This window comes from Tursiops truncatus, chromosome 7, assembly GCF_011762595.2.
Source record: "Tursiops truncatus isolate mTurTru1 chromosome 7, mTurTru1.mat.Y, whole genome shotgun sequence".
In the NCBI taxonomy this organism is placed as follows: Eukaryota; Metazoa; Chordata; class Mammalia; order Artiodactyla; family Delphinidae; genus Tursiops; species Tursiops truncatus.
The window spans coordinates 47,759,450-48,336,165 of record NC_047040.1 but is presented as its reverse complement, the minus strand read 5'-3'; the positions used below and the strand labels follow the sequence as shown (position 1 = coordinate 48,336,165).

General features: G+C 34.7%; 1 protein-coding gene and 1 long non-coding RNA gene across 2 annotated transcripts; both read right to left on the bottom strand.

Moving 5' to 3' along the window:
* Window positions 1-221,468: 221,468 nt before the first annotated feature.
* LOC109549359 (uncharacterized) lies at window positions 221,469-540,978 on the bottom strand. The gene is made up of 8 exons (XR_002175643.3): window positions 540,900-540,978; window positions 539,143-539,230; window positions 455,209-455,272; window positions 316,785-316,853; window positions 268,988-269,179; window positions 260,265-260,461; window positions 253,604-253,709; window positions 221,469-221,882 (listed from the first exon to the last, which is right to left on the bottom strand). It is a non-coding gene; the product is annotated as an uncharacterized lncRNA (long non-coding RNA).
* On the bottom strand, window positions 398,179-398,564 carry LOC101329485 (cysteine-rich protein 1). The gene has a single exon (XM_004327725.4). The coding sequence runs from the start codon at window positions 398,547-398,549 to the stop codon at window positions 398,316-398,318; it is 234 nt and encodes a 77-aa protein (XP_004327773.2). The 5' UTR covers window positions 398,550-398,564; the 3' UTR covers window positions 398,179-398,315.
* Window positions 540,979-576,716: the final 35,738 nt, after the last annotated feature.

The following is a 576,716-nucleotide window of genomic DNA, read 5'->3' as shown; positions in this document are numbered from 1 at the left end:
GGGGTTAAAGGAGCGGCTGATTAGGGGGCTCTGACTCACTCAGGCCAGGTGGAAGGAGGGGTACGGAATGTGGGGTGAGCCTGCGCAGGCAGAGGTCTTCTGCCAGCATTCAGTAGGTGTTCTGTAGGGGTTGTTCCACATGTAGATGCATTTCTGATACATTTGTGGGGAGGAAGGTGATCTCCACATTGTCTTACTCTTCTGCCCATTCTTCATTATTATCATTATTTTTATGTATCCTTGGCTTAATTTGTCTATGATGAAAACATTTCATACCACCAATTTTCTTTGTTTTTCAGTGTAGAAGTGATTTTATTTTATTCTTTTTATTATTATATTATTAGTGATAATTTCTTGAGTAAAAAGGAAAAATGTTCCCTTGTAAATAATTTATAATCATAAAAGCTGGGTTTGAAAATGGGATTGGTACAGATATTTTATCAATCTCCTATCCTCACTTCTAATGTTCAGAAATGAAATGGAAACACAGGGGACAAAGGACAAAGCCATTTTATTAATTTCTGGGAAATATTCTAATAGATTTTGATGGAATTCATAGCTCAGTTCAAAATGCATAACCAGGACCTCCAGTGTCTTTAACTTGAAATTAAGAATGCCAACTCTGTAGAACAGGCTGACCTCAAGTAACCAGTAAGTCCCACTCAGAGATGCTAGAAGAGAGTAATAGACTGAACCTTCTTCAGAGTGGCAAATCTTGGTAGCATCTATTGCAGATGGTAGAACAACCAAGCATATTACATATACATAGGAAGTAGCATGAAAGACTAAAGGGTGGATTCTACCTTTAAGACATATATAAACCACCCACTTATTAAAATGGCTGCCAATGAAATACCTTAGCTCCAAAAAGGCTGTCTCTTCAGTAATTTTAAATGTATAATCTATACAATACCTTACATTGCATATTCATGCTAATGTAGTTAATTATCAACTGCCTATTATTGCCTACCTCTACACAAATCACAGCTGTATTCTACATGACTCTTTTGAATCCTAGATCTTATCCTGATTAATAACTCAAACTTCACCAATGTCTTTCTAAAAAAACTTTCCCTTCATGTGCACATCTATCATCAACAGCAAATCAACAATTCATTAAACGCCTGTGAGACCCAAGCACTGTTCTAAGTACTTAAAATTATCCTTTAAAAAAAGAGCAATAAGAACTAAAAACAAGTAAGCATCAAATATTTTTGCCTTCATGTAGTTTATGTTCTTGTAAAGGGAGATAGAGAAAATGGTCATTTGAGCTGAGAATTGAAGGAAGCAATAGAGGTAGCCATTGGTGTAGCTGGTGAAGGGCATCCCAGGTAATTGTTCAAAGATTAGACACAACCACAGTAGTAGGGCCAACTAGCATGGCTGGAACAGAGTGAAAGAGATGGAGAATAGTTGTGGATTAGGTTAGCGAGATGAGCAACTTCTAATCAATTACCATACCCTGTTGATTCACCTTTCTAAATATTTATTATACATATTCTCTCTCTCACATCTCTATTAACACTATTCTACATAAATCCCCATCATCTTTTGGTTGAATTATTACAACTGTATACTTATGTTACTCAATATTTAATGTAATGGTATCTTCCATGGGAAACCTGCTAGAGCTCTTTAAATGTGGACATTTGAGTAAAACATTCTAATTTCCATAATTCTAATCTTAGTCCCCTAATTTGATCTGTCAAATGTAGGTAGAAAATTCCTGCAAACAAGCCAATCTGACTTATAGTAATGTCACTCCTGAGAAAGGTCTTCAAAGTTATATAAAATGGGCTTGCCCTCCCTCTTGCAGCCCTGTTCTGTTGTTCAAGCTGTTCCTCCTTTTTCTCACCACCTTCTGCCACTCTTGTCTTTCCGTGTTGTACATGCCCTCATCTCTTTCCTATCCTCAAGCATTCGTTTACATCATTCCCTCTGTTGAATGTCTTCTTTGTGCTGCATTCTATTCATCTTTTGGGGCACTGCTTAGAAGGTCACTTACTGAAGATAGTTCCTTTGATTCCTTCTTTTATTTTGGCAATCTAAATTAGGTATACCCTTGTTATTTCTTCTCAGAACACATGTTGTCCTTCTCCATATTCCATTACCAGAATTTGTAATTTTACATTTATTTTTATATCTGCAGTAACTCTACTTTAAATATGTGCATCTTGAGGACACATCTATTTTGCTTACCCTTTGCATTCCAGAGCCTAACATGGTACTCATCATGGAGTAAGTGCTCAATGAAAATTTGTTCAAATAATATCAATATATTGCTGATAACATTTATTTCCTGATTACCTAAATATGGAGTAAGCAATGAGTCCGATATATATACAGATATATATACAGATAAAAAATTTATGAATCATATATCATAGTGCTCTTTGTAAATTGTAAAATTCAGATTAAGACCTTTAATATCACCCCAAAAATCACAAAGTTATAAAGTTTAGGTACAGGTGGAAACCAAGAATGCCAAATTCTGTGCCTTTTCCTCACATTTCTCTGTCATCCTCTAAAACCAGAATTCTTTTATTTTGAAGGAAATGTATGGGGTTGTATTAATGCCAAAATTAGTAGAAAATGAAGCAATCATTTTAGGAGTAGTATTTGACACTATTGTTGGTGCTTGATTTCATGCTGAAATATTAGCTTAGCTCTGTTCAAGATTTAAAATGTATGAGTTCTCTGGGTATCTGCCAAGAGATGCACCTTACGGAAACCACTAAGAAGCTCTTGTAAATAATCAAGTTACATTAAGCTTCATTGGTTTCCTTAGTAACATACCTATTGCTGACACTGACAACCTAGAGACAAGCTGCTTCTCCTAAAAATGATAAGATATTTCATGGCTTTCAAAACCTTGCTGGCTCCCTTGATGGCAAAACTTTCCAAGACTTACTGAATACCGACAGTTAATACTATTACACCTTCCTAAAATGTACACCACCTTATTCATCTTGTTCCCTCTAAGAGATCACTGTGCTTCTCTTTATAAATGAATGTACTTCCATATATTAAAATTGGAAGGTTTTTTTTTAACATGATTATTTTTAAGAATTCTATTTATATTTTCTAAAAGCTAATAATGGAGAGTTTGTTCTTTATAGATTGATGTTTTTATCATTGACATTATGTTATTTTTTCTATTGAAAAAAGACATTCAAAACTCCTATCTTGGGCTTCCCTGGTGGTGCAGTGGTTAAGAATCTGCCTGCCGATGTAGGGGATACAGGTTTGAGCCCTGGTCCGGGAAGATCCCACATGCTGCGGAGCGGCTGGGCCCGTGAGCCATGGCCGCTGAGCCTGCGCGTCCGGAGCCTGTGCTCCACAACGGAAGAGGCCACAACAGTGAGAGGCCCGCATACCGCAAAAAAAAAAAACAAAAAAAAACCCTCCTATCTTACAGCCTTCGTTAGATTTGCAGCGGTATCTTTACCTCACTTTTTTTGCTCTTTATTTCATTAAGCTGTTGGATCATTTTAACCTTTATTTCATCAGTTTTAACTATAAAGTTATTGGCATTTTAAATGAAATAGTTTGTTATTATTACTTTTATGTTGATTCTACTTAAATCCCACAGTTTAGAGTGTTTTAATATATACAAAGTCCCACAAGTCATATATATTTCTGTAAAGGTACTTTAGGCATCTTGATTAAATTGAGAGCATTCCAAAGCCTTTGTTCTCATAATGTGTCTCAGAGGATGCTCTTTGATGAACTTCTTTGGGGAAAGGAGTGTTCTGAAAAGTTGCCTGAGAGCATGATGATTGAGGGGTTATAAAATGTGATGAAATTCCATACCATATGCTTCTTGTAGTTTGAAATGATTTTTAAGTCTTCAGATTTGAAAGAATATTGACTTAGCTTTCAACATTCTTTAGGTACTCAAACCCACCTTATTCATGTGTAGATGCCTTGCCCTCCTGTCAGAGTACCTAAACTGGATTCCTCCATGTATTTTTAGCACCTACTTAAGTCAGAATAAGACAAAGAATGGCTAGGAATCAAAAAATAATGTTCTATTGTAAATTACTTAGAGGGGATGTAGGTTTTCATCTGTGACAATCACAGTCATCTCTACTTATCCTGGTTTGTGCCTTAGGCTGACTACAAGGAAAGGAGTGAGATGTGAAACTTGTCAGAAAACCAAATTTTGTTGATAAGACCTTCTTACCTGGTTCCCCATCTTGGGCATTATAAACTTTAATGCAATAGTTAGGCAGAATCCAACTAGTCCAAATAGCTATTTGTAACAAGGCCAAGAATTTAAAGCCAAATTAAGCAATTCTCAAGAGACGCTTAATTACTCACAGGTGATGTTGCCAGGCAACCACTTCACCTTCTGATTCCGCTGCTTCATGTAAGTGTGGTACTCTGTTCTATTGTTACTGAATGTTAAAGGAGATGGAGAAGTTCAGTATAAAGAATTTATTTTAAACCAGGTGAAAATAGAAAGTTAGGGAAAGAGATTTTAAAATTCAGTTCTGAATTAAAAGATCTGCAAGCACAGTTTTAAACTTTTTTTCCTGGTATGATAAATTATTTTTAATGAATAGAAATTTAAGATGGAGTTTCAATAAGAACAGAAAAATTATTTGAAGAAAAAGTGTTATATTTGAAATCATAAATGTTTTAGAGCTGATGTGCTGGGCGACTGGATCAATGAGATGTGCCATTGGACAGACCCAGGAGTTCCCACAGTTGCAGGTCCCTGCTATTTCCATAGAATTGCCAAGGACAACAACTCCTGAAGATATTACTTAAAACTTTCTAAAACTGAATTATTGTTCCCACATTGCCTTTAATTTGCAAATGTCAGTTCTCGGCTTTCGATTTAGAACCTTGAAGTTTTCCTGATAAGAATTTGCTGTTTCTTGTTGAACTATTAATGATTTACCCATGGCCATGGCTCTGATGTTGTTTTATAGGCTACATAAAGTTGCAATACCATTTCTAAGCTGTTTGAGCATGTCATTTCACAAACCAGCTTTCCATTTTCCCAGGTCTTCAAGCGAGTTACAATTCACATGGATACTGTTTTTTGAAGTGGCCTGGATGGCACGGGCTTCCCCATATATTTGATATCAAGGGATAGCTCCATCCTCATGTGCCACTAGTTGATAACTGCACTCGAATCCATTCCTATATTCCTTCCCATAGGACAGCTAGATCAGTGAATATTAAGGTGAGCATATTATACATATGATTCAACTATGTTTTGTGTCAGTAAAATTCATAAATTATCAATATTAATACAATTATTCACTTATTCAGTGACTCAACAAATACTAATTGTCTACTGAGTGCCAAACACCATTACATGAAGTTTCTTAACAGATGAGTACTCATTTGCCTTTAAGCAGTATGCCTTGGAGGGGAATGTTCCTACCCATTTCTTGTTGATCTTCAGATTCTTTGCTCCTTAGCCAAGATATAATATTATTTTTCTGTGCTAATCAAAGCAAAATGGTAAACTAATGTATAGAAGACTCTCTCTAAACTTCTAATTAATGGACTTGCCAGATTATCCAATGTCCCGTTTTTATTGTAAAATGGCCTGTGCCATGTCCATTGTACACTAAAGATGTATGGCTAGTAGTTTACTAGATGCACACCTACACACATATACACCTACCAATTGAGATGAATATTTATCAAAAATTACAACCTATTTTATTAACAACCTGCTTATATGTATTGCATTTGGTATTAAAATTATATAATAAGATAAAATATACTTAAAAATAAGAATATAAAGGCAAAAAACTGGTTATCTTTTCCTATGGAAAAATTTTATGATCTATAAAGTCATGATTTAACAAAAGTCCAAGGAAGAACTGTTTAACACCCATAAAAGACAAACAAATCATAACCATCTAAAAAGACCCTCTACTAGGATTGTTTCTCAAATATCTCTGCATCCAAAATCTACATTTAGAAAATAGGAACTGCTAGCTAAGACAATAAACTCTGTGAGATCTATGGTTTTGCTGAGAGTCTCACATTAATGTACTGCATGGTGTACTATTCATTCATAAATTCTTCTATTAGAATTTGAAGTTTAATATCAAGCAGGAAACACTCATTTCTAAACAATTTTCAATTAATCTGGACTATAAAAATAACCATCCTGAAAGGATAAAATTGGTAGAAGGGTACAGTTGATAGAAAATTTTGTTTAAGACGATTCTAAGTAGGCTGTTTAATCTGGTTAAAAAAAGAAAACAAATAGTGGTCAAATAAATTTGATGGCCTTACATGGGGGCATTCTTCTCTTAGCTATGCACCATGCATATTACTTGTTATGAAGAATTCTAAAATTAAGAAATCTCTTTAATTTGTTCATAACTTAGCTTTCCCCATCACCTTTGACTATTGTTCTTAGCTTTACATAGAAACTAATGATATCCCAAGAACTAGTGACTGTGAAACACAGTTTTAGAAATGCTGAGCTACAAAATGCCTTTCGTATGCATCTATGGATTTTAGCAGTTTATGTGAAATTCATCCACATCATTGTGGATTACACACATACCAGGTGTAAATGAAAATCTGTTACTGAAGTAATGATTTGAAAGTGGCCATATACTATTAAGAACACTCTCTACAAAATGAAAATCTCAAAACATCCAAGATTTCTCTAAGTTCTTACACTGGGCAGATACAGCATGGAGGACATATTTTCTTAAAGCCTGATTTTAAATATTGGTCTTATTCTATTCCTGTGTTTTTCATTTAAAGATTACTGTAAAAGTAGTGGTAAGAATAGAGAAAATACATACACTTTGTATTAGTATTACAGGATCTGAATCTAGGAAATTTTTACTGTAAACCAGTGTGAAAATGAGTTTTTTCCAATAACCCAAAATGCTTTAGATAGGATTTAGGATTTTAGAAATAAAGGTAGATGGGGCTTTCCCATGTAAAGCAGTAAGAGAATTATGTAGAGCAGTGTGTTCAGACAGGGATCAATCATGTTCATCAATCTCTTCACCCTTCTCTACATGCAAATATAATTAATAAATGTAATGTGCATCAGAATAAAAGCATGCCTTTCACACTATAAATATTACATTATCGTTATTCAACAAAGAGAACATAAATATGCCTATTCTTATGTCAAGCAGATCCAGGTTGATGTAAAGTGTTGCCAGAATATGCATACACTTGAACATAACTATATCTGCTGCCACATAATTCATATTCTTAATGCAGAACTTGGCACAGGTGGATTTTTTGTTGGGGGGGTGTCATATCTTACATTCTAGGCAATAGCTTTTTGATGAATAGTATAAAATGAACTACCTTTTGCACTCTGGTGCATCATAAAAGCCCAGGAACAGATAGGCAATATCATCTGCATATACCATGATGTAGATTTTTAAAAATTTTTTGGCAGTAAGCCCAAATAATAGAATCAGTCAGATTAATACACAGATTTCAGATTAAAGCTAATTTTATGTATCCAAGTATACATATATATGTATGAGTATGTGCATATACACATGCACAGAGATGCACACATATTCACATTATTGATACTTTGCCTCACATTTAAGATTATAGTTTGGGTAGAAATGTTACAAATGCTATTCTTAGTGGTCTTATCATATGCTGTCAGCACTGCTAATGTAATTAAAGTTGACACAAGAAAAGCAATCTATATTGTAAAATCATGTATGTATAAGAAGCTAGGAAAGGTCAAAGAACCTCAGAATTTCAGAAACAGAAGAGGGGACCTGAGTGTAAGGCATTTTAGAGATCTCAGCCAAATAAGTCTATGGATTTAAGCTTCAGTTTTTCATCACTGATATGAATGATTTACTCTATAGGTGCCCATTTCCTTTGACCTTTCCTAACAGATGATTTATTCTCTACTACTTCTTTATCTTTTCATTCCTCATAGGATTATTTTACTCTTAGTTTCTACTTTTTCATAACTTCAGATTAAAATCATTACACCATGGTATCTTCTAGCTCATGTATGTTTTCAGTTTCAACTCCTGCTAAAGGTTGATTGAGTTTATATTTCTCATTTCATCTCCCTGAGAATGCAAAACTATGATATTCTACCTATATTTTCACAGGGTACAATTCACAATGACCAAACACCCAAACGTAGCTTGGGTTACCTGCTTTTCAGGTGTCCAATCGTCTTTAATGGTAGGATGGGGATCATGTGGCTTGTACAGATGACACCATATGAAGATCAGCAGGTGGAGTGGGACCACAGAGGGCTCTTCATGGGGTGTCAGGATCCATGACTGGCACATGAATGAAAGTCTAATTATGTTCTGCTATAATCATATTTTGAAGTTAATGCTTCAGTTTATCTATATTTACTAACTGAAATGTGATGAGTTGCTATGCAAATACACATTGAATGCTCCTCTGGTGAAATATACTTGCACAGAAAAAAGAATTAAAAGTCTCTGTGCATATTTTATTATGAGAAATTCTTTTGTTATTGCATTCTATAACATTTAAAATTCTTTATATTTAATACTACTAGATGCAATAGAATGTTTATGTAGTGTGTATGTGTAGGTTAAAGAGTTATAAAACAAATAATACCTGTGTATCTTTTCTTTTTTTTTAAATTTTATTTATTTATTTATTTATTTTTGGTTGTGTTGGGTCTTCGTTTCTGTGCATGGGCTTTCTCTAGTTGTGGCGAGCAGGGGCCACTCTTCATCGCGGTGCGCGGGTCTCTCACTGTCGTGGTCTCTCTTGTTGCAGAGCACAAGCTCCAGACGCGCAGGCTCAGTAGTTGTGGCACACGGGCCTAGTTGCTCCGCAGCATGTGGGATCTTCCCAGACCAGGGCTCGAACCCGTGTCCCCTGCATTGGCAGGCAGATTCTCAACCACTGCGCCACCAGGGAAGCCCCCTGTGTATCTTTGAGGTGTTTTTTTTAAAATATCCCCTTTAAATCTGTCAGCTCTTCTGAGCTCTTATTTGATCTCATTTCCCTCTCTTACCTAAGAGGTGAGCAATATCTTGAGTCCTTAATATTTAATATTTTCTCTTATTTTGTCACAGTTCTATCATACACTTTATATATAGACATAATATGACTGTATATAATATATATAATATATGTCTGTATGTATAATATACATATAATATATAATATACATATAATATATATTATAGATTTTTGTTCTTTGTAAAAATTTTTACAACCATACTACATGTGTATTTTTATACCTTGCTTTTTGCATTTAACATTATGTGTCTGAGATGTATTTATATTATTGCAAGTTGTAGTTTACACATTTCCACTGCTGATATTCCATGGGATGAATAAACTGAGAAATTGATTCATCTATTCTGATATTAATGGACATTTGAATAGGTTTCAGTATTTTGCTATCACGAAGAATTCTGCTATAAATTGTCTTTATATCTTTTCCTGGATATGTGCAAGTTTTTCTCTAGGGTGCAAACCCAGGAGTGGATTGCTAAGTTTTAAGTATACACATTGTAAAACTTACTATATAAAGTGAATTTCTTTCTCAAAATGGTTGTACTAATTTACATTCATGCAAGCAGTGTATAAGGCTTCCAGTTTTCTACACAATTGTCAATACTTGATGTTATCAATTAAAAAATTTTTTTGTGTATTTAGTAACTTTGAATGGGTAAAAATAGTATCTCATTTATTTTGTTTGTTTTCATTGTTATTTTTGCATTTATTTGATTACCACTGTGCCTAATAAATTTTAGTTTTTATTTGCCATTAGGGTTTCTCCCTTTTATTAAGTACTTTCTCAGGTCTTTTGCTTATTTTTTCTTCTGAATTCGTCTTTGTTCATATTTGTTTAAAAAAGATTTAATATATACGTACACCAATCCATTTTAAGTTATATATATTTATACATGTTGCCAATAACTCCTTCCCATCTGTGGTTTGTCTTTTCAATATTTTACACAGAACTTTGATGAACATTACCCAGCCAAATTTACTTCTAGCATCCTAAATCATATTTTTTATGAACTTTATATAACTGAAATCAAAGAGTATGAATGGTTTGTGTCTGTTTTGCTAATTGTATTGATAGTGTTGTAAGTAGTAGTAGTTCACTAATTGTCATGGCTCTCTAATATTATATTGCATGAATATACGATCAATTATCCATCCATTCTAATGTTGAAAGATAGTTTTAAATTTGGGGCTATTCAAAATAATGTATCCATGAACATCCATGCACATGTATTTGGGGAAGTTTGTATGTATGTGAGTGTGTGCATTTTTTTGTTAAGTATCTACCTAGGATTATTAATGCTGGGCCACAAGGTATGCATATGCTCAGCTTTATTAGATATTCCTAAACAACTTGCCAAAACAGTTGTATTAGTTAACACTACCACCAAGAGTGGGAGTTGTTCTAATCCTTGTCAACTCACTAATCTTTCTTTTGCTTTGTGATTTTAATCTGTATTGCCCTGATGCTTGATAACAATATTTCACATTTGGATATCTTTTTTATTTTTTTAACTGGAGCCTGCTGAAGTCCTTTTCCATTTTTCTATTGGGTTGTCTGTTTCTTATTGACTTGCCAAAGTTCTGTTTGAAGCTCTCACTCATCTCACTAATGCTATGTTCATTTTGTTTTTAATCTTTATTCTATGTGTTTTATATTGGATAGTACTTAATTTACCTTTCCAAATTCACTAATCTTTTTTTGTAATAACAAATATGGTATCAAGCCCATACAGTGAATTTTTCACTTCATATAGTACAATCTTCATCTCTAGATATTTGATTTAGATCTTTTCCATATTATCCACGTCTCCACTTAATTTTTGAACATATGGAGTAGAGTTATAATCACTTTCAATATCTTTCTCTGTAAATTTTAATATCTGTGTCAGTTTGCAGTTGGTTTAAGATTGACTGATATTTATACTCATTATAGGTAATATTCTCCTGCTTCTTAGCTTGCCTGGTAATTTTTTTATTATATGCCAGACATTGTGAATTTTACCTTGTTTGGCTCTGGACATTTTTTATTCATGTAAGTATTCTCATCTCTTGTGGTTCTTGTCCACAGTTAAGTTACTTGGAAACAGTTTAATAATGTCAAGTAGTGCTTTTTTTATAAAAAGTGGGACCTAAGTGTGCTCAGTCTAAGGCTAATATTTCTCAACTGCTTATATAAGAGCCCTCTCTATACTCTACCCAATGCTCCAGGAATTCTAAAGTTCTCCATTCTGGTTTGTGGGGACAGGAACTCTCTCTGGCCCTGGGTGAGCACTGGGTACTATTACACTGAATTCTTTTATGTGGACCTTTCCCAGTTTCTGGTAGTTTCCTCTCATGTTTGTGCTTACAAGTACTCGACTGAAAACTCAATATGTCTCCTCCAAATGGCAAGCGTTGCTCTGGTGCAGCTCTCTCTACTCTGATTCTCTGTCCTATGAACTTTACCCATCTTGGTTCATCTATTTCATCACCTCAGTCCAGGAGTTCACTGGGTTCCATCTGAGTTACCCTCTCTTCTGCTTCCTTAGAAGTGGCCTCAAATCTGTAGGCTAAAGCAATTGTAGCACTCACATGGCATTTTTTCTTTGTTTCTGGTCTCAGAATTACTCTCCTTAGTTGCTTGTTACAGGTTGAATTTTGTACTACAAAAAGATGTTTAAGTCCTAACCCTCAGTACATGAGAATGTGATCTTATTTGGCAATAGGTAAGTGATCAAGTTAAAATGAGGTCTTTAGGGTGCGCCTTAATTTGATATGAATGGTGTTCATATAAAAAGGGGATTTTGGACATAGACAGACATGTACAGAGGGAAGACATGAAGACAGAGGAATAATGCCCTCTATAAATCAAGGAACACTTGAGGCTACAAAAAGCTAGGAAACAAGCCTGGAATAGTTCTTTCCCTCACAGCCCTCCAAAGGAAAACAACCCTATTGACACCTTGATTTTGAATTTCTGGTCTCCAGAACTTTGAGGCAGCAAAATTCTGTTGCTGAAGCCATCCAGTTTGATGGTTTGTTACAGAAGCCCCAGAAACCGAATACATTGCCATGTATTGCCTTATGCCCAATGTCTTTAAAATCATCACACACACACACACACACACACACACACACACACACACACACACACACACACTTTTTGCTTTTTTTCAAGCAGGATCATAAATCTGGTCCTTGTTAATACATACTGACCAGAAGCGGAGTACTCTATCTACAAAATTTTAATTGTGTTCTCTAACTCTTTATCAATTGTTTTAAACATATTTATCATAATTACTTTAAGGTTTATGTTGGAAAACTCCAATTCCTGAGTCTGTTATTGGCTCTTCATTTTAGGCTTTTTTGGGTTTTCTGCACACCTTTTGCTTTTCACTGTTAAATTTTTTATTTTGTTATTTTTTAATTTGCAATCCATTTACCTACTAAAATTACCTATCTTCTATTCACTCTCTATGCCCTTATTTTACTTTTAAATCCATATATATATGGATTTATATATATATAAAAGCTTTTAATTTGAAAAGACTTTAGATTTACAGAAAAGTTACAAGGATAATATAGTTTCTATATACGCTTCTAGTTTCTCCTATGGTTAGCATTCTATACAGCCATGGTTTGTTTGTCAAAACTAATATATTAACATTGGTATATTACTATCAACTAAAAACTCCAGATTTTGTTTAGAGAACAAGTTTTTTAAACATCTTTATTGGAGTATAATTTCTTTACAATGTTGTGTTAGTTTCTGCTGTATAACAAAGTGAATCAGCTATATGTATACATATATCCCCATATATCCTCCCTCATCTATCTCCCTCCCACCATCCCTACACCACCTCTCTAGGTGGTAACAAAGCACTGAACTGATCTCCCTGTGCGATGCAGCTGCTTCCCACTAGCTATCTATTTCACATTTGGTAGTGTATATATGTCAATGCTACTCTTTCATTTCATCCCAGCTTACACTTCCCCCCCTCTCCGTGTCATCAAGTCCATACTCTATGTCTGCGTCTTGAACCCTGTCCTGCCTCTAGGTTCATCAGAAACTGGTTTTTTTTTTTTTTTTGGTTTCTATATACATGTGTTAGCATACGGTATTTGTTTTTTTCTCTCTGATTTATTTCACTCTGTATGACAGACTCTAGGTCCAACCACATCACTTAAAATAACTCTGTTTCATTTATTTTCATGGCTGAATAATATTCCATTGTATAAATGTGCCATATCTTTATCCATTCATCTGTTGATGGACACTTAGGTTGCTTCCATGTCCTGGCAATTGTAAATAGTGCTGCAATGAACATTGTGGTACATGACTCTTTTTGAATTTTGCTTTTCTCAGGGTATATGCCCCATACTGGGATTTCTGGGTCATATGGCAGTTCTATTTTTAGTTTTTTAAGGAATCTCCACACTGTCCTCTATAATGGCTGTATCAATTTACATTCCTAACAACAGTGCAGGAGGGTTCCATTTTGTCCACAACCTCTCCAGCATTTATTGTTTGTAGATTTTGATGACAGCCTATCTGACTGGTGTGAGGTGATGCCTCACTATAATTTTGATTTGCATTTCTCTAATGATTAGTGATGTTGAGCAACCTTTCATGTGTTTGTTGGCAATCTATATATCTACTTTGGAGAAATGTCTATTTAGATCTTCTGCCCATTTTTGGGTTGGGTTGTTTGTTTTATTGATATTGAGCTGCATGAGCTGCTTATATATTTTGGAGATTAATCATTCATCAGTTGCTCCATTTGCAAATATTTTCTCCCATTCTGAGGGCTGTCTTTTCATCTTCTTTATGCTTTCATTTGCTGTGCAAAAGTTTCATTAAGTCCCATTTGTTTCTTTTTGTTTTTATTTCCATTTCTCTAGGGGGTGGGTCAAAAAGGATCTTTCTGTGATTTATGTCATAGAGTGTTCTGCCTATGTTTTCCTCTAAGAGTTTTATAGTGTCTGGATTTACATTTAGGTCATTAATCCATCATGAGTTTATTTTTGAGTATGGTGTTAGGAAGTGTTCTAATTTCATTCTTTTAGATGTAGCTGTCCTGTCTTCCTGGCATCATTTATTGAAGAGGCTGTCTTTCCTCCATTGTATATTTTTGTCTCCTTTATCAATGATAAGGTGACCATATGTGCATGGGTTTATCTCTGGGCTTTCTATCCTGTTCCATTGATCTATATCTCTCTTTTTATGCCAGTACCATACTGTCTTGATTACTGTAGCTTTGTAGTTTAGTCTGAAGTCAGGGAGTCTGATTCCTCCAGTTCCATATTTCTTTCTCAGGATTGCTTTGCCTATTCAGGGTCTTTTTTGTTTCCATACAAATTTTGAAATTTTTTGTTCTAGTTCTGTGAAAAATGCCATTGGTAGTTTGAAAGGAATTATACTGAATCTGTAGATTGCTTTGGGTAGTATAGTCATTTTCACAAAGCTGACTCTTCCAATCCAAGAACATGGTATATCTCTCCACCTGTTTGTATCATCTTTAATTACTTTCTTCAGTGTCTATAATTTTCTGCATATACGTTTTTTGTCTCCTTAGGTAAGTTTATTCCTAGGTATTTTATTCTTTTTGTTGCAATGGTAAATGGGAGTGTTTCCTTAATTTCTCTTTCATATTTTTCATCATCAATGTATAGGAATGCAAGAGATTTCTGTGCATTAATTTTGTATCCTGCTAACTTACCAAATTCATTGATTAGTACTGGTAGTTTTCTAGTAGCATCTTTAGCATTCTCTACATATAGTATCTTGACATCTGCAAAGAGTGACAGCTTTAATTCTTCTTTTCTGATTTGGATTCCTTTTATTTCTATTTCCTCTCTGATTGCTGTGTCTAAAACTTCCTAAACTATGTTGAATAATAGTGGTGAGAGTGGACATCCTTGTATTGTTCCTGATTTTAGAGGAAATGGTTTCAATTTTTCACCATTGAGAATGATGTTGGCTGTGGGTTTGTCATATATGACCTTTATTATGTTGAGGTAAATTCTCTCTATGCCTACTTTCTGAAGAGTTTTTATCATAAATGGGTGTTGAATTTTGTCAAAAGCTTTCTCTGCATCTATTGAGATTATCATATGGTTTTTACCTTTCAGGTTGTTAATATGGTGTATCACATTGATTGATTTGCATATATTGAAGAATCTTTGCATTCCTGGGATAAACTCCACTTGATCATGATGTATGATCTTTTTAATGTGCTGTTTGATTCTGTTTGCTAGTATTTTGTTGAGGATTTTTGTATCTATATTCATCAGTGATATTGGCCTGTAATTTTCTTTTTTTGTAGTATCTTTGTCTCATTTTGGTATCAGGGTGATGGTGGCCTCATAGAATGAGTTTGGGAGTGTTCCTTCATCTGTAATTTTTTGGAAGAGTTTGAGAAGGATGGGGGTTAGCTCTTCTCTAAATGTTTGATAGAATTCGCCTGTGAAGCCATCTGGTCCTGGACTTTTGTTTGTTAGAAGATTTTTAATCACAGTTTCAATATCAGTGCTTATGGCTGGTCTCTTTATATTTTCTATTTCTTCCTGGTTCAGTCTCAGAAGGCTGTGCTTTTCTAAGAATTTGTGTGTTTCTTCCAGGTTGTCCATTTTATTGGCATATGGTTGCTTGTAGTAATCCCTCATGACTCTGTATTTCTGCAGTGTCTGTTGTTGCTTCTCCTTTTTCATTTCCAATTCTGTTGATGTGAGTCTTCTCCATTTTTTTCTTGATGAGTCTGGCTTGGCTAGTGATTTATCAATCTTGTTTATCTTCTCAAAGAACTTGCTTTTAGTTTTATTGATGTTTGCTATTGTTTACTTCATTTCTTTTTCATTTACTTCTGATCTTATCTTCATGATTTCTTTCCTTCTGCTAACTTTCAGGGGTTTTTTCCTAATTGCTTGAGGTGTAAGGTTACCTTATTTGAGATTTTTCTTGTTTCTTGAGATAGGATTGTATTGCTATAAACTTCCCTCTTTGAACTGCTTTTGCTGCATCACATAGACTTTGTGTCATGGTGTTTTCATTGTCATTTGTTTCTAGGTATTTTTTGATTTCCTCTTTGATTTCTTCAGTGATGTCTTGGTTATTTAGTAGTGTACTGTTTAGCCTCCATGTGTTTGTATTTTTTACAATTTTTTTCCTGTTGTTGATGTCTAGTCTCATAGCATTGTGGTCAGAAAAGAACTTGATATGATTACAATTTTCTTAAATTTACCAATGTTTGATATGTGACTCAAGATAGCTATCCTGGAGAATGTTCCATGAGCACTTGAGAAGAAAGTACATTCTGTTGTTTTGGGATGGAATGTCCTATAAATATCAATTAAGTCCATCTTGTTTAATGTGTCATTTAAAGCTTGTGTTTCCTTATTTCACTTATTGTGTTGTTCATCATTTTTTGTTTGCTTTTAGTTCTTCTAGATTCTTGTTAAATGTTTCTTGTATTTTCTCCATTCTATTTTCAAGATTTTTGATCATCTTTACTATCATTACTCTGAATTATTTTTCTGGTAGACTGCCTATTTTCTCTTCATTTGTTTGGTGTGGTGGGTTTTTACCTTGCTCCTTCATCTGCTGCATATTTCTCTGTCTTCTCATGTTGCTTAACTTACTGTGTTTGGGGTGTCCTTTTCGCAGGCTGCAGGTTTGTAATTCCTGTTGTTTATTGGTGTCTGCCCCAGTGGGTAAGGTTGGTTCAGTGGCTTGTGTAGGCTTCCTGGTGAAGGGGACTGGGGCCTGTGTTCTGGTGGGTGGGGCTGGACCTTGTCTTTCTTCTGGGCAGGGCTGCATCAGATGGTGTTTCTTGGGGTGCCTGTGAACTTAGTATGATTGAAGGCAGCCTCCCTGCTAATGGATGGTGTTGTGTTCCTGTCTTGCTAGTTGTTTGGCATGGTGCTTCCAGCACTGGAGCTTGCTGGCATTGAGTGGAGCTGGGTCTTAGTGTTGAGATGGAGATCTCTGGGAGAGATCACCGATTGATATTACGTGGGGCAGGGAAGTCTCTGGTGGTCCAATATCCTGAACTTGGCTCTCTCACCTCAGAGACTCAGGCCTGACACCAGGCCGGAGCACCAAGACCCTGTCAGCCACATCCTCAGAAGAAAAGGGAGAAAAAAGAAAAAATAATAAATAAATAAATAATTTTTAAAAATATTAAAATAAAAGATTATTTAAAAAAGAGCAACCAAAACAATAAATAAATCCACTAATGGCATTAAGTGCTAAAAACTATACTATGATAAACATAAAAATCAGAAACAAGTCAGTCACATACAGCAAACCCCAAGTCTACAGTGCTCCCAAAGTTCACTGCCTCAATTTTGGGTTGATTCGTTGTCTATTCAGGTATTCCACAGATGCAGGGTACCTCAAGTTGATTGTGGTGGTTTAATTCACTGCTCCTGAGTCTGCATGGAGAAAGTTTCCTTTCTCTTCTTTGTTTGCACAGCTCCTGGGCTTTGGCTTTGGTTTTAGCCCCACTTCTGCATGTAGGTTTCTCTCAGGCTTCTGTTCCCTCCCAGACAGGACAGGTTTAAGGTGTGGCTGATTAGGGGGCTCTGGCTCACTCATGCTAGGGGGGAGGGATGAGTATGGTAGCTATAATTGGAATGCGGGGCAAGCCTGTGATGGCAGAGCCCGGTGTGACATTGCAACTGCCTGAGATGCACCATGTGTTCTCCCAAGGAAGTTGTCCCTGGATCACAGGACCCTGGCAGTGGTGGGCTGCACAGGGCTCCTGGGAAGGGGGGGCAGGAAGTGACCTGTGCTTGCACACAGGATTCTTGGTGGCCGCAGCAGCAGCATTAGAGTTTCATGCCCGTCCCTGGGGTCCAAGCTGATAGCTGTGGCTTGTGCCTGTCTCTGGAGCTCCTTTAGGCAATGCTCTGCCTTTTGTGGGAAGACAGGGAAGGAATCCCCTCTCCTCGCACACAAGGAAACAATGATTTCTTGCCTCTTAGGCAGGTCCAGACTTTTTCTTGGACTCCCTCCTTGCTAGCTGTGGCACACTAGCCCCCTTCAGGCTCTCTTCACCCAGCCAATCCCAGTCCTCTTCCTGGGATCTGAATTCCAAAGCCCGAGCCTCAGCTCCCAGCCATCTCCCAGACTGGTGGGTGAGCAGACAAGCCTCTCGGGCTGGTGAGTGCTGGTCGACACCCAACCTCTGTGCAGGAGTCTCTCCGCGTTGCTCTCTGCACACCTGTTGCTGCACTCTCCTCCATGGCTCCGAATTTTCCCCTCCACACACCCACAATCTACACCCATGAAGGGGCTTCCTAATGTGTGGAAACTTTTCCTCCTTCACGGCTCCCTCCCAGAGATGCAGGTCTTGTTCCTATTTTTTGTCTCTGTTTTCTTTTGGCCTACCCAGGTATGTGGGATTTTCTTGCCTTTTGGGAAGTCTGAAGTCTTCTGCCAGCATTCAGTAGGTGTTCTGTAGGGGTTGTTCCACATGTAGATGTATTTTTGATGTATTTGTGGGGAGGAATGTGATCTCTACATCTTACTCCCCCGCTGTCTTGAAAGTCCACCTTTTTTTCCCACTAATGTCCTTTTTTGTTCCAGGATCTGATCCAGGCTTCTGTTTTATATTTAACATATATAAATTTTAATAGCTATTTTAAAGTCCATCTCTGCTTATTCCTGTATCTGTGACATTCCTCAATCAATTTCTGTTGACTCATTTTTCTTATTATTAGCCACAAGATCCTACTTTTCCATAAATCTAATACATTTTAAAATCATACCATTATATTGTTGATGCCACATTGTAGACTGTTTCTTTCTTTAAAGATTGTTTTTTATTTTCCTCTATAAGTCATCAGCTTACTTGCCACCCAATATTGATCTGTTCCATGCTTGGCTTTAGGCTTCTTTATTGTGGGCCTAGGGTAGCCTTTACTTTAGAGATGTTCCTTATTTTTAAAGCATGGCATTTCTGGTCTCTCACATGAAGTCATATTTTTGACATCTTTCCATCCTGGCCATTTGTGACTCCAAATTCTCCTACTCTTGTACAACCAACAGCATTTCTGTTTAACATCAAGCAACTCTCTTCTTCACGGCCTTGAAAATTCTCCCCTGCACATGCACAGTTTAGTATTTGGTCACAGGTCCTACCTGACTTCTTTAATATTTCCCAGGTTTCTTCTCTACCTGTCATCTGCTTTCTGTTAACCTGTTTGAATTGAATTCATTTCAACAGCTCTTATCTATTTTCCCTCAACCAGCTACAAACATACATAGGCATGTGTGTGTGTGTGTGTGTGTGTGTGTATATACATATATATATATACACATATATATATACACAATTATATATATTTGAATACATTATTACTATTATCTTGAACAGATTGTTATCTGTTAAATTTGTTGAGAATAAGAAAAATAAGTTTTTCTTTTACTTTCACTTATTCCTTCTCAGATGTTCTTCCTTTCTTTATGTAAGTCTGAGTTTCTGAACTATATCATTCGTCTTCTCTCTAAAGAACTTATTTTAACATTTCTTGCAAGGCAGATCTCCTGGTAAAAAATTTCTTCAGTTTCTGTTTGCTGAGAAAGTCTTCATTTTTCCTTCACTTTTGAAAGATAAGTTCATAGGGATTCAGAATTCTAGGTTGGTCTTTTTCTTTTTGTATTTCTCTCCATATTTAAAAAAATGCCTTAGAGTCCATGTATTCAGATACAGCACTACTGGGGATTAGGGCTTCAGTTATGAATTTTGTGTGGACACAGTCCGTAACACAAGGTATCCATGAACCTAATGAGACACGATAATGCTGAAGACTTAAAAGTGTAACAGCCTCCTCAGCTTCCAGACACTTTAGTCCCTTTTCCTCTCAAAAAATTAGTAAGCTGTGTTCCTCTCTCTCTACAACTTACCAAGAAATAGCTAGTTTCATAAAAAAGTCTTCTGGCATATTGTAACTTAAAGTCACTTAGATAAATCCTGGGAATTTCAAATAAAGTATTGTCCTGGAGGAGGAAAGAATTTTGGTAAGATTTGTCTTTAAGCCACACCAAGTAAGGAGCTGCTTATTTCTCCTCTCTGTGGGCCTTGAAAGAGATGCGTACAATTTACTCAGATTGTTATTTTTGTCTTGCTTTGGTTATTATACAACACAACACCTAAGTCCTACAGAAAAATATGTAAAACACTAATATTATAATAATGCAATCACAAAAGAGAAAAAAATGGACCAGAATCAAGTTGAAAAGGCTATAGCCATAATGAAATTTTAAATATATTCTTTGAGACCAATTTCCTTTTGTTTTTATTTGTACATATTTTAAATATGTAGAATTAGTTATACACTCAACATCAAATTTTATAGATGTTGTTTCACACAACTTCACTATGATATAGTTACTGATGGAAGAGTAAAGAGTATTAACTCTAGAAGGGTAACAAAAGGAGGGCATTCACAAGGTACAAATTATTTCCAAGACTGTGTAAACTAATCATGATTTTTCACGAGCTATTTTTCATTTTTCTGTGCAATGCTGATAAAATATCTTATATTTCTGTAAATAAATGTGTTGTTTTTCTCTAGGTTTATACTAATGCATGCTAGTGACAGATTATGAACGCCACCCTTCCCTGGCTGAATTTCACTACATTTGCATTTTGATTTACAGAGGCCCACATAAGTTCAGCATTGGGTAGACAATTCAAACTTACTTAAACATAATATTGCATTAATATATTTTTTATTATCAAAATTGAAAAAATTTTAATTATTTATAGGCAGGCAAAGTGAAGAGTAATCATATAATGCATATGACTCATATCTACTATACACATTTGTTATCCTTAATACCCAGTAGTTTCAGGTGATAACTGGAAAGTGAAATTTTTTTTGGCCTTTCTATATTGAGTTAATGGGTCAAATAGACACGGTTCTCTGGATCTCAAATAGATTGAACAAATTATAATATCTCAGTATTCATTATTTAGCAAAGTCTTTAGATATTCCAATGCACCTAAATGTGGCAATCATTTTGGCTCAATTTTTCCTATTCAAATAATTTGTAGCATTTTGAGGAAAATTAGTCCTAGTAACTGACCATAATAAATTTAGCTTTTAAAAGATTAAAATTTAATGGTTAAAATCTTGATGTAAAAAGATTGTTTTTCTTTTCATTTTAAAAAAAATTTTGTTTATAGCAAAGAAAAGCTAATATATTATTGTGCCATATTATCAAAGAACAACTCGACCATCTGGTTTTCTAGCAGATGGTAAATATTTAATAAGGGAATGCCCCATACAGTCTCCAGTTATTAAATATAAGTGATTACATTTGTTCAATATCCTTCCTGCTTATTCTCAGTGTTCATGTCTCGGCAGTATGCTGTGACACAGACAAAAACTTTTAATTCTGTTATTTACACGTAAAAATCAGGAAGATGTATTCCAGAGTAAGATAATTTTATTAGCTAAACAAAATGTTAAATGTACAGTGACTTGACTTGGGAATTAGATTATTTTTTTTAATGCCAAAAACTTGTTTGAATATGATCCATTAGTTAAAATGAACATGGCTAAATTCCAAATTATTTTTTCTTCTGTACTGTCAGTCAGCTAATCTGGAACATGCTGACAATGGAGTGACCCATTTTAAGAATGCTCTAGCCTTCTGAACAATAATAAATTATGGTAAGACTTTTCTTAGGGAAAAAAATGTATGTTAGCATTTAAATCTCCAGTGTAATTAAAACACCATGGATTATCTTACTTTTAAGTTTCATTCTAATAATAAATTGATCAATACTGATGAAAAAAGACGTGATCACACTCCCAACTGTGCTGCAGCACTAGAAATAAGATTTTCTCAACCTCAAATGTCCATAGATTTCTATCTACTCTCGAAAGATTTAGACATTACATATGCAATTTGGATGTTTTTTATAGTGCATTCAACGTTATTAAAATATTCTTAACTACCAGGAGCACTGTAGATGATAATCAATGGCAAAGAAAAAAGGTGATAGGGTGACAAGTATATTCAGCAAGGTTATTTCTAATATATTCAGCAAAGTATTATAGGAAACATGAAAAGATCAAGTTAGGACTTGGCCCTACTAATGACTGGCCTGGGCTTCTTACTGTATCACTGCATGTTTCCTCAGATGAAAAATGATGGAGAAGATTAAGATGACATTTTATGGCTTGTTTCATTTATTCAACAAGTTTTTTCATTTATTTATATTTTCATAGAAATATATTTGACTATATGTAACTTACATATGTAAGTTATGTAAATGTCAGGTTTAAAATATGTTGATCTGATACAGTTATATATTTTGATATGATTGTTGCTGTAGTGATAGTCAGCATCCATATCACCTCACAAAATTATCATATCTTTTTTCAACAAGTATTTTTTAATTGCATGTGTCAATTCAGAACTTGTATATTTCTAGCAAAAATTTTTCTAGAAAAATGCTATAAAAATGTTCCATCATGGCTAAAAAAGTAGGGTATATTTTTACTTGAGAATGAATAATATGCTTTATGCTATTGTACCTTATATACATTTTACCTCAGAAAATGTGTATTTTTATATTTTAGTGCTTCTAATTCAGTGTTACATTTCACGGAAACTATGGATCTTTTCAGAACATTTGCAGATTCTAATGTTCTCGAATAGGACCTAAGTAGAACTGTGTCTCATCTCATCTTGTCCATCTCATCTTGTAACCTGGTATTTCTGGAAATGTATTCACCATAATAATTTTATTCCTAAATCTAATAAATAGTACTCAAAAAACATATTCACTGAAGGTGTTTACACATATACTTCGGTTTATTGTGCTTCGCTTTATTGCACTTTAGAGATATTGTGTTTTTCACAAATTGAAAGTTTGTAGCAACCCTGTGTCCAGCGAGTCTATTAGCACTATTTATCCAATGGCGTTTACTCCTCTAGTTTCTCTGTGTCATCTTTTGGTAATTCTCTCAATATCTCAAATGTTTTCATTACTATTATATTTGCTATTATGATGGGTAATGTTTAATGTTACTACTACCACTCCTTAAAGGCTCAGAAAACAATTAGCATTTTTTAGCAATAAAGAATTTTTTAAATTTAACATCTTTACTGGAGTATAATTGCTTTACAATGTTGTGTTACTTTTTGCTGTATAACAAAGTGAATCAGCTATATGTATACATATATCCCCATCTCCCCTCCCTCCCACCGTCCCTATCCCACCCATTTAGGTGGACACGAAGCACTGAGCTGATCTCCCTGTGCTATGCAGCTGCTTCCCACTAGCTATCTATTTTAATTTTGGTAGTGTATATATGTCCATGCCACTCTCTCACTTCGTCTCAACTTAACCTTCCCCCTTGCCATGTCCTCAGGTCCATTTTCTATGTCTGTGTCTTTATTCCTGTCCCACCCCTAGGTTCAGAACCATTTTTCTTTTTTTTAGATTCCACATATATGTGTTAGCATATGGTATCTGTTTTTCTCTTTCTGACTTACTTCACTCTGTATGACAGACTCTAGGTCCATCCACCTCACTACAAATAACTCAATTTGGTTTTTTTTATGGCTGAGTAATATTCCATTGCATATATGTTCCACATCATCTATATCCATTCATCTGTTGACAGATACTTAGGTTGCTTCCATGTCCTGGCAATTGTAAATACTGCTGCAGTGAACACTGTGGTACATGACTCTTCCTGAACTATAGTTTTCTCAGGGTATATACCGAGTAGTGGGATTTCTGGGTTATATGGTAGTTCTATTTTTAGTCTTTTAATGAACCTCCATACTGTTCTCCATAGTGGTTGTTTCAATTTACATTCCTACCAACAGTGCAAGAGGGTTTCTTTTTCTCCACACCCTTTCCAGCATTTATTGTTTGTAGACTTTTTGATGATGGCCATTCTGACTGCTGTGAGGTGATACTTTATTGTAATTTTAATTTGCATTTCTCTAATGATTAGTGATATTGAGCATCCTTTCATGTGTTTATTGGCTATCTCTATGTCTTCTTTGGAGAAATGTCTATTTAGATCTTCTGCACATTTTGGGGTTGGTTTGTTTGTTTTATTGAAATTGAGCTGCATGAGCTGCTTGTATATTTTGGAGATTAATCCTTCATCAGTTGCTTCATTTGCAAATGTTTTCTCCCATTCTGAGGGTTGTCTTTTCTTCTTGTTTATGGTTTCGTTTGCTGTGCAAAAGTTTCATTAGGTCCCATTTGTTTCTTTTTGTTTTTATTTCCATTTCTCTAGGAGGTGGGTCAGAAAGGATCTTGCTGTGATTTATGCCAAAGAGTGTTCTTCCAATGTTCTCCTCTAAGAGTTTTATAGTATCTGGCCTTACATTTCGGTCTTTAATCCATTTTTAGTTTATTTTTGTGTATGGTGTTACAAAGTGTTCGAATTTCATTCTTTTCCATGTAGCTGTCCAGTTTTCCCAGCACCACTTATTGAAGAGGCTGTCTTTTCTCCATTGTACATTCTTGCCTCCTTTATCAAAGATAAGGTGACCATATGTGCATGGGTTTATCTCTAAGCTTTTTATCCTCTTCTATTGGTCTATATTCTGTTTTTGTGTCAGTACCATATTATCCTGATTATGTAGCTTTGTAGTAGAGTCTGAAGTCTGGGAGCCTCATTTCTCCAGCTCAGTTTTTCTTCCTCAAGATTGCTTTGACTATTCGGGGTCTTTTGTGTTTCCATACAAATTTGAAATTTTTTGTTCTAGTTCTGTGAAAAATGTCATTGGTAGTTTGATAGGGATTGCATTGAATCTGTAGTTTGCTTTGGGTAGTACAGTAATTTTCACAATGTTGATTCCTCCAACCCAAAAACATGGTATATCTCCCCATCTGTTTGTATCATCTTTAATTTCTTTCATCAATGTCTTATAGTTTTCTGCATACATGTTTTTTTTCTCCTTAGGTAGGTTTATTCCTAGGTATTTTATTCTTTTTGTTGCAATGGTAAATGGGAGTGTTTCCTTAATTTGTCTTTCAGATTTTTCATCATTAGTGTATAGGAATGCAAGATTTCTGTGCATTAATTTTGTATCCTGCTACTTTACCAAATCCACTGATTAGCTCTAGTAGCTTTCTGGTAGAAACTTTAGGATTCTCTATTTATTGTATCAAGTCATCTGCAAACAGTGAGAGTTTTACTTCTTCTTTTCTGATTTGGATTCTTTTTATTTCCTTTTCTACTCTGATTGCTGTGGCTAAAACTTCCAAACAGATATTTATCTTGAATAATAGTGGTGATAGTGGGCAACCTTGTCTTGTTCCTGATCTTACTGGAAATGGTTTCAATTCTTCACCATTGAGAATGATGTTGGCTGTGGGTTTGTCATATATGGCCTTATTATGTTGAGGTAGGTTCCCTCTATGCCTATTTTCTGGAGACTTTTTATCATAAATGTGTGTTGAATTTTGTCGAAAGCTTTTTCTGCATCTATTGAAGTGATCATATGGTTTTCTCCTTCAATTTGTTAATATGGTGTATCACATTGATTGATTTGTGTGTATTGAAGAATCCTTGCATTCCTGGGATAAATCCAACTTGATCATGGTGTATGATCCTTTTAATGTGCCGCTGGATTCTGTTTGTTTGTATTTTGTTGAGGATTTTTGCATCTATGTTCATCAGTTATATTGGCCTGTAGTTTTCTCTGTTTGTGACATCTATGTCTGGTTTTGGTATCAGGTTGGTGGTGGCCTCGTAGAATGACTTTGGGATTATTCCTGCCTCTGCTATATTATAGAAGACTCTGTGAAGGATAGGTGTTAGCTCTTCTCTAAATGTTTGAAAGAATTTGCTTGTGAAGCCATCTTGTCTTGGGCTTTTGTTTGTTGGAAGATTTTTAATCACAGTTTAAATTTCAGTGCTTGTGTTTGGTCTGTTTATATTGTCTATTTCTACCTGGTTCAGTCTAAGAGGGTTGTGCTTTTCTAAGAATTTGTCTATTTCTTCCAGGTATGCATTTTATTGGCATATAGTTACTTGTAATCTCTCATGATCCTTTGTATTTCTACATTGTCAGTTGTTACTTCTTTTTCATTTCTAATTCTGTTGATTTGAATCTTCTATTTTTTTTCTTGATAAGTTTGGCTAATGGTTTTTTAATTTTGTTTTTCTTCTCAAAGAACGAGCTTTTAGTTTTATTGATCTTTGCTATTGTTTCCTTCATTTCTTTTACATTTATTTCCAATCTGATCTTTATGGTTTCTTTCTATCTGCTAACTTTGGGTTTTTGTTCTTCTTTCTCTAATTGCTTTAGGTGTAAGCTTATATTGTTTATTTGAGATTTTTCTTGCTCTTTAGGTAGCATTGTATTGTTATAAATTTCCCTCTTAGAACTGCTTTTGCTGCATCCCATAGGTTTTGGGTCATCATGTTTTCATTGTCATTTGTTTCTAGGTATTTTTTCACTTCCTCTTTGCTTTCTTCAGTGATCTCTTGATTATTTAGTAGTGTATTGTTTAGCCTCCATGTGTTTGTACTTTTTACAGTTTTTTTCCTGTAATTGATACCTACTCTTATAGCGTTTTGGGCGGAAAAGATACTTGATATGATTTCAATTTTCTTAAATTTACCAAGGCTTTATTTGTGACCCAAGATATGATCTATCCTGAAGCATGTTCCATGAGCACTTGAAGGGAAAGTGTATTCTCTTGTTTTTGGATGGAATGTCCTATAAATATCAGTTAAGTCCATCTTGTTTAATGTGTCATTTAAAGCTTGTGTTCCCTTATTTATTTTCATTTGGGATGATCTGTCCATTGGTGAAAGTGGGTGATAAAGTCCCCCACTATTATTGTGTTACTGTCAATTTCCCCTTTTATGGCTGTTAGCATTTACCTCATGTATTGAGGTGCTCATATGTTAGGTGCATAAATATTTACAATTGTTGTATCTTCTTCTTGGATTGATCCCTTGATCATTATGTAGTGTCCTTCTTTGTCTCTTGTAATAGTCTTTGTTTTAAAGTCTATTTTGTCTGATAGGAGAATTGCTACTCCAGCTTTCTTTTGATTTCCATTTACATGGAATATCTTTCTCCATCTGCTCACTCTCAGTCTGTATGTGTCCCTAGGTCTGAAGTGGTTCTCTTGTAGACAGCATATGTACGGGTCTTGTTTTTGTGTCCATTCAGCCAGTCTATGTCTTTTGCTTGGAGCATTTAGTCCATTTACATTTAAGGTATTTATCAATATGTATGTTCCTATTACCTCTTTCTTAATTGTTTTGTATTTTTTTTTGTAGCTCTTTTCCTTCTCTCTTTTCCTTTCCTTCCTTCCTTTAGCATTTGTTGTAACGCTGGTTTGGTGGTGCTGAATTCTCTTAGCTTTTGTTTGTCTGTAAAGTTTTTAATATCTCTGTCGAATCTTAATCAGATCCTTGCTGGGTAGAGTAATCTTGGTTGTAGGTTTTTCCCTTTCATTACTTTAAATATGTCCTGCCACTCCCTTCTGGCTTGCACAGTTTCTGCTAAAAGGTTAGCTGTTAACCTTATGGGGATTCCCTTGTGTGTTATTTGTTGTTTCTCCCTTACTGCTTTTAATATGTTTTCTTGGTATTTAATTTTTGATAGTTTGATTAATATGTGTCTTGGCGTGTTTCTCCTTGTAATTATCCTATATGGGAATATCTGAGCTTCCTGGAATTGATTATTTCCTTTCCCATGTTATGGAAATTTTCAATTATAATCTCTTCAAATATTTTCCCCAACCGTTTCCTTTTCTCTTCTTCTGGGACCCCTATAATTCGAATATTGGTGTGTTTAATTTTATACAGAGATCTCTGAGACTGTCCTCAATTCTTTTCATTCACTTTTCTTTATTCTGCTCTGTGGTAGTTATTTCCACTATTTTATCTTCCAGGTCACTTATCTGTTCTTCTGCCTCAGTTATTCTGCTATTGATTCCTTCTAGAGAATTGTTAATTTCGTTTATTGTGTTGTTCATCATTGTTTGTTTGCTTTTAGTTTTTCTAGGTTCTTTTTAAATGTTTCTTGTATTTTCTCCATTCTATTTTCAAGATTTTGGATCACCTTTACTATCATTACTCTGAATTGTTTTTTAGGTAGGCTGCCTATTTCCTCTTCATTTGTTTGGTGTGGTGGGTTTTTACCTTACTCCTTCATCTGCTACATATTTCTCTGTCTTCCCATTTTGCTTACCTTATTGTGTTTGGGGTCTCCTTTTCACAGGTTGCATGTTCGTAATTCCTGTAGTTTTTGGTGTCTGCCCCCAGTGGGTAATGTTGGTTCAGTGGCTTGTGTAGACTTCCTGGTGGAGGGGGCTGGTGCCTGTGTTCTTGTTGATGGGGCTGGAATTTGTCTTTCTGGTGGGCAGGGCTGCATCCAGTGGTGTGTTTTGGGGGGGTCTGTGAGCTTAATATGATTTTTGGTAGTCTCTCTGCTAATAGGTGGCATTGTGTTCCTGTCTTGCTAGTTGTTTGGCATGGTGCATCTAGCACTGGAGCTTGCTGGCCATTGGGTGGAGATGGGTCTTAGTGTTGAGACGGAGATCTCTGGGAGAGCTTTCACGGATTGATATCACATGGGGCCTGGAGGTCTCTGGTGGCCCAATGTTCCGAACTTGGCTTTCCCACCTCAGAGGCTCAGGCCTGACACCAGACCGGAGCACCAAGACCCTGTCAGCCACACAGCTCAGAAGAAAAGGGAGGAAAAAAAGGAAAGGAAAAATAATAATAAAAAATCAAAATAAAAAAATAAAATTATTAAAATAAAAAATAAAGAAAATTATTAAAATAAAAAAGTAATAATAATAAAAAAGAAGGCAACCTAATTAATAAAGAAATCCACTGATGATAACAAGCCCTAAAACCTATGCTAAGATAAACAGAAAAATCAGAAACAAGTCAATCGCAGACAGCAAACCCCAAGTCCAGAGTTGCTCCCTAAGTCCACTGTCTCAATTTTGGGATGATTCATTGTCTATTCAGGTATCCCACAGATGCAGGGTACCTCAAGTTGACTGTAGGGATTTAATCCACTACTCTTGAGGCTGTAGGGAGAGATTTCCCTTTCTCTTCTTTGTTCACACAGCTCCTGGCTTCAGCTTTGGTTTTGGCCCCACCTCTGAGTGTAGGTCACCCTCAGGCATCTGTTCCCCAGCAGCTAATTAGGGGGCTCTTGCTCACTCATGCCAGGCAGAGGGAAGGGTATGGTAGTTATAATTGGAATGCGGGGCCGAGCCCGGTGTGACATTGCAACAGCCTGAGGCACGCCGTGTGTTCTCCTGGGGAAGTTGTCCTTGGATCACAGGACCCTGGCTGTGATGGGCTGTACAGTCTCCCAGGGGGGCAGGGGAGTGTGAATAGTGATCTGTGTTTGCACACAGGATTCTTGGTGGCCGCAGCAGCAGCATTAGAGTTTCATGCTTGTCTCTGGAGTTCGAGTGATAGCCATGGCTTGTGCCCATCTCTGGAGCTTGTTAGGCAGTGCTCTGCCTTTTGTGGGAAGACGGGGAAGGAATCCCCTCTCCTCACACATCCAGAAAAAATGTTCTCTTGCCTCTTAGGCAGGTCCAGACTTTTTCCTGGACTCCCTCCTTGCTAGCTGTGGCACACTAGCCCCCTTCAGGCTCTCTTCACCCAGCCAACCCCAGTCCTCTCTCTGGGATCTGACCTCTGAAGCCCAAGCCTCAGCTCCCAGCCCCCTCCCAGCCTGGCAGGTAAGCAGATAAGCCTCTCAGACTGGTGAGTGCTGGTTGGCACCAATCCTCTGTGTGAGAATCTCTCCACTTTGCCCTCTGCACCCCTGTTGCTGTGCTCTCCTCCGTGGCTCCAAAACATCCTCCCTGCCCACCCCCTGTCTCCACCAGTGAAGGGGCTTCCTAGTGTGTGGAAACTTTTCCTCTTTCACAGCTCGCTCCCAGAGGTACAGCTCCAGTCCCTATTCTTTTTTCTCTGTTTTTTCTTTTTTCTTTTGGCCTAGCCAGGTACGTGGGGATTTTCATGCCTTTTGGGAAGTCTGAGGTTTCTGCCAGTGTTCAGTAGGTGTTCTGTAGGAGCTGTTCCACATGTAGATGTATTTTTGATGTATTTGTGGGGATGAAGGTCATCTCCATGTCTTACCCCTTCGCCATCTTGAAGGTCCCCCCAATAAAGAGTTTTTTATTTAAGGTATGTACATTGTTTTTTAGACATATGTTATTGCATAATTAATAGACTACAGTGTAGAATAAACATAACTTTCATATGCACTGGAAAACCAAAATATTTGTGTAACTTGCTTTATTGTGATATTTTCTTTGTTGTGGTGACTAAAACTGAACCCACAATATCTCTGAGGTATGCCTGTACTTTTCATATAATTACAGCTTATTCTAAGTAATTACATTTAATAATACAGAAATAACATTTTATGACTTTCATCAGTAGTTCAGAAATGCCATTTCAAATGAATGAAGCTCTGCTTTGAAAATGTTATACTCATTTTATACTCTGATAATGATGAGTTATTTGACATATCACAGACTGATCAACTAAATCAACTTTTTTAGGCCTTAGAAATTGACACTTACTATTCAGTCTTATCGTGTTTCATAAGTTTTATTTACTATGAATAGAAAAGGAAGTTCAGAGTCAAAGCTCTTCTGAAATGGTAGAAATTCTATAAGAATTACCCTCAGAGAAGACCATTCTGAGAGATTTTTAAATAAGTTTTGCTTATCTGTCCATTAAGAAAGAAATCTCCAATGTTCCAACATTGTTCACATATCACAAAAGTTAAATCACAATTTTCTTCCTTTACATTCCCCTTTTATTTTTTTGTGGTATGTAAATATGACTCCATAGTAATGTGTGAAAAATAAGTAAAATATAACCTGCAGATTATTTGCTTTGAACAATTCAGAGACTTTGGCATCAACTCTCAAATCCTAGATCCTCATTAATCAGTAAATTGAACTATCTCATTTTGTTTAATTTTATTTTAAAAATAACAAATTGAATTGGCAATTTTCAAGATTTACAATATAATCTGAAAGAGATACCTTGCAAATAAAAGTATATAAAACTGGCCTAACAATTATGATCATCCCAGTGTCACTGGAATTGAATATGACTTGGGGATTACTCACAGCAAAAACAAAAGGAACATTACTAGTGGCTGGTATTTAAATTTTTTTCCCAGGAAGATCCTTGTTCTTTGTTTTTTGTGAATGGAAACAAGCAAACAATACTCAATGTGTCCTACGATTGGTCAATTACTTATGTAACATCCATAGTTAGCTTTCCATATCCATTTTCATTTACCCTGAGGGACCCTATGTTTGTTTCTCTCTCTGGCTTTTATATATTTAAATTAGATAAAAACAATCTTATGGCTATTCATTTTAAAATATTACTTTATCCAAATGACATTTGTAAAAGAAAAAGTATTTAAGTTTAAAATATGTCCAAATATCAAATATCTTGAATTTATGCCAAAGTTGGTGACCTCTGAGAGTGTTTATTTGGACCTAATAGATTTAACCTCTCCAAAATGATAACATAACAGTTTGGTATTTTATATGCTCAAAGTCAAGGCATAGTTGTTATTTTACTAAGATGTATAAATAAAAATGAACAATACAACTTTCCAGAATATCATGTAAATTAGCAGTAAGTTGCAGCTATTGAAACTCTTTCTTGAGGCAGAGTGGGCCTCATTTCTGTTCATTCAAAGGTGTAAATTAGCTATTTGTAGAAAAACCCAATCATAAAATACATAGAAACAAATAAACAAAAACAACAAATAAACCAACAAAGGAAAAAACTGGGATAAGAGGACTTTTTTTAAAATTAGAAACTGTGTAAACTTCAAAAACTAAAAAGTTTTATGTAAAATAAAACTTCAAAACTAAACAAATATGTATAGTTTTTTATGGTAATCATAGTTTCATAAAGTAGTTTTAAAATAAAGATGAAATTGAAAAAAATTAAATAACACCTCATATTTCCAAAAACAAACAAGAAATTAACAAAATACTTGGAGTAATAAGGCAATCTATTGTATGCATGAAACAACAGAGGGGGATGTTCCTTTAAAAGAATCAATTTTAAATAGAACTCTAATAAATTAGATATGAAACCCCCCAAAGAACATTGATTAGTTTTAATCAGTAGAAGTAATACGAACCAAGAAAAAAAGAGAAAAAGTGTAAGAAAATTACATAATCAATCCTGGAGATACTGGAAAAGAAAACTAAAAAAAGAACAAAATAAGGAAAATATTAAAGAAATAATAAAATGAAACTTCCTAGAACTGAGAGAGATTACAAATTGAAGGTGTCCACCAAGTTATCAGAATTATAACTGGACAAAACCTCTCACCACGATACAACATTACAAAATTTTAAATCATAAGCAGAAAAAGTCCAATGCCTTTTGTTTGTGGGTGATGGGTGGGGTCCTCTCATATAAGAGGAACAAATACCAGAGTAGCATCAGATTTCTCAAAATCAATTATGGATGCTAGACGACAATGTTTTATAAAATTTCTGAGGACAAATTAGTTCTATAAGAGAATTCAATACTCAATCACATTATGAATTATTTTTGAGAATAGAATAAAAATATTTTCAGACATAAAAGAGTGATAGCTTCCTATGTCTTCTTTGGGGAATCCACACAAATATACCCTTGCAATAAGAACATCAATACCTCCATAACCACCACCAACAACAACAAGCAAAGGGCAAGGAAAAGCAACAGGTGGTCAGGAAATTGTGAAGCCATCCTAATTTAAAATTGGATGTCATCTGTGTAGAATTCCCAATAAGCTACTAGACTTAGGGGAGATGGAACAGAAATGTTTAAGAAAAAAAATAGTTAAAAATCAGAGAGACACTTCTGGAAAAAAGTAAAGCTATGTGGTTACCAATGTATGCAAGTAAGAAAAGTTAATAATGAGAGATCTGCTGTACAATATCATGCCCATAGATAACAATACTGTATTGCACACTTAAAAATATAGTAATAGGGTAGATCTTATGTTAAGTTTTCTTACCACAACAAAATAAAATCTAAAAAAAGAAAAACTAAAAATGGCTGGGAAACAATAACGATATGGAAATTTTATCTTGGACAATGTTTGGTATGACGTTAACTAATAAATTCAAAGTGGTGTAAGTTCTGATTATTAATTAAAATTTTGTTATAAAACTATTAATTCAGGATATTGTGATAGATTTTCCTTCTTGTCCTTGGCTTGGTAACTGAGACTAAAACTAAGAACAGAGTGGTTTCAAACAACAAATATTTTACATCTAGTCACCAGGATTCAGTAGGAATAAATCAATCCAAACCAGTTTTAATATCAAGAAACATCCACACAGCTGTTCATCTTTGAAAACAGAAGGCTCAAAGAAACATGGATCTTTATAGTCTGGAATTACACAACAAGAAAGAAGCACAGGACTTCCCTTGTGGCGCAGTGCTTGAGAGTCCGCCTGCCGATGCAGGGGATGTGGGTTTGTGCCCCAGTCTAGGAAGATCCCACATGCCGTAGAGCGGCTGGGCCTGTGAGCCATGGTCACTGAGCCTGAGCGTCCGGAGGCTGTGCTCCGCAACAGTAGAGGCCACAACAGTGAGAGGCCTGCGTACTGCAAAAAAAAAAAAAAAAGAAAAGAAAAGAAAAAAAGAAAGAAGCACAGCTGCTTTTTTTCTAGGGCGTGGCTGCTTCTTCTCAAAGCCAAGAAACATGGTGGTGGTGGTGGTGGTGTAAGGATTCTTAAATTGTAATTGTCACAAGAGAAAATGAATAAATAATATCTAAAATGGGAAAATATTGTTAACCATAAAATTTAATAATGGTGGGGTAACTAATCGTAGAAAGAACCTGAAAAGATATAAGTTGTTGCCTGATGTTGGGGGTAAGAGGACTAAAGGTTAGGACTGGTAGGAGGCAGCATGTTTGCACTCTTGTTTTTTATTTATGTCATTCAATATTATTTACCTATATGTATGTATTACTATGATAAAATATACATGTGTGTGTATGAGTATGTTTAAAGGGGATGTATTGTTATCTATGGAGAATCTTCAAGAACAAAAAAACGGCTACTGATTAATGAAGCAGGGTCTTACAGGAAAGCTCATCCTTGAGAACAATTTTCTGAACTATGGTGACATAGATGAGCTTTACAAAGTACAACTTCTGTTCCCAAGCTCTGTAATTACAGAAGTAGACTTTCTTAATGTATCCATAATTGATCTGACTGTAGAGGAATGTTTCTGGCTACTAAGTTCATAAAACACTGTAATCACTGCAATATATAAAGCTGAATGTCACATTTTAGTATTGGAAATTTAAGAATATAATCATTCACTGTATTTGTACAAGTAAAAACACACATCCACATTTAATATTTAGTTTTGAAATAATTTTATATCTACAAAGTTTAAAGATGCAGCAACAGTCATACTTGAGGAAGAGACCATAGAGAATATTCTGTAGAAATAAGAGACTTAAACATTCAATTGTCAATGTTAGTAAACTAAGAAAGAAAAAGATGAACATAACATTCCTAAATTTTTGTCTTATCTTCCATCAATACAATAACACATGGATGAATCTTTTCCACTATACTACAATTCAGTTTCTGATTGGTACTTTGTCATTTTTTCATTCTAAACAATGCCAATTTAAATTATATGATAGTGGCAATCTAAGTACCTGATGTGTCTAAATGATGAAACACCAATCCTTGCCAAAAATGATGAAGCAGCACACACTCAGTATCAGTTGTGAAAGTTACGGGCAGTTCCTAGGTTACAAACAGTCTTTTCTTAGCTGAAAAATAGCACCAATTGAATACAAGATCATTTATAGACTTGGAACTCTTCATAATAACTTTAAAAATTATTTTGTACAGCCTGAAAATATAAAAGATGTAATTCTCATTATTTTCATTTTAAAAGAGTAGTGTTTTTCTTTTATTTTAAGACTTTTATATTATTGCATAATGTCATTCATGAATACTTAAAATCACTAAAAGAACAGACAATAGTACCATCTTCAAAAATACTATAAATTATATTCATGGAAAAGCAAACAGGTGTTTTACCACTCAATATTTGATAGATATCGAACAGCAAGCCATCACCTGACAAAGTACATATATATCATATATATATCAAAACAGAGTACTTTGGTTTAATGTGTAGCACTGATAGATGCTAGATTCATATGCTTTGTGACTGCAATGAACAGGATTTGGTTTCAATTGTTACACCTTGAAGTCATACTTTTAGTTTAATTTCAATAATTCAAGCTAATATGGAATTATTAAAGTTGTCTATTTCATTATGGCATAATTAGATATTAATATTTTGAAAATGAACAAAGAGAAATGGGTTACTATGTACACCAAGTGATATTGGGTTAATTAATGTGGCCTAAAAGTATAACAAAAGTATTATTTATGTAAATGTATGTGGATCCATTCTTTTGGATATTTATTTAATTTTTCATTTATATAGGCTACTTTCTATATTTATAAACCTTTTAAATCTTTATCTTAAAGAGTGGCAAAAAACTGTAATTTATCAACTATTTATATTACACAAACGTCAGTGAAAATGTAATAAAAATTGTTTTAATGTAGATAGCATTAACATATGGGGAAAATCAATGCTGCATTTTCTGCCCATATTTAATGTAAAGAAACAAAATTATGTAAAGTTACTAAAGTACTTGCCAATTTCACATATATCTGAGCCTCCAACATTATAGTGTCAGATTTATCTGGTTTTAAAAACTGAAGCTCTTTGTGCCCATGTTTCTAGATATAAAAATGATACATTTGTTATTTGAAAAGCAATATATGAAAAAATATATAACTGGGGAGCTTCCAGTTTTGGGTAAGATGAAGTAAGTGCACCTCTTTCTCTTCCACAGAACACAACTATGAAACTTTGACAGAATGCATGGCACAGCTATTTGAGGACTATGAAATGTACATCAACAGGCAGACTGAAATAGAACACATAAATCAAAGTAGCTACAAACTAGAGATGAGTTTTCCATTTTGTTTTATCTTTTAGTATCTCCTGGTCTGAACTTAATTCATTTGGGAATCTCAGACTGGGCACTGTGGGGCAAAAACAACAACAACAACAAACAAAAGAGCTTCGGGAAATGCTTTTTAATTCTAGTTTAAAAAGTGGGAAAGTGAATTATTAAAGTTCATAGAGAGAGAGAAAGAGAAAATGGTATTTTTTCTTTCTTTTATCTTTTCTTTCAAAATATAGGGTCTAGGTAATCTGCCAAGGTGATGGTAATGGTGGCAACGACTGGCAGCCTGCAGAAGCTAAAAATCTAAGGAATGATAACCTTTATCCCTATTCTCTCTGGAGGTATAGATTCAGATAGTGGGACCAAAGTCTGTCTATTCTATTTATATATTCTCTTACTTCTTGGCCCCAGACATGGCTCAAGAGCAGAAGTACTTGCTGTCTGCCTTAAAAAAAAAATGGAACCAAAGGCATAAAGGGAATAAGAAAATGCTGAAGAGATTTTAGGAAAGGGAGCTTGGGAAATCAACCCCACAAATTCCTTTAGGACCTACTGGACCCACCTCTGGTATATGTATGTAAGGATCGAATACTAATTAGCATGTAAAAGGCTTTAAGAACTGAGATAAGAGACCTCTGTCCAAGACCTTCACTAAATCTCTGTGGCACACAAGGCACAGAATTATACAGCACTTCAAAAGGTTTGAAAAATGAACTGACATTGGAACCACAACTCAGAGAATGAATGTTAGACCTTGCAACATGAACATAATCAGGGGATTTTCACACTAAAACATAAACGTTGGCATTCTCTATTGGATTTAAACAAGACCCAATGTCTCAGTATGTAAAATTCAAAATGTGCAAGATTACCCAAATTTACTCAAAATGATTCCAAAACTGCTCAGTAATCAAATTACTCAAAATTCATCAAAAATTACTCAGTGTACAATGAGCTATGTAAAATCAACTTGCTTAAAAAAAAATTCAAAATATGACAGAAGCAGCTGTTATAAAACATCCAAACACTTTTGAAACAAATGTTAAAATATAAAGTACAGAAAGCATATACAATATAAAGAAAAACGAAATGATAACATTAGAACTGAAAAACCCACGGAACAAACTCAGTACCAGAGTAGACATGAAAGAGGAAAGAGGAAGGAGTCAGTGAACTTAAAGATAGATCAATAGTATTTATTCAACCTGAACATCTGAGAGAGAGACAACATTAAAAATAAAATAATGAATAAAGTTTCAAATATCTGTGGGACAAAAACAAAAGGTCAAAACAACTTTGGAGTTCTATAAGGAGAGAAAAAAATGATGTGATGCTGAAAAATTATTTTAAGAAATAATGGATTAATGCAAATGGCAAAATTTTATTCTTTTTTATGGCCGAGGAGTACCCCATTGTGTGTGTATGTATGTGTGTATATATATATACCATAGTTTCTTTATCCATTCACCTGTTGATGGATGCTTAAGTTGCTTCCATATCTTGGCAGCTGTAAATAATGCTGCTATGAACAGTGGGGTGCATGTATCTTTCAAATTAGTGTTTTTGTTTTTTGGACATATACCCAGTAGTGGAATTGCTGCGTCATATGCAACTCAGCCATAAAAAAGAATGAAAATTTGTCATTTACAGCAACATGGATATACTTGGAGGGCATTATGCTAAATGAAATAAGTCAGATAGAGAAAGACAAACACTGTATATCACTTAAATGTGGAGCCTAAAAAAATACAACAAACTAGTGAATATAACAAAATAAGAAGAAGACATACAGAACTAGTGGTTCCCAGCAGGGAGAGGGAAAGGACAAGGGGCACTATAGGGGGAGGGTATTAAGAGGTACAAGTTATTAGGTATAAAATAAGCACAAGGATATACTGCACAACATGGGGAATACAGACAATGTTTTACAATAACTATAAATGGAATACATAACGTTTAAAAAATGTGAATCACTATATTGTACACCTGTAACATATAATATTGCATAGCAACTATACTCAATTAAAAAAATAATAATTTAAGAAAAACAAAATAGATTGAAAGTCCCACATTTGATGAAAGACATACACCTACAGATTCATGAAGTTGAATGAATCCCAAACAGAATAAGCACAAAGAAATCTGTGTCCAGATATATGATAAACTGCTGAAAACTAAAAACAAATAAAAATCTTGAAAGAAGCCAGAGAAAAATACTTCACTACCTATAGGGGAACACTGATTTGAATGACTGCAGAACTCTTACCACAAACCATGGGGGCCAGAAGAAAGGGACATGACATTTTTTGAGTGGTAAAAGAAAGGAGGTGTCAAGCCAGAATTCTGTACTGAGTAAAAATATCCTTCAGGATGATGGTGAAATAAAGATATTCTCAGATGAAGGAAAAATAAACTAATGTGTAGCCTGCAAAAGGCTCTAAAATAATTGTTAAAATTAATTCTTCAAACAGAAGAGAAATGATACTGAAAGGAAACTTGGAAAATCAAGAATAAAGTATCCATACAATAAAATACTAGTCATCAAGCCATGCCAACAGTTTGGATACCTGATGATACAGGCAACGACTTGAATGAATCTCAATGTATTCTGCTGAATGAAAGAAGCTTTTTCAGAAGGTTACTTACTATGTGATTCCATATCAATAACATTCTTTAAAAAAACTATAGTAAAGAGAAAAGATTAGTGGTTGCCAGAAGTCACAGGATGGTGTGATTATAAAGAGATAGTATGAGGAAGTTTTTTTAGGTGATGGAAATATTCTCTATTAGTATTAATGTTGCTGATTACATGAAATTATATATGTGTTAAAATTTATGGAATTATATAACAAAAGACAAAATAAGCCCATTTGACTGGATCATAATTTTAAAAATTAATCAAAACAAAAAACTTCTTAAAAGTATATTTGGGATATGGGCAAATTTTGATTTTTTGTTATTGTTTGTTTACTTTTAGTTATCAAATATGCATAAGTATTTTCAATCAGCTATGTATTCTTGATGTAATTTTGAAATAAAAAGCAATCATATCAAAGGTTCTATTTTGTTAAAAAATGATATTTTTATTTTCTTTTCACTACCAAAATAATTAAATATAGAATTTCAATTCTTTTCATCATTAATCACTTGCATTTTTTCCCTCTCCCATTATCCCAAGAATAACTAGGTGTATGAATAAAATAAAAATGCCATTTCTAATATCTCTTATTCTACACTCTATGCCCATCGACCAACTTTGCTTATTTGCATGTACAAAATATTTCAATTTGATCTAGTTTGTCTCTAAACAAATGGATCATATTAATGTATAATCTGATGTTATTACAGGAAACTTGAATTTTAATGAACCCTGTTTGATTTGGATGAGTCAAGACAGGCACAATACAATTGAGTTAATTAGCAAGAATTTTGTAATCAATGTTGATTATAAAATGGGATGATGGTATATGCATGATTTGGAGGCATTCCCTGCCTTGAACATTAATGCAATTGGATAAAAATTGGCATTTTAAAGGTAGCACATTGCTCTGAAATGAAAAGGTAACATATTTTTGATTCATGTAAATATTAATCTATATGCCTTTTATTACACATGAGTGGAAATCCATTTAAAGAGATCTAAGAGCAATAAATTGTTCTAATTTCATAGAACATAACCATTAAATCTGCTATTGCTAAACATATAATGAGTAAATCTAGGATATGGCACATAATTATCATGATTAGGATTTTGTCCTATACATCACTGATGAGTGTATATCTTTGCTTTGGAGTTTTTTTTTTTGTTTTTAAATTCTGTCACTGCTAACATTTTTCTTATGAAGACATCAGTGCTCTTAACTACCTTAGGTTTACAGATAAAATATGTACATATGTTTTCTATCTATTAGTTCTTTATACAATCAACTGTTTTAAATATATTTACTTTTACTTTACAGGTTGTGTGTGGGATAAATGTATTTTGCCTACTCTTAATGTTCTTTTGAATTATAATTTAGTATAATCCATGTTATTTAACATTCTTTTAACAATAATTTTGGAACATTATATGATTTCATATGGCATCAAGTTGAATAACGTATGTGAATTTTTTTATAATAAAGCCTTCAAAGGAATAAAATCATTGCGTTTCAAATTAAAATTCATGCTAGATAAAATAGAAACAATTTATATTAATTCATATAAAAAGATTTAATAAAATATGTCAGGATTATGCTACTGAGAGAATGTTTTAAAAATTAAATATGTAAAACAAAAAAACACATGTCAGAATAATAAACTATTTTGAGGGGATAATGAATTTCTATTACATAAATTTTGTATCTTCCAAACATCAAACCTTTTTTGAGAGATTGTTCTTGACCTGATTCAGTTTTTATATGTAATTTAGAGTTCATCAACCAAAGTAACTGAAAACCATTTAACATCTTCTTTCTACTTATTATTTAAAATCATATTTGCTTTTCCAAATTTTATAAAGTGTCATGAATACAATTTTGAATATTGTTATTTGGATTCTCCACATTAACTTCCAGAGATTTACCAGTATTATCTTTGCCATATAAAACTGAAATGTTATTATATTATATAAATGTTATATAACATGGAAATGTTATTATATTCCACATTACATTTAAATAATTATTTTTGTAAAAAAATTTAATCAAGTGAGTGATCTAAATGTATCTTTAGTATACTTGTTTTTCTTTAAGCCAGAGCTATTCTCAGAAAATTCTGCCCATATTTTCAAATTTTTGTGTGAATTTTTCTGTAAAACTACAATTTTTTTAAAGACACAGAGTTTATAATAGGGTATTTGCTCAGCATTGTGAAAGGCAACAGGTTATTTTAGGGAAGAGGCAAACATGGTTTCTGATGTAGAGTAGAACATAATCTCTAAGTAATGTGCAGCATGATAAATATTACAAAAAGTCAAGCACAATGCTATTATGAAAATACACAACAAGGAAATTTGATGTAAGTATTCACTGAAGACCTCCCTGAAGAATATCTTTTATCTTATAGAGAGCATATAGCTAGGTCTTATGTTCTCATTCTGACAGTAAATCTGACAGTCTCTGTCTTTTAACTGATTTGGAACACTCATATTTAAGGTGATTGCTGATATGGCTGGATTAACATATGTCATTATTTTATCTCTTTTCAATTTATTTGTTCTTTCCTTCTTTTACTCTTTTTTTCTACCTTCCTTGGATATAACAGACCATGTTTTATGATTGTGTCTTATCTACACAATTATTCATACTTTTTTAAAAATTTAGTGGTTTTTCTAGTTTTATTATAATGTATACTTAAATAATCTGAGTTTACCTTCAAAGAATATTATACCATTTCATGTATAGTGTAAAGATCTTATAAGAGTAATTCCCAATTCCTCCCTCCCATACCTTGTAATATACTTCACTTTTACATATACTATAAAGACACAATAATTGTTAACATGTTTGCTTTAAGCATTCAATTATCTTTTAGAGAAACTGAGCACCATGAAAATGATTTCACCTTCATTTATCCCATCACAAATGCTCTTCAGCTTTTGGTTTTGATCTATGTTTCTTTGGCCTATATATTTCTTTTACCTGAAGAACTTCCTTTAACATTTATTATAGAGTACGTCTGCTGACAATTAACACCCTCAGTTATTCACCTGAGTACATTTTTATTTCTATTTAATTTTTAAAGGATATTTTTCTAGAATATTCCTTAAAATTCTGATTGACTTCTTTCTTTTTCAGCATTTTAACAATTTTACTCCATTTTTCTCTTGTTTACATGGTTTCTGAAGATAATATATATATTTTTCAGATTCTCTTTCTTTATAGGTTATTACAAAATTTTGAGTATAGTTCCCCGAGCTATACAGTAGGTCTTTGTTGGTCATCTATTTTATATATAGTAGTGTGTACATGTTAATCCAAACCTCCTTAGAATCTTTCTCTGGTTACCTTCAATGTTTTCTCTGCATATCTGGTTTTTGGCAATTTGAATATAACAAATACGTTTTTTTCCCTTGATATTTTTCCTGCTTCTTATTCTCCAAGCTTTGTTGACATATGGTTTCATATCTGTCATTAATTTTGGAAATTTTTTTGCCATTTTCTCTAAATATTTCTTGTTCCTCATTCTCTCTTTTTTCTACCTCTGTGGTACTGATTATATATGTATGTCACACAATTTGATATTCTCCTGTATCTTTTGTATGCTATGTTCTATTTTTCTTTTTGACTTTTTTTCTTTGCATTTGGGTTTGGGTAGTATTCATTAACCTACCTTCAAATTTATTGATTTGTTTTTTCGACTCTATCAAGTCTACTGACCAACCTGTTGAATGCTTCTTCATTTTTTTCACTGTGATTTGATTTCCAGCACTTCTGTTTTCTTATGTTTTATCATTTTCATTTCTCTGCTGAATGTATCTGATTGTTTAACTTTTGTATTAGAGTCTTTAAAATATTTACCAGAGTTATTTAAAATTCTCTATCTGATTGTTCCAATATCTTCATCATATCTGATTCTAGCCATGATGTTTATTTTGTCCCGTCAGACAGTGTATATTCTTACCTTTTCATGTACCTCATAAATTTTTGAGTCATGCCAGACATATTGTAAAAGACAGGTGACAAAGAGGTGTTTAAGTTTATGCTTGAAAATGAGCTTACTTTTTCTTCTGCTAGTTCTTCAGTGTGGGGTTTTACAATCATCTGGTCAGGAATTGGGCTTGTATGACATTTTGTGTTTGTTTGCTTTGTAATGGATACTCTCAGTGTACTAGAGGACTCAAATTCTTCTAGTGATTCTTTGTGTTTAGAATGTCGGCTAATTTGTAATTTCTACTCCATGCTTGGTTTAGTTATCTTCACTCTTGATTAGATTTTCCCTTTATTTTGGTCCCCAGAGAGAGAATCTGTCTCTTGCAGCTCTCCCAGTTGTGTTCCACTCAATGCTTTTACCCGTACCCTAATCCTAACCCGTACACTAACACTAACCCATACCCTAACACATACCCTAACCCGTAGCCATACCCTAAATGGTACCCTAACCCAACCTGTACCCTAACCCTAACAATAACCCTAACCTGTACCCTAAACAGTAACCTAATCCTAACCCATACCCTAACACTAACCTGTACCCTAACACGTACCCTAACCCTAAGCCATTACCATACCCTAAGAGACGGTGTGTGTGTGTGTGTGTGTGTGTGTGTGTGTGTGTGTTTGCGTTGTTTACCTGTTCCCCTCCCTCAGCTCAGCTGTACTGGTTTCCTACCTTTTCTATAAAGCTACATTTTTTTTTTTTGCCCTTTCCTCTGTAGATAAGACTTTTATACATTAATGGAGACAGATGAGATGGATCTAGGTGGTTTTGGCAGTGGCTGCTGCTCCCCTCCACACAATGGAAGCTATTTCTTGATTCGTCCTGACAGTGAATGACTGGTAAAATATCTGTGAGAAAAGCCCAAGAGTTATTGCAAACTCCCTGCAAACTCCCTATGTCTGCAGTCCCCAGCAATCTTCATACTTTCACTCTAGCTTATATGTAAGCTTTGGAAATTTGGTAAAAATATCTGGATCTTCCTACTGGCTTCTATGGTATAAATGGCATCTATTTCAGGTAAGCATATGGCTGTGTAGTGTTTCTACTTGCAAGCATCTGTCTTTCTCCAGATTTTGAATTAGCTGATGGAATCATGATGTCACTTCACTGAGGGTTCAAGAAACGTCATTAACTGTCAGTTTGCCCAACTTGTTTCTGTTTGTGAGAGTGAGAACATTGTTCTTTCTGGTTCTCTACATCTCTAAACTGAAACAAAATATATATATTGTGAGCCTTCTATTTCCTAGTGTAATCACATAAATTGGGTATTAAACTTTTTTTTTAAGTTTTTGAAGTGATAAAAAAGGTCATAACAATTGTTCAATAACCTATATAAATTACACTGGAAGTAGGGTTGTCCCTTTTCTAATCTACATATACCACTAGTGAGCCTAGTTCCCAATTTATTGCCCTCAGCAGCTCCTGTGCACAACCAATTGCAATTCTCCACTTATCAGAAAAAAAATAAATTATGTTTTAGTAATTATAATGAATAATGTAATATTTTGGCTAAATGCATTTACTCTTGTTTCACATATTCTTAGAAAAATGTGTTGTATACAGGGAAATTATACCTACTGTAGGTTAAATTATATTGATGTATCCTGAAATCTTTTAATCAATTTATATTTCATTTTGAAAAAGTCAACAAATTGACCATAGTTTACTGCTAAATTGTTTTTATTGAAATTCATGTAATTTACTATTGTAGCAAATATCAGATTGACATTGTTAGAAGTATAATGAAGAGAAGGAAATTTATTTAAAGCTCTTATTAGATTGAATATGATACCATATAAGAATATGGTATAGATAGGCTCATACACCAGAGGCGAGAGAGTAGAAGCAAGAAGAACTACAATCCTGCAACCTGTGGAACAAAAGCGACATTCACAGAAAGATGAAAAGGCAGAGGGCTATGTACCAGATGAAGGAACAAGATAAAACCCCAGAACAACAACTAAATGAAATGGAGATAGGCAATCTTCCAGAAAGAGAATTCAGAATCATAGTGAAGATGATCCAGGACCTTGGAAGAAGAATGGAGGCAAAAATCCAGAAGATGCAAGAATTGATTAACAAAGATCTAGAAGAATTAAAGAACAAACAAACAGAGATGAACAATGCAATAACTGAAACGAAAATTACACTAGAAGGAATCAAGAGCAGAATAACTGAGGCAGAAGAACAGATAAGTGACCTGGAAGACAGAATGGTGGAATTCACTGCTGCAGAACAGAATAAAGAAAAAAGAATGAAAAGAAATGAAGACAGCTTAAGAGACCTCTGGGAAAACATTAAACACAACAACATTCGTGTTACAGGGGCCCCAGAAGGAGAAGAGAGAGAGAAAGGACCAGAGAAAATATTTGAAGAGATTATAGTCAAAAACTTCCCTAACATGGGAAAGAAAAGAGTCACCCAAGTCCAGGAAGCACAGAGAGTCCTATACAGGATAAACCCAAGGAGAAACATGCTGAGACACATAGTAAACAAATTGGCAAAAATTAAAGACAAAGAAAAATTATTGAAAGCAGCAAGGGAAAAAAGACAACATACAAGGGAACTCCCAAAATGTTAACAGCTTATTTCTCAGCAGAAACTCTACAGGCCAGAAGAGAGTGGCATGATATACTTAAAGTGATGAAAGGGAAGAAACTACAACCAAGATTACTCTACCCAGCAAGGATCTCATTCAGATTCCATGGAGAAATCAAAAGCTTTACAAAAAATCAACAGCTAAGGGAATTCAGCAGCACCAAACCAGCTCTACAACAAATGCTAAAGAACTTCTCTAACTGGGAAACACAAGAGAAGAAAAAGACCTACAAAAACAAACCCAAAACAATTAAGAAAATGGTAATAGGAACATACATATCAATGATTACCTTAAACGTGAATGGATTAAATGTTCCAACCAAAAGACACAGGCTTGCTGAATGGATACAAAAACAAGACCCATATATACGTTGTCTACAAGAGACCCACTTCAGACATAGGCACACATACAGAGTGAAAGTGGGGGATGGAAAAAGATATTCCATGCAAATGGAAATCAAAAGAAAGCTGGAGTAGCAATACTCATATCAGATATAATAGACTTTAAAATAAAGAATGTTACAAGAGACAAGGAAGGACACTACATAATGCTCAAGGGATCAATCCAAGAAGAAGATATAGCAATTATAAATGTATATGTACCCAACATAGGAGCACCTCAATACATAAGGCAACTGCTAACAGCTCTAAAAGAGGAAATTGACAGTAACACAATAATAGTGGGGGACTTTAACACCTCACTTATACCAATGCACAGATCATTCAAACGGAAAATTAATAAGGAAACACAAGCTTTAAATGATACAATAGACCAGAGAGATTTAATTGATATTTATAGGACATTCCATCCAAAAACAGCAGTTTCTTTCTTCTCAAGTGTGCAGAGAACATTCTCCAGGATAGAGCATATCTTGGGTCACAAATCAAGCCTTAGTAAATTTAAGAAAACTGAAATCATATCAAACATATTTTCTGACCACAATGCTATGAGATTAGAAATCAATTACAGGGAAAAAAACATAAAAAAACCAAACACATGGAGGCTAAACAATACACTACTAAATAACCAAGAGATCACTGAAGAAATCAAAGAGGAAATCAAAAAATACCTAGAGACAAATGACAAAGAAAACACGATGATCCAAAACCTATGGGATGCAGCAAAAGCAGTTCTAAGATGGAAGTTTATAGCTATACAAGCTTACCTCAAGAAACAAGAAAAATCTCAAATAAACAATCTAAGGCTACACCTAAAGGAACTAGAGAAAGAAGAGCAAACAAAACCCAAAGTTAGCAGAAGGAAGGAAATCATCAAGATCAGATCAGAAATAAATGAAATAAAAACAAAGAAAACAATAGCAAAGATCAATAAGACTAAAAGCTGGTTCTTTGAGAAGATAAACAAAATTGATAAACCATTAGCCAGACTCATCAAGAAAAAGAGGGGGAGGACTCAAATCAATCAAATTAGAAAAGAGGAGAAGTTACAACAGACACCGCAGAAATAAAAATCATCCTAAGAGACTACTACAAGCAACTCTATGCCAATAAAATGCACAACCTGGAAGAAATGGACAAGTACTTAGAAAGGTATAACCGTTCAAGACTGAACCAGGAAGAAATAGAAAATATGAACAGACCAATCACCAAGTAATGAAATTGAAACTGATTAAAAATCTTCCAACCTGCCGATGCAGGGGACATGGGTTTGTGTCCCAGTCCGGGAAGATCCCACATGCCACAGAGCGGCTGGGCCCGTGAGCCATGGCCGCTGAGACTGCATGTCCGGTGCCTGTGCTCCACAACGGGAGAGGCCACAACAGTGAGAGGTCCGCATACCGCAAAAAAAAAAAAAAAAAAAAATCTTCCAACAAACAAAAGTCCACGACCAGATGGCTTCACAGGCGAATTCTATCAAACATTTAGAGAAGAGGTAACACCAATCCTTCTCAAGCTCTTCCAGAAAATTGCAGAGGAAGGAAAACTACCAAACTCATTCTATGAGTCCACCATCACCCTGATACCAAAACCAGACAGAGATATTACAAAAAAAGAAAATTAAAGACCAATATCACTGATGAATATAGATGCAAAATTCCTCAACAAAATACTAGCAAACAGAATCCAACAACACATTAAAAGGATCATACACCATGATCAATTGGGATTTATCCGAGGTTTGCAAGGATTCTTCAATATACGCTAATCAATCAATGTGATACACCATATTAACAAATTGAAGAATAAAAACCATATGATCATCTCAATAGATGCAGAACAAGCTTTTGACAAAATTCAACACCCATTTATGATAAAAACTCTCCAGAAAGTGGGCAAAGAGGGAACCTACCTCAACGTAATAAAGGTCATATATGACAAACCCACAGCAAACATCATTCTCAATGGTGAAAAACTGAAAGCATTTCCTCTAAGATCAGGAGCAAGACAAGGATGTCCACTCTCACCACTATTATTCAACATACTTTTGGAAGTCCTAACCATGGCAATCAGAGAAGAAAAAGAAATAAAAGATATCCAAATCGGAAAAGAAGTAAAACTGTCACTGTTTGCAGATGACATAATACTATACACAAAGAATCCTAAAGATGCCACCAGAAAACTACTAGAGCTAATCAGTGAGTTTCATAAAGTTGCAGGATACAAAATTAATGCACAGAAATCTCTTGCATTCCTATACACTAATGATGAAAAATCTGAAAGAGAAATTAAGGAAACACTCCCATTTACCACTGCAACAAAAAGAATAAAATACCTTGGAATAAACCTACCTAGGGTGAAAAAAGTCCTGTATGCAGAAAACTATAAAATAATGATGAAAGAAATTAAAGGTGATATCAACAGATGGAGAGATATACCATGTTCTTGGTTTGGAAGAATCAATATTGTGAAAATGACTATACTACCCAAAGCAATCTACAGATACAATGCAATCCCTATCAAATTATCAATGGCATTTTTTACTGAACTAGAATGAAATATCTTAAAATTTCTATGGAGACACAAAAGACCCTGAATAGCCAAAGCAGTCTTGAGGGTAAAAAATGGAGCTGAAGGAATCAGACTCCCTGACTTCAGACTATACTACAATGCTACAGTAATCAAGACAATATGGTACTGGCATAAAAACAGAAATATAGATCAATGGAACAGGATAGAAATCCCAGAGATAAACCCAAGCACCTATGGTCAACTAATCTTTGACGAAGGAGGCAAGGACATACAATGGAGAAAAGAGAGTCTCTTCAATAAGTGGTGCTGGGAAAACTGGACAGCTACATGTAAAAGAATGAAATTAGAACACTCACTAATACCATACACAAAAATAAACTCAAAATGGATTAGAGACCTAAATGTAAGACCAGGCACTATAAAACTCTTAGAGGAAAACATAGGAAGAACACTCTTTGACATAAATCACAGCAAGATATTTTTTGATCCATCTCCTAGAGTAATGGAAATAAAAACAAAAATAAATAAATGGGACTTAATGAAACTTCAAAGCTTTTGCACAGCAAAGGAAATCATAAACAAGATGAAAAGACAACCCTCAGAATGGGAGAAAATATTTGCAAACAAATCAACGGAGAAAGGATTAATCTCCATAATATATAAACAGCTCATGCAGCTCAATATTAAAAAGCAAACAACCCAATCCAAAAATGGGCAGAAGACCTAAATAGACATTTCTCCAAAGAAGACATACAGATGGCCAAGAAGCACATGAAAAGCTGCTCAACATCACTAATTAATAGAGAAATGCAAATCAAAACTACAATGAGGTATCACCTCATACCAGTTAGAATGGGCATCAGAAAATCTATAAAAAAGAAATTCTGGAGAGGGTGTGGAGAAAAGGGAGCCATCTTGCATTGTTGTTGGGAATGTAAATTGATACAGCCACTACGGAGAACAGTATGGAGATTCCTTAAAAAACTAAAAATAGAATTACCATATGACCCAGCAATCCCACTACTGGGCATATACCCAGAGAAAACCATAATTCAAAAAGACACATGCACCCCAATGTTCATTGCAGCACTATTTACAATAGCCAGGTCATGGAAGCAACCTAAGTGCCCATCGACAGTTGAATGGATAAAGAAGATGTGGTACATATATATGATGGAATATTACTCAGCCATAAAAAGGAATGAAATTGGGTCATTTGTTAGAGATGTGGATGGATCTAGAGACTGTCATACAGAGTGAAGTAAGTCAGAAAGAGAAAAAAAATATCGTATTTTAATGCATATATGTGGAACCTAGAAAAGGGTACAGATGAACCAGTTTGCAGAGCAGAAATTGAGACACAGAAGTAGAGAAAAAACATATTTACACTAAGGGGGGAAAGAGACGAGTCTGGGGGTGGTGGTGTGATGAATTGGTAGTTTGGGATTGACATGTGTACACTGATGTGTATAAAATGGATGACTAATAAGAACCTGCTACACAAAAAAATAAATAAAATTAAAGAAAATATAGTTTAAAGTTTTTTAATTTTACTTAATACATTTCTAAATTTAAAATAAATCACTAGGGATCAAAAATCAGTTTCAAAATTTTAAATATTCCTAAAGAGTTAAATGTATATATAAAATCTTTACAGAGGTTTGTTTTATACTGAGATATTTATGTATTTATAATTGTTGTTCTTAATTTAACATTGAGATGCAAAGGAATTTAGTATCAATGCAGTGATGAGAAATGTATTTAATTAAATGTTTAATGATTATTACTAGTGAAACTAATGGTCATTGTACTAGTGTTCCTTCCTTGAGATAACACCCTTAAAAGTAAAGATGTGACAGAATAGCATAACGGTTAACAGTGTAGATTCTAAAGCCCTCAGTGACTGAGTTTAAAAATTTTTTCTAACACTCAGTAGCTGCCCAAACTTTGGCAACTTTCTTAAATACCCTGTGTCTCAGTTTATTTATCTGACAAATGAGGATAATGATAGTATCTACTTCATTGATTTGTGGGAAGGATTAAATGATTTAATTGATATCAAGCACTTAGACATCTTCAATAGACAACTATTGTATGATTTTATTAGTTTCATTTTCTTAACTCCTTAGTATATTTGATGGTTTATGTAAAACTTTTCAGCATCAAGAACAATGACTAGAAAACATTGTGTTCAGAATTAAGGTCAGAATTAAGTAGTAGCAATTGGATTCAATCCAATCCAGGTTCTTAAGAATCCAAAGATAGTCTTTCAACATATGAAGTGGCAATGGGTGAAATGATTGGTGATGAATATCACTATCTTTTTCCTTTTCTCCCTTAAGTAACTGCCACTGGGGTTCTATCAGTCTGGACATCCTCCTGCAGGAGGTTTGACTGTTCTTCTATATGCCTTTACCCTATTACTTTCTAAGATTCAATGACTATCATCTTCCTCTTTTCCCCTCTACAATATAAATTAAGTGGGCTTTTAGTTTGTAAAAAAATTACTTCTGTGCCATACCTATACTTCTTTATGAATAACCTAAGTGTGCATCCTCAATAAAAATATGCAAGTAGTTATTTTGGCCCTTTTACTCTAAGCAATCTTTTAACATACATTTGTTCTTTTAACAAAAATTCACTGGGCAATCACAATGCATCAGGAACGGAAGTACAGATAATTGATTATGGGGAGAAACTATTTGATGAAAGAGAAAAGGAATGGTGCAAGAAGATATGGATTTTAATTTTGTAGACTTGAATGAGTGGAGACTTTATTTTAAAATAGAGAAAAGTACATAAAAATGTCAACATCACACACAAGAACAAAGAATAATGGTAAATATATAATCCATTTTTTCTTTAGTGCTTTTAAATATAACAAATTAACAACACATTTGACGATTCCTAGACCCAAGGAGTTGTTATATATTTCAATATTATTTTCAAATTTAAAATTTTTATATGTCAGTAAAGGTTGTTTTACTTTTACATTTTTACTTTTACATTTTTACTTTTACATATCAATTATCTTGATTGATATCCAGTGTTTGCAGATCTGTGAGCTTTGATATCTAAACTGACTTCTAAATCTTCTATCCTAGTTCCTTGATGTCTTACACTTAGCATTCATCTCTACTTTATCCCACTTGGGGCTAATCTCTGTATTATGGATTTTATTTATTTGTTTATTTATTCATTAATTCATCTCAGCTATGGATTTAAATTTCAAAGATAATTTAACTTATTTATTTATTAGTTCAATATTTATTAGTTCAGGGACTTCCCTGACAGTCCAGTGGTTAAGACTTTGCCTTCCAATGCAGGGGACACAGGTTCAATCCCTGGTCAGGGAACTAAGATACTGCATGCTGTGCAGTGAGGCCAAAAAACAAAAAATTTTTTAGTTCAATATACTTGGATTGATTTGCATGTGGAAGGAGAGATTCTATCTGTAATTCCACCTTACTGTTTGGCATTGGGCATAATTTCCAAATATTTATTGTGGCACTGTCAGGAATATTGAATACAAAATGCATTTTTTTAGCACAAGAGGTGAAAATGGTACCTATGAAAATGTAAATTGTCTATGTATACTTTCTTTTCCAAAAAAATCAATTTCATGTGTCTGAAAAAGCAATACTGTATTAACAGAAAAATCTCTATTAAGGGAAGTCAAGGTGTTCTTAGGAAAAAGTGTTGACTCACACTCTGGAAATGAAATAAATAACAGTTTTCTTATATGTGTACATATTAATACATCAAAATAGGACTTTACCGGGATTCCCTGGTGGCTCAGTGGTTGAGAGTCCGCCTGCTGAGGCAGAGGACACGGGTTCATGCCCCGGTTTGGGAGGATCCCACGTGCCACGGAGCGGCTGGGCCCGTGAGCCATGGCCACTGAACCTGTGCGTCCGGAGCCTGTGCTCCGCAACGGGAGAGGCCGCAACAGTGAGAGGCCCGCGTACTACAAAAAAAAAAAAAAAAAATAGGACTTTACCTTACTTTATAATTTACACGTGGCAGAAAATATTAACCTCTTAATATGGCACATTCAAAACTAAAAAAGCATGAGGGCCTCAACAAATATGCCTAGTGTTAGATTTAATGATAAAATTTTTAGTATTTTTTAGAAAATACATTAAAAGCAAATTGTAAAGCATTGACAATATTATATTCACGTATTTTAGAAATTGCTGACTATATAAGAAAATAATGCTAATTTTGTAATTCCACAAATATTCTCTGCATTATATTATATATCATAATGTAGAAAGATGACTGCTTCTATTTTGCACTTGGAATAAGAGAAGTTGATTTCTGGGCTTCCTTATATTTTAGTTGAGCAATATATATACATATTAAGTTGTTATATTGTACATGCATAATTTAATTATAAAATTGAAGTATGCATTCACCATGCATAACCATCTGTTAATAAGTAAAAGAAGGTGAAAGTGTATTATCTATTGTGCTTGACACTGAGTAATCTTTTATCTTCACAATATTAACACATTTTTATTTGAAATACATGAAAATATTTTTATCTTGTATTTTCCCTGGTACTAAAAAGTTTTCATAGATGTAATTTTCTTATGTAAGTTTTTTTCATATTCCATTTTCTTTCTTTAATTAAAATTCACAGAAATGAAATTTCTGACTTATAAATTTATCTTTATTTTTTGTGGAGGAAAGGATTAAATGACCAGGATGCTCTCCTGAAAATCTTTTAGCAAGTTATGCTTTTACCAGCAGTATAAAGAAGACAAATTTTGTTGTAGCTCAGTAATTGTAATTTTATTTCATATTTCTTTGATTATCAGGAAGTTTGAACAACCTCTTTCTCCTTCCTTACTTCCTTTTTTAAAAGCACTGTGCTTCTAATTCATGTGACTATATAGGAAAGTTATTTACTCTTGACTACTATATATTTTTTAAATACAAGTGTTACCTGTGAGCTTGGTAAATTATCTGTGTAATAAATTGTATAATTATAAAATATAAATATCAATAAAATGTACTGAATAAATATCAAATTCTCGTAGTTTGAAACGGTTCTCATGTGTCAAGCAGGAGTTTATTTTAGTAGATATTAGCCACAAATCCTATCCTATAGCATTGGGAAGATACCAAAATACTATGCAATTTGTATAAATATAAATATACACACAGTTGAAACAAAAGCTAATTTTATAACTAGTTACTCTTTATTGTTACTTTTAATTATTATTTCTATATCATTAGTGTGTTCATTTTTATTTCTGTATTTTCAAATAAAAATTGTATATATTTAAGGGACAACATAATGACTTGATAACATATACTTTTGAAATTAATATTATTATCATTTACTCACATTGTTACCATATTTTGTGTGCGATAAGTGCATCTGAAATCTACTCTCTTGGCATATGTCTAGTGTTCAATACAGTATTATTATCATTAGTTTGTTCTATTGTCTCATACTATCAATAATATTTTAAGATAATATTGAAACAACTCTAATTTTGATAAAAAAAAGAAAAAGGCAAAACTAAAACAAAAACATGGGTCTGTACAGCAGTACAAATTGTATTATTTCACTGTTTTATAAATTCTATGGCAATCTACTTCCTAAGAATTGCTACTAGGTGTGTACTAATTATTAGCATAAAAAATGACTATAATTTTTCAAGTTGTAATTAGTTATGGTGACTGATTCAGATCAAGCACTGGGCCGTCAGCTGTCTTAGATTATGAATGCAAGACATTACTTGCTCTCTTCCAGTCAAAGCAATTTTTAAGTTATGCTGTTTGAGAGCAGCTGTACCCTTTGAGATGTGATTTATTTAGATTCCCTCAATATTACTGCAGAAGCATGGGGAGATAAATGATTTGATGAGGTTATGTATTTACTGTCAAATGCCATTATGTTTTGAATGTGCAGTAGCAGTGATAGTAAGTTTGTATTTTAAAGTCAAAAGATTAAGTCAAATGAAGAAAAGCACATGAAGTTTGAATGTACAAAGTCGTATCTTCTATAGTTGGCATGCACTTTTTGAAGGAGCTTTAGAAATCATTAAATATTCACTTTGCCATTTCTGCTTATTAACTGTGAAGAGTAGATACACTATTTAAAGTATAAGCAGAAAAAACACAATTGTTACAAGTCTGAATTGCCAAATCTTTATCCACTGAAAATAAATATAATTGTACTGTATTCATTGCCTTAATTTAACTTAACTTATGCATACATATTTCTCAAAAATAATAAATAAAAAGGAATTTGATTTGAAATGAACTATGTATTCAGACAACTTGATTTTAAAATACTCTCCTGAAGTTGTGTGATGTAGGATGAATAAATCAAATGCTTACTTACAGTGTTTCTCCAATATCCACCTTTAAGGTCATTGAAAACAAATATTACAAGAAAATTTATACATAATCTACTGACTGGAAAGAAAGTATTTCAGTTATTTTCAAAATGTTTCATCACTGTAACCCTTTTATATCAAAATAAATTTTACATATATGTACACACACACATACACACACACACACACACACACACACACACACACACACACACACAAAGATAGATACAAGTAGAACTTATCTAGCTTAAAAGAGTTTCTGATGTCCCATTCTGCTTTCCTTCACCTGGCCTCTACCACCTATGAGGTCCTTCTGAGTTATTGCCTAATTCTCTATTGACCATGTGTTTTAAACCATTGATCTAGCCTAGTCTATATATAACAGAAATAGAAGCTAATTTCAGAGACTAAAAAGTCACATGGGACATGAAGCAGCCAGGGCTTGGACCCAAGCCTTCTGACTCCTGTGTCCAAGGCTAATGACATTCTACCAGGATCCTTCATGCAGGGGAAAAAAATGTTCCAATGATCATATGTCTCAAATCTTTTATTAAGGCATGCAATCTGAGGATTCAGCTATGGCTATAACTGTACAATAAAGCAGATCTCAATACAACATTTACAAAGGTATATTTGCCCTATAGCTCTTAAGTTTATGCACAAATGCTTTCCCCAGTACAGTTTAGAATTTTTTTTTCTTTTTCCAATAAAATAGTCATCTGTCAGTTTCAAATGATCTGGAGAAATAAACAAATGATAGTCGCTGAAGGGCAGAAGAAGCAGAAAGGAAGAGAAATTCAAAGGAAAGCTTGGCCTGAGTTTAGAGTCTGGTAAACGAACAAAAACTACCACACAACTGAAATATAAAAATCTACAGTAAACTTCTAGAAACATTAATTATAGACTCTTCTAAGTTCAAAATGCTGGGCCAATAAATGTGAATGAAGCATAGTCCTCAACGTATAGTTCCTGGAGGAGAAAACATACGTAATATTTACAATACAGTAAGTTAAGAACACATAAATTGATAAGAGATACAGAAAATGATAATTAATTCAGTCTGAGGTTAGAAAGTTGGGATATTTAAACTAGACCTTGAAGAAGGAATAAACATTCAATAAATAGAATCAGGATGAAAGGGCAGAAATGGTTCAGGCAAAATGCCATGTTTTCATAATTAATAATATATCTTTTTAGAAGTAATAATCATAATGATAACTAACATTTGAACCCATATATAACTCAAATTTATAATCATTTTAAAAGGGTGTTAAAATGTTATATATTGACTAACTAATAAAAATTTTATTAACTTATTTAATTTTTCAACAACCTGTGAGTTTGATGTTATTATTATACCATGTTATAGGTTAGGAAACTAACCCAAAAGTAGTGATTTTCTTAGGATCCACATAGCTAAGCAAATGGTAGACTTGTAGTCACATCTTGTCAAACTTACTTGAGAGCTAACTTTTTTTTTTTTTTTTTTTTGCGGTACACAGGCCTCTCACTGTTGTGGTCTCTCCCGTTGCGGAGCACAACGTCTGGACGCGCAGGCTCAGCGGCCATGGCTCACGGGCCCAGCCGCTCCGCAGCATGTGGGATCTTCCCAGACCGGGGCACGAACCCATGTCCCCTGCATCAGCAGGCAAACTCTCAACCACTGTGCCACCAGGGAAGCCCAAGAGCTAACATTTTTAAGAGCATATTACTCTGCTTCCTATAGGGCAATACATAAAACTATGACTGTTATTGAATGTACATCATCTATGCTTCTCTTCATTAAACAAGTAAAATTTAAAACACAAAATGAGGGTTCTTGAGCCATCATCAACATGCAGCGATTTACAATTAGAAGCTCAAGAATTTCAAATAAATCTTATAAAAGGATAAAGTAAAATATATTAAAATTAAATTTTCAGTTGTTATCAGCTTAAAATAGACATAAATATAAGATGTATTATGAAAGCTTCATGGTAATCATAAAGCAGAAACTTACAATAGATACACAAATGATAGAGAAAAAGAATCTAAGTATACCACCATGAAAATCATCAATCCATAAAATAAAACACCAAGAGAGGAGGAAAGGAACAAAGGAACTACAAAACAATCAAAAAACAATGAAATGACAATACTATGTTCTTACTTATTAATAGTTATTCTAAAAGTAAATGGCTTAAATTCCCCAATTAAAAGACATAGAGTGGCTGAATGGATAATAAAAAAAGACCCAACTGTATGCTGTTTACAAGAGATTCATTTAATCTTTAAGTACATTCATAGGCTGAAAGTGAAATGCAAATAGAAACCAAAAGAAAGCAGAGATAGTTCTACTTATATCAGACAAAATAATCTTTAAGTTAAAAGTCATGAAAAGGGACAAAAAATTTCATTAAATAATAATAAGGGATCAATTCATCAAGAAGATGTAACAATTGTAAATATATACGAATCCATTATTGGAGTTTCTAAATATATTAAATAATGATTAACCAATCTGAAGACAGGCAGAAATAGATAGCAATGCAATAATAGTAGGGGACTTCAATACCCCATTTTCAACAATGAATAGATCATTTAGACACAAAATCAATAAGGAAATAATGGATTTGAACTATACTTTACACCAAATTGATCTAACAGACATTCACAGAAACTTCCACCCAACAACAGCAGAATACATATTTTTTACAAGCATTCACAGAGGGCTGGAAAATTCACAAATACGTGAAAATTAAACAGCACACTCCTGCACAACCAGTGGGTCGAGAAAGATATCAAAAGAGAAATGAAAACTATCTTGAAACAAACAAAAATGAAAATACAACATACCAAAACTTATGGGATAAAGCAAAAGGAGTTGTAAGACAGAAGATTATAGCAATAAACACATTAAGAAAAAAAACAAAGCTCTCAAGTAAACAACTTAACCTTATAGCTCAAGGAACTAGAAGATAACATCATTCTTAACAGTGAAAAGCTGAAATTTTTTCCTCTAAGATCAAGGATAAGACAAGAGTCTCAAAGAGATATCTGCACTCTCATATTCATTGCAGCATTATTCCCAATAGATAAGATATGGAAACAACCTAAATATCCTTTGAGGGATGAAAGGATAAAGAAAATGCTTTATAACAATATATTTATATTATTCAGCCATTAAAAAAAGAAGGAAAGTATGCAATTTGTGACAACATGGACAAAACTGAGGACATTACACTAAGTGGAATAAATCAGACAGAGAAAGATGAAAGACAAATACTGTATCATATCACTTATCTGTGGAATCTTTAAAAAAAAAAAGCCAACTTCATGTAAAGGGAGAATAGAATGGTGGTTACCAAAGGCTGAGGGTGGCGGGGGAGAGGAAATGGAGAGATGTAGGTCAGAATGCAAACTTTCAGTTATAAGATGAATAAATTCTGAAGACCTAACGTGCAGCATGATGACTATAGTTAATAATATGGTATTGTATACTTGAAGTTGCTGAGAGTAAATCTTAAGGGTTCTCACCACACAAAAAAATAAAAACACAAAGAGTTAACTACGTGAGGTGATGGATGTGTTAATTATCCTGATCTTGGTAATCATTCCACAATGCATGTGTTTCTCAATCATCACATTGTATACTTTAAATTACATGATTATATTTGTCAATTATTCCTCAATAAAGTTGGGGAAAAAAATAAATTGCCCTCAATTTTAAAACTCAGTGTTTTGCATTCCCACTCACATAAAAAGTACCTCTTTAGTCAGATAAAATTAGTAAATGTATTTAAAGTTTTCAAGGAAGCTAGTAGAAAATGCAGCCATGTAATAACATACACAATTTAACATAACACAATTTAACATGTGTAATAATATACACAATAGTACACAATTTTGTGGAGGCACATAGCTTAGGGAAAAGATTCCTCCCTATTGAAAGACCTTACAAATATATATATAAAGAAAGTAAATGTGAACATTAGCAGTAACAACACATAGAAAGTAACTCAGTGTCTTTAGTGACAGGTGGTCAAATTTCTCCCATCTGTACATGAGATATTAACACTATGCAAGAATATTAATTATATACTATTCAATTTCAGAATGCTAGTAAGTGATAGCTTACATTGGTAATTCTAGTTTTTTTATGATGGCTCTAATTTCTAGAAGAGAAAAATATCATAAAATAAAGTTGGAGAAATGATTTTTCTTACAATTTGTCCACTTAACTATGGAAAGAGCAAAGAGAAGATTCTTAGGTTAATACAAAAATCATTAAAGAGTCTTTGTTGGATATATGCATAGAAGATATTTTCTCTGAAACTGTATCCAGCATCTTACCTCCCTTCATGGCACATTTTAACAGAAGTTCTTAATTTCAGTTAAATCCAGGTTTATTATATGCTTCTTTTGGATTTGTGCTGTTTGTATCCTTTTTAAAAAATCTTTGCCCATCAAAATTATTGGGGCATTTCCCTAACCTTTATTCTAGGCACTGTATGGCTTTGTATTCATATTTATATTTATGACCTATTTGGAATAAATTTTTGTATAATAAGTTTAAAAGGAAAATAATTATACTTTTTCCAAAAAGGTTATCCAACCAATGCAGTATGTTTTTTAAAAAGAAATTCTTTTTTCACATAATACTGAAGTGAGATTTTTGTGATAAATCAGGAGACTGAATATGTGTGGTCTGTTACTGGACAATCTGTTTTGTTCCTTAAATCTATGTAAGGAAAATACCCTTGTGATAATCACACCCTCTTAAAATTTACATAAATTTAAAATAAATTTTGATTGTTCCTAATTTGTTCTCCTCCAAAATTTGAAATTTTCTGTGTTGAAGTGTTATATAACTTTTGAAAATCTACTTCTAAGTATTGGGTGTTTTATTTTTATGTTCTTATAAGCTAAGTAAAAATTTAGTATATTTATAGGTGTTACATATGAGAACAATTAAATTTATTTAATAATGACATTGGATCCAACAAATTTGTTGAATTAACTGAATTATAATTGTTTATTTTTTTATTTTAGGCTTTTAACATATACAATCTTGTCATCTGCAAACAATGACAGTTTTATTTCTTGCTTATGCTGATTTTTCCCACTGCTTTATTGTACTAGAGAGAATTATAGTAAAATGTTTAAAGTAATTGGAGATACTGAAATTCTTGTTCAGAGAATGATTTTTCATCATTTCACAATTAATTGTGATGCTTTTTTTTTTTTTTTACATATCCCTATCAGAGCAAGAAGTCTTAATTCTTCTATTACTAGTTTGCTAAGTGTATTGTTTTGTTTCATTTTATATGTGTTGGTTTTATCAAATACTATTTATGTGTTAAATGCAACAATCAGATACATTTTTTAAAGACATATTCTTTTAAAATGTAGATTTAGATTGATTAGTTTTTGAATTCTTAAACAAATTTTGCACTATTGGAATAAATCTCACTTAGTAATTATGTAGGATACTTATAATGTTCTATTCACTTTCCTTGTATTTTGTCTGGGATATCTTTTTGTCTTTGTGCGAGGGACTGGACTGAAATTTTCCTTTCTTTAATTGTTCTTGTCAGGTTTGTTATCAAGTTTATTCTAGCCATAATGATAAATTTGTAAGTGTTCCCTTCTTTTTCTATTGTCTGATAATTTATGTAAGCTTTGTAATTGATGTTCAAAAAACTAATCAATGAGGACTTCTGGGACCAGAGTTTATTCTATGTGTAGGTTTAAACACAGGTTCCATTTTTTAAACAGATAGAGCATTACTCATTACTAGCACTTTCAGTGTCTCATGGGATCATACTCTAGTTTGTTGTTTACTGTACATCCCCTTTTCTTTCTCTCTCTTTATTTCTGTCTGGGTATTTACTTCCAGTTCAGTAAGAATTAATCAACATGCATATTTTACAGTTCTAGAGTTTCTATTTGATTCTACTTTATAGTTCTCTTATGAAATGCTCCTCTTTTTTATTTCTTTTATTGAATATATATACCCCAGTAACTTTGAAGTATTTTTAAGTCACTTCCAGCAACTGGAGAATTGTTGATTTGTTCCCATTTTCCCTTGCTTTCAGATTGTGTATCATTATTGATTGGTGGACATTATGTTCAAAAATATGGTGGCTCTGATTGTGGTTATAATTCTCCTAAAGAATTTAATTTCCTTCTGCAGTTAAAGAGCAGTTAAAGAGCAGAGATTGATCTCTCACTCTAATCAGAGATTGGGCATGTCCCAGGGTTTTTCCAGGCCTTGTGAAACCTATACTTTATCTGGTTTGCAATGTTTCTAGACCTCTGGGCACATCTTAGGAAACAGCTGCTTACCAGAGTGGAAAAACAACTGAGGAAGCCCAGTGTACCTGTTTGGTTCCCTTCTCTCTGTCATCTTAGATTCATAAAGTCATAAAGTCTGGCTGCCTTTTTTGCTCCCTGATGGCTTTAAACAGCCTGTTTGTTTGTGTGTTTGTTTTTAAAAGTCTAGCTTTTATAGACTTTCCTGGTAAAACTTGTCTTTATTAGTGACAGGTGGTATATTTTTTACTTTATGGATTCTAAATATGTAAGACAAAGGTTTATGAAAGTTTTCATAGATTTCTCAAACTGAAAACTCATATTTCACTTGCAAATTATGATAAAAATGGGAAAACCAATTAAAAGTTAAAAACAGAAACCTTAACTTCGGAAACAGAAGGACTTACTAGTTAAAGCACTGTGTTTGAAGTCAGAGGACAGAGATCATGGGCTTTGTGTAATTCGGGAGAAGTTACCAAACCTTACTAACCCTTAATTTTCCTCATCTATCAAATACAAATAAAAATGGTAGCTACTTCAGATAATTAAATATAATACATTTTATAAATCACTTAACATAAATTATTTAGCATAGTTTTGGCAGCTATTACTCATTGGATAAATCATAACTATTAAAATCATAAATATTTATTTAATGAACAAAAACGTTTAAAAGTGAAATCAACTAGGAAATATACATTATTATTAAAAATATACTCATGGTTCAATTTGATTAATCATATTCAAACTACATGGATCTTTTAATATAGCAATATGAATCATATTTTTAAGAAATTATATCTCTATGTCATATCCGCATCTAAATCAAAATTTCTAACTTCTCTCTGCCAGGTCTAAAAGATAAAAATTGTATGCATTTTTTACAATTTATAGATAAGGTTAGTTTCCAAAAATATATATATAAATCTAATTTTCTTATCAAATATATTGCACCTATTTTTATGTTATTTACATATGTTTGTGAATATGTGTTTTCAGAAATGAGATTAAATTTTATTTTTAAGTTATTTTATTTTATTTTATTTTATTTATTTTTTTTTTTGCGGTACGTGGGCCTCTCACTGTTGTGGCCTCTCACTGTTGCGGAGCACAGGCTCCAGAAGCGCAGGCTCAGCGGCCATGGCTCACGGGCCCAGCCGCTCCGCGGCATGTGGGATCTTCCCGGACCAGGGCACGAACCTGTGTCCCCTGCATCGGCAGGCAGACTCTCAACCACTGCGCCACCAGGGAAGCCCTAAGTTATTTTATTTTTAAATGATCTACTTGCTAATTAAATTTTAAGCCACTCATACAATTTTATGATTATGAGGTCATTTGTCAGCATTTCTGCCAGAAGGCTTTTGGAAATCAATTATGTGAAGCAAATAATTTAGATAAAAAACAATATGAAATATTTTATGATAAGATAATGCTATACACATATTAAGTCTCAAAGTAGAGAGCATAGTGTAAATTAATTACAATGAGTCATGTATAGCATTATTGCCATATACCATCTTTGCATTACTGGAATAAGACCATTATACGGTAATCATATTACTTTAAAAAAACATGTTTTCTTTCTAATTAACTTTGAGAGACAATATGGAGATATTTGGAGAAACTAACACAAAATCCTCCTGATCCTGAATAACTGATAGAGTTTTCTGAGTGTTTTCTATGTCCTGGGTATTGTTTTTAGGGCTCTATGTGGATTTATTAATTTACTCCTTCCAACAGTTAAGTGATGCAATTATTACATCTATTTAACAGGAGTTTCAACATAGGTACAAAGAGTGTAAGTAGCCTAGCCAAGGCCCGTGGGCTGCAAGTTGATTTCTGAATCATATTTTTAAGAAATTATATCTCTATGTCATATCCCTATCTAAATCAAAATTTCTAACTTCTCTCTGCCAGGTCTAAAAGATAAAAATTGTATGCATTTTTTACAATTTATAGATAAGGTTAGTTCCCAAAAAATTATATATAAATCTAATTTTCTTATCAAATATATTGTTTTCTGATTCAAAAAGTCAGAATTTAAACCTAGTTCTGTCATGAAATAGTCATTTAACCATTCTTTAATATTGCCTTTATCAAGGACACAAAAGAGATACATGAGAGTGGAATAAGGTGTGATCAAGAAGGTATCAACAGTGACAAAGGGAATAAGAAGGAGGGAATCACCAATGCTAAAGTCATAAATTAAATCACAAATTATGCTTAACTGAGAGCAAGCATGGAACTCCAGAGTGAGAATGTTGCATCACTTATGAACAAATTCTTTACTTGTACTTTTGAATTGAAGTGTTTGTTGTCATTATAACAGGTTTTGTTATAGCAGTATTAGATATGATGTATGTGAGAAGTTGTTACATGTACTAATTCAACATTATATCTATCAACCACTAACCGAATGGTGGATTCTTATTAATATCTGACCACCTTGTTTACTCCAGATACAAGTAACAAACAAATGTCTGTTATCCAGATAATTACACTTTTTACTTTTACTGAAGATCTTACTCTAAATGGAAATGTGTAAACAAAATTTTGTCTACAATTGTATAACACTATAATAGAAGGAATCAAATAAATATATAAGTAATTATCCTCAATAGTTGATTTCTAGATTTGAATCATGGCATACAATTTCTTTATTAATATTTTATTGATAAAAATATAGTATTAAAAGTACCTATTTATCTGTCATAATTTTAAGTATATGAAAATATTTCAAAAAATATTAACACATTGACTCCACTGGAATAAAAATAATAAGTCACAGCAATTAAGTATAGATAGTCTGGTATCAAAAGGTTTTTAGTGATAGAAATCCTGTTAATTTAATTCACCACAACCACAAAAAATACTGTATATCCTCAAAAAATGACCCCAAAATACCATTCCACATCAATTCTTTATTTTTTTTCAGAAGTGTATGTGTATTTCTCAGGGTTTAAGATCTATTTTAACAAATAATTCCCAAATATCAGTTGCTTAAGATAAAAAGGATTATTCCTTCTTTTATATGCTCAATAGGGTTGGAAATGCAATAGGACAAAATCAGATCCATAAAGTCATTTGAGAATCAGTCTTCTTCTATTCAGAGGGTTCTCCTCAGCCCTCAACTAGATCTTCTGCATCTAGATGACATTCAGGGAAAGAGAGAGAAAATGGCACAGCTGGTTTTAACCACTTTGGCTCAAGGCTATATATTCAATTGTGCTTATGTGACAGGTAGTTACATAGCCTTATCTAATGCAAAGGGCCTGGGAAATATAGTCTAGCAGTTCACCAAGGCAAAAGGAGTGTGGATATTGAAAAACAGTTTAGGCAGTTTCTGTCACACAGGAATTACAGGACTATTATTCAATATAGTTAGAAGTATGTGTATTACTAGCATATATCTCATACTAGAGACGTTCCCAGTAAAACAAAACAAAACAAAAAGGTTATTATCACAGTTGCTCTTCAACTTTTTTCAAAATTGATAGAAAAATTTTAAGCGAGAGGAAAAAATATTAATAAATATATTTATAAAATTGTTACCATTTATTCATGATATGATTATTTGGAAATCTCCAGAAAAACACAAAGAAACTAATAAAAGTAATTTTAAAACAGTAAATTGATCAATTAGAAATACATGTTGAAATAGCAATAGTTCTCCTGTAAACTGGGTCCCTCAAAAATCCAACTCAAAAGAGATATAAAATAGAAAATTCACTCTTTCAATTTAATGAAAAAATATTAAATAAGTGGAAAATGTGTCATTTCTGAATTATCTCCACAAAAATCAATAGTCAATCTGAGAAAGAAATAGAAAATTTTACTTGAACCAAACTCAGGATTATAACCTGGAGACAGTCTCTCAGAGAGTTCTGAGAGCTGTTCTGAAGAGGTAAGCAGGGAGGTCAGTATATATGTGATTTTGGCCTAGGGGATACATACAATCAAGCACACATCTCAGTAGAAGGTTGCTGATGGCCACAAGGAACAGATATCTTAGTTAATAGTTTTAGTGATTTTCTAAGTATAGGAAGATGCAAGAATCCATGTTCATAAAAAATTTCTCCTGAAAATATCAAACTATCCAAGGACCAGTTCTGTCAGTTTTTCCAGAGCATAGAGTGCCTCATCCTGATCTCTACTCTTAATTCCTTTCAGTGGTTTCGTAGGTCAGTGACTGCAGTGGCTAATAATCTGATTTTTGTAGAACTGAATGCTGGGCAACATTCTTTATTTTACAATCCCTTCTCTTTTAGTCTTGATTTGGACTAAGATTTGGGAGGCACTGTGTGACCAATGTGTCCCATGGTGCTAGGAATGTTCATTCCCAAGTCAGGTGAAGATTTCACTGATTGGCTACTCAGTGTGTTGTTACTAGACTAGGCCCAGTTAACAGTAACCAAAAACTTCTTGAATGCCTGCATACTAGTCTGTTATGATCCAGGAAATTGTTCTCTCTTGTTCCTTCTTCCCATATCTAGAGTTACACTATTATAATCATTGATCTTATAGAACTATATATTTGTCATTTCAAGCTACCTAGTCATCAATAATTTTATTGAGGCTCAGTTACATATTTGGTAATGCAAGAAACAATATTCTTGTAAAACAGGCAGAATTCAATATATAATATAGTAATATAGCTAATAACATTAATACGATCATAAGTAAGTATTTAAGCTAAGAACTTCCATTAGGCACTGCCCAGTATCTCCCCAGGTTGTCTGACTAGTCTGTTTTGCACCAATCGCTATCTTTAAGGGAAACTATATATTGGCATTGTACATAAAGTTCACCAAAGATATCTGCAGGTGCAAGGTGAGTGGTGGGTCACTGTGACCCTTACGGGATTGAGAAGGAAATGTTGTTTTCTAAAGAGTTAACATGGCTGGCACCAGAAGGAAAAAAATTGATCTTTATGGTTGAGCAGATATTTCTGCCTTTGGGGAGGTCTGGTTAACACATAATGCACATGCAGAAGGACAACTGGAGGGGAAGGAGGAGGCCAAAGGGCAGAGGAAAAGTTTCATGTTTTCTTGTCTTGCTTAAAACATGAATTTTTATTTCATCAATTGGCAATGTCAATAATTCTCTGTAAGTTTATATATATATAAAACAAAAACAATGAAAAAAATTACGTGGAGTGGTGGGAATTTAACAATATAAGTACAAAAATAATCTGGAATAATTAAGTAAGTGTGAGATAGAATAGTCATTATGAAACATTTATCTTGCAAATATAAAACTAGTGGAAGAAAATATAATTATAAGAAAAGATTTATGTAAATTTATGGAATAGAATTTCTCAAAATGTTAAAAGACTATAAACAGAAGGAAGGATAGTTTTCACTGTTTTTTTGCTATTTTGCTGTTATATATCAAATATACACACATATAATATTTCCATTTAAAAAGAAACCAGAATAACAAAACATTTGGAATTTTATTTATAATATATTTGTATCTGTAAATATATTTATACATATGTTTTACAAATCAATAAGAAAATATGAAGACAATGAAAATTAGATAACAGATAACTATGACTTTACCTGTTCATACATTTGTCACAGTAGGAAATAATTTTCATTTTTGAGGTATCATAATGTCATCTATTTCTATTGACCATTAAAGTTCTTGTATTCTCTATTCATAGAACAGTGATAGATTTCAATATCTGAGAATGGCATTTTAGTAGAAAGTATCAAATCATATTGATTCTATAATTCTAACTTACAGTTTTAGAGATTTCATACATAAGAATTTTTGCTATTCAATATTTCTAAAAGTATTCAAAAGACACCCTCTACATGCCAAGTAATTTTTCAAAATCTTCAATGTTGGCCACAATTCCAGCAGAGTTATTTTGAGTTGCTCAAGCTCAGCATTTTCATACTCTCTCTCTCTCTTTTAGACAACACACATAATTTGGGTTTTAAATACCACAGGGAAAAAAATTATGAAGACTAGAACAAACTAATATATACAGAAATGCATTGTTAATTTTATCTACAAACAGGCCACTCCATCTGTTCAAACATAATGTTCCAAACTTAGGAATATGTTCCAAACCAAAGAGCATGATATTTGACAGATGGAGAGGTCTGTAAGCCTGTCTGGAGCACGGAATACTATAGAGTTTGTAGCAGGGTCCAATTTTCCATGCTAAATGAAATCTAATCAAAATTTCTTCCCAATAAACATCAGAATCAGCACCAATGTTACCAATTGCTATGCATCATAGACCAACTCATTTTATCTATTTTCTTTCTCATACGTAAGAAACCCATACCTACTTTCTGAGACAATTTTCTACTTTCATGGTTGTTCTCCTACATAAATAAGTACAAATGCCAAACATATTTCATGTAAAATAGAAGTCATTAATGAGTCAAACACAGGATGACCTACTCTTTAGCATAAAAATATCGTGTGAGTGCTATTTTTAGAAAAATTAATCATTTAAGGATCATGTTATAATATATAAAATTTGGAAAAAGCTTTGATAGGAGTTTGATAAATCTCTTCAATTTATTGAAATAAACAACAGAAAAAGAAGTATAGGATATTTGTGTTTCCCTAAAACATGTAGCCAGTGAGAGACTGTATAAGATTTATTTGCTCTTGTCCAGTGTTCCATTATAAAATCCAGCATTCCAACTTGGGAGATTGCCTCATCATCATTAAAATTTCAGTACAATTAAACTTTAAGACAAAAATTTTACTGAATATGTCTGTGTCATATAGGTTGCTCAGAACTGAGAACACCGCTTCTACTTATATAAATTAATCACAGGCTTATCGAATAGAGCATGAGGGCATTGTAGGGGAGGAAAATTTTTCTCTTTTCTTCCCTTCTAGGTTCTTTGGATGATTTAATAAACTCATGAGACAAATTAACAGGAGAAAAATAAATTTAATTTTGCATGCATGGGAGCTCATAAAAATATGAGACTCAAAGAAGTGACCAAAGCAGGCAGCTTTTATACTTTTAAACAAAGAAACAATTATATGCAAAGAATTGACAAAGGGTTTGGGGCTTGAGGTAGCAAATTAATGAAGAAATAACAAAGTTTGTTTATACCTTATTACCTGAATTCACTATCTCTGGTAATAAGGATGCTTTCTACCCACCAGTTTCAAGGAGGGTGCCCTTCACATGGGGAATATATTTCCTGCTTTCAGGGGGACAAGGGAGGGTTGGAATGTCCTTCTTGCACCAGCTGTTTCTGAAGTAACTTTAATTCAAAATAATCAGTATGTCAAAATGGCATATTTTAGGGTGGCATATTTCGTTCTGCCTCAGCATCCAGTGATAAATGTGTAGATAAAATATATTGACATTGTTACGGAATTGAACTTGAGTCCACTTGCCTGCCATGCAGCAGAGCCAATCTACTAACACAGGTTGTGGTGAAAGAACGTACAGCGTTTATTGCGGGGTACCAAATAAGGAAAATGGGCAGCTCATGCTCAAAAGACCCAAACTCCCCAGTGGCTTTCAGGGAAGGGTTTTTAAAGGCAACATTTGGGGTGAGGGTTGCAGCTTGTAGACTTTCTTCTGGTTAATTGGTGGTGAGGTAGCAGGGTTGATGTTTCAGGAGTCTTAATCATCAACCTGGTTCCAACCAGTCTGGGGTCTACTTGCTTGTGGTCAACATGTTGCCACAATCCTCCACTTGGTCAGGGGTCTTAGTTTCTGCATAACAACTCAAAAATATTCATCAGATTGTTATGTATATCCCTTGAGGAGGAACTAGGATTCTGTTTTATCCCTGAGCTCTTGTTCATGCTATCTTGCTTGGTTCTGCATTCCATCACTTCTCTAATTAGTAACTGCTTGAGTCTGCTCTTTGGAACTCAGGGAATACCTACGAGACTAAAGCATTTTTCCTACAAACAAAAAATGAGGAGCACAGAGAAGGCCTCACGGGGTCCTGCTCAGTCTCAATATATGTTGATGAGTGTCACATGACATCTGAGTACTTGAAACTGAAACACAGTTCAATATCTAATTTTAACATTTCAATATTCAGAGCCACTTATGACTTTGCATCTCAGGAAGCTTGGCATCATTTAAACCCTACTTCTAGCTGTGTTCAGCTCCAAACTTGAGTAGTTGTGACCATGCCCTATCACCTGTTGTGGTTCTTGGGGCAGGCAAAAACATTTTATAACAATGGGAAGCCCTAAAGGATGCTAACTTTTATCTTCTTCAGAAGTATTATAATTACATATGAACTTGAAGGGGAGCAGAATTTGCCATCCCAAAATATTCCACATTGGTGTAAGGATTATCTTGAGCTATTTATTTTTAAGAAATTGGAGAAAGAGGAAAAACTCTGAAAATCAGTAGAAGTTACCCTGTGGTAAGAAAACTTTATATTGAAAGGGAAATCTCCATTTTTAAGGGTATTTCCCTCTCTGTACCAGGAAAAAGAGGTTGATACATTTCTAGAAATTTATCAATGGAGATGGCTTGGACTTAAATCTGCATAACAACCATACACTTGTTTACTGTGCTTTGCCTGACAACCTTCCATAACTGTCTCGCCAACCCCCAACATCTTTTGTCTTTAGCTGGAGACAGTATTTAGGGTGGTGCTAGGCCATTTCCATTTCCGGGAGCTACTCAGTTTTCCTGGATATTTTCCATATATACAAGAGGTATATATGTTATTAAACTTCTGTTTGTTTTTCTCCTGTTAATTTACCTTTTATTATGGGAGCAGGATGTATCATCCAAGAACCTAGAAGGGTAGAAGGAAAATTATTTTTCCTCCCCTATAAAATGCCTTTCTGAAGATATTTCCTTTTCTTACACCTCAAAGAAATTGAATATTCAAGCAACTTGACCATAAATCTAAAGACTGAAGTACTTATGCTTCATTTATTGGGTATAAAAACCTTCATAATATTATGCAAAATTCAGGTAAAATCAATATTTCATAGCCATGCTTGAGCTATCCCAATCTACTTTTTCTCTAGTCATGAAATAAATTATTCTAGATTTTTAAATCAGATGTTCCACCATTGAGTGGTTATATTATTATTTTGATAGTCATTTATTTGTCCACATCATTCCCACATAAAATGCTCTGAATATTCTCTCAAATTTACAGGATACTATTAAATGCTATTCTGTGTTGACATGAACTACTTAATGACATAATCTCAAATTTTGGTTCTGAGGTTAATTCCCAATTATATGAAGTTTTACTGAACCTGTAACTGTCTACACCAATAAAAATTAATTGAGAGGGTGTTTGCAATGCCCAAGTAGATCTTCAGATACTTCTTTGGATTTAAGTGTGAATTCATCTTCTCTTTTTAGATCCCACATATTAGTATGTCCCCACATCCTTTATTCCCATTCCCTTTGAATTTTCTTATAATTTCTAACCTAGCATATCTTGTAACACTGGTAACTGTTGTCACCAGGTTATGTATGTGTATGTTGAACTTCAACTTTTTCCACAAGTTTGAGAAAATAAATCAGATTCAGAAAGAGAAGATAAACTTTCCTGGCTGTGGGAAAAAAGTCATATTTCCATCCACCACTGGACTGCTCCCATGTGGATCGCTTTTCATAATTCCATACTCATAAATACTGGTTCCTATTCAACAACACTGACAACTCTACTAGGCATCTCAATCTTAAGGTTAGGTTTAGGTAGTGCAATATATTATCTACTGGAGAAATATGAAGGAAGCAGTAATTTCAAGAACAATGAAATAGAGTGGCTATTGCTAGATCAACAGATGCTAAAACAAAAAAAAAAAGTAAAGGCTGAGATCAATTAACAGACAATTGAAAGCTAAGTGTGAAAGCCAGAGGTATCATTAGTAGCAAGAGAGGCTCTTATCTCCTGATTTGGGAGGCCCTGAGAAGACTAAATTTAGAAATCTCAGCTAAATAATAGCAATAATTACAACCACCATGCCAGATGTTTTAGTATTGCTACAATAGGTCCTTTCAGCATGAAAGAGAGAGAAATATATTCTTATAAAAATAGGCATCTACTACAGGTATGGGGTTTCTTTTCCTGTCTGCAAGGCAGCATGAGCACCACTAAATGGCTTATGAAATGTCATGGGATCCCAACATAACATTAAGTGACATTATGGGATCCCTTTTAGAGAAGAGGAAGTACAAGTTTTTTTCATGACCATTAGATTCACTGATTGTATCACATGCTCCACTAACTAGGAGCTGCTAGCAAGATAGAACAATCTGCTGAAGATACAGCTTGAGCACCAGCTTAGAGAAGGTCTTTTAAAAGGATAGCAAGGATAATCCACTATACACTTATCATACATAAAGGGTATAGTTTGTATCAAAGATTTTTACATAGAACTACATCCCATAAATCTTGGAAGCAAAGTTTGGGACTAGGAATGACTACACTTACCATCACTCCCAATGACCTTCTTGGAGGATTTGTGCTATCCAACTCTGGGTTCTGTATTAGACATAAAAGGCAGAACACCTCTTCCTGGGACACAGTAAGTACCTATTGAACTACAAACTATGTCTGCTGCTAGGTCACTTTGGGCTCCTTGTATCTGTGGACCAGAAGATTAAAAAAACACACACACACTATTTTGGTAGGAGTAATTGAGCCTATCAGAAGGAGCAAGGAGTGCTTTCACAGTGGAGACAAAGAGAAATATGTTTTGAACCCAGGTGATCTGCTTCGTTGTCTCTTGATACTTACTCCCTTGAGCAATTGTGACTATAAATGAACAGACACAGCACCCCTGACCTGAGAACATGTTGACTAGGGACTCATATCTCTCTGGGATGAGGGTCTAGATAAGGCCAGTAGGGGTGGTAGCTGAGAGTAAAGGGAATGTAGAAACAGTAGAAGAAAAAGATGATGAGTATCAGTTACACCCCCAAGATGAATTGCAATGGTGGGAGCTACAGTTCTTCCCAATAATCTTCCTCTTCTATGGTTCCCCTAGAAAAAGAGGTCCACCAGAATCCTGGAAGAATGCCAAAAGGACTGTCTACAAATGTATATAAATAAGTTGAAGAGACCTCCCAGCTCCATGTAATATCAAATGGTGAAAATCTCCCAGAGATCTCCATCTCATCGCCAAGACCCAGCTCCACTCAATGAACAGCAAGATACAGTGCTGGACACCCTATGCCAAACAACTAGCAAGCCAGGAACACAACCCCATCCATTAGCAGAGAGGCTGCCTAAAATCATAAGGTCACAGACACTCCAAAACACACCACCAGACGTGGACCTGCCCACCAGAAAGACAACATCGAGCCTCATCCACCAGAGCACAGGCACTAGTCCCCTCAACCAGGAAGCCTACACAACCCCTGAACCAACCTTAGGCATGGGGGCAGACACCAAAAACAATGGGAACTACGAACCTGCAGGCTGTGAAAAGGACACCACAAACACAGTAAGTTAAGCAAAATGAGAAGACAAAGAAACACATAGCAGATGAAGGAGCAAGGTAAAAACCCACCAGAGCTAACAAATGAAGAGGAAATAAGCAGTCTACCAGAAAAATAATTTAGAATAATGATAAAAAAGATGATCCAAAATCTTGGAAATAGAATGGAGAAAATACAACAAACATTTCACAAGGACCTAGAAGAACTAAAGAGCAAACAAACAATCATGAACAACACAATAAATGAAATTAAAAATTCTCTAGAAGGAATCAATAGCAGAATAATTGAGGCAGAAGAACGGATAAATAACCTGGAAGATAAAATAGTGGAAATAACTACTGCAGAGCAGAATAAAGAAAAAGAATAAAAAGAATTGAAGACAGTCTCAGAGACCTCTGGTACAATATTTAATGCACCAACATTCGAATTATATGGGTTCCAGAAGAAAAAGAGAAAAAGAAAGGGACTGAGAAAATATTTGAAGAGATTATAGTTGAAAACTTCCCTAATATGGGTAAGGAAATAGTTAATCAAGTCCAGGAAGCACAGAGAGTCCCATACAGGATAAATCCAAGGAGAAACACACCAAGACTCATATTAGTCAAACTATCAAAAATTAAATACAAAGAAAAAATATTAAAAGCAGTAAGGGAAAAACAACAAAAAACATACAAGGGAATCCCCATAAGGTTAACAGCTGATCTTTCAGCAGAAACTCTGCAAGCCAGAAGGGAGTGGCAGGACATATTTAAAGTGATGAAAGGGAAAAAACCTACAACCAAGATTACTCTATCCAGCAATGATCTCATTCAGATTTGATAGAGAAATTAAAACCTTTAAAGACAAGCAAAAGCTAAGAGAATTCAGCACCACGAAACCAGTCTTACAACAAATGTTAAAGGAACTTCTCTAAGCAGGAAACACAAGAGAAGGAAAAGACCTACAATAACAAACACAAAACAATTAAGAAAATGGTAGTAGGAACATACCTATCAATAATTACCTTAAATGTAAATGGGTTAAATGCTCCAACCAAAAGGCATAGAGTAGCTGAATGGATAGAAAAACAAGACCCATATATATGCTGTCTACAAGAGACCCACTTCAGACCTAGGAACACATACTGACTGAAAGTAAGGGGATGGAAAAAGATATTCCATGCAAATGGAAATCAAAAGAAAGCTGGAGTAGCAATTCTCATATCAAACAAAATAGACTTTAAAACAAAGACCATAACAAGAGACAAAGACACTACATAATCATCAAGGGATCAATCCAAGAAGAGGATATAACAATTGTAAATGTTTACGCACCCAACATCAGAGCACCTCAATACATAAGGCAAAAACTAACAGACATAAAATGGGAAATCAACAGTAACACAATCATAGTAGGGGACTTTAACACCCCACTTTCACCAATGGACAGATCATCCAAAATGAAAATTAATAAGGAAACACAAGCTTTAAATGATATATTATGGGAACTTCCGGGAAGATGGCAGAAGAGTAAGACGCGGAGATCACCTTCCTCTCCACAGATACACCAGAAATACATCTACGCGTGGAGCAACTCCTACAAAACACCTACTGAACGCTGGCAGAAGACCTCAGACCTCCCAAAAGGCAAGGAACCCCCCACGTACCTGGTTAGGGCAAAAGAAAAAACTAAACAGAGACAAAAGGATAGGGACGGGTCCTGCACCAGCGGGAGAGAGCTGTGAAGGAGGAAAAGTGTCCACACACTAGGAAGCCCCTTCGCGGGTGGAGACTTCGGGAGGCGGAGTGGGGGAGCTTGGGAGCCGCGGAGGAGAGCACAGCAACAGGGGTGCGGAGGGCAAAGCGGACAGATTCCAGCGCAGAGGATCGGGCCGACCGGCACTCACCAGCCGAGAGGCTTGTCTGCTCGCCCGACGGGGCGGCCGGGACTGGGAGCTGAGGCTCCGGCTTTTGTCGGAGCGCCGGGAGAGGACTGAGGTTGGCGGCGTGAACACAGCCTGCAGGGCGTTGGTGCGCCGCGGCTGGCCGGGAGAGAGTCCGGGGAGGGGTCTGGACCTGCCGAAGAGGCAAGAGACTTTTACGTCCCTCTTTGTTTCCTGGTGCACGAGGAGAGGGGATTAAGAACGCTGCTTGAGAGAGCTCCAGGGACGGGCGCGAGCCGCGGCTAAGAGTGCGGAGCCCAGAGACGGACATGGGACGCTAAGGCCGCTGCTGCCGCCGCCAGGAGGCCTGTGTGCGAACACAGGTCACTAGCCACACGCCCTTCCGGGGAGCCGGTGCAGCCCGCCACTGCCAGGGTCCCGGGATCCAGGGACGGATCCCCGAGAGAGCGCACTGCGCGCCTCAGGCTGCAGCATCACGCCGGCCTCTGCCGCGGCAGGCCCGACCCGCACTCCGTGACCCTCCCTACCCCCCGGCCTGGGTGAGCCAGAGCCTCCGAAGCAGCGGCTCCTTTAACCTCGTCCTGTCTGAGCAAATAACAGACGCCCTCCGGCGACCTACACGCACAGGCGGGGCCAAATCCAAAGCTGAGCCCCTGGGAACTGTCAGAACAAAGAAGAGAAAGGGAAATCTCTCCCAGCAGCCTCAGAAGCAGCGGATTAAAGCTCCACAATCAACTTGATATACCCTGCATCTGTGGAATACCTGAATAGACAACGAATCATCCCAAATTAAGGAGCCCTGTGGATGAAAGGCTCTTGGTGCTGCAGCCAGGACTCAGTGCTGTGCCTCTGAGGTGGGAGAGCCAACTTCAGGACACTGGTCCACAAGAGGCCTCCCAGCTGCACATAATATCAAACAAAAATCTCCGAGAGATCTCCATCTCAACGCCAGCACCCAGCTTCACTCAACGACCAGCAAGCTACAGTGCTGGACATCCTATGCCAAACAACTAGCAAGACAGGAACACAACCCCGCCCATTAGCAGAGAGGCTGCCCAAAATCATAGTAAGTCTACAGACACCCCAAAACACACCACCAGACGTGGACCTGCCCACCAGAAAGACAAGATCCAGCCTCATCCACCAGAACACAGGCACTAGTACCCTCCACCAGGAAGCCTACACAACCCACTGAACCAACCTTAGCCACTGGGGACAGACACAAAAAACAACAGGAACTACGAACCTTCAGCCTGCAAAAAAGGAGACCCCAAACACAGTAAGATAAGCAAAATGAGAAGACAGAAAAACACAGAGCAGATGAAGGAGCAAGATAAAAACCCACCAGACCTAACAAATGAAGAGGAAATAGGCAGTCTACCTGAAAAAGAATTCAGAATAATGATAGTAAGGTTGATCCGAAATCTTGGAGATAGAATGGACAATAGAATGGACAAATTGCAAGAATCAGTTAACAAGGACCTAGAAGAACTAAAGATGAAGCAAGCAACGATGAACAACACAATAAATGAAATTAAAAGTACTCTAGATGGGATCAATAGCAGAATAACTGAGGCAGAAGAACGGATAAGTGACCTGGAAGATAAAATAGTGGAAATAACTACTGCAGAGCAGAATAAAGAAAAAAGAATGAAAAGAACTGAGGACAGCCTCAGAGGCCTCTGGGACAACATTAAACGCACCAACATTCGAATTATAGGGGTTCCAGAAGAAGAAGAGAAAAAGAAAGGGACTGAGAAAATATTTGAAGAGATTATAGTTGAAAACTTCCCTAATATGGGAAAAGAAATCGTTAATCAAGTCCAGGAAGCACAGAGAGTCCCATACAGGATAAATCCAAGGAGAAATACGCCAAGACACATATTAATCAAATTGTCAAAAATTAAATACAAAGAAAACATATTAAAAGCAGCAAGGGAAAAACAACAAATAACACACAAGGGAATCCCCATAAGGTTAACAGCTGATCTTTCAGCAGAAACTCTGCAAGCCAGAAGGGAGTGGCAGGACATATTGAAAGTGTTGAAGGAGAAAAACCTGCAACCAAGATTACTCTACCCAGCAAGGATCTCATTCAGATTTGATGGAGAAATTAAAACCTTTACAGACAAGCAAAAGCTGAGAGAGTTCAGCACCACCAAACCAGCTCTACAACAACTGCTAAAGGAACTTCTCTAGGCAAGAAACACAAAAGAAGGAAAGGACCTACAATAACGAACCCAAAACAATTAAGAAAATGGGAATAGGAACACACATATCAATAATTACCTTAAATGTAAATGGACTAAATGCTCCCACCAAAAGACACAGATTGGCTGAATGGATACAAAAACAAGACCCATATATTTGCTGTCTACAAGAGACCCACTTCAGACCTAGAGACACATACAGACTGAAAGTAAGGGGATGGAAAAAGGTATTTCATGCAAATGGAAACCAAAAGAAAGCTGGAGTAGCAATTCTCATATCAGACAAAATAGACTTTAAAACAAAGACTATTAGAAGAGACAAAGAAGGACACTACATAATGATCAAGGGATCGATCCAAGAAGAAGATATAACAATTGTAAATATTTATGCACCCAACATAGGTGCACCTCAATACATAAGGCAAATACTGACAACCATAAAAGGGGAAATCGACAGTAACACATTCATAGTAGGGGACTTTAACACCCCACTTTCACCAATGGACAGATCATCCAAAATGAAAATAAATAAGGAAACACAAGCTTTAAATGATACATTAAACGAGATGGAGTTAATTGATATTTATAGGACATTCCATCCAAAAACAACAGAATACACATTTTTCTCAAGTGCTCATGGAACATTCTCCAGGATAGATCATATCTTGGGTCACAAATCAAGCCTTGGTAAGTTTAAGAAAATTGAAATTGTATCAAGTATCTTTTCTGACCACAACGCCATGAGACTAGATATCAATTACAGGAAAAGATCTGTAAAAAATACAAACACATGGAGGCTAAACAATACACTACTTAATAATGAAGTGATCACTGAAGAAATCAAAGAGGAAATCAAAAAATACCTAGAAACAAATGACAATGGAGACACAACGACCCAAAACCTGTGGGATGCAGCAAAAGCAGTTCTAAGGGGGAAGTTTATAGCAATACAAGCCCACCTTAAGAAGCAGGAAACATCTAGAATAAACAACCTAACCTTGCACCTCAAGCAATTAGAGAAAGAAGAACAAAAAAACCCCAAAGCTAGCAGAAGGAAAGAAATCATAAAAATCAGATCAGAAATAAATGAAAAAGAAATGAAGGAAACAATAGCAAAGATCAATAAAACTAAAAGCTGGTTCTTTGAGAAGATAAACAAAATAGATAAACCACTAGCCAGACTCATTAAGAAAAAAAGGGAGAAGACTCAAATCAATAGAATTAGAAATGAAAAAGGAGAGGTAACAACTGACACTGCAGAAATAAAAGAGATCATGAGAGATTACTACAAGCAACTCTATGCCAATAAAATGGACAATCTGGAAGAAATGGACAAATTCTTAGAAATGCACAACCTGCCAAGACTGAATCAGGAAGAAATAGAAAATATGAACAGACCAATCACAAGCACTGAAATTGAAACTGTGATTAAAAATCTTCCAACAAAGAAAAGCCCAGGACCAGATGGCTTCACAGGCGAATTCTATCAAACATTTAGAGAAGAGCTAACACCTATCCTTCTCAAACTCTTCCAAAATATAGCAGAGGGAGGAACACTCCCAAACTCCTTCTACGAGGCCACCATCACCTTGATACCAAAACCAGACAAGGATGTCACAAAGAAAGAAAACTACAGGCCAATATCACTGATGAACATAGATGCAAAAATCCTCAACAAAATACTAGCAAACAGAATCCAACAGCACATTAAAAGGATCATACACCATGATCAAGTGGGGTTTATTCCAGGAATGCAAGGATTCTTCAATATACGCAAATCTATCAATGTGATAAACCATATTAACAAACTGAAGGAGAAAAACCATATGATCATCTCAATAGATGCAGAGAAAGCTTTTGACAAAATTCAACACCCATTTATGATAAAAACCCTGCAGAAAGTAGGCATAGAGGGAACTTTCCTCAACATAATAAAGGCCATATATGACAAGCCCACAGCAAACATCATCCTCAATGGTGAAAAACTGAAAGCATTTCCACTAAGATCAGGAACAAGGCAAGGTTGCCCACTCTCACCACTCTTATTCAACATAGTTTTGGAAGTTTTAGCCACAGCAATCAGAGAAGAAAAGGAAATAAAAGGAATCCAAATCGGAAAAGAAGAAGTAAAGCTGTCACTGTTTGCAGATGACATGATCCTATACATAGAGAACCCTAAAGATGCTACCAGAAAACTACTAGAGCTAATCAATGAATTTCGTAAAGTGGCAGGATACAAAATTAATGCACAGAAATCTCTGGCATTCCTATATACTAATGACGAAAAAGCTGAAAGTGAAATCAAGAAAACACTCCCATTTACCATTGCAACAAAAAGAATAAAATATCTAGGAATAAACCTACCTAAGGAGACAAAAGATCTGTATGCAGAAAATTATAAGACACTGATGAAAGAAATTAAAGATGATACAAATAGATGGAGACATATACCATGTTCTTGGATTGGAAGAATCAACATTGTGAAAATGACTCTACTACCGAAAGCAATCTATAGATTCAATGCAATCCCTATCAAACTACCACTGGCATTTTTCACAGAACTAGAACAAAAAATTTTGCAATTTGTATGGAAACACAAAAGACCCCGAATAGCCAAAGCAATCTTGAGAACGAAAGAAGGAACTGGAGGAATCAGGCTCCCAGACTTCAGACTATACTACAAAGCTACAGTTATCAAAACGGTATGGTACTGGCACAAAAACAGAAAGATAGATCAATGGAACAGGATAGAAAGCCCAGAGATAAACCCACGCACATATGGTCAACTTATCTTTGACAAAGGAGGCAGAAATGTACCGTGGAGAAAGGACAGCCTATTCAATAAGTGGTGCTGGGAAAACTGGACAGCTACATGTAAAAGTATGAAGTTAGATCACTCCCTAACACCATACACAAAAATAAGCTCAAAATGGATTAAAGACCTAAATGTAAGGCCAGAAACTATCAAACTCTTAGAGGAAAACATAGGCAGAACACTCTATGACATAAATCACAGCAAGATTCTTTCTGACCCACCTCCTAGAGTAATGGAAATAAAAACAAGAGTAAACAAATGGGACCTAATGAAACTTAAAAGCTTTTGCGCAGCAAAGGAAACCATGAAGAAGACCAAAAGACAACCCTCAGAATGGGAGAAAATATTTGCAAATGAAGCAACTGACAAAGGATTGATCTCCAAAATTTATAAGCAGCTCATGCAGCTTAATAACAAAAAAACAAACAACCCAATCCAAAAATGGGCAGAAGACCTAAATAGACATTTCTCCAAAGAAGATATACAGAGTGCCAACAAACACATGAAAGAATGCTCAACATCACTAATCATGAGAGAAATGCAAATCAAAACTACAATGAGATATCATCTCACACCAGTCAGAATGGCCATCATCAAAAAATCTAGAAACAATAAATGCTGGAGAGGGTGTGGAGAAAAGGGAACCCTCTTACACTGTTGGTGGGAATGTAAATTGATACAGCCACTGTGGAGAACAGTATGGAGGTTCCTTAAAAAGCTACAAATAGAACTACCATATGACCCAGCAATCCCACTACTGGGCATATACCCTGAGAAAACCATAATTCAAAAAGAGTCATGTACCAAAATGTTCATTGCAGCTCTATTTACAATAGCCCAGAGATGGAAACAACCTAAGTGTCCATCATCGGATGAATGGATAAAGAAGATGTGGCACATATATACAATGGAATATTACTCAGCCATAAAAAGAGACGAAATTGAGCTATTTGTAATGAGGTGGATAGACCTAGAGTCTGTCATACAGAGTGAAGTAAGTCAGAAAGAGAGAGACAAATACCGTATGCTAACACATATATGTGGAATTTAAAAAAAAAAAAAAATGTCATGAAAAACCTAGGGGTGAAACAGGAATAAAGACACAGACTTACTAGAGAATGGACTTGAGGCTATGGGGAGGGGGAAGTGTAAACGGTGACAAAGCGATAAAGAGGCATGGACATATATACACTACCAAACGTAAGGTAGATAGCTAGTGGGAAGCAGCCGCATAGCACAGGGAGATCAGCTCGGTGCTTTGTGACCGCCTGGAGGGGTGGGATAGGGAGGGTGGGAGGGAGGGAGACGCAAGCGGGAAGAGATATGGGAATATATGTATATATATAACTGATTCATTTTGTTGTGAAGCTGAAACTAACATACCATTGTAAAGCAATTATACTCCAATAAAGATGTTAAAAAAAAAAAAAAAAAACAAAAAAAAACAAAAAAAAAACAAAGGCTAGCAGAGCAGCTCTTCTACAAACAGGGCTGTAAAGAAAGAACCACATAGAGTCCGGTAGGAGGGGAGGAGAAGGTATCTGCACCCCTAGTGGTGACCCAGAAGAGGAGGGAGATAGAAAAAAAAAAAAAAATGATATATTATGATATATTAAACAAGATGAACTTAATTGATATTTATAGGATATTCCATCCAAAAACAACAGAATACACTTTCTTCTCAAGTGCTCATGGGACTTTCTCCAGGATATATCATATCTTGGGTCACAAGTCAAGCCTTGGTAAATTTAAGAAAATTGAAATTGTATCAAGTATCTTTTCTGACCACAATGCTATGAGACTAGATATCAATTACAGGAAAAAATATGTAAAAAATAAAAACACATGGAGGCTAAACAATACAGTACTTAATAACCAAGAGATCACTGAAGAAATCAAAGTGGAAATCAAAAAATACCCAGAAAAAAATCACAGTGAAAACACAACGACCCAAAACCTATGGGATGCAGCGAAAGCAGTTCAAAGAGGGAAGTTTATAGCATACAATCCTACCTTAAGAAATAAGAAACACCTCAAATAAACAACCTAATTTTACACCTAAAGCAATTAGAGAAAGAAGAAGAAAAAAACCCCAAAGTTAGCAGAAAGAAAGAAATCATAAAGATCAGATCCAAAATAAATGAAGAAGAAATGAAGAAAACAATAGCAAAAATCAATAAAACTAAAGGCTGTTTCTTTGAGAGGATAAACAAAATTGATAACCCATTAGCCAGACTCATCAAGTAAAAAAGGGAGAACACACAAATCAATAGAATTAGAAATGAAAAAGGGGAAGTAACAACTGACACTGCAGAAATACAAAGGATCATGAGAGATTGCTACAAGCAACTATATTCCAATAAAATGGACAACCTGGAACAAATGGACAAATTCTTAGAAATGCACAACCTTCCAAGACTGAAGCAGGAATAAATAGAAAATATGAACAGACCAATCACAAGCACTGATATTGAAACTGTGATTAAAAATCTTCCAATAAACAAATCCCAGGACCAGATGGCTTCACAGGCAAATTCTATCAAACATTTAGAGAAGAGCTAACACCTATCCTTCTCAATCTCTTCCAAAATATAGCAGAGGGAGGAACACTCCCAAACTCATTCTATGAGGCCACAACCACCCTGATACCAAAAGCAGACAAAGATGGTTTGGGAGTGTGGTTTAGAAAACTCAGCTAAATAATAGCAATAATTACAACCACCATGCCAGATGTTTTAGTACTGCTACAATAGGTCCTTTCAGCATGAACGAGAGAGAAATATATTCTTATAAAAATAGGCATGTACTACAGGTACATGGTGCATAGTTGAGTTCTTGATTCTATCCTGAAAGTTTTTCCCTCAAAACTTTATATATTATATTTATTTTAATATGTGCTTGAAATCCTCACCAATAATGACTCTATATCTATTTCACAAGCTTATAAAGGTTAAAAAAAAAGAAAGAAAATATTTTTGAAAATGATTTGAAACTATACATTATGCTATATAGGGTATTAATACTATTTGTTATCAAATAACCATTAATTAGTCAATACACAAAGTTTTATACTAAATAGCTTACCAGTTCTGCACAAATTTATACTGAGATCTTTTGAAATAGATTTGCTTCTGTACAAACACATATGAATTTATGTATTTATTAGTCAGGGTTTTTTAGAGAAACAGAACCAATAGGATTTATATATTAGTAAATATATATATAATGTGTATTCTAATAAATATATATATGTGTATATATATATATATATGCACACATCCTGCTGGTTTTGGACAGAGAGAGAGAGGGAGAGAGAGAGAGAGAGAGAGAGAGAGAGAGAGAGAGAGAGAGATTTTAAGGAATCAGCTCATGTGATTGTGGAGGCGGGCAAATCCCAAATCAGCAGAGACTGCTGTGGAGACTCAGGGAAGAGATGAAATTGAAGCATTAGTCCAAAGGCAGTCTGGTAGAACTTCCTATTCCTCAGGAAAGGTTAGTCTTTTTCTTAAGGCCTCAACTGATTGGATGAGGCTCATCCACATTATGGAGAGTAATCTCTTTGTTCAAACACCACTGATTTTAATGTTAATCTCATCTAAAAATAGACCTTCACAGCTACATCCACCCATTTGGCTAAATATCTGATCATGTAGCCTACTTAAATTGACACATAAAATTAACCATCAATAAATATACACATATACATGGTGTAATAAAAAAATGTGCATAGGCTCACATTTTAAATTAGATAAGAAGTATAATTTTATCTATAAAATGTCAGTTTCAGTAGCACAAGGCATGTTATTCATGTTAACTTTAGAAATGTAAAGGAAAATTGATTTGACATTTTTCATAGGTTGTGTAACATATTTCAGCCTAGATGTAAATATATGTCTAGTTGTAATCTGCCTTTTTGTGGACTCATTGATGCAATTAACTAGAATCAAAAGAATCTAAATTTCAGGCTTTGTAATACACAATAACTATTAGTAACAGTTATATTTTAGAACAAAACTGGTCACTCACAATACTTCAGTGAATACTAGAAATACTTATGGACATTGAAACATATACTTTCCAGAAATCTTTCTCATAAATTCTGATTTTGCAGGTTTGGAGTAGAGCCCTATATCTGCATTAATAAGAAACAATATTATTGTATTATCAGTGATAATATAATTGTCACTGTATTGCTGTGTACAGCTGAATAAGAATTACTGAAACAGCATGTTACAGGAAAAAAATAATAACTTGCTTTTAGAATTAATAATAATCTGAAAAATAAAAACACTCAAGGTTCGTTTGGCAAGTTGATGAATCAGAATCTAAAGGGACATGTATCCTAGATATTATAGTAATATAGGATAGATAGGGCTTCAGAGAATGAAAAGTTGTCCAGCCAGACAAAAAGAGCATTATACCTGGAAAGCATGGCCAGAAAGGCAGCAGGTTAGTGGATAAAACAGAAGGTCCATGTTCACCTAAATTAGCAAATATTTATGAAAGTATCTGACAAGCATAAGTTTTAGGCATACCATTGATTATCAAGATGATTTCCAAAGAAAGAAAGGAGTTTGAGAAAAGGGTTTCCCACATACTGATTTTTTTTCCCTCAATGTCCTACGCTGTATTTCCTTGTTGGGGTTGTTATTTGGCTGTTGGTTTGTTGACGTATAAATTACATAAAGTAAAATTTACCTTTTTAGGAGTACTGTTCTATGAATTTTAACAAATTGAAACAAACATCACCATCATCATGATTAAAATAGAGAATTTTTCTGCCCCCACTAAAAGTTCCCTTTTAACTTTGTAGCCAATTCCCTTACACCATCCTGAGCTTTTGACAACTGCTGATCTAATTTCTGTTCCTGTATTTTCCATCATTATAGTTTCAAAGAGTCATTTAAGAGGCATCCTTCAGTATATGGCCTTTTGAGACAGACTTGCTTCATTTAGCATAGGGCTTCTGAGATTCATCCTTATTGTTGGATGCATTTGTAGTTCATCCTTTCACTGAGTTATATGCCATTATATGCATCAATGACAATTTTTTAAACCATTCACCAGTTGATGAACATTTGGGTTGTTTCTAGCTTTTGGTGATTCTGAATAAATCTGCTAAAAACATTCACATACAGGGGTTATTTGGACATGTCTTCATTTCTTTTTGGTAAATATCTAAAAGTAGAAGTGTTGGGCCACATGGTAAGCCTGTTAGCTTATTATGAAATTGCCTTACTCTTTTGTAAAACAGATGTATCATTTTGCATCCACACCAGGAATATATGAAATTTTCAGTTGCTCTATATTTGTGGTAATATTTAGTATTTTCTTTTATTTGAAACAATCCAATGATGTATAGTAGCATTTTATTGTGGTTTTAATTTACATTTCCCAATTTGTGGCATTTAAAAAAATTTTCTTCACAGCATGTTTGAAAAAGTAGATTTAATTTTAATGAAGTGCAATTTTTTTTGTTCTTATTTTTTGTGTCCTATATAATAAATCTCTGACTAGTCCAAGGTCCCAAACATTTACTTTCCTATTGTTTTTTTAGAAGTTTTATAATTGTATGTCTACGATCTGTTTTGAGCTAATTTTTGTGTATGACGCAATTAGGGGTAGAGTGCACTTTTTTGGTATATGGATATTCTATTTATTCAGCTTCATTTGCTGAAAAGACTATCTATTCTTTTTTTTTTCTTCTTTGCGGTACGCGGGCCTCTCACCGTTGTGGCCTCTCCCGTTGCAGAGTACAGGCTCCGGACACTCAGGCTCAGCGGCCATGGCTCACGGGCCCAGCCGCTCCGCGGCATGTGGGATCCTCCTAGACCGGGGCACGAACCCGTGTCCCCTGCATCGGCAGGTGGACTCCCAACCACTGGGCCACCAGGGACGCCCAAGACTATCTATTCTTAATACAATTTCCTTGACAACTATATCAAGCATCAAATGACCATATCTGCATGGCTCTATTTCTGCATTTTCTATTCTGTTCTGTTGATCTATGTGTTTATACTTTTGGCAATACCACAATATCTTGATTATTGTAGCTTTATACTTATCTTTACAATCAGATAGTGTAAATTTGCTCTTCCTTTTCAAAATTATCTTTGCTATTCTATCAGCATTTTAATTTCTACACAAAAATGAGTTTGACTGAAATTGCCTTGTATCTATAGATCAGCTGGAGGAGAATAATATTTTGGCAATATTTTTTTTACCATCAAACCCATGAACACATATATCTCTCAATAAATTTTTATCTTGTTGGATTTCTCTCATGTTTTAATGGTTTTTCGTGTAAAAATCTTCCACATATTTGGTAAAGTAATCAACAGATATTTCAAATTTATTGGTATTATTGTAAGTAGTTCTATTTAAAATTCCAAGTTCCAATTGTTGATTGCTACTACAAAGAAATACAAATGATTTTTATATACTGACCTTGTGTCCTGTGACCTCACTAAACATACTCACTATATCGGGCAGCTTGTTTTGGATTCTGAGATTTTCTGCATAGAAAATTAGGTCATCTGCAAATAGAAACAGCTTATTTCTTCCTTTCCAAAATAAATGCCTTTCATTTCATATTCTTCCATGATTTTACTGGCAAGAATCTCCAGTACAACTTTGAAAAGGAGTGGTGAGAGGAGACATTCTTGCCCTGTTTCTGATCTTAGGGAGACCACATTCAATCTTTGAGCATTTAATATGATGTTAGCTCTAGGTTTTTATGAGATACCCTTTATCAAGCTGAAGAAGTTATCCTTTCATTAGTTTGTGCAAATATTTTGATAACATATGGATCTTGAACTTTGCAAAATTCATTGCTGCATCTATCAAAATGAACCTATGTTGTTACCTGTGTTTGATTATTAGTTTTAGGCTACAGTACATTAGTTGATTTTTGAAAGCTGAACAAGCCTCCTGAAGTAAATTCTACTCTGAAAGAATTTATTTGAGAGAGAGAGATAGAGAGAGAAAGAATGATAATGATGATGGTGGTGGTGCTTTTTTCTATGTCCCTGAGTGCTATACCTGTATTTTCTTGTAAAGTCTGCTTCTAGTTTTGGTATCCACATAATGCAGGCCTCTTAAAATGAGTAACAAAATACCTCTCCTCTCTTTTTGTCTGGAAATATTTTGGTGGAATTAGTATTATTTATTTTGGTTGGTAGATTTATCTAATGAAGACATTTGGGCCTGAGGTTTAGATTGTTGGAAAGTTTTAAACTGAATTCAGTACCTTTAATAGCTACAGTAATATTTACATTATCCATTGCTTCTTAAGATAGCTTTGATAGTTTTTATCTTTCAAGTAATGTATCCATTTCATATACCGATTGATTGGCATAAAGTTGTTCATAATGTCCCCTTATTATCCTGTTAATGTCTATACAATCTGTTACAATTTCCCCTTTTTTCATTCCTGTATTGGTAAATTGTGTCTTTTTTCCCTGATCCATCCCACCAGAAGTTTATAACTGTTCATTTTTTCCCCAAGAAAAACCTCTTGATTTTCTAGATTTTCTCTGTTGTTTTCCTGTTTACAGTTTCATTTATTCCTGCTTATAACTTTTTCTGCTATGTTATTCTCTTTTTTTGTCTTAAACTCAGTTTAATTTGTGCTTATATTTTTAGTTTTATAGGGTGTGACTTTTTAAAAATTTTATATATTAAGTATAATTTCAGTTGTCAAAGCTTAGATATAGGTTCCAGTAAGAATATATGAACTCTCCTCATGCTAATTATATGGGCTTATTTGTTTGTTTTCTCTAAATTTTGCCAGACGAATTACTTCCAACTTTACTGAAAATAGGTCTGTCCAGAGCATGCCAGGGGAGATCAAATATCACCACCCATGTGTAGGAGACAGGGAGCCACACAATGCATTTTATACAAATAAACAAACATATAAGTTATTAACTTAATTTTTCTCAAATAAGGTAATTTGGGTTTAAGGGTATTTTATGTTGTAATACTCTGCATTATCTTCTATGTGTGAAACAAAAATATTTCCTTTACAGAAGTAGAAGTAAACATTTATTACTCTAGGTAGGAAAAACAGGACTTAAAAAGAATCTTGGTCAATAAAAATTCTAACAGGCTCAGATGGCTTGAGAACCTAAGCCTTCACAAATGTGGTTCTGCATCTCTCTTAATTCATAGGTGCATGCCTTCACTGAATGATGAATCATTGGATTGAACTTAATAAATAGACTGTACACTGTCAGATACTCAGAAGTGGTATTTGAGCGATTATACTTTGAACCTAATGGCATATGAATTTTTCAATAAGTCAATAGAAATATATCTTTACTCTGAGGCAAGAAACAAGTGTTTCTCCACGTGAAGTTAATTGGCTCACATGGGAGCAGTGATGATTTTGCCATGGTTTATATCAAGGAAGCCAGGAGCCAATCTGCCTGCATTGTATTTCTATAATAAGTGAAAGGTAGACTGAAAGATAATGTCTCAGTTTGCAATTGCTAATTGAGAAGAATGCAAAAAATGTCTATAAATTCTTCCTTAAAAAGAAAATTTTAGATACAGTGGATTTTAAATTTGCTATAGCTGTCCATTAAGAAATAGGATTCAGGTATACAAAATAATATTTTTTAAAAGACATCAAATTTGAGAATTCATGTAGGAAATATTGATATACTTGAAATAGATACTTCTAGATAGTTAAAAAAGGAAAAAAGAGATTTTATTTATTTTTGTTGAGATTAAAAGGAAGTTATAGTAACACGTAGCTTGATAAAATAATGTATCAGTTACTCTCTCTGAAAACCACTGCAACCAATTCCTTAAGATTTTGCATTTTAATGTAAAATAAAAATGATGTCTTGACTCTGGAGATACTAAGTAATGGAAGCTTAGAAACTGAAATAGATAATTGTTCTGTCATGAAAATACATATTATATTAGTTCCAAGCACTACATTTCTCTCACTAGTATAGTAAATACGTGCTTCTACTAATTTAAGAAAGCTAAACCGTATAATCAGATATTATACTTTTAATGATAGTACTAGGCTGAGTTTCCACATTATGCTAGGTATTGTGAAATAACATTTGAAGAATTATGTTTATTAATAGTTAAAAGTTAGGAACATAAGGTTTCAGTAAGTCGACAGCATTACACTTGACATTTACTGGATATCATTTGGTTCATATTTAGATATTTCTAGACATAAAACTACCCATGGTATTTATTTATTGCCCACTAATATTAGAGTGTCCTGTTTTTCCATTGCTTGTTTTGAAGGGTTTTTTTGCTTTTTCTTTAAGAAAAAATAAACATTTTTGTACAATATATGTTTTTCAGTTAAAGCTGAATATATGTGTGTGTGTACACATACATACATATGCACACACAAATAATTTTTTCTAAAGCATCTCTTAAAAACAGGTATACATTAAAAAGACTAGTATAAATGTTTTGATGAACATTTCTGCAAAGCTTATGTCATAAAGACTTCTGATATGAGCTCAGTATTTCTCTATCACTATCAACAGGTTTTGTAAATCCTTAATTTTAACATACAACTGAATGTGTACTTACCAGACAAAGTAGTTAAATTTCTCTTCACTTAATCTAATGCTTAATTTGCTTCATTAGAATAATAGAATATTTGGCAAGTGCAATAAAAAATAAACAAGAAAATGTGAATTAAATCCCATCTCAAAATAACAACAAAGATTATCTTTTGGTTTGTTTTTTATTAACATATATAACTATTATATAAAACAACTCCATCTAAATTTACCTAAAATAAAATGCATTATATAATCAGAGAAGTGGTATACACAAAGCGAGACTAGAAGGCAACTTGGTGTTAAGTAGGTGCAACAAGGAGATAGGAAATAGATCCAGATTTATTTTCTAATTCCTGCTTCTTTCTTCTTTTGTCTCATTGCTACTGCTCTTCTCTCTTGCTCCCCTCATTATCCTTATTTCTATATAGCAGGATATGGCCACTCAGCTACCTCATAGTCCATCAAGGTATAGAAATTGGTATAGAAATTAACTGGCTCTATTACCCAGTTCAGAATTTCAAAGAAAGAAAATCAGATTGGCTCAGCCTAGATAAAGTTTCCCCAAGAGTTTGAATCAATTTTGTCACAGGGGCAGGGGCAGAGGTATTAAATTTGAATGAATTATGTCAAAGCGTTAGCAGCAGAGATATGAAATTAGTCAAGTCATTATACTTAACAGTCTTCCTTCTGATTGATAAAATGGATAGTCGTTCCTCATACAATTGTTCACAAGACCTAATGAGATTATGCTTTTAAAGAATCTAGCAAAGGAATGGAATAGGCATTTCCAAAGAAGACATACAAATGTCCAAGAGGTACATGAAAAGATGCTCAATATCACGAATCAGCAGGGAAACTCAAATCAAAACCACAATAAGATATCACTTCAGACTTGTTAGAATGGCTGTCATCAAAAAAACAAGACATAACAAGTGTTGGTGAGGATGTGGAGAAAAGAGAACCCTCAGCCACTATTGAAAACAGTATGGAGATTCCTCAAAAAATTAAAAATAGAACTACCATATGATCCAGCAATCCCACTTCTGTGTATATAGCCAAAAGAAATTAAAACAGAATGCTGAAAATATATCTGAACTCCTGTGTTTATTGCAGCATTATTCACAGTAGCCAAGATATGGAAACAACCTATGTGGCCTTCAATGAGCAAACAGATAAAGAAGATATTTTACATATGTACATATATATATTGATACAATGAAATATTCAGCCATGAGCAAGAAGGAAACCCTGTCTTTGCAACAACATGGATGGAACTCAAGGGCATTACGCTCAGTGAAATAAGCCACAGAGAGAAAAAAACTTCATGATATCACTTGCATGTGGAATCTAATAAAATGCTGAATACATAGAAGCAGAGAGTGGAACAGTGGTTACCAGGTTAAGGAAGTGGAGGAAAGTGGAGATATTGGTCAAAGGGTACAAAGTTGCAGTTATGTAGGATGAATAAGTCTAGAGATGTAAGGTACAGCATGATGACTGTAGTTGATAATACTGCAATGAATACTGGAAATTTGCTAAGGGAGTAGATTTCAGATGCTTTTCTCACACACACAAAAAAAATGGTAACTATGTGAAGAGATGGTACATTGATTAGTTTGACCATAGTAATGATTCCACTATGTATATCAAATCACGTTGTACACCTTAAATGTATACAATTTTTATTTAAAAAATAAAAAAATAAATATTAGTGGTAACCTAAAACTGGAGGACATGATGGGTTTGGGGGTTGACAGCTAAAGGGTAAAGAATTTCTTTTTGGAGTGATGATTATGTTCTAAAACTGATGGTGATGGTTGCACAATTCTGTGAATATACCAAAAACTATTGAATTGTACATTTTAAATGGGTGAGTTGTATGGTATATAAATTATAGACCTCAATAAAACTTTTGCAAGAAAAAGAAAATAAAAAACCATCTAGCACAATATTTCGCACAGAGTAAGCGGTAATTAACATTTGCGGAGATGTGGATGGACCCAGAGACTGTCACACAGAGTGAATTAAGTCAGAAAGAGAAAAACAAATATTGTATAATATCACTTAAATGTGGAATCTAGAAAAATGATACAGATGAACTTATTTGCAAAGCAGAAATAGAGACACAGACGTAGAGAACAAACATATGGATACCAAGGGGGGTTAGGAGGGGTGGGATGAACTGGCAGGTTGTGATTGACATATATACACTACTATGTATAAAATAGACAACTAATGAGAACTTACTGTATAGCACAGGGAACTCTACTCAGTGCTCTGTGGTGACCTAAATGGGAAGGAAATCAAAAAAGAGGGCATATATGTACACGTATAGCTGATTCACTTTGCTGTACAGCAGAAACTAACACTACATTGTAAAGCAACTATACTCCAATAAAAATTAATTTAAAAAACAATTCTGATTACTATTAATTTAACTGTGTCTATAACTGTGTCTATAACTGTTGTTTGAAATTAGACTCAAAGAATTCCTACCCAACATTATTATTTATACTTACTAAAGATGACAGCATGATCTTGGGAATGTTATGTATTCTGCCTAATTTTTGACATTTGTATCTATTGATTAAGGGCAATAATACTGTTATTTCATGGAATAACTTTTTATTATTAGTTCTCAGATTATAGTTTTTCGACTCTCTCCTGAAGGAATTGACTATTTTGCACTTCATCCCTTTAAATGCAGAAAACCATGTTCCTTTATAATTTGCCAGAATTTTCTGGAATTTTTAATCTCTGACTTGGATTTACAAGGGTGGCAGAGAAGACAAATGGTGAGGGTACTCATCACTGCTACTGTGGAACAAAGCAGCGTGTGAGAAGTAGGGTGGGACAGTTGCTCACTGTCTGTTGATGGCAAGTTCTGATCTGTTGAGTCAGAGGGCCTTCTAGGAAGGCACAAAGAAATTAACTATCTTTTTCTAGGCTTTTCTTTTCATGATGTGAAACCATAATTTGTTAACTCTGGTTAAGCTTCTCTAAGTCCAGCTTTGATTGCTTTAAAACTACTGTCAGTTCCAGCATAATATTTTCTGTCAGTCTTGACTTTCAGTGTTACGAGCCTCTTATTTGTGTTTCATTTTGTTTTCCTGTGTTTTCATTTAGTGAGAAGTTGGAAGAAGAAACATTAAGAATTTCTATCCAAATTCCATTTCAAAACAAACCACTTGAAAGCTTTTTAAAGACACTATTTGTTCATTAGTGAGTTTAAAATAGACTAATATTAAGGCTTATTAAAATTTTAAAGCTCTACCTAAATATGACTCAGCATATTTTGAATATATTTTAATCTCAACTAGGTTTGTATATCTGTCATCAAATACATAGCCCAAAATTCCTTGTGGAAACAATTTTTTAAATGATAACATTTAAAGGAAAAATTATCAATACTTAATGAAAAAATGTAATGTTTATGTGGGGAAACATGTTTTTTACTCACATATACTAAAGCGATCTAGAAAAAAAGTTCCCTATGGTATATGACTAAGGCTTATTTTTATTCACAGAAAATTCCACAAATGCCTGGTAATTTTACTGTTGTGAGGAAGTATTGGATGAAGTGGGTCAAAAGTGCTGAGGAGGACTGTGTGAACCTCCTAGAGAAGAAGGTCTTATCTGATCTGTACACATGTCCCATTCTGTGTGGCTGTTGCTGAGCTCCCATCTGTCAGATCTCAACAGAAAGAACAAAGACTAGCTATGCCAGTAATTCAAGAAACATCATTTTACTGACTGGCAAGAGAAATAAAATTAGGAGGGGCCACTTTCTTCCTGTTAAATGTTATTGATACATGTTCTACCTGGCCATATTACATTTTAAACAAAATGCTTTCAACCACTTCACTGTTATTTTCTTAAATTATCTCATTTCTTTAAACTTGTTTGTAACAACTAATGTATATTTCAAATATATACTATGATCTGTAATCATTTGGTAATGTGCACTTTTATTGGTTTAGCAACTATGAGTCTTCAGTGAAATTATATTCAGTCATTGAGATGGAATTATTATTTGGTAGAGATATTGGGAAGTGCAGTGTTGGTCTTCCATAGTGCTTCAAGTAAGTAAGTGCTTCAAGTAAGCACTATCAGAGCACTTCATCTCTGATAGTGCCATTAGAAAGAATTCAGCAAAATAGATGTCTGGGAAATTAAGCTGAAAGAGTTTTCTTCAATTCCGAGAAAATTAATGATAATGAGCCACCAGTATACAAATTCTACATTTTATCTCCTAGTGTCATGTCATCTAACAGTGGGCCCATAAATAATGTAAAAATCTGCCTTTAATACTTTTTATTTTACTGACAGCTAAATAGCGTCGATTTATTCCTATATCTTAGGTGAACACTTGAAATGCTTATACAATGCATACTTTATTTTAAGATTGAATATAGAAGAGATGTTTTGACATAAATGGAACTAAAACCATAAAAAATTTTCACAAAAAAATTAATATACTTTTGAGTTATGGCCCATTGTGCTCTAAAATATGACTTGCTTGGATTGAATTACTCCTCTGCATATGGCACACCAAGAGCTTAATGTTTTATTCAGTAAGTATGAAGAATTTTGCTATGTCAGACACTTAGCCGTATACTAGGACTACAAAAAAATTGATAAATAAGATAGATACAGACAAGGGGCTCAAAGTTAAGTAGAGGTAAAAGAAACAAGCATAGATAAATTTCCATAATGGATATGTGGGGGAAAAACATATTACATGACTATGGTAATGGTACTGGAGGATAAAAAGAAGTTCCTATACAAGTCTGGAAGTTTCCAGTTTGGCATCCAGAAAGAGGTAATTCTTTACCTGTATCATGAACAATAATTATTCATCAGGTAAAAGTTGAGGATGAGTTTGGGGCAACACAGGAATATGTGCTTAATATCTACAAGCAATTTGGTTGCATTGGAATAAAATACATGAGGTAGGGAGTGATAAGAATTGACCTGTTGCATCTTAGAGAAATTAGTGTAAGTCCTTGTATAACCCAGCAAGAGGTTCAGAATTCATCTTACATGTACTAATAAGACACTAAAGTGTTTAGTATGTTTAAATAGAAAAGTATGTGGGTATTGCAACAGACTCTGTCACAGTCTCATTCCAATGCTCTTAGCCCAAACTGGAGATAACCTGTAGCTTCAGTTACAGTTCCCATATACATTAATCGTTTCCTACCTCAAGCACCCAATTCTCTCTGTTGGACAGCTTTCCTTGACTATAGGACTGTGTTAAGCCTTCACAAAGGGCAGGTGGAAGTGCCAGGAAGTCAACTCACCTTACAAGTGATCCTCAACCAGTGAGAGACAGGAATTGAGAAATAAACTTTATAGTTTTCTTATGCGCTAGCAGTCATTTCTGAAGTATGATATACAATTCTTTTAATAGGTCCTCAACAGGATTGAGCTTCAAGGTGATAACTCACTTATTAATACATCATTTATTGACTTTCCTCCATCTCCTGTCTCACTTCACTTCAAAATGATGCTTTCTGGGATCACCTCCCATGTAAACTACTTGCACTCAAATCCTTGTACCTGGTCTACATTTGATGGAAGTCAAACAAAGTCAGTTAAGTTTATGTTTTAGATAAATATTTCAAGCAGAAACATGGAAAAATCACTAAGCACGATGAATTAGAAATTAGAAAAGAGTTATTGGCTATTGTAGTAATTTAAATAAGAAACAGTGAATATTTGAATGAGAATAGTTGTAGTAGGAATGGATAAGTTAGAGTAGGTTTGAGAAACGTATAAGTGATAAACCCAACAGGACATGACAATTTATTGAATGTAGCTATAGAAACCGAATGTATATAGTGGAATTAGAAAAAGAAGTTAAGGATGACCCCTTGGTTACTAAGGTAGATAACTGGATAGAGAGATTATGCTTTCAGTATTGAATAATTTTGTGTTAGCTATGAGTATAAAGTAGATATGTACAAGAGGATGCTGGATATATGAACCTGAAATCTGTCTGAAATACAGATATCAATGGTGTTCAAGACCTGTAGAGTAAATAGGACCATCAAGGGAGAATCTGTAGTATCTCTTGGACAGGAAAAGAGAAGACGTGAAAAACACATTATCTAAGCAATCAGAGGAGAGTCAAAGAAAATGCAGTGTTGTATTTGCAGAGGGAGTACCTATGCCTAGGCGGAAATATATCACCATAATAATGGTTAGGAGATATCCAGATAGACAGTCACTGAATATATTTGTTTTGAATACTAAGAAATCACAGGGGCCTTCACCACAGTAGCTTCAGGACCTGAAAGAGAAATAACTACACAGATTATAACAGATTGAAGACTGACATGCAACAAAGTAGACACAATGACTAACTAGGACTCTTCTTGACAAGTTTTAATGTAAACATAGGTAAGAGTATTAGTCACTAGAATGTTCCCAGGGTCAAGGACTTTTTTGTTAATAAAAAGATATAAGTTTAAGCTAAGAAAAAGGAGGTAAAGAGAGCTAGAGAATAATGTATGATGAATGGGTAAAAGATAGAGCTGATACAAGTAGAGAGGTTAGTCCTGAGCAGGATGAATACCTCACTATCTGAGATTAGGACTTGCTAAAGGCTCAGATGATGGTCAGCATTTCTTAGCAATAAAGTATTTTTTATTCAAGACAGGTACATTGTTTTTTTAGACTCAATGTTATTGCACACTTAGTAGACTACAGTGTAGTGTAAACATAAAGTTTATATGCACTGGGAAATCAAAAAAAAAGTGTGACTTGCTTTTGCTTTATTGCGGTGGTCTGAAATCGAGGTTTGCCTGTATTAAATTTCATGTTGTTGAATCACTGAACAAATGTTAAGAAAGAACAAGGTTACCAAATGTGCAGACACTGTCTGTGTTCCACTCTGATACTTCTCATATTCATTTTACCCTCCTATACATACCTCTCTGGCTTCTGTGTGCTTTTGCTTTCAATAGCCAGTGTTTGTGATCTATTTGGGAGGGCTACAACTAGGTTACTAGAGCTGTATACTTCACACATGTGCACAAGCAGAACTGCCTGGAAGTTTAATTCTGCATCCCACCCCCACAGGGTCTTGTCTTTGTTATTTTCAGCTTACACCTAGGACCTCATATGTGGTGTCTTACAGATAATCAACTGAGAAAAGAGAGGGGAAAACACCTGGGTTTATTGGATTAATTGGTTAATTCAGTATATTTTGTGAGCCAATAATCTATTGCTTTTTTTTTAACATCTTTATTGGAGTGTAATTGCTTTACAATTGTGTGTTAGTCTCTGTTGTATAACAAAGTGAATCAGCTATACTATACATATATCCCCATATCCCCTCCCTCTTGCCTCTCCCTCCCACCCTCCCTATCGCACCCCTCTAGGTGATCACAATATCTATTCCTTTTTAACTACAATCCATCACGGGCTATCTTGGAAAGACAGTAGTATTTCTGGGAAAGAGGTTTGGGTTATGCATCTGGCCATCCACCTGTGTGAGAGAGAGTGGCCTCAAGAACATACACTGACCCCTGGGATGTAACAAATGTTTTGGTCTGGGACTTGGAATGAGAGAGATTAGAAGTCCATAGACAAGGAGGTCTGAAAAAGAAGTATGTTAATGTAACTATAGGAGTGGGCACAAAATGTGAAGACCTTTGTAGCACTCACTAATGCACCCAAGAGAGCATCCACTGAACAAGTAGAACTCAGTAACCAGGTGGTAAGGATGATATGCAGTAGATGTCAACTAGCCTCTTCCCTCCACTACTCCAGTGGTTGTACATAAATGGAGTAGCCATGGTGGCAGATACAGAGACTATGTATAAGCCAAACCACAGGTCTTTTTCTTGCTAAAGCTGATCTAGCCACCAGAGGTGCTAAATATCCAACCTGTCAGCAGTGGACACTAATGGCTCTGAGGCCCCTATATACCATGATCTGTCATCGAGACTATCTAGCCACTTGGTGTTGATTCCTTAATACCCATTTCATCACGGAAAGGACAATAATTTATCCTTTTCAGGATTAACATGTATTCTGAATATGGACTTGCCTTTCTTGCTGACAGGACTTCCATCAGCATCATTATTTGAGGGTTCACAGTATGTTTGATTTATTAATATGGTATTCCACATAGTATTGCCTTAGACAAAGAAACTCACTTTATAATAAAGGTAGTGTGGCAACAGGTCTATGGTCATAGGCTCCACTGATCCTACCATCATTGGGAATGGGAAATAAAAGTGGTATTCACCTTGCTCTTGAAACATACACACATACATCCATATAATTGATTTTTCTTATTCAAAAAAATGTATATTTCACTTCATAATATGCCTTATATACCATCTGTTAGGATTGTCATTTAGAATGCAAAATGCTCAGTTACATTTGCATTTCAGATAAACAACAAATAATTATTTAGTGTAAATATATTTTGAATATTGCTTGGGGGATACTTTAAAAATTGCTTTTTATCTGAAACCCAAATTTAACTGGATGTTCTGGTTTTTATTTCATAATTCTGGCAACCCATATATTCTACCTACTAGAGAGACAGTATCATATAATATCATTGCATTGATTTTTCTGGTCTGCAGCAAATGAAGTAGTGAAGAAGATTTCACCAAGTATTAAAATCAGTAGAGGATGCGTCCATGCCCACGAAGGCAATATATAGCATATGAGGAGTGCAATAAAGTGAAAAAGTTGGACTGTTTTTTAAAAAAATAGTCTAAGGAGAAGTAATCAGGGGCTATGTTTTATAAATAATAAGAAGTCAGCCAACTTTATCTCCATCTCAAAGAATATGGTAGCTGGAGAATTTAGCAGCTTCTCCTCTTCCTGTGGAGGAAATTCAGATATCATTTATTGCTAGATTTTCTTTGAATAGTTTGATATCCTAGATGACTATGAAACCAAGGAATGCAGAGACCACAGTGGAAAAATTTTGGAGAAAGGTAGTGGGGAACTTGGTATAGATAAATAGACAGTTTCTGAGTAGCATCCACATGAGAATAGAAATCAAGGGGCTTTTATTGTGGGTTGTGGCCAAAAATGACAGGAATATTAGGCAAGATGCAATAAATGGACTTCAAAATTTCAAACAGAATAGCACCATTGATGATAATGTAAACTGAAGTCAGAAGAGTTAGTGTCAGAGATCTGGCAAAACTAGAATTTTTGGTTCTGGCTCTTGATGCAATCGATTAGCTTAGGCAGAGCATCACATGACTGCAGGGTTTGTCAAAAGGTGCCCAGGTTGGTGCATAGATAATTCCCAAGTGTGCAGAGGTGGTTAAGAATCCACCTGCCAATGCAGGAGACATGGGTTCGAGCCCTGGTCTGGGAAGATCCCACATGCCGCAGAGCCACTAAGCCCGTGCGCCACAACTACTGAGCCTATGTGCCACAACTACTGAAGCCCGCGTGCCTAGAGTCCGTGCTCCGCAACAAGAGAAGCCACCGCGGTGAGAAGCCCGTGCGCCGCAAGGAAGAGTAGCCCCCGCTCGCAGCAACTAGAGAAAGCTCACGTGCAGCAATGAAGACCCAACGCAGCCAAAGATAAATATAAAATAATAAAAAAAATTTTTTTAACGCTGTAAATGCTGTAATCCAGCACTGGACCAGACTCCAGCTTCATTAATTTGATGGTAAATTCAGTGTAGCATACACTAATATGTTTACTGAATTATTTCCAGTACTCTCATTGATTAATGACCCATTTAAAACATTATTTTGTTTGTCTCTTTAACATTTTCCTTCTCTTGTCCTTTCAATACGCTAATCTGTGTATTTTGGATACTCACTATATAAACTATTTCCTGATTGTATACTGTCCTGATGTCTTAGAATCATAAAAATGAAAGAAATGAGAGAAACTTAAAGAACATCTCATCATAGCCTTTCAATATTAAAATGAAGAAGCAGAAACTCAAAAACTAAATAACTTGTCCAGAGTCCAGCAAAACCACTTGACACACTGATCTCCTTAAATGCTACTCATTCAATCCCCAAATTATGCTTTTTCTCCACCTATTGAGTTCTCTTCCTCAGCCCCTACTTGTAATAGATGGCAGAGAGATTACTTAAGAATTGACATTTGCTGTTGTGAATAATAACAGTCTCTGCTGTGAACTCTTACATTCAAATCCCAACTACACTTAACAGATGTAGAACCTGAGATACTTTAGTCTTCTGGAGAGAAAAAAAAAAAAAAAGATTGTCACAAAAATGAAACTCAATAAATCTTTATAGTTGTACATGAATTCTAAAGAAAGTGTAGGAGAAATACTAAATCTGCTTGAGTTAGAAAACATTTTACATAAACTAGGGAAAATTTCAAATTACAAGTGGCAATTTAGCTGATACTTAGAGGATAGTTTAGATCAGGAGTTAAGAAACTACTTATGTTTCTATGGCTCACAAGCTAAACATGATTTTTACATGTTTAAATGGTTGAAAAAAACCCAAAGTATAATATTTTGTGACATGTAAAAATGTATAATATTTAAATGTCATTGTCCATAAAAATGTCTTATTAGAACACAGCCAGACATATTCACTTACGTATTGTCTATGGCTGCTTTTATGCTGCAGAGCATAGTTGACTATTTGCAACAGAAATTATATGGCCCACAGGTCTAGAATGTTTACTGTCTGGCCCTTTACTGAAAAAGTTTGCTGAACTCTGGTTTAGAGAGAAATATTACTGAAAGTGCCAGTCTGCAAATAAGCTCAGAGTTTGTGCCAATATGTGAATTAACATGCTACTTCCTACATGGGAAAAGTCTTGCTACAAAAAAAAAGGAAGGGCCAACTAAACCATGTGTTTAGTCATGTGATAGATTAACTGTCTGACTCAAGTTCCTTATCTTGTCTTGGATGGAGAGCTAACAGTTTGAGGACACTTTAGTGATCCAAAGACATTTTGAGTATCGCTGTTTCAAAGCTCTCTGGATGTAAGAGGAGTGGACGTGCATTCCAGACAGAAGGGATTACACATCTTAACATAATTTGAGGAATACTGATGATTCTGCTACTTGTATTCACATGTAAATGGTTTTGATTGTGTTTAAAATATAGGAATAAACTCTGGGAATATTGAAAAATTTAGCATATGTAAATTTTGAAAGTTTATAAGAAGCAAGCCCAAATATAGGAAAATTTAGTAATATAACAAGCAATATAACTAATTTCTCTGGATACAGTGTCCTACAGGGTGTCAATAAAAAAAATAGTTCATTTTGAAGATAAATTCTTTGAAGAGCAAAATAGCAGACATGCTACTGATGTCAAAACTAGCATAGAGGACTTTTATAATCAATTATCTTCAGAGATTTAGTAATTATGATTAACAGCTTCAGCCCATTCTAACATTTCCTTTAAATCATCTTTGTGAATTTTTGAAACTCAAAGACTGGCCCAGCTTGAAATAGAATACTCAACCTTTAACGTTTTAAATCTTATAGCCTCAAAATTTACAGCAGCATAAGTATTATGAAGGTAACAATCCCCTTTTATTTGTTAATGGTATTTCTATTATCTTCTTATTTACTGACAGAGGAAATAGATAGAGTCAGAAAACATTTAGTTTTAACTGGATATGTTAGTAAGAATGATTTAATGAAATTGAAAAGTAATTGCTTCAAAAAATACCATTACTATCTATAGGGACCTCTGATTCTGAAACCCAAAGACAGCCATATTAAATTCCAATTTTTATATGCTTCTTTGGGTTCTTAAATATTACTTTAAAAAATGTCTTCATTAATTTCAGTAAGCACTCAAATTATCATCTCCCTTTTCAAAATTTTTAAAGGCATTTCCAGTGTTTTATTTTATTCTATCTTCTTCCTCTTGCAGATAAAAAAATACAAAATTCGTTTGTTTTCCTAGTTTTTTAAAAGGAAGTATAGTTAATTTACAATGTTGTGTTAGTTTCAAGTGTATAGCAAAATGATTCCGTTATACATATATACGTAGCTAGCTAGCTACCTAGATTCTTTTTCAGATCTTTTCCATTATAGGTTATTATAAGATATTGAGTATAGTTTCCTGTGCTATACAGTAGGTCCTTTATGTTTACCTATTTTATATATAGTAGTGTGTATATGTTAATCCTAAACTCCTAAAATATCTCTCCCCCCTCACCCCCACTATCCCCTTTGGTAACCATAAGTTTCTTTTCTATGTCTGTGAGTCTATTTACTGTTTTGTATCATTTTTTAAGTGATAGCATATATTTGTCTTTCTCTGTCTGGCTTACTTCACTTAGTATGATAATCTCTAGGTCCATCCATGTTGCTGCAAATGGCATTATTTCATTCTTTTTTATGGCTGAGTAATGTTCCTTGTGTGTATGTATGTGTGTGTGTGTATATATATATATATATATATATATATATATATATATACATATATATATATCACATCTTTATCCATTCATCAGTCAATGGACATTCAGGTTGCTTCCATGTCCTGCCTATTGTAAACAGTGCTGCAATGAACATTGGGGTGCATGTATCTTTTTGAATTATAGTTTTTTCTAGATATATGCCCAGTAGTGGAATGCAGCATCATGGTAACTCTATTTTTAGTTTTTTAAGGAACCTATATACTGTTTTCCTAGTTTTCAATTGTCTATCTTTTTAGGATATGACTCATATATTCTTTTTTTTTTTTTTTTTCTGTACGCGGGCCTCTCACTGTTGTGGCCTCTCCCGTTGCGGAGCACAGGCTCTGGACGCACAGGCTCAGCGGCCATGGCTCACGGGCCCAGTCGCTCGCAGCATGTGGGATCCTCCCGGACCGGGGCACGAACCCGTGTCCCCTGCATCGGCAGGTGGACTCCCAACCACTGCGCCACCAGGGAAGCCCTATTCTTAAAAATAAAACATTGCCTGAAGTATATATTTTGCAATAATATTAGGTACTAGGTACATTTTATTATATCTTGACGTAACACTTCACTGAATCCATGTTATTATTGGTCTGTAAGGTAAATATTTTAATCTTCTGTAGCTATAAGATATCCTTAGAATACAAAAGTCTTGTCATTAGCAGGACAAATAGTCTGGGATCAAGTTAACAAATGTATGTGCTTAATATAGAAAAGATACCAATGATGTTAAACTTCTGATGTGTGTGCAAGACTTACAGACATAGTTCAAAGGGGAAAGACAGCAGGTAAGCCAGTAGAAGCACAGTCTGCCTCAGGGAATACTTTTATAATGTAACACAACATGTTACAAAACATGACCTTCCACTTATTCCTTCTTGCACACATTTTGTGAATAATGCTACCTTTGGAATAGCATGTTAAATATGTCTATTGAACAAATGCTGAATGACAGAATGCAGACACAGAAGAGCACATACCATATGATTCCATTTATCTGTGGTTGTAGAACAGAGAAAGAACTAATCATGAAAAAAAATTTAAGAAATGATTGCCTTTTGGGAGAATTGACTAGGGAACATGAAGGAACTTTCTGAGGATATGAATATATATATTAATGAGAGTATGGTTAAGTGAATGTCTGCATTTGTCAAAACACATCAAATTGTATTCTTAAGATCTGTACCTTTCACTGTATGCATATTTTACCTAAAAATTGAACTGTAAATCAATATTGAACTCTAGCTAATAGCTTTAATTTTGTAGTGATATAAGGTATCAATTCTTAAACTAATATCTGCATATTCTATGTTTAAACAAATGAATACATACATTGAGGATAATGAAAGTCAGGTTTCTCACTGTTGTAAAGGCAATTACAGATACAGAAAGTGAAAAGTCTAGACAGCAGCACATGGTATTGAATCAAGATTGGAGTAGAAACAATGACATAGTGTTAGTAGTAAGCACAGCTAGTCCCATTCTCCACTAAATGAATCAGGTTTTTTCTTTTTTTGTTGGGGGTGGGGGATGTGGGAGACTGACTCTAGAGCTGAGTAGCAGAGAAGATTCTTAAACTGGGTACCAAAGTAGACCTCAATTAGAAGGTGACACTTAATCTGAGAAATTAAAAATGGACAGGAATTAATGATCTAAATATCCGATAAGAATAACAATTGCCAAGGCCACAGGCAGTGCATTCAAGGGCCTTTGTTGCTGGGAACTTTCTCCCTATAATGTGAAAAACCTCTGCTCTGGGATCCAGCTCTAGGGAGCTGGAAGATGGGGGCGGCCAGGTCCTAATTCAGAATACAACTTGTGTCAGTCTAAGTCTATTATGTTATAAGCAGACCACTAGTATGTCTGGTTTTTTAATTTTTATTGGGGTATAATTGATACAATGTTGTGTTAGTTTCAGGTGTACAGCAAAGTGAATCCGTTATACAAATACATACATCCACTCTTTTTTAGATTCTTTTCCCATATAGGTCATTACAGAGTATTGAGTAGAGTTCCCTATGCTATACAGTAGGTCCTTATTAGTTATCTATTTTATATATAGTAGTGTGTATGTCAATCCCAATCTTCCAATTTATCCCTCCCCTCCTTTATCCCCCAGGTAACCATAAGTTTATTTTCTACATATGTACCTCTATTTTGGTTTTGTAGATAAGTTCATCTGTAGCCTTTTTTTAGATTCCACATATAAGCGATATCATATGATATTTGTCTTTCTCTGTCTGACTTACTTCACTCGGTATGGCAACCTCTAGGTCCATCCATGTTGCTGCAAATGGCACTATTTCTTTCCTTTTTTATGGCTGAGTAATATTCCATTGTATATATGTACCACATCTTCTTTATCCATTCATCTGTTGATGGACATTTACGTGCTTCCATGTCCTGGCTATTGTAAATAGTGCTGCAATGAACTTGGAGTGCATGTACCTTTTTGAATTATGGTTTTCTCTGGATATATGCCTAGGAGTGGGATTGCTGGATCATATGGTAGCTTTATTTTCAGTTTTTTAAGGAACCTCCATGGCCCTGCCCACCAGAGGGACAAGCCTCAGTTCCACCCACCAAAGCACAGGTACCAGTCTCTCCCACCAGGAAGCCTACACAAGCCTCTGGACCAATTTCACCCACCAGGGGCAGACACCAGTAGGTCTGTTTAAAAAATATATTAACTGTTTGGAGGTATGTATTTTAATGGATAATAAAAAATAATAATACACTGATATTTATACAATATTTACAACATGCTGAGTACCATTCTTAGCACATTTTATCTGTTAACTAAAATATGATTTTTACAACAGTTCCTTGAATCAGGTACTATTATTATCCTCAGTTTATAAATAGGAATTGGGAGCACAGATAAGTTAATTAGCTTTCTGTAGTCACTCAGCAAATGGTTGATCTAGGATTTGAACCTAGACAGTTTAGTATAGAGTTTGTATTCCTGACCAATTTACTCTACTGCCTCTCTTCCATGTGAATTTACTTCACAGAGTTATTTTTGTTGCTGTTGACTGGCAATTACAAAAAGAAGTAGCTTGATCACTGATCCTCATTTCTACTCTTATCTGTTTTTCCCTACAGATTGTGTACCTTCCAATTAATTGGAACACCCAACCAGCACTGGCATGAACAAGCATTACTGTCATGATGGCTTCCATGAGGAAAAAAAATTTTAAGTGTGAGATTACGTGGCACAGTTTCTTTTCTTGATGCATAATTCTGCTTCTGTAGTACTGTGAACATCCAATCATTTTCTTTGGAAAAATCAATGAACAAGAAACTCCAAAATGTAAACCTATATGAAATTTTTTTCTGGTAATAATGGAACAACTTCCTAGATTATCTTTCTTGCCCGCAGTACCTATCATAATATGTAAGACACTATAAATTCTCTTAGTGTATCTTCCTAGCATTGGTTTTTTGTATTTGTTTTTAAAAATGTGATCTTTAAAATATATGCTTATTCTAATTTAAAAAAATTTTCCTTTAAAGTATATACACTATTTATTTTGAAGAGAATGTTCTTTAGATCTCTCCATGAATATAATGTTGCAGCAACATATCAATGTTAAGAAACTAATTTTTCAGTCTATTTCCCATATGCAGTTTTTTGGGGGTAGTTAACTGATCACTTCTCAGCTGTAATTTTGAGCTCCACTGAACTGTTATGGATGTTCCATTTTAAAACAGAACATATGTGAACAGAACTGTTCCTGTTATGCTTGACTGATGCCCCTGATTGTGTTCTAAATTCACAACTCTGCCTCTAGTTATGAACTAATAACTTTGATTATTTTGGTAAGTCAGAACTTCAAATCCAATCCTGTCTGTTTAATTGAAAAGCAAGTAAAAAATGCATCTTCTCTATACAGTGTAGTTTTTTTTTCCCCTTCTGTTTAGAGAGATCTCATAGATTAGGGTGTATGAAATTCTTGATATTACCCAAAACTGCATTATACCCAGTCCACATTTAAGTCAACAAACAATTGTTTATTGACATGAAAACACACAAGGTTGCTCTCATGAAATACTGATATAGTTTGAATAAACATGATGATATGTAGAAATAGTTTTAATGCAATTAGAGGATATCTTAAAAACATAATTCAGAACCAGATTTATCATCTATCCAGTGTCTACTGTGCATCTAAAAAACATAAAAACTTTATATAGAAAAACATGATACTGTGAAAAACAACCTGGTTTCTCAGGACCTGAATTCTAGCTTCAGCTCAATCACCTATTTACCAAATATATTTGGTATCTCATTTAACCTTGTTATCCTTGGTTCCCACATTTATAAAAAGGGAATAATATAATAACTGAAACCTAATACCTACATCACAGATTAAAGTATAAATAAAACCATATATGTGAAAGATATTCTATAATTTGATAATCAATATAAATGTTACCTACTGCTACTTAATTCTGACAGAAGACTACTTCCTGAGGTAACTTTAAGGTATAGCAGATATTATACCTTAATTCCCTAAGATTGTCTGCTTATGGACTGTCCCAAAAGTACCTGCATTTTGGTCACAATTCTGATCTCATGATTTACACTCCTTTACAAAGCAGTTTCTGCTTTTTGTAGTCACATGAGGATTTTGTTACCTGTGACTGTTACTCAAAGAGTGACCATTTTTCTGCAGTTACATTTGCACTATTTTTTCTTTAGTTTTATTGTCAGCTTAATTATTCACATATTTCTACGCAGAGATGAGAATTTGAAATAATGGCCATAGCTTTTTGATTCTGTTCCTATCTTTTTTATGGATATACGGTGAAGCATAAATTTATTTCATTCTAACAACTTGTATTGTAGGCTGTTTGTTTTTAACATCGCATAAGAAATCAGTTTCACCTAAGTTTATGCATTACAGGTGAATTAATAGCTTATATTATTCTGATTTTACATATGTATAATTTATTTTTCCTCTTGTTGTGATGTGCTATGATTAACACACTCTGTCTTGTCTTTTCCGAGTAAGACATTCCCTTCTTCAAGGTCCCTTTGTGAATTCTCTGTCCCTATGTTTACTACCATTCTTCTTTCTCTTTTCTAGCAAATCTCTCTTGCTAAACTTTCCCCTATCATTACTATAGCATATATCCAAAGTAAGATGTTGTAGTTAGTAGGACATTAGAGCTTTTAGGGAACCTTTTACAGTATCAGGTCTCTATAGCTTATTTAAATTACTGTCTCTAATTTCATAAATACATTTTAAAAACTAGTCTATCAATGCAATAACTTAATATTGTATTTTAAAGTAGGCCACTATTTCAACCTAGGTCCCACTGGAAATACATGGAATACTCAAATTAGAAAACTGAAAGGACTGTTTATTTACAAATGGTTTTTTTTGAAAGGTGTGAAAGATAAACAAATAGTTTAATTTAGTAACCCAGAGCTAAGAGAAGCAGAGCTCTTTTCATCACAAGCCTGAAGGTATAAGTGGAGGGAGTGATTATCAGAATCAGAAAGAGTGACTTGTATAGAATAGACCTCCTTGAGATAATCACTGAACTTGAGTCAAAGTGCATGGCAAGTCCATGCTGATCTCACAGGGAAGGAACCAGAGGAATAGATTGCCTGATCTCACCCTCCTACCTTCCTTTTATTTCTCATCCAGATTTCCCACTGGCCCAACTCAATTGGAAGCCAGAAGACACATGTGATATTTGTACAACCCTAAAAGCTATCTTGTTCAAGTAGACTACAGGGGTAAGAAAGATGAATAAAAGTTATCTGTCATAGTCCATCGATGTTGTTCCTCACCAGATAGTCCCAACACACACATATTCCATCATGCACCATATTGTTGGGAGGCAAGGTCAACTCCCTCATATACCTACTTAAACCTGAACTATTAACCCCCACAAGTGTTCTTCATATAATTTTTTATTTTTTTGCGGTACGCGGGCCTCTCACTGTTGCGGCCTCTCCCGTTGCGGAGCACAGGCTCTGGACGCGCAGGCTCAGCAGCCATGGCTCACCGGCCCAGCCGTTCCGCGACATGTGGGATCTTCCCGGACCGGGGCACGAGCCCGCGTCCCCCGCATCGGCAGGCGGACTCTCAACCACTGCGCCACCAGGGAAGCCCCTTCATATAATTTATAGGCAGAAAGATGAGGTAAAAACTGATTTTTAAAAAGACAAAGATAGTTAACCACCTCAGTACTATTCTTGAGGCTAAAGAGAGTTATTATGGCTGTCTTCTTTCATTGCCCATTCTATGTTCTTTTCACCTTCTGCCAGCCGCTCAGCTGCACAGGGCTTTTTGTCCAAGTCTTAAAAACTTCAGAATTTGTGTCTTTCAACTCAATCTGGGTTATTACAATTTGCTATTCACCAGTACATTTGAGAAAGATATTACAAATAAAAGCATACTAATTAATCCACTTAGTTTTAAATATAGTACTCTGCACCAGCATTTTGAAGTAGCAATCCAATTTACCACTGGTAATTGGGATTTATCTTTCAAAGCAATTTAGTGACCACCTTCCCCCAAGCTTGCTGGTTCAATGCCATGTGAGACACAAAATGGCTCAGTGACAGATTGTGTTGCACAGTAAAATGATCTTTGTCCTTGCACAGATGCAATGTCATGTACAATGCCAAAGTGCTGAATGAGGCAATCTACAAATCTACTAATAATGGAAATGGCAGAGTATTCTGGTCCAGGAATGCAAATCCTTATCTGGAATATATGACCAATTCTATGAAGACAAAAGTTTGCCCACTCCATTATTGGAGCAGTATAAAATTTTACCTTCCACCAGGTAGCTCTCTGGCCCACCAAGAAATAGTATTATATTAGCATTTATTGGCAGGAAGGGCCAAATTAGCCATGACCTGGGAAAACCAGGTACTTGAACCCATGCTTAGCCAACATCACTTTCACCATGGCTACTCCATATATGTTCTCACTGAGTAAACACTAAGATAACTGAGAAAAACTGATCAATATTCCTAAGATAGACCATCTTGTCCATCTAAATATTAAGAACATTTTCCCCATGGATCTTGTCTGGTGGGCATTTGCGGAGAACACAAAAATCTTCATATTCTGGAAGGCTCACCCACATAATATTATGACCATTTATTCCTAATTTGCACTTCCCAAGTCCCTGAGTAGCAAGCCAACCCTATAGCTACTACCCATAATTCATTTTAGAACCATACCTCAGGCCATATGAAGTAAACAATGAGATGTACTGCCTAAAGACCTCCCACACAGAGGATTTCATTTTGTCAGTGTCTTCAAGGTCACTGGTCGGTAAGGTTGTTGTATCGAAGCCGTTCAACTTGACTGGTTGTGGTCCATCTTACAGACCCAAACATGACTCAACCTGTACTTTTTTCTTTGTTAAATAACCACAGCAAATCACCAAAATGCAATAGCTGGGGATTGAGGAATAAGCAGTAAAAGTATAGGATCACATTTTATTCATATTTTATTCATTCATCTCTGTCTGCAACGTGACCTAGTCTGGAATATACTACTTCCCTTTTAAAATGGAAAGACTCTGTGCAAGTCCAATATTACGGTTCAGTGGCCACAGGCTCAGGGTTGCAGTTTCCACCAGGGTCTAGCAGCAATCCCAGAACTACTTTTCAATGACTTTCATCAGAAAATGGCATAGATTTTTCCATAATCTGAGTAGTCTCAGCTGAGATTTCCTGGGACAGTGGGGCTTTCCTGAGGATCTGTGCATCATCTCTGTCTGCCAGAGTCACTTCTGATTCTATCAGTCTGCTGGGTCATAAAAGTCAAAGTTACAGGAAAGATTGCACCAGAGCCAGAGATGCAAAGCTATTTCTTGTTCTAGATAACACTTCAAACTTGCAGCCCTCTGAGCTACCAGTAAACAGGTTAAAGCTAATATGATATATGCTACCTCTGAAATCCAAAGAGGCCACCAGGTGTTTTTAGTTCTATGTTCATGGTTAGCAGTATTTGTGCAGTAACGTGCAGTATTTTGTCTCTCACTTCAAAAAGGATATCTCTGCATGCCCAAAACCAGGCCCTACAACATTCACAAGATTTGTCTTCATTCTCTGGCATATATATGTCTTATCAAGGAATACAGGGTGCTTCTACTTTCTGCTCAATAGTGTGAATACAATGTCAATAATAAAAAAGATCAACATTATAGATCTGAAGTATTTCAAGACAACAAAAGTCCCTAAAGAGGATATCAAAAAAAGTGCAGTAGACTTCACTTAGCTCTGGGCAAGAAAGTAAAAGTATCCTCCTCATCATTTTGCCATATTAAAACAAACTGCTTCTAAATTTCCATACTAATCCCAACTGATTCTTGGTCTCTTGAGATAGAAAGCTTCCTTATGTTGAATTGAATAATTCCTGCAAACAGTCTAGAGAGTCTTCGAAGAAAACAGACTAACAACTGCTGCAGTATCTTTTTTTTAATTCCTGGTGAGCTTGGTTCCAATGACAACAATGCAGTGATTTCAGTGGAAGTATTTTGTTATCTTAGCATCACAAATTTTTTTTGTTTATTAACTAAAAATTTAATTTTTTTTCCTTTAAGTGAGAAAAATCAGTGCTAGAAAAGACTAATGGAAGGTTATCTATGTTCTGTGGTATTTAAGTGAACTCTTATTAATATTTTGTCAATGAGATCATATAGGGAAGATGACCAATTCAGCTTTCAGATGTAAGAGGAAAATGAAATTCCCTTTGAAGCTATAGAAATGCTGTGGGAGATTAGGAGTATAATCACAGTACAGACAACTAAAAATAAAGCTAGAGGAAAACTGTTCTCAGAGAAATAATCCTTCTCTTGTCTTGGGTGGAAGCTTTCTACTTCTTATTGTCATCTGTTGAATTAAAAGATCTTGGGTTAGCAGTCTCCCTCCTAAGATTGCTTTTGAAGGATTCTTAAGAATCCTTTCTTTCAGTTTCCAATATTGTAGAATTTCTAATATTTATTGTTGGGTACCAGGCACTGTTGTTTTAGCAGGAAATAAACATTCAAAAATCAATCCCTTGAAGGTTTACTTCAATTTGATATCAACTAATATTACTGATAAGACCTTTCCCAGTGACTTTCAAGTGCAGTGCTTTTCTTAGGATTGCTTTTCTGAGGATTATTCTGCTATCAAAATACACCAGCCTACTAATTTAGGATCATTTAGTGCTTCCCTGGCAAGGGAAGACAGTCAGTACTTGTTGGCGATATCACTAGATACTACTGGAATTTTTTTTTTATATTAACCAGTATAGAAGGTAGTAGAATCCTCTCCTGTGTTTTAGCAGACAATAAATATATTTCTTCATTGATCACTCTGACAATAGGAATATAATAGGAACAGTGAAGGCATGAACAAATCTCTAGGCCTTTGATTTATTCCATAAGTATATTATGAACATCAGAAATTTACAAAATATGAAAACCCAGAGACAAGTCTTCTTTTTTTTCTAATTACTTTGTTGCCAATGTTTGTGCCCTTCTGTAAACAAACATGGGCATATTGTTTTAATCTGAAAAGTGCACTATCATTGAAGTATTTCTATATTGATATATTTTTTTAAAATAATTAATCTAGATAGACTAAATTTCCTCTTTGATTTGTCAGATTTTAGGGGGAATCTGAAGTTTTGTAAACAATAAACGCTTTCAAAATATTTGGAAGTTAATTAAAATTTAGAGATTTACAAACAAAATTATTCTTGTTATCCTTCCCTTTAGAATGTGAAAGGTCAAATATTAATTTTGATTTAGGTAACGCAAAGATAGTTTCAATGTAAAAGTTATTTTCACAGATTTTTTATTCTGAATTTGGTATTTGAGTTAGGAAAGGACAAAAATCAATAAAAATTTTCAGAGAAGACAAGAACATAAGTCATAAGTTTATAAAGAAAAGATTGAGACTACATTTTTTTGGTTTTTTTTTGCGGTACGCGGGCCTCTCACTGTTGTGGCCTCTCCCGTTGCAGAGCACAGGCTCCGGACGCGCAGGCTCAGCGGCCATGGCTCACGGGCCCAGCCGCTCCGCGGCATGTGGGATCTTCCCGGACTGGGGCATGAACCTGTGTCCCCTGCATCGGCAGGCGGACTCTCAACCACTGCGCCACCAGGGAAGCCCGAGACTATATTTTTAAATTCAGCAAAAAATATCAATTATATTTCAAAAAAAATATTTTCTTGAACAATGAACTTTTATTTTATTTTTAAAATTTTTATTTGCATCTAGTTGATTTACAATGTTGTGTTAGTTTCAGGAATACAGCAAGATTACATCAAAAGTACAGTAAAACAACACAGTATTTTTGTGATAAAAGAACAACTGGGCACAGAATATTTGGTCATTTTAAACTAAAAAATTGAAAAGTTTAGCTTTTTTTTTTTTATATCATCTAAGCAAAACTTTGCAATAAAAGATCCTTATGCTTTTTCTTTTTTACAAGCACCAACATCAGTAATACAATTTAACCAATTGTATTACTTTAACATATTTCATTGTTCCCATCAAACTCACTACATGTATGCATTATATAGAAGGATAAAAGTTTTATTAATATATCTCTTCAAATTCACCATTTATCCTCCCTTTTTTTAAATTTCCTGGCATGAACTGAAATTTTTCCCCTAAAGACAAAATATTTCTTTGATAAATCAAATCATATCTAGCTATGATCCGCTGTAAACATCTGCTGTATTGTTATACACATTATTTTACATTTTTTTGCAAAAGAGAACATTGATGTTAATATAAATCAAAGGCATCTATGCATCCTTCTTAACCTTTTAACTGATGGCTACTCTATGATGCATTTAAAACAGCACAGTAAATTAAACTTTTGTTGTATGGAGATATAATATTGTTATCTATTATTTATATCACTTTAAAATCTTAAAGCTAATCAAAGATCTGGAAATTGCAATATAAAGTTCACATGTAAGTCTCTATGATTTGTAAGGTTGTAAGAATTTCAGAAGATTAAATTCCTGTAAAAGACTTCCAGTATTAAAATTTCTTTAAATAGATATAATTTTATGATTTTTTAGACTTAAACAATTTGTAGCATCAATTACAATTTTCCTGATCCTTAAAACCAATATAAAACATTTTAAGTGTTAAATCACAGGAAAATGAACCTTAATCTTGTACAAAATAAAATACGGTGGTCTTGTACTGTATAAAAATAAAATAGGGCTTCCCTGGTGGCGCAGTGGTTGAGAGTCCGCCTGCCGATGCAGGGGACACTGGTTCGTGCCCTGGTCCGGGAAGATCCCACATACCGCGGAGCGGCTGGGCCCGTGAGCCATGGCCGCTGAGCCTGCGTGTCCAGAGCCTGTGCTCCGCAACGGGAGAGGCCACAACAGTGAGAGGCCCGCATACCGCAAAAAAAAATTAAGAATAAAAATTAAAAATAAATAAAATAAAATAATTTATGCTTTGGTAAAATCAAGGAGGAGACATAAATCTTTTCTTAAAGCCATTTAAATCATTTTAAGGTACACAAATACCCATTCTGATACAAATATTATATAAACTTTTTCTAATATAATTTAGAAATCTTGGTATTTAAATATCAAATTTTAAAGAATATTTAGATCATATTTTAAAACTAAGTATCCTGCTTTCCCCTTTACGATATAATGTAGTTAACAAGGTCAATAATATAGCAGCTTAATTATTTTTCTTTTGTAGAGCTGCTTCTTTAGAAACAACAAAATTGAAGAAAAGAGAGTTGTTTCTTTTTTCTATTGGAAATTCTTGAATTCTCCAATGTCAAATGTACGTAAACCTTTAACATATCAAAATAGTTTATAAAAGCTCACATCATTACAGTGTAGGAAATGTTCTCCTATAATGTGACCCCTTTTGTATTAGATCTATTTTCTACAGCAGATATTCTTAGAATGTGTATATTTTTATGATGAATTAATTTCCTAAGTGAAGGGGAAAAACAAGGAGAGGAAGAAAAAAAATGCAAATTAGAGTGCACCAGCTATAGACAGACATGAAGAGAGTTAAAGTTCAGTGTAGAGGCTAATTGTGTTCTCTTTGCAAGATGGGAAGAAGGCATCTATGAAGGAAAATTAATTTTGATGAGAGAGAGAGCTTGTCACTGTAGCTGGTTTAAACAATAATTTGGGTCCTACATAATTCCATCACGATTTCATGATTAAAATTTGGTACTTATTAATCCTCACAGTACAGAAAAAGAAAGAGGGAGGTCTTCTCTATTAAACAAAGTAATCTTTCTTTTTTGTAAACAAGATTTTATTTCCTTGTGAGTTTTTAGTGGGATTTTTTTTTTCCACATTTTGTTCCAAGGTGCATCTCAAAAACACAATTTTGGTTATATCTAAAGTTCTCCAAAGTTATTACCGCAATTTTCAATTGTCCTTGGCACAATCATGCCCTTTAGAAAGATAAATGCAAGAAGGATAATACAAAAGCAAGTGCCAGGAGGTAACAAATTTATCAGCAGCCAATTCATTAGCGGCTGGCCTGACAATCAGTCAAAAGTAAAAGTACATCTTGTGCATATTTTTGATCCTCAACCTTAAGGTCAAGCTGCTTCTGCCTGCTGACTTGAGAAATCAGCAGTTCCCCTGGCAGGTGGAATTTGTGGAGAGAAAATATCTTTAAAAGCCAACTTTGTATACATTAACAATTCTGAGGAAAGCGTTAGTACTGTGTAGATTAATGACACAAGGCAAAGTTTGCCCCAAAAAAGAAATGTCTAAGGAGAGCTTTTAGTCTTCAGGTTCAGTTGGAAAGACATTTATCAGACCTAGAGGGATCTCGAAATTCCTCTAATAAACAAGGCAGTAGCAACATACAAACAAACAAAAAACAGAGGATGGTTAATGGCCAGAAAATGATTTGTCAGTCCTTCATCAAGGAAAATGAGTATAAACAGACCAGATATGCAAAGAGTTTTTGAGTCCTTCATTCTGAGGAGGAAACAGAAAATCTTGTTTATTTGGATTTGGAGCATAGTTTCAGTATTAACTTCCTTTACTATTATTGTCAAGTTTGCCTCTAGTAGGCTTAGATATAAGATGAGTACACTGCTTCTAAGATAAAGGTATTAGTCTGTGGCAACAAGAGTCTCAACAAAATGTCAGTGGAAGCTCCAGAATTGTCAAAGCCCACCAACAAAGATTATCAAGAACATACTTTTCTCTAGGTAAAGTAAAAAAAAAAAAAAAATTAGATTCACTTACCTTGCTGAAGTAAAGGAAAAAGCACCCAAGGGGAAATCTAAGACCAATTTAATTAGGTGAACAAGAGGCACCTTCTTAAAGGATTTAGGTTTCTATGGATGATTTTTAAGAGGAAAGTCAAGGCCAGTTCTACATTGCTATCAAGAAGGGTGAGCAATTTGGTGATTGGCTATCTCAGTAATATAATAGGGTTCCCTATGCCTCAAGTACATCCCCATGTTTACCCATGTTTCATTATATCAGTATATACCCACGTTTCATTACAGTGAACCTCCATACTAGAAGGAAACATCATTTTATTTTTTTTTATATTCACAAAGTAAATGAGTCTAACACTGACATGAAGTCAATATAAATTTCTATTAGATCTGAAAATAAGTGGTTTAAAATAGAAATAAAAGTTCATATTATTGTTACTTCTTTACCATTTGTATTTATGCTATGGCATCCTTGGGGCAAACCTTGAGGTAGCAAGCCAAAGTTAGCCAACAACTTGTGAAGTTTTCTCTCTCCAAGGACTGGTTTGGCTGCAGGAGTGCTGCACTCCATTTACCTTCCACCTGAAGCCAAAGACCCACTGGAAACAGGCATAGAGGGGTAAAGAAAGGCCAGGAATATGATACAGTGGGGAAAATGTTTACAGGAGCGTCATTCCAAATTATAAGGAAAGGCAAGAAGTGTGAGTTTTTTTCTGTGAGTCTCTCAGACAACATGGTTATAAATAATCACATATATATGGCTTTTATAGCACTGTAGAAGAAAGTACATATACATATTAATACAATATACTCCATTTTTTAAAAATGACATTATATATGATATAGCAATGCATTTGATTTTTAACACATGGGATGTATGCTGTTGGACTGTTATGACTTAAAAAAAACCAACTCATGATATCCCTGTGTCCATGTATTTAAATATCTTATTTGAAGTTACTGTATTTTAGAATAGCTAAAATATGAAACAGAGAAAATAATCTGGTTAATTATGCCATTACAAAAGTCTAATATGCTGCCAATTTTGATTTGAAAGAAAAAATAAAAATCACCCACTGCATATGCTCAGTAATAAATTTTGATGTTTAAAAGTATGATCAGATTTTAGAGGCACTTTACTTCAATATACCAACATTAAAACCTAAATACTTATAAAATTGTATTTTCCACAAACCAGGTCCTATCTAGAGAATACTAAAAATCAACTAAAGCCATGTTTCACTTTACTGATCTCTAAATCAGATATGTGAATTTAAATAATTTGTAAATAAAATATGCATAAAAACTTAAACCCATAAGCCAAGTTTTACTCTGAAAGAACCTGAAATAAGCAAGATTACATCCTGAAAGTTTTGTGTAAATAAAATGTGGATGAATATATTACTCACAACTCAACAATATTTCACTACTGGTCCTTAATAAGGATTTTCAAGTCGTTTAACATTAGAAGTTGACAGAATATACGCACAATACGATAGCACTGAAATGATTATTTTCCCTTTACTATCGAGGTCCAAACATTTTAAATGCATCTCATCTAGTTCAAAATAGTTATTTTTCATCACTTCGCTATGTGAAATTAAGTGTAAATGTAATAGCTTGCATCTACTAACCCCAAACTCCCAGTCTATCCCTCTCTCTCCCCTCTTCCCCCCCGGCAACCACAAATCTGTTCTCTATGTTTGTGAGTCTGTTTCTGTTTTGTAGATAGGCTCATTTGTACCATATTTTAGATTCCACAGATAAGTGATATCATATGGTATTTGTCTTTCTCTTTCTGACTTACTTCCCTTAGTATGATAATCTCTAGTCACATCCACATTGCTGCAAATGGCATTATTTAGTTCATTTTTATAGCTGAGTAATATTCCATTGTATATATGTGCCACATCTTCTTTATCCATTCATCTATCGATGGACATTTAGGTTGTTTCCAAGTCTTGGCTATTGTGAGTAGTGCTGCTATGAACATAAGGGTGCCTGTATCTTTTTGAATTATAGTTTTGTCTGGCTATATGCCCAAGAGTGGGATTGCTAGATCATATGGTAATTCTATTTTCAGTTTTCTGAGGAACCTTTATACTGTTTTCCATAGTGGCTGCACCAACTTACATTCCCACCAACAGTTTAAGAGGGTTCCCTTTTCTACACACTCTCTGGCATCTGTTATTTGTAGACTTTTTAATGATGGCCATTCTGACTAGTGTACCTCATTGTAGTTTTGATTGCATTTCTCTTATAATGACATTGAGCATCTTTCCATGTGCCTACTGGCCATCTGTGTGTCATCTTTGGAGAAATGTCTATTAAGGTCTTCTGCTCATTTTTTGATTGGGTTGTTTGTTTTTTTGTTGTTGAGTTGTATGAACTGTTTTTATATTTTGGCAATTAAACCCTTGTTGGTCACATCATTTGTAAATATTTTTTCCCATTCTGTAGGTTGTCTTTTTGCTTTTTGTTTGTTTTTATGGTTTCTTTTACTGTGCAAAAGCTCGTAAGTTTGATTAGGTCCCATTTGTTTATTTTTGTTTTTATTTCTATTGCCTTGGGAGACTGACCTAAGAAAACATTGGTACGATTTATGTCAGAGAATGTTTTGCCTATGTTTTCTTCTAGGAATTTTATGGTGTCATGTCTTATGTTTAAGTCTTTAAGTCATTTGGAGTTTATTTTTGTGCATGGTGTAAGGGTGTGTTATAACTTCATTGATTTACATGCAGCTGTCCAACTTTCCCAGCACCACTTGCTGAAGATGAGCTACATTTGCATGAAGAAGTGTATCTTTGTGTCAGTAAAGAAAAAGAGAACCTTTAGGTTGTGAAAATTAGCTGGTCTGAAAAACTATGATGCAACTCATTTCTGCCCTTCTGTGTCAGAAATTTCCTACAAATATCATGTCCTGAAAACTCGAGTTCATTTAAAGATAAATAAAAAGAAAGAAAAAAGTGGCATGGATCAATAAATACATTTTACAAATAAGTGAGGAAATAAACAGCAGAAATCTGGTGATCAAGAAGAAAAATTTATAAGAAAAATATTGCCACCAAGTAAGAAAGAGAGGGTTCAAGCATTTTGTCAAGAATTGAAATACTTTTTTTAAATAATTGCTTTATTATTAAAGCATTTATTATTATTAAAAACACACATAAATTACAAGAATTCAGGAAAGAAATGTGAAAAGTAAATATGAGAAGATGTAATAAATACAAAACAAAATAAACCACATAAACTTAAAAATAAGGGGATTTTAATGGAGAGTTGAGGTTATGGCAAATGTAGTGAGAAACACAGATGTATATAGAAATAAGAAAAGCTAAAAAATTTAAATATAAACTAAAAATAGTAAAAAAGAAAAAAAGATCAGAAAGGGACTTGCAGCTTTATTTATATTTTTTTATTGAAGTACAGTTAATTTATAATATTATATTAGTTTCAGGTGTATAACAAAGTGATTTAATATTTATAGATTATAATCCATTTAAAGTTATTACAAAATAATGGCTATATTTCCCTGTGCTGTACAATATATCCTTGTTGCTTATTTATTTTATACATAGTAGTTTGTATCTCTTAATCCCCTACATCTGTCTTGCCTGAACCCCTCATCCCTGTATCCATTGGTAACCACTAGTTTGTTCTCTATATCTGTGAGTGTTTCTGTTTTGTTACATACATTCTTTTTTTTATTTTTTAGATTCCACATATAAGTGATAACATATAGTATTTATCTTTCTGTCTGACATATTTCACTAAGCATAATACCCTCCAGGTCCACCCATTTTGTTGCAAATGGTAAAATTTCATTCATATGCCTGAGTAATATTCCACTGTATACATACATATCACATCTTCTTTATCTATTCATTTGTAGATGGACACTTAGGTTGCTTCCATACCTTGGCAATTTTAAATAATGCTTCTGTGAAAACTGGGGTGCATGTATCTTTTTGAATTAGTGATTTTGTTTTCTTCAGGTATATACCCAGGAGTGGGACTGCTGGATTATAAGGTAGTTCTGTTTTTAATTTTCTGAGGAACCTCCATACTGTTTTCCAGGGTGGCTGCACCAATTTACATTCCCACCAACAGTGTACTAAGGCTCCCTTTTCTCCATATCCTCACCAACAATGCTCATTCACCATTCCAAAAATCCTAAGGCACTTAAGAATTATGCTAAATCTACTCTGCCTATGCATTATAAATGGAATAAGAAAGCCTAGATGACAGCACATCTGTTTTCAACATGCTTTACTGAATATTTTAAGCCCGTTGTTGAGACCTACTGCTCAGAAAAAAAGATCCCTTTCAAAATATTACTGTTCATTGACAATGCACCTGGTCACCCAAGAGCTCAGATAGAGGTGTACAATGATATTGTTTTCATGCCTACTAACACAATATCCATTCTGCAGTCCATGTGTTAACCAAACTGAACTCAGGTCTACTTGCCTGACATGGCAACAAAGCCAACCTACAGACATGAGGTTGTGGTGAAGGAAATCTAGTATTTATTTGCAGGGCATCATGGAAGGAGAATGGGAAGCCAGTGCTCAAAAGACCCAAGCTCCCAGATGGCGTTCAGACAAGTATTTTTAAAGGCAACATTAGGGTGAGGGTTGCAGGATGCATGATCACCTTGTGGACATTCTTCTGATTGGTTGGTGGTGAGGTAACAGGATGATGTTTCAGGGATCTTAATTATCAACTTTTAGTTTCAATCACTTTGGGGTCTAGTGTTTGTGGTCAGCCTTAGACACTATCCTCCACTGTGTGAGAGTCTTAGTTTCTGCATAAAAACTCAAAGAAATGCATCAGATTGTTATCTATATCCCTTTAGGAGGAACTAGGAGTTCTGTGATTCCATTGTTTAAGCCATTATTGCTTTTCTTTCTGAACTGCTTTCTGCATTTCCACTTCTCTAATTATTAACTGTTTGGGTCTGCTTGGGAAACGACTAGGAGACCAAAACTTTTTCTATAAACTAGAAGCAGGGACACAGAGGGGCTTGTACCCAGGAGGACCCTTCAGGGTCCTGCTTGCTTTCAGCCTCACTTTTCTTTGATACTCCTCAATCCTGAGGGGTAAGGGAGAGGGATAAGAAAGGGAAAAAAGTTTTAGATAGAGAGGTTAGTCATAAACTTGGGAGGGGAACAAAGTTTTAGGGGGACTTGTTTTCACATGGATCAAGGGGTAATTTTGATCTTCAAGTCTGATTATTTCAGAAATACATTTGGTAAGGCTATAGCTGCCATAGATTATGATTTCTCTGACAGATCTGGGCACAGTAAATTGAAAACATTCTGAAAGGATTCACCATTCTAGATGCCATTAAGAACATTCGTGATTCATGGGAACAGGTAAAAATATCAACATTTACAGGAGTTTTGGAAAAGTTGATTCCAACCCTCTTGGATGACTTTGAGTGATTCAAGACTTCAGTGGAGGAAGTAACTGCAGATGTAGAAGAAATAGGAAGAGAACTAAAATTATAAGTGAAACCTGAAGACGGGAATGTATTGCTGCAATTTCATGATAAAATGTTAAAGAGGAGCTGCTTCTTATGGATAAGCAAAGAAATGGAATAGAATCTACTCACAGTGAAGATGCTGTGAAGATTGTTGAAATGACAACAAAGGATTTAGAATATGACATAAACTTAGTTGATAATGCAGTGACTAGCAGGGTTTGAAGGACTGACACCAATTTTGAAAGAAGTTCTACTGTGGGTAAAGTGCTATCAAACAGCAATACATGCTACAAAGAAATCATGAAAGGAATCGATGCAGAAAACTTCAGTGTTGTCTTATTTTAAGAAATTGCCACAGCCACTCTAACAGTCAGGAAACACCACCCTGATCAGTCAGCAGCCATCAACATCAAGACACAACCTCCACTAGCAAAAAGATTACAACATGCAGAAGGCTCAGATGATTGTTAACATTTTTTAGCAATAAAGTATTATTTAATGAAGGTATGTACATTTTTTTAGACATAATGCTGTTGCACACTTAATAGATTACAGTATAGTATAAACATAATTTGAATATATGCACTGGGAAACCAAAAAATTAGTGTGACTCACTTTAATGTGATACTGGATTTATTCCAGTGGTCTGGAACCAAACCTACAATACCTCCAAGGTAAGCCTGTATCCTGAGGGAACTGGTGGAGTTCCACAATAACTAGAGATAAGAAACAGAAAAAATATTTTTAAAGTTTTAAACTCCTCGTAGTGGAGGAGTGCCAAAGATACTGTTAGGACCAGAGCTACATCTGGAAGGGGGCAGAAATAGTTGTGGAGCCCAGAACCCAGAGACCCAGGTACATAGCCTTTGCCTAACATTGAGCCTTCATCAGAGGATGGGTGAGTGCTGCCTTTCCCCACCCCACATCACAATGCTAACAAGCACCAAGTAAAACTAATAGTGGGAAAGATGCATCAGGAAATGCTACAAGACAAAGATTCTCTCTGGGAAAGAGTGCAAAGAAAAGATGCAAAGACACGTAGGAAGACTTGAAGGCGAGTGGGAAGGAGATACTGAGCAAAGCTCTCTGGCAAATTAGCTCACACAATAAACACAAACTGTCACTAGAGGAATTAGAACCCTGAGGTGTGATAAAGGTAAGCATAACAACAAGCTTCAAACTCATCCCAAATCTCACAAAAGCCCACACTAAAGATCTAGGAGAAGGAAAAGTATGCTAGTCCACAAGCATAAAAGTACTTATATTAGTATTCACTGGTCTAGACAACATACTAGGCTTTCAACAACAACAAAAAAATAAGATACATAAAAAGGAAAGATAAAACAGACTTTGAACAGACAAAGTAACTATCAGAACCAGACTCCTCCACACATGAAAAAGACGCTATAATTATCAGACTCAAAATTTTAAATAATTAAATATGCTAAAGGATCTAGTAGAAAAGGTAAACAAAATGAAGAAATTCAACATACATAAGATGAAACCTGATAAATATAAAAGTTGAAACAAACCCATAATTATACTTGGAAATATAAAACTCTTTTCTCAGTAAGTGATAGAATAAGAAGGCAGAAAATAAGTAAACATATAAATAACATAAACTGTACTGTCAATCAACTTGACCTAATTGATATTAGAAAATATTACAGTCAACAGCAGAATATATATTATTCTTTCATGCACATGGAACAATCACTAAGATAGAGCACATACTGGGCCATAAAACAAATATTAACACATTTAAAATAACTGAAAATAAAATTAAACAAACATAAAATAAAATAGAAATCTATAACAGGAAGATATATTGGAAAAAAACCACTGATAATTAGAAAATTAAACAACATATTTATAAGTAAACCATGGGTCACAGAGGAAGTTTCAAAGGAAATAATGTATATTTTGAACAGAAAATGAAAAGAAAATATATCAAAATTGTGAAGTACAACCAAAGCAATGCTTAGAGGGAAATTTATAGCAAGATGTGTTTATATTAGAAAATAATAAATAGCAATAATAAGTAAGTAAAAAAACTAAAAAAACCAAAAAACTAAAAAAAAAAACTAAAACTAAAGCACAGGTTAAAAAAAAACAAACTAGAGAAGGAAGAGCAAATTAAACCCAAAGCAAAGAGTAGGAATAATAAAAATTAGAGCAGAAATCAATGATATTGAGACTAGAAAAGCAATAAAAAAAATCAAAAGCTGGTTTCAGAGCAAAGGGTATTACCAGTAATAAAGCATGGTATCTGATAATAACAAAGGAATCCATTCCTCAAGGAAACATAACAATTCCAAATATTTTTTTCCATATCATAACAATTTCAAAATAAATTTTAAAAACTGATAAAAACTAAACATGAAAATAGATAAATCCACAATTATATTCAGAGATTTTAATGTTCCTCCTTCAATAATTAATAGGATAAGTAGCAAAAATCAGTAATGGTATAGCATATCTGAAACATACTAACAACTAACTTGACCTAACTGAGATGTCAGGAGAGAGCAGCAAATAATATCAGGACACATTCACTTCAAATGTACACAAAATATTTCCCAAGATAGGCCATATCTTACATAAAAATAGTCTCAATAATTGTTAAAAGAATCAAGTCATACAAATTTTCATCTCTAATCACAATAAAATTAAACTAAAATCAATAACAAAATGATGTCTGAAATAAAATCTCTCAAACATTAGCTAACTATATAATACCCTTTTAAATAACCTCTGGATCAAAGAAGAAATCAGAAAAGAATTTAGTGAATATTTTATACTGAATGAAAATTAAATCTCAACACATCATAATATTTGAGAATATGAGAGATGCCATTACATCACTTTGGGAGGAATTTATAGCATATGTAAATTAGAACAGAATAAAGGTGTGATTCAATCAATGCCCACAGCTTCCACTTTTTAAGGAAACAAAGAGCAAATAAAATCTAAAGTAAGTAGAAGTAAGAAAGACCAGAGTGGAAATCAATGAAATATAAAAGACAGAACCTACAGAGAAAATCAATGAAATCAAAAGCTGATTTTTTGAAAACAATAAAATTGATAAACCATTAGACACCATAATGAAAACCAAACCAAACCAAACCAAAAACAAAAAAAGGAGAAAGAGAAAACACAATTACAAATTTAAGGCAAAAAAAGAATCGAGATTCGATTAGAGCTACATCTATTAAAGAAATTATATTTGTAATTAAAACCTTCCCACAAAAAAATAATTCTATGAATCTATGGCTTTACTGATAGATTACCAAACCTTTAGGGAAGAAATAGAGCTAATAATAATCAAATTTCCACAACATTGAAAAAATGAAGAAATGTTTCCCAACTTTTTCTATGAGGGCAGTAATAAAACCAAAGACCTCAAAAGAAAAATAAACTAATGGCCAATATCCCCCTTAAACAAAGACGTAAAATTTGTAAAAGTTTTGGCAAACTGAATCCAACAACATATTAAAACCAAAATACATCAAGACCAAGTGTTATTTATCCCAAGAGTCCAATTTGGTTTTACATTTGAAAATCAGTTAATGTAACTCATTACATTAACCAATAGACCAAACAAATAGACAAAGAAAAAGCTCTCAGCAAACTAGGAAAAAGGACCTTCCTCAACTTAATTGTGATCAATTGTGGAAAAACTACAGCTAATATTACCTTTAATCTTGAAAGACTGAATATTTCCCCACAAATCAGGAATAAACAAGGATTTCCACTCTCACAAATTCAACATTATACTTGAGGTTCTAACAATTTCACTGAGACAAGGGGAAAAAAAAGCATTGTGTTTAGAAAAAAAAAAGTATTCACAGATGACCTTATTGTCCATGGAGAAAACTGGCACAATCTACTAAAAACCTCCTATAATGAATGAATTGGTTCAGAAAAAATTCAAGATACAAGATCAACGTACAAAAATCAATTGCATTACTTCTTTAAGCAACAAGAAAATGTAACTTGAAATTAAAATAAATACTATATTACTATAAACACTTACTGAAAAGTTTAGAGATAAACTTGACAAAACATACACAAGGTTTATCATTGAAATCTATAAAACATTGCTGACTGCAATTAAAGAAGACCTAAATAAAGAATGCACTACACTATGCTCATTGGTTGATATACTCAGTGTTATTAAGATGTCAATTCGTCCAAATAGATCTATAATTTCAACACCATCCAATTGAAATTCCAGCAACCTTCATTTGTAGAAATTGAAAAACTGATTCTAAAATTCATATGAAAATGCAAAGAACCTAGATTAGTCAAAACAACTTTGGAAAAGAATGGAACTGGAGGAGGAACACTATTTTCTAGAGTTACTATATAGCTACAGTAATCAAGATAAAGAGGTATTGGCATAAGGATAGATAAGCTGATCAATCAACACAAAGGAGGATCAAGTAATAGGCCAACACTAAGTGGAAAATTCATGCTCAAACAAAATGCAAAGGCAATTCAAGAAGTTATCACTTTTCAACAAAGGGTAATAAAACAATTGGCTATCCATATGTAGAAAAAACAATTTTTAATCTATACCACATAACGTTGAACAAAAATTAACTGACCCTGGATCATAGACCTAAATGTAAGTCACAACACGATAAAATTTCTAGAATAAAACATAAGAGAAAACCTCTGTGACCTTGGTTACACAAATATTTTAAATACTTTGCAGAGGTATTGAGACCCAAAAGCACAATCCATAAAAGACTAAATTGATAAATTAGACCTCAGAAGAATTAAATCCTTCTGCTCTTTATTTTTTGAATATTTGAATTTTATTTTATTTATTTTAAAACCTTCTGCTCTTTAAAGACACTGTTAAGGGAATAAAAAGATGAGCCACAGATAAAAAGAAAACATTTGAAACATGTATCTGATAAAGTTATTCTATCTAGAATATATTAAAATAAATTTTCAAACTCAATAATAAAAAAAAAGTTCTTTAAACTAGTAAAGGTTTTGAACACATGCTTTACCACAGAAGATATAAAGATGACAGATAAACACATGGACTATCATTAGGGAAACAGAAATTAAAACCACAATGTAAAACCACAACACGTCTCTTAAAAAGGCTAAAATATAAAAAACAGATTGTACCACATGCTATAAAGATATGGAGGACATAGGTCCTTCTAATTTTGCTTGTATGAATGCAACACAGTTCAACCACTTTAGAAAACAGTTTAGCAATTTCATATGAGGTTAAACATAAACTTACCATATGGCTCAGCAATCCCATTCTCAGTGCCGTGTTAATTTATGTTCACACAAAAGCTTTGACGTGAATGCCGATAGCAGTTTTATTGATAATCACCAAAACCTATAAAAAAGCAAGGTGGATAATATTGTGATATGTATATCTAATGGAATATTAGTCAGCAATAAAAAGTAATGAACTTTTAATGTATAAACATGGATGAATTACTAATTGTTTAGTGAAAGAAGCCAAATAAAACCAAATATCCACTTTATGGTTTAATTTATATAAAATTCTATATATTTCAAACTAATCTATCATGGCAGAAAGGAGATCAGTTGTTGTGTGGGGCAGGAAGTGGTGGGGAGGGATGGGAAGGAGAGCTTAGAAAGGAGCACGAGATAACTTTTGAGGATAATTGATATGGTTATTATATGGATTGCAGTGTTGGTTTCACAGGTGTCTACATGTATCAAAATGTATCATATTGTACACCTTCAACATGTGCAGTTTGCTGCATGTAAATTATACCTCACTAAAGTATTTTTTAACTAAAAAAGGATTCATAAACTGCTATTGCTCAGGCTGCACCATTTACTCATTTAATTCAATTATTCAAATGATTTTAGAAGTGTCTATAGTTAGGATACAAGCAGGATTGAATTTTTGGACAAAACTGCCTGATGCAGTTCCTCAATAGATCCCTTTTTAAAGACAATTATTGTTAACTTGCTACCAGGTGTTAGTTGAGACTATACTACAGACATACATCAGGTAATCCTCGGCCCAAAAATACCTATCATGTCTTTGGTAATGCTAGTAAAACGTATAGATAATAAAAGGAGCTGCTTAGCAGATTTCATTCAATAAGCAAAATTGGTATAATCAGGAGGATGCAATATAATGGGTTCAGAGGAGTTCAGGGAGGTCAAACCATCCATATGCAGTATGCTTCTCTGCCTGTGTGTTTAATCATAGAGCCCTCCAAAGATCTTCCCACAGCCATTGCTAGCTGGTTGATATTCTATGATTCCCTCCAAACCAAAGGAAAACAAGGTGCTTTTTGGTTTTTGTTTTGTTTTGTTTTCATTGAGTGTAGTATTGCTATTTGAAAATGGGATGTATAATATCCTATAGACTGTAAATCTCTGGGAAAAGAAGGTAAGATGCCTAGTGGAAGAGAAGAAGGACAAATCTACACCATCGCTAAAGCTGAGAGACACTATTTAGTAATACAATTTAAGCTAGTGTCCTCAGAGGGGGGGATTGGAAATTTATAGATCCTAAAGCCATAACTAAGCTGGCAGTATGGTCATGTAAATGGGTCCTAGATGATTGTGCGATAAAGGCATCCCCACATGCACACACTCAATTCTGAAAATATCTGTGGAAATTTAAAGGAAAAATTGGGGTGAATCATGAAGACTCATCAACAAAACCTGGTAGCCAGCTCAGAAGTGGATTGGAATACTTAAATTATTGACGAGGTCAGATCCTTAGAACTGGGTTCAGATCTGGGTTCTTGAAATAAATGGACTTAAGCAACGCAAAGATGGGTCAAATGATTACATATTTTCTTCCACATGTTGAAATAACAAATGTGGGGTAACTGACTGTACTTCCTTATCAGGAGGAAAGAAATGGCCTGAAGATGGCTTTAGACAAAATTTCCAGAGGAAAAGTATCTGTGACTAGCTGGCAAGTAGACTACATTGGACCCTACTAGGAGCCCTACAGGAGATACAAATGGGCATTGACTTGAATTGAAAACTATTCTGTAACAGAACCAACCATAGTGAGCATAATTAAAGGATTGTAGCTTCAAAGTCTATCAATTTACTAACAAGCATATATTTCCTGTCATCAAAGTATGCACTTCACTGCTACTAGTGTACAAAAGCAATTAGTATACATAGGCAAGGTAACATAATATTACATAAAAATTTCACAGTCCTTATCACCTTCAGAACATTGGTTCTATTGGTCTCACTGAAAACGAAATAGACAATTAAATATTTGCAATTTAAAATAAGTGGTATAAAGGCTTGAATGGCTGCCTAAATTGACTAAATGGATGTTCTCACAAATGAAAGGCAGAGGTTCCACTGGAAATGTTTTTAGAATTTGGGAGTAAGGGGCTGGGGAATGCAACAACCATACAATACAACTTCATAACTTTTCCACCCCCGAAAACTATCATTTGATATCACTTCATTCATTACCATTAGAGAGAGATACCAATCCAAAGGAACAGGTATCCATACTACTAAATTTAATTGTATGCATGTATTTCCAGGCGATTAAGTGTGGATTATAACTTCCCCATGAAGTTAAATTGGAAGTAAATTTGAATACGGCCATGTTACTAAGTGGCAGGATCATACCTCTAGTTACTTTCCTATCACATTCTAAATCTTCCTAAGATTAAGCTAAGGAGGAAGCCCTGATGAACTTAATGCATCTGTCTATTCTCTAAGCAAGCAAATGTCACCGGGGGAGGAAGGATATGGGCTAAAACAGGTAATAAGTGGACATGGAAAGAGATTATAGTGGGTGGGAAGAAGACACAAATACTAGATTATAACCAGCTGTGAAATGGAAGAAATGCAGTAACTTTATTGCAATGAGAGTGTCCCAGAGCAAGAAAAGAATACTCTTAGCTATTTCTCCCCACCAGTTGCTGATGGACAGCGGATCCTGACAAAAGAGAAATAGGACCTCTAAGGATTTATGGTCTCAGACTAAAGACTGAATCTGGATAATTTGGAGAAAAGATTTTACACAGAATTCCCTGATCACTCAACTGATAGGTAGCAAGTCAGACCTATTATTTGGTTTACAATTTCAGGGCTATATTTACTAATTTGTTTCTTTTTCTGATAATCTGAGAGATTACCTTTGATTTGCACAGGGTGAAAATTGCTGAACAGCCAGTTATCTATAGCTTGTGTGACTATGAATCAATATGACACATTGCTAAGACGGCTGTCTGTGTGTGATGGGTAGCAGATTGCTACCACATACCTGAAATATTATTTGACTTGCTCTTTGCCTACACTGAACATAAATTGGACGAAATACCTTTAAAGAAAGTGGCTGTGGAACCTGGTTCGTTTGAGGGCAGTGGACACAAGGATGGTATTGCCTCATTCCACCAATGACTGTCCTTTGACACTTTAGACAAAACACTTGTCAGAGGATGAATGGCACATCCAGACTGAGCTTTGGGGTGGAATATGACCAACTGATGGTTTCATGAAGCACACAGTGTTTTGGTTCATATTGCATACCTAACCTGTACCTATGCCATGAATGCCAAATGGCATCAATATACGAGGTAGCTTGAATAGTACTAGCGCTACCAAGTCAGATGTAATTTGGGCATTGTACAATTCAGTCCAGAATTACTCATTTAAATAAATCATTATCATTTTGAAAAATACTTGCTAACATTTATTTATGATACCGTCTGGAAGACAATACCCTGTAAGTCTAATGTACTGTTTTGCAAAGTACGCCCTAAGCTTTGAAGCAGTGACATGAGCCTCACTTTCCTGTAGTCAGAATACAGAGATCTGGGAATCAAGGTGCAGGAGTGGCCCTTCTCACTAATATACCTAGAGATCCACTGAAATAGCTTTTTTATTCCTCTTTCTGAAACTTTAGATCTGGCTGAGAAGAATGTTTCCAGGAAAGAATATAATATTCACATTGAATTGGAAGGTGAAATTTACTAGTTGGCTATTTGGGGCATCTCATGCCAATGAAATACGATAGGGAAAAGGGTCTCTGTAACAGCTGTGGTGATTGATTCCAAGCACCAAGTGGAAATTGTCTTTCAGCCTGCCATATAATGGAGACAGGAAGTACTATGTCTGGAATCCAGAGAATTTCCTGGATATCTCCAGATGGCCAGTCACCAATTATCTCCAGTTTTGTTAGGAGTTAGGTACTTATAAGGAGAGGCTGGGAATCTTGTTAACACTTAGAGAAAAAAAAAAAGAAAAGAAAAGAAACAGTTTGCTTGTATTTCTACCCCAAGAATAATGAAGGTTAAATGGGGGAAATGGATTTCTCGTAGTAAATCTTGAAGCACAGTTTGTCCTTAGAACACAAGCAATAATTTCAGTATAGGATAGTGTTGAAGGGCCTAATTTTGGCATTAAACATAGGTCTTCTGAATCTTATACTGTATACATTACTGAAGACATTTCCTAACCTTTTTTCCCCTGAACTATCTAATTTGTATAATACCTTATATGCATGCTGTAAAGATAAAATAGGATAATACAAAGTTCTTAACCCAGTGTCTGACAGTTACTTAGAAAATAATAGCTTTTATGCATATTACTACAACATATTATCAGATGACCATTAATTTGAATATGGAATCTAGAATGCTATGGATGGAAGGAGGCTTCATTCGTTTCTACATTTTTAATTGAAATATAGTTGATTTACATTATTATATAAGTTGTAGAGTGTCTACCAAAAATTGGCACTTGCCAGCTACATCTACAAGGAATAAAACATGTGCTGCTGCAGCTGCTAATTTTCAACACCCCTTGAAAGGAGCAGAGTGGAGATTAAGAAATGAGGCACTCTGTGCTCTGGGAAAAACTGGCAAAACAGGTCTTCAGAGAGTTGGATATTTTCAGGCGCCGATTTTATGAGCCCAATTCTCCTCATATATCTCCTTATATCTAGAAAAGCACTAAAATCCTCCGTGGTGATGACTGCTCCTTGTGACTAGCAGAAAACTTCTGCAAAAAAATATGTGCTTGATTGTATGTACTCCCCCTTCACCAAAATCACATATATACTGACCTTCCCCGCTGCCTCTTTGGAGCCGTTTCTCAGAACTATCTGAAATGCTGTCTCCTGGGCTATAATCCTCATTTTGCCACAAATAAAACTCGCAGCTCTCACGTTGTGCATTTTTTTTAAGTTGACAGTTTTATGGCGACCATGAAGAAGGGACCCAGAGTGGACTTCTCTTCGCCTGAACTCTAGGAGGAACTGGAACCTTGGTACCAGCAGAGGCCCCTTGCGCCCATCCACCTCCTCAGAGAGTCCAGACGAACTTGGGTAAGTCACTCCTGGTTCTCGGATCTCCCGTATTGCTTGATGATCCTGAGTTTTATTTGGCAGTGTATAGCAGGTACCTGCCCCCTCCCACTTGAAAGATAATGGTGGGGGAGGGGGACTCAGTTGAAAGATGACAGGGAATACCCACCCAGGTGAAATATATTTGGTCGGGGGTGTACCTGGTTGAAAGATACCAGGGTTTGCTCAGTTGTAGGAGACTGAGTGGTCTGCACTGAGTGGTTGGGTAAGAGGCTGATCTGATGCTTTTCCTCAATTCGGCTGCCTTAATAAAATTTGTCGGCATCAAAGTGAAGATATTACATGAGAGCTTTGCTCCAAAGAAAAGGGACAAGACTCCTCGCGGCGGTTTACGGCTTTCTCAGGTGACTGAGAAATTTACAGGAGTGGTGGAGGCAGAGTCCTCATACCATGCAGTGGTACCATAGGGAAACCCACTCATTAATTAAAACACTTGCTTGTCCAGGGGTTGCGGTTAAGAATTGGCTGTTCAGCGATCCGAGCACCCGTGGTGGCCTTAGATTACCAAAGGGAGAAACTGAGACACGTAAGGGGGCTGAAACGACTCTAGGGTGACACCTAGAGGAGCTAAGCTCACAAGCAGCACACTGGCCCATAACACAATTTCACTAGTGAATTTTATCCCTGACAAATTCAACTTTAAAATGGGAAATAGAGCTTCTCAAACACGGAAACAAGAAGCATCAGAAAGCCAGCCTATGACTAACACTCCAGCCAGGTTTATGTGCATACGAGAAGTACCTACTTAATTGGGGAAATTATACTAAAGGAGATCTCAACCTAAAATGGCCAAATTGGGGTTCTTTTGATATTTCAAAATTGATACTTTTGTGCCAACAGTTAGAAAAAGCCAGCTGTTAGATCAAACAGACTGAATGGAATGCTTACTTTGGTATCTAGAAACTTCTAAAAAAGGAAATGATAGAGTAACTTCTTTGCAGGAAACCAATAATTAATTACTCGAAACTATATCAGACCAACTTTTCAAAACCATTAAAAAGAAAAGGGGTATCTACAAAAATTATGAACTTTCAGTTGCGCCAATTAAGTACACAATGCCAGTCGAAGGTTAACAGACCCCTGTTTAATTCCCAACTAGTAGAGAAAGACTGTTTGAAGAAAAATAAAGAAAAAAATGTCTTTTCAGAATTCTGACCCTGAGGGAATAAGTCCTACTAGGAAAACCTGATTTTCTCTCCCTGTGCCTTGAGACCAGAGCTCTCAGGATCACTTATCTTATCTAGATTATCTCTAAATTTCTGATACTGAGGGAAAAAAAGGGGGGGGACAAAAAAAATCTTTTTAAAATTTAACTTATTCCAACTGTTATTTACAACTAGTGTTTTATATTGTGATATTTGGTTCATGACTAAGTTTCGAAAATGAAGCTATGAGACATCTTGTTGTGTCTGTATGTTTATCTGTGCATTATCTTTGTTTTTACTTTTGGATGGTATTATCAAAAATTAATATATAAGTGAGCTCTACTATTGGATTAAAGGAAATTAAGTGCTTATGTAAATTCTCAAAGAAAAAAATACAGAAGGTAACTGGCCAGAATTAATTTCAGGTTCACATGAACTGGGAAATAGTCAGTATGAAATTAATACCTGGTATTAATGTTTGTTTGTTGATCTAATTAATATAGACATGTCTTTAGAGTCATCAACATTAAGTATAATACTTTTATTGCACCTAGGTTTAATATAAAAAATCTTGTTATATCTGTTACTTATTTGTCAGCAAGGCAAGTAACTTGTTGTGAAGAAACTTTTAAGGAAAGAAAACATAAATGAAATAAGAGCTTTCAGATAAGCTCTATTAAGAATAATTATGCTTTAGTAATGTCTATCTAAAATAGTCTCTCCAGATTCTGGTACTTTGAAATTCTAGAGTTGTGCTAAATTAAGTTAAGTTATGTAATGGAAGCTTATTGAATAGCCAGGACATTCCCAAATAAAATAAGATACTGAACATTGGCTTCCTTTTACAGAGAAACAAAAGGTATTTAGGACTATTGATGAATATGTCTGGTGCCACATTCTCTAAAGAAAGCAAATGTTTTTAGAAAATATCACTGGTATTTATGTTCACCAATCTACAGAATGCTAACATAAAGGACAGTTCATAATTGCTTACTTCTTAGTTTTCACAAGAAATTAAGGTTGTCAGAGCTGAGGATTCTAATTTAAACATGTAATTAAAGGTAATAGAAATAACAAAGAAAACATTTCAGTATATAGTAGGAAAGTAGGATGTGTGTTTTCAGTAAAGAAGGTATGAGGAATGGAATCACATTTTATTAAGGGAAAAGGAAGTAGGTCTGACTTATAGGCAGCTGCTTCTGAATGGGAAAATAAAGTGATGGATACAGAAAGTGAGGAAAGGTTTGTGGAAAGTGGACCCCAAGAAAAGAATTTTGTGCATGGTCAGGATTGACTAAGGTTAAAATAAATTTAACTGAGTAAATGAATTTTAAAAGTAAGTGGGTGCAAAACTTGAATTTCATTTTTCTCTCTCTTAAGAGGACAAGATTTCTTAAAATGTTGAATTGCCTTTGATAACAGATTTCAATTTTCTTTACCTTTTAAGTGATCTGTTCCGTAATTGCCTTTGAAATCTTTTATTGTTACTTTGGTAAGTGAATAACTACTGTTTCATAGTGACCTGTGATCCTATCTGAGTGCTCTAAACCCTTTTTGATATTTTTTTTATACAAAACTTCCTAAATCAAATTCTAATGAAGTCCTTTTGACCTCTAGCTAACTGTGGGATGCTTCAAAGGGCCCCTGAAACATCCCAAAGAGAGATATTAAACTAATTAGGTTCATTAGGTATGTTAAATTACATGGAAATATTGTCAAATGAGTAATAAATCTTCTCAGGTTATATTGTATGGTAAATGTTACTAATATAGACATCCTAGAAATTATATGGAGTTCCTAAAATTCTGATATGTCCTGGTAAAATGTTATCAGTCATAATTCTAGTTATTATCTTAAAGTGTTGTATGTCACAGTAGTAACCAAGGTTCTTTGTCAATTGCACTGTAATCAGTTTTTAAACGTGTCTTCATAAATCTTTTGTCATTATAGACAGTTATGGTTTTATTCTGTTGCCTTTGCAAAAATGCTTTCTCTTCAAGAAAATTTATAAAAAGGACTTTTGGATAAATACAAGTCTTCGACTTTCAGACCATAATGCTGAACTGGAAAAGAAATTAAAGAATCCTAATGAGAAACCTGATGGCTTCATAAACTGCTAACAAAAAGAGTTAGTTACATAAGACTGAGTGAACTGGTAAATATGGTTATAATTTTTATGGTTTCTATCTGAAAAATTACTGGTTTAAATCTGTGTTTTCCAGGTATAAGAAACCTTTCCTTCAAACTAATTATGACTTACAGTAATTTGGTAAATTATACCTTTGTAAGCAGAATTGAAACATTTATCTTTTTTCTCTATCTGCTCCTTCCAGAGATTGTAAACTCTTAGGTCCCCAGCAACTTTATCAGATCAATTAGGAAGGCCACTCACTAACAGGTACAGAAGGCTCAAGGTACTTGGGGGACGTTAAAAAGGGAGGAATTCACCTAGATCTGTTAGGTGAAATCTGTGATAAGCTCTTGGCATGACTTTCCTAGCCTTGAGAAGCCTTTTAAAAGTTCAGTATGAGACTCCTTATAAAAGTTTCAGAAAAGCAAAAAGCCTATATGACCAATTATAGTTATATAAATTATCAGGCCAAGTTTATTGAGACTAGACTTATTTTGCAAACAAATTATTGTATTTGGTAGAAATGAGGGCAATTTTAGAAAGAAAAAGACGTTTCAATGAATGTTAAACCCCAGTCTTGTTAATGGAGGTCTGTATTTACTTAGACTTACTTCCCGGATAGTTCCTTGCTATTACGTTGCATTAATGTAATGTTTAATTGAATTATTAAAAGGACACTCTAAGTTTTTTTCTGAAGCTTATCTCAGTAATCTATCTTTGGATGAAGATCTGATGCTCCATGACCTGCAACCAGGGGATTATGCATACTGGAAAACACATAATTTAAAGGACTATCTCCAACCTAGATGGAAGGATCCTTATCAGGTACTCTTTAACTCATGCACAGAGAAACTGAAGGGAATTGACTCTTGGATTAATTTCCAATACAAGGTGCCCCTGCACCAGACTGGTCTATAGAGAGGACTGCTGACCTCAAACTCACCTTAAAACGACACTCAAATAGAGGAAACTACACTCACACCGGGACTAGAGGATGACATCAGAAGTAGACAGCTTACCCAAGATGCTGGACCTGACTCATATGATCATTTACAATGTTCTCTTGACTTCTTGGACCTTTGCATATAAATCAAATGTTTTTCTATCATGGACACGATTCTATGCTAGTTTTAAAAATTAATCCAGTTGTTGGGTTTGTGGCCAATTACCTGTGTCTAGGACTTCTGGATTACCTTGGTGGATTTCTCCACTCCAAGGCTCTAATTGCACAACTGTTTTAGAAGAAAGTTCAGTCCTGTTCAGGCTACTCTTGATATTACTAGATGGGATCCCCTCACCTAGCCAATTAATAATACCTGCTCTGACCCTGGCCATAAAAATGAATTTTCCTCTAAAGTTACTCACACTCAAACAGAGCAACAAGCAAAATTTCTGTCAAGAATAAAGCCTCCCACAATTATGGGATGGATTTATGTGATTAACACCAGGCTATGGTCATTTAAGTTTTAAGGCACCCCTTTATCTTGTGAACAATTAAATTATATTAAGGATAACCAGCCTAGTAACATTAGGAAATTGGGCTGGGAACCTTATGGACAGTGCCAATATATCATTTCCCTGAAAGATAAGGACCGGTACAGAACAGACAAAGTCAGATGACCTGAGGATATACTGGGCTGCACCTAACTGAAGTTCTTGGCTTAATTTTTACTTACGACTTTAATAATACTGCTAGCTATGTTATTTGTATTTTGCCTGTTTTACAAGATTGTTGTTTCTTGCATTACCAAATGTGTGACTGAGCCTCCGACAAAATATATAGCTTTATATGAGATCAATGATTGTGATAGTGTAACTCTAGATATGGGAAGATACAACAAGAGGGAATTTTCCTGGACCATAACAAATTAGTAAAACAGGTGGTCCAGAGTCCTTAGTTACTGTTAAAAGACCTAGTCCAGTAATAGCACATTGAGTGGCCTATCAGGGAAATCTTTGCCAGACCTGAGAATGAGCCTTCCTAGCACCGTGGGATGAAATGGTCATGAAATGCCTCCCAACGCGTGGTTGAATTTATGACCATGAGGGGCCCTGACAACAACAAATTGGCACTTGCCAGCTACCTCTACAAGGAATAAAACATGTGCTGCTGCAGCTGCTGACCTTCAACACCCCCTGAAAGGAGTTCAGGTGGTGAGCAGAAATGAGGCACTCTGTGCTCTGGGAAAAACTGGCAGAACAGGTCTTCAGATAGTTAGACAATTTCAGGAGCTGATTTTATGAGTCCAATTCTTGTTATCTCCTCATATCTAGAAAAGCACTAAAATCCTTCACGGTGACGTCTGCTCCTCGTGACTAACAGAAAACTTCTGCAAAAAAATATGTGCTTGATTGTATGTACTCCCCCTTCACAAAAATCACATATATACTGACCTTCCCCCCTACCTTTTTGGAGCAGTTTCTCAGAACTATCTGAAATGCGGTCTCCCAGGCTATAGTCCTCATTTTGCCCCAAATAAAACTTGACTCACAACTCTCACACTGTGAATTTTTTTAAGTTGACAATAGCACAGGGAATTATAGTCATTTCTACTTTTAACTTTTTCAGAAGAGGAAATTGAGTCAGAGGGAGAGATAAATAACTTTGGCTAAGGTCAGAGTACTAGAAAAGAGTGCAAAAGTTTTGAAAATCAATTATTAAGGGATAGCACCTTTAGGAAATTCATAGGCAGAAATTTGTAAGAAAATAAATATGCTAAGACCACAGTAATAACTTTTACTTCCAGCCACAAATTTCAAAAATTTGATAAATCTAGACACTTCTTATCACAAACCAGTTTGGCATACAAAAATTGAAAATGAGATTATCTCTTGAACTTGAATCCATGAGTCTGGAAAATAGTCATTGTCTTGTGAGTTGGCATTATTACTTCAAGTTAAGGTGATTCTTAGGCAGGTACTATGTGCACAGTAGTCATAGATACAGCAATGATTACTTACTTTTAAATTATCTTTTTCTAAGCTTAAAAAAAATTAAAACTCTGTGTGGGTGCGGGTGGGAGGTTGGGTGTGCTTTTATTCTTCCTGGGGATAGGATGGAAAGCTTCTTAAAGGGGTATTTTTAAAGAAGAAAATTATGTAATCCCAAAATGTAAATCAGAAAAGGTATCCTATTTCTTTCTTGAAACAGACTGGATCACTAACATTTATATTGAACTCCTATATCCTACATAATTCTATGATAATCTTTAGCTGATTAGAATGTTTCATCATATTTAGAAACTAATATAAGAATTTGGGGAAGAAATATAATTATAACTGAACAAGGGGAACAACCCATGGCTTAAAATCCAAACGAGGAATTCCAGGTTCAGAAAAATAATAACACAATTTAATGCTCTATTAGAATAAAATAATTAAGATAAATGTAAAAATTAGGTGGCACTTATAGGCACAAGATACATTGCATATAGTTAAAATAACCCTAAATACAGTGCAAACTTCACAAAACCTTGCTCAAGCTTAAGAAATAAAACTTTAAAAGATCAAGACTAATCAGAGGTCAAGATAGATTTTGTCTGATTTTTCTTGCCTCGAGGACGGTTTTATCCGGGAAAATACTCAAGCTTTTTGGCATATGAGTATTTGCCTGTGTCATTCTTTTAAAAGGAAAATTGACTGCCTCAGCTTCTTCCCCTGGAAACACCTTCAAAATAAGCTGTGAAACCTAGATCTTAATTTAGTCTTTGTAATAGAACTGTTATTGGTGGTGGAAAAAGTCACAGGGTGATTTAATAAAGACCACTTATTCTCTCTTGTTCTCTTAAGAACTCTTTAGCTGTTCTGTTTGAGTTTGAAAGTTTAAATATAATAGAACTCCTAATCTATGATTTTTGGTATTGGACTTCTTGAAATAAACTCTACTTCTCATTACCAGTTGAGGTATTGATCCTTTAAAGGGTATGTCTACATGCCCTCTCTACTCAATTTCAAAAGCCCAGTGCTTTTGCTCCTCTCTTGAAGTCAAGCAAATCTTTGTTTAAGGGGGTCAACAAATCTTTGTTTAAGGGAGTTGATTTTAATTTATGTTGTAAATAAAATTTCCTCTGCATTTATGCTGATAACACTTAGTGCAGAAAAATAGCGTAGAACATTTACTTTTGAAAGGTCCTTTTCCCCAACTTCCAAACGTAGATTATTTTTGTTGCCCCCTTACATACTGATAAAGTCCAGTTTTAGCACTAGGTAGAAGTAAGTTTATGTGATAAAAAGCACCTAGGGGCAGGACAGGAATAAAGACGCAGACGTAGAGAATGGACTTGAGGACACGGGGAGGGGGAAGAGTAAGCTGGGACGAAGTGAGAGAGTGGCATGGACATATATCCACTACCAAATGTAAAATAGGTAGGGGGAAGCAGCCACATAGCACAGGGAGATCAGCTCGGTGCTTTGTGACCACCTAGAGGGGTAGGATAGGGAGGGTGGGAGGAAGACGCAAGAGGGAGGGGATATGGGGATATATGTATACATATAGCTGATTCACTTTGTTATACAGCAGCAACTAACACAACAATGTAAAGCAATTATACTCCAATAAAGATGTTAAAAAAAAAAGCATAGAATACTTATATGAAGATTAATTTTTAAAATATTAATCTCAATCTGATCTTTTCTACTGGTCTTAATGAAAAGAAACAGCCACACACATATGATTTATTGTAGAAGGCACCAGAAGGCAGAGAGTTCTGAGTACTAAATTCACTCACATCAAAAAATTTCAAACAGCTAAAAACAGCAGTAAAAAATCAAGAATCAAATGTCACTGCAAAATAACCCAGTGACAAGAATCAATGCCTATTCATTTTAAAGATTTCACATTAGACTGTACATTTCCAGAGGCCACTGCAATGAGGCAAGGAATGAATAAATCTTAATCAAACGTCACGGTGATGGAAAAGTGGACAGAGTTGAAAAATACTTAGAAGGTGGTAAAATCAGATGGACTGAGTAAGTGTGAATGAATATTATGTATAAAAAAGGGAAGGAATAAATGATGATGATGAAGCTTCTAAGTCATAACCATTAAAATGATGTCATGCAGACGGGTCACAGAGAAACTGTCACAGCATCAAGAAATGCAGATATAAAATTGGGGAAAACTTGCAATCACATAGTAATAGAACACATACAACTCTGAAAATGTTTGTTATCCTCCAGCTTAATCAGGCAAATTAGTCTGCATGTACCATGATCTAATTTTTTCTCTATTTCTGGGATTTCTAATATTTAGTATTGGACACCCAAAGTTTTTCTCAAATTTCATAATCCCATCTCTTTTATTTTCCATATATTTTTCTTCCTTTTTAAGGAAATGCTTTCAACTTTACCGTCCAAAATTTTTATTAATTTAAAAAAATTTTCTGCTATAGTATGTTTAATTCAAACAATTCCTGTTTTGTTCTCTGAGTACTCCTTTCCATAGCAATATCTTTCTCATCTCTCTGAGGAAATTGTCTTTGGTCATCCAAGCTAATTGTTTCTTGCAGGTTTGTTTCAGTATCAGATTTTATTTTTACGGGTTTTCATCAAATATTTGGGGATTCATGGCTGTGCATTCATGTTTAAGGAGGAGGCACTAAAATGTTGAGCAGAAACTTGGCATTTTTAGGCAAGGATTATCAAGTGAAAACTTCAAATTGATAATCTGGCAGCATCTTCAGAGATTTATTTCAGGATAGTTATAATACTCAGATAAAAATCTTCCTATTCCCTGCCCAGAGGATATAAACCTGGCTGCCAATAAGAGATGAGGTCCAAAAAGGATGCACTGGAGTGCTATCTATGTGCCATGGTGCTGACTGTTCCTCTACTGTAACATGGCATCTCCCTTATCATTTCACCAAACTCTACTCTAAGGGTGAAAAGAACTTCTCCCTTGTTAAAACCAAGTTCCCTCCCTATGTAATGGAGCTCACTGTTTCTTTTGATGATGACAATGAGTCCAACTTTATTTTTCACTTAGAGATGAGTCCTGTTCCATGGCATAAATTGTTCTACATAAATCAGAATGTACTGCCTTTAAAAAGCATTAAACTAAATAGTTTCTTAAATTAAAAACAAAGAGAGTGAGAGAGATGAAGGTGGGAAGGGGCCTGGATTTTGTCAGTTGTTGTGTGGGTTTTCAACTTATCCTTTTGTTTTCAGTACTCTCTTCCTGAAGTTAGATGGTCCTGGGTGTACTCCATATAGATGTCACTGGAACACTCTCTCCAAAGTCTAAATTTTCAGGTTTCTGCTAGTGTAAAGATTTTCCACGTTTTTTTTTTTTTTAAAGCTCAAGAATTCAACAAACCCCTTTGCTTTCGAGCCAATTCTGCCCCATGTTTAGAGCTACCAATTTATGAGGTTTTTATGCTTCCACAGGGAAAATCATGTTACTTTTGTGCTTCTCCTGCTATAACTCAAGGATTATGTTTCTCAAATTTGCTAATTTCCACTAATCCATGCACTTTTCAGTGTCCAAAATTGTGTTCTTATAGATTCCTCTTTTATTATTTTTGCACTTAAGGAAGGATTATTTATTTATGTGAATATTTTACTTTCATTTTAGTAAAATTTTAGAAGGAAACTGGGCAAACGCATGTGCTTAATTTGCCATCTTTGAAAGAAAGTCAATCCAATTGTTTATTGGATTTTTAAAAATGATGTTTAGGTGAACATCATTACTGTGTTTTTTTTTTTTCTCTCCCCTTTGATTTACAACTAAGCTGACATCTATAATTGGAGGTGAAAAAAAGAAAGCACCTCTGCACAGCATACCAGGACATCTGAGAGGTCTATCCAGCTATGTACCCAAAAATAGGTGGATTAGACTGTGGAGGATGTAGCAGAGTGAGGGAAGTTGCAGTAAAGCCAGGGGTGGCAGAGGCAGTGACTGCAGAAAAGGCAGTAGCAAGTCAGCAGACCTTTCTAGCAGAAGAGGTAGAGGATGAAGGCAGTGAGTGGGGGTCAGCTCAGCCACCTGCACTGGAGGGATCAGTTTCTCTCTCTGAAGAGAGGCAGAAGTGACATGGGGGAAGGAAGAGAAGTAGGCAGACACAGAGAACTGCAGGAAAGTGTCTCCTGCTGTTTGCCCAGGAAGCAAGAGAACTGCCCATGGACCTCTGGGACTCCACAACTTGAGGATCTCTCTACCAGGCCAGTGGGTGTGCCCTAAGCCCCAGCTGCTAAGTACACACCTTTCTTCTGCTCAGTCACCATCCTTTGCTTTTTTTTATTATTATTTTTTAATGTGTGTGTCCCTAATCTTGGAGGCAAGTCAGTACCCATAAGAGAAACCAAAAACCTGTGCTATAACGTCACCTTCTGGAAAACAAAAGGAAGACTACTATCAATCTGTTGAACTGTTAAAATCGAAGTAAACAAGTCCTTGCCTAAATAAGAAAGGTATTTGCTACTTCAAATGTGGAGGAAGAAGCACTTCTCATCAAACATCATGAAAAATCATGGTAAAAATTATGGTTACAATTCTCCAGAAATCAAACCCAAACACATGGAATATTGTGATCTAACTGATATAGAATTTTAAATAGCTATTATAAAGAAATTCAAAGAACTACAAGAAAAATTCAAAAAGACAATACAATCATCTCAGGAATATACTTAACAAACAAAAGTACTTTACCATTGTGACTGAAATTCTAAGAAAGAACCAAACAGAATTTCTGGAGCTGAACTACCTAATAAATTAGATTAAAAATGCATTAGAATGCACAGGAAATAGAGCAGATCATGTGGAAGAGAGAATTAGTGAGCTCAAGGATAGAAATATAGAAATGATTAAGGCAGAAGAGGAGAGAGAACTAAATTTTTTTAAAAGTGAAGAAACCATATAAGAACTATCTTACTCCATTAGAAAATCCAGCATAAGAATAATGGGTATCCCAGAAGTAAAAGTGAGGGAGAAGGGGGAAGAGAGACTATTAAAAGAAATAATACCTGGGAACTTCCCAAACCTGAAAAAGGGACTGGTTATACAAGTTCACAAAACTCATAGGACACCTTAGTATCTCAACACAAAAAGACTTTCTTCAATACACATTATATTAAAACTGTCAAAGTCAACAATAGAGAAAGAATTTTAAAGGCAGCCACTGGGGAAAAAATGACAGTAACTTACAAAGTTATGACCATTAAGCTATCAGCAGATTTCTGAACAGAATCTACAGGTCAGGAGAGAGTGGAAGGACATATTCAAATTATTGAAAGATAAAAACTGTAAGCCAAGATACACTACCCAGCAAAGTTATTCTTCAGAAATGAAGGAGAAAGAAAGGCTTTCTCAGATAAACAAAAGCTGAGGAAGTTTATCACCATTAGACCAGCCTTACAAGAAATGTTGAAAGGAGCACTTCAAGTTGAAACAAAAAACAAAACTATATAAAACTCTGATTAAGGTAATAAATAGTCAGAATACTGTAACTCATTCCTAGAATAGTATATTAAACTCTTAACTCTTAGCATAAATGTTGAAGGAAAAAAGCATTAAAAATAACTGTTGCTACTACCACTTGCTAACAAAAGTCACAGCATAAAAAACGTAATCTGTGACATCAAAAGCATAAAAGGGGAAGAATAAGAAGACAGAATTTTATAGGCAAATGATAAATTGCTATCAGAAATAGGACTATTTCATTTGGTATTTTTTATGTAAACCTCATGGTAACCACAAAGTAAAAATCTAGAGCAGAGACGTGAAACACAAAGGTGAGACTGAGCAAATTACCATGGAAAATTGCCAACTTACAAAGGTATAAATGGAAGGAAAAAGAAACAACAGAGAGATAAAATAACCAGAAGGCAAAGCATAAAATGGCAATAGTAAATCCTAATGTAAATGGATTCAATTCACCAATCAAAAGGCACAGGGAGGCTGGATGGAACATACACAGAACATCCAATCCAACAGCAGCTGAATACACATTCTTCTCAAGAGCACAGGGAACATTCTCCAGGATAGATTATATGATAGGCGACAAATCAAATTTTAGCAAATTTAAAAAGACTGAAATCATACCAACTGTCTTCTCTGACCACATGGTATGAAACTAGAAATCAACAGGAGGAACGTGAGAAGATCTACAAATATGTGGAAACTAAACAACATACTTCTAAACCACCACTGGGTCAAAGAAGGAATCAAAAGGGAAGTAAAAAATTATTTCAAAACAAATGAAAAAAAACAATGCATCAAATATTGTGGGATGCAGCAAAAGCATTTCTGAGGGGGAAGTTTTAGAAACAAATGCATATATTATGAATTAGAAATATCTCAAATAAACAACCTTACAACTCAAGAAACTAGAAAAAGAAGAGCTACCTAAGCCCAAAGTTAGCAGAAGAAAGGAAAGAATAAAAATCAGAGTAGATTGTAAATTAAACAGAGGTCAGAAAAACAATAGAAAGTATCAACAAAATTAAGAGTTGATTCTTTGAAAAGATAAACAGAATTGACAACCTTTAGTTAGATTAAGAAAAAAAGAGAGAAGACTCAAATAAAATTAGAAATGAAAGAGGTGACATTACAACTGATACTACCAAAGTACATAGAATCATAAGTGACTACTATGAACAATTATATACCAACAAATCACATAACCTAGAAAAAGTGGATACATTTTTAGAAACACACACCCAAACAGTACTGAGTCAGGAAGAAACAGAAAATCTGAAGACTAATAAGGAATCTAGAGATTGAGTCAGTAATCAAAAAACTTCCAGCACAGAAAACTCCAAGGCCAGATGACTTCACTGGTGAATTCTACCAAAAATGTAAAGAATTAGCACCAATTCTCCTCAAACACTTATAAAATATTGAGAAGGGAACACTTGCAAACTCATTCTATGAAGCCAGCATTACCTTGATACCAGATAAAGATACCACAAGAGTAGAAAACTATACACTAGTATCCATGATGAATATAGATGCAAAATTTCTCAACAAAATACTAGTGAATTAAATTCAAGAACATATTGAAAGGATTATACATCATGACCAACTAGGATTTACCCCTGGGACGCAAGGATGATTCAACATATACAAGTAAATAAATGTAATACATCATATAATAAAATGAAAGGTAAAAATCACATGATCATCTCAATAGATGCAGAAAAACGTCTGACAAAATCAACATCCTTTCATGATAAAAAACCCTTAACAGATTGGGTATAGAAGGAATATACCTCAACATAATAAAGGCCATATACAACAGACCTACAGCTAACATTATACTCAGTAGATAGAAATTGAAATTGTTTCCCCTAGATCAGGAACAAGGCAAGGATGCCCTGTTTCACCACTCTTATTTAATATAATACTAGAAGAACTAGCTAGAGCAATTAAGCAAGTCAAAGAAATAAAGTGATCTAAGTTGAAAATAAAAAGTAAAATTGTCATTCTTTGCTGATGATACCATCCTATATACAGAAAATCCCAAAGAATCAACCAAAAAAAAAAACCGGTCAGAATTAATTTAAAATTTCAGTAAAGTTGCAGGATACAAAATTAACAAACAGAGATGAATCACATTCCTTTAAACTAATGATGAAGCATCAGAAAAAGAAATAAAGAAAACCACCCTACTCACGATAGCATCAAAAACAAAAAAATTTTTAGAATTAAATTTAACAAAGGAAGTGAAAGATCTGTACAATGAAAACTACAAGGCATTGCTGATAGAAATCAAAGACACAAACAAGAAAATACATCCCATGTTCATGGATCAAAAGAATTAATGTTGTTAAAATGGCCAAACTACCCAGAGCCATTTACAGATATAATTCAATCAGCATCAAAAATACCAATCCAAAATATAAAAAGAACTCAATAAACTCAATAACAACAACAAAAAATCAATCTGATTAATAAATGGACAGAAGAACTAAATAGACATTTCTCCAAAAAGGACATCAAATGACCAACAGACACATGAAAAGATGCTCAATATCACTAACCACCAAGAAAATTCAAATCAAAACCACAATGAAATATCACCTCACACCTGTTAGAATAGCCACCATCAAAAAGACAAGAGGTAACAGGGTCTGGCAAGGATGTAGTGAAAGGGAACTCTTATATATTGTTGGTAGAAATGTAAATTGGTCCAACCACTATGGAAAACGATATGGAGCTTCCTCAAAAAATTAAAAATAGACCGACCATATAATCCAGCAATTCCACTTCTGGGTATATACACAAAGGAAATGAAAACAGAATTTTGACCATATATATGTACTCCTATGTTTATTGCAGCATTATTCACAATAGCTAAGACATGGAAACAATGAAATGGCCATCAACAGATAAATTAATTTAAAAGATACAGTAACATACACAATGGACTATTTTTCAGCCATGAGAAAGGAAGGTATCTTCCCTTTTGTAACAACATGGATAGAACTTGAGCACATTATGCTAAGTGACGTAAGTTGGACAAAGATGAGTACTACATGATATCACTTGTACGTGAAATCTAAAAAAGTAAAACCTGTAAAAAACAGAGTAAAATGGCATTACCAGGGGTGATGTCAGGGGAAGAGAAGTGGTAAATCAGAGAAATGACGTTTATGGGTACAAACATGTAACAAGTAGTAAATAAGCCATAGAGCTCTAATGTACAGTATAAAGAATATAGACAACAATATTGTACTGTAATTATGTAATGTGATAAATATTGCTACATTAGCAATCACTCTAGAATATATAAATGTATAAAAGTAACACACTGTACACCTTAAACTTACGCAAAGTTACACATCAAATTTATCCAATAAAAAAAAATAGAATGTTAAAAAAAATGATGTTTTTCATGCTATCTGTTCTTTACCTGTTGAAATCCAGTTGATTATCTCCCAGGAGACACCATGATAAATTTCAAACATTGCACATTTGAAGTTAGGCAGAATTGAATTAAAAATTCATTAATAGTGCATGATACTTGTATAACATAGAGGGAAATGATTTCATATCTGATAGTATTGTTTTCAATATCTCTAAAATCTTAAATAAGGTCATTTTCTTAACAACCTTAAATATGTTTAGCTACTTTTGAACTATAAAGACAGTTTCTTAGTACCAGATGAGAAGAATACAATTAATTTGTGTAAATCAAATATTTAAAGCCGTTCATCAATGACAGCAAGATGCTGTAAAACATCTCACAATGTTAAGTTCTTACCAATCAACAAAATATCTTGAAAGCTATTGAAAGCAATTCCCTGAATATATATCTACAATTAAATATATCCTCATCAGAGTGGCTAAAAATAATTGAAACACCTCAAGTCTTTCTCTCTAAGAATATGTAAAGAAAAAAATTTTTACTATGTATCCATGACAGGTTGAAAGTTGCAATGCTAATATCTGGTATAAGATTTGAGCACAAATTCTAAATCTAAATCTCATGTTCTTTCCAAGATGAAATGTTTTCACTTATTTCTAAGCTTATTCTAAAAAATGCAGAATCATCCTTTCTTTTTTCTTTTGGAAATAATCCATGAATATTCATGTTGCCATGTAGTTTTGTTTTATGTAATTGAGGCTACATTTAAATTAAATATTCCAGTGAACTCCTTATGCACTGTTGTACTACCAAATCATTGTTTATTATAAGCACACTAACTAGAATACATTTGTGTAATGATGTTTAGAAAGGACAGCACTCCTCACATCTACCAATATTAGGCAGATAATTCATTCACTTAGGGTATGTCAGGCCATTTTTGAATTCCAAGTAAATATAAATGGGCTAAAAGAAATCATTACACTTAGCCCTTTATATTTAGGTAACTATAATTTATTTGCAAAGATCTTCTTTTACATTTTTTGATAATAGCTATCAATTTTAAATACGTAATCAGTGTACATTCCAAAACGCATATTAGAAAATGCACGTACACAAGAAAAATAAAACTAAAAATGGATACACAGAAACTTAAAATGTTTTTTCTATTAAATATTATTGAAACTCCCTGCTCATGACTGCTATGTAACTAAACTTTTATTTCTTGAAATGTTTTCTTTTCCTTTTCTGAGGTCTTCTTATTCCATTTAAATTTTAAATATATATAATCAATGGTTCCCAAGTTCCACAGGATAAAGTTTGTGCCATTTAACAGAGCATAAAATGCACCCTGTGATCTTACCTTTGCTTAGCGCTCTAGCCTTATCTCTTTTAATTCACATTAATCTCCAGCACTTAAACCATTTATTGGGTACCCTACACGCAGTTGTGTTTCACCTTTCTGGCATCACTCAAATCGTTCCCTTTCCCCAAAATGTTGTTGCTGTTATTGTTTTCCTTAGTTTTTCTCACTAACTCAGCTCAGTTTTTCTCACTAACTCAGTAGCTTGAACACAAAATCCTCTTTCTTCTAAAAAATTAAGCTTTAGTACCATCTTCAGCATATTCATATACCATGCCCTTACATGTTAAATCACTGTATGTATTTTATCTTTATCTTTCCTACTGGACCAAGTTTGTTGTATCCATTAGTATTGTCATCAACTGAAAGTAGCAGAATACCTAAAATGCCTGAATGAAAAAAGGTACTTAATTGTCTCATGTAATATTCTGGAAGTAGGAGATTCAGAGTTGGTTTCAGAGCATTAATTCAAATCACTGAAGAGGCAGCCTCATTACCTAGTCCCACTCTACCATCCTTGGCATTTTGCTATTAAATGTGTTGCCTCAGGATTCCAATATTTACTGAATAAACATAGAACATGCTGTATGAAAAAAAATTAGTTTAATTTTATAGATGTGCTTCATTGTATTACAAAAATATAGTGTATTTAATTGGTCATAATTATAGTTTAATTAATATATTGAGATCCAAAAAAACCCATTTTTTAAAAATTTAAGGTAGTAAAGCCTGAAATGAGTAAGAAAGATATATATAAATATAAATATATATATATATATTTTTTAATCAGAGTGTCTATGATGGGCTACATAGTAACGTCTAATTTAGGTCAATTCTTTGTCAGTATTTCTTGCTCTATAATTAAATTCTTGAAATGAACAGAGCTTTCACAGAACTACATAATTACACTAAGGATAGACAAAAAAGAAGAAAAAGAAAGAAAAAACATTGTTTATTTGATAGTTTGCCAAAAATAAGAATTTATGATCTGATTTCTATTGCTTTAGTAAATACCGAACTTATCAATGGCTTATGATAAGAAATTTATGTACAAACAGGTTGTTTGATAAACAGAAATTATTACTCAATAGAAACATTTTTTCATGTTTACTAAGTTTTATGGTAGATGATATATAGTGCATAAATATATAACATTTTACCAACACTTTAGAACATGACCAACATATTCGATAGTAAGATGCACCTGTACTAACTTATTTAAATTTGCAATCTTCCCATACCACAGTGACTAAGTCTCTCATTAATTCTAACCCTGTGGTGGCTGCCTCTTCTATTTTCCATGCTTCTCTGCCTTGTGCTCTGGAAAGCTGGTCTTTATAGCCTGCATTTCAGGCTCTCTTGCTCTGTGGCTCCATGCTGAGACTGGCTATTGTGTGGCACTCTCAGAAGATTAAAAAATAGAAGAGAGAGATCAGAATATTCATTCCAGCAGTTCCTTCCTGGCTTAAGCCCTAGTTTGTCATTGGTGTGTTTCTTTGTTTAAGGCTACAGGTTCTGTGGGGCAATCATATTCCTATGGGTACAGCACTCACCATCTACTGCCTTATGGCTCCCTTACCTTGCCAACTCAGGTCTGGATGTGGTGAAGGCTTTCCAGTATTGCTGGTCCCTGCATGCTTCCAAATCCATGTCTACTCTTTTATACTAGTCAATTTATTAATTTATTTTTAATCACATTTCTGAACATGTGAACTATTTTTCTGTTGGCACCTGGAGTAATATATTCTTTTCTAATTTTTCATTCTTATTGCACTTATTACCTTCTTAGGTACTATACAGTTTAATATTTATTGTGCATATATTGTCTGTTTCCTCCTACTACGATATAAGTAGTACATGGGCAAGAAAGTACCCCTATGTCCTAGAATAGGATCTAACATATAAATAGGCATTTAAAAATATTTGTTGAATAAATAACTGGGAAATTGGATTCAGAATTCCAATTTGATATACTAAGAACACATCTCCTTTTATTGCTAGGTTGACAAAGAGATCAGCAACTCCTGTGCCCCATTACTGTTAGACTGCTGGAGCAGATAGTCTTTGTATCTGAAGCAACATTATCTATTTTTCAGTCAACAGAAGCAGCTTTGGTAGAGCAGGCTGAGTGCACTAAGATTATGAAAAGATCTGCTGGAGTTATGTTGAAAGCACAATAGAGATTCAGGCCTCTCAGCAGGGGCAGCTCCCCAAGTTGTCCTCAACGATACTTTAAAAAGAAAAAGGATCTCCTTCCCTACTGACAGCAACACCTTCAGCTTTAACCAGGTCCTTCTGTTTCACACTGCAAATACACCTCTAATTCTATCTCCATTACCAGCTACTCCAGCCACTTTAATAAAGAGGAGAAAACTGAATTTACATATCAATAGAACCAGAATTCCACTTAGAAAAAATTGTCATTACTTGGGAAAAATGTTTTGATTAATTGCTTGACTTAGTAATGGTGTCACTATATAACATTGAGGGTGAAAGAGGGCACAATTTTAAACCACAATTCCACTGGGCAAAGCAAGACATATGTTGGCAGTAGTTAGAAAGGACTGAGTTGACAAATGCCAATTGGTGTCAAGAGTTCAAAGGAGTAGAGAAGTGGCTATGTAAAATTTAATATTTATGGTCATAATATGGGACAAAGAAGAGAAGAAATACATTTGAAGGGAAAAGAGAGGGGGAAGCAAAAAAGTTGGCCTAATACTGTGAGTGTTTGTTTGTGATCTTGATCTGGCACATCTTTTATAAGTTTATTGCCAAACCCATGAGAAATGAAACTATTTTAACTGATGTGATGATATTTATTTATCCAATTTAATTTGAATATTTACGAGTTTCCATGCCTAGACTCTTTCAAATGTAATAAAATATGCAATATGTGCAACTTATTATGTCTCTAAATCACCACCTCCCCCTCATTTGAATTCCTAAACATATATGGCCCAAGGATTCTGATTTCAGATTGCAGACATACAGTATCATGTTATAGCCCCTGCTCTCCATTACTATTATGATGTTAATTTTATTTGTCAATTTACTTAGACTATGATGCCCAGTTGTTGGGTCAAACACCAGTCTAGATGTTGCTGTGGAGGTGTTTTTTTTTTTTTAGCTGTGATTAACATTTAAATCGGTAGACTTTGAGTAAAGAAATTATCTCCCCTAATGTGGATAGGGAACTTTGTCCAACCAGTTGAAGGCCTTAGAAGAAAAGAATGAGATAATCTGGAGGAAGAAGGATTTCTGCCTCCAGACTGCCTCAGACTTGAGGCTGAAACATCAACTCTTTCCTGGATCCAGTCTACCAGACTGCCCTGCACAATTCAGTCTTGTCAGCCCCCACGATCCTGTTGAGTCAATTCCTTAAAATCTCTCTTTATTTATATCTATAGCTACTGATATCAATATCTATATTTGATTGTGTTTTCTCGGGAGAATCAAACCGATACACCAACTTTTAAAATATAAATTACAAATCCCCTTTAAACCTGGTTTCTCTTATATCTCTTGATTTCTCTATTATATACTTCTTGTTTTATGTATTACAGCCAAGTTGTTGTTGTTTTCTTTCCATTTTCTAAATGTGTTTGTATCTAGTCCTATCAACAGGCTTTCTAACAAGCTCCTATGTCTCTGTGGAGCACACTGCATCTTCCTGAATGCCGGTTCTGCTTTGTTCAACATACATATCTTAGCCTAATGAAGACTTTCTTAGTAAGATCTCCCAATCCCCCATGATTAAGAGTGGTTACTCTGTTTGAAGCTTTCATGGATTCTTTTTCTAAACTGAATTTATTTTTTTATGGCTGTTTTAGGTTCACAGCAAAATTGAGCTGAATGTACAGAGATTTCCCATATACTTTCTAGCCCCACACATGCATAGTCTCCCCTATTAGCAGCATCTCCCACCAGAGGTGGTACATTTGTTACAATTGATAAACCTACATTGACACATCATCATAGTCCACAATGATGTTAAGTCCAAAGTTTACATTATGGTTCACTCTTGGTGTTCTATGTTCTGTGGGTTTGGACAAATTTATGACGTTTATTTACCATTACAGTATCATACAGAGTAGTGTCACTGCCCTAAGAATCTTCTCCATGAATTCTTAAATTTCCTTCATCTTATTTATCACAGTTTGTCAATTGGAGGTTCTTACCAATTATGGAAAATTGTTATTTGAAAAAGTCTACTTAAAGTAAATCATTTAGCATGGGGTCAAAATTTTATAATAAATAATAAAGCAAACAAACAGAATGAAATTAAATGTGATGAGTATCATTTTTGAAATGTACATACTTAATATAACGATTCTTCAAATTATAATTTGATACTGAGTAAATGAATGAATGAATAAATGAATAAAAATGAACTGAGTTGATTTTTTGTGGATAATTTTTCAGACAAAATTGTATCATTATAAAATAAAGCATCTTCACTTTTTAGGAGGCTATCAAAACATGATTAAATAAAAGGGTCATTTATGTCAAACTACCCAAGGCTTTATCACTTTTTGTAAGGACAACTTACATTGATATGATAATAATTTTTTTGAAGTATATCATCATCTTTGTCCATTTTCTCTTTTTCAATTGATAACTGGTCTATCTCTGCCAGATCTCTAGGTGCCAAAGCTTTTGATATTTTTTTATGCAAAATATTTACAACTGGTATGACATGAAGACACACCATCTGAGCAGGTATTGAACCAGTACATATCAACTGATTATCAGTCATGGGTTTGCACATGGTATATTTTCAAAAACACTGTTAATTGACTTTATAAAATGAATGTTTCACCTGCTAAAAAATAAATTATTTCAGTCTGTAATTGATTTGCATTTTTTTCAATTGACAGAATACTAATATTTTTTAATTCTCTAGAGAGATAAAAAAGGTACAAATGTTAAATAATAACTGTGTTTTAATAAAAACTAGCTTTTATTGTGGCAAGTTCATTAGCAAATATTTTTTGTGTTATGATAAGTTTTGCTTCCCTACAGTAGCTTATATTTGGAAATAAAGCTGACAACGAAAACTTAGATTATGAATACCCACCACGTTAACATCCTCTTTGGTGTGTTAAAAACTACTTCTACCCAAAAATAAGAAAGACAAAGATAAACAATACATATTAGTCATCCAAAACAGGCATCAAGGATACTAGCATATAAAAGTTGGATTTAAAAAAAATTGGCAAATGTTGTGAAAAGTGTGTTAGAAGACTAGTAACTTGGAAAAATATATATGAAAGTGTTGATTTTCAACATATTTATTTGGAAGATAATTTTGTGGTTTGATTACTGGGAGGTCTTTGCATTCAGTACACTTGTTTGTAAACACAGTGATTAACAATAAAACATTTCTTAACATTTGGATGATTCGCTTCAATTGCTGAATATGATGTTTAAAGAACAAAATACTTTTAATAGAAGAATTAAAAGGAAGATATAAATTATGTTTTTCCAAAACTTTGGATTCTTTGTAAAGGCTAGAATACTTGGCTTTTGTCCTTTGTTGCAGACCATGACTCAGTTTAGGAAGTACCTCATGTGGCATGACTTCTGAGATTATCAACTGAATGAATAAATTGCTCTATACAGTCTCTAACATCAGACTGATCTGCAACTCCAACGTTCTTCAGACTTGCCCGACCTATGGCATTATTTTTACTTTAGGATTTTTAAAATAGAAGCAAGAATGGGGCCAAAATGAGAGCCTAATGGATACCATCATTTAACAGATAGCATGATGATAAGCAGCTTACAAAGAAATTGAGCAAAATAACTTAAAAGGAAAGAATAGATATGAGTGGTTTGAGGTGTAAAGAACAATAAATTTAGACAATTACTTCAAGAAGTTTGGCTATAAAATATATAGAGTGGTAATATAACAAAAATCCTGAAAAATGTTCTTTTAAACTTGTTTCTAAGTACTTTCACGTACTTATTTATATTCTCACAAAAATTATATGAAATAGGTGTTTTTATATTCCCTTTTCAGCAAAGTAGTCATTAATATATTAAGTGGCTTGTTTGAGTTTACAGTGTTGATTTTCTGAAAAGCCCGTTTGTAGACTCTGTGTTCATTTTATATTATACATATGTTTTAGTTGTCTAATCAGTTCCAGGCTGCATGTTATAGGCCTTTACAATTGCATATACCAATACTCATAAAATTGAAACCATTGAATTAAAAAGTTAAATAATTTTGAACTGTATTAAATGTATTTAAATACACAGAACACAAATGATGGTGATAGAAAAGTGACATTTTTATAACTAAATCAGTGAGGAGTAGCATGCTACATTGTTCTTTTACTTGGAAACATTCCAAGTTCTTTTGAAATGAGATATTTAATTCTTCATTATTTAAGTCCTAAAGAGAGTCTCTGTGACTATCTTTCAAGTATTCTGTTGATTATATTTTTTAATTCCAGAAAGAGGAAAGAATACATTATTTGAAGGATTCCTGCCAACTCAGTTATTTGAATATAATTTCTTTCTTCCTCTCTCCCTCCGTCTGAAAAATGTTTGTGCAAATGTCATATATTAGGAATTTTGTTATGTATTATGTACATTAAAACAGTCATTAATGAATAATGAGAGAGGTCATTAAGTCTTGAGACTGATATATATTACCTAATTTATATATACATTTTCAAAATTATAGATTAATAACTTAAAACTTATCCCATATTATTGTAAAATATGGTTATTATTTCTATAGGTCCTTGGAAAAGGAATTAGTGAAAGATTAGTATAAATTAAAAAAAACATATAAGTTATAATGTATATTTAATATATGTGTCTGCTCAACTGACAGACTAAGTCAAATCCATGGATTTTCAAAACTATTTTTTTTTTTTTTTTTTTGCAGTACGTGGGCCTCTCACTGTTGTGGTCTCTCCCGTTGCACGGAGCACAGGCTCCGGAAGCGCAGGCTCAGCGGCCATGGCTCACGGGCCCAGCCGCTCCGCGGCATGTGGGATCTTCCCGGACCGGGGCACGAACCCGTGTCCCCTGCATCGGCAGGCGGACTCTCAACCACTGCGCCACCAGGGAAGCCCCTCAAAACTAATTTTGACAGATTCTTTTCTGATACATTAATGGAAAAATTATTCAGAAAATAGTAGAGCCCAAATTGGTGAATTTTTGTTACATGAGAACAACACGAGGTGTGATAAACTAGAAGAAGTCTCTTCTACTACTTTCTAAAATATTAATACTGAGATATTAAAATGAATAACAAAATACCAATGAATTTAATAGAGATAAATGGAAAGTTTCATGCTTAAAATACACTTACACACACACAACAGTACATGTATAGATTATTGAATATAAGTCCTAGAATTTGTTAATATAGAAAGAGATTATTTGGTTTTAGTGATGAGAAACTTAAGAAAAAAATTTGTGTCATTATGACAGTACAATCATGCACAAATGTGGCATCTAGCCCTCTGTAATGTTCCACTGTCACATCTTATCAGGAGGGTTATGTTCAGGGAGGAGGCCTCTTTTAAAACTGGATATTGACTCATGGGAATGTATCAGAATATAAATTAGGAAGTAGGAGAACAGAAAATTACATCATATGCTGAAATATCTAAGGTGGTAAAAGAAAAGCACTGTGGAGTAGATATGAGTGATATCTTTACATGTTAGGAACAGAGAGTATATAGTACATGGATTGTTCATGTAGCTGATACTAAATTGGGATACTGATTTGTGGTTTTTGCTTTTATTCCTCCATGACTCTTCTCTTAAATTTCCACAAATTCAATGTTTCTTATAACCTTAGAGGAAGTATGTGGATGGGCAGAAAGCACAAGTAGATTTCACTATTTTTCTAGCTTTTGTATTACAAAATCTTAAACGCTTGGGTGACATTAGAGGGTTTGCAAAAAAGAAAAAGAAAGAGAAAATGGTCTTGGAAAATCATGGGGTCTAACAACACTTTCTCATCCAATAATTTGGGGGAAATAGGTGAGAGAGAGAGAAATTTGTGAGTCTTGGAGCAATGAGGACCTGCACCCTACTGGTTGGTATCATATCTGGGAAGTAGAGGGGGATTCCAGAGAAGATCCTCTAGTGTGGAAGAAACTTGGCATGGGATGACCAGCCTCAGCAGTTAACTTTTCCCAAGCATGCTAGGAAAGCAATTTCCAGTAGATTAATGACACTCACATTCTTCTACCTTCCCTTGTTCAAACATATAATGCTCAGCATTAGATTCTAGAGTCTTGATATGACTGAGGTAAAGGGGTAAACTTAAGGGGTAAACTTAAGAATCATTTAGATTAAGCACTTCATAAATTTGGCCAGATGGTTCTCAATGGTAGATATTAAGCTGCTCCATACAAAATCATGGGTTGTTTCTTGCACAACTAATTTCAAGATTTGGTTGGATCAATAAATGGAAATTTAGAGAAGGCATATTTTGCTGACTACAAGTGCTTTGTGACATATGGATGCATTGAACAAATACTCTGTTTCATAGGAATATTACGCTTATTTTGTTTCTGGAAGGGCTGAAAACAAATGAATTACCACTTGTTAGGAAAGTTGTGAAAAATATTCTACTGAATAAGAGAATGAAATAGTGACATCTGGGGTTCCCTTTCATTCCTAATTTCTATTATACTGATTTTATTGTAACTTAATTCTCATGGTATCTTTCCCTTCCAATTGTCTCTGAAATTTGCAAAAGTCAACCAATCAAACCAATAACAACAAAAAAGTGTTTTTGCTTTCTAATATGTGTAAAACCAAATGGAAAACCTGTGACTTTGCCAAAACATGACTCATCTAATATCTTATACGTAAATGTTATTTTGTTCTACAAGAGAATGAGAATTTAACAACTAGATCCATTGAATTCTCAGGACAGTACACCAAATTTTACTTAAAAGGACAGTAAATAGTCCCTCTCTTAGCTGTTTGGATAAATATTTTAAAGTGGGAAAATTGGTGGCTTATCAAATATTCTACATGATCTTTTAAACTTGGTTATAATATTTTAAAACATCTCATATATGCAAATAAAGCATGAGAAGTATTTTTAAAGTAGTTATATGAATACATTCTCTAGAGAATAATGAAGCCCCTGTTGTTATATTATTTATGTACATTATATTGCCATAGATTTAAATTATTTTGCATAAGGTAAGAGGAAAATGTAATAAACCAAATGTGCATGATTTGCATTATCTCACTTTTCAAAATCAACTTTTCCAGAATCTCTTGTCAACCATTCATAGTCTGAGTTAAGACTTGGTTTTATTACTTTAACAAATTACCTAAAATAGACTATCCTTTCAAAGTTGTAAAGAACATTACTTGACAAGAAGAGTTAGTGATAGGTTAAAGTACTGAAAGTTCTTTTAAAAATTATATTTGCTATTTTTAAACTACACTATAAAACACAAATGAAAACATAATGATAAAAATGTATGTATATACTGAATTTGGGATTAACAGATACACACTACTATATATAAAATAGATAAGCAACAAGGACCTACTTTATAGTACAGGGAACTATACTCAATATCTTGTAATAACCTATAGTGGAAAGAATCTGAGAAAGAAAAAAAATATATATATATATATAACTGAATCACTTTGCTGTACACCTGAAACCCTGTAGATCAACTATACTTCAGTTTTAAAAAGTATGTATACACTACTTAGAAGTAACAAATGTAATTTTATCAAAATCATATCCCATCTCTTTACTATAGAAAATAAAGATTGAGTTAAACCCTAATCTTCAATCATATTTTCCTCCTATCTTTCTTACACAGAGGCAACCGTTTTATGAGTGATTACATACTGTTTATTTTTTTACTTTTTTTCTTTGAATTCCATTTCTCTGTGTGTTTTTAAAATATAAATAATACTCTGAATGCTTCTTGCTTGTTTTTGCTGACTTGGGTTTGTATCAAAACAAAGCAAAAGAACAAACAAAAAAAAAAGAATGATTTTTAAAATGGATAATAAGTTTATTGTCTTAGGAAACTGGAATAACATAAAAGCAAGATTTTTGAAGCAATCTTACTATTTCATATCAATTTCCCAGAGTTTAAAAAGAGTATATCATATAATAGGCATGACTGAATGTAGACCCAGATCAAATTAACACATCGAATTAAAAATCTAATGAAGAGTGTTTCTGTGTAGTCTGATCCTGCTATTTCCAGCAAGATATTGATTTCTTATTTTTTGCATTTACTTATAGTCTACTTGGGGCTGCTTACTGAGGTTGTTTATAAAGGAAAAAAAATTTTTTAAGTTTAAGAAGTTTTTTATCAGAAGGGTAATTGAAAGCTAGTCTTGTCCTAAGAAGGAAGTGGTTCATTACTGAACAGAGGACAAAGTGTTTTAAAAAAAAAAGTAGAAAATCAGGATTGTCATGACAGTAAACTGTTATGATTGGAGCAGCCAGAAATTGAAGAGATGAATAAAAACTGAAGGGAAGAAAAAAAAGAAAAGAAAAGGAAAGGAAAAAATAATAAAAGAGTAAAGAAAAGAGTAAATAGCAAGCAGTGGCTAGGCCAAAAATTTAGTCAAATCTTGTATATTGTATGTAATCTGTCTCTCTTTAGCCATTGTAACATATTTTTTTAACTATTTTTATTTTGGATTTGCGATATCTTGTCAGAGGGTAAAACTGAATTTAACTATGTTAAGTTTCTCTGCAATTCAGTACCATGGAAATCACAGTAGTTCTCACCAAATATTCTGTTAGCAGCTCGTGATTTTCCAGACCAACACTTGGTGAGGCAGATCCACACAACTAGTTCTGACTAGTGATCTGAGTCTAAAACCTTCCAAAGTGATGCAGAAAAAGTCCACGTGTGGTCCCTCAGCTTTCTTCTCCTGCTACCAGTATTAAGGAGACTGTATATTACAATATTCCAATGTAAAAATGCAAGGTATACTGCAGCTACAAAATGGGTAAAGCTATGTCAGCTAGATTCCTTAGTGACTGTGTGTAGCAAAACTCTGCCAACTATAAGAAGGAATTCAACCTTTGATGTAAGAAGTCATACAGAGTTTTATTATTTTTTGTATTACCTAGCCTATCATGATTAATATCATACCTATCCTAATCATACCCTCTCTTCAGCATAATTTCATACTATTATCCTTTCATGTATCCTACTCTAATTCCATTATCCCACCATTTAATTTAAAGGTCACTGATTACTTCCTAATTGTCTTTGTGCTTTGAATCACTGACTACCCTTCCAGAAGTTATTTCTCTTTTATATCCATAATGTTGTAATTTCTAGTTCTTCTTAACACAACAGAAACTTATTGAGTGCCCCAAACACTTTAAAGCCTCTTTGGGACCTTACTATACAGTGGCAGAAATAGACATGTATGGAGATACAACTGGTTTTCAACTTGAAACATCTTCTCCTTTGGGTTATGTTATTGTGAAAGAGAAAAATATCAACACTGACTTGAATATGACGATAATAATCCTGATAAATGTAAATGTATATTTCTCTCCTCAACCACACACAAGCAAATGAAAAAGACTACATTCTAAATTTATATTTGCTCTTCATTCTCTACACTTTACACACTATTGTTTTTATACGGATATTCATGGCTTGATTTGGAAAATGGCAATTACCTTTAATATATCAACTTCAGCTGAAACATTCATAATGTGAGCCTTATTTACAAATTTATAGGAAGTTTATTTTATTTTGTAAGCACTTCACAATGCAAAAGGCCATGTAATTACACATAGCCTAAGTGTCTACACATAGATATCAGCATTCCATAGAGAACAGGCTGAGGGAATGGGCTTGGCACTCAGGACAGTTTTAAGCATGTTGTGTCTTAAGTGTCAAGTGACTTGCCTGTGGGTTTAATGCAGTATACTTGGGGCTTCCACCTTTTCTAAGTGTAATCTGTAGGGCTTTCCCATTGTTGGAAACTTGAGTTTGCTCAAGTACAAAATCCCAAGGAAAACAGACATATAGTTTGTGATTAACACACAGGTGATAATTTTTTTAAACTGTATAGCACTTACTCTGTATTAGGCATTGTTCTAAATGCCCCCATGGATGTTAACTCATTTAAACAAAAGATTGTGAGTAAAATTATCAATGTATGGTTCTTGGGTAAGAAATGAGGTACAACTCTTACAGAATTCAGGGAACACTAAAACTTATGGAAGAGGGAGAAAAATCAGTAAAATGGTGACTGAAAAAGATAGGACAAAGAGGTTGACATAGTGCCTAAGAAAGATAATATTATGGGAGAAAGTGGTTAACATAATCACTTTATTCCAAGAAGTCAAGCACAATAAGTACTGAAGTAACAAGTCCGTTGTTGTTACTATAAGGGGCCATGGATGGATGACCTTACTAAGCTGAGTGAGTAGAGCAGTGGGAACTAAAGCCAGATTGTATGAGTTGTAAAAAAATGGGAAAGAAGGGAATGGAGACAGTGAATACATAACCTTTCAAGAAAGGTGTTTGTGAAACAATGGGTAGAGACAGGCTTATGTAAGCATGTTGGAGAGAGAGATGGTGCATAATTTCTTCTTTGTATTTAAGATGGCAGATTCTTAATAATCTTCAAATAGTGTTGGCAATGAACCGGAATACAAGGAGCAATTGAATAAATAGTCAAGAGAGATACAGATGAGAGAAAGTCCCCTGAATCACTTTATATCTTTCCATTCTTTCACCCCTTATACACTCTAATTTCAAATTTTAGTCTTCAGTCTTAACCCTCCCCAGAGAATTCATAGAGTTTAGTGCTTAACAATCACCTCTCTGAAATTGATCCTAAAATCCACATCTCAAACTCTAATCTCTCTACTTTAAATTTCAATCCTGTATCCCTTCATTGCCTGCTGGGCATTTCCATTTAAAATTCAAACACATCTAAAAAGCTAGCTCTTCATTCTTTTAAAAAATCATCTTTGCCTCCTGACTCCTCTTTCTGGAATTTATAGCCCGACACTTCCTCTTCTTTGACTATTCTCTCTTACTCATTCCCCTGTATTCAAATATTGTGTCTACCTTTAAATAACCATGCAGTCTTTGATTAGTCATAACCTCACAGAACTAATTCCTTACCTGTTTGGAGTACATGACCTTTAAGTTCTCTTCCAGCACTAATTTTGCCTGATTCTAGAAGCTGATATAAATATAAAGCTCAGTTGAACCATTGTAATAAAGATTGTCTAATCTTATGGATCTAGTTTGTGAATGTAAAAAAATAAAAGGTAATTAAACTGGCAACTGCCCTTTCCACAAGGGAACTTAAAAGGGATTTTTTTATTCCCTTTAGCTCTTATGAATTAATCATGTATGGTACATATGCATTATTTTAGATATTTGATATAACTAAAATACAAATGTAAGGATTTTTTGACTAAAAAAATTCACTGATAATTTAGCCGTGTTAGGTCAGAGAATATTCAGTAAGTCATGGACAATGTGTTCTCTCAAGGATGTGTTTCCTGCTGAATTAGTTCATTTGATAAAGTATCTTAAAGCAATTAAATAGCAATATATTGAAATTATGAAGTTAGTTGAAATTATGACTAAAAATGCCTCAAAGAAATTTTCATTTGATTAAGGAAAGACAGTGCATTTCATTAGGTTAGTAATGGGGTAAAGATGTGACCTAGAGTCTCCAATTCATTCCAAAGACCTTTTGGTCACCTGTTGGTTCTAAGACATAGGGCTTAATTGATCAATTTCCACAGTTGTCATAAGATTATTATAAAAACTAAGTGGTCAACATATTTTGTGTTAGAGGTAGGCACATTTAACACATGCATAAGAGCATATGAACAAACACTAATCTAAAATCACCAAACTAGAGGAAAGATATCAATTACATAAATAATAAAAATAGGACCAGGTCCTACATTGTGGCATTGAGCAGTATATACTGTAAGCCAGCTTCAACAGTAATAAGTGACTGTAAACAAACTTGAGTCAACTGTGTGATTTACTTTACCATTTAGGTCACTTTACATAAAATCACATTTGCTCACCAGGTCCTTTAATAGAAAGTTGACAGCAGGGCAGAGTCTTGTTAATTTTTATATCCTCTAAAATATCTCTCATCTAAATTAGGTTGAACTGTAAATTGCCAATATTCTGCCAGGTTTTCAAAATTATAAAAACAGTAAATTCATATTGTTCAATCTAATAGCGGATGTCTTATAAATATCCATTGGTAGTGTAACTGGTAGTAATATGGCATGGGTAACATGGAATAGATACTGTTGGATGACAATGCAGCTTTGTAAGGTCATGCTTACCCTTACTTTATAAGAGCCTGAAAATATATTCAAGGTATGTAACTAATGAGTGGTAAACTGAGATTCTCTGATTTGGGTCCAGGGCACATTCATTTATCTGCCACATTGCTACTCATTTGCTGCTTGTTATCCAACCAGTTCATGAAAGGTAAAAAAAAGAAAACTTGAATTTTGAACTAAAATATAATATACATGCTTTTCATGAACTCAGAATTAATCCTTTATAAAACTGCAGTCAAAATTATTGTTTTTTATTCATTCTTATATCTGTCTATTCACCTATATCCTTATCTAACCACTACAACAGATATTGTAGCATCCATAAAATATATTGACAACATATTTGATATAATAAACTATCAATATATTTTCTAAGTTTTCTTTGAGGAACAAAACAGTAAATGCAATGTTACCTTAAAAACCCTAAAAATACTGTATCATTTACATTGTTTTTGCATATATTTTATTTTTAATTAAGTTAATTCTGCAAGTTTTTTATTGAACTTATTCTACGCATTCGACATTTTTCTAGGCATTAGGGATAAATTGATGGAAATCTATTTCCTTGCCCTCATTGAGCTATATTCTGATGAGAAGGGAAAAAAAATTATACATGTATAAAGTCAACAAATAATTTTTATAATATATGAGTGTCTTTTAAATTATCAACATACAATATATAAAAATTGTACATAATATTCTCTCTATACACACATGATAACATTTTTTTACATTACAGAGAGCAATAAAAAGATCTAAAGAGGTAGAAAATATGGTGCCTTTCCTCTAAAAACCATAATCTATTAGGAAATATTGGAATATACAGCTAAAATTACATAAATGAAAGTTTATTTGTCTCATATAACAAGAACTATAGTTAGGTTGCTGCTTCCTTTATTTCAGAGGCTCGATGAAGTCAGGGCCAGGATTCTCAGAGTCTCTAGGTTAGCTGAGTTATAAGGAAGGTAGGGAAATTGAGTATTTAGCTTTTACAAACTCTGTTAGTAAAATCAACAAAAGGAGAAGAAAGTAGGAATTGGATATTGCTTTAAATTATGTTCCATAGAATCAGGCCTGAAAGTTTTGCGTGAAAGTGATTTATTTACAGGAAAATCTAATAGGGATAAACGGGTGAGACAAAGAAAGGAAGAAAGCCAAGCAAAGATAAAACATCAAGTCAGATATCCCAGTGGATGATTTTGACTCGGTCTCATAAAGGAGTTTTAGAGTCAGTGGCAGGGCCACATCATTGCCTTGTTTGAGAGAGGAGAGCAGAAATATTTATATTCCCACACCCACAGGTCATTGGTTCAGGGCAGCTCCCTGGAGAGAGTAATTGTTCAAGCAATTCCCATACTCCATATCTGAGTTCTGCCAGTTTGAGGGAAGCCCTCTGAAAAAGAGATACAAGTGCTAGCTATTGAGAATGAAAGCATACCAAGAGCCTGTGGACATGAAATGGTAAAGACGTCCAAGGGGCTACTGGCAGAGCAATGACATCATCTGTTACAGACGCGGAGTGAGCTAAGCTACATTCTCCACCAGGGAATCAAAATATTCAAGGATAAGTTAAATAGCAGCAAAGGTAACATTACTAGAGATAATATTAATGTAATTAAGAATCAATATAATAATGTCATACATGGTGAAAAATTTCTGAGGACCATATTTATTAGGACAATTTTGATTATATTCATTTATACTTGTACGCTGTCAGTTTTGTCAAATACACGAAGTGGAATGTGGGGGAAATAAATCAGTATAATCATTGTGAGAAATGGTATTCTACCCAGGGCCCTGAGATGGAATTGTAAGAACAGAACAAAAAAATGATCCTGTCCTGGTAAACAGCTAGAATCAATACTTGGACTTAAGAAAGTGCACTGATTATTTTTAACTATGCCCAGATCTTTTACAATGTCTTTGATTTTATACATATTTTAGCTATTTAAGAAATCCACTTGAGAAAACATGACTTGAGAGATTAGGAAATACATTCTGACTAAAAATTATTGCTCTAAATTACATATCCTTCTGCTCATTAGTTAAATTATAAGAAAAGTAAGCCTAAAAATAAATCTATAAGGAGATTATTAATAATAATATATTTTCCCAAAAATAGCTCAAATTTACTCAATTACTTCCTCTAATCTACTTTTAAAGATAATCTCCAAATACATACCTGATAAATCAATAGATCCCACTTAAGGGGAGTGATTCTTATGGTGGCAGAAATTAGCTACTTTATATAATCAGTTAATTTGTTCTCACTATTGACTTTTAAAGCCCTTTGAACAATGTTTAGTGTTGTTGTCTTTCATCTTGTTAATCACATTCACTTGAGACGAAGGAAGCAGTCTAAAATAATCTATTCAAGCCAAAAGTGCTGTAACTATCCTCTGAACTGTGCTTTGGTATAACTCAGTAGACAGTGTCTACCATTTTACTCCAAAGGAATGTTTGCCAATGAAGATCTCTACTTGGGGGAAAAATCTTGCTTGTAATTGAGCTTTATCTTTTGCTTTTCATTATGAACCTAATAATTAAATGTGATAACTCACAAAATAATTAAATGTGATAACTCTGCTTTTAAAGTGAAAAAGATGTATTATGTTTTTGTGTCTTTAGAAAATTAACATTGGTTTTTAAATAAAGTAAATATCAATCAGTCCAAACCCTCATATAATAACACTAATATTTACTTAATAGATCTTTTGCTTCACTTAAAAAAAGCATTAGTCCCATTACTTTCCAAGAAGCATTAAACAATTTTATAAATCAAAGTGACATTTATATGTACATTGAGGTAAAATTTTATTTAGGAAGTTTCTTTAAAGAGTAGGACTGTTTTCTCTTTTTCCTGCTCATCATTCAACAAGTATGACAGTTTTTCTTAACTTAGCATAAGTAACTAACCTAAATCCAGTTTCCTCAATTATTTCTTTAATAATTGTAATTATGGCAACATTTATGGAACAGAATTACTTAAAAATAATCTCACATAATAAGTTTTGAAATATTTTATAAATAAATGTGAAAATGCAATTAAATTTCCATGATGATTGTTTTCCCAACCTTATTTATATGTTTGCATTAGCAGTATTTCACCTTGTTCCTTGAATCAACTGTTGGATATATTCAGAAATCATGACAAAATGATTGATGTTTAGAGTTGCAATCTGAGCCCTGTTTGTTTGAAATAATTTATATTTGACAATCCAGCAACAGCTCATGAAGACTGAATGCTTTATTTTGGTCACTGCAGATGTAATCAAATGTCTCTTAAATATCTTTTGAGTATTTTTTTTTTTGACTAATTATTGAGGTAAATGTTAGAGTCTGCTTAATTGCACTTTGGAAAAATCTGTGTTGGAAAGTAGGGACACCTAGTGTGTTTCTGAAACATTGCAATGACATTTACCGTGGGTTGTATTCCTACTATTTATTTAGGTGTTTTATTTTCTTTAGGTCAGGTTATCTTACCAACAACTCCAAAAGAAGTTATGGAAGTTAGTGTTCATTTTCAGATGAGGGAACTGAGACTTGCAGAGTTATAGTAAGTTGGCAAGGTAATAGCTAGAAACTGAATACTTACACAGACCCCAGCACTTAAATTATTTTACATAAGGCCCACGTACCACAAAAAAAAAAAAAAAATTTTACATAGATTCTTTTTTTCCAGACCCCTCAAACTTTATGTCTTTAAAGAGAAATAGAAAAATATTTTAAAAATCATGAGCACGTCATAATTGCTTTTATGGCAAAAAGTAAGGACTGGTCAACTCTACTTCAGAGACTGGAACACTCCACAGAGGGAGTAATACTTGAGTTAAGCCTTGAAAGGTCTATTGGTATATAACAGTAGTAAGTAGTTGGGGTAATTCCAAAGAGATGTATTAATAGGACAAATTTCACAGATTTGAAAGAATTAGACAATTTTAGGGAATTGTGAACAGTTCAGTATTAAAAGGAGTATGCTGTGTGATTGGAAATTAAGAATGCAAATAAGTCTATAATATCCTGGGGAAACTGACACAATCAAGCCCATCAATTATTTAGCTCATATAAATCTCCAATAACATTTCTCTTGAAAATAAACAATATCTAAAATATTATTACTATGGCAACAGCTGCTCTGATCTCTGGAAGATTTCTTTCAGAGTGTAAAGAACTGATCATTTTCAACTCCAGAATATTACTTCCATAGGTCTTACTCAATATGTAGTCAGCAAATGTTCTACAGGCCAACAAAACTCAGAGGAATTTTTAATATTCAAAGAAGTAGTATTAACTTAGTTGAGCTCAAGATCATAATTTTCAGAACATTAAGAAATATATTTATTAATTTTTATTTTTTTCAAAATGATCAGGAACTAGTTACCACAAGTTTAACTGAAGCATTTGCTAATACACCTGGAAGCAACACCTATTGTACTGACAGTACAATAACATATTATCCCACAATAATGATGCCAAAAAGCAATTACTCTAGAAAAAGTTAAATCACCTAGGCATGTTGCTTTTATTACTTATAAAGTTTTCCAGAAAGAACACATCTGAATATCATTCTATTGGTGATGACAATTGAACAATACTCACAAAACATAACTGTTCTTCTCCAGTAACTAATAATTATCAAAGATTATAATTGTCCAATATTGAGAAGTATAGAACAAAATACAATTATATTGTTGAGATAGGCAGGAGAAATACATTTGACAACATTGCTCCAATATTACTAGTAAGCCAAGCATAGTGTTATATGTACTAGATTTTTCATTGATAGAAAGAAAAATGAATCCACTCAAAGAAAGTCTAATATTTGCTGTCAGTAAGGCCAAGTTTAGGCATTTGACCACAACAATGTACAGTATCTCTTATCAGACTAAACTCTTGTGTAAAACCATAAAACTGGATAAATTAGAGGAAGAAACTTTTTTCACATGTTGGAAAGCAAGCAGTGCATGATTTGATGCCTGAGAGAACACAATGGAACAGCATCCTTACAGTGCTGAAAGAGAAATCTGCCAGACTATAATTCATTACCAGGTGAAAATGTTTGTTAAAAATAAAGACAAAATAAAGGCATCTGAAAATAAATTAAAACTCAGAGAATTTGACAGTAATAGTTATGGACTACAAGAAACATTAAAAGCTATCCTTCAAGCAAAGGTAAGATGACACCCAGTGGAAACTGAAAACCACTAGAAAGAAAAAAATATTCTGGAAATAGTAAATATGTAGATGAATATTTTAAAAATTCTTTTATTTTTTTCTTATTTCTTTAAAAGAATTGAAAGTTGAAAGCAAAGATAATCACAGGATAATTAAGAGTTTGTATATAAACAGAGTTATAAGCAGCAAAAGCACAAAAAATATAACAAGACTAAATGGATTTATATTGTGGTATTATTCTTATATTATAAACTAAATTGTATAATACTAATTCATGAGATATTGTGTAAGATTAGTATATAAATTGCAATCACTAAAGAAAAAGCGATACCTAAAAAACCAATAGATATTTTAAAACTACTCAATTCCAAAGTGGAAAGAAAAGAGAGAAAAAAGGAACTCAAATCAGATGAGGTAAAGAGAAAGTATCTATTAAAATGGCATTTGAAACTGACTGCAACTGGATTATATGTCAATTGGATTAAAAAAACCAAGATGCAGCTATTTATTATTTTCAAAAGATACACTATAAATATTAAAGAAGAGGCAAATATTTCATAGTAGAATACAGAAAGAGAAGCCACAAAGTTTTGTCAAATTCTATCTCCTCAAGAGAAAGAGATACCATTAAGAATATGAATAGGAAAAGCATAGACCATGTAGTATTCACAATGCGTATATTTGATAAGAACTTGTACTTTTCATATGTAAAGAACTCCTACCTACAACTCAATAATAAAGTTAAAAGATTAATTCAATTAAAAATGGGCAAGGGGTTTCCCTGGTGGCACAGTGGTTGAGAGTCCGCCTGCCGATGCAGGGGACACGGGTTCGTGCCCCGGTCCGGGAAGATCCCACATGCTGTGGAGCGGCTGGGCCCGTGAGCCATGGCTGCTGAGCCTGCTCGTCCGGAGCCTGTGCTCCGCAACGGGAAAGGACACAACAGTGAGAGGCCCGCGTACCGCAAAAACAAACAAAAAAAATGGGCAAGATCTTCAAAGAGACAGTTTATAAAAGAAGAAATAGTCAGTAAAGACAGGAAATCATACTCAACATTATTAGTCATGAGAGAAATGCAAATGAATACATCAGTGTGATACCATTAGGTCCAGAGTCTGGCTCCTGGTTAAAAGATTTTCCAGGTCTGAGCATAGGCAGTTACAAAGGCTTTATCTGCCAGGCCTCAGGGGGACAGCTGCCTTCCCCACATCAGACTTGGTGTACAGCCCATGCATCGCAGTTTATGAAGGGAGAAGCAGGCAAGGACTCAAATCCCTCCGGTAAGTCATGCTCTCCATATATTTGCATTCCTAGCCCTGGTGCCCTCATTCCTAGATCTCTTTATCTGATGTCTTGGACAGAGGTCTTCCTCAGGTACATCTGCTGAGACCTACTTATGGTGGGGGTGGTGGGGACAGCAGGGAGACCAGGGGAAACTGAGAAGACACTTTTCTCCGCTCTGACTCAGAACCCAGTGTTTTCTACTCCTAGCCCTTCCCCTTTGTCCTCCTCAGCCCTCCTCCTCAGAGTCCATAAAACTACCAGAGCCTTTTGTTCTGGCTCCCTCAATAGTGAGAAAATCTCCACATCTATGCTGAGCTGCGGGACCCTCAGGCAGTGGGCAGTTTCAGGTAGGGAAATGTAACAGGGAGAGTCAGGGTGCTTTCTCTGGTTTTAGCCTGTGGCTAAAAACACCATCACAGCGAGTAAAGGCGTGATTCTTTTGGCTTGTTGCTTTAATGGGCTACTCCAGCACCTGAGAACTCCTCTCTCTCTCTCTCTCTCTCTCTCTCTCTCTCTCTCTCTCTCTCTCAGACTAGCTGAGGTCCTGAGCTCTACATACATAGTAGAAAGGCAAAAATGACATTTAACAACAACATCAAAACCTGGTGAGGATTGGTAGCAATAAGAATTTTTATATGCTGCTGGTGGATTGCAAAATGGTATCACCAGTTTAGAAAATGGTTTGCAAGTCTTTTATAATGTTAAACATTTACCTATACTCTATCTAACCATTACATATCTAAGTATTTGCACAAGAGAAATGAAAAACAAGCTAATGAAAAGACTTGTACAAAAAGTTTCACAGAAGCCTAAAACTTGAAAAAAGAAAAGCTCAGATTTTCATTAACTGGAGGATGTATAAAAAAACTGTGGTATAATATATGTAATGGAATACTGTTTAGCATTAAAAAAAATAGACGAATACATACAACTTGAAAGAATCTCTTTAAAAATTATGCTGAGAGAAAAAATCCAGACACCAAAGAATACATGATATAACATTTCATTGATGTACAGTTCTTGATCTGGCAAACATAATCTTTGGTGAGTGAAAAAAGAATATTATTTGCCTATGGTGAGTGAGGTTCAGATTGACAGGAAAGGCACAGAAAAGACTCTTGGATAATGGAAATATTATGTGTCTTGATAGGTTCCTGTGAATATATAATGTCTGTGCAATTTAGTCTACATAAATTGGATCTCAAAAAGTAAATGTGTCTGTCACTCACATTCCTTCATCTATGAAACTTTATAGACCCTGCATCTGAAAGATTCCAAGTAATATCTAAATATTTTATTTTCATTGTAAAGAATAACAATCCCCCAAAATTATATTCATTCACTGGGAACTTCATAAGTATTTGGCAGTCTACTTTAACTTTACATATCAAATACATTCTTAAGATAAATTTATCTTAAAGATACATTTCTCCACAGAAATAATTTAGGGAATGAAAATTTTATGTAACTGCCAATTATAAAGGAACACTAGAGTATAAGGATTTTTGAGATGACCTTGACTAAGCTTTTAGGTTTCCTATTTTCAACTGCTATCTTATATTTGGAGTATGCACCCCAAATTTTGTATTCCTTCATTGGTAAAACTTTAAGAACTGGTTTTGACTAGTCAGGTCCCAATAGATATAAACTGTTATAAGCATCAATGTTAGAAATATAGTCAATTAAGAACTGGGATTAAAACTAACTAAAAAGCTGTAGTGATGCAAATTTCCCAATGACTGATTCATACTTCATTCAACAAAAGCAGAATAAAAATTTAAAGACAGGAATAAAGTAATTGTTCAGCTACCAGATCACATCAGCATTTTGATTATTCAGGAAGAACTTGTACTTGACTGCAAATTGGTCTTCTTTACTTCCGAAGTATGAACAATCATTATCACATATAATATCTACATGTTTAATCCTTGACATCTGCGTTTTGTATTTGAGCTGTGTATGCCTGTGAGTGTGTGTGTGTGTAAGGATGGACTTTGGCACATTAATTTAGCTAGCTGAAAACTTTATTCATTTCTATTTCTATTGTACTAACAGACAAATTGGTTGCAGCTGGCCACAATTGCTTTCGAAAAGGATGCAATAACATACTATTTCAAATACAAATGTATGTAGTTGAGCAATGATTAAACAACTGTTCCACTCTACCCATTCATAAAGTATTTACTGTGTGCATCAAGCAAAGAGAAATACGCATATACTAAAATTCTGAGTTTTATCTATACTGTTTATTAGATAGGTAGGTAAATTTGTGTGGCATCTGTAAATGAATGAATGTCAATACTTTTTCAAAACTTCATGCTGATAATGTATACATAACTTTGGTAAAAAAAATAAACATAACTTTTCCTATTTTCATTGAAACTGAAACTCTCAAAAAAATCCCAAAACCCCATAGGCTTACCTGGCAGAAGTTGACAAGCTGAATCTACAATTTTTCTCAAAGGGTGAAGAAACTAGAATAGATAGACAATTTTGAAAAAGAAGAAAGTTTAAGAACTCACACACTAGTTTATTTCAATATTACTATAAAGCTACTAATCAGGATAGGGTAATATTGGTGAAGCATAGATATGTAAATCAGCGGAACAAAATATAAATTTCAGGAGTACTCCCAACAATGATCAATTGACTTTTTCTAATTAATAAACTTTATTTTAGAACAGTTTAGATTTATAGAAAAAGTAACCAGATAGTACAGAGAATTCCGATATGCTCTCCACCCTCCCTACACCACATAGTTTTCCCTATCATTAATATCTTGTAATAGTATGGTACATTTGTTATAACTGAAGAACCAATAATGATACATTAGTATTAACTAAAGTTCATGATTTGCATAAAGCCTCACTCTAAAGTCTTGCTATGAGGTCGGTGTTATCCTAATAACAAAAGCAGAGAAAAACAACAGATGTAACAAAACTACAATTACAGACCAATATCCCTTAGGATTATAGACACAAAAAAATAACAAAAATGAAAAAACCAATAAACAAAAACAAAAAAATTCATCAAAATACTACCAAAACAGATCAAGCAATGTATAAATGAATTGAACACCATGACCAAAAGAGCTTCAAGTATATAAAAGTTTCAAGATTGGTTCAACCTAAAAAATTGATCAATGTAACATACCATATTAATAGAATGAAGGAAAAAAACAACAAATGATCATCTCAATTTGATGGAAATAAAAAGTATTTGACAAAATCCAACACAATTTCATGATAAAAACACTAAAACTAAGCCAGGAATAGAAGGGAACTTTTCAACCTGACAAAAACATTTATGAAAAATCCATAGCTAACATCATATTTAATGATAAAAGACTTAAGGATTTCCTCCTAACATCAAGAACAAGACAAATATGTCCATTCTTGCCACTTCTACTCAACATTGTACTGAAGGCTCTAGACAGGGAAATTAGCCAGAAAAAAAGAAATAAACGGCACCTGATAGGACAGAAGAAATTAAAACACTCTATTCAAAGATGGCGTGGGCTTGTATATAGTAAATCCTAAGTAATCCACGGGAAAATACTATTTGATAAAAGAATTTAACAAGGCTGCAGGATACAAGATCAAGATACAAAAATCAACTGTATTTCTTACATTGGCAATAAACAATGAAAATTGAAATTAAGAAAACAGTTTCGGGCTTCCCTGGTGGCGTAGTGGTTGGGAGTCCGCCTGCCGATGCAGGGGACGCGGGTTCGTGCCCCGGTCCGGGAGGATCCTGCATGCCGCGGAGCGGCTGGGCCCGTGGGCCATGGCCACTGGGCCTGCGCGTCCGGAGCCTGTGCTCCGCAACGGGAGAGGCCGCAGCAGTGAGAGGCCGCAAAAAAAAAAAAAAGAAAGAAAGAAAGAAAAAAGAAAACAGTTCCATTTACAGTAGAATCAAAAACAATAAAATCCTCAGAAATAAATTTAATAAAAGATATCCAAGGTTTATACATCGAAAACTATAAAACATTGTTCAAAGAAACTAAAGAAGACCTAAGTCAGTGGAAAGACATCCTATATTGATGGACTTGAAGACTTAGTTTTGTTAAGATGTCAATAATCCCCAAATTTATCTACAGATTCAACACAATCCATATCAAAGTCCAAGCTTCCTTTTTTTCTGAAATTGACAGACTGCTCCTAAAATTCGTATGGAATTGCTGGGAACACTGAGAAGCCAAAGCAAGTTTGAAAAAGAACAAAGTTGTAGAATTCACATTTCCTGATTTTAAAACATTACTACAAACACACAGTAATCAATAGGATGTGGTATTTTTATATAGATAGATATATAGATTAATGGAATATAATTGAGATTTCAGATATAGACCCTTACATTTATAGTCAACTGAGTTTTAACAACAGTATAAAGACAATTCAAGGGAAAGCATAGAATTTTTAATAAATGTCTCTGTGCAAACCAGATCTCCACATACAAAAAGAATGGATTTGGACCCATACCTCACAGCATTTACCAAAAATACATCAAACAGATCAAAGACATAAATGTGAGATCTAAAACTATACAATTTGTAGAAAATGTAAATGCAGATCTTTGTGACCTTGAGTTAGGCAATGATTTCATAGATATGAAACCAAAAGCAGAACAACAAAAGAACAAAATAGATAAACTGGACCACATCAAAAAAAGTTTTAACATGTGCTTTAGATTATACTGTCAAGAAAGTATAAAGTTAACCCACAAAAGGAAAGAAAATATATGCCAGTCATATATCTGATGAGGGATTTGTATCAAGAGTATATAAAGTACTCTTAAAACAAAACAATAAAAAGATAATATACAAAGGATTTGAATAGACATTTCTCCAAAGAAGATAAACAATGGGCACATGAAAAGTTACTCAATATCTTTAGTTATAAGGGCAATGTAAATTAAAACCACAACAAGCGCCATTTTACACCTACTACTATAGCTCTAATCAAAAGGTCAGAAATAACAAATGTTTGCTAAAATATGAAGAAATCAGAACCCTCATATATGCTAGTGGGAATTTTAAATGGAACAGCCACTTTTGAACAGTTTGATAATTCCTAAAAAAATTTATGCATAGGGTTATGGCCTAACAATTCCACACCTAGGTATACACCCAAGAGAATTGAAAACATATAGCCACAAAAAATCATGTACACGCATGTTCATAACAGCTTTATTAATGATAGCCAAAGGCTGGAAGCTATCCAAATATTCATCTCTTGATGAATATATAAACACAATGTGGTATATTGATGCAATGGAATATTATCCAGTCATAAAAAGGAATGAAGTACTTATACAAACTACAATATGGATGAAATTCTTACACCAATACATACAGATAAATATATATATATATCTAGGTCTATATAGATATTTATATATATGGATATAAATGTACACTTAGTCATAAAGTAAAATATCTTTTTCATTGTGGAGTCAAAATAAAAAACATTTGAAAATCATTGTTATAACCTGGCTGGCACAAAAAACAAAACAGGAATAATATTTATGGCATGTGAAAATTATAAGAAATTCAAGTTTTAGATTCCATAAATAAAGTTTTGTTGGAACGCAATAAGGCTCCTTTATTTACGTACCATCTATGGCAGTTTTTGCATTACAGTGGCCAAGTTGCGTTATTGTAACAGAATGCACAGCCTGTAAAACCTAATATTCACTATCTGTTATTTTATAGAAAAAAACAATTTTTAAACCATGGATTAGACAGTAAGTACTTGACAGGGAAATGAAGGAAAAGGTAAAATAATACTTTGGGGAGTATCTATAAGTATATGTGGATTTTAAAAATAATCAGATAAATTTAACTTTGAGACTTGAAACAACAGAAGACAGCAAATTTTAAAAAGAAGAATTCAATTATAACATTATTACACAAGTTCTTGGAATGTTAATGGTTAATTTTAAAATAATAAAACACAAAAGGATAAATTTACAGTTTGTGTAAATATACAGATTTCTTGAGCAACTATTGTATTCCAAAAATTGTACTGAGAGAAATGAATAGGATCTATGTCTCAAGACTTATTTAATATGGTTGAAGCAGTCAGTACTTGTCATTCATTTTTACTCATAATCTGGAAATTTTGATAATTCCCAGGGACTGCAATCACATGTACTGGTATTTGAGGTATGGAGTTACTTCCCTTTAAAACCAATAATCCCACTGAATTTCAGATTCACTTTACTATGTTGTTCTATACAAATGACTAATTTCTAATTATATGAAATTAAAATTATGAACAGAAGCCTACGAGTAGGAGTTATACACCCATATTCACAGTAAGACTCATTCCCTGATCCAGGGGCCAAAGGAAGCTAAGTATTTTGAATAATATCAATTATGGTTCCCAATTTCTCTGTGACCCCTTCCTTCTCATGCTGTTGACTAACTGCTAGCTCTTTTGAAAGTCAGGATAGTTGTGGTCTCAGCAGGAAACATTTATTCCAAATCTTCTTCTCTGGCTCTGCCTTTCCAGGTTGGATGGAGACAGAGAAAAAGAGAAAGAATCCAGGAATCCAGGCGTTCTGCAGAGAACACTGTATTCTGTGCACATGCACAGGCGGTACATGGTGGCATAAGCCCTGGACTGGGAGGCAGGAAAATCTGCGTTCAGCTCCCTGATCATCATCTAACTAGTTGTGTAAGTTCCTGCACATTTAATTTCTCAGGACTTTAGTTTCCTACTGTAAAATGAGATTATGGCAAATGGTCTATATTTTTTAGCTTTAAATTTATTTTTGAGTTGACCATAAAAATATAACCCCTTGGGCTTCCCTGATGGCGCAGTGGTTGAGAGTCCGCCTGCCGATGCAGGGGACATGGGTTCGTGCCCCAGTCCGGGAAGATCCCACATGCCGCGGAGCGGCTGGGCCCGTGAGCCATGGCCGCTGAGCCTGCTCGTCCGGAGCCTGTGCTCCGCAAAGGGAGAGGCCACAACAGTGAGAGGTCCGTGTAACGCAAAAAAAAAAAAAAATATATATATATATATATATATATATATATATATATATATCCCTTATGTTTTAACACACTTCATAAACAGAGTCAAAGAATGTAACTTATCAACACCGTAGTATACGGCATATGTGATAACGTTACATGGAGAAGTTTCTGCACATTGTCAGCTTATAATTCCAAAATAATATTAAATGAATTGTGAAGCATTGGTGGAAGTTTTATAAGTATAAATAAAAGAGCTGTTATAAACAAATGAATGCATGTGACAGGCTTTAAAGATAGGTTAACATAGATCAAAATAACTAATCTGAAATTTTAAGTTTACTATCTTTAGACAAGAATCATATTAGATGAACTTAGTTAGGGTTTTATCTATTATCATCCATAGGAATATAAACTTTACTGTAAGTTCTTGGTTCTAATTAAAATGGAGTATAATCATCCAAAATCCAAAGCTACATTTAATCATCTGAGCTACTGTTATGTTTAAGGCATTCTGAGGTTCTGAGATCCTTGATAATAAACTTCTTAGGAATAAAAGGAGAAATATTAGCTTCTACATTTTAGAAAATTTGCTTCATATTAGGCTATAGGAAAATTACTGGTATACATATATTTTCCCTCCATTGAACTGCAACCTTAGGTCATAAATGCATGTTTTATTAATAGTATTAATATTGACTAGATAAGTCTATATAATTAATTTGCATGCTTAGCTATTCCCTCCTATCTTTCTCCAAATTTTGCATTTCTCCCCCCTTATGTACTACTTTGAAATCTTCATTAATCTTCATGATTTTTTCTTTTCTATAATCTTTGGTTGAAGATTTTGGTTCTTAATCTTTAAGAACTGTACCATGATATCTAAGATTGTCCATCTATTCTACATCATCTTATCTTTTTTTTCTCAAGTACCTTGTTTTTAAATCCTTTTATTGCTTGCTACATATTTGACCTAGAATATAGCTTAAGTAAATACCAACCTCTCTAACTACTAAGACATTTACTGCTTTCATTTGAAAATATATAAGAAATTTCTCTCTTCAAAACAGCACATTCACTCAAATTTAAAACCACGGAAAATGCTAAATTTACACAAGTCCAATAAAGATGCAATGTTGTAAGTCCTATGAAAAATATGAATCTGATTTTGTAATGTCATTAAGGAAATACTATCACAAAAACAGCATCAGGTGTGGCTGCAAGGCCATTAAAAAAAATAATATTCCAGGAAACACTTTTAGTAGTTTCATTGTCTAAAGTTAAACTGAATACTTAGTCATCTTGTGCCAGTAACAGAATTGTTCAATTACTCAACTAGAAATACTTATATATATGTATACACACACATTGCATACTTTACTGTTGTGCATTTTATTTTATGCTAATTATAGCTCAATAAAGCTGATAAGAAAAAAATATTATATGAAATTATTGGAAAACTAACTAAATGAAATTAACAATAATAATATACTAATTGTTAAAAAATCGCTGTGTAGTATAAACTTAAGAAGACTAATATCAGGTAGAAATTTTTTTTTTTAAAAAAAAGTTTCAAAGACAAAGGAGTCTTCCACAAGACATTAAAGCAAATGAAAGATAGGATTATATCTATGTGAGGGTAGGGAGATTTACAGAGGATAATAGAAATGTTTAATTAAACTTTTATTTTACCTAAAAAGAAGTGAACCCACATATTTATTACTCATTATTAGCAGTTGACAGAATCGAATAAAAATAGTGTTATAATTTCTGAACTCAGCGTAATACAATGATTAAGAACAAGGTGTCTGAGGTCTGGTGACTTAGTTTTAAATATTTGCCCCAAATTCCCTAGCTCTGTAATTTTGGACAAATTATTTAATCTCTCTAAGCCTCAGGATTTTTATTTATAATATGGGAAAAACAGCAATACGTACTTTTGGGATTTGTGGTGAAGAGTCAAAGTCAAAAAATATATAAAGTACTTAGCACTGGGTTTGTTGAGAATAAAGGCTAACATATTTTTAATGAAAATTAGACACTGTGTTAGGTTGGGGAAATGTTTACTAGCATAGTCTGTGTAGTAATATGATGAAACTGTATTTCTAAACATATTGCTTCACAACACTTCTCTATGCTAGGAAGCGATAAATGTAGCAGTGGGGAAAAGAAAAAGTAAGTAATTTCCCCAGTAAGTAAAGTTCGTATCAATGAAGAGGTAAATTTCAGTAGAAACTATAATATCTCTTGACATCAACTATATGTGTTTTCAGTGGTATGATAGCTAGCCTCTTCCTTATGAATGATATCTAGGCCATGTTCCTCAAAATCCCTCTGTGCAGTAGCCCAGTCTGATAGAATGAAAAATGAATGTCAAACTGGCATGAAAAATAAGAGTAGTGAAGAAAATCTGAACACTACATGCACTAGGTTTTGCTTAAATGGCATATAGAAAATAATTTGACATAAATATTGATATGTGGAAAACATTGATATGTGGGGAACTGTATTAACACAAAGCATCAGACATAGGGCTGCTAGATTTAAACAATATTTTGCTTTAAAAACGAGACAAAAATGGAAAATTCTGAAGAGGGAAAAAAAGCCAAAGCAGAAACTGATCATTTTGGAAAAGGTAAACAGATAGTGCAAACAAGACCCATGGCAGACTGAAATTTCCCATATGGGAAAGCCATTCATATGTGCAGAAGTATCAACAGCTTTGAAGTTAAGAAAGAAGGATAATTATTGCTTTAACTAGATACATCTCCAAATGAAATCTAGGGCAAAATAGAGCTATTCCTTGCCATAAATTATAGGGACATAGTTCTCCTAGAACTCATGGTTCCTATGACTTATTTTCAGGTTGCTTCACAGAAACAGATTGTTGAATATATTTACTCATTAGCAGAAGTCTAAACAAGTCAATTCCACAAAATAATAAATACACAGAGAAAAAAATAAGAGTAAATTGAGTTTCAATTTTTAATGACATGCACATCCAACTTAGAAGATAGTTAACCATGCCCTAAAAATTCTGTGATTTCTTGATATCATTAATAAAGCCATACTCAAATAACGTTTTCTCATTGAAATTGTTGTTAAACTGTCTTTTCTTTCATCATTACATATACTTCAATGCCCACCAGGAACCCTGTTATCATCCACATTTTATAGTCACGGTGAACAGATTATATGGTAGTGGAAGATGATATACCATATACCAGCCTCCCTCTCCCTACCTTATTAATATATTGGAGACTAAGCTAGTTCTGACACATTAGCAGGCTCTCAAAACACACTAGGTAGGTGAACATTAGATCTGGTGACTCTTCTGACAAGTCAAAGCTTCTCTTTAAAGGCTTATTCATCTAAGCTTTCTCTCATAATCTATTTATATATAGGACTCAAAAGAGACTTTGATCAAAAGTGGTGGGATCATATCTTTAACAGTGTGAAAGTTAGATTTATTTTTTACATCTGTTAAACTGCTTTTTCATATACACTCCCCCAGTGACTTTCACAAGCATCACTCCTGTGCATATACCAGAGACTTCATGCTGCAAATATTGCTCCTTGTGCTTGAGGCAGAGATTCTACCACTAGGAGTCCTACTCAATCACTTGGTAAGTATTAATATGTCAGCCATGAGAAGGCCTAAGACCCTTCCCATTAAATTCCAGGTTGTTTGTAAGGCACTATAGGGGGATGTATACCTTTTAAATAATATGGGCAATATGTACATCATCTGAGTTAAATGAACACCATTTATACCCATGGATATTAGACGTGTAGAGCCAGGAATATTAACAGAAGAGCTCTTATTAGATGTTAGAGTAACAACTGCCAAGTACCCCTGTAGTAGACCATTATGCCATAGTTTCCTGAAAATATCCTCATGTCTTAGTTTCTTTCTTAGCTCTCTATTTTCCCCTTGTGAGTTATCTTCTATTTATTTGACACAGTTTATGTAATCTATCTCTACACTTGTTCTTGCTCTGTTGTCAGATATTAAGTGGCCTAAGCCACTTGACATCCTAGTTCACTACACCCAACTTGTGACTATCTTATTTACTTGGACTAGTTTGGAGTATTTACTTGATTATTTACTTGGATTATTTACTTTATCCTGACACGATCAGTTCCATTCACCTTTACTTATTGCTAAGGTCCACTTTTTTTAATGTGGTTGATTTTTATCTATATTTCACAAGAAATGTTGTAGATTACAATTCATGGCGTAAAATGTGGAGTCTGAAAACACCATGAAACATCATGGAGCATACTCAAAAGAGGAGAACAATTTTAGGTTTATGCTGCCTCTGTGAAGGAACACTCTCAACCAACATTGAGTTCACCCTAGGTCTTAATTACAAAGCCAGAGTTCCATTAAGAATGTCAGGGATACCGTTCACAAAACAGGGGGCAATTTATGTGGCACAATCTGTCAATTTCACACTCTATCTCTTTCGCCTACACCTCAGGTAGTTTACATAGAGGACTTAAATATACCAACAACTTCCTGCATCTCTGCTCTGGAGATATCTCTGGCCATGGGAAGATGCTTGCTAGGCAGTCACACAAGGCAAGCTTAAAGTGCATGCAAGATAATTCACTGGAGCTCCTGGAGTCCCAGGGGTTGTAGGTAATTTCTCTAATTTTTATTTGCAGGGCAAGGGATTATATATAAGTTCTTCAATTCCCTGCCCCTCAGTAGTCAAATTCTGTGGCATGTTTTGCACAGTCTTTTAGCAGCTTCTGGTGATATTAATCCCAATTGCCAACACGGATAACTTGCTCATTAACTCATCTTCTATTGACTTTACTCCATTCATTTCTCACTTCCCTTCTTTCTCAAGTGGTTCCAGGGCTCAATTCACAAAGAGATTTCTTGTATCTAAATTCCTGTGTTAGTATCTATGGAAGAACCCAAATTAAGATAAAACATAAGGATTTGTTCCCCAAATTGATCATATTTATAGTTCATGTAGTCTAAATTGTTACCTAGTACTAGGTACTTTATTATTTTGACCTCTGCCTCAAGAGGTTAGAAAAGTAGTTGGAATATACTTGTTTAAATTAATAAGATGTATGAGATACATGGTATCTTATTAATTTAAACAAGTATATTCTTGGTATCTTATTAATTATTTATATACATTTTGTTGAAAGACATTTAGTATTTCCTCTTAGCAGCTTAGAAATTAAATTAGATTATTTTCACCCCATTGGTCTATAATCAGATAACAAAAGGGATCTGATTGTCAGTCATACTCACACAATATCAGAGACTTTACCTGATGTTATGAGTTGAATTGTGTCCCCCCCAAAAAAAAATGTGTTGAAATCCTAACCTCTAGTACCTCAAAATGTAGAAACAGTGTCATTGCAAATGCAATTAATTGAGATTTGGTTATACCAGAGTAGGGAGGCCCTTAATCAAACATAATGAGTGTCCTTATAAAAGATGGCATGTGAAGACACACACACAGAAAACGCCATGTAGTAATAAAGGAAGACAATAAAGCTACAAGCTAATGAATGCCAAGAACTGCCCACAAACCGTAAGAAGCTAGGATGAGGCAAGGAATGATTCTCTTATGTCTCTACCAACACCTTGATTTTAGACCTCTACCTTCGGAATATGTTTCTGTTGTTTTAAACCACTCAATTTGTGGTACTTCGGCAGCCCTAGGAAACTAATATACTTAGTATCAAGCTATATTTAAGAATTCAAGGATCCTAGTAATCACAAGGCACAGGCAAATAGAGATAACTCCAGGTCAGGTACTGTATAGCACTCCAGGTCTTTTCTTTCCATATCAGACACACTTTGACCAGATTAATATAGAAGTATCTAAGAAATATATGGAGCCACGTTCATAATAGAGAAGGGAGCCCCTCAGTCATCTCCATTTTATACTTAAATATTTAAATAGCTAATGTGATTTTTCCAGGGATCTGTGCCACCTAAATTCATGGATTCCAAGTGTATTTACTTCAGGCACACTAGACAAACTAGGTAAATCCTGCTAAAACGATGCCATAGATAACAACTTTCCTACTGGCAAAACCATTAAATAATTTGTCTGCAGATCTGTCATTAGCATGTTTACAAGGTTTGATAAAGCTTTTCCCACAGCAAAGGGACAGAAGAGATTCCTGACCTGCTGCTTAACCATTTTTCTTCCAACATAATAAAAGTATATTTATAATGTTTTAAACTTATTTTTTAGCTCTCTGTAGATTTTAGAGATAAATTATTGGTTAATTAAAGGAAATTATAAGGAAGATAGTATCTGCTGTATTTCTGCTGTATTCAAACTTTTTTATATTATTGTTTTTTAAATGCTTTAGTCTTAGGAAAACATGATATGTTAGAAAGACATGATTTTACCACTTGGTCATGTAGTCTTGAACAAGTTACTTAAACTCAGCTTATACTTTCTAAACCTGAAATGAGAATAACTAGTCCACAATTAAATTTTAATTATTGGGTACCATGAATCTCGCTGTAAATGCATCATATTAGTTCCTTCTTTCTCATCTTGGTCTCACCTCAATAATTTCTAGCGTCTCCACTCTGTTGTTTCAAGGTATAGTTGCTGGATTGTAGACAGTATTCTCAGTGTAGATACTTCACATTTTGGTAATGTGTGTTGTTTTGTTTTTAGGAATAAAGTTTCATAGTGCTTTAGATTTAAACTGAGAGTGAATTTCAATGTCTTCTTTGCATGCTATGTTTAAAAAAGTGGGTAAAAGCATTAAAATCTTCAAATATAGCTTTAAAATATTGTTTGATTCATGTTTAAGTACATATTAGAAAGATGCAAAGCAATATAAATAGAAATTTAATCCTGGGGATAAAAAGGAAGGGCTTTAATTATTATAACAGATGATATGAAATTTAGATAGGTTGATATATTTTATATATTTAAAGTGTGCCATTTATAGTTCTGGATCAGAAGAGTGGCATCATTTTTTAACAAAAGTTAACTCTTGGGTAAGTGTCTAGCTGGGATATATCTATTTCATATGTTTAATATAATTTTTTAGTTTAAATTAAATTTCAAATCTGCATACCATAGCATATGTATGAATACATAGTGTTCATATAACTGTGTGACTTACAGAATTTTCACAAACACATCAGAGCCAATTTAGTGGCTTTCTCCTGGGCTATAGTCCTCAGTTACACCCTGAATAGAATTTAAACTCTTATGCTGTGTGTCTTTCTTTAAGTCAACATACCTATCCAATAACTCTCCAGGGATAATCACTTCTGAATTCTTAGAGATTAATTACAGCACTTTTTTTACATTATAAATAAATAATTATTAATAAATACTCTTTTGTACCTGGTCTTTTAACTCAAATTATGTTTGTGAGGCCCCATCCATATTTTTAAGTGTAGTCACTGTTCTATGTGGAATATTTTGTTTGTTTATTTTTGCCATAGTCTTTTCATGCTTGACTCATTCTTATCATTCAGGTCTATCATGAAAAGATGTGATTTCAAAGGAGATGTTTTGATATTCATCCTGCTCCTTCCATTTGACTACTTTACAGTACTTACTGTTATTGGAAATCATTTTGTATACTTACTTTTTATAAGTAATTTATTGAGGTATAATTAATTAACAAAATAAATTTCACATATTTAAAGTATAATTTTGACATAGGTATACACCTATGAAAACGCTAAAACTCCTCCATGAAAACATCATCTTTGAGGGGAGATGGTGATAGAGAAGGAACATGCAGGGAAATTCCAAGATATGGATATTATTCTGTTTCCTCATCCAGTGTTGACTGCATATTTGCCTTTGTAGAGTTTCACTGAACTGATGATTTGTGCACTTTTTTCTAGTGTATGTTATATTTCAATTTTCAAAAATTATGCTCTGATTTGTCTTCATCCCCTATGCTTTCTTTGCTCGAATCTTAATGTCTATTTTTGTGCAGTTCTTTTCTATACAAAAGTATTTTTCACATATTTATGAATAAAGACTCAAACCTTCCAAGCATTATAACAGACTCATGGAACTGTATGTTTAACTAACTCAAGGGTTAGATTTTAATATAAACAGCAATCTACTGTTAACCTAACTTAAAGCTGCATGATCTTATGTAAGAGTATCAAGAGTTAAAAGATTTTTGCCTGATTTATAATCTGAAGATTTCAAGTGATTAAAATTCCCTTAAAAATAATTTAAATTTTAGACAGTTTTTTCTTTAAAAGACATACTAATTAGATCTCTAAAAAAGAACTAAAATACTGGTTATATTTTTCTTGCAAAATTCCTTATGTCTCGTGAAGAAATACCTTATGTTTCAGCATCCACTGAGTTCAAAAACACCACCTGAATGTTTTCACACTATGTAATTGTGATATGTGAGAAAAGCAGTCCTTTTCACCCTTAATTGTCTTCTAATGTATGCTTACCATATGGCAAGCTGCTGAGTATAACAAAACAGTGATGCTAATGCTCTTTTATTTTATAGAAATCTGACAGTAAATAAGTCAATAATAATCTTAGGCATTCTTTAAGTAGAAGGGGTGTCTCCTGTCACCTCTCTAGAAAGACTACCAAAATAACCCATTGACTGAATAAAGATAGATTTATTGCTTACTGCAGAAAGACAGTGAACTATCTTGACAGTTTTAGGAGTACTTGGAACAGAAAGGTCAGGACAGGATATTTATAAGATTTGGGGAATCCAAATAAAGGGGGTCCTTTCAGTGAGAGGGTATACTTGAAATTGGGTCAAATTTGTAAAATAATAATTTATTAGTAAGGGACTCAGTTGGGATTGTCGAAGTGAGCCTTGATGAGCCCATTTGAGACGTCGATGGCTGTGAGAAGAGAATTGTACTTCAGGAGAGCTAGTGAAATATTCTATGCTTTGGGTATCTGGATTTTCATGAAGTACTTAGAACAAACTTATCTGTAACTTAACCTTCCTGGGTAAGAGTTTCCTGGAAGAGCAAAATAATGTTAATGCAGACTGTTGGACAGTAATGTTAATACAGACACTCAGCTTTCAGTTCTCAAGGATTTTAAAGAAATCTATACTGAGAAATAGCTTCACCTATTATTAAAAATGCTCAAATTTACCACTAGTTATATGGTATAGTCCTTCCTAGAAATGCCACATGTTTGAGATGCTGAGAACTATATAAAATAGTAACTTAGTCAATAATGTGAAAAAATCAAATAATTTAATAGTTAAAAGCATAAAGCAGTACTAAGTACATGTAATGAAAAAGCACAAAATAATTTTACCAAAGTGTTCCTTGTAATGATTTTCATCATTTTCTCTTTCCAACATTTTATAAATTTTGTGATATTAATTATTTTTAAATATAGATCTTGTCTTCAGAAGGTTGTTTCCCATATTTACTTTTGTCTATGTATTTCTCCAGTTTATCATCTTTAGAGGTATCCATTTTTTTCACAGTTATTTTACTTAAAATAGCAATGCATCTTACAAGTTAAGGTATTTAAAAATTACTATCAATCTGGCAGCACATGTAAAAAACCTTCTATTTTCATTATCAGACTCAGTGGTGTTAAATTTGTTGAAATATTGGTATGTAGGTATATTTTAACATTAAATATTCAGGAATTCAGTAAGTAATATCATGGATAAACTTTGAGGTTATCAATCAGTGTTTATGGAATGAGTAATTTCAAATGCAAATTGCTAATTATAGCTCAAGTAGCACAAAAAACATTTTTAAACTAAAAATTATTTTAAGAAGTTAACATCAATATTTTTATTCCAAATATTATATGGTTTCTGAATTATGAGTTTGAGTTTCTTAAGTTAATCCATCAATTCTAGAAAAAAAAAATCCATTATTGGATCATTTTTCGATTGACCTTGGCCTTAAATTAATGTGCTTAAAGAGGTTTCAGCATTTAAATGCTCATTGTAAATTAGATTACTGAAGCACAACATAGTGTCTTATTTCTGAGCAATTATTTTTTCGAAGTTTTCTACAGGGAAATTATTATTAGCACATTCTATTTTCCAAATAATTTGTCCTTCAAATTTACTGAGTTTAAGTACTTTCCTTATTAGTTTGTTTAATCATTTCATTCATCCTACAATCTAACTGGAAGATACTTTAAACCAAAGGATTTAACTACATCTGTTTGAGGAGAGATGATGGCTAGCTCAGTTCTCTTGGGTGTGAGCTCTGCATCAATCTTAGAGATTATTCCCTCTAATATTCACTTGAAATGGCTTTTACAGATAAGCAAATACCAGTAAAGAAATTCCAGGAATTCATTAGTTTGGTCTTCATGAAATAAATACATTATTTTTTAGACTTCAAATTATGCTCAAGTATAAAAATGAGTTTTTATCACCTCCTATCAGATGAAGACACATTTTTCCTTTTATTAATATGAGCAGTTGAGCTTTGGCTCTAATATGTCTATTTTAGGATGTATACACAGCAGATAGTCTCAGCATATCTGTTCTACATTTATGTCTCTTCAAAGTTATCCACATATTGTTACAGTGTACTGAACTCAAACAGACATTTAAAATAGAACTGAAAAGTAATTTTATAAATATTGTGTTTAAATAATTTATAAAGCCTTAACTAATACAAAATTTTTTTAAATCAAGTTTTAAGTTTTAACTTGTCTAAATTCTGTTCTGTTTCTCTCCTCTGATTATGATTATAGAACATAAATTCTGTGGAGGGTATGTAAAGCATATAACTTACAAGAAAGTTTTGTAAAACGTTATTTAAAAAAACTCAGATAACAGAAATACAGTACTGCTGGACAAAGAGAATCAATCATACTGGTGATACAGAAATTGGCAGTTATCACAAAAATGTTAGAACTAGTGATATTTGAATTTTAAGGCATTTCATTCAAACCTATCCCCTTAAGATTACTGAGGGACAACAGCAGCAGTTTTCAAATGGCTTTTCCCCCTACATCCTGTTTTATATACTATCTTCTGAAACAGTGCTCATTATACCACTGACTATTGTAGATGCTGAGTAGTTTTCTAGTGACTGGAAACCTAAGTACAGAGAACAAGTAAGGAAAAAAATATAGAGCAACAGCTTACTTTTTCAGACATATTTCTTCAATTTCCTTGAACCCAGTTCTTCTCCTCTGCATTATTCAAAGTCCACAAACATACCCATCAATTCTCAGACTTGCTGCTTTCCTTCAGCACACAGTAATTTACATAAAATCCTACATCGGCCAACTGAAATCCATTTTACCTTCACTTGCCATCTTACATGGCTTCTTTTATGCATGCATGCATTCATTTATCACACAAATGCTTACTGAGTACCAGCTATGTGTCAGGCACCATAACCATCCTAAATGGTTAGGATTTAGATGCATCAGTGAGCAAAATTGCCAAAGATACCTGGATTTGAACAGCTGATATTCAGGCTAGAGTAAAGAGAGAATAAACAACAGGTATGATAAACAAGTAAATCATAATTATTAAGAAGGTAAAAAAATTCTATGGAAATTCCCTGGCAGTCCAGTGGTTAGTACTTGGCACTCTCACTGATGCGGCCCTGGGTTCAATCTCTGGTCAGGGACTTGTTGAATACCTCTGAATTAGCTGTTGATTTTTAAAGAAAATATTACCCACAAGCCACACAACGCAGCCATAAAAAACACACTATGGATTTATATATATATATATGGGAAAAGTATAAGTAGGAGAAGGAGTGCTGAGGGAGGGAGGAAGCAGATTGAATTATAAAATTTGGATGTTCAACGCAGGTCACTGAAAATGAGACACTTGAATAAAATACAGAAGAAAATGAGGATGTTAGCCACAGGAAGAGCTGAGACCATATCCATGAGGAGGGAGCTTGCCTGGAATGCAAGAAAAGGCATATAGGCCAGTGAATCTGGGGTTGAGTTAGTTTACCAGGGTACTAAAAGAAAAAGCCAGAGGGGTAGGAGTGCAAATCCTACAGACCAATGAGTGAAATGGGGACAAATGCACAGATTTATCAAAGGAATGAAGTTATCTGAGTTATATATTTAAGGGATCATGTAGGCTTCTATGTAATCCTTTAGGGAAAGGAAGGCAGGTAGAAGCAGTAAGGTGAGGAGCTAGGAAGTTACTGACATAATCAAGAAGTCCCATTACCCCCACAAGAAGAGAGATATCTTGGATATAATGAGGAAGATGAAGAATAGTGTTACTGTACATATTTGGACAATAAAGCCAAGAAGATTTCTTCTATGAAAATTTCCCAAAATCTATAGATACACACTTCTATAACACTTGTTTCATACTGCATTATAAAATATATCCCAGCTCTTATTTTTCTAAATATTTTTGTCACAAGTTTGTGTCTTACAAGGGCAAGAAATATCTAATGACTTGTTGAATACCTCTGAATTCGCTTAATATTTTGAAGAAAATATTACCATAGAATATTTTTAAAGCAATTGAAATTAATACTATGTAAACATTTCTGAAACACAACGTTTTGAAAAGTATGTGTATACATATAAACATATATGTATATAAATATATACATACACATGTACATATACATGTTGGGGAAATGTATGTATATATATATATACATATACACAGATATGTATATACATATATATATATTTTTATAAATACTTCTGTTGGGGGCATATATATATATACACACACAATACATATATACATGTATAAGTGTGTATATATATACATATACATATTGTTGGGACATACAATTTTTAAAAAATCTCTTCCCAACCTAGAAAACTTCTTCCATATAGGTAGAAGAGAAAGAAAATGATATTACTGTTGAATAAGAATTAAATCAGAATCTGATGTACATCATAGGCAATCCACTAAGAGATTTTAGAGACAATTTTTATATAGCCAAATGGCCAACCATCACATATATGTTCTCAAGATAAATAATAAATAGTTCTCAAGAAAAAGGATTTAACAGCACTATAGGTCACACATAATTCATCTGGTAATTGGAATGACCATCTGTGTTAGGAAATTGGCTTTATCCAAAGGAAAAATAAATTTCTCATATCTTTATGACATTAATGTCATACCTAAGTAATTTTGCAACTTGGAGAGAGGCATCTGCCCAAATTAGGCTCCTTCCTTCTCACAGAAACTTGGAGATAGTGGGGCTAGCTTCCTTGAAGATTACACTTCAAACAGATGGCTCCCAGGTCCTTGAGAAAGCATTCCTGTATCTTGAAACTGGCAATAAGCTTAATTAGCTTTTACAAGATTTATATATATTTCAAAGAGACAGTGAAGAGTTTACACATTTTCTAAAGTAATTGAGCTCAGAAAAAGGAGGGGAGAAGTCTCTTACTTATAACAGGAGAATTAAGCATTTCATTTTTATTTGTATTTGCTCTTGTGGCACACACACATGCACACACAAACACATAGGCCAAAACATAACATTGTGTTACACTAGCTCCTTCAAGAAACAGACACCAAGATAAGTGTGCAAAAATTTATTAGAAAAAATTAATGTGAGATAAAAAGGAAGGAGCTTGGAGAGCTATGATTCTGAGATACAAGTCTGATCTCAAATGCATGAGTGAGTGAAAGATGGAAGAAAATTTGGGTGCAAGCATCTTAGACTGATCTCAAGTGTTAAGGAATTGTCATGGAATCTTGGAGTCAAAGTCATTTATGAGGTCACAGGATTTCCTGGACAGGCCTACCATAATATTCCTACCATGCTCCGGCACTGGCTTGGAATAGCTCATCAGAAATCTAGTTTAGGCACAAACATGGTAATGGATTTCAGAATGCAATAGCTTGGAAAGTTGCTCAATGATGTTTGCTGTGGTCAGAGATCTGAGAGGCATATTCTCATGGCCACAGCATTCATATATCCATTTTTCATACCATTTTGGAAAATCTTTTGAACATTTATATATTTTTTAGGTTTGGGAATCTGGAATCCATGATAGAGGTTATTCTCATTGCCAGATTTTTTAATCTGATTAGTGCAAAAAATGATAGTTGGAAGAATACTTGTGCCCTGAAGATATTTAGTTTATCATTTATATATGTTATATGTCTACTGAGAAGAGTTACTTGAAAGTCACGATTTACTTATTTATTTTTAAAATATATTTATTTATTTATTTATTTTTGGCTGTGTTGGGTCTTCCTTGCTGCGCATGGGCTTTCTCTAGTTGCAGCGAGTGGGGGCTACTCTTCTTTGCGGTACGCGGGCTTATTGCGGTGGCTTCTCTTGTTGTGGAGCACAGCCTCTAGGCATGTGAGCTTCAGTAGTTGTGGCACACAGGCTCAGTAGTTGTGGCTTCAGGCTAAGAGTGCAGACTCAGTAGTTGTGGCGTACAGGCTTAGCTGGTCCACGGCATGTGGGATCTTCCTAGACCAGGGCTCGAACCCGTGTCCCCTGCTTTGACAGGCGGATTCTTAACCACTGTGTCACCAGGGAAGTCCCATAAGTCACTATTTAGAGTCAAGGAAAGTATCTGCTTTATTGGATGCTGTTGCAGAACAAGTTTTCTTGATTATCATTTTTTATTCACATTCTTTTTTGCCCAAAACCATCACTTTAAATTTGTTTACCTGGAAACATAAAGTAAATCTTGAATCTCTTGACAATTACAAAATCCAAAAATCTTTTAAAACTGAATGTATTTGTCAGATTAATGCAAAAATCTTTGGATGGCAAAACCTGATGTGTATTTAATGTGAACCTATTTAGTGTTTTTGTTGTCACTTGTAGATATTAATGTTTTGCTACACAAATAGTAATGTGTTTGTGCTAACTTTGCAAACTGTCAACTTGGCTTGCCTGACCTATGTTTCCCAGAATTCCCACCAGTGGTTAGGAGTCGGCCCTTCCACTGTGTGGGTCCAGGTTTGATCCTTGGTTGGGGAACTAAGATCCCTCATGCAGTGCAGCCAAATTAGAAAAAAAAAAAAAAGAAGAAGAAGAAGAGCAGTTTAAAATTAAAAAAATGGATGAGCCACCAAAGGTATTTCTCCACAGGATCTGAAGGGCAGAAGTGAAGCAGCAGCCGTTTTGTTTTTGTACTCAAGAGGTCAGGACAGAGACTATTTGTTGACTTTCCTCATTGGCCTGTGGCAGCTGCCTGGCCTGAAATTAAATCCAGTTTTCCCAGAATCCTCCTTTAGTTTCTCTACTTCTGGGCCATATGTGCATTTATGTATATGATAAAAGATATCAGCTTCTTCTCTAAGATACTCTCTTCATCAAGGATGAAGGCTGTGAGAACTGACTTTGGTTCCAGTCTATTCTCATGCGTTCTTCTGTTTGTGGGTTCCAGCTTATCCTGGCTTTCACCCACATTACATTCATTTTTAATTCCTAACTGCCTGTCTTGTGAACTTTAAGCACATATAAAATAGGAAAGTATCACACTGTTGAAACAGCTCACAGAATTGTGTGAGGTCACATCTCTCAAACAAATTCCTGCAAACATGTATGCATTTAAGTAGCAACACAAGTGATTCTATTTCTCTGATTGAACACTGACCAGTACAGAATTTTGTATCAAGAGTGGTTCCAAAGAAACATACTCTTAATTCATTCTATGTTACCTGTAACTGGGTCTCTGATCTTATTAGATTTAAATAAATTAATACCTATGTTTTCAATTTTAATTGAATTGAATTTTATTTTTTCCCCTCTGGTTGTGTAGATTTTTTAAAAAATTTTATTGTTGTATAGTTGATTTAATGTCATGTTAGTTTCTGCTGCACAGCAAAGGGAATCAGTTATACATATACATATATCCACTCTTTTTTAGATTCTTTTTTCATATAGGTCATTACAGAGTATTGAGAAGAGTTCCCTGTGCTACATAGAAGGTCCTTATTAGTTATCTATTTTATATAGATATAAAAAAGTAGTGTGTATATGTCAGTTTTAATTTCAGAAGGGACATTTATAGTCCACAATATGCAGAGGCAAAACAGTTCTGTAAATTATCATGTGTAGATATTGTGAAAATAAATAAAAGTAAACCTCATTTAAAATGGAGTCAGGAAGCCCCTGAAGGGAGAGCTCTCATGCACATACCACTCACTGCAGCCTGCATAACCAGTAGGAAGAAGGAAAATAAGACTTTAACAAGGTCTGTTCATATAGAATTCTTTGTAGAAAGTTTTCTCAGTCTCAACTTCTTATCTTTGATGATAAGAATGTTACTTTTCTTCTGGTACAAGGGAGAACATTTTTCACAAGGGAATTTAATCTCCCACTTTTAAGAAAAAGAAGGAAATGCCCCAGCAGCATTTCCTGCCCCAGCAAGAATGCACTAACCACCACTTGCAGCCAATAAGAAAGTGCTGCAATCTTGAACTCCTGTTCTTCTTCAGTGAAATTTCATTCAAAACAACCCTCCCCAATTTCCTTCCAAAACCTAATAAAAGTAGACCTTCCCTCTGTCTCTTCAGATTTACCTGATTCACCAGCTTGCCTGCCTTGAATTGCAATTCTCTGCTATTTCTGAATAAACCCATTTTGCTGGTAAAATAATGGGCTACTTTATTTCTGTGGTTGATATTATTTGGTAATCAGAAGTGAGAGCCAAAGAAGACTTCAACAACTCCTAGGCATGTGAGCAAACAAATGCTAGTAATCACAAAGCTCACTGAGCTCAGTGCTTTCTCCCTAATCCTGGAGTTTGAGGGTCTCTCCTGGATCTGAGCCCCACTCCTCTTTGCATTTTGAGCTCTCCAGCTTTATCTGGGATCTGTTTTTATGAACCTTCTTGGTAAGTCGCTCATTCTGTTCAAAAGAGGGAAAAACATGTGATTCCTGGTATTTTAGAACAGCTGTTGGAAAACAGGACCCCTCATAATTAAGGTGTTTTAGGGAATCCTAAAGGCAAGATAGGATCCACCTAGTCCTTGGACCAGTATCTTGTGCCTTTCTGAAAAAATGGATGAACTTTTGGATAATTTGGCATTATAATGGCCATTCTGGAGAATCTTTATTTTATATAAGATTTATAAGGGGCACCCTTAAAAAAGAGGATCCCAAACCTCTCAGAGACAATGGAATACATTCTTTGATTGGTACACAGAAACGTCTAAGACAAAATTACTTACAGCATGCAAATAAAAAATCTTTAGTAAAAAACTTTGGCCATCTGCGCAAGTAAACTCAACTTACTGAATCTGCCAGAAACACAACTTGGATGCAACTATTCCTTTGCGTTTTCTACCTGAGACATGGCTAAAATCATTAAAAACAAAACCTGTAAGATGTATGCGTCTGTCTGTATATTATGTAAGTCTATATGTGTATAAGTATATAATATTTTTCTACCTCTAGGTGGCATTGTCAAAATTAATTTGTAAACAACACTATTTAATTGGCCTAAAGAAACATTAAGTGTTTATATAAATCAAGTTTACTCTCAGAAATATAGAAACTAACCCAAATGTTTTTTTGAGTTCATATGATCTGAGTTAATCTTTGAAAAATAAAAGTTAGTTTAAATTGCTGGTTTAATGAAAAAGGCATGTCTTCAGAGTTATCAGTATTGAATATAATGCAAATATACAACTTTTCTACCTGGGTTTACTGATAAAGTTAGGTTGTGCTATTCCTGTCGCAGAATTTGTCAACAAGAAAAACAACTTAAGATGATGGTTAACTATTTAATATCTAACCGAAGCATAGTCGCTAAAAACAAGTATTTTAAATAATTATAAATAAGATAAAAGTTTATACTAAGTTAAATCAAATAATGGATATTCATTGAAAATCTAAATCATTTCCAGATAGCATGGTATACTGAGATACTGATTGCTAAACATAAATTTGTCTAGTTTTGGCTTTTTAATTTTTGCAGAGACAAGGGCTATTTGGGGCTCTTAATAAACATGTTTTATGCCACACTGAAGAAAAGATTATTATGAGGAAGAACATACTTCTAAATATTTTTAATGTATTTATAATTTTTCCAATCTACTGCAGGATCCTTATATATGAGAGATAGTTCACAGTTGCCTGCTTCCTAGTTTTCACTGGAAAGCAAAAATTACAAATAATTTAAAAGGTTGAGAAAAGAGCTTAGAATACAAAATAGACCAAAGAGAAAGTGTCAAAACATATAGAGTAATAAGCGTAAATTAACTCCACATAAACTGTATGTACTGATGATGAGAGAATTCAAAGAAAGCAGCTAGTGCCGCTTTGGAAGATGAGAAACAGTGGAACTCCCATGAAAGCATTTTCCTGTGAGGATTTACTATAACTTCTTGTTTTTCAAACTGTGTTCACATACTACCGGTTAATTATGATACACATATTATCTGTATTTGTCTATATAGATAAATTGATAATATGTATCTTATATTTTATCTATAATTTATAAATAGATTTGTTATAGATTTATTTATTATCTATATATAAATAAAAGAGCAATTTCATAAGGTGCAAAACAGAATATATACATGGCATACACTAAAAATGGAAATACATGTCAATTTATTAAACTTTTTTTGGTTAGTTTTTGATCTTTTTTTTAACATCTTTATTGGAGTATAATTGCTTTACAATGGTGTGTTATTTTCCATTGTATAACAAAGTGAATCAGCTACACATATACATATATCTCCATATCTCCCACCTCTTGCGTCTCCCTCCTACCCTCCCTATCCTACCCCGCTAGGTGGTCACAAAGCACTGAGCTGATCTCCCTGTGCTATGTGGCTGCTTCCCCCTACCTATTTTACATTTGGTAGTGTATATATGTCCATGCCACTCTCTCACTTCGTCCCAGGTTACCCTTCCCCTTCCCCGTGTCCTCAAGTCCTTTCTCTATGACTGCATCTTTATTCCTGTCCTGCCCCTAGGTTCTTCAGAACCTTTTTTTTTTTTTTTTTTTTTTAGATTCCATATATATGTGTTAGCATGCAGTATTTGTTTTTCTCTTTCTGACTTACTTCACTCTGTATGACAGACTCTAGGTCATCCACCTCACTACAAATGACTCAGTTTTGTTTCTTTTTATGGCTGAGTAATATTCCATTGTATATATGTGCCACATCTTTTTTAACCATTCATCTGTTGATGGACACTTAGGTTGCTTCCATGTCCTGGCTATTGTAAATAGAGCTGCAATGAACATTGTTGTACATGACTCTTTTTGAATTATGGTTTTCTCTGGGTATATGCCTGGTAGTGGGATTGCTGGGTTGTATGGTAGTTCTATTTTTAGTTTTTTAAGGAACCTTCATACTGTTCTCCATAGTGGCTGTATCAGTTTACATTCCCACCAACAGTGCAAGAGGGTAAACTTTTATTTTTGTTACTTAGATGGTTTTATATATGTAAGTATATATACACATATGTAAGTATATACATAATATACACAATGTTTCTTACTAAGGAATGATTCAGCATGATTGAAAGCTACTGCTCTTATACCACAATGAACTGAGCCACAAAATGGTTTGTGCAGCCAGCTGAAAAGGTCAGTTCAAAAACAACCACCCTTTCTGCCCTGTTCAAACTCAGTGATAATTCCTCAAGGTCGGACTGCAATAATTGTTTAATATGCTCATACTTGTTACCTGGTCTTTTCAGATTTGTAGCCAGGCAGCAACCTTTGTATAAAAGAAATTCTCCCATTTCTTATAATTACTCGCAAGGCTGGGAATTCTGGTAGTGGTTTCCCAGATATTTATAGATCTGCCATCAATTTAGAAGTTGTCTTCCCATTTTTCAAATCTTTATTCTGTCTACTCAATTTAGAACAACTCTTTTCAGCAGTAATGTGGGGATCCTGTTGCCTCTGTCTGTTCATTCATTCACACTCTATCAGAGCAATGTCAGGATGAAACTGTAGACACAGGTAAGACAGTGAATCTCATACTGTAATTTCCAAAAGTATATGCTTTATTTTAACTATATTATGTAGAAGGAATTTACATTCACTTAATATAGTGAATAGACACTTATTCTCTCCTATAAGAGTAAATCTGTAATTATTCTATAACAACTACCTCACATCATTTCTTTCCTAGATAAGCTTTGTTAAGTTTTTGAAATTGAGAAGATAACATTTGAACTAATGAAATTGAAATTGTCAGCAAAAAAAAAGGAAGGAAAAAATTTTAAATACAAACCTGATTTGTTAAGAGCTAAAAGGATTTTGTTTTGTTTGTTTGCTTTTACAAAACTACTAGAAATAATAAGGATGCAAGAAAAAGACTGTATATGAAAAGTAGGATATGAGCTTTCATTGAAAGAAGGTATAAATAATGGAGATGCATTTTTGATACGGGAAAAAAAATTTGTCCTAAAATAAAATGATTGCTCCAGAATAAGAAAAGAAAAAAAGATAGGACAAAAGCTAAATGGATATAGAAAGTTGTAGAAGGTTTGTGGAAAAAGAGTCCTGGGAAGGGAATTTTATGTGTGATCAAGCTGAATAAGATTGAATAAATTGGTTATAAGGGTTTTTAAATTAAGCTTTAATATCAATAGTGTACTTAGATAAAACTGGAACTTAATTTTCTTTCATCTGCTAAAAGAACAAAGTTTCGTTGGACTATTATTGATCTCCTCCTGATATAAGAAAATCTTATGAAAGATTTTTCTCTACCTTTATAAGTAATCTGCTTAAAAGCAAAGATTTTATGTTTTACCAACTGTGCTTCACACTGTTTACACAGGTCTTTGATTACTTAAGGAAACTAGTCATCTTGATAATAAAAGAGCTAAGTTTTGTTCTATATTTCTGTGGAGCAACCTTCTATGTTTTCCTGTGAAGTCTTTAATTGTTGTTTTGGTCACCTAGATAACTAAGGATAGTTTCACAATGACCTATGATCCTATTTGACCAGGTGTTTTGAAGCCTTTCGGTATTTGACAAATACCTCCCCCCCCAAAAAAAATCAAGTTCTAAATGAAGTCTTTTTGACCTCAAACTAACTTTGGGATGTTCCAGAGGGCCTCTGGAACATCCCAAAAGATGTGTTCTCTCTCCTTATATAAAAGGAGAGATGTTACACTAATTAGGCTTGATTGATTTGTTAAGTTATGTGGGAAACATTGTCAAATAAGTGATACTAAACCTTTATTAGATTATATCTGTGTGGACATATTATTAATATATGTATTCCAGAATTGTATGAAATTCCTAGAAATCTATGTTCCATTATCACTTGTAATTCTAGTTATTATCTTAAAGTGTTATGTGCCACAGAAATAACAAATTTCTTCATAAACTGCAATTCTCATCAGATCTTTAACTGTGGCTATTTTTAAGTTATTGTTCCTTACAGTTATTGTTTTACTCTGGTGCTTTTACAAAAGTGTCCTTGCACAAGTGCTTCATCTACAGAGAAATTCATGGAAAGGGCTCTGACAGGTATTCTGGAATAGAGGTTTCTGATAACTCTTCTGATCATACCACTGAACTAGGTAAAAATTTTTGGAACTCTCAAGGAGAAACTGATGGCTTCATAAAACTTCCAACAAAAGATTGAAATCAACAAGAATTAGTTACATGGGACTAAATAAACTGAGGAAGATGGTTATAATTCTTTGTATGACTTTTTATTTGAAACTGCTGATTTTTTTAAAGTTTTGATTTATCAGATTTAAGAAAGCTTTTTCTCTTAAGCTATCTATGGCTTTCAGCAATTTGATAAAATGTACCTTTGTAAACAAAATGAAGCATTTACTTTTTCTCTCTGCCTGATCCCTTCAACATTCAGAAACTGTCAATGAGTATTTTTCTTTTAATGTCAATATAGTTGTTTGCATGAGTTTAATAAGAATCTGTTCTCCTTGAAACAGGAAACAATTGGAAATATTGGCTATATTATCAAGCCTTTGACTGGAATGTCATATTTGAGAAAGATATACATACACTCAGATACGACCAATTTTAAGAAACTGCCTGGAAAAATCATTCTAGTACCTTGCTTACAAGATTCCAGGAAAGTATTCTTTAAAAGAGCTTATGTGGTCACTCACCATTCTTGCTGCATTTGGGTAAATAATCAGGCCAAAACTAATTCAAACAAATTAGTTTTACTATGATTATCTTTGACAAAAGGAGGAATAATTATGGAGAGAAAAACTGTTTGCACATTTGTAAATATTAGATTCTTGTCCTGTTAATTGTCTTTAAGGTTTTGTTATACACCTGTAAGCTGAACTAGACCCTGTAAGCTGAACTAGACCCTAAACTTTTCAGTTTCCTCAAGTATCTGACTACAGATTCCCAAACTAAACAGTTCCCATTTTCTCACACCTTCCTGTTTTGGAATCAATAAGAAAAATGCTTCCCTATATCTCCTTGGAAGGGACTATACAAGGTCCTCCTCACTACCCAAATGGCACCCAAACATCAGACACTCAAGCCTTAGGTACACAGCATATAGCTAAAGGAGGCTCCATCTGATATCCAGTCCTATGTGCACTGGGGACCTTCAAATCAAATTTACCGGGAATCGAAGCACATGACGGCTGAATAAGATAGCTTTCTCAAGATGACCTTACCAGGCCTGTTTATCTTTTCCCATGGTTACTTCCTACCCTAGTCTCTCTCCCTCCTTCTCTCACAGACCATGCTCTCATTTGCATTTCTCAATCTATTACAAAAGGAGGATACTTATCTAATTGTTGGGTTTGCCACCAGAAACTCCCATCCATTAACAACAGTGGTGACCCTTCAGTCCACCCTGTAATACATTTTTTCACTGGTCTCAAGTGCTTCCTAATTTCACCCGGCATCCCCTTGATATCAGCTACAAAGTAAAGCTTTTGAAACCTCTCATCGATCCACCCCATTAAGCCTCCACAGCCCCTTAAATGGGAACTACCCAGGGAATATATGACTCTGAGTTTGCCTCCACAGGGAGAGCCTTTCTCCTTTGGGTCAGAATAAGTGCCAATGAACATATGGCCAGAAATCTCTTTTTGACACGAGGAGAGCTGGACAATTTCAGAGCCAAAGCAGTAGCAGCCCAACAACAATCACTTAATTCATTGGCTAAAGTAGTTTTGAACAATTGTGTAGCCCTTGATTACCTACTTGCTGAACAGGGAGGCATTTATACAATAGCAAATACCATAAGTTGCACATGAATAAATACCTCTGGAGAGGTAAAAATTTAATTACACATGATAAAGAAATAAGCACAATACAAATTGACTAGTCATGCTAATTTTAACTCTGCTTTGCATAATTATTTTTCAGTTCTGTACCTGTTGCCTGTCTATCCTTTGTAGAAATGACATACTCATTAGATTGATGCTAGCTTCACACTTCGAGATGATCTCCAATGTTCATGACCTTGAAAGGATATAGACTTTAAATGGGAAACAGCTGAAAGTTCTCCCTCCTGTCCCTCCTTGTTACTAAAATGGTTTCAAATCACAATGCACTTTCCCTCAGATGGGAGACATGACAACCAAGAAAGGTCATTCCTGGCACCAAGGGATAATACTCACTAAATATGTACAACCTGACTCTTGACAAGCAATGCTTTCCAGGAAAATGCTTGATAAAAAAGGGAAAATGTGAAAATAAATAAAGGAAAGCCTCATTTAAAATGGAGTCAGGAAACCCCTGAAGGGAGAGCTCTCATGCACATACCACTCATTGCAGGCTGCATAACCGGCAGGAAGAAGGAAGATAAGAAGAGTTAACACCTATCCTTCTGAAACTACTCCAAAAAATTGCAGAGGAAGGAACACTTCTGAATATATTCTATGAGGCCACCATCACCCTGATGCCAAAACCAGACACAGATATCTCAAAAAAAAAATTACAGGCCAATATCACTGATGAACATAGATGCACAAATCCTCAACAAAATACTGGCAAACTGAATGCAACAAGACATTAAAATGATCATACACTACGATCAAGTGGGATTTATCCCAGGGATGCAAGGATTTTTCAATATCCACAAATCAATCAATGTGATACACCACATTAACAAACTGAAGAATAAAAACTATATGATGATCTCAATAGAGGCAGAAAAAGCTTTTGATAAAAATTCAACATCCATTTATGATAAAAAAATCTTCAGAGAGTAGGCATAGAGGAAAAATATCCTGACATAATAAAGATCATATATGACAAACCCACAGCTAACATCATACTCAATGGTGAAAAGCTGAAAACATTTCCTCTAAGATCAGGAACAAGACAAAGTCGCTCAGTCTCACCACTTTTATTCAACATAGTTTTGGAAGACCTAATCACAGCAATCAGAGGAAAAGAAGAAATAAAAGGAATCTGAATTGGAAAAGAAGTAAAACTGTCACTGTTTGCAGATGCCATGATGCTGTACATAGAAAATTCTAAAGATGTTACCAGAAAACTACTAGAGCTCATCAAGGAATTCAGTAAAGTTTCTGGATACAAAATTAATATACAGATATCAGTTGCATTTCTATACAATAACAACAAAATATCAGAAAGAGAAATTAAGGAAACAATCCCGTTTACCATAACATCAAAAAGAATAAAATATCTAAGAATAAACCTACCTAGGGAGGCAAAAGATCTGTACTCTGAAAACTAAAAGACAATGATGAAAGAAATTGAAGATGACACAAACAGATGGAAAGATATGTCATGTTCTTGGACTGGAAGAGTCAATATTTTTAAAATGACCAAAGTACCCAAGGCAACCTACAGTGCAATCTACAAGGCAATCTGCAATGCAATCCCTATTGAATTATCAGTGGTATTTTTCACAGAGCTAAAACAAAAAATTTGAAAATTTATATGGAAACACAAAAGACCCCGAATAGTCAAAAAAATCTTGAGAAAGAAGAACGAAGTTGGAAGAATCAGGCTCCCTGACTTCCAATTATACTACAAAGCTACAGTCATCAAAACAGTGTGGTACTGGCACAAAAACAGACACATAGATCAATGGAACAGGAGAGAAAGCCCAGAAATAAACCCATGCACTTACAGTCAATTAATGTATGACAGAGGAGGCAAGAATATACAATGGAGAAAAGACAGTCTCTTCAATAAGTGGTGCTGGGAAAACTGGACAGCTACATGTAAGACAATGAAATTAGAACCTTCTCTAATACCATATACAAAAATAAACTCAAAGTGGATTAAAGACCTAATGTAAGACTGGATACTATAAAAAGTCCTAGAGGAAAACATAGGCTGAACACTTTTTGAATAAATTGCCACTATGTTTTTTTGGATCCATCTCCTAAAGTAATGGAAATAAAAACAAAAATAAACAAATGAGACCTAATTAACTTAAAAGATTTTGCACAGAAATGAAACCCATAAAGAAAACAAAGACAACCTACAGACTGTGAGAAAATATTTACAAACAATGCTACCAACAAAGGATAAATTTCCAAAATATACAAACAGCTCATAAAGCTTAATATCAAAAAAAAAAACAACCCAATCAAAAAATGGGCAGAAGAATTAAATAGACATTTCTCTAAAGAAGGCATACAGGTGGCCAATAGGCACATGAAAAGATGCTCAACATGGCTAATTATTAGAGAAATGCTAATTAAAACTACAGTGATGTATCACCTCACACCAGTCAGAATGGCCATCATCAAAAAGTCTATATATAACAAATGCTAGAGAGGGTATGGAGAAAAGGGAACCCTTCTACTCTGTTGGGAATGTAAATTGGTACAGCTACAATGGAGAACAGCATGGATGTTCCTTAAAAAACTAAAAATAGAGTAACTGTATGATCCTGCAATCCCAGTTCTGGGCATATATGCAGAGAAAACTCTAATTCGAAAAGATACATATACCGCTATGTTCATAGCAGCACTATTTACAATAGCACTATTTACAATAGACATGGAAGCAATCTAAGTGTACATCAACAGATGAATGGCTAAAGAAGATGTGGTATACATATACAATGGACTATTTCTCAGCCATAAAAAAGAATGAAATAATGCCATGTGCAGCAATATAGATGGACATAGAGATTATCATATTAAGTGAAGTAAGTCAGACAGAGAAAGACAAATATCATATGATATCACATACATGAAATCTTAAAAAAATGATGTAAGTGAACTTATTCACAAAACAGATATAGACTCACAGACATAGAAAACAAACTTATGGTTACCAGAGGGGATAGTGGGGGCAGGGGGTTGGATAAATTAGGAGGTTGGGATTAGTATATACAAACTACTATATATAAAATAGATAAACAACAAGGACCTACTCTATAGCACAGGAAACTATACTCAATATCTTGTAGTAACCTATAATGGAAAAGAATCTGAAAAAGAGTGTATATATATATATATATATCACTGAATTACTTTGCTGTACACCTGAAGCTAACACAACATTGTAAATTAACTATACTTCAATTTAAAAAATGGTTTAAAAAAGTCAAAAAAAAAAAGGTTATTGATTGATAAGAAATGGAATCCTGAAAATTAGATTGGGCATAAGGCAGATTCTAATGAAACTGGGGACAATTAATCGCTAAATTCCTTCTTTACCTTTAGAAGAGGCTCTTTTACCCCTGCCTGAGTTTAGTCTCCTTTTCAAGACTTTAATGGCCTCTCTTGAGGTATCTGGCTTACATACGATTGCTGATCTTCCTTAGAATATATTTCCACCTCCTCTCTGTTCTTCTTGACCTATAACTAGAGTGTAGACCAAACATGTTCCAGAAGGTGAAGTACAAAGTATAACCCATGAGGGGATGTGATACCTATGAAAATTCTCTCTTTCAGTGTTGTGAGATATAAAGTACCTAAGTACCCATATGGCACATAACGTTCTTCTAGAGAAAATTACATTCTTCTTTATAATTTATCAAGGAAATCAAACTGTATTAGATATTCTCACTCGTTTGCAAACTATTTATTTGTGTATATAGGGGGAAGATTATATTTTTCTTGAGCTTGACCTCTGAAATATTATGTCTGTAGCTGGAAATTTCTGTTGGTTAGCAAGAACTATACCAATACAACCACAAATGTGTTTTCATTCTCTGTCTTTAAATTTATTCTGAGCACTGTTAACAGTGCAATTAGCATTAACCAATTAACCATCAACAGCAACCAATAATGTGTCAAAAGCTAAAAACTTTGAGATGGGCATGGGAGATCTGGATATGATCTTGATGTGAGCACAAGCTATAGATATATATCTATATATTATAAAAAATGACAAAATCATGCAATCCTTCTAGAATATCCTTGAATATTCTAGATAACTTCTCTACCTCTATTGCCAGTGGTACTGGATTAAAGGAAGGCATCAAGGGCTGAAAAGTCCCTTCTACAAAACCAACAGCATCATTGGTAAGTTGATGAGAATGAACCTTAAAAAAATACCATAATTTGGAGGGACAAGGCCTAACAGAGTACAACTTTGCCAACAATTTCTTAGTGGTGAATTAACAACATATTAAAGTAGTAAGCTATTCATGGTTTCCTGTGGGTAAGCATGAAATCTATGTATAACTGAGGATTGTTCCCAAGAAATAGGACAATGGCCCAAGAAGGAGTCTAGAAACCCTTGCAGCTTGTGACTACACTGAATGTTGTAAAAAAATAAAATCAGTTCTCTGAAAAGTACCCCAGGTAAAGCTTATCTCTCTTCTGTAGGTTTTCTACATGCAATTCATTCTGTACCTACAAGAACCTTTCAGGCTCTTGACTGACTGAACTGTTAATGTTAATAATATGACCACCACCCCCTTTATTATCTGAGAGAAGGATTCCAGTAGCAATATGATTGACAATTAGGGTTACATCAAACCACAATAGTCCAAACTTAATTTATTTTCTAATATAAGAGTTGTTAACTTTGAATATAACGTGTGGGACATCAAAAGTTCTTCCCAATCCAGTTCCTTTTCGTAGATTATTCTGAATGAAGAGTCATGCATTAACCTCTTTCCTACACTTTTTATGGCCTCGGTTCCAAATTTCCTGTGAACAGATGTTTGAAAAATAATACATATGCATACCCACACACCTTACTCTTCTACATAGCATATACTAACACACGGAAAGTTTGGCTCCCAGCCTGAAATATTTCATGCATACTACACTACTTTACAATTTCAATTATGAATTGTGCTTCAAGTGATAATTTACTTTTTGAATTAGCAGTCACAATATGAGGTGAAATTAGGACATCCCACTACACTACAAACATGACTTTTGATGACTTACATAAAAGAGTTTTTAGGAGGATCTGGACCCTTGTCACTCAGAGCATCCTTCATGCTGCAAGATGTATACAGTTGTATTGAAAACTACTGATCCAAAATCCAATTTTAGAATTCTATTCTTAAGCAGATAGCCTTGATTTCAAATGTTAATTCCAAAACTATGTCTTCCTCAAAGTTATCACAGTATTGTATAATAAAAGTAAATCATAAAAAGTCTGATTAACTTTCCTTCGTGGTTGACAAAATATGTTTTACAACTTTGGAACTCTTTCTTAAGTGAAGAAAAGTCTCCCTTGAAAAGTCTCCTTTGCCTGTTTAACTTTGACCAATGTAATTTTTACTTTGACAAATTCAAGAATATTTTCCTGAAATCAAATGAGATAAGTTACACATGAAAAGAACAATAGTCCTCCAGGGAAAGTTGACCCAGATGGTACACGTTTTAGTATAATCTTGGATTTTAAAGACAAAGGAATAATTCTTTGGGCAGCCAAATATGAGATCAAGTTATTTCATTGAGAAAATAAAATCAGGCTTATGTATTGCATTGAGGTAGATTTCAGTATTGGTCCAAGAATATCTAATTTGCAATTTCTAAAAACAAAATACTGATATATATTTCCCCAACACTTCAATTTGGGTAAGCCACACGTCTTACTTTTGCCAAAGGAATGTTTCTGGTGTGATGTGACTAAAGGCTTCAAAAGTGTTCCTATGATTATGTTACCAGCAAAGCCCATTAATAATTCCTAGGAAACAAAAATAGAATCTGGGTAATAAAATAAAGTCTAACCTTTTTTTCCCCTTTCCTTTGCGCTTAGTCTAGTTTCACTTGCTCGTAGAGTGCAGCATGCAGAGGCCTTGCACCTGGCTCTCCAGACCAGCGTTCCTAGTGCAAAATGGTTGCACCTGACACTTCAGCTTGGCCAGCCATTTGCAGAGATACTGTGCCTGGGACTTGCACCTGGAGGTCCCTGAGCAACAAAGTTGTAACTGACCTGCAAGAACTCTGTCCCCCTCCTCCCAGAGAAGAACCCTATAAAGCAGCCCTGTTGACTGCCTTTCAGGGAGAGCTGTGGGGAGAGCAAGTGCCCTAGAACATTAGCGTGAGCTCGCACCTCTCCATCCTTTGATTAAAGGATAAAGCTTTCCTTTGCTTCTGAACAAAACTCAGTCTTGTTCTATTGGCTTGAAAGACACCAGGCAGAAGGACCCTTGTGGTGGCCCAACTCCAAAGGGTTGGTAACAAATTTTGGCACCCTGGGTGGGACGAACCATGGCCTTTTTGCCTGCACCTATCCACTAGGCTCCGGCCTCACCTGGGCTCCAGGGGTAGGATGGCAGAGGCTTTGGGAGGTTTTCGGGTAAGGATGATTGACTGATCTTTGAGTACACTCTGAAGGGGTAGAATGGTGGGAGCCTTTGGCCAAATTCAGAGCAACTCTGCCCAGCAACCCAAAACCCAGGTGTGGGGCTCACACAACATTCCCAGAGGAATCTGGGCTGTGCCCCCTTAAGGCATTGTTGGGGATCAGAGTCTGAAACTCACATGTGTCTGCCTACTGCCTCTGGCTGGCCTTCTCATGGTACTGGGCACCTGGGGATGGTGAGGACCTGTGGACAAGAAGAAGCCATGGTATTCTTGCCTGCTGTCCTCTTGATCCCTGTACAAGGCAGTAGTGGCCACATTAGGGCTTTTTGCCCTTCTTGCCAACCTCCACAGGTCAACAGTAGCATCTCCATAGTCATTTTTAGTTTGGTATAGTCCCATTTACTACCTCTGATTTGTATTACTGGAAAAGTCATAGTAAGGGATAGAGGGAAGAGCCAGAGGGGTTCCTGAATCTGATTAGGGGAATCTTTCAGACCCATGACCCTACCTGGGTTGACAGAGACTCAGTGCACTCCTAATGTGGGGAAGAAAAGGCCACAGTCTTTCCAAAAGTCCAAGAGGAAGCAGACAAAGGGAAGAGAAATGATGCAAGTTATGCTATTTTCAGATCAGAGAGTCAAGCAGTCCCAGATCACTAACCCAGTTGGGACCACCAAGACAATGGAGAAATGGGTGGAAGACAAAGGTTGACTCATTACAAAAATACAATCCTAAAGGGAATCCAGGCAGGAAAGAAACCTACCAATTGGAATAAGATAAAGGAAATCAATCGTGAGCCAATGGAAAACCCAAATCTATACTACCACTGATCCTGAGTTAGTGGAAGGGAATGCAATCCTGAGGGCACATTTCATTTCCCAAAGTGACCCCAATATTAGGCATAAACTTCAGAAGCTGGAAATAGAACCAGATACCCCTGTCTCTCGCCTGGTCAAGGTTGCTTACTGGGTGTTTAATAATCTAAATATAGAGGAGGAAAAGTCAGAGAATTAAAGGCCCAGAGGCAAGCCCAGCTCTGGCTGTTGCCCTCCAGTGTCAATTGGTCAGCACAGGAAACTGGACTAACCACCCATGGAGACTCTCGACTCTGGTGAGTGATGCCTGGTCTCCACCGAGGGACAGCAAGCAAGGAAACTAGGACCCAATCGGTGCACTATATGTAAACAAGAGGGACAATGGAAGAGAGAATGCCCTTCCTGTCCCTGAAAGAGGGTAGAAGTGGCCACTACCCTTGAAGGCAGATGGCCCAAATAGATGCAGAATGATGGGGCAAGAGGGCTCCTAAGCTGGCACTCCAATTGACTCCGGGTGACACTGGACATAGTGAAAAAGCCTGTCAAATTTCTAGTCAACACCAGTGCCACATACTTGGTTCTGAACATCAGATCAGGCAAACTCAGTCACAAGAGTTGTAAAATAATGGGGGTATCAGGGAAGGCCCAAGTACAGGCATTCATAGAGCCATTAGAATGTAAATTGGATAAACACATGTTCGCCCATCCCTTCCTGAAACTCCCCGAATGCCCTATACCCCTGCTAGGAAGATGCATCTTATATAAACTGGGGGCTACTGTCCACCTAATGGGAGACAAACTGGAGATTGGTCTCCTCTCAGACAAAGGGCACAAGATGGCAATGTTAATGGCTGAGGCCAAACCTCCCTAGAGAGCAAGTTGACCTCCCTGGAGTAAATCCCGAAGTCTGGGCACAGGGATGGGTGGGACAAGCTGTAGGAGTCAATCCTGTGATCATCCATCTAAAACCCAGACTTACATGGCCCCCCCAAAACCAGTACCCTTTCTCTGTTGGGAGGCCTTGTTGGGCACTGACCCTGTTATACAGGGCCTAATTGACCGAGGTCTTATTAGAGCATGCCAGTCAGCCTGTAATACTCCCATTCTCTCCATAAAGAAACCCAATGAAGCAGTCCAATGAAGCCACTAAGGATATACATCCACTGGTCCCTAATCCCTACATACTGTGGGCCACTTTACCATCCACGAGGATCTGGTATTCTGTATTAAATATAAAATACATCTTCTTCTTACAGACTTAACTGTAAAACATGACACCATTAAACTCCTAGAAGAGAACATAGGGACACCATAAAACTCCTAGAAGAGAACATAGGCAAAACAAAACATAGGACATAAATCATACCAATGTTTTCTTAGGTCAGTCTCCCAAGGCAATAGAAATAAAAGCAAAAATAAACAAATGGGACCTAATCGAACTTATAAGCTTTTGCACAGCAAAGGAATCCATAAACAAAATGAAAAAACGACCTATGGACTGGGATAATTGATTTGCAAATGATGCGACCAACAAGGGCTTAATTTCCAAAATATACAAACAGCTCATACAACTCAATAACAAAAAAATAAATAACCCAATCAAAAAATGGGCAGAAAACCTAAATAGACATTTCTCTAAAGACTTACAGATGGCCAGTAGGCGCATGAAACGATGCTCAATATCACTAATCATTAGAGAAATGCAAGTCAAAACTATAATGACATATCAACTCACTCCAGTCAGAATGGTCATCATCAAAAGTCTACAAATAACAAATGCTGGAGGGGGTGTGGAGAAAAGGGAACCTTCTTCCTACACTGTTGGTGTGAATGTAGATTGGTGCAGTCACTATGGAAAATAGTATGGAGGTTCCTCAAAAAACTAAAAATAGAGTTGCCATATGATCCAGCAATCCCAGTTCTGGGCATATATCCAGACAAAACCATAATTCAAAAAGATACATATATACCCCTATGTTCATAGCAGCACTATTTACAATAGCCAGGACATGAAAACAACTTAAATGTCCATCGACAGATGAATGCAAAAAAAGATGTGGTATACATATATACAATGGAATATTACTCACCCATAAAAAAGAATGAAATAATGCCATTTGCAGCAACATGAATGGACCTAGAGATGATCATACTAAGTGAAGTAAGTCAGAAAGAGAAAGACAAATACCATATGATATCACTTATATGTGGAATCTAAAATATGACACAAATGAACATATCCACAAAACAGGAACAAACTCATAGACATAGAGAACAGACTTGTGATTACCAAGGGGGAGAGGGGTGGGGGAGGGAAGGATTGGGAGTTTGGGATTAGCAGACACAAACTATTATATATAGGATGGATAAACAACAAGGTCCTACGGTATAGCACAGGAAACTATATCCAATATCCTGTGATAAACTATAATGGAAAAGAATATGAAAAAGAATATACATATGTATAACTGAATCACTTTGCTGTACATCAGAAACTCACACATTGTAAATCAAATATACTTCAATAAAATTTAAAAAATAAAAATAAAAGATGCCGTCTTCTGTATTTCATTAGCCCTAGAGTCAAAAGAGATTTTTGCTTTTGAGTGGCAGAACCCTACATGCAATAAAAACAACAATACTGCTGGACAGTCCTGCCCCAAGGTTTCAAAAATTCTCCTACCATCTTTGGGGAAACTTTAGCTAAAGACCTAAAAGAGGTACATCTGGAAGAGGGAACCCTCCATCAGTAAGTAGATGGCATCCTGATCGTCAGCCTTACTAAGGAGGTCCTTGACAAAAATGCTATAACTGCTCTGAACCACCTAGCCCATAAACCACCTAGCCCATAAAGTTGTCCAAGAAAAAGGCTCAAATATCACAGACTTGGGTGACCTACCTAGGCTTCATTCTCACAGAAGGTCAGAGAAGCCTACCCCAGAAAAGAGAAGAAGCCATTTGCAGCCTCACCCCTCCTAAAACTAGAAGACAGCTTAGAGGTTTCTTGGGGATGGCCAGGTTTTGCCATATCTGGATCCCTAACAATGGTATAATAGTTAGGCCTCTATATGAAAAGTTGAAAAGGAAGGATGATGATCCTTTTGAATGGAACTCAGAATGCAAAGGGGCCTTTCAAGAATTAAAAAAGCAATTATTTCAGGCCCCTGCCCTGGCCCTCCCAGATTTAGCTAAACCCTTTGATCTTTACTTTCATGAGAGAAGGGGAATCGCCCATGGAATATTAGCTCAAAAACTGGGACTTCTTAACTTGGGTGGTGTTTATTTTTCTAAACAGTTAGCTTGAACCACTAAGGGATGGCCTCCTTGCCTATGAGAAGTAGCTGTTACTATAACCCTGCTAAAGGAGGCTGAAAAGTTAATGTTTGGTCAGCCAGTCACTATATGGACTCCCCACCAGGTTCCAGTAAGTTCTAAGGGAGCAGAAAGCCATCCCCTGGAAGGTCTATTCAAGTTCAGACTATGCTTATAGACAACCCAGTGGCTACAATAAAAATATGTCACATGATAAATCCTGCCACCCTGCTACCCATGGAAACAGAGCCCCTGGAGCTCTGACTGTATAGAAACCACAGACATGATCTATTCCAGTTGCCCAAACTAGGAAGTGAGCCTCTCCTGAATGCCGAAGAACAATGGTTCACAGATGGGAGCAGTTTTATGAGAGAGGAAAAAAGGTTGGTGGGATACATAGTGACCTCCCAGACCCAAGTCACAGAGGCAAAAGCCTAACCCAAGGGACTTCTGCCCAAAAGGCAGAGCTGATAGCCCTCATCTATGAGAGGTCTCATCTCTGGACCAAGAAAATCTTAAATGTTTACACAGGTTCTCGGTATGCCTATGCCACCTTACACATATACTGGGTTATTTGGAAGAAAAGAGGTATGCTTACTGCAGAGAATAAACAGGTATAACATGGCTTAAGTTTAAGCTCTTAGATGCAGCACAGCAAAAAAAGGTGGCAGTGATTCATTGCAGGAGTCTCAAAAGGGGGATGCAGAGTTATTAAAGGGAAAAAACAAGGCAGAAGCAACTGCCAAAAAAGTGGCCCCAGAACCAGTCAGTAACTTGTCAACTACCCTCATACCTCGAAGGCCTGATCCATTCAATTATTCCCTAATCTACACAAAGGAAGAATTAGACAAAGCCCCCAAAGGCCATGGATGGCTAGTTAAGAACATGGGCCATGATTCTTTCCCCAAAGTGAAGCTTGTCAAACCATGAGGGAAGCTCATCAAGGAACTCAGTATAGGAGGCAAGCCCTTAACAACTCATTAACTGAGGTCATGGTAACTCCTGTCATGAAAAGTATAATTAGTTGCATAGTTGAGATGTGCTTCATCTGCATAATGACCAACTCCAACACCAGACCCCCACCCCCGCCCCCTCAGAAGCTCTTAGATAAGGCCCATTCAAACCAGAGGGACATATCCTGGAGAAGGTTAGCAGACAGATTTCACCATCATGCTGAGAGTACCAGTCAATTTCAGGCATCTCTTGGTGCTAGTAGACACATTTTCTGGGTGGATAGAAGCATTCCCTGCTAGAACTGAAATGGCAGCTGAAGTGGCTAAGGCATTACTAAAAGAAATAATCTCCAGGTTTGAGCTCCTAGAGTCCCTACAAAATGATAATGGTCCAGCATTTCTGTCTCAAGTGACAAAAGAGATAATGAGTGTCCTGGGAATAAAATGGAACTTTCACTCAGCCTGAAGACCCCAATCATCAGGGAACGTAGAGCGATGCAATGAGATCTTCAAATGGGCCTTAGCCAAGCTATGTTAGGAACTTCAAGAAAATTGGATTAAGTTGCTTCCAATTGCCCTAATCTGCATGCAGTTAGCCCCAAGAGATAAGTTAAATTTAAGTGAATTTGAACTCATGTACGGTAGACCCATTCCCCAAGCCTAAGGGACACCTTAACCCTCTTGAGCCCCCTATACCTCAAGTTTGCCTACCAGGTAGGTGAAACCATGAAAGCTCTCATAGAATATGGTAACTTAGTGCTGCCTGCACCCACTGACCTGGCCCAACACTCCTTCTGGCCAGGAGACTGGGTGTACCATAAAACCTGGAAAACCGGCAGCCCATAATCAGCTCACTCCTAAGTGGAACAGACCACACTTAGCGATCCTAACCACGCATTCTGCCTTGAAGTTGCAGGGGATTATTCCATGGGCACATCACACTCAAGTGAAGGGGGCCCCTGAGCCCCAAACTCCAGAGTAACAACCTGGGGCAATGGACTCCCTCGACTACTCATGTGAACCTCTCTCTGGCCTGAAGCTTCTTTTCCAAAAAACAATAAAAGTGTCACCAGAGATATTCAGTCCTCCGCAGTGAGCCTCAACATCAGGGCATACTTTTGCCTACAGGCAAAAGATCTAGATACCCTCATTTTTAGGAAAGATTTGACATATGACCATTATTCTCTTGCTAGTATTTGGGCCATGTGTCTTAAATTGTCTGGTGTCCTTTGTCTCCAAAAGGTTAGACAACTGGTAGTCCCTCAGGGGTAAGAACAGTTAGGGCTGAGGCCTGGTGACAATCAAACATATCTAAAAGTAGCTGGAGAGAAGTTCTGCTTCTGTACCCGAGGTTATGAGGACGCCCCAGATCAGCAAGAAGCAGATACAGAAGACAGACTTCGCTCCCTCGGAGCTCCTCAAGAATGAGGAGCAGGACAAAAGACACAGGAGAGACTTTTCACCAACATTAAAAATTCCTGGGAAATAAAAATAGAATCTGGGTAATAAAATCTAACCTATTTTTTTTTTCTTTTTCCTTTGTGTTTCATCCAGTTTTACTTGCTCATAGGGGGCCACATGCAGAGGCCTCACACCTGGCACTTCAGACAGGGTTCCTAGTTTGAAACGACTATGCTGACACGTCAGCTCAGGCTGGGACCTTGTACAAAAGTGCTGAGCACAGCACGGCAATTCGAGATGGCGGTGGCAGGCCACGTCAGAGACGCTGTGCTGGCACTGTCAGGTGGAATGTGAGCAGTGCAGCTGTGCCCATCAGGAGAGAACTCCACTCCCTCCTCTCCCCTCTGACAAGAACCCTGTAAAGCAGCCTGCTCACAGCCTTTTGGGGAGAGTGTGTCCTCTAGAGCTCAGGCTTGCACCTCACCATTCTTTGATCAAAGAATAAAGCTTTCCTTCTGAACCAAACTCTTTCTCATTCTAACAGTTCTAAAGACACCAAGCAGGAGGACACTTTTTGGGGCCTGACTCGAAAGGGTTGGTAACAATCGCACTTATTTACTTTTGCACTTATACCATCACCATGAGAAGAACATGGCTGGGCTAGCAGCCTGATCTCCCCCGGTATGGATGGATCCTCGGAATAAAGACATGTGGAATGAGACATGTGGATGAAAGAGACATCCAGGATCACCCTAGATCAGGTGACCTAAGCCAGCTGTGGGTATGAAAATTATCTTAACCAAAATCATCAGAGCTGCCCAGCTGAGCTCAGACTAGATCAGCAGACTCTTCACCTATCAGCAGAGGCATGAAAAATGACTATTTAATCTTGTATGCCACTGAGATTTTCAGGTGATTTGTTATAAAGCAAAAGCTAATGAATTCAGCAACATTTAATGACCAAAATTAGTGGAGTGACATCTACAACATTCTCATGGGAATAAAGAAATTAATATCCAAGCTATTTGTCTTTTACATAAAATCACTACAAACTACTTGAACATGCAATATCAAAGAGAATATTGTTAATATGAGACTTCTAAGAAAAGACAAAAGGAGTATTTCTTGTCATTCAAGTAAAACTTTGGAAATTTTAGCAAAATAAATGCCACAGGTTATTTAATATATTTAATTAAAGATCCTAGGTTCTTTATTAGTTTTTTAAGGAACCTCCATACTGTTTTCCATAGTGGTTGTATCAATTTATATTCCCACCAACAGTGCAGGAGGGTTCCTTTTTTACCACACCCTTTCCAGCATTTATTGTTTCTAGATTTTTTGATAATAGCTATTCTGATGGTGTGAGGTGATACTTCATTGTAGTTTTGATTTGCATTTCTCTAATAATTAGTGATGTTGAGCATCTTTTCATGTGCCTTTTGTCCATCTGTATGTATTCCTTGGTAAAATGTTTATTTAGGTCTTCCTCCCACTTTTTAACTGGATTGTTTGTTTTTTTGATACTGAGTACCATGAACTGTTTGTATATTTTGGAGATTAATCCTTTATCTGTTGTTTCATTTGCAAATATTTTCTCCCATTCTGAGGGTTGTCTTTTTATCTTGTTTATGGTTTCCTTTGCTGTGCAAAAGCTTTTAAGTTCAAGTCCCATCCCAAATGTAAAATAGTTGGCTGGTGGGAAGCAGCAGCATAGCACAGGGAGATCCGCTCAGTGCTTTGCAATGACCTAGAGGGGTGGGATAGGGAGGGTGGGAGGGAGGTTCAAGAGGGAGGGGATATGGGGACATGTGTATGCATATGGCTGATTTGCTTTGTTGTGCAACAGAAACTAACACAGTATTGTGAAGCAATTATACTCCAATAAAGATCTATTAAAAAAAAAAAAGATCCTAGGTTCTAAAACCAAAATGGGATAGGAGAAAGAATGAAATGCATACATTACACACACTGACAATGTGGAAATGATACATCTAAAAGAAAGAGGGAGAAAAATAAGAAAAATATATAGGAAAAAATAAAAATGCTTAATGCATGTCTCATTTATAATAACTGAGAGTCAAAGCTGACAAAACAAGTAGTAGAAATCTAAACTTATTCAAGAATACAGAAGTAAACTCTAAGAAAGATAATACTAGCGACAAAAATTAGGGAACGAAGCTAATTTTATTTTTCTTGTAGCAAGGATCTGATAGCTACTGTAAATAAAAAGGAAGAAAGTAGCTATATAAAATCCTAAGTCCAAAGTTATGGAAGACATCTCTCTTGCCCTGTCTCACACTTTCTGAGTCTATATTTTACTCTAATTATTGCTATATTTTACTCTAATTATTGCTATGACAACTAGTTTAATGCCGTTGTAACCAGATAGGGCCTTTCTCTCAGTTTTACAGCTATTTCTTTCTTTCTGTTCCAGCACTGTCTCTGAAATCTACAGTTGTGTTGTGATTTTTTGTTAAACTAACAGTTATTCAGTAGAACCCTGAGGTGGTGGATGGTGAGCCAAGTTTCAACCCAAGGGAAAGTAAAATAGAAAAGTTTATTACTCACAGGTCCTGGAGGAGGTCCATGGCCTCAAAGGACCACACAGAAGGTAAAGGCAGGGTGCAGACAGAGAGCTAGCAGCTATACCTAAGGCACACACCTTTATTAGGATCCCTAGGTGGAGTGATTTGGAGTTTCCTGACTAAGAGTGAATTGGTTAATTCAAGCCCCAAAGAGTGGTAAGTTTTGGTAAGCAGTGGGGGTCTTCTTTTTTTTGTTTTTTTTTTGAGTATCTGTTGGGTGTTTTCAAGAATGTTCAGAAAGGAACATTCACAGTTACTTGTGTTCTAATTCACATTCATGTTTTAAACTTAAACTAGATATTCCTACAGATCTTTTTATCTCAAATCTATTTTGTGAGTGGGGGTCTTCTTTAAGGGGTGCGCAACAGGAAGGAGTTAGATGGCAGGAGAGACTGTTTATCACCAGGTGTGCTGGGGAACTCACATCAGGAATTTACATTTACCTGTGGCTCTGCCAACTGTTATCTAGGAATGTGGGAAGGTCCCACATTCCCATTCAAGGCCCCTGCATGCCTCTTGGCCACACAGAGTGGATGCCAAGGCAACAATATTATAGAGTAGTTTGACTAAACTCTCAACAGGCTGGGACTCCTGAGAAGTCACAGGACGCTCACTCATTGAAAATCTGGAAGTGTTCAGAGGTTAACAGTTAACACACCTGGAAGCAACCGCTTGACCAGTAGGGTTTGAGTGCTACTAGATGTATCTTCAGAACACCCTGGAGGAATTGAGCATCACTGCCCATAGCTGTGTGTATTCTTCCCGTCACTCCTTGTTTCACTCTTCCCAAACCCCCACTCTTGTTCCCTAGGATCAATTTCCAAAACAAACCTGCATGGGAAGCCCTTGTCTTATATGCCACTTTCTGATGGGAATCTAGGCTTAAAAAAATCAAAAGATAAGCACTAAAACAAATATATAAATATGAAAATTTTGTGATTATATAGGGAAAAATGTGACAGTTGCTGTTCATGTGACTGTGGTTTGTTTCCTACTTTTGTAATTGAAGGAAATGCTAAATTTAAGATCAAGGTTAAGAAAAACTAAAAATATTTTACTCCCATCCAATTTCATGGACTCAATGAATTCCATCTGTGGAACTCTAAGTTAAAAACTCCTGGTATAATAACTATTTGATTTTCATAACAAACCAACTCATGAGTTGATATAAACTTTAATACTATTAAAGAACTTAACATCGCTCACTCTAAGGCAATTTTTATTATGTAAGTAATTTTTAAAGGACTCTGGTTCGTCTTTTTAATAACATTAATCATACAAAGTGCAGCTACGTATTTTCTTAAGTATATACGACTTTAAAATTTACATAGGACAGGTTTTGCTGTTCATTATTTACAGAGGGAGGAAAAGGTAGCAAATGAATTCAACACTTGTCTAAAGTGACTTGTCTAATAAGTGCAGGAAGCTGGCATAGACCCAGGTTAGCAGAATAATTCCTTGCCATAGGTGGGTACAGCATGCTATGGAGTTTTCATATCTGGTATAATATCCTAGATAACCCACTTAACTATATATATTCTTTGAACCTTATTTACAAATTGAAGATGATATAATCCTTTTACAAAATCATGTTGTGAAGATTAAATGAAAAAAATCATTTATCAGAGTGTTTTTATTTATGAAAGACTTCTGAGAGCATAGAGGTGGTCAGTGTTTCTTTAGTATTTTATTGGTGAGATGAGAAACCTTTACATGAAGCAAATGGAGGACTGGAATTTGTATAGACATTGAATGTGAAAAATGTGAATAGCTCATGAAATAGCTAGTCATAGTCAAGTCTAGACAAAGGAAACTATCTCCACCTTCTCCCCAAAGAACTAAAGTAGCCTAGAGAATGTCCTTACTGGAGAAAGTTAGATAATCCCTGCTCCAAATAAAGAGAGGAATGGAAAAAATGGGCTGACAATGTAGGCTGAGTTCTCCCACATTCACCAGTCAGAAAAGTTGTTCCTTCTCCTCTAAAAAAGATGCCCTGAATGGAATACTCTTCAAGTTAGGAAAATGCAGAATTGAGGAATAAGCACACCATCTATTAAAAGATGGGAATTTTCAAGTCACTTCACATCTGTAAGAATCAGATCAGCATTACAAACTGAAGTAAAACATACTAATATATATTAAATAGCCAAGTGAAACAGGAAATGAGACACAAGAGAAAGAATTTGTAGAACATTAGTATCATAAACCAAGATCAAAGCAAAACTCAAGTTCATTATTTCAATCCAGTCATGGGTAGAAGAGGAAGATAGGGAGGACTTAAAGAAAGAAGTAAACTTGACATACAGAGGACATATGAACTATTAGTGTGATGGTGAGTTCCTAAATGATGATAAAATAAATATCCTGATGGAATAGTAATTTCATTGTAGTCTGAACAGGGTGGTGATTTTAGCATGCAAGAGAAATCAGAAAACATAGAATCTGGACAATGCAGTTAATGAACTAGGAATTTATACATGAGATTACAAATGTCACAAACCCAACCTCTGATAGTTTACAACACAAGAGCCAGATGAGATAAACAGCAAAGTTGAGTTGATTCAGAGTCAGTGAAGTATAAAGAAAGGCTCCTTTCCAAGAGCCAGAATTTTGACCATATTTTTGTGGAGCTAGGGTTTTGTTTAAGAGTTAAATTGGTATCCTTTGTAAGATAGGGCAAGGAGAAGAAAACAAGCATCTTTGACACTAAATAACACATTTATATTTTTAAATCAAAGAACTTCAGGTTTGGAAATGTCTTTAAAGGGCATATTCAATTCTTGCATTATGCAGGACTGACTCCAAGTTAAAAGAAAATCATTGTGAATTGAAGTCTAGAGAAGGCAAGAAATGACTTCTTAAAAATAAAAACCTTTGGCTACATTAAAATAGCTTTTGAGTTATTTTTATATCCTGACTTAGCCAAAGAACTTCCAACATCAATAAATATAAGGGACTCAGGTTGCCATCTAACATTTTTACCAATTGAATATGTGATGATAAATTTCCTTTTGATAAAAAGTTAAGATACTTTCTTAGATATGCTCCATTCTTCATAAGGTATAACTTACTAATCATTTAAATAGAACAACATTCCCATCAATCCATGCCATTTTAAAAAGTGAATTGTCAGCTGCTCTCAGTAAAAGGGACATTTTACTCAAATTTGTGTTTTTATATATAGGCAAAATAAAATGAAAAAGCCTCAATTATATCTATGCAATCCATTTTCCTTAAAGTGGAGGATTATGAAGGAAATGAATGCCTAGTCATATAATATCTTTTATGTTCTGTATTCAGAACAGTAGAACAAAGACTTAATAACATTATAATGGTTGATTAATTGCAATTATTTGATATTTTCATACAAGCACTATTCAAAAGCAGAGTATAAAGAAAAGCTGGAATTTCTTGGGTTATTATGTTATTCATTGTGATACAATAAATATTGATAATATGTGTTCTTTGTCCCTAGTTCCTGACACAGAGCTTCAAAATCCCTTGGAATTTCCTAAGTGATAGGAGTTCTTTTGTTTTTCATGAGCCCCTTTAGATCATACTTGAATTTATGCTAAGAGATGGCTCATGGTGAAACTTAGATAGTTTCAATAGTTTTGAGGGAAAGGTTGGCCATGCCAGAAAGACCAAGCACTTCATTAGAGGGTTGAAACTTTCACTTTTATTCCTCAAACTGTACATAGGGGAGTGGGACTAGAGATTAAGTTCAATCACATGGTCAATGATTTCATCAATCATTTCTAATTAATGAAACCCAAATAAAATCTCTGAATACTGAAGGTCAGTAGGTTCTGGGTTGCTGAACACATTGATGTGCTGCGAGGGTGGCATACCTGGATGCTACAAGCAGAGGGGATGGAAGTTCTACACCACCTTCCTCCCTTGAGACCTTGCCTTACTCATTTCTTCCATTTGGATGTTCCTGAGTGTATCCTTTATAATAAAACTATAGTCGTAAGTGTAGCACTTTTAGTGAATTTTTCTAGTAAATTTTATCACCTGAAGCAGGGCCACGGGAACCCAAGAATTTGTAGTCTAAAGTAAGTGTAGTCTTGTTGGATGCTTTGTCATTTAACTTGTAGGACCTGACACTAACTCCAAGGTATTTAGTGTCAGAACTGAATTGACTTGCAGGACACTCAATTGATGCAAAGAATTGGTGGCAGTATGTATTCATTAATGTTAGATAATATACCAATATTTTATCATTGGCAAACAAATATATCTTTGTAGGCATGCCAGCACTTAACAATTAATTTTATGAAAATAAAATTGCAGGTGAAGAAATTAACTCTATACTTGGCATATTATAAGAACACAGAAATAATGACATTTTTATGGGTCGGAGGAAAGTCCAAAGACCTCACATGAAAGAGCATAAAGTGGTCTCAACAGATTACATAAGAAAAAAAAAAAAACACACACAGCTAGTGTAAGAGGGAGACACAATGTTAATGGCTTCCATGCATTGTTTTACATGCATAGCTTTATATCAGAGTCACCTAGGGAATTTTAGAAATACTGCTTCAAAGGATGCACTGAAAATCAAATACATTGATTCCATGAGAATGAGGACTAAACATATTTAAAATGTCCCCTAGTGATGATTCTAAAGATTCAAACTTGAAAATAACTGTTCTAGAGGCAAAATGTATATCCTATAAAAATCAAGAATTACATATACTTCATCAATCATCTATCTAAAATACTGGATGAAAGATTATTATATAAACCAAATGTTGAAGAAAAACAACTTTGAACATAAGTTTCTATAATAAATCTTACGTTAAGCTGGATACATGCTTTCTTTAAAGTGCACAAGACTCAAATACATTATCAAATAGAAACATGCTCCAAAAAAAATTGCAAAAAGTACTTCAGCTGAGCTGAAGTAAAATTAATCTAGGAGGAAGCCATTATATGGGAAGCAAGATTAATAAAGATTTTATTTAGATTTCCTTTTATCTAAATTGACAGAACACATATTTAAGTTTAAGATAATTCTCAGATTGGATTTCAAAAAGCATTCAACAATGTGTTGTCTGGAAGTGACACAGGCAAACGAAAAAAATTAAGCTTGAAAAGATATATACAGAGATATAAGGCAAATGTGGAGCAGATACCCCAAGTGGGCAATTTCATATCAGATAAAATAAAACTCAAGATTAAGAATAACACAGAAGATTAAAAACAAATAGCTAAAAGAATAATTTAGTAAGAATATATTACGTTTATAACATAGTCTTGATATCTGTAAGACAAAATTTGTTAGAAATACAGAAAGAAATTAGTAATCCTAAAATAGTGGTTTCATCATAATTATCTTGAGAACTGATAGATGTAACTGATCAGAATAATCAAGGTGTTAAAAACGTGACTAAAAGAATAAAAACAAAATAACTGTTTTTTTAATAAGATATGTACTATGTACTGCCTTGGACACATAGATTATTAACACTGACATTAAAAATAAAAACATTGTGTAAGAAACACAGAGGGCTTCCCTGGTGGCGCGGTGGTTGAGAGTCCGCCTGCCAATGCAGGGGACACGGGTTTGTGCTCTGGTCCGGGAAGATCCCACATGCCGTGGAGCGGCTGGGCCCGTGAGCCATGGCCGCTGAGCCTGCGCGTCCGGAGCCCAACGGGAAAGGCCACAGCAGTGAGAGGCCCGCGTACCGCAAAAAAAAAAAAAAAAAAAAAAAAAAAAAGAAACACAGAAAGTTTCAATAAATCCCACAAAATCATTATAATCAATGATTACAAAGAAATTGAACTCATAAGCAGAAACATAATAGCTTGCAATATATGTTAATGTATAAATATGCTAGCGTCATGTTTTTAAATAACTCATAGCTTATACAGGAAAGCAAGAGAAATTATAAAATATTTAAAACAAAAAATATTAAAAGTAATGAATTCCAAATTTCCAGACTGAATCCAAAGGGGTCATTGAAGAATACTGAGAGAGAGAAAGGGAGGGAGAGAGAGAGAGAGAGAAATTGATTTTAATGCTTTCATGAGGAAAGGAAGAATGAAAATAAAGGCAGTAATAGTGCGCATTAAAAAAAACTTAAAAAGATTAGTATATCATATTCAAATAAATAAGATGAAATGAAATAGAATAATTTAAAAAATAATTATGTGATAAAACATTTTTTCTTTAAAATCTAATAAATCTTTGGCAAGACTGATAATGAAAAAAAGAGGAAATAATCATGTGTCAGAGTTGCCTTTTTTGTTTGTTTTTGCAAGGATCAGAAATTAACAATGAATGAATTAAATATAAAATATACATTGAAAAATATGGGAGAGTTCACAGAATTTACTTAAAGCACAAAAGAACAAGACCTGGAAATGAATGGGATAGAAGAGTCTAGATAGCAGGCAGGCCCACAGATTCGATTCTGCTGTTGTCAACACTAAACCCAAACATCTACAGCTCATACCACTGGTGCCAGTCCAAGATACTGGCACAACTGCTAAAGCCCATAAAATTAATCATTTTTGCCCCTAAAATTAATCATTTTTGCCGCTAAAATTAATCATTTGGAGAATGAATCCTTTGCTTAATTTACTTCCTTGGCTTTCTGGCTCCTTATTCATAACCTACAATTAATGCTATTGATTGGGTGAGGCTTCACTAGGTTCACATGAAGGAGAGGCAAGCAAGACTGAAAATGAAGTACCTGGAATTTTCAATATCAATAGTAAATGAAAGAGGCTCTGCTTCCCACCTTATCAAAAAATAGTTTTCTCCTAAACCTCACATCTACGCTTCATTATCTAACAGAAAATATGTTTCCCAACAAAATATATTCAAACTTTCCTTAGTTTCAGTATCTAGAAACAAATCTCAGATTTTTAGGTAAAGGAAAGTCCTTTTCCCATTCTGTCGTGATTTCAACTGGATTATCTGTAAACTGTAGCCATGTGATATTGTGATTTATAATAAGAAATGCATATTTGGTCTTTGTTCCCTTTTCTGGCACCAAGCTCCTAGATCCCTTATAATTTCCTGAGCACTGAGAGAGACAAAGGTACCTTTTGTTATGTTAATGAGGCGACTAAATGTTGGGGGCTGGTTGCCAGGAGAACCAAGCACATGATTAGAAATTTGGATCTTTCAGTCCCCCCTCCACCGCGTCCCCCCACTCCCAACCTCTGGGGAGGAGAGGGAAGAAGACAGGGAGATTGAATCAATCTCCAATGGTCGATGATTTAATCTATCATGCAAATATAATGAAGCTTTCATAAAGCCCCAAAGAGAGTTTGAAAAGCTTCCAGATTTGGGGATTTGGTGAAAACATGGAGATTTGGGGAGAGTGGTGCCCCTGACAGGGCATGAAAGCTCTGAGTCTTTTCCCCATGCCTTGCCCTGTGCATCTCTTCCATCTGGCTATTCCTGAGTTATATCCTTTTATAATAAACTGGTAATCTAGTAAGTAAATATTTCTCTGAGCTCTGTGAGCTGCTCTAGCAAACTAATAGAACCCAAGGTGGATTGGTCAGAAGCACAGGTGACAACCTGCACTTGCAACTGGCACCTGAAGGGAGGAGTAGTGGCAGTCCTGTATAATTGAGCCCTTAACTTGTGGAATCTGATGCCATCTCTTGGCAGATGACATCAGAACTGGGGTGAACTGTAGGATACCCAGCTGGTGTCAGAGAATTGCTTGTTGGATGTGCTGGAACGCCCCCCCACCACCCCAACTTTCCTCTCTACCCCTGCCCACACCCATTGGCATTGGGTGCAGAATAGGAAGCCAAAATTGGTAATTTATACACCACGAACATATTTTATGTAAAACTGTGTATAAAAATGGGAAGAAAGAAAAGTGAAATTTATTTTAAATATATAAATATATTTTTATTACACACTTTGGAAGGAAATATATTCAGATAATGCTGTCCTTGTTTTTATGTATTTGTCAGGAGACTGTAGGTAGTACTAGTAATTTTCCTCTTCAATTGTCCCTCAAGGCCACTCTTGAGGTTAGCCATAACACCACCACACTAACATACCTCTCCACATCTGAGTACGCCAGCGTATTTACAGAATACCCTGTAAAGCAGGCTTGAATATTTTTTCTTCTCTAACAGATATTCATAGAGGGAATATCCCATGTGACTATAGATAAATGCTGAAAACACAGTAGCAGTATAGCAGATGTAAGCATACCAATAGTTAAGCCCAATGTCTGTGCACCTTCTTTTGCATGGCCCTTTGTGATAATGGAATCTGCTTGTGTGCCTTACTTTGTGGCTTGATGACAAAAAAGCACTAGTTTATAATAGAAACTTGGATTATACGGTCACCTGAATTTCCCTAATCAGATCTTTGTTGTTTAACTGGAAACAGAGGAAGAACATTCCTCAGAGGTGAAGCAATAAATTGTCAAAGAGGGTATCATTTTGCTCAGAACCAAAATCCAAACTGGATTTTAACTAGGGATGCTCTAAGGATCCTCACCCTTGAAGATCTGGAATCTTTAATGCTGGCACTAGTATTTGTGATTCCCAATCTGCTTCTCTCCAACCCCACTCCCAGAATATAATAAATTTTTAATTTAAATTTTGGTAGAGATGTAGCTTCATATTCTTGGCTCTTCATATAATAATACTCCTTAGTCTAAGGGCTGGAGTTGTTCAACATATTTATTTTTACTTTCTTAATCCCACAACCCTTCAAATATAGCTCCCTTTTTCTGCTCCCCTTTATAAAAATATTTTTTCAAATAGTTGTCTGCATTCACTGTTCCTGATACGTCTTCTTCTGTTTTCTCCTGAACTCAGTTTAACTGAAAACAAAAAGAGTAAATTTAAGGATTGGGAATTAATTACACCACTCATCTGAAAAACTTTATATTGTTCAGGTATTAAAATACTTCAATGACTCCCATTAATTTTAAGATTAAAACCAAACTTTTAAAAATGACACTTCAGTGCTCTTAAACTTTGCTTGCCCAAAATATATATCAAAATCAATTTCTTCCCATTCTTTCAATTGTTCTATGAACTTGCTATAAACAACCACCTGCCATACATTTCGAATGCTAACCTTATTACATTCTCTGCCATCATGCTTAATTTCTATAATTCCTACTTGTCTCTAAAGTTACAATTTATATATTGCAATTTATAATAAGAAATATATCTTTGATCTTCATCCTCATTTTTTGCAGAGCTCCTAAATCCCTTGTATTTCCTAAGTGATAACAGCTATGAAGGTATCTTGATATTTACAACTAACCCCTTTCAACCACACCTGAGTTTATGTTAATGAGGTGACTTTTGGTGTGCATCTAAGAATAGGGGTTGGTTACAGTGATTAGAGGATTGGAATTTTCAGTTCCACTCTCTGATTTCTGAGGAGAGGAGAGAGACTGAAGGTTGAATCAATCACTAGTGGCCAATGACTTAGTAAATCATGTCTGTGTAATGAATCCTCCATAAAAACCAAAAAAAATGGGGTTCTGAGAGCTTTTGGGTTGGTGAACAAGTGGAGATTTGGGGAGAGTGGCATATTCTGAGAGCATGGAAGCTCTGCATCCCTTCCTATATAATTTGTCCTGTGCATCTTTTCCATCTCTCTATTGATTTGTATCTTTTAATATCATTTGTAATAAACCAGTAATTTAGTGAGTAATTTGCTTTCCTGAGTTCTGTGAGATGCTCTAGCAGATTAATCAAACCTAAGGAGGTGGTCATGAAACCAAGCAGGACCCTGTGGGGCTCCTGGACATGGAAGACTTTCTGTGTTCTCTGTTTCTTGTTTGTAGGGGATAGACTCCAGCCTCCATGACCTTCCCTGAGTTCTGAAGGGCAGATTTGAACAGTTGCTAATCAGGGAAGGGAGGGATGCAGAGACAAGGGAGAAGCAGCCAAGAAACAACAGTGCAGCCTTGGGGCAGGGTCCTGGTTCCACCTCAAGTGATGCCCATAACAATATCTTTAAGCTCTTCTGCAGAACTAAAACCCCTATCAAATGGAGGATGTTAGCATTCTTCATTCCAGAGAAAAGGTCACAGTTTGATAGTCTCAAGAACCAAAGAAGCTCATTAAGAGACCACCTGAGGACAGATTAAAGGAACCAGAAAAGCTCATCAGGAGACTACTTGAGACCAGATTAAAGGAGTGCAGGCCCTGCACACACCCTGATCCTTGTAAGCGACCCCACCCTTGAACCATTGCTATAAAACTCCTCATCACATCCTCCTGGGTTGGGACGCACAGTTTTGAGAGGCATGAGCTTGCTGTGTCCTTCTTTGCCTGGCAAAGAAATAAAGATTATTTTTTCCACTTCACCCAAAACTCTGTCTCTGAGATTTGATTAGGCACCATTGCACAGAGGCTGAGTTTTCAGCATCAGTCATGGGAACCTCTGATTTATAGCCAGTAAGTCAGAAACACAGGTAACAACCTGGACTTGAGATTGGTATTGTAAGCAGATAGGGTAGGGTAGGGGGTCCCCAGAGAAGGAGAACCAGGCATGGCTTTCTTGACAGAAGAGAAGCCATTTTTTGCCTAAGCCATTTTGTGATCTAGCCTGCCTACAATGCTTGTCCTCGGACAGGTCTCAGTAATTAATGATCTTAAGAGAACAAAAGAATGCAGAAACAACTGTGGTCAGGCAAGAGAAGTAACAATAGCAAAGATAATATATCAGTTGTAAAGACTCTCAGTTCTGTTTCAGTGGTAAAGATTAGCCTGAAGCACTCAACCACCAAATGAACTGGAACTTAAGGGATGATGATGTTGACCTTTTCTGACTCTCCTGACTTCAATCAACTAAAGCTTGGACTCTGTCGACAGCCCAAGTCCCTCCATGAATATGCATGTACGCTTAGCTTAAAACTTCCCCAATTTTGCTGTTCAGGGAGACACTGCTTTAGGAAAGATTCCCAGTATTCTCCTTACTTACTTCAAGTAATAAATCCTTCCTTATCCTGATCTTTGGCTTGGTTATATCTTTTGGCTCAACACCCACCAAGAGGTAAACCCAGTTTTTGGGTAACAGTATCTGAAGTGGAGGACAGTCCTGTGGTACTGAGCTCTTAACCTCTGAAATCTGATGCTATCTCCAGGTAGATAGTGTCCAAATTGAGTTGAATTTTAGGGTACCCAGCTGGTGTTGGAGAATTGCTTGGTGGTGTGGGGATAAAACCCCATACACTGGAATTGGAATCAACATTGTTATATATCTAACTTAAAGCATATGTTTCCATAGAAGCCTGTAGTAGCCCTAACCCTGCATTAATTATAATTTTTTGTTTCCATTTTTATTTCTCTCCATAACAACAACAGCAACTATAATTATAAATAAAATCTTAAGTTGGGGTTAAATGTCAATCAATTTTCATTGCATGGACTAAGGAACACATTTGAGAGGAATTTGATTCTTTGATTCATCTCTTTAATTACACATTTGTTCATACTGGCTTCAGGTACTAAGATATATACTACATATAAGAAAACCAATACTGTAAAAATTAAATCTGTGTGTATTTTGAAATTCCACCTTCTACCTTGATGTGTGTGTTTGTGTGTGTGTGTGTGTGTGTGTGTGTGTATGCACATGATTATATAGAATGTGGTGATCCTCAAGGCAGCAGAAAGCATTTTAAATCTAGAGGAGGGGTAGGTATCTTCTTCTTGATTCTACTGTATCTTTGTCTCTTGTCTTGGAGAATCTGTTATCAAAACTGATTTGGAATCCAGTTAACATGAAAATCTAATATTCAAAATATGGTTTTTCAATTGCAAAGTTCCATAGGACATGCAAGTAAATACACATACATATCTCCTGCACACCTCCCATAAAGAAGTTTATCTTAACAGTTTTGTTGTGGTCAGCTTTGCTTTTAGTAAGGAAATCAATAAAATCTACAAAAACAAAACTTACACACTAAACAAAAATGACAACAGTTAACAAGCACCTTAACTAGTAGCTAGGCTCTGTGCTCGACATTTATATTATTGTAAGAATAATTGAGATAGTAAATGTTTTATTTATATTTAGGTTTTAATTTGAGGAAATTGAAGCTTTCAGGTTGAGAAACTTTCCACAGATCACTCTTTTAGAAGGTAGTGGAGTCAAGTTTCTAATTCAGGCAATTTACCTTCAGAGCCTGCAAAACTGGTAACCTTATTGTGTTCTCTCCTATTAGACAAGACAGAGCATAGTTTCAGATACCAAGAACAAACCTGGGAAACCTTTATGAACAGTGAGTACTGAACAAGTGAAAGGGGAGGCATTTCCAACGGTGTTTCCAATTGAATGAGTGCCATACAACAATTTTTATGGTTGATTAGACAATACATCTTAACTGATTCAATTATCTCCTCCTAGATCATTTATTTTTTCCATCATGTTTTCACCAGAAGAGAATATATTCGATCTTGTATGAATAAACCATTTTATCAATAGGATGTACTACAGACAAAAGGTTTAGTTGATCTAGAAGTAGTGCATTTATTGGAATGTTAACTTTCATCCAAACTTGTCTTCAGTTAAGTACATGTAAAACTGGATCTGCAGATACTCTTTGTAAGCATTTCATTTGTGAGTCAGTGAATATATAGAAAACATTTATGAATTCAATGTTCAGTGTTTATGCATTCACTTAATTTTATATTTTACCCGATTTATCATGATATACTAAAGGAAACAGAAGAGTAGTAGCTTCTATTCTAGAGGAATTAGAAATGTTAATATATAATTATAATGCAGTGTGATGAGAACCATAAAAGAATAAACACAAATAGATGAGTAGCTAACAACATCTGCTGGAGAACAGAAAGTTAAGTCTAATTTTTTAACAAATAAATTGGCATCAATTTTTAATGAAATGCTACACACGTACAAGTTCCCCCACTACCTCTCATTCCACCTAGAATTCAACTGATAAATAAAATATCTGATAAATATAGGAAATGTTTAAGAACTATTGGACAAATATTGAGCTCATAAAGACAGCATTTCTTATTAATCCTGACTCATTTTCTCTCTCTTATAAATCCGAGTTAGCAAGATAAGTTACACTTAATTCTCTGTCTGTTCCTGAAATCTAGGTGGAAATGTGGACTGAAAAGGAAGTATTTATTTTGAGTATTTGGATGACTTCATTAGAATAAGAATCTGTTTTTTCGATGCACAACTTAGAAAAATAGGTGAATTTTTAAGTCCAAAGAGAAAGGACTTTTTTTTTTAACTTTTTATTTTATATTAGAGTATAGTTGATTAACAATGTTGTGTTAGTTTCAGGTGTATAGTAAAGTGATTCAGGTTTTTTAAAGTGGCTGGTAATTTTGGTATCTTTATAGAATGACACAATCAAGATACTGTTGTTTTGTTAAAGCTAAAAAGTCATTTGGCAGAAGCCAAGAGAGGTAATTAGTGTAAGTTCTCTTTAAACTAACACATTTATAGGGTAATGGTCTTTTTGTGAAAGCAGTTCCTTGAGTGATATCTGAAAGCATTTGACTGAAAATATGTACTATGCAATTTATCAATTTATGTTAATTTATTCAGCATATATCAAATATAGATGTTTTTTCTGATTAGTTTGCATTATAATTACAACTTTTGATTTGTATAGACTTTAGAAGTCTTAAAAATAACTTTCTCATTAAACATTCTGATATACATGAAAAGAAATTGCAGTTTAAATTATTTTAATGCAGTTTGAAAAAATATAATATTTATATGAGTATTACTAAATAGTGATTTAATACTACTTATTTGAAGGTATGTATACTACACTGTTACCATGAAATATTATCTTATTAAATTATGATAGACTAATAGTTTAAAGAATAAATCAATATTGCTTTTATTTTAAAATTTTGATCAGTTAGCAATGATGAAATATTTTTTTCCTTTTCATTGGTTATTTCTTGTTCTTTCAAGAATTGTCTTTATATATTTTTAAAATTATTTTATTGGGGTAACTGAGGGTATTTAATTGATTTATCATGTCTCTTGTAATACTAAGATCATTAATGATACTTTTCTTGTATTTGTTATAAATATTTCTATGTACCTTTCCATTTGCCACTTTACTATTTATCATTTACTGTTTTAATCATTTATATGGTGCTTAATATAGAGATGTTTTCACTTTACATAGTTAACCCATCATTTTTTAGTTTGGAGTATTTTTTAATCCTTATAATTTCTTATTCTATATTTAGTTAAATTTTCACTAAAAGTGTCCTCTACCTTCAAATTTAATTTAGTTTTATATATTTTTATTAAATATTTAATCTATTGGAATGTTTTTAGTATCTGGCATAGCAGGGACATCAATGTTTGGGTTTTCAAACTTTATTTTCTATAATTTTGATACCTTAAAAATATTTTCTCTATTGCTTCTCTTTTCTTCAATCCGCTATTCCTACATTAGATCTTCTTCTTATCATTTCCCATTGCTAATATGCCAACTGCTCTCTTGCTGCAAATCTGTTTATACACATGTTGACTTTTCATACTGTTAGGAGGGTTAACTTCTAGAAAATCAAATCAGATCATTTAACTCCTCTGGTGAAAATGTAATATCACCATTGGCTCTTCACTAGCCAAAGAATAAATATCCAAAGTGCTTATCTCTTAACATGGGATGTAAGGTCCTTCACAATATGATCATTCAATTACCCCTCTGGAGAATATTATTTAATTTTTGTACCCTATATAGCAATCATGATACATATAATATCATTCTAAAATGTGCAAATGCTACTCCATGTTTTTGAACATTGTCTTCCCTCTGCTTAAAATGTCTACTACTCCCCATTTATAGCTTTCTTTTCTGCTTGCAAAAGGCTACTCATCTTTCAAACCCGAATAAAATATCACCCCTTTTGTTAAAACCAATAGCGACCCCTTTTTATCCTTAACTAGTGCGTATTCCCTTTAAGATATCAACTAACTAATATTTGTTTAGCACACCATGCTATATGTGCAGCATTTTGCTAAAAGATATAAAAAACTGAAGGTAATTATAGTATATTAGCAACGGCATACATGGAGCATGACAATTTCCAAAATCAGTTGACCCTTACTTTCCTTATGAGGTATTCTTTTCAAAGTATAAGTGAACTTAATATATATCTGGCCTCCATTAAGTCGATTCACTTCTTTCATGAATGTAAATGTAGATACTGGCTAAGTTCACCAATTCTATAGAAAAAAGTTAGGTTGATATTAGCCTATGTTTAAAATCTAAGTTTCTCAGAAACAATGACTGCAATTTCTCATGAAAATTCTATACCTCAAGAATGTACTTAAGCCCATGTTCCCACACAATCTCTCTTTATATGCTGATAGGCAGACCACATACTTATATGCTTATTTTCTTCATAATGTCTTATTTGCTGAATATTCTTGAGATACTTCAAATTCAACATACCCCAAATTGAATCTAGTCATTTTAAACCTCCAACTACTTCTTTTCTCTTTTGTGTTTGACATCATGAATAACAACATCATTTACCCTTAGACACCAAATCTTGAAACCTTGAAAGTTACTTATATTTGACCCATTTTCCCTCCCTCTCATCTTATACAACACAATCAAATAATCACCAAATCTTTACATTTTCTCCAGTAGTATCCTTCTAATTGTTTTCTCTGCTTTAAACCCTGCACCCTTACATAAATTTCCTCTGAGTAACCAGAACTTCTTTCCTAAATGACTTGCCCTACCAATTTTTCTTAATCCTGTGGTGGCTGTCAGGACTAGGTCTTTCCCATCTGGATACTCTCTATACTCAGAAGAACACCTGTAATATAGGAATAGTTTACAAGGGGCATTGGAGGTATACTTAGTATCAGAAAAGTACACTTTAGGAGTGTAATTGCATAAGACAAACATTTTATGAATATTAAGAACTAGCGTGGACTGTGGGGAACCTCTGAAAAATCTTGGCTATTAAAAAAATACAACTCACACTAAGCAATTATCCAAATATCTTCCCTCAGTGTTATGTTTGGTGAGGATTTCAAATCACATTCCCAGAGGTGGTACAAAGATGGTGGAGTAGGAAGATCCTGACTGCACCTCCTCCCCAAGACACACCAAAACTACAACTACATACAGAACAATTCTCTGAGAACAATCTGAAGTCTAGCAGAACAACTTTTCTACAATTAAGAATATAAAGAGAAAAACATATTGAGATGGGTAGGAGGGGCAGAAACACAATCTAGTAAAGACCCACACCTCCAGCAGATAACCCATAAGCAGAGGGGATACCACACATTTGGAGGTCCTACCTAAGGAGTGAGCGGATCGAGCACACATTGAGTACCCCAGACTTTGGGACTGGCACTGGAAAGATAAGCCCCCTTAACAGGTTTTGAAAACTAGTGGGGCTTATGACTGGGAGAGCTGGAGAGCTATGGGACCAGAAACAACTCTCTGAAAGGGCTTGCACACAAACTTATTCTCCCGAGTTCCAGCACAGAGGAAGCAGATTGAAAAACACTTCATAATCTAGCTAGCCAGCAAATACCACCCTAATATACGCACCAGCCCATACCAAGCTCTGGCTCCAGTCCCCACCCTAAGGTGATGGCCCCCAGCATACTCTGGAAGAGGCCCTGACCCACCCTGCTTCAGGTCCAGCCCTCCCACCAAAACCACTGAGTACACACGGTGCAAAGGTACAGTCCTACATAAGAATTCACCTTCAAGACTGAAGCTGTTTTGCCTAATTCATTGAAAAAAACACAGAAAGTTAAACAAAATGAGAAAACAGAGGAACTTGTTCCAAAGGAAAGAACAAGATAAAACCCCATAAATAAAACCTTAATGAAATGGAGGTAAAGATAAAGAGTTCAAACCAACAGTCATAAAAATGCTTACTGAACTCAGGAGAAGAATGAAGGAACAGAATGAGAAAATCAACAACAAATTAGAAAATATAAGAAAGAACCAAGCAGAGCTGAAGAATACAATAACTGAAATGAAAAATACACTAGAGTGAATCAATAGCAGATTAGATGATACAGAAGATTGTATAAGCAACTTGGAATACAGAATAGTGGAAATCACCCAGTCAGAAGAGCCAAAAGAAAAAAGAATTTAAAAAAAATTGAGAATAGTTTAAGGAACCTATGGGAAAACATCAAATGTATTAATATTCACATTCTAGGGTCCCAAGAGGACAAGAGAGAGAGAAAGTAGAAAGTATATACTTTCTACTTTCAACTATGATGAATAGTTGAAAATACTTTCATATTTTTCTTTAGTATACTTTCATATACTTTCATATACTTTCTACTTTCAACTATGATGAAATAATAGTTGAAAACTTTCCTAATCTGTGGAAGAAAACAGATCCCCAGTCCAGAAAGCACAGAAAGTCCTATACAAGATAAAACCAAAGAGATACACACAAAGACACATCACATTTAAAGTGGTAGAAGTTAGGGATAAAGAGAGTATTTTAAAATGGCAAGAGAAAAACAAAAAATCACATACAAGGGAACTCCCATAAGGCTATCAGCTAATTTTTCAGCAGAAACTCTGGCCTGAAGGGAATGGCAAAATATATTTGAAGTCCTGAGGAAAAACCAAGGACACATGGAACATTGTCCAGGTAGATCACATGCAAGGCCACAGAACAAGTCTCAAGGATACTCAGCAAGTCTATCATTCAGAATTGAAGGAGCTATAAAGTTTCCCAGACAAGCAAAAACCAAAAACTAAACCAGCCTTACAAGAAATGTTAAAGAGACTTCTCCAAGAGGAAATGAAAGACCACAACTAGAAATATAAAAATATATAAAAGGAAAAAAATCTCACTGCTAAAAGCAAATATATAGTAAAGGCATTGGATCAACCACTTAAAAAGATAATATGAAGGTAAAAAGACAAAAGTGATAAATTCAATTATAACTACATTAAGTAGTTAAGGGATCCACAAAAAGATGCACAATATGACATCAAAAACAAAATGTGGAGGGTAGGGTAAAAAATGTAGAGCTTTAGAACAGGTTTAAGTGTAAATGACTATCAACTTAAAGCAAATCTATCATCTATCTATCTATCTATCTATCTATCTTTCTCATGGTAACCACAATCACAAATCAAAAACCTACCATACATAAACAGAAAAACAAGGGAAAGGAACTCAAAAATAATGCTAAAGAAAATCATCAAACCACAAGGGAAGAGACTAAAAAAAGAAGAAAAAAGACCGAAGAACTACAGAAATGACCAGATAAAAAGTAACAAAATGGCATTGAGTACATACATATCAACAATAACTTTAAATGTAAATGGACTGAATGCCTCAATCAAAAGACATAGGGTGGATGAATGGGGAAAAAAAAAAAAGACCCAGTTTTATGCTGCCTACTTCAGAGCTAAAGACACACACAGACTGAAAGTGAAGGGATGCAAAACGATGTTCCATGCAAATGGAAACAAAAAGAAAGATGAGATAGCAATACTCGTATCAGACAAAATAGACTTTAAAATGGACACTATAACAAAAGACAAAGAAGGGCATTACATAGCAATAAAAGTCAAACCAGGAAGAGGATAGAACATTCTTAAGCATATATGCACTTAACATAGGAGCATATAAATATATAAAGGAAATATTAATAAAGAGAGAAATTGACAGTAATACAATAATAGTAGGGGACTTAATGCCCCACTTACATTAATGGATAGATCATCCAGACAGAAAATCAATAAAGAAACATTGGCCTTAAATACCATATTAGACCAAATGAACTTAACAGATATCTACAAAACATTTCATCCAAAAAGAGCAGAATATACATTCTTTTCAAGTGTACATGGAACATTCTCCACAACAAATCACACACTAAGCCCCACAACAAGTCTCAGTAAATTTAAGAAGATTGAAATCATATCAAAGCATCTTTTCTGAGCACAATGGTATGAAACTAGAAATCAACTATAAGTAGAAAACTAGAAACAATACATTTGGAGACTAAACAATATACTACCCAAAAAATGGGTTAATTAAGAAATCAAAGAGGAAATAAAAAAACATACTAAGCAAATGAAAATAGAAACACAACTTTCTAAAATCTATGGGATGCAGCAAATGCAGTTCTAAGATGGAAGGTTATAGAGATAGAGGCCTACATCAAGAAACAAAAAAAAAGTCAAATAAACAGCCTAACTTTATACCTAAGGGAATTAGAAAAAGAACAAACAAAGCCCAAAGTTAGTAGAAGGAAAGAATTAATAAAGATCAGAGAGAGAATAAATGAAATAGAGACCCAAAAACAACAGAAAAGATCAATGGCACTAAGAGCTGGTTTTTTGAAAAGATAAACAAAATTAACAAATATTTAGCCAGACTCATCAAGAAAAAAAGAGAGCACCCAAATATATAAAATTAGAAATTAGAGAGGAGAAGTTACAAATGATATCACAGAATACAAACAATCATAAGAGAATACTATCATGCTCCCTGACTTCAAACTATGCTATCCATACAAAGCTAAGGTAATCAAAACAGTATGATACTGGAACATAAAAATAGACACATAAATCAATGGAACAGAATAGAGAGCCCAGAAATAAACCCACTCATATATGGTAAATTAATCAATGACAAAGTAGGCAAGAACATACAGTGGGGAAAAGACCACTGCTTCAATAAGTGGTGTTGGGAAAACTGGACAGCTACATGTAAAAGAATGAAACTGGATCATTTTCTCACACCATATAGAAAAACAAACCTGAAGTGGATAAATACATCAATGTAAGACCTGAAGCCATAAAACTTTCAGAAATAAACAAAAAACACAGGTTTTACACTCTTTGACATTGATGATAGCAAAATTTTTTTGGATCCCTCTTCTTGGGCAAAGACAACAAAAGCAAAAATAAACAAATGGGACCACATCAAATGAAAAAGATTTGGAACGGCAAAGGAAACCATCAACAAAATGAAAAGGCATTCTACTGAAGAGGAGAAGATATTTTCAAATGATATTTTTGATAAGAGGTTAATACTCAAAATATATAAAGAACTCATATAACTCAATATGAAAACAACCCATGAATAATCTGATTTAAAAATGGGCTGAGGACCTGAATAGGCATTTGCCAAAGAAGATATACAGATGGCCAACAAACATATGAAAAGATCTTCAACATCACTAATCATCAGGGAAACGCAAATCATATATTACCTTACATCTGCCAGAATTATCATCATCAAGACAACAACTAAAAAGTGTTTGTGAGGATGTGGAGAAAGGGGAAACTTCCTGTTGTTGGGAATGTAAATGGATGCAGCTCCTGGAAAACACTATGGGGGTTCCTTAAAAAGTTCAAAATAGAACTACCATATGATCCAGCAATTCCACTTCTGGGTATTTATCCAAAGAGAATGAAAACACAAATGTGAAAAGATATATTCACCCTTATGTTCACTGAAGGATTATTTACAATAGCCAAGATATGGAAACCACCTAAGTATCCATTGATAAATAAATGGATAAAGAAGAAGTGGTGTGTGTGTGTGTGTGTGTGTACTCAGCCATAAAAAAGCATGAAACGTTGCCATTTGCAACAATGGATGGACCTAGAGGGTATTGTGCTAAGTGAAATAAAGACAAATACATACAAAAAAAGACATATACTATGTTTTCACTTATATATGTGTAAACTAAAAATACAACCAATGAACAAATATAACAAAACAGAAATAGACTTACAGATACTAAGAACAAACCAGTGTTTGCCAAAGGAGAGTGGTTTGTGGGGATGGTCAAAATAGGTTAAGGGGATTAAGAGATACAAACTACTAGTTATAAAATAAGTCACAGGTAAGTCATGTTCAGCCCAGGGAATATAGTCAATAATATTGTAATAACTCTGTATAATGCATAGCATATTAAAATATTGAATCACTATATTGTGCAATTAAAACTAATATTATATTGCAAGTGAACTATACTTCAAGAAAAGTAGAATTATTTTCCCACCCAGTTGCCAAGGCTATAATAATTGCATATTTGTCATCAAAGAAATGTTTTCTCTTTTTAATTCTAAATTCAAATTAGTTTTTGTTTAGTAAGGCTATCATCTTTTGTTAAATATGGCATGATTTAACATACCTTCATCCCACTAAATTTAAATTGGTTGCTAAAACAATACAATAGTTTGTATGGTGGGTTTTTAAATGTATAGCTCATTAATACATTCTATTTATATAGCTATTGTTAGAAAGAATGCATTTTAAAATTTTGATAGCTTTTTCATTTTCTTTTATTTTCTTATATTTTATTTTATTTGTGCCATTTAGCCATATTCATAGGCAAAGCTCAGAAAATATTAAGTTAAATTTGAAGTCTCAATGGGAAAAGCATTTTAAAATGCTACTTGAGGAATTAATTCAGATGCACTTTGTTTCTCTCTCTAGTTCTTTTATGTTTAAAAATATGAGACTAATGAATGAATAAAAACTGTAGTTTAGTTTATGATTCCCAGACACTCATTGTGACTTCCTTCATCTTTCTTTGATCCTTAAGAATGGCAAATTTATTTAAATTGCTCTTTTTTAAACTCATTTTATCCATTTGACACATCTCTTCTTCTTTGATATACCGACCTTGTTTATATCCTTAAATATCTTCTAAAATGAACAAGATCAAGCTTGCAGTATTGTGTCTAGATTGTAATTATGAATACATGCAATTTTAGGATCTGTGTTATAAACATATTTAGATTACTTGAAAACTTCTCTCTAGCTTCATGTTATGACTTGCATTTGCTTTCCTTTTCAGATTTAATGGATTATTGGACAGAAAACCACAAGCCTAGGAAAAAAAAATAAACTAAGCCAAAGTTCAGGGCTTATGATGAACTGATTTTTTTCTTTTTCCAAACTACCCTATTTTGCTATGATGATATATCCTTAAGAAGCAAAGCTGCCTTGTCAATAAGAAAATTCTTAATAGGCTGACCTTTAGTTTGTGGAGGGCCAGAACTGAAATTCAACAGGTTACTTTTCATTAGTTAAGACGTCATTTAAAAAAAATTGTGAAACAAAGTCATGATTCTGATAGATGTTTTGTTCAGTCGAATTTAGGAAAACCTGACAGGAGGCAATGCTGTCAAATTTTAATGGCTTCTTGAGCCTGAGTGACAACATGACGTTTCATTATAAGTAGGTCAAAGTTAGGTTGTCACTCAGTGGCAACACAAATAGACACCACAATCCCTAGCACATATATCAGAATGAAATCAGCAAAGCTAAGAAAAAAGAATTAATGTTATAGATTTATTTCTGCTTCCTGTCAACAATTTATAAAATTGTCAGAAGTAGAGTGCTGTAAACTAAAACAAGTATAAAGCAAAATATAAAGATATTCATAATTTACAGATTTCTGTAAATGCTATTTAAACAAATGATTAAATTGACAAACTCAGAAAATGTAGAGATTATTTTGTTTCTCAACTGTGGGAGAGATCTTAATAAGTTTACAGTTAGAAGTAAATTTTATTATATTATTAATATATATTTTTAAAATTCCATCTTCTCCGGTTATTCAGTCAGAGTCAGAAAAACGAATATATTTATTAACATTTTATGAAGAAAGAAAGTTTACAACTTTGGAATTTGGAATTGTTGATGAACAAAGGCTAGTTTTTTACTGCTACAGTAGTTTTTATTGTTATAGTAGTTTGTATTGCTATAGCAGATATGTTTTTCTCCTGAACACCCACTTTTCTGCCACCTCCTCTCCAAACTTCTCTTTGACTTAAGACCAAGAAGGAATAATTAAATTTGTCTTTATCTTACTGTTACTCAAAATTATCCCTCAAGCTCATTCTTATTCAGCTTTGTTTTCTCCTAAGCAATATTTTTAGTAATGATAATAAAATGATATCAAGTAACAAAAATAGACAACTGTAAGCAAATGTATGTATACATACATGAATATATACACATAAATTATATATAACTATATGTAATACTCCAAGAAAGCCAAAATAAAAATAAAATCAACATAGACTCCATTCAGTTTTTAATTTTGCACCTGTAGTTACATTGCTTTATTTTCAGCTTCTTCTTGTGGCTTATTTTTAATTTAAAAAAAAAGTAATTGTATTTTATATTCTCTGAGGAAAATAGAGAGATTGAGAAAAAGTAATCATCCATAATCAAACCACTGTAAAGATTTTGCTGCCTTTCTGTCCAATATTTATCATACCCTTTCATTGCAATCTTTGAAAATTCCTTTGGTGTCAATTTGCTCACAACTGAGTGGCAACGTCATGGGTAAATTCAGCTTTCCGTAACAATTCATAGAGTTGAATTTGCTTTGTTTGGGTTTGAGGTGTCCTACAAACGAAACAATATTGAGAAATGAAATATTCTAATTGCATTGGTTTTGGATGTGTATGAACGATGTATCTCCGTTGATTTTACTTCTGCTTCAGGTTGACACCAGCTGTGCTTAATTGATAGACACCTAGTGCATTATTTGGGTACACTATAAAAGAGATGCTTACCCCAAATAAAATGTTTAGGTGTTTCCTAAGAGTAATCCTAACATCTGGTCATTCCTAAGCCAAAAGGAGGTGTACTTCCAATTCTAATTACAGAAGCTCAATGACTTCTATTGTTTCACCACCATAAACATAGCTAGATCCAATTTATCTTCCCCCCCCTTTTTTTTGCTACTCTATGTCAACACAGATTTGTGACCTAGAGTAGGTGGCAGTAGAATGTAACATGCTCTTTTATTGAAAAATGATCTCGTGTTTATGTTATATCCAACTAAATGGAATAATTCCTAATTATTTCTTAATGTCAATAAATGAGTAAAAGAGCCCAGTGGTTCAGTTAGGAACATACATATCTTCAAAGAGGAAAACAGACTCTACCTCATAGATGGTTAGAACAGCATGTCTGTACAAAGAGGGAAGGGATTGCTGGCTGCCCTCTTTAAAGACAACCTGGCTTTTGTTCTTTTAAAACACCAATGTGCCATGAATAGTTGTAGGTGCTTTATAAATATTGATTAATTTAATCTTTCTGAATTCACTGTGGTAATTATTATTATCATGAATCAAGAATATATACATATACAATAAAATGGAAATAATGTTTTATTATATTTATCAGCTACTTTTCCAGTTTCTTCCCTTTTGGAATTGATCGTCTATATAACCCCAGGACCACCAAAACATCAGTATTGGCTATTAGAGAGAAAGAGAGGGAACAATAGGTGTTTTTTTCTTTTCTTTTTTTTTTTTTTTTTTTACAATAGGTGTTTTTTTCTCTTAGGCTTAATAGCAAAGAGTAATGAAAGGAAAAATACATGGAGTCACTGGCTTTTGAGATTTTATCTAAAACACTCCACCAGATTTTATTTATAAGTCACAATATTGACAATTAGACATTGGCTTTATTTTGTTGTCCTCTAACTGAGCCTTTTTAAATCATTTCAGGTCAAGTCAGAGAGTGTATAACATCATTCCAACATCACAGCTATATGATGTGGCTGTGTGTATGAGGATGTGTGTGCATGCGTGTGTGTGTGTAAATGTGCTTTCAGCCTCTGGTGCTATAGCCTCTGGAAGCAGTAATAATACATAGGCAAAGGTAATCTAGAAATGTACTATGTTTCCACAACTTCTTATATTGAAAAAAAGGGAATTTTTGAATTTTGTAGTGTATTGTAGACTAATTCACATAGTTTCGGGATTGAGGGACAATACCCCAACACGCACACATACATACATACACACACACATGCAAACACACACATACCTGCTGGGTTATTTCCTAGGAAGGGTAATTAAACATATATTCTCACATTTAAAACATACTAGACCTATATTGAAGTCAGCAAAGAAAATGTTTGCAAACTGATATACAAAGTTTTACCAACTATCCACCAGAATTTTATTAGAATTTTGGACACCTAATTTAATGCATAACATGTATTTGGAGAATAACCACAATGGTTTGGAAGAAGATTAAAAAAATAAATTTAATAGAAATGATTTCTTTTAGCCTCAAGAATATAGGGCTTTGAAGTTTAATAATAGTTTTATATTATAAAAACCCAAGTGTTTCTTGAAACATAATAGCAATAGATATTAATTGCCATAGGCACTTCAAAAACTTCTTTGCTCACATGCTGTCTATTGTTCTTTTTTGCATCATCCAATATAGTTCAGTTTATTAAGTAACAGTTTTTTAATTGTATAGAATAAAAATTTCTTAGATTCAGACAACTCTCATCATAAAAACCTGATGCAAGAGGGAAGAGATATGGGAACATATGTATATGTATAACTGATTCACTTTGTTATAAAGCAGAAACTAACACACAATTGTAAAGCAATTATACCCCAATAAAGATGTTAAAAAAAAAACAAACCTGATGATAACACCCAAAGTGGGTTAGTCTCTGACTGCAAAGAAGGTCCTATGTATATTTAAACTTGAGGAGCTATCTTCTTTAATAAGTAAATCAATTTAATAATACAATATGCTACAGTGGTAATCAGGACCTTCTCCTGCCTAGGGAAATGGATTTGCCTTTGTGATGGTTAATTTTATGTGTCAACTTGTCTAGGCTATGATGCCCGTATTTTTGATCAAACACCAGCCTAGATTTTGCTGTGAAAGCATTTTTAAAAACATGATTAACATTTAAATTGGTAGACTTTGAGTATAGCAGATTTCCTTCCATAATGTTGGTGGGTCTCATCCGATCAGTTGAGAGGCTTAAGAGAAAAGACTAAGGTTCCTGGAGGAAGAAGGAATTCCGCCTCCAGGCTGTTTTTTAGACTCAAGACTACATCATCAACTTATCCTTGGGTCTACAACCTAGCAGCTTGTTCTGAGGATTTTGAAGCTGCCAGCCCATGCAATCATGTAAGCCAATTCCATAAGATAAATCTTTCTCCATTTAAATGTATATCACATTTGTTCTGTTCTTCATGAGAACCCTGACTAATATGATCTTTATATTGCTAAAACACATATATGGATGCTCAGACTCAGGGAATAGGGGTTGATACTTCTGATAGGACCTTCAGGAAATATTTTTACATAGTTACCTAAATTGTAGGTGAGCACATTTTTAGTGCTGCCATGCTGCATTCTGGGGGAAAAAAAATTATATAAAGTTCTCTGAACTCCAATTTTATCAAGTGCAAAATAACTGAGTTAAAAGGCTCAAAAATGAAATAAGGGGCAAAGACTCTAAAACTTCTGTTTTTCCACTAAAGAATCAGTAAAATAAAATTATTTCAAATTATATTTTACATAGAAAATATAATTTAAAATTACTAGACATAAATAATTTATAAAGTTTTACCATATATTAATATACAAAACTACCTTCATAACTCTCTTTTAGTTTGGTCAGTATGGGATAATAAAATTTATGGTAGCAGGGCTTCCCTGGTGGCGCAGTGGTTGAGGGTCCGCCTGCTGATGCAGGGGACACAGGTTCGTGCCCAGGTCCGGGAAGATCCCACATGCCGCAGAGCGGCTGGGCCCGTGAGCCATGGCCACTGAGCCTGCACGTCCGGAGCCTGTGCTCCACAACGGGAGAGGCCACAACAGTGAGAGCCCGCGTACCGCCAAAAAAAAAAAAAAATTATGGTAGCAGGAGTCTGATAGAATAAAAAGTAATTGTTTAGATATTGAAATATGGAAAGAAAGAAAAATACAATGACAGTACATAAATGTTTTTCATGAAAACTAGCAGTGATGGAAACAGCTAAAATGTACATTTCTGATTTCAATGAAACATGTATTGTTTTTTAAGGTTTGGGTACTGTTTTGCATGTCATTTGGCTAGTAGATTAGTTCTTACTATAACTATAATTCAGAGGTATTATAGTGTAATAGTCTTCAAAAAAATGGATAAATCCTGGTTTGTATCATTCTTTAGTTTTCAAGTCAAATGTGTTGCAATTTTTGACAAAAATATGAAGGCTGGGATTTTCCATTCTAGAAAACACATATTCCTCTCTTCCCCTTTGATCTTGCTGCTTAAAAGGTATAGTTATGCAATCATTTCAAGAAGGATACAAATCTTCCATAAATTATAACTGAATTTTTCTTTTACAGCGTGCTAAGAAACAAACAAATTTTTATATAATGTTAAAATTAAATCCTCAAATATTTCTCTGGAACATTTAATTTTCTCATCTTAATGTTGTGTAGACTTTTATTTTGAGCTGTGAATGACAATGAGAGATGGCTTGTCACAATCAGTTCTCTGTTGCACCTGAAATATAAAATAAAATTACCTACAAAAATTACATTTAATGAACTTTTCAGGAAAAGCAAGATAGGTTTTATTAGTTGTTCCTCAGTTGATGTTCCTTTATGAAATACTCCAATTCATAGATTTTTGTAGTTGTGGAATAAACAAAATTAAAATATAACAAGAAATGGACTTTCTAATTCCTTTCAATGTCAAAGTAAGTTAACCTCTATATCTGTACCTGTGCTACTTTTATATTATTAAATTTTTTTGTTTAATTTTTACTGTGTTAGCTGTATTAAATTTCAAACTTGGCCCACTGTTAGTTCAAATTCTCTTTATCAAAAATATTTATATATTTTATGTGCAGTATGGATAGATTCAGCTCATCATTTCTATCTCTGGATATCATATGAATTATTGTGTTTGCATCCCTTCTAAAATCTTGTCATCCCAAAATGTGATAACCATTACCTCTAACGTTTCTCCAACATACTGATAATACAAATAATGTGCTCTGTGATATATTTTTAAAGACATGCCTTCACACAAGTCGTCATCAACTATTAAAACTTTAGAATTTGCATGACTGTTTTCATTGAGCCCATATATTGCAATTTCTTCATGGATAGTGTTGGAAAATTAAACGCCATGTTTTTAACATTCCCTGCTCACCAGGCATAATAATTTGTTCTCAAAGAAACTATTATTACATTTTTTCCTTCATAATGCTTCCAAGGGTTCCACATTATTATTTTTATCAAGACCACATGTTAGCGTTTGGAACATCTAATTTTTTACGTCTTTATAAATCTTGGAAGCATTTGGCCACTGTGTTCTTCAAGTCTTCTTCTTTTTTTTTCCCCAAAATTACACCATATTAATCTTCACACACATTTCTTGTAAATAACAACCTTGGCAAGGAAGTTAGGGTTATTTTGAGAACTCAAGGGTTCCTGCTTCTATCCCCTTGCATATCCACAGACCAATGAGAAATAACAAGATCAACTATGCCATTGGAATAGGAATTAAAAGTGAATTCCTTCTAGCCTACATATGTGGTTCCCACAGTACAGGCTCCTCATCTGTCCCTAGCAGGTCATCATTCAAAAATTGACAACATCAAAAAACTGCATAGGCACAATACTAATATTTAACTTTGGAAACTTGATTCTCATTATTTCTAGACATAAGCAAACAAAGATCTCCTCATTTCTATCATACTCTTTATAGTAATCAATGTTCTGTGTTAATTTTTTACACGTTTACTTCCTGCGGTAAGTCAAAAGCCCTTTGAGGGCTGAAATAATGAGTCATTCATCTTTATTCTGAACACAGTAGTAGAAAAAAAAATAGTTGCTCTCACTTTATTGTTAACATATTTTTTGTCTCTAACTTCCAAATAAGCTGAATTATTTCCAAGTTAATAGCTGTCTTCTTAACGAAAAGCCTAATATCATATGTCACAAATTCTTGAATTCACAAACTCTCTAACATTAACATTAAGTTACCTGCTGGAATCAGCAGCCTAATAACTTTATTTTTCTTAAAGTAATTTTATGGTTGACACTTTTTGAAAGTCGATGACCATTGTTTTTTTATATAGTTTATGTGGTTACCTACTTTATCTTATAATTTCATAAACGTATTTTTTAAATTCCAGAACATCTGAGAGCATCCACATAGACACATAAATTGACCTAAATATTTCCTTCCTTACTATATTATTGTAATTATTTGCAGTTGCATACTGAACATTTATTATTTTAGAGATCCTGACTACTTTGTTTAAAAGAAGGCAGCACATTTTAAGTGTTTTAACAATATTAATATCTGTCTTTATAATATATTTAACTTTTGTATATTTGAGGCTTCTATGATTCATTTATTCACAGTTTATAATAAGAAATGTATTGGCTTACTTGAACATGTATGATGGTAAAATATCTTAAAGAATTAATCAGTGATATCTACCACCTTTTTATTGATCTTCATATTAAGTGCTTACTAGTAGGAGGCATCTATTGTTATAAGGTTGTTTAGGATTATTATTGAGGAAATGTATAGAGAAAATAATTCAGTGTTTAGTTTTTATTTTATTATTTGCTTTTTCAATATACTTTATTAAGAAGGTAAATTAGATGCATTATATTAAATATTTTAGAAACTTCATAATAATCATATATATATGAAATATATATACACATACACACACACACACACACACATACTCTTGGAGGAAATAGTGTTTAAACTGAGACATTAGGGTAAAAAGGAACTAGTCATATCAAGAACTGGCCCAAGACTGTTCTAACAGAGGAACTAATAAGTACAAGGTTCCTGTGGTGAGAAATAACTGTCTGAGGGATACCCTACAAGGCTCTGAACAAGAAAGGACTATAGTAGACAAGAAAGGCTAGCTTCTGAACTCACAGAGTTGAAATCTACTGGTTGTGACAGACATTAGACAATTCATTATACAATTAGTATTTTAATTACACTTACAAGATAATTAGGTGCTGTGACAGATCATATTGTTTGGTAGTACCTGACAGTCTGAGGAAGGAACAAGTGATGAGGAACATCAGATGCAACTTCAGAAACTGAAGGGCTCTAGATAAGAGTGTTCATGAATTCCAAAGATTTTAAGCAAATCATTTGGCAGCAAAATTTTATCTGAAATGATATAAACTATTCATAGCCTTTATTCATCTCACTTAGTATGAATATTTATACATATTACTGGAAAAAGTTACCATTTTGAGTGTGTATGTTGATTCAGACTCTGCTGGGAGTGTTACATAAAGTCTAGAGGCTCCTAAATTCAAAAGAAACACATATAGCTTTGAGGTCTTCAGATAATAAGATGTAAACTTCTATTTTCAGGTTTTCCTGAAAAAGCCACTTAATGATGTGCTAAGGCTGAACCAGGAAGAAAAATGTTGCATATATGAAACAATGAAAGAATAGTCAAAACAATCATGAAAAAGAACAATAAAGTTGAAGAACTCACCCTTCCCCATTTCAAAATCACTACAAAGATGCAATCAGCAAGATAATGTGGTACTGGCATAGGACAGAAATAAAGATCAATGAAAAAGGACTGAGAGTCCAGAAACATACCATTACATTTATAGACAATTGCTTTTGACAAGGATTCTATGACAAATGAGGGGAAAATCACTCTTTATTTCCTGACAAATGATGTTAGGACAAAGGGATGTCAATATGCAAAGGAATAGAGTTGACCCTTCCATTATACCATATATGAAAACTAAGCTACAATGGATGATAGAGCAAAATATAAGAGCAAGAGCTATAAAACTCTTAGAAGAAAACATAGGAGTAAATATCTGTGACATTTATTAGGCAAACCTTCTTAGATATGACATCAAAGGCAAAACCAACAAAAGAAATAAAAACATAAATTAAACTTCATCAAACTGAAAATTTTTGTGCTTCAAAGGGCACCATCAAGAAAGAGAAAAGATAGCCTAAAAAACAGTACTATTTGCAAAACATATCTGATGAGGAACTTGTATCTAGAATATACGAAGGAACTCTTACAACTTAATAATAGAAATGTAAGCAGCCTAATTTTTTAAAAAGTGGGCAAACTAGGCATTTCTCCATAGAAGGTATATAATCAGTAAGCACCTGAAAATGTGTTCAACCTAATTATCTACTAGGGGAATGCCAGTCAAAACCATAATTAGATAACAATTCACACCGGTTTGAATGACCATAATCAAAAAGACTAAAATGACAACAAATATTGGCAAAAACATGGAGAGATTGGAAACCCCATTCATTGCTTGTGGGAATGTAAAATGACACAGTCACTTTGGGAAAATGTTTGGTGGTACCTCAAAAAGTTAAACATATGATTATCATATGACCTAGAAATTTCGCTCCTAAATAAATAACAAAAGAATTGAAAATATTATTCCAACTATACTAATTATCATTTTAAATGTGAACTGAGTGAACACATCAGTTAAAAGACAAAAATTGTCAGAGTAGATAAAAAACCAAGACCCAACTATATGTGTCCACAAACTCAGTTTCAATATAAAACTCAACATAGGTTAAAAGATGGGAGAAGAATAATACATGATAACACTAATCAAAATAAGGCTGGAGTAGTTATGTTGATTTCAGACAAAGCAGAAGGGGACAGTTATGAAGGAGAACAAAGGCTGTTAAAGTAAACACAAATGAGTTAATTTTCCTACAAGACATAACAATCATAACTGTGTAGGCATCTAACAGAGTGTAGAAATACATGAAGAAAAACTGATGAACAGAAAGGAGAAACAGATAAATCTAATAACTGGAGACTTTAATGCCTTTGTCAGTACTTCTCAAAACCATCAAAATCATCAAAAACAAGACAAGTCAGAGAAATATTCACAATCAAAAGTTGCCTAAGTATGACTAACTCTAATGCGGTAGACTGGATGGGATCCAGGAACACAAAAAAGACATTAGATAGGCCCTGTGAGGCACTGGGCATCCTGACTGCAAAGGAGAAGGTGAGAAATGAGCTGTCAACTGGAGCAGTGAGCAGCCTTGCTGAGCGTCAGAAAAGTGACCTAATAGAGCCAATCTGCAAGGGCTGTAAAGGAAGGGCCAGATACAGCAACTTATTCATGGCTATAAAAGGGAGAGCTTGACAGGACCATACCACTTGACCGCTAGAAACTTTCCTGAGTGAATTACAACAGAAGAAAAATCAGACTTCTATGCAGTGGATGCTTGATGCATTTTTAGAAGCCTAAGCCATGTAGCTGACAGGGTCTTGGTGCTCTGGCTGGGTGTCAGGCCCAAGCCTCTGAGGTGGGAGGGCTGAGTTCAGGACATTGGTCCACCAAAGACCTCCTGGCCCATCATAATATCAATGGGTGAGGGTTCTCCCAGAGATCTCCATCTCAACACTAAGACCCAGCTACACTCAATGATGAGCAACCTCCAGTGTTGGACACCCCATGCCAAACAGCTGCTAGCAAGACAGGAATACAACACTACCCATTAGCAGAGAGGCTGCCTAAAATCATATTAAGTTCACAAACACTCCAAAAACACCACTGGAAGTGGTCCTGCCAACCAGAAAGAAGATTCAGCCTCATCCACCAGAAAACAGACACCAGTCCCCTCCAACAGGAAGCCTACACAACCCACTGCACCAACCTTACTCACTGGAGGCAGACACCAAAACCAACAACTACAAACCTGCAGCCTGAGAAAAGTAGACCTCAAACACAGTAAGAGAAGCAAAATGAGAAGACAGAGAAATAGCAGATGAAGGAGGAAGGTAAAAACCCACCACACCAAACAAATGAGGAGGAAATAGGCAGTGCACCTGAAAAAGAATTCAGAATAATGATAGTAAAGATGATCCTAAATCTTGGAAATAGAATGGAGAAAATACAAGAAATATTAAAGAAGGAACTAGAAGAACTAAAGAGCCAACAAACAACAATGAACAAAACAATAAATGAAATTTAAAATTCTCTAGAAAGAATCAATAGCAGAATAACTGAGGCAGAAGAATAGATAAGTGACCTGGAAGATAAAATACTGGAAAAAACTAGCACAGAGCAGAATAAAGAAAAATGAATGGAAAGAATTGAGGACAGTTTCAGAGACCTCTGGAACAACATTAAATATACCAACATTTGATTATAGTGGGGAAGAAGAGGAGAAAAAAAAAGGGACTGAGAAAATATTTGAAGAGATTATAGCTGAAAACTTCCCTAATATGGGAAAGGAAATAGTCAAGTCCAGGAAGCACAGAGAGTCCCATACAGGATAAATCCAAGGAGAAACACACCAAGACACATATTAATCAAACAATCAAAAATTAAATACAAAGAAAAACTATTAAAAGCAGCAAGGGAAAAACAACAAATAACATACAAGGGAATCCCCATAAGGTTAACAGCTGATCTTTCAGCAGAAACTCTGCAAGCCAGAAGGGAATGGCAGTACATATTTAAAGTGAAGAAAGGGAAAAACCTACAACCAGGATTACTCTATCCAGCAAGGATCACATTCAGATTCGAAAGAGAAATTAAAACCTTTACAGACCAGCAAAAGTTAAGAGAATTCAGCACCACCTAACCAGCTTTACAACAAATGCTAAAGAAACTTCTCTGGGGAGGAAACACAAGAGAAGGAAAAGACTTAGAAAAACAAATACAAAACAATTAAGAAAATGGTAATAGGAACATACATATCAATAATTACCTTAAATATAAATGGATTAAAAGCTCCAACCAAAAGATATAGACTAGCTGAATGGATACAAAAACAAGACCCATATATATGCTGTCTACAAGAGACCCACTTCAGCCCTAGGGACACATACAGACTGAAACTGAGGGGATGGAAAAAGATTCCATGCAAATGTAAATCAAAAGAAATCTGGAGTAGTAATTCTCATATCAGACAAAATAGACTTTCAAATAAAGACTATTACAAGAGACGAAGAAGGACACTACATAATGATCAAGGAATCAAACCAAGAAGAGGATATAACAATTGTATATATTTATGCACCCAACACAGGAGCACCTCAATACATGAGGCAAATGCTAATAGCCATAAGAGGGGAAATCGACAGTAACACAATAATAGTAGGGGACTTTAACACTCCACTTTCACCAATGGACAGATCATCCAAAATGAAAATAAATAAGGAAACACAAGCTTTAAATGACACATTAAATAACATGGGCTTAATTGATATTTATAGGACATTCCATCCAAAAACAACAGAATACACTTTCTTCTCAAGTGCTCATGGAATATTCTGCAGGATAGATCATATATTGCGTCAAAAAATCAAGCCTTGGTAAACTCAAGAAAATTGAAATCGTATCAAGTATCTTTTCCAACCTCAATGCTATAAGACCAGATATCAATTACAAGAAAAAACTGTAAAAAATACAAACACATGGAGGCTAAACAATACACTACAAATAACCAAGAGATCAGTGCAGAAATCAAAGAGGAAATCAAAGAATACCTAGAAACAAATGACAATGAAAACACAGCAGCCCAAAACCTTTGGGATGCAGCAAAAGCAGTTAAAAGACGGAGGTTTATAGCAATACAACCCTACCTCAGGAAACAAGAAACAACTCAAACAAACAACCTAACCTTACACCTAAAGCAATCAGAGAAAGAAGAAAAAAAAAAAAAAACCTCAAAGTTAGCAAAAGGAAAGAAAACGTAAAGACCCGATCAGAAATAAATGAAAAAGAAATGAAGGAAATGATAGCAATATCAATAAAACTAAAAGATGGTTCTTTGAAGAGATAAACAAAATTGAAAAACCCTTAGCCAGATTCCTCAAGAAAAGAAGGGAGAAGACTCAAATCCATAGCATTAGAAATGGAAAAGGAGAAGCAACAACTGACACTGCAGAAATACAAAGGATCATGAGAGATTGCTAGAAGCAACTCTATGCCAATAAAATGGACAACCTGGAAGAAATGGACAAATTCTTAGGAAAGGACAACCTTCTGAGACTGAACCAGAAAGAAATAGAAAATATAAACAGACCAATCACAAGCACTGAAATTGAGACTGTGATTAAAAATCTTCCAACAAACAAAAACCCAGGACCAGATGGCTTCACAGGTTAATTCTATCAAACATTTAGAGAAGAGCTAACACCTGACCTTCTCAAACTCTTCCAAAATATAGCAGAGGGAGGAAAACTCCCAAACTCATTCTACAAGGCCACGATCACCCTGATACCAAAACCAGACAAAGATGTCAGAAAAAAAGAAAACTACAGGTCAATGTCACTGATGAACACAGATGCAAAAATTCTCAACAAAATACTAGCAAACAGAATTCAGCAGCACATTAAAAGGATCATACACCACAATCAATTGGGGCTTACCCCAGGAATGCAAGGATTCTTCAATATACACAGATCAATCAATGTGATACACCATGTTAACAAATTGAAGGACAGAAACCATATGATCATCTCAAAAGATGCAGAAAAAGCTTTCGACAAATTTCAACACCCTTTTATGATAAAAACCTTCTAAAAAGTAGGCATAGAGGAAACTTACCTTAACATAATAAAGGCCATATATGACAAGCCCAGAGCCAACATTGTTCTCAACTGTAAAAAACTGAAGCCATTTCCACTAAGATCAGGAACAATACAAGGTTGCCCACTCTCACCACTATTATTCAACATAGTTTTGGAAGTTTTAGACACAGAAATTAGAGAAGAAAAAGAAATAAAAGGAATACAAATTGGAAACGAAGTAGTAGAACTGTCACTGTTTGCAGATGACATGGTACTATACATAGAGAATCCTAAAGATGCTACCAGAAATCTACTAGAGCTAATCAATGAATTTGGTAAAGCAGAAGGATACAAAATTAATGCATAGAAATCTCTTGCATTCCTATACACTAATGATGAAAAATCTGAAAGGGAAATTAAGGAAACACTCCCATTTACCACTGCAACAAAAAGAATAAAATACCTAGGAATAAACCTACCTAAGGAGACAAAAGACCTGTATGCAGAAAACTATAAGACACAGATGGAAGAAATTAAAGGTGATACAAACAGATGGAGAGATATACCATGTTCTTGGATTGGAAGAATCAACATTGTGAAAACAACTATACTACTGAAAGCAATCTACAGATTCAACATAATCCCTATCAAACTACCACTGGTATTTTTCACAGAACTAGAATAAAAAATTTCACAACTTGTATGGAAACACAAAAGACCCTGAATAGCCAAAGCAAACTTGGGGAAGAAAAAAAGAGCTGGAGGAATCAGGCTCCCTGACTTCAGACTATACTACAAAGCTATAGTAATGAAGACAGTATGGTACTGGCACAAAAACAGAAATAGAGATCAATGGAACAGGATACAAAGTCCAGAGATAAACCCAGGCACATGGTCATCTTATCTTTGATAAAAGATGCAAGAATATACAATGGAGAAAGGACAGCCTATTCAATAAGTGGTGCTGGGAAAACTGGCCAGCTACATGCAAAAGAATGAAATTAGAATTCTCCCTAACACCATACACAAACATAAAGTGAAAATAGGTTAAAGACCTAAATGTAAGGCCAGACACTATAAATCTCTTAGAGGAAAACAGTGGAAGAACACTCTATGACATAAATCACAGCAAGATCCTTTTTGACCCACCTCCTAGAGAAAAGGGAAAAAAAACAAAAATAAACAAAGGGGACCTAATGAAACATAAAAGCTTTTGCACAGCAAAGGAAACCATAAACAAGATGAGAAGACAACTCTCAGAGTGGGAGAAACTATTTGCAAATGAAGCAACTGACAAAGGGTTAATCTCCAAAATATACAAACAGCTCATGCAGCTCAATATCAAGAAAACAAACAATCCAATCCAAATATGGGAAGAAGACCTGAATAGACATTTCTCCAAAGAAGATATACAGATTGCCAACAAACACATGAAAGGATGCTCAACATGACTAATCATTAGTGAAATTGAAATCAAAACGACAATGAGGTATCACTTCACACAGGACAGAATGGCCATCATCAAAACGTCTAAAAACAATAAATGCTGGAGAAGGTGTGGAGAAAAGGGAGCCCTCTTGCATTGTTGTTGGGAATGTAAATTGATATAGCCACTACGGAGAACAGTATGGAGGTTCCTTACAAAACTAAAAATAGAACTACCATATGACCCAGCAATCCCACTACTGGGTATATACTGTGAGAAAACCATAGTTCAAAAAGAGTCATGTACCACAATGTTCATTGTAGCACTATTTACAATCGCCAGGACATGGAAGCAACCTAAGTATCCATCGACAGATGAATGGATAAATAAGATGTGGCACATATATACAATGGAATATTACTCAACCATGAAAAAAAACAAAATTTAGTTATGTGTAGTGAGGTGGATGGACCTAGAGGCTCTCATACAGAGTGAAGTAAGTCAGAAAGAGAAAAACACATACTGTACGCTAACACATATATATGGAATCTAAAAAAAAAAAATCCCGAAATGTTTCTGAAGACCCTAGGGGCAGGACAGGAATAAAGATGCAGTCGTAGAAATTGCACTTGAGGACACGGGGAGGGGGAAGGGTAAGCTGGGATGAAGTGTGAGAGTGGCATGGACATATACACTATCAAATGTAAAATAGATAGCTATTGGGAAACAGATGCATAGCACAGGGAGATCAGCTTGGTGCTTTGTGACTACCCAGAGGGGTGGGATAGGTAGGGTGGGAGGGAGACGCAAGAGGGAGGGGATATGGGGATATATGTATACATATAGCTGATTCACTTTGTTATACAGCAGAAACTAAGACAGAATTATAAAGCAATTTTATTCCAATAAGGATGTTTAAAAAAAAAACAAATAAAAAGAACCAGACCATGCTGGCACCCTAAAACAAAAAAAGACGTTAGATAAAAATTAAAGAGTGTGTCCTTTATTTAATAACAATTTACTGATACTGGTTCAATAATGGAGACACATGTACCAGTCTAACATAAGATGTAAACACTAGGGGAAACTGTGTGTAGGAAGTTTATACAATTGTTTCTGCTTTTCTGCAAATCTAAAACTCTCCTAAAATAGTAAGTTTACTAAAAAATAAACAGGGTATAAATAAAACTTTAGACATCTCTAACTTTGAAAATGGAGAAAAAGGAGATCAGATTTAAAGAGTTCAAACATTCTTACATTATTAAGAAGGAACCTAGAAGAAGAAATGATAAATGTGCTTTGTTAAATTAGGTATGATACATTAACCTTCTTAATAGCCTGTTTTCCTACAAAAATGGGAGGAGATATATTGCTAAAGAAAGCAATCTCAGCAGTTGTCTTATGAACCCAACAAACTGTAACTGTTTTTGGTTTCTCCCATGCATCTCTAGTGATCTGAGAGAGCACTGCCCTTTACTGCCAATCTAACCTCTCTTTTAATAGGAAGACATCAATTCCCATTGTTACTTCCAATAATATAGGAGCAGTGGTGAATATCTGAGAATGAATTGCCTAGAAACTACTATTGCAATACCAAAGCTCTCAATCTTTTGGTTTTCTCTAGACCCTCCTTCCCCTGTAATCACTTTGTGATACAGAACATACTTCGTAGTGCTTCTACCTTCTATGGCAGTCCTCTTTCATTCCCATGCTGATGTAACTTTGCTTCTTCAATTACATCTCATCTGCTTGTCACTGTTCAACTGTATTCCAGTGTTATTAACACTTCTCCTGTGATTTTTGGGTATTTGTTATGGGAGGGAACGGCTGGTGGGGGTGGGGAAGGGGGCTGGTGTTGCATCTATCATTTTGAAACAGTAATCCTTTCCACACAAATATCCATGTTTGAGTCATTCTCTGCATAGTACCTCTGGAGCTCCTGCTCAATGGGGCATTTAGCTTAAATCAATATTTTTATAAGATGCTTTTGCAACTCAAGTTGCATGAGCTTTAAAAGACAGGAAAATAGGAACTGGAAATTGGGCAATGTTACATAGTAATGAACATTAGCAGCGCTAAGTGACCCTGATCACATCACAATTTTGTTTCAGGGCCTTTGACTGTAAATGACTCTAATAATAGATTTGGTTGGTCATAAGCACAAAAAGTATCATTATTAAACTATTTATAGAAATAATATACAAATTTTATGTAAAAGCAAGATGCAATATTTAAAAAGGTTTTTAAATGACATTTATTTTTATATATCAGTAATGTTAAAAAGTATATATATGCTTAATATACTAGCAATAAAAATTGAGTTATAATTTTTAAAAATCTATCTCTATAAAATATAGTTTTAAATTAGTGTTTATTTTATTCAACATATTATACTATGACACAATGATCAAATGTAGTACTGAAATTGTATGTCACTAAGTTTAACTTTCCAAATACTGTCTCTTTGAAATTAAGGAATTAGATAAGGAGATTAACCTTCTTTAGTAAATATCTATATTCTCTAGTGGTACTAAAATGCTGTGGAATAATCAGTAGGATGGCTTACTTCAAACGAGGTGCATTTTTCCCTTTTGTTTTTATTAAACAAGTGAATTCATATTATTCTTTATGAGGCTGCATTAATAGCTGGGAATGCAAATATTTATTTCTCAAAGTGTCTCTTTTTTTCTTCCATATGTATCAGGAGAAGCTCACCATATAAAAGACTGTAAATGAAACCATAATAAAATGATGATACAACTATTTCTTACTTGCCATGATACTTCTTTCCTTAAAATAATCCACAGCCTTTATATATGTGCCTATTTTTATAAGACTATGATCCAAATAAGATCAAATTGCCTGGCTACTATATTATTAATCTCCAAGATGTATAAATTTCTCAATGATTACAAATGAATAAAAAATATTAATTTTTAATATCATCCTCCTTCAGGTTGAATATTACTGTCATTTCTGTTTTCATGCCCGAAGACATGCCAAAATAAATGATTAAAGAAAAACATAAATATTTAATATTACATTACAATGCGTAAAAAGAGTAAGACTGTGTGAAAATTAACATCAGATCATATACCTTTTTCATCTAAAATTACCCAGTGTTAATAATGATACTGCTTGAATCAATGAGATGATAAGGTCAAGGAAAAATTTGATTACTAGATTAAATTTGTAAGCTTTGTTTCTATGTAAAGCCACATACAATCTTAACAACAAACCACAGATACATAGACTAAAGTCAATGTGATTATATATCCACATCTATTTCAATAGCAGTCCATTCTCAGAAAAAGTTGTGTCAACATGTCAGTGATGACAGGAAGCATTGGCTAGCAACACAAAAGCATCACCTCTACAGCAAGAACAAAGCATAATGTCCTCTAAATATTGAGTTGGTAAACTTACATCTTCACTTTTAAACTTTCTTCCAAACTTTTCTATTCCTACTATCCTAACTCAAGAGAAAGTATCTCTTACCTGGACCATCATAATTTCTTTTTTTTTTTTGAATTTTATTTTATTTATATTTTTATATAGCAGGTTCTTATTAGTTATCTATTTTATACATATTAGTGTATATATGTCAGCCCCAATCTCCCAATTCATCACTCCACCACCACTTTTCCCCCTTGGTGTCCATATGTTTGTTTTCTACATCTGTGTCTCTATTTCTGCCCTGCACAATTTATTTCTTAAACTTCAACCTCTTACTCTATAATGTTTCTTTTACCTCTCTGAGAAGTATCTGAAAAATAGACATTGCAATCAAAAGTACCTTTCCAATTATGTTAGATTCTTCATCAGAAGCTTGTAATGGTGGCTCACTGCTGAAAGTAACGGTTTGCCAATCTCGTTGCATTTTATTAAAGTCACCATGGGAACTTAAAAAGAAAGAAAAAGCAAACAGTAAGCCATAGCCCAATCTCAGAAATTCTAGTTTATTTGGCCTGAGGTAAAGCCCATGTAAAGTATTTTCTAAAATCTCCCTAATGAGGGGGCAGGGTGGAGAATGACTGGATTTGAGTTTGAAGTCCCCAATCCATAGAAATATCATGTTCTTCCTCACTATTTTTACAGTTTAGTTGCATATTACAAACTATCCACTCTCTCAACCATAACATGCTGCTCAAGGTCCCTGAGTCTAGTCTTATGTTTTCTCTGGACTAATTATTCTCTCCAATTCCTTCACTAACAACCCAAATCCTTCTAATTGTTAAAGGACCAGTTTAAGACATAGCATGATGAAACGTGATTTAATCACTTTTATCTACAAAAGGACACACGTACCCCAATGTTAATTGCAGCACTATTTACAATAGCCAGGACATAGAAACAACCTAAATGTCCAATGACAGATGAATGGATAAAGAAGATGTGGTACATGTATACAATGAAATATTACTCAGCCATAAAAAGGAACAAAATTGGGTCATTTGTAGAGATGTGGATGGACCTAGAGTCTGTCATACAGAGTGAAGTAAGCCAGAAAGAGAAAAACAAATAGCGTGTATTAATGCATATATGTGGAATCTAGAAAAATGGTACAGATGAACCTACTTGCAGGGCAGGCATAGAGAAGCAGACATAGAGAACGGACATGTGGATGTGGATGGGGGAGGGAAAGCTGGGATGAATTGGGAGATTAGGATTGACATATATACACTACTATGCATAAAATAGACAGCTAGTGGGAACATGCTATAAAGCACAGGAGGCTCAGCTTGGTGCTGTGATGACCTAGATGCATGGGGTGGGGGCGTGGGGGGTGGGAGGGAGGTCCAAGAGGGAGGGAATATAGGTATACATACAGCTGATTCACTTCATTATATAGCAGAAACTAACACAACATTGTAAAGCAGTGTTGTAAAGCAATACTCCAATAAAAAATAAAATAAAAATCATCTATTATTAATTTTATCTAGATCTTTGTGTTTACAGATTGATATTTCCCAATTGATTGCAAACTCTGTTGTGGCTAGCATAACAGCTTCAGTTGTTCAGTAAAGTTCTCTCAGTACTTTATTTTATTTTATAATGTTACCGAGTCCAAGCTTGCTCTGCTTGCTGCACAACAGGCCAATAAATCGGGAGACGAGGTTTTGAAGCAAGGAGTACGGCTTTATTCGGAACTCCAGCAGACAGAGAAGATGGCAGACTAATGTGTCCAAAAAACTATCTTATGGGAGTTTGGATGCCAGTTTCTTTTAGAGAACAGAGAGTGGGAGGAGGTGGGGAAGTAAAGTAAAAAGGCCCTAAGTCTAGCAAATACCTCCTGGAATGGCCCAGAGGAGAGGGGATGTGGATGTGTTAATTTCTTCAGGCAGAGAGGCAGAGTTCCCCGAGGCAGGCCATTATGTATAGACAGTATCCTTTTAGTGAACAAAGCAATGGGAAGCAAAGGTTAAAGTATAAGAAACAGATCAAACATGGAGTCAGGATTGGCTCTTCCCTGTTACAATAATATTGATTGGACTTGGCACAAACCTATCAGTATTACAGAAGTCAGGTTACGTCTGGGTTTTCTTAATTTCTGTCACACACATATATTGCCTTCTTCATATACACATTATATATAACAAGTATAGTATGATTTATTTAATATCTGATTTATATTGATTCATGTTTTTACTTAAGTATATTTATCTTAAAAGAAACTTTGTAATCTTGCTGTAAATACAAAACTAATATTTCTGGCTATAAAAAAAAGTGTAACAAGAAATGTTATTCAACTGGATCTGACCCAATATCATAGTTTTCATCTTTTTGAAAGGAAAATATCAAGTTTTATAAAGTTGCTTTTGAGTCTGGTCATTTGTCCTTGACTTATCAGAAAAACTGAAAGATTAAAAAGGTCATTATTTGTAACTCTTTAAAATGTGATTTATATTTAACGTTATTTAATGCTTTATCAGTGTGCTATCTAAAAGCATTTGATGTATCAAGAGGACTATTACATGATTTTATATTTTTTTTTATGAATTTATTTATTTTTGGTCACATTGGGTCTTCGTTGCTGTGCATGGGCTTTCTTTAGTTGTGGCGAGTGGGGGCTACTCTTCCTTGCAGTGCATGGGCTTCTCACTGCAGTGGCTTCTCTTCTTGTGGAGTATGGGCTTTAGGCACGCAGGCTTCAGTAGCTGTGGCTTGCGGGCTCTAGAGCGCAAGCTCAGTAGTTGTGGTGCGTGGGCTTAGCTGTTCTGCGGCATGTGTGGTCTTCCCGGATCAGGGCTTGAACCCGTGACCCCTGCACTGACAGGCAGATTCTTAACCACTGCACCACCAGGGAAGTCTCACGATTTTACATATTAACTTTAAAAATGTTCAACTGACAGTAACTCAAATACACAACACAGTATAAATTTTTCACATGAAATCATTCCAGACATGACTATATTTTTAATATCCATGTTTCTATAGAACTGCCTTTTATAAAGGAAAATTCAAGACTCCCTTTAGTGATTCTGGAGTATATGTTCAGTTTTTCACCTATCTATATCCCCCCAAGTCTGTAACTCAAGTTTCCAGAGCGGAAAAAAAGGGAGTAAAATTTTAGAAAGGTGTTAGACTGCAATTTATTTTACATTTGTTAAAGTGTTCTCTGGGCACCCAGAGATTTAAAGAAAAGCTTTTTCAACAAAGCCATTTGTCTACAATTGTTAAGTAACAGCATTTTATAGGGTCTAATCACCTTAGCTTGTGAATAGCCAACATGCTAAGTGATATATTAACTTCAGCTTGAGGAGTTAATTGGAAGCAGTTGAGACAGTTCTAAAAATCCCCAATTTTTAATGTAAAAGGTGTTGAAAACAGATATTTGTGAAGATAGTTCAAAAGATAATTTAAAATACATTATAACTTGTTAAAAGAAAGGTTGGTCAATGCAATAGCTATACTCTCTCAGATATAAATATATTTTTTTCTTTTTTTCACATTTATTTTTATCAGTGGACCAATTATGCAAAAAGCTCCTTTCTGGTTTTCTCCCTTGGTATTACTAGCATTTTCTAGTGGCTTCTTAGGAAAATGTATCATATAACCCAGGCATCTAGACAAATTTTTTTTTTTTTTGCGGTACGCGGGCCTCTCACTATTGTGGCCTCTCCCTTTACGGAGCACAGGCTCCGGACGCGCAGGCTCAGTGGCCATGGCTCATGGGCCCAGCTGCTCCGCGGCATGTGGGATCTTCCTGGACCAGGGCACGAACCTGTGTCCCCTGCATCGGCAGGCGGACTCTCAACCGCTGCATCACCAGGGAAGCCCTCTAGATACATTTTAAAAACCCATTGAGTCCTTCCACAAATAGAGAAATACACTTATATTATTACTGTCTGCTTCAAGAAATTGGAAATTTAAAATGCAAGTATTCCTTTCTGAGTATAAAACTATAAAATCAGTACTTAATGGGTCAAAACAATGTTACATAAGACTTTAAAAGAAATGTAAAGAATCTTGGTTGTATGACTTGAATGCAAGTTGTTTCAAGTCATTATTATGCGTAAATAAAGAATTTGACATTAAAATGAGGTGTTTGAATGCCACAGAAAAAAATCCAAAAGATTGTGAAAGGAATCTAAGAAACAAATGTTGATGGTATTTTCTAGCCTTCACTGGATAGTGGAAAGGGCTCCAACTCCAGAATAGGAGTTTAATGTGGCAAGCATGTCCCTAACATAAAGATAACTGTTACGGACAATTTTAGCTTCTTCGATTTAGCTATAAGGATTATTCATTCAGTTACATTCCCTGATTTTTTCCCCACGTTTGCAAACTAAACTGTAATTAAAGCTAATTGGCTTGTTATTGTCTGTATTTCTACAGGAAGGTAGTATGAGTTCTTATTTTACATCCTGCCATATATTTGCAATTTTAAGGTAATGAGCATTGAAGTGGCTTCAAATTCAGCATAACATCTTTTCATTAACTGCTATTTTTTATCAGTTTAAAAATAATAGTCAAGGGCTTAACCAAGACCATGCTACACTCTCTCTCTGTATCTAGAACACTTGAATAGGGCAATATTATAAGGCTCTGAGTGAATGCTAATGTTAATAGTGGGAAATTGGATTAGTAAATACTATTGAGGATAAAAATAAAAATAAAACGAGAAATTGAGTGATGAAAATTCAGGAAGTGAAAACAAATTCTGCATGGGAATACTTATTGCAATAATATGACAGAGTCAAATAATTGAAAAGGCAAGATTGCACAGGGTATACTCATGCAAGGCTTTAGTAAAGGTAATGGATATGGAGCAGTAGGAAAAAAAAAAGCACAAGCAATAGTAGAGAAGTCCAAAGATTTCCAAACACAGTTCTCCAAAGTCCTTTATCCATCACACAGGTCATACTTTGGTTTTGGATTAGGAACCACCAAAGTATGTGCAGTATTTCTCAGTTCCAGAGGAGCCCATACAGGAGTTTACTAAGGGGTCTTTTTTTAAATTGTTTTTTAATTGAAGTATAGTTGACTTACAACATTATGCTAGTTTCACACGTACAGCATAGTAATTCCATGTTTATAGAATATATTCCATACAAAGTTATTATAAAATATTGACTATATTACATGTGCTGTACATTATATCCTTGTGACTTAGTTATTTTACACTAGTAGTTTCTGCCTCTTAATCCCCTTTACCTAGTTTTTGCCCCTCCACTGCCTCTCTCCCCTCTGATAACAACTTGTTTGTTCTCTGTGTCTGTGAGTTTATTTCTGTTTTGTAATATTTGTTCATTTGTTTTATTTTTGAGATTCCACATATAAGTGAGAATATACAGTATTTATCTTTCTATGTCTGATTTATTTCAGTAAATATAACACCTTCCAGATCCATCTGTGTCATCACAAATGGCAAAATTTCATTCATTTTTATGGCTGAGTAATGTTCCATTGTGTGTGTGTGTGTGTGTGTGTGTGTGTGTGTGTGTGTGTGTGTACCACATCTCCTTTCTCTATTTATCTGTTGATGGACCCATAGTGTGTCTATAATCTTGGCTATTGTAAATAATGCTGCTATGAACATAGGGGTACATATATCTTTTCAAACTGATGTTTTTGTTTTCTTTGGGAAAATACAAAGAAGTAGAATTGCTGGATCTTATGGTAGTTCTATTTTAAATTTTTTGAGGAATCTCCATACTGTTTTCCATAGTGGCTGCACCAATTTACATTCCAACCAACAATGCATGAGGTTCCCTCTTCTACTGAGGGGTCTTTTATACCCCATTTATCACTTGGCTAAGGCTGGGCTCAGTATCTGTTAAACCAGGAATAGACTATCAATGTCTACTTCTGTAAACAATGGAGACAAGTTAGTACCATGTGTTCCCAGGAGAGTTTTGAATTTTAAACAGCACATTATAAATCATTAGCTAGTACAGTTCATTCTTTTCTTGGCCAAATGATAAATATCAGACTTCCCCAGAGATAAGCATGAAGCTGCCCCAGTCCAGCTATAAGAGAACTCTGTCCTTGCAATCTCATAAAAGACTGAATGATGTGAATCTGGAAGAATAACTTAAGCATCAGCCCTCAGTGTGCAAATTATTTTATAGGCCTTTTGGCCCCTATCATGATCATTCTGAAAGAACCTAAAGAAATCAAAGCTAAACCTTATATTGAGGTATAATACAACACAGCCACATAGTACTTATCTTAAAATTCAAAGGAGACTTAGTATAAATAAATCTATAAAATATTGACTGGTTACCACAGTAAATTATCAATAAATAATACCTACAACCTAACACAAACCACTCCAAAATTTCAGATCCATAATTACAAACCAACACTATAAAAGTGTGTTTCATACCTTGACTACAGGTAAATGTTGTGGCAGTATTTTAACAAAACAGTTCAGGCCAATTCCAGGTCTACCGAAATTAACCTTTACAGTGCACAATCCATGAGGTAAAGGGCTTAACAATCAAGTAAAATAAAGGATAAGTAAATTAAGTAAAAATAATGACTACATGTATCAAACATCTACAACTTCTGAGGTCCTGTGCTAAAAGCTTTGCATTAATCTCCCTTTTAATCTTATAGCAACACTGTATAACTTCTTACCACTTTTCCTCCCAACTTTGTTGAAGTATAGTTTATATACAATGAGATTCAACAACTTCAAGTGTACAGTGTGATGAGTTCTGGAAATTGTATATTGTCATGTAACAATTTACAATTGACACCTGAGAATTGAAAAATAATTTTCATTCTGGTTTCTCCATAGAAAACAGATATTAAGACTGCATGTCTAGGATATTCAGTATAAGGACAAGCCAGTGTAAACATGGCTATTTTCAAGATGAATACTGAAATATTACATTTAGCCTTACTGTTATGTAACATTTTTTTATGAGTAATCATGCTATGTTTTCTAATTCTTAGATAAAAGAAATTGTTCCTTTTTTTAAGAATTTAGTCATTTTCTTACTCACCTGGGAACTGGCCAGTCATCCATCTGGGTAGAAGGTTCTAACACAATGCACACATTTGCATTCTGAGTTTGGTAAAAATTTTAAAGAGATTTTGAAACACTGGGAATACATATTGTTGGAAATACTCTTATGGAGAATGCCTTGCACCCATGGAAAGTCATGGGCCATGATCTACTAGGGTAGATGAGCCAACATACCTAAAAAATAAAATAAATAAGTTTAAAATGAAAATAGATTTTTTTTCCCAATGTGCAACAACTATGTCAACTAATATATTGTTTCTTGCCTTATTTTATCATATATTTACTATTTCCTTATGATAGCCTTCTTTTTGCAGCATTTAGAATATATTTTGCAAAATTGGTACATTTTTTAATCTCTTTCACCTGTTTCACCCCCAACCCCCTTCCCCTCTGGCAACCACCCATTTGTTCTCTGTATCTATGAATCTGTTTTCACTGTGTTTTGTTTGTTTTGCTTTTTAGACTTCACATATAAGTGAGATCATATAGTATTTGTCTTTCTCCATCCGTCTGACTTATTTCACTTAGCACAAAACTGCCTAGATCCATCAATGTGATCACAATAGCATTTTGTTATGAAGTTAAATTTATAACTACCATATGACCCAACAATTCTACTCCTAAGTATTTACCCCAAAGAAATGAAAACATGCCCATGTAAACACTTTTACCAAAAATTGTTTACACATCATAGCCTGAACCTGAAAATGACCCAAATGCCCATCAACTGGTGAGCAGATAAATTTATTACATATAAAAATTATTACATCTATTACATCTACTACTACTCAGCAATAAAACAATGAGCGATTTAAAGCCTAGTTATTCTGAAGCCGGTTAGGGCCTAAATCCATTCAGTTTTAGGCAGAAACTTGCTGAGGTAGAATCCTGGGCCTAAGCATTTTAACGCCTAGTTATTCAGAAGCCAGGTAGGGGCTAAATCCACTTCAGTTTTAGTCAGAAACTGGGTGAGGTAGAATCCAGGGCCTAAGCATTTTAAAGCCTAGTTATTCAGAAGCGGGGCGCTTCCGGGAAGATGGCGGAAGAGTAAGACGCGGAGATCACCTTCCTCCCCACAGATACACCAGAAATACATCTACACATGGAACAACTCCTACAGAACACCTACTGAACGCTGGCAGAAGACCTCAGACCTCCCAAAAGGCAAGAAACCCCCCCACGTACCTGGGTAGGGCAAAAGAGAAAAGAAAAAACAGAGACAAAAGGTTAGGGACGGGACCTGCACCAGTGGGAGGGAGCTGTGAAGGAGGAACAGTTTCCACACACTAGGAAGCCCCTTCGCGGGCGAAGACTGCGGGTGGCGGAGTGGGGGAGCTTCGCAGACACGGAAGAGAGCACAGCAACAGGGGTGCAGAGAACAAAGCGGAGAGATTCCCGCACAGAGGATCAGGGCCAACCAGCACTCACCAGCTCGAGAGGCTTGTCTGCTCGCCCGCGGGGCGGGCGGGGCTGGGAGTTGAGGCTCGGGCTTCGGTCTGAGCACAGGGAGAGGACTGAGGTTGGCGGCGTGAACAGAGCTTGCAGGGGGTTAGTGCACCACGGCTAGCCGGGAGGGAGTCCGGGGAAAAGTCTGGACCTGCCGAAGAGGCAAGAGACTTTTTCTGCCCTCCTTGTTTCCTGGTGCGCGAGGAGAGGGGATTAAGAACGCTGCTTAAAGAAGCTCCAGAGACGGGCGCGAGCCGCGGCTAAAACCACGGATCCCAGAGACGGGCATGAGACGCTGAGCCTGCTGCTGCCGCCACCAAGAAGCCTGTGTGTGAGCACAGGTTACTATCCACAGTCCCCTTCGGGGAGCCTGTGCAGCCCGCCACTGCCAGGGTCCCGGAATCCAGGGACAACTCCCCCGGGAGAACGCATGGCGTGCCTCAGGCTGGTGCAACGTCACGCCAGGCTCTGCCGCCGCAGGCTCACCACGCACTCCGTGCCCCTCCCTCCCCGCAGCCTGAGTGAGCCAGAGCCCCGGAATCAGCGGTTCTTTAACCTCGTCCTGTCTGAGCGAAGCACAGACGCCCTCTGGCGGCCTACACGCAGAGGCACGGCCAAATCCAAAGCTGAGCCCTTGGGAGCTGTGAGAAAAAAGAGAAAGGGAAATCTCTCCCAGCAGCCTCAGAAGCAGCGAATTAAAGCTCCACACTCAACTTGATGTACCCTGCATCTGTGGAATACATGAATAGACAACGAATCATCCCAAATTAAGGAGGTGGACTTTGAGATCAAGGTTTATGCTTTTTCTCCTTTTCCTCTTTTTGTGTGTATGTGTATGCTTCTGTGTGAGAGTATGTCTGTATAGCTTTGCTTCCACCATTTGTCCTAGGGTTCTATCCGTCCTTTTTTTTTAATAATTATTTTTTTATTTTAATAAATTTATTATATTTTATCTTACTTGACTTCATTTTACTTTAACTTCTTTCTTTCTTTTTTCCTTCCTTCCCTCCTTCCTTCCTTCCTTCCTTCCTCCCTCCTTCCCTCCCTCCTTTCTTTCTTTCTTTCTACTTCTACTAATTCTTTCTTTCTATTTTTTCTCCCTTTTATTCTGAACCGTATGGATGAAAGGCTCCTGCTGCTGCAGTCAGGAGTCAGTGCTGTGCCTCTGAGGTGGGAGAGGCAACTTCAGGACACTGGTCCACAAGAGACCTCCCAGCTCCACATAATATCAAATGGCGAAAATCTCCTGGATAGCTCCATCTCAACACCAGCACCCAGCTTCACTCAACGACCAGCAAGCCACAGTGCTGGACAACCTATGCCAAACAACTAGCAAAACAGGAACACAACCCCACCCATTAGCAGAGAGGCTGCCTAAAATCATAGTAAGTCCACAGACACCCCGAAACACACCAGCAGATGTGGACCTGCCCACCTGAAAGACAAGATCCAGCCTCATCCACCAGAACACAGGCGCTAGTCCCCTCCACCAGGAAGCCTACACAACCCACTGAAACAAGCTTACCCACTGGGGACAGACACCAGAAACAACGGGAACTACGAACCTGCAGCCTGCAAAAAGGAGACCCCAAACACAGTAAGAGAAGCAAAATGAGAAGACAGAAAACACACAGCAGATGAAGGAGCAAGATAAAAACCCATCAGACCTAACAAATGAAGAGGAAATAGGCAGTCTACCTGAAGAAGAATTCAGAATGATGATAGTAAAGATGATCCTAAATCTTGGAAATAGAATGGACAAAATGCAAGAAACATTTAACAAGGACCTAGAAGAACTAAAGATGAAACAAACAATGATGAACAACACAATAAATGAAATTAAAAATACTCTAGATGGGATCAGTAGCAGAATAACTGAGGCATAAGAACGGATAAGTGACCTGGAAGATAAAATAGTGGAAATAACTACTGCAGAGCAGAATAAAGAAAAAAGAATGAAAAGAACAGAGGACAGTCTCAGAGACTTCTGGGACAACATTAAACACAACAACATTCAAATTATAGGGGTTCCAGAAGAAGAAGAGAAAAAGAAAGGGACTGAGAAAATATTTGAAGAGATTATAGTTGAAAACTTCCCTAATATGGGAAAGGAAATAGTTAATCAAGTCCAGGAAGCACAGAGAGTCCCATACAGGATAAATCAAAGGAGAAATACGCCAAGACACATATTAATCAAACTGTAAAAAATTAAATACAAAGAAAACATATTAAAAGCAGCAAGGGAAAAACAACAAATAACACACAAGGGAATCCCCATAAGGTTAACAGCTGATCTTTCAGCAGAAACTCTGCAAGCCAGAAGGGACTGGCAGGACATATTTAAGTGATGAAGGAGAAAAACCTGCAACAAGATTACTCTACCCAGCAAGGATCTCATTCAGATTTGATGGAAAATTAAAACCTTTACAGACAAGCAAAAGCTGAGAGAGTTCAGCACCACCAAACCAGTTTTACAACAACTGCTAAAGGAACTTCTCTAGGCAAGAAACACAGGAGAAGGAAAAGACCTACAATAACGAACCCAAAACAATTAAGGAACTGGAAATAGGAACATACATATCAAGAATTACCTTAAATGTAAATGGATTAAATGCTCCCACCAAAAGACACAGATTGGCTGAATGGATACAGAAACAAGACCCATATATTTGCTGTCTACAAAAGACCCACTTCAGACCTAGAGACACATACAGACTGAAAGTAAGGGGATGGAAAAAGATATTTCATGCAAATGGAAACCAAAAGAAAGCTGAAGTAGCAATTCTCATATCAGACAAAATGGACTTTAAAATAAAGACTATTAGAAGAGACAAAGAAGGACACTACATAATGATCAAGGAATCGATCTAAGAAGAAGATATAACAATTGTAAATATTTATGCGCCTAACATAGGAGCACCTCAATACATAAGGCAAGTAGTAACAGCCATAAGAGGGGAAATTGACAGCAACACATTCATAGTAGGGGACTTTAACACCCCACTTTCACCAATGGACAGATCATCCGAAATGAAAATAAATAAGGAAACACAAGCTTTAAATGATACATTAAACAAGATGGATGTAATTGATATTTATAGGACATTCCATCCAAAAACAACAGAATACATATTTTTCTCAAGTGCTCATGGAACATTCTCCAGGATAGATCATATCTTGGGTCACAAGTCAAGCCTTGGTAAACTTAAGAAAATTGAAATTGTTTCAAGCATCTTTCCAACCACAACGCTATGAGACTAGATATCAATTCAGGAAAAATCTGTAAAAAAATACAAACACATGGAGGCTACCCAATACCCTACTTAATAACGAAGTGATCACTGAAGAAATCAAAGAGGAAATAAAAAAATACCTAGAAACAAATGACAATGGAGACACGACGACCCAAAATCTATGGGATGCAGCAAAAGCGGTTCTAAGAGGGAAGTTTTTAGCAATACAATCCTACCTTAAAAAACAGGAAACATCTCGAATAAACAACCTAACCTTGCACCTAAAGCAATTAGAGAAAGAAGAACAAAAAAAACCCAAAGTTAGCAGAAGGAAAGAAATCATAAAAATCAGATCAGAAATAAATGAAAAAGAAATGCAGGAAATGATAGCAAAGATAAATAAAACTAAAACCTGGTTCTTGAGAAGATAAACAAAATTGATAAACCATTAGTCAGACTCATCAAGAAAAAAAGGGAGAAGACTCAAATCAATAGAGTTAGAAATGAAAAAGGAGAAGTAACAACTGACACTGAAGAAATACAAAAGATCATGAGAGATTACTATAAGCAACTCTATGCCAATAAAATGGACAACCTGGAAGAAATGGAGAAATTCTTAGAAAGGCACAACCTGCCAAGACTGAATCAGGAAGAAATAGAAAATAGGAACAGACCAATCACAAGCACTGAAATTGAAACTGTGATTAAAAATCTTCCAACAAACAAAAGCCCAGGACTAGATGGCTTCACAGGCGAATTCTATCAAACATTTCAAGAATAGCTAACACCTATCCTTCTCAAACTCTTCCAAAATATAGCAGAGAGAGGAACACTCCCAAACTCATTCTACGAGGCCACGATTACCCTGATACCAAAACCAGACAAGGATGTCACAAAGAAAGAAAACTACAGGCCAATATCACTGATGAACATAGATGCAAAAATCCTCAACAAAATACTAGCAAACAGAATCCTACAGCACATTAAAAGGGTCATACACCATGATCAAGTGGGGTTTATTCCAGGAATGCAAGGATTCTTCAATATACGCAAAACAATCGATGTGATAAACCACATTAACACATTGAAGGAGAAAAACCATATGGTCATCTCAATAGATGTAGAGAAAGCTTTTGACAAAATTCAACACCCATTTATGATAAAAACCCTGCAGAAAGTAGGCATAGAGGGAATTTCCTCAACATAATAAAGGCCATATATGACAGACCCACAGCCAACATCATCCTCAATGGTGAAAAACTGAAAGCATTTCCACTAAGATCAGGAAAAAGACAAGGTTGCCCACTCTCACCACTATTATTCAACATAGTTTTGCAAGTTTTAGCCACATCAATTAGAGAAGAAAAGGAAATAAAAGGAATCCAAATCAGAAAAGAAGAAGTAAAGCTGTCACTGTTTGCAGATGACATGATACTATACATAGAGAATCCTAAAGATGCTACCAGAAAACTACTAGAGCTAATCAATGAATTTCGTAAAGTAGCAGTATACAAAATTAATGCACAGAAATCTCTGGCATTCCTATACACTAATGATGAAAAATCTGAAAGTGAAATCAAGAAGACACTCCCATTTACCACTGCAACAAAAAGAATAAAATATCTAGGAATAAACCTACCTAAGGAGACAAAAGTCCTGTATGCAGAAAATTATAACACTGATGAAAGAAATGAAAGATGATACTAATAGATGGAGAGATATACCATGTTTTTGGATTGGAAGACTCAACATTGTGAAAATGACTCTACTACCCAAAGCAATCTACAGATTCAATGCAATCTGTATCAAACTACCACTGGTATTTTTCACAGAACTAGAACAAAAAATTTCACAATTTGTATGGAAACACAAAAGAGCCCGAATAGCCAAAGCAATCTTCAGAATGAAAAACGGAGCTGGAGGAATCAGGCTCCCTGACTCCAGTCTATACAACAAAGCTACAGTAATCAAGAGAGTATGGTACTGGCACAAAAACAGAAAGATAGATCAATGGAACAGGATAGAAAGCCCAGAGATAAACCCACACACATATGGTCACCTTATCTTTGATAAAGGAGGCAGGAATGTACAGTGGAGAAAGGACAGCCTCTTCAATAAGTGGTGCTGGGAAAACTGGACTGGTACATTTAAAAGTATGAGATTAGATCACTCCCTAACACTGTACACAAAAATAAGCTCAAAATAAACAAATGGGACCTAATGAAACTTGAAAGCTTTTGCACAGCAAAGGGAACCATAAACAAGACCAAAAGACAGTCCTCAGAATAGGAGAAAATATTTTCAAATGAAGCAACTGACAGAGGATTAATCTCCAAAATTTATAAGCGGCTCATCTGGGAAGATCCCACATGCCGCGGAGCAGCTGGGCCCATGAGCAATGGCCGCTGAGCCTGTGCGTCCGGAGCCTGTTGCTCCGCAATGGGAGAGGCCAAAATAGTGAGAGGCCTGCGTGCTGCAAAAAAAAAAAAAAAAAAAAAAAAAAAAAAATGAAATAATGCCATTTGCAGCAACATAGATGGACCTAGAGATTGTCATACTGAGTGAAGTAAGTCAGACAGTGAAAGAGAAATATTTTATGATATCCCTTATATGCAGAATCAAAAAAGAAATAATGCAAGTGAACTTATTTACAAAATAGAAACAGAGTCAGAGACTTAGAGAAAGAGAATATATTTAGACTATATTTCACATTGATATTATAACACTGAGCCAATTTTTAAATTTATTATTCCTACAAATGTTCTGGACTAAAATGTATAAAATTACCTGTACTAATTAAGGTTCTCAAATTAAGTAATGAAAGTGAAGTTTTAATTTAAATCTTGGACTTTGAAACAACCTACAAAAATAGTAAATTTGATATGAATGAGTTAAAGTTCCTCAGGATCTCCTTTGTGTGTGTTTCTTTGTGTGTGTTTGTACTTTGTGTGTGTGTGAGAGAGAGGGTAGATAACCCTATCGTGTTTTAGATGTGCATAACGTCTTCCCCACTCTCTCATGCTGTGGTCTCATTTTCAAATGCATTAACTTCACATGGATCTACAGTGAAACATATTGTCAATCTCTCAGTTTTTTGGTGGGGAGAAATGGGTACAAAGTATACCATATGCCCTCTTACTCAACAAGCTACCTTAATGAACTATAAGCAGATAATCTGTACTGAGTATAAATCAGTTTGTACAAAGTATTGAATCAGTTTCTATGAAAATTCTTAATATGAAATATATTGAACTTAAAATTATTTCTAAATAATTTCAATCTTATATTATCATTGATCATCTCCTTTATTTAGCACCTTGCAACCCACAAAATTTTTATTCTTCACAGCTCTACATGGTAGATATTTTTATTATCTCCATTTCAAATATATGGAAGCAGAGGTACAAGGATAAGTAACTAGATCAAAGCAGTACAGCTAGAAAATAATTGGGTCAGGATTTAAACACAAGCAGTTGCCCCCAGAGTTGGTACACTTAACCTGAAAGTATACTAATTCGATTCTTAAATATTTATAAACCATCTTAAAATCTGTACTCTTATTGCCAATAGAGACTACCCCAAGTAAACAAACCAATACTTTGAAAAAGAAAAAATATATACACATAGGAATTTAGATTGCATTTTATAAATAGCACTTCTTCTAATCTCTCTGCCATAGTCTTAATTTTACACTAGAGATTAGTAAAAAAGCAATTACTTTCAATACTCGTACAATTTTTATTGTCTTTTGTTTGTTTTTCTTTGATTTGAATATGCCAGCTGATAGGAAAAAGATGAAACTCTATTAGATGGTAATATGGTCTAGGAATCCAGATATATGAGAATCCTGCCCAAGACCATTCTCTACTTTTTCCAAAGGTTCTTAATGGATTAGAGACCTACCTGAAAGAATGGCAAGGGAAGAAAAGCCACTTTATTGGTTGTTGAACTTTGAGTCTAATGTTACAATCCAGAAATCTGGTAAAAATAGACTGAAGCATAACAATAATGGGATGCATACCTGCTTCCCATGCTCAATTCTGAATCATAGAATTTTACAATCCTTTGGAGATCCACAGAAGGTGGAAGCATCTGATCACGTGAAAGGAGGAAGCAGAAGAACGTCAAACCCAGCTATTTCCTGGGAATGCCTGCAAAAATTTCATATTCGGTGTCTTGGAATATGATCGGTTAGATTAGTTATCCTAAATGCCTGCAGAAAAGAAAAGAAAACAAAACAGAACAAAACACACTTCTCTCCACGTCTTTGCAGCTTCGAACCAAATTAGGTACCTCCACTGCCTAAACCAGGCCACCTACAACTCTGCATCAACTTTTACTACCTGTGAGCTCAGAGCCTAGAGATTCACATTCGTTGCTGTTAAGTTTGGGGTTAATTTTCAGAGTTCTGAAAAAGTTAATTCTGCCAGTCTTTGCTAGTTTATGTTTGTTTCAGTGCAGGAACCAATTTTTTGAGCTCCCTCCTTGCCATTTTCTGTGATATCAGCGTCTGTGGCCTATATATACATTTTTATAGCTGCCTTTAGTGCCTGGTACAAATGAGGTTTGATTTATCTCTTTTTTTTTTCTCCAAAAAAGGATTTATTTATCCATTTATATAGCTTTTGAATGAGCAATCAAAAGAAAAGAATATTATACATGCACATACACCTCCAAAATGAAAATAGTGTATATATTTATATTTGTTATTTTCATTAAGATTCAAAAAAAATTTTCAAACCTTCACTGAGTACACTGTGTTCGAAATACATTTGAACTAATTATGTTCAATATACCACCTTGATTTACAATTCAATACATTATTTTCAGTTTGTTTATAAAGTTCTTTTAAAATTTTTATTTAATTTCCATTTGATAAATTAATTTTTGTTCTAGTCAATGAAAGTCTTCGGGAAAGATCTGTTTCTTTGTCTTTCCCAACTTCTAGAGGTCTTCTGCATTCCTTGGCTCTGGGCCCCTTCTTTGCATCACTTCAAATACTTGCTTGCGTTGTCCCATCTCCTGTTGTCTCCTTTGACCTTCTTGCTTCCCTTGTATAATAAGCCTTGTGATTACATCATTTAGTGCACATCCAGATAATCCAGGCTAACCTCCCTATCTCAAAATTCTTAACATGATAACATCTGCAAAGTCCTTTTTTACCATGTAAAGTAACATTCACAGGTTCTGGGGATTAGGATATGGATACCTTTGGGAGTCATTATTCAGCCTACCACAGAAATGATTTTAAAGAAAACAAAACCAAGAAAACAAGAAGCATCAATAACAATATAAAATTAATTTATATTTTATAAAAGTAATTATAAACCTCACTAAAAGTTTCTAATGTTAAAACTTTGCATTTAAGTTTAGATTCTTTCACTTTCTACACTAAAATATTTCATTATTACAATATACTTTCATAAACCCTCTAGATCAAAGCAGATGCCTGCATTTCTTTTCTACGTTTTAATATTATGTGATTATATAGTGACAGAATTATAAACATCAGAAAAATTGAATGGCCCTAATTCAGCGGAATCATCCAGTTACTCATGGTAAAATAATTTATGGGCATTCCAGGCTAACTTATCACAGGAAAACATGTTAAAAGGCCTCAGGCAGATCCATTTAGTAAATGCAGCCTGTGGCTAGGAAAAGTGGAGTTCAACGCTGGTTAAAAAGAGCCATTGAGTTTTCTGCTGAGATGAACTTGTAGATGAAATTGTTATTACCCATAAGCTTACCATCTTAAATTACTTTCAAGTGCATGTTGCTGAGTTGTTGTTTTTTCCTTTCCCTTTCCTCTTTATCTCCCAGCTAGAATGTAAGGTCTATTAGAGCAGAACACTTGCCTGTCTTCTTCACTACTCTATCAGTGCCTGGCTGACATTAGGTTTCAATAAGTAGTAAATAATCAATAATTAATGCTTTCATTTGATTTTTGTCAAATGTCAATCAGTTTGTTTTGTGTTGTCACAAATCTGCATATGAAAAGCTCATAAAAGCACCTAACATCAAAACATCAAATTACATGAGGCAAAAACTGATAGAACTGCAAGGAGAAATAAATAAACCCACTATCATAGTTGGAGACTTCATAACCCATCTCTATGAAATGGACAGGTCCAGCAGGCAAAAAATCAGTAAGGATGAACTCAACAACACCATCAATCAGCTGGATATAATTGACGTCTATAGATTACTTCTCCAACAACAACACAATATACATTTTTATTAAGCTCACAGGGAACATTCACCAAGGTAAACCACATTGTGGGCCACAAAACACACATTAAGGAATTTAAAAGAATAGAAGTCATACAATGGCTGCTTTCAAACTATAATAGAATTAAACTAGAAATCAATAACAGAAAGATAACTAGAAAATCCCCAAATATGTAGAGTTTAGAAAACACACTTTAAAATAACCCATGGGACAAAGATGAAATCTCAAAAAAAATTAAAAGTATTTTGAATTAAATGAAAATGAAAACACAACATATCAAAATTTGTAGGATGCAGTGAAAGTGGTGCTTAGAGGGAAATTTATAGCACTGAATGCATATTTTACAAAAGAAGAAAGATGTAAATTCAGTAATCTGAGTCTCCACCTTGGGAAACTAGAAAAACAAGAGCAAATTAAGTCCAAAGTAACCAGAAAAAAAGAAATAATAATTAGAGCAGAAATCAGTGAAATTGAAAATAGGAGATCAATATTGAAAATCAACAAAACTGAAACTGGTTCTTTGAAAAGAACAATAAAATTTATAAGCCTCTAACCAGACTGACTAAGAAAAAAAGAAAAAGGAAACAAATAACTAATATCAGAAATGAAAGAGGAGATGTCACTACAGATCCCATGGAAATTAAAAAAAAATAATAAAGGAATACTATCAACAACTCTATGCCCACAAATTTGATAACCTCGATAAAACTGATCGAATTCCTTGAAAAACTCTGCTAAAATGCACATAGGGAGAAACAGACAGTCTGAATAGGTCTATTTCTATTAAAGAAATTGAATCCATAATTAATTACCTTTCAAAATAGAAAACATCAGGTCCAGATGGGTTCACTGGTGAATTCCCCCTAACATTTAAGAAAGAAATTATACAAATACCCTATAATCCCTTTCAGAGGCTAAAAGCAGAAGGAATACTTTCAGACTCATTCTATGAGGCCAGCATTACACTATTACCAAAACCAAAGATATTACAAGGAAAAAAAAAGTCCCTAAGATAAATATCTCTCATGAACATAGATGTAAAAATTCTCAATAAAATATTAGCAAAATGAATCCAAAGAAGTATAAAAAGAATTACACATCACAGCCAAGAGATTTATCCCAGGTATACCAGGCTGGTTCAACATTTGATCATCAATTCATGTAGTCCATCACATCAACAGACTAAAACATGAAAAATTACATGATCATACCAATAGATGCATAAAAAGCACCTTACAAAACCTAACATCTATTTATGATAAAAATTCCCATCACACACAGAGGGGAACTTTCTCAGTTTGATAAAGACTATCTACTAAAACCCTACAGCTAACATCATACTTAATGGTGAGAAACTCAAAGCTTTCCCACTAAGATCAGGTACAAGGCAAGGATGTCTCCTCTCACCACTCCTTTTTAACATTGTACTGGAAGTCCTTGATAATGTAATAAGGCAAAAAAAAAAAAAGGAAATAAAAGGTAAACAGATGGGGAAGGAAGACAAAACTGTCTTTGTTCACAGATGAAATAATTGTCTATGGAGAAAATTTGAAAGAACTGACAAACTCCTGGAACTAATAAGTAATTAGAGCAAGATTGCAGGATACAAGGTTAATATACAAAAGTCAGTTGATTTCCTATATACCAATAATAAACAAGTAGAACTTAAAATTAAAAGCATAATATCTTTTATATTAGCACCCCAGGAATGAAATACATAAGTGTAAATCTAACAAAATATGTGCATGATTTATATGAGGAAAACTACAAAATGCTGATGAATGGAATCAAGTAGGAACTAATAAAATGGAAAGATAGCCTGTGTTCATAGAAAGGAAGACACAGTATTGTCAAGATGTCAGATCTTCCCAACTTGATCTATAGATTCAATACAATTCCAATCAAAAATCCAGAAAATTATCTCATGGATATTGACAAACCAATCCTAAACTTTATATGGAGAGGCAAAAGACCCACAATAGCCAACACATATTGAAGGAGAAGAACAAAGTTGTAGGACTCTGACAGTCCCCAACTTTAAGAGTTACTATAAAGCTACAGTAATCAAAACAGTGCTGTATTGGGGTTCCCTGGTGGTGCAGTGGTTAAGAATCCACCTGCCAATGCAGAGGACTCGGGTTCGAGCTCTGGTCTGGGAAGATCCTACATGCCGTGGAGGAACTAAATCCGTGTGCTACAACTACTGAGCCTGCGCTCTAGAGCCCATGAGGCACAACTACTGAGCCCATGCGCCACAACTATTGAAGCCCGTGCACCTAGAGCCCGTGCTCCACAAGAGAAGCCATCGCAATGAGAAGCGTGTGCACCGCAAGGAAGAGTAGGCCCTGCTTGCTGCAACTAGAGAAAGCCCGTGCACAACAACGAAGACCCAACACAGCCAAAAATAAATAAATAAAATAAATTAAAAATTTTTAAAAAAAACAGTGCTGTATTGATGAACAGAATAGAGAGCCCAGAAACAGACCTGCATAAATATAGTCAACTGACTTTTGACAAAGGTGCAAAGGCAATGCAATGGAGCAAAGAGAGACTCTTCAACAAATGGAGCTGGAACAACTGGACATCCACAGGCAAAAAAATAAATCCAGATGCATAACTTACACTTTTCACAAAAATTAACTCAAAATGGACATAGATCTAAAGATAAAACCGTAGAAGATAATGTAAGAAAAAACCTAGATGGTGATGCCTTTTTAGGTACAACACTAAAGACAATCCATGAAAGAAATAACTGATAATCTGTACTTCATTAAAAATAAAAGTTTCTGTTCTGTGAGAGACAAGATCAGGAGAATGAGAGGACAAGCCACAGATTGGGAAAAAATATTTGCAAAAGACACATCTGATAAAGGAATGGTATCCCAAAATATACAAAGAACTCTTAAAACTCAACAATAAGAAAACAAACAACCTGATTAAAAAATGGGCCAAAGAGCTTAACAGACACCTTATCAAAGAAGATATATATTGATGACAAATAATCATATGAAAAAATGCTCCACATTTCAATCATCATGGAAATGCAAATTAAAATAATGATGAAATACTACTACACACCAAGTAGAATGGCCAAAATCCAGAATACTGACAACACTAAATGTTGGTGAGGATGTGAAGCAACAGGAACTTTCATACATTCCTGGTGATAATGCAAAATGTTACAGCCACTTTGGAAGACAGCTTGGCAGTTTCTTACAAAACTAAACATACTCTTACCATACGATCCAGAAATAGTGCTCCCTGGTATTTACCTAAAGGAGTTGCAAACTTATGTCCACACAAAAACCTGCACAAAGATATTTATAGTAGCTTTATTCACAACTACCAAAGCTTGGAAGCACCCAAATGTAACAAATGTACCAGTGTGATTGGGGATGTTGATAATGGAGGCTGTGCACATGTAGGTGTAGGGTCTGTATAAGAAATCTCTGTACCTTTTTCTCAATTTTTTTGTAAACTTAAAACTGCTCCAAAAATCTTTTTAAAAACTCATAAAAGCAAAGAAAATTGTCAGAACACCAGTATCAATTGGTTTTTCTCATTCTAGAAATTTCTTCAAGAATTGTAGATTGTGGGGAGTATGACATGACCAAGATGGCCAAATAGGTTGTTCCTGACTTCACTCACCCTCACAAGAAAAACAACTAACAACTATTTAAGAACAAGACATAACTGAGAGAATCCTAGAACATGGGGTGAGGCTGAAGCACCCCCACCCCCACCCCATCCTGTATCACAGAGATCAAGATAGACTGCAGTAGAAGGATAACAGAAATGTCTACATGTTGACTACACTGAACCTCCTCTATGCCAGCCAAGTACATAAAGAGAGATCTGCCTGGTTTGATCCATTTATTCACATCCATATGTCTTCTTATCTATCGACACAGAACCCAGAATTTCTACAAAGTTCTACAGGAAAGGGTACATATTTATTAAAAGTTTTTCTTTATTAATTTTTTTCAATTACTAGAGTGACAATGCACCATGATTTGTTCAGTAAAGTTCCACTTTATGCCTCTTGTTCTCTGTACTTATTAATAGTAGATTGGCAGGGATTGGACAATAAGTGACACATTCACCTTGTGAATAACCTCACTTGAGTATGATTATGCCATCTCTTTCCTGTTGTGACCTTGACAGACATAGATCATTATAAAATATGAATTATATTTAATAATTATTCAGTAAATGGTATGTGAATATGATTACTTTAGCTCTTAATAACAGATTATTAATTATATATACATCCAGAAGTGATTGATAAATTAAATGTGAAAAAGTTTTATATCCAATTTGGTGTTAAAATGATGACTGCACAAACTTGATTTGTTATTTAGTTCAGATTTAACTGCAGAATAGGAAATGTTGTAAAAATTACTTCATTCAGCTCATGAAGTGACCTTGTCATTGCAGAGGATGCTTGATTAATGAGAGTTTTTGATATTCTTTTGTAGGTAGATTTTCCAGTAGTATTCTGATATTATTAAAATTTTCTATGTGGTTTAATCTTATGTTTCCATCATGAACTATAGAATAGTCTGAATAACCCATGACGGTATGAGTTTTATGGTTTTATGGTAAGAGATTCGAAGGTATTTATTGAAATCCTCACAGAAGTAGACTCAATAGGCTCAAAAATGTTCCCACATTATTAATCCAATTGTGAAAAAAATTGCCTAGGAAGAGCTAATAATATAGCTTGTTTGTTTGTTCTAGCTGTTAGGAGAACCTAAAAGGCTGATCTCAGCTTTTTACCAATAGCTCTGTTGCTTTAGGCTGCTTACTGTAAACTGAAGTTCCCAGAAGTTAATCTTTCCACATACTAGAAATCCATAAGCTATTATTTTGTAAATACAACTATTTTTAAATGAATTAATGCATACGTATGTGTATTTTCATTTATACTGCATTTACTTTTTGTTATTGGTTGAAGTTGTCCCCTCCAAATGGTTTGTTGGAGTCCTAATCCCCAAAACCTAAGAATGCTACCTTATTTGGAGATACTGGTCTTTTGGGCAGTAATCAAGTGAAAATGAAGTCATTAGGGTGGGCCGTAATCCAACATGATTGGTACCCTTATAATAAAAGGGGAAATTTGGACACAGAGATAGACACTTACTGGGGAGATGATGTGAAGAGATAAAGGAAGAAGAAAGCCAACCACAAGCCAAGGAGACAGGCCTGGAATAGACTTTTTCTTCACAGTCATCAGAGGAAACCAATACTGCTGACACCTTGGTGCTGACACCTAGCACACTACTGCTTACCATGCTCATAAATAAACTTAAAAATCTTTTTGTAATAATGAAGTTGAGTATCTTTTCTTAACAAATTATATGTTACCCTTCCCCCTCCCCGTGTCCTGAAGTCCATTCTCTACAACTGCATCTTTATTCCTGTCCTGCCCCAAGGTTCTTCAGAACGCTTTTTTTTTTTTTTTTTAGATTCAATATATATGTGTTAACATATGGTATTTGTTTTTCTCTTTCTGACTTACTTCACTCTGTATGACAGTCTCTAGGTCCATCCACCTCACTACAAATAACTCAATTTCGTTTCTTTTTATGGCTGAGTAATACTCCATTGTATATATGTGCCACATCTTCTTTATCCATTCATCTGATGATGGACATTTAGGTTGCTTCCATGTCCTGGCTATTGTAAATACAGCTGCAATGAACACTTTTGTACATGACTCTTTTTGAATTATGGTTTTCTCAGGGTATATGCCCAGTAGTGGGATTGCTGGGTCATATGGTAGTTCTAGTTTTAGCTTTTTAAGGAAGCACCATACTGTTCTCCATAGTGGCTGTATCAATTTACATTCCCACCAACAGTGCAAGAGGGTTCCCTTTTCTCCACACTCTCTCCAGCATTTATTGTTTGTAGATTTTTTGATGTTGACCCACCTCCTAGAGAAATGGAAATAAAAACAAAAATAAACAAATGGGACCTAATGAAACTTAAAAGCTTTTGCACAGCAAAGGAAACCATAAACAAAACAAAAAGACAACTCTCAGAATGGGAGAAAATATTTGCAAATGAAGCAACTGACAAAGGATTAATCTCCAAAATTTATAAGCAGTTCATGCAGCTCAATATCAAAAAAACAAACAATCCAATCCAAAAGTGGGCAGAAGACCTAAATAGATATTTCTTCAAAGGAGATATACAGATTGCCAACAAACACATGAAAGGATGGTGAACATCACTAATCATTAGAGAAATGCAAATCAAAACTAAAATGAGGTATCAACTCACACTGGTCTGAATAACTTTCTTTCAAAATAAAGGGTGAAGAGGTAACTGTATAGCCAAAAACTAAAAATAAACAAAGTGGATCCATACCATCATCACATGCAAGAATGAACTTCAACCACATTGGAGATCTAAATGTAAAAAATGAAACCATACAAACACTAGAAGATAACATGGGTGTGCTTCTCTACATCATCAGAAGCAAAATGAAAGACAGGTGAAAACTGGAAAAAACTGTGATATAAATCATGGGTAAAGAGCAAACATTCCTAATATATTAGCAACTCAATATAGAAAACATAGAAAAACTTAATAAAGATTTATGAAACATAGAAAAACTTCATAAAGATTTAAAAAGTAACCTGTAAGCATATTTTAAAAAGTGTTCATTTTCACTTAGTATAAGAGAATAAGAGAAATGCAAATAAAGCTAGACAGAGATACAATATCTCAACTATTAGTTTGGTAAAATTTAAAAAGCTTGATAATATACTCTTTTCACAGGGCTATCATATCATATCGTTGATGTTGAGATTGTACAGCTTTTAAGAAGGGTAGTCAGTCAATACCTTAAGAAATTACAAAATTTACCTTTTGGCCCAGGAAATTCATTTTCTAAGAATATACCTTGAAGGTACATTTCTAACAATGTGAAAATACATCTACACAGTATTATTCATTGCAGCATTATTTCTGATCAGTACAGTTTGAAAATTATTTAAATGCTTTTGCACAGATTGAATAAAATGTAGTTAATCCTCACAACTGTGTAATAAGTAGCTATATAAAAAGAGTAGATATTAAAAATTGATATGCTATAATTTCTTGGATAGTTTGTCACATGAAAAAAACAAGGAACAAATAGTATCCATACTATGTTATATTCTGTGTAAAAAAAGGGGGACATAAGAAAATATCCAGGTGTCTTCTAATTTTTGTAAAATAAAACCACAGAAAGGGCGAATCAGAAACTTATGAATTTGTTAGCTAGAGGGGTGAGTAGGAATGGGAAAGGGATAGAAGAGAGAATAACTAAACTCTGAGTTGCCTCCTTGAGCTGCAGGTCTTGCTAGGTCCAGCAAGACCAGATAATGTTATGCCACATAATTTTTCCAGAGCATAGTAAATTTATAAAATATTTCAATTTTTTAATACAGCAAGTATTAATAACTAAAAATGATTAAAATGTATAAAATATAAATCAGAGTTAACAGCAACTTCCTTCAGGTCCGCCTTCTCCTTCAGGTCTAGGTGTTTAGTGGTTATTACTAAATCCAGATGCTTCATTTTTCCTGTTTGTACTTTTGCAAATGGATCCTTCATTAAACTTTCCTCAATCATCCCTTTTGAGTAGGCCATCTGTTTAGTGACAAAACCAAATTGATATGTCTCATCTCTCAAAACATTTGATTAACTTATCTCTCCTATATTTTTCCATCTTTGAATGTCTATATTTGTGATCTTCCTACCATTCTATTTGCAGATTTGGTGGTAAATTAAGGCTGATACCTAACTTCTTCCTTAATTCTAGGATATTCAATGCCTATTTTTTACTTTGATTAGGGTTTTTTTGTCCAAGTTATTCAAGACTAAGTTAATGATATGGCAATGACATTCTATTTTGCACATGGAGTTACTGTTTTTTTTTTAATTTAAATTTTAGAAACCTAGAAATGCTAAAAGACAAGGGAAACACTCATGGGAAGAAAATACTCTTAAAAACATTATCAGTTCTTTGGGATCAAAACATGCTGAAAGACAGCAAAAAACAAGAAACAACACTATCAAAAAAAGAAAAAAACTGTGTCTTCAAATTTTCCTATACTTTCTGGTTCCTGACCATAGAGTATTTACACTTGTACATTTAATGCTCTGTAATATTCACTACAGTAAATTCACCAAATATTTCCCTTTTAGTTCATGTATAGTTTACTTCCAATTTTTTTCTAAACCATTACTTCTGTTTTGTTTTTAGAGGAAATATCTTCAATTTAGTTGTATTTGTGCATTTGTACGAAGTGCCTAATTTCCACACACAATCAATATGGTATAAACAACTACATTAATCAGAAAACAGTATTCAAATTTATTTGGATGCAATCCAATGTGGTAAAAAACATACACTTTCTTAACTCCCATTCACATTCTAATTTTAAATACATAAATGGTATGAAAAAATCTACATTGTATCAGAATTGATAACAGGTATTAGCTCAAATCTGATTATACAATATTATAAAAAACAGGTTCATAACTTCAATTTTAGTCTTCCAATAAGAATCCCAGGTTTCAAAGCTTGTTCTGGAGCAGGAGTTTGACATATTGGCATGATAATATTATTACAGCAGTCTCTGCAAACTGCCAGTACCCTCTAGTGTACATTATCAATAAAACCATCAAATAAAATGAACAATATCACCTGTCTCTTTAATGATTACCATTTCTCTATACTCTCTTTGTTTGTTTTAATATTTCCAAGCATGCAATCAAGCAATGATTACCTGGGTGAAATGATGAAACATGCTGATTATAAATATTTCTTAGCCATGGTGCAATCCATAGCAATCTATTCCTTGTTTCAGGGCTGTAATTACTATTCATGTTCATGTCAGTTAAAACTTTATATTGATGGAAGAATCAGACTTTAAAGTGGTTCTTATTCCAAAATTCTGCCATGGTTATTGATTTAACTGACATTTAAACTATCATAGCATGTTGCAAACATACACAAATCCTTGCATATCTTTGCCAAAGTCAATGAAAATGCAGGTACAGAAAGAAAAAAAATTTAAGTGAAGTATAATATCTCACTAAGTAAGCTGCTGCCAGGAATCATCTGGATTAAGTAGAATTCCTATTATTTCTGGCATGAAGCCTGAAATTCTAATTGTGCACATTGGGACATCCTCAACACCACCTAGATACTACAGCTAATACATAATAAAATATTTTTCTACTTCAATATTAAGCTATTGCTCTTGAGTTCACACTGATTCTCCTATATATACTAGCACAAGGAAAATCAAATAATATACAAGATATGCACATTTGGGACCAGAAAACAGACAGACACATTCCAACAAAAAAACTCATTTTCTTAATTTATTGTGAGAGTCAAAGAACATTGGTCTTGAGATCCTTATTTTGGAAAACAAAAATCCTAACAGTGTCAAAGTAGTTTACCAGTTAATATGCTCAGCTAATTGTAGTTTACTATAACAATTGCATTTTGCTGCTATTATGTAGGGTAATATTTCAAAAGCAAACCAGTTGTCAGAGGAAATTAAGCATTCCTAAGAATATGGAGGACTTCTCTGTTGGAGCAGTGGTTAAGAATCCACCTGTCAATGCAGGGGGACATGGGTTCAAGCCCTGGTCCGGGAAGATCCCACAGGCTGTGGAGCAACTAAGCCTGTGTGCCACAACTACTGAGCCTGCACTCTAGAGCCCATGAGCCACAACTACTGAGCCCGTGTGCTACAACTACTGAAGCCCGCGCGCCTAGAGCCCATGCTCCATAACAAGAGAAGCCACCACAATGAGAAGCCCACACACTGCAACGAAGTGTAGCTCCCGCTCGCTGCAACTAGAGAAAGCCCATGCACAGCAACAAAGACCCAATGCAGCCAAAAACAAATAAATAAATAAATTTATTTAAAAAAAAAGAATGTAGACTTATTACCTGAAGGAAATGGCTATTCATTTCTTGCATATAAACAGATAACCATGCAGTGGAGTGCTTTCATACAAAAAAGCCTATAGCCACTTTTCATTTTTAGATCAATAAGTGCATTTTTAAAGAAAAACCATGATAATTTAGAAGGTATCATTTAAAGGATCTGAAAATAAAGATTGAGTAAAGGAATATATAAAAATACTTTGATCATAAAAGTACACTAGAGCAGATTCTGGAATTTTTAAACAAGAAAAAAGATAAAATGAAATATTAAGATTATATTGTGGCACTTAGTTAAGCAATTATACAGCATGAAGATTTGGGGAAAAAAGAATATTAAATTTTAACAATTGTCATGATGTGTGCTCAAAACTGAACACACACACACAGCACATGTACATATACATGCACCACTCAAACTCTCAATCCTCATACTAGCCAGATAAAAGTAATGACCAAAGAAGAATCAGAAAAAGGGACATTTGGAAAATGGAAAATCTCTAAACAGGTTTCTCTATAATCATGCCCCAGTGGACGCTGGGAAGATGAGGGAAAAGAAAATCAAAATTAAATTAATTTTCATGATTAAATACTTTTTTAGAGCTTACTAAGTAATTCTTTTGGAACAAAAGTGATACTTTCAAGTAGTTAAATCTCAATATTGGAGAGAAGATTTGAATTAATAACTGTTTTATGATACATAACAATTACTCTTATAATTTGCTCTTTCAATTATTTGGCTCAGTATGGAAAATAGGTTAGGGCAAGATTTTTCTTTAAAAACATTTTCCTTAAAGAAATCCTAAGGACTCTGATTTCAATTTATAAAGGACTACTTAAAGGTTAATTTCACTTATGCTGATTTGAACCATATGAAGTCATTAATGTTCAACAATTTTTACCCTGAAAAATAGCAATATTATATGGATTAATCTAATGATTAATATATCATGTAAACATATAAAATGACTATAATGCTGTTTTGTCTAGTGTTCTGATAATATATTTATCACCTAAACTCAAATTATAGTTATTTACTGTAGGAATTTGTGAATTTGTTGCTAAAACATTCGTGTATGGGGCAAATCAGTCTTAGACCTTGTCTGCTGAAAGATAAAAACTATTTGGACTCTTGTGGCTGCTTCAGCAGGGATCATAATCTTTGTACCTTCCCAGACACAGGTCTTCAAAACCACAGCTTAGTCTGAACTGAACAGGCCTTTGGGAGCAAAGAGGTGAAGCAGTATTTGTTTAGGAGAGTTCTTCCTTCCCAGTGTTAGGCAGGATGACAGTTCAAGAGCAAAAATACATTATTTTCAAAAAAGTTAAGATATGTATTATTTATAGTTGTGCCCTTTATTTTCTTTCATTTTACAGCTCAACTAAAATGGCTTTCAAAATCCTAAACAAAGACTAATTGTAAATATAAAATAAGTAAATATTTCTTCTTATCATTTTAAATTATACTTTACTAAACATTCAAAATGTTTATCCTGAGGAAAGTTTATGAAATCTGTTAGAACCCTATATGTTGCTTTTGAAAGACTTTAAATATTTTATAATTCATTTCTTCAAAAACATGGTAAGAATCATCATTCTAGAATTTCATTGAACAAAAAGAATGAAAATGTAGAGTGAAATTTTTTAATAATAAAGTAAATATTAAAAATAAAATTTGAATGATTATATCTTTATTTTTAAAGATTTTCTTTGATGTGGACTATTTTTAAAGTCTTTATTGAATTTTTTACAATATTGTTTCTGTTTTATGTTTTGGTTCTTTGGCTGTGAGGCATGTGGGATCTTAGCTCCCTGACCAGGCCAGGGATCGAACTCTCACTCCCTGCATTGGAGGCAAAGTCTTAACCACTGGACCACCAAGGAAGTTCCTGAATGACATCTTAAAAATCTTAATATTAAAATCCTAAAATCTGTATGGAGACACAAAAGACCCCAAATAGCCAAAGCAGTCTTGAGGGAAAAAAACAGAGCTGGAGAAATCAGACTCTCTGACTTCAGACTACTACAAAGCTACAGTAATCAAGACAGTATGGTACTGGCACAAAAACAGAAATATAGAACAATGGAACAGGATAGAAAGCTCAGAGATAAACCCGCGCACCTATGGTCAACTAATCTATGATAAAGGAGGCAAGGATATACAATGGAGAAAAGACAGTCTCTTCAATAAGTGGTACTGAGAAAACTGGACAGTTAAATGTAAAAGAATGAAATTAAAACACTCCCTAACACCATACACAAAAATAAACTCAAAATGGATTAGAGACCTAAATGTAAGTCTGGACACTATAAAGCTCTCAGAGGAAAACATAGGAAGAACACTGTTTGACATAAATCACAGCAAGATCTTTTTTGATCCACCTCCTAGAGAAATGGAAATAAAACCAAAAATAAACAAATGGGACTTAATGAAACTTAAAAGCTTTTGCAAAGCAAAGGAAACTACAAACAAGACGAAAAGAGAACCCTCAGAATAGGAGAAAATATTTGCAAACAAATCAATGGACAAAGGATTAATCTCCAAAATATATAAACGACTTATGCAGCTCAATATTAAAAAAACAAACAAGCCAATCAAAAAATGGGCAGAAGACTTAAATAGACATTTCTCCAAAGACGACATACAGATGGCCAAGCAGCACATGAAAAGCTGCTCAACATCACTAATTATTAGAGAAATGCAAATCAAAACTACAATGAGGTATCATCACCTCACAGCAGTTAGAATGGGCATCATCAGAAAATCTACAAACAACAAATGCTGGAGAGGGTGTGGAGAAAAGGGAACCCTCTTTGGTGGAAATGTAAATTAATACAGCCACTATGGAGAAGAGTATGGAGGTTCCTTAAAAAACTAAAAATAGAATTACCATATGACCCAGCAATCCCACTCCTGGGCATATACCCAGAGAAAACCATAATTCAAAAAGACACATGCATCCCAATGTTCACTGCAGCACTATTTACAATAGCCAGGTCATGGAAGCAACCTAAATGCCCATCAACAGACAAATGGATAAAGAAGATGTGGTACATATATACGATGGAATATTACTCAGCCATGAAAAGGAATGAAATTGGGTCATTTGTAGAGATGTGAATGGATCTAGAGACTGTCATACAGAGATGTGAATGGATCTAGATACTGTCATACAGAGTGAAGTAAGTCAGAAAGAAAAAAACAAATATATCAACAAATATATTAAGGGATATATGTGGAAAAATGGTACAGATGAACTGGTTTGCAGGGCAGAAATTGAGACACAGATGCAGAGAACAAAGGTATGGACACCATGGGGGGAAACTGGTGTGGGGGGGAGTGGTGGTGGTGTGATGAATTGGGAGATAGGGATTGACATATATACACTAATATGTGCAAAATGGATAAATAATAAGAACGTGCTATATAAAAAAATAAATAACATGAAATTCAAAAAAAAAGAATATAAATGTGATACAGTGATATTTACTATACCAAAAGATATTAAAAACTATCATTAATTAAAGATAAAATTTTGGAGTTATTACATTACTGCTAATAAAAATACTGACTCCATGAGTTACAAAACAAAAAAATCAAAGGTGGTTTATTTTTACAAGAATATATTTCATCATATAATTTCTCTTAAATTTGTATCTCTTAACAAAGATCTGTATAACATCTTACTGTAAATTAAACAACGATTTTATCCAGGACTCACAATCAGGATATGCAGTATATTTTGTTATGATCATCAGTTTATTGAGAAGAAAAGATTTTCAAATTTGATATGTTATGTGTAACTTCATAGGCTAAAAATTAATTTATGGAAATCTACACTTTAAACCAGGTTAAATGATAAGAGACAAACTTTTCAAAACATTAACACCATATAAAATAAAAAGTTAAGTTGCGTTTAGGAAAAACAAAGAAAACTGTAGCAATTAACCATTTTAGAGAAATATTCAATAGATACACAAAACATATAAACAAGGGAGTTTGCTGACTTATTTTATAATAGCAAAAAAACAATTAAAATGATTGTCCATTAACAGGGAAATATACATTAAATATAATTTCATTGATACAATGTAATATTATGCAGCCATTATAATGAATGGAGCAACTCTATAAGTGCTTTTGGGAAAAAATCTTTACAAATTAATGTCCAGTGAAAGAGGTGGTAGCAAATAGCAGACATTTGTCCAACAGGTATCTATTGCACCTATACTATGTGCCGGATGCTGTTCTAGGCTCCAGTGTCATATTTATTTTGGAACAGAAATTTAAAAAATTAATTTTTAAAATCTATTTATGTTCACATGTTTTAAATTGAAAGGATCTGGAAGGAAGCAAAGAAAAATTACTTTTGAGAAGCAGAAAAAGTGGGATCGTAGTGAGAGACCAAATAAAATTGTGTATCTCTATTGTATAATTTTTTTAACTGTCAATTTTACATTTCAAAGATCAGTTACCATGTTCTAGTAAAATAATAGCAGTGTTCCAACAACACAGTTCAAATTTTAGTTACCATGTTTTATTAAGTGTGAGTAGTTGCATAAAGTATGAACTTCACTGCTAGCTTTTCAGTCGACAAATCGGTATGTAAGTAATAGGTGCACATCATGATCAGTGACTAATCATGCCACTTCTTTCAAAGTCTGTCAACGGTTGGTCACTATAAATCGGTTATTCAGACAGCAAGGCCTATAGTTGTGCTGACTCCCTGTCTCACAGTGACAAGCCCATGAAGAATTTAGAAAAATCGATAATAGAATGAGGTAACTGGCTAACAAAAATGAAAATGCCACAGAGAAATGCAAAGTGCTAATACTGAAAAAAGGGGAAATATGAATTGAATGGAAATGGAAATATAGAAGAAATATGGGGATGTTGATGCTGCCACCATTCTAAAGACTCTGTATATGCAGCCAGAAGATCTTAGTAAAGGCAAATTTAGAGACATGAGAAAAGTAGTTGCAATAAAAGAGATTATAATATCCCAGTACAGGCAACACCAACAAAAATCTTCACATTAAAGAAACACTTGGAGATATTTCACAATATTGAAAGGGCAAAATTTGGTCTTTGGTCTATTTTTGTATGACTTCTGAGCTAAAAGTTTTTTTTCTTTTTTCTTTCTCACATCTTTAAAGGAATTTCAAGAAGGAGGAGGGAGAGAAGGAGGAAGAGGGTGCTTGTGGCCTGCAAATCCTAAAACTTTTACTATCTGGCCCTTTACAGAAAAAGTTTACAGGCCCCTGCTCCAGAATATTGGATCTAATAGTAATACAATAGGAGAAAGCCTGGTTAATATAGTTTGAGAATCATATTACAAAAGGACTTGAATGACAGTGTAAATAATTTGCACACTTCTTAATCAGCAAAGGACTGTTGAACAGTGCCTTGAAAAAAAAGTTATGGAGGGGATACGTGATGGGTCTGCTGGATTTGCATGCTTACTGTGACCACTGAGAACTCATATGTGTTTGCCTATACTGTCTATACAGCAGTATGTTCCATGTGGTGGTCAGAAACATTAATCAAAAGTTGAGGCTCTCATATCTCTCTGCCTAAAGCTACGAGTCTGTCTCAATTTGAAAATCCTTGATTTTATGAGGTGAGTATATTGTTGAGGTGATATATTAGTTTTAAGGATATTCACACTATATTTGGCAGAGGCACTGTCAAGGGTCCAGGTACATAAAATGTGAAATGGTAAATTGTCAGTTCTCTAGGAGTATTTGTAAGTTTCAAAGATAACCAAGACAAAAATCTTATGTGGACTCCTGAATATGCCACACACAAATGTATTATGTTCATACTTTTTAAGATTATTTTATTTTGAGAACTGGATTATATAAATTGCAGGAGAAGCCCTGAAGCTTAGCTGTCGGAACTAATATTGTAGAGGCTGGGATATAGACTTTCACAGTTCAGCCACTTATTGTAAAAGAAAACACAATATTACTGGCATATTCTAACTTATTACCATCAGCATTTTAGCCTTAAGATAATTTTCATGTTTTATATGGATAGCCGACTCATACAGATATATTTAACCTCTTTTTATAAAAGATGAAGAACTTAAAATTGTGATGAATGTCTGATGTGTACAACAGAATAATTTAAATTCTGTCCTGAGGGGTATGTTTTAAACACTGACCAACTACTGGTCTGCTTAACCTCTGAAGTATTAAGCCCTTCTCACAGGACTTATATGTGTAATTTCATGTCTTTAAAGTGCCAACTTTTAAATTTTTCTGAAATAAACAAAGAAATAAAACTTTGACTTATTTACAGTCTCTGCATAAGCCTTACATATAATGAGTGAGGTTGCAACTTAAAATTTTAAACTGAGATGAGATTAGAGGATGGAAAAGAAGGTGTATGCAGATGAACAAAACAGTAAATAATTTTCCTTCATTTATGCTTAGTCCTACACTTCCATTCAATAGATGCAAACAAATGAGGCTAGCCATTTTATGATTAACTCATCATTTCTGTGTTTCCTTGGTTATTTTTAGATTTACTAGATCAATTCAAGGTTTAAACTTCATCTACTGAAGATCCAGTTCCTTTACCCTCTATTTCCTTGGAATAACATCTATGTTCCCTGGGGAGGGCTGTTTGCATATGGCATAGGGGTATCCAATGCTCAGTTGTAATTTGTGCATTTCTTTCACTGTGGTGTGTAATCCTCATTGGCCCTCAGTTGGCATCAATCCTTAGGAGCCAAGATACTGGTTCAGCTATTGCACCTTCTCAGTACATCTTTAAACCTTGAGTTCTTCCTGTCAGAAGTTCAAGGACCATTTTGGTACAACTACCTTTAGTTAAGCCTTTTAAAACTTAGAACACTGGAAATGTTGGCTGACCTCCCCACACAACCCAGTGGAACACAGGCATGTGAGTCTTCTCAGATCCCTTCTTCCCATATACCCCAATAGCCATTGCTTCTCTATTGCTTTGGTGCCATGCTGGATGTCACTTTCTCCACCAGGATTATGGTCTCCATCAAGTAATTCTAGGGAGTGCTTAGATTCTAACCCATTCCAAGAATCTTCTCACTACATGATAGAGTATTCTGACAAAAATCTAATCAAAGCAAAAACAGAGACAGGGTTTGTTAAGGTGCTTTTGGGCTATTGTGCTTTCTAGATTTAGCCACATCTTTCCCCCATTAATCTTTTCCTAACTGTACCATTATGTGATATAATTTAATTAACTTAGCCCATGTGAACTGTGATTAAGTTGTGATAAGTTACAAGTTCTACAAACTCTAAGAGTATTTGGACCACAAAACATATATTTGGCAATTTGTATTCTTTCTTGAATAGCTTCAGTAAATATTGAACCCCACTGAAATAGTACAAAAAGAAGAAAGCAATATAATAATTTTGCATCTGCAATTTAAAGCACCCTTTTTATATATCAAGCTCAAGTGGGAGAAGTGTTACATTTTAAGATTAGATATTTACCACATATAACAGATGTTCCTAGTCTAACTAGCCTTACAGAAGTCAGAACATTATCAGAAAAGCTGCATCCTCCTGCTTATTGGAACTTGAGACCACTTTAAATTTCTTCTAAATCATTTTGTTGTTCACCAGGGATTTCTGTCTCAATAACACATACCAGTTTTCTCTTTTCCTGCTCCAGTTCACTTTGGTTAACTCTAGGTGCTTCAGAGGCTTGCAATTTAAAGTTTGATCTATGGACTAACAGTGTCAATATTATGTAGAAACGAACATTTTTCAAGTTCAGAATCTCAAACCCTACCTCAGACATACTGAGTTAGAATCTTCAATTTTGATAAGATCCCCAGGTGATTCATAGGTATGTTAAAGTTTGCAAAGAACTGGATTAGATGACAAAAGTGGGATGTATGAAGCCAGTGACTAATCTACTGCCACAGGGCTAGTGCATGTTATTAGTACCACATGGGCTGATTCAATAATGCTGGTGTTTGCTCCTAGGGCATTGTCCTGCCACTGCTAAAGCAACCATAGTACCATCTCCTATCACACTTTAGACACTACTTAATCAATGATGCTGATGTTGTGTGTTAAAGTGTTGTTTGTATATTTGCTTATTCTCTATCTCTTACGGAAGCTACTCTACCCTAGAACTGAAAATCATGAATCCAAAATGGGTAGTCAGAGCATAATATGAGTGACAGAAATTGCATTTTATTTAGAATTATTTCCCCCTCAGATATGGGCCAATTGCCTCTAATCAAACTTAAGTGTACTTTCTCTATTCTACGGATGATTTCTATCTCTAGAAGTTTCCCTGGTGTTAAAAACAAATTCTAGTTCTACTGATGTATCCAGTCACATGTAAATTCTAAATTGAGACAATTTACTCAGAATCTAAGATCTTTTAATATCTTAGATATCAGAACTTTTTTGAAATAGGACTGGAGATATCAAGAGTCACCAAATTGCTTGTTTACTCTTTATTTTGTTTTAAGGAGAGAGGTTATTTTGACAGATTGATGGAGCACTTTAAGTTTCAGGACAACGGTGTATAATTTTCTACAATTGGGGTATATGGTCTTTTCTTTAAGAAAATAATCTACCACTGTTATAAAAGGTAAATTTAAATAGAAATCTTAAAACTGTTATGTTGGCAATTATATCAAAATAAAGTAACAGCTATTTTATAACTCAGGGCAAAAAAAAAGTAGCTTATTACATACTTTCAGTCTTTCAGGAGCAGAGATTGAAGCAAGATACATATTTAAATTTTGAAAACAATGATATGCCTTAAGACAGATGTTGTGCCTTATAGTGACAGAAATTCTGAACAAGAAAGGAGGAAGTGATATAAATTATAAAAGAAACATTGGTCAGTTTCTGAAAGGTGGTTTCAGTGTCATTATAGAAAAATGTAACTACATTTTGAGTGCAAAGGAGCTTTACATTTTTCCGTTGGTGCTAATCTTTAAAACCTTGGTTTATGCAAGGATGTTTCTGCTTCATTGTCTTAACCTGTTTATATTTTCTCTAAACTATTGGTGACACACAAGCCACATCAGCAACTAATGGTAGTTATTAAAATGTGTCCAAACTCTAGAATATCTGTACAGTAATATGATTCTAAAGAATTTTTAATAATTAAAGAGACACCAACTTTCTCAGGCCTTCAGGATAGTCTGGCTAAATTTCAAATGGAAAATTACATTCTGTCTATCTATATTTCCTAGTTTTTTTCACTTGTTTGGCAAGTGCTTTAAAAACGAAATAAAAACAAATAAAATACAAATAAAACACAAACTACAAATTTGTCATGTAATGGAAATGCACAGAATACTTTTTTATGCTATTATCTTTGGCCCCACAACAGATGTGTAAGCTTCTGCTGAATATGTGCATCTTAATGAAAGGTGTGTGAGGAGGTTATTCCGATAGTCTTAAAACATTTCTGATTTTTTTCAAATAGGGAAATTGGGGTTCAATGAGTAAATTTATAAACAGCTATCTTTGCACATTCTTCTACTAAGACTTGAAGAAAAACACACACATACACACAGAATGAATTAGGCATTATGTAAAATCATCACTTCTCTATACCCAAAGACTTTGTCATTTGGATCCTGGAAGCATATCCCCTGCTACCAATATCATTCTCTCACCTCCCAACTTGCTCAGCTCATGTTGTGTATTTTAGAAGCAGCTCTATGAACAGAAAGAAGTAAAGGTTGCTTTTACTGAAGAAACACTGAGGTAGAATTTTTTCCCTGACATTTAATCTCATATCTGTTTCTTTTTATTTTTTCATTTTAAGCAGGCACTTCAGTGTAAAACTAGGACCACAGGCAAATCTACGGTTTTAATAGGAGGTAAAAAGGACATTTATTCTATGTCTATATCAACATGCTATAGAATTCAAATGCACTATTCCCCTGAATTCACCCTAGTAAGAAATAATCTTCAAATATTAAGGACAGTTAAATAGAGTCTATATATAACCATAAATATCAAGAGAATTAGGTAAGTGTAGCCTATGTATAAATGCATCCATGATTTGGTAGTGGTTGAAACATCAGAAAAATTATAAAGGGTTATTTAAGAAACCTCAAGTCATGGTGAGGAAATATTTCTCTATTAGAAAATATTGGCTCTAATGGTTAACACATAATGTGGAAAAAGTAGGAAGGATCTGCTTTTACTTTATGACAATACAGTAGAGCATCTTTTCCACCATATTTGAGGAACTATTTAAGAGATATTTCACCAAGCTGTGGGAAGTAAGCTATATTATCTCCCTGTTGAAAAGATGAGGGATAGTGAAATTGGAAGGTTAAATGGTTTGCTCACCATCTCATGCAAAGTTATTGGCAGAGGAAATATAGAATAGCCTCTGGACTTTAAATCTGTTGCTTAGCTACTGATCCACAATAGCTCCCAAATGACTTGAACTACAGAGTACTAGACTAGAGAACCTGAAGATTCAGAAAAGATCATGCCTCCACTGAAATGAAAAGTGGAAAATTCTACCAACAGATTGTTTGATCACTCTCATTCAATAGATTCTTGTATTTGTATTTTTAATTTACTTTTGAATTTTCATATTGTCACAAATAAATTCCTAGATGACACTGTGTTGTGAATAATCATTAGAAAATAACTACCTTAGTTCATCTCAAATATTGTCTTTGAAATATATGTAGGTAGAGGAAATTTCTTAAAGTAACCTGCATATTTACTTAACCTCAGTTGTAATAAGGAAAGCTATTACATCTGTTGGATGACATATGTTGTCATGCACACCACTCCACTATAAAGGATAATTGAAATAGAATTAATACTTGTTTTTTCAAGATTCAGACAGTATATATATTCAGACAATACAATTCAGACAATACAATTCAAGATTCAGACTATATATATATATATATATATATTTTTTTTTTTTTTTTTTGCGGTACACGGGTCTCTCACTGTTGTGGCCTCTCCCATTGTGGAGCACAGGCTCCGGACGCGCACGCTCAGTGGTCATGGCTCATGGGCCTAGCTGCTCTGCGGCATGTGGTATCTTCCTGGACCAGGGCACGAACCCCCATCCCCTGCATTGGCAGGCGGACTCTCAACCATTGCGCCACCAGGGAAGCCCGACAGTAAGCATATTTTGATTTAAAACACACAACAGGTCAGGGAAATTTTGGTTTTGGTCAGAAGAATCCAAAGAAAAATGTTTTGGTTCTTAGTATCCTCGTACCAAAAAATAAAGATGGTCTTAACTGATTGATATTTGATTTTTGATTTCACTTTCCATATCTTAAAAGAAATGTCCTTATCCCTTCCCATCCTGTATTGATGAGTAGGAGTTGTTGACAGGAGAGTAATTTCTTCCATTTCCATGTGTACATCTTGCATTTACAGATGATATTTTGTTCTCCACTAGGACTTCTTTGATCCCCTCTGCTCACCTTATTCTACTTCTCCATGTGCAAATGCACAAACACACAAACCTGGGTGAAGAGCCCTTTAAACTGCAGCTCTAACGCTGAGTTAAATAGGGAACCAAGAGAGGGAGCTATAATTTTCTGAGAATCTGGTTTCTTTCAGTTAGAGACAGAAGCTAGCAGAACATACAAAATAACATGAATATTCAACTATAAGATTTATTACCAGAGGAGTGGCCAAGATGGCAGAGTAGGAAGATCCTGAGCTTACCTCTTCTTATGGGCACACAAAGATTACAACTATTTACAGAGCACATATTGATGAGAATGAATTGAAGACTAGCAGAAAATATTTTCTGCAACTAAACACATACAGAAAGAACACAGTCAGATGCGGGGGAGAGGTGGAGACACAGTATAGTCAAGACCTACACCCCTGGGTAGGTAGCCCACTGAAGGGAGGATAGTCACAGCTGCAGAGGTTCTCCTCAAGGGGCAAGGGGTTTTAGCTCCACATCAGGCTCCCCAACTTGGGAGTCCTGCACCAGGAATATGAGCCCACAAATGTGTAGCTCTGAGGCCAGTGGAGATTGTGTATGGGACAGCCAGAGGGCTGTTAGATAGAGAGACTCCACTCTTAAAGGACTCACACAAAGTCTCACATGCTCCACATCGCAGGACAGAGGCAGTAATTTGAAAGGGGTCTGGGTCAGACCCTCTTGCTGATGTAGGAGAGCCTCCCAGAGAGGCAGGAGGCAATGGAAACTCCCCATGGGGACATAGACATTAGAGGCAGCCATATTCAAGAGCTCATCTACCATGAGGACACTGGCGCTGGCAAACATCATTCTGGAGTCCTCCTTTTAGCATCATAGAGCCAGGGGGCTTACCTGCCCCCAATCAGTTGGTACCAGTCCTATGACTCCCGCATGCCAAGCAACCAACCACTTGGAGACCCAGCCCCAGGACTCCCTGGGCCATGCAGCAAGCCATACCAGGAGTCAGTTTCACCCGTCAGTGGCCAACAACCTTCCCATGCAGCAGAGACTGGTAGCTAACCAAGCTGGGGACCAGTTCTGCCTACAAGCATGCCCACATAGTTGACCCTGCCACAACAGAAGGGTCCATGCAGCCCATGTAGGGGGCACCCCTAGAACATGTAGCTCTGGTGACCAGTGGGGAGTGTGCTGCTGGGCCCCCCCAAATTCTCCTGTATAAGGCCACTTCTCCAAAACTGGGAAATGTAACCCATCTATCTAATACACAGAAAATAAAAAAGAGAATTAGGTAAAATGAGGAGACAGGAATATGTTCCAAATGAAGAACCAAGATAAAACCCCAGAAGAAGAACTAAGGGAAGTGGAGATAGCAATTTACCCAATAATGTGTTCAAGATAATGATCATAAAGATGCTTAATGAATTCAGGAGAAGAATGGATGAACACAATGAGAAGTTTAATAAAGAGTTAGTTAGAAAATATAAAGAAGAATCAAACAGCTGAAGAATATAACAGCAAGTTATATGATAGGGAGGAATGGATCAGTGAACTGGAAGACAGAGTAGTAGAAATCACCTAAGCTGAACATAAAAAAAAAGAAAAAGGAATTTAAAAAGATGAGGACAGTTTAAGAGAGCTCTCAGATAACACCAAGTGTACTAAGATTCATATAATAAGGGTTCCAGAAGGGGAGGGAGAAAGGGGCAGAGAACTTATTTGAAAAAATAACAGCTGAAAACTTCCCTAACCTCAGAAATGGAACAGGCATCCAGGTCCAGGAAGCGCAGAGTGTCCAAATGAAATCAATCCCAAAGGATCCACATTAAGACTCATTATAATTAAAATGGCGAAAATTAAAAACAGAGAAAATCTTAAAAGCATCAAGGGAAAAGCAACTAGTTATGTAAAAGGGAGCTCCCATAAGATAATCAGCTGACTTTTCAGCAAAAACTTTGCAGACCAGAATGGAGTGGCATGATATATTCAACTTGATGAAAGAAAAACACCTACAACCAAGAATACTCTACCCAGCAAGGCTAACGTTCAGAACTGAAGGAGCGATAAAGAGTTTTACAGATGAGCAAAAGCTAAAAAAGTTCAGCATCACTAAACGAGTTTTACAAAAAATGTTAAAGTAATTTCTTTAAGTGGAAAAGAAAAGACCATAACTAGAAATATGGAAATTATGAAAGGAAAAATCTCACTGGTAAATATACAGTATATGTAGTAGATGAATCACTTACAAAACTTTTGCTAAAAGACAAAAGTAGTAAAAACATCCCCACAATATATAGTTAAGGGATACACAAAACAAAAAGATGTAAAATATAATGAAAAAAACTTTGAACGTGGTTGGGGTAGTAAAAATGCAGGGTTGTTAGAATGCATTTGAATTTAAGAGCTCATCAACTTAAATAATCACTTATATATATATGAGTTGCTATATATAAACTTCATGGTTAACCACAAACCAAAGATCTATAATAGATACACACATGAAAAGAGAAATGAATCTAAACATAACACTAAGGATAGTCATCAAATCTCAAAGGAAGAGCCCAAAAGAAAAATAAACAGAAAAGAACAATAAAAACAACTCTAGAACAATTAACAAAATGACAATGAGTGCATACATATTAATAATTTTTAAAAATGTAAATGGACTAAATGCTCCAATCAAAAGACATAGAGTGGCTGAATGCATAGAAAAACAAGGTCCATATATATGCTGCCTACAAATGGTTCACTTCATATCTAAGACATACACACCCTGAGAGTTAGGGGATAGAAAAAGTTATTCCATGGAAATGGAAACAAAAGCTGGAGTAGCAATACCTATGTCAGATAAAATAGACTTTAAAACAAAGACTTTAATAAGAGACAAAGAAGGACATTACATAATGATAAAGGGATCAATCCAACAAGAAGGGATAACGACTGTAAATATACATGCACCCAACAAAGGAGCATCTAAATACATAAAGCAAATATTAACAGACACAAAGGGGAAAATTGACTGTAACACAATAATAGTAGGGGATTCTAACATCCACTTACATCAATGGACAGATCATCCAGACAGAAAATCAATAAAGAAACACTGATCTTAAGCAACACATTAGACCAGATGACTTAGTAGATATCTACAGTACTTTTTCATCCACAAACAGCAGAAGATACAACCAACACCAACATCACAGAAATACAAAGAATTATGACATTACTAAGAAAAATTATACACCAATAAAACGGACAACGTAGAACAAATGGACAAATTCCTAGAAATGTATAATCTCCCAGGACTGAATCTGAAAGAAATAGAAAATATGAACAGACAAATTACCAGCAACAAAATTGAATCAGTAATCCAAAAACTCCCAACCGACAAAAGCCCTGGACAAGATGGCTTAACAGGTAACTCTACCAAATATCTTTAAATTATTTAACACCTGTCCTTCTCAAACTATTCGAGAAAATTGCAGAGTAAAGAATGCTCCTGAACTCCTTCTATGAGGCCTGCATCACCCTGATATCGAAACCAGACAAAGCCACCACAAAAAAGAAAATTACAGGCCAATATCACTGATGAACAGATGCAAAAATCCTCAACAGGATATCAGCAGACCAAATTCAACAATACATTAAAAGAGTGAAAAACTATGATCAAGTGGGATTTATCCCAGAGATGCAAGAATGGTTCAATGTCCACTAATCAATCAACGTGATAGACCATATTAACAAACTGAAGAATAAAAATCATATTATCATCTCAATAGATACAAAAATAAGCATTTGACAAAATTCAACATCCATTTATGATAGAAAAATCTCAACAAAGTGAGCATAGAGTGAATATACCTTAACATAATAAAGGTCATATATGACAAACCTATAGGCAACAAGATGCTCGATGGTAAAAAAAAACATTTCCTCTAAGATCAGGAACAAGAAGAGGATGCCCACTCTCACCACTTTATTCAACATAGTATTGGAAGTCCTTGCCACAGCAATCAGACAAGGAAAAGAAATTCAAAATTTAAAGGAAGGGCTTCCCTGGTGGCGCAGTGGTTGAGAGTCTGCCTGCCAATGCAGGGGACACGGGTTCGTGCCCCAGTCCGGGAAGATACCACATGCTGCAGAGCGGCTGGGACCGTGAGCCATAGCCATTGAGCCTGCGCATCCGTAGCCTGTGCTCTGCAATGGGAGAGCCCACAACAGTGAGAGGCCCACATACCACACACACACAAAAAAAAATTTAAGGGAAGAAGTAAAACTATTACTGTTTGCAGGTGACATAATACTACATATAGAAAGCCCTAAACACTCCATCAAAAGTTATTAGAACTAATAAATGAATTCAGCAAAGTTGCAGGATACAAAATCAATACACAAAAATCTGTTGTTTCTATAAACTAATAATAAACTAGCAGAAAGAACAATTAAGGAAACAATCCCATCTATAATCACAACAAAAGAATAAAATAGCTAGGAATAAATCTAACCAAGGAAGTAGAAGATGTGTGCTCTGAAAACTATAAGATATTGGTGAAAGAAATTGAAGACAACCCAAACAAATGGAAATATATACCACACTCATGGATTGTAAGAATTAATATTGTTAAAATGACCATAATACCAAAGGTAATCTACAGATTCAATGCAACCCTATCAAAATACCAATGGCATTTTTCACAGAACTAGGACAAATAATTCTAAACTTTGTATGGAAACACAATAAACCTTGAATAGCCAAAATAATCTTAAGAAAGAACAAAGCTAGAGATCACACTCCCTGATTTCAAACTATAATAAAAACTATACTACAGTAATCATAACAGTACGGGGCTGGCACAAAAACAGACACATAGATCAGTGGCACAGAATAGAGAATCTAGAAACGAACCCACATTTATATAGTCAATAAAACTACAACAAAGGAGGCAAGATTATATAATGGGGAAAAGACAGCCTCTTCAATAAATGGTGTTGGGAAAACTGAATAGCTATATGCAAAAAATCAAACTTTCTCACTCTATACAGATATAAACTCAAAATTGATTGGAGGCTTAAATTTCAGGCCTGAAACCATAAAACTCCTAGCAGAGAACATAGGCAGTATGCTCTTTGACATTGGTCTTTAGCAATGCTTTTTTTAAAGCTATGTCTCCTCAGGCAAGGGAAACAAAAGCAAAAACAAACAAATGATACTATATCAAGCCTTACACAGAAAAATTCACCATCAACAGATGAAAAGGTCGACTACTGAATGGGAGAATTTTGCAAATGATCTATCTTATAAAGGGTTGATATACAAAATATACAAAGACCTCATAAAACTCAACATCAAAAAAACCACATAATTTGATTTAAAAATGGGCCAAGTACCTGAATAGACATTTTTTCAAAGAAGAAAGAATGGTCAACAGACAAATGAAAAGATGCTCAACATCACTAATCATCAGAGAATCACAAATCAAAACTACAATGAGCTATTACCTCACAACTGTCAGAATGGCTATGATCCAAAAGTCTACAAATAACAAATGTTGGCAAGGATTTGGAGAAAAGGGAATCCTAGTACACTGTTAGTGGGAATACAAATTGGTGCAACCACTATGGAAAACAGTATGTAGGTTCCTCAAAAAACTAAAAATGTAACTACCATATGATCCAGCAATTCCACTTGTGGGTATATATCTGGAAAAAAAACAAAAACACTAATTCAAAAATATACGTTCACCCCAACGTTCACAACAGGATTATTTACAATTGCCAAGACATGGAAACAACCTACGTGTCCATCAACAGATGAATGGATAAAGATGTGGTGTACATGCAATGGACTATTCTTCAGCCATAACAAAGTATAAAATCTTGCCATTTTCAACAACATGGATAGGTTTAGAGGGTGTTATGCTAAGTGAAATAAATCAGACAAAGACAAATACTGTATGATTTCACTTATAAGTGGAATCTAAAAAAAACAAACAACAAACAAAACAAAGCAGACATAAACTCACAGATACAGAGAACAGGTATTTGTCAGAGGGGAGAGGGGTAGGAGGATGAATGAAATAGGTGAGGGAGGATGAATGAAATAGGTGAGGGAGATTAAGTGGTACAAACTTCCAGTTACTTAATAAATGAGTAATGGGGATGAAATTTACAGCATAGAGAATATAATCAATAACAAAGAGTTTTGTAGGGTGACAGATGAGGTAGGTAGACTTATTGTGGTGATCATTCTGTAATGTATAGAAACACTGAATGAGTATGTTATGCACCTTAAACTAACATAGTGTTTTTCATCAATTATACTTCAATAAGTTTAAAAATTATATTACTGACAGTGAATTGGGAATAGTCAGTGCCTGAAGAAATTGTCAGTACTCAGTAATTTTTTTATACCTAAATCAAATGCTCTTTCTCATTCACTAAATCTTATTCTACATTAGGGAAACCCCTCCCAGTTTTGTTCCTAGTAGTATTACTGGGATCGCAATTGGCAATATTTTTATTTCATTTACAAGTATGTTTTTCAGTATAATGTCAGTAGCATAATATGAAAGCCCCACTTCCCTCCTTAAAAATAACCTCCACTTTGGACAAACTCCTCCTTTGTTTCTCTCATCTCACAGTGGTGTTGGCAAATATGTACATATTTTGTAATTTCTCCTTTATTTATGTCGGTTTCTCACCAGGTCTTGATATACTCTCCAAATTTCATGAATTCATTGATTTTTTTTTTTTTTTTTGGTACACAGGCCTCTCGCTGTTGTGGTCTCTCTCATTGCAGAGCACAGGCTCCGGATGCGCAGGCTCAGCGGCCATGGCTCATGGGCCATGAATGTTGCCCTGTCAACATACTCCATGACAATGAAAAGCAACTAGAAATAGGGCCTAGTATCATACTCATATACAATTAATACAATCATAAGGAGAAAAATCTATGGTAAGCATCTTGTACTTTGGGGACAGGAGTTTAAAATTAAATGGAATTGGTGACATTCTTATAGTTTCTTATTTGACTACAACAAATTTGTACTCTTTTTCTTTTTTAATCATCTATGTTTATTGTTTCATTCACTGGAAACATAATCATGGGTTAGGTAGAATTATAATTTAACTTACCTGTAGAAGCCATTCTATAATAATGGAGACAAACATCCCTATTTCTAAGTATAGAATCTTAGTGCTTTGGTAAAATAATACATTGTTGAATTTTGAGAATGCAGTAAACAAAAATAAGATTTGGTAAGATACTTACATATACTTTTTTGATGTTTAGCAAAATGACACACTGCAAATTAACACAGTGTTAAACTGTAAGAATATGCTCAAAATTCTAATAATACAGGATAATGTTATTACAAATTAGATTCATTTATGCAATCTCCATGCTCATTTACACTTCTTATATTTAACATTCTTATAATTAGATTAAAGCAGATTTTCTTTATTTCAATATGTTTTTATACATTTATTCAAAAAGCATAAATACTAGAAATAAATGGGTCAAGGTAGGTTGCCAAGATTATGACAGCATACATAGGCAGCTAAATACTCATTAAAATATGTCATTAGCTTGATGTTTTGACAATCAAAAGGTGAAATACACAAAAGGGAAATAAAATATGTGTCATCTTTATGAAATTTTCATATTAATTTGCATCAACAATGAGAGAAAAATTATCATTCTGTACCTCTGTATCCTGTCCTTTTTATAAAATTATGGTTGGTGGGTCTTTGCATAAATTGGAGAAACTGTTCTTTTGTGTTTGATCAGTTTTAGTTCTGAGGAAACGGCATTTCTCAATCTCTCTCCATTAATATTTTTTCTCCCTTGTGACCTACATGTCTGTGTTTCAGAGCTTAGTCACTATCTAATACACTGTAACTCCTGAGAATGAAATAGCCTAAAGAAAAAGAGAAACAGTTTATTTCTGATAGAACTAGGAGTCTTGGTGTGCAGAATTAAAGATTCTAGAGAAGTAAAGGTACAGTATAGATTTAACTTATATTATAAATGTTAAGTTATCAAAACATGTATCTTAAATAGTTTATAAAATGTTAATAAAATTATGATTTTACTTTAAAAATTCATAGGCTTAGAGTATTTCTAAAATGATATTTAAAAAAGCTAAAACAATACTTAGTGGATTTAAATATCTCATATACAAAATCACCAATAATTTTACTTCTTTTTTTTTAAAGCATTACCAGTTTATTTCAGAGAATGTACTGATAATACTAGAATGTGAACATACTCCTGAAGGATTCAATTTTCTTCCTTTATATTCTTGAATGACTAATTTCTAATGCCCTAGTTAAGTTAATTTAGTCACATGTTATCAGATTGTGTAGAAGTTTAAAATACTGACACGTAAAGAAGATGTGGCACATATATACAATGGAATATTACTCAGCCATAAAAAGAAATGAAATTGAGCTATTTGTAATGAGGTGGATAGACCTAGAGTCTGTCATACAGAGTGAAGTAAGTCAGAAAGAAAAAGACAAATACTGTATGCTAACACATATATATGGAATTTAAGAAAAAAAAATGTCATGAAGAACCTAGGGGTAAGGCAGGAATAAAGACGCAGACCTCCTAGAGAACGGACTTGAGGTTATGGGGAGGGGGAAGGGTGACCTGTGACAGGGCGAGAGAGAGTCATGGGCATATACACACTAACAAACGTAGTAAGGTAGATAGCTAATGGGAAGCAGCCGCATGGCACAGGGATATTGGCTCGGTGCTTTGTGACCGCCTGGAGGGGTGGGATAGGGAGGGTGGGAGGGAGGGAGATGCAAGAGGGAAGACATATGGGAACATATGTTTATGTATGACTGATTCACTTTGTTGTAAAGCAGAAACTAACACACCATTGTAAAGCAATTATACCCCAATAAAGATGTTAAAAAAATAAAATAAAATAAAATAAAATACTGACACGTAATAGCATATTTTCAATTAAAGGTTTGCAGTTATCAATCCTGGTTTTTAATTCATGGGTAACTAGAGGTTTTTGAGATAAAATGTGAACAGTTAAAGAAGGGGAAAGAAGCCCCACATATAAAATTTCCAGTGAAAAATTTATTTCAGTTTTAATTAGCCAACCAGCTCTGTCAGTGATATTTTATTATAACCAACAGACAACAAATTATCATATGTATAAATATGATTATTGTGTTAAGACTGTTGGAGATACAGAGCCACTTTCAAAAAAAAACAGACTCACATTAGTTTGCAGGCTGATTAGAGAAATATAACTGGCATTAGTTCATTAAAACATATTAGTTGAGTGTCTACTGCATACCAGGCCCTTAATTAAGTATATGATATCATTAGAGAATGATTTATTTGTGTTAATATGCTAGCTGTTCCAAAATGTGTACATGTGTGTATGCAAAGAATGGGCTGTGGAGGCTGGCTAAGGGAATATAAAATCATAGGGCAAGCAGTCAGGAAGAGATGATCATGAGTAGGCTGTAATCTGACTCTTTGTCACAGGAACTGCCTAAGCCCTCTTCAACAGACTTCACCTGATTAGGTCAGGCCATCCAGGATAAGGGAGTTTAATCACATTTGCAAAATCCCTTCACAGCAGCACCTAGATTACTGTTTGCTTGAATAATTGTGGACCATAGTGAAGCTTAACCATGTTGTCATGCCACAAAGCTGTCGCAGTATCATAGGTTTCCCTTGTCAGTTTAGGAACTTGGGAATATTCCAGAAAAATGTGGTTATGCTAAAGTAGAATGGGCATCTTAGGAAGTATGCTATTTCTTTTAAAGTTTCAATGGTAATTTTAAAAGTGAATATTTATAGAATACTTAATATATGTTAGGCAATTTCTGAAGTATTTTACATATATAAATTATTTAACACAAAAACAAGTTTACGAGGTAGATATTATTATTCCTATTTGGGGAAATCAAGACTCAGATTAAAGAAATTGCCTATTTTTAAGCATCATAAGCATGTTTCATAATCAGTATCCTGTATAGTGACAAATAGAATAGATAGAAGTGGGGAGAAAAAAAGATCCAGTCAGCAAGTATAAGATGACAAAGGTCTTAAATAGCATTTAGGCAGTGACATAAACAGAACTAAATAGAGGCATGAATGTGAGAAAATTATACTTGGATGCATACAGTGGATAAATGAGAGAAATTCATCAAAAGTCACTTCAAGATAGAGAAAACGGGAAGCTATGAATACTGCGCTAGTATTGATATAAGCAAGATATTTTCAAATGGAGACTGTTAGGGTATGATATTACTTTATACTTAGTTGAGACTTGAATCTTTCCAAAAAATAAATTATAAAAAAATAACTGGGAGTGTTGGTGGATTGTCTACAGTCAAAGGACAGAGGAGTAATGCAAAATGACAATAAACAAGACAAATAAGTTAGGAAATTAAGAAGATAAAATACATAGTTTAATGAAGGAGGGATAACTAATCTTTTAAATAAATTTGAAAGCTTGAGAAGAATTTCTTTTGAACTTAGCTAGTAGAAAACCAGTAGTGATATTTAAGAGGAGTATCTTAATGGTAGAGGTTAGAATGCCAGCTACAGAAAACAAAAAAGGGGCTAAGGATGAGAATATTAATTATTCATGTGAGGATTATTGCTGTAAGAAGGGAGACATGATTGAGTTACATCCAGGGGATTGCTGGGTTAATTGAATGCTCTTTCTGAAGTGTGGTTTTAAAACGGCAGAAGAGAGGATTGATATATAGAATGTGTGATAGAGAGATGTATGAGAGCAAACTACATATAACATTAAATATATTCATGGATTATATCTCTAAACACTAGTCTGATGTCAGACCCACAGCAAGGTATTAAATATTAACTCAGATATCATCAGATTTTAATCTGGTATATTTAAATTTTAAAAAAACCTAAGAATCAAGAACATCTTATGAAAATGATTTTCAGATCAGAGGGATTTAAAGAAAGGATTTAAAGAAAACAAGTCATTTGGAGAAAGTCCCAGGGAAATTTTTTTTTAATGCCAAACAGTGCTAAAAGTGCTCAAAGTTGAAGAAAGTACACAAGCAATTTTATGAATGCAGAGAACAAAGAAAATAAATTTTCCAAATATGAACTTAGTCTGACCCTTTCCCCTTCCAAGTGTTCTTGGGTCATTGGAGTTTGCATCCAATTCTGAAATGGTAGGTTTATGCTGTTAAAAATCATGATTGATTTTCTTTTCTCATTTTGATTTACACGCATGTCCATCTTATTTTGGCTTTCCCAAGAAACACCTTCTGAGACAAGGATTAGAGTAAAAATGGCAAATAAGTGGTGAGGTAATATAGAAAATGGAAGGGGATGAAAAATCTACCATAGTGAGCTACTGAAACATAATCTCACAGAGAGATTCTGGGAAATGATAAAAACACATGCCTTAAGCTCAAAGAGAGCCATGTGGCTGACAGGGTCTTCGTGCTCCAGCCGGGGGTCAGGCCTGTGACTCTGAGGTGGGAGAGCCGAGTTCAGAACATTAGTCCACCAGAGACTCCTGGCTCCAGATGATATCAAATGGCAAAAGTATTCCCAGAGATCTCCAGCTCAAGGCTAAGACCAATCTCCACTCAACAATGAGCAAACTACAGTGCTGGACACCCTACGTCAAAAAACTACCAAGACAGGAACACAAACCCACCCATTAGCTGAGAAGCTGCCTAAAATGATAATAAGGTCACAGACACCGCAAACACACCACCGGACATGGTCCTGCCCACCAGAAAGAGAAGATCAAGCCACATCCACCAGAACACAGGCAACAGTCCCCTCCACCAGGAAGCCTAGACAATGCACTAAACCAGCCTTAGCCACTGGGGGCAGACACCAAAAACACTGGGAACTACGAACCTGCAGCTTGTGAAAAGGAGACCCCAAACAGTAAGTTAGACAAAATGAGAAGACAGAGAAACACACAGCAGATGAAAGGGCAAGGTAAAAACACACCAGACCAAAGTAATAAAGAGGAAATGGGCAGTCTACCTGAAAAAGAATTCAGAGTAATGATAGTAAAGATGATCCAAACTCTTGGAAATAGAATGGAGAAAATACAAGAAAAGTTTAACAAGGACGTGGAAGAACTAAAGAGCAAACAAACAATGATGAACAACACAACAAATGAAATTAAAAATGCTCCAGAAGGAATCAAAAGCAGAATAAACGAGGCAGAAGAACATATAAGTGACCGGGAAGATAAAACAGTGGAAATAACTACGCAGAGCAAAATAAAGAAAAAAGAATGAAAAGAATGGAGGACACTCTCAGAGATCTCTGGGACAACATTAAATGCACCAACATTCAAATAATAGGGGTCCCAGAAGAAGAAGAGAAAAAGAAAGGAACTGAGAAAATGTTTGAAGGTATTATAGTTGAAAACTTCCCTAATATGGGTAAGGAAATAGTTAATCAAGTCCAGGAAGCGCAGAGAGTCCCATACAGGATAAATCCAAGGAGAAACATGCCAAGACTCATATTAATCAAACTATCAAAAATTAAATACCAGGAAAAAGATATTAAAAGCAGCAAGGGAGGGCTTCTCTGGTGGCGCAGTGGTTGAGAGTCCGCCTGCCGATACAGGGGACACGGGTTCATGCCCCGGTCCAGGAAGATCCTGCATGCCGTGGAGCGGCTAAGCCTGTGAGCCATGGCCGCTGAGCCTGTGCGTCTGGAGCCTGTGCTCTGCAACGGGATGGGCCACAACAGTGAGAGGCCCACATACCGCAAAAAAAAAAAAAAAACTCAGAGAAAAACATAGGCAAAACACTCTATGACATAAATCACAGCAAGATCCTTTTTGACCTACCTCCTAGAGAAATGGAAATAAAAACAAAAATAAACAATTGGGACCTAATGAAACTTAAAAGCTTTTGCACAGCCAAGGAAACTTAAACAAGACAAAAAGACAACCTCAGAATGGGAGAAAATATTTGCAAATGAAGAAACTGACAAAGGATTAATCTCCAAAATTTACAAACAGCTCATGCAGCTCAATATAAAGAAAACAAACAACCCAATCCAAAAATGGGTAGAAGACCTAAACAGACATTTCTCCAAAGAAGATATACAGATTGCCAACAAACACATGAAAGGGTGCTCAACATCACTAATCATTAGAGAAATGCAAATCAAAACTACAATGAGGTATCACCTCACCCCAGCCAGAATGGCCATCATCAAAACATCTACAAACAATAAATTGTGGAGAGGGTGTGGAGAAAAGGGAACCCCCTTGCACTATTGCTGGTAATGTAAATTGATACAGCCACTATGGAGAACAGTATAGAGGTTCCTTAAAAAACTAAAAATAGAACTACCATATGACCCAGAAATCCTACTACTGGACATATACCCTGAGAAAACCATAATTCAAAAAGAGTCATGTACCACAATGTTCATTGCAGCTCTATTTATAATAACCAGGACATGGAACCAACCTAAATGTCCATCAAGAGATGAATGGATAAGGAAGATGTGGCACATATATACCATGGAATATTACTCAGCCATAAAAAGAAACGAAATTGAGTTATTTGTAGTGAGGTGGATGGACCTAGAGTCTGTCATACAGAGTGAAGTAAGTCAGAAAGAGAAAAACATACTGTATGCTAACACATATATATGGAATCTAAAAAAAAGAAAAAAAATGATTCTGAAGGACCTAGGGGCAGGACAGGAATAAAGACACAGATGTAGAGAATGGAGTTGAGGTCATGGGGAGGGGGAAGGGTAAGCTGGGACAAAGTGAGAGAGTGACCTGGACATACATACACTACCAAATGTAAAATAGATAGTGGGAAGCAGCCGCATAGCACAGGGAGATCAGCTCAGTGCTTTGTGACCACCTAGAGGGGTGCGTTAGGGAGGGTGGGAGGGAGACACAAGAGGCAGGAGATATGGGGATATATGTATATGTAAAGTTGATTCACTTTGTTATAAAGCAGAAACTAAGACACAATTGTAAAGCAATTATACTCCAACATAGATGTTAAAAAAAAAAAACAGAAGCAATATTTTAACAAATTCAATAAAGACTTTAAAAAAATGGTCCACAGAAAAAAAAGATAAAATAGGAAACATGAAGTTATAATATGTGAGTCCATGTGAAGTTGTGGGTCTTAATCTTATAGTGAAAAATGGAAAATAAATAATGATACAAATAGTCTATTGGTTAGTAACTTGTTTTGTCAATTTTAACAATGATGTGTTTGTTTTTGTAAAATAAGGAATGTGTAAAAGATATACTTAAAAAATGAATCAGCATTACTAATTCCAAATGAACAGTGCCAATTCTTATTAACTTGATTCCTTGCATTATTTAAATAGCAGAATGCTAATTAATCCTTTTTTAACATGATCTAGTCATTAAAGTGCTTAACATCATGATCCACTTTTCAGATCTTTCATCCTGAGACTTCATTATGAATCATTTCACAATTTATGTTTGTATATAAATTTTTAATAAATTTAAATACTAAATATATCACCATGTTTAGAATATTCAAAATAATTTATGTGTAATGTGCAAACCCTGTGATTTAGATAAATTTTTTATTATAGTTCTAGGTCAAAATAGGATATGTTTAGGAAGCAGAGATCTGGTGATACCTTACTAATCAAATCACATAGAATTCCATCTGTACACATACAAGTCCACCTGCCAACTGCTTTTATCTTATTGGATATGAGCTCTACTGACATGACAGAAATTACCTCTAGGTTCTTCTTTTTTATGTTAATAATCATTTGTAGTTAGTTTCCTATTCTTCCACATTTCTTATGTCCCTCTACAAAGTTATGTTAATTATTTCTATGCTATTAAAGATAAAGTTGCTTATACGAAAAACTTATACATATATGATCTGAGACTAAATCTTGCCTTCCTATATGTTCTTTATCACCAGAGTCCAACTGACGATAGAATACAACGCATTCAATACCTGTCTGAGTATAACTGGCTACTGGTAACTAAATCTTGTACTGGAGTAAAACTTTTAGAGGCATCAATCATGTGAAAAGTTATAAAAAGGACTGAGAGCCATTCAATCCAGTCCTAAATGGATATTACAGTGGAGTTAATCTCACTTGTTCCCTGATAATATTCTCTCCTCTGGTTGCAGTTTATTTTTAATTCCTCATTAACCTCTCTATATTGCTCCAATGTGTTATAGAAAAATTATGTTTCCCAGGCTACATGATATAATTGATCTGAAACAAATTCATATCTGTCACACTAGAAAATAAATGACACTCTCAAACCACAAGCAACCAATACAAACTTTAACAATCTACTCTACTATAAATATACTCTCCCTCTCAACCTCACAAGAGCAACACCGCAGTAAACCCCTTCTTTCCTGCTTTACCTTTATACAGTCATTACATATATGTTCATATACTAGTGGTCTTACACTAATACACTCTCTATAAAATTTGATTTTATTTTTGATATTTAGGAAAACTGAGATACTTTGGGAAATACCATTTTTGTGTTTTTTTTTTTGTGTGTGTGACAATTAATTCATTGTTTGACAGTTATGGAGACTCTCTTATTATGTCACTTTACTCACTTAGAAAACACCGGTAAAGGCATTAAACCCACAGTTTCTTTTTTTTTTTACATCTTTATTGGAGTATAATTGCTTTACAATGGTGTGTTAGTTTCTGCTTTATAACAAAGTAAATCAGTTATACATATACATATGTTCCCATATCTCCTCCCTCTTGTGTCTCCCTCCTTCCCACCCTCTCTATCCCACCTATCCAGGTGGTCACAAAGCACTGAGCTGATCTCCCTGTCTTTATAATAAGATCCTTTGAATAAAATTCCCTGCCTTTAATTTATGTTAATGCTTCACTTGCCGGTTTGTTTATAAATTGCACAATACTTTTGTATTTTAATTTTTATTAGTTATTATTTATTTATTATAGGGGAAACTAAAGGAACACAGAAATGGAAGTGGTAGTAAACTTTAAAGTAGCTAATTTTGCTATTTAGAGTTGAAATTAATTTTTTTAATTTAAAGATTGGGATTTTTCTAATTGAACACAATTTAAATGTCCAATAATAGAAAAATTTTAACATAAAATGTTCTATATTCATAATATATGATACTATGCAGAAATTAACAAAAGTGATATAAATCACATTTATCGACATTAAATTTTATTGAAATTAAAACTACAAGATGTTACATAAAAATACATGTGTGCATGTGTATATGCATGTACGTGTATTTTTAAACAGTACTTTACTAAAGTTTTGGTTTAAGGAATGTTTTATCTTTTATTTATTTCCTAAATTTCTAATATGATTACCACTTATTAATGTAAAAGTATAATACAAAATTAATTGAATTAATGAAAATATTTCTGTTTACTGTAATGTATATTTAATTTTTGGCTTTCATTATTATTAATCTATGAGTGCTCAGTCACAATTGATGTGACATCCTATGACAATATGTATCTATTATGCAGGCTTATAAAATAAGTTTATTATTCCTAATAATACATTTATTTTAATTAGGCATCCCCATTTTTCAGGACCCAGCGAGGCATGTTCTTATTACATTGCAATAAGAATAGAGAGACTGAGCAAGCTTCAGGCTAGGATGGAGATACTAGTAGAAGGGAACGAGGCCTAAACAGTCATAGGTCTTGGAAGGAAGCCCAGTCTGTCAGTGACAATGTATTATCCCCAAAATGTGCTATTGGGTAATATTTATATTAGACCATACAAAGGGACAATTCTGCTGAGTGGGAAAAATGTATAAAAATGATAGCAATAGCAGGTGATAGAGAAGGCTGATGTGTATAAGAAGAAAAAGATAATTAGTCATTTAAGAGATGTAAATATACAGAAATATAATTGCCAATTGGGGGCATTTCAGATGTCTGTGAAAATAAAGGAATCTTGCAAATAAGATTTGATACAAAGAACCACACTCTACTTTTTGAATGGAATATTTTATAAGAGGGAAACAGATATCAGGAAAGTTATCCAGAAAAATGTCCAGAGGCAGAGACAGGATAGATGTTAGAAAAATGATCTGAAACATTTTACAGAAGTGAGGTGACCGGAAGCAATTGTGACAGAGAGAATACAATATAATTAATATTATATATAGAAACAAAAAAAAGGTATAACAGATGTTAAATGAATTAATGTATTTTTGAAATATAGATAAAAATTTATGCCTATATAATACTTCTGTTACAACAATAAAAAGTAAAATCTGATACTTAATTTCTGCAATTAAAACATTTTAAACACAAATAGAAACTAAAAGTGATCACAAAGAAGGACAAGGTTGAAGTAACATAGTGCTATTATTGTTAAATTCAAATTTACTGTTTAATTGCAGGAATATGTAGTACCATAGGGGTAGAAGAAACAAATTTAACCCAAAATATTGCTTGAATTATTCTAAACTTTTATAAATTTTTTGTTTAAGTGAACACATGTAACTGTGTATAACTGGGGTTCCCCATATTAACTTCCATATAAACTATAATGTCTACTACATAATAAGTAATGGTATTGCCTTAATTTAAGGCAATACCTTAATTTAAGGCAATACCTTAAGGCAATGGTATAATAAAGCCAGTCCTCACTTTGCATAGTAGTGGAGACAAAAAAAAGACCTTGCAAGCTGAAATTGTGAAAAGTGATGTTAATACTCAATGGGAAAAATTTACAATTATTCCATGACCTTTAAAATCTTTGTCAAAACATTAAAAGCTCTCTTACTGTTGGTGATAAATGTATAAGGCAGAGAAAAAGAAGAAAATTGTTTAACTATAATTTAAAACATTGAGATCAAAGTATTTTATTTCTTAGTAAAATTACTTGCCTTATCATATAGTTTATGATATGAAGTGAGCATGTTTTCTATAGATTGAGGAATTATCATCGTCCATTCTAGTTTGGATCATTTTCAAATATTTCATATTTTTGTTTTCAATATTGTTAAATATCTTCAAGATTTCCTTTAAATGAAGTTTTCTGCCAGAGTTTCTTCCTGTGGGAACTCTTTATCTTTTTGGTTGCAAGGTTGCAATCACTTTCTTCCTTATGTCTCTAAATGTGCCTTTACTGAGATCTTCTGGCTGTATATATAGTCTCAAGAATGGTGGCGGTATCAACATTCTTATGGTCAGTTATTTTTTCAAAATATGCATTTAAATTTGATTCAGATTTCACTTTTTTTCAGCATTATCTCTTTTCACTTCTTGCTGAACTTTCATCTTTGTTGGCCAGTGGCTTCATTTTAATATCCAACTTTGCAAATGCCACCTGGCCTGTCTCTGTGAGACAAGGAGTCAGCACAGCTACAGGCCTTGCTGTCTGTGCATGAACTGAATGACAGTGGCACAATGACCAATCACTGACAGACTTTGAAAGAAGTAACATAATTGTCACTGATCATGATGTGCATCTGTTATTTACATAATGATTTGTGGACTGAAGAGCTACCAGTGAAGTTATACTTTATGCAACTACTCAGACTTAATGTAGTGTGGTAACTAAACTTTGAATTGCATTGTTGGGACACTGGTATCATTTTACTAGAATATGGTAACTGAAATTTGTGTGTATTAGAAACATACAAAATGAGGACTGCTTGTATTAGAAATCAGTAACTGCAGCAAACTGTTTAGAACTTAGGTCATCAATTATTTTTCAGGGGAAAATGGTTTATAATTGCTTTATTTAGAATTGCCAAAGCAGGCATTTTATTTGGATTTTTTAAATTGTTTTTTAAATTCTTTGCAGAAAATGCGTTCCTTTATTGGCTGCATCAGGAACTGACTGTTCTCATCTCCCCACCATTGGTAAGCCACTTAGGCATATCATCACGACTGGGAGTCCATGGGAAATTCGAGCATTCACTCCTACCATTTGGCCACAGGGGGGAAATAAAAGGCTGGAGGTGAGCTTAAGGAGCAAGTTGTAAGTAAAGCCCCTTGAAGGTTCTCTTAGACCAACTACAGAAAAGAGCACAAAAGAATTACTGGAGTTTTGGGAACAACTGGACAGAAGTAACAGATGTCTCAGTGTTAACCTTGTCTTTTTCACACAGCTGAATATCTCACAAAAACTCTGGGCAAAATTCTCAGTCTTTTGTTTTCTTTACATTTATTAGACAGCAATCTCAGCTAAATTAAATTTCTTAATATAGCATATTGCTTACTAAGACACACAGAATTTTAAACTATACTTTCTCTGACCAGAGTGAATTCTGTTGTTAAAACCTTATTTAATAGAAATTTATTTAATTTTTTCAAGTATTTTATTAAATCTGTAATTGGTACACTTATTATTGGATTGATTTTGCTCCAATGTCCAAGTATTTTCCTTAATGTATACTTAACAAGTGTTTTCCCCTCACTCTGAGGGTGGAAGTGGGGAGCTCAATTTAAAATCTCCAGTGTTCAAATGTTCTTCCTTTTTCCCCCCAGAAAATTCTTTCTTTATACAGTGATTCTTCCTCTGCCGCCAATGTCTTTTCTTTCTCCTCATGCATAAGCTATCCGTTTCCTCTTCTTTCTGCTCATCTCTGAAACATGGTCCATTCTTTCACCCTGTTCATATCTATATTTTAACATTTCCCTCCTTAAATTTCAAACACTTCACAAATCTAAATATCTACTCTCCCTACCCATAATAAAACTGTTGAATGTTTCGGATAAAATCACCCAGAAGTCTGTAGTGACACTACATGAAATTACTGTCAGAAATCTCATCTGGTGACTAAAATATGCCCAGAAATCTTTTACTATTGTCCCACTCAAGCATTTTCCAATTTTCATAATAATCGTTTTAAAATATTTTCCCTTTCTGAAAACTTCTGCAAAGCCCCAATACTCCCAATGGTTTTTAGCAAAAGACCTTGCCTTTCACTTCACAGAAAAAATGCCATCAGATGTTTACTGAAACAACTTCCTTACATCAAATCTAAAAAGATTATATCTGCACCTAGACACACAAACTCATTACACACACGTTTTATTTATATATGAATACTATATATATATGTTTTATACATGCTGCTTTTTCCCTCATTTTATAAGGAAAATCCTATCATAGTCTACATGCTGATATTCTAACTGTATACTCTATCTCAACCTCTGTTTCTTCCCAAAGGAAATTTCATTATCAATTATTCTCCTACTCATTTATATTTTCACCTCCTCCCTCTCATATTGTTAATTTTATTTCGTATTTCAAGACATTTTGTTCTACTCATCTTCCCCATCATTTACTGCCTTTTTTTCCCTCTTCTTCACAGCCAAAGGTCATGCTTGAATTGTTTACACACATTTCCTATATCTCCCTACCTTCTAGTTACCTCTCAACCAACTGTAATGTGGGATTTGCCCAAATCTGCTAACTAATTTAATGACAAAGGGCCAACATATTACATCATCCTATAAGGTCTTTTCCAAACCAAGATTATATTTGAAACTACTGGCAGCTATCTCTTCAAAGCACACACTTGCCTTAAAATCTTTTGTTATCACGGAATATCAAGCCAACTCCTGAGAAATAATAATATACAGAAAATAAATACAGAAATTTCATTATATATTTTGGATATGAGTCCTTTATCAGATAAAAGTTCTTTATTAGGTATTATCTCCCAGTCATTCTCTTAGTAGTGTCTTTCAAAGAGAAGTTCTTAAACCAGCCTTCCACCTATTTTCAGAAACAAGGCTTTGCTTTATTAGAATAAAGCCACACTCATGTTACATATTATCCATGACTGTTTTTGTGCTACAATGGAAGGCTTACTTATTGCAACAGAGACCATATGACTAAAATATTTACTATCTGGTCTGTTAGAAATAAAGTTTATAACTCCCTGCCTAAATATACAGTACATTATTATTAATTTTGCTGTAAACAGTTACCTTTTAGAGTTATTAAAAATTTAGAAGTTCATTTATTTTCATTTATTCCATTTTAAATGTTCTTCATTATACTTTAAAGATCCAAGATTTTTATTATCATATCCCTTCTGCCTGAAGAACTTCTTTAACATTGTTTGTAGATTAGTTCTGCAGGCAATGGATTACTCAGTTTTTGTTTGCTTCTTAGAGTCTTTAATTCTCATTTACTGTTGAGGATGATTTCTACTATTATTTATATTTGAGTTGACAATATTTTTCTTTCAGTTGTTTAAAAATATCATCCATTTTGTTCTTACTTGCATTTTTTCTTGAGAAAAATCTACTGTAATTCTTATCCTTTTTCTCTGTAGGTAACACGCAATTTTCTCTGGCTTAAGATTTTCCTTTGTCTTTGGTGTCAGCAATTTGAATATAATATACCTAAGGAGTGTGTGAGTATGTGTCTGTGTGCTGACACACTTTGTTTTGGTATGAATTATGAATGATGTTTTCAGAGGTACTTGGATCTATGGACAATCATTTGATTTATTATCATTCTTTTTTCTTATGTAAATAATTAATGACATTTTTCTTAAATTTTCATTTGTACTACATTCCACATATTTTGATATGGGATATTTTAATACCCAGTTGCATTATTAAAATACCATTATTATTGATTTGACTCAAGTGTGAAAAGTAATAGTTTTCTTAAAATTTCAAAATGAGTGAATATCTATTTTTATTATCAGCATTTAAATTAACATTGTATAGGACATATGATATCAATTATTTAAATTTTGTTATAAAATTTGAAAATTTGCAGTGAAAAAATAAATGTGAATATATTTTTGACATACATGGAGGAAATAATTTCTTAAACTAGACCCAGAAGTACCACCTCTAAAAACTTTTGTTAATTTTGGATAAAAAATTTTAAATTAAAATTTCTGTTAATATATTTACAACACACATAACAGACAAAAGGTATAATATGAAGAATAGCACCTATACACACATACACATATGTACACATACACACACACACACACGCACATTTTGAAATCAATTTACAAAGACAACCCAATAGAAATATGGACAAATTCAAACCAAAATTAAACCATACTTTTCAAGCATTTGATTAAAACACGTTAGAGTTCTGATGATACCAAATGTTGCAGATGTATATCAATAGCTGTTCTCATAATTCACTGGTTGGGATATAAATTAGTACAACCAAATTTGAAAAATACCTTAGTATAATTTTTATTGATGATAATCTCAATCTCAACCTCTCTTTCTCTCTCTTCCCCTCTTTCTTATTTGTCCTTCTATATGGAGAGGAGCACTGGGATCAGGGGTGCATATAGGTAAATTATTTTCAGTATTCTACTTATATTGGCAGTTGTATTCACAGATATTTATGTATTTTTAAACGTAGTGTGTAATGAATCAGAATTCTATCTAATCCATTTCTACTATTTTTCTGTTCTTTACATTGAACCAAGGAGAAATTTCTAATGTTTTCTAAACTCCGTTTTAACAAAGGAAAAATAGGTCTTAAGTTCAAAGCTTTGGCAGACAGCAATATCTAAGGAGAAGTTAATAACATAATTTTTCCACTCTGCTTTTTTAGAATTAGCTTTTATACACTGTAAGTGACATTGTATTTTTAACCACAGTGATAACTGTTACCTTTTAAGCTAAAATGGTACATAGAATAGTGAGTTGATATAAGAAAATAAATTAAAGCAAAGCTGGTATGATGTGTGAACAATTGTGGAAGTGCTAGGCATATGACTCATAGTTGGGAACAAAGAAATCAAGAGTAGGTTTAAAGCAGATTCCCATACCAAAACATAGACAGTACTAAATTGTACCAGATTTCAGGAAAATAAGAGTGCTTTACTAACCACAAAGGTAGGAAAAAAAGAATTTTTAATGAGGATATTTGGGTGGAATATTCATTAATTTTGCTTAGATACTTAGATCAGTAATATAAATTTTTGCAGTATTTAGACCTATAAGCCATATTTATTCTCTTACAGGTATGTATTCATTTCACATCATCATGTTCTTAACTATGTGTGTACTATTTTTATTAACTAATCTAGAAATTTGTTTTACAATAATTCTGGTGTGGGATTTATACCTATAAATATAGAATTAAAATTTTCAGTATTAATAATACAGCATGCATTTTCAGACTTAAAATAGTTGTACTTTTTTTTTTTTTTGCGGTACGCGGGCCTCTCACTGTTGTGGCCTCTCCCTTTGTGGAGCACAGGCTCCGGACACGCAGGTTCAGCGGCCATGGCTCACGGGCCTAGCCACTCCACGGCATGTGGGATCTTCCTGGACCGGGGCATGAACCCGTGTCCCCTGCATCGGCAGGCGGACTCTCAACCACTGTACCACCAGGGAAGCCCTAGTTGTACTTTTCTTGACACAAGTCTTTAATTTGATAAGGGGATATGTAGTCCAATGCTACAAGCTACATGGTTCACTATCTTGCCCATTAGTGAAATTCAAATTTTCACTCTTTAGGGCAGACTCCTGTTGCATGCTGAGTGCAACTTGAATTAAAGGTTCCTTTGCCACAGCTGGGGTTTATATAACTTAAGTTGTATCTTAATTTTAAAATTCAATCTTTAGAAAATCCCAACCAAGTAAATTTGGATCTCCAGTGACAGAAGACTTTGGCATCTATGAGTAGCAGAATTAGACTCATTTAGTTGTCTTATCTGTAATCATCAGTTTGAATTAAAAGCTAATACTACTGGTGGGGAGTTCATGAACAGAAGAAATTCATATATTACATAGACTCATCCTGAATAGAATCTGTTTCCTTTTTCTCACCATTTTGATTTTTAGGGACCCCTAAATAGTTAGAGATAAATGATACTGTGAGGAAGAGAATTTATTATTTTTACATGTACTTAATTACTGTGATAATGACCTATGACTTCTATTTATCCTCCTTATTGTATTCACTAAATCACAGATGTTTATAGTACATGAAGTAATATATTTAAGCAGCATAAACAATATTTATTTATCAAACTTTTGTTTGAGATTCATATACAGGATATATCAAATATAGGATATATCAAGTACATTATTTCATTAAGCAACTATAGTAAGAAAATCATTCCAAATTGGTACACATGTATCTTTAAGTTAATCAAAATAAATGTTATACTTGTAATCTAGGCGGACCAGTCAGTACAGTTCTATGTGGCATCTTTGCAAGTCTCCCCATTTCACTTGTGACTAAGCTCCTTACCTGAGTCTCCTGTCAGTCCTTCCAACACAGCAGACCATTTTTCATCTCACAACCTTCATGTTTTCTCTTCTACAATTGAAACAAAGGTTTCTCAAATATTTAATTATCTAAATCATTCTGTAATCTAAATGGTATTTTAACTTTTATTGTTTTACACAGCATTAAGGTATTGAGTTTATTTTTGTTCTCCATAATAACAGCCTCTATTGTTTTTAGTTATTTGTTATATTTTATGTTTATTTATCCTCAATAATAATATATGGTTCATGAAGACAGGAACTTGCCTGTTTTGTTCTCTGTTCTTGCTCTCTTGTTCAGGTCAGAGAGCCAAACCCAGAACAGGGTTAATTTTCAGTGATATTTGTTGAATGAATGACTATATTACTATAACTTTTAATAGTATTTATATTTCTAATCACATTAAACCTCATGAGTTCTCACTGTTTTTTGAGAAAAAGTAATCTGACTTGATCTGATGTTGAACTTTATATCAGTCTACAGACCTTTGAAAATTTCCAAGTTTAACATTCTACTCTTATTTTCTTTCCTCCATTACATTTTGAACATTGTTTCTTAGGTCAAAAATTACTATTTCCCAAATCCTGGGTATTTTTGGAAATTGGTTTTATTTATATCTTCAAATGATAATCAATGGGGTATTGCTTGACCCTAAAATTGTCTGACATATTATTTTAAATATACAAAGGTAAATTATATCCTATTCAAAGACAAATTAAATTTACAACTTTTAAATATCTCACCTTATCCTGGATCTAAATGTCTAAATGTAGTCATGACACAAAGAGTGTATAATTTTCTGCCAGGTCCAATTATTTACCATGCTTCTGAGGTACTTTTTTGTTGTTTATTAGTTTTTCACTATCAGAAAATGTTTTATAAGCTACTGTTCTCTTCTTGAGGAACTGAGTAATTGAGGTTGAAATTAGAAACGTGGGTTCTTACTATGACATGTAATATGAAGGTTTTTTAAATCCATTTTAGGCCAAATTTCTGTCACAACTAAAGCAGATGGTGTTTTTCATTTTTGCACTAATAAATTAAATCTAAAGAAATGTTTTTATATGTAATAAACTTAATACTGAGGAATACCCAAGATACTATAATACTGAGGAATACCCAAGATGCTATTTACATAATTGATTACACATCAAAATCTTAAAAGCCTAAATATTTTAAGAGCTTCAGTATGATTCATTAGGGCATTGGGCTACTTGTTTGGATTATTTTTGAAAAACAATTAGATTGCTCTGTGAGGATTATAATATTAATAAAATACTGTTTAATGAAGAATAATTTTAGGAAAAAGTATTAACTTTAGTAGTAGAAACACTTGCTGTATAGCTATTAGAGAAGCCCAATAATTGTTCTGAGAAATTTCTTCTTACTGAATGATACATCTCAATAGAAATAAGCCCTAAATAAATTTCCATTCAAGTAATAGCTTAATTCAAAACACAGCACTGAATTTTGCCATTTGTGACAATAGGCATGGACACAGAGGGTATTATGTTAAGTAAAATAAGTCAGAAAGAGAAAGACAAATACTGTATCATTTCACTTAGATGTGGAATCTAAAAAACAAAACAAATGAACTAAAACAGACTCACTGATACAGAGCACAAACAGGTGGTTGCCAGGGGTAATGGGGTGGGTTTGGGAGTTGAATGAATGAAATAGGTGAGAGAAATTATGAGGTACAAACTTCCAGTTAAAAAATAAATGAATCATGGGAATGAAGTGTACATCATGGGGAATATAGTCAACAATACTGTGATACCTTTGTATGGTGACAGATGGTAACTAGACTTATGTTGGTAATCATTTTGTAATGTATAAAAATACTGAATCACTATGTTGTGCACCTGAAACTAACATAGTGGTGTGGGTCAATTATATTTTAAAAAGGAAGAAAATGTGTAGGAAAAAGAAATTACTTTTCATTTCTATTTTTTAATCTGATAAACTTAAATTTTAGCATAATTTTAGTGTATGTTTTAAAATTAAAAATATATTAGTATAAAAGAGATGTAAAATGCAAAAATATTCAAAAAAGCAATAACTACATTGACCACATCAACAGGGTAAAGTGGGAAAGTCATATAATCATATCAATAGACACAGAGAAAGCATTTTACAAAACCCAACACCAATTCATGTTTAAAAAAAAAAACAACTCTACAAATTGGAAATAAAGAATAACTTCCTCATCTTGATAGGGAACATCTACAAAATCCTACTTACTGGCTAATGTCATACTTAATGGTGAGAAACAAATCATTCCCCCTTAGAATGGGAAGTAGGCAAGGATGTCCCCTCCACCGCTTTTATTGAACATCATACTGGAAGTATAATGTAATAAGAAAATAAAACATATTAATTGAGATGGAATAAATGAAACTGTCTTTGTTTCCAGATTGTATGATTATATATGTAGAAAATTCCAAAGAACAATAAAAAAATTCCTGGAACTAATAAGGAAGTTTAGCAAGATCACAGGATGCAAAGTTAATGTACAAAATTTAATTGATTTCCTATATGCCAGCAATGAACAACTGACATTTTAAATTAAAGCCATATACATTAACACCTCCAAAATTAAATACTTAGGTATAACTCTAACATAAAATGTATTAGAACTGTATGAGGAAACCTAGAAACCTCTGATAAAAGAAATAAAAGATCTAAATGGAAAGATATTCCATATTCGTGGATAGGGACTCTCAATATTAAAAGGTCAATTTTTCTTGTTATAAAGATCCAACGCAATTCCAATCAAAATCCCAACAAGTTACTTTCTGGTTATTGAATAACTGATTTTGAAGTTTAAATGGAAAAGCAAAAATCTCAGAAAAGTCAAAACAAAATTGAAAAAGAACAAAGAGGACTGACAACTTCAAAACTTACTATAAAGCCATAGTAATCAAGACAGCATGGTACAGGCAAAAGAACAGACAGATACATCCTTGTAACAGGATTGAGTGCCTAGAAATAGACACACACAATACAGACCCACATGATAACTGACTTTAACAAAAGAACAAAAGGCATTTTGATATAGAAAGAATATTCTTTTCAACAAATGGTAATAGGACACCTGGTTATCCACATGCCAAAAAAAAAAAAGGGTATCTCAACACAGACTTCACATCTTTCACTCAATAGGGATCATATACCTAAAAGTAAAACACAAAACTATAAAATTTCTAGAAGATAACATAAGAGAAAACCTAGGCGGCCTAGGGTTTTGTAATGACTTCTTTTTTCCCAAATAGGCTTATTTTTGGTAAAGTTGTAGATTCACAGTAAAATTGGATGTAAAATATAGAGAGATCCTACATAACCTCTGATTCCACACATGAACAGCCTCCACCACTGTCAACATCCTATATCAAACCGGTACATTTGTTACAATTAATGAACCTATATACACATCATCACTCAAAGTCCAAAGTTTACATTAAGGTTAACTCTTGGTGTTATACATTCTATGGATTTGGACAAATATATAATAATATGTATCCACTTTATAATAAGTATCATACAGAATAGTTTCATTGCCCTAAACGTCTCTGTGCTCTGTCCATTCAACTCTCCCTTCACCCAACCCCCTGTAACCACTGATCTTTTTACTGGTCTATTTTTTTTTTCAGAACGTCATAGAGTTGGAATCATACACTATGTAGTCTTTTAAGATTGACATCTTTCACTTACTAATATGCATTTAAGGTTCTTCCATGTCTTTTCATGATTTAATAGCTCATTTCCATGTTAGCACTGAATAATATTCTATTTTATAGATGTACTACAGTTTATTTATACATTAACCTACTGAAAGGTATCTTGGTTGCTTCCACATTTTTGCAATTATGAATAAAGCCACTTAAACATTCAAGTGCAGGTTTTAAAAGCTCATTTGGGTAAATACCAAGGGGAGTGACAGCTGGCTTATTATAGTAAGAGTATATTTAGTTTTGTAAGAAACAGCCAAACAGTCTTCCAAAGTGGCTGTACCATTTTGCACTCCCCCAGCAATGAATGAGAGTTCCTGTTGCTCCACATCTTCACCAGCATTTGCTGTTGTCAGTGTTTTTGATTTTTACCAATCTAATAGTTGTGCAATAATATCTCATTGTTGTTTTAATTTGGATTCCCTAATGATGGTGGTGAATTTTAGATACAACAACAAAAGCATGATCCATTAAAGAAAAAAGTTGATAAGTAGAACCTCCGTAAAAAACAAAACTTCTGCTCTGAGAAAGTCACTATTGAAAGAATGAGAAAACTGGGGAAAATATTTGCAAAATATATATCTCACAAAGAACTTGTATCCAAAATATACAAAGAACTCTTAAAATTCAATAATATTAAAAATTTAAAAGTGGGCAAAAGATTAGAACAGACACCTCACCATAGAAGATGTATAGATGGTAAATAAGCATATGAAAAAATGCTCAACGTCATATGTATTGGAGAATTGCAAGTTAAAATGAGATAATACCACACTGAATAGTCAGATTCTTACACATACAGTCTTATATGTTACTCAGCAATCACGCTACTAGGTGTTTATACAAATTAGTTGAAAACTCATGCCCACACAAAATGTGCAGGTGATTGTTTATATCACACTAATGCACAACTTTTATTTTATGATAGATATTAAGGCAGAATTCCTTCACCTGTGGGAAAATTCAGTTTTTACTATTAAGGCCATCAACTGATTGGATAAGTCCCACACACATTATAGAGGGTAATCTACTTTACTCAGAGTAAAGTCAACTGACTGTACATGTTAATCACATCTACCTAATGCCTTCATAGCAACATCTAGACTAATGTTTGACCAAACAACTAGACACCATGGACTAGTCAAATTGACACATAAAATTAACCATTACAATAGGTGAGGAATGTACAGAAACTGTCTATAGTGTCTGGAATTTTTTTGTAAGTCTAAATCATTCCAGAATGTAAAGTGTTGTTTTTTCTTTTTTTCAAGGATAAACATAACATGTATCTTAGTATAAAAAAGCAAATTAAAACAGCTTATTATTGAATATCTGAATAACAAAAATTAATACATGGAATAATTATTTTGGGTATATTCGGAGGTAATTCAGTTTGTTTATTAGCCATCTTTCTCTGATACAAAGCTGTTTTTTTCTTAGAAGAAGGTACTTTTAAAAATACAGTTTTTTATTTTTATTATTTTCAAAAAATTGGTGCAATTCTTCAAAGGTAAATTTAATAACTAATTAATTTGAAATTGTAGGCATTTTCAGTTGACTCTTCTCTGTTAACCATGTTATCACATTTTAAACCTATAGGACACTACTACATGCAAATTATTTTAAGTTTCTTTTTCTTCCATTTCTTGAGATAGAAATATTCATGGGGATATGATATAAAATTTCTTTTTTTGGTGGCTTTATTTCCACTTTCCAAAGATTTCTCTCATATTCCCTCCTTCATTTCCAGATGTCTTCTTTTATTTTCACCTTAGTTCCCTGCCCTTCACTTTCCACCCACCAAAGAAGCAAAGGATAAAAGGAGATTAAATTCAACAAAAAGATATTCTGTTATTTTATTTTTCTAACCCTCAAACTGTACTTAAAAAATCTTTTACTCGTGTTATATCCTTGTTTCCTCACCTAACAGGTGACACCTGTTAGGTGTCACCTCCAACTGACACCTAACAGATCAAATACAAAAAGGAAAGCTAACTGAATGGCCTATTTTTGGACACAACTTTTTATTGTTAATATTAAGAACAATGAACAAAGATTTGTTTTAATAGCTTAGAATTAAGATTTTCCAAAGACTTTGCAAAAAATAATAAAAATATGAGTTAAATGCAATCTCCGAATTAGAATGTATAGTGAATTCTAGCAGCAGTGTTTTTTGACAAATTCTTTTTACTTGAAAATGAAACAATTAAGAAAAAATGTTCACATAAGTCAATTATATTTCGGTCTTGGTCTATTGATCTACTTTGAGCAACCCAGTCTTTATACAAATTACAGTGTCTTAAATAAAATAGAGTACCATCTTACATAAGATTTAAAATCATTATAATGCTAATCTCATAGTTATGGGATTGAAAATGTAAATATTCTTAAAATTCAAATCAATTTATTAGAGAGGTAATATTTTTTCAGAGATTTAAGCAGATTTCCAGTGTTTTTGTCTCTAAAAGTAAGGTGATTTGGATGAGTCTTAGAATAATTACCAGATATTTCAGAATATACAAAACTCATTCTTCATGTTTTAAGATGAAGTGCAATGTGAAAAGGTAAGGAGACTAAAAGATAGGGCAAACCTAGGTGAATAAGTATAAAACTTACAGTTTACACATACATAATAGCACTTATTGCTTTGTTATATGTTACTAATTTTTGGAATTTTCATTAAGTACATGTAATGTGAATGATACTACTAGGTGCTGAAATTAATTTATTCTAGAATAAAAAAATTTTAAACTAACACGTATGGCTAATCTCAATAAAGAAAAGGCATTTATATTCACCCCCTTAGGGAAGATGTTAGGAAAGCAACTCCAGAGGTGTATAATATGGAAATTTATGCAGATGTATTGAATATGTGAAGAGCACACTACTAATTTTAGGCAATGAAAAGACAGGTAAAAGTTACAATTCTCAATGATTTGTGCACTGGGAATTGTACACCTTCCTGATTACATTAATTGAAGACTAGATGAGGTAGCAATTGTGAAGATGTCACTATGAATGCTGCACAGATATGCACAGCTGTCAGCAGCAGATATGCCACTTTTGTGTTCAATTTCTATATTATATGCATGTGACAGCTTCAGAAATGAGGTACTAGTGTGAGGTGGACAAGTAATAAAAACTACTCTTGTCCTAGAGAACTTAAATGGGTTCCAATACCTAGAAGAAGCCCATAGAAAATAATTTTACTTGTGCAACATGGAATTACAGTAAAGAAGAATTTGCCAGATTAGAAAAGGAAGAGATTAATTCTCATATTTAAAAAGAAATGCTAAACCAGATGGTTGGTATTTAAAAGTCATATCATACTTACACTTCATTATATTGATAAGAATAATGGGTAATATGGTAGCTTGGGACATTTAAAACAGCTGAGAATTTTGTGAGAAACTTTAATTTAAAAACTAGTAGTACTTACTAGTAGTAAAAATTAGCACCCTTTTGAGGGCTTGAAATCGTTCAATGACACATATTCTCTTTGTGCTTCTGTTATTCCCTAATATCTCTTAGAAGATCAGTAGGGAAAGTTATTTTTAATGTTACAGTTTGATACTATTCTATCTTTAGATCTAATTCTTGAGTGACTTTTAAATATCAATTTTCAATGATTATAGCAAAACTTGACATTTAAATGTTAGCATTTTGTTACCAAGAAATAACATTAAATGACAAAGAAAACTTGGGAACACAGTTGTGAAATATTTCTGACCTTGTTACAAAATTTTTATTATTTGAACTTATGACTTTTATCAAGTTTTAATGATAACATGAGAATTCTATGACTATATAAGGACTATAAAGTAACTTTCTTGTAAGAAAAAATTATAGCATTTTTATTCACTCAATAAAGTATATACTTTAATATATTTTTTCCAAAGATTACAGTGGACTTCTATTAATTAATTTGTATTATCTTTTCCAGTTTTTATTGTGCAGGCTATTTCACATTTGTAAGATATTGTGGAGTTTTAGTGATGTCATCTGTGGATAAGGATGAAAAGGAAATTCCCTGGCCAATATTACCCTCAAATCTCAAGTTTACTATTTATTGTTTATATCAGTTATTTAAAAAATATCACGAGTTCTAAGCAAGGAAACATACTGAACATAGAACAAATAATTCTATACAAATCCAATATAGGATTTATGACCTGCATTACAGCAGGATTGCATAGAGTATTTAGATAGTCTTATGAAAATTATCCATATGATGACAACAAATACTTTTTGATCTCTACTCTTTTAAACTTTAAAAGACTGAATAGACAGTGAAACAAAAATATTACATCATTGGTTTGTCTGATTCAGCTGTTCATGCTATTTGAATGTGATAGGTAGATAATTATACATAGATATCAACAGATAGATAGATAGACTGACAAACTTTCAATGAATAAATATCAATATGTAAGTTGCAAGAATAAATGGATTTATATATGGTTTCATTCAAGGACATCAAACATATACACTCACATTATAATTTCTTTAGAAAGTATTCATATTTCAGATCTTTTTACATTATTAATATATGATGTTAACTTACACTATTGTAAATATAAGCTAACTGTTAGGTTTGAATACTTATGGAATTTGGGGATTGGTATCTCAATTTAGTGTGTTTTGAAAGGGAAATAGTTGTTAGACAATTTTTTTCCTAAATCACAGACACTTGACAAACTTTTTTTAGGAAACATTTTAAGGTGCTGTCCAAAGACAAGACAAGTTAAAACCACCAGCTCAAGAGAGATAAAAATTGTGAGTTCATAAAAGCACAGAAGAAAATGATGAGTCATCGAATGGTCCTATATCAAGGTTCTCTGTTTACTTTTTCTTTTTTGTATTTTTCATTGATTTGCTTTGTTTTATGGAAACTCTAATATTGCTATCTAGATAAGAATGATAAAAAAGAGTTCAACATCCCAAAATATAGCATCTAGAGGAAATCCTCATTGGAAAATGAACTTTCAGTGGTTTGTAAAATCTTGAACTAAATATTCCAGTATTTTTCTACAAAATTTAAAGAAAAACTTTTTAAAAATAAAGCTTTCTTAACATGAGGATCACTTAGGGAGGCTGTTTGTCAGGAGATCTCAAAAACTGAAATTCATTGTTTTATTGAATTACCATAACTTTGATTTTTGTTGTTCCAGCTTGCACACTCAGAAGACTGACATTGTTAAGAACTGTTGGCATAGATTAACATAACTAAAATTCATGAAGTTGCTTAATTACTAGACTTATTATTATAAATGTAACCAAAATCGATCAGTATATTCTTTTCACCATAGGCAGTTCAATCACTTCCCATAGCTGATTACATGAAAAGACAGTTCCTACTCCTAAAGTTTTAAGTGAGCATAGGATAAAAGTAAATAAAACTAAGTAGATCAATATATGTCTGATGGTATCCATACAATGATACTCTTTGGTTTTGGAATATTGGACTAGCATAATTAAAAACTATTGGCAAAGACTTCATATCCCCTGATTAAGGCTTGGATGGATACTGTTTCTGTGGGTGAAGCTACTTTTGAAATTACCATTTATATCTGATTAGAACACTATGTCTCTAGCTATGCAAATACATTCAATCAGCCTATCATCAAATACAGCAAATTGCACCTTTATGGTGGCCTTCCAGTTCTCCTTACTCGAAACTTTTGGAATGTTTTCATTGCAACATCCAAGTACTGATAATGCTCACATATTTATGCAAATGTATTCATGTATCCCATATAGTTCCTTGAACATAGATATACCACTTTCCTTAATCTAGCTATGCAAAAAACAAAGGTAATAGGGATATTGGAACACTTAATGAAGAATTTCTCCCTCAAATAGAAATTTTCAGGCTGATAAAGTCTTGATAACTGTTTACAAAGTAGAATATTAGGTCTGCACTATAGTTTTGCTACTTTAAAGGCAGAAAAACTGCATTTTCACAAGATAATCTTATTTATTTACAGTTCATCAGTACTAATCTTTTGGTTAGTGACTTCTACTATATATTCATAAGTAATGTGTGTAATCTCAGGATCCTCTGTTTAAATAATATTGGATTTAAACTGACATATTGCAAAAATACATATTTAAAGAATTCTGATATTTCCTCAGTAAATAATAAAGACAATTTAATTTATACCCCCAAACAATACTTCTGCTTCCTCTTCTACAATTCTCTAGCAGTTATTTTCTGCTTCAGGATCTTTTTTAAAATCTTAACCCCCCACAACAGAACACACTTCTTCCTTACCCACTTTTTTCACTGGCATTTATCACCATAAAATTAGAACCATCCAACAAGGAAACATTCTATTCCCTTACATCACTTTCTCCAACCTGTTCATTTCTAAGAGATACAGTTAACCAAGAGGTGGCACATCTCCCGACTAGGGCACCTGCTGGACACTGGTGCGGACCCCAACGACCAAGGAGATGGGAAGAACCCCCAAGCAAATCAGTAGGACGTGGGGATACTGAGGGGATGTGGGCCCAGCATTTCCACTGCCCAATTGGCCAAGGAAGTCTACCCGGCTCTCAGACTGGGCCCTACACCTGCAGAGGTCGCCTCCAGGCTGGGTTGGTCCTGGGGACGTAGGAGGGAAGCTGGGAGAGAACAGGAGAGGCAGGTGAGAGGGCACCTCAAGGACTGGAGGAGCAGGAGAGGAGTGGAGGGCATTTGCTCCACCCACTTGAACCCAGGAAGTCTGCTGGGTTCCCAGGTGGGGTCCCCCACCCTCTCAGACCAGAGGCACGCCTGGGCCCCTTCTGTTCTGTTGAGCCTAAGCCCCACCCCCCCACCCCCTCCACAGTATTTTCCAGCCCTGTGGGTCCTAAGCATAGAGCCTAAGTCCCACCCCCCCACCCCCTCCACAGTATTTTCCAGCCCTGTGGGTCCTAAGCATATAAGCATAGGCATAGGGTCCTAAGCATAGGCCCTGCCCACCACCAAACTTCGCCCCTGCTTAGGCCCTGCCCTCCACAGGCAAGGCTTTTTCCACCTTTTTTTTTTCTCCTCTTTTTTTTTACTATTACGGTCCTGTTTATGTTCCAGTTGTTGTTTCATCTATATTTTATGTTATATTTTTTCTAACATATCTGTTAGTTTGCTAGTCTAATTTTATTTATTACTTTCTTATTGTTCTCCTTTTTTCTTTTTTTTTCCTCCTCATCTTTTTTATTATTGTGGTTCTGTTTTACCTTCCGATTGCTGTTTCATCTATATTTTTATTTTTGTATTTTTTCTAACATAGCTGGTAGTTTCCAAGTCTAATTTTATTTTTTACTTTGTTATTGTTCTCCTTTCTTCTTTTTTTTTTCTTGACGCTCTACATGGCTTGTGGGATCTTGATTCATGAGCTGGGGGTCAGGCCGAGGCTCCTGTGGTGGGAGCTCCAAGTCCAAACCACTGGACTAACAGAGAACCTTAGACCCCAGGGAATATTCATCAGAATGAGTTCTCATGGAGTTCCTCATCTCACCACCAAGACCCAGCTCAACCCAACAGCCTACAAACTCCAGTGTTGGAAGGCTCAGGCCAAACAACCAGTAAGACAGGAAAACAATCCCACTCATAAAAAAAAAAGAGATGGCAAAAAAATGTCACAGATGAAGGAGCAAGGTAAACACCTACAAGACCAAATAAATGAAGAGGAAATAGGCAACCTACCTAAAAAAGAATTCAGAATAATGATAATAAAGATGATCCAGAATCTCAGAAATAGAATGGACACACAGATTGAGAAAATACAAGAAATGTTTAACAAAGATCTAGAAGAAATAAAGAACAAACAAACAGAAATTAACAACAGAATAACTGAAATGAAAAATACACTGGAAGGAATCAATAACAGAATGACTGAGGCAAAAGAACGAATAAGTGATCTGGAAGACAAAATGGTGGAAATAACTGCTGAGGAGCAGGATAAAGAAAAAAGAATGAAAAGAACTGAAGAGAATCTCAGAGACCTCTTCTGACAACACTAAACATACCAACATTTGAATTATAGGGGTCCCAGAAGAAGAGAAAAAGAAAGGGTCTGAGAAAATATTTGAAGAGATTATAGTGGAAGACTTCCCTAACATGGGAAGGAAATAGTCACCAAAGTCCAGGAAGCACAGAGAGTCCCATACAGAATAAACCCTAGGAAAAACACACCAAGACACGTATTAATCAAACTACAAAAATTAAACTCAAAGAAAATATATTAAAAGCAGCAAGGGAAAAACAAAAAATAGCATATAAAGGAATCCCCATAAGGTTATCAGCTGATTTTTCAGGGGAAACTCTGCAGGCCAGAAGGGAGTGGCAGGATATACTTAAAGAGATGAAAGAGTAAAACCTACAACCAAGATTACTTTACCCAGCAAGGGTCTCATTGAGATTGGATGGAGAAGTCAAAAGCTTTTCAGACAAGCAAAAGCTAAGAGAATTCAGCACCACCAAACCAGCTTTACAACAAATGGTAAAGAAACTTCTCTAGGTGGGAATCACAAGAGAAGAAAAAGACCCACAAAACCAAACCCAGAAGAACTAAGAAAATGGTAATGGAACATACATGTTGATAATAACCTTGAATGTAAATGAATTAAATGCCCCAACCAAGAGACACAGACTGGCTGAATGGATACAGAAACAAGACCCATATACATGCTGTCTACAAGAGGCCCATTTCACACCTAGGGACACATAGAGACTGAAAGTGAAGAGATGGAAAAAGATATTCCATGCAAATGGAAACCAAAAGAAAGCTGGAGGAGCAATACTCAAATCAGATAAAATAGACTTTAAAATAAAGACTGTTACAAGAGATAAGGAAGGACACTACATAATGATCAAGGGATCAATCCAAGAAGAAGATATAACAATTATAAATATTTATGCACCCAACATAGGAGCACCTCAATACATAAGGCAAATTCTAACAAGCATGAAAGGGGAAATCGACAGTAACAAAATAATAGTGGGGACTTTAACACCCCACATACATAAATGGACAGGAAATAAATACAGAAACACAAGCTTTAAATGATGCAATAGACTACAGAGATTTAATTGATATTTATTGAACATTCCACCCGAAAGTGGAGGAATACACTTTCTTCTTAAGTGCACATGGAACGTTCTCCAGTACAGATCACATCTTGGGTCATAAATAAAGCCTTGGAAAATTTAAGAATATTGTAATCATATCAAGCATCTTTTCTGACCACAACGCAATGAGATTGGAAATCAATTACAGGAAAAAAATTGTAAGAACCACAAATACATGGAGTCTAAACAGTGTGCTACTAAATAACCAAGAGATCACTGAAGAAATCAAAGAAGAAATTAAAAAATTCATAGAAACAAGTGACAATGAAAACACATTTACCCAAAACCCAAAACACGTTTGCCCAAAACAGCAAAAGCAGTTCTAAGAGGGAAGTTTATAGCTATTTAATCTCGCCTCAAGAAACAAGAAAAATCTCAAATAAACAATCTAATCCTACACCTAAAGCAACTGGAGAAAGAAAAACAAAGAAAACCTAAAGTCAGTTGAAAGAAAGAAACCATAAAGATCAGAGCCGAAATAAATGAAATAGAAATGAAGAAAATAGCAAAGATCAATAAAACTAAAAGCTGGTTCTTTTAGAAGATAAACAGAAGTGATAAAACCTTAGTCAGACTCACCAAGAAAAAAAGAGTGGACACAAATCAATAAAATTAGAAATGAAAACAGAGAAATTGCAACTGACACCACAGAAATACAAAGGATTAAGAGAGACTACTACAAACAACTATATGCCAATAAAATGGACTACCACAAAGAAATGGGCAAATTCTTGGAAAGGTCCAATTTTCCAAGACTGAACCAGGAAGAATTAGAATATATAAACAGACCTATCACAAGTAATGAAATTGAAACCGTAATTTAAAATATTCCAACAAACAAAAGTCCAAGAACAGATGGCTTCACAGGCAAAATGTATCAAACATTTAGAGAAGAGCTAACACTGATCCTTCTCAAATTCTTCCAAAAAATTGCAGAGGGAGGAACACTCCCAAATTCATTCTATGAAGCCACCATCACCCTGATACCAAACCAGAAAAAGATACCACAAGAAAAGAAAATTGTAGACCAATATCACTGATGAACATAGATGCAAAAATCCTGAACAAAATACTAGCAAACAGAATCCAACAGCACATTAGAAGGATCATACACCATGATCAAGTGGGTTTTATCCCAGGGATGTAAGAATTCTTCAATATACACAAATCAATCAATGTTAAACACCATATTAACAAATTAAGGAATAAAAACTATATAATCATCTCAATAGATGCAGAAAAAGCTTTTGACAAAATTCAACACCCATTTATGATAATAACTCTCCAGAAAATGGGCACAGAGGGAACCTACCTCAACATAATAAAGGCTATATATGACAAACCCACAGCAAACATCATACTCAATGGTGCAAAACTGAAAGCATTTCCACTAAGATCAGGAACAAGAAAAGGATGTCCACTCTTGACGCTCTTATTCAACATAGTTGTGGAAGCCCTAGCCACAGCAGTCAGAGAAGAAAAAGAAACAAAAGGAATCCAAATCAGAAAGGAAGAAGTAAAGCTGTCACTGTTTGCAGATGGCATGATACTATACATAGAAAATCCTAAAGATGCCACCAGAAAACTACTAGAACTAATCAATGAATTTGGTAAGTTTGCAGGATACAAAATTAATGCACAGAAATCTCTGGCATTCCTATACATTAAAAACGAAAAATCAGAAAGAAAATTTAAGGAAACAATCCCATTTACCATCACAACAAAAAGAATAAAATACCTTGGGATAAACTTATCTAAGGAGGTGAAGGACTTAGAAAACTATAAAACACGGATGAAAGAAATTAAAGATGATACAAACAGATGGAGAGATATACCATGTTCTTGGATTGGAAGAATCAATATTGTGAAAATGACTATACTACCCAAAGCAATCTACAGATTCAATGCAATCCCTATCAAACTAACAATGGCATTCTTTACAGAATTAGGACAAAAAATTTACAATTCGTATGGAAATACAAAAGACCCTGAATAGTCAAAGCAATCTTTAGAAAGAAAAACGGAGCTGGAGGCATTAGGCTCCCTGACTTCAAACTATACTACAAAGCTACAGTGATCAATACAGTATGGTACTGGCACAAAAAGAGAAATATAGTTCAATGGTAATGGATAGGAAGCCCAGAGATGTGCTTGAATGAATATATTGGAAACTAATTTATGACAAATGAGGCAAGAACATACAATGGAGAAAAGACAACTCTTCAATAAGTGGTGCTGGGAAAACTGGTCAGCTACCTGTAAAAGAATGAGGTTAGAACATTACCTAACACCGTACACAAAAATAAACTCCAAATGGATTAAAGACCTAAGTGTAAGGCCAGACACTGTAAAATTCTTAGAGGACAACATAGGAAAACCACTCTTTGACATAAACCACTGCAAGATTCTTTTTGACCCACTTCCTACAGTAATGGAAATAAAAACAAAATAAACAAATGGACCTAATTAAACTTAAAAGCTTTTGCACAGCAAAGGAAACCATAATCAAGACGAAAAGACAACCCTCAGAATGGGAGAAAATATTTGCAAATGAAACAACTGACAATGGATTAATCTTCAAAATCTACAAAGAGCTCATGGAGCTCAATATCAAAAAAAACAAACAATTCAATTAAAAAATGGGCAGAAGACCTAAATAGATATTTCACCAAAGAAGACATACTGATGGCCAGGAGGCACATGAAAAGATGTTCAACACTACTAATTATTAGAGAAATGCAAATCAAAACTACAATGAGGTATCACCTCACACTGGTCAGAATGGCCATTATCAAAAAATCTAGAAACAATAAATGCTGGAAAGGGTGTGGTGAAAAAGGTACCCTCCTGCACTGTTGGTGGGAATGTAAATTGATACAACCACTATGGAGAACAGTATGCAGTATTTACTCCTAAAAAACTAAAAATAGAACTACCATATGACTCAGCAATCCGACTACCGGGCATATACTCTGAGAAAACCATAATTCAAAAAGAGACATGTACCACAATGTTCACTGCAGCATTATTTACAATAACCAGGATATGGAACCAACCTAAATGCCCATCAACAGATGAATGGCTAAAGAAGACGTGGCACATATATACAATGGAATATTACTCAGCCATAAGAAGAAACGAAATTGAGTTATTTGTAGTGAGGTGGATGGACCTAGAGTCTGCTATACAGAGTCACGTAAGTCAGAAAGAGAAAATCAAATACTGTATTCTAACACACATATATGGAATCTAAAAAAAAAAAAAAAGGTACTGATTAACCTAGTGGCAGGGCAGGAATGAAGACGTAGACATAGAGAATGGACGTGAGGACACAGGGGGAGGGGAAGGGGAAGCTGGGGCAAAGTGAGAGTAGCATTGACATACATACACTACTGAATGTAAAATAGTTAGCTAGTAGGTAGCAGCAGCACAGCACAGGGAAATTAGCTTGGTACTTTGTGATGACCTAGAGACGAGGGATAGGGAGGTTGGGAGGAAGGCTCAAAAGGGAGGGGATATGGGGACATGTGTATGCATATGGCTGATTCGCTTTGTTGTGCCACAGAAACTAACACAGTATTGTGAAGCAATTATACTCCAATAAGGATCTATTAAAAAATTAATTAATTAATTAATTTACTAAAAAGTTAACCAAGAGGCAGTTGGTTCTCAAGAGTTACTGGAAATTATAAATATTAAAAATTCTTCTGCCAAATTGCTTTGAGTAACCAGAGTAATCTTTTTTTTCTTGTTCTTCCAGAATTGAAAATCCTAATTCTGCCAAGTAAATATTTACCCCTAAGTAAACAAATATGTATTTCCAAATCTAAACACTTCTGTGAAAATATCATAAAATAAAATTTTAATTGCAAAGTAAATTTTTGACTTAGAGGACATACCTGAAAAGTAGACATGACCATAGAGTAAAGCATTGGATTTTGAATATTGCTTCCCAAATTATGCAAAGATTACTGAAAAAAATAGAATAATTTCCAGGATAATCAACTTTATATCTAAGATACTAAATGATGCTATGCTCTTTTGTCACTTGGATTTATCAAAATAAGAGTTTTAATTTAACATTTTAGTCTGCAAACACAGATTAATGTTGTTGGTTTTTTTTTTTTTTTGTGCACTATAGTGATTCACAATTTTTAAAGGTTATACTCCATTTATAGTTATTATAAAATATTAGCTATATTCTCCATGTTGTACAATATACCCTTTTAGCTTATTTTATACCTGATATTGTGTACCTCTTGATCCCCTACCCTTATCTTGCTCCTCTCCCCTTTCCTCTCCCCACTGGCAACCACAAGTTTTTCTTTTTTAGAATTTCATTTATTTATTTATACAGCAGGTTCTTATTAGTTTTAACTTATACTGCAGGTACTGAAATTCATTTAGTCATCATCTATTATGAAAAGCAGGGTAATGTTTTGGGGTCAAAGTAAAAGATAGGGAAAATTGACACTTTATAGAAAAAAAATACTAGGACCAAAGAAAGGTATACAAAACAGATCAGTAAATAGTTTTTATTCAGCATTAATTTTATGTGACTGTCAATTAAATTGAATGATTTTTAAAAAACAATAAAACATGGAATTTAAAAAAGGATTTTAAGTCTAGTATTGAGTCAAGCTTGCTATTCTTAAAAGAATTGAGAGCAAAGAACAGTATTTAAGATATAAAAGACCAGTTTTAAAATACATAGCTTTTGTTGTAGCATTTTTTCATATTTGGATTGGGAAGTAAAAATAAAATCACTTTTCACTGAAATATAGAGTATTCTACATGATTTCAAAATTATATACATGGTTACTTTAGGATATATCAGAATTTTAAAATAGCAATTATATGCCATCTAATTCTACTTGCTAGACTGTTTTTATTAATACTTTTATATAAATCCTTCCTAATAGCAACTTTAAAATGCCAAATGTTTATTATCAAGTTTCTTTGGTCAGTTTTGACATTATTTCATTCTTTATCTCTTACTATAGCATAATTTTATATATTTTATATTTTGGACATATGGATCGGCAAAACTATATTTTGATGAGGCAGAGGAAGAGCACTACTTCTTTATCATCCATGAGAGCTCACGTTTCCTTTATGTAATTATCTTTCCCCATACTGCACCTCCAAAATGCGCTTTATCTACTCTTCAAGTGACTCCTATGGGTTTTGAAATGGTGAGTGTAAAAGATCCTTATCAGTAGGATCAGTACTAAAGGTCATGTCTTAATAGCTGCTAGGTAGATAGAATAAGAAATCTAGAATATCAAATAACTTTGGTTTCTACTATCCTGGGAGTTATAAGAAGCAAGAGTTATGAGTCATGCAACGTGTAAGATTATATACATATCTGAGATAAGAAAAGCAAATGAAAAAGATTTGGAAAGGAGCATGGAAGATGATTGATTCTTTTTTTTACACTGATTTTGAGCAATTGTTGCAACTTCAAATGTGGATATCTAGTACTAGGTTACTGGATATATAAATTTGGTGATATCACTTTGGGAGTGAGAAGCCATAGATACCACTTCAAACAAAGGTTTGAATTAAGTTAAATAAAATATCTGTTTAGAATGAAAATAGCATGATGCCAAGGAGATAGGGTGAAAACCAACGTAACTGGATGATTGAAAGAAGATAATTTGAGAAGTGAAAGGTAAAAAGAGAAAAGTAGAAGATAGAGGAGAAAAAATTTCAAAAAAGGAGGATCAATAATAACAACTATCAAAGAAAGGTTAAAGTGAGAAGAAAAATAAAAATTTACATTAATTTTGTTCTTTTTTAATGGCTGACTATTCAGAGTAGTTTTGGTGAAACTGTGAGGGTACAAACTAAATGGCAATGAAATGAGGGATAAGAAATGACTTTCAAGAAGCTCAACTGTTAAGAATGACAGAGATGACAGGACAGTGACTAGTGAATAATTAGAGGTTAACAAGCCCCCCAAAATAATAATAACCAAGAAAATATTAAAACGTATGAAGTTTGCAAAGGGAAATTTGCAGATTAAAAAAAAGCAGAGTTGAGTGACGAAATCAAGGTCACTGTAAAGATGGCTTTCAGTAAGAGTAGGAATGACTGATCATGTACTAGGAAAAGAGAAAAAAAACCATATTTTAGGGAACAGATAGGGTTAAATCATTTATTCCTTTATATTTTCTAATCCTCAGTACCTTGGAATATGACCTTATTTGGAACAGGGTCTTTACAGAGGAAATCAAGTTAAAGTGAGCTCATTAGGGTGGTCTTTAATCCAATACGACTGGTGTCCTTATAAAAGGAGGAAATCTGGCCACAGAGACATATGCATAGAGGGAAGATGATGTAAAGAGACAAAGGGAGAAGATGGCCATCTACAGGCCAAGGAGAGAGCCCTGGAATGATGCTGCCCTCAATCCTCAGGAGGAACCAACCCTGTCGATTTTGGACTTCTCTCCTCCAGAACTGTGAGAAAAGGATTTTCTACTGTTGAAGTTTGTGGTACTTTGTTAAGGCAGTACTAGCAAACTAATACAGAGAAATAATAATACATAGGTAAAAAACAATAAATTAAAAGATTCTGTTTAAGTAACTTATGAAAATATCCAACGTTTTTCCTTCCCCCCCCCCAAAAAAAAATGGCTAAATTTTTTCCTAGGTATGTGGACAATTGCTTCAAATATTTCATTTTATTTAATTTTTATCCATTTTATGAATATACAACATAATGAATATGTTTTCACTTGAATTTTGACAATGGCAGGGAGCTTAATATGATGTAATCTGAGCTAGACAGAAAAGATTCTGGGTAATAGTCCTAGTTCTACCACTCAACATCTTAAAAATAATAGTGAACGATAAACAAATAAATAAAATTATTTTTCCTCAATACTTAATTGGATATAATTATACCCACCTATCCACTTCATCTGATTGTCATAACAATAATACAAAAATTTTTCAAAACTGTAAAATACAAAGCTGTAACAAATATTAACAATTAACATTTTTAAAAGCATTTTACTAATATAAAACAGAAAAATATAATTTGGCATATTAACAAAAATATAGACTATTAGTGATGTCTGCAACCATTTAAAGTACAATCTAAAAAGGGATCTTTTAATTGGCAAAGTTTTATTTTCATATTAATTTAATTGAAATGGCTATAAACAGAAAGTAAAAGTTATTTAAATTCTATACACTCTTAAAGCAGGGAGCATCTGTCAGCATAATAGACGCCTTAGCCTCCTGTTGGGCAAACCCAGCTAGTAGACATTTTAAAATTGACTGAGTTTGAGAAGAAGCAATTTTTCATACAAAGACTGGCAGCTAAGGAGGAAAATGTTTTTATCCTAATTGGATTGGATTTGGCCACTGGGATCTTTTCTACTCAGCACAATGAATTTAGAAACCTTTTGTAAATTTATACCACTCAGGATTTTCCTAGTTACCTGATAAGTTGCCCAACTCAGCTATTGGTGCTGAGTCTGCTCTTTGCTTCTTTAATCGTTTTCTGCACTCTTTCCTTTGTGGGTTCCTGAAGAATACAAGGAAGAATCTGGGTTTTAGCTGGTTGTCTCCTGCTAATGGCTGATGAATGGGCTGCCCTAGAAGATACTTTTTGCTTTGCTTCTCTCTTAATTCATCCTGCTTATTTGAGGGTGTGTTTTGAACCTGCCAGGAAAATAGCACATGTTTCAAGAGTTACAATTATAATGTTATGCAAATTGTTTATTCTTGGTTTACATTTTTTAAAGCAACTGGAATAATGTGTTGCAAACATTGATTGTGTTTTAGTAATCAAATATTATAGTTGATTAAATTAGTACTAGTCACTAAGCTGCATTCGTTTTTAGGCATGCAATGAAAATGATGATACTTGGATATATAGGTTTAATAGTTATTATTATATTGGTTTAATAGTTATTATTAATGATTTTCCCTTAAAGGCTGAAGTTTGGGCAGTGGTTGGGGCCAATGCTCAGGACGCACAGGGCTGGAAAAGGCCCTTGGGGCTGTGAGGTGTGGCGCTTAGGCTCAAGGAACAGAAGGGGCCCAGGTGTGCCCCCCACCCCTGGTCTTAGAGGGCAGGGGACCTCACCTGAGAGCTCAGCAAGTTTCCTGGGCTTGAATGAGTGGGGTTAATACCCTGCTCTCCTCTCCTGCTCCTCCAGTCTGGGAGGGCCCCTCTCGCCTGCCTCTCCTGATCTCCTTGGCTTCCCTCCTATGCCCCCTGGACCCACACGGCCTGGATGGGTCTTTGGAGGAGGGTAGAGGCCTGGGAGCTCAGTGGGCTCCCCAGCCCGAGTGGGCCAGGTGATCGCCCTCCTCTCCTCTCCCACTCTTCTCAGAGAGTCTCCCCCGCCTGCCTCTCCTGATCTCCCTGGCCTCAGAGGTGCCAATCCTGTCTGGCCATCTCCTTGGGCATCAGAGTCCCCCACCAGTGGCCAGCAGGTGCCCTAGTTGTTGGGAGATGCAAACTCCATGTCTCCCACACCACCATCTTGACTCTACCTCCACATACATTCTTATTTAACTGTTAATTTTCTATAGTACTTGTTAATTCCACATATACCTCCTGGTGAGAAGAAAGGAAGAAACTGTTTAAAAGTAACATTTTTATAATGAAGTTTTGTTCCTCTGGAACCTACTATTCAATTCTACTGAAATTTTGGTATTATTAGAGAGAGAAAAAAACAACTCAAACTGAATAAAAGGAGGTGCATAAAATATGATTTTATATAAACTTTTTCACTTTTACAAGTTGTAAATTCTATTTTGCAATCTTCCAGCACAAACGACCTAAAGGACAGATAAACAAACTGTAGTCAAAATCACTCTGTTTAAATACTTATCAGTATAGTCTTTCCCTTAAATCCTCTAAGGCTTATTGTCTTTACAGTCAGTGAAAATTTGCCTGCTCATCTGTTTCATCTGCCTGCAGTACTAACCTCATGCCAAAATTGTTATTGTTGCATAAATTAATGAGTGTAAGTTATTGTACAAAGTTCTCAAAACCCTATAATTGCACACACTGGGGAAAATTATCACAAAATATGTTTTAGATTGGTTGCTTTTCAAACATAACCTGAACATCGCTGAATATATTTCTGAAAAAAGCTAAATCTCATACTAAACTTTATTTTGTTACTTTTTTTTATCATGAACAAAATAGCTGTCTCAGTATGGTTAGAAGAATTATTAATCAACTAAATATATCTGTACTACTGATACATAGATTAATATATAAAATATCAACTATTGGTCTCTGCATTTTAACAATATGAGAAAGAAAACAAACATCATGTACATTATCATAATATATATTACTATATTAGATAAATTTGATATAAATCTAACTTCTAAAACCAAGGAGGATATTTTCAGGATACAAACTGAGATTAATATTAAAAATTACAAAATGATGATAAATTCATTAGCATGAACATACCCTCAGAAGAAATCAAGAGCTACCCATACCTTCAGTACTCTGACTCCTCCTCACCCCCCAATTAATTATATTGAGATATAATTAATACATAGCACTGTGTAAGTTTAAGGTGTACTGTGTGTTAATTTGATACATTTATAAATTACAAAATGATTATAACATTTAAGATGTACTCTCTTAGCAACATTCAATTATATGATATAGTATTATTAGCTATAATCACCTTGTTAATCATCATGTATACCATGCTGTACATTAGATCCCCAAACTTGTTACTATTTTAGGTGGAAGTTTGTACCTTTGGACCAGTATCTCCCCATTTTCCCCCACACCCTGAACCCCTAGTAATCACCACTCTACTCTCTGTTTTTCTGAGTTTGATATTTTTAGATTCCACATATACGTGATAGAGTGTCTTTCTCTGACTTATTTCATTTAGCATAATACCCTCAAGGCAGGACCCACTGACTTCCTTTCCATTAACTTTCCTATTCAAGATCATACAATAACTATTCAGTCAGCTCAAGTTAAAAGTATTTTACCTCTCTCATTTACCATATTAAATAAATGTATTCCTTAAAAAAATTATCTCTTTCCATTCCAGGCCATGTTAGATATTCTTAACTTTAAAACTGGGCAATTAAAATTATTTTACAAGTAGTCTCTTGAGTATACTTTGCTATCACTGTAAGTGCTGCCAACTCAGGAGTGAGCATTGTCTTGTCTCTTTCTCTTTCTCCTTTCTCTTTACAGAATTTTGATTAGTTTGAAGATAGAATTTTTCACTCTGTGCTTTCTCTTTACATTTTTCTATACTCTATCAATCACTTTGTGCTGCATTTGGTGAAGTTTCTTAACATCTACTCTCAGTTCACCAATTCCCAATTTAATGTGCTCTTAAATCCATAATTTTTAATATATATTCTTATGTTTTCCTATTGTGGAGTCTGTTTAGTTATTATACACATATATTATATATATATATTTTATATTATATAGAAATATGATATTTAAATAGATTATATAGTTATAAATATAGCTATTTTTCAGGATCCTGGTTAATTCATTATATCATCTTATTTCTTATTAACTGTACAACCATTTCTTTCATGTTTATTTATTTTTTAAAATATTGAATGCATTAGTTTCTATATCTTAAAATTCTAGCATATAAAATATTTGTAGAGCTATAGTTAAGAATGTTTTTGATGGTTCTTGTTCATGTGCCTTATTATTTTTTTGTGTTGTCTTTAATTTATACACTTGTACTGCTCACATACCTTGTAGAATTATTTGAAGAAATTCTTTTAGTCTATCATTATGCTTATTACAATCTTCCTCCAGAAAACATTTGGTTTACTTCTGCCAGAGACTTGAGGAATCTACCACTTCCTACCACCTTTAAACAAAATTCATAGTTTGAGATTTTGGGTGAAAGAGGGGGGTCACTCATGGAATTTGAATTTAGGGTGCATCTCTGTGTTAAGGCTGGCTTCTGATTAAAAATTATCAGGGGTGAGTTAATTTCCCCCTTCCTCTGCTCAGTGAGAAGGTAACTTTCACTGCTTTCTTCTGGGTGGAAAAGGGGCTATTTCTGTTTAACTTTTTCCCTGACTGTTCATTGTGTTCTCAGCTTTATGAATCGTGGGCTTCTATATTACTTTTCCAAGTTGGCCTTAGGCTTGCTTGCAGTTAAAATAAACAAACATCCTTAGGGCAAAATAACTTTATATTTATTACATATATATATTTATATATTTTAAATGTTTTATTTAATCAGTAGTGTAGAATTATAAATGGCAAAGATGTCATTGCTTAAACTGTTTAAGTTAACTCCAGGGGTGTCAGTGTTGCCTGAAATTCACCCAGGAAGCTCACTCTGGGTACCTGGACAATAAGCTAATTGGTACAAGAGGCTTCTGACTTCTCCTTGTGAAGGAATTTCATTTGAACTCAGCTTTTCACAAACATCAAATCCTCCACATGGTTAGAGGATGGACAAAATATCAATAGTTGTCTGATATTTTTCAGACAACTACTATAAACAGTTGTTATCTAACCCACATTGTCTGATACCTATGAGGGCACTTCTCTCTCCACTGGTAATATGGTTCTTATGAATGACCTATAGAAATATATGAATGCCCTATAAGAAAGAGAGGAAGAGAGCACAGAATCTGCCACTGGAACACGTCCTCTCACTGCACACCCTCAGCACACTTCTCTGTGAGATGCTGGGAGGACTGAGGGACCTCTACCTTTGTACAAAGTATGAGTGCTTAGACCATTATATCTGATTCATGACTAATATTTATCTATTATGTGTATCTATCATTTTGTGTCACATTCTAGGTATCTGCTCTGACCATACTGTATGATTGATTAAAATAGCAAAAGTAAAGAAAGAGCAATTAAAGTACTATTAAATACTTATATCAGAGAGAGGCTAATTTTTTCTCCCTAAACTTTGTCTCTCACGTCTTAGATAATGTCTACTTAATGGTAGACAACTATTTGTAAAAAGATGAATTCTATCTAGGTACCCAGTTATTTTGTCTACAAAGATGCCAAGAATTCTATTCTGTCTTATTTTAGTTTTCCCTTTTCTATTCATCAGCAAGTTCTTTTGACATTGTATAGATATAATTTCAGTTATCATATATACAGAGGTAGTGTGTCTATGTTATAGATGGTAAATATGATAGAAAATATGAAAAAAGGTTTAAATTGCTCCAAAACACACCTCTATTTTCTATATTCTAGTCCTTTTTCCCCCAGAAATATACATATACAATCACTCTTATTTCCCAAAATGTTAACCATGGTTTTATTCTGGCATTGTAACAGCAACACACACATTCCACTATTTTCAAGAACTATTATTTATCAAGAATGGAAGTACTACAGTTAAAAATGGAAAACCAGAGAGAGGAAGTCTACTTAAAGATGTAATATATGTATAAAAGCTACAGATTTTTTTTCGCTTGTGACATTCTACTGTAGTCTATTTTTTTTTTTAAGCAGCTGACACAACTTTCAGGTGAATTCACAGTGGTTAAGAATCTGAGAGTACATATTAATTAGTTGGGCTCATACTATTTATAGCTATTTGAGGTGTGCATTATCCTTTTGCCTCCACAGGAATCATTATTGCTTTAAGGGCTGGAGCCTACACGAGGCAGCCAAGAGTGTGACAGAGACAGCAGGGGCCCACTCTATAGCTGCTGAGTCCATCTGTCATAGCAAGGGTTTTAGCATTTACTTTAAAATCAAATTTCCATTCCAAAATGTAATTTTTCCAACCACTAATTCTTGCAACACTATATATATTTACTCGGTTGCTATTTCTGGAGCAACTAGTCATGACTAGCTCCACATTAAATTCGACTAAAGAAGTGTGTAGTATGTATGCATTTAATCTGTGGGCACATTAAACTTTGTTATTTAAATAGATTGGAGAATACTGTGTTTCAGGGAATTAAGTTAAATATGTAATTGTTACACACATTCCAAATAGTGTGAGTGACACATTTCTCCCAAGAAATTTATAAATTTATACAGGTAATTTTCAATGTTCAGAAAGAATATCAGTTATGGATTTAAAAATGTTTAAAATCATCCTTAATAACAATAACATTGTTTATATTTAAATGACAGTTAATAGCAATTTTTAATTGATTAAAAAATAAAAATCTAGTTATTAGTATTTCTGAAAGTGTGTGTGTATAATGTGTGTATAGAGTATGTATGTACATATACACACGTTAATATGAACCATATCTATAAACACACTGATATGCACTATGTATATATACACACATGTATATGGTGCACATATATATATTGTGTACACTATACGTATGTGTGTGTAAATACAGTGATGTGGACTACAGATGTGGATTATACCCATATCTATATGTACATACATGTTCCTATATAAAAATGCATTTGTATATGTATAAATTCCTATATGCATTCGTATTTTTGGATATATTTTAAAACCTGTAATGCTTACTATGTGTCAGTCACTGTGCTGTTAGCTATGCAAATGATTTCAACCGATTATTTTCCTCTCTCAAATATTCATTATTCTTTAACTCATTCCAAAAACAGGACATGGGATAAAGAACTTAAAGTGCTGGTTTGAATGAAATTGTAGTTTTATATATGATTGAGAGGATAAAGCAGGTAATGGAGTTATATATTCAATCACTCTTAGTTGAAGACAGTTGTTCTTTAGAATATTTTCCCACCTTATCGCTCAACAATGTATTATTTCTACTAAGAGTGAAATGAAAAGTGATGCAATCATTTGATGGAATGTTTGTTCACTCTGACAGGTAAATAGTCTATGAAGAGAAAAGTAGTGTTGATTTCATCAAAGAAAACCAGTGTTGAAAATCAATCAGCTCTCATACACAGCTAAGAAAAGTCACTGCTTTTCAAGTCATCAAATGCTTTCAGTAAATGTCTAAAACTACAAGATAATTAAAATTTCTTTTATTGAGCATTTTTGGTGGATTTAAAAAGAGAAATAAGTCACAGCATATTTTCCCTTTTAGATTTATGTACTTGTATTCAAAATTAGGCATGAGCAAGACATCTCAGAGCTGCATTTCTGCATAGCCAGAAATACCTATATGAGAGCTGACTCAGGTCCTTGCTTCCCTGACACCTCTCAGACCAGTGCTCAATATTAACAAGTGGCTTTGCTAAACCAGCAACAAAATGGTCAGAACCAGAATTTGATATATTCTATCAAAGCATAGGCAAAATTACAATTCTCAAACTGCAAAGGATGTGATTCCAAACTTTAGTTTTACATAACAGAACTAAAAAATGCTGACAGGTCTGTGTAAAGTCACATCTTTCTTCATGCAGTCCAGAGTTCCTCACATCCAACACATGTTGCATATTGTATTTTAGGGTACAAAAATCTGGCCTAGACATAGCGATCTGTTCTTAATTATTTTTATATTGAGGCATAGTTAACATAAAGTAAAATTCACCAGGGTTCTTTTCAATTAAATCTGACAATTCATTATACCTGTGTACCCACCGTTCGTGTCTGCTTAAAAATTTAAATGGTTCTGTCAGGTGGCCCTATAGAAAATGCCGAACTGAGCAAAATTCCTGAAAAAGCTTATATAAGTTGTAATTCGTATTATTTGTAATTGTTTTGTCTGATAGCATCAATTAATTCATGCTACCTGTATTTTTTGGAACTCCAAACGTTAAAAGAAACATAGCTAAATGAGTAGGTATCTTGAGGATTTAAGTAAAGGTGGCAGATGTGCCCACACTTGTCTTTTTTATTTGCTACAAAAATACTAAGAAGGAAGACCTGAGATATGATAGCTAGCCAGAGGTTATTTCTATTCATTCTCAAGGGTTAATCAGCCTTTTACTTGGTGAAGTTTCTTGAAAGTCCCACGTTTTCACAGGCTTCTATGAGTCTGCATGTATTCCCCCCCACCCCCACTCCACCTTGATTTGGTCCAGTGATTTGATATTGGTTACGGTTTTCTATATTTAATATCATGTCATCTGCAAATAGTGACAATTTATTTCTTCCTTTCCTGAACACGAGATAGTTTGTTTTTAAACACTACTGGGTTCAATTGGCTAATTTTTATATTTATATTCACAAGGTGTGTCTACAATATCCTTTGTGCTTTCCTTGTGAAGAAAATCTTATAATCAACTTTATAATAATTCTACAATATAATGATATTTTATCTTGTCTACTTTCTGAGACAGTTTTAAATGGAGTGATCATCTATTCTGTGAAAGTCTGGTAAAACTTAGCTTGGGTCTAGTGACTTTAATTATCCATTTATTGCAAATTCATCTGCATGAATTTGCTGTAAATCTTTACAAAGAAATTTTGAAAATCTCTACTGTTTTCCAGTATTTTGTTTATAATATTAATTACATTTTTTTCTATTCTTTTAAAATTATCAAACTCTAATGTTTATTACTTTCTATTAGCTTTTCAATGAGTCAACTCTTGGTTTTCTGGATTGCTTATACTGCTTTATTGTGTCTTTGCTCCTTTTAATTAGTGTCTTTACTTACCTTTATTTATTTCCTTCAATATATTCAGATTTACCTGGTTGTTTTTCCTAGATTCTGATGCTGAAAATGTAACTCACTCATTTATTTTTTGGACCTCAAGCACACTGAATTGCAACAATCATATTTTTTTGATGCATGGCACATTCTTGTCAATGGTCCCTACGTGGACTATGTAAAATAAAGCCTTGAGCTTCCACTTTAAACCCATCAAATTGCTAAAGGTAGGAAAAGAGCCTCATGTTACAGATTGCTGTTAAAATGTAGGAAAAAATCTCACTCTCTATGGTGATGTAAATTTGGTGTGTACATATTAAAGAGCAGTTTAGAAGCATACTATAAATTTTGGAAAAAGTATATATTACAACACACTGATTTTATTTCTAAATATAAATCCTTGAGAAATTCTCGCACAATTAAACAGCAAGATATGCATACGAATGTTCACATCAGCATTGTTGTTACTGCAAAAGAATGAAAACAACACAAAGCATTGGAGTCTCAAAAAAATTCTATTAACTGCTCATTCATTATTTCTTTACCCCATAACTACAAGGAATTATAAGTGAAAGTTTCAGTTCTAATTCTTTCCAAGCTATACTTCGTTCCATATATTGCATTTTTAATTTCAGGAACCACTGTTTTCTAAGTCTTACAATTAGCTTCTTTTAATGCTTCAAATATTTTCCACATTTAATTTTTAAAATCTTTTGATCCAGCAATCCCACTTCTGAATATCTATCCAAAGGAAATGAAATCAGGACCTCAAAGAGACATCTGCACTCCCATGTTTATTGCAGCATTATTCAGGATAGCCAAGATACGGAAACACCTAAGAATCGGTCGATGGATAAATGGATAAAGACCATCTATTTATACTAAATGGATATAAATAAAGAATATGTGGTATATTATTCAGCCTTGAGACTGAAGGAAATTCTTCAATTTGTGACAACATGGATGAAACCTGAGGGCATTATGGTAAGTGAAATAAGTCAGATAAAGAAAGACAAACACTGCATATTATCACTTACATGTGGAAACTAAAAAAGCCTAACTCATAGACACAGAGAGTTAAATGCTGGTTACCAGGGGCTGTGGGGTAGGGGAAATGGGGATACGTTGGTCAAAACGTACAAACTTTCAGTTGTAAGATGAATATGTTTTGGGGATCTAGTGTTCAAAATGGTGATTATAGTCACCAATAGTGTATTATACACTCGAAAATTGCTAAGAGTAGATCTTAAATGTTCTTACCACAAAAAAGAAATGGTAATTATGTGAAATGATGGAGGTGTTAACTAACACTGTAGCGGTAATAATTTTGCAATATATAAGTGCATCAAATCGACACAAGGTATACTTAAACTTACACAATGTTATATATCAATTACACCATAAAAATAAAATAAAATCTTTTCAAATGTTATGCAAAGTGTAGTCTCTCTAAGAGAAGTTACTGTTCTAATTGTTGATTTTACTGGCTCAGTATTTATTAGATACATTCCTATATTTTGTATATTTGATTTGCTTATTTGAGTCAAAAGTTCTCTCAACTTTTCGCTCTCACTCCATCTTCCTTTCCCTCATTCTTCATTTTTTACTCATTTTGCCATTGCTACCACCTGTCGTTCTGGACTCTGGATCCAAAATTATGCCTTTATAACAGTTAAGAATTATTCTCCCCTTGTTAAGGGCATGGAGAAACATTCAGGGAGGCAGTGATAATAAGTGGTTTTATTTAATTTCTAGTAATGAAGCTGATTATTCCCTCTGCCTTCTGAAGGAAACAATTTTGAATTAAAATGAAATCTCAGTTAGAAAATAACAATAATACTAAAAGGTAATAAATAAACACTTTAATGAGTGGGAGAACCTCAACTATACCCCTAGAATCATCAATGAAGCTTGCTCAGGTTTGCTGTCTAAAAAAATGTTTGTAGTTCTCTTTATCCAGAAGCCTTACTTCTGGCCATGAATAACAGTTTCCTATACAACATCTAGCTAGTTTATTGCATCAATTCTGGTTTAACATTTTATAATTCTTTCATGCTTCAAATCTACAGGTAAATAGTTATGCTTTTCAAACCCAGACATATATATTTAGTTACCTATCACTTTTTATATGTAAACTGACATGGTGTGTACCATTTCTGGTCACACCACAAAAAATGTTCAAAAAATGATTCTTCATGCTCTTTCTACTTCCATGATGTAGATGAGAACAATCACCATGAAAGCCAGATGCAAATTGTGGAGAGAAAAAAATGTAAGGAACTTGGAAGTTCAAATTAGAACCTGGAGAAAAAATGTGTTAATCCAAAACAACTATTTTAATTTTTTTATCTAGGAAAGAAGTTTTATTATATTTCACATTATTATACATTTTGGACTTTTTCTTAATAAAACACAGTTAAAGGACAAATAAAGTGGTAGTTACTACAGTAAAACTAATGACATTAAAGCAATATAAAAGCTTAAAACATGGACTTCCTTGGAGGTCCAGTGGTTAAGCCTTCCCCTTCCAATGCAGGGGGTGTGGCTTCAATCGCTGGTGCAGGAGCTAAGATCCCACCTGCCTTGTGGCCAAAGAACCAAAACATAAAACAGAAGCAATATTGTAACAAATTCAGTAAGGACTTTAAAAATGGTCCACATCAAAAAAAAATTATTTTTAAGCTAAAAACAGAAAATTTTGATTGAATAAAGTGACATATGTCAGTAGAGTCTAGAACAGCAGTTGACACTTGAACAACATGGGTTTGAAGTGTACAGGGCTACTTATACAAAGACAATTTTCGATAGTAAATACTTCAGTACTACAGGGTCTGTGGTTGGTTGAAACTGAGGATTTGGAAGAACTGCAGATATGGATGGCCAACTATAAATTCATGTGGATTAACCCATTAACATTGTTCAAGGGTCACCTGTATTCTGAAACCTGATTTGAGCAATTAGTATTAAAGGACAAAGTACAGTATTAGGGGCATATAGACCATCAGAACTCTTGTAGGATTAAATGATGAGATAATTTTTTAATAAATAAGTTTTGAATACCCAGTTATATAATTAGATATATTAACAAGAAACTCAAGGCTAGAGAAATAAAATTTGGATCCATCAATACAATACAGATTTTTAAAAATTACCATAAGTCTGGGATGATCAAATAGTCGGTGGAGAGAATTCTTAACTATTAAACATTACAAAAATTAAAAGTGCAATAGAAAAACAAAGTATGAGAATTAGAGTGAATAAAGACCAAATTAGAAACAACTAAGGTAGGTGTCTCAACAAATGGTACAAACAATAAGTAAGAGTAGAATGGGAGACAATTGTGTACCAGAGCCCAGTGTTCTAAACACAGATATACAGTGAAAATTATATAGGTTAGATATCTAAGTAAGATTTCCCATTTTATTCCTAGTTTCAATTTCAGGATCTTTTATATTTCTGATACTCTAAGTGAGCAAACAAATATATATAAACACACACACACACATTCCGTGAGCTTCCATAAGTAAATACGAAGGATATGACTTTGTTAAATAAATAGTAAAATACAAAGACACACGCCAGAAGGTAAAGGACTAGGGAAATTATAATGTAAGCATTCTGGGACTATTCCAAGATTTTGCACACAAGCCAATTGAGCAACTTGACTGTCTTATATTTTACATCTTTTTTCTGATTATATGTCTTTGACAAGCCAAGTCAACTTCTGGGTCATTTTCATTGGAGAATTTGATGGTCCCAGTGACTGCTGTTGAAAGCTGTCCAGCACTCTGATATTTGTCCAGAGCTGAATAAATGAGTACCAGAAAATAAAATTCCAGCAAATCCACTCTTGCATCAAAAAAACCCTACAAGCTTCTGGATTCCCATTCATAAAAAAACTCTGTTCATAAAAGGAATAAAACAAAATTGACACTGATCCTAATAAATGGACTTCTGAATGTGAACTTCAATTTCAAGAAGGCTTAATTTGGCCAGAATTATGCACATTACATGTAGACCTCAGTATAGACTCTGAAATTTTTTTTTTTCTTTTTTTTTTTTTTGCGGTACGCGGACCTCTCACTACTGTGGCCTCTCCCGCCACGGAGCACAGGCTCCGGACGCGCAGGCCCAGAGGCCACGGCCCACGGGCCCAGCCACTCCGCGGCACGCAGGATCCTCCCAGACCGGGGCATGAACCCGCGCCCCCTGCATCGGCAGGCAGACTCCCAACCACTGCGCCACCAGGGAAGCCCAAACTCTGAAATTTTAACCAAGTTTTATCATCAGCTTTACCCCGTCTTTCACCATAGCCTTTCCAATGTGTTATATGATCAATGAAGTCTCTCGCCAATGTCTCTCCAAACACTGCCTATCCCATTTTCTCTCCACACCCATCCAGACATATTTCCCTGCCCTTGAAGAGAGTTTACCTAAATTACGCCACAGTATTGTTGCCTCAGCATTCATTTTGTTTGGTCAACTGGCCTGCAGTGACTTTAAACTGACACTAGCTGCTTATGAATGCCCTAGATAGCAACACAGTCACAAGGAAATTTAAGTTCCTGATATGACTTCCCCAACAGTCTTGTGATGAGTAGTCTCCCTGGCCATCAATGCCTTCCCCTCCCCTCATGAGCTCCTTTGATTAAGACACCCATGGGGCTTACCAAAACCTTTGGTAAGTTGACCAAACTGTCCTTAGCCCAGGAACCCCCAAGTACTCCACCCATGGAACCTAATAAAGGCATATACCTGAGGTCCTGTCTGTCTCTCTGTCTGCACTCTGCCTTGACCTCCCTGTGTGAGCCCTCAAGGCATGCCAGGTACTTCCTCCAGGATCTGTAATAAACTTCTCTATTTCAGCTTCTCTTGTGGTCTGTTGTTTAACTGCTGCTCACCATCCAGCACCTTGTGCTCCACTTAATGAGTGTTAACTTGACAAATTCATAACCTTCTCTTTATCACCTTTTCCTTAGTTCAGACTATTACCATCTCACCCTGAACAGCAACAACAGATTTCAAATCTCTCCCTACTTCTAATCTCTCCTTTCATTTTATCCTTTATACTACAATGAGAGAAAGTGTTTTTTTTTTAATTTTGAATACTTTATCCTGCCCTTCCTTTTCTCAAAAACATACAGTAGCTCCCATCATGTGCAGATTCAAATACAACCCCTTAAGCCCTTTTCATTACTCATTTGACCTATTCAGCTATTACAACCCCTAATTCTGTACATTTCAGCAGCACACTGTGTGTGAGGAAATCAGCTTTGAGTCTGTTAGAGAGTGGAGGCTGAGGTATGGTTCAGGAGTCCTGGTCACTGACTATGTCCATATGTCTTCCTATCCTCTCAATCATGAAGATGTTGCTTTGATAAGCCAGCAGAGGTTCATATTGGTAGAGCAAGTCCAAGGAGGAATTTTGTGAAGTATTCCAATAGTGTATAAATTACCCAGAGTCTAAAAGGTCAGGGCAAGGCAAAAAATTAGCTTCCTTCTTAACTCTAGCAGGAAGTGTAATCTGCAGCACAGTATCTTAGATGGAAACGGGTCAAGGGAGTCTCACAAATATAATCTGCAGCAGCCTCTGCTCTGTGTAACAACCCAGAGTCTGTACATTCTGTATCTTTGCCATAATTAACCTGAAACTTTATAGCTGGTGTGTGTTGTGAGGGTGGGGGGAGGGTTGTAGAGTAAGGTCTACAATGCCTTAACACATTTTTGTAATTTTATGTATTATTTATCATAGTTATAATTCCTCTCTGAAATTACTGTATAACGTCAAGTCCAAGTGATCTTTCCCCTCTATAAAATCCCTGACCAATTTCTCCACATAAATACCTATGCATACACATATATATCATACACACGTACACATATATATACTTATTGCACTCCTCCCCACTTCTGCAGATTCGTGTGTTCCTTACCCTGACCTCCCACTGCACCTCATAAAGTGCCTATTTTATAGTACTGATGATAGTAGTAATGAGATAATATTTATTGGTACTAAATACTAAGAAGTACTGTCATATAAGGAAAAAGTGAACAGTAAATGACTTATAATATTTATACCATTATTTTGGTATAATTTCTGAACAGGTTTGAAAAGTTTGGAGATACTGACCTGTCACAAAAGTAAATAAGAATATAAATGACAGAAATCTAAAAATATTGTTTTATGACATTGGAAATATTTGCTGTATGAAGTAGACAACCAGTTTTTTTTTTCATGAAAAGTAATTCATCATCTGGGTGTACAGATTTACATTTAATTTCCCAATTTATTTTAGACTCTTCAAAATTTCCCATTCCCTTCACTTTTATTGTCCGTAGCCAATTTTTATAGATGCTTACATATTATCACTTACAATCATAATGATATTTTACTAATGTTTAAATTGCCTTAACACAAATTTAAAATAGTGAGTATTGTGTGCTTTTTGATCTCCTTAAGATGATAGTAATCAGTCTAACTGAAAAATTTTCTTCCCTTTGTATGAAATATTTTCCTCTATGATATTTAAAAAATAACTATATAAGGCAAGTATTTTAATTGTCCTACTGCCTTTTATAAATTTTGTGATGATTCATGAATTGTAAAATAAGATTAGATAATTATTAAAATGTGGGTTATTCCATAAAACACTCTATTGAATATAATATACATTTACATATGTGTATATCTACATATGTATGCATATTTATGTATGTCCAAATATATGTACGCACATATATCTTTATTTTCAAGCAGGATTCCTCAGATAAAATACACTTGTTTATACTCAAAAGGCTAACTCTAATTTAGAGCAAGACACAACATACCTTGAAGTGTAATTTCTGCGCTACACCTGAGATATTACTCTCTGGATAGAATTATTTTAATTGTTGTCATTAATAACTTTCCTACATATGCAGAGTCTCAAATCCCCTTGCCATATTTTATTTAGTAATCTCTGAAGCCAAACTTACTCAAGTCCATATTTAGAAGGTAAATTTTGCAGGAAGAACTAAAATATCTCACTTCAGAATATGTTCTTTTCTAGAAACATGTATGCTTTTAACTAGCTACAGTGCTCTTGGCTGACACCCCTGTTGATTCCGCTAACAGCAAAGAAGCTAGTGTTGCTCTGAAGTCATCCTAGTTATCTTTTATACTTGGAAAATATGGCACTTTGTACTAATTTTATTCTTGGTATGGAAAATGGTGTCTGTTAATGCCCAGAATAGAACAGTGGTATTTTGGTATTTTGTTAGTGAAGGGCATTTCTTTCCTATCACTTTCTTATTTAGACTAAAATCTTGCAGGCAACTATATTTCAATACTTTACTACAATATGCAATCTAGCTCAGCCCATATGTATGTGTATATACATACACATATATATATATACATATAAATATTCCTGCTCATCATCAATCTTGAATATTTCTTGTAATAAGGAGCTTAACAACTCAAGAAAAGGTATATTTGTTAATTTGAGATAATTTTTTGTACAAAAACCCAGTTTCCTTGGACATCTTACCCTAATAAACAAGTCGTATTTATTAAATGTTCAAGAATGCAACGAAGCAATTACAGTAAAAGGATTGAATAATTTTAGTCTTCGTGCAGGTATGTTTCATTCCTTGTTTTATTTGAGATAATAAAAAATCAACATCTGACTATTTTGAACATTAAAAAAAGCTGGAACAATTATAAGACATAAAGTTTTTTCAAAAAAATAAGATATAATTCATTAAATAAAGTAGTCCTGGAGGCAAATGTCTGACTATTCCAAGGAGTACATATATTGAAGGATTTTCTATCTTGTTTGTAAAACATCCTAACTCCCTTTTATTCCATATTTAACTTCCTTGTATCTTTCATGATGTGTAGTAAACTCTCCTTTCTATTTTCCTGTATCTTTCAACTTTTCACTTTTAATTCTTTTCTATAATGCATTGTTATTATGTCTATGTTTTTTCTCTCATATATGACCTGGGTTTTTTTCCCCCCTCATACTATTCTCTGTCTCTCTGTCTCTCTCTCTCTGAATCTGTTTGTTTCTCTCTCTGTAGATAAATAGATAGACAGATAGATATACTGACAGATGATAGGTATTGTACATATATGGATATATATATATTTCTTCCCGGAAAGTCAGAATAAATGGGAATGCATTTAATAGTAGAAATCTAATCAAATATATTAAAACACTGAAAGAAAGACATTAACTGCTATGAAAATTATACATAAGAATGATCTTGACAATTTTTTTAAACATCTTTATTAGAGTATTATTGTTTTACAATGGTGTGTCAGTTTCTGCTTTATAACAAAGTGAATCAGCTATACATATACATATGTCCCAATAACTCTTCCCTCTTGCATCTCCCTCCCTCCCACCCTCCCTATCCCACCCCTCTAGGTGGTCACAAAGCACCAAGCTGGTCTCTCTGTGTTATGCGGATGCTTCCCACTAGCTAACTACTTTACGTTTGGTAGTGTATATATGTCCATGCCACTCTATCACTTTGTCCCAGCTAACCCTTCCCCCTCCCCGAATCCTCAAGTCCATTCTCTAGTGGGTCTGCATCTTTATTCCCGTCTGGCCCCTAGGTTCTTCTGACCATTTTCTTTTTTTGTTGTTGTTTTGTTGTTTTTTAGATTCCATATATATGTGTTAACATATGGTATTTGTTTTTCTCTTTCTGACTTACTTCACTCTGTATGACAGTCTCTAGGTCCATCCACCTAACTACAAATAACTCAGTTTCGTTCCTTTTTATGGCTGAGCAATATTCCATTGTATATATGTGCCACATACTCTTTATCCATTCATCTGTTGATGGACACTTAGGTTGCTTCCATGTCCTGGCTATTGTAATTAGAGCTGCAATGAACACTGTGGTACATGACTCTTTTTGAATTATGATTTTCTCAGGGTATATACCCAGTAGTGGGATTAATGGGTCATATGGTAGTTCTATATTTAGTTTTTTAAGGAACCTCTGTACTATTCTTCATAGTGGCTGTATCAATTTACATTCCCACCAGCAGTGCAAGAGGGTTCCCTTTCCTCCACACCCTCTCCAGCATTTAATGTTTGTAGAATTTTTGATGATGGCCATTCTGACCCGTGTGAGATGATATCTCATTGTACTTTTGATTTGCATTTCTCTAATGATTAATGATGCTGAGTATCCTTTCATGTGTTTGTTGGCAATCTGTATATCTTCTTTGGAGAAATGTCTATTTACGTCTTCTGCCCATTTTAGGATTGGGTTGCTTGCTTTTTTGATATTGAGCTGCATGAGTTGCTTGTATGTTTTGGAGATTAATCCTTTGTCAGTTGCTTCATTTGCAAATATTTTCTTCCATTCTGAGGGTTGTCTTTTCGTTTTTTTTATGGTTTCCTTTGCTGTGCAAAAGCTTTCAAGTTTCATTAGGTCCAATTTGTTTATTTTTGCTTTTATTTCCATTTCTCTCGGAGGTGGGTCAAAAAGGCTTTTGCTGTGATTTATGTCATAGAGTGTTCTGCCTATGTTTTCCTCTATGAATTTGATGGTGTCTGGCCTTACATTTAGGTCTTTAATCCATTTTGAGCTTATTTTTGTGTATGGTGTTAGGAAGTGTTCTAATTTCATTCTTTTACATGTAGCTGGCCAGTTTTCCCAGCACCGCTTATTGAAGAGGCTGTCTTTTCTCCACTGTATATTCTTGCCTCCTTTATCAAAGATAAGGTGACCATACATGCATGGGTTTTTCTCTGGGCTTTCTATCCTGTTCCATTGATCTGTATTTGTTTTTGTGCCAGTACCATACTGTCTTGATTACTGTAGCTTTGTAGTATAGTCTGAAGTCAGGGAGCCTGATTCCTCCAGCTCTGTTTTTCTTTCTTAAGATTGCTTTGGCTATTCGGGGTCTTTTGTGTTTCCATACAAATTGTGAAATTTTTTGTTCTAGTTCTGTGAAAAATGCCACTGGTAGCTTGATAGGGATTGCATTGAATTTGTAGATTACTTTGGGTAGTAGTCATTTTCACAATGTTGATTATTCCAATCCAAGAACATCATATATCTCTCCATCTATTTGTATCATCCTTAATTTCTTTCATCAGTGTTTTAATTTTTTGCATACAGGTCTTTTGTTTCCTTAGGGAGGTTTATTCCTCTTTTATTCTTTTTGTTACAATGGTAAATGGAAGTGTTTTCTTAATTTCACTTTCAGATTTTTCATCATTAGTGTATAGGAATGCAAGGGATTTCTGTGCATTAATTTTGTATTCTGCTACTTTACCAAATTCATTGATTAGCTCTAGTAGTTTTCTGGTAGCATCTTTAGTATCCTCTATGTATAGTATCATGTCATCGGCAAACAGTGACAGCTTTATTTCTTCTTTTCCAGTTTGGATTACTTTTATTTCCTTTTCTTCTCTGATTGCTGTGGCTAAAACTTCCAAAACTATGTTGAATAATAGTGGTGAGAGTGGGCAACCTTGTCTTGTTCCTGTTCTTAGTGGAAATATTTTCAGTTTTTCACCATTGAGGACAATGTTGGCTGTGGGTTTGTCATATATGGCCTTTATTATGTTGAGGAAAGTTCCCTCTATGCCTACTTTCTGGAGGATTTTTATCATAAATGGGTGTTGAATTTTGTCGAAAGCTCTCTCTGCATCCATTGAGATGATCATATGGTTTTGCTCCTTCAATGTGTTAATATGGTGTATCACGTTGATTGATTTGCGTATATTGAAGAAACCTTGCATTCCTGGGATATACCCCACTTGATCATGGTGTATGATCCTTTTAATGTGCTGTTGGATTCTGTTTGCTAGTATTTTGCTGAGGATTTTTGCATCTATATTCATCAGTGATATTGGCCTGTAGGTTTCTTTCTTTGTGACATCTTTGTCTGCTTTTGGTATCAGGGTGATGGTGGCCTCATAGAATGAGTTTGGGAGTGTTCCTCCCTCTGCTATATTTTGGAAGAGCTTGAGAAGGATAGGTGTTAGCTCTTCTTTCAGTGTTTGATATCATTCCCCTGTGAAGCCATCTGTCCTGGCTTTTGTTTGTTGGAAGATTTTTAATCACATTTTCAATTTCAGTGCTTGTGATTGGTCTGTTCATATTTTCTCTTTCTTCATGGTTCAGTCTTGGAAGGTTGTGCATTCCTAAGAATTTGTCCATTTCTTCCAGGTTGTCCATTTTATTGGCATATAGTTGCTTGTAGTAATTTCTCATGATCCTTTGTATTTCTGCAGTGTCAGTTGTTACTTCTTTTTCATTTCTAATTCTGTTGATTTGAGTCTTCTCCCTTTTTTCTAAATAAGTCTGGCTAATGGTTTATCAATTTTGTTTATCTTCTCAGAGAACAAGCTTTTAGTTTTATTTATCTTTGCTATCGTTTCCTTCATTTCTTTTTCATTTATTTCTGATCTGATCTTTATGATTTCTTTCTTTGTGATAACTTTGGGGTTTTTTTGTTCTTTGTCTAACTGCTTTAGGTGTAAGGTTAGGTTGTTTATTTGAGATGTTTCTTGTTTCTTAAGGTAGGCTTGTATAGCTATAAACTTCTCTCTTAGAACTGCTTTTGCTACATCCCATAGGTTTTGGGTCATTGTGTTTTCATTGTCATTTATTTCTAGGTATGTTTTGATTTCCTCTTTGATTTCTTCAGTGATCTCTTGGTTATTAAGTAGTGTGTTGTTTAGCCACCATGTGTTTGTATTTCTTACAGGTTTTTTTCCTGTAATTGGTATCTAGTCTCATAGTGTTGTGGTCAGAAAAGATACTTGATACGATTTCAATTTTTTAAAATTTACCAAGGCTTGATTTGTGACCCAAGATATGATCTATCCTGGAGAATGTTCCATGAGCACTTGAGAAGAATGTGTATTCTGTTGTTTTTGTATGGAGTATCCTATAAAATCAATTAAGTCCATCTTGTTTAATGTATCATTTAAAGCTTGTGTTTCCTTATTTATTTTCATTTCGGATGATCTGTCCATTGGTGAAAGTGGGGTGTTGAAGTCCCCTACTATGATTGTGTTTCTGTTGATTTCCCTTTTTATGGCTGTTTCTATTTGCCTTATGTATTGAGGTGCTCTTATGCTGGGTGCATAAATATTTACAATTGTTATATCTTCTTCTTGGATTTATCCCTTGATCATTATGTAGTGTCCTTCTTTGTCTCTTGTAATAGTCTTTGTTTTAAAGTCTATTTTGTCTGATATAAGAATTGCTACTCCAGCTTTCTTTTGATTTCCATTTGCATGGAATGTCTTTTTCCATCCCCTCACTTTCTGTCTGTATGAGTCCCTAGGTCTGAAGTGGGTCTCTTGTAGACAGCATATATATGGGTCTTGTTTTTGTATTCATTCAGCAGGTCTATGTCTTTTGGTGGGAGCGTTTAATTCATTTACATTTAAGGTAATTATCGATATGTATGTTCCTATTATCATTTTCTCTTTTTTTTTGGTTTATTATTGTAGGTCTTTTCCTGATCTTGATAATTTTGAGACAGTTGTTAAAAGTTTTTAGAGAGAAAGAATTTCTATCTCTGCTCTGCTTTCTATGATTTTTTTTTTTTTTTTTGCGGTACGTGGGCCTCTCACTGTTGTGGCCTCTCCCGTTGTGGAGCACAGGCTCCAGATGCGCAGGCTCAGCGGCCATGGCTCACCGGCCCAGCCGCTCCGTGGCATGTGGGATCTTCCCGTACTGGGGTACGAACCCATGCCCCCTGCATCGGCTGGCAGACTCTCAACCACTGCACCACCAGGGAAGCCCTGCTTTCTATGATTTTTGACTTTATCTTAATGTTGCCTCAGTCAAGAGGCATATTCTTCTTTCTTATCTGAAAGATAAGTGGTAATATTTCTGGTGTCTTCTGTGCAAATAGTGGGATTCCATTCCTCTCATTGACCTGACTTAGGTCACTTTCCCATAACTGAAATGATTTTTATGGCCAGAGAGTTGAATAATTGATTTTCTTCTCTCAGTTGGGGCTAACCAGTGTAGCTCTGAGTGAGCTCAGCACCAATCCTCACCCCCAACACACTCTCTGAATTTGACACAGTGTAAAAGGATTGACTTTCTCAAAAGGAAGTCAATGGTAATAAATGCTAGGGAAGAACTCAACAAATGCCCATGTTTTATGGCGCTTCTCTTAATTCAAACTTTTTTATGCTACTCTACTATTTCTTTCCATTTCCAAACTGCCAACTTAAATTCTTCAATTTCAATGAGAAACCTGGTTTGTTTTGCTCTGTAACATATGTTTCCTTGTTTGTTCTACCATAGTCTCAGTTATTCTAAAACTTAACAATGTTATCCATGTTTTCTATGAAATCATGGGGCTACACATTCCAAGGTACTACACTTAGTATCAGGTTGGTCTTCTCCAGTTATATAAACTTAAATACACCTAATTATAAGGAAATAAGCCACACATCTCTAAGTTAATTTGTCTTTACCGGGGAGCTCTTCGAAGACTGCTTCTTTTAATGAATACAGGAAAATATGGAAGGAATTTTTCTTATGTAAAAACAAATTCAAAAGAGTAACATATTCTATCACAATAATAAAGTCTAAACTTCAGGCATGCAATTTGTTGACATAAGCAAAGAGAATAATTTAAGGGATTTCTGGAGGAAAAATAAAAGAATGGAGAAATTAAATTTATACTACTGCAACCTGTCTCTACTTATTACTTCCAGGGAATATGTTTTCTGAGAACTCACCCAGGGAAATAAACTTTTAAACTCTAAAACAGCTATTTCTAACATCTATACAATACATATGGAATTACAAGACCCTGTAAATACATAAACATTTTTACATGGATATGCTAGCTTCCATATTCTTATTTAGTATGTAAGATCTTACTGTTTTATGTTCATATTATTAATAGTGTTTAGATTTATATATGAATTTTATGGCTTAAAAATTTGAAATACATATATAAAATACTGTTAAGATAAATTTCTCATTGTTTTTCATTTATACGCAGTTTACTACATAAATGTTATGTTCAACTATTTCTTCAAGTAAAAATACATGTTAATTTGTTCAGTTATTTTGGCATTTAGTTTTAATTTTTCCATTTTTAATTCTCATACATAAGTTATGGAATAAACTACTTTTAGATATGAGTCTTCCAGTTTAAAGGGTTAATCTAGTTTCAGACAGGACTGTTGTGAAAAGTTTTAGAACTAACCGTATCCTGATAAAATTCATGAACTTTGAAAAAAAGCTAAAATCTCAGGAGCTTTCATCCAAGAGAACAAATTATCTCTAAAACTAAAATACAATAGTCTCTCAGTTCCAGTATCTTCAACTCTGGAATTCAGAAGACAATGGAATAATGGTGACAGACTACTAAAATGAAAGAACTACAAGAGTCCTGTATTCTTCTAAGTAAATGGCATCATGATCCACAACCACATAGTTTTTCAAGTCCCAAACGTAGGAATTAGTGTTGAATTTTCTTTTTCCTCATTACCCGTATCTAAACTACTTGTTCATTTAATATTTATAAACGAAGGTATTTTCACTTTTATGGACTTTATATATTTTGTGTATGGGTAGATTTCAGTGACTCTATGACGAAAATTACAACTCATTCCCTCATGGAGCTATCATTCCACTTAAGTTACAATTTTCTTTTGTTCAGATAACTACAAGAGACTACTAAATGCTTTTCCTTTCCCATTCTTATTCTTCTATAAAAATGTCATCATACCACTTCTGGATTATGACACTCAACTGTTCAAAGTACTTTAATAACTTTCCATTTTACTTAAAATCCAAGCTTCTTACCTTGCTCCTCAATGCCCTTTGTGGTCTCACCCTTCCAAATAAATTTCCCATCTACCACCCTCAACTTTAGTCACTGACCTGAAACGTTATAGGTTTTACTGTTTCTAGAACATTGTGAGTTATTTTTTCTTTCTGCCTTGGGGCCTTTGCACTTGCACTTCCCTTTGCAAACAAAGCTTTGCTATGGCCTGGTTCCTTCCTGTGTTTCAGGTCTAAGCTCAAACATTGTTAATTCAGTGAAAACTTCCTTGACCAATTATTAGGCCTTCCAGACTCTCATATTTACTTTTTTTTTTTTTGCATAAACTTACTTTTTAATTGAATTATAGTTAACTTACAATGTTTTGTTAATTTCTGCTGTATAGCAAAATGATTTAGTTTTATACACACACACACACACACACACACACACACACACATTCTTTTCCAGATTCTTTTCCGTTCTAGATTATTACAAGATACTGAATATAGCTCCCTGTGCTATGTAGAATAATTTACATCTGCCTTAACCCCAACCTCCCACTCTATCCCTCACCCAACCCTCTCCCCACTGGCAACCACCAGTCTGTTCTCTATGTCCATGAGACTGTTTGTTTCATAGTTAGGTTCATTTGTTTCATATTTTAGATTCCACATGTAAGTGATATCATATAGTATTTGTCTTTCTCTTTCTGACTTACTTCTAAACTTAATTTTTTAAATTATATTTTTATTTGTTAAATGTCTCTCCATCTCCATCTCCTAGGATGTACACTAAATTATAAGTCTCACGAGATCAGAAACCTTTTTTTCTTGTTCCCTGATGTGTAGCTGAAACCTAGAAAAGTGTCTGACAGAATTATTGGAAGAGGAAACATGATTTAAATTTTTGGAATGTATATTAAATTGACCCCATTTAGAAGTTATGAGTTACAAGAATAATTTCAAGAGTACCTGAACAGTACTATTCTCTTTTCAATCTGAGCTGAAGCAGAGAAGGATTCTAAAAAGAATCTAACTTCATAAATTTCATAGTAGTGGGTATTTTTTAAACACATGAGACTCATTAGCTGATGTCCTTTTTCACCTGATTCTTCGTCTCTGAGCTTTCTTGTAATTTCATCTCCCTTAAGGTCACTAGAAGGCTTCAAGCTAGGATATTAAGCTAATCCCAACCAAAACCCCACAATTTCAAGTGGAAGTATCCAACCCAGTAATAAAATATAGAGGTAGAAAAAGACAAGGTTGAATTTACTGTTAGATGATCTTATTTATTCTGGTCTGGGGAAGCAGTTGTTTTTTTTGTTTGTTTTTAATGAGTTAAAGTTACCACTTACATATCAAAGTCAATGATTTTTCTTCTCAACCCAAATTATTGGTCATTCATTCGAGTTGATTTAAAGAAAGATACCTAGTAAATCATGTATGATTCTAAGATGGTAAAATCTGTGATAGTGTCCCTAATGTATAAAACATTACAACTGTATGTTTGTTTCACAAATGCTAGAGAGAAAGTGAACAAATTTAAATAAGTGAATAGGTGAAATGAGTAAAGAGACCTAACATCAGAGAGGTTAAAAAAAAAAAGTGGGCATACAGTAAGAATAAAATATTTAGTGAGGCTTTATTGCTAAATGAATAGACAATTGAGAGATTTGATCACTTTTTTGTTTAGATCATATTAAATAATGATCTAATAATTAAATATGAAATCACTTTTTTTTTCTCACTGACCATGATGGGTAAATTTACATCCTTTTAATTTCCACTAAAACCATTTATTTTAGAATAAAGTATAGCAGGATAGAATCTGATTTACATTAAAATACTGAACCCCACTGTGAAATTAAATTCAGAAATAATATAACACACATAATTACATCTGTGTGTGTAAGCGTGGGTGTGAAAATCTATGATTCCTTGTCTATAATATAAAAAATAAAACAAGAATCATTTAAAACAATACTACATTAGAAGTAACAATGAAATAGATTTCTGCTCCTATAAAAAATAATGAATGTGATAGTTATAAATGCAGAGTGATAAAAGTACACTGTATTTGTAATTCAATTTCTATATGCAGGGTTTCTGATTAACAATTTTTAGTAATGACCCCCAATAACAGCACCAAAAATGTATTATCCTCCTTTTTTTAATATACTAGTTTTATTCTTAACATTTTTAGTAACTATTAAAATCTTACAAATATAGTTTGTGTTCATTTGTAAGATGAAGCTAGGTTTTAGACCCAGGTCACTGTGATCAAGTATTTCACCTATATGACTGATAGGATATTTAGAAATCTTATTGGACACACAGAACTAATTTTCACTTTTTCAGACTGTTCTGCTATATGTCTGACATATTTGACGTTTTGTCAAAAAGTGCCCCAGTCCTTATTATGACAACCAAACAACCTCTAAGGATACCACTGACCTGGAACAGGGGTTGGGAAAGTATGGCCTGCTGTGCCAAATATGACCTACTGGCCCCTTCTGCATGGCCCATGAGCTAAGAATGGTTTTACATTTGTAAAGAGATTAAAGAAGACAAACAAAACAAAGAAGATTGTTCAGCAGGGATACTTACTATCTGGCCCTAATAGAAAATGCTTATCGATCCCTGCACTTGTTCCACGATGACACATACTCTGTCTCGTTCACCACTATAATAGGACTACAAATGTTTCCAAAACATTGAAGGGACATAAGTAATATGTGTGTAAAGGCAGGAAGAGAGAAACTATGATTAGAGTTAGAAGAGTATAAAAATATAACTCTGAAAGGAATATAGAGATCAAAGCAAAGATGGCAAAGAGGATCAGAATGGTTAAATTAATTCATCAAAGAACTCAGCTAGGAGTGAAAAGCCATTACTTATTTTATCTATGACTTCCAGCACATTATGTATGCTGCATAGGTTTGTATATACGTGTATACAAAATAACACAATTTTATATGCTACTGTACACAAAATGTTATGTGCTGTTTGTTTTTTTTTTCTCCTAGCATTTTTGGTAAAGATTTTCCTTTATCATTAAATTATTTTAGGAATATATATATATATATATATATATATATATATATATATATATAATATTTACTTCTACAAAATACAATGGCTTGTAACATGATTTTTCTTCTATTTCTATTTTCTTACTATAAAAATATTACAATATTAATTAGAATACAATTCTACCAGTATTTGTATATCTCTATATCTACATATAGTCAACAAACCAAGATACAAGACACATTGAAGTGAACTGAGGAAGAAATGTAAGGAAAAATAAAATATGGACTTAAATGATAAAACTTATGGTATTGAAAAACATGAAATTAAAAACACTATAGAAGGAACCACTGCCAGACAAAAATTTATTAATTCATTTCCCCTTGGTGAAGCTCTGCCAGAATTGCATTATATTGATTAATGGATGGTTAAAGCTAGTTGAGTCTGGTTCACTGAGTTACATACAAATATAACATATTTTACAGATTGGTTTTAATAGTCATAACACTATACTTAATGAGTATTGGTCTTGGCATAACACTTTTAAGAATAGAAATCTCCACGACACTGTGAGTGTAATGTCTGTTAGAACTAGTGATAAAAGTTTGAAATTAAAAAAGCAAGATATACTGAAGTTTATCCAGATTCTAATTAATTCTATCTGTTATAAGAACCAGTCAGTTGGTGAAGTTTGCCGTATCTTACATCTTATTAAGGCTGTTTAGCTACACAGAAACTGCACAAAAGACGTTATTACTTCTAAATTGCTTTGGTGCCCTGAGCTAAAACACAAATTTCCCAGACTAGGTATTACACTATTATTTACTCAATATACTTTCTCTCTTACTTAATTTTATTGCATATGTAAGACTGCCTCTGTAATTAGGCACATCTCCATTTCGTTTTGCATTTCCTATTTGTCCAAGTGAAGCCCTGAGATGCAATCTAAGTAAAAAATTATGTGAGCAAATGGAAAGTGAATTCACATTGAAATATTCATGCATTTAAAATTGGTAAACTCTTTACCGATGGCAATACAACTAACATATCCTTACTAATCTTGCCTTTAGTGAACTAATTGCATCCCCTTATGATTAGTGTTTGTCTACAAGATGAACATTAGTCAATAAATATTCAAAAACATGTTTAAAGGTAATGTGCAGGAAGGGTGCATTGTGTGTGCATGGACGTGTGTATTTGTATTTGTCTATCTATGTATTTAGCATCTTTGGATTTGGTGTGCCTTTGATTAAGACAAATGTGTTTTAAATAAACTTTCAACTATAACTTGCTTGTTTTGATTTTACTGCGCTCCATCATGACTGCATATACAACTCAGCATAGTAATTCTGTATGCAACTTTTAGTAACTCCCACATATTACGTGTACTGCAAAGTGTATAGTGAGTTTATTAGGTGGATTTATAATATTTCCATTCTCTGGAAGAGGGGAATGCTTGACCCTCTAGAATTATGAATTTATTTAGACACAATTGAGTATCAAAGCAAAAGTATTCTTGAAATCATTTTTTTTCTCAGTGAATGCCAAAGCATCCATTTAATTCTTTCAAAAATGTAGTAAAATCTTTGGTGCCTAGCTGCAGCATAAGAAAAGCCATATGAAAAAAAAATTGCGGTGGCTATTTGTCATTTAATATTTTTAAAAGAGGACATTGATAACTAAAATAGGTAAAATATATATAGAATAAAAAGCAGAAGCTTCTACAAATGTAAGTCTGATAATTATATAAATATATATTTAACTATTTAAATGTTTTATATGTTCAGATATATTTAAGTATATATAACTTAGTATATTATATTATTTTTAATTCTCTCTAGTATCTTTGTTAAAATGAATTACTATTTCCCATGGAGCAATTTTAACTTAAAATTAGTTTATAAATAAATAATAAATGGAATCATGGGAGAAGGGGATAATAGAGCCAGCTGTTTTGTTTAATGATTCTTCCAAAGGATATGGTTTTGTGCTTCCTTGACCTTCTGCAGAGCAATTTTTTCAAGCATTTCAAATATTGAAATAATTAATTAACGTGTCTTACGGTTAGCAACTGAAATACTTAAACTATGAGGACATATTATTTAGATGGTAAAAGAATTCATTTGACAACGATTTGACTTCCAAAGCGTATTATTTTAAGAAGCATGTCATTCATTCGATAACTGGGAGTCACACTTAAAGGAATAGGCCCCTACCATGAAGAACTGTCAAATTGTTTAAAACAAAATGCACCTAAAGAAAAGGTGCAATCTTACTAAACAGAATATAAAACAAATAACTTAAGCAAATCATTGAATGTTTCTAATGAAAATTTAGCAACCAAACCGATATAATAGATCACCTTCCGCACATTCTCACCTGACCCATATACAAACCAATGTACAGGCCTAATTATCAAGTTAAAATATCCACTACTGGGAATACTGGATGGTATATTGGGGTTTTGGAAAGGACTTATGTACAGTTATTAAAAAATATTTTTGTATGTATGATGTATGGCATATTATATCATATTCATTACATATGTCATTTCAAAATGAAGCCTTCCTGTTCCTCTTCTTAGTCAAGTTAATTGATTTTTCTGCTTCACTATAGCACTCTGTTCACAGCTGTTATACAGCATTAACCAAAGACTTCCATACATTAGAGTCATTTATGTATATATCACTCCCCTTTTACACTGGTAATTTCCCAGGTGTACCGAAAATACCTCCCCAAATATGGATCTCAGTTCGTAACAGAGAACTCAGTATCTAGCAGATCCACCATAAATGTGAATTTGCTTGGACTCAATCTAACTGGACTGAACTGAAATCACAAAGGGGTCCTAAGTGCAGTGAATAGCAAATATCTTTGAGAAGATTGTGTTGGAACTCATTTTTCAGTAAAAAGCATAAAAGACATTTATAACATCAGGTGAAAATAAGAAGTTATCACAAAAGAGATACTGAAGCACAGAGAAAAAAATATTGAACTATAAATGAGAATAATTGCTTCCTGGCTCTACTTGTGAAAACAACAGCTTCAGGATTATGAACAAATGAAACTTTTTTTACTCTTTTAAAATGGTAATATTTATCTTGTAAACTTAATAGAATTCTGATGTAAAAGTTAATATATATGGACATATTTTCTATTATATAAACAACATTACAATGTAAAGTGTTACTATTGTTGCATTTATTATTATAATGTATAATTATGAATAGTTATAATGATATTATATTGGAAAAGATAGTCAATAAATAAAAATTATATGCAAAGGACTGTTTTAGGTGATGAACATTTAGGAGGAGAAGAAACAAAATATCATTTCCCTCATGAATTTTCATTTAGTAAATTATGTTATACAATATTTCTGCCAATTTTCGAATAGATAAAAAATTTCAACTTTAGCTCTACAACAGTTTAATTTTATGCAACTATTGAGAGAGATTCCTTAGAGATATTGCTGTAATAATGAACAGAAAGGAGGTTCACATTAATTATTTTTAAAGATCTACTTGAAAAGACTTCTCTGTAGGCTAACTCACCTTGAGGTTTCTCATTTCTGAGTTATTAAACATTCTATTTGATCTTTCTCTAAATGACTCTTCATATCCTTTGTTTAAAAAGGAACCAATCCTAACCAAGGCAAACATGGTCTTCACAGTGCTATTTGATCATGCATATGTGGCATACAGAAGAACATGTATACTGAATATACAAAAGCATTCATATTTGTAGAAAAATTAAAAGTGGTGAAATGAAGTCATACTTAAAAAAACAATTAAGAAGTAAAGTAGTGAATGAATGCTGAAGTAAAATACAACTGAAAGACAATTTAAGATAGCCAAATATTGCAAGACAATTCAACATCTAAAGTAAATTACTTATTGAATGAGCACTGTAAAATAATTTTAAAAACTTATGTTAAATAGATTTTGATAATATAAAAAATATGTTCATAGGACATGCCTAAAAGATGTCTACATATATCTACTCACAATTTTAATTTGCTTCTAAAAAATCATTTGAAAAGTGCAAAGTTTAAACATATATATATATGTATATGTATATATATGTATATATATATGTATATATGTATATATATATGTATATATATACATATATATACATATATATATGTATATATATGTATATATATGTATATATATGTATATATATATATATATATATATATATATGTTTAAACATAAAATTTACTGTAACAAAGATTTATCATATTCTCCAAAAGAAGAAAAGAGGGCAGTTGCTGGTAGGGGAGGTTTGCCAGGATGTGAGACTTAGGAAGGACATTCTTATTCTATCACATTTTCTTTAGTAACATTTCAAGACTTTGGTGACTCACCATTATCTTTTTTTTTTTTTACATCTTTATTGGAGTATAATTGTTTTACGATGGTGTGGTTAGTTTCTGCTTTATAACAAAGTGAATCAGTTATACATATACATATGTTCCCATATCTCCTCTCTCTTGCGTCTCCCTCCCTCCCACCCTCCCTATCCCATCCATGCAGGTGGTCACAAAGCACCAAGCTGATTTCCCTGTGCTATGCAGCTGCTTCCCAATAGCTATCTATTTTACGTTTGGTAGTGTATATATGTCCATGCCACTCTCTCACTTTGTCACAGCTTACCCTTCCCCCTCCCCATATCCTCAAGTCCATTCTCTAGTAGGTCTGTGTCTTTATTCCCGTCTTACCCCTAGGTTCTTCATGATATTTTTCTTAGATTCCATATATATGTGTTAGCATACGGTATTTGTCTTTCTCTGACTTACTTCACTCTGTATGACAGACTATTGTAATTTTAAAAGTTATGGCACAGAAAATTATCCTTTGAATAAAACAAAATCTAAAGATAAATGTGCTTCAAGCCACGTGGAATTAGCATATGTATTAAAAATAGACTTTGGGGTCATAAAAGATGGATATGCACAGCTTGTAGGTGTCCACAAAGCAACAAGTTGCACAATTCAAATTTATTTCCTATGACATATTACGACTAAAAAACACTGTTGAGTGAAGTGGTGAGGGTATCTTTGCCCAAAAACATAATGTCAAAATACTGCATACTTATTTAATGTTTTCTATTAAAATACATTATACAGAAAAATAGCAGTCATTAATGGAAGGTGGCAGAACTTTTCATGAGCTGTCATGGTGCAAAGTCATAATGGAGCAGTCTGTGTGAGGTAAATCTGCAGGATACTACCTTTAAGAAGAGCAGCTTGTTTGGCCAGCAGACCAGCAAGAAGTTAGAAAAAAAGTCAAATTTTCAGGATATTTCTTAGAATCCCTTTCACCTTGGAGTTCTGAGACCATGGACACTCATTAACTTTAGGAATTTGATTATACCATGCATAAGGTAACTTCTAGGCACATTAAGAGGTAATTATCTATTAAATAATTCATATCTTCTACAAAAGGGAAGAGCCCTTCATTAGGTAGCTATAGCACTAATACACTTCCCACGGGCTGCTTACTGGCTCAGCTGACCAAATCCACAGATAGAGAAAAAGGATAAAGTAAATTTTAGAAATAAGTTTTTGAATTTTTATTTACTTTAATAAAAAATAGAATGTTAAAGTGCTTTCTAAGAATATATTAAGCAGCCATGAATGAGAAAAAAACTATCATAAAAATGATTCAGAATTCTTCCTAAAAAAGGAATTCTCTCTAAATACAATACTTAACACCAAAATTTTTTCTTAACATCTTTATTGGAGTATAATTGCTTTACATTGTTGTGTTAGTTGCTGCCGTATAACAAACTGAATCAGCAATCAGGATATATATAACACCATATCCCCTCTCACTTGCATCTCCCTCCAACCCTCCTTATTCCACCCTTCTAGGTGGTCACAAAGCACCGAGCTGATCTCCCTGTGCTATGCGGCTGCTTCCCACTAACTATCTACCTTACGTTTGGTAGTGTATATATGCCCATGTCACTCTCTCACTTCGTTTCGGCTTACCCTTCCCCCTCCCTGTGTCCTCAAGTCCATTCTCTACGTCTGCGTCTTTATTCCTGTCCTGCCATTAGGTTCTTCAGAACTATTTTTTTCTTTTATTTTTTTAGATTCCATATATATGTGTTAGAATACGGTATTTGTTTTTCTCTTTCTGACTTACTTCACTCTGTATGGCCTACTCTAGATCCATCTACCTCACTACAAATAACTCAATTTCGTTTCTTTTTATGGCTGAGCAATATTCCATTGTATATATGTGCCATATCTTCTTTAACCATTTATCTGTCGATGGACACTTAGGTTGCTTCCGTGTCCTGGTGATTGTAAATACTGCTGCAATGAACATTGTGGTACATATTCTTTCTGACTTATGGTTTTCTCAGGGTATACGCCCAGTAGTGCGAATGGTGGGTCATATGGTAGTTCTATTTTTAGTTTTTTAAGGAACCTCCATACTGTTCTCCATAGTGGCTGTATCAGTTTACCTTCCCAATAATAGTGCAAGAGGGTTCCCTTTTCTCCACACCCTCTCCAGAATTTATTGTTTGTAGATTTTTTCATGATTGCCATTCTGACCGGTGTGAGGTGATACCTCATTGTAGTTTTGATTTGCATTTCTCTAATGATTAGTAATGTTGAGCATCCTTTCATGTGTTTGTTGGCAATTTGTATATCTTCTCTGGAGAAATGTCGGTTTAGGTCTTCTGCCCATTTTTGGATTGGGTTGTTTGTATTTTTTGATATTGAGTTGCATAAGCTGCTTGTATAGTTTGGAGATTAATCCTTTGTCAGTTGCTTCGTTTGCAAATATTTTCTCCCATTCTGAGAGTATTCTTTTTGTCTTGTTTATGGCTTCCTTTGCTGTGCAAAAGCATTTAAGTCTCATTAGGTCCCAACTGTTTATTTTTGTTTTTACTTCCATTTCTGTAGGGGGTGGGTCAAAAAGGATCTTGCTGTGACTAATGTCATAGAGTGTTCTGCCTATGTTTTTCTCTAAGAGTTTTATAGTGTCTGGCCTTACACTCAGGTCTTTAATCCATTTTGAGTTTATTTTTGTGTATGGTGTTAGGGAGTATTCTAATTTCATTCTTTTACATGTAGCTGGCCAGTTTTCCTAGCACCACTTATTGAAGAGGCTGCCTTTTCTCCATGGTATATTCTTGCCTCCTTTATCAAAAGTAAGGTGACCATAGGTGTATGGGCTTATCTCTGGGCTTTCTATCCTGTTCCATTGATCTATGTTTCTGATTTTTTTGTGTGTGTGCCAGTACCATACTGTCTTGATTGCCGTAGCGTTGTAGTCTAGTTGGAAATCCAGGAGCCTGATTCCTCCAGCTCTGTTTTTCTTTCTTATGACTGCTTTCGCTATTCGGGGTCTTTCATGTTTCCATACAAATTGTGAAATTTTTTGTTCTACTTCTGTGAAAAATGCGATTGGTAGTTTGATAGGGATTGCATTGAATCTGTAGATTGCTTTGGATAGTAGAATCATTTTCACAATGTTGATTCTTCCAATCCAGGAACATCTCTCCATCTGTTGGTATCACCTTTAATTTCTTTCATCAGTGTCTTATAGTTTTCTGCATACAGGTCTTTTGTCTCCTTAGGTAGGGTTATTCCTAGGTGTTTTATTCTTTTTGTTGCAATGGTAAACGGGAGTGTTTCCTTAACTTCTCTTTCAGATTTTTCATCATTAGTGTATAGGAATGCAAGAGATTTCTGTGCATTAATTTTGTATCCTGCTACTCTACCAAATTCATTGATTAGCTCTAGCAGTTTTCTGGTAGTATCTTTAGGATTTCCTCTATATACTATCATGTCATCTGCAAACAGTGACAGTTTTACTTCATCTTTTCTCATGTGGATTCCTGTTATTTCTTTTTCTTCTCTGATTGCTGTGGCTGAAACTTCCAAAACTATGTGGAATAATAGTGGTGAGAGTGGGCAACCTTGTTTTGTTCCTGATGTTAGTGGAAATGGTTTTCACCACTGAGAACAATGTTGGCTCTGGGTTTCTCATATATGGCCTTTATTATGTTGAGGAAAGTTTCCTCTATGCCTACTTTCCAGAGGGTTTTTATCATAAAAGGGTGCTAAATTTCGTCAAAAGCTTTTCCTGCATCTATTGAGATGATCATATGGTTTTTGTTTTTGTTTTCTTTTCCTGTACATGGGCCTCTCACTGTTGTGGCCTCTCCCGTTGTGGAGCACAGGCTCTGGACATGCAGGCTCAGTGGCCATGGCTCACGGGCCAAGCCACTCCACGGCATGTGGGATCTTCCTGGACCAGGGCACGAACCCGTGTTCCCTGCATCGGCAGGCATATTCTCAACCACTGCGCCACCAGGGAAGCCCCGATCATATGGTTTTTATCCTTCAATTTTTTAATATGGTTTATAACATTGATTGATTTGCATATACTGAAGAATCATTGCATTCCTGGGATAAACCTCACTTGATTATAATGTATGATCCTTTTAATGTGCTGTTGGATTCTGTTTGCTAGTATTTTGTTGAGGACTTTTGCATCTATGTTCATCAGTGATACTGGCCTGTAGTTTTCTTTCTTTGTGACATCTTTGTCTGGTTTTGGTATCCGTGTGATGGTGACCTCATAGAATGAGGCAGTGTTCCTCCCTCTGCTATATTTTGGAAGAGTTTGAGAAGGATAGGTGTTAGCTCTTCTCTAAGTGTTTGATAGAATTTGCTTGTGAAGCCATCTGGTCCTGGTCTTTTCTTTGTTGGAAGATTTTTAATCACAGTCTCCATTTCAGTGCTTGTGATGGGTCTGTTTATAATTCTCCCTTGTTCAGTCTCAGAAGATTGTGCTTTTCTAACAATTTGTCCATTTCTTCCAGGTTGTCCATTTTATTAGCATATAGTTGCTTGTAGTAATCTCTCATGATCCTTTGTATTTTTGCAGTGTCAGTTGTTACTTTTCCTTTTTCATTTCTAATTCTATTGATTTGAGCCTTCTCCCTTTTTTTCTTGATGAGTCCGGCTAATGGTTTATAAATTTTGTTTATCTTCTCAAAGAACCATCTTTTCATTTTATTGATCTTTACTTTTGTTTCCTTTTCTTTTTCATTTATTTCTGATCTGATCTTTATGATTTCTTTCCTTCTATTAACTTTGGGTTCTTTTTTTTTCTTTCTCTAATTGTTCTAGGTGTAAGGTTAGATTGTTTATTTGAGATGTTTCTTGTTTATTGAGGAAGGATTGTATTGCTATAAACTTCCCTCTTAGAACTGCTTTTGCTGCTTCCCAAATGTTTTGGGCCTTCGTGTTTTCATTGTCACTTGTTTTCGTGTATTTTTGATTTCCTCTTTGACTTCTTCAGTTATCTCTTGGTTAATTACTAGTGTATTGTTTAGGCTGTATGTGTTTGTATTTTTTACAGTTTTTTTTTCCTGTAATTGATATCTAGTCTAATAACATTGTGGTCGGAAAAGATACTTGATATGATTTCGATTTTCTTAAATTTACCAAGGTTTGATTTGTGACCCAAGATATGGGTCACAAAACCCAGGTGAATGTTCCATGATCACTTGAGAAGAAAGTGTGTTCTGTTGCTTTCGCATGGAATGTCCTATAAATATCAATTAAATACATCTTGTTTAATGTTTCATTTAAAGCATGTGTTTCCTAATTTATTTTCACTTTTGTTTATCTGTCCATTGGTGAAATATCAGTGAGTCCCCTACTATGATTGTTACTGTTGATTTCCCTCTTTATGTCTGTTACCATTTGCCTTATGTATTGAGGTGCTCCTAGGATGGGTGCATAAATATTTATAATTGTTATATCTTCTTCTTGGATTGATCTGTTGATCATTATGTAGTGTCCTTCTTTGTCTCTTGTAATAGTCTTTATTTTAAAGTCTATTTTTTTCTGATATGAGTACTGCTACTCCAGCTTTCTTTTGATTTCTATTTGCATGGAATATCTTTTTCCATCCCCTCACTTTCAGTCTGTGTGTGTCCATAGATCTGAAGTGGGCCTCTTGTAGACAACATATATATAGGTCTTGATTTTGCATCCATTCAGCCAGTCTATGTCTTTTTGTTGGAGCATTTAATCCACTTACATTAAGGTAATTATCAACATGTATGTTCATATTACCATTTAATTGCTTTGGGTTTGTTATTGTAGCTCTTTTCCTTCTCTTGTGTGTCCTGCCTAGAGAAGTTCCTTTAGCATTTGTTGTAAAGTTGAATTGGTGGTGCTGAATTCTCTTAACTTTTGCTCCTCTGTAAAGGTTTTAATTTCTCTATTGACTCGGAATGAGATCCTTGTGGGGTAGAGTAATCTTGGTTGTAAGTTTTTCGCTTTCATCACTTTAAATATGTCCTGCCACTCCCTTCTGGCTTGCAGAATTTTTGTTGAAAGATCAGCTGTTAACCCTATGGTGATCCCCTTGTATGTTATTTGTTGCATTTCCTTTGCTGCTTTTAATATTTTTCCTTTGTGTTTAATTTTTGATAGTTTTATAATATTTGTCTTGGCGTGTTTCTCCTTGGATTTATCCTGTATGGGACTCTCTGCACTTCCTGGACTTGATTGACTATTTCCTTTCCCATGTTGGGGAAGTTTTCAACGATAATCCCTTGAAATATTTTCTCAGTCCCTTTCTTTCTCTCTTCTTCTTCTGGGGCCCCCTATAATTCGAATGTTAGTGTGTTTAATGTTGTCCCAGAGGTCTCTGAGACTCTCCTCCATTCTCTTCATTCTTTTTTCTTTATTCTGCTCTCTTGGTAGTTATTCCACTGTTTTATCTTCCAGGTCACTTATCCGTTCTTCTGCCTCAGTTATTCTGCTATTGATTCCTTCCAGAGAATTTTTAGTTTCATTTATTGTGTTGTTCATCATTGTTTGTTTGCTCTTTAGTTCTTCTAGGTCCTTGTTAAACGTTTCTTGTATTTTCTCCATTCTATTTCCAAGATTTTGGGTCGTCCTTACTTTCATTACTCCAAATTCTTCTTCAGGTAGACTGCCTATTTCCTCTTTGTTTGGCCTGGTGGGTTTTTACCTTGCTCCTTCATCCTCTGTGTGTTCCTCTGTCTTCTCATTTTGTTTAACTTACTGTGTTTGGGGTCTCCTCTTCTCAGGCTGCAGGTTTGTAGTTCCCATTGTTTTTGGTGTCTACCCCCAGTGGCTAAGGTTGGCTCAGTGGGTTGTGTAGGTTTCCTGGTGGAGGGAACTGGTGACTGGGTTCTGGTGGATGAGGCTTGATCTTGTATTTCTGGTGGGCAGGACCACATCCAGTGGTGTGTTTTGGGGTGTCTGTGAACTTACTATGATTTTAGGCAGCCTCTCTGCTAATGGGTGAGGTTGTGTTCCTGTCTTGCTCATTGTTCGGCATGGGGTGTCCAGCATTGGAGCTTGCTGGTCGTTGAGTGAAGTTGGGTCTTAGCATTGAGATGGAGATCTCTGGGAGAGCTCTTGCTGTTTGATATTACATGGGAGGTTTCTGGTGGCCCAATGTCCTGAACTCAGCTCTCCCACCTCAGAGGCTCAGGCCTGACACCCGGCCTGGGCACCAAGACCCTGTCAGCCACACGGTTCAAGTCTACAGTTGCTCCCAAAGTCCACTGCCTCAATTTTGTGATGATTCGCTGTCAATTCAAGTATTCCAGAGAGGCAGGGTATATCAAGTTGATTGTGGAGATTTAATCCACTGCTCTTGAGGCTGCTGGGAGAAATTTCCCTTTCTCTTCTTTGTTCACACAGTTCCTGGGGTTCAGCTTTGGATTTGTCCCGATCTCTGCATGCAGGTCACCTGAGGGCGTCTGGTCTTCACTCAGACAGGACAGGGTTAAAGTAGCAGCTGATTAGGGGGCTCTGGTTCACTCAGGCCTTGGGGAGGGAGTGGTAAGGAATGGGGGGTGAGCCTGTGGTGGCAGAGTCCAGCATGACGTAACAACAGCCTGAAGTGTGCTGTGTGTTCTCCCTGGGGAGTTGTACCTGGATCATAGGGCCCTGGCAGTGGCAGGCTGCACAGGCTCCTGGGAGGGGAGGTGTGGATAGTGACCTGTGCTTGCACACAAGCTTCTTGGTGGTTGCAGCAGCAGCGTTAGCGTTTCATGCAAGTCTCTGGTGTCTGCCTGATAGCCGTGGCTCACGCCCATCTCTGGACCTCAGTTGCTGGTGTTCTGAATCTCCTCTCCTCACCCCGAAACAATGGTCTCTTGCCCTTAGGCAGTTCCAGACTTATTCCCAGACTCCCTCCCGGCTAGCTGTGGTGCACTAGCCCCCTTCAGGCTGTGTTCACGCAGCCAATCCCAGTCCTCTCCCTGTGATCTGACCTCCGAAGCCAGAGCCTCAGCTCCCAGCCCCCACCTGCCCCTGCGGATGAGCAGACAAGCCTCTCATGCTGGTGAGTGCTGGTCGGCACTGATCCTCTGTGCGGGAATCTCTCCAGTCTGTTCTCTGCACCCTTGCTGCGCTCTCTTCTGTGGCTGCAAAGCTTCCTCCCCCACCCCTCATCTCTGCCAGTAAAGGGGTTTCCTAGTGTGTGGAAACTTTTCCTCCTTCACAGCTCCCTCCCAGAGGTGGAGGTCCCATTGCTATTCTTTTGTCTCCGTTTTTTCTTTTTTCTTTTGCCCTGCCCATGTACGTGGGGAGTTTCTTGCCTTTGGGAAGTCTGAGGTCTTCTGCCAGTGTTCAGTAGGTGTTCTGTAGGATTTGTTCCACATGTATCTGATGTATTTGTGGGGAGGAAGGTGATCTCCACGTCCCACTCCTCCTCCATCTTGAATGTCTCTCCCCATAAAGTGCCTAATTGGCCGTTTAGATATAATCTTTTGTGAAGTGCCTTTTCAACTATTTTGTTCATTTTTTAGTTAGTTTGGTTCTTCTGATTTGCAGAATAGTTTTACAGTTTTTTAGAAATAGGTACTGTTAAAGTAGGTTATATGTCTTTTGTTAGATATGGTTAAAAAAACCATGTACACTTGAAAATAATGTATTTCATAGGTTAGGTATAGGTCGTTGATAAATACTGTTGTTCAATTTCCTATATTTTTACTAAGTTTATGTTTGCTGCTTATGTCACTTAATGAGACTATCATATTATCTTCAAATATGATAAGCATTTTTCTATTCTTCCTTCCAGTTTTGTCTGCTTTACTTTATATATTTTGAAACACTATTGTGCATTTCTGTTTAACTATTTCATCACCGTGAAATGTCCTCCTTAATGTCCAGTAATATTTCTTGCATTAAATTCTACTTTTTGTGATGTTACTATAACTGCCTTTATTATCCTTACTTTTACTTTTAATGACATATTTTTCTTTTCTTCCATTTATTTACTTTCTGCCTGTGACTTTATTTTTATAATATATTCTCTTTTTAATAGCATACAGTTGGGTTTTGTTATTTTGTGTATTTTTCCCATTCCGGCAGGCAATCTTTATCTTTCGATTAATGAGATCATCACATCTTTATTTACTGTAATGACTGACATAGTTCCCTTTAAATCTACAATCTCACTATCTGTTTTCTATTGTTCCAACTGTTTGTTGTTTTTCCTTTATTCTTCCCTTCTTTCCTTCTTATATAGGACTAATATTTTTAAAAATTCAATTAGTACTTTAATCCATTTTGAGTTTATTTTTGTGTATGGTATTAGGGTCTATTCTAATTTCATTCTTTACATGCAGCTGTCCAGTTTTCCAGCATCACCCATTGAAGAGACTTTCTCCATTGTATATTCTTGCTTCCTTTGTCATAGATTAGGTGACTATAAGTACGTAGGTTTATTTCTGGCCTTTCTATCATGTTCCATTGATCTATATTTCTGTTTTTGTGCCAGTACCATACTGTTTTGATGACAGTAGCTTTGTATAATAGTATAGTCTGAAGTCAGGGAGCCTGATTCCTCCAGTTCCATTTTTCTTTCTCAAGATTGCTTTGGCTATTCGTGATCTTTTGTGTGTCCATAAAAAATTGTAAAATGGATTAAAGACCTATATGTAAGGCTGGAGACTATAAAACTCATACAGGAAAATCTAGGCGGAACACTCTCTGACATAAATCACAGCAAGATCTTTTTCGATCTACCTCCTCTCTAGAGTAAAGAAAATAAAAACAGAAATAAACAAGTGGGACCTAATTAAATTTAAAACCTTTTGTACAGCAAAGGAAGCCATAAACAAAACATAAAGACAACCCTCAGAATGGGAGAAAATATTTGCAAACGAAGCAACAGACAAGGGATTAATCTCTAAAGTATACAACCAGCCCATGCAGCTCTATGTGAAAAAAACAACCCAATTAAAAAATGGGTGGAAGATAGAAATAGACATTTCTCCAAAGAAGACATACAGATGGTTAAAAAGCACATGAAAATATGCTCAACATCACTAATTATTAGAGAAATGCAAATCAAAACTATAATTAGGTATTACCTAGCACCAGTCAGAATGGCCATCATCAAAAAATCTACAAACAGTAAATGCTGGAGAAGGTGTAGAGAAAAGGCAACCCTCCTACACTGTTGGTGGCAATGTAAACTGGTACAGTCACTATGGAGAAAGTATGGAGGTTCCTTAAAAAGGTAAACATAGAGCTACCATATAATCCAGCAATCCCACTCCTGGGCATATATTTGGAGAAAACCATAACTTGAAAAGATACATGCACCCCAATATTCACTGCAGCACTATTTACAATAGCCAGGACATGGAAGCAACTTAAATGTCCATCAACAGATGAATGGATAAAGAAGATGTGGTACATATATGCAGTGGAATATTACTCAGCCATAAAATGAATGAAACAATGTCATTTGCAGCAACATGGATGGACCTAGAGACTGTCATAGTGAGTGAAGCAAGTAAGACAGAGAAAGACAAATGTCATGTGATTTTGCTTATATGTGGAATCTAAAAAAAGGGTACAAATGAACTTATCTACAAAACAGAAATAGAGTTATAGATGTAGAAAATAAACTTACAGTTACCAGGGGGTAAGCGGGGGGAGGGATAAATTGGAAGATTGGGATTGACATATATGTACTACTTTATATAAAATAGATAACTAATAAGAACCTTTGTATAGACCAGGGAACTCTACTCAATATTTTGTGTTGGTATATATGGGAAAAGAACCTGGGGAGGAGTGAATATATGTATATGTATATGTATAACAGGTTCACTTTGCTGTACACCTGAAACTAGTATAACATTGTAAATCAACTATACCCCAATAAATTTTTTTAAAAAAATAAAATTAAAAAAATTCAATTTGGAGACCTCTGATATCCAGTTCCACATGTAAAGAGCATGGAAGTCACCACTCTGTCCGAACAAAAAGTAAAAAGCTGAACAGAACAAAAAATCAACAACTCTTCTTGGATCCATAAGAGGGGAGAAGACACAGAGCAAAACTGGAGAGACCGTGGAAAAAAGTGAGTAATGGCTCACTGAAGCAGAGACTCAACAGTTAAAGCTGCCGTGGGAACCAGTTCCAGGGTAGGAAATTCTGAACTGTGATTGAGGAATTGCTGAAAGCTCAGTGTGGACAACCATGAGAATTAAGAACTCCAGGGGGACCTGGTCACAGGGAGTCCCCCACAGTAATGTGAGATTTACCTCCAGGAGCTTAACCAGATTCCTACAGTAAATATTAATGAAAATTCCCCTCAAGGCTTTCAGCAAGCGGAGGAGAAAATAAACCATTTTGAAATACACCAGAGCACTCTGTTTATCTTAACAAGGCCGGCCCTCAGGGGAAACTAGTTAAGCAGAGTCTAACCTACTGGAGTATTAGTATAGCCTAACTGATACGGGGATAGGAAATACCCAACTCCAGCTGGTTCTAGCCTTCCACATGGGAGATGGGAACTACTTAGTCCAGCCCTCTCCAGTTATCCTGTCTCACCGAAGTGGGGAGAAAAACTGAGACACACTTGTGAAGTTCATAGTCCAGAGGCATAGGTTCACTAAAAGACTGAGACTTGAGATTTAATAAGAGGACTATAGAACATTTCCCTCCCTCCATACCTCACCAACACATTACTAAAGCCCTATTTACAGCAACTCCTTTTACCTGGTACATCATGTCTGGCTATCAAGAAAGATATTACAAAAGGTAAAAGCACCATTTAAGGAGACACACATGGCAGAGATGTTAGAAGTATCAAATTAGGAATTTAAAATGACTATGATTAATATATTAAAGGTTCTACAGATAAAGTAGACAACATGCAAAATCAGGTGAGCAACATAAACAGAGAGACTGAAATCTTAAGAAAGGATCAAACAGAAATGTTAGACATAAAAGAAAAAAAAAGCTGTAACAGAAATGAAGAATACTTTGATGGATCTATTAGTGGACTGGACATGACTGAGGAAAGAATCTCTGAGCTAGAACATGTATCAATAGAATTCTAAAAAACAAAAAAGCGAAAAGAAGAAAGATGGAAACAAATAAAACATCCAAGAATTGTAGGGCAACTACAAAAGGTGCAACATATGCAAAATAGTAATACCAGAAGGAAAATAAAAACAAGAACAAAAGAAATATCTGCATCAATAATTACTGAGAATTTGCCCCAATTAATATCAGACATCAAAGCACACATCCAGAAAGCTTAAAGAACACCAAACAGGATAAATGTCAAACAAACAAATAAAACAAAAAACAACCCTACATATAGGTATATTATCTTCAAACTACAGAAAATCAAAGATAAATTAAAAAGCTTAAAAAAAAAAGAGGAACAAAGGTAAGAATTACATCTGGCTTCTCAGAAACCACATAAACAAAAAGAGTGTGAACTGTTGAGAAAAAACAAAACAATTATAAAAGTTAATATATAAAGGAGCCTAGGGGACCTTCCTGGCAGTCCAGTGATTAAGACTTTGCCTTCCAATGCAGGGGGTACAGGTTTGATCCCTGGTCAGAGAGCTAAGATCCCACATGCCTTGTGGCCAAAAAACCAAAAACATAAAACAGAAGCAATATTGTAACAAATTCAATAAAGACTTTAAAAACGGACCATATCAAAAAAAATCTTTAAAAAATATATGAAGGAGCCTATAAATATATATAGGCTTTGAATATTTGAATATTCAAATAGCTCATAATCTCACTATTGCTTTAGTGAGGGCCTTCCAATTGTTTCTGTTGTTTCCAAAGTACCATTTTTTCTCTTTGTTCTCCCACTGGAACTCTGGAAAGTTTTCCTATTAAGTTAATAGTCACCAAAACACAACTTCTAAGAGTTGTCTAATATTCCCTTCTCTAGATGCAACCATCTTACTTAATTGATGCCATATTTTAAGACACCTAGGCTGTTTTTATTTTCATTATTTTAGATGCTTCTCTGAATATTCTTTTACAAAAATTTGAATCTGAATTTGTAATTATTCTCTTAGAGATAATTCCTAGATCACAAGTTATGGATTTTTGAGCCTCTGTAAAAGGGCAAATTGCTAATCCAACAGACTATGCAAAATTAAAAGCCACAAATGCACAGAACTTATATTACACTCTCACTAACACTATTAATTATTCTATTAAACTTTGTCAAAATAACACATGAAAATTGTTTCAATTTGTATTTCAGTTATTTCTAGTGTGCTTAAATATGTTAAAAGACATTCTTATTTCTTTTCATATAAATTAACTCTCTGTTCTTCCCCTCCTCTTTTCTCTCTATTGAGGTATCTACTTTTCTCCTAATGTTCTGTAAAGTTTCTTTATATAATAAAGATATCAATGATTTGCCACAAAAAAACAAAACAAAACAAAACACTAACCTATAATTCTGTACCCTGAAAAATTATCTTACTAAAGTGAGGGAGAAATAGACTTTCTCAACAAACAAAAATTGAGAAAATTTGTTGCCAGCAGACATAACTTGCCAAAAATATTAAAATAATTTCTTAAGAGAGAAGTAAAATAATTTTGGCCAGGTACTCAGACCTACATAAAGAAACAGCATCAAAAAAGGAATAAGTAAAGGTAAAATAAAAACTTTTATTTTTCTCATCCTTAGTTTCATTAACAAACATTTTCAAAATAATGGCAACGATATATTCAATCAAGCTCACAAACTAAAACGTTTTTTAAGAAGTATAACTGATAAGCTAAGAGAAAAAATGGAATCATATAAAATGCTCAGTTAAAACCACAAAAGCCAGAAAATGAATGGAAGACAAAAATAGGAACAAAGCAAAATGCAACAAATAGAAAACTGTAAGGAATATAGTAGATACTAATCCAAGTATATCAGTAATCGCTTTGAAGGTCAATGGTCTAAATGCACCAAGTAAAGCCTGAGATTTTCAGAGTTGATCAAAAAACATGATCCTAATATACGTTGCCTACAAGAAACCCACTTTCAATATAAAGACACGTATGGATTAAAAGTAAATGAATGGAGGAAAATATATCACCCTAACACTAATCCAAAGAAAGCAGAAGCAGGTAGACTAACTTCTAAAAGAACACACTTCAAATTCAGTAAAATGATCAAAGATTTTTTTAAAAAGCCATCAAATAGGGCTTCCCTGGTGGCACAGTGGTTGAGAGTCTGCCTGCCGATGCAGGGGACATGGGTTCGTGCCCCGGTCCGGGAAGATCCCACGTGCCGCGGAGCGGCTAGGCCTGTAAGCCATGGCCACAGAGCCTGCACATCCGAAGTCTGTGCTCCGCAACGGGAGAGGCCACAACAGTGAGAGGCCCGCTTACCACACACACACACACAAAGGCATTAAATAATGATAAAGGGGCTGATTTTCCAAGAAAACATAACAATTCCTAATGTGTATGCACCTAGCAACAGAGCATCACACTATGTAAGGTAAAAACTGATAGAACTGCAAGGAGAAATAGATGAATCCATTATCATAACTGGTGACTTCAGCACCCTTCTTTCTGAAATGGAGAGGTTCAGTCAGTAGGCAGAAATTCAGTAAGAAAACAGTTAAACCCAACAGCACCACCAATCAACTCTGTGTAACTGAAGTCTATAGAATTCTTCATTCAACATCAGAAAACACATTTTTCTCAAGCTCACATGGAATATTCACAAAGATATACAACACTGTGGGTCAAAAAACACAATTGAGCAAATTTGAAGAAAAGAAATTACACAATATCTGCTCTCAGACCACAATGGTATTAAATCTAGAAATCAATGACATAATGATAACTAGCTAATCCTAAATACATGGAGATTAAACAACACAGTTCTTAATAACACATAAATCAAAGAAAAAATTTCAAGATAAATTAAAAATATTTTAAACTAAATGAAAATGAAAACTCTATTTTGAACTAAATGAAAATGAAAGCTCTATCAGAATTTTTGAGATGAGGAGAAAGCAGGACATAGAAAGATATTTATAGCATTGAATGCCTACCACAGGAAAGAGAAATATTTAAAATCAGTAATCTAAGTTTCTACCTTGAGAAACTACAAAAAGAACAAATGAAATCAAAAGTAACCAGAGGAAGAGAAATAATAAGAATTAGAGCAGAAATCAATAAAACTGAAAATAGAAAATCAATGAGAAAATCAAGAAAAACAAGTTAGTCCTTTGAAATGATAAAAAATCGATAATGCAATAGCGAGGCTAAGAAAAAAAGAGAGGGAATGTATTACTAATACAGTTATAAAAAAATGAAAGAGAGGACATAACTACAAATCCTATGGTCATTACAAGAATAGTAAAGAAATATCATGAACAACTCCATGCCCACAAATTTGATATCCTCTAAGCATTTTAATAAACTTTAAATAATAATATTTTAATGATTTTAATATTGCTCATACAAGGAAGTAGTGCAACCTGTTTTTAAATATCACATAAGATTGATGGAAAATGAAAATAACAAGCTTGGAAAAGCAGAGTATCTATAGATTGTTTTGATATTTTCTATGGTTTAATAACAATTATCAATGAAATTATATATTGCATATGTGTGATTTTATTAGAAAATATCTTATTAATTTGATTGACAGTATGTATTGATATTTATCTTCCATCAATATATCAGACCTGGAATCCATTTCTTTTATCAAAAGTTAAATTTAAATATTTATTCACAGGATAACCTGTTAGACTGGCTACTCACATAGCATTGAACATAACTGTTGAAAATACACTCAATGATTCATTTTGGGAAAAAAATGTGAGTATTATTGCTTGATGAAATTGTTATAAATATCTTTGGCATTCCCATCAATATACTTCCATGAGACCAGTTTCTCTATGCTGAATTACTATTGTATACTAAGGAAAAAATTAATAAGTTTCACAGTGATTCTCCATATTAATCATCAATGTGCTGACAAATGCTAATGATGATTTAAATAAAAAGAAATCTGACAATTAAACATTAGATTTAGCAAGAGTAAGCTCATTGGTGACTTTGGCAAGAGCAGTTTAAATGAAGCAGTGGAAGTAAAACCAAACGTTTTAAATTAGTTTTAGGGGAAAAGGGATGAGAAAAATTGGAGACTGCCTAATTGCTCTTTCAAGTATCTTAGCTGTAAAGGGAAGAATAGAAGTTATGTTATTTATAAAGTGAACAAAGTTGCAGGGAAGGAATAACATACTTATACATGGTCAATTGTTATTTTGCTTATAAAACATTCCAAATTCCACAAAACAAACATTAAAATACATCTTAATAAGTAATTAACATTTTCAACATATGCATTTTTTTAGCCTAATATATATTTTTTCCTAGTTGGTGCCGATAACATAGTCACAGAATAAAAGTAGAATAATTTGAAATAACTACAATAAGAGAACACTAGTACTGCCCACATTTAATGAGATGACACTTCTTTTTAACAGAAACTAGAAGTATAGCATATGTCTAATTAGAGAAAAACTGCTGATTCCATTAGAACAAGAATTTCTGCCTCCTAATGAAAATTCATTGTTGCATACAATAATCACTATTTCTATTACGTAGCTATAGATTTTTACCCTCTAGTCAAATATGCTTTCTCAGAAAATATTTCAATTAAAATATATGTATATATAGCATATGTATGTAAATAAAGAGATTTATAATATTCAACTAAATAATTATATAATACATACCATCTCACACAAATCAATAACATATTATAACTCTCACAATTATATCTATGTATAGAAACTATTTTTCTGGACCAAATATATTTTCCTCAAGGTAGGTATATATTGATTAAGCATTTACCATGGTCTTACACAAAAATCACAGCATTGGATATTGGAAGGTCATGTCTGTACTAAGTAAGATGGTGGCATCTACAAACTCCCCTTTCCACTTCCTTTTACACATAGGAGTTCTTGGCCGGTTGCCAAAATGATAAATGAAAACCATTTAAGTAACTATTCTTTTGAAAAGTTTTTTTTCAGCTGAAAAAATTTAAATAACTATGTACTACATAATAATTTTGGAAATTCAAAAAATTTGTCAGACAGTATAAAAACTTTATTGAAGGCCTCAAGAACATTTATTAATAGTATTTATGAAACCCTTAAGAGTACTGTACGAGTACCTCTTACTACAGTGACTAGGGATGAAAGTCTATGTATCTATAGCTGTAATATATATAGATATTCTATCTAGATGCATTAGTCTCTGCATTGGACTAATATACAACATTAAAGAGAGAAAAAACACCTTTAGAAAATGTATCTAAAGCCATGATTTCAGAATTATATTTCTAAATATGATTTGAATTTGTAATAAATTTTTCTGAAATTTTATTTCTTAGGGTTTTATAGAATTGAAAAATCATACATGTGGTTGCTTTCCTTCTAGAATCTACTTTTCATCCTTTTCCTCTTGCAATCTTCCTAAATTAGTAAATGGTAACAATATTCACCAAATTACTCAGGTCAAAAACATAGAAGACATTCTTGATTCATTCTATTGCCCACTTCTTTGGCAAGCTACATAATTCCTCCTCACCTGGATTATGAAGGGAAAATTATCTTGACTGGGATCTGTTCTTCCATTCTTGACACCTGCAATCTATTTTCCACACACTTAACCAAAGCAATATCTTAAAACTACAAATCTCACTCTATTTAAAACTGCTTTTCATCTACAAAATTCCAATCTGCATATTATGACCTATATTGCTTGCGTCTGATGACTCTTCTTCCACATCTTTAGCCACTCATCCAACTGCTTGTTGTGCTGTAATCATATCGGTCTTCCTTCTGTTACTCTGTGAGGTAAACTAGTTCCACCTTGAGAGTCTTCCTATTTTTGTTCCCTCTGCCTGAAACACACTGTCCTCGTGTTTTCCTTTTGTGACTCAGGTCATAATACAATGTCAGCACTCCAGAGGATTGCTCCCGACCAAAAGTCATTCCTTGACCACACTCAAACCTGACAGAAAAATCAGAGATCCCTTGTACAGTTCACCCTTGAATAACATGGGGGATAGGGGGTACCAACCCCCACACAGCTGAAAATCCAAATATAACTTTTGACTCCCCCAGAACTTAACCACTAATAGCCTACTGTCGACTGAAAGCCTTACCAATAACATAAATAGTCAACACATATTTTGTATGTTATATGTATTATATACTGTATTCTTACAATAAAGTAAGCTAGAAAAAAGAAAATGTTATTAAGAAAATTTTAAGGAAATGAATTATAAGGAAAAGCATTTACAGTACTGTACTGTATTTATCGATACTATAAGTTTATGTCATCTGTTTACAAAATGAATTGTCTGTCAGTACCTACATCAATATTGTCTTATATGAATCAAAACATTGTAGATGTTACATGTATTAATAACATTGACATCAGAAATGAAAAGATAATGTGAAAAAGAAATTCATGTTTATTTGCAGGTATAATGATTCATGCATTGATAACAAAGCAGCAGCAATATGATTGCTTTGGGGTAGCTTAGTGTAATCAATACGATTGCCTCATGGTAGCCTAGCCTATACACTAATGAATGAATTGTTATAAAATTTTTATTACATATGGTATTGCAGTCATATTCATTATAAAGTATTAGAAAATTTAATTTCTTAAAAAAAATTACTTACCTGTGATGATAGGTTGATACACAGTTTCTCCAATTATAAGAAAGAGGGGCATACTGTACAATAATCTAATTCTTTAAAAGCGAAGTTACTAAACAGTAAGAAAACTAACACATTGGTCATTTAATATTAAATACCACTCATGCATATATAAGGATAGACTAGTATGTACATCTATTTTATTCATTCATGACATATCAAATTTTTCTTAATTTTTTCAATATTTCTAGACTATGTGGTTCATTTGCAAGATTTTTCAAATTGTTACAAATCTCCAAAAATTTGTCTCATATATTTATTTTAAATAATCTGCATATAAGTAGACCCACACACTTCAAACATTTATGTTCAAGGGTCAACTGTACACTTTTTCATTTCCTCTCAAGCAGGGTTTGCCACAACATAGACACAGAATATCTATCTTATAGATGAATAAATATGATTCACTAATGTATGTAATTCTTAATTTATGGATTTTCTAATTAGTATAAAATTGTGGAAAGGAAAGGAGAATGCTGTAGAGGAAAAGGCATAGACTCTCCTATCAAATACTGGAACTCAAATCACATCTTTTCCATTTATTCACTGTATGGGAAAATATATATAACACTACTAGACTTTTTCTACAAAAAAAGCTTTCTAAAATGAAATAAAATTGCACTTTATATGTATGGCACTACTTAGAGCTGAATAAATATTAACTTAATCTCTTCTGTGTGTGTATGATTGCTTAAAAATGTCTTCTTCAGATCTCTACGTTGTCTCATGCAAGGGAAATTATTAGGTAGTGACTATATTCAGAAGGAATAAATATATATTTAACTGCACTGAAGAAGAATAAAGAATTGAAAAGTTTTGCCTAAAATTGGGGTTGTCACTAGATAGTCATGGATATTAATCATACAATACAAATAGGCACAATTTAGAAGTCTTCAAAACACTTGTCACTTGTATTTTTTTCTACATAAAGTCATAAAAACCATTTGTTACTATATGTGTGTTTACAGGTTAACAGTAATTTAATGTATATCACGTTTAATAAGAGATATGAAAATGAATAACTTATTATCTAAATATAGAACAATTTGCTAATTTCCTTCTGAACAATCCAAATTGTTTCCAAAGATACATATATCACAATAGTTCTAATTTTTTAACTTACAGAAAGAAATCTGATTTCTAACAGCAGACTTAGAATCTTCTTTCTCAGAGGGCATATCCTTCATGTTCTGTATTGAACAATTAATGTCATTAGAGGATAGAGAATTAATTGCTCTCATTAGAAACATCTGGAGAATTTCAGCACCACCATAACTGCTGCTAACTTATTCTGCCCAAGTGGAAATCAAGGTTATATCCTTTATTATTGCTTTTAAATTGCCTTCAACAAGTTTACGATTATCCAAATGAAAACTATTTTGGAGATTCAAATTTGGTTGCTATCAGGAGTAGCAGAAACACTAGATTATTAATTCAGTTTAATACAAATTATTTTGACATAATATCAGTTAGTATAGGAAAACCAATACTTTTTATTTTCTGCAGTTAGAATGACAGAATGTTATATCCTTGTTATTGCCATTATTCCTAAGGCCATCAAGAGAAAGTAAGTGATTTTTCACTATCTCTGCAGTTGATACAGAACCATGTAGCCTTGGAATTGTTTCCTCATATACAAAATCACATAGTGGTAATCTAATTCATTAAGACAAAAGAGGTAGTATTTAAATATGTCATTTCAATTGATGTTCAGTTCTTAAATTATTAAAAAAGCTATTATAGAAAACAGATAATATTTAAGCAATATATTTAAATTCATACCAACTAATTTGTTAACTTTATTATATATGCTGCCTTAATTCTAAAGGTGCAGAAAAATAGAGTTCATCTAGATTAAAATATTTGATATATTTTAATAAGTCATAGGATAAACTGGAAAACTAAAGGAGGCAAATAAAAAAGTATGTGATATGAAAGTAGTGGAGGTGTAGTTCTGCCAACCTGGTAGTCTGAGAGTTACGAAACTATTAGTAATGTAATAGGATCTTCCATACATTGTGGTGGCCCAAATTGCTTTTATTCTTTAATAATTAATTTGCATTTTCTACTAAAAATCTACATGTTTGATCATCAGTTCTCTTTGGAATTATAATTATTTTTCAACCATTTCACGCAGTTTACCTTCAACTTAGAATTTCGAGTATTTTGGATAATTTTTTCAGAAAATGTCACTAATTATATAATTTGTGCCTGATACAAATCTTTTGTTGTTCCAAGGATAAACAAAATTTTTGTAAATTACTACAGTTTAAAAACTATTTTCAGGGCTTCCATAGTGGCACAGTGGTTGAGAATCTGCCTGCCAATGCAGGGGACATGGGTTCGAGCCCTGGTCTGGGAAGATACCACATGCCGCAGAGCAACTAGGCCCGTGAGCCACAACTACTGAGACTGCGCGTCTGGAGCCTGTGCTCCGCAACAAGAGAGGCCGCGATAGTGAGAGGCCCGCACACCGCCATGAAGAGTGGCCCCCGCTTGCCGCAACTAGAGAGGGCCCTCGCACAGAAACGAAGACCCAACACAGCCAAAAATAAATAAATAATTTTTTAAAAAAACAGCTATTTTCAAACACTAACATCCATTGAACCATTTTTATGTGCCATTTTTATGTGTGTGTATATATATGTATATATATATACATATATATACACACACACATATATATACACACACAAATATATATGTATATATATATACATATATATATCAACTTTTGCCTCTGGCCCTGATTCCATTCATTAATTGTGCAAAGAAGTGTTTATTAACACCTACATATTTGGTATTTCATTAAACATATTGGTTGACAACAAAATAAGCATAAGAAAGATTAAAATGCCCTAAAACAGTTTACTATCCATTGAAGGAGATAGAATTTACATATGTGAAATCATTAGACAATTACCAACAGGCAACATCATGGGTTCTGTTCATCAGTTTACCACAGAAGACTTCAGTGTAAGCTGATATTTTGAAGAAACTCTTTTTATAAATAACATGCATTCTGTCAATGTGATTATTTTCCCAAGGCCATACATTTCTTTTAAAACAGATGTTTATTTTCATAAGTAATATTCAAGCCACAAACTTACAGTATCGGTTTTAATGAGTTGGCACAGTTGCCTCTTTCACAGATTTATAATTAAGATATCCTCTGATTATTTAGCTTCTTTCCTTAAGTAATTTAGTCATGAAGGTTGAGATTGTATACAAGTATTATTTTTGCCATCAGTGTTTGTATGATATTTTATTTCTGAATTAAAAAGTATAATATGCTGAATGTCAAATGGCAGTTTAAAATAGGTAAACCAAAGGGATTTTGGTGGGATGGGGGCTTGGGATGTCAAACCACTTGAATTGATTCCCAGCTTTGTAAAGTATTAACTGTATGATTCTAATCATAATGTCTTCATTGTCCTTTAGTTTTCTCTTCTATAAATTAGGGGCATTACCTTTCTCACGATATTGTGAAATTAAGTAACTGAATATAAGTAAAAAATAAGGAATCCGTGGGTATATGGAATGCTAGTCATTAATAAAATTATAAATTTAGTGGCATTGACACCAAGCAATAGAAAGCGTTTTCTTAGATTACACACATCCAAATGCATTATATTATTCCAAGGTAAAGAAATGTTACTTTAATCTATGAATCAGGATATTACATGATTGATACAGAAATGTAATCCATCACCTCAGCTATGTTAACCCCATCCTCTTAAGAGAATGTTTCCCAAAATATGCACTGCTAAATGCTAGTTTTAAAAGATGTTCTGGAAAAAGGGTTCTGTACCCAAATAAATTTTGAAAATATTGCATATACATCATTCAATTGGAGAATAACAAGTTATTTACTATATAATAAATTCTGAGTGAAAACTAAATAAATGAAAAGATGTATCATATTTATGAAACAGAAGACAATATTTCTTAAGACATTAATTCTCCCTAAATTTACCCTATAGTATTAATGTACTCTCAAAGTCCTAGCAAGATATTTTTGGAGGATATTGGTAAGATAATTAAAAATGTATTTGGCAATACAAAGACAAAAATAGCAAGTCACTCTTGAGGGAGAATTACAAAATGTGAGTGTGTTAGATATCAAGATTTATTATGAAAACACTATAGCGATTTGGTAGTAAACACAACAAATACAGCAATGGAGCACAATAAAGAGTACAGAAGCAGACACAAAATCACATGTATCCTGAATTATGACAAAATTACCACCAAAATGCAGTGGAGAAAAGATTCTTCAATTAATGGTGTTTGTTTAGTTAGATATCCATATTGGAAAAAAAATTAGCACTTATATACTAAATAAATCTTAGATGGAGCATACAATTAAACAATAAAACTTTTAGAAGATAAATAGGAAAATATCTCTATAGCCTTGAGAAAGCCAATAATTTCTTAAATGAGACACAAAAAGTACTAACAGTAAAATAAATTTGATAAAGTCTTCATTAAAAACGTGTTCATCAAAATTAAATATTAAAAAAGTTTAGTCAAGCCAGGAACCTGAACACATATACATATATGTCAAACAGAGGATTCTTATCCAGAAATCAGTAAAACAAAAACAAAAACAAAAAAAAACTAATAGGAAAAAAATGGGCTAAAGGGTTAAATGGGAATTTCATAAAATGAGCATATTAATAGCCTATAAGCAAACAGTCATCAGAGAAATGCAAAACAAAATCACAATGAGATAAAACATTATCTACCCACCATAATATTAGGCCAACATTAAAATAAAAAATAACAAAATATATATACAGATGTGTACTAAGTAGCATTCTCACACACTGCCTGTGGATGTGTAAATTAATATCATCACTTTTCTTAAAGACATTTAAATACATTTTAATTGCAAATATATAGAAAAAATCAGAAGACAGATAACATTAAAAATATGTTCTTGCATGTAGAATATTTTATTTCAAAAAGCATACTAAATGGATGTTATCCAATGTATGATTTTTACGTGATTAATAACAGCATTGCTAAATATTTTATTCTTAGGAGTCTCATAAGTGCCATTTTAAAATCGAGAGATAACTGACATATAACATTATATTAGCTTCAGGTGTACAACATGCTGATTCAGTATTTGTATATATTGTAAAATGATGAGCACACTAAGTCTAGTTAACATCCATCACCATTCATAGTTACAAAATTTTCATTGTATGACTTTTTAAAAAGACTACGAACACTACCTAACATCAATAAAAATTTACTTCTTGTACAAACTTCCAAATGCAGGAAATGTCAAAGTTTATCTATAATTATTTTAATGATGAACTGTTGAAGTTTGTGCAATAAAATTGCTCTGATTTGGATTTTATGTCCCTACATTTTTACTAAAATATTAATACACGAACGAAAATGAAAAAGAAAATCTTGTAAAAACCTGATTTTGTCTTCTATTTTTCCTTTTGCTGTTATACATTAGGTAGTTTCAACACAATGGGGAAAAGTATCTAGTGTTCAGAACTGCCAATAAAAAGATAAAACCTTTTTCAAAAGAAAAGTCCTGTTTCCCATCGAACTGAACCATCAGCACTTACATGGCATGCTACTTAATGTTTCTTGGCATAATATTTTGCATGGATAGAAGCCAGGTAGATATTTTCAAATGGGTTAGACAGTTGGGCTTCACTTATGCCTGCACATATCTAATAGCTTTATTCAGGAAGAACAGCTGTCTTTTGAAGACCTTATAATTTTCCATATCAAATGGTGGAAAAGGAGTTTACAAATAAGGAGTTTGGGGAAATTCTGATAATGTCTGATATCATTGTGTTTGATTGTGCTTTACTATGTATGACAAACTAAGATTTCACCTTTCTGGTAGTGGACAAACTCTTGCAAAGAGCTTTCCTAGCTAACTGTTTTGCAGGCAATTGGCTTGGTCCATGGTAAAGAAGTCCTTTTTAGGCCCCTCCTCATTTGCCATTAGCTCACAGAGGCAGAGGCATTGCTGGTGCTAGAGAGTGTCTACCATCACAGAGGCAACAGCCACAAATTCAGGTACAATCACTTTTAAAACTGATTTGGCATTACAGTCTTAGGTTTATAAACAAACATGGCCTAACAAAACACATGTACAAAATGTCATCTACTTAACAAGAGAATTGACAAATTGCAGTATATTTCTATAAAATATTACACAGTAATGTAAAAGAAGCACACTATTGGTATATGCATCAATGTGGATAAACCTCACAAGTATCAAGTTGGGTGAAAGAAGTCAAACACAAAAGAGCACATCTGTATCATTACATTTAACTACAGGTCAGAAACTGATTGAATTAGTCTCTAATTACTTTTTTAAAATTTTAAAAACACTCCTTTTTCATTGTCTAATCTAGCATTTTATCTAATTGGTACTAAAATGTTAAGACAACTATTTTGTATGTATGTATAAAACAAAACTGGTCATGTGATCTAAAAGTGTGTTAGGATTTGACGAATTAACTTATCCTGCACCTGTGTCGCCATTAGAACTGCTACACTGTTATCTTTGTAATTTTCCTTTTTTTAAAGTATTACGTAAATAAATATGAAAATATTAACTCTACAATTTTGTGAAATTAGTGAATAAAAAACATTGTTAAATCTTTTTTAACACTTTAAAACATATATATCAAATAAAAAAATATTAAGGAGTGTATGACTGCCTTAGGAATCAAAATGAGTGGTCTTTTATAATTGTTCTCCAAGCACAAAGCTATTATTTTTCTACAAATTTAAAATGTGCATATTGAAACTTTTGGAAATTTTATTTTGATTTTTTAAAGGATAAGATCCACCCTTAATTTCAAATGACAGCAATCATAAGCACATAGTTAAAGTAAAACATCTGTACACAAAATGATGATGAAAAAATGGGTTATCTATACTCATAAGGAGTACCTTAAATCTTGACTATAATTCATTGCTATTGATCTTTCTAAAAGTTTTTCTTAAAAATATCTCTCCAAATTATTTAGAATCTCCTAAAATTTGCCTTATATTATTTTGCCAGATAACTGTGCTTTTTTCATTGCTGAAAGGAGATGGGAGGCAGCAGATAATGTAATTTACATTCTGTTTCATAATAAATCTTCTAAGAAAGCTATCAGGGTATGGAATGTGATTGGTTACTTCTGAAATCTTTCACATTTGCAATACTACCATAGCATAAGAAAGCATATTATATTTTAGAGAAACTGCCTAACACTACTGAGCTTACATAGCACTAATTTTGCAAAATTATTTTTCATTCTTGCTATAACAAATTATTGAGAGATTACAATTTGTAAGGCACTGTGCTAAAGAATGAAAATACAAAGCTGAGACATACTTCCTGATGTTGAAGAATTCTCACTCTAACGACAGGTATAGATGTACTAATAAGCTATCATAATGTAGTCTTGTAAATTTAATCTTACAGGATGTTAATGAAAGTGATAGCACATGATATAATATGGAATTGGAAAGTCTTTCTGGGAAAGAGAGTACACAAGCAGAGATTTAAAAGGTAAACAGGAGCTAGGTAGGTAAATCAGCTGGAAAATAGTAAATCATTCCTGGCATGTGTCACAGAATAAGAAATGCTCTATAAAATATATTATTTGAATAATTTTTGGAGTTTAAAGAAAATTAGGAAGTGACAAGAGATTATGCTAGAAAAATATGTAAAGATCAGATCATGGGGGACTTTATACTTCATACTTACCATTTTGACTTTCATCTTGTAGCTATTTCAGAGGTTGGGCATTTAACCAAGCAAAAGGAAAGACACAGTCAGATTTAAAACTTAAATAGGCTACTTTGCTAATAAAGGACTGATTTCAGGAGAGTATTCCAGAATTGACACCTCTTCTAAAGCAGATTAATTTGTTAATGAGACATATTGTGGAGACCTGGTCTAGAGAAGTAATTTGGGGAAAAGGTGTGCAAAGAATGCAACTAAGAAGTGATTATAAACAATAAATGCTGGAGAGGGTGTGGAGAAAAGGGAATCTTCCTACACTTTTGGTGGGAATGTAAATTGGTACAACCATTATGGAGAACACTATGGAGGGTCCTTAAAAAACAAAATATAGAACTACCATATGATCCAGCAATCCCACTCCTGGGCATATATCCAGAGAAAACCATAATTGAAAAGACACATGCACCCTGATATTCATTGCAGCACTATTTACAATAGCCAAGACATGGTAGCAACCTAAATGTCCATCAACAGAGAAATGGATAAAGAAGATGTAGTACATATATACAATGGAATTTTACTCAGACATAAAAAAGAATGAAATAATGCCATTTGCAGCAACATGGACGGACCTAGAGATTACCATATTAAATGAAGTAAATCAGACAGAGACAAATACCATATGATATTACTTGTATGTGTAATTAATTAAAAATGATATAAATGAACTTACTTACAAAACAGAAACCGACTCACAGATCTCAAAATCAAACTTACGGTTACCAAAGGGGAAACGTGGGGGGAAGTGATAAATTAGGAGACTGGAATTAACATATACACACTACTATATAGAAACTAGATAACTAATAACGACCCACTGTATGCACAGGGAACTCTACTCAATATTCTGTAATAACCTATATGGGAAAAGAATCTGAAAAAGAATGGAAATATACATATGTATAATTGATTCACTTTGCTGTACACCTGAAACTAATACAACATTGTAAGTCAACTATACAATAAAAATTTAAAAAAAAAAGTGGTTACAGAATGAGCTTGTGGTGTTTTTGCTTACTTAATTGTGAAAAGGTATTAACAAGTTTTCTAACTTGATAACTAAATGGTTTTGCAATGTTTTATTTCAGTAAAGAACTTTAAGATGGATTAAATTGTAGAGATAGGATATAATCACTAATTCATTTGACAAGATCTAAAGTAATCCAAGTTCTTCTAAAGACACTTTAGATTCTTTCTGAAACTCTTTTCCATTACATATTCTTGAAATCTTCTGCAGGGAGGTGGTGGTCATGATTCAACAATGTGAATGAAATAACTGCAATAAGGCACATCAATAAATTTGTTTCTGTTAAACATGGCAAAAATAAGTACCTATGTTATTATGTAGCCATAAACCAATGATATTCATTTGTTCACTTATTAATAATGATTAATTAATCACCTAATCTAGGCAAGGCATTATAAGTATTGTGTGGAAAACTATGTTCTCACCTATGCTAAAATCTTTAAAAATCTATAAGAGTATAAGAATATAAAATCTCTAAGATTATAAAAAGTAAATTGACCAATTAGGCATATAAGATTAGTTTCATAAAGATGATGCAAAAAACATTGACAAATTTTCACCTTTTCCACATTTTGTAACTGTGCTATGTAAACACAGTCAACTTTTTGAAGAATTTGAGATATTTAATTATATGGTTTTGGTAGAATTTGTACCATATTCCATTTAGTTATTTTATCAGTTTTATTAAAATTGATGATAGATTAAAGAATTTATCATAAGCAAAAACTCTCTATATGTTGTACATATTTTAAAGCTCTATTACAAATTGGATATAAATTTTAAATTATTCAATATCCCAAGCTTATTGATACTTTCCTGATTATAAAACATCTTTCTTTAGAAATTTTTTTAAACTTACATTTAATTTTTCTACAATTTTTTGGTTAGGTAATATGACATGAAACTTGTTTTTTTCAATTTTTCTTTGTTCTTATATTTAATGTGCTTTTTTTTTTATATGTGACCTGTAGACATTTCTCCCCTAAATTCAACGTGAGAATCATAATCTTTTAATTGTAGTGTTTAGTTGGTTTACATTTCATATAATTACTGATAATATTTGAGATGTTAGCTAAAATTTTAATTTTTTACTTTGGGTGACACCTAGAGTGGAAAAAGATTATGGGAAACCAACCAAGGATTAAAAGGAGTAAATGATAGCTCTTTGTTAGTCTACTTCTGTTTCTTACTTTGAGTTTTCCCTGAAGCAGAGCCTGAGACAAAGTTTTGAATGCAAGTATTACTTTTGTTTAAGGAGGTGATTCGAAAAAACATCAGTAGGGGAGTGGCATTTTAAGGCTGGGAAGGAAAAGATATGGAATATGATTTTACCAAAACCTTAATAACTCTGCTAGTCTCAGAATTTCTGGCTTGAACTGGTTTGATTTCTCTCTCTCTTTTAATTTTTCTCCTGAATGTATTCTGTCATTTTCATGCTCTGGATCCACACAACACACATTCTATGTACAGAAAATGAGCCAGCAGCTTAGTTGCTTCCTCCACAATATTTTCTTGGCATGCTTAAATAAGGAACTCTTAAATAAGGAGCTTCTATCCCTGCCCCATTGTGGACCACATCTATTATCATTAGTGTCAACAACTCTAAATTAGGCTCTCTCTTTCGTCATCAATAAACTAGTCTAAGGTCTTGTACTTATAGCAGTCCAACCAACCAATTTCAAAGAAGTATCCCATTTGTAGGTGGGGAAGGGTGTGGGAAAGTAACTCTTCTCAAAATAGGTTTGTTACAGCTTGTCCTTAACTCCAAGGAACAAACTAACTCATATTATTGAGAAGCATCTGCTCACAGAAGTTTGTAGCCTCTTAGGCATTTATGGTCCTATTATTTCATTTTTTCAGGTGTACCTGAAATTAGCAATGTACCTTCCTGACAACTGAGCACATATCCATGTCTATACAGACCAGACTTCTGCTAGCATTTCTCACTGAAAGATTCAAGTTCTTTTACGGAGTATTCTTAGGATTCAGTGGTCACTTGATCTTGTTCTCCAACTATAAGACTTCCTATAATCGTAGGACTTACTTTAATTTGTGAATGAACAGGAAATAGCTCCAGGTAGCATAAAAGAAAAAGTAGGCCTTCCAATAATAAGAAAAACCAAGTTTGACAGTATTTCTCCTTCTCTTTTAAAGGTGTCATTATCACCACTGCTGCTAGCAACTGCCAGGGTAGAATTTTAGCCTATTAACCTAATCCGCAGGATTGGATAGTCAAATCAGACTCATCAGTACCAAGTTTTACTAAATATTATGAAAGATAAAATCTACCATAAAGCTTAGATTTTCCTCAGGTCCTTTTCACACAAACTCTGCCCCTCCAGGCCAGAAAAGATGAGTTCTCTAACTGGGTTTCAAGGGATCATCTCGTACAGCAGCAGTAGTTAAATTTTGAAAGATGTTTATTTTATACTCCAGAAACTTGTATAGCTCTGACATTCTCCAGGGAACCGTGTCATATAGACCCTGAGTTCTATTAGATAATCCTTGGCCAGGGACATTCTCTAGGGCATTTTAGAGATAAACTACCTTCTTCATAGCAAGCATCAGCAGTCTCTTTACCTAGGTCATCTTCTTTTTTTTCTTTTCCTGGGGTATCCTACAGAAAAGAAGAATGAGTGGACCTTGCAGGTCAGATTTTTTAACTCCTTTCTTCCATTGTTTTTTCCTTCTGGTCATTTCTCCCTATCATTCCACTTAGCAAGTTTCCTCATGGGTCTAAAAATATTTTCTCCGAATTTCATTGGTGACATTTGTCCTTTATAATTTCCCTTCTTTTTTCTCGCTAAATGTGCCATAGTCAGTGGTTTGTTGGTCCAGTAGACAATATCATTATTACACCAGTATGAGCTAATAAATTAGAGATCTTACCCAGTACCAAGCCTTCCTAATAATTTCAAAGATACAATTGATCAAAAGGTATGGGTAAAGCAGGAAGAGGCCTGGGACATTCCACATGTTTCCTAGGCCTCTGGTTCCTGCATTGGACACTACTGGACACATACGTGCTTAATAGTCTGTATTAAAAGATCAGGACTCTGTTAACTCAGTAGGTCATTATCTCACAAAGCTGGGAGCACTTAAGTTATGAACTATTTTCATTTTATACATCAGAGACATAGCTTAGGTGAAATTCTCCTGGAAGTCATGCTTCATACTCCATAGGTTCTAGGTATGTTTACCACAGGAAATTCTAATCTAAGTGTTCTGGACTATATGTTTGTGTCCTCCCAAAATTTGTATGTTGAGAACCTACCCCTTAGGTTATTAGGAGGTAGGGGATCTGGGAGATAATTTTTTTTTTTGTAGGTCTTCCAAGTGGCCGGGTTTCTTGAGGGCTTGAGGGTCTACAGGGGAGCCCCAGATGCCTGTGGGGAGGGCCTGCCATCGCCCTAGAGGGGCAGCGGCCCAGCAAGCAGCCAGGGATGGGGTCTCCAAAACCTGGGTTTACTTGAAAGTGTGGCTCTCTGCCCCACCGTGCCTGAAGCCTTTGGGGCTGAACATGGCCACGTAGCAGGGGTGGGTGCAATAGGGCTTGCCTTCATGCTCGGCATGACCCCTTGAGGTCAGCGTCTTTCCACGTTTCTCACATTTCAGGCAAGGGTGATGCCAGTCCTTCCCGAGGGAGGTCACCCACTCAGCAAAGTACACCTCCTTGTTGCACTTGGGGCACTTGGGCATGGTGGCGCCGTGTCCGGGGCGGGTGGCTGAGCGGGAGCAGAGCACAACGCTGGACTCTATGTCAGAGCATTATGAAATAAGGCGCTGAATATATTGACCACAGGGTCTCTGAAAACATGCAAGATGCTGAATCATGTTTAATAGGGATGAAGATAGCAAGCCAGGTACAAGGTCCTTAATGAATGTGGAGAGATGAGTGGGAGTAGATAAAATAGGAACTGCTTAAGATTATTAAAAAGAGTTATACATTGCTAAAAAATATTTATGATTTAGAAGAGACAAAAAATACATCCCTTTCTTTCCAATTGAGAGTCAATTTTCAATTAAGGTAAATGACAGAAAATTCAGTAAAATAAAATTGTACTGGGAATTTTTTTTAGGAAATTCCTGAGAAGTATCTTTCTAATTTCTTTTTGTAAAGTTTTGCATACAATTTATTTAGTACAAAGTTTATTTATTTATGTGGATCTACCTGGGATCTAATATCCTGTTATGTAGATGTGTCTACTAATTTTGCGGGTCTGAGAGTATTTCCAGGAAATTCAGCTACGTATATGGTGACAGGTTCGGTAAATCACAAATGTGAATTTATTGCATTATTCTATTCGCTGAGTTTTCTGTTTCCATGTTGTCATACCTGGCCCACTAGCTAAGAAGTGTGATTAATAAGGTGATTCCAAAGGACCATTTAAGGGTTTGAATGACCTTGTAGCTATTTTATGTAAAAACTGCTTAGAATCATCAGGGATGATTAAATTATACCCATAAACTCCCAACACGGATGATTTGTATGTTTACTAGGAGTCATTAACAAACTATATTTCTACTGGAAAAGACAATAACTATATGAAATGTCAGAGAGTGAAGAGCATGATCAAAATAAAATTAGTTTCCCAGCACTATTATTTTTAGTAATCCTGAAAGAACTAATCCAGTATTTGGTTGATGTTTTGTCAGTAACTTAAAAATATTTTTCAGGAAATTTGTGGACCAAGTTATTTCAAAAGCCTATATATAAGACTGGACACTATAAAACTCTTAGAGGAAACATAGGAAGAACACTCTTTGATGTAAATCACAGCAAGATCTTTTCTTGATCCACCTCCTACAGTAATGGGAATAAAAACAAAAGTAAACAAATGGGACCTAATGAAACATAAAAGCTTTTGCACAGTAAAGGAAACCATACACAAGAAGGAAAGACAACCTTCAGAATGGGAGACAATATTTGCAAAGGAAGCAACTGACAAAGGATTAATCTCTAAAATATACAAAGAGCACATGAAGTTCAATATCAAAACAACAAGCAACACAATCAAAAAATGGGCAGACGACCTAAATAGCCATTTCTTCAAAGAAGACATACAGATGGCCAAAAAACATATGAAAAGATGCTCAACATCACTAATTGTAAGAGAAATGCAAATCAAAACCACAATGAGGTATCACCTCACACCAGTTAGAATGGGAATCATCAAAAAAATCTACAAACAATAAATGCTGGAGAGGGTGTGGAGAAAAGAGAACCCTCTTGCCCTTTTGGTGGGAATGTAAATTGATACAGCCACTATGGAGAACAGTATGGAGTTTCCTTAAAAATCTAAAAATAGAAGTACCATATGACCCAGCAATCCCACTACTGGGCATATACCCAGACAAAACCATAATTCAAAAAGACACATGCACCCAATGTTTATTGCAGCACTATTTACAATAGCCAGGTCATGGAAGTAACCTAATTGTCCATCGACAGATAAATGAATAAAGAAGATGTGGTACATATATACAATGGAATATTACTCAGCCATATAAAGCAATGAAATTGAGTCATTTGTAGAGACGTGGATGGACCTAGGTACTGTCTTACAGAGTGAAGTAAGTCAGAAAAGAGAAAAACAAATATCATATATTAATGTATATGTGGAATCTGGAAAAAAGGAAGAGATGAACCTGTTTGCAAGGCACAAATAGAAACACAGATACAGAGAACAAATATATGGACACCAAGGGGGCAAAAGGGGAATGGGATGAATTGGGAGATTGGAATTGACATATATACACTAATATGTATAAAATAGATAACAAATGTAAACGGCTGTATGCACAGGGAACTCTACTTCACTTCTCTGTACTGTAGAAACTAACACAACATTGTAAAACAACTATACCCCAATAAAAAAAATCAAAGCCAAAAAAAAAAAAAAAATTAAAAGCCTATATATATTTGACAACATTTAAAGTTACGATTCATTCAAATCACTTTATATATCTATGGGAACTATATCAGAATTATATCTTAAAGTACCGAGTTGAAACACAATTTTTTAATTTTATTTACCATCTTTATTGGAGTATAACTGCTTTACAATGGTGTGTTAGTTTCTGCTGTATAACATAGTGGATCAGCTACAGATATACATACATCCCCATACCCCCACCCTCTTGCATCTCCCTCCCACCCTCCCTATCCCACCCCTCTGGGTGGTCACAAAGCACCAAGCTGATTTCACTGTGCTATGTGGCTGCTTCCCACTAGCTATTTTACATTCGGTAGTGTATATAGGTCCAGGCCACTCTCTCCTTTCATCCCAGTTTACCCTTCCTCCTCCCCATGTCCTCAAGTCCATTTTCTAAGTCTATATCTTTATTCATGTCCTGCCCTTAGGTTCTTTAGAACCATTTTGTTTTTTTACATTCCATATATATGTGTTACCATACGGTATTTGTTTTACTCTTTCTGACTTACTTCACTCTGTATGACAGACTCTAGGTCCATCCAACTCACTACAAATAATTTAATTTCATTTCTTTTTATGGTGAATAACATTCCATTGTATGTATGTGCCACATCTTCTTTATCCATTCAACTGTCAGTGGACACGTAGGTTGCTTCCATGTCCAGGCTACTGTAAATAGTGCTGCAAAGAACATTGTGGTACATGAATCTTTTTGAATTATGGTTTTCTCAGGGTATATGCCCAGTAGTGGGATTGCTGGGTTGTATGGTAGTTCTATTCTTAGTTTCTTGAGGAACCTCCAAACTGTTTTCCATAGTGGCTGTATCAATTTACATTCCCACCCACAGTGCAAGAGAGCTCCCTTTTCTTCACACCCTCTCCAGCATTTATTATTTTACTTTTTGCGGTACGCGGGCCTCTCACTGTTGTGGCCTCTCCCATTGCAGAGCACAGGCTCCAGACGCGCAGGCTCAGCAGCCATGGCTCACGGGCAAAGCCGCTCCACAGCATGTGGGATCTTCCCGGACCGGGGCACAAACCCGTACTCCCTTTATCGGTAGGTGGACTCTCAACCACTGCGCCACTAGGGAAGCCCCTCCAGCATTTATTGTTTGCAGATGATTTGATGATGGCCATTCTGACCAGTGTGAGGTGACAACTCACTGTAGTTTCGATTTGCATTTCTTTAATGATTAGTGATGTTGAGCATCCTTTCATGTGTTTTTGGCAATCAGTATATCTTCTTTGGAGAAATGTCTATTTAGGTCTTCTGCCCATTTTTGGATTGGCTTGTTTGTTTTTTTGATATTGAGCTACAGGAGCTGCTTGTATATTTTGGAGATTAATCCTTTGTCAGTTGCTTCGTTTGCAAATATTTTCTCCCAGTCTGAGGGCTGTCTTTTCATCTTGTTTATGGTTTCCTTTGCTGTGCAAAAGCTTTGAAGTTTCATTAGGTCCCACTTGTTTTTGTTTTATTTCCATTTCTCTAGGAGGTGGGTCAAAAAGGATCTTTCTGTGATTTATGTCATGGAGTGTTCTCCCTATGTTTTCCTCTAAAGCTTTATAGTGTCTGGCCTTACATTTAGGTTTTTAATCCATTTTGAGTTTGTGTATGGTGTTAGGGAGTGTTCTAATTTCATTCTTTTACATGTAGCAGTCCAGTTTTCCCAGCACCACCTATTGAAGAGGCTGTTTTTCTCCACTGTATATTCTTCCTCCTTTATCAAAGATAAGGTGACCATAGGTGTATGGGCTTATCTCTGGGCTTTCTATCCTATTCCATTGATCTATATTTCTGTTTTTGTGCCAGTAGCATACTGCCTTGATTACTGTAGCGCTATAGTATACTCTGAAGTCAGGCAGCCTGATTCTTCCAGTTCCAGTTTTCTTTCTCAAGTTTGCTTTGGCTATTCGGGGTCTTTTGTGTTTCCATATAAATTGTGAATTTTTTTGTTCTAGTTCTGTGAAAATGCGATTGGTAGTTTGATAGGGATTGCATTGAATCTGTAGATTGCTTTGGGTAGTAGAGTCATTCTCACAATGTTGATTCTTCCAATCCAAGAACATGGTATATCTCTCCATCTGTTTGTATCATCTTTAATTTCTTTCATCAGTGTCTTATAGTTTTCTGCATACAGGTCTTCTGTCTCCCTAGGTAGGTTTATTCCTAGGTATTTTATTCTTTCTGTTGCAATGGTAAATGGGAGTGTTTCTTTAATTTCTCTTTCAGATGTTTCATCATTAGTGTATAGGAATGCCAGAGATTTCTGTGACTTAACTTTGTGTCCTGCTACTTTACCCAATTCACTGATTAGGTCTACTAGTTTTCTAGTAGCATCTTTAGGATTTTCTATGTATAGTATCATGTCATATGCAAACAGTGACTTTTTTTCTTAATCTTTTCCGGTTTGGATTCCTTTTATTTCTTTTTCTTCTCTGATGGCTGTGGCTGAAATTTCCAAAACTATGTTGAATAACACTGGTGAGAGTAGGCAACCTTGTCTTGTTCCTAATCTTAGTGGAAATGGTTTCACTTTTTCACCATTGAGAACGATATTGGCTGTGGGTTTGTTATATATGGCCTTTATTATCTTGAGGTAAGTTCCCTCTTTGCCTACTTTCTGGAGACTTTTTATCATAAATGGTATTGAATTTTGTCAAAATCTTTTTCTGCATCTTGAGATGATCATATGGTTTTTCTCCTGCAATTTGTTAGTATGGTTTATCACACTGATTGATTTGCATATATTGAAGAATCCTTGCATTCCTGGGATAAACCCACTTGATTATAATGTATGATCCTTTTAATGTGCTGTTGGATTCTGTTTGCTAGTATTTTGTTGAGGATTTTTGCATCTATGTTCATCAGTGATATTGGCCTGTAGGTTTCTTTCTTTGTGACATCTTTGTCTGGTTTTGGTATCAGGGTGATCGTGGCCTCATAGAATGAGTTTGGGAGTGTTCCTGCCTCTGCTAACTCTTTTGGAAGAGTTTGAGAAGGATAGGTGTCAGCACTTCTCTAAATGTTTGATAGAATTTGCCTGTGAAGCCATCTAGTCCTGGGCTTTTGTTTGTTGGAAGATTGTTAGTCACAGTTTGAATTTCAGTGCTTGTGATTGATCTGTTTGTATTTTCTATTTCTTCCTGGTTCAGTCTCAGAAGGTTGTGCTTTTCTAAGAAATTGTCCATTTCTTCCAGGTTGTCTAGTTTATTGGCATATAGTTGCTTGTAGTAATCTCTCATGATCCTTTGTATTTCTACAGTGTCAGTTGTAACTAATCCTTTTTCATTTCTAATTGTATTGATCTGCGTCTTCTTCCTTTTTTTCTTGATGAGTCTGCCTAATGGTTTATCAATTTTGTTTATTTTATCAAAGAACCAGCTTTTAGTTTTATTGATCTTTACTATCATTTCCTTCATTTCTTGTTCATTTATTTCTGATCTGCTCTTTATGAGTTCTTTCTTTCTGCTAACTTTGAGGGGTTTTTTTTCTTTCTTTCTCTAACTGCTTTAGGTGTAAGGTTAGGTTGTTTATTTTAGATGTTTCTTGTTTCTTGAGGTAGGATTGTATTATATAAACATCTCTCTTAGAACTGCTTTTGCTGCATCCCATAGGTTTTGGGCTGTTGTGTTTTCATTGTCATATGTTTCTAGGTATTTTTTGATTTCCTCTTTGATTTCTTCAGTGATCTCTTGGTTATTTAGTAGTGTTTTGTTTAGCCTCCATGTATTCGTATTTTTTCAGATATTTCCTGTAATTGACATCAAGTCTCATAGCGTTGTGGTCAGAAAAGATACTTGATATAATTTCAATTTTCTTAAATTTACCAAGATTTGATTTGTGATGCAAGACATGATCTATCCGGGAGAATGTTCCATGAGCACTTGAGAAGAAAGTGTAATCTGCTGTTTTTAGATGGAATGTCCTATAATATCAGTTAAGTCCATCTTGTTTAATATAGCATTTAAAGCTTGTGTTTCCTTATTTATTTTAATTTTGGATGATCTGTCCATTGGTGAAAGTGGGGTGCTAAAGTCCCCTATTATGATTGTGTTACTGTTGATTTTCCCTTTTATGGCTGTTAGCATTTGCCTTACGTATTGAGGTGCTCCTATGTTGGGTGCATAAATATATACAATTGTTATAACTTCTTCTTGGATTGATCCCTTGATCATTATGCAGTGTCCTTCTTTGTCTCTTGTAATAGTGTTTGCTTTAAAGTTGATTTTGTCTGATATGAGAATTGCTACCCCAGCTTTCTTTTGATTTCCGTTTGCATGGAATATCTTTTTCCATCCCCTCACTTTCAATTTGTATGTGTCCTTAGGGCTGAAGTTTGTCTATTGTTGACAGCATATATATGGGTCTTGTTTTTGTATTCATTCAGCCAGTCTATGTCTTTTGGTTGGAGCATTTAATCCATTTACATTTAAGGTAGTTATCGATATGTATGTTCCTATTACCATTTTCTTAATTGTTTTGGGTTTGTTTTCATAGGTCTTTTCCTTCCCTTGTGTTTCCTGCCTAGAGAAGTTCCTTTAGAATTTGTTGTAAAGCTAGTTTGGTGGTGCTGAATTCTCTTAACTTTGGCTTGTCTATAAACGTTTTAATTTCTCCATCGAATCTGAATGAGATCCTTGCTGGGTAGAGTAATCTTGGTTGTAGGTTTTTCCCTTTCATCATTTTAAATATGTCCTGCCACTCCCTTCTGGCTTGCAGAATTTCTGCTGAAAGTGCAGCTGTTAACCTTACGAGGATTCCCTTGTGTGTTAATTGTTGCTTTTCCCTTGCTGCTTTTAATATTTTTTCTGGTATTTAATTTTTGGTAGTTTGATTAACATGTGTCTTGGCATGTTTCTCCTTGGATTTATCCTTTATGGGACTCTGAGCTTCCTGGACTTGACTATTTCCTTACCCATATAAGGGAAGTTTTCAACTATAATCTCTTCAAATAGTTTCTCAGCCCCCTTTATTTTCTCTTCTTTTTCTGGGACCCCAATAATTCGAATGTTGATGTATTTATTATTATCCCAGAGGTCTCTGAGCTTTCCTTAATTCTTTTCATTCTTTTTTCTTTATTTTGCTCTCTGGTGGTTATTCCACTGTTTTATCTTCCAGGTCCCTTATCCGTTCTTTTACCTCAGTTATTCTGCTACTAATTCCTTCTAGAGAATTTTTAATTTCATTTATATTGTTGTTCATCCTTGTTTGTTTGCTCTTTAGTTCTTGTAGGTCTTTGTTAAACATTTCTTTTATTTTCTCCATTCTATTTCCAAGATTTTGGATCATCTTCACTATCATTACTCTGAAATCTTTTTCAGGTAGACTGCCTATTTCCTCTTCATTTGTTTGGTCTGGTGGGTTTTTACCTTGCTCCTTCATCTGCTGTGTATTTCTCTGTCTTTCACTCTGCTTAACTTACTGCCTTTGGGTGTCCATTTTGCAGGCTGCAGGTTTGTGTTTCCTGTTGTTTTTGGTGTATGCTCCTGGTCAGTAAGGTTGGTTCAGTGGTTTGTGTAGCCTTCCTGGTGGAGGGGACTCGTGCCTGTGTTTTGGTGGTTGAGGCTGCATCTTGTCTTTCTGGAGTACAGGAAAACGTCTGGTGGTGTGTTTTGGGGTGTCTGTGAACTTATTATGATTTTAGGCAGCCTCTCTGCTAATGGGTGGATTTGTGTTCCTATCTTGCTAATTGTTTGGCATAGGGTGTCCAGCACTGTATCCTGCTGGTCATTGAGTGGAGCTTGGTCTTAGCGTTGAGATGGAGATCTCTTGGAGATCTTTTACTGTTTGTTATTATGTGGGGCTGGAGGCCTCTGGTGGTCCAATGTCCTGAACTCGACTCTCCCACCTCAGAGGCTCAGGCCTGACATCTGGCCAGAGCACCAAGACCCTGTCAGCCATGTGGCTGTGCTCATTTGTTGCTGCATGCTGCTTAATTACCAGAGAGTTTCTGTTGAGGATGTTTAGCCCTCTTTGAGTCCAGACCTGTCTGAAGCAAGGTCCTGTAGTAACACCCCACCGTGTGCGGCAGATGGCAGGCAGGACATGGTGGCCACACAATGAATTTTAAATCAGGATTTATGCTAAAAGAATACATGACATTTGAAGAATGATGGTAATTTTTAAATGATGTTTAGAACTTTTACAAAAAGGAACAGAGGAAAATTAGATTATTGTTTTGTGCACAACACAAATTATATTTTTGTTATACTTATTTTATTTGAAATATCCTTCAGCACTATACAATAAAATGCATGATATAAATCTTAAATTTACTGAGCAATTTTTTTATATATGATGCTTTTATGTAACCATCACCTGTCAAGATAAAAAATATTTTCAGCATCTCAGAAAGCTGTCACATGCCACTTCCCAGGACTTTCCTCCCCTGCCCAAAGATACCACTAGTTTGATATCTATCATGTATCATGAAAGGCACAAGTATTAAATTCTTCTGAACTATGGCTCCTTAGATTAAAATTGATATTAAAAATCTGGGAAAAATTTAAAAGAACATATATAAAATAGAACATTTGCAAATGAAAAATTCCAAGACAACTGAAGTTCAGAAAATGAAGTTCTAGGCTTCCTTGTTGAGATAGAAGTGAGATTATGAAGGGCATCCACCTTTATTCACTGGATAAATTCTAGAAGATAATTTTGATCTTTCCCTATTGATGAAGGAAAAGATTTTAGGTCACATTTTAAACTCATTTTAAACACATTTTAAACATTCAAAACAACTGTTTGAATGAGATCAGCAGGATAACATCTTGATGTATATCTAGTGTGACAGCGTTAAGAGTTATTTAAATGAAGATTTCAAAATTTTTCCTGATCTAGGGTATCCCTAGGTAAGTTTTTTCACGAAAATTCTTATGAAAGCAGCTTATAAAATATAAATGTTGAGTATACATAAATCTGTTAATTAAACAATATAACGTATGCATTTGAAGTTACCCTTATTACATAATATTTTAAAGAGTATTAATCTTAGTATCAAGCAGTGTCTTAGCCCCAAACCTACTCTAACACCTTGGCCAAGTAATTTAATATCACTAAACCTGAGCCTCCTTATCCAGATAAGGGAGATAATAAAAACTACCTTACAGATTAATTGTGTAAATTCAATGAGACCATTCAATAATGCACTTAGCATTTTACCAGAAACTCCATTGCCACTTAGTAATTGCTAACTATCATGAATTCGTCTTAGCTTGCTTTTAACTCTATTAATTAAAATATTATCTCTAATGTAGCAGGTGTGTAATAAACATTTACTTTTAAAGTACATTTAGGAGGGAATTTTACCAGAATTGCATAGTAAGACCTTGAAAAGCCACTCCTCGATAAAAACAATGAACACTCTGCCAAAAAAGTCAAAATCAACTTTTTCAGAATGCTGAAAATGAATTACACACTTTAAAAAATCTGAATAGTAGTTATGTAAGAAAAATAGCCAACCCTCAGTACGAAAAACAAGTTTTTAAAATTTATTTACACTATTCTTATTCCCCTTCTCCCTAACTTGATGCATGTGTGGAAACAGTCTTTGCAGACACTGGAGGAGGAAAAACAGATTTGGAGGTCCACAAAAGCCCCATTACCAAGGAACTGTAAACATCTGATGTCCTTGCTCACTAGAAAGCTCCATTCCCAAGGTTTTCATTAGCTGACCTGATTCAGAGCCGCTCTGAACATAACAGACTATCTTCTTGTTATCTGTCAAAATTCATCAAAATAAAAATCTTCTGCACAGCAAAGGAAACCAACAAAACAAAAGGTAACCTACTGAATGGGAGAAAATATTTGCAAATCATATATCTCATGAGGGGCTAATATCCAAAATATACAAAGAACTCATACAACTCAACATCAAAAACACAAACAACCTGATTAAAAAAATGTGCAGAGGACCTGAATAAACATTTTTCCAAAGAAGACATACAGATGGACAACACACATATGAAAAGATGTTCAACATCACTAATCATCAGGGAAATGCAAATCAAAACCACATTTGATATCACCTCACACCTGTCAAAATGGTTATTATCAAAAACACAACAAATAGTAAGTGTTGGTGAGGATGTGGGAAAAGGAAACCCTTGTGCCGTGTTGGCAGGAATGTAAATTGATGCAGCCACTATGAAAAACAGTATGGAGATTCCTCAAAAAATTAAAAATAGAACTACCATATAATCCAGCAATCCCATTTCTGGGTGCTTTTCCAAAGAAAACAAAAGCACTAATTTGAAAAGATATATGCACCCCAATGTTCATTGCACCCATAATAGCCAAGTTATGGAAGCAACCTAAGTGTCCATGGTTAGATGAATGGATAAAGAAGATGTGGGGTATGTGTATGTATGTGTACACACACACACACACACACACACACACACACAATGGAATATGACTCAGCTACAGAAAAGAATGAAATCTTGCCATCTGTGATAACATGGATCAACCTAGAGTGTATTATGCAAAGTGAAATAAGTCAAACAGAGAAAGACAAATGCCATCTGATTTTACATATATGTGAAATCTAAAAAACAAATGAATAAGAATAACAAAACAAATAGATTCACACATACAGAGAACAAATGGGTGGTTGCAGAGGGGAGCGGGTAGGGGAATGAATGAAATAGGTGACGAAAATTAAGAGGTACAAACATCCAGTTGCAAATGGATGAGTGACAGGGATGAAATGTACAGTGTGGGTAATATAATCAATAACGTTAATAACTTTGTATGGCAAGGGATATTAACTAGATTTTTTTGTGGTGATCATTTTGTAATGTATAGAAATATCAAATCAGCATGTTGTGCACCAAGAACTTGCATAGTGTTGTAGGCAGTAATACTTCAAAAAGCAAGCAAACTCAGAGAAAAAGAGATCAGATTTGTAGTTAGTAGAGGTAAGGGGTAGGGAGGGAGGGGGGAATTGGATAAAGGTGGTCAAACGGTACAAACTTCCAGTTATAAGATAAACAAGTACTAGGGATGTAATGTACAACATGGTTAATATAATTAATACTGTGTACGTTATATAGTAAAGTTGTTAAGATGGTAGATCCTAAGGGCTCTCTACAAAAGGAAAGAGTATTTTTTAATAACTAAATAAAATAAAGTGAGGCCAGCAAAAAAAAAAATAACAAGATGACCAAAAGACAAGCTGGCCAAAAGTAATAATAATAAAGAATGAAGAATTAAAAGTCCATAGGGAATTCTGGCAATTTCTGGCATATTGCTTGGAATCTAGAAGGCAAAAAGATACACTGGGAGATTGACTGGTTCAGGATGGTGGAGTAGAAGGATGTGCGTTCACTCCCTCTTGCGAGAGCACTGGAATAACAACTGCTGAACAATCGTCGACAGGAAGACACTGGAACTCACCAGAAAAGATACTCCACATCCAAAGACAAAGGAGAAGCCACAATGAGATGGTAGGAGGGGTGCAATCACAATAAAGTCAAATCCCATAACTGCTGGGTGGGTGACTCACAAACTGGACAACATTTATATCACAGAAGTCCACCCACTGGACTGAAGGTTCTGAGCCCCACCTCAGGCTTCCCAACCTGGTGGTCTGGCAACAGGAAGAGGAATTCCTAGAGAATCACACTTTGAAGGCTAGTGGGATTTGAATGTGGGACTTCAACAGGACTGGGGGAAACAGAGACTCCACTCTTGGAGGGCACACACAAAGTAGTGTGCACATTGGGACCCAGGGGAAGGAGCAGTGACACCATAGGAAACTGAACCAGACCTATCTGCTAGTGTTAGAGGATCTCCTGCAGTGGTGGGGGGTGGCTGCAGCTCACCTTGAGGACAAGGACACTGGCAGCAGAAGTTCTAGGAAGTACTCCTTGGCACAGCCCATCCAGAGTCCACCATTAGCCCCACCAAAGAGCCAGGTAGGCTCCAGTGTTGGTCATCTCAGGCCAAACAACAAACAGGGAGGGAAACCAGCCCCATGATCATCAGAGAAGCGGATTAAAATTTTATTGAGCTCTGCTCACCAGAGCAACAACCAGCTCTACCCACCACAAGTCCCTCCCATCAGGAAACTTGCAAAAGCCCCTTAGATAGAATCATCCACCGGAGAGCAGACAACAGAAGCAAGAAGAACTACAATCCTGCAGCCTGTGGAACAAAAACCACATTCATAGAAAGATAGACAAGATGAAAAGGCAGAGGGCTATATACCAGATGAAGGAACAAGATAAAACCCCAGAAAAACAACTAAATCAATGAAGATAGGTAAGCTTCCAGAGAAAGAATTCAGAATAATGATAGTGAAGATGATCCAGGACCTCGGGAAAAGAATGGAGGCAAAGATTGAGAGGATGCAAGAAATGTTTAACAAAGACCTAGAAGAATTAAAGAACAAACAGAGATGAAGAATAAAATAACTGAAATGAAAACACACTAGAAGAAATCAATAGCAGAATAACTAAGGTAGAAGAACGGATAAGTGACCTGGAAGACAGAATGGTGGAATTCACTGTTGTGGAACAGAATAAAGAAAAAAGAATGAAAAGAAATGAAGACAGGCAAAGAAACCTCCGGGATAACATTAAATGCAACAACATTCACATTATATGGGTCCTAGAAGGAGAAGAGAGAGAGAAAGGACCCAAGAAAATATTATAAGAGATTACAGTCGAAAACTTCCCTAACATGGGAAAGGAAATAGCCACCTAAGTCCAGGAAGCACAGAGTCCCATAGAGCATAAACCCAAGGATAAACATGTCGAGGCACATAGTAATCAAACTGGCAAATATTAAAGACAAAAATTATTGAAAGCAACAAGGGAAAAATGACAAATAACATACAAGGGAACTCCCATAAGGTTAACAGCTGATTTCTCAGCAGAAACTCTACAAGCCAGAAGGGAGTGGCATGATATATTTAAAGTGATGAAAGGGAACAACCTACAACCAAGATTACTCTACCTGGCAAGGTTCTCATTCAGATTTGTCAGAGAACTCAAAAGCTTTACAGACAAGCAAAAGCTAAGAGAATTCAGCACTACCAAACCAGCTCTAAAACAAATACTAAACGAACTTCTCTAAGTGGGAAATACAAGAGAAGAAAAGGACCTACAAATACAAACCCATAACAATTAAGAAAATGGTAAGAGGAACATGCATATTGATATTTACCTTAAACGTGAATGGATTAAATGCTCCAAACAAAAAACACAGGCTTACTGAATGGATACAAAAACAAGACCCATGTATATGTTGTCTACAAGAGACCCACTTCAGTCCTAGGGACACATACAGACTGAAAGTGAGGGGATGGAAAAAGATATTCCATGAAAATGGAAACCAAAAGAAAGCTGGAGTAGGAACACTCATATCATATGAAATAGACTTTAAATAAAGAATGTTACAAGAGACAAGGAAGGACACTACATAGTGATCAAGGGATCAATCCAAGAGGAAGATATAACAATTATAAATATATATGCACCCAACATAGGAGCACCTCAATAGATAAGGCAACTGCTAATAGCTATAAAAGAGGAAATCAACAGTAACACAATAATAGTGGGGGACTTTAACACCTCACTAACACCAATGGACAGATTATCCAAACAGAAAATTAATAAGGAAACACAAGCTTTAAATGACACAACAGATCAGAGAGATTTAATTGACATTTATCGAATATTCCATCCAAAAACAGCAAATTACACTTTCTTCTCTAGTGCACACAGAACATTCTCCAGGACAGATCACATCTTGGGTCACAAATCAAGCCTCAGTAAATTTAGGAAAGTTGAAGTCATATCAAACATCTTTTCTGACCACAATGCTATGAGATTAGAAATCAATTACAGGGTAAAAAACACAAACACATGGAGGCTAAACAATACGTTACTAAATAACCAACAGATCACTGAAGAAATCAAAGAGGAATTCAAAAAATACCTACAGACAAATTATAATGAAAACATGATTATCCAAAACCAATGGGATGCAGCAAAAGCAGTTCTAAAAGGGAAGTTTATAGTAATAGAAGCCTACCTCAAGAAACAAGGAACACCACAAGTAAGCAATCTAACCTTACACCTAAAGGAACTAGAGAAAGAAGAATAAACAAAACCCGAAGTTAGTAGAAGGAAAGAAATCATAAAGATCAGAGCAGAAATAAATGAAATAGAAACAAAGAAAACAATAGCAAAGATCAATAAAACTAAAACCTGGTTTTTGAGAAGATAAATAAAATTGAAAAACCATTAGTCAGACACATCAAGAAAAAGAGGGAGAGGACTCAAATCAATAAAATTAGAAATGAAAAAGAAGTTACAACAGACAACGCAGACATACAAATCATCCTAAGAGACTACTACAAGCAACTTTATGACAATAAAATGGACAACCTGGAGAAAATGGATGAATTCTTAGAAAGGTATAACCTTTCAATACTGAACCAGGAAGAAATAAAAAATATGAACAGACCAATCACAAGTAATGAAATTGAAACTGTGATTAAAAATCTTCCAACAAACAAAAGTTCAGGACCAGATGGCTTCACAGGTGTATTTTATCAAACATTTAGAGAAGAGTTAACAGCCACCCTACTCAAACTCTTCCAAAAAATTGCACAGGAAGGAACACTCCTAAACTCATTCTATGAGGCCACCATCACCCTGATACCAAAACCAAAGACACTACAAAAAAAAAAATTACAGACCTATAAAACTGATGAATATAAATGCAAGAATCCTCAACAAAATACTAGCAATCAGAATCCAACAACACATTAAAAGGATTATACACCATGACCAAGTGGGATTTATCCCGGGGATGCACAATTCTTCAGTATATGCAAATCAATCAATGTGATACAGCACATTAACAAATTAAGGAATAAAAACCATATGATCATCTAAATAGGTGCAGAAAAAGCATCTGACAAAATTCAATACCCATTTATGATAAAAACTCTCCATAAAGTGGGCATAGAGGGAACCTATCTCAACATAATAAAGGCCATATATGACAAACCTACAGCAAACTTCCGTCTCAGTGGCAAAAAACTAAAAGAATTTCCTCTAAGATCAGGAACAAGACAAGGATGTCCACTCTCACCACTATTATTCAACATAGTTTTGGAAGTCCTAGCCACGTCAATCAGAGAAGAAAAAGAAATAAAAGGAACTTAAAATGGAAAAGAAGAAGTAAAACTGTCACTGTTTACAGGTGACATGATACTATACATAGAGAATCCTAAAGATGCCACCAGAAAATTACTAGAGCTAATCAATGAATTGGTAAAGTTGCAGGATACAAAATTAATGCACAGAAATCTCTTGCATTCCTATACACTAATGATGAAAAATCTGAAAGTGAAATTAAGGAAACACTCCCATTTACCATTGCAACAAAAAGAATAAAATACCTAAGAATAAACCTACCTAGGGAGACAAATACCTGTATGCAGAAAACTATAAGACATTGATGAGAGAAATTAAAGATGATACCAAGAGATGGAGAGATATACCATGTTCTTGGAATGGAAGAATCAATATTGTGACAATGACTCTACTACCCAAAGCAATCTACAGATTCAATGCAATCCCTATCAAATTACCAATAGTATTTTTTACAGAACTAGAACAAAAAATCTTAAAATTTTTATGGAGACAAAAAAGACCTGAAATAGCCAAAGCAGTCTTGAGGGAAAAAAATGGAGCTGGAGGAATCAGACTCCCTGGGTTCAGACAATACTACAAAGCTACAGTAATCAAGACACTATGGTACTGGCACAAAAACAGAAATACAGATCAATGGAGCAGGATAGAAAGCCCAGAGATAAACCCACGCACCTATGGTCAACTAATCTATGACAAAGGAGGCAAAGATATAGAATGGAGAAAAGAAAGTCTCTTCAGTAAGTGGTGCTGGGAAAACTGGAGAGCTAGATGTGAAAGAATGAAATTAGAACACTCCCTGACACCATACACAAAAGTAAACTCAAAATGGATTACAGAGCTAAATGTAAGACCAGACAGTGTAAAACTCTTAGAGGAAAACACAGGAAGAACACTCTTTGACATAAATCACAGCAAGATCTTTTTTGATCCCCCTCCTAGAGTAACAGAAATAAAAACAAAAATAAACAAATGGGACCTAATGAAGCTTAAAGGCTTTTGCACAGCAAAGGAAACTACAAACAAGTCGAAAAGAGAACCCTCAGAATGGGAGAAAATATTTGCAAACAAATCAACGGACAAAGGATTAATCTCCAAAATATATAAACAGCTCATGTAGCTCAATATTAAAAAAAACAAACAACCAAATCTAAAAATGGGCAGAAGACCTAAATAGACATTTCTCCAAAGAAGACATACAGATGGCCAAGAAGCACATGAAAAACTGCTCAACATTACTAATTATTAGAGAAATGCAAATCAAAACTACAATGAGGTATCACCTCACACCAGTTTGAATGGGCATCATCAGAAAATCTTCAAACAACAAATGCTGGAGAGGGTGTGGAGAAAAAGGAACCCTCTTGCACTGTTGGTGGGTATGTAAATTGATACAGCCACTAAGCTGAACAGTATAGAGGTTCTTTGTAAAACTGAAAATAGAATTACCATATGACCCAGCAATCCCACTACTGGGCATATACCCAGAGAAAACCATAATTCAAAAAGACAGGTGCACCCCATGTTCATTGCAGCACTATTTACAATAGCCAGGTCATGGAAGCAATCTAAATGCCCATCAACAGATGAATAGATAAAGAAGAAGTGGTACATATATACAATGGAATATTACTAAGCCATAAAAAGGAATGAAATTGGGTCATTTGTAGAGATGTGGATGGATTTAGAGACTGTCATACAGAGTAAAGTAAGTCAGAAAGAGAAATATCATATATTAACACATATATGTGGAACCTAGAAAAATGGTACAGATGAACCAGTTTGCAGGGAAGAAATAGAGACACAGATGTAGAAAACAAATGTATGGACACCAAGGGGGGAAAGTGGTGGGAGGGGTGTGTTGTGATGAATTGGGAGATTGGGCTTGACATGTATACACTAATATGTATAAAATCAATAACTAATCAGAACCTACTGTATAAAAAAAAAATTGAATTAAAAAAAAGATACACAGGGATATGTATCTGACCATGCAAACCTGAGAAGACTCTAAATTCTAACCTCTGGCTGACTTTGAGCATCTGTGTAAGCAGAAAATGAAGGCTAAAGTCAGCTAAGTAAATGGGTAATAAAAAACATGCCATGTAAATAGTACACAAAAGAGAAAAAGGGTGACTATATTCATATCAGACAAAAAGAGCTTAAGATGAAATTGTTAGAGACAAAGAGGGATATTTTATCATGATAACAGAAGCAAGTATCACGAAAATATAAGAATTATAAACATATATACACCTAAGAACAGAATCCCAAAATACATGGAACAGAAACAGAGAGAATTGAAGGTAGAAAACAGACAATTCTACAATAATAGCTACATAGTTTAATATTTTGCTTTCAATGGTGGACAGAATAATCTGGCAGAAGATCAGTACTATACACCAGTTAAGGTTAACAGAAACTTAAAAAACACTTCATTCAACAACGGCACATACAAACTCCAATCAGATGCACATGAAGCATTCACCAGGGTAGATAGAAGACAGACATCTATAGCACACTCCACTCAATAACAGCAGAATAGACATTCTTCTCAAGTACACATGGAACATTCTCCAGGACTGACCATATTTTAGCCCATAAAACAAACTTCAACACATTTTAAAGGATTTAAATCATACAAAGTATATATTCTTATCACAACGGGATAAAATTAGAGCTCAGTATTTGAAGAACATTTTGAAAGTAACAAATACGTGGAAATTAAAAGCACACTCCTAAGTAAACAATGGGTCAAAGAAGAAATCAAAAAAGGCTATTAGGAAATACTTTGAGATAGAAGAAAAGGTAAACTCAGTATACCAAAACTTATAGGCAGGAAAAACAGTGTTTAGAAGAAAAATTATATATATATATATAAATGCTTACATTTAAAAAGTGGAAAATTTCAAATTGGTAACTTAACTTTCCACTTTAAGAGACTAGAAAAAGATCAGATTAAACAGAATGAAAACATAAGGGAGAAAATAATAAAGACTATAGCAGAAATAAATGAAATGGAGATTGGAAAAACAACAGACAAAATCAAAGAAACAAAAGACCTGTTTTTAAATGATCAGCCAAAATTAACACAAAACTTTAGTAGGACTGATCAAGAAAAAAAGGAATGAAAATCAACATATATATACTGCAATAAAATTAATTTTTAAAACTCAGGAATGAAAGACATGGCATACTACCAACTTACTGAAATAAAAAAATAATATAAAGGAATATTATGAACAATTGTATGCCAACAAATTAGATAACCTACTGGAATTGGAAAAAGATTTCAAAAGACAGAAAGTACCAAAAATGGTCAAGAGAAAGAGAAAATCTAAATTGGCTTATAAAAAGTAAAGAGATTAATAATCAAAACACCCTACCAAGAAAAGTTTGGGCCTGCATGGCTTCACAGGTGAATTGTGCCAAAAAGTAAAGAATTAACACCAATTCTCTGAATGCTCTTCAAAAATGTAGAACATTTGAAAACTCATTCTGTGTGTATTATGTGTGTTACCCTTATATGAAAATAAGACAACGCCATCACAAGAAACTTAAACTACAGATCAAGATCCCTTATGAATATAAATACAAAAATCCTCAACAAAATATTAGCAAACATAATCCTCCATGAACTTACATTTGGTTTAACATATAATAATCAACCAGTGTAATTCAACATATTAATAGCATAAAGGACAAAGACAGCATGATTATCTCAAAAGATGCAGAAAAACTTTTTGATGAAGTCCAATACCCCTTGATGATAAAAAAAAATTCCACACATTAGGAATATATATAAACTTCTGCAACCTGTTAAGGGTCTTCTAAAAAAAACTACAGCTGGTATTTATACTTAATAGTGGAAGACTGAATGTTTAACTGCCAAGATCGGAAATAAGACAAAGATGTACACTCTTGCCAGTTCTACTTAAAATTGTACTGGAGATTCCAGATAGGGCAATTAAGCAAGAAAAAGAAATTCAAGGTATGCAGATGGAAAGGAAGAAGTAAAATAGCCTCTATTTATAGATGTATTGATTTTGTATACAGAAAATTCTAAGCAATCACAAAGAAAAATCCATCAGAAGTAATAAATGAATTCAGCAATGTTCCATGACAAAAAGATCAGTACATAAACATTTGTATCTCTACACACTAGCAATAAACTTTCTGAAAATAAAATCAAGAAAATTCCATTTACAACAGAATCAAAAAGAATATAATACTTAGGAATAAATTTAACAAAAGAAGTACAAGACACATACTGAAAAATACAAAATATTGTTTAAAGAAATTAAGATCTGAAAAAAAAAGGAAATATATTTCATGTTTTATGAATGTAGTCTTAATATTTCTAAATTGGCAACACTCATCAAACCCATTTATAGATGCAACACAATCCATATTAAAATCTACTTTTTTGCAGAAATTGGAAAGATGATTCTGAAGTTCATATGGTACCCAAGAAACAGAATAACCAAAATAGTTTCAAAAAGGAAAACAAACTTGGAAGAGTCACACTTCCCAAATTCAAAACAATGCAAAGGGGCTTCCCTGATGGCACAGTGGTTAAGAATCCGCCTGCCAACACAGAGGACACGGGTTCAAGCCCTGGTCTGGGAAGATCCCACATGCCGTGGAGCAACTAAGCCCGTGTGCCACAACTACTGAGCCTGCTCTCTGGAGCCGACGAGCCACAACTACTGAGCCCACATGCTGCAACTACTGAAGTGCATGCGCCTAGAGCCCGTGCTCCACAACGAGAAGCCACTGCAATGAGAAGCTGGCGCACCACAACGAAGAGTAGCCCCCGCTTAACACAACCAGAGAAAGCCCATGTGCAGCAACAAAGAGCCAACACAGCCAAAATAAATAAATAAATAAATTTATTTAAAAAAAAACAAAACAAAAAAAACAATGCAAAGCTACAGTAATCAAGACAAAGTGGGACTGGCATAAGGATAGAAATATTAATCAATACCATAAAATTGAGAGTTCAGATATAAACCCATACATTGATTACCAACAAGAAAGTGAAAAAACAAACACAATTCAATGAGAATAGAATATTCTTTTTAGCAACTAACACTAGGACAAGTGGGTATCCACATTTTAAAGAATAAAGTTAGACTCATACCTTACACCATATTAAAGTAATTCCAAATGAGTTGTAGATCTATATTTAAGAGCTAAAACTCTGAAACTCTTAGAAGATAGCATAGGAATAAACATTTGTGGCCTTGGATTAAACAATGCTTTCTTAGATACAAAACTAAAAGCACAGCAAAAAATAGCAATAATAATAAATTAGACTATCAAAATTAATGTTTCAAAGGACAGTTATTTTACAGTTGGGTTTCAATTCATTAAACTCTCAGAATAATATTTTCAGATATCAAAAATAAAATTACCTTACTGATCTTAGGGTGAAAGTACTCAGTGTTTCACCATTAAGAATAACATTAGCTTAAGGGAGAGTAATATTAATAGCATGCCCCATAGGAATAAGCTAAGGTACTGTTGTAAGAGAAGAGTGCAAGCTATTATAAGGACAGAATGTATTCCTTGTTGCTATTTTTAATTGCATTAAGAGTCTATAGGGGAGTCAAGATGGTGATGGGGGAACACACTGAGTTAGCATCTCCCCACAACTAGGGCAATTGCCGGCCACTGGTGGGGGATCCTGATGCCCAAGGAGATGGGAGGAGCCCCCAAGTGAACCAATAGGATGTGGGGGGACAGAGGGGAGAGGGGGGAGGAGAAGTGGCGGCCAGACAGGGTCAGTGCCCCTGAGGCCAGGGAGATCAGGAGACGCAGGTGGGAGGGGCAATATGGAAGGAGCGGGAAAGGAGCAGAGGGTGTTTGCCCTGACCACTCAGGCCCGGGGAGCCTGCTGAGCTCCCAGATGAGGTCCCACGACCTCTGAGACCTGGGACCCTTCTGCTCCTTAAGCCTAAGCCTCACACCCCAGAGCCCCCAGGGCCTTTTCCAGCCGTGTGGGTCCTAAGCATAGGCCTTGCCCACCGCCCAAAACCTCGCCCATCCTGAGGCTCAGTCCTCCACAGCCAAGGCCTTTCCCCCTCCCCCCCTTTTTTAAACCTTTGTTTCTCTTCCCACCTCATCTTTTTTATTAATGTGGTACTGTTGTACCTTCCAGTTGTTGATTCATCTATATTTTTCTTTTTATATTCTTTATAACATAGCTGTTAGTTTCCTAGTATAATTTTATTTTTTACTTTGTTATTGTTCTCTCTTTTATTTTTTTTCCTGGCTAACCCACGTGGCTTGTGGGATCTTGGTTCATGAGCCAGGGGTATGTCTGAAGCTCTTGCAGTGAGAGCTCCATGTCGGAAACACTGGACTAACAGAGAACCTCAGACCCCAGGGAATATGTATCAGAGTGAGGTCTCAGGGAGGTCCTCATATCAGCACCAAGACCCAGCTCTACCCAGAAGCGTACAAACTCCAGTGTTGGAAGCCTCACTCCAGTGTTGGAAGCCAAACAACCACTAAGACAGAAACACAATCCCACTTATTAAAAAAAAAAAAAAATGAGATGGCAAAAATAATATGTCACAGATGAAGGAGCAAGGTAAAAACCTACAAGACCAAATAAACGAAGAGGAAATAGCAAATCAACCTGAAAAAGAATTCAGAGTAATGATAGTATGGATGATCCAGAATTTCGGAGATAGAATGGAACCATGGACTGAGAAAATACAAGAAATGTTTAACAAAGATCTAGAAGAACTAAAGAACAAACAAACAGATGAACAACATACGAATTGAAATGAAAAATACACTAGAAGGAATCAGTAGCAGAATAACAGAGAGAGCAAAACGAATCAGTGAGCTGGAAGACAAAATGGTGGAAATAACTGCCGAGGAGCAGAATAAAGAAAAAACGGTGAAAAGAACTGACGAGAATCTCAGAGACCTCTGGGACAACACTAAACGCACCAACATTCAAATTATAGGGGTCCCAGAAGAAGAATAGAAAAAGAAAGGGTCTGAGAAAATATTTGAAGAGATTATAGTGGAAAACTTCCCTAACATGGAAAAGGAAATAATCACTATGAATAGTCAACTATGAATAGTCAACTATGAAAGGAGAAATCGAGAGTAACACAATAACAGTAGGGGACTTTAACACCCCACTTACACCAATGGACAGATCATCCAAACAGAAAATAAATAAGGAAACACAAGCTTTAAATGACACAATAAACCAGATAGATTTAATTGATATTTATAGAACATTCCACCCGAAAGTGGCAGAATACACTTTCTTCTCAAGTGCACATGCAACATTCTCTAGGACAGATCACATCTTGCAGCAAAAATCAAGCCTCGGAAAATTTAATAATATTGAAATTATATCAAGCATCATTTCTAACCACAACGCTATGAGATTGGAAATCAATTTCAGAAAAAAAAAAGACTGTAAAAAACACAAATACATGGAGGCTAAACAGTGCACTACTAAATAACCAAGAGATCACTGAAGACATCAAAAAAGAAATTAAAAATATACATAGAAACAAATGACAATGAAAACACGACAACCCAAAAGCTATGGGACGCAGCAAAAGCAGTTCTAAGAGGGAAGTTTAGAGCAATTCAATCTCACCTCAAGAAACAAGAAAAATCTCAAATGAACAACCTAACCCTACACTTAAAACAACTAGAGAAAGAAGAACAAAGAAAACCCAAAGTCAGTAGAAAGAAAGAAATCATAAAGATCAGAGCAGAAATAAATGAAATAGAAATGAAGAAAACAGTAGCAAAGATCTGTAAAACTTAAAGTTGGTTCTTTGAGAAGATAAACAAAATTGATAAACCCTTAGCCAGACACATCAAGAAAAAAAGGAAGAGGACACAGATCAATATAATTAGAAATGAAAAAGGAGAAATCACAACTGACACCACAGAAATACAAAGGATTATAAGAGACTATTACAAACAACTATATGCCGATAAAATGGACAACCACAAAGAAATGGACACTTTCTTGGAAAGGTACAATTTCCAAGACTGAACCGGGAAGAATTAGAAAATATGAACAGACCTATCACAAGTAATGAAATTGAAACTGTAATTAAAAATCTTCCAACAAACAAAAGTCCAGAACTACATGGCTTCACAGGCAAATTCTATCAAACATTTAGAGAAGACCTAACACTGATCATTCTCAAACTCTTCCAAAAAATTGCAGAGGGAGAAACACTGTCAAATACATTCTACGAAGCCACCAACAACTTGATACCAAAACCAGGAAAAGATACCGCTAAAAAAGATTATAGACGAACATCACTGATGAACATAGATGCAAAAATCCTGAACAAAAGCTAGTAAACAGAATTCAACAACACATGAAAAGGATCATACACCATGATCAAGTGGATTTATCCTGGGAATGCAAGTATTCTTCAGCATACGCAAATCAATCAATGTGATACACCACATTAACAAATTAAGGAATAAAAACCATACAATCATCTCAATAGATGCGGAAAAAGCTTTTGACAAAATTCAACACTACTTATGATAAAAACTCTCCAGAAAACGGGTATACAGGGAACCTACCTCAAAATAATAAAGGCCGTATATGACAAACCCACAGCAAACATCATACTCAATGGTGAAAAAATGAAAGCATTTCCACTAAGATTGGGAACAAGACATGGATGTCCACTCTCACCACTATTATTCAACATAGTTTTGGAAGTCCTAGCCATGGCAATCAGAGAAGAAAAAGAAATAAAAGGAACACAAATTAAAAAAGAAGAAGTAAAACTGTCACTGTTTGTGGATGACATGATACTATATACAGAAAATCCTAAAGATGCCACCAGACAACTACTAGAACTAATCAATGAATTTGGTAAGGTTGCAGGATACAAAATTGATACACAGAAATCTCTGGCATTCCAATATACCAACAATGAAAAATCAGAAAGAGAAATTAAGGAAACAATCCCATTTACCATCGCAACAAAAAGAATAAAATACCTAGGAATAAACCTGCCTAAGGAGGCAAAAGACTAATACTCAGAAAACTATAAAATACTGATGAAAAAATCAAAGATGACATAAACAGATGGAGAAATATACCATGTTCTTGGATTGGAACAATCAATATTGTGAAAATGACTATACTACCCAAAGCAATCTACAGATTCAAGGCAATCCCTATCAAACTACCAACGGCATTCTTCACAGAATTAGAACCAAAAATTTTACAATTCGTATGGAAACACAAAAGACCCCAAATAGCTGAAGCAATCTTGAGAAATAAAAACGGTGCTGGAGGAATCAGGCTCCCTGTCTTCACACTATACCACAAAGCTACAGTAATCAAGACAGTATGGTACTGGCGCAAAAGAGAAATATAGATCAATGGTACAGGATAGAATGACCAGAGATAAGCCCACACACATATGGTCACCGAATTTATGACAAAGGAGACAAGAACATACAATGCAGAAAAGACAGTCTCTTCAATAAATGGTGCTGGGAAAACTGGACAATGACATGTGAAAGAATGAAATTAGAATACTACCTAACACCATACACAAAAATAAACTCCAAATGGATTAAAGACTTGAATGTAATACCAGACACTATAAAACTCTTAGAGGAAAACACAGGGAAAACACTCTTTGACATAAACCACAGCAAGTTCTTTTTTGACCCACCTCCTAGAGTAACGGAAATAAAAACAAAAATAAACAAATGGTGCCTAATGAAACTTCAAAGCTTTTGCACAGCAAAGGAAACCATAAAAAAGACAAAAAGACAACCCTCAGAGTGGGAGAGAATATTTGCAAATGAAACACAAAGGATTAATATCCAAAATATACAATCAACTCATGGAGCTCAATACCATAAAAACAAACAATCCAATTAAAAATGGGCAGAAGATCTAAATAGACATTTCACCAAGGAAGACATACAGATGGCCAAGAGGCACATGGAAAGCTGCTCAACATCACTAATTATTAGAGAAATGTAAATCAAAACTACAATGAGGTATCACCTCATACCAGGTAGAATGGGTATTATCAAAAAATCTAGAAACAATAAAATCAGGAAAGGGTGTGGTGAAAACAGAACCCTCCTGCACTGTTGGTGGGAATGTAAATTGATACAGCCACTATGGAAAACAGTATGGAGGTTCCTTAAAAAACTAAAAATAGAACTGCCATATGACCTAGCAATCCAACTACTGGGCATATACCCTGAGAAAACCATAATTCAAAAAGAGACATGTACCACAATATTCATTTCAGCACTATTTACAATGGCCAGGACATGGAACCAACCTAAATGTCCATCCACAGATGAATGGATGAAGAAGATGTGACACATATATATAATGGAGTATTACTTAGCCATAAAAAGAAACGAAATTGAGTTATTTGTAGTGAGTTGGATGGACCTAGAGTCTGTCATACAGAGTGAAGTAAGTCAGAAAGAGAAAAACAAATACCATATGCTAATGCATATATATGGAATCTAAAAAAAAAAAATGGTACTGATGAACCTAGTTGTAGGGCAGTAATAAAGATGTAGACATAGAGAATGGGCTTGAGGACACGGGGTGGGATGGGGAAGCTGGGGTGAAGTGTTAGTAACATCGACATATATACACTACCGAATGTAAAATAGGTAGTGTGAAGCAGCACCATAGCACAGGGAGATCAGCTCGGTGCTTTGCAATGACCTAGAGGGGTGGGATAGGGAGGATGGGAAGGAGGCTCAAGAGGGAGGGGATATGGGGACATATGTATGCATACAGCTGATTCATTTTGGTGTACAACAGAAACTAACACAGTATTGTGAAGCAATTATACTCCAATAAAGTTTTTTTTTAAAAAAGAGTCTATAGGTATGCATATCTTAAACACCTGGCATATCTTGGGCTGAGTGTTAGGGGGAAAGAATGAAAACCCTAATGGAAAGGAAATATGTGTGTTATATATATTTGACCAGAAAGCTTCCTTCTCTAATTTTCTCAAAATTTTCCTAGGCTCAGCATTATTTAATATTTAAAGAGCATGCAAGATTTTGAGTTCAATTTATTGGCAGTTATAGAACGTGAAAATAAATCACAATCCTGAGCAATCAGATTAATACACTGTATTTACAAACTATTGAGAATCTGTACATTTGGTACTCATCTTGTAAAGAATAAAATAAATAACCTATTTCCTTAAATTCTCTATCAACGTACAAATGCCTAAACAAATTAATACAAGACACAATAAAAATTGTCACTCAGGATATTGCTGCTGTGCAATGTCAAGTATAGTATATTACTAATGTTAACTTAAAGTCACTCAATTTTTTGATATATTATTCTATTCCTTAATATACAATAAGAAATTTGCAGAGAGTACACAGTGGTAGAAAGGGTATATTGATTCTCTGTGATTTACAGCCAGATAAGCAAGGCTTCTAGTTGTTCTCAACCATAAATACAACAGCTGCAATGGCTTTGATAAACTACCCTGACTTGTGTTTGAAAATGAACATCAGTCAACTTGATGTCACTTTGGCTGGTTCATTAGCTGACAATGAATTTCTGTAGGGAAAATTTTTATGTATAGTTTACTATTAGTTAACTTGACAAAGCTATGTTTGTCAAGCAGAAAGTCACAACGATTCAAAACAACTAAAGAAAATTTAACTAGAAAAATATTGGGAAGAGACCAGAGATTCAATGCACTTTAGGATAACACTCAAAGTGATATTAAAACAAAATTAATAATTTGATTCATAACAATTCCTTTTTTTCATCTGAGGTGGTTGTAAACCAGGAACAAATGGAGCCTTCTTGTGGAGAATTATGTACTCTACATGTAGTATATTCTTATTATTCTTGGAACTTAATTTTTTGAAAAATAATTATAAAATGTTTTATTTTGAAATAATTTTAAACTTGGATAAAGGTTGCAGAGAGAACACAGAGTTCCCTTTCATCCTGCACACAGCATCTGCTAATTTTTAGGGATACTATAAGTAAGATGATTCTTCTTTTATACAATATTTGAGGATGAATAGACCATGGTTTTTCAAGGCTCAGTACAAAGAGTTTTGACAACTGTGGTGACTAGAGGAAATGTTGAATCAACAGCAGGGATACTTTAATTTTGGTGGAGATTGTGGTTGATTCTATGTCTGATTTCTTTAGGACAGGGCTACACAAAGTGTGGTGCAGGTTTATTACTTCAGGTCTGTGAACTGTTACCAGGGCATCCCAGCACACAATTACTGGAACCATCTTGGTGAACAGGATATAGACCAATTCAGGTGTAGAAAAACTCACAAGGTATACTGCATATGATGCAAGCTGCATCCCAGTCACAGGTAGAAAAACTGTTATAATGTATGATATTTTAAGGTTTATCAATTTGACTCCAAAATTGCATTAAAAAATAACATAAAATGCATAAACATTTATTTTAATAAATTATAATCTTAACCATCCAAGTTAGGAAAATCCACAGACCACTCAAAACACAGTATCATAACATGTAACAAAACAGTCACCTCTGATATCACCTATTTCATCAAAGATCAGCCAAGTTGCTTCATATCTTAAAAGGTCTTCAGTGTTGCTCTTATGCTGTCTACAGTCAGGAAAAGATATATTTGTTCCTTCAATAACAAATTACAATTGAGCAGTTCCTTTTGAAAGAAAAATCCCCTTTCCCCGCTGTTCTGTAGAATGGCATTATTGTCAAGTAATGATATAAACCATGAAACTGGAAAGGACAGAAATGGACTTCTTTTCACAGGGGAATTTAAACAATCTTATATAAATCCTTTGTATAGGTACTGATTTAAAATTATTTCGTAAGATCAATACTTCTTTAGAAGTCTATAGAAATACTCCATAAATTTATTTTTAAAGAGGTATTTTCTTATCAATGTAGTCATTAAAAAATATTCTGTGTGCTCAATATATACTCAACATCACACTAGCCACTTGTCTTATAAAGATAAATAAAGCATACTTATTTTAAAGTATATAAAAAATTGTAGGAGAAAGTCTAGTCTCAATTTTCATGCATGTGGTTTATTGGAGATAGTTCTCAGGAACCAGACCATAGAGAAGTGAGTAATGCAGGGTTATGTTTGGAACTCCTGTACTTGCCCATTTCATATCAAAACTGTTTACAAGGGAGTGACACAATATGTGATTAAACACATTTGCGTTTCACCTCTCCCCCCCCCACACATATATTTTTCCTGCACACTCAAAGATCCTGATAAATATATATATATATTTGCTATACACACACACACGTGTGTGTGTGTGTGTGTGTGTGTGTGTGTATATATATTCATTTCCAAGAAAAAAATATTTATATATACATTTGAACCTTGAACAGCATGGGGGTTGGGGTGCTGACCCTCTGCACAGTTGAAAATACATGTACAAGTTTACAGTTATGTATCAATACTCTCCGCAGTTCTATATCAGCTGATTCAACCAAGGATTGTGCAGTTAGTACTACAGCATCTATTTACTGAAGAACAAAAATCCATGTATAAGTGAAACTGCCTAGTTCAAACCCATGTTGTTAAAGGTTCAACTGTATATATAATATTTTTTCTTGGAAATGAATATAGTTCCAACTCAGCTCCTTCGACCTATAATCTCTTCTCTTAGCAGTTCCAGAACTTGTCTGGCTGGGTTGTGTTATAACTTAACAACACTTATTGATCTAGTGGCCAGTAGGGGACTAGGACTTAGATTCTGAGCAGGCAATGTTCTCTTGCAAGACAGATATCTGAATCAATTTCAAGCAAGGAAGAAAGCACAAGTCTTTAGAAGTGGGTCACTTCAGAGGATTCATAGGATTGAGGAAAAATATGGGATTCAAGGTATTTGAGTGTATAATTCCCAGATGTCCACATGCCAAGTCTTAGGGTCTTATTCCTTCCCAATCAGAAATGGCATACTTGGCATAGCAGACTTGCTGGGAATGATAACTCAGCCTTCAACAGAGCACTGCTATTATTATAATATGCTCCAGGCCTTATCCTCAGCTCTTTCTGTTCTCTGTCTAAAGGAGATGAGTGTCTTTATATATTGGTTTTCACATCTTAATTTACTTAGGTAATTAGTCACCTTCAGTGATTCTTGTCTTTCAAAAATAGTCCTCATATTCCTTTTTCCATAATTACTATTTCTTCTGGACCTCTCAGAAGTCTGAAATCTTGTACTTGCCAATGCATTTCCTTTAACCAGTACACCACACTATCCCAGTTCATCACTGGTGAAAGTTTTAACAATTGCACTGTCACCTTTTGCCACCGTCTGTCTGTGTTCTATTATACTTTTAACCAGCAAGTGATTGGGTCCTCATTGCAGCTGCTGAGGCAGACGGCAATGCTGAATTACAGCAAGTTCCAAGAACAGAAGGCATACTTGGAAATATAAAGTACGTACTCTAAAGTGTGGTGACCCCTGAGATGCAGGGACTGTAGCAGGGGTACTGTCTGCACAGGTCTAAGGGTGGTACTACATGCAGCTTTAGCAAACACAAATGGTTTTATGTTTCACCAATTTATATTCCTACCAGCAATGTATAAAAATCCAAATTGTTTAAAATCCTTACCAGCCTTTTCTTCATTTTAACCTTTATGTTAGGTTTATAATATTAAATTTTAGTTTTACTCAGTATTTCTGATGACTATTAAAAATTTAGCATTTTCTTTCAAAAATTTTAAACCATTTAGATATCCATTTTTTTGAGGCACTTACTCTTCCATTGGATTTTGTGTCTTTTTATTACTAATTTTAGGAATTTTATATTTTAGATTTGAATCTTTAGTCCTTTGAGTAGAATTTAATTTCAATTTTATATTTTATCTTTAATATTCTAAAATGTTAAATTCAATTATATATTTTATCTTTAACATTTTAAATTCTTATTTCTGATTAAAGTATCATTGTTTGTCCCAAATCATGAAGCTATATTCAATTTTTTCCCTAAAAGTTTTATTATTTTATCTTTCATATTTGGGCCAACTTTATATCATTTCATTGTCTTTTGGCTCCCATTGCTTTTTTTAAAGAGGGAACATTCTTTTTTTTTTTTTTTTTTTAAAGAGGGAACATTCTTACTGTAATTCCTCTGAAGTTAAATTGTAATATGATTCTTGTTACTCTGGTTGTTAACAGTGTTATTATATGCTTAGTGCACTTGTTCTTGTATTTATCTCTCTTAAAATTTGTAAGGATCCTAGAATCTTTGTAGTGGGTATGATATCTTTTCTCAGCTTGGGTGTAGTGTAAGCCCTATTCTCTTCAAATATTGCCTCTGAAATCTTAGAGATTTTTAAGAATATTTTGTGCAGCTCTCCTACTTGTTTCCTCAGGAGGTAAATTTTATGAAAAAAAAAACAATCCTCACTTCTCTCTCAAAGAATCTGTTGAATTGTTCTTTTGGCAACTCTTCTTTCTTCTGAATATTTTGTTACAATAACTCATCACTGGTACAAGTTTAATCACTGAAGTCAGTGAAAACACTTAAAATGTTTCTCACTAGTCAGGTAAGTAATGATAGAGGTCTAAATTTAAGGGGAAAGTAGAAGAGGAATCAGGGAAAAAATACGAACTTATATGTTGATCTGAATTTAAAACAATCCTTTATTCCTTGTGATGAGGATACAGTCTCTTTATTCCATACTATGATTAAAATTTGTCTTGGGTAAATTCTTAAAATCAAAATTATTCTCAATGAAATTCTTACTATAAGAATATAGACTAGAAAAGTATTCTTGGAGGAGTGGATCAAGATGGTGGCAGAGTATAGGACATGAAGCTCAACTCTTCCCAAAAATATGTCAAAAATGTATCTACATGTATAACGATTCTCACAGAATACCTACTGAACCCAGGAAGAAGACCTCAGACTTTTGGGAGGGCAAGAAAATCTCCATTTAACCAGGTAGGACAAAAGAATAAAGAAAAAAAGAAAGTGAGAACGGAATCGGGAACAGGACCTGCCCCCCTGGGAGGAAGTTGTGAAAGAGGAAATGTTCCTGCACCCTGGGAAACCCCCTCACCCCCAGGGAAATCAGCCAGGACAGAGGGGAAGCTTCAGAAAATTATTCTTATAAACATAAATATTCCTTGCAGCAGCACAAACACATTGATTTGCCTGTGCTATGGTTTTACACATTTAAATAGTGTAGAAATATTATATGTTGCCCTTTAGTGTAATCACTGAGTAGTGCTAAAATTGGTATTTCTGTCAATATGTTGCAAAACATAACCAAAAATAAATAAACAAAATAAAATAACACATTCCCCAGGCACTAAAGAGTAAGTTGAAAGAGTAAAGTGTGTTTCAGTGTGTCATGACAGACCACAGAAGGGTTCTTCACAGGAAATGCTACAAAGCGTATTTCAATTGAAGCAATGAACTTTAAGTGGAATTCTATTTTACACATGAACGTATACTGTGTGATAATCTCAAGTCTATTTATTCAACAGCTGGATCTCAAGATTAGAATGAAGGTGACAAGAGTATAGAGAATTATATTCCTACAGAGTAAGAAAAATCCTATTAACTTTTAATGACCCATTTTTTCTTGGGCTTTTAGTTTAAAATTCTGATATAACCTACTGGTAATTTTGTTTTATTTTAAGGGTTAGACTCATAGTGTACAAAAGCAAATGTATATATTTTATTAATAATAGTCATTTTAATTTAGAGAGTGAGTCCAAAGCCAGGGTGGGTGTTTAGAGACTAATTTTGAAGTGGCACAGGGAAACCTAAGGAATAACGTATGCAAGACATGAAAGTATTGGATGCAATCATAATGTACAGAAGTATATATCTAGAAGTTAAATCTCAGTGCTATATTACTTCCTGTACCACTCAATACTGCCTCGGTTCATCTATCCGCACAACGGTCATATTATAGCAACAACAAAGCCTTTCATGACTGACTAATGAGCTATGTTATTAGTTTAATTATTGCCTGGCCTCTTAGAGACTCAACTTATTGGAAAGGAAATGGTGATTACTACAACTGGCAACTCCCCTTGGCTTACACTTTATTCAGGACACTACCTCACGGACTTACTGCTTTGCTATTTTATGCACAAGTAGGACCTAAACATTTCATTAGTGAATATTCTGTTATATACAATAACACATAAATATTTATTTTGTGACTGTTTAAATGATAAGTCTTATAAATCTTTCTCCACTTGACTATTTATTTATCTACATTTGATCATGTTAAAATTTTAAAAATAATAATACTCATTATATTCCAGACACTGTGTTAAATATTTGATATGTGTAAGTTCATATAAGGCATGGCTCATGCCTTTAAAAATATCTTAATAGGAAAAGTAGAGCATGAGCTAGAATAGTTAGAATTTAAATAAGTATTGAGTAATTACCGTAACAGCAGAACAAGCTTGACATACAAAAGATACAAATTTAGAAAAATATTTATTCTGAGTATAGTGGCCAGGATAGGCTTACGAAGGTGAACTGGACCAAAAGAACAGACATGTTTTTAAGAGGTAGTGAGGAAAGATGAGAGCTAGTTTGGGTTTTATACAGATTGAGTTATATGTACTTCCAGAATATTCAGAAAATTATGTGAATTAGGAAGCTGACATCTAAGCCTGGATCTTAGAGATTGAGAGGTATCAGTATGAGATGCTAACAAAAGAGGTAAGAAGAAAGTATACTAGAAACAAGAAAATGTAGAGATAAAATTTAGTCTTTGGGAAGACCTTTCAATGAACATGGGGAGAAAGTTGACTGTGGAAGGAAACCCAATCAATCAGAAAAAGAAGGGGAAAATCTGGAGACTGAAGTGTCATTGGATGGATACAAGCAGTTCAAGGTAGACTGCACAGTCAAACGCTGAAGCAAGGTTGAGTAATATGTATCCGGGTTTTGATAATTAGGAGAGCATGGTTGATTTATCAAAGTGTGAAGTCAGAGAATAAATGATTAAGAGGTGACAATATAATGACCAACTCCTGTTTAACCTGCTTAACATCTTATTGTTTCATAACCTCCTAAGCCTAACAATGGTGATGATTCTTGAAACTAATTCAAATCCAAGAAGATACAAGAGACTTTTAAAAAATTGGTAATGCTGAATCTTAACAATAATTTGTACATACTGACATCAGTTTTCCAAGTGTTGCTCATAGCACTTTATGCATGTTAACTTATTCATTCCTCCCATAGAGTTATTATTAACACTATCAGATAAGTGAACTGAGGAACAGAGGCATTAGGTAACTTGCCTAATATCAGAAAGATAGTAAGCAGACAAGCCAGGAATGTCACACCATCTGATTCCAGAATCTTGTGAATTTAAGCACTAAACTGCTGCTCTTTTTGTTGCTATTGTTGTTTTTGTTTATTTGTTTTCCTGATTTTATTATTGACTAGTTCACAAAATTATTTCCAACAAAATAAATGATGAAAAATTGAGTGCAAAAGTACCTAACTTCAAGTGACTCTTGAATGGAATCTGTTGTTTCATAAATCAACATATTGTAGCTCTTTCTCTTTTTTAGGAAAATTATTTTCCTTTCTTAATAATTTTACCCTCTTCACATATATTTTTCATTATTTCTTGTAATTTTTAGTTTCAGTTTCTAAATAACCAGTTAATATACTGATAGAGTCAAAATATCTGTCCCATTCACTCACTCTTTCAGTCAACAAATAGTTAATTGAGTATGCCTCTGTGAAATACTTTATATTAAGTATGTAGAATATGTGTGTATAACATATATGTATATATAAAACTATGACACTTTTTAAACCTATTTTGCATTCCTACTTAACTGTTTAAGACCTAATTTGATAGTGGTTATTTATACAGTTAACAAGTAGATTTTTGGAAAAAAAAGAATCAAATCAATGGTCAATTTTTGTCTGAGCTCTTAACAAAGCTACTTAAAGCAGATAAAAAGGATAGTTTCTTTCTTTTTTGTTTGTATGTTTAGAAGGAGCAGGTAACATAGGAACTAACAATATAATGTGGTGAGAGAAGAAAAGTATTCCTGTATTCTAGAGTAATTTTCTTTAAAAACTAATACTAAAGTACATTTATTTCTTAGATTGCTTAGACTAAACCTCCATTTTACTACTAAGATTGTCTTTGATCAATTGGAAGTTGAAAATTACATATAGAAAAATGAAATTATAGTTTCAAAATTATCAATGTGTCATTCTCATAAATTGATACTAAGAACATATGAAGACAATTTAATTGAATACAACTGACCTTGCTTATGAAACATTATTCTGGTAAAATCTATCATATTTTACAATGAAACATCTGGCAGGCTACATGACATTTATTAAATTTGGCTTTATCTAATACAAGGCATGCCAAAGCTTCAACTTAATGAACATTGATGGCTGATGCCCATCATTTGTTCCCTGACAGCTGAGATATACATATTTATTTGAACGATCTGGGGCTATGTGGCATCCAAAATAAAACAAGCAATGTCACTGAAGTCAAAATTGAATTAAATTACAAATGTGTGTGTGTGTGTGTGTGTGTATATATATATATATATATATATATATATATACAGGTTTATATATATATATGCATATTCTAATTTACAGGTAAAGGAGTGTATAGTCATTTGGAACTGATTTATTGATATAACCTCATTCTATATGTAATGAAAAATACCAGAATAGGAAAATAGGAAGCACAAAATTAATGGAGGAAGTCCCTAGAAAATTATAAACTGTGGAAACCTATCCCTGGCACTGCTTGGCATCCTTCTGACATTCTAGCACAGAACAAGAATGTACAGAGTGACAATTCATTCTGTTTGTGCCTTTCATCTTTGCCCAAAATATAGGCAACAGTCTCAGAATGTTATCTCCTTGTCCTAATTATCATACACATCTTCTTCACCACAATATCTTTCTGCCCTTTTAATGACATTGGAATATTCTTTCTTGTATAAACAAATTTGGCCTCCACTTTATATTTTCTCCATAACCTTTCCTTCACTGAGCACAGGTTATTCTCCTTGAGATCAATATTGTTACAATCCCAAGGAGCAAAGTCTGCATTTTCCCTCATACATCTTTTAATTTAGCAGAGAAAGATTAGGGATGACTAATGAGAATTCTTGAGAACTCTCAAGGTTCAAGACATTCTTTCTTTTAGAGATTTCATCTTGCTTCATACCAAGCATGAAGATTCTTATGGATCCCATATTAAATTAAATGTTTTTTGTAAGCTTAAACAGGATTATAATATTGCTTTTGAAATTATTTGCTATAATTTACTCATTTAATTTAAAATCAGATAGGGCTTCCTTTTAACAATTAATAGGCATGTTCAGAAATTCTTACAAAATTTGAAAATCTAACCTTAAAATTTTTTTTTCAAAAATGGTATTCAGCCTCCCAGCTACTATTTTCTGCTGTGTTTCTTGGTGCCTCCCCCATGCATGGGCAGCTTAGGAGTTGGCCAAAAAGTTGAGGGAAATATTTTGGAAATTGTGTGACTCACTTTTCTGAGTTCCTACCACGTTTCAGTCCAAACTCTGACCTGGGGACCCTCAGTCTAAAAACATTGCATCCCTGGTCTCTTTCAGTTAACTTGGAACTGTAAAAAATTGCCCTCAGCAAAAAATCCAAAATGACTGTTGTCTTTACTGATGTTTCCCTTTTTCAAGTATTGTAATCCCTCAAAACTGCTTTAAATTGATGCTCTTTCAATGTATTTAAACAATATTTTGTTAAAATTCTGTCCAACACTTATAATTGCTTCAGAAGAAGGGTTAACTCAATGTAAGCTACTTCATCATAGGCAAAACTGTAAGTCATATTTAAGTGTGGTGGGTGTGTGTCTTTCTGCTTAGGAAACTTTAATCTTTCCTTTACATATACAATACATTAATACAGTCAAGGTCCATCCTACATATCATGTTATGTATAAATTTCTTGGTAACCTATACGGGCAGATTTGAATACTGTCTTATTTTTACCATCATCATACAGCCTTCCACCCCATGTTGTTTCTCTTTCACATGTATGTTTATTTGATTTTAGAGAATATATTAATCCTTGTATCATTAGCAACTCACTCAGTTCCCAGCACAAGGTAGATGATCAAAAATGATCTTGAATAAATGAATAAGAGAATAAACCTGAAAATTCATGTTCATTACAATCATCAAAATCTTGGACTATTTAAGAGAAATCTCTTTATCCATTCTACAATTAACTGAGTAGTTTTTTTTTTTTTTTTTTTTTTTTAACATCTTTATTGGGGTATAATTACTTTACAATGGTGTGTTAGTTTCTGCTTTATAACAAAGTGAATCAGTTATACATATACATATGTTCCCATATCTCTTCCCTCTTGCGTCTCCCTCCCTCCCACCCTCCCTATCCCACCCCTCCAGGCTGTCACAGAGCACCGAGCCAATATCCCCGTGCCATGCGGCTGCTTCCCACTAGCTATCTACCTTACTACGTTTGTTAGTGTGTATATGTCCATGACTCTCTCTCGCCCCGTCACAGCTCACCCTTCCCCCTCCCCATAACCTCAAGTCCGTTCTCTAGGAGGTCTGCGTCTTAATTCCTGCCTTACCCCTAGGTTCTTCATGACATTTTTTTTTTCTTAAATTCCATATATATGTGTTAGCATACTGTATTTGTCTTTTTCTTTCTGACTTACTTCACTGTGTATGACAGACTCTAGGTCTATCCACCTCATTACAAATAGCTCAATTTCATTTCTTTTTATGGCTGAGTAATATTCCATTGTATATATGTGCCACATCTTCTTTATCCATTCATTCGATGATGGGCACTTAGGTTGTTTCCATCTCCGGGCTATTGTAAATAGAGCTGCGATGAACATTTTGGTACATGACTCTTTTTGAATTTCGGTTTTCTCAGGGTATATGCCCAATAGTGGGATTGCTGGGTCATATGGTAGTTCTATTTGTAGTTTTTTAAGGAACCTCCATACTGTTCTCCATAGTGGCTGAACCAATTCACATTCCCACCAGCAGTGCAAGAGGGTTCCCTTTTCTCCACACCCTCTCCAGCATTTATTGTTTCTAGATTTATTGATGATGGCCATTCTGACTGGTGTGAGATGATATCTCATTGTAGTTTTGATTTGCATTTCTCTAATGATTAATGATGTTGAGCATTCTTTCATGTGTTTGTTGGCAGTCTGTATATCTTCTTTGGAGAAATGTCTATTTAGGTCTTCTGCCCATTTTTGGATTGGGTTGTTTGTTTTTTTGTTGTTGAGCTGCATGAGCTGCTTGTAAATTTTGGAGATTAATCCTTTGTCAGTTGCTTCATTTGCAAATATTTTCTCCCATTCTGAGGGTTGTCTTTTGGTCTTGTTTATGGTTTCCTTTGCTGTGCAAAAGCTTTGAAGTTTCATTAGGTCCCATTTGTTTATTTTTGTTTTTATTTCCATTACTCTAGGGGGTGGGTCAGAAAGAATCTTGCTGTGATTTATGTCATAGAGTGTTCTGCCTATGTTTTCCTCTAATAGTTTGATAGTTTCTGGCCTTATATTTAGGTCTTTAATCCATTTTGAGCTTATTTTTGTGTATGGTGTTAGGGAGTGTTCTAATTTCATTCTTTTACATGTACCTGTCCAGTTTTCCCAGCACCATTTATTGAAGAGGCTGTCCTTTTTCCACTGTACATTCCTGCCACCTTTATCAAAGATAAGGTGTCCATATGTGCATGGGTTTATCTCTGGGCTTTCTATCCTGTTCCATTGATCTATCTTTCTGTTTTTGTGCCAGTACCATACTGTCTTGATAACTGTAGCTTTGTAGTATAGTCTGAAGTCAGGGAGCCTGATTCCTCCAGTTCCTTTTTTTGTTCTCAAGATTGCTTTGGCTATTCGGGGTCTTTTGTGTTTCCATACAAATTGCGAAATTTTTTGTTCTAGTTCTGTGAAAAATGCCAGTGGTAGTTTGATAGGGATTGCATTGAATCTATAGATTGCTTTGGGTAGTAGAGTCATTTTCACAATGTTGATTCTTCCAATCCAAGAACATGGTATATGTCTCCATCTATTTGTATCATCTTTAATTTCTTTCATCAGTGTCTTATAGTTTTCTGCATACAGGTCTTTTGTCTCCTTAGGTAGGTTTATTCCTAGATATTTTATTCTTTTTGTTGCAATGGTAAATGGGAGTGTTTTCTTGATTTCACTTTCAGATTTTTCATCATTAGTATATAGGAATGCCAGAGATTTCTGTGCATTAATTTTGTATCCTGCTACTTTACCAAATTCATTGATTAGCTCTAGTAGTTTTCTGGTAGCATCTTTAGGATTCTCTATGTATAGGATCATGTCATCTGCAAACAGTGACAGCTTTACTTCTTCTTTTCCGATTTGTATTCCTTTTATTTCCTTCTCTTCTCTGATTGCTGTGGCTAAAACTTCCAAAACTATGTTGAATAAGAGTGGTGAGAGTGGGCACCCTTGTCTTGTTCCTGATCTTAGTGGAAATGCTTTCAGTTTTTCACCATTGAGGATGATGTTTGCTGTGGGCTTGTCGTATATGGCCTTTATTATGTTGAGGAAAGTTCCCTCTATGCCTACTTTCTGCAGGGTTTTTATCATAAATGGGTGTTGAATTTTGTCAAAAGCTTTCTCTGCATCTATTGAGATGATCATATGGTTTTTCTCCTTCAGTTTGTTAATATGGTTTATCACATTGATAGATTTGCGTATATTGAAGAATCCTTGCATTCCTGGAACAAACCCCACCTGATCATGGTGTATGATCCTTTTAATGTGCTGTTGGATTCTGTTTGCTAGTATTTTGTTGAGGATTTTTGCATCTATGTTCATCAGTGATATTGGTCTGTAGTTTTCTTTCTTTGTGACATCCTTGCCTGGTTTTGGTATCAAGGTGATGGTGGCCTCGTAGAATGAGTTTGGGAGTGTTCCTCCCTCTGCTATATTTTGGAAGAGTTTGAGAAGGATAGGTGTTAGCTCTTCTCTAAATGTTTGATAGAATTCGCCTGTGAAGCCATCTGGTCCTGGGCTTTTCTTTGTTGGAAGATTTTTAATCACAGTTTCAATTTCAGTGCTTGTGATTGGTCTGTTCATATTTTCTATTTCTTCCTGATTCAGTCTTGGCAGGTTGTGCATTTCTAAGAATTTGTCCATTTCTTCCAGATTGTCCATTTTATTGGCATAGAGTTGCTTGTAGTAATCTCTCATGATCTCTTTTATTTCTGCAGTGTCAGTTGTTACCTCTCCTTTTTCATTTCTAATTCTATTGATTTGAGTCTTCTCCCTTTTTTTCTTGATAAGTCTGGCTAGTGGTTTATCTATTTTGTTTATCTTCTCAAAGAACCAGCTTTTAGTTTCATTGATCTTTGCTATTGTTTCCTTCATTTCTTTTTCATTTATTTCTGATCTGATTTTTATGATTTCTTTCCTTCTGCTAGCTTTGGGGTTTTTTTGTTCTTCTTTCTCTAATTGCTTGAGGTGCAAGGTTAGGTTGTTTATTCTAGATGTTTCCTGCTTCTTAAGGTGGGCTTGTATTGCTATAAACTTCCCCCTTAGAACTGCTTTTGCTGCATCCCACAGGTTTTGGGTCGTTGTGTCTCCATTGTCATTTGTTTCTAGGTATTTTTTGATTTCCTCTTTGATTTCTTCAGTGATCACTTCATTATTAAGTAGTGTATTGTTTAGCCTCCATGTGTTTGTATTTTTTACAGATCTTTTCCTGTAATTGATATCTAGTCTCATGGCGTTGTGGTCAGAAAAGATACTTGATACAATTTCAATTTTCTTAAATTTGCCAAGGCTTGATTTGTGACCCAAGATATGATCTATCCTGGAGAATGTTCCGTGAGCACTTGAGAAAAATGTGTATTCTGTTGTTTTTGGATGGAGTGTCCTATAAATATCAATTAAGTCCATCTTGTTTAATGTATCATTTAAAGCTTGTGTTTCCTTATTTATTTTCATTTTGGATGATCTGTCCATGGGTGAAAGTGGGGTGTTTAAGTCCCCTACTATGAATGTGTTACTGTCAATTTCCCCTTTTATGGCTGTTAGTATTTGCCTTATGTATTGAGGTGCTCCTATGTTGGGTGCATAAATATTTACAATTGTTATATCTTCTTCTTGGATCGATCCCTTGATCATTATGTAGTGTCCTTCTTTGTCTCTTTTAATAGTCCTTATTTTAAAGTCTATTTTGTCTGATATGAGAATTGCTACTCCAGCTTTCTTTTGGTTTCCATTTGCATGGAATATCTTTTTCCATCCCCTTACTTTTAGTCTGTATGTGTCTCTAGGTCTGAAGTGGGTCTCTTGTAGACAGCATATGTAAGGGTCTTGTTTTTGTATCCATTCAGCTAATCTGTGTCTTTTGGTGGGAGCATTTAGTCCATTTACATTTAAGGTAATTATCGATATGTATGTTCCTATTCCCATTTTCTATATTGTTTTGGGTTCGTTATTATAGGTCTTTTCCTTCTCTTGTGTTTCTTGCCTAGAGAAGATCCTTTAGCATTTGTTGTAAAGCTGGTTTGGTGGTGCTGAACTCTCTCAGCTTTTGCTTGTCTGTAAAGGTTTTTATTTCTCCATCAAATCTGAATGAGATCCTTGCTGGGTAGAGTAGTCTTGGTTGCAGGTTTTTCTCCTTCATCACTTTCAGTATGTCCTGCCACTCCCTTCTGGCTTGTAGGGTTTCTGCTGAAAGATCAGCTGTTAACCTTATGGGGATTCCCTTATGTGTTATTTGTTGTTTTTCCCTTGCTGCTTTTAATATGCTTTCTTTGTATTTAATTTTTGACAGTTTGATTAATATGTGTCTTGGCGTATTTCTCCTTGGATTTATCCTGTATGGGACTCTCTGTGCTTCCTGGACTTGATTAACTATTTCCTTTCCCATATTAGGGAAGTTTTCAACTATAATCTCTTCAAATATTTTCTCAGTCCCTTTCTTTTTCTCTTCTTCTTCTGGAACCCCTATAATTCGAATGTTGGTGCGTTTAATGTTGTCCCAGAGGTCTCTGAGACTGTCCTCAGTTCTTTTCATTCTTTTTTCTTTATTCTGCTCTGCAGTAGTTATTTCCACTATTTTATCTTCCAGGTCACTTATCCGTTCTTCTGCCTCAGTTATTCTGCTATTGATCCCATCTAGAGTATTTTTAATTTCATTTATTGTGTTGTTCATCGTTGCTTGTTTCATCTTTAGTTCTTCTAGGTCCTTGTTAACTGATTCTTGCATTTTGTCCATTCTATTGTCCATTCTATCTCCAAGATTTCGGATCAACCTTACTATCATTATTCTGAATTCTTTTTCAGGTAGACTGCCTATTTCCTCTTCATTTGTTAGGTCTGGTGCATTTTTATCTTGCTCCTTTATCTGCTGTGTGTTTTTCTGTTTTCTCATTTTGCTTATCTTACTGTGTTTGGGGTCTCCTTTTTTCAGGCTGCAGGTTCGTAGTTCCTCCTGTTTTTGATGTCTGTCTCCAGTGGCTAAGGTTGGTTCAGTGGGTTGTGTAGGCTTCCTGGTGGAGGGGACTAGTGCCTGTGTTGTGGTGGAAGAGGCTGGATCTTGTCTCTCTAGTGGGCAGGTTCACGTCTGGTGGTGTGTTTTGGGGTGTCTGTGGCCTTATTATGATTTTAGGCAGCCTCTCTGCTAATGGGTGGGGTTGTGTTCCTGTTTTGCTAGTTGTTTGGCACAGGTTGTCCAGCACTGTGGCTTGCTGGTCGTTGAATGAAGCTGGGTGCTGGTGTTAAGATGGAGGTCTCTGGGAGATTTTCGCCGTTTGATATTATCTGGAGCTGGGAGGTCTCTTGTGAACCAGTGTCTTGAAGTTGGCTCTCCTACCTCAGAGGCAGAGCCCTGCCTCCTGGCTGGAGCACCAACAGCCTTTCATCCACACGGCTCAGAATAAAAGGGAGAAAAAGTAGAGGGAATTAGTAGACGTATGAGGAAAGAAAGAAGGAAAGGAGGGAAGGAAGGAGGGAAGGAAGGAAGGAAGGAAGGAAGAAAGAAAGAAAGAAGCAAAGAAGGAAAGAAGGCAAGAAGGAACGAAAGGAGGGAGGGAGGGAGGGAGGAAGGAAGGAGGGAAAGAAGGAAAAACAAAAAGAAAGAAGATACAGTAAAAATAAAATAAAATATAATAAAGTTATTGAATTAAAAAATTCTTAATTAGAAAAAAAAAAAAAAAGGGATGGATAGAACCTTACGACAAATGTTGGAAGCAAAGCTGTACAGACAAAGTCTTACACAGAAGCGTACACATACACCCTCACAAAAAGAGGTAAAGGGGGAAAAATCATAAATCTTGCTGTCAGAGACCACCTCCTCAATTTGGGATGATTCGTTGTCTAAAGGAGGGAAGGAAGGAGGGAAGGAAGGAAGGAAGGAAGGAAGAAAGAAAGAAGCAAGGAAGGAAAGAAGGCAAGAAGGAACGAAAGGAGGGAGGGAGGAAGGAAGGAAGGAGGGAAAGAGGGGAAAACAGAAAGAAGATACAGTAAAAATAAAATAGAGTATAATAAAGTTATTGAATTAAAAAATTCTTAATTAGAAAAAAAAAAAGGGACGGATAGAACCTTAGGACAAATGTTGGAAGCAAAGCTATACAGACAAAGTCTTACACAGAAGCGTACACATACACCCTCACAAAAAGAGGTAAAGGGGGAAAAATCATAAATCTTGCTGTCAGAGACCACCTCCTCAATTTGGGATGATTCGTTGTCTAAAGGAGGGAAGGAAGGAAGGAAAGAAAGAAAGAAAGAAAGGACGAAGGTAAAGTATAATAACGTTCTTAAAATTAAAATTGATTATTAAGAAAAAAAATTTTAAGAAAAAACCATGGACGGATAGAACCTAGGACAAATGGTGGAAGCAAGACTATACAGACAAGATCTCACACAGAAGCATACACATACACATTCACAAAAAGAGGAATAGGGAGAAAAATCATAGATCTTGCTCCCAAAGTCCACCTCCTTAATTTGGGATGATTGGCTGTCTGTTCATGTATTCCACAGATGCAGGATACATCAAGTTGATTGTGGAGCTTTAATCCGCTGCTTCTGAGGCTGCTGGGAGAGATTTCCCTTTCTCTTCTTTGTTCTCACAGCTCCCAGGGGCTCAGCTTTGGATTTGGCCCTGCCTCTGCGTGTAGGTCGCTGGAGGGCGTCTGTTTTTTGCTCAGACAGGACGGGGTTAAAGGAGCCGCTGATTCGGGGGTTCTGGCGTACGGAGGCCGGCGGCGGGGAGGGAGGGGCACGGAATGCGGGGCGGGCCTGCGGCGGCAAAGTCCGGCGTGACTCTGCACCAGCCCGAGGCCCGCCGTGCGCTCTCCCGGGGAAGTCGTCCCCGGATCCCGGGAACCCGGCAGTGGCGGGCTGCACAGGCTCCGCGTAAGAGGGGAGTGGAGAGCGACCTGCGCTCGCACACAGGCCCCTTGGTGGCGGCAGCAGCAGCCCCAACGTCTCCCGCCCGCCTTGGGGTCCGCGCCTCCAGCCGCGGCTTGCGCCCGTCTCTGGAGTCAGCGCCCTCAGCAGCGGCTCGCGCCCGTCTCTGGGGTCCGCGCCCTCAGCCGCGGCTCGCGCCCGTCTCTGGGGTCCGCGCCCTCAGCCGCGGCTCGCGCCCGTCTCTGGGGTCCGCGCTTTCAGCCGCGGCTCGCGCCCGTCTCTGGGGTCCGCGCTTTCAGCCGCGGCTCGCGCCCGTCTCTGGGGTCCGCGCTTTCAGCCGCGGCTCGCGCCCGTCACTGGGGTTCGCGCTTTTAGCCGCGACTCGCGCCCTTCTCTGGAGTTCCTTTAAGCAGCGTTCTTAAACCCCTCTCCTCACGCACCAGGAAACAAAGAGGGAAGAAAAAGTCTCTTGCCTCTTCGGCAGGTGCAGGCTTTTCCCCGGACTCCCTCCCGGCTAGCTGTGGTGCACTAACCCCTTCAGGCTATGTTCAAGCCGCCAACCCCAGTCCTCTCCCTGCGCTCCGTCCGAAACCGAAACCCTAGCCTCAGAGCCTCAGCTCGCAGCCCCGCCCGTCCCGGCGGGTGAGCAGACAAGCCTCTCGGGCTGGTGAGTGCCGGTCGGCACCGATCCTCTGTGCGGGAATCTCCCCGCTTTGCCCTCCGCACCCGTTGCTGTGCACTCCTCCGCGGCTTCGAAGCTCCCCCCTCCGCCTCCCGCAGTCTCCGCCCGCGAGGGGGCTTCCTAGTGTGTGGAAACTTTTCCTCCTTCACAGCTCCCTCCCACTGGTGCAGGTGCCGTCCCTATTCTTTTGTCTCTGTTTATTCTTTTTTCCTTTTGCCCTACCCAGGTACGTGGGGAGTTTCTTGCCTTTTGGGAGGTCTGAGGTCTTCTGCCAGCCTTCAGTAGGTGTTCTGCAGGAGTTGTTCCACGTGTAGATGTATTTCTGGTGTATCTGTGGAGAGGAAGGTGATCTCCGCGTCTTACTCTTCCGCCATCTTCCCTTCGATCCCCTTGGGGTTTTTTTTAAAATGCTTTTTGTTGGACTTCCCTGGTGGTGCAGTGGTTAAGAATCCACCTGCCAATGCAGGGGACCCAGGTTCGAAGCCTGGTCCTGGAAGATCCTACATGCTGCAGAGCAACCAAGCCCATGCGCCACAGCCACTGAGCCTGCGCTCTAGAGCCTGTGCTCCGCAACAAGGGAAGCCCTAACTGAGTAGTTTTGATCTTATTGTAACATCAGGCAGAACAGACATAAAGAAAAGCTGTACTGTTTGAAAATCTAGTTGAAATCAATTTAGTAACTAAAATACCTCATTTTAAGAGATTTTAAACTGTAAATTAGGTTTATGTCATAAACTCCAAAATATTTCTTAAATGCAGTTTTTAAAAATTAAGATATGATTTACTAAACATTTTAAGAATATAATAATATATCAAATAATCAGGATATAAGAAAAATGATTGGATGTTTTTAGAATCCTAGAGGAAATATAATTTCTATGCTACATTTAGCACCAATAGCAATATCTGACAGATGTTTTTGACAACATTTTAAACTTGACAGATAAGTATGACAAAGTTATTTGATATTTAAATGAGTAGCATCATTCTGTTTTGGTAATCAACAACTCAAGTGTATTTTGTTAGACAAACTAAACTGATCCTAATAGAAAAAAAATACATTTAAACATATATAACTGACTGGCCCTAAAGAGAAAGTAGATTATGAATTAAACTGCTTAGTTAAAGTATCATCGTAAAAAATGATATTTAAGAAAACAAGAAGAACGAATATAATTTTCACAGTAGGGGAGGGAGTAAATAATATTACATAAAGAGAAAAGCATATAAAAAGGCAGAGTCATGTTACATATAAGGAGAGGAAAAAAAGGCTGAAAGTGGGCATAAATTATATTTGTCATTCTAAAGAATTTTGATTTTTGAATTGTATAATGTTTTGTAAGAGAAGTTACAAAAGTATTTTAAACCTGATGGCTGACATGATCTGATACAACTTGAGAATTATTATTCTGACAACTATGCAGAAGAAGGGATGGCATTAAGAGCAAAAGAGGAAAGACCAATTCAGATCTTATTTCAATGATCCAGTAAGCAGTAGCAGTAGGGATGGAAAGAAGTAGATGGAAGCAATATGGCTTCATTCACTGCCAATATATGGGTGGAGGAAGAGAAAGATTCAATAATGACTCAATTTTTCTGACAGGCAATTGAATGCATAATGGTACCATGCACTAAAAGAGTAAAGCACCTGTAGCTATAGTTTTAAAATATAACCCTCAGAGTTTCATTTATTAATTAATTATCACAAGAAACTGACCATGCTAGCACCTTGACTCTGAAGTTCCCAGCTTCCAGAACTGTGAGAAATAAATTTCAGTTGCTTAAGCCACCCAGTCTATTTTATTTTTGTTGTGGCAGCTTGACCTAAGATAGATCTTGACTGACACTGGAATTGATAATTCATTAGACTTTGATTGACAATTCTACTATAATAAAACAAATATTACATTAAGAATGAAACAAATATCTTTATATCACACCTTAAAAATTAAGAAGTATATGATTATCTGACCAAATACTCATAACATTAGCCAATAAAATCATGTAGCCTAGGGATACATATACATATATATATATATATATATATATATATATATATATATATCTCTGAGATAACGGTATGTATCTTGCCCACATTTTAAAGTAATGTTATATAAAATTTCAATTAAAAAATGGTTGATTACTCATAGAAAATATTTCCACTTAAGAGTAATTTTAAAAAAACACGATTTCAGTTACCTGTGGTCAACCATGCCGAAAATATTAAATGGAAAATTCTGGAAATAAACAATCCATAAGTTTTAAAATTGTGCACTGTTCTGAGTAGCTTGATGAAATATGCCCCAACTGGGAAGTGAATCAACCCTTTGTCCAGCATATCCCCACTGTATACATTACCTGCCTATTATTCACCTAGTAGCCCTCTCGGTTATCAGACAATCAACTGTCCCAGTATCACAGTGCTTGTGTTCAAGTGACCCTTATTTTACTTAATAATGGCCCCAAAGTACAAGAACAGTGATGCTGGCAATTCAGATATTCTCTTACTGTGCCTAATTAAACTTTATTATAGGTTGTACGTACAGAAAAAACAGTACATATAGCATCTGGTACTATTCGAGATTTCAGGCATCCACTGGGGCTCTTGGAAACATACCCCATGGATAAAAGGGGGCTACTGTAGAATCAAATGCTCTAACTTACTCTGGCTAAACATATCTGTAACATTCTATTTATATAAAAACAATCACACAAACTGAAACTAAAAAAAAACTGTTAAACTTTACGGAACATATCATTCTCTTTATCATAAAATCGTATTCCAAAATACCATAAATGAGCACTTTTTTGTATACTTGGTTGAATGAAACCAATAAAGATGCTATCTTAAAACCAATCGTCATCCTACAATGAGCAAAACATGCGTTCTTAGATATGTTTGTAAAATTAAATGAAATTCTTAATTATACAAGTTTAATCAGAGTTAGTTATAATATTTCAATACATTTCATTGTCCATTTCTTGTGCTAAGGTGTGAATTTAATTAAATACATTTTTTCTGCATGTATTGAGGGATATGTGTAAGGTTTTTTCTTTTCTTATATTATTTGTTAAGGTAAGGAATTGCATTGATAAAGTTACTATGATAATCCTTATTTTTAATTCCTTGGTCAAGCTGTACTTATTTGTGATACTTATTATTCCAATTGCTAATAATTTATTTGGGACTTCTGCACTTATTGGATTGGTCTATAATTTTATTTTCCAATAAAGACATCTTCATATTGTAGTTTGTATGTCACAGTAGCCTTATGAAATACTTTAGATTTTCCTTTAAGTTAGTTATTAACTATATCTTGCTATATTATTAGGTGGTTCCAAATTCAGAATTGGTGCACATTTTAATAGGGTAGCCACATTTTTATTATTCAGTGAATAATATTACCTTTATACAAGTTTTTGTTCTATATTCAAATTTAGTTGATAGAAATACTAGCATCTAAGCTACATTTCAGTTATATTTCCCTGATTTATCTCTCTTCAACCTTTTTGTGTCATTTAGTGTCTCATGTAAATAGCATATAACTGGACTTCATTATGTTTGTTGCTGCTGCTGCTCCTCTTGTTCTTTTTTAAAATTTTCATTTATACAAAGTTATAGTTATCTTTTAATATGATAACTCATTCAGTTTGCATATATTATGATTACATATATATTTAAACTTATTTACATAACTTATTTACTCATTCAGTTTGCATATATTATGATTATAGATATATTTGGACTTATTTACATAATTACATAATTTTGTTTTCTATGTATTGATATCATACTATTTATTTGTTTTTTAAATCTTCTTTCCTTACTTCTTTAAGATTTATCTATTTTCTTTATTTCTTCTGCTCTGGGAGTTTTACCCCTTATTTTTATGATTTAGTAATCCTCCCTTAATTTTTACTTGAAGACTTAAGATTACCAAAGCCCATAATTAATACCCCTATCATCCTCCTCAGCTGATTAAGTCCACCTGAACCCATTTTCTTCCTGATCCCCACCAATTTTCTGTTACTGTGATCTGCAATTTGAGTCTAATCTTCTTTTTTTAAATAAACTTTCATTAGTCCTAATTATTAATAATACTGTTTAGAGCCAATATGCATTTAGATTTAATGACAGTTTCACTAATATCTTTAATCAACTCCTTCCTGCCAGTGTCCACATTTTGTTTTCAAATTCATCATTTCATACTTCTTTTAGGTTATATTTTTAGTATTTATACGTCAGAATACATTTTATTTCACTTTGTTTATTTTTTATACATCTTTATTGGAGTATAATTGCTTCACAATGCTATGTTAGTTTCTGTTGTACAACAAAGTGAATCAACCATATGCATACATATAGCACTTTCAATCTTAAATAATTTGAGTTTATCTGGGTACAGAAGGTTAAATTTACTTATTTCATCTGTCACATATTGTGACTGATGGGAAGCTTACTGTAATTGTGTCATATCTTTGTAAAGAATATATTTTTCCCTCACAACTGTCCACATTTTCTATTTGCTTTCATGTTCTGCATTTGCACTACAATGTAAGTATAGAAATATTTCTATCTATGCTGCTCAAGACTGTATAAGTTCTTTCTATCTGAAGAGGCATACCTTCTTCAATTTTGTCATTTTTATAAATATTAATTCTCTGAATATTGAACTCGGCCTCACTCCCTTCCCTTAATCTACTATTTTTTCTTCTTGCAATTTCTATTAAATACTGGATCTTATTTTTTTATACTTCATGGCTTTTAAACTATGTTTCTTTCCTTTTTCTTTCTTCTTTCCTTCCTGCCTTCTTGTTGTCCTACCTTCATTCTTTTTATTTCATGCCCTCCATTAAGGGATAAATCTTCACACTTAAATTCCTACATATTAATTCTCTCTTTGGCAGTGTTGCTCAACCACCAGCTGTACAATAAATTGTATATACCTTTCATTCCCAGAATTCTTTACTAAATATATGTGGCCTTCTTTCATATTGTTCTTTCTTTATTATTTTTGAACTTTTAATCCTATTTATTTTAAATATTCCTTCAGAGAATACATTATGTATTTCTTCTAGGAGAACATATTTCCTCATGTACTTCTTTACAGCAAGCTACTTTTCAGTTGAGGGAAGCTTCCTTTAACTTAGAGGACTCTACATTTTGGGTATACTTCCACAGGCAACAGTACATTTGCCTCTGACTGGATCCAGTGGATTTCACTGGTTCTAAACCAGCATTTATGATGCTTTTTCAGAGTAGCATCCAAACACCAAACAGTTAGTGTGAACCTCTGACTCATTTCTATGTACAACGAAAGACCAGGATTCCAATTTTTGTAGGTGACCCCTTTTTACTGTACCCCTAAGTCAAATAGTCCATGTTTTAAGAGATTTTATGACTGTTTGCTTTGTGTAGTAGTAGACTTACTTCCAACTACCTAAATACATAGAACCTCCATGCTAAAGTTCCCTCCTCACATGGGCTTTAAACACAAGCCCCAGATGTTTACACTTTCATTTGTTTATAATAATCCCCTGAGTCTTTTATCTCTAGTTCTGATTCACTGCTCTGAATTTTTATATTCTTTCCTTTTATTCTTTGGCATTAATGATTTTGCTTCTTTGGCAATGCATTTTAAACTAGTTTATTTTTTGGAAAATATAAAACTGTTTAGTCTGTGGTAGCATAGCAAGGGTGGGGAAAGAGAAGGTGAGTAGTTTTCATGTCGGCTAAGTCTGCCATATTGTCTTAACAGTTGTTTTTATGCAGCATACTATTTTTATTTGTTCATCAAATATAAATAGATCTTTTACTTTGTTCCTGATAGTATTTTAGGTCCTGGAAATACAGCAGTGAATATAACAGACACAAATCCTTGACCTCATGGACTCCACATTTAATGTAGAATCTGAAAATAAACAAAAAATAAAAACAAGCAGATACGTGAAAGAAGAGATTAGTTCCATACCAGTAAGCAAGACTATGAATTTACTTTTGGTTTCCAGCAGCATATGACTGGCTTCAACTAAATGAATTTCCAATGTTTCTGGTCCACACAAAGTTCTATACCATATACTAAAGTCTTTGTTGCTGACACCATTTGTCATTAGGAACGTCTTTATTCAGAAGCCACAGCTATATTGCCTTTCAGATGGGAATGGGGGGCTTTCTGACCCACTGTCATGATAAAATATCTTCCTCCTCCTATACAGAGGAGACTGAAAACAACCAAAGCACTATTCTGACAGCTTGATTCAATTCTACCTCTTGCTTGTTCAGTCTCATTATGAGGTAGGAAAGTGGTTACTTATCCTACCCACTTTCCACACTACGTTGAGTAGAAGTATTCACTACTGGATCCTAGAGAGTCTTCTCATATTCCCCACATCTGCCCTGTGGGGTTCTTTGTATTTTCTCATCCATAAAGCCCTCTCTCTGTCAGCATCCTATTCTCATCACCACAACTGTTAAGGTCAGAGATTTTACTCTACTTAAAAGCTAATGTTAACCTGTTATTGTTTTGTGGATACTTGCAGAAGACACAAGACTTGGGCAAACGGCTTTTTATTACTCTTTGCACAATAAGCAGCATGAACATCAGCATTTTCCCATGAGTTCTACTTGTCTCCCAAGCCAGCAAGACAATATAGAGGGGCCCTAATGCATGCTATGCTTCCAGTGGTTTGTGTCATAGCTGATGAACCTTGAACTTGTAGAATACAAGAAAAACTTACTACCTTGAGTGAATTCTAACTAATAAGGGAATCGATCTTCTCTGAAAACCTGACTCAGGATAAGGATACTCAAGGATGCTCAAAGAAGGGAGTTAGATATAGGATCAGAGAGAGTTAGCTTGATCTCTAATTTGTAAAACATTGCTTCCCACTATTTTTGTCCTTTATAAACTAAGCATAGAAAACATAGCAATGAGGCATTTTTTCCTTTAGACAAGGAGTAGCAGAAATAAAAGACGAAATAATAAATATTTTAGGCTTTGTGAGCCATACACACAGTCCGCAACTACTTAACTTTGCCATGGTAGCATGAAAGCAGTAACAGACAAAAGCAGGTGTTTGGCCAGATTTTGCCTGTGTTTCACAGTGTGCTGAACCTTGCCCTAGACTCAAAGTTTGAGGGTTACTATCAAAATATTGGAATGATTTGCTCTATGAAACCTAAGACTGAAAGTGATCAGGAAAGGAATCTGCAAGAAGCATGCAGGAATCCCACAATTTAAAGGTCAGAGCCTTCAGACCCCACAGTTTAAAGAAGTCAAGTTCTTTGGTCAACAGTCCCCATACACACACAGAACTCTAAACTTTTTATGGTATCATTTTATTTTTATAGGAAAATAGAGAAAGATCACCAGAAATCTGAGAAAACCTACAACATAAAAGATAAGGAATGTGGTTTTAAAAAAAGAAAGAACAAAAACATCAAGGAAAGAGATATTTGGGCAACAGAAGGCAATTTAAAATAAATTATCTGACAGCTTAAAGAAAATATTGCAACCACCAAAAAACCCCCAAATTTTATAAAAATTAACTTGAAATAAATCTAGATATTTACTAATTGTTACTTACATTAAAAAGTCAAAGACTGATATAAAATCCAAAAATAATCTCACAGAATAGACAAAAAAGCCCAGAAACTATTTAAGAGAATTAAAAGATAGAGCACCTATCTGAAAAAGGGAATAGAGAAAATAGAGCAAAGAAAAATTTTAAATGGAGAATATGCAAGTTTCTTATAGCCAGAGGAAACACATATTCACATAGAGAGGGCTCTCTGAATAACATGTAAATCTAAAAAATTATTTTCACTTTTGAATCCTATTCGCAAATAAATTATCAAGTATGACAACAGAATAAAGTTTCTAAGATGCAAAATCTTACAGTCCAAATGACCTTTACTAGGCTTACAGGGAAGTAAACCTGATATTGGAAACAGGATTGAACCTAGGAGACAGATGACATCTAGTTCCAGAGGTTCAACAAAGCAGCAAGCTGAGATAGTTATAACTGTATGTTCGAGAAGAATTAAGGGACTGTGATCCTTAAGAAGTATGATGATTTAATAGAATAGTTAAAAATATATAGACTGAAAAATTTTTTAAATAGAGTAAAAATAATTGATGGGGTCTTAAAAAACATCCTTTTAAGTGTTACTTAGAATTTATTTTTTAAGAGTTTAGGAACACTATACCCATAGATAATTAAATGCAACACAAACTCATTGTAAAGTAATATCTTTGGTAATAAATAAAAGCTACATACTGGTTTTCAATGTTTAGTTTCATATTATACTCAAATTATGGAAGGCTTAACTATTCCAATACAAAGCTGATACCACAGGTAACCTCATCCTATTTCATTTTATCATGAGAAAAAATACCATGCAAATTCCATAACATCTCTAGAATATGACTACTGCTTGCATTACATATGTGTACTATATGTCTGTTAAGGCTTCCTTGATAGATTAACATAATGTCTCTTCAACATATTCTGCTATATGGCAAAATGCTTCTGGCATTCATAATCGAAGATCCAACTATGTACGTATTTCCTTTGATTAAAAACAAACAAAATCTACCTGTCAAAGCATTCCAGCAGTATACTGATTGAAGTCTAAAATACTTGTAAATCTCTTCAAATATTTTTATAGTTATCCTATTAAGAAAACATAGCTTTTCACTTCCAGAAAAGTATATAGTTGTATTCAAACTACAGTCTAGAATAATTCCTCAGTACATTTATCTCATTACCTTAGTTTTTCAGTCCACATTTTGTTATCTATTTACCAATAATTGATTTGTTATAAACAGAAGAGTAATTGCAACAGTAGTTTTTCTTGGCAATTCTTCATCCAAGTATATCAAGATAAGCATACATGTTTTTCATTAGCTCACAGCACACATGGTTGACAGTTTGGGTATCTGTACAGCACTTCTTCCTAAATTTCATTATTTGATCTGCTTTGACATAGGAAAGGTTGTTATACTAGTGTGCTGACAAATTGACAAGCCCTGCTTCTTCTGTTACTACTTTCTAATCAACATCATAGTTAATATTCATCTGGTGTTCCTCAATTGTGTACCACACAGGAGGGCATACATTCATTACAGTTAATTGAGAAATCAGTATGATGATTTGGACAAATATTAGAAGTGATGTTGCTTACGGTGGCAATTTATGATTTGATCCACATTAAGAGTAATCTGAGTCATTTTTCACTTATGCAATATGTGTGCATGGCAAAAAGTATTTGGTTATTTGTCATGGTATTTCTCACTGTCTACTTGTTTTTCTGTTGTATTTAATTTTGTTCTCCTATTTTATCACTTTAAATGCATTATTATTGCAATTTTATACTGAAACACCAAAACAATGAAACTAATTAAAGAAAATCCAGATAAAAATGTCTAGGTAATAGGAATGAAAATTGAATAGCCCTTTAAGGTGTTTCACCTATTCTACCTATGCACATAAACACGATGAGGCAGTGAAAGTTTCTACATTTAGACCTCAGAAAGACAACATCTATCTGAGAAGACACTGTCCTAGTCACTAGGAGTTAGTACAAATATAAATGTGAAAAATGCATTATTTTCATGTTTGGGTTACTTGAAATCCAACCATGCCTCCATAATTGATTATTTACTTTACTACTGATTCTTGGCACTTGTTAGGTTCTCCCAGTCTCAGTTTTTCTTTAAAACCAGAGAATTCTAGATACAGTTTGATATATCGATAGTCTTTATATTAAATGCTTAACAATGTAATGAATGAACAGTATAACTATTTACAACAGACATTTTGTCTTGTCAGAGGTAATGAAATCATGTGAGCAGCAGTTTTTGAACTGTCCACCAAGGGTAAGGTCAGTCTGCCATAACTGCTTAAAATTCAACATAAATAGTTAAAGTGAAATAAATGAAGCTAATGTTTAAGTAGGGATTAGGCTTATTTTAATACATTTTCAACATATTTTTATTATATATAATTAACACACCCATCACTTTCACTTCAAGTTCAGGAGAAATAGATATCTTCTTAGTAAGGATCAACTTTTTTATACATAATTATTCCAAATGTAACCCTTTAGGAAAGCAAAATATTCTCAACCGAATTTCACAATAGCTATAAACATTATAAAAACATTTCACTTTATATAGTTGTAGAAAGGACCAACATGTCATTCTCAAGTCTGCTTGATATTTTATTTCCCATGGGGTTTTCTTACATCTTTGTGTGAGCACACAGTCTCTGTTGGCCAAGAACATGTTGGTAGCTTGGGCCCACTATAGTCTATGTTGTATATATACACAATTTTTCATCAACTCAGGATATGGGAATAACGTCAATTTTGGCTAAGATATGGCTATCTCACACCTAGAGCTCCCTTTTGAATTCCCCAACAAATCCACGTGTCCACTGCTTTCGCCAAACAAAACCACAACCTCAGGCTAGTGGAGCCTACAGTTCTCCTGTTTGCTTGTCACTAAGATCACACTTTAACTGACAGTGCTCTACATCAATTGAGCCTCTCCTAGCAGCAAAAGCAAAGCAGCTGAAATGGTTTCACAGCCTAACCCACTCTTGTCCAAAAATTAGGCTGACAGAGACAGGTGAGGGTGGGAGCCGCTGTGCTTACTGGACTTTCCAAAGATAACCTTGATTTCATTAGAGACTTGATGGCCAGCAAAACGGTTCAGAATCATGGAAAATATAGCTTCCATTTGAAGTCAGATGTCAATATAAACGTATTTCTATTATATTCAAAGGCATAATGGATATAAAAATTATAAAAGAATGAGAATATCCTTCATGAAGCTGACAGAAACTAATAGGCGATTCGTTTACTATATGACTTTAGCACAAGACTCCTCCAATCTACAATCTTTTCATCTGTGAAATAGGCTCAGTATAAGCACATGGATAAAATAGACAGCTGTGATGTTGATGAAAGGCAGTATTTATTTAAAGCATTCCATCATGTCAAACTACAAACTATAATGTCTCCTCAGAGAGCTATTTCCCCTAACTTTTAATCAATTGTTTTCACTCTTAGGTTTCTAAGTTGTCCATCATGACAATAAAATTTCAATAAAGACCTGATCAATAGTAATTATAGTAGATTACTCTGTAAGTCCTATAATCTATAGACTTACATTACCTTTCTATGTTGCTATTTAAATAAACATATGACATCACAGACAAAAATGTCAAAGATAAAGACTTTCCATTACATTCTGTTTCATTTTGTCCATTTTCCCATATATATTCAATGTAAAATAATATTCTCTGACTATGTACAGAATAAATTCTCATAATAGAAAATTTAGAAACTCCATAAAAGAAAAAAATTGAAAATAACAAGCATCCAAAAACATACATCCACAATAGAAATTATGAACATCATTTTCCTTTTAAAAGCTTGAGTTTTAAACTGTATTATATTTAAAAGTATTGTAATTTATTCTGATACTTTAATTGTTATCTAGTAAAATTATTTTTTTCCATTTGCCTAAAATCTATTTTCTATTATTTTTTTTAAAAAAATTACTTTTAGGATTCTCTATCAGTTGTTTGTCAAATACCACATTTTTTGTTTGTTTAGTATAAAGCTCCATCAAAAAGTTTGCTTAACTAGTGTATAAAGGAACCATCAGGATAGTAAACCCCCTTCAAAGGGAATTAGATAAATGGAAGTATTTACAGGCATACCTCATTTTATTGTGCTTTGCTTTACTGCACTTTGAAAATACTGCACTTTTTACATATTGAAGGTTTGCAGCAACCCTGCTTAGAGCTAATTTATTGGAGCCATTTTTTCCAACAGCATTTGCTCACTTTTAATGTCTGTATCACATAGTGGTAATTCTAACAATATTTCAAACTTTTTTATTATTATTACATTTGTACGGTAACCTGTGATCAGTGATCTTTGATGCTACTACTATGACTTACTAAAGGCTCAGATGATGGTTAGCAATTTTTAGCAGTATTTTTCAATTAAGGTAGGTACTTGTTTTAGACATAGCTATTACATACTTAATAGACTATAGTGTAAACATAACTTTTATATACACTGGAAAACAAAAAAAATTGTGTGACTCACTTTATTGTGAATTTGCTTTATCATGGTGGTCTGCAACTGAGCCCGAAATATCTCCAAGTTATGCCTATAAAAAGGTTGAGGAAAAGAATATTCAAGTAAGATTTCTAATTTACACACAAAATAAAACCATAGGTTTGAGGTTGTAATCTTCTAAACTGGACAAAACCCAGGAACTCCTAACATCTCTAGCAGACAAAATTAATTTTCTTTGCTTTCACACAAAAACTATTTGTAAATATCAGTTTTCTACAGGATAATATCTACCCTTACAGCATCGTAAAATGCACTAATCAGTAGCAAAGAGTAAGTCAAAGATACTCACACATGTACAGAATCAGATAATCCCAGATGAGCCTGCTAGACACACCCAATAGACCCCGAAGGAACACCCCGTAATTCTTCTTGTCTATCACCAATTCTTGGGCAACTTTTCCCTAACAGTAATTCTTGTGATCATAAATAATCTGCAAAGGTTATTCTTGATCACACAAAGACAGGCTACTTTCATTATGGTTAGCCTGTTCTTGTTTTTAATAAGTGCAACAAGAGGTTTTACTACATATATATGCCTCCTCATCTTCATTCCATTAACTTCACTTTGGGGCTTTTATAAATATATTGTGAATGTCCAGGGATCTTCCCATTATTATGCTGTTATTATTGTTTTCTTTGTTTTTTGGGAAATTGAAAAGTAACTAAGAAATTTACCTCCAGTGGATTTCACCTGCTCTACTTATAAATGAGGCTGAATTCCTCTCTTTGATGTCTCACAAAACGTGTAAGATTCCTGGCCTGGCAGAAACTGACCTTCCTGACTACTTGAAACATTTGAGCCTTCTAAACCATTAGACATCACATAGGTTTGCTGGGCAGACTTGGTGGGAATTGGCTTTTCATATGAAATATAATGCATGTTTCTTAACGGTAGGTTTGCCAGACTTAACAAGTAACATTTATTCTCAAATTTCTTATAAAATTGACATAAAATGAAACAAAATTTATTTTAAAAGATTGAAATATCATAGATATGTTCTTTGATTAGCATGTAATTAGAAATAAACATCAATAAAGCACCTATAAAGGCAATGAGTATCTGCAAATTAAACAATTTAATTCTAAACCACCAATTGTTAAGGAAGAAGTTGCAAAGGATATTAGAAAATTGTAGAAATTCAATGACAATGAAAGCACAACTTACTAAAAATTTTGGGACATATCTTAAGCTGCATTTAGAAGAAAATTTATAGCTTTAGTGTACATTAAGAAAGTTTTGAAATAAAATAAATAGGCTTCCACTGTGGGAATCTAGAAGAATGGTAAAAATTTAACCCAAAGATATGAATATATGCTGTCTACAAAATAAACAAACAAATAAACAAAAAACCTCACTTTATATTTAAGGACACACACAAGCTGAAAGTGAAAGAGTAGAAAAATATATTCTATGCAATGGCAGCCAAAAGAGAGCAGAAGCAGCTATACTTATACGAGATATGAGACAAAATACATTTTAAGCCAAAAATCATCACAAGAGAAAAAAGAACAGTATATAATGATAAAGAAATCAATTTAAAAGTAATATATAATAATTATAAATATATGTGCATCCAACAATAGAACACTTAAATATATAAAGCAAACACTGACAGGACTGAAGAAAAGAACAGACAGAAGTACATTAATAATAGGGGATTTCAATATCCCATTTTCAATAATGGACAGATCAATCAGACAGAAAATCAGCAAACAGGGAACTTGAACAACACTACAGACCACATGAATCTAACAGACATATACAGAACATTCTACCCAACAGGAACAAAATATATGTTCTTCTCAGTTGCACATTGAACCTTATCCAGTATAGCTCACATGTTAAGACACAAAACAAACCTTAACAAACAAGAAGACTTAAGTCATACCAAGTATCTTTTCTGACTGCTATGGAATGAAAGTAGAGATCAACAACAGAAGGAAAACTAGAAAATTAATAAATATTTGGAGATTAAATAGTACAGTTTGAACGAATAATAGGTCAAAGAAGAAATTAAAAGACAAATTAGACAATATCTTCAGATGAATGAAAATACAACACACCAAAACTTATGAGATGCAGCAAAAGCAGTTCTAAGAGGGAAGTGTATGGCAATAAACACTTACATTAAAAAAGAAAAAAAACTCTAATAAACAATCTAACCTTTACACCACAAGGAGCTACAAAAAGAAAAGCTAAGTCAAGTATTATCAGAGGAAAGGAAACAATAAAAATTAGAGCAGAAATAAACAAAATAAATAGAAAAATCACTAAAACTAGGAGTTTTTTTTAAAACCTATTCTGTTTTTTTTAATTAATTTATTTATTTTATTTATTTATTTTTGGCTGCGTTGGGTCTTCATTGCTGCACACGGACTTTCTCTATTTGCCATGAGTGGGGGCTACTCTTCATTGTGGTGCACAGGCTTCTCATTGTGGTGGCTCCTCTTGTTGTGGAGCATGGGCTCTAGGCATGTGGGCTTCAGTAGTTGCAGCATGCAGGCTCAGTAGTTGTGGCTCATGGGCTGTAGAACTCAGGCTCAGTAGTTGTGGCACATGGGCTAGTTGCTCCATGGCATGTGGGATCTTCCCGGACCAGGGCACGAACCCATGTCCCCTGCATCAGCAGGCAGACTCTCAACCACTGTGCCACCAGGGAAGCCCCGACAGGCAGATTCTTAACCACTGCACCACCAGGGAAGCACAAGAGTTGGTTTTCTGAAGAAAATCAACAAAATTGACAAACCTTTAGCTAGATTAACAAAGGAAGAAAAGAGACAGGACACAAATAAATAAAATCAGAAATGAAAAAGGAGACAGTATAGTTGATGCCACAGAAGTAAAAGGAATCATAAGATATTGCTATGAACAATTATTTGCCAAGAAACTGGATAAACTAGAAAAAAATGCATAAATTTCTAGAAAACTACAACTTACCAAGACTGAATCATGCAGAAAGAGAAAGTCTGAACAGACTTATAACTAACAAGAAGATTGAAACAATAATTAAAAACCTCCCGACAAAGAAAAGCCCAGGACCAGATGTCTTCACTAATGAGTTACACCAAACATTTAAAAAAGAAATGATGCCAATCCTTATCAAACTTTTCCAAAAAATTGATAAGCGGGCAACAACTGCAAACTCATTTTATGAGGTCAGTGTTACCCTCATCTGATATCCAAACCAGATAAGAAAACTAAAAATCAATATTACAGATAAATATAGAGGCAAAATTCCTCAACAATATATTACGAACAAATTCAATAAGACATTAAAAGGATCATACACCATGATCAAGTGAACATTATCTGTGGGACGAAAGGAAGGTTCAGCATACCTAAATCACTCAGTATGGTACACCACATTAACAGAACAAGTTTAAAATCAAAATATTATCATAATAAATGCAAAAAAAGCATTTGACAATATTCAACACGTTTTCATTCCAAAACACTAGGAATAAAAATAAATTAACATAACCTTAACATAATAAAGATCATATATGAAAATGCCACAGCTAACATCATACTCAGCAGTGAAAAACTAAAAGCTTTTCTTCTAAGATAAGGCAAAAGGCAAGGGTTCCTACTCTTGCACTTCTATTCAACATAGTACTGCAAGTCCTAGCTAGAGCAATTAGGCAAGAAATAGAAATAAAGAGCATCCAAATCAGAAAGAAAGAAGTGAAATTACTTCTGTTTGTAGATGACCTCATCTTATACTTAGAAAACCCTAAAGGTTACACACACATACACACACACAGAGACATATACAAACTGTTAGACTAATAAATGAATTCAGTGAAGTGGCAGGACAAAAAAATCAACATACACAAATTATTTGCATTTCTATACACCAACTATGTACTGTGTGAAAAGAAAATTAAGGGAAAAATTCCCTTACAATAGCATCAAAAAGAACAGAATACTTAGTAATAAACTTAACTAAGGAGGTGAATGACTTATAAACTGAAAAATTAAAAATTGATGAAAGAAATAAAAGATGACACAAATGGAAAGACATCCCATGTTCATGGATTAGAACACATTACTACTGGGCTTCCCTGGTGGCACAGTGGTTAAGAATCCGCCTGCCAATGCAGGGGACACAGGTATGAGCCCTGGTTCAGGAATATCCCACATGCCACGGAGCAACTAAGCCCATGCGCCACAACTACTGAGCCTGCACTCTAAAGCTCGCGTGCCACAACTACTGAGCCAGTGTGCCACAACTACTGAAGCCTGCACACCTAGAGCCCGTGCTCTGCAACAAGAGAAGCCACTGCAATGAGCCACCAGTGCACTGCAACAAAGAGTAGCCCCTGCTCGATGCAACTAAAGCCTGCATGCAGCAATGAAGACCTAATGCAGCCAAAATAAGTTTTTTTAAAAAAAGAAGACATTACTACTGAAGTGTCCATTCTACTCAAAGTGATCTATAGATTCAATGCAATTTCTATCAAAAACCAAATGGCATATTTTTACAGAAATAGAAAAAACTCTAAAATTCTTGTGGAGGCACACAATAACCCAAATAGCCAAAATAATCTTTAGAAGGAAAAAAGTTGGAGACCTCACACTTCCTGACCAAATATACTGCAAAGCAATAGTAAATAAAACATTATAGTTTTGGCATAAAGGCAGATACATAGAGCAATGAAATAGAATAGAGAAGCCAGAAATAAATCCTTACCCATAAGGTCAAATGATCTTCTACAAGGGTGCCAAGAATGCACAATGGGGAAGACAGTCTTTTCAACAAATGTTGTTGGGAAAACTGGATAGCCACATGCGAAAGAATGAATTTGGACCCATATTTTACACCATAGAGAAAAATCAGCTGAAAATAGATTAAAGACTTAAAAATAAGACCTGAAGCTGTAAACTCCTAGAAGAAAACATAGAGGAAAAGCGTCATGACATCGGACTTGGATAATTTCATTGAGATGACACCAAAAACACAGCCAACAAAAGTGAAAATAGACAAATGGGACTAGATCAAACTAAAAAGTTCTGCACAGAAAAGGAAATAATAAACAGAGTGAAAAGGGAACCTATGAAATGACAGAAAATATTTGCCACATATCTGACAAGGGGTTAATATCCAAAATACATAAGGAACTCCTATAACTCAACAGCAAAATAATTAATAACCCAGCTAAAAAATAGACTAAAACATGAATAGGAATGTCTTATTCTAAGAAGATATTCCAATAGGTATTTTCAAAGATGTTAAATGTCACTAATCAGTAGGGATATGCAAATCAAAACCTCAATGAGATACCACCTCAAACTTGTTAGGAAAGCCATTATCAAAATAACAAAAACAGAAAGAAAAACAACATCAACAACAAAAATAACAAGTGTTTGAGAGAATGTGGAGAAATTGGGACCCTTTCACCCTGTTAGTAGCAATGTAAAATGATGCAGCCACTGTGAAAGACAGTATGGAGGCTCACCGAAAATAAAAATATAAGTATCACATGATTGAGCAATCTCATTTCTGAGTATTTATTCAGGAAGAACTGAAATTAGCACCTTGAAGAAATACCAGTACTTCAGTGTTCATTACAACACTATTCACAACAGTCAAGAAATGGAAACAACCTTACTGTCCATGAACACACAAACAGGTAAAGAAAATGAGATATATACATACGCTGGAATATTATTCCATGCTAAAAAAGAAGGAAATCCTGCAATACGCAATAACATGGATGAACCTGGAACACATTAGGCTAAATAGAATAAGTCTGTCACAGAACAAATACTGCATGGTTCTACTTATATGAAGTATCTAAAATAGTCAAACTCATAGAATTAGAGTAAAACAGTGGATATCAGGAATTGGGTATGTGGAAGGAGAAACTGCCAATCAGTGGACATAAAGTTTCAATCATGCAAGATCAATAAATTCTAGACATCTGCTCTACAAATTGTGTCTATAATTAACAATGCTATATTATACACTTAGAACATTTGCTAAGAGGATAGATCTCATTTTTTTGTTTGCAGTACGCAGGCCTCTCACTGTTGTGGCTTCTCCTGTTGCGGAGCACAGGCTCTGGACGCGCAGGCTCAGCGGCCATGGCTCACGGGCCCAGCCGCTCCGCGGCATGTGGGATCTTCCTGGACCGGGGTACGAACCCGTGTCCCGTGCATCGGCAGGCGGACTCTCAACCACTGAGCCACCAGGGAAGCCCGATAGATCTCATTTTAAGTGTTCTTACCACAGTGAAGTTTTTTTTTTTTTAAAATCTGTAGGTAGATTGATCCCAAAGAGAGGGAGAGAGAACACAAATTACCCAAATTAGAAATGAAAAAGGGGTCACTACTATGCATTATATGGATAAGAAAAGGAAAAGAAATGCTATATTAGTACAGACTGTACAGATATTATAAAGAAAAAGGTGTGTGTGTATAAACTTTATTGTAACATATTTGACAACTTAGATAAAATGGCAAATGACTTAAAAGACAAATGTTATGAAATATGCCACAAGAACAAATAGATCTTAATAGCCTATTATCTAGTAGAGAAATTAGATTTGTAAATGAAAATCTCCCAAAAAGTAAATTCCAAGACTTGAGGAATTCACCTGTGAATATTTTATAACACCTAATGAAAAACAAATACCAAATCAATAAAAATTATTTTATAAAGTAGAATAAGAAAGAACAATTCTCAAATTATTTATAAGGACAGTCTCACTCTGTCCAAATCTAATTAAAGACATTACTAGAAGAGAAAATTATGGACCAAGTATTCCCCATGAACAGTGATGCAAAAATCACTAACCAAATATTAGCAAGTGAATAGAAAAATATATAAAACATAGCATACATCATGAACCAAAAGTTTATACAAGAATGCAAGGATATTTGGTGCTCAGCTATAAATCAATGTATTATAATTAACCATATTACCAAAATAAAGGAAAAATAATTTGATCATTGCAATTGAAAAAGAAAATGTATTTGGCAAAATTATACACCATTCATGGTAAAAACTTATAGTAAACTAGGAACAGAGGGGAATTTTCTCAATTTGAAAAAGATCACCTACAAAAATCTACATCTGATAGCATAAGTAACAGTGAAATATTGAAAATGCTTTCCCTACTCTACATGCAAGTACTTCTATTCCTAGGTGAGCAGTCCATCTTCTGGTTAAAAACCTATTTGCAATTTTTCAGGCCTGTCTATAGACAATTACAAAGGCTTTACCAGGGCTCAGGGAAAAGGTGCCCTCCACACACCAGACTAAGCGCACAGTCAGCGCACTGCAGTATCTGAAGAGAGTTATAGTCAAGGTCTCAGGCATCTCTGGCCAGTTATGCTTTTCACATATTTGCATTCCTAGCCTTGGCAGCTTCATTCTTAAGTCTCTTTATCTGAGGCCTTGTCTTCTTTCAGGTACCTCTGCCAAGATCTCCTTATCAAGAAGAAGAGAGAGAAGACTTGGACACTTTTCCCCATTCTGACTCAGTACTTTACTCCTAGTCCTATCTCTCAGCCTCCCATTTATCCCAGGATCCATAAATCTGCCAGAGCCTTTTGTAATTGCTAAGTATTTTTTGAGATATTATGGGACAAAATAAGTATCCTGTTCCTCATGATACTTCCACACACTACTTTCCTCATCTACTGATGATTTATTTTTTCTGAAGCCATTACTATTCCAATATATGCCATAGTGGTTTTTCTATTTCCTTCATTCTTTATGCATTTGTTTCTCTTTTCCATGTATTAAGTGTAATTCTAGTTTTAGGAAAAGTTTGTCTATCTTCCCCATTTATTTATTCAATTATTTACACTATTTAGATCATTACATAGATATTTATATGATTCTATGGGTTAGATTATAATCCATTATTTATCATTATTTATTTATTACAGAGTGCAAATTGTTCCAGATTTGGCCATTGGGAGCCACTTCAGGATGGTATGTGTGTACATTTCAAATGTCTACATCATAATCCTGACATCCTGATATTAAAAGTCCAAGAGTTGTTATTTTCTTAGTTCATTTGTTACAAAAATTTGAATTTTTATCTTAAAATTTTAAAGTTTTAAATTTACCTTAAACTTTTCAAATAAAGCTCCATAAACATTCTTTTACAAAAAGACTGCATCTTGTAAAAATAGGTACTCTTTATTGTAAACTGATAGTATTTATTTATTTATTTATTTTTTGGCCACATTGTGCAGCTTGTGGGATCTTAGCTCCCTGACCAGGGATTGAACCCCAGGCCCTCGGCAGTGAGAGTGCAGAGTCCTAACCACTGGACTGCCAGGGAATTCCCCTGATGTTCTTTTTAATCTACTTTATGTGACAGCCTGAGAGCAGTTACCGCACTAACACCTGGACACAATCATTTCTAAATAATAGAGATTAAATGTACAATTGCATTTTAAGTTCATAAGAATAAATTTGTCAATAGCAAACAAATGTTAAAATTTATAAGCTTTTCAAAGATTCTCTAGATCCTCATTGAAATTGCATATCAGTAATTTGTTTCAACAAGATTATTTCATTTCTCTTCTCATGTATGTTTGTGCCTTAGTGAGTTTTAATATTACTTATGCATAATTTTAATGTCTTTTAAGTTTTATTAAAGAAGTTTAATCAAGTGCAATAAAAATCCCAGATTGAAGATCTTTTTTTTTTCCTTATTAAAAGTAAAGTGCTGCCAAGAGTCTGGATGAGAACTATGGGATTCTATATCCAACAGGAAATCTATTTTTTAATAAAAAGAGACTCTTGATAAACTCTATGCTTAAAGCAAATTTCTAAAGCATTTGCTATAGCGACAGAGCCTTTTAATTCCTTAACACTCACATATAAATCTTAATAACTTCCTTTTTGACTATAGGTTTTAGCCACTTCTCTGAAAAGGAAATGGTTTAATATATACATTGTAAAGTTAGCAAAAATATATTTGAAAATGTTATGTAGAATTTAAAACTTTCTAGTTAATAAAATACTAATCTCATCAAATATTTGAATACTTCTAATTGTTAAAATGTCAATCCTTCCTGTTTCCTATGTAGCCAAAGGCAGTTTCATAAAAAATTCTATGAAGAGCAAAAGGAAAGGTTTGGATAAAATGAATAATTCTGAAAAACACCTTCTGTGTTTAATTGTTAATAAAGCTTAAATAATTATGTATCCGCTAAATGTAAATATAGAGCTGTTGATAATTTAACCAAGGCAAGCATCAGTTTCAAATCCCCATAATAATAAAAAAAAAATGCTTTGTCACAAGGGAACTCTACCTAATGCACTGTGGTATCCTAAATGAGAGGGAAATCCAAAAGGGAGGGGATATATGTATATGTATGGCTGATTCATTTTGTTGTGCAGTAGAAGCTAACACAACATAGTAAAGCAACTATATCCCAATAAAAACTAATTTAAAAAATGCTTTGTAATTAAAATCTTCTCATAAGGTACATATTTGGCTTCTTAATTTTAAAGAAAGGACAAAGATCACAATAATGCTGGACATGGTTATCATGCAAAAAGATATTTTGTAGAATTTATTATTCTAGTCAAATTAATATACTGTGAAGGAAATATTTCCTGTTTCTACACTTTGCTCTTTTGATAAATGGTCTGGCCAATGATATGGTATAAATATACTTCTATAAAAATTGGTTTTCTATAGTTTATTGGTATATCATGTGTACTAAACATGGAAAGAGTAGCTATTATTGCTATTTTAAGTCCTTATAAATAAAATTGAATTTTAGAAACTTTTAATTTTGATTCCATCATACCATAACATTTTACTGTGATTAACTAAAGAATGTTTGCATTTGTTGATATGCAAGTAATAATTTTCTACTTATTTGAAACTAAAAAAAGACTTGTTTTCCAGTTAAAGCAGATATAAAAATGGTATTCATACACATTGCCCTCTCCAAAAATTAAGAACACTACATAGAAACAATAAAATCAGACAAATTAATTCCAAATTCCAAGGAACAAAGGTGTAGTCCTATATTAGCTATCTCTTACTACATAACCCATTAGTCCAAAGTTTAGTAGCTTAAGATAACAAGCACTTATTACCTCATAGTTTCTGTGGTCAAGGATCCAGACACAGCACAGCTGGGTCCATTTCTTCAAGATCTCTCACAAGACTGCACAAAATGTAGGCCACGGACATAGTTGTCTCAAGGTTCGCATGATCTCTTTCCAAACTCATTCAGAGATAGTTGGCAGAATTCAGTTTCTCACAGGCTTTTAAATGGAGGCCTCAGTTCTTCAAGAGCCATTTGCTGGAGGCCTCCCCTAATTCCTTGCCTCTTTTTTTAAAACTTTTTATTTTATATTGGAGTATAGTTGATTAATAATGTGATAGTTTCAGGTGTACAGCAAAATGATTTAGTTATATATATACATGTATCTATTCTTCAAATTCTTCTCCCACTTAGGTTGTTACATAATATTGAGCCGAGTTCCCTGTTCTATACAGTAGGTCCTTGTTGTTTATCCATTTTAAACATAGTAGTGTGTACATGTCAATCCCAAACTCCCTAACTATCCCTTCCCCCACCTTCCCCCCCACAACCATAAGTTCGTTCTCTAACTCTGTAAGTCTCTTTCTCTTTTGTAAGTAAGTTCATTTGTATCATTTCTTTTAGACTCCGCTTATAAATGATATTTCTCTTTCTCTGTCTGACTGACTTCACTCAGTATGACAATCTCTAGGTCCGTCCATGTTGCTGCAAATGGCATTACTTCATTCTTTTTAATAGCTGAGTAATAATCCATTGTATATATGTGCCACATCTTCTTTATCCATTCCTCTGTCAATGGACATTTAGGTTGCTTCCACGTCTTGGCTATTGTAAACAGTGCTGCAATGAACATTGGGGTGCATGTATCCTTTCGGACCATGTTTTTCTCCAGATATATGCGCAGGAGTGGGATTGCAGGATCATATGGTAGCTCTATTTTTAATTTTTAAAGAAACCTCCATACTGTTCTCCATAGTGGCTGTACCAATTTACATTCCCACCAACAATGTAGGAGGGTTCCTTTCTCTCCACACCCTCTCCAGCATTTATTGTTTGTGGATTTTTTGATGATAGCCATTTTGACTGCTATGAGGTGGTATCTCATTGTAGCTTTGATTTGCATTTCTCTAATAATTAGCAATGTTGAACATATTTTCCTGTGCCTCTTGGTCATCTGTGTGTCTTCTTTGGAGAAATGTCTACTTAGGCTTGCCTCCTTATAGATTATTTTACATGACACCTAGCTTCATCAGAGTGACCAAATGAAAGGGTGAGAGAGTGCCAGCAAGAGAGAGTGTGTGCTAGCAAGAAATAGTGCTAGCAACATAAAAAGTATGTTGATAGAGTAATCATAGAGGTAAATTCTACCATCTTTGTCATATTCTATTTTTTAGAAGCAAGTCTACACCCAGTGCACACTCAGGAAGAGGGGATTACACAGGAGCCGGAAAACCTGGATGTGAGAACTACTGGGGGCTATGTCAAATGCTGTCTAGCACAAGCCCTCTTCCCAATCACAAACTGTGACATACAGAAGTCAAATGCTTTACTCTTAAAAAAAAAAAAAAGCTTTACTCCTGGATCAAAACAAAGGAAGATGCTGAGGTCTACATCCCTTGTGTGTATGTGTGCACGTGTGTGTGTGTGTACGTGTGTGTGTGCACAACACATATACATAGGTACATATATACTTATTTATAGTGATGATAAGCGAGTTATCTCACTAAGTTGAGAAAACAAAGATGGGAGTTTTGAGAAGCTAAGATCTTGCAGGACAGACTACTGGAGAAAAGGAAGCTATGCAGAGGAAGCATGAAATAAATCTTCACGTGGATCACTTTGGGTCCTTAGCAGAATACAAATAGGCATATGTAGAATGAAATTTCACAATATTGAGAAATGACTTTGGAGAAGTAAGGTGAGTAATCCTGAGTTCACACAGGGCTGGGAGACACTGAAGTTCCAACTAACCAGATTTAAGGGTCCTTTTGAAAACCCAGAGCATTCAACAGAGATTCCAGAAGATTCATACCTTAATATACAATTAAGATAGCCCTAGAATAAAGAAAAGTTTTCGTTTCCCCAGAAAAACAAAAGGCTTAAAAACAGCCTCAGAAGGATCAAGTCTGTCAATCATTAGTTAATTAACTCCCAAAACAAAGTCAACAATCTTTAAAGGAATACTTATAATATGGCACTTGAAAATATAAAATATACAACAATAAAACTGACCATCTTATTAAAAATAATTGTACATTCAAATAAACAGAGAAATATATCACTAGGAGAAATGAAAAAATAAAATGAATCTCCAATTTAAAAAGAATTAGAAAAGACTTAGAAATGGACTTCAATACATTTATTTTAAATATGTCCATATAGTTAAAGCATATTATTTAGTGTGAAAAGAAATTAAATAAAAATAAATAAATAATACTTCTAGATATGAAAAGTGAAATAGATAAAATAGGGGAAATAACTTATTTTAGTTACAGTGGATTAGAAACTGTAATTCACTAAATTTAAGACATAGCAAACAGAAGCACAAGGGGAAGAATATCCAGAACCAATTGACCTGTGCTATTAGCAAGCAATCTAACATACATGTAACTGGTATCTCAGAAAAGGGAGAAGACAAGGAGACAGAGAAAAATATTTAAAGAAATAATGATCGGGGCTTCCCTGGTGGCGCAGTGGTTGAGAGTCTGCCTGCCGATACAGGGGACACGGGTTCATGCCCCGATCCGGGAGGATCCCACATGCCGCGGAGCGGCTGGGCCCGTGTGCCATGGCCGCTGAGCCTGCGCGTCCGGAGGCTGTGCTCCACAACGGGAGAGGCCACAACAGTGAGAGGCCTGCGTACCGCAAAAAAAAAAAAAAAAAAAAAAAGAGAAATAATGACCAGCATTTTTTTTCCAAATGTGTGAAGCACAATAAAACCACAGATCCAAGAAGTACAATCAGTATCTACCGCATACATACAAAGAAACTCACACAAGGCATATATTAATCAAATTACTAAAACACAGTGATAAAGTGACAATCGAGTCTGTGTGTAAATACATTTGTGGATAAGATAGAGAAAAGAGGATTTCTGAGAACCAGGTAGGCAAAGCAATTTATATAGTGTGTTAGAAGATATGTTAACTGGTCCTGTGAGAAATGACCTAATCACTGACTAGGTCATTGACCTAATCACTGTTCTACACACACACACACACATACACACACACACAACCTAACAAGAACAAGTGATCATCCAATAAGGCAGAGAGCATTAATGAGGTCAGTCCAAGACAATCCAAATGAGTGAATCATGCAACTTGAAATATATGAACGACATTCAGAGTTTGAAAGTTGTAAGCAATCACCAGAAATTTTGGACATCAAGCAGAAGAATTCAGCCCTATCTCCAACAACTCTTTTTCCAGACCCTTTCATCTAATCAGCATTTATAAGATAGAATTCCTTTTTCACACTCTACACAAAGAAAAAACTTTAATTGACAATTAGTCAAATGTATTTTCATAATTTAGTTCTTAATGTTGTTTTTGTTTTTTTAACAGCTGTATTGAGGAATAATTCGCATGCCATAAAAATCCATCTACTTAAAGTGTAAAATTTAGGGTTTTACTAGATTCACAGAGTTATGCACACATCATCTCAATCTAATCTTAGAACATTTTCATCATCTCCAAAGAAACACTACATTAATTTGCGATCACTCTTCATTCCTTACCTCCCTATACCCCAGGCCTAGGCAACCAGTAATTTTCTTTTCTATCTCTATATATTTGCTTATTCTGAACATTTTCTATACATTATACCATATAATATGTAGATTTTAGTAACTGGCTCTTTCACTAAGCATAATGTTTTCAAAGTTTACCCTTATTGTGGCTTGACTCACTACGTCATTCCTTTCTATGGTCAAATACTATTCCATTGTATGGATATGTCACATGTTATTTATCCATTCAATAATTGATAAACATTTGGATTGTTTCCACCTTTTTTGCTATTATGAATAATGTTATGAACATTCTTCATAAGCTTCTGTGTGGATATAGGTTTCTATTTACCTTGGGTATACATGTAGAAATAATATTACTGGGTGATATAGCAACTACAGTTAACATTTTAAGGAACCACCAAATTATTTTTGAAAGCAGCTGCACCATTTTAAATCACTACCAGCAATATATGAGGGTTTCAAATTCTTCACATCCTCACCAACACTTGTTATTCTCTCATTTTAATTATAGCCATCATGGTTGGTAGGAAGTAGTCTTTTATAGTTTTGATTTGCATTTCTCTAATGACTGATGATATTGACCATTATTTCATGTGTTTGTCATTTGTATTGTTTCTTGAGAACTATGTATTCAAATAATTTTATTGTGATCAAAAAAGAGACTATATGAATTCAATTTTTCTACATTTATTGAGACTTGTTTTGTGGACTAAAGTACGGTCTAACCTGCAGAATGTTCCATATACACCTGAAAAGAATTTGTATTCTGCTTTTGTTGGATAAGTGTTCTATACATGTCTAGAAAACATGCAGAGTTGTTCAAATCCAGTATTTCCTTACTAAGCTTCTGTCTAGATATTCTATCCTAACTGAAAATGTGATAATGAAAACTCTAACAATTATTTTAGAACTCTGCTTCTCTTTTCAATTCTGTGGATATTTGCTTGATATATTTTGGGACTCTGTTGTTGGTGCATATATGTTTATAATTGTTATATCTTCCTGATGAATTGACCCTTTTGTCAAAATGTAATATATCACTTGGTCTCTTTTAACAGTTTTTGACTTTAAGTCCATTTTGTCTGATATTAGTATAGTCACTCCTGCTCTCTTTTTGTTACTATTTGTATAAAATGTCTTTTTCATCTTTTCACTTTTATCTATTTGTGTCTTTAGATGTGAAGTCAATCTCTGGTAGACAGTATGTATTTGGATAATTTTTTTTATCCATTCTGTCAATCTCTGCTTTTTTATTAGAGAGATTAATCTATTTACCTTTAAATTAATTACTATAAAGGAAGAATTTATTTCTGTCATTTTGCTATTTGTTTTCAACATGTCTTTCAAATTTTTTGTTCCTCCGTACTTGCATTAGTGACTTCTTTAATTAAGAGTTTTGTGGTGTACAATTTAGCTTCCGTTCTCATTTCCTTTGGTGTTATTGTTTAGATATTTTCTTAATAGAGAACATGGAGAGCGAAATTAATATCCTAAATTTATTAAAATCTTGTTTTAATTGATATTTACTTAGCTTCAATAACATAAAATTTTCTCCTATAAAGTTCCACCTCCCCTTTATGTTGTTATAATCACAAATTACATCTTTCTATAGTACACTTATAAATATATATTCTATAATTATTGTTTTATGCATTTGCCTTTTGAATAATACAGGAAATAAAAAGAGAAGTTAAAAACCAAAATAACAATAATACTGGCTTTTATATTTACCTATGTAGTTACTTTTAATCTGGTTCTTTATTTCTTTGTATGGCTTTTAGTTACTGACTAGTATCCTTTTCTTTCAGCCTGAAGGACTCCTTTTAGCATTTATTGCAGAGCAGGTCTACTAGTACCAAACACTTTCAGCTTTTTTTTTTTTTAATCTAGAAGCATCTTAATTTCTTCCTTATTTTTGAAGGATAGTTTTGTCAAATATAAAATTCTTGGTTGACAATTTTTTCTTCTACCTTAAAAAAAAATATCATCCACTCCCTTCTGGTTGCCATGGTTTAAAATGAGAAATCTCCTATTAATCCTATTGAAGATACACTGCTATACATAAGGAATCACTTCTCTCTTGCTTCCTTCAAAGGTTTTCTCTGTCTTATTGTAATATGTCTTTGTGTCGATTTCTTTGGGTTTATTTTCCTCTGACTTTTTGAGCTTCTTTATTGTGTAGATTAATGTTCTTTATAAAATTCAGAAAGCTTCATCTATTATATCTTCATTTATTCTTTCTGCCCCATTTATCTTTTTCTTTACACCTAGGATTCCCATTATGCATATGTTGGTATGCTTCATGATAATCCACAGGTCTTTTAGTCTCTGTTTAACTTTTTTATTCTTTATGGCTTTCTGTTCCTCAGAAGAAATAGTTTCAATTATCTATCCTCAAGTTCATTAATTCTATCTTATTCTATTGATTCTATCTTCTGCCTGCTCAAATCTGCTATTGAGATGTTCTAATGAATTTTTATTTCAGTTATTGTAATTTTAAGCTCCTGAATTAGTTTGTTCCTTTTTACAATTTCTATCTCTTTATTGACATTTTCAAGTTTATACATCATTCTCCTGATTTCCATTACTTCTTGCCCATGGTTTCCTTTAACTTTTTGAACCTATTTAAAAGTCAATTTATAGTCTGTATTTAGCTAATCCAACATCTTTGTTTCCTCAGAGACACTTTTTGCAAGTTTCCTCTGCAAATGGGCCACAAGTTTGGTTTTTTTTACATGATTTATAATATTTTACTAAAAAATCGACATTTTTAACATTTTAATGTGTTACCTATGAAAAGTAGATTCTTTCTCTTCCTTAGACTTTTCATTAATTTCTGTTTATTTAGTGACTCTTCAGAACTATTTCTGTAAATGTACGAGCTTTATCATGTATAATCTCTGAATTCTCTGTTACTTCAGCTTGTGTTCAGCTAATGTTTTGACAGATATTTCATTGAATGATAGAATGCAGAGAGAGAGAGAGAGAGAGAGAGAGAGAGAGAGAACTCTCAGTCATTGCAGACTGGCTCTGTACTGTGGGACTCCTTTGATGCTTAGCTAGGCTGTTTACAACTCTACCTTAGCTTTTACTTCCTGATGGCACTGAGACTAGCAAAGAGGTAAAATCCCCTAAGGTTTCTTCTCGGTATGTGCCCTGCCCAGGGCATGCACATGACTTTACAAATTTCTCAGTGTACATGGGCACTTTTGAATTCTCTAATTTCCAAAGAAACTCTTTCCCCAGATTTATTTTCCCAGATTTTAGTTGTTCCATTGTTTGCTTCAACTGTAACCTTCTGATCCAGGAAATTGCAGGTTTTTGTGTTGTTTGTTTACTTTAAACTATTTTTGAGAAACACCCACCACATTTCTACACTGAGTGAATTCTGATTTAGGCAGAACAAAAGTAAGCACCTTGAGTCAGTCCTTCAGGCAGCCCCCAGATGGAATAAATGACATTAATTCTTCGATAATAAATTCTGCTCTGATCCCTTTGTTTTCAGGGACCAGGATTCTATATTAGATACAAAGAGTGCCATCTCCAAGCCACCACAATGAAGGGGAGGGAATTAGGGCAAGGTTAAGTAAAAATACCACATTTTTCTACCTTTCTAAAGTTCCCTTTCTCTTGATTCAGCTGTAAACCTTTGACTGTTTTCTAGAGTTCTACACAGTTGATAGGTGTTTTCTTTGAGTACTTCTGGCTTCTATGGTCTCAAAAGAGAAACTGAATGCATTTCAAATTGGTTTTCTCTTATAAGTAACATATCCTTTCTTTCTGGTTGATTTCAAAAACTTTTTTTTTTGTCTTCAGTTTTCAGAAATTTAATTGTGATATATTTTTGTGTGGATTTCCTTGAGTATTACATTTAGTGTCTGTTCAGTTTATTAAATCTCTAGGTTGATGTCATTTCCAAAATTTGAGAAGTTTTCAGTCATAATTTCTTTAAATACATTTTTGGTTCAACACTGTCCTTTCTTTTGGGAATCTGATGATTAAAAGGTTAACTTTTTAAAAATTATTATCTCAAAATTCTGTGAGATGTTCATATTTTTTCAGCCTATTTTCTCTATTGTTCAGATTTGGTACGTTCTATTGATTTGTCCTTAATTCACTGACTCAATCCTCTGTAATCTACACTCTGCTATTGAGCCCAACCAGTGAGTTTTTATTTCAGTTACTGTATTTTTCAGCCTCATTATTTCCATTTGGTTATTTTTATATACAATTTTTATTTCTTTTGAGAGATTTTCTATGTTTTAATTTGCTTCTGTAAAATCCCTAATTCCTTGTTGAAGCATTATTATGATAATTACTTTAAAATATTTGTAAGATAATTCCAACATCTAACTCATATCAGTACTGGCATCTATTGATTGTCTTTTGTCATTCATGCTGTCATTTTCCTGATTCTTGGTATGACAAATAACTTTAACTTCATCCTCAATATCTTAGATAGTATGACACTCTGATTCTTATTTACCTTGTTTTTATAGCAGGCCATCTCCCTGGTGAGGTGTAGCACACTGGCATGGTGGTTGTGTATATTCAGCTTTCCCTTAGACCCCACCAACTGCACTTCATCAAAAGTGGAGCACTTACCCATACTGTTTCATTGAAGATGGGTAGATGGAAGTTCAGCTCCCTTTGGTTCAGCCTGACACCTTCCTGGTGAGAGAGGACACTAACTCATATCATTTCAGTGCCTCCTAGTTGTGGGGGCAGGGTAATATCACCATCAACAAGGAAGGTGGAAGTGGAAGGATTGCTCACACTGTTTTGTTGTTGCAGGTTGGGAGCAGCAGCTTTTGTCTCCTTTGGGACCAGCTGACACCAGGAGACAGTGTGGAAGAAATACAGTGCCAACTAGACATTCCTCATTCCACACCTTTCTGCTTCACTGATGCTGGTTGGTTGTGGAACCTCAGATATCCACTGGATCCCACTGATACCAAGAGGACTAGAGCACTGACTATTTCATCTTGAAGAACTTTGTTCTGCATTGATGTCAACTGTGTGTGGAGTCTCAGCTTGTCACTTGACTCACTGACATCACCTCCAGAGTTGATTACTCCCATCTGCATCCCCAGTTAACATTATCTTTAGCAATATATCTAAATATATGGCATATCATGTTACTTTCCTTTTGTAATAGTCCAAAAGCATTCTATTACTCTTTCAATAAAATCCAGATTCGTTATTGCTTCATGAAACTTTTTCAATTGTTTCTTGCTAATCTTTGCTTTGTCTCTGACCATTTCTCCATTTGTTGCTTGTGTTTTAGTTATTTTGAACAATTACAATGACCCATGCTCTCTAGCAGACAGTGCATTTTATATTGCCTTAGGTATGGGTTTGCTGTTATATATGTATATGTATGTGTGTGCGTGTATATGTGAAATACTTGTTGCTCATAGTAACATGTATACTGTGGTAGAGAAATACTTCCATGAAATTACCCTTAATTGGCCCTAATTTTGTCATCTAAATAACCAAAAAAAATCAATAGCTGAAATTTCAAATTTAGTCACTTATAGCACATTTTGGGAGATCTCCAAAATACAAATATCATACTACTACAACTATATAGATAAGTGAATAAATAAAATGAATTAAATCTTTTATTACCTGTATCTCATGGAAAATTCTTTCAAAGAAAAAGTCATGTACTATACAGTCTCATGGGGACAGTGAGAATCACTTCCCATGTATTGTTATACACATTATATGCTAAACACAAACACAGATAAAACTAAATGTACAGCTTGCTGCACAGGAATAGCTGACCGCATATATTACCAGCATGGCAGGTGAACCTTCCGTTTACTGCCAAATTAGTTCCAGGTATGAGATGTTGTTAGTGTCTCCAGTAGTCCTGACTGGTCTAAAATTGGACTGCTTTTGGATTTAAATCTGTGCCACTGTTTTGTTTGAGATGTGATATTCTAGTATTAATACATAATTTCTATAAACAGAAACTCAAGTGTCATCTGGTTATTAAAGACTCTACCTTCTACACGGTCACATTATAGTGGAAATAAATGTAATTATGTACATGTATAATATGATAATTTTACTTTTGGTCAAAGAGGACAAATGTAGAACAGCTGTATTTTCTGTTTTAAAGTTCCCATCAGTCAATTACAGCACATTGTCTGAAAACAGATGGCACTGAAGTCAGGCAGAATTCTCCAGCACTGAGTATTAACATGGAGGAATTTTAGTAATATAGAGTGTCACCCATAAGGTAAATCCTGTATGATATTTACCACTGTGCTATTACATAATATTTTTTTAAGTAAAATTAACCTGATTCTCTATTGTTGACTGATGTTGCATTGTATTTATAACCCATTTTCTATCCTAGCAGCCACATTACCTGGAGAGAAAGAATACTTATGTTTTCAGGGACTTCTAAATATTATTTTGGCCAGATGGCTATTAAATGGTCAGAGTTTTTGGATGAGTACTAAAACATCTGTTCTCAGTATTGTCCTGCTTTCAACAATTCAGCTTGTTAGTAGATGGAGAGAAGTTCCCCTATGAGTTATCTCCCATAGTTGAGACTTATAGGATTACATTTTGTAGGAATAATGAGAAAGAAATGTTAGCACCTATATTAAAACTGTATAGATTCATCTGATAAAATTTTCATACCACACTACAGATGCTCATTGAATTAAATCTCTTTACACAAAATGACGATTGATCTTTTTACTGCTTATAGAATATAAATGCTGAAGTATAACATATTACATTCATTGCAAGCAAATTAATTCTAAAAACAATGTGCATATATACCACAACAAGCCTAAAAAAGCAGAGTTGTACTGATTCTACCACTTCACAGCTAAGTTCAATGTAAGTAGACATGCACATCTTGAGATAAATAACTAAGAAAAGAATACTGGCAAAACATGTCCTTTACAAGACAGTTCAAGATATAATTCTTAATATTTCAGTGACATAGGTACAAATAAAACAGGGAAAAATATTGAAATATTACTGGAGGATTTCTGATTCTACAAAGATTATTTCTTCAAGACCCTGTACAACTAAAACACTCTTGCCACAAGCAAGAACAGGAAGACTATGATAGATGGAAAGAAGAAGAAAATCAACTTAGGGACCTCCAATCATGAAGGATAACACATGGTGAGTTCCATGGGTTTTCTTATTGCCTCCCACATATCCTGATAAAACATTACAGATTATAGCACCTGCATTACAACAATAACAATTCTAGATGTCAGTAGGATAATATCTTCCTAAACCTAAAGCAGGCAAAGGCTGTTTTTCAAATAGAAAATGAAGAGGATGAATCCCGAAGAAAAAGTAAAATTTTAATTATCAAAAAATAGTGCTGAGAGTGAAGGGGAAAGGTATAAACTTTGAAGAGAGATCTGTAGATCATAAGAGGCATAAATGACTTGTACCCAGCATATATGTCATGGCAATTTTTAAAATAGAGAATTGCATAGAAAACAGGTTAAAACTTTGAATGGGTATGTCACAAAAGAATATATATAAATGACTAATGAATAAAAAGGTGTTCAATATCATAGTAATTACAGAAATGCAAATTAAAACTAAATTAATACACTACATATCTACCAGAATGATTGACTCACAGAAATTTTACTAGATTTAACCATAGATCTGAAAAATAATGAATTATTTTATTATTTATATCTCAAAAATAGAGTTTAACCTCTGCTGGAATATCATTAAAAATAAATTGTTGGGCTTCCCTGGTGGCGTGGTGGTTGAGAGTCCACCTGCCGATGCAGGGGACACGGGTTCGTGCCCCGGTCTGGGAAGATCCCACATGCCGTGGAGTGGCTGGGCCTGTGAGCCATGGCCACTGAGCCTGTGCGTCCAGAGCCTGTGCTCCACAATGGGAGAGGCCACAACAGTGAGAGGCCCGTGTACGACAAAAAAAAAAAAAAAAAATTAAAAAATTAAAATAAATTGTTTATATCTGAATGTAAAATATCCATTTTTATTAAAGCTATGTGATGTTCCTCTTAAGAGTGAACTCCTGAAATAGTCTAAGTTATTATTTAGATGGGTTCTGATAAAACAGACTGACTTTATTAGAGCTAAAAATGACAACTTTATTTTGGGTTCAACACATAGTAGAAGTAGACTTCAAAATTATGAATATTTTCTTCCCTAAAACAATTGCAACTGAATATCTGTAGCTTTCAATTAGTAATGCAATTTCAATAATATAAAATTGATGGACTGTAATGAACTAGAAGTATCAATTGCCTACAAGCTCTCACTGAAAGTTTTTTTATGACAGATGCCATATATAATTAAATTTCACAGTCAAAGGAAAAAGCCTTTCAAGTGCTTTTGTTAGTATGATAACTATACATTTTCAAAAGGAATACAGTATCAACCTTTGTAGTAACATTTCTGTTTTTCTTCCTGCACTCAGAATAGCACTGTCAAATTATAGTTAATGACCCATTTTAAATCCCTCAAATTATAGAGTGAATGATGTGAGTTAATGTGCTCCCTTACTTTTTTAACATTTCTTAAGTAGTTTTCTAAGTTTTTTAAAAGAGAAAATATGCTTTAGTCATATCAAAAGTTATGTTCAACTTTTCCAGACGGGGAAGATGGTTTTTCTAATTTTATTTCTTGTACAAAAGATTTGAAAGCACAGATAAAGCAGTACCTATAAACATATCAATTGATTTAACTCAGCTGAGTGAAATTTATGTTAAAGAAAAAGAATCAAAATATCACATTTTGGAAATAAAAAATATTTTATAATAGGAAGTGATGCTGAACTTTATACTCTTCTCTCAATTATGCACTCCACTTAATTAAATATTAGGTTTATAGTAAGAGAACACTTCTCTATTCTCATAGTGATTCCTATTTCAGATGAGTAGGTCTTTCTGTACGTTCCTAACACTGTCTGCAACTTGACAGAATTATGCATTCATAGGCAACGATTCATATTTGAAGGAAATGCCATAGAGGATAAGAGTTCACTACATGATCCTTAGCTAATAGGAAGGTTTTCGTGGAAGCTTCTTCCTAGAAGCATAATGGAAGCTTCTTGTGCATGTAACTTCCAAAATTACAAGATGTTACCATTATGAGTCTACAAAATATGAAGGGAGAAGAATTGATTAATAAAAGTTAGGTAACACTGAATATTGTCATCATGACATATATAACAGCCACACAATAAGCAAAATTATTTTTAACTATTTAGGGTCATGAAGCATATAACTATGGTGTCCTTTCTTCCTTTATTCAATAAATGCTTACTGTTTTAGTAAATTTGGCGAGGTGATGGATGTGTTAATTAACTTGAATGTGGTAATCATTTTACAATGTATATGTATATTAAATCATCACATTTGCATCTTAAATCACACTGTAAAACCTAAATATAAAAAACTTTTATTTATCAAGCATACCTCAACAAGCTAGAAAAATATAATAAAAAATAAGGTCGTAAATAAACACTAATGGTTCTCATAAAAAATATATTTTAAAAAAATGCTTACTATCTGTAATTGCCAAGGATTGGCAAGGTATTTATCTGGAGTGATTTAAAAAATGAAATACCTTTTTAAGTCTGTAATTAGAGTTTCCAATGTTGATTTAATGTAATTATTTTTTGTTTCCTTTTCTTCTGTGAATTACAACTGTGAAATGTCTCTTATTTGAATAAAGTAAAGAACTTTTCTTAACTGCTTAAAGAGACTGATACGTAGAATGTTTTGTGGTTATTGTAAGACAATGGATTAAAGAAATGTAAGTATTCTCCTGCCATAAACATCTGGAAATCATGGGTAAAAACTAATATATTTCAAATTCAAATCTGATCTTATGTTAAAGAAAAAGAAGTTTCCAGTTTCCAAGTATTAGGTGGAACACTGGAACCTAGTGAGGAAAGCAGATAAGCTGATACTGCTCCTGTGTGAGGTCTCGGCGATAAGAGCACACAGCAGGAGAGGGTTCCGTCCACATAAACCCAACAGACTAGGCCTTGTGCCCATGTAGGGCAGAAGGTAGAAAATAAGATCACTGAAGATAAACCAGGAACCCCAGCTATCTGAAAACCAGGAAAAGTAGGTGGACAGAGAAATGCAAACTATTACAAGCTTCTCTGTATCTGCATAGGCTGTAGGTGAAAACAAACCAAAAAAATAGGATTCTCAGTTCAGCCTAGATATACCCTGGATATCCCCAAGCCATGAAATTAACATAAAAGTTGGTTATTGGCATTTGAATTCCTAATATGTCTAATGAAAGCAAACCAAAACCCACTGTGGAGATACACTCCCACTCAGAGACAAAATTTACCAGAATAGAAGATGAGATTTTTCAATGCAAAAAAGCATAAAATTTCAAGTAAGATAAACGAATAAAAATTCACAGCTGAACATATCTGAGTGAAATTCCATAATACTATAAAAAAGAGAATTCAAAAATAATCATAGGCAAGAGATAAAACTACATCTAGAGCAAAATTTTATGATCAATATGAAGCTAACTGAATATCTTTAAAATACTAAGATAGTCATCAAATCACAAGAGAAAAGAACAAGAGAAGTAGAAAAAATCTACAAAAACAAATCCAAAACAATTAACAAAATGGCAATAGGAATATAGATATCAATAATTACCTTAAATGTAAGCAGACTAAGTCCTCCAACCAAAAGACACAGACTGGATAAATGGATACAAAAACAAGACCTGTATATATGCTGCCTACAAAAGACTCACTTCAGACCTAGAGACACATACATACTGAAAGTGAGGGGATGAAGAAAAGTATTCCACGCAAATGGAAATCAAAAGAAAGCCAGAGTTGCAATACTTGTAACAGAAAAAAATAGACTTTAAAATAAATACTGTTTCAAGAGATAAAGGACACTATATAATGGTCAAAGGATCAAACCAAGAAAAAAAAATAACAATTGTAAATATATATGCAACCAACATAGGAACACCTCAATATATGAAGCAAATGTTGACAGACATAAGAGGAGAATTTGACACTAACAAAATAATAGTGGGGGACTTTAAGAGCCCACCTACATCAATAGATCATTCAGGAATAAAATCAATAAGAAAACACAGGCCTTAAATGACTCCTTAGACCAGATGAACTTAATTGATATTTATATAGCATTCCACCCAAAAGCAGAATACACATTCTTTTCAAGTGCACATGGAACATTCTCGAGGTGAAATCACACGCTAGGCTACAAAGCAAGCTTCCATAAACTTAAAAAATCTGAAATCATATCAAGCATCTTTTCTGACCACACTATGAGGCTAGAAATCAACTATAAGAAAAAACTGCAAAAACCACAAATACATGGAAGCTAAACAATATACCACTAAACAACCAATGGATCACTGAAGAAATCAAAGAGGAAATCAAATAATACCTAGAGACAAATGAAAATGAAAACATGATGATCCAAAACCTATGGGATGCAGCAAAAGCAATTCTAAGAGGGGAGTTTATACAAGCTTACACCAGGAAGCAAGAAAAATCTTAAATAAACCACCTAACCTTATGCCTAAAGCAACTAGGGAAGAACAACAACAACAAAAAAAAACCCTAAAGTTAGTAGAGGGAAAGAAATCATGAAAATCAGAGCAGAAATAAATGAAATAGAGACTAAGAAAACAGTAGAAAAGGCCAATGAAACTAAAAGCTGGTTCTTTGAAAAGATAAGCAAAATTCATAAACCTTTAGCCAGACTCATCAAGAAAAAAAGGGAGAGGGCTCAAATCAATAAAATGAGAAATAGAAAAGAAGTTACAACAAACAACACAGAAATACAAAGGATCATAAGACACTACTACAAGCAACTAGACACCAATAAAATGGACAACCTGGAAGAAATAAACAAATTCTTAGAAAGTTACAATCTCCCAAGACTGAACTAGGAAGAAATAGAAAATATGAAAAGACCAATTACAAGTACTGAAATTTTGAATCTGTGGTTAAAAAACCAGAGACGGGCATGAGACACTAAGGCTGCTGCTACAGCCACAAAGAAGCCTGTGTGCAAGCACAGGTCATGACCACACCTCTGCTGCTGGGAGCCTGTGCAGGCTGCCACCACCAGGGTCCTGTGATCTAGGGACAAATTCCCCAGGAGAACACATGGCGTGCCTCAGGTTGTTGCAACATCACGGCAGCATATGCCACCACCATCGCCCCTCATTCCATACCCCTCCCTCTCTCCAGCCTGAGTGAGCCAGAGCCCCCTAATCAGCTGCTATTTTAACCACACTGTGTCTGGCCAAGGAAGAGACACCCTCAGGTGACCCACACAGAGGTGGGGCCAAACCAAAGCTGAACCACAGGAGCTGTGTGAACAAAGAAGAGAAAGGGAAATATCTCCCAGCAGCCTCAGGAGTAGCGGACTAAATCTCCACAATCAACTTGATGTATCTTGCATCTGTGGAATAACTGAATAGACAATGAATCATCCCAAATTTGAGGCGGTGGACTTTGGGAGCAACTATAGGCTAGGGGTTTGTTTTCTGCAACTAATTTGTTTCTGGTTTTATATTTATCTTAGTTTAGTATTTAGAGATTATCATTGGTAGATTTGTTTATTGATTTGGTCGTTCTCTTCCTTTTTATATATATATTTTTTTTTCTTTTTTTCTTTTTCTGAGTGTGTAGTGTATGCTTCTTTGTGTGATTTTGTCTGTATAGCTTTACTTTTACCATTTATCGTAGGGTTCTGTCCATCCTTTTTTTGTTTTTTGTATACTTGTAGTGCTTCTTATCATTGGTGGATTTGTTTTTTCATTTGGTTGCTCTCTTCTTTCCTTTTTTTAATTACTTTTTTATTTTTTAATTTTTAATATATTTTTAAATTTTTTATTTTAATAAATTTATTTTATTCTTTTTTTTTTCTTTCTTCCTTTTTCTCCCTTTTCTTCTGAGCTGTGTGGCTGACAGGGTCTTGGTGCTCTGGTCAGGTTTCAAGCCTGAGTCTCTGAGGTGGGAGACTGAGTGCAGGAAACTGCTCCACCAGAGACCTCCTGGACCCACATAATATCAAATGGTGAAAGCTCTCCCAGAAATCTCCATCTCAACATTAAGACCCAGGTCCACTCAATGACCAGCAAGCTACAGTGTTGGACACCCTTTGCCAAACAACTAGCAAGACAGGAACACAACCTCACCCATTAACAAAACGACTGCCTAAAAACATGATAAGTTCACAGACACCCCAAAACACACAACCAGAAATGGTCCGGCCAACCAGAAAGAAAAGATCCAGCCTCATCCACCAAAACGAAGGCATCAGTCCCCTCCACCAGGAAGCCTACACAACCCACTGAACCAAACTTACCCACTGGGGGAAGACACCAAAAACAACAGGATGTATGAACTGGCAGCCTGCGAAAAGGAGACCCCAAACACAGAAAGTTAAGCAAAATGAGAAGACAGAGAAGCACACAGCAGATGAAGGAGCAGGTAAAAACCCACCAGACCAAACAAATGAAGAGGAAATAGGCAGTCTACCTGAAAAAGAATTCAGAAGAATGATAGTAAGGATGATCCAAAATCTTGGAAATACAATGGAAAAAATATAAGAAACGTTTAACAAGGACCTGGAAGAAGTAAAGAGCAAAAAAAAAAAAGGATAAACAATACAATAAATGAAATTAAATTAAATACAAGAAAAAATATTAAAAGCAGCAAAGGAAAAGCAAAAAAAAACATAAAAGGGAATCCCCATAGGGTTAACAGCTGATCTTTCAGCAGAAACTCTGCAAGCCAGAAGGGAGTGGCAAGACTTATTTAAAGTGATGAAAGGGAAAAACCTACAACCAAGATTACTTTACCCAGTAAGGATCTCATTCACATTAGATGGAGAAATTAAAACCTTTACAAACAAGCAAAAGCTAAGAAAACTCAGCATCACCAAACTAGCTTTACAACAAATGCTAAAGCAAATTCTCTTGACAGGAAACACAAGATAAGGAAAAGACCTACAAAAACAAACCCAAAACAATTAAGAAAATGGTAATAGGAATATGCATATTGATAATTACCTTAAATGTAGATGGATTAAATGCTCCCACCAAAAGACACAGACTGGCTGAATGGATACAAAAACAAGATCTATACATATGCTGTCTAAAAGGGACCCACTTCAGACCTAGGGACACAACAGACTGAAAGTGAGGGGATGGAAAAAGATATTCCATGAAAAAGGAAATCAAAAGAAAGCTGGAGTACTAATCCTCATATAAGACAAAATAGACTTTAAAATAACAACTATTACAAGAGACAAAAAAGGACATTACAAAATGATTAAGGGATCATTCCGAGAAAAAGCTATAACAATTGTAAATATTTATGCAACCAACATAGGAGCACCTCAATACATAAGGCAAATGCTAACCTCCATAAAAGGGGAAATCGACACTAACACAATCATAATAGGGGACTTTAACACCCCACTTTCACCAATGGACAGATCATCCAAAATGAAAATAAATAAGGAAACAGATGCTTTAAATGACACATTAAACAAGATGCACTAAATTGTTGTTTATAGGACATTCCATCCAAACCCAACAGAATACACTTTCTTTTCAAGTGCTCATGGAACATTCTCCAAGATAGATCATATGTGGGTCACAAATCAAGCCTTAGTAAACTTAAAAAAATTGAAATTGTACCAAGTATCTTTCCTGACCACAATGCTATGAAACTCGATATCAATTACAGGAAAAATATCTGTAAAAAATATTAACACATGGAGGCTAAACAATACATTATTAAATAACCAAGAGATCACTGAAGAAATCAAAGAGGAAATCAAAATATATCTAGAAACAAATGACAATGAAAACACACCAGCGCAAAACCTATGGATGCAGCAAAACCAGTTCTAAGAGGGAAGTTTATAGCAATACAATCTTACCTCAGGAAACAAGAAACATCTCAAAGTAACAACCTAACCTTACACCTAAAGCAATTAGAGACAGAAGAACAAAAAAACCCCAAAATTAGCAGAAGGAAAGAAATCATAAAAATCAGATCAGAAATAAATGAAAAAGAAATGCAGGAAATGATAGCAAAGATCAATAAAACTAAAAGCTGGTTCCTTGAGAAGAAAAACAAAATTGATAAACCATTACTCAGACTCATCAAGAAAAGAAGGGAGAAGACTCAAATCAACAGAATTAGAAATGAAAAAGGAGAAGCAACAACTGAACTGAAGAAATACAAAGGATCATGACAGACTACTACAAGCAACTATATGCCAATAAAATGGACAACCTGGAAGAAATGGACACGTTTTTAGAAAAGCACAATCTTCTGAGACTGAACCAGGAAGAAACAGAAAATATAAACAGACCAATCACAGCACTGAAGTTGAAACTGTGATTAAAAATCTTCCAACAAAAAAAAGCCCAGAACCAGATGGCTTCACAGGGGAATTATATTAAACATTGAGAGAAGAGCTAACACCTATCCTTCTCAAACTCTTCCAAAATATAGCAGAGGGAAGAACACTCCCAAACTCATTCTATGAGGCCACCATCACCCTGATACCAGAACCAGACAAAGATGTCACAAAGAAAGAAAACTATAGGCCATTATCACTGATGAACATAGATGCAATAATCCTCAACAAAATACTAGCAAACGGAATCCAACAGCACATTAAAAGGTTGACACACCATGATCATGCAGGGTTTATCCCAGGATGCAAGGATTCTTCAATATATGCAAATCACTCAATGTAATAAACCATATTAACAAATGGAAGGAGAAAAATGATATGATCATCTCAATAGATGCAGAAAAAGCTCTGGACAAAATTCAACACCTATTTATGACAAAAAGTCTCCAGAAAGTAGGCATAGAGGGAACTTTCCTCAACATAATAAAGGCCATATATGACAAACCCACAGCCAACATGTTTCTCAATGGTGAAAAACTGAAAGCATTTCCACTAACATCAGGAACAAGACAAGGTTGCCCACTCTCAACACTACTATTCATGTAGTCTTGGAAGTTTTAGCCACAGCAATCAGAGAAGAAAAAGAAATAAAAGGAATCAAAATTGGAAAAGAAGACATAAAACTGTCACTGTTTGCAGATGACATGATAGTACATAGAGAGAATCCTAAAGATGCTACCAGAAAACTACTAGAGCTAATCAATGAATTTGGTAAAGTGGCAGGATACAAAATTATTGCAGAGAAATCTCTTGAATTCCTATACACTAATGATGAAAAATCTGAAAGAGAAATTAAGGAAACACCCCCATTTACCATTGCAACAAAAAGAATAAAATACCTAGGAATAAACCTACCTAAGGAGACAAAAGACCTGTATGCAGAAAACTGTAAGACACTGATGAAAGAAATGAAAGATGGTACAAACCGATGGAGAAATATACCATGTTCCTGGATTGGACAAATCAACATTGTGAAAATGAGTCTACTATCCAACGCAATCTACAGATTCAATGCAATCGCTATCAAAATGCTAATGGCATTTTTTACAGAACTATAATAAAAAACTTCACAATTTGTATGGAAACATGGAAGACTCCTAATAGCCAAAGCAATCTTGAGAAAGAAAAATGGAGCTAGAGGAATCAGGCTCCCTGACTTCAAACTATACTACAAAGCTACAGTAATAAAGACAGTATGGTACTGGCACAAAAACAGAAATACAGATCAATGGAACAGGACAGAAAGCCCAGAGATAAACTCACGCACATATGGTCACCTTATCTTTGATAAAGAAGACAAGAATATACAATGCAGAAAAGACAGCCTTCTTCAATAAGCGGTGCTGGGAAACTGGACAGCTACATATAAAAGAATGAAGCTAGAACACTCCCTAACACCATACAGAAAAATAAACTCAAAATGGATTAAAAACCTAAATGTAAGGCCAGACACTATAAAACTCTTAGAGGAAAACACAGGCATAACACTCTGGGACATAAATCACAGCAAGATTCTTTTTGACCCACCTCGTAGAGAAATGGAAATTTAAAAAAAATAAATGGGACCTAATGAAACCTAAAAACTACTGTACAGCAAAGGAAACCATAAAAAAGATGAAAAGACAACCCTCAGAATGGGAGGAAATATTTGCAAAGGAAGCCAATGACAAAGGATTAATCTCTAAAGTATACAAGCAGCTGATGCAGCTCAATAACAAAAACACAAAAAACCCAATTCAAAAATGTGCAGAAGACCTAAATAGACATTTCTCCAAAGAAGATACACAGATTGCCAACAAACACATGAAAGGATGCTCAACATCACTAATCATTAGAGAAATGCAAATCAAAACTACAATGAGGTATCACCTCACACTATTCAGAATGGCCATCATCAAAAAATCTAGAAACAATAAATGCTGGAGAGGGTGCAGAGAAAAGAGAACCCTCTTGCACTGTGGGTGGGAATGTAAATTGATACAGCCACTATGGAGAACAGTATGGAGGTTCCTTACAAAACTAAAAATAGAACTACAATATGACCCAGCACTCTCACTACTAGGCATATACCCTGAGAAAACCATAATTCAAAAAGAGTCATGTACCACAGTGTTCACTGCAGCTCTATTTAAAATATACAGGACATGGAAGCAACCTAAGTGTCTATCAACAGATGAATGGACAAAGAAAATGTGGCACATACATACAATGGAATATTACTCAGCCATAAAAAGAAACGAAATTGAGTTATTTGTAGTGAGGTGGATGGACCTAGACACTGTCATACAGAGTGAAGTAAGTGAGAAAGAGATAAACAAATACCATATGCTAACACATATAAATGGAATCTGAAAAAGAGAAAATAAATGGTTCTGAAGAACCTAGGGGCAGGACAGGAATAAAGATGCAGACGTAGAGAGAATGATCTGGGAGACTTCCAGGAAGATGGCGGAAGAGTAAGATGTGGAGATCACCTTCCTCCCCACAAATACACCAGAAATACATCTACACGTGGAACAACTAATACAGAACACCTACTGAACGCTGGCAGAGGACCTCAGACCTCCCAAAAGGCAAGAAATCCCCCACGTACCTGGGTAGGGCAAAAGAGAAAAGAATAAACAGAGACAGAAGGATAGGGACGTGACCTGCACCAGTGGGAGGGAGCTGTGAAGGAGGAAAGGTTTCCACACACTAGGAAGCCCCTTCATGGGTGGAGACTGCGGGTGGCGGAGAGGGTGAGCTTCAGAGCCGCAGATGAGAGCACAGCAACAGGGGTGTGGAGGGCAAAGCGGAGAGAATCCCGCACAGAGGATTGCTGCCAACGGGCACTCACCAGCCCGAGCGCCTTGTCTGCTCCCCTGCCGGAGCAGGCGGAGCTGGGAGTTGAGGCTCAAGCTTTGGTCGGAGCGCAGGGAGAAGACTGGCGTTGGCGACGTGAACACAGCCTGCAGGGGCTTAGTGCGCCACGGCTGGCCGGGAGGGAGTCCAGGAAAAAGTCTGGACCTGCCGAAGAAGCAAGAGACTTTTTCTTCCCTCTTTGTTTCCTGGTGTGCAAGGAGAGGGGATTAAGAGCACTGCTTAAAGGAGCTCCAGAGATGGGTGTGAGCCGCGGCTAAAAGCTGGGACCCCAGAGAGAGACATGAGACGTTAAGGCTGCTGCTGCCGCCATCAAGAAGCCAGTGTGCGAGCACAGGTCACTATCCACACCCCCCTTCCGGGGAGCCTGTTCAGCCCGCCACTGCCAGGGTCCCGGGATCCACGGACAACTTCCCCAGGAGAACGCACTGCGCGCCTCAGGCTGGTACAACGTCACGCTGGCCTCTGCTGCCGCAGGCTCACCCTGCACTCCGTGATTCTCCCTACCCCCGGCTTGAGTGAGCCAGAGCCCCCGCATCAGCGGCTCCTTTAACCCTGTCCTGTCTGAGCAAACAACAGACGCCCTCAGGCGACCTACACACACAGGCGGGGCCAAATCCAAAGCTGAGCCCCTGGGAGCTGTGAAAACAAAGAGAAAGGGAAATCTCTCCCAGCAGCCTCAGAAGCAGCAGACTAAAGCTCCACAATCAACTTGATGTACCCTGCATCTGTGGAATACATGAATAGACAACGAATCATACCAAATTAAGGAGGTGGACTTTGAGAGCAGTATTTATTATTTTTTCCCCTTTTCCTTTTTTTGTGAGTGTGTACGTGTATGCTTCTGGGTGGGATTTTGTCTGTATAGCTTTGCTTCCACCATTTGTCCGAGGGTTCTATCCGTCCGTTTTTTTGTTTCTTTTTTTCTTAATAATTACTTTTTTATTTTAATAACTTTATTTTACTTTATCTTCGTTCTTTCTTTCCTTCCTTCCCCCCTTTAGACAGCGAATCATCCCAAATTGAGGAGGTGGATTTTGAGAGCAAGATTTATGATTTTTTCCCCTTTTCCTCTTTTTGTGAATGTGTATGTGTATGCTTCTGTGTGAGATTTTGTCTGTACAGCTTCGCTTCCACCATATGTCCCAGGGTTCTAACCATCCGTTTTTATGGTTTTTTTTCCTCTTAATAATTATTTTATTTTAATAACTTTATTATATTTTCTTATTTTATCTTCTTTCTTTTTTTTCCTTCCTTCCCTCCTTCCTTCCTTCCTCCCTCCCTCCCTCCTTTCTTTCTTTCTTTTCTTTCTACTTCTACTAATATTTTCTTTCTACTTTGTCTCCCTTTTCTTCTGAGCCGTGTGGATGAACGGCTCTTGGTGTTGCAGCCAGGAGTAGTGCTGTGCCTCTGAGGTGGGAGAGCCAACTTCAGGACACTGGTCCACAAGAGACCTCCGAGCTCCACATAATATCAAATGGCGAAAATCTCCCAGAGATCTCCATCTCAACACCAGCACCCAGCTTCACTCAACGACCAGCAAGCTACACTGCTGGACATCCTATGCCAAACAACTAGAAAAACAGGAACACAACCCCACCCATTAGCAGAGAGGCTGCCTAAAATCATAATAAGGCCACAGAAACCCCGAAACACGCCAGCAGACGTGGAACTGCCCACCAGAAAGAAAAGATCCAGCCTCATCCACCAGAACACAGGCATTAGTCCCCTCCACCAGGAAGTCTACACAACACACGGAACCAATCTTAGCCAGTGGAGACAGACACAAAAAACAACGGGAACTACGAACCTGCAGCCTGCAAAAAGGAGACCCCAAACACAGTAAGAGAAGCAAAATGAGAAGAAAGAAAAACACACAGCAGATGAAGGAGCAGGATAAAAACCCACCAGACCTAACAAATGAAGAGGAAATAGGCAGTCTACCTGAAAAAGAATTCAGAATAATGATAGTAAAGATGATCCAAAATCTTGGAAATAAAATAGACAAAATACAAGAAACTTTTAACAAGGGCCTAGAAGAACTAAAGATGAAACAAACCATGATCAACAACACAATAAATGAAATGAAAAATACTCTAGATGGGATCAATAGCAGAATAACTGAGGCAGAAGAACGGATAAGTGACCTGGAAGATAAAATAGTGGAAATAACTACTGCAGAGCAGAATAAAGAAAAAAGAATGAAAAGAACTGAGGACAGTCTCAGAGACCTCTGGGACAACATTAAAAGCACTAACATTCGAATTATAGGGGTTCCAGAAGAAGAAGAGAAAAAGAAAGGGACTGAGAAAATATTTGAAGAGATTATAGTTGAAAACTTCCCTAATATGGGAAAGGAAATAGTTAATCAAGTCTAGACAGCACACAGAGTACCATACAGGATAAATCAAAGGAGAAATACGCCAAGATACATATTAATCAAACTGTCAAAAATCAAATACGAAGAAAACATATTAAAAGCAGCAAGGGAAAAACAACAAATAACACATAAGGGAATCCCCATAAGGTTAACAGCTGATCTTTCAGCAGAAACTCTACAAGCCAGAAGGGTCTGGCAGGACATATTTAAAGTGATGAAGGAGAAAAACCTACAAGCAAGATTACTCTACCCAGCAAGGATCTCATTCAGATTTGATGGACAAATGAAAACCTTTACAGACAAGCAAAAGCTGAGAGAGTTCAGCACCACCAAACCAGCTCTACAACAACTGCTAAAGGAACTTCTCTAGGCAAGAAACACAAGAGAAGGAAAATAATGAGCCCAAAACAATTAAGAAAATGGGAATAGGAACATACATCTCGATAATTACCTTAAATGTAAATGGACTAAACGCTCCCACCAAAAGACACAGATTGGCTGAATGGATACAAAAATAAGACCCATATATATGCTGTCTACAAGAGACACACTTCAGACCTAGAGACACATACAGACTGAAAGTAAGGGGATGGAAAAAGATATTTCATGCAAATGGAAACCAGAAGAAAGCTGGAGTAGCAATTCTCATATCAGAGAAAATAGACTTTAAAATAAGGATGATTAGAAGAGACAAAGAAGGACACTACATAATGATCAAGGGATCGATCCAAGAAGAAAATGTAACAATTGTAAATATTTATGCACCCAAAATAGGAGCACCTCAATAGATAAGGCAAATACTAACAGCCATAAAGGGAGAAATCGACAGTAACACATTCATAGTAGGGGACTTTAACACTCCATTTTCACCAATGGACAGATCATCCAAAATGAAAACAAATAAGGAAACCCAAGCTTTAAATGATACATTAAAAAAGATGGACTTAACTGATATTTATAGGACATTCCATCCAAAAACAACAGAATACACATTTTTCTCTAGTGCTCAGGGAACATTTTCCAGGATAGATCATATCTTGGGGTCACAAATCAAGCCTTGGTAAATTTAAGAAAATTGAAATTGTATCAAGTATCTTTTCCGACCACAATGCTATGAGACTAGATATTAATTACAGGAAAAGATCTGTAAAACATACAAACACATGGAGGCTAAACAATACACTACTTAATAACGAAGTGATCACTGAAGAAATCAAAAAGGAAATTAAAAAAAACCAAGAAACAAATGACAATGAACGCACGACGATGCACAACCTATGGGATGCAGCAAAAGCAGTTCTAAGAGGGAAGTTTATAGCAATACAATCCTACCTTAAGAAACAGAAAACATCTCGAATAAACAACCTAACCTTGCACCTAAAGCAATTAGAGAAAGAAGAACAAAAAAAACCCAAAGTTAGGAGAAGTAAAGAAATCATAAAAATCAGATCAGAAATAAATGAAAAAGAAATGAAGGAAACGATAGCAAAGATCAATAAAACTAAAAGCTGGTTCTTTGAGAAGATAAACAAAATTGATAAACCATTAGCCAGACTCATCAAGAAAAAAAGGGAGAAGACTAAAATCAATAGAATTAGAAATGAAAAAGAAGTAACAACTGACACTGCAGAAATACAAAGGATCATGAGAGATTACTGTAAGCTATTCTATGCCAATAAAATGGACAACCTGGAAGAAATGGACAAATTCTTAGAAAGGCACAACCTGCCAAGACTGAATCAGGAAGAAATAGAAAATATGAACAGACCAATCACAAGCACTGAAATTGAAACTGTGATTAAATATCTTTCAACAAACAAAAGCCCAGGACCAGATGGCTTCACAGGTGCATTCTATCAAACAGTGAGAGAAGAGCTAACACCTATCCTTCTCAAACTCTTCCAAAATATAGCAGAGGGAGGAACACTCCCAAACTCATTCTACGAGGCCACCATCACCCTGATACCAAAACCAGACAAGGATATCACAAAGAAAGAAAACTACAGGCCAATATCACTGATGAACATAGATGCAAAAATCCTCAACAAATACTAGCAAACAGAATCCAACAGCACATTAAACGGATCATACACCATGATCAAGTGGGGTTTATTCCAGGAATGCAAGGATTCTTCAATAAATGCAAATCAATCAATGTGATAAACCATATTAACAAATGGAAGGAGAAAAACCATATGATCATCTCAATAGATGCAGAAAAAGCTTTTGACAAAATTCAACACCCTTTATGATAAAAACCCTGCAGAAATTAGGCATAGAAGGAACTTTCCTCAACATAATAAAGGCCATATATGACAAACCCACAGCCAACATCGTCCTCAATGGTGAAAAACTGAAAGCATTTCCACTAAGATCAGGAACAAGACAAGGTTGCCCACTCTCACCACTCTTATTCAACATAGTTTTGGAAGTTTTAGCCACAGCAATCAGAGAAGAAAAGGAAATAAAAGGAATCCAAATCAGGAAAGAAGTAAACCTGTCACTGTTTGCAGATGACATGATACTATACATACAGAATCCTAAAGATGCTACCAGAAAACTACTAGAGCTAATCAATGAATTTGGTAAAGTAGCAGGATACAAAATTAATGCACAGAAATCTCTGGCATTCCTATACACTAATGATGAAAAATCTGAAAGTGAAATCAAGAAAACACTCCCATTTACCATTGCAACAAAAAGAATAAAATATCCAGGAATAAACCTACCTAAGGAGACAAAAGACCTGTATGCAGAAAATTATAAGACACTGATGAAAGAAATTAAAGATGATACAAATAGATGGAGAGATATACCATGTTCTTGGATTGGAAGAATCAACATTGTGAAAATGACTCTACTGCACAAAGCAATCTACAGATTCAATGCAATCCCTATCAAACTACCACTGGCATTTTTCACAGAACTAGAACAAAAAATTGCACAATTTGTATGGAAACACAAAAGACCCCGAACAGCCAAAGCAATCTTGAGAACGAAAAGAGGAGCTGGAGGAATCAGGCTCCCTGACTTCAGACTATACTACATAGCTACAGTAATCAAGACAGTATGGTACTGGCACAAAAACAGAAAGATAGATCAATGGAACAGGATAGAAAGCCCAGAGATAAACCCACGCACATATAGTCACCTTATCTTTGATAAAGGTGGCAGGAATGTACAGTGGAGAAAGGACAGCCTCTTCAATAAGTGGTGCTGGGAAAACTGGACAGATACATGTAAAAGTATGAGATTAGATCACTCCCTAACACCATACACAAAAATAAGCTCAAAATGGATTAAATCCCTAAATGTAAGGGCAGAAACTATCAAACTATTAGAGGAAAACATAGGCAGAATACTCTATGACATAAATCACAGCAAGATCCTTTTTTACCCACCTCCTAGAGAAATGGAAATAAAAACAAAAATAAACAAATGGGACCTAAAGAAACTTCAAAGCTTTTGCACAGCAAAGGAAACCATAAGGAAGACCAAAAGAACCCTCAGAATGGGAGAAAGTATTTGCAAATGAAACAACTGAGAAAGGATTAATTTCCAAAATTTACAGGCAGCTCATGCAGCTCAATAACAAAAAAACAAACAACCCAATCCAAAAATGGGCAGAAGACCTAAATAGACATTTCTCCAAAGAAGATATACAGACTGCCAACAAGCACATGAAAGAATGCTCAACATCGTTAATCATTAGAGAAATGCAAATCAAAACTACAATGAGGTATCATCTCATACCAGTCAGAATGGCCATCATCAAAAAATCTAGAAACAATAAATGCTGGAGAGGGTGTGGAGAAAAGGGAACACTCTTGCACTGCTGGTGGGAATGTGAATTGGTTCACCCACTATGGAGAACGGTATGGAGGTTCCTTAAAAAACTACAACTAGAACTACCATATGACCCAGCGCAATCCCACTACTGGGCATATACCCGGAGAAAAGCAAAATTCAAAAAGAGTCATGGACCAAAATCTTCCTTGTAGCTCTATTTACAATAGCCAGGACATGGAAGCAACCTAAGTGTCCGTCAACGGATGAATGGATAAAGAAGATGTGGCACATATATACAATGGAATATTACTCAGCCATAAAAAGAAACGAAATTGAGCTATTTGTAATGAGGTGGATAGATCTAGAGTCTGTCATACAGAGTGAAGTAAGTCAGAAAGAGAAAGACAAATACTGTATGCTAACACATATATATATGGAATTTAAGGAAAAAAAATGTCATGAAGAACCTAGGGGTAAGACAGGAATAAAGACACAGACCTCCTGGAGAACGGACTTGAGGATATGGGGAGGGGGAAGGGTGAGACGTGACAAAGCGAGAGAGAGGTATGGACATATATACACTAACAAACGTAAGGTAGATAGCTAATGGGAAGCAGCCGCATAGCACAGGGATATCGGCTCGGTGCTTTGTGACCACCTGGAGGGGTGGGATAGGGAGGGTAGGAGGGAGGGAGACGCAAACGGGAAGAGATATGGGAACATATGTATATATATATTACTGATTCATTTTGTTGTGAAGCAGAAACTAACACATCATTGTAAAGCAATTATACTCCAATAAAGATGTTAAAAAAAATTAAGAAAAAAAAAGATGCAGACGTAGAGAATGGACTTGAGGACACGGGGAGGGGGAAGGGTAAGCCGGAACGAAGTGAGAGAGTGGCATGGACATAGGTACACTACCAAATGTAAAATAGATAGTTAGTGGGAAGCAGCCGCATAGCACAGGGAGATCACCTTGGTGCTTTTTGTCCACCTAGAGTGGTGGGATAGGGACGGTGGGAGGGAGATGCAAGAGGGAGGAGACACGGGAATACATGTATATCTATAGCTGATTCACTTTTTTATACAGCAGAAACTAACACAACATTGTAAAGCAATTATAATCCGATAAAGATGTACAAAAAAAAGTAAGTAAATTCAGTAATTCTACATAATGGCCAAGTTCACCAATGAATAATCCACCTAATTAATATAAACATTAGGTCAAAAAATAAGCAACAAACCTACCCTGATTACATATGCCATCATCACTTTCTAAATGCTTCATTTTACAGAAATCAGTCATAGAAAATATAGTGAGAAAAAAACCTGTTAACAAATAATGTTTAAATGGTAACATATATATATATATATATATATATATATATATATATATATATATACACACACACCTACACAGATATACATATGCATACATATAACAAGTTTCACTTCACTCACACTCCATTTCACTTTTAGATTCTTTTAAAGTAGGTTTGACTCCAGGCTGATATATAAAACGTCTAGATCCTATGGAACTGAAGAAAACATGCATGTAAAGAGCTTAATGTTATTACATTTGTTTTCTTAAACAGAAAGAAAACATGCTTTTCCATATTGATTTACTTGGTTTTCCTAGTCCAGAAATAATTGCATATCTATCAAACAGAAACAAGAGAAAAGTAATCCTTTACTTTCACATATCTGTTTATTGTAGACTTTCACTATGTTACAAGACCTTTCAAATCTCAAATAGAGTGAAACAAATAAAATATTGGTGCTGGGTTCATTAGCATTTAATGAATAACAAATTAGCTTGCCTGGACTAGTAATGTGAATTAGTCATCCTCCTGAGTTTTTCATTTATGTTATCTTCTTTCATTCAAATGAAGGAAGTACACAAACACAATTAGATGTGGTAGCAATCTCTGTAGCAAGTAACAGGAAATGGGCTTTGCAAAATGAATTACAGATGTATTTTTCCTCATACCAGCAACAATCAAACATTACACTTCAGGTAAATTTTAGACTTTTTCATTACACCATCTCCTATAAGTTAGAGGGTAAGTTAATACAAAGTAATGTTTTTAAGAAAGTGAATTAAGCTGTTTTTCTCATGAATAGTTGATTTCATGAAGTCTTGGGGGAAAGGCATTTTAGAGTACTTCTGCTGAATCCAAGGTTGCAATGTTCCTAGAATCCACTACTATCACCAAGCACAGGCATGAGCATAAACACATACATTCCCACTTGTCCATTTGATTTGGCTTTATGCCCTCGGTAGCAAAAGCTGAGTTGTTTAAACAAAAATAAAATTTGATTCTAGCTCAGCAATACTCTTTCAGACATAAATAAATAGTGACTGCCTCACGGCACAACTGGGTCCAGGTGAAACTGTAGAGTAAGCAAAATTTGTCTACAGTTGCTGTAATATTTTTCCACTTCTGCGAAAAACATCTCAGGCATTAAATTTACCTTAGTTGAACATTAACTCATTTTGCATGTGTTAAACAATTTAATCCTCCTCATAACATTGTGAATTAAAATGAACTAAATTTTAATTCAGAGGAGCTAAGTGAAAACAAATTACACAGCCAGTAAATGATAGAGCGAGTACTTAAACACAAGTCTGAATAACTCCAAAAGAAGCACTCTTAACTCTTTATCACACTGCCTGCCAGAAAACTGGGTTTTTCACAATTTCTTGAACATGGGAATTTGGACTGAAGGCTCACCTCATGACATCCAATTCTTTAACTAGGTCAGTGCTGCTGGGTCTACTTCTTGACTTTTCCCTTAAGCTCAGTGACAGCCCACATTAAGTCCTTCATTGCTGTAGTCACTCATTTTTAAGCACCTGGTAGAAATGGGTTATTATTTTAGTACCAAAGGGCACGGCTTCTGTGCTAAAGTAGTTTGGAGTCCAGTGGGACAATAGATAGGTGATATAGTTCTGGAAAATTATGGATATTATGGTAAAGGTATGCAGAGAGGCCTGTGAAAAAAGAATCTAATGATTTCAACAAGCTCCTGCAAATTTCTGGGGAAAAACATTTACATGGTGATCTCTGGCTCATTTCTTTGTTCAGCCCCTTGCAAGTGTTGGTTTCTTCAGTGACACAAATGTGGAACTCAGCTCTTTTCTTTATATTACTACATACAAAACTAAACTTAAAAAAAACACTAGCCTAATCCTGAATGTCAAACTAGGTAACTGGGTAAAGAGAGGAGAAAGAGAAGAGAGTTAACTCAAAACAAAATGAACATTAGTCAAACATTACATATCTTTGTCCTTGAGGGTTCTACAACTAATCTATGTTGTCCTTACAATATCCTACTCTTCTCTCTCTCTCCTTTCTTCTATTCTCCCCCCCACCCCCAGTTTCCTGTTTGTTCTGTCAATTAGAAATCGAACGATATTTGTGTGTGTGTCTGTCTCTATATAAGGCACTTATCTTTTATCCCAAGTGAATATCAATTGTATTTTCCTAAACAAAAGTTCTTCTCCATAATAGAAACTTCGATAAGTTCTGTAGCTCCTGAAGATATATAGGTAGGTAAAGTCTCTCAAAGGAGAGTATGAAAAACAGGACCGAGAGTAAATTTATAGAAGTTATCTGTGTAAGGCTTATCTAAGTAAGAGGAGCCATACATGTAAGAAAAGGATAAAAATAAGCTTAAAAATACTGAGAAGTAACTTCCAGTATGGTGGGTTTCACAGACCGCAGGATAGAAAAAACTTTCAGGAAGGACGAATGAGCAAACAGTGTCAGGGATGCCAGGGAGACGAAGGACAAAACAGGCCATGCCTCTGGCAATGTGGCAGTTACTGCTGACTTCTGCAAGAAGAGTTTCAGTATTGTATGTAATGCTGGCCAACTTTATATAAAGATTCAACCTAAAGATAAGTACTGTTCACAACGCAGTTTTCCTTAAAAGCTCAGCTAAAATAAAAGAGCTTGGATAAATAATTTAATATAAAAATATCTTAGTTTGATTAGTGTATTACCATTTTAAAGATCTCCAGATGGATCTACAGTTTTCACAACTTATACACCAGACAAGTGCACACACAATATTCTCTTCATCTGAAATAATTTCATTCCTGTATATAACTACAATTGTTATTTTTTAGGATAAAAACATCCTATATATAACTGAAGCAGGAAAAAAATGTAGTAAAAATTCTAATCATAAATACAAATGAAAACAGGAAGCATTTATATATGTAAAATGACAAGTTATTAATATTATTCACAATATAAACATAACATTTTTGTTCATTATCATACCTATTTATTCTTAAGCATGATTATAGATGATAAAGTGGTGTAAGTATCAGAGGCTCTGATACAACTAGTTTTATCATACATACATGCCTTTGAGGGTCAGGGGGAATGAGTACAACCAGAGGAGTTACTGTGGCCCTTCCCAAAATGTCTAAGACCTCTCTGGTTCTCTCAAGGAGGATTTATTCCTTTCTGATCTTGACCTATATACTGGCATAAGCGGCTGCTTGGACCAAGAATGGAAGAGGACTGAAATAGCGTTTAGGCAGGAGCCTAGGTAAGGCACATTTATGCTGCCAGTTTCTTGAATACCCATACCTTTTTAAAAACTTAACTTTTATTAGAACATCTAACATGACGGTATTTATTATTAGAATATTTTGAAGTTAGGTTCTTCATGATTATTCATTTGAATAATTCTTATATTTTATACAATATTACCCATTTCTAATGAGAAAACTGTGTCAAATGATGTATCGACATTCTCTCAACATCGTATTTTGAAATTCTAACCCTCAACATTAGGAGGTAGAGACTTTGGGAGGTATTTAGGTCATGAGAGTGGAACTCTCATGATGAAGTCAGTGCCTTTACAAGAAGAGACAAGTGAGAGGTAATCTCTTTCTCCACCATATGAGGACACGAGAAGACAGCCATCTATAAACTAGGAAGGGGGTCTTCACCAAGAATCCAACCACCCTGTCAGTCTGATCTTAGGCTTCCAGCCTCCAGAACTGCGAGAAATAAATGATTGTTGTTTAAGCTACCCAGTCTATGTTATTCTATCACAGAAGCCCTAGGACATTCAGTATTATGAAAAAGACATTACTGCTCAATGCTTTGCTTCTTATTTTTGTGTTTGACCAAACGCTCACCAAACACCTGCTAACTTGACTTGACAAAACTTCAGTCAGGCTTCTGTCCTCTTACCAGACCCCTGAAATTTGTCCCACACTTGAGCTTAAGCACTGTAATGAAAACCAAGGTCCTGCTAATGGCACCTTCTGAAAATCAGCTGACCACAAAGACAACATTTTTTGTTCAGTTCTTTGATAATGCTACCTGCTCACACCACTCCTCTACACCTAGTCCTTTTCTAGCCTGATTTTGCTTCTCCTTATAAAAGAAAGAATCCCCTTCTTTCTTTACTCACAGACACAGATTCTATGGTCAGAGCATTCTCCCTCTACCACAGTCTTTCTGAATAAAAACTTTCCTTTTTTAAGTCAGGGCTTATTTTTATTATGATATGTTAAAATATTTTCTACATTGGGTTGACCCTGGATAAAGTTAGGAGAAATATTTTTGAGGGCATAAAAGATGCTTGTGTTGAAGAGAGCTTTCATTACTACACTGAAATCTTTAATTAAAAAAGATAAGGCGGCTTCCCTGGTGGCGCAGTGGTTGAGAGTCCACCTGCCGATGCAGGGGACACGGGTTCGTGCCCCGGTGCGGGAAGATCCCACATGCCGCGGAGCGGCTGGGCCCGTGAGCCATGGCCGCTGAGCCTGCGCGTCCGGAGCCTGTGCTCCACAACGGGAGAGGCCACAACAGTGAGAGGCCCGCGTACCGCAAAACAAAAAAACAAACAAAAAGAAAAAAACATGTAGCTGAGAACCCAGGCCACAGGAAGAGCAGAAACTAAACTTATTCAAGATGTTGGCCACTTCTTAATTTTTCTCTTTCATGGCCCTTCTATTTCACATTATCATTTCCCCTCTCACCTAACTAACTTCTGATTCTGCTTCCCTTTTTCTCAACATGCATGGAATTTACAATGACTTTGACTATGATATTTACTCCCTCTCATTAATACTCCACTTAAATTCCTCTGGCATAGCAGGAAATTCTCTCATTCACTCAGTTTCAGTAGCATGACCAGCTATATAATTTGAAAGACCCAGTGAAAAGTGAAAATGAGGGGCTCCGTCTTCAAAAAGTATTAAGAATCTCAAGAGGCAGAAATAAACCAGGGAAGGAGTCTTTCTAAATGAGGACTATAAAGGTCACATACTTATGAAACTGGCCCTACCCAGGAATAAAATTAAATTACTCAAGTTCTTTTTATTCCAACCAAATCATACCTTTTGGCCAGTTAATGGATGAGCTGCTTCTGCATCTAATCTAGTGCATGTATCAATATTAGTTATAACTGTTAGAAAGAGTAGGGTCACATGGTGTATTGTTCAGAGTAAAGCTAGATGCTATAACAAATACACCCAAATGTAAAACACAATAGAAGTTTCTTCTTATTTATATGATGATTCAAGAACCTGCATTCCTTCTATGGTATTGCTCCATTATCCCTTATGGCCTCATTGCCACTATATTTAGCAAGTAGAAAGGTAAAAGTTAACAAAGAAGCACCACATCCTCTCTTAGCAGGAACAGCCCAGAATGGCAAACAGGATTTCTATGCACATCTGATTGGCTGGAATGAGTCACACTGGCATACCTAACTACAGGGAAACCAGAGGACATAGTCTAGTACTGTTGCCAGGCAGAAAAGGAAATGCATTTCTGATAAACAGGTACTATTCTGTAGCACAAACGGCATACAAGATAGCTGCCTAGGCCAGCCTTATTACCATGCTATGAATTTTACACAAGGATTCCTTCCCAGATCCTCCAGTCTAAGTCAGCTTCCTTTATTATGTCCTCGTATAAACTCGCAATTTTCTTTCAGTGTGTCCCTCTCCAATAATATATCCATTAACAGTAATCTAATTAATATCTGCCTCCTCCACTAAATTCATGAGTAAGCATACCATGTGTGTCTTAACCTAATCATTTTATTCACTACCCAGTACTCACAGAATAGCTGACCAAGTCTGAGTCTACATTTGAAACCTGGACTTGGTGGAATCTAACTTCCAATGACATTCTTTCAATAATGCATATAGTTTAAACCTCCTTCAATTTTCCTGTTTTTGTGAGCCAGCATTAGGACCCAGAGTCCCATACAGGTCTTGGTCAGCAATGAATTACTCAGGTTTGCCTTAGACCCGTATGAGAGAGAAATCTTACAATTTTACCACAAAACCAAAATTATCAGTCAGTACTATTGCTGCCATGTAAGAATCAGAAGTGACTGAAAATATAAAAAATGAAAATCCCAAACCCTTTGCAACAGTGAGGGTATAATAGAGAGGTTCTTGGTTGCAGAGATCAAGCAAAAAGTCTAGCAGTCCTTTAAAATCTTTACAGCACCTAAATAACATAAGAAAATTAAGAATTCCTGATAAACCCTGGGCCAAAGATGGCAAATTATCTTCCAGTATAAAGTCTTTCCCTCAACTCTTTAAGAATAGAACTCCCTAGGCTTTCACCAAGCCCATGTCATCCACCTACAGATTATATTTCCCAGCCCCCCTCACAGATTCATTTGGTTATGTAACTAAGTTCTTAGCAATGAAATGGGAGCAAAAGCAATGTATACATTGAGTCTTGCCCATAAAGTGATTAGATGGGTAATCCCTTTTCTATTGAATTTTATTTATACCTTCACAAAGCTGCAATATAAAACTGTGCTAGTGAGATAGATTCTAATCCTCACTGACTATGCAGATGATGGAGCAGATATGTAACCTCGCAGATGGTAGACCAATCAAATTGAAGTAACCTGGGTATTTGGGTGACCATGTGAAGCATAACAGCCTAACAGTATGTCTGCATGTAGTTTCTCAATATTCCTCAACTGTTAAGCAAGAATTAACCAAGTTTTGTAATAGCTTGTTAGAGACTTATAGAGTTTAGGTATAGCAGTTTAGCCTGTACTTTTACCAATGCAGAGGTGTTATGCTTGATGAAGCACAAACACAAGGCCAGAATACCAGCTTGAACCAGAAACACTTCCAAGATTTCTTTCTTTTAAGCTGGTTGCATAAGAAATTCCAAAACAGGTACACAAAGTATCAAGATAAAGACATATTTTTGAAAACAAGGAGACTATAACAACCATATCTGATATTTGCCCCAACTGAGACAAAATATTTATAATATCTCAACCCATACAAAGTATTCATACTATGCTTAATATCCATACTCATGGAAAGTAATAAGTCTCAGTTAAGTTTTAGGACCGTAGCAACCCCAACATGTCAGAGAGTTCTGGTCATGGAAGAGATAAAGAAGCAACAACAATAATCTTTATACTTTTTGCAGATAGATTTCGCCTCACATGGAGACATCAGGAAGCAATAGAAAAGCTAAGCAAAAAGCACTTGATACAATCATTTAAACCAAAGAATTCTGAGGAGATATCATATTTGTAATAAATCAGGAGACCTATGCATGTTTGTATGTTACTTCAAGTGGCAAATGTTCTGTAATGCATCAGTAACCCAATCCTCTTTACTTCTTCCTATAGGTGAGAAAACAAAGGATAGATAACCTTTGGTCCCTGACTTTAGTCTTCCTAAATTTCTCCCCAGCACATGAGATGAAATGAGTAGCATAGTCCAAGGAACACCTAGATGTGATGACTTTGATATGAACTGATTTTCTGTTCTCCCAAAGATCATGTTATACTTTTTCTCCCCTTCCTTGCAGTCTTTCCACTGTAAATTACAGACATGCCCCTCTTCCAAACCCTCTTTGCTCAGAAACATATTCTTTCTTCAACCAAACCACTTACCCTAACTTCCAACTATGATGGAATACAGTGTAAGCAGGACAATGCACAGATCAAGAACAGTAATAATATATTTTTCAATATTTATTATTTAATATTTTTAGTTTAAAGGAATCAGAGAACCCCAAAGGCCTACAGGGCTTGAAGGGCCAAGATCTTGAGAAGAAGGGGATTTTTTTTCAGGGTAAACCCAATTTTCTGTGTACAACTTTTCTCTTCAGGAATTTCTGACAGCAGACTTCACTAAAATATATAAAAGTCCCTTGGGTAGGAGAATAGGCTGGGCGAGGGTCAATGTTAAGGTAACCAGGACATAAGAGATCAAGAGCTTGAAAAGGAAAGAAGTTTGATTTCTGAGAGAATGGAGGTGAACAGAAGTAAGCATGGCACATAACAGTTTTCCCCTTGAGGCTTTTGTCGAATTCTTACTAAGCAGAGCAAGAGGCTAACAAGTCAAGAAAAAGCCACTGAAACGCAGAACAGTTTTTGGCACTCTCAAGATACTGAGGAGAAAGACTGTAATTTAGGATCCACCAAGAAAGAAAGGCACTGGTAAACTTTCCAAGCTTTCAGTTGTTATGCTTGGAGACTCACACCATAGGAATTACAATTAACAAGACATAGACTGAGCTTTCTAAAAGTGCAATGCCATCTAGTGTAAGCTTAGTCTAAGTTTGTTTGTGATTAACTTCCCCATTCTAGCTCTTTGAAGAAGGATAGGGTAAATGCTGTCTAACAGAAAATCAAATAAGTCATAGCTTCTAAGATTTGACATAGGCAAATGTGAGTTTGTTGTAGGTCTTTTTCCTATGGATGTTTACATGGCATCTCAAATAGGAAAAAGCCCATTTTCTAAGTGTCTGCCACTCATTAAAAGTATCTGATATGGTTCTGATAAAATTTGGAGCATGGTGGTTAACCATTATACCTGAAATCTCAGGCATATTTTTGATATATTGCAGTAATCATACCTTAGATGTTAATAAGAATTGAATCCTGAAGGAAAAGAGTGCTGTGTGAGAGTAGTTATATCACTGGATGTATGTTCCCAAACCCTGGCAGACAGATACCTACTATTTCCTGACTCTGTCATGAGTTAAATGTTTTCTTCAGAGCTTCTGAACCAGACACATTCTGGACTTAAAAACTTTGAATACAATAGTGATCAGGTGTGAAGTGCTGAATTGAAAAAAAGGTGACTACAAGATAAAGACCCATCATCCTTGCCCATCATCTCCCTTTTCTGTCTTAATCCAAAAACTGGAGCTATACTTCTGTACTCCCAGTAGAAGTGTGTGGGATTTCTCTCTGCAGAAACTGGCCTAAAAGAAAGGATCTATACTTACTGGCAGTGGGATTCTCCATCGAAATATCTTTATCCCCCACTTGATCACTCTGCAGTAAAAGCCACCAATTAATTAGGCCAGCCCATGCCCGTCTGTCCCTCATTCTAAAATATAAATGGATAGTCACGGACCAGACATTTCGACAAGGCCTTCAACTTGGGAAGAAAAACAAAAACAAAAACAAACAAACAAAAAAGTTCCCTTAAATCAATCAAATAGGGGAAAAAAAGGGAAGAAGATGAAGGTCAGGTGAAAAAGACTAAGCATAAAAGCCAAGAAAATTTAAACGACCTTTAATTCATAACCTCAGAATTAAAAGAAGATGTGGGATCTTTGAAATATAAAAGGACATGATAAAATATAACATTTCTGAAGCTATTAGAAAAAAACATTATGATGGCATAAAGAAAATAACAGCAGTAAAAAGAGATAAAGTTAGAAAAATCTTTCAGAAACTAGAACCAAAATATAAAACGAGAAAGAAAAGAAAAGCAAAATTAAAACAAGAAAGCTAGACCTAAAAAATTCAGTAAAAATGCATGTGAATAAAATGATTATCAAACCTGCAGTGAATATGTATTGCCTATAAAATTAAAGAAAACAATGTCATTAATATGAAAAAAAATAAATTTTAAATAAATTAATAATAAAAGTTCATTAAAAAAACTGCACTTCCCAAAACGAATCATTTCGAAATAGACTTAAATTTCCGAGTTTCTGAATTTTATTTCAATATTAAATATTTAAATTTATTTTTGATGCAAACAATACGTTGTATGTCTGGGAATGTTTACTGGTAGCTTCTGAAATATATATATATATATATATATATATATTCCTTTATAGATATAAATATCTTTAGAACAATGTTCCTGGCCTTTCTTTGGATTAGGGACAGTCTGAGGAGGTAATGAAAACTATGGAAGAGTGGATCCTCAGAAAAACACATAAGCACCCAAACGTGCATTAATTCCAGGCCTTTTCTCCCCCCTTCAACCTCGCCACCCATTTATGCCCTCCCAACTCCATCATCACGTCCTCTTACCAAGATTAACTGGGTATTCACACCAGGTTAAAACCTCTAAAAGAGATGTTGGATAGCGTGTCTCTCTCTCTCTCTCTCTTTGAACTAAGTTTCCTATTGAAATCTCAATTTCACTCTTTTTCTGATGTTTTATTTGTCCTTGCTTTTTTGCTCCTTTAGTTATGCATACATTTTCTCCCTCCTTCTGTGCCCCTTGCATTGTAGCAGTAACTTTCACTGAAATTGTCCTTGTATCAAAAAAAGCAAGGGTTTTTATAAAAAGCCTTCATCAAATCATTTTCAAGCTACATGTGTTATTAGGAAAAAAGGCCACGCTGAGTTTCCCCCTCCCTAATTCGATGGCAAAATTTTTAGTTCTTAGCATTGTTATCCGTTTGAAGTGAGACCACAAACAAGCAAACAACAAAAAAACCCTCTCCCATATAAAAATATATTGAAATAATTCTGACTTTCATGAACTTAACACAAAAACTATTTTGTAAGTAACATTAAATGCTTGTTTTTAACTGCAGTGTGTTTTTTAACTGTTCATAGCTTTCCAGATACTTTGTGATGACCTTAACAACATGCATTTTCCTTTCACTCTTCTTTCCCAGTAGCCTCAAATTATAGGTGACAAATAAATCTACCCTATTATACTACCAAGAAATCTGGTTGCAAAACATATAGAAGAGTTGCTTTATTTTTTCCTAAGAGATACTAACTTTTTACTAAATTTCTGTGGCAGGCACTTTTAAACACTGGAGGATAAATAAGCTGCTAACCCTAACCTTACAAACTGTAGTACAGGAAAAAAGTAGATAAGACATATATACAAAAAAATTACCCTTCTATCTTCTCACTAACATCAATTTCATATACTAATCTTTCTAGATGCAAGATTATAATTGAAATGTTTTTTCTTGATACTACAGTATGCGTCAAAGAATCAGCATAAAAATGTGGTGGTAAAATTATTTTAATATATCAACTTCATACTTTCACCTGTTAATGACCAGGCATTGCCAGAAAATTTATCTCCTATTGCAGGGTTTGGCATATTTAAGCAGTGTGTTTATACAGGGAAAATCCTAGATACCAGTGATCATTAAAAAATAGGGGATTAAGAGGTACAAGCTACTATGTATAAAATAAATAAGTTTCAAGGATACATTGTACAGCATGGACATATAGCCAATATTTTATAACTTTAAATAGAGTACAATCTATAAAAATATTGAATTTCTATGCTGTATACCTGAAAATAATATATTATAAATTAATTATACATCAATAAAAAATAGCCATAAAAATGATTTGAGAATAATTTTTAATTAAATTTTTATTAGAATAATAACACCTGCACCTAGTTTAAACATACAAAATAGTGTTTCAAGGCTTATAATGGAAAATAGCATTCTCCTAATTCACTAGTGCCATCTCCCCAGAATAGACTCTCAATATTTTTATCATTTATTAGATTCACACTTCTAAATAATAATAGATTCACACTTCTAAATAATAATACTTTACTGGTATATCTTGCTTTTTATCTTTCAAATGTATCTGTTGGCTCTCTATTAAGAAAATTATTTATCTATGTGAAATATCTCCTCTTTCTCCACACATCTAAATGTCTAAAGAAGTTTCATTGCCTTCCTTCCTCCCAATACAGTTACACCAAAATATTTGAGTAAATAAGTATTTAATTTTTATAATTGTATGACAATATAAGTATTGCCTATAGATAAATGACAGGGTCAGTTGGGATTACCATCTACTTTTGTGTTTTCTCTGGAATTAATAATTTTTTCAATTTTTAAAAATATTTCTTGTTTTCTTCACTTATCATTAATTACTCTTCAAATTCTCCAACAGATTTCTTAAATGCTTATCAGTGTATTCAAATAATATAAGCCAAAATGTGTAATTTCCCTTATAGAGATCTTACATACAATCTTTGAAAAATCTACTTAAAACAATATTAGTTGTCAACTACCACTGGTTTCCTTGCCCCACTCCTCTCTGTTGGAATTCTCATTTCCTCTAACAACTCTTTCCCTTTGAGATTTTAATAGAATATATACTCTATTAGTCATAACTGGTTTAGTTAAGCTGTAATAAAAAAAAATCAGTGGCGTTACACAACACAAGCTTTCTTATCCCTCATGTCATTTCTACTATGGGTCACCAAGGTAGAAATGGCTTAGTCATTTGGGCTGCTTTATTCTTGTGGCCCTGATATCTACAAATTTTTTTCAACTCAATACACCTTTTTTTTTTTCAACATCTTCATTCGAGTATAGTTGCTTTACAATGGTCTGTTAGTTTCTGCTGTATAACAAAGTGAATCAGCTATACGTATACATATATCCCCATATCCCCTTCCCCTTGAATCTCCCTCCCACCCTCCCTATGCTACCCCCTAGGTAGTCACAAAGCACCGAGCTGATCTCCCTGTGCTATGCAACTGCTTCCCACTAGCTATCTATTTTACATTTGGTAGTGTATATATGTCAGTGTTACTCTCTCACTTCGTCCCAGCTTACCCTTCCCCCTCCCCGTGTCCTCAAGTCCATTCTCTACATCTGCATCTTTATTTCTATCCTCCTTCTAGGTTCTTCAGAACCTTTTTTTTTTTAGATTCCATACATATATGTGTTAGCACACAGTATTTGTTTTTCTCTTTCTGACTTACTTCACTCTGTATGACAGTCTCTAGGTCCATCCACCTCACTACAAATAATTCAATTTCATTTCTTTTTATGGCTGTGTAATATTCCATTGTATATATGTGCCACATCTTCTTTATCCATTCATCTGTCAATGACACTTAGGTTGCTTCCATGTCCTGGCTATTGTAAATAGAGCTGTAATGAACATTGTGGTACATGACTCTTTCTGAGTTACAGTTTTCTCAGGGTATATGCCCAGTAGTGAGACTGCTGGGTCATATGGTACTTCTATTTTTAGATTTTTAAGGAACGTCCATGCTGTTCTCCATAGTGGCTGTATCAATTTACATTCCCACCAACAGTGCAAGAGGGTTCGCTTTTCTCCACACCCTCTCCGGCATTTATTGTTTGTAGATTTTTTGATGATGGCCATTCTGACTGGTGTGAGGTGATACTATTGAGCTCCCACAGGGTGCATGAATTTAGGATCTATAATTTACATAAGTAGTTAAGTGTTACTTTAGTCTCTTAAAAATAAAAGTTAAAAAATTATAATTTCTCTATATATTTCAAGTGAATTATTTAATATGAATGAGGCTCAGTTTGATATTATCATAAGTATTAACAAAAGAAAAATGGGAAAGCATAAACATTTTCCCTTCTACCTAAAAAGGGTTTGGTGCTGAAGCTATCATTGGTCTAGCAATTGCTGATCAAAAAGGCTAGAGAATCTAAAAGTAAAAAATGTACTTGGAAGCACTGTTTTCTGAGGGCTCATTCCCCTGAGGGCAGCAAAACACTGAAAAAAATTAATTGGCTCAAAAATTATATTGAGAGATCAAGAATAGGAGTTAGTAGTCACAGCTTGGGAAAAACAACTGAGAATAACTGACACTAAATGTAGCTAGATTAATAATTCTGAATTTTCCCAGGAGTTGTAATAGCACTCTGAGAAAAGTCCAGAGAAAGAGAAAAGTGGAAATCCACAGAAAAAGAAAAGTCTAGAAATTCACCATCTGCTTTTCAATTTATAATCCAAAAGGTGGCAAATGTCATTCGCACCACTAGCTCACTGGGTAACTGCAAGGAGGTAGGAAGTATAGTCATCTGGGTGCCCTTTAAAAAGAAGGGAGTCTAATATTGTTAAGTACTTTAAAATATTTACAACAGAAAGAAAATACTTTGAAGCCTTTTGTGTCTGAAAACATTTTTATTACATCACCATTTCTGATTGGTAGTTTATGTCAGTATTGAATACTATAGAATTACACAGAATTTTAAATACATTTTCCCATTATTTTAATTCTTCCAATGAATAAATAGTTGCTTCCAGTAGTTAAATCAGTCCACATGATTCTTGGCCCTTTGAATTTTATAATTTTTCAAGAATGTGTCTTATGTTAGACATTGAAAGTTGGCATAAAATATCAATCTGTGGAATAATTTCTGTCCTTTATGAAGATTTTAAATTTTTTGATTACTAGTCCAACCTTTGAATTCTTTCTGGAAATCTTATTATTTAGATACTGAACCAAGAGAATTGAGAACCTAGGTTAATTAATAAAAATATTTCAAATTTTTTGAAGCCTGAACTATATACCCCTGCCCTCACACTGTGTACTTGTGTCTGAATCTAAACTTCTTCAGCATTAGTCATCTCAGAGTTGGTCAACAACCCTATCTACCTTCCTCCACATACCAAGGCATTAGCATCACGCCTGTCCAAGTCTAACATCTTAAGTCAACACTTTTGTTTCCATCTTCTGATTTTTCCAGAAGCTTGTTCCTCAATCAATGACTTTTACGTTCCACCCCAACCTCCCTAAGCACTTGCATATTTTGTTTTCACTGAAGTGAAATTCACATGCTATAAGATTAGTTAGTTGAAAGTCAACAATTCAGTAGCATTTGGTACATTTACAATATTGTGCGGTCATCGCATCTATCTAGTTCCAAGACATTTGCTTCACCTCAAAAGAAAATATGCATTAAACATTTATTCCCCATTCTTTGCTCTCCCCATCTACACCCCAGCCCCTGGAACCAACCTGCACTATGTCTCAATGTATTTATTTATTCTGGGTATTCCATATAAATGGAATTATACAATAAAGTATCTTTTGTGTCTGGCTTCTTTCACTTAGAATAATGCTTTTGAGGTTTATCTATGCTGTAGCATGTGAAAGTCCTTCCTTTTTATGGCTGAAAAACATGCTATTGTACATATATATCACATTTTCTTTATCTATCCATCAGTTGATGGACAGTTTTGTTGTTTCTACCTTTTGGTTATTGTGTATAGTACAGCTATGACATTCATGTACAAGTTTTTGATGAGTACTTGTTTTCATTTTGGGGGGGTATATACCTAGGAATAGAATCCTGGGTCATACAGTAATTCTATGTATAATTTTTTGAGGAATGGCCAAACTGTTTTCCAAAATGGCTGAAACAATTTACATTCCCACAAGCAAGGTATAAAGGTTCCTATTTATCCACATCCTCACCAATATTTGTTATTCTGTTTTATTATTAAAACAGAAAAACAGGAACTGACGAGACAAACAACTGAATTAAATTCCAGAGAGTGATAAGCCTCACAAAAGAAAGACATCACCCACAAACTTTTTCAGCTCTGGGAAAGCACAGCAGGGAAAGGTGGCTGCCATACAAGGCAGGAAAAAAGAAATTGGGTAAAATTTTAACAAATTCATAAAGGAGTAGCATGAGATAGCATGTCAGTTTGGACTAACTGATAACTCCAGCTGTAAACAGAGTTCACATTTGCTTATAGGCTTTTTTCCATGGCCTCTTCTGAGTACTCATGAAAATAATTCAGAGCAGAGCAGATGCCCGGAGACAGATCCATGGTTTCACGGAGACGGAGAAAATTCTCTTCCCCACTTGGACCCTCTTGTGCTCCAGCTTCTTTTTCAGTACAAAGTAGAGGTCTGCTGCCATTGAGGAAGGTGAAGGAAACTGTTTTCTACCCAAGATTCACCACAGATACAGGCCAGAGATTGGCTTTCATGGAGAGAAGGGAAGGAATACTGAGAAACACCTACCCCCAAGAATCAGGCACATATGCCTAACTCTTAGACACGACAGAGAAAATGAAGCGTCAGCTAACAAACATCACCAGTCTACCACTGGGAGAGGGACAAGAGCATGGAGCCAGGCCCCATTTGTGGCACAGACTTATATAAATTACTGGAAGATGAAGAACCAAAGCACTGAGGAAAACGTTCTGGCACCATAGATGCTTCTCTAAGCATAGGATAAGAGCAGCCCATTGCTGAGGAATCTGAAGTCTGTAGTGAACTGAATGTAACAGTAGCAAAAACAAAACTCAAACTCAGTTCATGTACTACTATATAGAATCAATTGCCCATGCTAGTGGCCTGACAGAATAGGCATGCCCATTTCTGGATACAAACACTAGTTATCTCAGTCTTCTTTCACATACAATGTATAATGCATAAATATTACAAAGACACAGTAACAAGGAAAAGCAAACCATTTTCAAGAGATAAAGTAAACTATACAGCCATACTGAAAGATGATCATACTACTGGTACTATCACACAGGAACTTTAAAATAACCATGATTTTTAAGTTAAACAAACCAGCAGAAACACACATTAATGTATAGGGAATTTGAAAACTATAAAAATAATTAAATAAAAATGCTAGGAGGGAAATCATGATGTAAGAGATGAAGAATTCCTTTAATGGACTCATCAACAGAATGATCATAGCTGGGGAAGAATCAATTAACTTGAAGATAGATCAACAGAAATTATCAAAACTGAAACAAGCAGACAGAAAAAAATAAAGAAGAAAAATCAGAACAGAGTATTTAAAAACCACAGAACAATATCAAAGGCAAGACATGTATGTAGTTCAGATCTTTGAAGAAGAAAGAGAAAGAGGTAAATAAAAACCTTGAGATAATGGCAGAGATTTTGCAAAATTAATGAATGGCATCTAACACAGATCCTAAAAGCTCCTATTGTTATACTATTTCTTGGAATTTAAAATCTAAAGTCCAATGTAGTCAATCAGATATATAATTGGAATAGAATGTGAAACACAATATAATTTTATAAGAATTTAAGTGATAAGTGAGATGGATGAAAGCTTTAATTTCCGTCTTATAGAATAATATCAGTGTATTAAATGGCTTTAAATAACCATTGTGACTACAATAACCTCTACCATACAGTGGTTGCTAAAAAAATCAGTTTTGTTGTCATTCTTTCATCTCTCTTGATATCTTTCAGTCAGCCATATTTTTTTAGATGCATTAAATAAGACTGACAGATGTATCTACAATTCTACTTTCTTTCTGTTTGTGAAATTAAATGTACATAATTTATAGTTCTTTCTACATTAAGAAGCAATCTATTACATGTTGCTGTGCACTATCATATAAACACATTTTCTTTATTTTTCAATAGATATTGAATTTTATTCAAGTTAGGAATTTGCCTAAACACTTTTAATTTCTGGAATGATATATCGGTACTTCTATTCTGAAGGCAATGATAATGAAATTTTATAAATTGCATATGTTAACTCATGTGAGAGGATGTAAAAAAGAGTATTGTTCCAAAAATGTTTCGAAACATTTTTTACTTAGAGTAGTTTTGCAATCATCAGAATACAAAGAATGCATTATTGCTGTAAACAAGGATAATATCATACAAATTGACAGCATTACTTATTTAAAATTATGAGGCAATCATCATCATTATCATCATCATCTAACATTTCTATTATGCTCATTATGCATCACACACTGTTCAAGCCTTTCAGATTTATTTTATCAGTCCTCACAATATCCTTATAATGGTTATTTTCTTTATACAGATACAGAACTTGAAGCACAGAAAACTTTAAAAAATTGTGTAATATCACACAAGATACAAGTGTTAGAACTGGCATTTAACTCAGGGAGTCTGAAGCATTATGCTCATAATCACTCAACTGGTTCGTATATTTTAACTTAAGTCAGTTCAGGCTGCTCTAACAGAATACCATAGACTGGGTGGCTTAATTTATTTCTCACAGTTTTGGTGGCTGAGAAGTCCAAGATTAAGGCATCAGCAGATCCAGTGTCTGGTGAGAGCTTACTTCCTGGTTTGCAGATGGACATTTTCTCATAGTATCCTCACATGGAGGACAGCACAGGAGAGAGAAAGCAAGCTTTCCATGTCTTTTTGTAAGGGCATTAATCTCATTCATGAGGGCTCTATCTTCATGACCTAATCACCTCCCAAAGGCCCCATCTCCTAATACCATCGCACCGTCACTGGGATTTCAACGCATGAAAAAATTCTCCAAAGATTTTCTGTTATCTACAGGCAAAAGTACTTCCATACTGTTCCCTAGGCCAAAAGAAAAAGCCACATGGCTCTCTAAAAGAGAATCAGACAGATTTCAAAAACATATTTGTGAGGTGGGTTAAGTCCTTGACATCAAAATCTAATTACAGGGACAGATAATCATTTTATCTCTGGAAATTGCCTAAATTATAGTTGGATGATGAGTCCTTACAAGAATCTTAAATGCTATCTCACAACCATTATTATGTCATAAGATTTAACAATTGATCCTACAGCAAAAGGAACAGGAGGGAACCACTCTAAACTAACTACAATTAACATTTTCCAGACAATGTACTGATCAACAGAATCTTGGCAATGGATCACAAGACTGATATACTGTGGCCTGTCTTGGACAAAATAGAGAAGAATGAGAAAGAGGAAAAAAATACAAAGAAAATAAAATGGCCCTGAAAGCAGTTATCAAATAGGCTATGGTATTCTCTACTGAACAAAAGTCAAGAAAAATTAAACAAGATCATTTTATGACTATGGTGGAACATAAACCTTCTGTAATTATGCCTGAATATAATACAAAGAGAAGGATTCTATGCTGCCACAAAAATAATCAAACAGTCCCCTCTGTCACCTAAAACAAATGACTGCTAATCCTTTACCAATGACAGCTCTCGCTCCTTACTCCCACCTCCTACATGTAAATTATTAAGAAATAAAGTCATTGAATTGCTATTACTTTCTGGCAGTACTGAATCCTTGAACACTCCCCCAAATCACCTAAAAAAATCCATTCTAATTCTTTCATACCAAGATGCTCCACGGTTCCCTTTGTTATGCATTCTCCTTGCTACGGAAAATTAATACACTCCACTGTGTTTGAATATAGTCAATGTGTTCCTGGTGCTCTTTGCACCAGGACTCCAACAATACTTCAATCTTTTCTCTCCTTTACTATCCAAACCTAATCACTCATTGGGTGTTTGAAAATTTCCTTCTTAAGAACTTTTAGATATTTCAAAATTTTACATCTCCATTGTAACTACCTAGTTTAGTCCACGTCTATTCTCTTTTCTGAATTATCAATCCCTAACAGATCTCCCTAAACTCAGGGTTAGACCTATCCACAATGCAGTAAGAGTTTCCATTCAAAATCCACCTTAAAACATATAAATTGGATTTCCACAGCCCTTTGGATCTGATTTACAAAGATGTTTACTGTGCAGTAATCACCTCCACAACCTTCTCACCAGCCATTCTTTTGCTCCAATCTTGCTGATTATTTACAATTAGTTGTTTTCTTCATGGTGTTGTTTACCTCTGGTCTATCTCTAATCTGCCCTCTCTTCACATATCCTTGCTACATATATTTTAGAACTCGGTGTATATGTCACTGTCTTCAGGAAGATGTTCCATAGTATATTTGCATTCCTCAAAGCACTTCCTACATATCAAAATAGTATCTTACAGGTGTCTTCCTCACCTCCCTTCTCTTTCAACCCTCAAAGTTCCATGAGGTCGACAACATGCCATTCTTTATCACCTCAATGTCTACATCTGAAAGAGGTTTCCAAATCTTTTGAAAATTTTATCATATATTTTATTAAGTTCCATATAATGTAAAAAGATGGATTAATTAACAAATTTTTGTGTGAGAATAACTGGTGTCTGGTACATCACATACATGTGCCATGAATTTTCACAAATTAAATAAATACTATAGGATTCAGTTAACTCATCAAAGAAGATGAAAACTCCTATCTCAAAGGTATTGCTCTGAATTTTAATTTTTGTATATTGATTGATATATTGAGTATAACATATACAATTTCCAGTATATGTAAATATATGTGCACAAATATACAGATGTTAGCTAATTTAATCCTTCATTTTTTTCTTTATAGGTATTCACGTGTACTTTTTTCTTTTAGATAAATTTATTTTAGACTAATAAATTCTAAATTCCTCTTTTAAACCCCAAGATCTTTAACCTTCAACAAAACTATTCAGTTCTTAAACATTTTCTGCTAAAGATTCCTTTACTTTCATAAAAATTACTGAAAACCATAAAGAGCTTTAATTTGTATGGGCTACATCTACTAATATTTAGTATATTGAAAATGGAAAAGTTTTAAACTATTAAATCATTTAAAAATAAAATCATACACCAACCACATGTTCATTTAGATAACATTTTTATGAAAAAACTACATTGTGAAAAATAAAAAATAGGGAAAGGGCACTGTTTTACATTTTTGAAAACCTCTTTAATATCTAAATTAGTAAAAGACAACTGGATTGTTTATCTGCTCTGCATTCAATCTTTTGCAAATATGCTGAAGAAAATCCAGCATCAAACAGATTATGTAGTAGGATATAAGAGGAGTATTTCAAAAGTCTTCTCAGATTATGCAGACATTATTCTTTGACACTACTCCGAAACTCAATAAATGGCGATTTCATGAAATGTATTCCCAATGCAGAATCCAAAAGCTTATTGATGTTACATTAAAATCCATTGGTCTGTGAAATAGCTAGTGGGAACCTGCTGTATTGCACAAGGAGCTCAGCTTAGTGCTCTGTGATAACCTAGATGGGTGGGATGGGGGGATGGGAGGGAGGTCCCAGAGGGAGGGGATATATGTATACATATAGCTGATTCAGTTCATTGTACAGCAGAAACTAACACAACATTGTAAATCAATTATACTCCAATAGAAAAAACAAATCCATTGGTTTGTTTTGTAATTTGAATGGATCTTTTACCCAAGCATAATTTTGTAGCATCAAGCATTAGTCATTCGGAAAATATTAGTTCACTGAATAATAAAGATCTTCCAATTGTTAATATATTTCATTACACAATATTTTTCTTTTTTTTTTTTTTTTTTGCGGTACACGGGCCTCTCAGTGTTGTGGCCTCTCCCGTTGTGGAGCACAGGCTCCGGACGCACAGGCTCAGCAGCCATGGCTCACAGGCCTAGCCGCTCCGCAGCATGTGGGATCTTCCCAGACCGGGGCACGAACCCGGGTCCCCTGCATCGGCAGGCGGACTCTCAACCACTGCGCCACCAGGGAAGCCCCAACACAATATTTTTAATTACATTCATTTATATCACTACTATTCTCATCATAAAAGTATACTGTAGTACTGGGAGGCTGTCAAAGTCATGGTGAAGAACAGAAGTTTTCCAAAGTTCTAATTTTAACCAAATCTTACATTTTATCACTGGCAAAATATCTTCACTGTCTTCCTTGAAGTGACATCCATTTTGAGATCTAAATAGCCATAGTTTGCCTAGTGAAAAATGCTGTTCTATGAATAAACAACTAGGTCAGCTCACAACTCAAACAATCAAATTATTTTCCTGGAGACAACCACCATATTTTTACATGAAACATCATGTTTCTTTCATATTTTCCATTTTGTCATAGAGTCTATTGAAAATCATTTCACTCAAGGGTCAAGATTTAATAAAATCTTTTTCTGCTTTATCAAGAATATTCTTAAGTAAAACTGATATCTTAAAATATTGTTATAGTGTGGTGGTTACAAATACAATAATTACTAAGAACTGGAATGTACAGTGTTTTCACCTAGCTACATTTACAGGCTGGCTAGTTGTTGAATTTACAAGCAAATTGGAGCCAGTTTGTAGCCTGAGATAAAAGTTGGCAGAATGAGTCAAGTAGAAAACCCATGGAAGAAGGTACATTGAGAATCAAATAAAATACTTGAAAAAGTATTAACACAAAAAGAAGTAGAGAGAAAAATATCAAAAAAATTGTCCAAAAATTATAGATTGCAAAGTGATTTTGGAAAAGTTTGTAAACAGAGCCTGAAAAGATTCCCTAAAATATTAGCTAGTGGTAATCCAGATATCAAGCAGAGAAGGTAGTTGCATTGCTTCCAGGCTGCTGGTGCAAAGCAGCAGAATGGAAACAAGGGATTTAGAATGTTGAGGATGCTGGCAAGAACTTGTGTACAGTGTTGCACACTGGAATTTAGGCTACATAGGGAATGAGATAAGACAATAAGAAGACTGGCTTCTAGAGGCAGAAGAGTAGGTTAGGTAAGAGTTTTTAAAAAGGATCCAGTTTGAAGGTTTATTAACTTTTATAAAGTAACCACATTATATATATTATATATATAATATTATATATATAATATATATAATTACAAATATATTATTATAATATAATATATTATTATAATATATAATAATATATAACCACATTATATATATTATATATATATTATAACCACATTTATAAGTAACCACATTAATGGGAGTGGATGAATGAAGTAACGTGTAGACATAGTCTAATCACAGTAGTAGTGACTATTAAGCATGAACTACTGACTCATTCACAAATAGGCACACAATTAGAATACTATATGAAGAAGCAATCCACCCAAAATGAGAGAAAATTATTGTGGCTGAGCCACTAGATAGGTCACTTAATTGAATGTTACACGTTTGCAGAAAAGCCACCTTACTTAAATTTAAAAGAAAAGCTATCAGTTTGTTTCCAAAGGTATTTATCAAAAGAAAGAAAAGTGTGGGTATGGGGGACAGGACATAAGTAGATGGTATCAATAGGATCAGTAAAGAGAAAGGAAGAACCAAATACATATACACAATGAAAAGGAGATTTTATATAATAGAGGAATATAAAGAGTGTAAAAATCATAGTGGCAGTCAAGGCATCTTCAGTGTCCTCAAATGGTAAAATCAAGGTGTGTACTGATGCTGGTTCTATACCTAAGGACTGCAGTATATGAGGTCAGTGAGCGAGACACCCATGAGAGATTTCTGAGAAATTACCATTCTCTTAGGGGAGCCAGGTTTGGTATGAGAATAAGAATGAAGCTTGTTTTGTGAAGTAATCCTGAAGGGGAGGTGTGGGGTTTAATTTATGTAGGACACAAGGAAGGAGATGTCAGTAATAAAATAAAGGGGCATGTAAAGAAATACAAGGTAATATGTAAAATTATGTGATAATATTGACTGGAATTGACCTAAGTGGTTTACATTTTGGAGAATGGTTGATGCTGAAGAATGAGCATAATCATGGGTTTACCTAGATCCAAGATTTTTGAACAGATGTATGCACACACCAGGAAATGTCAGAGGTCAGGTGAGATTCATGAGTATTCCAACTCTAATAATGGTGAGGGATTTTTGAAGACCCTAGAAGTGGATAGAATTGTAACATGAGGTTTCAAGAATACATCTGATCTTAAAGAGATCATTTTTCTACGGGTTTGTCAGATGAAATACACTATTTCCAAAGAAACTCACTGCCCAGAGAATTAGTCCCTTAAGACTTAAGTGGTGACAAACTCATGATAAAGAATCACTCAATTGTACCCTTAGTTCTGAGATTCCATCTCTTGGTCTCATTTATATGGCTGTTCCATGTAACTCTATCTGAGTTGGGAATGTCACTACAAAGATATCCCTAAAATGAGGTAAAGACATTAGCAGATACATATCTCAGCTAGTGATTACTTAGCATGAACTACTGACTCATTTACAAATGGGCACAAAAATAGAATACTAGATGAGGAACATAAGAAGCTAAGAGAAAAATCTTGTGTAGGGATTAAAAAAATAACATACTATTTTTAATCACTTTAATACAATAGAAAATTCCATGGAGTTAAAGTGAAATTAAATCTTTGGCCAAATTGAGAAAGTGACTCACACTAGTATTTTTTTTTAATTATTACTCTGTTAATGAAAAACAAAATATTAACTATTTACATGCAAATCTCAGAAACTCAATATCAGTATTGAACAGTTTTAACACTAGTGCCTTCAATACTACATATATATTTTTCCCTTGCTTATAAAACTTTTATTGTATCATATAAACATTTGCAGATAAGTTGATCTGTTTGCAAAATAACTATATATATTCAAACATATGCATAGCACATGCAAGGTCTTAGAGTATTTTTCTCTGTGCTCCTAAGAAGTTTTTATCTGTGAACTTTGTCATTGACTATTGATAAATTAATAGATTATAATGAAGACTAAAATTTATTTCTGTTAAAAAACACCCATGGAGTTTATATATTCATCGACTACAACATGACATCATTTCTATGGAGCATTAAATAACGTTATATTTGATGAAAAGCTTTTATAATTTGAAGGGGGGTGGAATTAATGTCTTGGTACAATGCCTCTTTGTATTTGAAGCCCAGATAGTCCTGTTCAAGGAGTGGAAAACACTAGGAAAATGGTTTCTATAATCACAATATATTTATTACATAATCTAACAGAATAATTCAGCACTTGATTTATGTCCATAAAGCAAAATACTATAAAAAGTAAGGATATAAATACATTTTTAAAAGTCAACATTTATTATTATACATTCCATTTACTCCACTGCTCTTATGCCAGTTCCATAACATGACATTTGACCCCTGGGGGATGACACACTTGGTATGAATTTAGTGTGTTGTCTGAACAGTCACAGGTAATTTTAACATTTTCAGAATATATTGATTTTACTGCTTCCATAAAAGATCAAAATTATATTTCCCACAGGGATTCTTAACTGCTATATTAAGATGTATAAAAATATATTTTTTAACAAGAGAGACAGCAAAAATGAAGTTCGATTTCATTTTATGACAGATGTCATAGAGACAAAAGGAAATTCTAAATTAGTCTTTGGATATTTTCATTATAATTTCATCCATCACAATATTTGAAGTGCACATAGTACAGATATTAAAGAGAGAATGAAAATATATTCACTGCAAGTATCTACATAGCTTATCTTTCTCAATATCTTTCTACTTCCTGCTGGCTTGATTGAGCTTCCTAATCAGCAAAATAAAACAGTAAAATGGGTATACATACAATTACATTTTAGAATCAACTATCAATCAACATGAACTTTTATTTATGAATCAATATGAACTTATTACATGCAATGTGAATACTTCATTGTCTGGGTTTTTAATCAAGGAGTTCTCCATGATTTGGTGCAAATCCAGAAAGGGTCCATTTGGCTTTCACATTTTTCTGAAATCTTATTCTAAAAAACTTAACACTCCCCCAACAAAGTACGTTTTAAATGTGGTTTATTGTGAATTTTCATCTTTTTCATCAGGAGTGTCTCTAATAAAGTAAAAGAAATGTTGAGGAATTATTGAGATAGTCTATTCAACCACTTAAAATTCTCAGCATGGTTTTAAGTACTCTAGTCACCTTTGAAAACAGAGATTCCCAGGTGTTTTAGGCCTTAAGAAAATATCTGAGATAAATCTCAAGAATACCTGATTTTGAGCCCCACTGCGTCGATTACTGTTGCTGCTTTTTTTCTGGTTTTTGTGGAAGGAACTGTTCAGATACCACATCAATATTGCAGCCATAAGTAAGACAGATGGCACAAAAACTGGTTTAAACTAAAAATGCAATAATGATTCAGTTTATATGTAATATATGTTAGTTACTCTTCAAATTCTATAGTGAAAAGTTCTTGGTGGGATAAATTAGGAGTTTGGGATTAACAGATACACACTACTATATATAAAATAGATAAACAACAAGGACCTACTCTACAGCACAGGGAATTATATTCAGTATCTTGTAATAACCTACAATGGAAAAGAATCTGAAAAAGAATATAAACATGTTTTATACAGATATATAACTGAATAATTTTGCTGTACACCTGAAACTAACACAACATTATAAATTGAAGTATTAGATGATGGTTTTATATCTGTATCTATCTATACATATATACATATAAAATATACATGTATTATGTGTATTCTACATATACATATATAAAGTTTATTAAATTGTAGAAATGTGAATGCTAATAAGTAGTTACAATAGGACCAAATTTTATTAGTATTTACATCTATCTCTCCTTCCCCAAAAAAGAGAGAAAAACAAATATATTCTGCTTTTAATAACATTTGATGTCTACTCAACTATTCCCTATTCTTAGTAGAGTTTTTCAGCTCTACTTACATGATTTATGTTTTTTAAGTGTGAACAGATAGGATGTATTTTACTATAACTTCTTAACATTAGTTTATATTTAAATGCACTTTTAAATTACCTGATTAAGGAAAATTGTTCAGCAGAAACAATATTTATTTTTATTGCAACCTTTCTAACAACTCAAAATGATAGAAAGTTAAAGTGTGTTTTCCTTCCTTTTTATTTTGGTTTATTTTCTCTTAAAAAAATCACAAGGGGGGCTTCCCTGGTGGCACAGTGGTTGAGAATCTGCCTGCTAATGCAGGGGACACGGGTTCGAGCCCTGGTCTGGGAGGATCCCACATGCCGCGGAGCAACTAGGCCCGTGAGCCACAACTACTGAGCCTGCGCATCTGGAGCCCGTGCTCCACAACAAGAGAGGCCGTGACAGTGAGAGGCCCGCGCATCGCAATGAAGAGTGGCCCCCGCTTGCCACAACTAGAGAAAGTCCTCGCACAGAAACGAAGACGCAACACAGCAAAAATAAATAAATTAATAAACTCCTACCCCCAACATCTTAAAAAAAAACAAAACACAAGGGTATTATTCACATATTTGCATTTTATTTTCTGATATAAAACTCAGATATGAACTTGGAATGTTTATGTAACTCTGTTTTCCATCTGGACCATTAAAATTTACCCTGAACCTGGCATGTGTTTATAAACTTCTTTTCTCTGGTATGATGTTTTAAAAATTAATAAATTAGGGACTTCCCTGGTGACGCAGTGGTTAAGAATCTGCCTGCCAACGCAGGGGACATGGGTTCAATCCCTGGTCTGGGAAGATCCCACATGCCGTGGAGAAACTAAGCCCATGTGCCACAACTACTGAGCCTGCAGTCTAGAGCCCGCACACCACAGCTACTGAAGCCCGCACACCCTAGAGCCAGTGCACTGCAACTACTAAGTCTGCGTGCTGCAACTACTGAAGCCCTCACACTTAGAGCCCGTGCTCTGCAACAAGAGAACCCACCTCAATGAGAAACCCATGCACCGCAGTGAAGAGTAGCCCCTGCTTGCCGCCAACTAGAGAAAGCCCACGTACAGCAATGAAAAACCAACACAACCAAAAACAAATAAAAATTTTAAAAAATTGATAAATTAGATGTAAACATGGAAATATACATTAGGGTTAGGAAGCAGAAGGAACTGAAACAAAGGGGAGTTTTAAAATGAGAATGGAAAATTTTAAAAAAGATGCTAAAATGGATATGAGCTGGCAAAATTGCAATGTTTGAACAGAGGGGTAAAATGGTGATAATTCTAGGGAAAGACTATATTGGTAAGTTATTACCAGCTCTCTGCGATGAATAAATTAAAAGACTGAATATGCAAAGCTCAGAAGACACAAGGTAAAAATGTAACCTTGCAAAAATAGTTCCTGAAACTGTAATTGGGGCATGGCTAATAATGCCAGATTAGTAATATTGTTGTTGCAGAAGATATCTGGCCTCCTGGCTTTGAAATACTATCTATAGCTTCATTCCAGACCTCCTGTCCAAATTCTGATTTTGTATTGCCAACTGACTACTCTACATCCTCATGCTTATGTCTATTAGACAAATCAAACACAGTATTTCCAAACATAAAACTCTTCCCTCCATGTTTGCCATCAAAGTTAATGGTAATTCCATTTTTTCCAACAGCTCTGGCCAGAAACCTTAATGTCGTTCTTAACTCCTTTATTTCTCTCTTACACCTTATATCCAATAATCAGGAAATCCACTGACTTTACCTGAACATATATGCAAACTCCTTCCCATTCTTTCTACCTTCACAACTACCATCTCACTCAGCCACCACCACTTCTCACTTAAAATACAAAAACAGCATCCTGAAGTTATTCCTGGTGCTACACTCTGCCCTACCACAGTCTGTTTTTAACAGAAAATCATTTAAAAATATGCCACTTCAGTCTCCATTTCACTTAAATAAAAGCCAAAATATTTGTGATGTCATATGATATCATCCGCTCCTCAGTTCCACCATATATCACCTCTCACATTCTCTATTCCATCCACATTGCCTCTGAAGTATACCAGGTCTACTGCTACATTTGCAGCTTTACTTTAGCCCTGTCCTTTGTCTGCAACACTCCAGCCTCAGATATCTGCATAGAAGTCCCTTACTCTTTTCAAGGAGTTTCTCAACAGTCAGCTTCTCAGTAAGTTCTATTCTTAACCACCAAATTTAATGCTGTAATCTGTAATATCTCACTCCACAAACTTGTGAGCCTTCTTCCTGCTCTACTGTTTATTTTCTTCCACAACACTTATCACCTTACAACATGCTAGATTATTTATTATCTTTATTGCATGTTATCTGCCTCTCATCCCTGAACTATAAGCTTCAGACAGGCAAAAATTTTTGTTTGATTTGGTCACTGATATATCCCAAATGACTAAAAGAGTATCTGGTACTTAGTGTGTATTCAATAAATATTTGTTTTCAAAGTTTAGAAATATATAGTTTATAATGATAACCACATACATTTAGACAACAAGGATAAGCTCAGTATACTAATGACACCTCTATGGATTTGTGTACTATAAAACCTAAGATAGTAAATAAATGCTTCATTATCTGGTTGTACAATAAATACACTAGACTATCCAACAAATAGACTAAGTCTACAGTTCAGTAATGTTTACAAAAATTATCAGACAAGAAAAATTATCAAATAAAATAGTGTAGGTAACAGAATTACTACAAAATTTTATTTCCGGGAGTATTTCACACAATTTTCCATAGTTGAGGTTCAAAATTGTGTTCAGTAGACTAACTGCAACAATATCACCTCAAATGCTTGTTTACAATGTAAGTTTCTTTGGCTCTACCTCAAATTTATAGCACCAGAATTTGGGGGAGTGGGGTGGATATCACCTGGGAATGTGAATTTTTCCCATTTTTTCCAGGTAATATTTTGGAAGCTAGTGTTTAATACAATTTTTTTATTTAACTGAGAATAATGACACAAAATCTAAATGCATCTGTCTTCCCTACTTACATTTTAATTAACTTCTCGATATATGATACAATTTATTTGAGATTCACTCATTAGATATACAGAAGTTGTTTCTAACTTCCCTTGTAATATGCTGCTGCACCAATTATATCCTCTTGGCTCTTCTCCCATATCCTCTGATATTTTACCTTCAGAATACAAACATGATAAAATCCCACCAATTTTAAACCTCCATGGTCTCTGAACTTTTACAAAGGACTAAACTGTTAAATCACACTTTCATGTATCAGACATCTTACCCAGTGTCAAGCTTTACTGTAATTTCAAGGATAGAGGAAATTAAGAGCCACAGGTGGGGCAGGAAGTAGTCGAGGATTCTTAACACATCTTCCCAGGTCCTGCTTCTCTTTGTCAGATGAGGTTTCTAAGTGATGAAGGTGGTTTACTTTATTTACACGGAAGGAACTAACTCAGTTATGAAAATCTACATTTAATATTTAGATAGTTATGTACCTTATCTGATGTCTTTCTGGGAGAGAATCTCCCATAAATCTAAAATTTCATGTTTGTTTAACACAAGCAATCAGTCCATGGGCATCATGATAAAAAACAATCCCCAACTTTAACTTTCCCAATAAGAAAAATAATTTATTTTCCAAGTAATTGTTTACAAGAATGTTTATAAGAATATTAGACTGAGTCACCTGCCCTCTACACCCTCTCCTCATCATAGGAGAAAAATTTTTTCCAGGCCAGTTGCTTTCTTCTTTCCTTTTAGTTTTATTCCCTTACTTTTTTTTTTTTTTTTTTGTGTTACGCAGACCTCTCACTGTTGTGGCCTCTCCCGTAGCGGAGCACAGGCTCCGGACGCGCAGGCTCAGCAGCCATGTCTCACAGGCCCAGCCACTCCACGGCATGTGGGATCTTCCCGGACCGGAGCATGAACCCACGTCCCCTGCATCGGCAGGCGGACTCTCAACCACCGCGCCACCAGGGAAGCCCAATTTTCTTGTATTATTTATTATAATATCTTGAACTCTTTCTGTTGATTTAATTCTTATATTTTAAGAAATAAATGTAACTTACTATTATATTCATTTTTGTATAATTAAGGATTTACAACTATATTTTACAAGATTCTGTCAAAGAAAACAAAGAGATTTTTTTCTTGGAATTTATACCAAAAAATGACAAAATCCAAGGAAAAACATTTGTTTTTTGCCTTAGGGACACTACTGAGCTCCTAACAGTTTGTGTTTCCATTCTTGCTAAGCTTTCCATATCTAATAAAGTATTTTGTGCAATATCCCCAGGTTGGCTTTATGTTCCCTTCTAACTTTTTCTAGATTTTCCCATATCCTAATATAATTAATTTTTGTTATTTATTTTTCTCACCCTTTCTAGGTCACCAAGAACTAAGAATAGTGCTTGCCCAAGAGCTGGCAAGAAAACAGTGACCAAAATACAGTCAAAAAGAAATGAATTCCATCAGCAACTGAACATGGAAAAGGACTTTGAATTTCAGAGGATATCACAGTCCTTGCCCACACCCTGATTTCGGCCTGTCAAGGCCCTAAGCAGAGGAACCAGCCAAACTACACTTAGATTCCTAACCCTAAATCTGTGCTCTTAAATCAAGTTTGTGGAATTTGCTACACTGAAATAAAAACTAATATAGATTTTGGTATCTGTGGGGTGGTGCTCTAACAAATACTTTAAAAATGTGGCAGTGGCTTTGGATCTGGCAAAGATGAAGGCTGGAATAATTTTGAGAAGCGTGATAGAGAAGGTTTTTTATATTGCTTCTAACAGACTGTTAAAAACGCTGCTGATAAGACTTCTGAAGGAAGTGAAGAATATGCTTTTGCAAACTGGAGAAGGGGAGATCCTTGTTACATAATGGCAGTAAGCTTAGTGAAATTGTATCCTGCAATTATGTGCAAAGCAGAACCTGTAAGTGACAAATATGATATATCGTTTCAGAACTTTTTAAGCAAAAAGTTGAGGATGCTTGTCTGGTTTCCTCTTGCTGCATATAATACAATGTGAGAGAAGAAAGGTAAATTGAGAAAAGAATAGTATGACGAAAAAAAAAAAGAACCAGGACTAGATGATTTTGAAAATGTGCAGTGCTTCCAAGTGGCAAAATATTCCAAAAGTCAGAAATGGCTACTGAAAGTGTGGCATACAGAAATGACTAAGTATGTGACTATGTAACATTTTGTTAAAACCCCAGAAAGATGAAAGGTCAGATATTCAACATACAATGGGCTCTTTCCAGGAATGAAGGATGTGTCTTACGGACCTCAACCAAACCAGAGGATCTCTAAAACTTAAGGGTGCTGACCCTTAGCCATCTCGACAGGAAGCCATGGTAGAGAAGGAATTAACTCTAAAATATCTGTGGATCTGACTTTTACTATATGGGGTAAATACACGATAAATCCATGGAAGACCCCCAAAATTCTTGAGAAAATTGTTTCAGTAGAGACACTCCCAAATTGGACTAAAAGAGACAGAGAAAGTACAAAGTGAAGGGAGGCTGTCAGACCATCAAAATTCTACTGGCAGGAAGCAAGTTGATAAAACAACTCAGCTGCAAAGATACAGTAACTTTTTTGATAAAATAGGATGACTCAGACATGGGAAGCTAGAACCAAGATGACAGAGCTGAGAGCAAAGGAAAATTATTCCTAGGCCTTAATACCTAATGAAGAGAATTCTAACATTTGCCTGGCTGGATTTCAGAACTATTTCGGACCAGTGACATTTTTGTGCTTCTATTTCCCCTCTTTTTTGATCAATGCCTGTTGTATTATTCTATACTTGTCCTATCATTGTACATTGGGAATCCTGGGGGCAGATAACACATCTCTGTAGTTTCACAGTCCCACATAAGGCTAGGGATTATGTCCCAGGAGTTGATCATAATAGACTATGCTCAGGAGCCTCATCATAACCTTAGATGATTTAAATGAGATTTTGGACTTTGAGTCGATGCTATAATGGGACTAAACTCTTGGGTCCTTGGGAGGGAGTCAATGTATGCTACATGTGAGAGGAATGTGAATTTTTTATGGTCAGAAGGAAAACTATGGTAGGAGAATTCTAGGATGGCCCCCATGATTCCCCCAAGAGCTTATTAACTATGTTATACAAAAATTCATAGCTCTTATTATTTGTTTTCTTTATCTAGCAAGTTCTGAGGATGGTGTGTTAAAAATCCCCAATGATACATTATATTATATTTCTCCCTGCAGTTCTGTCAATAAATATTTAAGGCTATGTTGGTAGGTGCAAATATTTTGAAAACCACAGTAATACTTTTAAATTTATGAATCATTTTATCAATATTCTTCACATTCCTTAGGATATTTAGCCTTAAATACTTTTAGACATTTATTAAAATTGCTACTCTGAAGGGTAAGCTGGGACGAAGTGAGAGAGTAACACTGACATATATACACTACCAAATGTAAAACAGATAGCTAGTGGGAAGCAGCCACATAGCACAGGGACATCAGCTCCGTGCTTTGTGACCACCTAGAGGGGTGGGATAGGGAGGGTGGGATGAAGAAGCAAGAGGGAAGGGATACGGAGATATATGTATACATATAGCTGATTCACTTTGTTATACAGCAGAAACTAATACAACATTGTAAAGCAATTATACTCCAATAAAGATGTTAAAAAAAAAATTGCTACTCTGGCTATCCTCTTGTTCAATTTTTTTTTTTTTTTGCCACTCCATGCAGCATGTGGAATCTTAGTTCCCCGACCAGGGATCGAACCTGTGCCCCCTGCCTTGGAAGCATGGAGTCTTAACCACTGGACTGCCAGGGTAGTCCTGGTTCAATTTTTATGGTCTTTATTTACCATCCTTGAAATTTTCTATATAATCATGCCTTTTCATTTTCTATATATCAGTTATATAATATATATTATTAGATGTTTAAAATTGAATCTGATAATTTGCATTTTCTAATTAACATTATATTAAGTTTTAATTTTATTATCTATTTTCTCTTTACCATTACAATGCTCACCAGGGAATCTTTTCAGTATCAACCAAATGTTCAAACTGACAAGACTAAAAAGGTCACATCTGGCATCAGAGTTACTTAAAAGTATACAGGGTAAGAGAAAACTGCTTGTCATCAGGAAAGTATCAAGTTTCCTCTATGTTAAGAATTGTCTTTGCAGCATTTATATAGCTGTCCAGGAGATATTCTCTGAGCTCTCAAGTAAGTTCAGGTGTCAGGAGACCAGAATCCCACCAGTGGTAATGGATTCATTTAGTTTGGAAATTTCAAGTCACACATGAGCTGGTATCTCTTGTAACAAGTCCAGAAGAATAGCTCTTAGAAAGGCATGAGCTCCATCATCAGGAAAACGTAAAGTTCAGGTTACCTCTTGATATTTATAGTTCCTCCAAGTTCAGTTTCAATTTAATAACCAGTAGTTAATTTTACCATAAGTAATGCTGCCTAGTTGATATTCCAATTTTAGCAGGTTTACAGGCAGAAAAACTAGAAAGTTAAGAGTCAAATTCTTATGAAGAATAGAAAAATGTTTACTTAATACCTAACCAAAATTAGATTTTTCTTTTGGTTTTCAATTATATATATCAAAAGATTCATATAATATTTTACTGGCTTGAAAACTTCCATTATTACTTTATTATTCTGATTACTCCTAAATAACCCATTTTAAGTTATTTTTACTTATTCATTTCTTAAGCTTAGCAAAGTTTACATTTCATCTGAAAACTACAGATATACCTTCTGTTACTTTACTTTGCCCATTCTCTAGCATTATTTTACTTTAAGGTTTTAGTGAGGAATGCTTTAGATATTTTCTTTCTTAATGTCATTGCTTATCATGCCATCGGTAAACTTAATTTAGAATTATTCACCCATCCTTCCCATAATTCTCCGTGATTTGTTTCTTCTTCTACCAGAATACTTTCTCCAAGAATTCGTTCAAAGGAGCCTTCATGTGATAAACATTCTGAGGCTGTATATGCCAAGGGATACTTCTATTTCTCCTGTTCATTTAATTAGCAGTTTTCCTGGATATAAACATGATTAATCATACGTTTTCTTGAACTTAAGTGTGGTAGTCAGAATTATAATGTTATCTCCAAGATTCCTGCTTCCAGGAGTACATAGTCTATATAATTCCTGAGTTCAGCAGGATCTGTGAACATTATGTGATGTCATTTCTGTGATTAGATTATGTTGTGTGGCAAAAGTGAAGGTGTGATTACGTCCCTAACCAATTGACTTCAGGCTAATCAAATGTGAATTATCTTGAGTGGTCTTGAACTAATCAAGTGAGCGCTTTCAAAGAAAACCTATTGGTTAGAGATTTTCTGCTTGACCTAGAAGAAATTAACTACCATCTTATGAGAGGGGGCCAAATGGCAAAGACTTGAGGGTGACATCAAAAGAGCTGCAAGCAATCTCTGACCAACAGTTAGCAAGAAAATGGAGACCTCAGTCTGGCAATTGCATAGGAGTAAATTCTGTCAAAAACCTGAATGAGCTTCAAATAGAAATCTGAGCTCCAGATGAGAACATAGTCTGGATAACAGCTTGAACTTCGTGAGATCATGAACAGAAGACCCAACAACTTACCCTTGCCCAGACTCCTGACCCCTGGAAACTGTGTGATCATAAGTTTGTGTGATCTTTTAAAGTAGTAGATGTTAGAGATTGATGGTGCCCCCACAAAAGATGTGCTGAAGTCCCAATGCCTAGAATCTGATACTTGTGAATGTGAACTTCTTTGGAAATAGGATCTTTGCAGATGTAATCAAGTTAAGATAAGGTCATTATGGCTGGTGTCCTTATAAGAGAGAAATGTGTATACAGAGAGAGGAGAAGAACACAAAGAAAATCATGTTCCCTGGAGACAGAGATTGAAGTACTATACCTGCAAGCTCAGGAACACCAAGGATTGCCAGTTAAGCACCAGAAGCTATGAAGAAGCAAGGAAAGATTCTCCTCTACAAGTTTCAGAAAGCTTGGCCCTGCCAACACCTTGAGTTCATACTTCTAGCCTTCAGGGCTATAAGACAACACATTTACATGTTTTAAGCTACCCAGTTTGTGGTACTTTGTTACAACAGTTCTTGAAAATTATTACAGTAAATTTGTCGTAGTTTGTTACATCACAATAAGAAACAAATATACCAGGTTTTGTGGAGCTGTCTGATGTCAATTTAATTCTTTCATTATTTTTCTGAAATTTTAGAATATCTCTTTTGATATTTTTAATTTCAAAATATTTCCCATTTTTAACTTAATTATGTTTGATAACTAAAATTATTTTTCAACCTAAAGTACTACAACTGTCTTAATTCTTGACAATTCTTGCTCATTATTTTTGCAAAATATCCTGTATTACATTCATTTTTTCACTCTTTCTGAAACACGTATACTTTAATGTCCTAAATATTATATATTTCATATTATGTATTTTTATTTTAATTATGTGTATGTATGTATACACTTTATATCATGGCAATAATATTAATAGTAAAGCACCCATGTATCTCACATCCAGTTTACAACTTAGAACATTAACAATAGTTTTAGAATCTCCTGTGTGCCTCTCCATACCATTTCTTTGATAGAATATCCAATGCTGCTTATTCGAGAGAACAACTCTTTGCTAAGTGTGTCATCCTGTCAGAAACTGAAAGTCCCATATTTAATTTCATAGCTTAATTTAAGCAGTCTACTTCCTCATTCAAAATTAAAATCCCTAATTAACTCTTGGCTACTTCAGATTCTAATTACCAAGGCTTCCTTCTAGGGTTGGAATGTTTTGCTGGTTGGAAGTTTTTTTAAATGCAGGTAACTTCTCTCTCTCTTTTTTTTTTTTTCCTAATCTGCTTAAAGTCTCTTTTTGTGGTAGTCTGAGATTATCTCAGGTAGTTCAATTTCCCTTGTTGGCTCAAATGATAAACTCCACATTCTATTTTAATAAACCATTTTCATTTTGATTGCCAACAGTTGCAAATTTTTGGCAAGGGCTGAATCCAAGCAATTCAAGTAATAGATGGGTTTTATTTACCATGTATGGGAGGTTTAAAAATTATGTTTGAATACCTTAAGTGGACATAAAACTGTTGGAGGAGGTCATTAAGAAGATGTGACTGCCCATTTGACCTGGACCTGGGCAATCAGAGGCTCCTCACCCCCACTCCTGTCCTTGGAATGTATGTTCCACTTGCTTTTCCTGAGCTAGAAGCTGCCCAGGGACACAGCCTTGAGACGGTAATATGGTGTTGAGACCAACCTGACTGTGTATGTGACTGAACCCAGTTAAGGCCTCTATATAAACTTTTAAGATTTGGCAAGCAAGTGCAGAAATCTACACATCTTGCGGCCACCCAAGACGAGCCTGATAAGTAAGTTTCCTTGCTTACTAAACCGGCCACTGGGAAGAGATCAAGATGGCAGAGTAGGACATGGCACTCACCTCCCCCCATAAACACATCAAAAATACACCTACATGTGGAGCAATTCTCACTGAAAACAACTGGAGACTGGCAGAAAGACACTAATACAACCAAAGCTGTGGGAAAGATCTACACAGAGTCAGGTAGGAAGGGAAAAGAAACAATCATGTTGGGACCTGCACCACTAGCAGGAAGCACACAAGAGGAAAGGGATTAACTGAGCTCAGATATCCTCCCTGGGGAGTGAGCTGTTCAAACCACACATTGGGCAACCCAGCCCTGGGGGTCCAACACTGGATAGACAAGTCCCCTTAGGTGGTTTGAAAACCAGTGGGACTAACAGCAGGGCTGTAAGACCTATATTCTACTCATGAAGAGTGTGCACATGCTTGCTTACTCCCAAAACAATGTGGAGGAAGAATACTGACACTGCTCAGAACTGTGGTCAGTTTCCCATGACCACACTAGTGTATGTCCCAACTCACAATGGGTGCCCATTCCAGCTCCTCGTGCTACACAACACAGCTCCACACTAGAGTGAAGGCTGCCGTGTGAGGAGAGTGCACAGTTGTGGACAACAAAGCCAGCTCAGAACTGGTGCAGCATCCTCACAGGTTGAGGGCAACCATTACTGGTGTTCATGGGGGCAGCATATCAGGAGCAGTCTGGAACACTGGTGCACTGGGACCACCCCAGCATGAGCCCCGACCCACACAAGGGAGCTGATCTGGCCCCTCTTGCTCCACAGTGCATATCCCCACTAAGGCAAAGGTGCCATTGCTGAGAAGTATGTACTTTTGTGGGGGATGGATCTGGCTCAGACTCAACATAGCATCTCAGCAGGTGAGGGTAGCCATTACTGGAATTCGTGGAGGCAGCAGATGGGGAGCAGTCTGGACCTCTAGTACCCAGACTGCATCAGCACATGCCTTGGCCTGCACCAGCGCCCACTCCAGCCCATCCCGCTACAATCTGCTGCCCTTTGAGGAGAAGGTGCCAATGCTGAGAAGGATGATAGTGCACACTTAGAGGGAACGGAACCAGCTCAGACCTGACTCTCTGGGCTCCAGAAACTTAGGACCCAAACCTGCCTCTGAAAGGGTGGTGTTGGCCAATGAGCAGAGAAGGAGCCCTGGCTCATACCTGGCTCTGACTCCAGCCACTCCATCTCTAGCCCCAACTACTACCAAGGTGATAGCTACCAGCACACCCTAGGGGAAAACATGCTTACTTCAGATCCTGCTCTCCCACCAAAGCTCTGGGCCCATGCACATTCTATAGAAATGCTCTCACACAAGGACACCCCTTCAAGACCAGGATATGTAACTATTTCACCTAATTTCATAGAGACAGAGAAAGTTAAGCAAAATAAGACAGAGTAAGTTATTTCAAATGAAAGAACAAGAAAAAAGCCCTGAAAAAATAACTAATGGACAGAGATAAGTAATTTAATAGATAAAGAGATTCAAAGCACTAGTAATAAGAATGCTAACTGAACTAGGGAAAAGAATAGATGAACACAGTGAGAATTTTAACAAGGAACTAGAAAATATGAAAAAGAACCAGTCAGAACTGAAGAATACAATAACCGAAAAAAACACACTAAAAGAAATTAACAGTAGACCAGCTGATAAAGAAGAACACATGAGTGATCTGAAAGATAGATAATGGAAGTCACCCAATTAGAACAGCAAAAACGGAAAACAAATTTTTAAAAAAGAGAAGAGTTTAAGGGACCTCTAGGACAACATCATGCATAGTAACATTAGCATTATAGCAGTCCCAGAAAGAAAAGAGGGAGAGAAGGGGGTTAAAAATGTATTTGATGAAATTATGGCTGAAAACTTCCTGAACCTGAAAAAAGAAGTAAGAATGTATAGGAAAGGAAAAATTCCACTAATACAGGCAAATATAGAGTAAAAGCTGAGGCTCAACCACTTAAATAAGCTAGTATGAAGATTTTAAAAGACAACTGAAAAATGAACCATAACTATAATAAACAGTGAAGGAATAAATATGAAGATGTAAAATATGACATCAAAACACAAAATATGGGGAGGGGACTAAAAACTATAGAACTCATGGAATGTCTTTAAACTTAAACGACTACCAGTTTAAAACAAGTAGATATAGGTTAAAATACATGAACCCCATGGTAACCACAAATCAAAAATGTACAATAGATACACAAAGACTAGAGAGAAAGGAACACAAGCACTAATTAGAGAAAAACCACAAAGAAATTAGAAGACAAATCAGAGAAGAACTATTAAAAAAAAAAACAGAAAACAAGTAACAAAATGGCAATAAGTACATACCTATCAATAACTATTTTAAATCTCAATGGACTAAATGCACCTATCAAGAGATAGAGAGTGGCTGTTTGGATAAAAAACAAGACCCATCCATACACTGCTTACAAGAAACTCACTTCAGACCAAAAGGCACACATCGACTAAAGGTGAGAGGATGGAAAAAGATATTTCATGTAAATGGACATGATAACAAAGCTGGGATAGCAATACTTTTGTTAGACAAAATAGACTTTAGAACAAAGTCTATACTAAAAGACAAATAAGGGCATTATATAGTGAAAAAGGGATCCATACAAGAAGAGAATTTATTCACCTAATATAAGGGTACCTAAATATATAAATATTAACAGACATAAAAGGAAAAATTGACAATAATACAACAATAGTAGAGAACTTTAACAGAATTTAACACAATATTGTCTATTGAGATAACACACTTACCTCAATAGACAATAACCCAGTCAGAAAGTCAATAAACAACCATAGTATTGAACGACACTTTAGACCATTTGAACTTAATAGATATCTACAGGATGTTCCATCCAAAAACAGCATAATACATATTTTTTCAAGTACACATGGAATATTCTCCAGGATAGATCACATTCTAAGCCCCAAAACAAGTATCAACAAATTTAAGAGGATAGAAATAACATCAAGCATTTTTTTCTGACCACAGCAGTATGAAACTAGAAATCAGTTATGGAAAGAAAAATGGGAAAAACACAAACATGTGGAGACTAAACAACATGCTGCTAAAAAACCAATGGGTCAATGAAAAGATCAAAGAGGAAATCAGAAAACACTTCGAGACACATGAAACTAAAAACACAGCTTGTCAATATCTATGAAATATGTCAAAAGTAGCTCTAAGAAATGCAAATCAAAACTGAAATGAGGTATCACCTCACACTGGTCAGAATGGCCTTCATCAAAAAATGTACAAACAGTAAATGCTGGAGAGGTGTAGAGAAAAGAGAACCCTCTTGCACTGTTGGTGGGAATGTAAATTGATACAGCCACTATGGAGAACAGTATGGAGGTTCCTTTAAAAATAGAGTTACCATAGGAGCCAGCAATTCCACTCCTGGGCATATATCCAGAAAAGATGAAAACACTAATTTGAAAAGATACCTGTACCCTAATGATCACAGCAGAACTATTTCCAACAGCCAAGACACAGAAGCAACTTAAATGTCCATCGACAGATGAATGGATAAAGACAATGTGATAATATATATATGTGTGTATACACACACACAATAGAATATTACTCAATCTTAAAAAACAGAGTGAAATAATACCATTTGCAGAAACATGGATGGACTTAGAGATTATCATACTAAGTGAAGTAAGTCAGAGAAAGACAAATTATATTATATCACATATGTGGATTCTAAAAAAATGATACAAATTAACTTATTTACAAAATAAAAATAGACTCACAGATAGAAAACAAACTTATGGTTATCAAAGGGGAAAGCGGGGGAGGGATAAATTAGTAGTTTGGGATTAACAGATACACACTATTATATATAAAAATAGATAAACAGCAAGGGCCTACTATACAGCATGGGGAAATATATTCAATATCCTGTAATAACCTATAATGGTAAAGAATATGAAAAGATATATATCTATCACTTTGCCAAATACCTGAAACTATCACAACACTGTAAATTAATTATACTTCAATAAAAAAAGTACATTAATGTTTAAAATAAAAATAAAATAACAATACTTCAAAAAGAATAAAATACCTAGGAATAAACTTAACTAAGGAGGTGAAAGACCTATGATCTCAAAACTATAAAAAAAACACTGATGAAGAAAATTGAAGATGATACCAAAAAATGGAAAGATATCCAATATTCATAGGTTGGAAGAATTAATAATAGTTAAAATGTCTATATTAGCCAAAGCAATCTACAGATTTAACACAATCCCTATTAAAATACCCATAACATTTTCACAGAACTACAACAAATAATCCTAAAATTTATATGGAAACACAAAATACCCTGAATTGCCAAGGCAATCTTGAGAAAAAAGAACAAAGTTGGAGGTATCACTCTCTGTGACTTCAGACTATACTACAAAGTTACAGTAATCAAAACAGTATGGTGCTGTCACAAAAATAGACACATAGATCAATGAAACAGAATAAAGAGCCCAAAAATAAACCCACAGTTATGGTCAATTAATCTATGACAAAAGAGACAAGAATATAAAATAGAGAAAAGACATTCTCTTCAATAACTAGTGCTAGGAAAATGGAACAGCTACATATAAAAGAATGAAAGTAGAACATTTTCTCATACCATATACAAAAATAAACTCAAAATGGATTAAAGACCTAACTGTAAGCACAGAAACCATAAAACTCCTAGAAGGCAACATAGGCAGAACACACATTGACATAAATCATAGCAATACATTTTTTTAGAAATGTCTCCTAAGGCAAAAGAAACAAAAGCATAATAAACAAATGGGACCCAATTAAACTTAAAAGTTTTTACACAGCAAAGGAAACCATCAACAAATCAAAAAGACTACCTACTGAATGGGAGAAAATATTTGTAAATGATATGACCAATAAGGGGTTAATACCCAAAATATATAAACATCTCGTACACTTAACATCAAAAAAAGAAAAACACCCCAATTAAAAAATGTACAGAAGAATATATTAGACATTTTTCCAAGAAGACACACAGATGGTCAACAGGCATATGAAATGATGTGCAACATCACTAATCATCATAGAAATGCAAATTAAAACCATAATGAGATATCACCTTACATGAAAAGACCACATCAAGTTATCAACAAAAAGACCACAAATAACAAAATGTTGGTGAGGATGCAGAGATTCAGGGACCCTAGTACACTGCTGCTGGGAATGTAAATTGATTCAGCCTCTATGGAAAACAGTATGGAGGTTTCTCAAAAAATCTAAAACTAGAAATACCATATGATCCAGCAATTCCCCTCCTGGGTATATATCTGAAGAAAAGGAAACCATTAATTTAAAAAGATACATGCACCCCAATGTTCATAACAGTATTAATTACAATAGCCAAGATATGCAAGCAATCTAAATGTCCATCAACAGATGAATGAGAGAATGTGGTGTATATATATATATATATATATATATATATATATATATATACACACACACAATAGAATATTGTTCAGCCACAAAAAGAATGAAATTTTGCCTCTTGCAAAAACTTGGATATAACTGAAGGGTATTATGCTAGTGAAATGAGTCAGACAGAGAAAGACAAATACTCTACATTATCACTTACATGTGGAATGTAAAAAATAAAACAAATGCATAAATATAACAAAAAAGAAACATACTCACAGATAACAGAGAACAAGCTAGTGGTTACCAGTGCTGAGAGAGAAGGGGTGAGGGATAAGATGGAGGTAGAGGATTAAGAGGTACAAACTATGCTGTATACAATAATTAACCTACAAGGATATACTGTAAAGCACAGAGGATTTGGTCATATTTTATAATAACTTTAAATGGAGTATAACCTATAAAAATATTGAATAACTATGCTGTACACCTGAAACTAATTTAAAATTGTAAATCAACTATACTTCAATTTTTAAAAATTAGAAAAAAACCTGCCACCTACCAATCTAGAGTACTCTGCCTCTTTCATTGGTCTCTCCTTGCCTTCTGTATATGCAGGCTGGTTTCAGATTACACCCAGGAAGCTCTGGAGGATGTTCAATCCAACAGAAACACAATCCTCTACAAATTTTGCCCCCTTAATATCCACTGTAATTGCTTGCATTATCTGTTTTGTCCACAAATATAATAGAATTTATACTTTATGTATTAGATAGCAAATCTTAGAGTGTCAGTTTAGAATCCACAAAGGAAGGGGGAACAACAGAATTGTCCCAAGTCTCATAGTGCATTTTAAAGCTTAATTATTTATATCATTCTCATTCTTATTAAGAATTAGGTGGACTACGGGTTAATGAGTGAACAAAGCCTATATTATTCCTTTAAAATTCAGTTTCAATGTAAACTTAAACTTTTCCTCTTCCACTCCTTTATATCTTGCATCCAGTATAGATTTAGATATCCCTAATATTATTTCCAATTTCCCTGTTTTATGTGTATATATTTTGATTCATGGAAACATATTGTGACACACACACACATATGTCTTATATATAATTACACATTCCATATATATATATATATATATATATACAATTCTTTTTTTATATAAACTTAAAAATATTTATCTATGTTCCTCTGTCCATCTAATCTACTGTTTCTATTTGGGGCACAAAACTCATGTTGTACTTACATGTCATTTAACTATCCTCTAATCCAGTAAAGGACACAGACATTTTCTCCATCTTGTTGACAGCACAGATAATTTAATAGACATTGTAATGCATGTCCCATTATTGAACTGTAAAAGAAGTTTGGTGGGAGAGGAGAGTAGAGAGTGGAATATATATCTAGGATCACAATTGCTAGGATACAGGGTATCAGTAAAATTAATTAGACTGAGATGTGCCAGACTGTTCACCTGAATGGCTGCCTCATTCTACGTTCTCAAAGGTGAAGGACTATTTTACATATTTCTACATCCAAGAACACTTGATTAATTTCTATATAAATGCCCTTGTCTCCTGCACTTCACTCTTCTGAATGAAATGTCTGTGTGTCGGTAGGAAATAAGTGGACAAAAGGTAAAGTTATAATTACTCTACTGGTGCATACACGTTCTGTGTGTATATAGGGAGAGCAACACATTTCCACTGGGGAGAGGACAGCTTAGACGCTGGGAGGAATGAGGAAGAGGAAGCATTAATGATCTTTTGTCACTGATGATCTTTTAGTACTGCCCCTGCAGCCTTGTTCATGAAGGGAAATACTCTGGTAGCACTCTCCCAAGCTGAATTCCCAAACTTGCAAGCATCACAAATTTAATCAACTGCTTGGTCTGCAATGCTCCTCCAGATAATTCTGGCCATGACTTGCTTGCCATTCCCTTTAACCTTACTGAAAGGGTTATCAAAAAATTCAGGAAATCTCTCCAGCTTCTGTACCTCTTGTGCAAAACACTTCCAGATCTTCCACACTTTCACTCTCCATTATTCCACACGTGTGAAAAGAAGGCCACCTAGCTGGTGGCGCGGACAAATGACACATTAGATTAACTGTTTTCAGGCAGCAAACAAAAACAAGGATTAGACTCAATTATTTAAACTGAATTGGGGGACCCTAAGACTTACCAGCGTGTTGCAAGGCCACATTAGAGACACTTTCCAACTGTGCCCCCTGTCTAATATAAGTCCCATTGGAGGGGGGGAGGCCCAATAATTGTAAACACCACTTTCTAGGTGTATATATGTGCTCCCAGAATTGTACATCTTATGTGGAAGCCAGGCATAAACTCTCCTGTCTTCTGAAACACAGTGACTTTAACCTCAGGGGAGCTCATAAGCAACTTACAAGCAGATTATGTAGCTCTCAAATGACTGAAGAAATTTCTCCCAGATGAGGCTGCCCTTATTTACGTGTATGCTGCAGGCAGTTTTCCCTGCAATAGAAGTTGTTCAATTAAGAAAGTGAACACAAAATTTGTCCCTGATTTTAGCTGAAGCAATCAATGACACTCTTGGCTGTGGAAGTTATTCAGGTCAGCTTTGATTGCTTAGACAATATAGATAGAGATTATAGTATTGCTCAGATGGCCTCTTCATGGGCCAAGTTAAACCCTGTACATCTTGCTCTAACTAGATTAATGCCTTAGGCTAAATGGAAAGGCTAATACAGAAACTTAAAAAGATAATCAATCACCTTTCTCTCTGAGTTAGACCCTAATAGTGTATAGCATTTGTTCAATAAGTTGATACTGGTACCCTGCAGGGGAAGGCTGAAGTCAACATTGCAGGTTGACTCATATTGCTGGTTCTAGTCTTGTTGATAGTGGCCTTAATTATATACTGTATGAAACAAATCTGGTCCCAATCCTTGTCAATCAGATTAATCAGAGTAATTTACATTCCCATGAAAGATTCACCAGAGGTAATGCAGTGTAGAAATGTGAGGTGGATATTGCTGAAAGACATTTCTCCAGGGGTCTCTTGCATTTCTGCAGAGACACTGACAACTTCAACGTACCCTTTCAAGGATGTCCGTATAGCAAAGAATTTTGGAAGATGGAGATATTATCTCCCATTGGAATAAAGGAAAGACTTGTCTCCTGTTCAGTGTAATAAAGATAATGTCTTTCTCCAGGGCAAAGTTTGGGCAGGCTTGCTTGCAGAATCTGATAATGAACTTGGGTTTCCTAAGCTCAGGGTTACTCAGTTTTAACACAAACCCACTGTGTATTCAGCATCCACTTTTGTCCTCTTCCACTTCACTTGGGAGACTGGGGCCAAAGTAAACTAATACAAACATAAAATTCATATTGCCTTCTGTGCTGTGAGTAATAAATCCTTCATCTCTGACAAAGGAGTCTCAAGCTATATTCCATGAAGCCAAGTTGTTAACTTACAAGTAGGGTAGAACGTCAGCCCCATCATAGTACATGACAGTATTATATGTTTAACAGATGTCCATAAAGAAATATTGCTCTTACATCTACTCTTTCTCCCCATACTACAAGATCTAATTCATTTTTTAAAAGCATAACTTGCATTGCCAAACACAAGCATGCATTGTGCCTCATAATATCTAATGTAATATAAAGTATGCAACTCCTTGTATCAATATGGCTTTATTCTACTGAAAAGATATAATCACATGGAACATTACAAAATTTTTAACAAAGGAAAGTAAATGTTGGTATTTGTATGTTTTACAAACAGTTATATCTTGTATAATTATTCAGTTTGGTTTATTTCAAATTGAATTTTGTTAATTTAACCAAATATTTTAGGAATAAGTTGTAAATGCTATTGAAGGAATCTTGTAGGAATATTAGAAAAACGTACAACGTGAACTCAGAATCTAAAAGTTTTACATTCTACAGCACTATCTCTAGAAATCCAACACACTCAGCATCATTTCAAAGACTTTTTTTTCTAATCAACACACAGTGATGCCTGAGAAAGAAGCATCCCTTTTCTATGCTTATTTACATATATTTATTCAATGAATATTAAATTAACACAACATGGCTAATTTAGAGCTGTGCAAACAAATGTCCTGTTCAAAGAATGATGATGGCCCACTTCTAAAAAAAGAAAACTACATCTTACTTGTCTTTTATTCCTTATGCTCCTCCTTATGTCATTTTATGAACTGTCTGAAATTATGTTGAATAATATAGTTGTCATATTACTTTGGTTGGTAGATACTGTAATAGATGCAACAGATGCAAACTAGTCTTCTTAAATAAAACACAATTTTTGTATTTTTAATTTAAAACTATTTTATAAACATAGTCACATCATGAAGTAAATATGTAAGCATCTAAACATCAGAATATGCATTTGGAATAATTTTCAATTGTCCCAAAATATGATGACGTTGAGGAAATCAGGATGGCCCTTTTCTATTACTCTAAGCTGATGATTAGCAAGCAATTTATGTATAAGCATGAAAACGCTACATATATTTATTCTGTTAATTTTCCACATCCATTTTTCTTTTCAATACGTTTTATTTTGTCAAACATAAAGTTTAAACCAACCAAAATACACACAAAAAAATAATTTTATGCTATAGATGGAGAAAATCATTTAAGAGCACTGATATACCTTCGTATCTGACAAAGAAATGCAGTAACTGCTGATTTTTTCTAAGGCAATACCTATTGAGCCCCTGAGATAATTTAATCAATCAACATATTTGAGAATATATACTCATGTTTACTAGATACCATGATTGGTAAATGATAAACTTCTGTAATCCTTTCCAAAAAAGAAAATATACATATATAAAATTATATTTTATAAATGATTCACCACTTTTTAGACAAACGTATTAATGAGGAAAAAATAAGAGAGATCAACTCTAAAAGAAAGTACATCATACATAGCTTCAGGCTTCAAATAAACTTCTTTCATATCAAATAAATTGTACAAAATATTCTAGTCTTTACATTCATGGGCAGCTTGTATTACTATAAAAAAATGGCTGTAAATAAACAATGTAATAATTTTGAACTTAGATTTGAAAATAGTTCATTGTAAACAAATGCCATGCAAAAATTAAAGAACTGTCTTTATCATTTGTTTTGTTCTACTATGTTCACCTCACATTTGAAAAAGAAGAGGGAAAATCAGCATGAGAAAAAAAGTAGTTTAAAAGTGATCCCACACTAAACTCTATGAAAAGTTATTCACCTTGGATTAAAAAGAAAAACAACTGTGTCTCATGACAAACATCAAATTGTTTTAAGAATGACGGATGAATACAAAGGTATTTCTAGTGTACAAAAAACAAATGAAAACAAAGATAAAGGGAACGTTTCCTGACTCTAAAAAAATCGACATTGGTAACTATATATTCAATTATAATTTGATTTTCCTTGTTGTTTGTGCTCATGTATAATGCAATGATAATCTGTGAGAAGTAATTTCAAATATTGAATAAGACTATTAATTAATACAAGTGTTACATTTGACATCCACGACTTCTTTCTTATATTCTGTACAATACTTGTCAGGCCTATAGTAGATACATAGCGCTAATTCCTGCTTTCATCCAATCTTAGGACTGGTTGCTCTATTTTCAGTAAAATAATTTCGGATATGTTAACCATTAGACTATATTTTTGTACATTTACTTGTTCTTGCTCCAAGGGCCCACCGTCATTCAACACTTTAACAAAATTGTTTTAATTATATGTGCGCGCACACACACACACACACACACACGGCACATACAACAAGCCAGATGCTGAAAATGTGGTCAGACAGGATTCCTCAGGTCACCTGAATAATCTAGATCATATGAGTCCTCATATGAAAACACTATATTTTAAATAGATAATATGTGATGTATTTTCAAAACATAAAACTATATTTTATTAAGAAGAAATAGATATAAAGGGGAAAAAAAGTGAAAATAAATCAAATAAAGTTTCCCAAATACAAAATAACATAGAAGTTGCTTTAACTGTAGATGGATATATAATGGAGACAAGTCGGAAAGAATAAATGGAGAAGGATAAGGATACACTGTAAAATTCCTATGCAACAACCAGCTCTATGAAGAATACATGTTTGAATTATAGTGAAAATTGAGCAGTTGAAACCTTTGGGAGAAAATAATATGAGGTGTATACCACCTATACCTTGATAAGAAATGAAGTATACAGCCCAGAAATGAAGTATCCAGCCCAGATCCACTGAATTGAGAAGCAATAAAATATAAACTATTCAATTATACACCTGAGATAAAAATAAAGAGAAACAACCAAGTGCCAAAAAAGAATAAATAAATTCAAAAAACTAGATGTAAGAAGATACTATAGTTTTGAATCAGCTATAGATCTTGGAGAGGGTAGATTTTTTTTATACCCATGTAGCTCCCCTTTCTGGCTCCATAAAGCAGGAATTGGAATTGCCATGACAGATTTCAAAATATGTTTTAAAGCTATTGTTTTAGAATAAATTTTCTTCCACATAAAAAGTTAAGCGAGGTTATATCTTTATGAATAAATAATGCTGATGAGAAAGGGGGAAAATGTTTCTACAGGTATACAATTGATTCATTCTAATGGGGTAACTGACTAATCTGAGTCTATGGGAATCTACATATCCAACAAGATTGCCAGGTGATTCTTGGTCACACTCGTGTTTAAGAAGCACTGACTTGGGGATTTGGTCCAATAAAAATAAAAGTATTCTATTCCAGATAGGTTAGCTCAAAGTGATTTAAAGGAAAGAGAGTTTACTCCATCTGATTGACCATCAACTCTCAGTTATTTTATATTTAATGCTGAACTAAGATGATATAGAGTATACACTAAGTAGAGACAGGAAAAACATTTTTCTTTCATAAGAATACCTAATAGAGAAATTATTCCAATAAGTCTGTTATATCTCAAAAGCTTTTTACTTATATTTTAATGGCCCAAGTAGCTAACTCAGTGTCCTATTTAAAAGCATGGTAGTTTCCAGAAATTTAATACTGAAATAAAATAAACTTCATAATCCATGGCAGATTTTTTTGTTATTTCTGTAGACAATGGAAAAATTGCTTTAAATATTCTCATGGATTCTTTCCTTTCTCCTGGGGACTCTTTAATGAACCAAGGACGTCACTATTTGGGAAACCAGTTTGATTATCAAGTGCTTAAATGATGTATCAATTCAAAATGATTTTGTGGATTCTGAATGGGAGAGATTTGACAGCTTGTTATTTTATAATAAATACTCATTAAATGTCATCTACACCAAGTAACTGAAAAATACACTCTGTGCCTCGTTCAATTTACCTTCCAGCATGGAATAGTTATAACTGGTTGAAATCAAGATGTGGGGCTGAAAATTTACTCATTTATCCTCCCCCAAACTGAGAGAAAATGAATATTTAAAATTGGATTATTTTGAAGTATGTGAGTTTATCTTCTGCAGGGAATTTGAATTTTGGTCATAAATGCTTACAGTACATCTGGCACATAGGATAAGGAAAATAAGTTCATTAGACAAATTGCAAAGGGTCACAATGGAGAGTGTGCCCATGCATGAATATGGGGACTGCACCCTGGGGTAGTACTGAGGCATGTTTGGCCGGCTGCTTTAATATGTCCTACATGATTTGTTAAGCAAACAAAAGAATATGAGAAGCTTGTTTGCTTGAGTGTGCCAAGGCTGCAATCAGGCACTTCATCCATCCATTCCAGCCACCACCCCTGTGAGAGCTGCAGATGCAGAAAGGCTGGCTGCTGCACCAAGGTAAATATGGCACAGTAGCCAGAAAGAATTATGAACTACAAAAATGTGAACTGCAGATGCTGTACCAGAAGAATACACAAAGATGAAAAAAACAAAAGAAAATTTAAAAGGCATAACATATTCATTGAAGGCAAAAACTAAAACTCACTTTCTTAGATATCTAAAGTTTGTGTATTTAAATACACTATAAGGAATTATGCAAACATTGTCATGAATCGTATGATAATAATATAGAAACTCTAACATGATGGAAACTAAATTTGTAGAGGAGAAAAACAGTCACCTGTGAGAGAAAATCGTGTGTCAACTCATACCATAAATTTGAGGCAGGCCTGAAATTACAAGTTGAGCCTCATAATTCCTAGTCTAATCCTCTTTCCATTGAGGCATGCTGCCTATCTCTCATCATCATCACGCTCTCTATATCACCAATATCACTCACCTTGTGTTGCTGTTCAACATGCTATTTGATTATTTATCAAATATTACTGCCTATTAAATTCAAGTTATTACTTGATGTTTTGATAATATATGAAATGAACAACCTTTGTTAAATTTCTCATTTTATTGAACAAATTATAATAGTAGTTTAAAATATTTTAATGAATGTAATATATATTATAATTTTTCCTGTGACAATATTGCTATTATTTAACCTTTTTGTTTTCAGGTTTTTTTTTAGTTCCTTAAAATACTGGACATACTGTACTCTTAATCCTTTTAAGGAATATTAATTACATTTTTTAAAATGTTTCTTCCATTCTTTACATTATCTCAGTATGTTTTGGAATCTCTGGTTCGGTTTTTATATGCTGATCTTACTCTTTCTGCTCCTGGCTTTCATCCTTGATTAGTATTTCATATTTATGAATAAAGAAATATGTTGCTTAGTATTGGTATTGGCGTTTTATTCCTTTGCAGGGGTGAAAGGTTGCAAACAACATGCAAATAGTACAAGGTTTGCAAAATGGGCAGGTTCTAAGTAGAAGCAGCCTTCCATTTAAATTATTTATTAGGGAGATGCTTAAGACTCTCCAACTCACTATAATCACAAGGAAGCTGCTCTGGGGTTGGCATATTTAATACTTATTTCAAAACTAAGTGACACTGAGCTCCTCTACTTTTTTTTTCCCTTGTTTATTTTGGGGATTGAAATTGTCTTAACTTCTGTCTGTTCTCCAATTCCCACACTAGTTCCCTTCTGTGGAATGGTTAATTAGAAAGTATTTCTTGGGTCCAGCTAAGGCCATATGCTACAGCCTGTTGCTCCTTGTACACAGAATGTATGCATTTTTGAAGACAGTTCTTTAATTCATTACAGTGATTTCTTCTCCAAAAGCCTATCACTGCATTCAGATTTTCTACTGCATTCCCTTCTGTGCAAAATTAGAGTTACACATTCTACTCCTCAGATGTCTTAGTCAATAAATCATCTGCTCTCTCCCCTCAGGAATTTGTCAGTGTTTCTCTTCAGTTGATGGTACTATTTCTTATTTTGATACTGATATACTTTTGTGATTACTATTTTGTATATAACGTCAATCAGAGTTTATGAAAAAGAAAGGGTAAATTATGTACTCTGCCATCTTGAATTAGATATGCATTTGCTTTTTATCTTTGTTTTTCATTGTTGTTTTGACCATACATTTTAAAAATTCATATAAATCTTTGTCTATCATTTCCTTTTCTAGGTTCTGTCTTTGTAGTTTTTATTAGGAAGATTTTTCCCTCTCTAAAAATACACAGCATTTTCTTACTTAATTTTAATTATCTCAAGGTTTTATCAATTTTTTTCTCTTTCTGTATGATGATTAGAAACAAAATGGACAAAAAACCCCACAACATTATGGACATCAACATACAATTTACCTACCTCTACTTGGAGGAAGAATTAGTGTGTTCTGCACGGTATTGTGTAATGAACAAAGGATAGAATTAAGATTGTGGGGACTTGGGTTTTTAAGTAGATTATACTATAATGAGAATGCATTAGAGCATTTATGAACATCACAACCCTATAGTTTTCCCAACTGGCATGAGTTATAATCAGTGTAAATAAACTAAATATTAAGACATCTATACGTTTACATCCTCTATCTTGCCATTGTTTTCTGGACGAAAACTTCAGAGCTAGGAAATAATGGTGACATTCTCTGGCTTCAGGTGTGATCTGGAGTGGGCTATTACTATTAAAGCATCTGTAATAAGAAAGCTAACTGAATTAATGAAAAGAGTTGATGAACACAGTGAGAATTTTAACAAGGAATTAGGAAACAGAAAAAAGAGCCCATCAGAACTGAAGAGTAAAATAACTAAAATGAAAAACACAATAGAAAATCTATTTTGAAGATTTTCTTATAATGTTAGGATCTGTGTAGAAAAAGCACGTTTTCTGGATGCTATTTTAGTCCTTAAGTTCACTTTCCTTTCCTCCAAGTAATTTTACCTAGTGGAATAGATAAATTTGAGACCTTGTCTTATTAATGAAAGTAAATATGCAAGAATCAGCTTTCTTTTTTTCCCTGAAGATTGATATTAAGTGAATCTCTATAAGAAATCTAGTTTGACCACAACAAAATTTACTCCAAATGAAGTTCTATAGGGAAAGTAATTACAAAGAAAGAGAATCCCAGAGGTCAAATGCTTTTTGACAAAGAATCAAAAGCAATTTAATTAAGAAAGTATAGTCTTTTTAACAAATGGACTGTAACACCTAGACACCCATATGCAAAAAACAAACATCTAAACAGAAACCTTTCACCTTTCACAAAATCAACTCAAAATAATCATAGACATTAATGTAAAATACAAAGCTGTAAAACTCCTAGAAGATAAAATAAGAGAAAATCTCGCTAACATTGGGTCTGGTGATGACTTCTTAGGTACCACACCAAGTGTGAGCCATCAAAGAAAAAATCTGTAAGCTGAAATTTAATAAAATTAAACACTTCTCCACTGTGAAAGACACTGGAAGAAATATTTGCAAAACACATATATGATAAAGGACTGGTAACCCAAATATGCAAAAAACTCAATAATATGCAAAATTCAAAAAACACCTCAACAATAAGAAGACAAACAACCCAATTAAAAAATGGACAAAAGATCTAAACAGACACCTCACCCAAGAAGATATGTAGGTGGTAAGCACACTAATAGATGTTCAACATCATGTATCATTAGGGAATTGCAAATTAAAACAATAAGATACCACTACACACACATTAGAATGGCTAAAATCCAAAACAGTGCCAACATCAGATCTTCGTGAGGATGTGGAGAAAAAGGAACTTTTGTTCATTGCTGTTGGAAATGCAAAATTTTACAGCCACTTTGGAAGACACTTTGGCAGTTTCTTACAAAACCAAACATACATTTAACCATATGATCCAACAGCTGAGTTGCTTAGTATTTACTTTGCCCAAAAGAATTGAAAATTTATGTCCTCACAAAAGTCTGCACACAAATGTTTATAGCAGCTCTATTCATCATTGTCAACCAGGATAAACTTCAATAAGGTGAATGGATAAACAAACTGTAGTATATTCAGAAAACGGGATATCATTCAGCATAAAAAGAAAAGAGCTATCAGGCCATGAAAATACATGAGAAAATCTTACACAGATATGGCTAAGTGAAAAAAGCCAAACTGAAAAGGCTACATGTTTCCAACTATATGACATTCCAGAAAAGGTAAAACTATGGATTCTCTAAAAAATATCAGTGGTTTCCTGGGGTTTAGTGGGGAGGAGATAGAGAAAAGGAGGGATAAACAGGTGGATCACAAGGGATTTTTAGAGCATTGAATCTATTCTGGATGAGACTGTAATGGTGACTTCATGTCATTACACGTTTGTCAAAACTGGTAGAAACTGTAACACAGAGTGAGCCTTAATGTGAATTATGTACTTTAGTTAATAATAATGTATCCATATTGGCTCACCTATTTTAACAAATGTACCACAGTAATGCAATATGTTATAAAAGAGGGATAATAGGGCAAGTGAGAACATATGTGGGAACTCACTGTACTTTCCACTCAATTTTTTTACTCTGCATACCTAAATTTGCTCTGAAAAAAAAAAAAGTATATGTTTTTTAAAATGGGCAAAGGAATTGAACAGACATTTCTCCAAAGAAAATAAATCAAAGGCCAATAAGCACATGAAAAAATGCTCATCATTACTAGTCATTAAGGACCCTTTAAAACCACAATGAGATAGCACTTCACACTCAATAGGATAGCTACTATAAAAAAACAAAAACAAAAAACAAGTATTAATAAAGATATAGAGAAATTGAAGCCTTCATACAGCGCTGGTGGGAACATGAAACGGTCTGTGGAAAACACTTTGGCAATTCCTCACAGAGTTAAACATAGAACTACCATATGACCCAAAAAATTCTACTCCTAAGTATGTAACAAAGAGAGCAGAAAATATTTTCACACAATAACTTATACATCAATTATCATAGCAGCATTATTATTATTATTTTTTAATGTTGAGCCTTCTTTTATTTATTTTTATTTTTGGCTGTGTTGGGTCTTCGTTTCTGTGCAAGGGCTTTCTCTAGTTGTGGCAAGTGGGGGCCACTCTGCATCCCGGTGCACGGGTCTCTCACTGTCGTAGCCTCTCCCATTGCAGAGCACAGGCTCCAGATGTGCAGGCTCAGTAGTTGTGGCTCACGGGCCTATTTGCTCCATGACATGTGGGATCTTCCCAGACCAGGGCCTGAACCCATGTCCCCTGCATTAGCAGGCAGATTCTCAACCACGGCGCCGTAAGGGAAGCCCAGCAGCATTATTCTTAATAGACAATAAGTGCAAAAATCTAAAATGCTCATTAACCGATGAGTGATAAACAAATGAGGCATGCCCATACAATAGAATATTATGTCGCCATAAAAAGAATGAAGTACAGATACATACTACCATCTGGAGGAACCTTGAAAATGTTACACTAAGTGAAAGAAGACAAACATGAAATGTCTAATGTTGTATGATATGTCAGTTATAAATATCTTAAATAGGAAAATCTATAGACAGAGCAAGAGAATTAGTGGTTGAGTAGATTTGAGGAGGGTGAGAGAATAGGGATATGATACCTAAAATATATGGGCTTCTTTTTCAGGTGATGAAACAGTGTTATAATGGACTCTGTGGATGATTGCTCATATCTGTGACTATACCATAAATCATTGAATTGTTCACTTTGAACGGGTAAATTGTATGTTATGTAAATTAATATCTCAGTAAAGTTGTTTAAATAATAATGTTGGGAAAATTACTACATGCAAAGAAGCGGCATAAGTAGATTCATAAATAGGAAAAAAATCAGTCAATAAAAATAGAATCAAAATGAGAGAGAAGATGGAATTAGAAGACAAACATTAAAACTGCTATTATAAATATGCTTAAAGAGGGACTTCCCTGGTGGTCCAGTGGGTAAGACTCTGCGCTCCCAATGCAGGGTGCCCAGGTTCAATCCCTGGTCGGGGAACTAGATCTCACATGCATGCCACAACTAAGAGTTCGGATGCTGCAACTAAGAGTTTGCATGCCACAACTAAAGATCCCGCATTCCACAACTAAACATGCTGCAACAAAGATCCCATGTGCCACAACTAAGACCCAGCGCAGCCAAAATAAATAAATATTTAAGAATAAATAAATAAATATGCTTTAAGAAATAAAAATATAGATATAAAGAATTAAAAGAAAATATGAAAATAGAAACAAATGATATTAGAAAACAACCAAATGTTAACTCTATAGCAGAAAAGTATAATTTATGAAATATAATTTATGAAACTTTCACTTGGTAGTCAAAAACAAACAATTCTTTTGTTATATGTAGGACAATATCATGCAGTCTATCATATGAATAATAAAGGTTAAAAAATGTCTAAAAGTCTTCTTGTGAGAAAAAAAAGAATGTCTAAAAGTCTTGTGAGAAAAAAAGAATACCTAGAGAAAATGGAAAAAGTAAAAGATTTTTAAATAAAATTTTCAACCTAGAATTCCATATTGAGGAAAAACATCCTTCAAAAGTGAAGGCAAAATAATTTTTTACATGGAAAAAGTTGAAAGAATTCATGGCCACCAAATGTGAACTACAAGAACTATCAAAGTATGTGCCTCGGGAAGAAAGAAAATGACGTTGCATTGAAACTTGGATCTACTCAAAGTAAATACCAAAGTATTGTGGATAAGTATAATAAAAGATGTTTTTCAGTTTATGATTTCATTAAAAGGTAATTGACACTTAAAGGAAAAATAACAATCATCGTGGGTTTCATAACATATAGGAAAAAACATGACAACAGCCAAAAAAAAAAAAGCAAATGAAAATATACCCTTATAAGGATTTACATTATAAATGAAATGATTTAACGGTATTTGTAGGTAGACTGTGTAGAATAAAGAGGCAAACTGTATTCTCTAGAGCATGGCGAAAAATAAATCAAAGAGATACAGATAGGAATACACAGAGGAGATAGCATAGAACACTGAAAATATTCAAAAAGGAGAAAAAACAAATAATAGAGGGGGCAAATGGAAAATCAAAGCAAGATAGTGGGTCCAGATATGTTGTGTCCCAAGCCAGTTTCTTCCTCAAGCCTTAATGTTGCTTCTTTCAAGATATGTTCAGTTATCTCAGTTTCAAGAAGTGCTGATCATTTTTTTGGTTAATATTAGTCAACATCTTCACCCCACCCTACTTCTCAAGAACTTAGGATTCAGCTCTTTTAGCTGTAAAGGAATAATTTCCTTCTCAATGAAATGGATCTTTATGTTAACACTGAATTATCTCACTCTATGTATAGCTCATCTCATCCAGTTCTTAGATATTTAAAAAAATTTTTTTAGGTTTACATTTCCCTCTAATAAGTATTTACACCATAATTCCCAAGATGCAAGAGGTAAATTTGAAAGTTATTTCTGAGTTATTATTTTAAAACTACTTTCCATTTAGACATATGTGGTATTCTTTTTGTGTTGATTCTTAGAATCATATTCCTGTTTTTCTTAGTCTCTGGAATCCAGACTTTATACTCCCCTTCTTTTTCTGAGGACTTATTTCTGGATATTTGCTCATCCTTTCTGTATCTATTTAGTAATTGGATTTAGCTACACAAAAGAAAGACCTGCCCATAGAAGCTTTAACAAATAGGGGTTTATTTTTCTCATGCAGTTATAAGTCTGGTATAGGCAGTCCAGAGCTTATTTAGCTGCCAAAAAAAGTTTCTTCTATCTTTCAGTATTTGAGCCTCTGTGACTTTTCCCCTCATGGTACAATAACGCTATTCTGCCTTCAGTCTGTTAGTATGCTATGTTCCAAGGAGAAAGAAAAGGGCAGAATGAAGCAAAACCTTTCCCAGAAATCCACTTCTACTGACTTTACATCTTTTTGTCCAAAACTGTAATACTTGGCCACACTAGCTGCAGGAGAGTCTGAGGAAGTGAGGATATTTAAATGGACACATTGCCTTTCTCAACAAAATTATGAGTAGTAAAGAACAGAGACACTGGAAATCAGGATGCAAATAGCATAGACTGCCTTAGGTCAGAAGGTTTCTTCCATAACTTCTTTCTGGATTCCTCAGTACAATAATTACAGTAAAATCTATTTTTTTATCTACATCAGTATTTTATTCTTTCCAAAGAAAACAAAGCAACCAATTTCACGTATACGTTGTTCTCTCGTCAAAATATTTGAAAGGGCACCAAGTGTGCCTCTCTTCCATCTGAGGACATGCATATACTCAGTAGTCCTATAGCACTTTCTTTCTTCAAGAAACCTCAAGGTGATATGAAATCAGAACCCAGATACTTCCATTTCCCAGATCCTTTTTCCTCTAGCCAAATACATTTTGTCCATTCCAGAGCCCTCCCTCACAGATCTGAACTATAAAACCCTTTATCTACATCAAGAATGTATTAAGGGATTCCCTGGTGGTCCAGTGGTTAGGACTCCACACTCTCACTGCCAAGGGCCCGGGGTTCAGTCCCTGGTCAGGAAACTAAGATCTCAAAAGCCGCATGGTTTGGCCAAAAAAAAAAAAAAGTATTAAATCTGCCAGTATGCTACATCATGAGGATTTATAAAACTATTTTTTACCTTATACATAGATATTTCTAATATTCTAAAGTTATGCTAAGAAAAATTCATGATATATTTTAATAAATTATTCAAAATGTATAATATTTGCTTATGATTTTATTATTTATCATTCTCCAGTATCTTATCACCAACTTTTTCTCTTTTCTGGGGGTGGGGAGGGCCGGGGGGGACTGACATAGCAAACTGCATCAAACTAAAATAAACTTTTGAATCAAATATTTATAGATTTTCTTGTCCGTAATTTTTAAATCAATTGGCTATTTGCAGCTCTTTAACTAGTTTTCCCATAATTAATTTCATATTTTTGATATGTTTCAAAGTAAATGCAAACGTTATTACATTTACCCCTGAATACTGCAGTATGGACAGAGTTCAAAATTCGTTCAAATTTTTGTTCAAGTTTAGGTTTTTTTTAATGTAATATTCAAATACAATAAAATGCACAAATCTTAAGTGTACATTGGCTGAGTTTTGATGAACGAATAGTCCTATGAAAGCCAAATCCTTATCCAAGATAAAGAACATTATCATCACCTCAGAAATTTCCTTTCTTTCCCTTCCCATTCAATTCTCACTCACACTCCAAATTAAGTATTGCTATGATCTTCCCCATAAGCATTAGTTTTATGCATCCTACAAATCCATATAAATTGAATCATTCAATATGCATTCTTTAGAGAAAGCATATTTCACTCAACAAAGGGTTTTTACAATGTACCCGTGATGCAGTATATATCACTAGTTTGTTCCTTTTATTTCTGATTACTTTTACTTTATTTATTCATTTATTTCAATTTAAGCAATTTATTTGAGCAAAAATTCATTCAAGTCAGGCAGCAACCAATATAGCAGATAGAAAGCTCCAAAGAGTTGTACAAAATGAAAGTTTTACAGGCAGAGGGGAATGGGAACAAGGAAGTTATACTAAGCAAAAAAAGTAGGTTGGTTATTACAAAGTTACTTTCCTTTCCTTTCCTTGAGATGGCAAGAGTAACTCAGATTACCTAACTAGTGCTGATCAGGTGATTCCTGATTGACTGGTTTAAGATTCCATTTCCCAGAGAGCTGAAGCTGTAATTAAGTTTAAGTCTTAGCTAGCTACGTGTGGCTTAGCATAAGTGTCTCCATTTTGGGCCTGTTGTCTTGTTTTTAACACATTCTATTAATTTTCCTTACCTTAGAAACTCGATGATCACCCCTTACAACTGGTTACCATGAAGAATTAGGTTGATGAATATAGTAGCTGTCCTGGGTGGTTTTCCTTTGCTGCTGTAGACCTGTTTTCCTAACAGTCCATTCCTTTTAATGTAAGGACCAATAGGGTGTTTTTTGGAAGTGGGTCTTGGTGTTGGTGGAACACAGAGGGAGCTAGGCTGTGGATCCCCACAACTACCAAAGTAAAGGCTCTTCTAATCTCCAGGGAGAACATCTGCATTTTTTCCTGGGTAAAGTCGCCTTCAACACTTTTGTTACACGTGTATTTTTTTTCAGCATCTGATATAAAGTCCAGAGTTTCCTCAAGCTTTGCTCTTTTATCTTGGGCTTGACAACCCACACTGGTTTGCTACCTAGACAAACAACTTTCTTTTGAGAGTGGTTCTCAACTTTTATTCAAGAAGTTAAAGCTTTCCAATACTCTACAGAACCTGGGAATGGGGAGAGGGAGCATCCACATGGCCACCTGTCATGAATAAATGTTGTTAGTAGTTAACCTGCCTGGGGGCCCGAGGTCCACACCTGCTCCTTATATTGGTTGCTTCTCTGCTGCAGTTTGTTCAGAGCTCTTTCAGGAAGAACTACGCTTTCCTCTGCTCTCTTGGGTGAGTGTTTCCCCTGGTTTTTATTCTTTCATCAGTCTGTTTTTCAGCATGTTGGACTGTAGTTTTTCCATTTCATATTTTCCAACCTTGTTTTGGTTTTTCTGCTTCCTTTTATGTTTCTTTTTTGCTCTTTCATCAGGACCTTACGAGATACAGAAGGTAAGCAGACAGACTGGTTGTCTTTGTTTGGTTCACAATATTTATATTGTAGCTTCTTTAGGAAAAAACCAAACTAAAACAAGAGAAAAATCTTGTTAGTCATGATGACACAGTTTTACGAAGTGCTGATAAAGTGTTTTAGACTTTAGAGAAATATTTAGCTACTGGAAACTTGTGAAATACTAGTTTGTTCCTTTCCACTTCTGAGTAGTAGTCCACTGTAGGAATATAACACATTTGTTCAGCAGTTCTCCTGTTGAAGGACACCTGGGATGTTTCCATGTTTTTCCCTATTATGAAATAGAGCTGCTATTAACATTCATCTACACTTATTTTTTTGTGAAAATAAGTTATTTCTTTTTAATAAATACCCAGGAGGGGACTGCTGGGTCAAAGGGGAGTTTATTTTTACTAAAAAAGAAGGGGAAAAAAAGCTTCCAGATTGTCTTTTGGAGTTGTTTTACCATTTTACATTCAACCAACTATATATTGGTTGGTTGTTCCAATCAACAACCAGAGAGGTCTGGATATTTCACATTGTTGCTGACATTTGATGTTCGCAGTCATTTTAACAGACATTCTGATGGATGTGTGTAGTGTCTCATTGCAGTTTTAATTTGCATTTCCTTAGTGGCTAATCACGTTGACTGTGGTGCTTTGAGTCTACCTCATGTATGCATGGTTTCAGAGTCAGTCAGAGATTTTATCAGAATTTGTACATAGAATTTGGAGCTCCTCACCTCTATTTTCAGATCTAATATTTCAATTGAATTTTCTTTCAAATTTGCTATTCCTCTACTGATATTGCCTATGTTTACACTCATTACAAGCATATTTTCCTTTGCTTCAATGAACATAGTCGAAAGTTATTTTAAAATCTTGGTCTGAAAATTGCACCATCTGAGTTAACTAGCAATCGCCATTTGTTGAGAGCTTTTTCTTGATACTACGTCACATTTTCCTGTGATTAACTTGATTTTTGTCCTGAACATTGTCAATAGTATGTTTGGTACATTCTAGATTCTTTTATACTTCTCCAAGAATACAAATGTTTCGTTTTAGTTTATTAGACTTAAATTGCTGACTCATGCCTGCATGGAGTGGCAGTTTAGATTTCCACTCGATTCCTTAATCTTCGGTTGCAATCTGCTTTCAATTTGACCCTCATGTGCCTTGTTCAGGCACCATTCAGTGAACACGGACTAAGTTAATGAAGGAATCAGGTTTCTCCTGTCTCTTCCCTTACTAGGGACTCCTTCCTCACTTTATAGCAGCTGTGGTTTCCTGGAGTTCCTTCACAAGGTTCCTTTAGCTTCACAGATTTCACATTTTTCTATTAGGCTTTTGGAACCTAGTGCTGCCACTTTTGTAACTATGGTAGGAATCACTCCATGTTGATCAATTCTCCCAAGTTTTGCTGCCTCTCAAAAGAAAAAAAAAAAAGCCTACTCTTTTAAAGCTATAGCGCCCCCAGGGAGTGTTGTGTTATTTTTTCCTCCCAAATTATTAATAACTTATTTGTGAAAAGACCAGTGTGTTAAATGCTTAGTCCTCTGTGGCCGACAACAAATTCTGGCAGCAATTATGTATAAAGACTTTGCTATGTCAGACTAAAACCCTGTCATTTAAAGTGTCACAAATATCAGTTAGTTACTAAAGGGGCTAGCCATCCTAAAAGTATTTTTGTGGACCTTTCATCTTTCATTTGAACTATATTACTGAACCGGTGTCAAATGAATTCATGGTATTTTTGTACCTGCTACAGGCAACCATTCTATTAGTCCAACTATTTCAGTAGTCCTTTTCATTTCTACAATTCTTATAAATGCTTAGACAAGTAAGGCATTTTAATAGAGTGTATGTAGGTAAACTGGAAAAATGAATATTGTGTCTACTATGTAGTAAATATTTTGCTAGAGAAGTGAATCGTACATATCTAGTCCTGCCTAAGCTTATCCCAGCTACTGTATTTCTCCATGTGGCTCTGATAGTAAAAACCTCAGATTTTAAGGGCTCAAATATAACTTAAGCAGTATAAGTAAAAAACAGAATCCAGTTACTACGTAATTGTCAAATTTTAAAGTTTTCATGGTAAATTAGTATTTTTTAATCAAGGTAAGTTGGAAGTTTAAGATATAATTATGGAGACAATGGGAGATGAAATAAGTGCATAAAATAAGTACAATATATAAAATTCCACATGCAAAAAATAGACATAATGATTTTCTTCATTTGTACGTAATATGGCATCAAGAATAAATATGCCTTGGGCTTCCCTGGTGGCACAGTGGTTGAGAGTCCGCCTGCCGATAGAGGAGCAAGGTACACAGGTTTGTGCCCCGGTCTGGGAAGATCCCACATGCCGCGGAGCGGCTGGGCCTGTGAGCCATGTGAGCCTGCGCGTCCGGAGCCTGTGCTCTGCAACGGGAGAGGCCACAACAGTGAGAGGCCCACGTACCGAAAAAAAAAAAAAAAGAATAAATATGCCTTAAATTTTGACACACGTTAATATTTTATGAACCTTTCTCTAACCTGCTGATTAAAATCAATTTCAAGAGTCAATTTTTCTTTATTTTCATTTTCGTGTCAAATGGGTTTTATAACTTATGAATTAATAATGGCCCATCTACTCCAGATTTTAGAAATACTGTATATTATTTCTACTTAAATAAAATGAATCTTAGGATCCTTGTGATTATTTTATAGGTATATCATTTTTGTTATATATTTTGCAATAGATTGAATTTAAAACTGCAATTCTTTTGAGTTACTTTATTACTATATTGATACACTGAAAATCACACTAAACTTAATACAGATTGATAAAGTCCTTCTGTTTAATGAACTCCAAACATTCTTTACGGTTCAGTCTACTTTCACAAAGTCTTTCACATATCCTTACTTCTTTGATACCACGCAACATCATTCAAGTGGTATTAAGCATGTGCTATCCTGTGACCTCAACCGTAGCATGAGTTTTATTTTTCACACCATATGTCCTATTGCCCCAAATAAACAATCTCAGGGAGATTACATTGTACTTTAAATTGTTTCTATAAAGAAACTCAAAAGATATGTATACATAATCTGTTGACTATATACCAAAAAAATGAAATATACCTGTTTGAAAACATGAAATATCTATTTTTGTCTTAATAGAATAACATTTAATAGAAATGTTACATTTCTGAAGATATAAACAGTGAAAGCATTCCAGAATGTCTACAGCTGAATTTCACTAGATATATATATATATATATATTTTTTGTTTTATTATGTCATCCTATGATTTTATTATGTATACATTTTAGGTTGTTGGCTGTTTTTGATTTGATTTTTTTGATAAATTTGCCACGTTACATTTTATATATTTAAAGTGCACAGTGTATTACTTTGTTAGCGTCTTGTTCTCTTGACCCTTTATCATTCATTACATAATTACCTTTCTTATTACCATTTTTGGCTTGATCCATTTTGTCTGATGTAAGTATGGCTATACCTGCTTTCTTTCAGTTAACATTTACTTGCAGTATCATCTTCCACCCCCTCACTTTGAATCTGTTTGTCTTTGGAGTTGAAATGAGTCTCCTAAGGCAGCATATAGTTTGCTCTTCAATCCATCCAGCCACTCTGTGCCTTTCGATTGGTGAGTTTAACTCATTTATATTTAGGGTGATTATTGATATATAAGGACTCATTACTGTCGTTTTATGTTTTGTTTTCTCATTGTTTTGTATCTCTATTGCTTGTTTTTACTTTGTGTTTCTGTTTGCCTTTTTGGGTTGGTAGTTTTCTATGATGATTTGCTCAGTTTCCCCTTTTGTGCTTTTCTTCTAGACTTTGGTTTTGTGGTTACCATGAGGTTTGAATAAACTGTCATAAGATGAAACAGTCCTTTTTCTATTGATAGCAGCTTATCTTCATTTTCTTATACAGGCTCCATCATTTTTCCCACCCCCTTTTATATTTTTGGTGTCACAAATTATCCTTTTTTATGCTGTGAGTTTGTTACTAAACTGTAGTAGCTATAGTTATTTTTAATGCTTTTTCCCTTTAAACCTCTATGCTATAATTGTTTAACATCCTACTCTAAAATAGTTACAATTTTCTGATTCTGTCTTTTATCACTGTACTCAAAGTTTTGTGTATTTTTGTCTTACTGCTTTAAGTAGAAAAGCTCCCTTCAACATTTCTTGTAAGGCAAGTTTAGTAGTGGTAAAATCCCTCAGTTTTTGTTTATCTGAGAAAGCTTTTATTTCCCTTTCATACCTGAAAGATAACTTTGCTGAATAAATTATTCTTTGCTGGAAGTCTTTATCTTTCAATACTTTCAATATGTCATTCCACTCTCTCCCAGTCTGTAGAATTTCTGCTGAGAAATTTGCTTATGGTCTAATGGGGGTTCATCTGTAGGTTTTTCCCTGACTGCCTTTAATAGTCTTTTATCATTGACTTTTGGCAGATTCATTGTAATGTGTATTGGAGGGGGTCTTTTCTCATTGAGATAGTGATCTGTTATCTTCATGGACTATATGTCTACTTATTTCCCTTGGTTTGGGAAATTCTCAGCTATTATTTCCTTGAATAACCTCTCTGCCCTCTTCTCTTCTTCTGGTATACCTGTTACTCTTAAGTTAGCTCTCCTAATGGAGTCTGATAATTCTCATAAGGTTTCTTTACTTTTTTAAAGTCTTAGTTCTCTCTCCTATTCCACCAGAATCATTTCTAGATTCCTATCTTCCAGATTGCTTATTAGCTCCTCCACCTGATCTGTTTCCATGTGTTCCAATGCATTCTTCATCTCATATGTTGAGTTCTTCAGCTCCAGAATTTTTGTTCTTTATAATTTCAATATTTTTGGCAAATTACATCTGTTCACTAATTTTATTACTGAGTTAACTGAACTACCTTTCTGAATTACCTTTCTGAGTTTTCTTGTAGCTCACTGAATTTCTTCATAACAGCTATTTTGAATTCTCTATCAGTTAGATGCCAATCTTCCATGACTTTGGCTGCTGGAAAATTGCCATTCTCTTTTCTGTGATACCATATTACTGTGATTTTTCATGGTATTTGATGAGATGTGCCTCTGCTGGCACATTTGAACTAAGGACACCTTTCCTTTTTTTAAATTTATTTTTATTTATCTATTTTTGGCTGTGTTGGGTCTTCATTGCTGCATGTGGGCTTTCTCTAGTTGCGGCGAGCAGGAGGCTACTCTTCATTGTGGTGTGCAGGCTTCTCATTGCAGTGGCTTCTCTTGTTGCGGAGCACAGGCTGTAGGCACACGGCCTTCAGTAGTTGTGGCATGAGAGCTCAGTAGTTGTGGCTCACAGGCTCTAGAACACAGGCTCAGTGGTTGTGTCACAGGGCTTAATTGCTCCACGGCATGTGGGACCTTCCTGGACCAGGGCTCAAACTCGTGTCCCCTACATTGGCAGGTGGATTCTTAACCACTGTGCCACCAGGGAAGTCCCTAGGGACACCTTTCTATTTAGGAAAAGCTTCTTTACCTATTTAGGTAAAGCTTCTTTACCTAGGGAATTAGAGGCCTTTCTCTTGTTTTCTAGCAAGTGGCACTATACCACATATTTTCTTTTGCTTGTTTTTAAAGGCGTTGCCTCCAGCTATATTTGTGAGTGCACACTTTCCACCCTCCACTCCTTCTGCCAGAGGGGTTGTGGGTGCCATTGTCCTTGCTTGTACCACAGAGGTCACCAGTTCTGTTGCTGCTAACAAAATTGCCAGGGTCACAGGCACCACCACCATTGCTGGGGTCACCAGGATTGCAGGCACCACAACCACTTCTGGGGGAGCTAGGGTTGCAGGTGTTGCCACTGCTGCCAGGGATGCCAGGGTCATGCGTATCACTGCTATTCCTGGAACTGGGATTGTGGGAACCACCACCACTGCTCCTCCAGTTCCACCACTGCTCCTCCAGTTCCACCACTGCTCCTCCAGTTCTACCACCTCCATGAGGTCCAATCCACCCACCTTCAGATGTACAGATCAATAGACATATAACATTTTATAAGTTTAAGGTGTATGTATTGATTTGATAAATTTATATATTGCAATATGATTACCATCAAAGCATTAACTAACACATCTATAATATTACGTAAGTATCACTTCTTTTTTGTGGTGAGATCATTTAATATCTAGTCTCTTAGCATCTATTAAGTATATAATACAGTATTGTTGGCTATAATTACTATGCTATGCATTAGATCTCTAGAACTTATTCACCTTCTAATTGCAATTATGTATCCTTTAATAACATCTTCTGATTTCCCCGCCCTCTCCAGCCCCCGGTAATCAACATTCTACTCTCTGTTTCTACAAGTTTGGCTTTTTTAGATTCCATATATAAGTGATATCATACAGACTTTGTCTTTCTCTGACTTATCTCATTTAGCAATATGTTTTTTTAACGTTGAATTGGTAGTAAGCTGAGGTAACAGTTTAGAAGTCAGTCAAGGTTAGATTAGACATGACATAGGTCAAAGAGACAAAAATATATCATTTCTGGAGAAAAGACTCAAAGAAGGTAAGAACCATATCTAGATCCAGAGATAGATGTTAGTCCTATTCCATAGTATTGCAGCAAGCTCAATATCCAATAGATATTTCTCTGGGAGAGAAATTAGTAGGATAAAGTACAAGGTCATTTTAAGGTTTTTGTCTTTTGAATCTTACAGACTCAATTTTATTTTCTATTTCAGCATTTGCCAGATGGGTTAATGGTAATTAATGGTAATTCAGCAAGAGTTGCATGAATTTATATACATTATAAATGTATTACTATTCTTGAAATATTAAGTGAATATTTTGGTTAATAAATATATAGTATGTTTAAAGAAATGAATCTATATACTTATTATTCATAATGTGTTCCTTCAATCAGCTGAATCTGAAAATTCAAATGCTAGCATGGTAAATGGCTGAAATATTTTGGTATTTAAAGGGTTCCATGCTCAAAATGTGTGGAAAACAATTATTTTAAGTGAATTTATTTCTTATGTTATTTAGTTACCTATATAAAATTAACACTGTAAAGGAATTTTACAGATCTCATTGATGGACATTTTGTAAAATATACCTCTTTAAATAACAAAACAAAACATGATGATTTAGACATATTGGTTCTATCTGCTGCCAACCTGAGTACTGTAAAGATATTTGTTCTCTAAAAGTGTCTGATGACATTTTACGAAAAATGGCTTACCCTTTTGATATTGAGTAATCTTTCTTCTGAAAACCCTTTTCTATCATAAAACAAGGACCCCATTTAGAGACAGTTCCCTACATCAGGTTCTACAAGAGAATGATGATGATCAATATACATGGAGAGATCTAAATATGGTTTTTCATGAGTATATTCAATCAGCAATTGTTCACAACAGCATTATATATTTTCCAGACTAAGGCATCACTGTTGTTCAGAGAACACAAAAAATAGTTTGTTTTGATCTAACTTCTTAGAAATACAAAGTTTATTTCAAAAAAATCCTTATGAAAATAACTACTAGTTTCATGTACTAGCTGGTTAAATTATAGTATCATAACAGAGAGGTATGTGTGTATTACACAAGATCTGTCCTCATATTTATCCCATTTAGAACTGTGCCATATGTACAAACATAACATAGAGAGCTGTACTCTGAAACTCACAGAAGAACCTTATTGATTCTTTATAATATGTAAAAACAGCACATTAAATTCTAAATTATAAGTGTGCTGTTAAATATATACTGCTTGCGTTTAACGTCTTGATAGTTGCTAACTGAAACTTGAATATTATAAAACAGAAGTGTCTTTATCCTATAAAACCTCTCACAGGCTTTGTTTTAATGAAAATATTATTGGAGTTATTCTTCACTGATACTCCTATCTTCTCTTCATCCCACATTTCCATTCTCAGTAATTTAAGCCACATATTTGCTTTTGATTCCTTTCTTTCCTTTATCTACTCTCATCCTAAACAACTAAATTATGAAATATTCCTTGTTCTACTTTCTTAATATTTCTGGAATCTATACCTTTTCTCCTTCAAGCCAATAGTTAGCTAAGCCCATGATCTCTAGCTTAGTTTACTTCAACAGCCTATGAGCTGGGCTACCTGTCTCTTGTAAATGAACTCTTCTGATTCACTCTCTGTATTGCATTCATTCACTCATTCATTTATCTAGTATTAAATATATACTATGGGACCAGACACTGTTTTGTGTGTATGGTTAATCTTTCTAAAACTCAGTTAATCATATTATTATCTTCTTTAAAACTCTTCAATGATCTCATCTTTTTCTATGAAATCCAATTATTTAAATTATTTATCTCCTCATTAATTTACTATTTCTCATTACTGGTCCATTGCAAATGTTTAGACGCCTTTTCTGGCTAAGATCTCCCTTTTACCTAATGCTTTGTCAAGACTCTTATGTTCTCCCATAGTATTCATGAAGAGCACTCATCATACTGTATTGTAAGTACTTGATTAAAATGTCTCATCTCTTGAAAATAAGCTCCTTGAAAATAGACAATGTGCATTAGTATTAATTACATGTAAAGTGTTTAGTAAAAGCATGGGGACAATAGAATCTCAATAAAGAATAACTGAACAGTCCTGATCACCTGAGTATTACAGTATATGCTAAACTTAATTTTCCATCATTTATGTCAAACTTCTGAATCTCAAATACAATATTAAAAATACAGATCCAAAAACATATTGGGCAAAACCTAGTCACTTTTTTCTGGAGTATCTGAAACATTCAGGCAGAACTGTAAACCAAGAGGTATACAAACCTCATAAGAAAGGCAAAGGGAAAGCCTTGTGAGTGACAGATTGTTCACACTTTGGATGTGACCTAGGAAGTCATATGTATTCTGGCAGCATATTATGAAAATTCATTCTTCAATATTCTTGTGTTGTAATTTTTATACAGCATCCCATATTGTATACTAATAAGCAAACATCGTATCATTTAATTTTTCTGTACCATATTTATGACCATCTCTTCATTATACCACTGTGAACTCACATAGATTTGTGTCCAGTAAGATTGACACAAAGATCCCAGGTCTAAATTCATATGAGAATTGAATTCTAGAATTCAATTGATTGTTGATTCTAGAATATCAAGGTGACAGCTGGACTCATTCATATAAGCTTTGAGGTGAGTAATGGAAAATAAAATGTTTTAGTGAAATTTGTCCTCTCTCCCCTGTTTTAAGGTGTTTTGGGTGACTGTGTGCTGGCTTTATGATGTGTCAACTCGGCTGAACAATATTCCCCAGAATTCTCTTCCTAGTATATTTCTAATTAGAGTAGGCTACAGGGAATATTTTATTGACATAGTTAAAAGAAACGTGACAGTAGTAATTTTTTACCATATGCACACCTTCTCCTGGTTATTCAATCAAACATTACTCTATGTGCCACTGTAAAGGGATTTTATAAATATTAAAGTCCCTAATCAGTTGATTTTAAGTGAATCAAAAGACAGCATCCTGCATACACCAAACTTAATCTGTTGGTATTTATTTATTTAGTATAATTGACCTACAACACTGTTAGTTCCAGGTGAACAACATAGTGATTTGATATTTCTACACATTACAAAATGATCACCATGATAAGTTTATTTACTACCTGTCACCATACAAAGAGATTAATATTGACTATATTCCCCTAGCCATACATTTCATCCCTGTGACTCATTTATTTTGTAACTGGAAGTTTGTACCTCTTAATTTTTCTCAAATATTTTCCTCATCCCACCATCCTCCTCACCTCTGGCAACCACCTGTTTGTTCTCTGTATGTACAACTCTGTTTTATTATGTTCTTTTTTGTTTTGAATTCCACATAAGTGATTTCATACCATATTCATCTTTCTCTGACTTATTTCACTTAGCATTATGCCCTCTCCATCTATCCATATTGTTGCAAAAGGCAAGATTTCATTTTTTTATGGCTAACTGTATAAATATACCACATCTTCCTTATCCATTTATCTATCAAAGGTAGCATCCACATTTTGGCTATTGTAAATAATGCTGTGATGAACACTGGGGTGTGTTTATCTTTTCAAATTAGTGTGTTTGTTTTCTTCAGAAAAATACCCAGAAGTGGAATTTCTGGATCAATTTTTAAGTTTTTGAGGAACCTCTCTATTGTTTTCCATAGTGGCTGCACCAATTTTGCATTCCTACCAACAGTGCACAAAGATTCCCTTTTCTCCACATCCTCACCAACACTTATTTATCTTTTTTATAATACCCATTCTGACAGATATGAGGTAATATTTCATTGAGACTTTGATGTGCATTTCCCTGATAATTACTAAGGTTGAGCATCTTTTCATATGTCTGTGGGCCACCTGTATCTCTTCTTTGGAAAAAATGTCTATTCAGGTTCTCTGCCCATTTTTTATACAGGTTGTTTTTTAATACTGAGTTGTGTGAAGTTTTGTGTATATTTTCGATATTAATCTCCTATCAGATATATCATTTGAAAAATATTTTCTCCCATTCAGTAAATCAGAAGGTGTGATACTTCCAGCTTTCTTCTTCTTTCTTAAGGTTATTTTGGCTTTTTGGGTTTTTTGTGTTTCCATACAAATTTTAGAATTATTTGTTCTAGGCTTGTGAAAAATGCCATTGGTATTTTGATAAAGATTGCATTGAATCTATAGATTGCCTTGGGTAATATGGTCATTTTTAACAGTATTCTTCTAATCAATAAGCATGGTGTGGCTTCACATGTTTTTGTTGTCTGTATTTTATGAATGTCTTATAGTTTTCTGAACACAAGTCTTTTGCCACCTTGGATAGTTTTATTCCTAGGTATTTTATTTTGATGCAATTGTGACAGATTTCTGTATTTTGTATCCTTTAAATTTACTGAATGCTTCTACTAGTTCTAATAGTTTTGAGCGGAGGCATATTTGGAATTTCAATATGGCATCCTGTCATCTGCAAACAGTGGCAGTTTTAAATCTTCCTTTCCAATTTGAATTCCTTTTATTTTTATTGTCTTATTGATTTGGCCAGGAATTCCAATACTATGTTGAATAGAAGTGGTGAGAGTGGGCATCCTTGTCTTGTTCTTGATCTTAGAGGAAATTCTTTCAGCTTCTCATCACTGAGTCTGATGTTAGCTGTTGGCTTGTCATATATGGCCTTTATCATGTTGAGATATGTTCCCTCTATACCTGTGTTGTTGAGAGTTTTTATGAAATGGATGTTAATTTTGTCAAACGCTTTGTCTGAATCTACTAGGATGATCATGTGATTTTTCTTCAATTTGTTACTGTGTTTTATCACACTGATTTTTGGATATTGAACCATCCTTGCATCCCTAGGATAAATCTCACTTGATTAGGTTTTATGGTCCTTTTAATGTATTGTATAGTTAGGTTTGCTGATCTCTCGAAGATTTCTGCATCTTTATTCATAAGTGATTATTGGCCTGTAACTTTTGTTGTGGCATCTTTTTCTTGTTTTGGTATCAGGGTGATGCTAACCTCATAGACTAAGTTCAGAAGCATTCTTTCCTCTTCCTTTTTTTGGAGTAGTTTGAGAAGGATAGGTGTTAAATCTTTTTTAAATGTTTGGTAGAGTTCACTTGTTAAGCCTTCTTGTCCTGGGCTTTTGTCTCTTTACAGTTTTTGGATTACTGATTCAATTTCATTACTAGTAATTTGTTCATATTTTCTATTTCTTTCTGATTCTGTTTTGGGAGATTGTATATTTCTAGTAATTTGTCCTTATCTTCTAGTTTGTCCATTTCATTGGTGTATAAATCAACTAATTTGTAATAATCTCTTATGATCCTTTGTATTTCTCTAGTACATATTGCAACTTCTTTTTTCTTTCTGATTTTATTTGGGCCTCTGTTTTTCTGATGAGTCTGGCTAAAGGTTTATCAATTTTATTTATTTTTTCTAAGAACCAGCTTTTAGTCTCATTCATCTCTTCTTTTGTTAAATCTCTATTTCATTTATTTCTGCCCTGACTTTAACATTCCTTTCTTTCTAACTTTGGGTTTTATTATTTTTCTAGTTCCTTTAGGTGTAAAGTTAGGTTGTTTGACATTTTACTTGTTTCCTGAGGTAGGCTTGTATTGCTATAAACTTCCCTCCTAGACAGTTTATCCTGTGTCCCATATATTTTGAATCATTGTGTTTTCACTGTCATTTGTCTCCAGGTATCTTTTAAATTTCCTGTTGATTTCTTCAGTGATCCACTGGTTGTTTAGTAGCACATTGTTTAGCCTCCATGTGTTTGTGTGTCTTACAGTTGATTTCTAGACCCACAGTGTGTCAGAAAAGATGCTTGAGATGACTACAATCTTCTTAAATTTATTGAGGCTAATTCTGTGGCCTACCACATGATCTATCCTGAAGAATGCTCCAAGTGCACTTGAAAAGAACGTGTATTCTGTTTTTGGATGGAATGCTCTCTATATAACGATTAAGTCAATCTGATCTCATGTGTTGTTTAAGGCCAGAGCTTCCTGACAGATTTTCTCTCTGGATGATCTATCCATTGATGTAAGTGGGGTGTTAAAATCCCTGACTATTGCTATATGACTATCAACACCTCCTTCTGTTTATTAATATTTGCTTTATGTATCTAGGTGCTCCTATATTGGGTGCATATATGTTTACAATTATATCTTCTTGTTAGATCGATCCCTTTATCTTTATATCATGTACTTCTTTGTCTCTTGTACCATCTTTGTTTTAAAGTCTATTTTGTCTGATACACGTATTGTTACCCCACCTTTGTATCCATTTCCTTGAAATAACCTTTTTCCATCTGCCGATTTTCAGTCTGTGTGTGTCTTTAGATCTGAAGTGAGTCTCTTGGAGACTCACATATGCATGGATCTTGTTTTTTTATCAATTCAGGCACTGTATGCTTCTGATTGAAGTATTTATTCCATTTACATTTAAAGTAACTATTGATAGGCATGTAATTATTGCCATTTTGTTCATTGTTTTCTGGTTGTTTTGTAGATTTTTTTTCCTTTTTATTTTACCCTCTTCCTATGTTTAGTGTTATGTTTGGATTACTTTCTCTTTTTTTCTGTATGTATTATAGTTTTTTGATTTCTGGTTACCATGAGATTCATATATATAACTTCTTAAATATATGTGATTATTTAAAGTTGATGCTTTCTAAATTCAAACACATTCTAACCACCCTACATTTTACTCTCAAGTTTAATGCTTTTGATATCATATTTTACATCTTTTTCTGTATCCCTTAACTACATATATGCATATAGATGATTCTACTACTTTTGTCTTCTAATCTTAATACTAGCTTTATAAGTGGTTGACCTACTAACTTTACTGTATGTTTGCCTTTACCAATAAGATTTTTCCTTTCATAATTTTCATATTTCTAGTCATCGTCTTTTCTGCTTAGAAAGATCCCTTTAACATTTCTTTTAAAGCCAGTTTAGTGGTGCTGAACTCTTAATTTTCCTTTTTTGTAAAACTCTACCTCTCCTTCAAACCTGAATGATAGACTTGCCAGGTAGATTATTCTTGGTCGTGGGTCTTTTCTTTTCTTCACTTTGATATATTATGCCACTCCCTTTTTGCCTGCAGAGTTTCCACTGAAAAGTCAGCTTACAGTCTTACAGAAGTTCTCTTGTATGTAACTAGTGCTTTTCCCTTGCTGCTTTTAAGAGTCTCTCTTTGTCTTGACTTTTGCCATCTTAATTACAAGTTGTGGACCTCTTTGGGTTGATATTCTTTGGGACTCTCTGTGAGTCCCGGACATGGATGTCTGTTTTCTTTCCCAGATAAGGTAAGTTTTCAGCTATTACCTCTTTAAGTAGATTTTCTGCCCCCTTTTCTGTCTCTTTTCTTTCTGGGACCCCTACAATGTGTATGTTAGTACACTTGATGTTGCTCCAGAGGTCTCCTAAACTGCCCTCATTTTTTTAAATTCTTTTTTCTGTTCAGCTTGGGTGATTTCCATGACTCTATCTTCTAGTTTGCTGATTTGTGCCTCTGTATCACCTAATGTACTGTTGATTCCTTCTAGTGTATTTTTTATTTATTATTTCATTCTTAAGCTATGTTTGGTTCTTCTTCATATTTTCTAACTCTTTTTTTAAACTTATACTGTGTTCATCCATTCTTCCCCTGAATTCATTGAGCATGATTATGATGAGCTTTTATTGGGTAGATTACTTATCTCCACTTTGCTTAGCTCTTCTGTGGCTTTATCTTGTTCCTTCATTTGGGACATATTCCTCTGTTGCCTCTTTTTGACTAATTCTGTTTTATTTCTATGTATTAGGAATGTCAGTAACACTTCTCATCTTGGAGAAGTGGCCTTATGTGGGAGACATCCTATGGAGCCCAGCAACACACTCATCTCTGGTCACCAGAGCCCTGTGCTCTAGGGGTGTTCCCTATATGGACTGTGTGTGGCCTCTTCTTTTGTGGCAGGGATGATTACTGTGGGTGTGCTTGTAGGTGGGCTAAGGTCCCAGCGTTAATAGTCTAGAAAGAGGACTCCAAAATGGTGCTTACCAGTACCAGTGTCCTCACATTGGAAGAAGCTCCTACAAACGGTTGCCGCCAGTGTCTATGTCCCCAAACGGTCCCATTGGCCTCTTGCCTCTCCAAGAGGCTTCTCCAAGATCTCCAAGTAGGTCTGAACCAGGCTCCTTTCAAATTACTGCCTCTGCACTAGGTCTCAGAGTGTGTGAGACTTTGCATATGCCCTTTAAGTACAGAGTCTCTTTCCTACAGTCCTCTGGCCCTCATGAAAGTAAACCCTGCTAGCCTTCAAAGCCAAACACTCTGGAAGCTAATATTTCCAATGCAGACCCACTGGACTGGGGAGCCCAATGTTGAGCCAGAACCCCTCAGTCTTTGGGGAAAGCCTCTGGAACTGTAATTATCCTTCTGTTGGTGGGTCGCCTACCTGGGGGTATGGGCCTTGACTGTACTGTGTCTCCACCCCTCTTACCTGCCTTGTTGTGTTTCCTTCTTTTTATCTTTAGTTGTAGAAGATCTTTCCTGCTAGTCTTCAGGTCATTCTCATTGATACTTCCTCTGTAAATCATTTTAAATTTCATGTGTCCATGGAAGGAGGTAAGATCAGTGTTTTCCTACTCCACCATCTTGGCCACTGCCCTCTGTTGGAAGAACATTAAAAGAGGGCTTAGCACTTCCCTGATCAAAGACTACAAACAGAAGCTGGATCTGCAATTTCTCTCCTTTTCAGTGGATCTTCCTTTCTGGTTGCCCAGCTGTGCACCATAAGCTTCAGCTCATCTCATGGCATTTCATCCTGCTCATGATCTACCTTTTCTGGCTGCCTGCCCTGTAGACTTTAGGGCTTGTTTAGCCAGCCCCCACAACTGCATACAGTAATTCCTCACGATAAACAAACAAATATATATATTCACTTTCCTACTGACTCTGTTTCTCTGGATGAGTCCTGACTAGTACACACTAGCTTAAAAATATGACAACTGTCCATATCTATAATTACTCGTTAGCTTTAATATATTTTAAGAAACATGCCAGGTATGCTTTTTGCCTCTTAGCAAGAATTTAAAGAGTAAACATATCAGGTGTCTGGCTTACAAGAAGAAGTAGTACTGCAACTGTAGATCTCAAAGTCTAATCTTGGATTTTTTTAAGGAATGGTAAGTAGCTATATGATTTATGTAGCTTCTGTAATATAATGGCCAGAAGTTTCCAGGCCAAAATCTAAGAGCTTCAGTGATTTATATGAAACAAGAGTAAGAAACAGAACTAAAAAGTGCTTTAACTCTCACTAGGATGACTTGCCCTGAAGAAGTGATCTGATATAGGAACTACCATATAAGAGGAATTATCCTGAAACTTTACAGAATTTGCTTATTCTAACAGTTTTTTAGTGGAATCTTTAGGGTTTTCCATGTAATAGTATGTCATCTCCAAAGAGAAACAATATTATTTCATCCTTTCTGATTTGGATGTCTTCTTTTTCTTCCCTAATTGCTCTGGCTAGGATTTCCAGCACTATGTTGAATAAAGATGGGCACACTTGTCTTGTACATATCTTAGAGGAAAAGCTTTCAAACTTTCCCATTGAGTATGATGTTAGCTGTGGGTTTGTCATATGCAGCTTTTACTATGTTGAGGTATGTTCTTCCCAATATGTAAAGTGTTATTCAGGGCCACTGTTTACTCATTAATTTTCTGTCTGGATGATCTACCCAATATTGAAAGCAAGGTACTGAAATCCCCTATTATATTACTGTCTATTTCTCTCTTTAGTTCTGTTAATATTTGCTTTTTATATTTAGATGCTCATTGCATTCTTCAATTCCAGAATTAGTTGCTCTGTGGTTTCTACTTCTTTATAAAACTTCTCATTCTATTAGTGCATTTTTTCCTGATTTTATGTAGTTGTCCATCTGCGTCCTCTTGCATTTCATTAAGTTTCCTTAAGACGTCTGACAAAGAATTCAAAACAGTTAATTTGTAGAACTCCATTTCTTTAGGGTAAGTTACTAAAGCTTAAAAGTTTCCTTTGGCAGTATCATATTTGCCTGTTTCTTCACGATCAATGCACTCTTGCATTGGTGAGCAACTCCTCCCAGGCCCTTAGTAAATAGTGCTAGTGACAGGACCATGGCTAATGGGGCTGTAGCCTACTCCTTAGGGGTACAGAGCTGTTTCTGGGTCTTTAGTCGAGACCACAATTGGCAAGTCAGTGTCTTGGGTGCAGGCATGCCTTCTCAAAATGGATTTCCTAAGTTTTGGACTCCACTGAAGTTTCACAACTCCTACCTAGATCCCAAAGCTCCTACAAAGGCACTTTTGCCCATTTATGGTTGCCAAGTTATTGTTGCTGAGGTGAGATATCAATGAGAACCTCTTTTTCCTCCATCTTGCTCACTTCATCTATTTTTCTTCCCTGTCATTTTGTCTTCTATCTTTTCTCTTCAAAAAAGAGAAAAGAAAACTGTTTCAATTTCTTTCCATTTTCTTTCCTTTTATCAAGGTGACCAAGATAGAAGAGGCAAATATGACTGAGGTAGAAGTAACTGGCAGGATTGGGGAATGGTTAAACAAAGGGGTCATGAAAAAAATAAGTAAATTTATTAAGGATAATGGATACCAGCAGGGAATTAAAACATGAGAAAGATGAAGACAAGAATGAAGCCTGTGGCATTTGATTGGACTTAGATAAATTGGTGTGAGCTGTGTGTTAACAAATGGATATGAATAAACAAAGAAACAGATATAGGTCTCTTTGTGCATGTGTGTGTATCTTAGCTCTGTCTAATGAAAATACCTGGAAGCTACGAGCACATTTAATGTCTAGGTTTTTAAAATAAAAGTTTCAAAAGCAGTAATAACAAACAGGAACTAGTATTGGGAATGAATAAAGTAGGGAAAGATCATTTTTACAGTATAACCACAATTAAGAAGTTCTACATAAATAGAATGAATTGTAGAATCAGAAACAAATAAAAATTTGGTAAACATAACAGTCCTATTTTTTCAGGTGACTATCCTCAGTGGATACTAACACTCATGGATGAAAATGTGTTGAGAAACATACTATATAGTCTTAAAATATCTCCCACAATTCCAATCAAAATTATGGAACATTTTTGTTTTCGTAGAAATTTACAAACTTATTCTAAAATTTATATATAAGTGGAAAGGTCCACAAATCTAAGATTGGTTTGAAGATGATAAAGAAAGCTGGATGTTGTACAATGACAGGCAAATCTGTAGTAATTAAGAGAATGTGGTACAGGTGCAAGGAAAGACAAATAGCTCAATGGAGCAAAGAGAGAAACATACTGACTCCTATTGTCACCTGGTTTACGTCCAAGTGACACTGCATTGAAATGAGGAAAGGTGTTCTTTTTCGAATAAATGGTACTGGATCAGTTGGAATCTGTGTGAAAAATACATCTTTTCCTCCACAACACACAAATAGCAATTCAGATAGATTATAAAACTAAATTTGAAAGTTAAAACAATAAAGCTTTTAGAAGTTAACACAGGCAAATATCTTCAAGACCCTAGGATAGACAACAATTTATGAGTAAGTATATAAGAAACAAAATATTAAAGAAAAGATAGATTAATTATATGTCAAAAATTAAGAGATTCTGGGACTTCCCTGGTGGCTCAGTGGTTAAGAATCCGCCTGCCAATGCAGGGGACACAGGTTTGAGCCCTGGTCCGGGAAGATCCCAAATGCCACAGAGCAATTAAGCCCGTGTGCCACAACTACTGAGCTTGCACTCTGGAGTCCGGGAGACACAACTACTGAGCCCAGATGCTGCAACTACTGAAGCCCGCAGGCCTAGAGCCTGTGCTCTGAAACAAGAGAAGCCACCGCAATGAGAAGCCCGCACACCACAATGAAGAGTAGCCTCCACTCTCCGCAACTAGAGAAAGCCCGCACGCAGCAACGAAGACCCAACGCAGCCAAAAAATAAATAAATACAATTACTAAAAAAAGATTCTGACCAACAAAAGACATTAAGAAAGTGAAAATTAGGCCTCAAAATGACAGATATCTGCAATATGTGAAAACAACAAAGGATATATGCAAGTCCATAAAAACTGCTACAAATCAATAATAAAAAAGCAGACATGCCAGCAAAGTCAAAAACTTCACAAAAGAGGATAAACAAATGACAGACGGCACATGGGAAAATATGCATCATTAGTCACTAGAGAAATGAAAATTAGATACCACTACCAGAGGGCTAAAACAAAATAACAACAACTGATTATGCCAATTATTAGTGATGATGTGGAGAGCTAGAACTTTTCTGTCCTACTGGTGGGGCTGCAAATTAGAAATCCACTTTGGAAAATAGTTTGCAGTATTTACTAAAGCTGAAAATATTCATACTACCACTCATCAATTCTATTCCAGAAATACATATACTTGTGCATCAAAGAGCATGTACAAAAATTTTTGTAGCATCATTATTTGTAATATCTCCAAACTAGAAACAATCAAAATGCCCATCAATAATGAAATGTAAAAGTACAGTTTGCTATATCCATATAGTGGATACCATTCAATGAACTGCTCCTACAGGCAACAACATGAATGAATCTCACAGACATAATATTGAATAAAATAAACCAAGCACAAATGATACATGTCGTTAGATTCTATTTATGTAATATATAAAACATTCAAATTTCATCTATAGTGATATATGTCAGAATATTTTGCTTGGAGACATCACTGATAGACTTCTGGTATACTGATAATGTTCTAGATCTTGATCTAGGTGACAGTTATATAGGTGAGTTCATTTAGTAAAACTCATAGAGATATATGCTTAATATTTTTGCATTTTACTGGATATAGAGTATGCTTCAATAGAAAAAATTAAATAGACAAGAAATCAAGCCCCAATTCATGCAGTTTGGTCAGCTTCATTGCAATTTGTGGCTCCAAGAAGACTGACAGAACTAAGCCAGCAGAAATCTTCTATTTCTTTTAATAAGTTAAAGAAGCTGTTATAATACTTTTGAAAATAAATATCAAAAAGATAAAACACAAATTGACAGCAGTGTGCGATGCTCAACATTTATTTAAGAAAGTTTTAAAATTTTATGTCTCAGAATTTTAAGATTAGCACATTCATACTCAAAGAGAGGCTGTAACCTGGACTGAGTTTTTATACACAAGATAGAAATCCAAGGCAAAAAGTTGGAAAGGAATCACAGAGTGTCATATTAAAGTTCTGATCACTTACTGTTTAACTGTTTATATTTCATTTTATGATAATACACGTAAAAGATCAATTGTTCTAGAAACAGGAAGATAAATGCTTATTTTATCAAATATAAAGAAAACATTATAACTGTGCTAGATTATCTCCTCTATACCTGTCTCTAACATAATCTTGCTAAGGATAAAAACTAATTTTTCTGGAATCTTCTTCCCCGTAAGCTCTAGGTCAGAATTTGCCAATGAAAGTAATTTGTGTGAGATACGGAAGGGAGAAGTGAAGCAAAAGCCATTGTTTTCAGAGATCAGTCATAGTGCCTTAATCAGAGTGAAGCTGCAGATGACTTTACAAGCTCACACTGTCCCACTGTGGCAGACTTCGCAAAATTCTTCATGAGCTCTCTCTTCATGCTCCCACCTTTTGGCTAGACACATCGCATAACTGGATTTCTATTTAAACACCAGCTTTTCCTCTTGCTCTAGTGCTTTAGGCTCTAGTTGTTACTGTCTCACTGATCATCCAGCTGTAGCATTTCAGATGTTCATACTAGCCTTTCCTGCTTTTGTATAAGCTCTAATTCATTTTATTAAACCCCTCACTCATATAAAAGTTGAATGGCTCAGTTTTGTTAACTGAGAAGCCACTTTGATATTTTACACATTGAAGTTTTCCAACTTTACTGCCACATTCACATTTTTTAAGTTAAAGAACAGGATAACTTACTGACATGTTATTTAAGCACTTCAAAACAATTTAAAGAGATGTAATTTATAATAAGAACAATGTACCAATGTTAGCAGTGAAAGCATATTTTCTATATTCTACATGCAAAACTTAGACTTTATTAACTTTTAATTAATGTAACAATCTTCTTATTTATAAAGGTAGACTGCTTCCTTTATCACTCTAAAAGTCTTCGGAAACTTTACCAGGTAATTAACAAACTTGAGTTACCAAAACAAAGATTTTTTTAAAATTCTTGTACTTCGTGAAGGTTAAAGAAATAATTTTAGTTTTAAAATATATTTTATGAAGCATAATGGTTATAGAGACTAAGATTTTGCAATGTTAGCATTTTGCAATGGTAGAAAGATGATAATTAGCAAAGGTCAAAAACTGTTCTTATTTATGATTAGCTGCAAATAAAGTAGGAATTGAAATGTGTTATCTGAATACCTTTGGACAATCAGATATTCATTGGTAAGAGTTTCCTCCTTAGTGATAAAATAGTCTCCAAATAGATGTGATGAAAATACTATCTTTGAAGTAATTTTTGATGAAATCTGATAAAACTCAATTATAGAAAACTGCATTATTTGAGTAAAAAATTAATGAGGAAAGTGAAAGTTGCCCAAAGACACAGAATATGCATTTGAATCTTATGATCACAGGCAGGCATTATCTATTCAAGTTCTCACAATAATTCTTGTTTCCATAAAGGGAAGAGGAAAAAATTATATAAAGAAGTGTAAAATAACATCTATTTAGGGCTGTCTACAAAAGATTGCACAGCTTGTTTACATATGCTATTTCACCTTGTAATAACGTAATTATTTAAAATAGATATTATCATTGCCATTTTATGAATTAAGGAATTGTGGTTCATAGCTCATTCAGTTAAGAGTTGGTAAAGGTGAACTTAGGACTACCTTGTACAAGAGCCTGTTGGAAATTTTTTAAATTAGTGTGACAAAGATAAATTTTATTCCTGTGAACACACTAATATATAGTGTGTTCTGGAGTGAAGGAGGAATCACTTTCTAATTCTGTAACCTTGAACAAGTTATTAACCCTGAGATAACACAAAGGATTCCATTTCCAAATCAGACTTAATGATTTGAAGATCTTTTCCAATATAAACACCTCTCCTAATAATTTCAAAATAATTTTACTAGTACTTTCTGTTTAAAGATATCAAAGAAATCTAGAAGCATTAATAGGGCAGTTAAGTAATAAAGTTAAACAAGAAAGGGAGCAAGAAAGTCACCAAAGGAATCTTAGTAAATACAGCATAAAATAATTTGACAGTAGAACATATATTTATGTTAATAAGTTAAAATGGGTTTATTAAATTTTTTAAAAATTTCAAATTGTCCCACAAAACAAAACCCAACTGTTTTCTGTATGTCACAGATATATCTAAAAGTGATTCAGAACGATTTACAATAAAGAAATAGGCGAATGCATATGTCTGTCATGCCACCACTAATAAAACAGAAATGAGCTCCTATATCAGACAAGGTAAAATTCAGACAAAAGTCTCAAATGAAAAAGAATTGAGAGATTTTTTTTTTCTACCAATGTCCTCT

Bases quoted from the DNA above. Each gene is read 5' to 3' on its own strand.
- LOC101329485 (XM_004327725.4), bottom strand. From the start codon at position 398,549: ATGCCCAAGTGCCCCAAGTGCAACAAGGAGGTGTACTTTGCTGAGTGG.